Source organism: Homo sapiens, chromosome 4 (genome assembly GCF_000001405.40).
Source record: "Homo sapiens chromosome 4, GRCh38.p14 Primary Assembly".
Classification (NCBI taxonomy): domain Eukaryota; kingdom Metazoa; phylum Chordata; class Mammalia; order Primates; family Hominidae; genus Homo; species Homo sapiens.
Window position 1 is genome coordinate 145,596,424 of NC_000004.12, and position 576,716 is coordinate 146,173,139.

The 576,716-nt window shown below is 40.3% G+C and overlaps 3 protein-coding genes, 4 long non-coding RNA genes and 1 pseudogene across 41 annotated transcripts, besides 44 other annotated features; 4 read left to right on the forward strand and 4 right to left on the reverse strand.

The window, feature by feature from the left end:
* Nucleotides 2,609-4,438, forward strand: LINC02491 (long intergenic non-protein coding RNA 2491). Of its 2 annotated transcripts, none has more exons than NR_183953.1 (2): nucleotides 2,609-2,931; nucleotides 3,973-4,438. It is a non-coding gene; the product is annotated as a long intergenic non-protein coding RNA 2491 (long non-coding RNA). The 2 variants fall into 2 exon arrangements; NR_183954.1 differs by having other exon boundaries at nucleotides 2,609-2,881.
* Nucleotides 22,791-23,230: a silencer, noted in NCBI's record as "silent region_15731". NCBI's record gives its function as "represses an Ori minimal core promoter by ATAC-STARR-seq in GM12878 lymphoblastoid cells {active_cell/tissue: GM12878}" and the evidence as "EXISTENCE:reporter gene assay evidence [ECO:0000049][PMID:35858748]".
* On the forward strand, nucleotides 22,962-63,610 carry MMAA (metabolism of cobalamin associated A). 3 transcript variants are annotated; one of them, NM_001375644.1, is made up of 7 exons: nucleotides 22,962-23,226; nucleotides 42,652-43,155; nucleotides 45,940-46,062; nucleotides 49,563-49,733; nucleotides 54,639-54,724; nucleotides 57,571-57,720; nucleotides 58,724-63,610. In NM_001375644.1, exons 2-7 carry the CDS (start codon nucleotides 42,717-42,719, stop codon nucleotides 59,009-59,011), a joined length of 1,257 nt encoding a protein of 418 aa, NP_001362573.1. In that variant the 5' UTR covers nucleotides 22,962-23,226; nucleotides 42,652-42,716; the 3' UTR covers nucleotides 59,012-63,610. The 3 variants fall into 3 exon arrangements, with proteins under 3 accessions (NP_001362573.1, NP_758454.1, XP_011529986.1); NM_172250.3 differs by having other exon boundaries at nucleotides 22,962-22,984; XM_011531684.4 differs by lacking the exon at nucleotides 22,962-23,226 and adding an exon at nucleotides 41,177-41,277.
* Nucleotides 23,261-23,330: a silencer, noted in NCBI's record as "silent region_15732". NCBI's record gives its function as "represses an Ori minimal core promoter by ATAC-STARR-seq in GM12878 lymphoblastoid cells {active_cell/tissue: GM12878}" and the evidence as "EXISTENCE:reporter gene assay evidence [ECO:0000049][PMID:35858748]".
* On the reverse strand, nucleotides 26,174-29,709 carry NCOA4P3 (nuclear receptor coactivator 4 pseudogene 3; annotated as a pseudogene).
* Nucleotides 83,723-196,020, forward strand: C4orf51 (chromosome 4 open reading frame 51). Of its 14 annotated transcripts, XM_047416083.1 has the most exons (12): nucleotides 83,723-84,013; nucleotides 100,136-100,209; nucleotides 130,488-130,546; nucleotides 132,746-132,806; nucleotides 133,469-133,542; nucleotides 136,030-136,196; nucleotides 174,565-174,608; nucleotides 175,160-175,241; nucleotides 176,402-176,472; nucleotides 180,964-181,015; nucleotides 185,930-186,016; nucleotides 195,739-196,020. In XM_047416083.1, exons 1-6 carry the CDS (start codon nucleotides 83,781-83,783, stop codon nucleotides 136,135-136,137), a joined length of 609 nt encoding a protein of 202 aa, XP_047272039.1. In that variant the 5' UTR covers nucleotides 83,723-83,780; the 3' UTR covers nucleotides 136,138-136,196; nucleotides 174,565-174,608; nucleotides 175,160-175,241; nucleotides 176,402-176,472; nucleotides 180,964-181,015; nucleotides 185,930-186,016; nucleotides 195,739-196,020. The 14 variants fall into 14 exon arrangements, with proteins under 14 accessions (XP_047272039.1, XP_047272038.1, XP_047272034.1 ...); XM_047416082.1 differs by lacking the exon at nucleotides 195,739-196,020 and having other exon boundaries at nucleotides 175,083-175,190; nucleotides 185,930-186,499; XM_047416078.1 differs by lacking the exon at nucleotides 195,739-196,020 and having other exon boundaries at nucleotides 185,930-186,499.
* Nucleotides 90,488-91,042: an enhancer, noted in NCBI's record as "OCT4-NANOG hESC enhancer chr4:146608063-146608617 (GRCh37/hg19 assembly coordinates)". NCBI's record gives its function as "activates a minimal SCP1, AML or CMV promoter by ChIP-STARR-seq in naive H9 embryonic stem cells {active_cell/tissue: H9 hESC(naive)}" and the evidence as "EXISTENCE:reporter gene assay evidence [ECO:0000049][PMID:30033119]".
* Nucleotides 102,160-103,087: an enhancer, noted in NCBI's record as "NANOG-H3K27ac hESC enhancer chr4:146619735-146620662 (GRCh37/hg19 assembly coordinates)". NCBI's record gives its function as "activates a minimal SCP1, AML or CMV promoter by ChIP-STARR-seq in naive H9 embryonic stem cells {active_cell/tissue: H9 hESC(naive)}" and the evidence as "EXISTENCE:reporter gene assay evidence [ECO:0000049][PMID:30033119]".
* Nucleotides 103,088-104,014: an enhancer, noted in NCBI's record as "H3K27ac hESC enhancer chr4:146620663-146621589 (GRCh37/hg19 assembly coordinates)". NCBI's record gives its function as "activates a minimal SCP1, AML or CMV promoter by ChIP-STARR-seq in naive H9 embryonic stem cells {active_cell/tissue: H9 hESC(naive)}" and the evidence as "EXISTENCE:reporter gene assay evidence [ECO:0000049][PMID:30033119]".
* Nucleotides 106,519-107,208: an enhancer, noted in NCBI's record as "OCT4-NANOG-H3K27ac hESC enhancer chr4:146624094-146624783 (GRCh37/hg19 assembly coordinates)". NCBI's record gives its function as "activates a minimal SCP1, AML or CMV promoter by ChIP-STARR-seq in primed H9 embryonic stem cells {active_cell/tissue: H9 hESC(primed)}" and the evidence as "EXISTENCE:reporter gene assay evidence [ECO:0000049][PMID:30033119]".
* Nucleotides 107,471-108,056: an enhancer, noted in NCBI's record as "NANOG hESC enhancer chr4:146625046-146625631 (GRCh37/hg19 assembly coordinates)". NCBI's record gives its function as "activates a minimal SCP1, AML or CMV promoter by ChIP-STARR-seq in naive H9 embryonic stem cells {active_cell/tissue: H9 hESC(naive)}" and the evidence as "EXISTENCE:reporter gene assay evidence [ECO:0000049][PMID:30033119]".
* Nucleotides 123,688-123,887: an enhancer, noted in NCBI's record as "active region_21965". NCBI's record gives its function as "activates an Ori minimal core promoter by ATAC-STARR-seq in GM12878 lymphoblastoid cells {active_cell/tissue: GM12878}" and the evidence as "EXISTENCE:reporter gene assay evidence [ECO:0000049][PMID:35858748]".
* Nucleotides 124,528-124,577: an enhancer, noted in NCBI's record as "active region_21966". NCBI's record gives its function as "activates an Ori minimal core promoter by ATAC-STARR-seq in GM12878 lymphoblastoid cells {active_cell/tissue: GM12878}" and the evidence as "EXISTENCE:reporter gene assay evidence [ECO:0000049][PMID:35858748]".
* Nucleotides 136,419-137,018: a silencer, noted in NCBI's record as "silent region_15733". NCBI's record gives its function as "represses an Ori minimal core promoter by ATAC-STARR-seq in GM12878 lymphoblastoid cells {active_cell/tissue: GM12878}" and the evidence as "EXISTENCE:reporter gene assay evidence [ECO:0000049][PMID:35858748]".
* Nucleotides 137,574-138,373: an enhancer, noted in NCBI's record as "H3K27ac-H3K4me1 hESC enhancer chr4:146655149-146655948 (GRCh37/hg19 assembly coordinates)". NCBI's record gives its function as "activates a minimal SCP1, AML or CMV promoter by ChIP-STARR-seq in primed H9 embryonic stem cells {active_cell/tissue: H9 hESC(primed)}" and the evidence as "EXISTENCE:reporter gene assay evidence [ECO:0000049][PMID:30033119]".
* Nucleotides 138,374-139,171: an enhancer, noted in NCBI's record as "H3K27ac-H3K4me1 hESC enhancer chr4:146655949-146656746 (GRCh37/hg19 assembly coordinates)". NCBI's record gives its function as "activates a minimal SCP1, AML or CMV promoter by ChIP-STARR-seq in naive H9 embryonic stem cells {active_cell/tissue: H9 hESC(naive)}" and the evidence as "EXISTENCE:reporter gene assay evidence [ECO:0000049][PMID:30033119]".
* On the reverse strand, nucleotides 161,204-342,400 carry ZNF827 (zinc finger protein 827). Of its 18 annotated transcripts, XM_047449634.1 has the most exons (16): nucleotides 339,613-339,794; nucleotides 312,776-312,916; nucleotides 311,917-312,016; nucleotides 305,743-306,792; nucleotides 295,820-295,992; nucleotides 289,255-289,735; nucleotides 273,822-274,055; nucleotides 252,899-253,138; nucleotides 249,533-249,590; nucleotides 226,999-227,102; nucleotides 182,951-183,088; nucleotides 179,366-179,537; nucleotides 178,083-178,249; nucleotides 169,124-169,315; nucleotides 168,565-168,742; nucleotides 161,204-165,175 (listed from the first exon to the last, which is right to left on the reverse strand). In XM_047449634.1, exons 3-16 carry the CDS (start codon nucleotides 311,921-311,923, stop codon nucleotides 164,356-164,358), a joined length of 4,014 nt encoding a protein of 1,337 aa, XP_047305590.1. In that variant the 5' UTR covers nucleotides 311,924-312,016; nucleotides 312,776-312,916; nucleotides 339,613-339,794; the 3' UTR covers nucleotides 161,204-164,355. The 18 variants fall into 18 exon arrangements, with proteins under 18 accessions (XP_047305590.1, NP_001293144.1, NP_849157.2 ...); NM_001306215.2 differs by lacking the exons at nucleotides 311,917-312,016; nucleotides 312,776-312,916; nucleotides 339,613-339,794 and adding exons at nucleotides 166,667-166,699; nucleotides 341,942-342,400; NM_178835.5 differs by lacking the exons at nucleotides 311,917-312,016; nucleotides 312,776-312,916; nucleotides 339,613-339,794 and adding exons at nucleotides 166,667-166,699; nucleotides 341,942-342,400 and having other exon boundaries at nucleotides 168,556-168,742.
* Nucleotides 166,000-166,501: an enhancer, noted in NCBI's record as "H3K4me1 hESC enhancer chr4:146683575-146684076 (GRCh37/hg19 assembly coordinates)". NCBI's record gives its function as "activates a minimal SCP1, AML or CMV promoter by ChIP-STARR-seq in primed H9 embryonic stem cells {active_cell/tissue: H9 hESC(primed)}" and the evidence as "EXISTENCE:reporter gene assay evidence [ECO:0000049][PMID:30033119]".
* Nucleotides 166,502-167,001: an enhancer, noted in NCBI's record as "H3K4me1 hESC enhancer chr4:146684077-146684576 (GRCh37/hg19 assembly coordinates)". NCBI's record gives its function as "activates a minimal SCP1, AML or CMV promoter by ChIP-STARR-seq in primed H9 embryonic stem cells {active_cell/tissue: H9 hESC(primed)}" and the evidence as "EXISTENCE:reporter gene assay evidence [ECO:0000049][PMID:30033119]".
* Nucleotides 210,914-211,133: an enhancer, noted in NCBI's record as "active region_21967". NCBI's record gives its function as "activates an Ori minimal core promoter by ATAC-STARR-seq in GM12878 lymphoblastoid cells {active_cell/tissue: GM12878}" and the evidence as "EXISTENCE:reporter gene assay evidence [ECO:0000049][PMID:35858748]".
* Nucleotides 211,561-212,760: an enhancer, noted in NCBI's record as "P300/CBP strongly-dependent group 1 enhancer chr4:146729136-146730335 (GRCh37/hg19 assembly coordinates)". NCBI's record gives its function as "activates an origin of replication core promoter dependent on BRD2, BRD4, P300/CBP, MED14 and CDK7 cofactors, with strong dependence on P300/CBP, by STARR-seq in HCT116 cells {active_cell/tissue: HCT116}" and the evidence as "EXISTENCE:reporter gene assay evidence [ECO:0000049][PMID:35650434]".
* Nucleotides 211,990-212,179: an enhancer, noted in NCBI's record as "active region_21968". NCBI's record gives its function as "activates an Ori minimal core promoter by ATAC-STARR-seq in GM12878 lymphoblastoid cells {active_cell/tissue: GM12878}" and the evidence as "EXISTENCE:reporter gene assay evidence [ECO:0000049][PMID:35858748]".
* Nucleotides 227,658-227,717: an enhancer, noted in NCBI's record as "active region_21969". NCBI's record gives its function as "activates an Ori minimal core promoter by ATAC-STARR-seq in GM12878 lymphoblastoid cells {active_cell/tissue: GM12878}" and the evidence as "EXISTENCE:reporter gene assay evidence [ECO:0000049][PMID:35858748]".
* Nucleotides 228,842-229,410: an enhancer, noted in NCBI's record as "H3K27ac-H3K4me1 hESC enhancer chr4:146746417-146746985 (GRCh37/hg19 assembly coordinates)". NCBI's record gives its function as "activates a minimal SCP1, AML or CMV promoter by ChIP-STARR-seq in primed H9 embryonic stem cells {active_cell/tissue: H9 hESC(primed)}" and the evidence as "EXISTENCE:reporter gene assay evidence [ECO:0000049][PMID:30033119]".
* Nucleotides 235,958-236,729: an enhancer, noted in NCBI's record as "OCT4-NANOG-H3K27ac hESC enhancer chr4:146753533-146754304 (GRCh37/hg19 assembly coordinates)". NCBI's record gives its function as "activates a minimal SCP1, AML or CMV promoter by ChIP-STARR-seq in primed H9 embryonic stem cells {active_cell/tissue: H9 hESC(primed)}" and the evidence as "EXISTENCE:reporter gene assay evidence [ECO:0000049][PMID:30033119]".
* Nucleotides 239,302-239,826: an enhancer, noted in NCBI's record as "H3K27ac hESC enhancer chr4:146756877-146757401 (GRCh37/hg19 assembly coordinates)". NCBI's record gives its function as "activates a minimal SCP1, AML or CMV promoter by ChIP-STARR-seq in primed H9 embryonic stem cells {active_cell/tissue: H9 hESC(primed)}" and the evidence as "EXISTENCE:reporter gene assay evidence [ECO:0000049][PMID:30033119]".
* Nucleotides 239,827-240,350: an enhancer, noted in NCBI's record as "H3K27ac hESC enhancer chr4:146757402-146757925 (GRCh37/hg19 assembly coordinates)". NCBI's record gives its function as "activates a minimal SCP1, AML or CMV promoter by ChIP-STARR-seq in primed H9 embryonic stem cells {active_cell/tissue: H9 hESC(primed)}" and the evidence as "EXISTENCE:reporter gene assay evidence [ECO:0000049][PMID:30033119]".
* Nucleotides 241,399-241,923: an enhancer, noted in NCBI's record as "OCT4-NANOG-H3K27ac hESC enhancer chr4:146758974-146759498 (GRCh37/hg19 assembly coordinates)". NCBI's record gives its function as "activates a minimal SCP1, AML or CMV promoter by ChIP-STARR-seq in naive and primed H9 embryonic stem cells {active_cell/tissue: H9 hESC(naive and primed)}" and the evidence as "EXISTENCE:reporter gene assay evidence [ECO:0000049][PMID:30033119]".
* Nucleotides 241,924-242,447: an enhancer, noted in NCBI's record as "OCT4-NANOG-H3K27ac-H3K4me1 hESC enhancer chr4:146759499-146760022 (GRCh37/hg19 assembly coordinates)". NCBI's record gives its function as "activates a minimal SCP1, AML or CMV promoter by ChIP-STARR-seq in primed H9 embryonic stem cells {active_cell/tissue: H9 hESC(primed)}" and the evidence as "EXISTENCE:reporter gene assay evidence [ECO:0000049][PMID:30033119]".
* Nucleotides 282,216-282,808: an enhancer, noted in NCBI's record as "H3K27ac hESC enhancer chr4:146799791-146800383 (GRCh37/hg19 assembly coordinates)". NCBI's record gives its function as "activates a minimal SCP1, AML or CMV promoter by ChIP-STARR-seq in primed H9 embryonic stem cells {active_cell/tissue: H9 hESC(primed)}" and the evidence as "EXISTENCE:reporter gene assay evidence [ECO:0000049][PMID:30033119]".
* Nucleotides 285,406-285,485: an enhancer, noted in NCBI's record as "active region_21970". NCBI's record gives its function as "activates an Ori minimal core promoter by ATAC-STARR-seq in GM12878 lymphoblastoid cells {active_cell/tissue: GM12878}" and the evidence as "EXISTENCE:reporter gene assay evidence [ECO:0000049][PMID:35858748]".
* Nucleotides 290,581-290,680: a silencer, noted in NCBI's record as "silent region_15734". NCBI's record gives its function as "represses an Ori minimal core promoter by ATAC-STARR-seq in GM12878 lymphoblastoid cells {active_cell/tissue: GM12878}" and the evidence as "EXISTENCE:reporter gene assay evidence [ECO:0000049][PMID:35858748]".
* Nucleotides 308,227-308,386: an enhancer, noted in NCBI's record as "active region_21971". NCBI's record gives its function as "activates an Ori minimal core promoter by ATAC-STARR-seq in GM12878 lymphoblastoid cells {active_cell/tissue: GM12878}" and the evidence as "EXISTENCE:reporter gene assay evidence [ECO:0000049][PMID:35858748]".
* Nucleotides 335,696-336,197: an enhancer, noted in NCBI's record as "H3K4me1 hESC enhancer chr4:146853271-146853772 (GRCh37/hg19 assembly coordinates)". NCBI's record gives its function as "activates a minimal SCP1, AML or CMV promoter by ChIP-STARR-seq in primed H9 embryonic stem cells {active_cell/tissue: H9 hESC(primed)}" and the evidence as "EXISTENCE:reporter gene assay evidence [ECO:0000049][PMID:30033119]".
* Nucleotides 340,063-340,642: a silencer, noted in NCBI's record as "silent region_15735". NCBI's record gives its function as "represses an Ori minimal core promoter by ATAC-STARR-seq in GM12878 lymphoblastoid cells {active_cell/tissue: GM12878}" and the evidence as "EXISTENCE:reporter gene assay evidence [ECO:0000049][PMID:35858748]".
* Nucleotides 340,743-341,152: a silencer, noted in NCBI's record as "silent region_15736". NCBI's record gives its function as "represses an Ori minimal core promoter by ATAC-STARR-seq in GM12878 lymphoblastoid cells {active_cell/tissue: GM12878}" and the evidence as "EXISTENCE:reporter gene assay evidence [ECO:0000049][PMID:35858748]".
* Nucleotides 341,273-341,342: a silencer, noted in NCBI's record as "silent region_15737". NCBI's record gives its function as "represses an Ori minimal core promoter by ATAC-STARR-seq in GM12878 lymphoblastoid cells {active_cell/tissue: GM12878}" and the evidence as "EXISTENCE:reporter gene assay evidence [ECO:0000049][PMID:35858748]".
* Nucleotides 341,717-341,776: an enhancer, noted in NCBI's record as "active region_21972". NCBI's record gives its function as "activates an Ori minimal core promoter by ATAC-STARR-seq in GM12878 lymphoblastoid cells {active_cell/tissue: GM12878}" and the evidence as "EXISTENCE:reporter gene assay evidence [ECO:0000049][PMID:35858748]".
* Nucleotides 358,236-359,435: an enhancer, noted in NCBI's record as "P300/CBP strongly-dependent group 1 enhancer chr4:146875811-146877010 (GRCh37/hg19 assembly coordinates)". NCBI's record gives its function as "activates an origin of replication core promoter dependent on BRD2, BRD4, P300/CBP, MED14 and CDK7 cofactors, with strong dependence on P300/CBP, by STARR-seq in HCT116 cells {active_cell/tissue: HCT116}" and the evidence as "EXISTENCE:reporter gene assay evidence [ECO:0000049][PMID:35650434]".
* Nucleotides 360,040-360,119: a silencer, noted in NCBI's record as "silent region_15738". NCBI's record gives its function as "represses an Ori minimal core promoter by ATAC-STARR-seq in GM12878 lymphoblastoid cells {active_cell/tissue: GM12878}" and the evidence as "EXISTENCE:reporter gene assay evidence [ECO:0000049][PMID:35858748]".
* Nucleotides 433,804-434,023: an enhancer, noted in NCBI's record as "active region_21973". NCBI's record gives its function as "activates an Ori minimal core promoter by ATAC-STARR-seq in GM12878 lymphoblastoid cells {active_cell/tissue: GM12878}" and the evidence as "EXISTENCE:reporter gene assay evidence [ECO:0000049][PMID:35858748]".
* Nucleotides 436,357-436,406: an enhancer, noted in NCBI's record as "active region_21974". NCBI's record gives its function as "activates an Ori minimal core promoter by ATAC-STARR-seq in GM12878 lymphoblastoid cells {active_cell/tissue: GM12878}" and the evidence as "EXISTENCE:reporter gene assay evidence [ECO:0000049][PMID:35858748]".
* Nucleotides 457,798-458,997: an enhancer, noted in NCBI's record as "P300/CBP strongly-dependent group 1 enhancer chr4:146975373-146976572 (GRCh37/hg19 assembly coordinates)". NCBI's record gives its function as "activates an origin of replication core promoter dependent on BRD2, BRD4, P300/CBP, MED14 and CDK7 cofactors, with strong dependence on P300/CBP, by STARR-seq in HCT116 cells {active_cell/tissue: HCT116}" and the evidence as "EXISTENCE:reporter gene assay evidence [ECO:0000049][PMID:35650434]".
* LOC105377468 (uncharacterized) lies at nucleotides 457,979-463,574 on the reverse strand. 2 transcript variants are annotated; one of them, NR_188432.1, is made up of 4 exons: nucleotides 463,223-463,574; nucleotides 462,641-462,843; nucleotides 461,031-461,186; nucleotides 457,979-459,777 (listed from the first exon to the last, which is right to left on the reverse strand). It is a non-coding gene; the product is annotated as an uncharacterized LOC105377468 (long non-coding RNA). The 2 variants fall into 2 exon arrangements; NR_188434.1 differs by lacking the exons at nucleotides 461,031-461,186; nucleotides 463,223-463,574 and adding an exon at nucleotides 459,968-460,037 and having other exon boundaries at nucleotides 462,641-462,860.
* Nucleotides 458,335-458,584: an enhancer, noted in NCBI's record as "active region_21975". NCBI's record gives its function as "activates an Ori minimal core promoter by ATAC-STARR-seq in GM12878 lymphoblastoid cells {active_cell/tissue: GM12878}" and the evidence as "EXISTENCE:reporter gene assay evidence [ECO:0000049][PMID:35858748]".
* Nucleotides 463,481-463,700: an enhancer, noted in NCBI's record as "active region_21976". NCBI's record gives its function as "activates an Ori minimal core promoter by ATAC-STARR-seq in GM12878 lymphoblastoid cells {active_cell/tissue: GM12878}" and the evidence as "EXISTENCE:reporter gene assay evidence [ECO:0000049][PMID:35858748]".
* Nucleotides 466,557-466,716: an enhancer, noted in NCBI's record as "active region_21977". NCBI's record gives its function as "activates an Ori minimal core promoter by ATAC-STARR-seq in GM12878 lymphoblastoid cells {active_cell/tissue: GM12878}" and the evidence as "EXISTENCE:reporter gene assay evidence [ECO:0000049][PMID:35858748]".
* Nucleotides 503,230-503,469: an enhancer, noted in NCBI's record as "active region_21978". NCBI's record gives its function as "activates an Ori minimal core promoter by ATAC-STARR-seq in GM12878 lymphoblastoid cells {active_cell/tissue: GM12878}" and the evidence as "EXISTENCE:reporter gene assay evidence [ECO:0000049][PMID:35858748]".
* LOC105377469 (uncharacterized) lies at nucleotides 509,254-513,202 on the forward strand. The gene is made up of 3 exons (XR_939294.1): nucleotides 509,254-509,336; nucleotides 511,462-511,657; nucleotides 513,115-513,202. It is a non-coding gene; the product is annotated as an uncharacterized LOC105377469 (long non-coding RNA).
* Nucleotides 509,818-509,867: an enhancer, noted in NCBI's record as "active region_21979". NCBI's record gives its function as "activates an Ori minimal core promoter by ATAC-STARR-seq in GM12878 lymphoblastoid cells {active_cell/tissue: GM12878}" and the evidence as "EXISTENCE:reporter gene assay evidence [ECO:0000049][PMID:35858748]".
* LINC01095 (long intergenic non-protein coding RNA 1095) lies at nucleotides 513,032-525,490 on the reverse strand. The gene is made up of 6 exons (NR_038331.1): nucleotides 525,323-525,490; nucleotides 517,869-518,042; nucleotides 517,219-517,333; nucleotides 515,178-515,327; nucleotides 514,888-515,050; nucleotides 513,032-513,443 (listed from the first exon to the last, which is right to left on the reverse strand). It is a non-coding gene; the product is annotated as a long intergenic non-protein coding RNA 1095 (long non-coding RNA).
* Nucleotides 536,323-536,372: an enhancer, noted in NCBI's record as "active region_21980". NCBI's record gives its function as "activates an Ori minimal core promoter by ATAC-STARR-seq in GM12878 lymphoblastoid cells {active_cell/tissue: GM12878}" and the evidence as "EXISTENCE:reporter gene assay evidence [ECO:0000049][PMID:35858748]".

Here is a 576,716-nt window from a genome sequence, read left to right on the forward strand (position 1 = left end):
TCTCCCTATATTTGTGGTTTTATCTACCTTTGGTCTTTGATGATTGTGACGTACAGATGGGATTTTGGTGTGGATGTCCTTTCTCTTTGTTAGTTTTCCTTCTAACAGTCAGGACCCTCAGCTGCAGGTCTGTTGGAGTTTGCTGGAGGTCCACTCCAGACCCTGTTTGCCTGCAGCCAGTGGAGGCTGCAGAACATCAAATATTGCAGAATGGCAGATGTTGCTGCCTGATCCTTCCTCTGGAAGCTTCATCTCAGAGGGGCACCAGCTGTATGAGGTGTCAGTCGGCCCCTACTGGAGGTGTCTCCCAGTTAGGCTACTCAGGGGTCAGGGACCCACTTGAGGAAGCAGTCTGTCCATTCTCAGATCTCAAACTCCACACTGGGAGAACCACTACTCTCTTCAAAGCTGTCAGACAGGGACGTTTAAGTCTGCAGAAGTTTCTGCTGCCTTTTGTTCAGCTATGCCCTGCCCTCAGAGGTGGAGTCTACAGAGGCAGGCAGGCCTGGTTGAGCTGCAGTGGGCTCCACCCAGTTTGAGCTTCCCGGCCACTGTGTTAACCTACTCAAGCCTCAGCAATGGTGGATTCCCCTCCCGTAGCCTTGCTGCTGCCTTGCAGTTTGATCTCAGACTGCTGTGCTAGCAGTGAGCAAGGCTCCGTGGGCGTGGGACTCACCAAGCCATGCGCAGGATATAATCTCCTGGTGTGCTGTTTGCTAAGGCCATTGGAAAAGCGCAGAATTAGGGTGGGAGGGTCCTGATTCTCCAGGTACCATCTGTCACAGCTTCCCTTTGCTAGGAGAGGGAATTTTCCAACCCCTCGCACTTCCTGGGTGAGGCGATACCCCACCCTGCTCAGTGGGCTGCACCCACTGTCTGACAAGCCCCTGTGAGATGAACCCGGTACCTCAGTTGGAAATGCAGAAATCACCCATCTTCTGCATCACTCACGCTGGGAGCTGCAGACTGGAGCTGTTCCTGTTCGGCCATCTTGGAACCTCTCCTATAAATTTCAATTCAAAGGCCAAATTCCTTTCAAAAGGAGTTTTGTGTCTTTCCCGTTTTCTGTATTGAACTTTGTGTTCTAGTTGCTAACCACCATTTACAGTCCAGAATGTGCAATGAGATGGCAGTCAATGCATAAATAAATACTTGTGAACTGCTAATAAGTGTCTTAGAAAAGGACAGTCATTTTCAAGTGTTCATGTCAACATTACCTTATAGGCAAATGTGTTAACAATACACACAGCCTTGATCAGCTGTGGCTATGTTAGTCAAAATGCAGCTGTGAAGGGATTAAGGAAGGGCTAAATCCTTTCTTAAAAATTGCATTAAAATGTAACACAGAAGAAAAAAAAATGAATGAAAGCATGTATGAATTTCCTAAACCTACAACATTTGTGCTGATAGTTCAGACCTGCATTTTAACATTCTACATATATAGTTACACATATAAAATATTTTTATCATTGAAAACCATATTGAGGACAAATATTTACTGACATGGGAAGAACTTTGTAGTAGACTGATAATTTAAAAATCAGGTGAAAAACCAATTTGTAGTGAATGGTGCCACTGTAGTGGATAAGTGTATATATATTTATTAAAAAGAAGAGAGCTGAGTTGATACGCAGAAGCTGTTAACAGTGATTACCCCTAGACAGTGGGGTCATGGGTATCTTATGTTACTCTTCTTGCTGACCTTTTTCCTAGTTTTTCTTCAACAAGGTTGCATTGTCTTTTTAATAAGAAAAATAAATATTAAACATACTGTATAACAAAAAGTGTTATGATCACTTGTCAGCAACTGAGCCACTGATATTTGCAGTGATCACAGAAGCATGCATGAGAAGCAAATAAATAACAATAAATTCCTTGAGGCCAACCTTTCTCAAAGTGTGTTCCTGAAAACACACATTCACAAAATTCTCTGTGAAAAGCATAAACAGGGTTGATTTTTAAGACCTATAGCCATGTTGGCAACATTTTAAAAAGGACTCTAAATCTTTTGTAAATTCAAAAGGCACTATGGAATGTTCTGCAGTAGAGAAACCTCTACAGCAATTTCAGTTGTTGACCCTCCAACAATATGGGTATTCTTTGTGAAGTTTTGGGGGAGTCAAAAGTTGCATGAAGATTTTTGCCTGTATGGAGTTGGTGCCCCTGACTTTTAGGTTGTTCAAGGGTCAACTGTACTTATTTGACCACAGATCTATTTTTTTCATGGAACACCCATTAATATTTCATGGTCCCCACTTTAGGAAATGCCATCTTCGTTCATTTTGTGTTGTTATAACAGATCACCACACACTATGTAATTTATAAAGAAAAATAATTCCTTCTTACAGTCTTGGAGGTTTAAAAGTCCAATATCAAAGTGCTAGCATCTAAGGAGAGCCTTCCTGTTGCATCATTTCATAGTGGAAGGTGGAAAAGGAAGGTGGAAGGTCAAGAAAGGATGCTCCAGAGAAAGCAAGATCAAGAGAGGCCTGAACTCACTTTTATAACAAGCCCAGTCTCATGGTAACTGACCCACTCCCACATTAGCAACAACAATCCATTCATGAAGGCGGAGCCCTTGTGACCTAACCACCTCTTATTAAGCCCCACCTTCCAACACTGTCACATTGGGGATTTAGTTTACAGCACATGAACTTTGGGGGACACACTTAAACCATAGTGCCGTCTTCAGTCTGAGAAGAATTTCTGTCTTTCATTGAAGTTCCAAAGGCTTCTTATTTTGATGACTTTGCCTAAAGAAGGGATTCTACAGCCAAATGCTTTCTTTTTAACATACCGAATGAGTAAAAGTGCAAAATAAGTACAGAACTATCAAACAGCAACAAATGTGCTTCTGCTGCCTACCACAGAATTTTCCTTGGTAAGAAGAAAACCCTACATTACATTTCTTTTTGGCTTCTGTCTCTGCAGGTAAGAGGAAAGTGGACACCCCACAACAAACTACAAGGAGTTTCAATTTTCACCTCCTAGCCCTAATTTCTCAGGGTTAGCCCTCTTCCTGGTCTTTTCCAATCCACTCTCACTTCCTCCAGTTGGTAGAAATGATGCTTCAAAAGTCCTAATGAGAATTTCCAGAGCTGGATTCCAGCATTAACAGATCAGTAACTGGGTGTTTGGTACCCACAAGGCTAACAATTTGGGGTACTTTTTTTTAAGAGATAGGGTCTCACTATGTTGCCCAGGCTGGACTTTAACTCCTGGGCTCAAGCGACCTTCTCACCTCAGACTCCGGAGTAGCTGGGAATACAGGTGCACACAACCACGCCTGGCTTTAAGTACATTTTAATCACAATTTAAAAATCGTAATAAAACAATTACTTTAATGTGGCAAACTGTAACAAAATTTGCCATTTTGACCATTTTAAAGTATACAATTCAGTGGCACTATATACATTCATATTATGCAGCCATCACCACCATCCATTTCCATAACTTTTTCATTACTCCATATAGAAATTATGCACACATTAAACATTAACTCTCCATTCTGATCTCCCCCTAGCCCTTAGTAGCCTTTATATTAGTTTCTGTCTGTGTGAATTTGGCTATTCTAGGTATCTGATATAAGTTGAATCATACAATATTTGTCACTTTATGTCTGGCTCTTTTCACTTAACATAATTATCCTCAAGGTTCATCCAAAACATAATATTTTTCACTTAATAATGACTGTTTCATATCAGTGAAAGGGATGATGTTTTCTGTAACTTTTTTCCAAGATAAAGAGCCCAATGCAGTCCATTTCTTTCCTGACTCTATTTCTGCTGAAATAGCCCTAATCATAATTATTGGTCATCGGGATTGGTAGAATTGTTCAGGACCTCTGTCTGATCATTCTAAATATATCATTTAAACATGTACCCAGAAAGCATAGTATTTCTTTCTCAGCAGTAAGTCAGGTACTAGAGGGGAAAACATCACACTTAATAACTGGAATGTCCTCTGTTATAGCCTCAGAGTTGATGATGAATGCAGTCCTGCTCCACTTTGATTCCATCTGGCTCTGGAAGGTGTTTCTGAAGATTTGTGAACAGCATTTGAATTTGTTTGTTTTTATTTATATTGTCTTTTTACTATGATGTATAAATATGTCCTGTAATGTCATTGATCTATATGATGAGTGAGACAATCAAGTGTTAAAATGGAACTTGTTGATTAGGATATTTATACCATAGTTTAGTTTTCTTAAGAAACTCTGACAGACACGATATTTAAAATGACTAAATTTACACTTTGACATAAGGCTACTAAAAGGTAGAATATACCATTGAGATATGCCACTTGAAAAAACTACTTTTAAAAAAATGGCATTACTGGTGTCATGAAGAAAAGAAATGCTTTTATCTCAACCCTGGTTTCAAAAATTTGTGTAAAAATTTTCACCTCAATAAATAGTTTACTTCTGTGTAGAAAAGGAGACTTATGCTTGCTGCCAATTTCTTCACAAAGCATGCTTAAAAGATAAACACTTGGGGCCACAGTTTGAATGTATTAACTACTTCACCAACTATTTTCTGGGGACAAAGCAATGCATAAAGGACATTCATCTTTATCCATGTAAATATTTTCTTGTTGAGCACATACTGCTGTTCATGTCTTTCTAGCCTAAATCATAGTTCACAGAATAATTGTTAACCACATGGAAAACCTCCCCTAGCATGGGGTTGGAGCCATAAACTAGCCAATAAGTCATTGAGCACTTTTCTTTCATATATTTCTGCATATTTCTGTCAAGCGCTGATTGATACTCTGCACACCTGATTCTTTCCAAATGTAAGCCAAGTATCTGCTAGCATGTACTCCTGATAAGACATTGTTCTTCTGTGCTGTATGCCATTAATATTATATGATGTACAGTAGTTCACTTGGATTATGAAATTGCCAGTAGCTAATTAAAGTTTCTTCCTGAGCATGGTAATGATCATTAACCTTAGAGCTGGTTTCAGAAATTTCTTAGTGATAATGTGACTTCTATATTTCTTTTTTTGATGTGTAACTTTGAATAATGTTTATTTAGTTTTAGTCTCTTCTCCATCTTTAAATGACAAAATTTATCAATTTCATATTAGAAAGCATTATTTTGTGCTTGTTCAGGAAAAATTCAATTGGTTTATCAGAAAGGTCACGGAACTATGAAAGCAATGCAAAAGCTCCTGTGGCTTCTTGCCATTCTTTAACAAAGTTTTGTAACAGACAATGCAATAGAAACTAGAGGCAAATTGATTGCTGGTCTGATAAAATCCAATTTTCACATATTCATCAAGATTCACTTGTTTTAGCAAATACAGCTTCATATTTGATATTTGCATTGAATTCCTGTTCCCTGTTTACATTTACAGTGTTGTTCTATTTATATTACAATTTTCGTCACTACTTTTATACTTTACTTTTAAATAACTGATTTATTTCTGTGAATTGGCTATCATGACACAATAAAAAGTCTAAAGCTGACAGATGTAAATGACATTTAAATGTGCAAAATCCAATAGTCAAGGCAAAGTGCACCATTAACTATTAGCTGAAATGAGCAACTTTTAGGAAGAAGCACAGTGATTATTAAGCATGTGACTAGCTTTCTATAAAACATAATAAGTTAATCTTAACTCTCAAGTTTACAGAATAAACATGAACTAAATCGTTTCCTTGCTGTTTCCTCCTATAGCTAGCCTGGGAAACACCAATGACCCATAGTCTACCTGGGATCAGCATTTCCCCATATGGTATGATTTTGGGGTATTGGGATGGCTGCCTGTCCTCCAAAATAGCTCATTATTTAAAGCCATCAAGTTATTTTTTTCTTCCTGTGACTGCAAGATAGATCTGGCTCATAAAACTCAAGGCATGTAAGTACTGTGTGAACCAATTGCATAACATGTCCCCACTACTCCGGAGATTGAAGCAGGAGGATCAGTTGAGCCCAGGAGTTCAAGGCTGCAGCGAGCTGTGATTGTGACTATGAATAGCCACTGCCCTCCAGACTGAGTGACATAGCAAAACTCTGTCTTAAAAAAAATACTCAAGGCAATTTTTATGAATATCATGGAGCCTATACCATTAAAGGCAGCCTATAGACATGAGCTGCATATAAAATAGACATAGTCCCTGCCTTCCCAGAGCATGATTCAGATCTTAAATAAATAAGCATGAATAAACTGCAAACTACCAACTGTAGTAAGTGCTGAAGGAAAAGAAAGTTAAGAGAGAATAATAAAGTGAAGAAGGGTGTCTAATTTAAATTGTTGGGTCAAAGGCAAGCACTGTGTGAGCTCTTTCCTTTGAGCTCCTCCGTCGGAGGAATAATCCACAAGTACTAAATACAGGTACTTAGTATATGCCATTTTTCTAATAACATTTGTGTAGTATAGGAATGCCTGCAAATAAAAGATGCTTTTTCTATCATTCATTTACTTTTTTTTAGTGCTTACAATATTAAGACATTTTTCTAGACTTGGGGGCAGGGCGGTGCAGATAGGGCACAGGGTGAGTAAGACAGACAAGTTTTCTGTGCTTATGTAGTTTTTGTTCTAGAGGTGAGATGTTCCTCTTCAGAATATGGAAAGAGAAAAATATAACTAAACTCTGGAGTAAACTACTTAAAAAGTTTATGAAGTTCACCATGGGGATAAGAAATACACTCGTGCCCAACAACCCTTGACTGTAGCCAGACTGAATATTTAATAATCTGTTTTTTAAAAGGGCATATATCAATCAGAAGTAGTGATTAGCAATGTAGAATATAAATGCTCACATGGAGCTGGTGTAGTAGGTATTACAGATTGTTGACACTAGCCATTACTATCACCTTACTCCTCTTCTGATTGAAATTTGGCCTCAAATAGAAATTTGCCTGTGGAGAGAATTATTAATAAGAACTGGATATGCTGTTGGCATTTTGGTCACATGTATTAGTGTTTGGGAAAGTATCTCCATGAATCTTTACCTGAGGAGACTATAAATTAAGCTTTGAGCCTGCTAGGCCAGGGACTGGCTCTGGATTGAGTGCGGGGCCATCATCCCCAAGTAGTGCCCCCAGGGCCTGTATTGGGCTGGCCAGGCAGCTTTCCCCTTGAGACTACTGGCTTTAGGGTTAGTTTTTTTTTTTTTCCAATCAGCAATTTGAATTAATCAATTATCAGGAGATATTTTTGAGATATTTCATCAACTATCCCTAGAAAGACAATAATGATTTAAAATGTCAGACAGGAATGGTTATTTCAAGGCTTCATAAAAAAACCATCTTTAAAAGATTGGCTGATATTCCCAAGTGCTATCAAAATAGGCTAGAAAATGTTGGAGCAATTGAACCCACAATTTTTTATCCTTTTATAAATGCAGTTGCTGTTCTCTAAGGAAGAAGACAGGCTAACGCAGCCAACAGGGTTTTTTTTTTTTCAAATAAATTAATAAATTAAGTAAACAGACATTTCTTTTATTCTGTCAGCTGAAATAGTGCATAAGATCAAAAAGAAACATTCAGCATTCAGTCTTGTCTCCCTTTCTTATGAAACTGAAAAGAAACAAAATAAGCACATTTGAATTTGGTGTAAAGAAGACTATTTATCATAGACAGTTGAATATTACTCATCTGAGACCAAATCTACTCATTTCCAGTTCAGCAAAAATACACAAAGAATTTGATAAATATTGAATTACGCTTCAGGGCAACTGCTCATGCTTTTAATATAATCTTTTTTTAAAAAAATTCTTTCCTTCTACTTTGAAATTAAAGTCCATTACCAAATATCATTTTAAAAATACATTGTATTTCTTTTTGTCTCATCCTAGGGAAGAGCTGTTGCTTGCTTTTACACCACTACCTTTAGTTATTTTTCTCCTGAATGAGAGGAAAGAAAGCTTGAACATTTGTAGAAAAAACGCAGCAAAAAGAAGAAAAATAGGCAGACTGTAAAATGATGTGGTCACGTTAGCTATATTGCATATACTATTGTTAAGATCATGTGTTTAGAGACATTAACTTAGATTTTGGTAATTATTTTGGAAATTTATAGTATTCAGTTTATGGAGCTTTGTGTAAAATGGAGCATACTTAAGCAACTGAAAACAATGATTAGCTTTTCTAAACTTTGCACATTAAGATCATGGGGCATTTTTAAATGTTAGTTTTTTTCATAACAATTAAAAGTCCTCTTTGCATATTTAACTAAAATATGAAAGTGGGAGACAGACACTGCTAACATGTTGTGCATTTCCTCCAGCATCTAAATAAATAAAGATAGATGTAGATCTAGGAATCACACATTACTAGATTTGATAATGCAAGCAGAAAACCCTCAAATCTTCTGTCTTTCCTATTTTCTACCAAGGCACCTGAAAAGAGATGCCTCTGTCACAATCCCAGCTTCATGTCATGCCTTTGCTGTCATTTCCTCACCTAATCAACCAATTTTCCCTAGACTATTAATGAAATAATGCTTCCTTTCTCCATTTATTTAGGACACCATCTTTCTCATAATTTTTTGTGGTTGGTATTCTGAATCAAGCATTCTTTTTTTTTTTTTTTTTTTGAGATGGAGTTTCGCTCTTGTCACTCAGGCTGGAGTGCAATGGCGCAATCTTGGCTCACTGCAACCTCCGCCTCCCAGGTTCAAGCGATTCTCCTGCCTCAGTCTCCCAAGTAGCTGGGATTACAGGCATGTGCCACCACGCCTGGCTAAGTTTGTTATTTTTTTGTTTTTGTTTTTGTTTTTGAGATGGAATCTGGCTCTGTTGCCCAGGCTGGAGTGCAGTGGTGCAATCTCAGCTCACTGCAAGTGCCACCTCCCAGGTTCACGCCATTCTCCTGCCTCAGCCTCCTGAGTAGCTGGGACTACAGACGCCTGCCACCGTGCCCGGCTAATTTTTTGTATTTTTAGTAGAAACGGGGTTTCACTGTGGTCTCGATCTCCTGACCTCGTGATCCGTCCACCTCGGCCTCCCAAAGTTCTGGGATTACAGGTGTGAGCCACTGCGCCTGGCCCTAAGTTTTGTATTATTAGTAGAGACAAGGTTTCACTATCCTGGCCAGGCTGGTCTTGAACTCCTGACCTCAAGTGATCCTGCCTGCCTCAGCCTTTACCCTTTATTTCCTATTACATATCAGACCCTCCCTTTCAAATCACTTTTCTTCAGTTCAAATTACATCTTTTATCATTTCTTCTTTGAGTTTTGCACTGCTGGTAAACTCTCTTTTTTTGTTGTTTTTTTGTTTGTTTGTTTGTTTGTTTTTGGTCTGAAAATGTCTCTACCCTCATTCTTAAAAAACGATTTTATTGAATATAAGATTTTAAATGGCAGTTATTTTCTTTCAACATATTAAAGATATTTCACCAGCTCCTGGCTTCCAGTGTTTATTGTTGGTCTAAGTGAGGTTCCTTTGAAAATAATCAGTCTTCTCTTTTCCTACGGCTTCTTTTTAAGTGTTAAGTCCTTGCTTTTCTGCAATTCAGTATGTGTCAAGATGTATATTTATTTTTGGTTTCTTTCATTAGTCCTGGAAAATTCTCAGCTATTATCTCTGTTCCATATCTTTCTTTCTCTTCAACTGGAACTCTTATCAGATGTATAATAGATCTTCTTAACCTAAGAAACTCTTAAATGAAGAAGCTCTAAGCTCTGTGTTACATAAACTCTGGTTTATACTTCCTACTTCTTTTTGTCTCTGTATTCTGAATAGTTCTTACCAATCTTCAAATTCACTAATTCTCTTTTCAACTTCTTCTTGTGTGTTGTTAATTCTATCCATTGAGTTTTATATTTCAATTGTTATATTTTTTATTTCTAGAAGTTTGCTTAGTTCTCTTTTAAATATGCTAGGTTTTTAAAAAAATAGTTTCCTATTCCCTGAAAATACTTGGTTTTTCATTTTCAAAGCATAGTCATTTTATTTCCTGTAACTGGAATATTACAATATCTAAATTAATTGTATATTTGTTTCTGCTCTTTGTTGTTTTTTGCTGGGTCTTGTGCATAGTGACTTATTTCCTTGTGGTTCTTGGTTACGTTTGTCTGTGAGTTGCTTTTTGTTTTTCCTTGGAAAATTATTTTTGAGTTGTCTTAGAGGCCTAAAGTCAAGATGCCTTTGCCTCTGACTAGTGCATAGAAACACCATCAGTTTGGAAACAACTTAAAATTATGGTTTAAAGTTTTTTGGACTACCTTGGTGTTGTAAATACTGTGTGAAAAAGCCTGATGCATTCATATGCTCACAACTTTTCAGGGGTGGTTATTTTCCAGCCCTGCTCTGCTTAGAGCCAAGTTAACCTTCCTGGCAGAGGTGGAGCAGGTTCATTTCTGGTTTATCTTTTTTCCTGAGGGAATATCGTTTTGGTATCTTGGCTTTATGGCAGAAGGGCCTCCTTTTAGATCTTCACATTGTTCATCTCAAGTACACACTAGGCTTTGAGTTCTGTTTTCCGTGCTCTACAAGGCCACTGAAACCAAATTCGCTTGGTTTAGCAAATGCTTTTAGGGCAAAAGCAGTTTCAATGCTGTGCTCCTACCTTGGGTCTTTCCTCTTTTTAGGTTTTGCCCTGGAAATGTCTTACTACCTTATCATATCTTTATTGCTTAAAAGGATTCACTTTTCATGTGCTATACAGCATTTTAAGTTATTCTTTCCTTCAGCCGGGAATGTTGGTCTGAATAACCCAGCCTGCCATACAGCTGGAAGTGGAAATCTTCTTTTGTAATTATAAAAGCATATCCAAGTGTTTCTATCCCCCTTTTCATTCCTAATGTATTAGGTATTTGTGGTGTGTGTGTGTGTGTGTGTGTATTTGTGGTGTGTGTGTGTTTGTGGGTCTGTGTCTCTGCGTGTGTGTGTTTCTTAATTAGAAATCTCCAGGGCATTTATCTTTTTTTGAGACAGGGTCTCACTCTGTCATCCAGGCTGGAGTGCAGTGGCACAATCATGGCTCACTGCAGCCTCATCCTCCCAGGCCCAAGCAATCCTCCCACCTCAGCCTCCCAAGTAGCTGGGGGACCACAGGTGCATGCCATCATACCTGGCTAATTTATTTTTATTCTTTTTGTAGAGACAGGGTCTCACTATTTTGCCTAGGCTGATCTCTAACTCCTCGGCTCAAGCAACTTCCCACTTCAGCTTCCCAAAGTGCTGGGATTACAGGCATGAGTCACCGCCCTCTGTCTTCAGGGCATTTTTGTATTATTTTTTCCTTCAAAGACACAACTTTTGGTATACTTATAACTGTAATGGCTTTTATTTAATAATTCTTTAATTTTTGTCTTTATTTTTCTAATTTCCTTTTCCTTAAATAATATATTTTGTTTGAGTTCATCTTCACATGCATCCCATTTGTTTTGTAATTTTATATACTTCTTTTCTAAAGGAGCAATAATTATTGTTTTTATTTCCTTTTTGTCATATAACTTATTTGGGATAATCTCCTTCCCAAATTTCTAAATGATTGCTTTTTTCCCCTTGTTTAATCATTTGTTATTCATTTTTATTGTATTTTATTACTTTTAGAGAATGTGATCTAAGTTTTAGATTATTTTCTAAATACTGAGTTTTTAATGGCCTAATGTTATCAATTTTAGCATATATTCTACAGATCTTTGTCAAAAAGAAATAATCATATTTAGGGTCTAACATTCAAGATATACATGAACATAAATAGGTAGATAGATATTAATCTTTTAAATTATAATCTTGGAATTTTTTTGACTACTTGATTTGTCAGGTCATTAATTCAAATGACACAGTTATAAAATGAGAATCTTTCTTAGGGGTAACATGTCTAAGCAAGTTGTTATCTACACATAAAGATATTTTCCCTTATATTACTTCAGAATATTTAATATTTTCATTAACTAACAATACTTGGCAAAGCATGTGATTAGTGTCTATAACAAGATTGTTTTTTCTCACTGTCAGATTTTAATCCCCTACTTCCCTTTCAACATTGAATACATATAAACTACGCCAGAATGGTCTTTCTATGTCTTCTTTCTCCAGTAAGCAACATGATGACCGTGGGGTTTTTTGGTGTATGTGGAAGGGGAAGGTGGGTTATGTTGTGGACTGGCATCTGTGTCATATTTTGTTCTTACCAACCATACAGTTAGAACAAAATGGGCAAGAGTGTAACCTCTGAGTAGGACTTTGGAAAGTACCCCCCCCCCCAACATCCTTAATCATTATAAGACTTATTTATAGGAGTAAAATAGTTTCTCATATAAAATTTGAAAACAGCATCTGCAATATAATCAGGCAGGAGGAAAATGGTATATTTAATCACATCACTCCAAGGCAACCATTAATAACTAGTTTTGCTTCTTTCCTTCTAATATTTCTTCTAGAATTGTTTTACATAATTGAGACTCTTCTGCTATTATATAATAGGCATTTTCCATTATTAAAAATTATTTAACAGAATCATGTTTAAATGCCTTGACAATATACTATTATTTACTTAATATTTCTTTAATATTAAACTGGCATTTCCAATATCTTTGTATTATTAATTATGCTTTGGTGAATTTGTTTTCTTTCTATCCTTTTTTTTGTTTTGTTTTGAGATAGAGTCTTGCTCAGGCTGGAGTGCAGTGGCGCGATCTCAGCTCACTGCAACCTCCGCCTCCCAGGTTAATGTGATTCTTCTGCCTCAGCCTTCCAAGTAGCTGCGATTACAGGTGCCCACCAGCATGCCTCGCTAATTTTTGTATTTTTGGTAGAGACAGTGTTTCACCATGTTGGCCAGGTTGGTCTCGAACTCCTGACTTCACGTGATCTGCCTGCCTCAGCCTCCCAAAGTGCTGGGATTACAGGCGTGGGCCATAAGTAACACAGTGGATCCCTAACTTTTGGGTGCATCCAAAAGCCCTGAAAGGCCTCATTCCCCAAGTTTCAGGTTCAGTAAAAGTCTGAGCGTGGCCAAATAATTTGTATTTCTAACATTTCAGGTGATGTCAATGCTGCTGGTCCAGGGACCAAACTTGGAGAATCACTGTAATAATGACATGTAAGGATTTGTTTCAATAATTTCTGAAAAGCAATGCTTCTTCCTTCTATTGTTGTTTCCATCTTTGATAATGCAGGGAAAAATAATACTTATTTTAGATTAGAAAAGGAAGTAGTAATGTCTATTAAAGGTTTTTAAAAATCTTTTAGTCATTGGCTTTTGCTAACTCGTTTGCACTGATTGTGGAATCTTACTGGAACCATTTGACCCTGGAGCTACATCACTATACAGCTGGTCTCATTTTTTTTAAGTCACCTGCCCTCATTTAATTCATTTCCTTTGGTGTTTTCCTTCCTGTGGAAAGTCTCTGACATCTGTCCTACATACTTCCTTATGAATACAAAAGCTCATCTTTTTTATTTTTAAGTTTTATGAGTCAATTACTCTTACCCTTTTTGTATTTGTGATGTTTTCATTCCTTATGTTTTCAAAAGACACTCTAGTCTATAATTATTTATGATTGCTCTTTAAAAAAATTTTTAAACATCTTTTACTACATTCTGTTGACATATTTAGGTCTGAGCCTAATGTCAAATACTAGCAGCAGATGACTTCTCACTTCACTGGCACCATCATGTGGTGAAATTGTGCGCTACATCGAAACATTTGCCAACATGGTGCCATTTCATCACATCTTATGTATAGATAACACTGAAATTGGAACTATCATAATAAGTTAGGGAATCTGAAATAATCCTGTTACTTTAGTAAATTCACAGAAAAGTAAGCACCAATGATTAAGTATGTGGACACTGAAGTCAATTACATGAGCTCAAAGCCAGACTTTTATACTATCATGTAACATTTGGGCACATTGGTTAATCTCCCTGAGTCTCAGTTTCCCTGTATGTAAAATGGGATAACAGTAGCATCTATCTCACAGGGATGTTGACAATAGCCATAAAATAGTTTAATAATATCAGCTGCGATTAGTTGTTACCATGCCATCACATTTGATTTTCCCTTTATGTTCATACCAAGAAAAGAAAATCAGACTTCCCCTGTGAGTTTAGAAAATTATACCAAAATGGAATAATTGTTTTCAGAATTATTAGAAGTAACATGAAGTTAAAAACTGTAAAAGATAAAGGTTGAAAAAACATTTAAATAAAAGTCATTTTTTTAAAAAGGCAACTTCTGGAAAGAAAGGTCTATGAACTCTATTTACCAAGTGAAATTTGAAAATTAATCTCATTATATTAAGCATAATCGACAGTCAAAATAAACAATTGTGAAGATGAGTAACTTAAAACCTTTTTAAGGGTCAAAAATACTTTTTAAAATTAAAAGTGATTTATAGTCCCCAATCCTCTCAATGATCTATTGAAAGAGAAATGTTTAATTTTATAAATCCTTGAAAGAGATACATGTGGGACAGATCTGTATGTTGGAAATCTTTCTATTAAAAAATAAATTATTTTATCACGATAATAGTGAGAGTAGAAGAAAGCATGCAGGGTTGCTGTGATTTGAATGTGTTCCCCAAAGTTAATGTGTTGGAGGCTTCATTTCCAATGCAATGGTGTTGAGAAGTGAAACTTTTGAGAGGTGACTGGGTCCTGAGGGCTCTACTCTCATTAAGGGATGAATGGAGCCATTATTGCAGGAGTGCATAATTGTCATGGGAGTGGAGTTCCTGATAAAAGGATAAGTTCAGCCCCCTTCCCTACTCTTTTCCCTTGCCTACTCTTTCCCTCTCTTGCCCTCCAAGCCTTCCACCATGGAATGATGGAGCAAGAAGGCCTCACCAGGTGTGGGACCCTTGATTCTGGACTTCCCAGCCTCCAGAACTGTAAGGAATAATTTCTCTTCTTTATAAATTACCTAGTCTGTGGCATTCTGTTATAGAAGCACAAAACAGACTAAGACATAAAATTGGTGTTGAGGAGTGGGGCTGTTGCTACAACAAATACCTGAAAATGTAGATGTGGCTTTGGAACTGGGTAACAAATAGAGGCTGGAAGAATTTGGAGGAGCAAATAGAAAAGCCTCGACTGCTGTGAATGGAGCACTGGGCAATTCTGGTGAGAAGACAAGAACTGTGAGGAGAGCCTAATCTTCTTAAGGATTACTTAAGTGGTCATGACCAGAAGGCTGGTAGAAATATGGACAGTAGAGGCCATTCTGATGAAGTCTCAGATGGAAATAAGAAACAATGCATTGGAAACTGGATTAAAAGCTATCCGTGTTTTGCAGAAAATTGTGATGGAACTGTGTCCATTTCCTAGGACTTTGTGGAAGGCAGAACTTAAAAGAGATGAACTAAAATATCTGGTGGAAGAAGTTTCTAAGCAGCAAATTATTGAAGGAGTTGCATGGATATGTTTAACTGTATACAGCAAAATAAGATAAAATGTAAGATATGAAAGCTACACACACACACACACACACAGAGAGAGAGAGAGAGAGAGAGAGAGGGAGAGAGAGAGAGGTGATTTAGAATTTATACCGAAAGGGAAGCAGAGCAGAAAGATTAGGAAAATTTGCAGCCTGGGCATGGAGAGTGTGTTGTCCAAAACACCACCAGAATGCCTAAATGGTAGAAAGGAGAGCTTTATTGGCAATATCAGTTTGCAAACTGAGAAGAATCAATGGCATGTGCTGAAGGTGCTCTTTTTTGAAGATGAAAAGGGCAGGTTGGCCCTTATGCCTCAAAGGGCTTGTGCAGTCATACATATTCGGCAGGTTTGGGGAAAAGCTATACATATTTATGTGGAGAGTTGAGTGCATGTGCAATAGGCAGGCATATATAATGTATAACCCATGTTCACTTTGGGGTGGGGTTTTGGCATTAAAATGGGGTGAAATTTGGCTCCATGTTAAAAGGTGAACTGTAGGATACGAAGACTGTGCACAGTCTCTATAAGCTTGCTGAAACTTGCTTAAGGTCTATACTTACTCATTAGGAAAGTGTGTTTATAAGGTAGGTCTTCTGTCCAATCAGAGTTGAAGTGGTCTGAGTTGTAAATCAGAGTTTATGAGGGCTCTTGATAATTTACATGAAAGCTCCTATTGTTAGGGAGTTTAATAAGAGTGTGTTTATTCTTATAGCCATAGGAATTTAGAAGTTATCATGTCAGCTGAGCACTGAACCCTCAAAGAAAAGTATCTGTTTCTTTAAACTTGGGGTCTGTCTTAGTTGATAAAGGGGCATCTCTTTTGGTTTCTCAGGTCACAAGTAAAATAGTGTCTTTAGGACAGCAAACCGAGGATATGGCCAAGCCACTATTTGCTAAAGAGGTTAGTATGGCTAGCAGGAAACCAGGTGATATTCATCAAGACCATGGAGAATGACCTGAAAGGAATTTCAGACATCTTTGAGGCTCCCTTCCATCACAGGCCCAGAGCTCTAGAACAGAATGGTTTGGGGGGACAACCCACAGTGCCCTCCGTGGGCTTGCTGCCCAGGGCGACTTCCAGACTCTGCTCCCTGTATGCCAGTGCTGTAATCCTGTCACCCCAGCAGTGGTTCAAGCAGGCCTGGCTGTGGCTCAGGTTGCCATTCCAGAGGACACAAGCGGTAAGCCTTGGTGGCATCATGTGGTGCTGATTCTGCAGATGTGTAGAATCCAAGAGCTGTGGGGACATGGTGACTTCCACCTAGATTTCAAAGAATGTGGACAGCCCAGTAGGTCAATGCCTAGTGGTCTTGAGAGTGGGGCAGCTCCCAAGACCACAAAACTGTAGGGCTACCAGCATGCAACTCCAACCTGGGAAAGCTGGAGGCATGAAATTTCTATCTGAGCACTGCTGGGTAGACAGTCCACCAAAGCGGTAGGAATGGAGCTGCCCGAGGCCTTAGGGACCCTGCCCCATCCTGGTGTGCCCAGGATGTGGGATATGGAGTCAAAAGAGATTATTCTCCAGCTTTAAAACTCATTTTTCTTATTGGATTTTAGACTTGCTTGGGTCCTGTTACTTTCTTCTTGCCTATTTTTCCCTTTTGGAATGGGAATGTCTATCCTATGCTGTCACAACATATATATATATTTGGAAGTAGATAACTTGTTAAATTTCACAGGTTCACAACTGGAAAGGAATTTGCCTCAGGGTGAATTGTGCCTTGAATCTCACCCATACATGATTTACATGAGACTTCGGTCTTTGGACTTTTGGACTGATGTAGAACAAGACTTTTGGGACAATTGGGATAGAATGAATGTATTTTGCATGGTGAGAAGTCATAAAGTTTGAAGACTAGGGGTGGAATGCTGTGGTTTGAATGTGTCCTCTGAAATTCACGTTAGAGGCTTGATCCCCAATGCAACAGTGTTGAGAGGTGATTAGGTAATGAGGCCTCTGCCCACATAAACTGATTAATGCCACTTCACAGGAATGAGTTGGTTGTCACAGGAGTGAGTTCCGCATAAAAGGATGAAGCCAGTCCCCTCCCCACCCACCCCTCTTCCCCTCTCTTGCCCTTCCGTTTTCTGCCATGGAATGACACAGCATTAAGTCCCTCACCAGAAGTGAGCCCCTCAACCTTGCACTTCTCAGCCCCCAGAACTCTAAGAAGTAAATGTTTATTTTAATCTTTATAAATTACGCCGTCTCAGGTATTCTGTTACAGCAGCACAAAATGGACTATTTCCCCCAACCCCTTCAACACCATGTATAATCATTAAATAGAATGAGTAATCTTGCCAGAACCACAATCTTACATTCAGTTTCCAAACTGTAGTTTCCCCCAGATAGTTAGCATTGTTCAATGAATTTTTGTTATGCCATTATGCAAATGTAGTCTATGTTCATTATCTCTGTACTTATTAAATTCATCAAAAGCTGTCCAGGAACAGATTTTCTGTTTTGTCAACTACACCCATAATCTTGTTCCCAGATTTTTCATCAGTATTTTCAGACTGTGAGGGAAGGAAAGCAAGAAATGGGAACAATTTCATGAATTTTAAATATGCTGTAACTCTGTTTTAGTACAATAAAATATATAACCGCCGTCTGCAGTTGCTTCCAGCATACCCCAATCTCAGGGCAGTGCCAGGTTAGTGCAGTTGGTTAGAATGTGGCAATATGTCCATAATTATTTCCCATGTGAATCAATTGGCTTGGCTGTGCAGAGAAGAATGTCTTCAGTGTCAATCTGAACTTTTGAGGCCAGCAGTCTGGAAAATCTGTGCCTTTGATTATTGAGATTTGGAGATTTCCAAAGAACTATTATTGACTGCTAATTCCATTGTGGTTGGAGAACAATACTTTGTATGATTTTCATCCTTATAAATTGAGACTTATAACCCAGAATATGGTCTTTCTTGGCACATGTTCAGTATGCATAAATATGGCACATCTCTCCATTTATTTAGCTCTTTCATTTAAGCAATGTTTTGTCACTTTAGGGTACAGCTCTTGCATGTCTTTCATTAAACGTATTCCTAGGTATTTATAATACAGATGCTCCTCAACTTATGATGAGGTTATGTCTGAATAAACCCATCCTAAATGGAAAATACTGTAAATTGTAGGGGGGTTTTCAACTTAATATTTTCAACTTATGATGGGTTTATCTGAATGTAACCCCATTGTAACCTGAGGAGCATTCTGAATGTCTATCACTTTCACATCATTATAAAGTAAAAAAAAATCGTAAGTGAAACCCTCATAAGTCAGGGATCATCTGTACTATTATAAATGGCATATTTTAACATGTCATTTTCCAATTGCTGCTTACTAGTATATAAAGTATTTTTTTAATATATACTGAGCTTTTACCCCATGACTTCAACATCCAGTAGACGTTGAAGATTTTCCACATGTACAGTCTACAAAAACAATTTATTTAGTAGCTTTGAAAAACAGATTTTCTACATAGACCACTGTGAATAGACAGTTTTGCACTTTTGTAATATTTATCTTTTATTATTTTAATTATTTATTGTACTGTCTAGAATTTCTGATACAAAGCTGAATAGAAGTGATGAGAGCCGACAGCTTTACCTTGTTCCCAATCTTAGGATTGGATATTTCACCATTAAGCATAATAGCTATTGATCTTTCATAGATGTCCTTTATAAAGTTCTCTTTTATTTCTAGTTTTGTGATTGTTGTCATCATGAGTTAGCAATAAAATATGTCAAATGCTTTTTCCGCCATTATTAAGATTTTCTCCTTTATTAATGTTGTAAATTATTGTTGATTAATGTTGGGCAAATCTTGCATTCTGGATAAACTGCAATTGGCGATTTTATTTTATTTTTTTCTGGGTTCAATTTGCCAGTATTTTCTATAGGAATTTTGCATCTGTATTAGTGAGTAATATTAATTTGTGTTTTTTTTCCCTCTAATGTCTGTTAGATTTTTCCGAAGGTTCTGCTGTTATTCCTTCCTCCTCTATTCTCTGAGTTTACATAAAATTGACATTGTGTGTTCTTTAAATGCTGGATAGAATTCACTAACGTGGATGGTTTTCTTTGTATTTTTAAATTGCGAATTCAAATTCTGTACCAGATGTACAAATACTCAGATTTTCTATTTATTCTTCAGTGTTTTGATAAGTTTTTTTTTTTTTTTTCAAAAAACTTTTTTTCTTGAGACAGAGTCTCGCTGTCATCCAGGCTGGAGTGCAGTGGTGCAATCTCAACTCACTACAACTTCTGCCTCCTAGGTTCAAGTGATTCTCCTGCCTCTGCCTACCAAGTAGCTGGGATTACAGGTGCGTGCCATCATGCCCAGCTAATTTTTGTATTTTTGGAGAGACGGGGTTTCTCCAAGTTGACATGGCTGGCCTCAAACTCCTGACCTCAAGTGATCCACCCGCCTCGGCCTCCCAAAGTGCTGGGATTACAGGCGTGAGCCACCATGCCCGGCCCCCAAAACTTTTTATTCTAAGTTATCAGATTTTATTGGTATAAATTTGTTTATAATATTATTCTTTTGTGATTTTAATTAGAATTTTTCAATCTCAGCACTACTGACATTGGAGGCCAGCAAAATAGCTGTGGGGGACTGTCCTGTGCATTGCAGAATATTCAGCTGTTTCCCTGACCTCTGCCTTCTGATAGCAGACTCTCCAACTGTGACAACCAAAAATGTCTCTGGACATTGCCAAATGTTCCCTGGGGGCAAAAAACCCTCTGGTTGAGACCCATGTTTTAATGTCTGTAGAATCTTTAGTGTTCTTTCATTCCAGATACTGGTAATTTCTCTATTTTTAAAATGAGTTTTTCTAGAGTTTTGCAGGCTGTACAAAAGAAGACTATGCACTGGACTTGGCCTGTAGACCACAGTTTGCTGATCCTGACTTAGATCACTGATTTTTTTTCTTCTTCTCTAATAAAGGTATGAAAAAACTACAAATTTCCCTCTGAGAATACTTTAGTTGTATTTCATAAACTTTGAAATGTTGTATTGATGGTTATTAGCCAATTAATGGTTATGGTGAGTGTTTATGAAGGTAACATGAGCTTGACTGTTATTCCAACAAAAGAGCTTACAAACAGACTTTTGGTTCTGTGTGAGATGAGCAATGAAGAACAGTAAGTACTTTCCCAACTAGTTGATAAATTAACATAAACATCCATAATCTGGCAACAATATTCTTTTGGCTCCTATCCCTAAAAAAAGCCAGTCTGCAACATCCAAAACATTTACCAAGACGAGGAAATTGCAATGATTTTCTTGTACGTTATGGAGTATTAATTTGCTGCCACCTGCTGGGAGGCAGAAATGGGTTTCCAGCATTGCTAGCTACAATTTGTCCTCAACTATTTATTTTGAAAATTTTCAAATCTATAGATGAGTTAAAAGAACATTCATATACTATTCACCTGAAACTACCAACTTTTTTGTTGTTGTTGTTGTTTTGTTTTTTTGAGACTGGAGTCTCTGTCGCCAGGCTGGAGTGCAGTCGCGCAATCTCGGCTCACTGCAACCTCTGCCTCCCGGGTTCAAGCGATTCTCCTGCCTCAGCCTCCGGAGTAGCTAGGACTACAGGCACGTGCCACCACACCCAGCTCATTTTTGTATTTTTAGTAGACATAGGGTTTCACCATGTTGGCCAGGATGGTTTCGATCTCTTGACCTGGTGATCCACCCGCCTCGGCCTCCCAAAGTGCTGGGATTACAGGCGTGAACCACTGCGCCCAGCCCAGGTTCAAATTTTTTAAATCCTTAAGGCTATCTAGTTGACAGCTGTCTTTAATGTAGATCAGTCCTCCTGCCTTTTTTTATTGTCTTCCTTATTAACCTTATTGAAAAGTCCGAACAAATCACATTCAGAATTTATCTCAGTGTTTCCTCACAATCAGATTCAGGTTAAACATTTTTGGCAAGAGCTCTACAAAAGTGTATTTCCCATAGCCTCATAATGACAGGTTCATATTTTCGCCAGTATTGGTGATGCTAGCAATTTTTTTCCCATGAAGAATCTATTAACATTTTGCAAAACACTAATGTTCCATGGAAATGTGTTCCCTAAGCTGTACTGTTTAGAAAACTTCTGAATAAAAAAGTGACATGCATGAAAGTGTTTGAGTTTGTAGAACGAAAAGCAGGTAAGGATAAACTCAATTTTAAAATTAACAAACTTCTTCACTTCTAAGGTAGCACAAACTGAGCTTTCATCAAACGTAACCCTTACCGAAACAATTGTTCAGATGAGCAACGCCAAGTTTAAAGAAAGGAAGTAAACCGTCTCAAGAACTGTCAATCTGTTTGTGTTCGATAGGCTGAGATTTGAAAGGTTTGATTCTGTGTTCTTTCTACTAGATCCTCGGCTTCATTTAGACTTGTGCTTAATTTTCTGTCATTGGCTATTGAGTCTACAATCAATCTTTGGAGTAAAAGTGGTAGTCTTTTGGTCCAAATAGTAATAATGAAAATGGTGAGACCAGTAATTCATTTTTTATTATTCTGTATTCAGTAAGAATCAACCTGTATCAAATAGCTGAAAAGGCCTGAAGCCTCCCAAATGCATATCATTACACAAATTCTGTGTGAGGACTGACATCTTGGTTTCATATACTAATTATACTGCATGGGCCCCATTTATAACCATATCTACTCGTCATTTGATCCTGGCTACTGCCGATGGATGCTATCTTCATCACATTATAGCAAACATTTGGGTGATTAAGTTTTTCTCAAAAATTCTAGATTAGCATACAACGGCTTTACTACTTATATGTCATCTAAGACGTTTTTTAAGAATTAGTTACTACTACGCCCAACGCAGTGAGGTAGCAAATATTATGCCTGTTTATTTTCATCTCCATTTCAGGCTTGCGCGCCTTTCCCCCCTCGGGACTTCCCGAGGACACCCCTGCAGCAGTGAGCCCGAGTCCTGGCTTTGGCTGCATGTTAAGAAATATTAATCAAAATGAATGCGTGCCCTTTAAGAGAAAAAAACTGTGGGTCCTTCAGCCTTTAAAAACCATGCCGTGGTTTAAAAACTTAAAACTATATTTCGGCAGAACGCTGAGCATTTCTTCAAATCACTCTGAGAAGCTTGAGTGTCTTTAATTTCACCGGTCTGTCAAACGTAACGCGTCTCTCCCTCACCCCACATTTTAAGTTTCCAAGGAGCGGAAGAAGGGCCTCCGGGGGTCCCGGCCGCCGCAGGCTGCTGGGGGTGAGGACACGACTCGGCCTCCGTCCGACTCGAGGGTGTCGCGAAGGCCAGGAGGGAACGAAAGTTACCCTCGAACTTCGGAGGCGAAAGATTTCATGTGGATCTTAAAAAGGGCAAAACCTACCCCAAAGGCCGTAAACCGCCCTCCCCTCCCCCGCCAGAGAACTTCCCGGCGCAGAGCTTCCGCAGCCTGCTGCAGGCCGGGAGACCTTCACGCTCACTCGCTCTCCGCCACACGCCGGAACTGCGCGGCCACGTCCACGGGGACCCTGGCCATGCCCCGCACCGCCACCCAGCCCCAGGCGATCCCCGGGCCCCACGCGCCTGCAGTCGGCGCTGCGCCTGCGTGGGAGGATCCGGCGGAAGGGGCGGGGTCAGGTGGCACTTCCGTGGCTTCGGGCGGGTGAGTATGGGGAGTGCGCGCGGCGTCCAGGAGTCGGGACTGGGCTCCCGCCTACGGCCGCCCTCCCGCCGGGGGGCCAGCGCGGTCCTCCGGGGCGCCCCCTGGAGGATTTGGGGTGGGGGAAGGAAAAGGAGAGTATTATCGAATATTCTCCTAATATTGATGTTCGGGGTGCGGATATGTGTGGACAGGCAGGAGTCGGCAAATGGGTTCAAATGGAAGCTTTAACAAAGAAAGGCCCTGTACGTAAACAGTGTTTTAAAATTCTCATCTTGGTTAGGTTTCTCAGGTTATCTCTGAGCCACAGCAAGGCAGCTTTGTTAAGGTGGCTCTTCCCTTGTCGCTGCCAAACCCGGTAAATGGTTAACCTGAGGCCGCGTCAGAGAAAGCCACTATGACTCCTACCAAAGAGTGAAATTGAAACTCTTTTCTGGGAAATCAAATCCAGGATATAAAAGTTGGATTCAAACTAAAAGTTACAAACAGTATCTAGGTTCCGTCACATGGCGTGCCGGGCAGGGTCTAAATCTCTTTCAGCAGAGGGCATGCTGTCTTCATATGTATTTCTCATTAGAAAATGAAAGACGACCTAAACCAAAATAATATAAAAATTTTTTATTATCTGTCTTAAGAGTTGTACCCTAATCCATATGTTTAGAAAACATAAACTAATAAAACTTTTCCAACTTGGTAGAAAGCCAAAAGTTTCCAGAAAAACTGTGTGGATTATTCAGCATTTTGCTGTTGTCTACAATGTTCAGAATATTCTTTTACAATAATTTTGCACTAAATACCGGTTTGTGTTCAGGGTAACAAGAGGTTTTTAAAAAGTCAAAGACAAGGACAGGTTTTTTAAGGGCTGTATTCTATTAGGAGAGACAAAACAAGCATGAAAAGTTACATATCCATAAGAAATGTAAATCACCATTTGAGATATTTGAAGATGTCAAAAGAAAACCTTTATTTAGAATGGAAAGAGCTGGTGAATGCTCGAAACATTTACCATTTAGCTGATTGTTGCCATGTGGGAATGGGGGTCTCTCAAACGCAGATCCGATTTTCTCCAACACAGGCCAAAGATCTGTATTTTTACGTATTTTTTCTTGATTTTTAATGTTACTTGCAACCAATTTAGTTAACACACACCTTCTGTGGGTGGGCCAGGTGCAACTAGTTTGTGACCTCTGCAGATTTTCACCTTAGTACAGTCCTACACTTACACAATGGTTCAGTTAAAGATTTTTTGACTTTACAGTGGGTTTATCCAGACACAGACCCGATTGTAAGATGAAGACTCTTTGTATTCAGAAATAATTGGAATTAGAGGTCAGAAAAAGTCCTAGAGACTGGGATGGTCAGGAAAGATTTTAAGCTGGGTAGTATAGGAGAGATATCATAGAGGGGGAAGGATGTAAAAGATGAGTTAAATCTTGGGGTTGGGAGAGTTGGCAGGTTTGGAAGATAGTAAACTCTCCTTAGAGGAATTTTGGAAAGGCAAGCGCAAGAGGTGCTGCTGGCCTGGGGACTACACTTTGAGAACCACTGTCCTAGGGTACGGTGAACTTTTGGAGGAATTTGAGTAGGAGGCTAAGGAGATCACATTCACCTTTCAGAATGAGTCTTGCTGTGAAGTCTGAAAGGAGGACTGAGGAGGGAGAGAGAAAAGAGGAAAGTTTCTTAGAGGTGATTAGCACCTGCTTGATGCCAGGCCCTGTGCCAGGCTCTCTCATGCATACTCATTTATACTCACCATGATCCTGATACGTAGATCTTAATGTTTTCATTTTGTAAGTGAAGGAACTTTGAGAATATGAGAAATTACCCAGGTTCCATAGTTGGTCTCAGAGCTTCCTAGTTCAAGCCTGGATTTGAAATAGGGTGGTAGCAGTGGGAATCAAAACATTTAATGGTGATGGAATTTAGAAAAATAGAGACTTCTCAAGCACATTTAAGCCTAAAAGTAGGAATTGGGAAATCTGAATCTTACTGGAAAAGTGATAAAAAGTAAAGTGGACAGAGAACTTTAGAGAATCCCTTCATGAATTTGGTATTTGTTCTTTATTACTCTTAACTCATGATGACCTATTTAAAACCTATTTAAAAGTTGCTTATTTAAGAAGTCATCCTGCTCTACAAAAGTTTCCTGAAATTATTTGAAAAAGAGAAAATAAAGCCTTCTGTGGTTGGGGGGGGTGGAATATGGTAAACAGATTAATGGCATTTGACAGCTTATCTTCAAATCAAAAGTGATTAGCATTGAGAAATGGAAACACTTGGTACAACACTGCATTGCCTGTACGAATTGTGCTGTGCTGCAGACACTGATCTACTGTATTGATTTAGGAAATTCTGTATGCTTTTTCTTGCCAGAGTAGTTATTGAAATTGAGAATATTCATTGGATCAATTTCAAGATAAATATCCCAAGTCAGACTGGCTGCTGCTGAGCAAATTTTTAATGAAGGAAAATATCCATATATTGAAATCAGTTTAAAAAGAAAGTCCTTAAAATATATTACTGTAAAATCTAGAAAAAAATGTACATTTTAGAAACATCAATTAACTGAGTAATCAGTGTAGTGGAGTTATTGACCCATGCAGAATTATGGTGTACATTCATTAATTCTGTGAGCAAATAATTGTGCTATAAATACAAAGATAACTGATATGGTTTGGCTGTGTCCCTACCCAAATCACATCTTGAATTGTAACTCCCACAATCCCCATGTGTCATGGGAGGAGCCTGGTGAGAGGTGATTGAATTATGGGGACAGGTCTTTCCTGTGCTGTTCTCATGATAGTGAATGAGTCTCATGGGATCTGATGGTTTTAAAAATGGGAGTTTCCCTACACAAGCTCTCTCTTTCCTTGCTGCCATCCATGTAAGACATGACTTGCTCCTCCTTGCCTTCAGCCATGATTGTGAGGCTTCCTCAGCCACATAGAACTGTAAGTCCATTAAACCCTTTTTCCTGTATAAATTACCCAGTCTCGGGTATGTCTTTATCAGCAGCCTGAAATCAGACTAATATACTAGATATGGCCTACTTTTGAGATATCTTACTGAATCTTGTAAAGCTGGGGAATTTCTCTTGTATTTTGATAGTGCTTAGCTTACAAATTGTAGGATGAAGCCATATTCTCGGGAATCATGAAAATTAGTTGAAACATTTTGATTTGATTATTATTATTTTATGGCTGTTATGCTTTTGATGGAGGCAGATACAAAATTCATCAATGCAAAATAATGTTTTACATACTCATTAACATAGTGATTAATGTAAACTATATTTTGACAATGTAAAATACAGTGTGTTTGGCCTCAAAAAAGAAACTACAGAGTTAGCTGCAACTTAAGATAACTGGAAAGGCTCCTTACATTGTTTTTTGCCCACCACCTTTATTATAATAGTTCTATATGATGTCTGGGGAGGGAATTAAAAAATAATACAAAGCTCTTTCAGCTGTGGTTCAGAGAACTCTAGTGAAGCTGTATGGCAATGACACTGTGAGTCCATGAAGTTTCCCCAGAAGTATTTCAATAAGAGGCAGTTAAGAAGCTTAATAGTTTCAAAGTCTGGAAAGCAGCAAATATATCTTAGAGAATTTAAAAACATTATAAATATAAAACCCACTTCTCTCTTACAGAGACATTTTAAAGCATGGACATAACTTTAAGGAGATTGAGAAAACATCAGTAGTTTTCATAAAGCTTCAATGAACACCCCAAGGCACAAGTGTTGAAAATGGCCTGTTCACTAAAATGTCACTTTTGGAGGTACAGGTATACTGTACTTACAGTGAGAGGATGACTTTATCCCTGGTTAAAAGCACCAGGTGTCAAGCTCCACTTCCATTACCCAGGATGCACCAATAATCCCTATGATAGTGAATGGTTCAAGTACTATACTACATTTCCAACATGTCTTTTGCCTATTTGCTTAGTTGGTACTAGGGTTCTTTTGAACCCCACAGGTGTGTAGAATATTTTAAAAGGCTAGAACTACCTCAAAAATAGTCTTGAAATAATACCGAGCCCTTCTAAAAGAGCTCACTGGATATTTTAATAACATTTACAGAAAGAAAGAAAGACAAAATTTGCAGTAGCTGAGTTTCTTTCAAGTGAAGAATAATAATGTAGAACATGTAGTCTAAAATGTTTGGTAATTAATGTCAAAAGTTCCAAGATTATTAATATATATTTTGGTAATCACTATTGGCCAGGTTAATTTTTTGTGCAAAATACACTGTATATTAATAGACTAGGAAAATCATTATTTCAGACCAGTAACAGAAGAAAACCCACAGCTAGAGAAGCATCTATAGGGCAATTAAACGTTAGGGAAGTTTACTAGCTTTAGAATACATTAATACACTTCGATTACAGAAATATTTCATTTTTAAAACTTGAGTGTTTTAATGTACTTTTAGTAACGACCTGATCTAAGGAGCCTTGGAGGCTTGTGAAAAAGACATACCCACAAAGATGCTGCATTTCTGGTGTGGGGGTGAATTAACACTTCTGTAAGAAGGAAGGAACTGAATCAGCTCAGCATCAATACACAACATTTTTCTTTTAAACAGTAACTTATAATCTGATGACTCACTTCACTTTACTAGTTCAAAATTAGGCAGGAGAAGAACTAAGCTAACTGGTCAGACCCAGAAACACAATGATTTGGCAAGCCACAGTCACTCAGCTCATGATGTGTGATAATCAGCAGAAAGGCTGCTCAACTCTTGTCCACTCCTTCACATCTGTAGAGGAGTTTGATATAACCACTTCTTTTTATCAACTTTAAGCTGCATACAGGCAAAGAGATCACAAACTGCAGGGAGGCCATAATGGTCTGGGGGGAAGTTATATTCCTCCTGTAGAGGTGAATTAAGTAATACTTCTAGGTCTTCTTTCGAAGCAGTCACTTGTCTTCTCCAGAGGATAGCTGGCTGAGGTTGCCCATCTTCTTTCCCAGCAGGAGCCAGTCAGCTGTGTTAAAGGAACACCAGGAAGTGCTCATGGGGCTTTTTAGCTTTTGTTTGCCAGCTTTGTCTTCAGTATTAGGCCCTTTCTTAGGACTTCCTTCTTTGTATGGGGGCCTGATAAGCCACTCTGACAAGGTGCTGTTCTTTATGACTTGGAAGGAATCAGCAATTCTAGAAGGAACCAGCAATTCTAGAAGGAACCATTGACTTTGGTGCTTTAGTTCTATTACTTCTTTACTAGAAGGACAGAGCCACATATTCAGGGAATCTTTATGTTTCTCAGGCTCAGGTTTGGGTTCCATGGGCATCCCATTTTTATCCTTTCCTTCTTTGTTCAGAAGCCACTTATACAGAGCCTTCTCCTCACAATTCTCATCATACACGCACTCTGCAAAGCTTATGCAGGGCTCATTGGCTCTGCACACCTCCTCTACCTTACATGGGTCCTGATGGTTCTGGACAAGCCAATCCTCTGTAACCATGCTGGGGGTGTACAATGGTTTCTTGGCCCCCAAGTGGTCATGCAGGCACTTAGATTGCCCACGTTTTCCAACTCCATACCTTTGGGCTGGTTTCCCTGACAGTTGGTACAGGAGTCAGTCTTGACAAGCCAATCATTCATATTATAGGACTGGAACAAGAGCTCAAACTTCTCACCGGTTTCATGACTGCCATTCTCGGGCTTCCCCAGCTTATGGGATTCCTGGAGAGTCACTAGCCAATCTGATAGGTTCATCTCATCTCGATCAGGAAGCTCTAGATCTTCAACCTTTTCCATTTCAATGGAGAAAGAACTAGTAGTGGAATGGCTGTTACACTTTTGATAACTTGGTTTTTCAGGAACTTCCTGTTGCTGACTCTTGAGGAGCAAGTTTTCTAAGCCCTTTAGGTTTCCCCAGACATTAGTAAAGAAATTGCAGGCTCTGGAAGAAGTCTGTCTATTCTCCAAGGTCTGCTTTTTGGTGAGCCAGTCCTGGGGGTTGGTGCTGGGTATGTAAGGAGCCTAATGACCACTGGCAGGTTTGCTTCCAAGGAGCCATTTGCTGAGAGGGATAGCTGCAATACTGGATGCTGACTTCTGCTCTGGCATAGGGATATAGCCTCTTCTCCAGGAAGGGCCCAATATTTGATGAACTAGCATAAGCCATCAAGTGCTCAGAAATTTGAATTGTTTTGAGAGACCTAAATATGGTGATGGTCTGGCACAGAGCAGTTGTGTCAGCTTCAAAGAGTAGGACATTTGAATCTTCATACTTAAGGGTCAAACTGCCCAGTCTCTCTAGGCACACAGAGACTTGATTGGCTAGATCTTTGTTTTGGGTACACTCCAGTTGATGAATAAGACAATTGAACTGGCCTGATAACCAGTAGAGCTGCTGAGCCTGCTGTTGAATTGTCTCCTCTTTAAGCTGATAGATGAGGTCCACCTGTTCATTTAGTCACACCTCATGGCTTCTAAGACGTTCCAGATGACGGGTTATGCAACTGTGAATCTGAGCTTTGACCTCTCGCAAGTTATCTTTAATTTGCTGTTCAGCCTGGAGAACTCCACCAATAGCAAGCTCCAAGTCCCTCCGTGCATCACTACCCCTCAAAAGGGGTTCTCTATTACTGGAGCTGCCACTCTGGTCTTGGAAGGTATTCATTCTGCTCACAGCTCCAGGTCCCAGTGCCTCTCTGGGGCAGTCGGAGGGGACCTTGGGTGGACTGAGACACGGCCCCACACAAACCTAGGGCCCAAAGCTGATTCGATTATTGATCTAGTTCTTTGATTTCTTCCCATGAGAAAGCAGGAAAAGATGCTGAGTTACATGAGCAGGTAGGAAATAATCCTTCTCTCTACTTACATAATTTTGCCATTTTAGTGGAATTAGTCTGTTCTGCCTGTGACAGTATATAAAGGTAGAAAGCTGCTCATACAAGGCTGAGTTATATTGGCTCTTAAAAAATTTATGGGCTGCTTTAAAATCTGGTTAATTAGATAAATTCATGGGGTTAAATATGTTATGAACTTAGTTATCAGGAGTGAATTATTGTCCGTGGAGCAAAAAACATTTTAAAATGTGGTCTGTTCTGTCACCTAACACATCGAGATCTACTGATAAAAACTTAGCACTCGAAATAGAAACTAATTTTTCATTTTGGCCTAAGCAAAAAATAAATAAATAAAAAGATAAATAGCCAGCCATAATCAGGCATATTCAGATATACAGGATTATTTTATTTTCTCTAGAGTTGACACCATATAAATCTGGATTTGTGAAATCCATAGTTTTTTCCAAGTTCTGCCACTAGTTCTGAGGCCTTGGTGAATCAGCCTTATGCCGCTGAGCCTCACCTTTAAAATAGGATGTCATCCACTGTAGGATTGTTGTGAGGATTAGCTGAAAAAATGCATGCACGATGCCTCACACATGATAAACACTCAGTAGAAGGTAGCAGCTGCTGCTTGCCATTCAGATGCTCCAAAGAGTTGGGGGGAAGCAAGAAAATTAGTCCCCTGGGAAGAAGTTTGAGGATATCAAATCCAGAATTACATACATCTGGATAGCTTTTTGGTTTTGGCAAAAGAACTGGAGTAAGATGGTATCATCCTTTTTCTCGTTCTTTCTTTTCACTTAAAGTCCTTTTAAGATTTGTATTGGCATCAGAAGGCAGAGAACTGCAATCCCAATTGTGATAAAACCTGCAGTATAAATCATAAGCTTATCAGACGGTGTGGATTTTCTGAGAAAGATTGCAATTAAATTGTTGTAAGAAACCACTATTTTAAATGTTAAAGCAATCTAGAATATTTATTTAGAGAATATTTGCTTACATTATTATAAATGGACATAATTTCATGTAGTAAAGCTTTTGTTACTAAGTTTTGATTCCTTGCAAACTTATCTTACCATTTTTCTGTTTGGAAGGTTGGTTGCATGTCAAAGGTGTCTTGATTCAAAACAGGAAACTTAGAAGGCAAAATGTTTTAGTAAATGTCCTTCAGTCACACAGGTTAAGATTGTTACCCAAACTTTTCTTTATAGTTTAGTAGATTAACATAGAGTAGATGGAGTATATATTCATGAACCTAAAAAAAAAATTGGAAGGTTACTGTGTGCCAGGCACTGTGATAGTTTCTGAGGAAATATGCCCTTTTTCTGGGAGAATCAGTTGAGTTGAGCAATGAGAATTGGTAAGGAGCGGTCTATAAGTAGATAAATTAGAAAACAAGAAGACAAATACTATTTTTGAGGTGGGAACAAAAGACTGTGGAGCATTGAATAGAACACTTAACTGCCTGGAGAAGGTGGGGGAAGATGTATCTCTGAGGAGGTGCTATTTGAACTGAGTAGGCATTTGTCAGCAAAAATGTGAACGATATGCACTACAGACACCTAATTTTTATTATAGTATATATATAGTTTTAAAAAATCTACCATGCTCAAAAATGGTTACTATCTCATATATATCATGTTATTTCAGACTACTTTTGAACTTCAAATTTAACATGATTCTGATAAAATATCTGTGCATGGAAGAAATGGTAAAATGTGATTATTGCTTATTTCACCTTGCACATAATTCTTTTTACTAAATTTTTTTAGTATATATGCTGGCTTTATGTCTAATTTAGAAACTGACGTATAAATGCATTGAATGTAACACTGATAGTCACAATAACTGGTAAAATTAAGGATTCATCAAATTTGACTCTGATGTTAGGAAGAAATCTAAATGCAAAAGGAAGCAAGTTACAGGTTATGGCAAAGATAATAATTAAATCATGAGTAGTTATTAGGCATTTCTTATTAAATTTTAAAAATTCTGAATTTTATCTTTTAAAAAAGATTTTTTTGGTTACTTTTTCTTACCATAGAACTGTATTAGTTTCCTATAGCTCTGGTAACAGATTACCACAAACTTAGTGTCTTAACACAAATTTATTATCTTACAGTTCTATTGGTCAGAAGTCTGACACGGGTCTCACTAGGGTAAAATCAAGGTGTCAGTAGATCTTTGTTCCATCCTGGAGGATCTAGAAGAGAATCAGTTTCCTTGCCTTTACCATCTTCTATAGGTTGTCCTCATTCCTTGGTTCATGGCCCTTTTACTTCATCTTCAAAGACCTGAAGAGTGGATTGAATCCTCACATGATGTCACTCTGCTATTCATTTCTACCTCCCACTTTCATATTAAAGGACATTGGTGATTACATTGGGTCCACCTGGATAATCTAAGATAATCTTTTTACCTTGTCAGCTGATTAGCAACTTTAGTTCCATCTGCAACTTTAATTCCCTATTTGCCATATAACATAACATATTCATAGGATCCAGGGATTCGGACGTGGACATGTTTGGGGAGCCATTATTCTGCCTATCATAGTAACATATGCTGTTTTTAAAAAAGCAGAAATATGTGGTCAGCCAAAAAACAACATAAAAGCACCATAATACCACTCCTCTGTAGATGAAGTTATATACACATCAATATATATATAGTTATTCTATGTGTGTGTGTGTATATGGGGAGGGTGTCAATGTGTGTTTAACATTTTTGAAAAAGGTGTCACACTTCCTCTTAATCTTGAATCCTTTTTTTAGTAATCTGGTCTCGTGGATTTAAATGACATATAAACATCGAAGGAATGTTGAATTTTATCAGATGCTTTTTCAGCATCAATTGAAATGCTCATATGGTTTTTGCCTTCCATTCCGTTGATATGATATATCACATTGATTGATTTGTATATATATATTTTTTGTTTTGTTTTTTGAGACAGAGTCTCGCTGTCGCCCAGGCTGGAGTGCAGTGGCACGATCTCAGCTCACTGCAAGCTCTGCCTCCTGCGTTCACGCCATTCTCCTGCCTCAGCCTCCCGTGTAGCTGGGACTACAGGCACCCACCACCACGCCTGGCTAATTTTTTGTATTTTTAGTAGAGACAGGGTTTCACCATGTTAGCCAGGATGGGATTTGTATATGTTGAACCACCCTTGTACCCCAGGGATAAATCCCACTTGGTCATGATTAATGATCTTTTTAATGTATTGTTGAATTCAGTTTGCTAGTATTTTATTGAGGACTTTTGCCTCAATAGTTATCAAAATTCATTCTATAAGGCCAGTATTATTCTGATACCAAAACTAATGACATACCTAAAAAAAGAGTACTAGAGGTATTCTTTTTTATTTAGTATTCAAAAGAATACTAGCCTTGTATTAGTTCATTTTCATGTTGCTGACAAAGACATACCTGAGACTGAGCAATTTAAAAAAGAAAGGTTTAATTGGACTTACAGTTCCACATGGCTGGGGAGGCTTCACAGTCATGGCGGAAGGCAAGAAGGAGCAAGTCCCATCTTACGTGGATGGCGGCAGGCAGAAAGAGAACTTGTGCAGGGAGACTCCTGTTTTTAAAACCATCAGATCTTGTGAGACTCATTCACTATCAGGAGAACGGCACAGGAAAGACCCACCCCCATAATTCAGTCATTTCCCACTGGGTGCCTCCCATAATATGTGGGAATTATGGGAGCTACAAGGTGAGATTTGGGTGGGGACACAGAGCCACACCATATCAAGCCTCTAGGTATTTTTTTTTGGAATGTCTTTGGTTTGGGTATCAGAGTAATACTGGCCTCATATAATGAATTTGGAAATACTCCCTTTTCCTCTGTTTTTCAGAATAATTTCAGTAAGATTGGTATTAGTTCTTTAAATGTTTGATAGAATTCAGCAGTGAAGCCATCAGGTCCCAGGCTTTTCTCTATTAGACTTTTTATTACAGCTTCAATTTCATTACTTGTTATTGGTATATTCAGGTTTTGGATTTCTTCATTGTTCAATGTTGGTAGGTTATATATGTCTAGGAATTTATCCATTTCTTCTAGATGTTTTCAATTTATTGACATATACTTGCTCATAATAAGCACTAAGGAGACTTTGGATTTCTGCAGTGCCAGTTGTAATGTCTCCTTTTTCATCTCTGCATTTATTTATTTGGATCATCTCTCTTTTTTCCTTAGTTTAGCTTGCTCTTGATTTTCTAGCTCTTTAAGATGCATTGTTTAGGCCGGGTGCGGTGGCTAACACCTGTAATCCCAGCACTTTGGGAGGCTGAGGTGGGTGGATCACCTGAGGTTGGGAGTTTGACACCAGACTGACCAACATGGAGAAACCCCATCTCTACTAAAAAAACAAAATTAGCCGGGCATGGCGGCACATGCCTGTAATCCCAGCTACTTGGGGGGCTGAGGCAGGAGAATCGCTTGAACCCAGGAGGCGGAGGTTGTGGTGAGCCGAGATCGCACCATTGCACTCCAGCCTGGGCAACAAGAGCAAAACTCCATCTCAAAAAAAAAAGATGCATTGTTTATTTGAAGTTTTTCTTCTTTTTTAATGTAGGCACGTATAGCTATAAACTTCCCTCTTAGTACTGCTTTTGCTGTATCCCATAGGTTTTGGTATGATGTGTTTCCATTATTATTTGTTTCAAGACATTTTTCAATGTCCTTAATTTCTTCATTGACCCAGTGTTCATTCAGGAACATGTTGTTTAATTTCCATATATTTGTATAGTTACCACAATTCCTCTTGTTATTGATTTCTAGTTTTATTCCAATGTGGTTAGAGAAGATGTTTGATCTTATTTCAATTTTTTGAATGTTTCAGGACTTGTTTTGTGAGCTAACATGTAGTCTATTCTTGAGAATGATCCATGTACCAAAGAGAAGAATGTGTTTTCCACAGCCATTGGATGAAATGTTCTGTAAATACCTATTAGGTCCATTTGGTCTGTAGTGCAGATTAAGTCCAATGTTTTGTTATTAATTTTTTGTCTGGAAGATATGTCCAATACTGAAAGTGGGGTGTTGAAGTCTCCAGCTATTATTGTATTGGGGTCTATCTCTCTATCTCCAATAATATTTGCTCTGTATATCTGGGTGCTCCAAGGTTGGGTGCATGTAGATTTAAAATTGTTATATCCTCTTGCTGAATTGACTGCTTTATCACTATCTAGTGACCTTCCTTGTCTCTTCTTACAGTTTTTGTCTTGAAATCTATTTGTCTGATACAATTTTAATTACTCCTGTTCTTTTTTGGTTTCCATTGGCATGGAATAACTTTTTCCATGCCTTTATTTTCAGTCTGTGTTTGTCTTTATAAGTGAAGTGGGCTTCCTATAGGCAACAGATCATTGGGTCTTTTATTTTTTTTATCCATTCCACCACTCTATGTTTTTTTACCAGAGAGTTTAGTCCATTTACATTGAATGTTATTATTAATAAGTAAACACTTATTCTTGCCATTTTGTTATTTGTTTTCTGGTCTTCCCTTCTTTCTTTCCTGTCTTCATTTTAGTGAAGGTGATTTTCTGTGCTGATATGATTTAGTTTCTTGCTTTTTATTTTTTGTGTATCTGTTGTATGTTTTTTGGTTTGAGATTACTGTAAGACTTGCTATCTTATCTTACTATCTTGTCACCCATTATTTTAAGCTGATAACAACACTGTTTATATAAACAAATGAATAGAAAACTAATGAAGACTCTGCCTTACCGTGATCCCTGGCTTTTCAATTTTTTGTTGTTTCTGTTCATATATTACTGTCTTGAAAAGTTATTGTAGTTATTTTTGATTGGTTCATTGTTTAGTCTTTATACTTAACAGTAGTTTATACACCACAGGTACAATATTCTTTTGCTTACTTTCTATTACCAGTGAGTTTGTACCTTCAGATGATTTCTTATTGCTCACTAATGTCCTTTTCTTTCTTGCTGAAGTGTCCTCTTTAGCATTTCTTGTAGGAAAGGTTTGGTGTTGAGAAATTTCTCTGCTTTTGTTTGTCTGAGAAAGTATTTCTCCTTCATGTTTGGATATTTTCACTGGATATACTATTCTAGTGTACATTTGTTTTTTTCCCTTCAGCACTTTAAGTAGGTTATGCCATTCTCTCCTAGCCTATAAAGTTTCCACTGAAAAGCCTGCTTCCAGTCATATTGGAGCTCCATTGTATGTTGTTTGTTTCTTTTTCTTGTGCTGCTTTTAGGATTCATTCTTTATCCTTGACCTTTGGGAGTTTGATTATTAAGTGCCTTGAGGTAGTCTTTGGATTAAATCTGCTTGGTGATCTGTAAACTTCTTGTACTTGACTATTGATATCTTTCCCTATGTTTGGGAAGTTCTCTGTTATCCCTTTGAATAAACATTTTACCCATCTCTTTTTCTACTTCCTCTTTTCCTCTTTAAGGCCAATAGCTCTTAGATTTGCCCTTTTGAGGCTATTTTCTAAATCCTGGAGGCATGCTTCATTGTTTTTTATTCTTTTCTCTTTTGTCTTCCCTCACTGTGTATTTTCAAATAGCCTGTCTTCAGCTCACTAATTCTTTTTTTTTTTTTGAGACAGGGGTCTTGCTCTGTCACCCAGGCTGGAGTGTAGTGGTGTGATCAGGACTTGCTGCAGCCCCTACCTCCCAAGCTCAAGCAATCCTGTCACCTCGGCCTCCTGAGTAACTGGGACTACAGCCATCACACCCAGCTAATTTTTTTGTTTTTTGTAGAAATGGGGTTTTGCCATGTTGCCCAGCTGGTCTCGAACTGGGTTCAAGGGATCTGTATGCCTTGGCCTCCCAAAGTGCTGAGATTACAGGTATGGGCCATCATGCCTGGCCCAAGCTCACTAATTCTTTCTTCTGCTTGATCAATTCTGTCTTAGGAGACTCTGATGCATTCTTCAGTATGCCAGTTGCATTTAATCTCCTTGTTAAATTTATTTGATAGAATTCTGAATCCTTTCTTGTGGTATCTTGAATTTCTTTTTCTTTTTTTTTTTTTTTTTTTTTGAGATGGAGTTTGTTCTGTTACCCAGGCTGGAATGCAGTGATGCGATCTCGGCTCACCACAACTTCTGCCTCCCAGGTTCAAGTGATTCTTTTGTATCAGCCTCCCAAGTAGCTGGGATTACAGTACCCACCACCACACCTGGCTAATTTTTGTATTTTTAGTAGAGACGGGGTTTCACCATGTTGGCCAGGCTGGTCTCAAACTCCTGACCTCAGGTGATCTGCCCAGCTCGGCCTCCCAAAGTGCTGGGATTACATATGTGAGCTACCACATTCAGTCGTGTCTTGAATTTCTTGAGTTTCCTCAAAACAGCTATTTTGAATTCTCTGTCTGAAAGATCACATATCTCTATTTCTCCAGGATTGGTGCCTGGTGCCTTATTTAGTTTATTTGGTGAGGTCATGTTTTCCTGGGTGGTCTTGATACTTACAGATGTTTGTCTGTATCTGGACATTAAGGACTTAGGTATTTATTGGAGTCTTTATAGTCTGGGCTTGTTTGTACCTGTCCTTCTTGGGAATGCTTTCCAAATATTTGAAAGGGCTTGGGTGTTCTGATCTAAGCCATATCTGCATTTTGGGGCACCCCAAGCCCAGTAACACTGTGGTACTACCTTGGTGATCTTGGATAAGATCCTGAAGAATTCTCTGGATTATCAGGCAGAGACTCTTGTTCTCTTCCCATACTTTCTCCCAAACAGAATCTCTGTCTGTTTTGAGCCACCTGGAGCTGGGGATAGGGTTATACAAGCAACCCTGTGGTCACCACCACTGTAACTGTACTGGGTCAGACCTGAGTCCAACACAGCACTGGGTTTCACCAAAGGCCCACTGTAACTACCTGACTATCACTTATGTTCACTCAGATTCCTAGGGCTATACAGTCAGCGAGTGGCAAAGCCAGACAGGCTTATGTCCTTCATTTGAGGGTGGTAAGTTCCCCCAGGCTCCAGGTAAGTCCAGAGATGCCATCCAGGAGTAAAAGCCTGGAGTCAAAAACTCTGGAAATCTACGTGATGCTGTGTTCTACTGTGGCTAAGCTGGTGTTCAAACCACAAGGCAGCATCCTTCCCATTCTTTCCTCCCTTTTCCAAAGGCAGAGGAGCCTCACCCCATGACTGCCACTGCCACAGGCCCATGAAGAGTGCTACCAGACTACTGCTGATGCTCCCTTAAGATCCAGGGGCTCTTTGGTCAGTTTGTGGTGATGCTGGCTGATCAGGGACTTACCCTTCAGGGCAGTGGGCTCCCCTCTGGCCCAGGGCAGGTCCAGAAATGCCATCCAAGAGCCAAGGCCTGGAACTGGGGACCCGAAGAGCCCATTTGTTTCTCTACCCCACTGTGGCCAGGCTAGTACCTAACATGCCAGACAAATTCCTCTTTACTTTTCCCTTTGCTTTTCTCAAGCAGAAGGAGTCTCGCCCTGTATCTAGTGCAGCTGGGAATGCGCTGAGTCTTACCTGAAGCTAGCAAGTTTGAGAGTCTCACCCAAGGCCCTCTATGTAGTACCTTGGTATTGCTGCTGGGCCCAAGGGCTCTTCAGTCAGCAGGTGATGAATCCTGCCAGGACTGGCTCCTTTTCTTTAACGCAGCAAGTTCCCTTCTGGCCCAGGGTGTCTAGAAATGTCGTTCAGGAGCTAGGGCCTGGAAGGGGGACCTCATGACTCTAACTGGTGCCCCATCCTGCTGTGACTGAGGATATCCAAGATGCAAGATAAAGTCCTCCCCGCTCTTCCCTTTCCTTTCCTCAAGCAGAAAGAAGGTGTCTCTTTTGCAGCCATGAGCTATGCAGCCTGGGATTAGGGAAGGAGTGATGCCAACACTCCTTTTGCTGCTCCAGCTGGTGTCTCACTGGGTTGTGTTCCCCCTCCCTGAAACCCCCTAGTCCACTGGCTCTGGGCTCAGTTCAACACTAGGACTTGCCTAGGAGTTGCAGTCCTTGTGGCCTAGACTGCCATTAAAGTTTAATTGAGACACTAGAGCACTTTAACCCACAGTGGCTAGGCTTCTGTGAGCTCAGGAAACTCAAGTTTCAAGCTCTGGGAACAGCCAGGCCTCTCTGGCTGGTTTAGTGGTTAATAGTTCCTTCTGTGTGTGGTGCCAGCTGAGTTTTTCAGGTTTGCTTTCTGCTATAACAGGGCGGCACTGAGTTCAGTGCCTCAGAATTGCTATCCCTCTCCCCATCTCACAGAAATGCTCTCTGCATCATGCCACTGCTGCCAGGGCATGGGAGAGGGGTGGTGTTGGGGATTCAAAACAGTTTTTCCTACCTCTTCTGTGCCTCTTTGAGTGATACAAAGTTAAAACCAGGTAGAAAATGATTGGTGAAGCCTTGTATTCTGCTATCGTGCTCTGACCCTGACCACCTCTGTCACTCTTTGTTTGAACACAGCTTGTTTGGTAATAGGAGGTAGTCATGGTAAGGACTTGTTAATTAAGGAGCATATTTTAAATAGTTCTAATTTGCTCTTAGACTACATATGACAACATCTTCCCTATGGGACAATAGGACTAGATTTGGTAATAAGAATGTTTTCTATCCTGCAGATTTCCTCTCTCTGTTCTTTGGCTCCTCCTCATGCCACCAGCATCACTGCAACTGAAAAGACTTCTTACTCACTTCAGAAGTTGGGCAGAGTTACTAATATCTACTTCCCTTTTAGCCAAAGGACTTCTTTGTTATTTTAATATAATTTATTAAGTAATGCCTGCCATAGAGAGTCAAACAACCTGGGTTTGAATCTTGGCCCTGCCACTGGCTATGACTGTGATCACTCAGCTCTCTCAGTGTTCTTTCCCCCTTCTGTTAAATGAAAATAATAACTGTTGTACTGTCCTCATGGAATTAACTGGAGAATAAAATGAAATAAAATATCTGAAAGTGGCTGGTAGACTCTAATGTGCCAGGCATTTGGGGAATGAAATAAGTTCAGATCAGCAGCAGCTCTTTTTTTCTTTTTATTTAAGCAATTGCAGTGTGCCAGGCTCCATGTCAAACTCTGAGGATTCTAATAAAATAGGATAGGTCAAGAAGGTCTTAAATCAGGCTTTTCCTTTCCATTCCTTAATACCTTGCCTCAGTCTAGGTCCTCATCATCTCCTTTGGTTCCTTGCTAGGCTTCCTGAACTGGGCTCTGTTTAAAAGTCTCATCACTCTTGACTTCGTGTCACTGCTTCTAGAGTTATCTCTTCAAAAGCAAAGTTGATTATGTCACCTCCAAAAAGGTCTCTGTCATTTGTCCACTGCCCACAAGACAAAATTTAATTTCTTGACCTCAGTTTACCTCCGGTCCAGCCTCATCTCCTATCAGTAGTTCCATATACCCTAGGCTTCTGCCTTACTGAATTTCTTAATTTTCTCTGAGATGACAGGGAAGAGACCAAGTCCCAACTCTGATTTTGCACATTTAAGTCCTCAGACTGGAAAGCCTGCCTCAACCTTCTTCAACATTTTTGTTATTTCAGACTCGGTCTTGACTTCAACTCCTCTGTGACTTGAATTCCCCAAGGAGAGTGAGCTCCTGTAATCTTGTCTGTGCCCATGGCACTTTGTTCTTTCTTTGATGTCACGTATTTTATTCTGTGAGCTCTTGAAGTGCTAGGATTAGGTTATTTAAGATAAGATAATGAACGAGGCATTGTACCTAAGAAAGTGTAGCAGGTCGAAAGATGGCCTTCAAAAAGATATGTCCACATCCTAATCCCTGGAACCTGTGAATGTGGCCCTATTTGGAAAAAGAGTCTTTGCAATGTAATTAAGTAACTAATTCTGTTACAGTAATTATGGTAATTTGTTACAGCAGCCATAGGGAACTAATATATTAATAGAAGGTTATGGTATAATGGCTGGAACATAATCAAATACTATTGTCATCACCATCAGTACCATTGCTATAGTCACCATTACTCTTATCACCTATCATGGGACCTGAAAAGTAGTATGTTCTTAGAAAATAGTGGTTGAATAAAAATACAGTTCTTGCCTGTGGGATTCCAGTCTATTGGTAGTGGTAGTGCTGCTGATGAGAATTGTGCTTAAAGGTGGTATTGAAAGAGAGCTTCCAAAGTAGACTCCCTCTTAAAGTTTTGTTTTAAATGTCTTTTTGTGTGTTTGTGTGAAAGGTGACATTAGATCTTTTAAAATTGTTTTTTAGAAACACTTTTATACATTTTTAATTGTCCTTTTAGAATAAGGCTAATTTTGTACAAATAGACATTATAATGCACCCCCCACCCCACCGCCCCATAGAGAAAAAGTTGTTGTTTTTGGAAAACTGATGAGCACTTATAGTTCTACCAGTTTAAAAAATCTTAAACTATTCTTTTTTCCCTAATAGAATGTTAAGAAGCTAAAATTAATTTCATGTTCATCGGCCTTGAAGTGCCATTTACAGGTATACCTTGGAGCAATAATTTATTCCACCATGCCACAAGGTGCTTGAAAATCAACCAAAATTTACAAATACTCATAAACCCAAACTGGGTGAGTTATATATAACTGTAAATTTTAGTTTGCTACTGGAAGAATTATTACCAGTGTTTCATAACTTGGTGTAATTAAAATAAAAGCTAAGGTTAATTGAGCTCTTACTGCATGGTAGACACTGTTCTAAGCTTTTTACAAGAATTGTCATTTTGCTCTCACAACCACTCTGCTTTCTTACCTATTCTCTTTACTCAAGAGGAAGCTGAGGCACAGAGTGGTCAAGTAACTTGCCTAAGGTTATTTTGGCTTAAGTGGCAGAGATTCATAGTGACCGCGGCTCATAACCTCTGCACTGCCCTGACTCGGCATACCATGTCAACTTTCATTTTTTAATACAATTTGAAGTAGAGAATATCAGTATATCATCATAAAAAAGATCCTTATGGCCGGGCGTGGGGGCTCATGCCTGTAATCCCAGCACTTTGGGAGGCCGAGGCGGGCGGCTCACGAGGTCAGGAGATCGAGAGCGTCCTGGCTAACACAGTGAAACCCTGTCTCTACTAAAAATACAAAAAATTAGCCGGGCGTGGTTGCAGGTGCCTGTAGTCCCAGCTACTCGGGAGACTGAGGCAGGAGAATGGCGTGAACCCGGGAGGCGGAGCTTGCAGTGAGCCGAGATGACGCCACTGCACTCCAGCATGAGCGAGAGAGTGAGACTCCGTCTCAAAAAAAAAAGATCCTTATCTAATTTCGTAGTGGTTCAAACTTTAGTGTGAATCTACAGGGATTCTGATTAGTGGGGCTGGGAATGTGCATTTTAAATAAGCACCCAGGTGGCTCTGACTATGCTTTGAGATACACCTACAGTTCACTTATGGCTTGTTTGTGTGCTTTAAGTTAGGCTACTCTTTGCATACATCTGTGTTCAAGGATGAGTCTACTGAATACAAACATGTATCTAAACTTACACCTGAAGTGCCCACCGTAGTAATCACATTTCTTTTTGTAGAGAGTGAATACAAGGCCAGCATCAGAGAGATTCATTTTTTTTTTTAACCTTTTGTATGAGCTTCAGAATCTGGTGTATTGACCTGAGGAAACTGTTAAGACGAATTTAAGAGAAAGCATAACATAAAGTTTCTACCCTAGTGGTATTTTATATATTGTTTTTATTAGAAGAAAAAGTGTAAATTCCACTTCGCAGTAGAGTAGTAGTTCCATTATTCGGGTTACTCTGAATATTAACTGTGGCCATGGAGGGAGTCTTCTCTTTTAAGTTTATTTAGTAAGAAAACTTTCACCCATTTGTACTACCAAAAACTCTGATTATGTGTGGTTTAGAATATGGGGGAAACACTAGGCTTTCAAATTTTACTACTTCAGTATTTTAGTTATATATCGAACTGGCTAACATGTTTTTCTTTCTTCTAGGGAGGTCACAATCACATTGAGCCAAAACGCATCCAGTGTTTTCTCCAGTTACAAATAAAACGAATATGCCCATGCTGCTACCACATCCTCACCAGCATTTCCTAAAAGGCCTTTTAAGAGCACCTTTCCGATGTTACCACTTCATCTTTCACTCAAGTACTCATCTCGGATCAGGAATCCCATGTGCTCAGCCGTTTAATTCTCTTGGACTCCATTGTACAAAGTGGATGCTGCTGTCAGATGGCTTAAAGAGAAAATTATGTGTACAAACAACCTTAAAGGACCACACAGAAGGACTTTCTGATAAAGAGCAAAGATTTGTGGATAAACTTTATACTGGTTTAATCCAAGGGCAAAGGGCCTGTTTAGCAGAGGCCATAACTCTTGTAGAATCAACTCACAGCAGGAAAAAGGAGTTAGCCCAGGTGCTTCTTCAGAAAGTATTACTTTACCACAGAGAACAAGAACAATCAAATAAAGGAAAACCACTAGCATTTCGAGTAGGTCAGTCTTTTTTGTGTGTTTTCTCAGTAAATATTTTTACAAATTCTCTGTATTCTGTTTTTTAAAAAAAAGTCTAAATAGTTTGCAATCGAATGGCGACTTTTTTCACAATATTTGGATGAATTTTAAATGAGTTTTCCTGGCAAATATTAGTTTTGTTAAGTTGAAAAAATTGCCATGACATTTGAACCAAGGCTATGTATTTTAAGAAAATAATATAAGATTTTTACTTTGGCAAGAATCTTGCTCTGGATCCCAGGACAGAAATATTCATAGGAAGAACTACTAGTGAGTTTACTCCTTTTTCTTTTAGTAGTCCTTCTGCTTAAATAGTTTAAAGTGAATTCCCTGTTTTGTTGTCGTATCAACTATAATTATCACGTTTGAAAATTCTGCCTCTTAGGTATTTCATTAGTCTTTCTATAGGCAAGTCTCACTTCCTTCAGGTACTTTTTATTGAGTTTCTCGGAGTGACTGTAAACCCAGCCTTCTCAATACCAAAATGTATTTTATTTATTTTTATTTTTTATTTTTGTACTTTATTTTTTGAGACAGTCTTGCTCTGTCGCCCAGGCTGGAGTGCAGTGGCGCGATCTCGGCTCACTGCAACCTCTGCCTCCTGGGTTCAGGTTCATGCAGTTCTCCTGCCTCAGCCTCCCGAGTAGCTAGGATTACAGGCATGCACTACCATGCCCAGCTAATTTTTGTATTTTTAATAGAGACAGGGTTTCACCATGTTGGCCAGGCTGGTCTTGAACTCCTGACCTCAAGTGATCCACCCGTCTTGGCCTCCCAAAGTGCTGGGATTACAGGCATGAACTACTGTGCTCAGCTATTTTTAGTCTCACTCTATCACCCAGGCTGGAATGCAGTGGTGATCATAGCTCTGACATCATGCTTGGCTCCAATATCATGCCTCCAACATCATCCTTGGCTAATTTTTTTTAGAAGTTTTTTGTAGAGATGGGGTCTCATTATGTTGCCCAGGCTGGTATCAAACTCCTGGGCTCAAGCAGTCCTCCCACCTTGGCCTACCAAAGTGCTGGGACTACAGGCATGGGCTACCATGCCCAGCCTATCAAAATGTACTTTAAGAAAGAGATCATATTTATTTATTGTCTGTATATTAGATGTTCATTTGATTTCTTGAACAATTTGACTTGGTTCTGAAATTGTTTTTGAAATTGTGCATTGTAAAACAATTTAGATATGTTTGACCAGCAGGAATTAAACAAGCCAGTTTAGGTGGAATGAGAATGTCCCACGGTGGTGAACTAGGTGATTTGAACCAACCCTCGTGCTAAAAACAACTTGTCTTGGTGGTTAAAGTGCAAAAATTTTGTGGAGAATGAGTAAATACTTTTAAAATTTCATGTTACATTACACCTTTGTCTCACAGTTTATTGGCAATGCAGACACAAAAGCCTCCTAGTTTTTAGGTTAATGGGCATAGATGCTTTAAGATAATTTCAAAATAGCTCACCAACCAATATTTATACCAGTCCCCATTTTTCAGACTTCTTAATCTTCTGCCCTTACTGAGGGATTCTCATTTTGAGAGTACTACCTTGGATGTTAATAATCTTTATGTATGGTAAACAAAGATAATAGCAAACTCCCGCAGAGAAATTCTAGGTATGACAAAGTGCCTACTTACTAAGATTTTAGAGAATCTGTGAAAAAATGTCTCAGAAATGTGTGGAATTAACTAGCAGTTCACAGATAACTTTGTAGTGCTATTCCAGTTCTTCCATCTTGATCTTATGAGGCCAGATAAACCTGTCTTTATTGCAGTTATTTTTTTCACCACCATAAGTAAAAGCAACAAATGTTTATTCAGCACCTAAAAAGGTGTTTAAGATAGTATTGGATCTGCCCCAAGAATTGTGGTAAAGAGTCAGGCATCCCATACACTATACATATTTTGAGTGTAGTTAGTTAAATGTCTATGTTTTATATATTTCATTTAACATACACTTATATGTCTCTTATGCCATGCACTGTTCTAAACATATTGCAGACATTAACTCATCTAATTCTTAAAACAACCTGAAGAGAGAGGTACTATTACTATATCTATTTTATTGCAGTGGACACTGAGGCATAGAAAGAGGTTAAGTAATTTACCCAAGATCACATAGCTCGTGGGAGGCAGAGCTAGAATGAGAACTGGCTGCGTGGCTTCAGGGTTTGTGCTCTTACCGGCCGTGCACTGCCAACTCTCCAAGTGGGGGAGTTTTCTGCTTTTCTTAACATAAATTATTTTTTTCAGAATTCAGTTTATATTCTTTGAGTTATGAGTGAGATGAAGAAAAAAGATGATCCCTTATAAATAGAAAATTGCTTTCTCAATCACTGGGAATTTCTAGAATAATGAGTTGTTTTTCCAGTGGGAAGAAGTATACAGAACTGAGGTAGGTAGAATAATTACTGATCATGATGAGAGGTGGGCAGATGTAGAAACTGAGCACATTAACAATGGAGACAATGAAGTCTGTCCAGAAAGATCTACTTTATAGTACAAAGGCAAAGCATGTTTTGTAGTTTTTAAAAGTGAATTTTGTGAACATTTGGAACCCAGGGTGTTTCCTTCCTATAGCCCCATTACTCAGGAATTAAAGAAACAGATTTTTATTTGCCATTTTAGGACATGTTGAAATATATTAATTGTGGTTTTAATACATTAGGGGAAATAGAAGGTAGTCTAATATTTTACTCAGTAAAACTGATCGTAGTTCTGATTTCATTTGTTTCATTGAATTAGAAGATCTCTTTCCACCGTAGGATTGTCTGGGCCCCCTGGTGCTGGAAAATCAACATTTATAGAATATTTTGGAAAAATGCTTACTGAGAGAGGGCACAAATTATCTGTGCTAGCTGTGGACCCTTCTTCTTGTACTAGTGGTGGTAAGTATGGCTGATTCTTTTTCAATTGCAGAGGTCTGGGGGCTTTCTGTTACAATTTAGTAGGAATTGGCACAGTTGGGTGACCTCTAACTGCTAGCTAAGTTTGGTCTCGCTAAAGGAAGGGAGTTCTGCAGAGTTAGGTGGAAGCTGAGAGAAGTAGTTTGGGAGTGTTGTACTCCTCAGAGGAGGCCAGCTTGTGGATAGCTCAGTGGGCACTCAGAAAACTGCGACAACAGGTGCCAGAAGTTGAAGATGATCAAATGCAAATTTCAGTCCTTCAGCTTCCATGCATAAGGCCAGGCCCCTCTTTGCTCCTGTTGTGTTTCCTGGCTGCATTAGCACCTGTGCAATTCAGAAAATAGGTCCTTACTCATGTGTCATTTTCCTCATAATGTTTTAACATCTCTTAAGCTTTAGAAAAACCTTACTGCTGTTTATAATTGTCAACTGTTTATATAATATGTTCAGTTAAACAGAAAGCTCTTAGAGGGGCACTGTAATATACTGCCATTCCCCTTACAGTATTTAGCATAGTACATTGTACGTTGCACAGAATGTTAAGCAGTTACTTTCTGATTTGATGTCATGAAGTCACTCAAAGTTTAATTTGCAGCTCATCAGCGATAAAATGAATATAAACTTAGTTCCCCAAAGGATCATTTAAAGAAAACAGAAAGCATACCATATAAACAGGAAAGGTTTTTTCTTCCCTTACCCCTCTTTATGATTTAAGCTTTTCATATTACAGTTACTCACTTAGCAAGTATTTGAGTGCCTACTATAGGTGAGGCATTGTACATGGAAGGTTCTTAAACTGTGTTATATAATGGTGAACAAGATACAGTCCTGGCTTTAGTGAGGTTTACATCTTATGCAGGAAACACAAACACAGGCCATTACAATACAATGTGTGTTGTGAAGGGGTAAATACAAGATGCTTTATGGAAGTATTTGGTTTTTGCATACTGTGTTATAATGTGGGTTTAATACTAAGTATTCAGAATGATGATGTAATCATATTTTAGGGACTTAGGTTAATATAGACGTGGACAATTCCTATTATCACCCCATTCCTATTATCATCCCATTGAGAAATCTAGCTCAGAACATTCAAAATTTTTGAGTCACTATAATAAAAAAAGTTAACTGTAAAATAAAATTTTTGCTCACAAGGTTCAAAATTAAATCCATGTCAATATGTTGTCTCATTTACAGCTTTAGAACTTTGTTAAAAGTAAGTACTTAATGAAGGATTTTTTAGTAAGTGGCCCTCATTTATATATAGGTGAGAAGGCCATTCCCCCATTTTCACAATATTCTAGAATACTTAACAATAGAAAAAAATAATAGCTTGAGATAATAATAGACAAAAATAATGTCATAAAATAGCCTGTGATTAAAGTTACATAGCTATGTGTTTCCTAACCTTTCTCAAAAAATAGTGGTCCCTTTCTCAGGCAAAAAATTATATAGACTTTGAAAGAAAAAAATACAAGGATAGACAAAACACTATGAATATAAATTTCTACCTTATTGTATCAGTGCATACACTTGAAAAACAGCATTACATTAAAGTTTGAGAAGCATTAGTTTTTTGGTCTATAGTCAATCTTTTTTGTGCTTTAAATTCACAGACCCCCTGTGATAGCTTTGAGACCTTCGTGAGAGTCTACAATTAACAGTTTTGGAATTTCTGGCTAAGACATAGGAAAGTAATTTCCTAATGTTTACTTCAGTGTGATGGGATCTATAGGATAGTAATTTAAAGTATAGCTTTGGCAGATTGTTTACTTACACAGAGATTATTTCATGCAGAAAATTACCTTAGAAAAAGGTTGTATGTGAAGTAAATAAGGAAGTTGATGTATGGGGTACATGTGTGGTCTAGAATTAGAACCTATGAGAAGACTCTGAACTGGCATTTAGTGGTAAAAGAGCATATCTTTAAGAAACTTTTCAATCTTTAACATTATGTGGAAAGATATGTGGAAACATTATGTGGAAAGAGGGAAAATGAATATTCAGATTAGAACAGCAGTACACCTACAAATGTTGGTATATGACTAAAGCAAAGTAGTAAAACATAATAGTCCCAGGACTTTCAGTCTTCTAGAATTTGTAAGTATTGATGTTTGTCAAAATATTATACTACAATGAAAACAAAAACATAACCAGTTTTATTCCACAGTTATTGAGTGCCTACTCTTAACACTTTGTTAAGCATTTAGTGTACAACCTATGTAAGACGTGGTCCTGTAGGCAAAGACTTATTTAAAGCATGGTTTCTCAAGTTTGGCGGTAGTGACATTTTATGTCAAATCATTCTTTGTTGTGGGTGGCTGTCCTGTGCATTGAAGGATGCTTATTTAGCAGCATATCTGGCCTCTACCCAGTAGATGCCAGTAGCACCCTACCCCTCACTTGTGACAAGTAAATATGTCTCTAGACATTGCCAGATTGCCCCCAGTTGAGAACCACTGTGTGAAAGAGATAAGAATTAAAAATATGAAACCAAAAAATGTGTTGTATGAATAGTTTTCCATCCATTAACTCAGCTTACATTGCATTCAGTGAGAGCTCCAAATTTTCTAAGTAGTAGGCGATTAGAAGCAACAGACTGGGCAGAAGGGGCAGCTTGAAGATATATTTGTGTAGCATTTACGTAAGGTTGAGAAAATGTCATTTGCAAAAATAAAAGAATGAGGAGTGGAGGGTGCTCATGGAGATAATAGAAAGGGGAGGGACACTAAAGTTCTCTTATGCCCTCCAGGATGCTGGCATACATTGCAGAGCTGTTGTACCTTAGAAAATCACAGAGATGGGCATGGGCTGAAAAGGTTCCAGGCAGACTATATGAAGGAGCAAGGACTTTTACTGATCTTTATAAGGTGGATAAGTTCTGTGTTTTTGTTATTAACGGTTTTTGAAGCACATTCCTGTATATAATTACATTTGCTTCTCCCAGTAGCATATTACCCTTGTGATGTAGCTGAGGAAAGAGGATTCAGGAAGGTAAAGTGACCTCTCAAAATTGAATAGTGTGAAATGGTGGAGCCAGAATACAGACCCTGGGCTTGACACATTGTAACTTAGCAGTGAGGAAGCAGGAGAGATACTTCTGGCATGAGAGCACAAACAAAAAAGATGGGACGAAGCAAACACAGTGATGTTAAGATGACAGTAAAGTAACCACCCTGGTTGGAACAGAGGATTGGTGTGGGGACTAGTAGAAGCCAGAGTTGGACAGGTAAGGTGCGGCTGAAGAATCTAGATTGGAACCTTTGGTCAGGGGGAAGCTATAAATTATAGATTTTGAGGGGCTTGAAATGTTAAGATTAATCTGACATCATTGTATACAATGAGTTGGAGAGAAGCTCAGTAATATGAAATGCAGTTTGAGATTTAGGGAGAAATGGCATAAAGCACTTCCCTCTAGGAACTGGCTGATAATTGACCCGTAAAACTGTTCCATGATTATAAAATGTAACTGTATGTTTTAGGATCACTCTTAGGTGATAAAACCCGAATGACTGAGTTATCAAGAGATATGAATGCATACATCAGGCCATCTCCTACTAGAGGAACTTTAGGAGGCGTGACAAGGACCACAAATGAAGCTATTCTGTTGTGTGAAGGAGCGGGATATGACATAATTCTTATTGAAACCGTTGGTGAGTGTGATATTCTATTTCATAACAATGTACTATTTTATGAATGCTATATAAAGATGAGTGACAACTTATTTTTGTTCATTCAGCAGATATTTGCTAAATGTATAATTAAATACAAGATATCCCATACTCCCTAGAAGATATGAATGTATAGGTTATAATCTTTACCCTCCAAGATCTTATTTTAAAAAGTAAAAATAAGCCATCTATCTGGATAACTGTTATACAGGTGGTATATTATACATGCCAGAGGAGAACTGTAAACATTAGGATGATCTGTGTAAATGATGCTTTGGCACAACACCTATTTTAAGTACATTTCATATGTCTACTGTGTTCATCAAGAAAATTAATGTAGTTGGGTGCCTTTTGAAAATGCAAATATGTTTTATTTCATTGTTTTATATCCTTAGCATATAGTTACATGTGATGAAGACACTGAAATGAAAACCCTAATAAATTCTTTCTTGTGGAGAGACAGTCTATTATATTACTGTGGGATAAATGTTTGTGATACAGCCTAACTCAGATGTGGGGGTCCAGTGAAGACTTCCTAGAGGAGGTCACAGCTGAACTCAGTTTCGAAGGAAGAATTGGAGATAAACAAAGTATGCGATAAAGGGCATTTGCAAAGATACACGGGAGTGAGAAAACATGGCCCATCCAGAGAAGTACAGTTTGCTCAGGATACTTAGAGCAAAGAGTGTGAAGGCAGGGAATGAAGGGAGGTCAGTTGGAGCAGTAGGCCAGGGCCAGATTGTCAGGGACCTTACATGCCATGCCAAGGAGTCTTCTGGAGTTTACCCTGAAAGGAGCAGGAAGATCCTGCTGGATAAGCAGGAGAGTGAGAAAACCAGATAGGTATTTTGGAGAGATCCCTGGCAGCAGAGTATAGAATGATTAGAAGGAGGGCTAGAATAGAATCAGGAGACCACTGTACTAATCCCAGAAGGAGATGGTGGAGGTCTGAACCAAGCAAAGGAAGTAGGAATGGCGATGAGATAGATCAACAAAACACTGAAGATAAATGGGCAGGATTTTATCCATGATAAGATGTGAGATAAGGAAGGAAGGGGAATTGCAGATAATAGAGAATACTGTAGAAAAAGTAGATTTGCAGAGAGGAAAACAATGAGTTCAGTTGTGAATATATTAAGTGTTAAATGCTTATTAGGTATCCGAGTGACTGTGTGTCTCAAGAGAAAAGGACTGAATGAGAAATACAGATTTAACAGTTACCAGCATGGTTCATAGTTTCATAGTTTAAGTTAAAAATTTGGTTCAGATCAACTGGGGAAAATATGGGACAAAAATGGAAGATATTTATATTAATCTGCTAGGGCTGCCATAGCAAAATACCACAGACTGGGTGGCTTAAACAACAGAAATGTATTTTCTCACAGTTCTGGTGACTGGAAGTTCAACATCAAGGTGCCCATAGGGTTGGTTTTTCCTAAGACCCCGGACCTTTGTCTTGTAGATAGATGGCTGCCTTCTTGCTGCATCTTCACTCTCCCTTGTCTCTTCCTGTTCACTTCACTCTCCTAGTGTCTCTTCCTGTCCTTTTGAGGGCACTAGTCCTATTGGATTAAGGCCCTACCCTTATGACCTCATTTAATTGCTTCTTTCAAGGCGCTATCTCCAGATAAAGTCACCTTGAGGTTTAGAACTTTAACATAGGAATGTGGTTTGTTTGTTTGTTTGTTTGTTTGTTTTTTGAGACAGAGTCTTGCTGTGTCTCCCAGGCTGGAGTGCAGTTGCGGGGTCTCGGCTCACTGCAACCTCCGCCTCCCGGGTTCACGCCATTCTCCTACCTCAGCCTCCCCAGTAGCTGGGACTACAGGCGCCTGCCACCATGCCCAGCTAATTTTTTTTTTTTTTTTTAGTAGAGACAGGGTTTCACCGTGTTAGCCAGGATGGTCTCGAACTCCTGACCTTGTGATCCGCCTGCCTCAGCCTCCCATTACAGGTGTGATCCACCGTGCCTGGCCTTTTTTTTTTTTTTTTTAAAGACAGAGTCTCGCTCTGTTGTCCAGGCTGGAGTGTAGTGGTGCAATCTTGGCTCACTGCAACCTCCGCCTCCTGGGTTCAAATGATTCTCCTGCCTCAGCCCCCCGAGTAGCTGGGAATACAGATGCACGCCACCACACCCGGCTAATTTTTGTATTTTTAGTAGAGACGGGGTTTCACCATATTGGCCAGGCTGGTCTCCAGTGCCTGACCTTGTGATCCGCCCGCCTCGGCCTGCCAAAGTATTGGGATTACAGGTGTGAGCTACCGCACCCGGCCTAACTTAGGAATGTTTCTAGATGAGGGGAACACAGCTCAGTTTATAACAATAGCCATGACAGGGCTTTAGAAACTCCACCATTAAAAAGTAGATGAATGAAGAGTTAGTTGCCTGAGTAGTAGTAGGAGAATCAAAGGAGAAGAGCACCTTAAAAACCAAATATATTACCTGGTTATATTTAGCTACCTTTCCCAGAAACTCAAAATAACAGTGACTCAAACAAGAAAGAGGTTATTTTCTATATAAAAGAGACCTAGAGCGGGCATTGTGGCCCCAGCCTGTAATCCCAGCACTTTGGGAGGCCAAGGCAGGCAGGCTGCTTGAACCCAGGAGTTCCAAACCTCCCTGGGCAAGATGGTAAAACCCCGTCTCTACAGAAAAATAAAAAAATTAGCTGGGCATGGTGGCATGCACCTGTAGTCCTAGCTACTTGGTAGGCTGAGGTGGGAGGATCACCTGAGCCTGGGGAGTCTGAGGCTGCAGTGAGCTGTGATGGCACCACTGCACTCCAGCTGGGGTGACAGAGTGAGACTCTGTCTCAAAAAATAAAAGAACCCTGAGGTCAGGCATGGTGGCTTACACCTGTAGTCCCAGCAGTTCAGGAGGCCAAGGTGGAAGGATTGCTTGAGCCCAGGAGTTTGAGACCAGCCTGGGCAACATAGCAAGCCTTGGTTCTATCAAAAAAAAAAAAAAAAAAAAAAATTAGCCAGGCATTGTGTTACACACCTGTAGTTCCATCTATTCAGGAGGCTGAGGTGAAAGAATGGCTTGAGCCCAGGAGTTCAAGGCTGCAGTGAGCCACGATCGTGCCATTGCACTCTAGCCTGGGCAACAGAGCAAGACCCAATCTCTCTTTAAAATACAAAGGAGCCTGAGGCAGGCAGTCCACAGCAGGTATGGTGCTTTGACAGTGCCCTCGGTGTCACAGGTTTCTTTTGTCTGCCTGCTTACCATTCTTAGCACTCAGTTTCCATCCTCCAGTTTGCTCATGGTTAAAAGATGGCTGATGAAGCTCTGACTGACACTTCCATGTTCCACATAGATGGAAGAAGGAAAGGGAAATAAGGAAGCAGAGAGGGGTGGCATAAGAGGTATAGCTGAATTAGCCATCTTTAAAAAACTTTTCTGGGAACCCCATCTAATGACTGTTGCTTTGACTCATTCATCATATCTCGCTGAAAGGAGATCTTGTGAATGTGGTCTTTCATCTGATACACTGATACTCCTAATAACATTGGAATAAGAAAATAGGGAAGAATAAATATTAAATAGGCAACTAGAAGTCCATCACACCGAGAAAGGGAGAGAGTTTCCAGAGTTTTGGTGGAAGTAGATTTTTTTTTGAGGTGGGGTATCACCATGTTGCCCAGGTGGGAGCACAGCAGTACAATCACAGCTCACTGCAGCCTCAACCTCCCAGGCTCAGGTTCAAGCTGTCCTTCCACCTCAGCTTCCCAAGTAGCTGGGACTACAGGTATACCACCATGCCCAGCTAATTTTTGTATTTTTTGTAGAGACAGGGTCTCACTACATCACCCGGGCTGGAAGACAGTTTTAAGTGGGGTGAGATGAACATGAAGTGAAGTGGAAGGAGTCAGCATAAATTACCTTTTTCCAGAAACGAGTATTTTAATAAAAGTGAGAAACGTGGTGATAGTTGGAGGAGTTTGTGAGTTTTTGTCTTGTTATTTTGTTGTTGTTGTTTTTGTTTTATGTGGCTTTAAGATGAGAAAGATTTGAGCACAATTTATGTATTGTGCCGGGGGGCAAGAGCCTGTAGATAAATGAGAGGTTAAAGATAATAATCAGCAAGGACCCAGAGGAAGTGGAAAGGAATGAGAGATTCCTTTTCAGTCAAATAGTTCTTATTACACTGAGACTGCAGAGGAGGCAGTAAGGCTGAGTTTGTATTTGTGTCTTGTTACCTGTGGAGTACGGGAGAGGGAGAAGCCTAGGAAGTTCTTGCCTTTATTTCCTCTGTGAAGTAGGTGCTGTAGTCCTCATCAAGCGGGGAGATTATGGGACAGTGAATGTTCATAATAGCTGCTGTGGGAAATGGAACGGAAGCCAACCGAGGGCATTTAGGGAGATTGCTTTTGCCAGGCCGTAAGGAAGATGTAGCAGAGGCTGCCTGTCGTGGCTCTTGTCCACAGAGTTGAGTGATTTCTCTCACGTGCCTATGGAGGAGAGAACACACATAGTTGGATTGATCCATACATAATTGGGCGTTTGCAGGCAAGTATGAGGACAAGAAGACAAAAAAGATGAAAGTATTTGTAGGCATGATTCAAGATTAGAGTCACAGTGTTCAAGCTGCTCGCTGATGAAAAGGAAGCCAAGAAAGAGCTGTGAGAGTGAGGAGAGGATGGAAGCCTTTAGGTTCTCCATTCAATCCAAGAACGGAGCGGGAGAGCTGGGAAGGATAACGGGTTTGCTTAGAGGGTAAGATATGACATTTAATACATTCTTCAGAAGTGAGATGTTTAAAGGAGTGACCAGGTTGACTGTGTGACCATGAGTATGAGTAAATGAAGTAGAATGGAAATGGTCAATGTAGTTGAGAAAGTCAAATAATGGTGAGTATTTTAGGATATAGTTGTGATTTACAATTTCAGGTGTGGGTCAGTCGGAGTTTGCTGTTGCTGACATGGTTGACATGTTTGTTTTACTACTGCCACCAGCAGGAGGAGATGAGCTGCAGGTAATTATTTTTATTTTTTCCCCCAAAAATATAAAATGTATATCTCTGAAAATAAAAATTTCCAATGTTGTGTTTTTGTAAACTAAGTTGATAATGGTTTAGAAAATGAAATATCATTCATGTTGGCTAAAATACCTGAATCAAAGGCAGATTCTCTATATTTTTTCCTAACTTACAGGAATAGAATATGTGTCCTTGAGAATGTAAAATTATGCAACATTAATTTTTCCATCTGTAACATGACTGAAATACATGGATCGCTCCAGCCAGTAGAGACCATTGTTGCATAGATGTTGTTAGTACGTTGATTCAAAAGTTCTGGGGAGAGTGGGATCCCACTATCATAGTTTATATGTTGTACAATGAGATTCTTACTCTCCTCTGCACCGCAGTTCTGGCACAACTACCTAAAGTTAGTGCAGACTTTATAGGGTGAGGGCAGAGTCCTCCACAAGCCTCCTCTCACTGCAGACACTACTAGCTGCAAGCTCCAGGGTTCCCAGGCCACCCATACCTCTGACCAACGGGCTATAAATTTGAGGGTTCCCATTATCCCTTAGGTTTAGTAATTCACTAGAACAGTGGTCCCCAACCTTTTTGGCATCAGGAACTGGTTTCATGGAAGACAGTTTTCCACAGACTGGGGGTAAGGGGGGATGGTTTCAGGATGAAACTGTTCCACCTCAGATCATCAGGCATCAATTAGATTATCATAAGGAGTGCACAACCTAGATGCCTAGCATGCATAGTTGACAATAGAGTTTGTGCTCCTATGAGAATCAAATGTTGTTGCTGATCTAACGGGACAGAGCTTAGGCAGTAATGCTCGCCCCCCTGCTGCCCCCCTGCTGTGAGGCCCAGTTCCTCCGTGGCCTGGGGGTTGGGGACCCTTGCACTAGAGTGACTCAGAGAACTCAGGAAAGCACTATATTACAATTGCAGCGTGCTTATAAAGGAGACAAATCAGGACCATCCAAATGAAGACACACATAAGAAGCCTGGGAGGGCCGAAATGCAAAGCTTCTGTGTCCTCAAGACACATTTCTCTCCTGGCATATTGATGTGTATCACCAACCAGAAGGCTCCCCTGAGCTTTAGTGTCCCAAGTTTTTCTTGGGGTTTCATTATGTAGGCATGATTGACTGAATAATTGAAGTTGATCTCTAGCCCCTGTCCCCTCCCTGGAAGTTGGGTTGATATCACATGGCATAAAACCCCAACCCTCTAATCACATGATAAGTCTTTCTGCCATGGTCAGTCTCCCATCCTGAGTGATCTCATTGCATAAACTCAGGTATAGGCCGGGCGCAGTGGCTCACGCATGTAATCCCAGCACTTTGGGAGGCCGAGGTGGGCGGATCACGAGGTCAGGAGATTGAGACCATCCTGGCTAACATGGTGAAACCCCGTCTCTACTAAAAATACAAAAAAAATTAGCCGGGCATGGTGGCAGGCGCCTGTAGTCCCAGCTACTTGGGAGGCTGAGGCAGGAGAATGGCTTGAACCCGGGAGGCAGAGTTTGCAGTGAGCCAAGATCGCACCACTGCACTCCAGCCTAGGTGACAGAGTGAGACTCTGTCTCAAAACAACAACAACAACAAAAAAACCCAGGTATAGCCCCAGGCACCTCCCATGAATAACAGACACTCCTGTTACTCAGGAAATTCTGGGAATTTAGAACTTAAAAGATTACCTCCCAGAAACCCAAAAACCAGACAAATTTTTTCCTTTTTTTTTTCAGAGACAGGGTCTCACTCTGTTTCCCAGGCTGGAGTGCAGTGGCATGATCATAGCTCACTGTAACCTTGAACTCCTGGGCTCAAGCTACCCTCCTGCCTCAGCCTCCCAGGTAGCTGGGACTACAGCCATGTGCAACCACTCTCGGCTAATTTTTTAATTTTTTTTTCTACAGATGAAGTCTTGCTTTGTTGCCCGAGTTGGTCTTGAACTCTTGACCTCAGGCAATCCTTCTGCCTTAGCCTCCTTAAGTGCTGGGATTACTGGTGTGAGCCACCACACCTAGCCCAGACAAATTATTTGTTATACAATGCTTCTGTTTCAATTTTATAATTCTAAAACATAGTGATTGCAGACTATCGCTGCTTATTTAGAAACATTAACTATTAGTATTTCATAATTGAATGTTTTGTTTAAAAATATTTGAAAAGAAATTTTAATCTTATGTAGAAAAATCTGTATTTACTAAATAAGGTTTGGCTTTTGGATTTCATCCTTTATTTCTAATATTTTTATGTGACATAATTTGAATTAAGAGATTGAGGTTTGTCCACGCAAAGCTGAAATAAGAAAAATACAAAGTATAAAAATAAATAATAATAAAAAAAGAGATTGACATATTTTTAGGCATCAGGTTCTTTTTCCTCAAATGCAAATTGAAAATAAAATGCTATATACATTTAAGGAAAATTTCAAAGACTTTTTTCTGGAAATGCAGATGTTAAGGATAGGTGTTTTCTTTTTAAGCACCTTAATGATGAATGGTTTTGCATCCTGCAGTGTTAGCTCAGGAGAAGCACATTCCATCACGAGATAATGTGAACTGTCCTGCCACTCAATCATGTTGTGACTTGATGTATTTACCCTAATTCTGAATGTATTTCAACATGTTAGTCTCTAAATTTGGAAGAGATATTACAGATGACTTCTATAATTCCAATAGCCAATGCTTTTGAGTAATTTCTGTCAAGTAATGGTGATTCTTGGCATCCAGGGCTTAGGAGGATATGGATGAAAAGTTAATGAAATGTATGACTTTCAAAATCTGAGCATTGACTAGTTTTCCCATTTTTATGTTGGTTGTCATTAAATGTTTCTGATCTCTTTAGGGTATCAAAAGGGGTATAATCGAGATGGCAGATCTGGTAGCTGTAACTAAATCTGATGGAGACTTGATTGTGCCAGCTCGAAGGATACAAGCGGAATATGTGAGTGCACTGAAATTACTCCGCAAACGTTCACAAGTCTGGAAACCAAAGGTAAGCTTGCTTGCATTCTGTATCTTTCACTCTGAATGGATTGTGTACATTAGAAGACAGGATATAAGTCCCAAACTAGACATATAATCAATCTTGCTTCTATGTGAAGATGATAGTTTTAAAAATCATGACAAAGACGGAGTGTGTAGTCATGATTTTAAATATAATCCTTTAACCACTAGATGTCAAAAACTAGATCAGAGATGATAGATGTGATTGTAATACTTGATTTGAGCCATTTGGAAGTGATAGCAAATCCATTCTGAAAGGAACCATCCTTATTAAGATTATGGAGCAGTTAATGATTTGATTATCTATATTGGAATTTGATTCCCATTATGTTTGTTGGGTGCCATTTTCAGTAAGGAAAAAATTTTAATCCTGTAATAAGTGATGCAGTAATATTGATGTGGTCATCTTTATCTGTAGACAGACACTATGTTATTAAAGAATAAGCTGTAATCATTATAATGAGGACAATGATGACTTATCTTACTGTCATATCCCAGTTTTTCCCAATCATGTTGTCTGCATTGAGTCTGGATTCACCTCATATATACATGCAGATGTCAGATACCCAGCTCTTCCACTTGCTAAATCAGGCAAATTTGGCAGAGAGAATTAGGCTATTTCTCAACCTAGCTTCATTTTCTGGCACTCAGTCCTCAGGGGAACCTACCTGGCATTGCCCTTGTCACAAGTCCTCTATGATGCCCCTGACCATCTGAGCAATTAAAATAAAATAAATTAAATTAAAATAAATCTCTGGGCTTAAAATTTGACCTTGAATCAGTGTTTTATTTCTGCTATGCACTTAGTAATCCTAGGTATATTACCTCAGAATATATATTGGTATATTTACTTTGACACAGCAATAAAATCTCACTCTTGTCAATTGCCTATTTTTGTAGACCGTAAGAATTAACTGGCAGGTATCAGCGTCCCTGTAAAAATTTTTTCTATCATTTTAAGTAAAATGGTCTGGTTCTTCCCTTTTCGATAGGTAATTCGTATTTCTGCCCGAAGTGGAGAGGGGATCTCTGAAATGTGGGATAAAATGAAAGATTTCCAGGACCTAATGCTTGCCAGTGGGGAGCTGACTGCCAAACGACGGAAGCAACAGAAAGTTTGGATGTGGAATCTCATTCAGGAAAGTGTGTTAGAGCATTTCAGGACCCACCCCACAGTCCGGGAACAGATTCCACTTCTGGAACAAAAGGTTCTCATTGGGGCCCTGTCCCCAGGACTAGCAGCAGACTTCTTGTTAAAAGCTTTTAAAAGCAGAGACTAATAAAATTCATCCTGTATAATAATTTTACATATCATTTCATAAAGTATTTTAATAGAAAAATCACTTGTATGCTTATATTTTCAGTAATTATTGTATGGTGCTCTTGTCTTCTTTGTTTGTGACCCATGCTTGAAAACTTGAAGGAAGTTAGATATGAATGGCAAAAGTTAGGCAGTATTTATAAGGTACCTGTTTTATGTTACTGATATCTGTTTCCTTCTCTTCTTATACCCTGGCATGGTGGCCTGTAGGGTAGTTTCTTCTTAATAGTCAAGAACAGAGAAAGCTGAGGAGAGCAGAAAATATCTTGCACTTTAAAATGCTTATTTTGATTCCATATTATCTGAATTTCCAGAGAGGATGTAAACAAGAGTGACCATATTTTTGGAGTCCTTCTTGAAGCCAGAACAACACACAGTGGGTTGCTAAGAGCCGACAATCATAATTGACATTTAGTGTACCAGATTATTCTAAGAATTTCTGAAATTACCATGTACATGAGTAATGAAACAACTGGAATAATGTGATGATGTGAACACAATTTTAAAGTCTGCTTGTCTGGATTTGCAGGTACCCTTCCGCCACCCCCCAACATGATAGGTAAGAGAGCAAAAGGGAACTGGGAAAAATCAGCTACAAATAAAATGGGTGACTAATCCCCAGTTCTTGGACCCATTATATTTGTAGCCAATTGGAGTAAACCCCTAAAAGACAAAGTGAGGTCAGAATGATTCAAGGATTATTCAGTTTGAAGACTACCAAAGGCTTTTGCTTCTCTTCTTCCTTGGCCATTTCACTTCATTTTAGTATTTTAAAAATCTTTTTTCTTGATGGTGAACAAGTTTTGTCCTATGCTATGGAGGAGGCATAGCACAGTGATTAAGAGCTTGGGCTCTGTAGTTGGACTATGTGGGTTTAAACTTTAAACCCAGATCAATTGTATATTAGCTACATGAGCTAATCTCTTTAAGCTTCCATTTCCTCCCTGGTAAAATGAAATTGGCAAATAACTTTCTAAGGTTAGTGAAGATAGGAAATACTCGAAGGCTGCTTACTATCCTTATTACATTAAAGTTATGGGTATCTTGAAACTACAAACCTGATGTATAATTTCAGTTTTCTCTCATGGTCTTGTTACTACCATCATACTCTTGATATTTTAGGATACTTTAGGATTACCTTTGAAGAACCCTTTCTAGTTAATTCTTTGAATATGTTTTATACTTATTTGATGGTAGTTGTAACTGTGTACATTTGAATAAAATTTCTAACCATAAAATTTCGCCATTGCACAAAAAGCCTTTATAGAAGTTTCTAACATATTCTATTCTGAACCCTGTAGAATATTTTATGTAGTATAGCAGCTTGCATTGTTACTTACTGTACTGGAATCAAACCTCTTGAGCATTATTTTAACAAACATCCCTTTACATTTTTTGGAAAGATTTTTAGTACTCCATTGGCATAGCTATTTCATACAAGGATTAGGAGAAACTTTGAAAGGTTATCCACTTGACTTTTCTGATTTTAGAAAGGACTACCATTAAACCACCCTATCAGACAAAAAAAACTGGTTTTTAGAAACCTGAGAGAAGGAATTTTATAATTTCCCTGAGTAAGCTGTTACAGGGAATAACAAATCTCCTGCCACATGTGGCACAGTGTAAGTAATGCTGGAGCACACATACTGCATTGTAAAGAAGGTAGGAAAGGTGGGGGGACTTTTGTTAGCTTTAATTTTAAGGCTAAAAGCATTTCTTCTCAGTTTGAACTACTTTTAAATGTTATAAATGTCATCATAAAAATCATTAGAAAACTCATTTCTCCTTATGTTGTCGTTGTACCATTGGGTATTGTATAGAGACCAATTTCTAAGAGATTTTTTCACCTCTGTTTCTGTTATTTGCTATACTGGAGGTAATATAATAATAATGAAATATAGCTTTTTTTTTCAACTCAGAAATCCTATTCCCTCTCCCCATCTGTGATTATATTGTACTGGACTTCTGACTTGGTCAAAAGCATAGGTTTTGACTTAGATACATGTGGGGGCAGATCTCAGCTCTATCACTAACTAGCTATATGATATTTGGCAAGTTTTTTCTCTATGTGCAGTAGTTTCTTTATCTGTAAAATTAAGATAATAGCTACTTTACAGGGTTGGAAGAATTAATTTAGAAATTGTACAGTGCTTAGCCTCAATAATTGGTAGGTGGTGGTGTAAATATTTTACATAGATACTTGTGACAGTTCTTTGTTCTACAAAACAGACTAATATTAATTTCAGATTGGCCAAGCTACTTAATTTCTCTGTGCCTCAGTTTCCTCACTATTAAATGGGGATGACAATAGTGTCCACCTAGAGCAGGACTATTTTAGTATTACATATAATCCTTGGATATAAATGCTGATGAAGTTTGGATATTTGTCCCCACCCAAGTCTCATGTTGAAATGTAATCCCCAATCTTGGAGGTGGAGCCTGGTGGGAGGTGTATGGATTAGATCAGATCTCTCATGAATGACTTGGGCCATCCTTTGGGTGGTAAGTGAGCTCTTGCTCCGAGTTCACACGAGGTCTAGATCTGGTCATTTAAAAGTGTGTGGCATCTCCCCATCCCTCACTCTATCACTTGCTCCTACTTTCGTCATATGACATGCCTGCTCCCCTTTCACCTTCTGCCATGATTGTAAGCTTCCTGAGGCCTCCCTAGAAGCTGAGCAGATGCCAGCACCATGCTTCCTGTAGTCTGTAGAACCATAAGCCAAATAAACATCTTTTCTTTATAAATTTATAAATTACCCAGTCGCAGATATTTATAGAAAGAACAGCCTAATACAGGTGCTAAATACATATCTGACAATAAATGGTAGTTATCTCTTAGAACTGTTATGAGGATTAAACGAGTTACAGTGTCCATCTTAAAAAGATAATTCTGAAAAAAATCTCATAGGTTCACTTTGCCTTGTCAAGAATATGATTACCATTAACTTCTGTAGATAGGAAAAAAATGTGCTGAGCTCCAAAACTGACAGACATTTTGCTAAAACAATATCAAATCTCATTAAAATGATGACAGTTATTTCAATAGTTGACAGTAGCTATCCCAATACAACCTAACAAGGCATTTTCTCTTCAGAATCACTCGATCATATGGCCATTTCCCTAAGCTTTTATAGCTATTGCCCAGTGTACACTGAAGACAACAGCTAACGAACAACATACGTGTGATAATTTATGTAGTTGAACCTCTAAGGCAAAAAAAAAAAAAAAAAGGAAAAATTAGTGAAAATCATTCAAACATTATGCTCACCAGGTAGACTGCCATCATAGAAGTCCTAATGCTACTGCTAAAAACTAGTAAACTACCAGTAAACTGTGAAGACAGAAGTAACTCCTGTGATCTATATGTTTGTGCAGATGGTGGAGCTTTTCTGCTCCTAAAGCCTGAGAAATGCAAATGTGGCTTCGTTAATGCAAATGCTTCCTACGCCAGACTTTATGAAACTCCTCCTAAAGTTGAATTCTTATCCAAGTGGACATATGTTAGGGTGCCATTGTAATTCAGGTAGAGTGTCAGAGTGGTGGCTGGCACCAACGGTAGATGTTCTCAACATTAGCGTTATTCAGGTAAGACTACAACAATGATGAACATGTCAAAACTTTCCTTTAAAAGGAACAATCAGAAAAACTCTTTAACAAATGTTTTTCTTTCCGTAGTATTTTAATTAAAATTTTTAAAATTTTAAAATTTACTAAATTTATGAACGTTTTTATCCCACTTGAGATGAATACTTATTTATAGTCCCTGTCCCATGAAGCTTCTGTGGATTTGCTTTGTTTGTCATTTGTGGTATGTTTGATAACAAAAATATTAGTGGCACAAAAGCAGTTATATTGAATGCTTTTGTTTTAGAGAAAATTTCACTCTGTACTAGAAAATGTAGATGATGTGAGTCAAAGTTCATTAATATTTACCTGAAAATTTGTGTATAAAGGTAACCTTGGGGCAGTTTATTTTGCTTAGACCCCTCAGCTTCTTGATAGAGTGAGGTGAGGGCATATGTAAGTCAGTAAACTATTCTGTTAGTAAAGTCAAAGGCGTAATCTAAATTAATTATGCTTTTAACTAACACAGAAGAAATCATGTGACCTCATTCTCAAAGCTCGTAACATCCACCTGGCCAATCTTAAGATGTGGATAGAGTTCTTTTTTTTCTTTTTTCAATTTTTACAATAATTTTTGACACATTGAAGCTGTGCATGTTTATGGGGGCACAATTTGATGTTTCAATACATGTATATGTTGTGTAATGATCAAATCGGAGTACTTAGCATATCTATCATCTCGTGCATTTATCATTTCTTTGTGGCGAGAACATTTAAAAATCCTATTTTCTAGCTATTTTGTAATATACACTACCTTACTGTTGCGAACCATAGTCACCCTACTGTGCAATAGAACACCTGAACTTATTCCTCCTATCTAGTTGTAACTTTGTACCCATTGACCCCCCTTCCCTTCCTTCCACTCTCCCCTCCCCAGTCTCTGGTAACCACTGTTCTGTTCCCTATGAGATAAAACTTTTTTTGTCTTCCATATGAGTGGGATCATGTAGTATTTGTTTTTCTGTGTCTGGCTTACTTTCCTAAACATAATGTCCTCCAGGTTCATCCATGTTGTTGCATGGTGTTAATCTTAGCATGACAGTATAGCCATTATAGGGCTCATACTTAAATGCCAAATCTTGTTATATATGGAACCCAGCTATTTCAAGGATCAATGTTCTCTTATAAAGTCACATTAGCATTTACACCCAGATTTTGCTGACTCAGAATTCCATCACATGTGAGATCTCGGTCGCCTGAAAAGTCCTCTCCCCAAGTATTTTTGGAAGTCTCAGGGGTTTCCTCACTGATTCACAAACAAGTTCACACTCTTGGGTGCAGCCTACTCGTGCCAGGCTTCTGTTGGGCCTCCACTATTTCTACTGCTGCTGTTCCTGTAGGAGAATGCTGCCTTGCTTAGATGTTCCCAAACTGTGAAACACTTAAGTTGCCAAAATAGTGCTGTGTTTCCAGGGTACATCTTCTTTGCCTCTCTTCCCATAGGGGCCAGTGCATTGTTCTGAGATAGGAACCAACTACTACCATCTCTTATTGTCCTCAGGTCTCCTGTCTTTTCCCCCAGCACCTAAGTACACACCTCTACAGAAGGCTTTCCCCACACAAGCCCACTTTTCAAAATGCAAATCAAATCCTGCAAAGGATGCCTGAGTAGTTGGCTGTCCTTCCTTTTCTGGTAGTATCACCTTTGGCTGAATCGTGACCTCCCAGCTTCACATGTAGCTATGATTGCTAATTCTGTCAACCCCTCAAAAAAGGTATTGCCCCCATTTTACAGAAAAAGAAATTGAGCATCAGGGTTACTAGGAAATTACTCAAAGTTCACCATTTCTAAATGTGATGCATTATATACATTAGATTCAAACATTACTATTTTCCAAGTTGCTCAAAGCACTCTATGAACCTCATTCTTTCTATAAGACAGTTCGGGGCCGGGCGCGGTGGCTCACGCCTGTAATCCCAGCACTTTGGGAGGCCGAGGCGGGTGGATCATGAGGTCAGGAGATCGAGACCATCCTGGCTAACAAGGTGAAACCCCGTCTCTACTAAAAATACAAAAAATTAGCCGGGCGCGGTGGCGGGCGCCTGTAGTCCCAGCTGCTCGGGAGGCTGAGGCAGGAGAATGGCGTGAACCCGGGAAGCGGAGCTTGCAGTGAGCCAAGATTGCGCCACTGCAGTCCGCAGTCCGGCCTGGGCGACAGAGCGAGACTCCGTCTCAAAAAAAAAAAAAAAAAAAAGACAGTTCAGTGACAGGTGTTATCTTCAATTATAGATACCTCTGTGATATAGAGTAATTAAGGAATTTGTACATAACTCAGATGGTAAGATCCTGTTCAGTGTTTTAACTTTAAGGCCTTTCTTCTATAATCTAATATCCTTGATTTTGCTTTTGTGGAGAACACACCTCAAGGTTTTTTTTTTTCCAGTAGAATTTTTTGCTTATGTTTAAGGATAATATTTTAGACATTCAAATCAAACCAAAGAGAAACCCTTAATATCAGCTTCTGTATTAGCCCAACTTTTGGCTATAAATGACAGAAATCTACTAGCTTAGGAAAGAGAGTAATATACTGAATCATCTAATCATACAAGGAGAAGAGTAGGAGTGCAGTAAACTTCACAAACACAAATGATGCTGGGGATTCTCCCTGCCTTTTCTCCTCTGTGTATTGACTTCATTCTCCTGGGTTCCTCCACATAGCTGGAAATATGGCAACAGCAGCACTTAGGTCCACAGGAAGGATTTCCCCTATCTCCATAGACCTAATTCTGAAAGTCTCAGGGGAGCATTCTCACTGATCTGCCTGACAGGTCATAGGTCCATCTCCATGGCCAGGGATGTGGGTTCTATGATTGATTGGAGTTGAGGAAAGATCATTTCCCCAAAATAAGAGGTTTGATAGTCACAGAATCAAATAGGATGCCAGGCAGACAAAACGGAGATCTATCACAGATACTTTAATCTGTTTTGGAATAAAGTGAGATATAAGTATTATTGATTGGTGTCTTACATTAAAAGATTCAATCTTCATGAAAAGGTTTAATTACCTAATTATTGGTAATAGAGTTGACCCTTGAACAATATGAATTTGAACTGTGTGTTTACATGTTGATTTTCTTCCACATCTGCCACCCCTGGGACAGCAAGACCAGCCACCCCTCTTTTTCCTCCTTCAGCCTACTCAACGTGAAGATGACAAGGATGAAGACCTTCATGATGATCCACTACCACTTAATGAGTGATGAATATATTTTCTCTTATGATTTTCTTAACATTTTCTTTCCTCTAATTTTATTGTAACAATACAGTATATAATACACATAACATACAAAATATATGTTAATCAACTGTTGATGTTATCAGTAAGGCCTCTGATCAACAGTAAGCTATTAGTAAACTTTTTGCAGAATCAAAAGTTATACATGGATTTCTGACTGGGGGGTTTCAGCGCCCCAACCTTCATGTTGTTCAAGGGTCAACTCTATACCCACTGAAACACAAGTGAGGTTCATATTGTCAGCTGCATACATTTGAACTTTTGTGGCGATAACACCCTTATTTGTTAGAAATATCCTTCCCTGATCCAGTTTTACAAGTAAAATATTTTTCTTTTATCCCCCCATGCTAAATTACTATTTACCCTTCCTAATAGTGAAGATGCATCTGCAAACAAAGGATCAGTAGCTTCAAGAGGACTGGTTAAAGCATGATATCTTTTTTGTATTATTTATTTTATGTCTAGCTGATTAATAGGGATTTTAGAGTTATTTTAGCCTAACCAGCCCCTTTGAACAGTTGAAGAAGCTATGATGCATGGCAGGCAATAAGTTTTAGACACAGGTCTTTTGATTGTGTGGTTGACCTACTCAAGCCAACTCTAGAGAAAAAATGGTTTATTTTAGAGAATCTCATGAAAATCCAAGGACAGGTATCAAAAATTAGCCTTTAAGAATGGAGGCAATAAGGATTCCATTTTAAACTGACATATAAAGAACTTGAAAATCACCACTTCATCCTTACCAGAAGAAAATGCTGGCAAAACTGAAAATCAAGGACTTTTGGACCCATAGGGAACCACCACACCAAAATCTGGAGACAGGTGCACCCAGACAGTCACAGCCAAGATCTGCTTATCTAGAGTGGAAACCACTGGAGCCATGAACTATTAGATTATTTTGAAAAATTAAGTGATTATTTTGAAGGATTGCTGGAGGCTGAGTTCGGACTAGTGCAAAAGTGAGAAACTCCTGGACTTTGCAGTCTTAGGGGAATCCCCAGAGTTTCACGGACTGTACTTCCAAGAACAGTGTTGTCACAGTGGAGATTCAACCAAAAAAAAAAAAAACCCTCTCATGACTCTGGCAGGAGGCGGAAAAGAGAAATCATTATGTAATAAGCCCAGAGCCTTCTCATAGGCCTACTCTCCAGGGCAAAAGACTGTCTGAGCTTTTTCCCAGCTGGGATAATGGCATTCCTTCCACTCCATTCCCAGCTGATGCTTTTTTTCTCACCTAAAAGAGGGTGGGGAACATAGTCAATAGGAGTCAGGGCTTGGGGCAACTAGATTAAAAACTCGGTAGCCAGTGAATGGAGAAGGGAGTGGGAGTAGGGGAAATCTATATCACTGGAAAAACACTTGTGAAGTCACAGCCCAGAAACACAGGACTAATTAAAAGACTGATACTTAATTTTAAGACTATAGGACCCTCCCTCATTAAACCTTGCCATCATACCACCAGGACTTTAATATTGTAACAGTGGATTACAGTTGTAAGAGATGCCAGACACAGACTCTCTCTCTGAGGAGGAGTACTTAAGGAAGCCTCAAGTCAAGAGGAAAGACAAAAACAAGGACATGAGGAATTTGAAGGCTCTAGTACCTGTACCTACTCCAAATATTAAATACAGCTCAACTCCTAGCCAGACTAATATGCATCCTCACACTGAAAGCCTGTTTATTTCAGTTTCTGTTACCCAATAACATGTATACGTTTCAATAAAGAGATTACAAGGTATGCCAAGAAGCAAGAAAAGACACAATATGAAGAGACAAAGCAATAATCAGAACAAGACTCAGATACGGCATAGATGTTGGAATTATCAAACGGAATTTAAAATAACGGATTAATATACTAAGACATCTAATGGAAAAATAGACAACATGCAACAACTGATCGGTAATGTAAACAGAGAGATGGAGACTCTATGAAGGAATCAAAAGGAAATGCTAGGAATTTCTGAAACTAGCAAAAATGAAAAAAGCCTTCAATGAACTCCTCAGTAGACTCGACATGGCCAAGGAAAAAGATCAGTGAGCTTAAAACAAGCCATTAGAAATTCACAAACTCAAATGCAAGATAAAAAAATAAAAGCATGGAACAGAACATTCAAGAACTGTTGGAAAATTCCCAAAGATACACAATTATGGAATACTAAAAGGAGAAAAAAGAAGAAATGTTTGAAGTAACGATGCCTGAAAACTATCCAAAATTAATGACAGACACCAAACCAAATAGCCAGAAAACTCAGTAAACACTAAACAGGATAAATAACAACAACAAACCCACACATAACCATATATTTGAACTGCAGAAAACCAGACCAAAAAAATGCAGGCCATTCTCACGTGAACCAGAAAGTCTCAGTCATGATACTTCTCTCCATCTTGTTCCTGCACCATTCTAGATTTTAACTCTTTCATAACTTTTTTATATGGACTATCAAGGCCTTTCTAGCTTAAATTTTATCTCATTACCTTAGAGCTTTAGTTTACTTTAGCACTTTACAGTTTATTGGTTCCAAATTTTGGATTCCTGACAGAAATCTTCTGGTGGCAGCAGGGGTCACTGAGGAATCTATGGGTAGGTTTCCCAGAACCAGGTGCTCACCTCAATCTGTGTTTCAGGAGGTGGGATAATAAAGCATAAATATGCTTCCTGCTTATTCATCAAGAACCTTTTGGAAGGCACTTTTTCTTGGGGTCGATGGGTAAAACAGGCCATGATGTATTCTTCCACCACAGAATAATAGGTAGATCAGTGAGTTCCAGAGGCGTGAACTAACTGATTTAAGCAGCCAGTATGACTTACAGTCAAACCTACCTCTCCTAACTAGCATTTACTCAGTGATCTCACTGTGACATGGATTAGAAACAATCTGTTAAGAAAAATATTTGGCCTTTTTGTTTTTTGAGACAGGGTCTTGCTCTGTTGCACAGACTTGAAGTGCAATGGCACCATCACAGCTCATTGCAGCCTCGACCTCCTGGGCTCAAGCAATCCTCCCACCTCAACCTTCTGAGTAGCTGGGATTACAAGTGCATGCCACCATGCCTGGCTAAATTTTTGTATTTTTAGTAGAGACAGGGTTTTGCCATATTGGCCATGTTGGTCTTGAACTCCTAGACTCAAGCAATCCACCTGCCTTGGCCTCCCAAAGTCCTAGTATCACAGGCATGAGCCACCGTGCCCGGCCTTTTTTTTTCAATTGTGGAAAAAAGACACAACGTAGGCAGGGTGCAGTGGCTCACACCTGTAATCTTGGCACTTTGGGAGGCAAAGGTGGGAGAATCACTTGAGGCCACAGTTCAAGACCAGCCTGGGCAACATGGCAAGAGCCCATCTCTACACAAGACAAAGCAAAATTTAGTCCGGGTGTGGTGGCTCATGGCTGTAGTCCCAGCTACTTGGGAGGATGAAGTGGGGAGGTTGGCTTGAGCCCAGGAGTTCAAGTCTGCATTGAAATATGATCTCTGGACTACACTACAACCCGGACAACAAAGCAAGACCCTCTCTAGAAAACAAACACACAAACAACATAAAATTCACCCTTTCAATTTCCAAGTATACAAAAGCATCAACCACATGCATATTGTTGTGCAACAGATGCCCAGAACCACCCCCACCCTGCATGACTGAAATGCTATAGCCACTGAACAAACTTCCCACTGTTTCTTCCCCCAGCCCTTGGCAACCACCATTCTATTTTCTATTTCTATGAGTTTGACTATTTTAGCTACCTCATGTAAGTGGAATCATGCAGTATTTGTCTTTTGTGACTGGCTTATTTCACTTAGCATAACATCCTCTAGGTTCATCCATGTTGTAACTTATGACAGGATTTCATTCTTTAAGGCTGAATAATATTTCATTGTTTGTCCATACCATATTTTCTTTATCCCTTTATCTGTCAATAAACAGGTTGCTTTCACCTCTTGACTGTCGTGAATGGTGCTACAAATGTGAATAATGCTGGGTGTGCAAATACCTCTTTGAAACCTTATCTTTAACTCTTGGATATATAGCTAGAAGTGGAATTGCTGGATGTATTACTCGTTCTCATGCTGCTATAAAGTCTGCCCAAGACTGGCTAATTTATAAAGGAAAGAGGTTTAGTTGACTCACAGTTTCACATGGCTGGGGAGGCCTCAGGAAACTTACAATCGTGGCAGAAGGGAAACCAAACACATCCCTCTTCACATGATGGCAGCAAGGAGAAATGCCAGGCAAAGAGGGAAAAGCCCCTTATAAAACCATCAGATCTTGTGAGAACTCACTCACTATCATGAGAACAGCAGCATGGGGGTAAGCACTCCCATGATTCAATTACCTCCTACCAGGTCCCTCCCACGACATGTGGGGATTATGGGAACTACAATTCAAAATGAGATTTGAGAGGGGACACAGCCAAACCATATCACTGGATCAATATGGTAGTTCTATTTTTAATTTTTGAGGAACCTCCATACTGTTTTGCATAATGGCTGCATCATTTTACATTCCCAACAGTGTACCAGGGTTCCAGTTTCCTCACATCCTCACCAACAGTTTCTGTAACTCTTTTTTTCTCTTTTTTGAGATGGAGTTTTGCTCTTGTTGCCCAGGCTGTAGTGCAGTGGCACGATCTCGGCTCACTGCAACCTCTGCCTCCTGGGTTCAAGCGGTTCTCCTGCCTCAGCCTCCCGAGTAGCTGGGATTATAGGCATGTGCCACCACACCCGGCTAATTTTGTATTTTTCGTAGAGATGGGGTTTCTCCGTGTTGGTCAGGCTGGTCTCGAATTCCTGACCTCAGGCGATCTACCTGCCTCGGCCTCCCAAAGTGCTGGGATTACAGGCGTGAGCCACCGCGCCTAGCCAACTTTCTGTAACTCTTACCATTACTTTCTGTTTTGGTAGTGGCTATCCTAAAGGGTGTAAAGTGTTGGCTTTGACTTACATTTCCCTGATGATTAGTAATGTTGTGCATGTTTTTATATGCTTAATGCCCATTTGTATATAAATGTCTATTTAATTCCCTTGCTCATTTATTAATCAAGTTATTGTTTTTTTGTTATAAAGTTGTAGAAGTTCTTTATATATTCTGAATATTAACCCCTTATCAGATATATGGTTTGCATATAGACCTTTAAATTACTATTATTATTCCTGCTCTTCCCTTCTAAAGTTATCAGTCTATTTAATTCTAGAAATGTCATTGCTTCCTAGAGATCTGCTACACATACTACATCTTTATTTCAAATCAAGAATCTGAGAAATCACACCACCTCTTTTGCAAAACCAGTGGTGTTACTGGTGCCAGAAACTTTCTTCCCACTAGCTCCAGTCACTTGGGGCTCTTAAAATAATAGAGGACACAAAAACCATTTTTCTCAATGAATCTCAGAACATTTTATTGCCTGTCATATATTATTACTGTTGTTATATATATATATATATATATATATATTACTGCTTGTGACCCAAAAAATATGTTGAATTCTAACCTCCAGTACCTCAGAGTATGATCTTATTTGGGAATAAGGTTGTTGCAGATGTAATTACTTAAGATGCAATCATGCTAGAGTAGGGTGGGCCTCTAATCCAATAGGACTGGTGTCCTTGTAAGAAGGCAACATGTGGCAAAGACACACAGGAAAAATGTCATGTGATGATGAAGGCAGAGATTGGAGTGATGCAGCCAGCTGCCAGCCAAAGAACACCAAACGTTGCCAGCAAACACCAGAAACTAGGAAGAGGCAAAGGAGGATTCTCCTATAGGTTTCAGAGGGAGCATGGCCCGGCCAGCACCTTGGTTTCAGACTTTCAGCCTCCACAACTGAGAGATAATAAATTTCTGTTGTTTTATGCCATCTAGTTTGTGGTACTTCTTAATGGCAGCCTTTTTGCTTCTGTTTATATTCCACAATTTATACCATGTCTTGGCCTTAAATTCAGTATTGGGCTTTGAATATTCCAAATACTTAAATAGACATTTTTCCAAAGAAGATATACAAATGGCCAGTAAGCATACAAAAAGATGTTCAACATTACTAATCATCAGAAAAATATAAGTCAAAGCCACAGTGAGATACTGAGATATCTCCTCACACCCTTTGGGATAGCCACTACCAAAACAGAAAGTAATGGTAACAGTTACAGAAAGTGTTGGTAAGGATGTGAAGAAATTGGAACCCTGGGGAACTAACACAGCTGTCAAACTATCTGAGCCTGCTTCAGAGAGAGAAACTTCTACAAAGATTTTATAACTACCCCTGCCAATCCCCACTGCCCAAATAAGAATATACTCCTTCACCTCCCAATTCTGCTTCCCTGAGCACCTTGGAAACCTATACAATGAAAGGAACACATGAGATTCCTGGTATTTTTCTTATCCGGGTACTTTGTTTCCTTTTATATCCGACGATTTATATCACATCTTGGCCTTAAATTCAGTATTGGGCTTTGAATATTCCAAATACCTAAAGTTTACAAGTCTGAGAGGTTGAGTTCCCCTATAAGAGGGGCTCAGGAAATTTTAGAGACATTCTAAAAAAATTAGTGATGAGCAACAGAAAAGCCATTATGAAATGTTTGGCCACTCAAGCTATTCTGCCTTGAGGAGATAATGTCTGACACTCACCAGAGAGTGGGGAAAAGGCATAGTATATAAAGTGTTCTGCTATTATAAAACTCATTTCAGTTCTATTCAACTTTTTATAACGTGCATTCACCTTCTCTAGCATCAAGCTCTATCATATGGCATTTACATTATAAATTTTTAGCTCAAAATAATATCTTCATAATTTGCTCAAAAATTGTACTACGTATTGGTGTCTCAAAACAACAACAGATACTTCACGGCACATAATTTACCTACTTTCCAACATCAAGAAAGTATACCCAGTGAAATTTGTATGCTGTTTATGCTGCCTTTTTACAGTTTTCTACTTAAATGGCTCTTGATTAGTGAATTAATCCTAAGCAGGGTGGCAGGAGGAAATGCCATGGGTATAGTATATATTATTCAAATGTATTTGTAGAAAGTAGACCAGGCCAGGCGCGGTGGCTCAAGCCTGTAATTCCAGCACTTAGAGAGGCTGAGGTGGGCAGATCACCTGAGGTCAGAAGTTCGAGACCAGCCTGGCCAACATGGTGAAACCCTGTCTCTACTAAAAATACAAAAATTAGCCAGGCATGGTGGCAGGCATCTGTAATCCCAGCTACTCAGGAGGCTGAGGCAGGAGAGCTGCTTGAACCTGGGAGGCAGAGGTTGCAGTGAGTGGAGATCGTGCCACTGTACTCCGGCCTGAGCAACAGAGTGAGACTCCATCTCAAAAAAAGAGAAAGTAGATCAGTATGGCAGGAAATAATAAATGGTGCTGTTCAGTGGCCCAAGGTAGATGCACAATAAATATTTATTGAATGAATGGATGAATGAACAAATTCTGAGCAAAGTTAATATGTAGACACAGAGACAAAGAGACAAAGCCATAGATTAAACAGTCCCTTCAGAGAGTGACAAATCAAAGGGCAGTAATATATTGAATTAATGCAATTTTCCAAATACCCTAAAATGGCATTTGTCAGGATACTCACATTTTTGTAGAACAAAACATTGCGTGTCTTAGCTCAAAGCATCTCTCAGTGTACCTCTGGAAATTCAGAAACAGGTATGTAAATACCAGTGCACATTATAAATCTGCCACCATGCAGACTAAATGTCCAAAGGACATGGGGTGAAGTATTAACCTTGGTCATTCTAGGATCGTCTGTTCCCAGGTCCTGGCACATTCTTTCTGTGCATCCTTAGAAACTTTTGGATCCCAAATTAGCACATAGTGAGAAAAGAGATAAGGAGAGTCAAACTTGGATATGTATTTGACTAAGCCACCAACATAGGCAAATAAGCTCCCTTGGTAAATAGGGAGGGAATGAAGGGTCTGTCTGTTAAACTTCAAGAAGATTTATCCTCTGGTCTCTGTTTACCAACATTCACACAATACCTATTTTAGCAACTTTATTTCATGGCTTTCTCCACCCTCTACCATGAGGTTCCGGGTAGAATTCAACTTATTTAAAGCCATGAGGAGTTCATCTATCTATTATTTTTTGTCTTCAAGCATTAAGAAACTGTAATTCACTAGGATTAATTCCTCTTTAACAGAGAACTTTTTTGGATTCCAGTTAGCAAATATACCATGGGTGATAGCCTTCTAGAATATTTCCTCTGAGTTTGAATAATTTCTGGGGTTGTGAGGGTTTTGCTTGTTAATATTTAATTGATAATATTTGATGTGTGGTTCTTAAACTTGGTTTCAGAATCTTCAAAGTATTTCAATGATGCATGTAACAAGAGACTGTACACTTCTTTCCTGTAAACAAGTGGGAACACAAGGCAATTTGCATTAAAAATAAATAAAGAATGTCATTCTTTGGTCTTTCTCTGCAGGACTTATTTATTAGGTCATGATTAGGAGCTTCTTTGAATATGAAATCCAGTCATATATGGGTTGTCAGAGATGCTTTTGGACTGTTCTAAGAAGAAGGGGAATAGTCAGCAAGTGTGGGACCAGAGAAAGCCAGGGCAGAGATAGGTGGAGGGTGAGAGACAGATGGAGTATTCACTAGGCAAGAGTCCAGACTCCGCAGCCATGTTGCTTGAGTTTCAACCCCAGTTCTACTGCTTCTTAGCAATGTGACTTTGGGTAAACCTTTTATGGATCAGTTTCTTCCTCTGCAAAATGAAGACAATAATGGTGCCTTTCTCATAGGGTTGCTGTGAGGATTAAATGAATGTTAAAGTCTAAGAAATGTGCCTGGAAAGTGTAAGTAATTTGCTTCTATATTTATCAATTATTATTATTATTGTATACATGAGACTCAGGTTAGTTAAACAAGAATACTTTGAAATATCTTTTAAGACATCCTTCTAAATGACTTTTGCTTTTCCCAATAATGTTTTGCATATAGGAGACTGAGATTGGTGTACAAGCAGAATTGTATAGGACTGGCTTACTTTTATAGTACAGGAAAAATGGGCCAGCTCCACTTGTGAGTCAACTTCCCCCACTCCCTCCCCAGGTGACCTGACAAAATCAGCTATTACTATGTGCTGTTTATCCCAGGGTTACCACTAGGATATCCATGAAGCCTTGACCATTATTATGAATCTTTTTTTTTTTGAGACAGGATCTCGCTCTGTCACCCAGACTGGAGTGCAGTGGCCTGATCTCAGCTCTCTGCAGCCTCGAGCTCCCAGGCTCAGGTGATCCTCCCACCTCAGTCCCCCGAGTAGCTGGGACTACAGGCATGTGCCACCATGCCCGGCTAATTTTTGTATTTTTTTGTAGAGAGGGGGCTTCGCCATGTTGCCCAGGCTGGTCTCCAACTCCTGGGCTCAAGCGATCCGCGCACCTCAGCCTCCCAAAATGCTGGGATTACAGGCATGAGCTACCGTGTTCAGCTTCGATTATTTTTTAGCTTCAATTATTATGAGCCTTTTGGCTTATTCGCCTGAGAGTGTACGGCACAATTTGTGAACACAATTTGTGGACTATTTCATCATGGGTATTTATGAATAGACAGGGTTTTCTTGAAAAAGAACAACCATTCAAGTTTCCTCACATGTATACCTTGGTCTTTTCCTCAGTGGACTCATATTCTTTCCACCCTATTTCCCTATTCTCTATTCCCCACCCATTACACACACACACAGACACACACACACACACACACTCACTAAAGAGCTGTATACCTTATTTTCTCCTACCTCTGATTACTGGACCCAGAACTAAAAGGAAAGAAAGTTTCAGAAGTATCATATTTGATTGAATTGGTTCCAATCTCTATGCCTCAGAGTTTTTTTTTCTTAAGGCCTGGATTCTAGAAGGAAGTGGAAAAGTAAATGCAAACCCAAGAGATTTCTTGCAAGATGTGAGTGATTGATTATGATATGGCTTGAATACTTGTCCCCTCCAAATCTCATGTTGAAATGTGATCCCCAAAATTGGAGGTCAGGCATCCTGGGAGGTGTTTGGGTCATAGGGGCAGATTCCTCATGAATGGCTTAGGGCCTGCCCTGCCATAATCAGTTTACAGTCTATCTGGTGTTGAAAAGATCCTGGAACCTACCCCCACTTCTCTTTCTCGCTCCTTGTCTCGTCATGTGACGTGCTTGCTCTCTCTTCCACTTCCATGAGTGAAGCTTCATGAAGCCTCACCAGAAGCAGATGCCGGCACTATGCTTCTTGTGCAGTCTGCAGAACCGTGAGCCAATTAAATCTCTTTTCTTTATAAATTACTCAGCCTCAGGTATTCCTTTATAGCAACATAAAATAGCCTAATACAGATTATATGTTGATATATTCAATTTGCTTTAACTTTTGTAAAATAACATTTTGACTCTGATTATGTTACATATATTCATTGTAAATTTTTTTAAAAAATAAAAGAATATATGATGTAAAAATCATGTGTATTTTTCCACTCAGCTAAAATAAGTATTAACATTTATATATAACCTTCTAGACCTTTTCTTCTAAAATACACACACACACACACACACACACACACACACACTTTTTATTAAGTGAAATTGGGATCACAACATATACACTGTTGACAATAAGTTTCAGTTTTTGAATGGTAAACAGAACCAAAAATAAATTTCAGGAAATCAATGAAAAAAGATCCTTCCTTTTGGTCTTTCACTCACAAATTTTATCAATTTCCTTTTCCTGTTCCTTTGCAGTTTCCCCTTCTTTTATTTCCATCAAGTCTTATTGTAACTGGTTCCTTGTATCCCGTGTCTTTTAGGCCATCTACTACTCAGTTTTTGATAAGTTACTAAAAATTTCCAAATCACACAATTGGTTAGTAAGCATGAAGAAACTATTCCAAGATCAAGGACTAAGAATTAATACTATTGTAATTGACAGACTCGGTTATTAACTGTAACACATTATGTGTACTCATTAAGGTACGTAACCACACTCATCCAAATATCAGAACTTATCAGCACCTTATGAGGAGCAGATGGATTCAGGCTGAGATGGAAATTTCAGCATCTTATGGGATTTTTTTCTCAAGGGCATTCTGCTTTCTCTGGTCTTTATCTGGTATCTTCCTAGGTTTCATCTTGTGATGATATCAATAAGCTTCTGCCTTCACAGGATATAGCCTGACATACCTAGTCTGTGGTGATAGAAATTGAATTAGTGGTTACCAGATGTTGTGTTTTGTGCGTGTGTGCGTGTGTGTGCGCACACATGTCTGTGTGTGTGTGTGTGTGTGTGCTGTTTTGACTGGAAAGGAACACAGAACAACATTTTAGCATGCTGAATATGGGTCACAGTTACACGGGTAAGGACATATGTAAAATATATGTGTGTACTTTACTCTTCGATGTTATCTCTAAATTTTTTTTAACAAAATACGGCTTGATCCACCCTTTTGGCAGGCTATCAGTACTTTAAGCTGGTGATCTAGTCAAGATCTAGTAACTTTCAGAAACTGCAGACCAGCCATTGTGTCAGCTACAGAGACCTCTGGCCTTTCCTGTTCCTGGGTTCTTCTACAGAATAGAAATCCTCAGAGATGCTTGTGACAAAAGGAGTTTTGTGGTCAAATAAGTTTAAGAAATGCTGCACAATCTAGGCCACTTTGAAAGACGCACAATGCAAACAGACATTAAAGGCTCTGAGAAGTCTTACAACAAAAAACGTATTTATCCCAAATTGTTCTAAACTTACTTACCATGAAACCCTTTTAATTAATACCTATTGACATCTCATTAGAATAATCAGCTTATGTTCAGAGAGAAGCCTAGTCAGTACCAGGTCACCAAAGGCTCCCATGCACCAGGTGAAATGAACAACCCCTGCTAGTTTTATTTGGTATGAGGTCACTCATTAAACTCCTATTTTCACGAAATCACGCTCACAACCTAGAGTTTGTTGTCACAGTGCTCTTGATTTTTTTTGTCATACTTAACACACTGATGAATAAACAGTACAGCTTGCCATAAATCAGTTACAAAAGGGAAGATTTTAGTGCGGATTTTCCAACCAGAAAGTCAGACTATACAAGTCAGTGCCCATGAGAAGGAACGTATCTGATAAAATGTGCAGAACAAAGAATGAGCATGAGGTCCTCTAGAATTATTATAAACACTTATGATAATAAATTCAATTAGTCTGTTAACTTATTCTCTAATTGGAAATCTAATTTATTATTTTATTTTAATTTAATTTAGTTTTATTTTTTGAGACAGAGTATTGCTCTGTCGCCCAGGCTGGAGTGCAGTGGCACAATACTGCAACTTCCGCCTCCCAGGTTCAAGTGATTCTCCTGTCTCAGCCTCCCGAGTAGCTGGGATTACAGGCGCACACCACCACGCCCAGCTAATTTTTTGTATTTTAGTAGAGACGGGGTTTCACCATGTTGCCCAGGCTGGTCATGAACTCCTGAGCTCAGGCAATCTGCCCGCCTCGGCCTCCCAAAGTGCTAGGATTACAGGCGTGAGCCACTGTGACCAGCCAGTCCAATTTATTTTTAACAGACTTGTTCAACATCGAGTGGACTGCTGAACTAAGTCATAATTCCATCTAAACCCAAGAGTAGACATTTTCCCTTAAGTTTCACTGCTTTTGGTTTTTGAGGTTATAATTGTTAAAATGATATCATAACTGATTATGGGAAAAGTAAAATATTATAGAGGACAGGAAAGTGATAACAAAGCACACTGATACTATAATGTATTTTTAAAAGACCTTATTTTATTCCATATTCATTTATAGACTAACACATACTTTGAGAGGAAAATTTTAAAACGTTTTTTACAAATAATCTTTCACAATTTTATCTATTTATTTTCCTGTCTCAAAATAATACATATTGCTGGCAGAGTTTTCCTCAAGCAGCCACTACCTGATAATGAATGGGTTAAAAAGACCTGGATAGCCCAGTGTTCCTTTTTCTCCTTCATTCTTTATCTTCATCATCTTTTTTAAAAAAAAAAATAAGATAGAGTCTTACTCTGTTGCCCAGGCTGGACTCGAACTCTTAGGCTCAAGTGATCCTCCTGTCTCAGCCTCCTAAATAACTGGGACTACAGGTGTGTGCAACCACCCCTGGCTTCTGTCATGTTTTTATCTCATCTGGATTTCTCCAAAAAATCTTCCACTCCATGATAAAAAGCAGCTAAGTCTGCCAACATCTGCCTAATTCTTTTTCTAGGGCAAAGGTGCTTATGTTCCAAATTTCAACATTTTAAGGAAGGAACCATAAGGAAACATACTAATAAGTATTTGCAAATAATCTCATTCTCAGAGGAACATACCATATAGTGTGTCAGCCTGACTTGAAAAGACTTTAAATTCAATCCCTGGAGCAGCGTCACTTGTATTCAAAGACCAATTGCAGCAGAAGCATGTAACAATATGAAAATGCAGATCCCTGGGCTTTACCTCAGACCTACACTCTCTGAAGGTAGAGCTGAGAGTTCTGCCAGTTTAATGGGCCCTATTGGTGCGGATCAAATCATCTATCAAAATGCTTTTTTTCAGCACTTAATGATAGCTCCACTTGCAGAGTTGCTAATGGGTACTTCTGATTGGGGTGAATCGGGGAATGTACATGGCATCTGTGTTTATAAAGAATTCAGAGGGTTACTTGAATGAGCACTGGGGGTTGAGAACTACTGCCCCAACAGTTAATAAAAAAAAAGAACAAACGCTGGGCGCAGTGGCTCACGCCTGTAATCCCAGCACTTTGGCAGGCCGAGGCAGGCGGATTATGAGGTCAGGAGATCGAGACCATCCTGTCTAACACGGTGAAACCCCGTCCCCACTGAAAATACAAAAAATTAGCTGGGCGCCGTGGCGGGCGCCTTAGTTCCAGCTACTCAGGAGGCTGAGGCAGGAGAATGGCGTGAACCCGGGAGGCGGAGCTTGCAGTGAGCCGAGATTGTGCCACTGTACTCTAGCCTGGGCGACAGAGCGAAACTCTGTCTCAAAAAAAAAAAAAAAAAAGAACAAATGTTGAAAGATTTATTTCATTTTGATTTGCCAATGAATTGCTTTTTAATCTGGAGAACTGAGGATGGGCAAACATAATAATCAGATTTACAGTAATTATTAGTGAAGGATGGAGGGATTCAAGTGAATAGAATATCAAATGCTATGACTTCTCAACATAAAAAAGTTCACGGTGGCATTTCCATGACCTTAATTCTCTCTCTCTCTTTCTCTCCCTCTCTCTTTTTAAAGAGGAAATGTGCTTTTTAAACATTTCAATAGTTTTCGGGGGAACAGGTGGGTTTGGTTACGTGGATAAGTTCTTTACTGGTGATTTCTGAGATTTTGGTGCACCCTGTACACAATGTATCATCTTTTATCCATCACCTGCCTCCCACCATTGCCCCAGAGTCCCCAAAGTCCATTATATAGTTCTTATGTTTTTGCGTCCTCATAGCTTAGTTCCCACTTATGAGTGAGAACATACGATGTTTGGTTTTCCATTCCTTAGTTACTTCACTTAGAATAATGGCCTCCAACTCCATCCAGGTTGCTGTAAATGCCATTACTTCGTTCTTTTTTATGGCTGGGTAGTATTCCATGGTATCTATATACACCACATTTTCTTTATCCACTCATTGGTTGATGGGCACGTAGGCTGGTTCCATATTTTTGCAATTGCAGATTGTGCTTCTATAAACATGCGTGTGCATGTGTCGTTTTCAAATAATGACTTCTTTTCCTCTGGGTAGATACCCAATAGTGGGATTTCTGGATCAAATGGTAGTTCTACTTTTAGTTAAGGAATCTCCATACTGTTTTCCATAGTGGTTGTACTAGTTTACATTCCCACTAGCAGTATAAAAGTGTTCCTTTTTCACCACATCCATGCCAACATCTATTTTTTTTTATTTTTAAGTTATGGCCATTCTTGCAGGAGTAAGGTGATATCTCATTTTCATTTGCATTTCCCTGATAATTAGTGATGTTGAGCATTTTTTCACGTTGTGTTGACCATTTGTATATCTTCTTTTGAGAACTGTATATTCGTATCCTTAGTCTACTTTTTGCTGGGATTATTTGTTTTTTTCTTGCTGATTTGTTTGAGTTCCTTGTCAATTCTGGATATTAGTCCTTTGTCTAGAACAAAGAACTTTGTTGCAAACTTTGCATGGTTTGCAAATATTTTCTCCCACTCTGTGGGTTGTCTGTTTACTCTGCTGATTATATTTTTTGCTGTGCAGCTTTTTAGTTTAATTAGGTCCCATCTGTTTATCTTTGTTTTTGTTGCATTTGCTTTTGAGTTCTTGGTCATGAACTCTTTGCCTAAGCCAATGTCTAGAAGAGTTTTTCCTATGTTATCTTCTAGAATTGTTATGGTTTCAGGTCTTACATTTAAGTCTTTGATCCATCTTGAGTCGATTTTTTATAAGGTGAGAGATGAAGATCCAGTTTCATTCTTCTACATGTGGCTTACCGATTACCCAGCACCATTTGTTGAATGGGGTGTCCTTTCCTCACTTTATGTTTTTGTTTGCTTTGTTGAAGATCAATTGGCTCTAAGTATTTGGCTTTATTTCTGGGTTCTCTATTCTGTTCCATTGGTCTATGTGGCTATTTTTGTACCAGTACCATGCTGTTCTAGTAAGTATAGCCTTGTAGTATAGTTTGAAGATGGGCAATGTGATGCTTCCAGATTTGTTCTTTTTGCTTAGTCTTGCTTTGGTTGCACAGACTTTTTTTTTATTGCATGTGAATTTTAGGATTGTTTTTTCTACTTCTGTGAAGAATGATGATGGTATTTTGATGGAAATTGCATTGAATTTATAGATTGTTTTTGTCAATATGGTCATTTTCACAATATTAATTCTACCCATCCCTGAGCAATGTGATGTTTTTCCATTTGTTTGTGTCACCTATGACTTCTTTCAACAGTGTTTTGTAGTTTTCCTTGTAGAGATCTTTTTTTTTTTTTTTTTTTTGAGACGGAGTCTTGCTCTGTCACCCAGGCTGGAGTGCAGTGGCGCAATCTCCGCTCACTGCAAGCTCCGCCTCCCGGATTCACACCATTCTCCTGCCTCAGCCTCCCAAGTAGCTGGGACTACAGGCGCCCGCTACCACACCTGGCTAATTTTTTTATTTTTTAGTAGAGACAGGGTTTCACCGTGTTAGCCAGGATGTCTCGATCTCCTGACCTCGTGATCTGCCCGCCTCAGCCTCCCAAAGTTCTGGGATTACAGGCATGAGCCACCGTGCCTGGCCTCCTTGTAGAGATTTTTATTTTATTTTATTTCATTTTATTTTATTATATTTTATTTTTGTTTGAGATGGTGTCTTGCTCTGTCACCCAGACTGGAGTGCAGTGGCACAATCTTGGCATCTCTGCAAGCTCCACCTCTGGGTTCACGCCATTCTCCTGCCTCAGCCTCCTGAGTAGCTGAGACCACAGGCACCCTCCACCACGCCAGGCTAATTTTTTGTATTTTTAGTAGAGATGGGGTTTCACCATGTTAGCCAGGATGGTCTCAATCTCCTGACCTCGTGATCTGCCTGCCTCAGCCTCCCAAAATGCTGGGATTACAGGCGTGAGCCACCGTGCCCAGCCTCCTTGTAGAGATCTTCCATCTCCTTTGTAAGTTGTATTCCTAAGTATTTTATTTATTTATTTATTTTGTAACTGTTATAAAAGGGGTTGAGTTCTTGATTTGATTCTCAACTTGGTCGCTGTTGGTTTATAACAGTGCTACTGATTTGTGTACATTGATTTTGTATCCTGAAACTTTACTGAATTCATTTATCAGATCTAGAAGCTTTTTGGATGAGTCTTTAGGATTTTCTAGGTATATGATCATATCATCAGTGAGCAGCAACTGTTTGACGTCCTCTTTACTGATTTGCATGTCCTTTATTTCTTTCTCTTGTCTGATTGCTCTGGCTAGGACTTCCAGTACTATGTTGAATAGAAGTAGTGAAAGTGGACATCCTTGTCCTTTTCCAGTTCTCAGGAGGAATGCTTTCAACTTTTCCCCATTCAGTATAATGTTGGCTGTGGGTTTTACATAGATGGCTTTTAGTATTTTGAGGTATGTCCCTTCTATGCCAATTTTGCCTCAAGTTTTAATCCTAAAGGGATGCTGGATTTTGTCAAATGTTTTTTCCGTGTCCATGACCTTAATTCTTAACCCTGGCTGCTCTTTAGAATCCTCCAGGATTAAGCTTTAAACAAATAGTGATGCCTGGGCCCTACTCCACATGAACTAAATCAGAATCTCTGTGGTGGGGGCGTGGACTCCTGCTTATTTTAACAGCTTCCAGGGTGACTCTAGTGTGCAGCCAGCCAGAGCACCACTACTCTGTGACATATGAGAAGCTGTTGAGTCACCTGCTATTGTTGACATTACAAGCAGTTCATGTTCTCTTCCAGACACTTGGAGGTCTTTAGGAGAAGTGAATGCTTGGCACTGTTCTTTCATCTCTTGTTTCCACTTCTTGAACCACCATCATTAAGAATTACTGCTTTATTCATGATAGCAGTAAAATACAAATAATTTTGCCACCTGCTTTCTTGCCATAATTATGAAGCAGCATATTTCATATTTCTTAGAGCAAAATCCAGAAAGTTATATAACTTACAAATTTGTTAGTTAAAATTTACCTCCCTTGGGAGGCAAGGGGATAGCATTTGTGGAATTTTGTGATCTGTTGCTTGGCAACTATATCTAAGACAGTTAAGCTTCTGCACTCTGTGAACTGTTGAGTCACAAAGTTTGGTGAGCCCAGTCAATTGCTTCCTGCTACTAGAAGGAAATTAATTCTTCATTATGCAGAGGACTTGACAAGTTGTTTTCCAGAGAGGCCGTTCGTAGTTATGTCACACTACTTCTACTTGACTCCACAAATTCTTCTGCCCTTTAGCCCTCTTACTTCTCAAGAGTTTGATCTGATCAGACGCAAGGCTGGAGCATCTTGGCAGGATGAAACACGATGGTCAGATTCTTCCGTGACAACATACACAGGCAGTTACCGGAAAAAACAACTGGACAAGTCCATGTGCAGCCAATTTTCTTTTAGAGCAGGACAGCATGAGCCTGAGTGTAAACAGTAAGATTTCTTTGTAATTTGCACCTGGATATATCACTATAAATAGACAAGAGTGCTCTTAGAAGAAAGAGGTATTGTAGACCCTGAGAGACTTCATAGACTTTAACCCTCTGTATTTTCTTTTGTAAATGTCAGCAGGAAGAAGAGCTAAATGTCAGTGACCAGCTGAAATTATGATCCTATTCTCTATTTAGTATTCCTAAAATTACATATAACTACCTAGTCCTGAAAGGATATGGATATGAATATTTGACTAAATTTTGGGTATTTGGGGTTCTCTTTTCAGCAAAAAGGTGCTCCTGAGAATTTCATTTTGTTTCTTGTTTGGTTTTCTGGCTTTCAGGAGCTTAAAACTTCCTTCAGAGGAGGAAGAAATTCATGAAATCCTTCCCTACTCCCTACCTGTGGTTATTGCATTTTCTGAGTGTTTTCTGTAAGCCAGGCCCTGTGATAAGCCCATAATCAAAAAAATTAACTTCAGTTTATAAAGTGACTGGAACTAGGGAAATAAGTAATCAGCACAAAGTAAGGAGATTTTGTGGGTGTCTGGTGAGGGAGGGAGTGTTGTGTGTCTGAAGAGAGCTCAGTAAAATAGGTTTCCTCCAAGCTGGTTTGAAAGGCAGGCGAGGTGGGGAATGGAAAAGCACACTGCATGGAGAAAGAACCATTTAGCCCCAAGCACTGTCAAGGAGCTGCAAGGAGCTAAGTACATTTGAGAAAGTATAAGTGGGGATGTGGAAAAATGTCAGGACTTGTTATGAAATCTATCCATCTGTATATATTAATTGGTAAATATTTTATCCAAATTCTTGGAACATATTTGATAATCAGTTGAATTATTAACCTCAACTTCAGATAAGAGCAATAACCCACATAATACCCTGATAAATATTAGTTATATTTCCATCCAGACCTTTCCAAATCATCAAAACAAGTACTTAAAGATAAAATGTCTCAGAAGTACTTCTCAATTGGGTGCCTTATCTGGTTTAGTCCAACAAAGTATAATTTCTGCATTTTTAAAATAACTCTCAAGTATATTGACACTTAATTAGCTTTGGACATCCCTTTGCTACTTTTTCTGTGATACTTGAGGTTCATCTTGGCCAGGTAGTGAAGTTGTCTTAGTCCATTTTCTGCTTCTATAACACAATACCACAGACTGGGTAACTTATAAATAATAGAAGTTTATTTGGCTCAGGGTTATTGGAGAATGAGTAGTCCAAGAACATGGTGCCAGCATCTGGTGAGGCTCATCTTATTGCAGAGGGTGAAAGGTGGAAGAGAGCACTTATGATAGAGAGAGATACCAGAAACTGAACTTGCTTTATAAACAGCCTCCTCTTGAGATAACTAACCTGCTCATATGATTAATCTATTTGTGGAGGTTCCACACTTATGACCTAGTCACCTCTTATTAGTCCTTACCTCCCAAAACTATTGCATTGGGGATTAAATTTCTAACACATGAACTTTTGAGTGACACACTCAAACCATAACAGGAGTCTTTAAGCACTGCTGAGGTCCTGTCTGAAAATAGTGTTTGAAAGAAAGATGGTATCCAAACAGATCCATTTACCAGAGTAGGAAAAAAGGTACTATATTTAATAACTCTGAAAAAAATGCAGGAATAGGACATCTGGTGAAAATGTATAGGACCTGGAATTTTTTCCTATTCAGAGAGTGATCATTATGTGAATCATTCCAACCAAGGCGGCCTGTGACATTGCAAAACACAAAAGAGCATGAGCTTGTGAGGTTCATCTGTTTTTGGAACCTCAGAAATGTAAATATATTCTTTGCACAATTATTTCTTATTCTATTAGAAGCTAAGAAGAAGCAAGTGTTATAAATGAAGATGAAGCACAAATTGAGCTCATTTTGAAAGTACTGATTATATTCTAAATTTGCTTTGTTTTTAATCTTTTTCATGGCTAATTTTAGCCCCAAGGACAAATGTCTTTTTAAGTTCTGAGCAAAAGCTATTTGATTAAAATTCCATAAGGCTATAGAGAGACATTTTACATTGCTATAAAGTCAGAATGGTCCAAGGAGAATTACTGGGACAAAACATAAAATGACTGATCATTTAAAGTGGGTTAAGTCAGGAAAGTACTAAAATACACAAAACATTATACATTACACTTTTTATTCATCTTATTTATTTACCACATACATTGAATATTCATATTGTGTGAGATAGAAGAAACTTGGTAAAAGTCTTGATCATTTGGTTCTGAACCAGTTTTAACCGCAGATATGTAAATTTATAAACGTAATCAAAAGGATTCCGAATTTGGAGAATGAAATTAGTGTGATACAGACCTTAAGCTATTATGAAATATTGGTGTCAATCCCAGTTGTCTGCCATGGTTAAAATAAGGGAAGGGTCACATTTTGGAATTCCTAAGACAGGAACGTGGCTCAAGTATAAATTATTAAGTCTTGATTCTTTCTGTATTCAAGACAAGGAATGAAATGGCATACAAATTGGGAACAAATAAAACTGTCTTTGTTTGCAGATGACATTATCATCTACATAGAAAATCTGAAAGAATCAGCAAAAATAAAAAAATTTTAAAAAAAAATCCCGGAACTAATAAGCTATTATAGCAAGATTGCAGAATACAAGGTTAATATACAAAAATCAATTATTTTCCTATATATGAGCAATAAGCAAGTGGAATTTTAAATAAAAAACATAATACCATATACACTAGCATCTCCCAAAATTAAACACTTAGGTATAAATCTAACAAAATATGTACAAGGTCTATATAAGGAAAACTAAAAAATTCTGATGAAAGAAATCAAAAAAGAACTAATCAAATGGAGAGATTTTTCCATGTCCATGGATAGGAAGACTGAACATTATCAAGATGTCAGCCCTTCCCAAATTTGTCTATAGATTAAATGCAGTTGCAATCAAAATCCAACAGGTTAGTTTCTGAATATCAACAAACTAATTCTAAAGTTTATATGGAGAGGCAAAAGACCAAGAATAACCAACACGATATTGAAGAAGAACATAGAGTTGGAGGACTGACACTACCCAACTTTAATGCTCACTATAAAGCCAAAGTAATCAAGATAGTGTAGTATTGGTGAGAGAACAGATCAATGAAGTAGAATAGAGAGCCCAGAAATAGGTACACATAAATATAGTCGACTGGTCTTTGACAAAGAAGCAAAGGCAATACAATGGAGCAAATATTGTTCTTTTCAACAAATGGTGCTGGAACAACTAGACATCCACATGCCAAAAAATTAACTAAGACACAGACCTTATACCATTCACAAAAATTAACTCAAAATGGATCATAGACCTAAATGTAAAATGCAAAACTATAAAACTCCTAGAAGATAACAGGAGAAACCTTAAATGACTTTGGGTATGGCAATGGCAATGATATTTTAGATACAACACCAAAGGTATGATCCATCAAAGAAATAATGGATAAGCTGAATTTCATTAAAATTAAAAATATCTGTTCTGAGTAAGACAACGTCAAGAGAATGAGAAGACAAACCACAGACTGGAAGGAAATATTTGCAAAGGACTTTTATCCAAAATAACAAACATTTGAAAAAGATTTGTTTGAAAAAGAAACAAATTTGAAAAAGAACTGTTATCGAAAATATACAAAGAACTCTTAAAATTAAATTAACAAACAATCCAATTAAAAATGGGCCAAAGACTTTAAAAAATACCTCACCAAAGGGATACACAGTTGGCAAATAAGCATGTAAAAAGATGTCCCACTGGCCGGGCACGGTGGCTCACACCTGTAATCCCAGCACTTTGGGAGGTCAAGGCAGGCAGATCATGAGGTCAGGAGATCGAGACCAACCTGGCTAACATGGTGAAACCCCGTCTCTACTAAAAATACAAAAAATTAGCCAGGCTTGGTGGCGGGTGCCTGTAGTCCCAGCTACTCAGGAGGCTGAGGCAGGAGAATGGCGTGAACCCAGGAGGCGGAGCTTGCAGTGAGCCAAGATCATGCCACTGCACTCCAGCCTGGGTGACAGAGCGAGACTCTGTCTCAAACAAAAAATAAAAAAGATGTCCCACTACAACATATGTCATCAGGGAAATACAAATTAAAATAATGAGATAACATTACGCACCTATCAAGGTGAACCCCTAAGGTAAACTATGGGCTTGGGCTGATAATTGATGTGTCTGTGTAGGTTCATCAGTTGTAACAAATGTACCACTGTGGTGGGGGATGTTGATAGTGGGGAGGCTATGAATTTGAAGGGACAGGAGGTTTATGGGAAATCTCTGTATGTTCATCTTAATTTTGCTGTGACTGAAAAACTGCTCTTAGAAAAAAAGTCTTTAAAAATTGAGGCAGGGGAAGCTGGGGAATGGAGAGGAAGGCTGGCTTTAAATGGGATGGTCAGAAGGCAGGAAGTACTATTAGGGTTAAGGAGAGACATTTTCTAACAACCAAATAGGAGGATATAGCAATCTCAAATTTGTCTGCATCTAGTAACATAGTCTCTAAGCTTATTAGGTAAAACTGAAAGAGCCAAAAGGAGAAATAAGTAAATACACAATCATAGTTGAACATTTTAACATACCTCTGTCAGTAACTGATGGAAAAAAGCAAATAATAAAGGCAAACCAAGTTTGAACAACTTAAGATACTTGTCCTAATTGACATAGCTATAGTATTGAACCTATCAACCACAGAATATACATTCTGTGGTTGACCATTGTGTCAAGTTCTACAGAAACACCTATTGGAACTGTATAAAATCTATAAATCAATTTGGTAAGAACTGACATTTTTACAATATCCTTGTATTCGTCCATTTTCACACTGCTGTAAAGACCATATTTTAGGCCATTAAAAAGCAACAATTTTCAAATAATTCAAATAATACAGAGTATGTTTTCTGACTGTAGTAGGACAAGCCACAGACAAAATTCCTCAGACAGCGAGTTAAAGAAGGAAGGGGTTTATTCGGCTAGGGGCATCGGCAAGACTCCTGTCTCAAGAGCTGAGCTCCCTCAGTGAGCAATTCCTGTCCCTTTTAAGGGCTCACAACTCTAAGGGGGTGTGTGTGAGAGGGTCGTGCTCAATTGAGCAAGCAGCGGGTAACGTGACTGGGGGCTGCATGCACTGGTAATTAGATCGGAACAAAACAGAATAGGGATTTTCACAGTGCTTTTCTATACAATGTCTGTAATCTATAGTTAACATAACCGATTAGGTCAGTGGTCGATCTTTAACTACCAGGCCCAGGGTGTGGCGGCGGGCCGTCTGCTTGTGGATTTCATTTCTGCCTTTTAGTTTTTACTTTTTCTTTCTTTGGAGGCAGAAATTGGGCATAAGACAATATGAGGGGTGGTCTCCTCCCTTATGACAAGTGTTAGTAAGCTGGAAATCAATGACAAAAACAAAACTAGAAAATGTCTAAATATATAGAAATTTAACAGTACACTCATATAACCCATGAGTAAAAATTAAATCACAATGAAAATTAGAAAACAATCTTTGAATTGAATAATACATAAAGTATGATAAATAAAAGACTTGTGAAAGCCATAGCCAAAAGGTGAAAACAACCCAAATATACATCAATAAAGAAATAAACAAAATGTGGTACATACATACAATGGAATATTATTCGGCCTTAAAAAGGAATGCAATTCTGACACATGCTACAACATGGATGCACCTTGAAAGCTTTATGCTAAGTGAATAAAGTCAGACATAAAAAGACAAATTTTGTGTGACGTACCTAGGCTAGGCAAATCATACAGACAAAAAGTAGAATACATGTTACCAGAGGCTAGGAAGAGGGGGAAATGGGGAGTTATTGTTTAATGAATATAGAGTTTTTGTTTGGGTTGACTAAAAAGTTCTAGAGATGGATAGTAGTAATCATTGCACAACATTGTGAATGTTCTTACTTTCACTGAATGTACACTTAAAAATAACTAAAATGATAAATTTTCTCTTGTGTGTATTTTACAATAATCATAATAATAATGAAAACTTGTGAAGGACAGAACTTGTAGAATGCAGAGAGGGGCTCCCTGTATATCCATCCCTCTGTATATAACTGTATATACAGAGGGATGTACATTCTGTATATTCACTGCTTGCACAAATTGTCAAAGTCAACTTTTTCAAAACTCTGAAAATTAACCAAAGGTTTACAACAATCTGAGGAGTGTATATTCAAGGAAAACTAAAAAACCCTGGAAACAACAGTGAGGTTTGCACATTGTAACTTGATCACTCCCACCCCCTTGATAGTCCTTGAGAGCAATGCTGGTTACTACATTTGTTTGATCATGAAAATGATAAGTTCTTTTTAAAAATAAAAGTTCTCAAGTCACTCTCCTTAGAAATTATCATAATGAAGCACTGATTAATGTATGTTTAATAAGTGCTCCAGATGGATCTTATATGATCAGAAAACAATGGGAAATGCTGTTTGGAAGAGGGTGAAAAATCTATTCTTGCCACATGGCAGCCTGACACCAAACTTGATGTCACTTAAGGGGATTCTGAGGAGTCACCCTTTCAGAAGACATTGGATCTTGTGGGGGGGGCGGTTTCCTTCTACCCCTTTGAAAGAAAAATAAATCTTGGGGCCCCCAAATCACTAAGCTAAAGGGAAATGTCAAGCTGGTAGCTGCTTAGGGCCACCCTGCCTCCCATTCTATTCAAAGTCACACCTCTGCTCAATGAGATAGATGCATATCTGATTGCCTCCTTTGGAAAGGCTAATCAGAAACTCAAAAGAATGCAACTCTTCATCTCTTACCTATCTGTGACCTGGAAGTTCCCTCCCCTCTTTGAGTCTTCCTGCCTTTGCTTCAAGTTGTCCTGCCTTTCCAGACCGAACCAATGTACTTCTTATATATATTGATTGATGTCTCATGTTTTCCTAAAATGTATAAAACTAAGCTGTGCCCTGACCACCTTGGGCACATGTCCTCAGGACTTCCTGAGGCTGTGTCATAGGCACACATCCTTAACCTTGGCAAAATAAACTTTCTAAATTAACTGAGACATGTCTCAAATTTTCAGGGTTCACATCTCCTTTTCACTAGAGGACAAAATTTACTTTTCTGTGTCAGTCTTGGACTCCTTCAATTGACCTCATTGTTGCTTAGGGGGAACACAAACCCAGAAAAGAGAAAAAGTTGTGATAACTGTAACTGAGCCTTTCAGAATAGTCCAAAATTGTTTGAAAAGCAATGATTTTCCTTTCTGAATTGGCAGTTACAGAAACAAACTCTGGAGTGAAAAAGCAGCAGCATGTCAGGTTATGCTTCTCAAATGGAGTAGCACTGTGCCAGGGCTCATGGAAAGCCACAGGACAAATAGGGAGCACTTGTTTGTTATAGCAGCAATACAAAAGTAATACAGGTGGGAGGGAGAGCAGAAACATTTTTAAGTAAAGAAAAAGCACACATGATTTTTATAATAAAGGAAAACATCGCATGATATAAACTTTTAATAAATATCTAAATTAAAAGAGGAAATTAAAAAGTTAGTGCTTACCAGTAACAGTTGAAAATGATGTAAAAAATGCCACATACCAGCCTGGGCAACATAGTGAGACTTCATCTCTGCAAAAATCAAAAAAATAGCCAGGTGGTGGTATATGCCTGTGGTTCCAGCTACTCGGGAGGCTGAGGTGGGAAGATTACTTAAGCCTGGGAGATGGAGGCTGAGGTGAGCCATGATTGTACCACTGCACTCCAGCCTGGGTGACAGAGTGAGATCCTACCTTAAAAAAAAAAAAAAAAAAAAGCACCTACAACATGGCTAAAATAGGTCACATCTCTGCAAAGAAATGTAATCAAAGATGTGCAAGATCTCCACTCAGAAAACCAGAAGACATTAGAGAAAATAGAGGCAATCTAAAAGGAGATACAAACCATGTTCATGAATTGAAAGATGATAGATGTGGTTTGGCTTTGTGTCCCACCCAAATCTCATATCCAATTGTAATTTTCACATGTCAAGGGAAGGTCCTGGTAGGAGGTGATTGGATCATGGGGGCAGTTCCCCCATGCTGCTTTTGTGATAGTGAAAGTGTTCTCCTGATATCTGATAGTTTAAAAGTGGTAGTTTCCCCAGCATGCTCTATCTCTCCTGCCACCATTTAAGATGTGCCTTGCTTCCCCTTTGTCTTCTGCCATGATTGTAAGTTTCCTGAGGCCTCTCCAGCCATGTGGAACTGTGAGTCAATTAAACCTCTTTTGTTTATAAATTACCCAGTCTCAGGTAGTATCTTTATAGCAGTGTGAAAATGGACTAATACAAGGATATTGTAAAAATGTCAGTTCTTCCCAAATTGATTTATAGATTTTATACAGTTCCAATAGGTGTTTTTGTAGAACTTGACACAATGATTCTAAAATTTATGTGGAACTACAAAGAGCCAGGCAATAGCTGAGACACTCTCAAAATAAATAAACAAACAAACAAACAACAACAACAAAAAGGTGAGGTCTTGTTCTACCAACAACAAACATATTATAAAGCTTCAGTAATTAAGGCAGGGTGCTTTTATGAAACAAGAATAAACAAAGACCAGTGGAGCAGAATAAAGAGCCAGAAACAGACCCATGCATATACAAGTACTTGATTCATAAAAAAAGACAGCAGAGTAGCAAAGAAAGGCGGTTTTCAATTCCAAATAAATTAATTCAGATGAATTAAATAACAAAGTGTAAAAGGCAAATCAATGAAACCATTAGATGACAATATGGAGAATATCTTGATGATTTCAAGGTTGGCAAAGATTTCTTAAACAAAACACAGAAAACACTAACCAGAAGGAAAAAGTTAGATAAATTTTGAGTTACCTTAAAATTAAGTAGTTCTATTCAACTAAATACAATATTAAGGGCATATAAAAAGGCAAGCCACAGAGAAGAATATATTTTCAACTTAGTGACTGACAAAAGGCTTGCATCTATGAGACATATATGTATCTATATACATATATGTGTATATATATGAATTTGTAAAAACTCTTACAAATTAATACCAAAAAAACACAACTCACTAGAAAAATAGGAAAGAGACTTCAAAATTAAATCAATAAACCAAGATATCCAAATAACCGATAAACATACCAAAGGTGCTCAACCACGTTAGGAATCATAAAATGCAAATTAAAACCACAAAGAGCTTATGCTAAACACCCTCCAGAAAAGTTAAAATTTAAAAGACTATTAATATTAAGTGTCAACATAGACCAATGGCACAGAATAAAGAACCCAGAAATTAAGCCACACACCTACAGCCAACAGATCTTTGAAAAAGTCAACAAAAATAAAAAAGGAGAAAGGACATACTATTCATTAAATGGTGCTGGGAAAACTGGCTAACCATATGCAGAAGAAGAAAGCTGGACCCCTACCTTTCACCATATAAAAAAAATTAACTCAAGATGGATTAAAGACTTAAATGTAAGACTTCAAACTATAAAAATCCTAGAAGAGGCTGGGCGCGGTGGCTCACACCTGTAATCCCAGCACTTTGGGAGGCCTAGGTGGGCGGATTACCTGAGGTCAGGAGTTCAAGACCAGCCTTGCTAACATGGTGAAACCCCATTTCTACTAAAAACACAAAAAAATTGGCTGGGCGTGGTAACAGGCACCTGTAATCCCAGCTACTCGGGAGGCTGAGGCAGGAGAATCACTTGAACCCGGGAGGCGGAGGTTGCAGTGAGCTGAGATTGCACCATCACACTCCAGCTTGGGCAACAAGAGCAAACCTCCGTAAAAAAAATAAATAAAATAGGCTGGGCGCGGTGGCTAACGTCTGTAATCCCAGCACTTTGCAAGGCTAAGGCAGGTGGATCACGAGGTCAGGAGATCAAGACCATCCTGGCTAACATGGTGAAACCTCGTCTCTACTAAAAATACAAAAAATTAGCTGGGCATGGTTGCAGGCACCTGTAGTCCCAGCTACTCGGGAGGCTGAGGCAGGAGAATGGCGTGAACCCGGGAGGCAGAGCTTGCAGTGAGCGAGATGGCGCCACTGCACTCCAGCCTGGGCGACAGAGTGAGACTCCATCTCAAAATAATAATAATAATAATAATCCTAGAAGAAAACACCTAGGTAACACTCTTCTGGACATTGCCATAGGCGAAGAATTCATGGCTAAGTCCTCAAAAGCAAACACAACAAAAACAAAAACTGACAATTGGGACCTCATTAAACCACAGAGCTTCTGCATAGCCGAAGAAACTATCAACAGAGTAAAGAGACAACCCACAGAATGAGAGAAAATATTTTTAATCTATGCATCCAACAAAGGACTACTATCCAGAATCCACAAGGAACTTAAATCAACAAGCAAAAACCAACAAACCCATCAAAAAGTGCACAAAGGGCCAGGTGTGGTGGCTCATGACTGTAATCCCAGTATTTTGAAAGGCCGAGGCAGGAAGAGGACTGTTTGTCCCAGGAATCTGAGACCAGCTTGGGAACATAGGGAAACCCCATCTCCCCGCTCCCACCCCCCACAAAAAAAGAATTAGCCAGATGTGGGGGCATGTGTCTGTGGTCCCAGCTACTCAGGAGGCTGAGGTGGGAGTATTGGTTGAGCCTGGTAGGTCGAGGCTATAGTGAGCTATGATCATGCCACTGCACTCCAGCCTGGGTGACAGAGTGAGACCTTGTCTCAAAAAAAAAATTGCACAAAGGACATGAATAGACACTTCTCAAGAGAAAACACAACAAGTGGCCAACAAACATGAAGAAAATGCTCAGCATCACTGATCATCAGAGGAATGCAAACAAAAACCACAATGAGATACCATCTCACACTAATCAGAATGGCTACTAATAAAAAGTCAAAAAATAACAGATATTGATGAGGTTGAAGAGAAAAGGGAACATTTATACACTGTTGGTGGGAATGTAAATTAGTTCAGCTCCTGTGGAAAGTAGTTTGGAGATTTCTCAAAGAACTAAATATAGAACTGCCATTGACCCAGCAATCTTATTACTGGGTATATATCCGAAGGAAAGTAAATCATTTCACCAAAAAGACACATGTGCTCATATGTTCATTGCAGCACTATTCACCATAGCAAAGACATGGAATCAACTTAGGTGCTGATTAGTGGTGGATTGGATAAAGAAAATGTGGCATGTATACACCATGGAATACTACACAGCCACGAAAAAGAATGAAATAATGTCCTTTGTAGCAACATGGATGCAGCTGTTAAGTGAATTAATGCAGAAACAGAAAATCAAACACAGCATGTTCTCACTTATAAGTGGGAGCTAAACAGTGGGTACACATGGACATAAAAATGGAACAGTAGACACTGAGGGCAGAGAGGGAAGGGAGCAAGGGTTGAATAACTACCTATTGGGTACTAAGTTCACTGTTTGGGTGACAGGTTCAATATAAGCCTAAACTTCGGCATCACACAATATATTCATGTAACATACCTGCACATGTACCCCTTGAGTCTAAAAAAAAAGCCTACTAAATGTTGGTAAGGATGCCTAACAATAAGATCTCTGATATACAGCTGATAGGAATGTAAGTTGATATTGCTCTTTAGAAAAAGTTTGGTTTTACTTTCTACAGTTGATTCTATGGATATTGTAGACCTAGCAATTCTACTCCAAGTGAAATGCACTTTCACATGTACGTGGAGAGACACGTACAATAATGTTCTTAGCAGTACTTTTCATAATAGCCAAAAAAACTAAAAGAAGCAAAATGTAGAATAAGTACTATTCATTGACAGAAGAGTCAACAGTAGTGTGGTCATACAATGGAATGCTGCATGGTAATGAATAAGAAAAAACTATGGTTCCACTCAGTAATCTCACAAACATAATGTTGGGCATTTTGAACCAGGTGACATGCTGTATAATTCTGTTTATATAAAATTCAAAAAAACCAGCCCAAACCAAACTATAGTGTTTAGTGACAAAATGTATTAAGAGAAGCAAAGTAGTGGTTCCTGTAGAAGTCAGGAAATTGGCCCAGTGACCACCTGTATCAGACCATCTGCCCCAAATCTACTGAAGAATAATTACTGGGGATTGAGCTAAAAAACCTGCACTTTTAAATTCATACGCCCAGGTGATTCAACTGCTGCTGTCATTAGGAGAAGAAAGATGCAGGGTAGGCCACCAGCCCTTGTCTCAGGAATAATTAGGGCTAGTTTGTGTGCTGAATACATGTATAGGAATATTTTAGGGCTCGTTAGGCTGATATCAATTCCACTCTACCCCTGCCTCACAGAGTTACAGGTTCCTGAAGTGTGAGGACCCTCCTCCCTCAATCAGAGGCCCTAAAATAATTACTACCATGTGTTGAACTCTAGAAATTGATGACTTTGTTCATTCCATACAAAATAACCTGCACTTCCCACCCAGTCCCTGCTTGCTTAGAGTATCATATTTGGATTCAAGGAAACTGGGATACAGATGTGTTTCAAAGGATACACACTGCATCTGTGAGTCCCCAAGTTACTCCGCTGATATTAAGTTTTTAGTTTTTTTTTTTTTTTTTTTTTTTTTTGTAAGTCCCATCAGGTGAAATGAACAATTTTTCACCTGTTTTTTTTTTTTTTTTTATTAAATTTATTTTTTTATTGATAATTCTTGGGTGTTTCTCACAGAGGGGTATTTGGCAGGGTCATGGGACAATAGTGGAGGGAAGGTCAGCAGATAAACAAGTGAACAAAGGTCTCTGGTTTTCCTAGGCAGAGGACCCTGCGGCCTTCCGCAGTGTTTGTGTCCCTGATTACTTGAGATTAGGGATTGGTGATGACTCTTAACGAGCATGCTGCCTTCAAGCATCTGTTTAACAAAGCCCATCTTGCACCGCCCTTAATCCATTTAACCCTGAGTGGACACAGCACATGTTTCAGAGAGCACAGGGTTGGGGGTAAGGTCACAGATCAACAGGATCCCAAGGCAGAGGAATTTTTCTTAGTGTAGAACAAAATGAAAAGTCTCCCATGTCTACTTCCTTCCACACAGACACGGCAACCATCCGATTTCTCAATCTTTTCCCCACCTTTCCCGCCCTTCCATTCCACAAAGCCGCCATTGTCATCCTGGCCCGTTCTCAATGAGCTGTTGGGTACACCTCCCAGATGGGGTGGTGGCCGGGCAGAGGGGCTCCTCACTTCCCAGTAGGGGCGGCCGGGCAGAGGCGCCCCTCACCTCCCGGACGGGGCGGCTGGCCGGGCAGGGGGGCTGACCCCCCCCACCTCCCTCCCGGAGGGGGCGGCTGGCCGGACGGGGGGCTGACCCCCCCACCTCCCTCCCGGACGGGGCGGCTGGCCGGGCAGAGGGGCTCCTCACTTCCCAGTAGGGGCGGCCGGGCAGAGGCGCCCCTCACCTCCCGGACGGGGCGGCTGGCCGGGCGGGGGGGCTGACCCCCCCCACCTCCCTCCCGGACGGGGTGGCTGCCGGGCGGAGACGCTCCTCACTTCCCAGATGGGGTGGCTGCCGGGCGGAGACGCTCCTCACTTCCCAGATGGGGTGGCTGCCGGGCGGAGAGGCTCCTCACCTCTCAGACGGGGCAGCTGCCGGGCGGAGGGGCTCCTCACTTCTCAGACGGGGCGGCCGGGCAGAGACGCTCCTCACCTCCCAGACGGGGTCTCGGCCGGGCAGAGGCGCTCCTCACATCCCAGATGGGGCGGCGGGGCAGAGGCGCTCCCCACATCTCAGACGATCTCCTCCTCACATCCCAGACGATGTGCGGCCGGGCAGAGACGCTCCTCACTTCCTAGATGTGATGGCGGCTGGGAAGAGGCGCTCCTCACTTCCTAGATGGGATGGCGGCCAGGCGGAGACGCTCCTCACTTTCCAGACTGGGCAGCCAGGCAGAGGGGCTCCTCACATCCCAGACGATGGGCAGCCAGGCAGAGACACTCCTCACTGCCCCGTCCGGGAGGGAGGTGGGGGGGTCAGCCCTCCACCCGGCCAGCCGCCCCGTCTGGGAGGTGAGGGGCGCCTCTGCCCGGCCGCCCCTTCTGGGAAGTGAGGAGCCCCTCTGCCCGGCCAGCCGCCCCGTCCGGGAGGGAGGTGGGGGGGTCGGCCCCCCGCCCGGCCAGCCGCCCCATCCGGGAGGGAGGTGGGGGGGTCAGCCCCCCCGCCCGGCCAGCCGCCCGTCCGGGAGGGAGGTGGGGGGGTCAGCCCCCCCGCCTGGCCAGCCGCCCCGTCCGGGAGGGAGGTGGGGGGGTCAGCCCTCCGCCCGGCCAGCCGCCCCGTCGGGGAGGTGAGGGGCGCCTCTGCCCGGCCGCCCCTACTGGGAAGTGAGGAGCCCCTCTGCCCGGCCAAGTTTTTAGTTTTTTCAGAAATGAACATAATTACTGTAATCTTTCTTATCCCATTCATAGCACTTATCTTATTTTGAAAACAGCTCCCTAGAGAAACACTCATAAATCCCTTTGAAATAATTATGAACTTAATGTTTGAGCTTTTCATGCACAGAAGTTGAAAATGTTACCCTTTTATGACAAATTAGAGAACAAACAAATCACTAAAGACGATAAGAAAGTCCAACTGTAGTTTATTTAATGGGATTGTGGGATTACAGTTGGGAATATGGAAAGAGTGGAAGAGAACAAACAAGTGTTTAAGAAACCAAATAAAAAGATGAATGATTTATAATCCTCTGAGTAAATACCCAGTAATGGGATCACTGGGCAGAACGGTAGTTCTATTTTTAGCTTTTTGAGGAATTGTCATACTGCTTTCCACAGTGGTTGAACTAATATACCCTCCTACCAACAGTGTAAAAGTGTTCTCTTTTCTCTGCAACCTTGCCAGCATCTGTTATTTTTGACTTTTTAATAATAGCCATTCTGTTTGGTGTGAGATGGTATCCCATTGTAGTTTTAATTTGCATTTCTCTAATGATCAGTGATAATGAGCTTTTTTTGATATGCTTTTTGGCCACATGTCTTCTTTTGAAAAGTGTCTGTTTATGTCCCTTGCCCACTTTTTAATGGGATTGTTTGTTTTTTTTCTTGCAAATTTAAGTCCCTTTAGATGCCAGATATTAGACCTTTGTCAGATGCATAGCCTGCAAATATTTTATCCTCTTCTGTAGGTTGTCTGTTTACTCTGTTGGTTTATCCTCTTCTGTAGGTTGTCTGTTTCTTTGCTGTGCAGAAGCTCTTAAGTTTAACCAGATCCCCTTTGTCAACTTTGGCTTTTGTTGTGATTGCTTTTGGCATCTATGTCATGAAATCTTTCTGGAATATAAATCATTCCACCATAGAGACACATGCATGCAAATGTTCATTGCAGCATTATTCACAATAGCAAAGACCTAGAATCAACCTAAATGACAATCAATGACAGGTTGTAAAAAGAAAATGGGGTACATATACATCATGAAATACTATGCAGTCACAAAAAAGAACAAGATCATATCTTTTGCAGAAACATTGATGGAGCTGGTGGCCATTAACCTTAGCAAACTAATGCAGGAACAGAAAACTAAATACTGCATGTTCTCATTTATACGTGAGAGTTAAATGATGAGAACACATGGACATAAAGAAGGAAACAACATGGCCAGGCGCAGTGGCTCATGCCTGTAATCCCAGCAAGGTGGGCAAATCACGAGGTGAAGAGATTGAGATCATCCAGGCCAACATGGTGAAACCCTGTCTCTACTAAAAATAAAAAAATTAGCTGGGCTTGGTGGTGCGTGCCTGTAGTCCTAGCTACTCAGGAGGCTGAGGCAGGAGAATCACTTGAACCTGGAAAGCGGAGGTTGCAGTGAGCCAAGATCACACCACTGCACTCCAGCCTGGTGACAGAGTGAGTCTCCGTCTCAAAAAAGGAATGGAACAACAGACACTGGGGTCTACTGGATGGTGGAGGGTGGGAGGAGGGAGAGGAGCAGAACAAAATTGCTATCGGGTATTAGATTTAATACCTGGGTGATGAAGTAATCTGTACAACAAACCCCCGTTACACGAGTTTATCTAAATAACAAACCTTCACATGTACTCCCAAACCTAAAATGAAAGTTTTAAAAAAAGATGAATGGAAATCCCTGTAAGTCCACAGGCTTCATGTGATTTATAAATCCATAAATTTGTAACTTGTTTCTTCTACTTGCTTTCCTTAGGATGTCATTGACAAACAGTTCTGCCTGTCATCTTCTCTGCTGGGCTGGTACCCAAGAGACTACAGATATCAAAGGTAAGTGCAACATGATCAGTTTCTGGGCCCAGCCCTTTTGCCAGGGTTGCTGTGTTTCTTTCAGGTTCTTTTTTTTTCTCTCACTTTACTGAGATATGATTGACAAATAAAAATTGTAGGCCGGGCACTGTGGCTCACACCTGTACTCTCAGTACTTCAGGAGGCCAAGGTGGGCGGATCACTTGAGGTCACGAGTTCAAGACCAGGCTGGCCAACATGGTGAAACCCATCTCTACCAAAAATACAAAAACAATATTAGCTGGGTGTGGTGGCGCATACCTGTAATCCCAGCTACTTGGAAGGATGAGGCAGGAGAATTGCTTGAACCCGGGAGGCAGAGGTTGCAGTGAGCCGAGGTGGTGCCATTGCACTACAGCCTGGGTGACAGAGGACTCGGTCTGAAAAAACAAAACAAAACCAACCAACCAACCAAACAAACAAACAAAAACAGACCTACTCTCTTAGCAATTTTTTTTTTTTTTTTTGAGAAAGGGTCTCACTCTGTCACCCAGGCTGGAGTGCAGTGGTGCGATCTTGGCTCGCTGCAAACTTTGCCTCCTGGGTTCAAGCGATTTTCATGCCTCAGCCTCCCAAGTAGCTGGGATTACAGGCACCTGCCACCATGCCCAACTAATTTTTGTGTTTTTAGAAGAGATGGGATTTCACCATGTTGGCCAGGCTGGTCTCAAACTCCTGACCTTGTGATCTGCCCAACTTGGCCTCCCGGAGTTCTGGGATTACAAGCGTAAGCCACCATGCCTGGCTCTCTTAGCAAATTTTAAGTATACATTTTAATTAACCATAGTTACCATACTGTACATAAGGTCTCCATACATATTCATCTTATAACTGAAAGTTTGTACTCTTTGACCAAAAATTCCCCATTTATCTTACCTCACACCTCCAGGTAACCACTGTTCTACTATGCTTCTATAACTTTGACTTTTTAGATTACACATATGAGTGAAATTATGCAGTTTTTGTCTTTCTGTGGCTGAGTAATTTCACTTAGCATAAAGTCCTCCAGGTGCATCCATGTTGTCACATAAACCAAGATGTCCTTCTCTTTAAGGCTGAATAATTTTCCATTGTATTATATACCACATTCTCTTTATCCATTCATTATTGATGGACACGTAAGTTGTTTCTAGATCTTGACTCTTGTGAATAATGCTGTAATGAACATGGGAGTGCAGGTAGCTCTTCGAGGTCGTGATTTTATTTCCTTTGGATATGTATCAGTAGGATTGTTGGATCATATAGTAATTCTATTTTTAATTTTTTTCAGGAACCTCCCAATTAACATTCCCATCAATAGTGGATAAGGGTTTCCTTTTCACACATCTTTGATAACACTTATTTTTTAACTTTTTGATAATAGCCATTCTAACAGGTAGAAGTAATACCTGGTTGTGGTTTTGATTTGCATTTCCCTGAAATTAGTGAGGTTGAGAACCTTGTTATATACTTGTTGGCCATGTGTATGTGTTATTTGGAAAAATGTCTCTTCAAGTCATTTCCCATTTTTAAATCAGTTTTTTTTCTGCTATTTAGTTATATGGGTTTGTACACCAAAAGTATCTGAGACAGGTCTCAATCAATTTAGAAAGTCTATTTTGCCAAGGTGAAGGACACATCTGTGAACAGCCTCTGGAAGTCCTGACAACATATGCCCAAGGTTAGGGTAGAGCTTGGTTTTATACATGTTAGGGAGACATGAGACATCAATCAATACATGTAAGATGTACATTGGTTCAATCCAGAAAGGCAGGACAACTCAAAGCATGTGCTACCAGGTCAGAGGCAGATTTAAAGATTTTCTGATTAGCAATTGGTTGAAAGGGATTTTATCTAAAGACCTGGAGTAGAACAGAAAGGAATGTCTGGGTTTTGATAAAGGGATGTGGAGACCAAGGTTTTATGATACAAATGAAGCCTACAGGTAGGTTTCAGAGAGAATAGACTGTGTTTCTTATCAGATTTAAAGAGTCTGTTCTATCAGTCTTAAGGTCTCTCTGTTGATGTTTGTGAGGCATGTCTGACCCCCACTTCCCATCATGCCCTGAACTAGTTTTTCAGGATAATTTGAAAATGCCCTTGGCCAAGGGGAAGCTCCACCAGTCAGTTGGGGGAGCTTAGAATTTTATTTTTGGTTTACAAGTTCATTATATATTTTGGATATTAACTCCTTGTCAGGCCTCTGAGCCCAAGCCAAGCCATCGCATCCCCTGTGACTTGCACATATACGCCCAGATGGCCTGAAGTAACTGAAGAATCACAAAAGAAGTGAATATGCCCAGCCCCACCTTAACTGATGACATTCCACCACAAAAAGAAGTGTAAATGGCCGGTCCTTGCCTTAACTGATGACATTACCTTGTGAAAGTCCTTTTCCTGGCTCATTCTGGCTCAAATAGCACCCCCATTGAGCACCTTGCAACCCCCACTCCTGCCCGCCAGAGAACAAACCCCCTTTGACTGTAATTTTCCTTTACCCACCCAAATCATATAAAATGGCCCCACCCTTATCTCCCTTCGCTGACTCTCTTTTCAGACTCAGCCCACCTGCACCCAGGTGATTAAAAGCTTTATTGCTCACACAAAGCCTGTTTGGTGGTCTCTTCACACGGATGCGCAAGAAATTTGGTGCCGTGACTTGGATCAGGGACCTCCCTTGGGAGATCAATCCCCTGTCCTCCTGCTCTTTGCTCTGTGAGAAAGATCCACCTACGACCTCAGGTCCTCAGACCGACCAGCCCAAGAAACATCTCACCAATTTCAAATCCGGTAAGCGGCCTCTTTTTACTGTCTTCTCCAACCTCCCTCACTATCCGTCAACCTCTTTCTCCTTTCAATCTTGGCGCCACACTGCAGTCTCTCCCTTCTCTTAATTTCAATTCCTTTCATTTTCTGGTAGAGACAAAGGAGACATGTTTTATCCGTGGACCCAAAACTCTGGCGCCGGTCACGGACTGGGAAGGCAGCCTTCCCTTGGTGTTTAATCATTGCAGGGATGCCTCTCTGATTATCTACCCACGTTTCAAGAGTGTCAGACCACGCAGGGAAGCCTGCCTTGGTCCTTCACCCTTAGTGGCAAGTCCCGCTTTTCTGGGGAAGGGGCAAGTACGCCAACACCTTCTCTCCTTGTCTCTACCCCTTCTCTGCTTTTGTGGGGAAAGGGCAAGTACCCCAACCCCTTCTCTCCTTGTCTCTACCCCTTCTCTGCTTTTCTGGGGGAGGGGCAAGTACCCCTCAACCCCTTCTCCTTCACCCTTAGCGGCAAGTCCCGCTTTTCTGGGGGAGGGGCAAGCACCCCTCAACACCTTCTCCTTCACCCTTGGTGGCAAGTCCCTCTTTTCTATGGGGCAAGAACCCCCAATCCCTTATTTCTGCACCCCGACCTCTTATCTCTGTGCCCCAATCCCTTATTTCCATGCCCCAACCTCTTATCTCTATGCCCCAATCCCTTATTTCCGCACCCCAACCTCTTATCTCTGTGCCCCAATCCCTTATTTCCATGCCCCAACCTCTTATCTCTATGCCCCAATCCCTTATTTCTGCACCCCAACCTCTTATCTCTGTGCCCCAATCCCTTATTTCCACACCCCAACCTCTTATCTCTGTGCCCCAATCCCTTATTTCCGTGCCCTGACCCCCCTCCCTGCTTTTCTGGAGGGTAAGAACCCCCAAATCCCTTCCCTCCGTGTCTCTACACTCTCTTTTCTCTAGGTTTGCCTCCTTCACTATGGGCAACCTTCCACCCTCCATTCCTCCTTCTTCTCCCTTAGCCTGTGTTCTTAAGAACTTAAAACCTCTTCAACTCTCACCTGACCTAAAATCTAAGTGTCTTATTTTCTTCTGCAATGCCGTTTGACCCCAGTACAAACTCAACAGTAGTTCCAAATAGCCGGAAAATGGCACTTTCAATTTTTCCATCCTACAAGATCTGAATAATTCTTGTCGTAAAATAGGCAAATGGTCTGAGGTGCCTGACGTCCAGGCATTATTTTACACATCAGTCCCTTCCTAGTCTCTGTGCCCAGTGCAACTCATCCCAAATCTTCCTTCCTTCCCGCCTGTCCCCTCAGTCCCAACCCCAAGCGTCGCTGAGTCTTTCTAATCTTCCTTTTCTACAGACCCATCTGACCTCTCCCCTCCTCGCCAGGCCAAGCTAGGTCCCAATTCTTCCTCAGCCTCCACTCCTCCACCCTGTAATCTTTTTATCGCCTCCCCTCCTCACACCTGGTCCAGCTTACGGTTTAATTCCATGACTAGCCCTCCCCCACCTGCCCAGCAATTTACTCTTAAAAAGGTGGCTGGAGCCAAAGGCATAGTCGAGGTTAATGCTCCTTTTTCTTTACCCCAAATCAGAAGGGTTTAGGCTCTTTTTCATCAGATATAAAAACCCAGCCCAGTTCATGGCTCGTTCAGCAGCAACCCTGAGACGCTTTACAGCCCTAGACCCTAAAAGGTCAAAAGGCCATCTTATTCTCAATATACATTTTATTACCCAATCTGCTCCCAACATTAAACTCCAAAAATTAGAATCTGGCCCTCAAACCCCGCAACAGGACTTAACCTCACCTTCAAGGTGTACAATAATAAAAAAAAAAGTGGCAATTCCTTGCCTCCACTGTGAGACAAACCCCAGCCACATCTCCAGCACACAAGAACTTCCAAACGCCTAAACCGAAGTGCCCAGGCGTTCCTCCAGAACCTCCTCCCCCAGGAGCTTGCTACAAGTGCCAGAAATCTGACCACCAGGCCAAGGAATGCCTGCAGCCCAGGATTCCTCCTAAGCCGTGTCCCATCTGTGCGGGGACCCCACTGGAAATTGGACTGTTCAACTCACCTGGCAGCCACTCCCAGAGCCCCTGGAACTCTGGCCCAAGGCTCTCTGACTGACTCCTTGGCTTAGCGGCTGAAGACTGATGCTGCCCGATCGCCTCAGAAGCCCCCTAGACCATCACGGATGCCGAGCTTCGGGTAACTCTCACAGTGGAAGGTAAGTCCGTCCCCTTCTTAATCAATACGGAGGCTACCCACTCCACATTACCTTCTTTTCAAGGGCCTGTTTCCCTTGCCTCCATAACTGTTGTAGTTATTGACAGCCAGGCTTCTAAACCTCTAAAAACTCCCCAACTCTGGTGCCAACTTGGACAACACTCTTTTATGCACTCTTTTTTAGTTATCCCCACCTGCCCAGTTCCATTATTAGGCCGAGATATTTTAACCAAATTATCTGCTTCCCTGACTATTCCTGGACTACAGCCGCATCTCATTGCTACCCTTCTCCCCAACCCAAAGCCTCCTTCGCGTCTTCCTCTCATATCCCCCCACCTTAACCCACAAGTATAGGACATCTCTACTCCTTCCCTGGCAACCAATCACATGCCCATTACCATCCCATTAAAACCTAATCACCCATACCCCACTCAACGCCAATATCCCATCCCACAGCACGCTTTAAAAGGATTAAAGCCTGTTATCACTCGCCTGCTACAGCATAGGCTTCTAAAACCTATAAACTCTCCTTACCATTCCCCCATTTTACCTGTCCTAAAACCAGACAAGGCTTACAAGTTAGTTCAGAATCTGCGCCTTATCAACCAAATTGTTTTGCCTATCCACCCCGTGGTGCCAAACCCACATACTCTCCTATCCTCAATACCTCCCTCTACTACCCATTATTCTGTTCTGGATCTCAAACATGCTTTCTTTACTATTCCTTTGCACCCTTCATCCCAGCCTCTCTTTGCCTTCACTTAGACTGACCCTGACACCCATTAGGCTCAGCAAATTACCTGGGCTGTACTGCCGCAAGGCTTCACAGACAGCCCCCATTACTTCAGTCAAGCCCAAATTTCATCCTCATCTGTTAGTCATACTCCTATTCACCGTTCTCAACTACTCATACATGCCCTGCTCTTGTTTACACTGCCGGTTTACACTGTTTCTCCAAGCCATCACAGCTGATATCGCCTGGTGCTATCCCCAAACTGCCACTCTAAACTCTTGAAGTAAATAAATAATCTTTGCTGGCAGAACTATGCTGAATCTCCTTAGGCACTCTCTAATCAGATGTCCTAGGTCCTCCCAATTCTTAGACCTTTTATACCTGTTTTTCTCCTCTTATTCCATATAGTTTCTCAATTCATCCAAAGCCGTATCCAGGCCATCACCAATCATTCTATATGACAAATGTTTCTTCTAACATCCCCACAATATCACCCCTTACCACAAGACCTCCCTTCAGCTTAATCTCTCCCACTCTAGGTTCCCACGCCGCCCCTAATCCCGCTTGAAGCAGCCCTGAGAAACATCGCCCATTCTCTCTCCATACCACCCCCCCAAAATTTTCGCCACCCCAACACTTCAACACTATTTTGTTTTATTTTTCTTATTAATATAAGAAGGCAGGAATGTCAGGCCTCTGAGCCCAAGCCAAGCCATCACATCCCCTGTGACTTGCACATATATGCCCAGATGGCCTGAAGTAACTGAAGAATCACAAAAGAAGTGAATATGCCCTGCCCCACCTTAACTGATGACATTCCACCACAAAACAAGTGTAAATGGCCGGTCCTTGCCTTAACTGATGACATTACCTTGTGAAAGTCCTTTTCCTGGCTCATCCTGGCTCAAAAGCACCCCCACTGAGCACCTTGCGACCCCCACTCCTGCCCGCCAGAGAACAAACCCCCTTTGACTGTAATTTTCCTTTACCTACCCAAATCCTATAAAACGGCCCCACCCTTAACTCCCTTCACTGACTCTCTTTTCGGACTCAGCCCACCTGTACCCAGGTGATTAAAAGCTTTATTGCTCACACAAAACCTGTTTGGTGGTCTCTTCACACGGACGCGCATGAAACTCCTTATCTGAGATATGGTTTGCAAATATTTCCCCTTATTCTGTCAGTTTTCTTTTCACTTCGTTGATAGTTTCCTTTCCTGTGTAGAAAGTTTTTGTTTGATGTAGTTCCATTTGTTTATTTTTGCTTTAGTAAACTTTGCTATTGATGTTATATCTAAAATTCACTACCAAGACCAATGTCAGAAAGCTTTCTCCCTATGTTGTCTAGGAGTTTCTTGTTTTCAGGTCTTATGTTTAACTCTTTAATCTATTTTGAGTTGATTTTTGTGTATAGTGTAAGATAGGAGTACAATTTCTTTCTTTTATATGTCGATATCCAGTTTTCTCAGCCTAATTATAGACGAGACTGCTGTGGGAGCCATAGGCTCTTGGCTCTCTAAAGCTTTGGTAAAAATCACTGATGTGAGGCAGAGTGATTAATAAAAGAAAAGGCATAAAAATTTATTTAACATGCATCCACGGGAGCCTTCAGAATAAAAGCCCAACTTCCCAATGAGTTACGGAAACGTGTATATTATCCTGAGGCCACAGTAAAGAATGCAGACTCAGAGCATGTCCAGAAACAGGTAAATCAGGCTTAGTGGCAAGGCAGGTTTAGAGAGAGAGAAATGAGGAGTCTTGGCTGGCAAAGGTGGCTTTTTTATGTAGATGAAGCCTCCCTCAGAGAGAATAGATGGTAAATGTTTCTTTTCAGATTTTTAAAGGTGTCAGTTCATCTGTCAGTATTGGAGGAAAAAGTTTTAAATAAATAAACAATAAAGGTGTCAGACTCTCAACCTCTCCTGGATCTGGGAGAAGGCATAGAAATGGGAGGGGATATGGCTTCATTAATGAAGATTCTCTACAGATGCAAATTTCCCCCACTTAGAATAGCTTCACAAGGCCACTTCTGTCTGCTGGCCAAGTAGCAGCCATTTAAAAATATGTCAAAGAAATATATTTTTGGATAAAATATTTTAATTTCCTTCACTATTCTTTCCCTATTGTGTATTCTTGGTGCTTTTGTTGAAGATTAGCTAACTGTATATGCGTGGGTTTATTTCTGGGTTCTCTATTCTTTTTCATTGGTCTGTGTGTCTGTTTTTATGCCAGTGCCATGCTCCTTTGATTGCTACAGTTTTCTAATATAATTTGAAATTAGGACAAATGTTTTTTCTTGCTGCTTTCAAAATTCTCTGTCTTTGATTTTTGAAAGTTTTGTTACTGGTGGCAAATCCATACAGGTCTGCAGCAATCGCAACTCTTGCCTCCTCAGAAGAAAGAATTTGACTGAAGGGCATAAGCAGAAGGAGAGACCAAGGCAAGTTTCAGAGCAGGAGTGAAAGTGTATTGAAAAGCTTTAGAGCAGGAATGAGAGAAGGTAAAGCACACTTGGAAGAGGGTGAAGCAGGTGACTTGAGAGATTACCTTGGAAGAGGCTAAAGCAGGCAACTTGAGAGATCAAGTGCGCAGTTTGACCTTTGGCTTAGGGTTCATACGTTAGCATGCTTCCAAGGCCTTGCATCCCTTCTCCCCTGTTTCTTCCCTTGGGTGGGCTGTCTGCACTTGCAGTGGCCTGCTAACACTTGAGAGGAGAGCATGCACAGTGTGTTTACTGGAGTTGTATACATGCTCATTTGAGGCATTCTTCCCTTACCAGTCAAATGTCTCTGGAAGGCCATATACTAGTTAAATTCCACAATTTTGCCTCTTAATGTGCAAGCTTGAGCCCATTCATCAAACTCCTGAGATCTTATCAGGACGCTGCTGATCACCAGTTTCAGGTGTTTCTATTTATTGGGAGACTGCCTTTCCCTGGCATTGGCTGTGACCAATTATTATTTTAAAGAGACAGTTAGCAATCACCTGACCATAACCTGATGGTTGCCTGACATTCCTGGTCTGTATGTGTGGTGAGATTGGAAGCTAGGCCGTCTCCTGCCCTGCTTATGCCTGACTAGCTACCTACTGTAACATTTTCCCCCTCAAGAGTCCAGTACCCCAATTCTTTGGGGAAAATGGATGAAGGTCAGTCTTCTGTAACTGATTCCTGCTGACAGGGAGGGGTGGTAGTGATTGTTCTGCAGGTCTTGGCCTCTTACTAGCTGTCATGGCAGAGCTGATTCCATGAGTTGGTGAAAGCCGTATCCAACCATGTCCAAGAGAGACAGGGACAGGATTTTGCCTCTGTCGTGTCCCAGTGATGAGCAGTCTAGGGGTCCTTTGTAGATGGGTGGCTCTTGAATATTGAGAGGACAGTATCCCTCACTGATGATCATCTGGAGCTTGATGGCCTGAAGGTGAGAGGAAACAGATAGGATTATTAGAATTAGAAGAATGCCAAGCCAAAATAAGGGGGTGATGATAGCTCCAAAAAATTCTGAGACTGCCATTATGCTCAGGTAGCTGGTGGCTATAGTTATGCCTGCTAAGACTTGGGTGCATGGGGTTGCTAGCTGATTCCAATATGTGCCCAGAATTAGAATATTGATCCAGATTTTTACATTACCCATCCGTCTTATTTCTTCTGAGCTGCAGCCAGAGATCACTGGTTGGTTCACAGGAATAAGCAGGGTTAGTCTAAATTGCAGACAAAAACTCAAAAACTCATGAGACTAGAATCTAATAATAGGTGTACCATAGTTTTTGAAACAGATTTTTTTTCTCTCCGGTCCTCAGTTTTATTAAAGACAAATCATGATAGAACTGACTTGTTCACAATATAAGCTTTAGTCTTATTATACTTGGCGTGGTTATTTGCATAAAGCACTGTGAGAATAATTATGTACCATATAGACTCCTTTTAAAATTGGCTTTAATGAAACTGTGTTCCATAAGGAATTTCAGGTAAGACTTTTTTAAAGCCTTAGGTTGGCACCATCAAATACCTGTATGACATGGTAAATTTCTCTCCTCTTGTGGTCTCAAGATAACTTGGGGCTTCTAGACCTGTTATAAAGTGATATTCTTTACTCACCACAGGCCAGGAACCCCATACAGGGACTGTGTAGCCAAGGTATGAGGGCAGTTTTCCGAAGGAGCTTTTATTGGCTTCATAATTCCATTTTGATTCCTTAAAGAAAAGCATGCCATTCCAGTCAAAGCCTTGGTAAAATAACCAGTTTCTCCAATTGTGTCCTGTTACAAAAGAAAACAGATTCTTTTTTTTTTGGGACAGAGTCTCGCTCTGTCGCCCAGCCTGGAGTGCAGTGGCGCAATCTTGGCTCACTGCAAGTTCCGCCTCCTCAGTTCATGCCATTCTTCTGCCTCAGCCTCCCCAGTAGCTGGGACTACAAGGTTCCCACCACCATGCCCGGCTAATTTTTTTTTTTTTTTTTTTTGAGACAGAGTTTCCCTCTTGTCGCCCAGGCTAGAGTGCAGTGGTGGGATCTTGGCTCACTGCAACCTCCACCTCCCGGGTTCAAGCGATTCTCCTGCCTCAGCCTCTTGAGTAGCTGGGATTACAGGTGCCCACGACCACGCCCGGCTAATTTATTTTTGGATTTTTAATAGAGACGGGGTTTCACCATATTGGGCAGGCTGCTCTTGAACTCCTGACCTCAGGTGATCCGGCCCACCTCGGCCTCCCAAAGTGCTGGGCCACCAGGCATGAGCCAATTTTTTTTATTTTTTAGTAGAGACGGAGTTTCACTGTGTTAGCCAGGATGGTCTCGATCCCCTGACCTCGTGATCCACCCGCCTCGGCCTCCCAAAGTGTTGGGATTACAGGCGTGAGCCACCGCGCCAGGCCCATATAAGATACTTTTTTATATAAAATCTCTTCTTTATAACCTTCCGTGCCTTTAGAACCTTTGAATTCAACAAAAATCATTTTCCTTCCATTAGAAAGTTAAGATTTGTACTGCATGTTGCTTTGCAAGTTCTGTAAAGGGTGAACAAATGAGAAGGTTATTTACATACTGTACTGGAGAAGTTATCCCACCCCAAGAGATTGCTCAGTTAGATTTTTGCTAGTGCTTGTCCAAATAAGTGTGGGCTATTTCTATACCACTGGGTAGGACGGTCCAAGATGAAGTTATTGGTTAAAGATTTAGGTAGCTTTCCTAGGAGAAATAGAGCTATTAGAAAGATGAATTCAGAGGTCAGGTAAATATTAAGCACACACCCATCATGGAAAATATATTTTTGCCCTAAAGAGGTGTTGGGTATTTAGACATCACCAGGGACTGGTCCCTTAAGTAATATAAAGGGATGTGAATTTTTTCTTTTGGAGGGAGGGGGTGCCATTTCCCCCATTACCTGACAGGATTTGGAGGAAGGTTGCTCAGAGAAGGAGATTAGCACAGAGTAGGCAGCTCCTGAACCCAAAAGGGAAATTTATAAGTTTACTTGCCACCTCCAGAGTTGCCCTCAAGTTTGTCCTGTTGATGACAGTGTCTGATTTGGAAGCCAGTCAGAGCAGACAGCCCCTTCAGCTCAAGGCCATCAGGAGTTGGGATTCTGTCCCAGGGGTGGTTTGGCCCTTGAAGCAGTCTCATTTCCAGTGGCCGACTTTCTGGCAGAAGGGGCAAGCCATGGACATAGCTTTTATCCCATTGGGGCAGTGCCTTCCAGTGCCCTGGCTTCCTGCACCAATGGTAGTTACCTGGAGAAGTGTCCTTAGGGCAACCTGGAGGGGGCTAGTGGGCTCGCAGAGCAGCCAATAGTTGAGCTCACCTCCTTTCCCTTTGTTTCTCCTTTTCCTTAGCCCTGTCCTCCTTATTCTGCTCTTAGTTATGAAAGACTGAAGAGGTTAATCTGAGGACCTCCTGCACAGTGGCACTAGGTTCCAAGGCTGACTTTTGTAATTTCCTCCCCTTTCATTTTTAAGCCAAATAGTATTACAAAGGAAAAGTAGTTTCTTGTTTTAAGGTTTGGGGAGATCTTTCCGTTTGGGGAGATACATCCAAGGGGCATGTCCTGTGGTATCGAGACAAGATTACCTGTCTGTGAAGAGAGGACAGAGGAGAAAAAAGTAAAAACGAGGTGTCCCCTCTTACTTTCCTGTTATCCTATATGGGGCATCCCCTATTCATCCTTAGGGTTCCAGAATGAACTGGTCTTCCCATGTACCCTTCACCTTGGTCCCATCTCATCACAATTATGCACTTGGGAACAGAGGAGATACTGGAGTGAACAGTGGGCTCCTTGTTTATCCTTGGGGTTCCAGAATGAACCAGTCTTACCATATACCCCTAACCTTGCCTTCATCACTTTTCTAATGGTAATCTGTTAGTCTGGGACCAAGCTTTGTCTCTGTGCTATGGGTCTATTGTGCCTACGGCCTTGGGCTGGCCTGTATATATCCTTGTCTCCATGAACTCATAGTGACTCTCACTTGGAGCATTTTAGCAACAAAATCATTATCTTTTCTCAGATTCCCATTTTCCATGTTTTTTAAGTAAAAAGAGGCCTGCTTGTCAGCTAACTGCCTCAAGGGGGCTGGACTTCCCTTCCTTTGAATATGACCTTGAAGTTCTTGATGCATGTTGAGAAGGGCATGGAAGTGATTAGAGTAATGGAGGCTACAGGAAGAAGTGGGAGGATGTGAGAAGAATACTCATGGGAAGCCTTCATATGCTCACAAAAACAGCAACCCTTGGATTCTAGAGGGAAAGGTTTATTTGCCCTCTTGACATAAAGTAGTAACCTCCAGAGAACTTGGGGCTTGGAGTAAGAACTCACAAATGGCAAAGGAAGAACTTTGCCTCCTTCCCGAGGGGTTCTAACTCAAAAAAAAGCAAGTATGTGAGGCTTTTAAAGGGCCACAGAGTGAGGCCCTATGCAGGTGAAAAACCTGCTTCCAAAGCCACTGAAAAACTTACCCCTAGAGCATAACAGGAACAAAAAGCATATGACAAGTCATAAGTTGCTGGCAGAGCCAGGGTTCCAATTAATGTCTGTCCCCACAATGTGCCAAGAGACAGGGAAAGGGTTGGAAGTCATCCAAGTTGGTAGGGTAAAAACAAGTATAAATCTCAGGGGATACCTGCAAGGAAGCCCATGTCTTTGTTGCCATGCCAATGCAGCAAGAGCTGCAGGAACATGAATTACAGGGAGTATGTGTTTAAGAAGTCACGTGGCATGCAAAAGTGAAAACAAAGAGGTGGACTTGCCCCTGAGGCAGACAGTCTGGCAGGTGTGCAAGGCCATTTCAGAAAACACACAGAGAAAACAGGAGAATAGGCAGCATCAGTTTTTTGGGGAAACAGGTAATTTTAGTTGAAAAAGCAGAAGAAACCCCAAGCATTGCATGGGTTTAGGCTTTAGTCCCACCATTCTCATGAGCTCCCTATTTAGGAGGGCCATTAGTGTCTCAGTTCTACTTGATGTGGGCCCGAAGGTCTTTCCCACCCCTACAAGCTACCTGCCAGGGTGAGCTGAGAGATCAGCCAAGAGGAGCAGAGCCACTTGCAGCTGAGAGGAATCATTCTGGGGGTTGGTTAGTAAGCAGGAGAGTAAAAGGGGCGAATAAACCATGCACAGAGGTTGAATGTCTCCAGCTGAAGAAGGCAAGATGTAGAAGTCTCTTACCACAAGGGATCATATCTGAGTCATGCAACACCAAAATATGTTAGCAGTGGAACGTACCTGAGTCACAGCACCAAAGTATGTTAACAGCAGAATGTATTTGAGTCATGGCACCAAAGTATGTTACCAGCAGCGAATCCATACAGATCTGCAGCAGTCTCAACTCTTGCCTTCTCAAAAGAAAGAATTCAACTCAGGGGTTTAAGGCAGAAGGAGAAACAGAGGCAAGTTTTAGAGGAGTAGTGAAAGTTTGTTAAAAAGCTTTAGAGCAGGAATGAAAAGAGGTAAAGTACACTTGGAAGAGGGCCAACAGGTGACTTGAAAGATCTGATGTGCAGCTTGACATTTTGACTTGGGGTTTTATATGTTGGCCTGCTTCTGGGGTATTGTGTTCCTTCTCTCCTGATTCTTCCCTTAGGGTGGGCTGTCTGCATGTGCAGTGGCCTGCTAATGCTTGGGAGGGGAGCATGCACAGTGTGTGTACTGGATTGTACACATGCTCACTTGAGGCATCCTTCCCTTACCAGTCAAATGTCCCTAGAAGGTCATATACCAGTTAAACTCTGCCATTTTGCCTCTTAATGTGCACACTTGAGCCCACTTACCCATCTCCTGAAATCTTATCAGGAAGCTGCTGATTACCAGTTTCAGGTGTTTTGGTTTATTGAGAGACTGTCTTTCCCCGGCATTGGTTGCAGCCAATTATTATTTTAGAGAGACAGTTAAGCCTGTCTCTCTGATGGTTGCCTGACATTCCTGGTGTGTATGTGTGGTGGGGGGTGTGGGGTGGGGGTAGGGAGCCCTCTCCTGTTCTGCTCATGTCTGACTAGCTACCTACTGTGACAGTTTGATTTAATGTGTCATGGTTGAAGAAAGCAAAGATCACTTGGTGACCATCCAGAGGCAAAACTTATCTGAGGAATTTAGAAGTAATTAGATTTTCCTATTATCTAAAGCTGGCATCTGGTACCAGTCTTCTTTCCCCCGAATTTATAAGTAACTAGAATTTTTATACATCTCCAGAATGCATGCATATCAAAACTCATTGTGCAACCCTTGCTGACATCAAGGCACCAAAATGTCTACAAATGTAATCATTTATTATAACCTACATGGCTAATATGGTCCAAATTGCCCTTAAAGCTTCTGCTTTAAGGTCCATAAATACCCCTAAGGAAAAATTCACCACAATGCACTCAGTCCTCTTTTGTTGAGGTGCCCCACTGCACTCTTCTCCAGTGTTCTAATAAAACTACTTTTCAAACCTATACTGTTGTTGGTAAATTATTCTTACTACCCTGCTACCTGCAAGCTGACCACTTTCCATTGCTGGGGCTCTAACAGCTCGCCTAACAATGGAAAAGTCACCTTTGGGTTGAATCTGTTTGGGAATTTTTTATCTTCATGTACCTGGCTGTCCGTATCTCTCTCCAGGTTTGGGGAGTTTTTGTTCTTTAAATAAGTTTTCCACTTCTTTCTCCCTTCTGGTACTTTCTTTCTCTTTTCCTTCTGGTACTATCATAGTCTGTATATTAGTTATCTTGATAGTGTTCCCCAAATCCCATAGCCTTTCCTCATTTCTTTTCATTCATTTTTTTCTTCTTTCTCCTCTGATTGGGTAGTTTCAAATGATCTGCTTTGAGTACACAGATTCTTTCTTTTGCTTGATCAAGTTAGCTGTTGATGCTCTCCGTTGCATTTTTTATTTCATTTATTGCATTATTCAGCTCCAGAATTTTTTTTAATAAATTTTATTGTGCTTGCTTAAGGTACAGAAACACCTTGTTTTATTGCATTTTGCTCTATTGTGCTTCACAGATAATTGCCTTTTTCTCACAAATTGAAAGTGTGTGGCAACCTTGCATCAAGCAAATCTATTGCTGCCATTTTTCCAACAGTATGTATTCACTTCTTGTCTCTGTGTCACATTTTGATAATTCTCACAATATTTTAAAATTTTCATTATTATTGTGTCTGTTATGGTAATCTGCAATTAGTGATGTTTGATGTTATTATTGTAATTGTTTTGAGACACCACAAACCACACTCATATAGAACAGCAAACTTAATTGATAAACTTTGACTGTTTTGCCAACCAGCCATTTCCCCATTTCTCTCCTCCCCTTGGGCCCCCCACTTCCCTAAGACACAACAATATTGAAATTAGGCCAATTAATAACCCTACAATGGCCTCTAATGGTTTGAGTGAAAGGAAGAATCACATATTTCTTACTTTAAATTAAAAGCTAGAACAGTTTAGCTTAGTAAGGAGGGCATATTGAAAGCCAAGACAGATGAAAAGCTCAGCTTCTTGCACCAAACATTTAGCCAAGTTGTGAATACAAAGAAAAAGTTCTTGAAGGAAATTAAAGGTGCTACTCCAGTGAACGCACAAATGATAAGAAAGCAAAACAGCCTTATTGCTAATATGGAGAAAGTTTTAGTTGTCTGAATAAAAGATCAAAGCAGCCACAACATTTTCTTAAGCCAAAGCCTAATCCAGAGAAAGGCCCTAACTCTCTTCAATTCTAGGAAGAATGAGAGAGTCAAAGAAGGTGCAGAAGAAAAATTTGAAGCTAGCAGTTGTTGTTGGTTCATGTAAAGAAAGAAGCAATCTCCATTACATAAAAGTGCAAGGTGAAGCAGCAAGTGCTGAGGTAGAAGCTGCAACAAGCTATCCAGAAGACATAGCTAAGGTAATTAATGAAGGTGGCTGTACTAAACAATATATTTTCCATGTAGACAAAACAGTCTTCTGTTGGAAGAAGATGCCATCTAGAACTTTCATAGCTAGAGAGAAGAAATCAAAGCTTGGCTTCAAAACTTCAAAGGATAGGCTGACTCTCTTGTTAGGGGATAATGCAGCTGGTGACTTTAAGTTGAAGCCAAAGCTATTTACTATTTTGAAAGTCCTAGGGCCCATAAGAATTATGCTAAATCCAGTCTACCTGTGCTGTATCAATGGGACAACAAAGCCCGAATGACAGCACATCTGTTTATGGCATGACTTCCTGAATATTTAAGCCCACTATTGAGACTTACCACTTGGAAAAAAAGATTCCTTTCAAAATATTACTGCCGACTGACAATGCACCTGGTCACTCAAGAACTCTGACGGAGATGTACAAGGAGTTTAATGTTGGTTCCATGCCTGCTAACACAACATCCATTCTGTAGCCTATGGATTAGGGAGTAATTTCGACTTTCAAGTTTTATTATTGAAGAAATATGTTTCATAAGGCTATGGACACCATAGATAATGATTCCTTTAATGAATCTGAGCAAAGTAAGTTGAAATCTTATGGAAAGGATTTTCCAGTCTAGATGCCATTAAGAATATTTGTCATTAATAGAAGGAGGTCAAAATATGAAAATTAACGGGAGTTTGGAAGAAGTTGATTCCATCCCCTGTGGATGAGTCTGAGGGGTTTAAGACTTCTGTGGAGTAAGTATGTGTAAGATGGGATAGAAGTAGCAAGAGAACTAGAATTAGAGGTGGAGCCTAAGGATGTAACTGAATTGCTGCAATCTCATAATACAACTTTAATAGGTGAGGAGTTCTTCTTATGGATGAGCGAAGAAACTGATTCCTTGAAATGGAATCTACTCCTGGTGAAGATGCCATGAACATTGTTTTAATGACAACAAAGCATTTATAATATTACATAAACTGAACTGATAGAGCAGCAAGAGGGTTTGAGATGATTGATTCCAACTTTGAAAGTATTTTTAAATTAAGGTATGTCCATTTTATTTTTTTTTATTTTATTGTTTTTATTTTTGAGATGGAGTCTCACTCTGTTGCCCAGGCTGGAGTGCAGTGATGCAATCTCGGCTCACTGCAAACTCCGCCTCCTGGGTTCAAATGATTCTCCTGGCTCAGCCTTCCGAGTAGCTGGGATTATAGGCACCTGCCACCATGCCTGGCCAATTTTTGTATTTTTAGTAGAGACGGAGTTTCACTATGTTGGCTAGGCTGGTCTTGAACTCCTGACCTCACATAATCTGCCCACCTTGGCCTCCCAAAGTGCTGGGATTACAGGCGTGATCTACTGCACCTGGCTCATTTTATTTTTAGACATAATGCTATTGCACACCTAATAGACTACAGCATAGGGTAAACATAACTTCTATGTGCACTAGGAAACAAAAAGTTCATGTGACCCACTTTACTGTGATGTTTTCTTTATTGAAATGGACTGGAACTGAACCCACACTGTCTCTAAAGTACGCTTGTAAACAATACGATGCTATAGAGTACATATATAGTAAAGAGGTTACCATAATGAAGCAAATTAAATATCCATCATCTCACATAATTACCTTTTTTTATGGCAAGAGCAGCTAAAATCTACTCATTGATTAATAGCATGAATCAAGGATCTAGTACAGTTTTATTACCTACAATCCTCACGTGTTCATTAGATCTCTAGACTTGTTCTTCCTACATATCTGCCACTATCTATCTTCTGACCTACATATTCCGTTTGTTTTTTGTTTCTGTTTGTTGAACTTCTCATTTGGTTCATGTGCTGTTTTTCTGATTTCATTAAGTTGTCTGTGTTCTCTTCGTGGCTCACTGTGCTTTTTCATAACAATTATTTTAAATTTGTCAGGAAATTTGTAGAGCTCCATTTTGGGGGATTGGTAACTGGAAAAATACAGTGTTTCTTAGGTGGTGACATGTTTCCTTGATTTTTCTTATTGCTCAAAGTCTTGAGTTACTGGCTTTGCCTTTGGAGATATAGTCATATCCTCCAGTCTTCACTGACTGGCTTCAGGGGAAAAACACATTCACCAGTCAGCTCAGCTGGGTATTTGATGGCTCTCTCAGGCCTTTTCTATGGATGCGCCCATTCCACCCCTCTTGCTCCCTCTTTGGAGGGAATTCTTAAGATTGATGGCTTCTGTCAATCCTGCAGAGCCAGACCAGATGCCGAGAGGCTCTTGTTTGTCTTCCCTAGAGCAGCGCCCTAAAATGCTCACATTTGTGTGCTGTCTCCCAGTCTCATGGAGTTGGGTGGGCTGTCTGCACATGCCATCTGCAGAGGCTTGTACTTGCTGTCTCCAGGGACACATATGGAGAACAGGCTACAGGGGAAGGGGTAGTGATGCATGTGGGGCATTGGGTGTACCCATGGGCCAGTTGGGGTGGTCTGCATGTGAGGCATCCCAAGCAGCTCATGGGTGGGTTTCTGATGGACTCCCTGAAGCAGTAATTGGGATCCATGGCTCTCTGTTGAGTTCCGAGCCCTGGTGGCTGTGAGTCTTTGCCTCTCTTCCCTGTTTGCAGCCTCCCTCACCACTCAGCTCTGATAATCACCTCAGTATTTTCTGTGGGGTGAGAAACAAGTGGGCCTCTTGGGCAGTGTCTCGCACAGCTAGAGGAGCCAGGCACTCACTCACTATTCTCTCACTTCTTCCCGTGGGAAGAATCGTGGGCTGAGGAGCTCTCTCTTGGCACTGAGTTGTGCTACCTTGCAGGAGAGGTGTCACGGGTAAAGGGAAACTGTTCTTCTTACCCTCTTCAATGCATCTATTCTTGGAGTTTTTACCCCACTAATGTGCTGGAATTTTTCCACTGGCCACCCAGGCTCCCACTATAGTACTGTCATCCATGGGTGGTTGTCAAAATCAATCCGTCCATGGGGAAATGATGGTAGAAAACTCCTATTCTGCCATTTTACTGACATCACTCTCCTCTGCTTTTAGATTCTTGATGGTAGCCCCAATGGCTTCCATTTGCCTACTAAAGGGATGGTGGTCTTTAGCAGGAAAATGACCATGTTCCATGCTGGAACAGTTGCTCTTAAAAATGACAGCTCTTCCAAAGCAAACATTTTTGTCTTTCATATTAGTCCCAGAATGTAACTTCCCAGAATGTAACTTCCACCAGAGCTTGGAGCTCTGGGTGATATAATCTGAGCTTTACTGAGTACACCAAGGAACTAAGAAGATAAACCAAAACTGTGAACTATCAACTAGTAAACTATATTTACTAATCTATAGCCACCTCCACCCTGTTACAGTTAAATTAGGTTAACACTAATTGTTATAGATAACCCCCCCAAATTATCTATTATCTATTATCAAAATTGTCTATTAATTAGGGGGTTGATAGATAAACTTCCAAATTCCAGTTGCTTAACTCAATAAAATTTTTTTTTCTTTATCCAAAGGCAAAGTTGGCTGTTCTGCAGGTAGACCTTTCTCATGGTGACCTGGGACACAGACTTCCTTCCTCTTGGGCTTCCACCAATACCCGAAAGCCCTAGAGCCCTTTGTCTCCATCTGGCAGGTGGGGGTGAAGGGGAGGGGAGACACACGTGCTCTTTCTCCACTTCAGCCTGGAAGTGACTTGCATCACTTATGCTCACATTCCAATGTGATGCCAGAGAGCTCAGAAATGGATTCCTTGGCTGGGCAGCCACTTCCTAGCAACAACTGCACACTATGGAAGGGAACAGCTGGCCATTCTGCCACACACTGATTTTGAGAAGAGAACACAATAGATTATTTTCCATATAATTTCCGTCTCTCAGGGTTGAATCTTTGAAGGTTTAACAAGACTAATGATTGTAATATCAAATTAGGATTTGTAGCAATTTATAAAATATTCAGGTAATGCCCATTTGTGGTGGGATGTGTCTATGTGTGTGGTGGGGGCTGCACATAGTGGAAAAAGTTATCCTGCAGCCTTATTGGGTTTTCCTAAATAATGGAGATAAAGGTTTTTGATGGTTGCCTTGGATGATCACTATTCTGTTAGCTTTCCTAGTAAAATTTGACTTTATAAGCATAGTACATCTGAGGAGGGTTTTATGTGTTCCTCTGTGGTTTGTTGAAGCAAGAGGAGAGGACAGCTAACCGTGTGTGCTATTGTTAAAATCAGGAGACTTTCTTTCTTCCCTTTGCAGTAAAGAACATAAAATTGAAACACACTACATAGCTTGAAGACAAGTCTGAGCCTGTGTTTGGGAAATTAAACAGCCTGAACATGTCATTCATAGTAAGTTAAGGTGACAGCACATCTGATCTGAGTAGCACAAAGTACAATTCTATTACATTCATATTGTTTTTTGTGCCCTTCAGAATTCTGATTAACTTTGCTAATCACCTGTGGCCTGCTAGACCTGCTGAGCAGTCCTGAAGTTGGGTGGGTGGGGGCATTTGAGGGGTGGAAACATGAGTAGCGAAAGCAATAATCTGCTACTCTACAGCAGGTATTACTTTGCATTCCTATCTCCTCTCCAGTTATTATAGTAAAGCACTGGGAGGACGAAAGGTAGAAATGGAATCAGTGAATATACTCATAATGACTGCTTATCAATTTACCCATATTGCCTTTTTCATTCTTTGCAAGTGGTCATTTTCATATAACTGATGTTGCCTCTCTTCATTAAGAGGTAACAATACATCAAAGCAGAACTATTTAATTTACCCAAATGATAATTTCTCCTTGTGCTTCTTTTCCATTTCCATGTCAAATTTTGGACTATCAACATTAATTTTGCTTGAAGCCAAGGATCAAATTGTCAGTAGAGGCCAATTATATAAATTTGCTTGTAACTAGTGGACTTTGGTCAACTTGTTGTTCCTTTGTAACATCCATTCATAAATAGAAAAATTGCATGGGCTGTTCTTAAGTGTGATTCATGATCATCATAGGAGAAAGGTTCTCAAATTCCTTTTCACATCTGCCTTTCAAAGAGTTCAGTTGCATTTCTGCCTACATTAAAGTGCTTTTCCTTTTGCATTAATATTAATTTTCTTTCCAAGGGTTTGATTTGGTTGTAGCTTTTCTGACCTGATTCCCTTCTATATCATATGCTCAGCTCTTATATTCAAAGTAGAACAAAGCAATGGCTAATACAAATCCAATATTATAAAGCTGCAATACAACAAAATTTTAATTCAACTTTCTCTCCATTGTACTATGCTAATACAGATTCTAATATGTTTTATTAAACTTCTGTCCAGCAGAAGCAACTTTATGAAGGGCATGTAGAATGCAAACAATGATACAGCTGGGCCAACACTCACTGGCTTTCCCTTTCCTTTCTCTGTCCTAAGCTCCATATCTGTGCCCCACATCTGTACTGCTCTAGGGAGAGCCCAGCTGAACCTTGCAAAAGAGTGCACTGGTCTCTTTTATTCTTGCTGTTCCAGGAGATGTAACATGCACTACAAGGAGGTGTTATGTGGTATGACCACAGTAAAGTCCAGATATGAAAACGTGTGAGATATCCTTGGGATATTTCCTAAACACAGGCAGCAAACTTCAAGTCTCCAAATCAGCTACCTGGAAATGCTTTTATGGGATATGACATTTAACAAGGACGGCAGTGCCTAGGAAAATATTGACAAGAACCAAGTAATATTCTAAGAGGGCAAAATGCATATGAGTTGCAATGTAATTTCAAGAGTATTTGTGCCCATTTTTAACATCCTTTCTCACCTACTCTTTCAATCCCACTTTTATTCTTCTGTAAAGCCTTTCCAAGCCTTGAAAGACTTCAAAAAGCAGTAAGAAGTCACTGGACTACCCCATAAGTCACGTCTTGCCAACACAATCTATTCTCCACAGAGGGACATCTTAATGCATAAACAGAATAATCTCACTTCTGTTTCCTGTTGCACTTACAACAAAATCCTAATTTTTTACCATGGCCTGGAAGGTCTTGCACGAATGTGACCTTGCCTATCTTTCCAGTCTCATTTCACACCTTCTCCCACCTTTGCTCATCCTGTTCCAGTTATAATGTATTCGTTCAGCAACTTGAAACTGCTAAGCTATTTCCCACCTCAGGACCTTTACACGTGCTGTAATCTTTGCTGGAACACAATTATCCCAGTTCTGCTGAGCTGTATCCTTCAGGTCCTTCAATTCTGAACTTAAATGTCACCTCTTCAGAGAGGTCTTTCCTGCCTACCACCTTTAAAATAAGTTTTTCACATTCTCAGCGTCTTCATCTCTATCTTGATGCCTGCTTTGCTTTCTGTGTATTATGGTATTTGTTTACTTACTTATTATCTCTTTCTCCTACTAGAACATAAGCTTTATGAGGGAGGAACTTGTCTGTCTTGTCTTTGTATTCCCAGCACTTGGCACAGGGCATCACACAGAGCAGATTGTTTGTCATTGTTTGTTGAACAATGGTTTTTATGGTCCTTCCATGGTTGGCTTTTCCTTCCCACAACCTACTTCTTTATAGGGGCAGGTCTTTGTTTATAATTTGTCTTCCAAAAGGAAACTTATACATGACTTTTAAAAATTAAAACATAGTGTATAGAAGCAACCTTTGGGCCAGGCATGGTGGCTCACACCTGTAATCCCAGCACTTTGGGAGGCCGAGGCAGGCGGATCACGAGGTCGGGAGATCGAGACCATCCTGGCTAACACTGTGAAACCCCATCTCTACTAAAAATACAAAAAATTAGCCAGGCGTGGTTGCGGGCGCCTATAGTCCCAGCTACTCGGGAGGCTGAGGCAGGAGAATGGCGTGAACCCAGGAGGCAGAGATTGCGCCACTGCACTCCAGCCTGGGCAACAGAGTGAGACTCTGTCTCAAAAAAAAAAAAAAAAAAAAGCAGCATCCTTTGAAAAACTGTGTTTCCAATGACAGCCTTTAGAATCCTATGTAGGAGCCCCTAGAATTGCAACACTTTAAAAATGAAGTGAATTACTAGTGCGTGGCACTGTTGCACACAAACATGATTTTAGTTATATTCACTTCTTCTCCATCCCCTACACAGTTTCCGTGATGCGCTAAAGGAGATACAGCCAGGCAAACCCCAAATCTGAAACGTATGCTTGAGGAATATAAATAAGGGATGGCAAATGTGATTTGCGGGGAGAAGAAAAGAGGAGAGAGGGCAGGTGACTTGCTGGTGGCTGTGGGAGGAGTTGTGGCCTGAGGCTGGGGAAGGACCTCCCATTTCTTAGCAATGTGAGTATCTCGTGGCTTCCGAGCTTGGTTGGTTTTGTTTTGATCATGCCTCAGAGGTGTGCCCCCTTGTTCTGTGGTTGGATCATTTCCAAAGCTTATTGATCCTGGAGGTTGTGGCCCCAGAATGAAGGTGGCAACAGGTGGATTAGGGCATGCCTGAATAGAGGGAGGCTTTTTCCATGGGTCTTCTGGTCTGTCTAAGAAAGGCACTCTACACTGGCCCTGGGAGGCGAACATAAAGGAGCAATGGGCACCTCCCCCAGCTTTCCTGGGAGAGACTCACAGCTCCCCAGCCAAGGCTTTCTCACACCCAGGCCAGCTTTTCCCAGCAGAGGAAACTTCCCTCTCCAAGGCCTCCTCTGTTCTGAAGTCCAGAAATGGGGCCAACAGGAAGACTCTCACTTCTCACTTCTCCTCAGCTATACGGGGAGATACCCAGGAGTGAAAACCCCCCACCTACACTCCCCCAAAGGAGCCCTAGGTCTTACTGTGATTAAGACTCTCCTTCTGTGAGTGACTCCACACAATATTCCACCTGTCGGCTGAGCTGTTGCTAGCTGAGGTGCTGCACTTTTTACCCCACCACATATTCCCCGGGAGTGTTCTTCTTGCTCTTCCTCCACTCATCTCCCCACACTGATTGCCTAGCAGAGACTGATTTTAGCACTTCCTTCCTGGTACAAGGCCTTACAGGTCATTCTGCTGAGGGGAGAAAAGGACTCCGAAGGGCTTTGGTGTGATTGTCTTCATTGTTTTCCCCTAGGGTCACCCTTATTTGGCTTCCATTTTCAACAAAGGAAAGATGCCCCTGTGGGACAGTGGAGGGGTCAGGGGTCAGACAGGCAGGCTGCTCCCTCACCTAATCACTGCTCTCACCCTCCTTCCCCATTTCTCTATGGACCTTGATAGCCACAGCTGCCCAAGGTTTGCAACAAAGGGAACTAGATGACTGAAAACAAGCCTCACTCACCACGGCGTGAGCTGTCATGGCAGAGGGACCTTTTAACTTCATGACTTAGATTGTTTTTTGGCTAATTTGTATGCCTTGCTGTGAGAAGTGAATACATTTCTTTTAAACTACAGGAAGAAAAAAGATGGCCAGGTGTGGTGGCTCACACCTGTAATTCCAGCACTTTGGGAGGCTGAGGTGGGCGGATCACAAGGTCAGGAGTTTGAGACCAGCCTGGCCAATATGGTGAAACCCCGTCTCTACTAAAAATACAAAAATTAGCCAGGTGTGGTGGTGGGCGCCTATAGTTCCAACTACTCAGAAGGCTGAGGCCAGAGAATACCTTGAACCTGGGAGGTGGAGCTTGCAGTGAGCTGAGATTGCACCACTGCACTCCAGCCTGGGCGACAGAGTGAGACTCTGTCTCAAAAAAAAAAAAAAAAAAGATCACACTGGCCACCAATATGTCTAGGTAGAGTGATAAACACTTTGCCTGGAATTGAGGGCCTCACCACACTAAACATGACAGCTACGCTGTGTGACTGCCAGCACACCCCAGAGAATCCCGGGATGGGCCTCTGGACTCAGAAAATATCAATGTCCCTTCTAGGTGGTGGGAATTTTGTTTTGTTTTCCTCTCTCTATTTTAAATTAGAAAACAGACTAAGAAATGGTTAAATGTGTTTGCCGGAAGATATTCAAGTGTAAGGCAACAGTTTCCAAATTCCCTGCAGAGACTGGGCACAAGGGAACATTGGCAGCCAAGCCTGTTATTAAGAAGGTCACAAGATGCCATCTGTTACTGTGTGCACTTTACTGTTCAAGCATAACATCAACTAGGAGGTGGCTGCAATTGATTTTGCCTGTGAACTTAAAAGATAGAGATATGGTGGACACCATAGTGATTTTAGTAGACTTATATGAACAAACCATGTGTCTGCCTATGAGATGGGCGGGAGTTACGTGGGGAGAAAATTAGGGAAAAGGTGAAGCATTATTTTTAATTCTGTCCTTGGTTATAGCTATAGCTCAAATGTAATTTGGGATGCTCCTTGGTGATTTTCCTTTTTTTGTGTGTGTGCCTGGTTTTAGCCGTTTACAAAATATAATAGAACTGCCTTCTTTATAATTACCAAGTTAAGGCAGATAAATGGGGGAGGGCACGAATAAAAAGACAGATAAATGGACTGCCTTATTCTTTTGTTCCCAAAGAATAAAGAATTAAAAATTCTTTTAAAGAATTTCTAAAATCCACAAGCAAGTTAAAATGGCACAATCAATACCCACCTGCCCTCTCCTAGATTCACCAATTGTTAATATTTTGCCACATTTCCTAACATTTGCTTTATCTAAATCTCTCTATACTGATGCCTATATATACTTATTTGCTGGAATGTTGAGAGTAAAATTAAAATATCATAACAGTATATCCTAAATACTTCTGCATGAGTCTCCTATGGATAAGAATGTTCTCTTACATAACCACAACATTGTTATCACACTCAAAAAAAGTCTGACATTTTCTTAAAGTCAGCTGATCAGAAAAAAAGAAATTTAACATTGCTAGAATAATTTGTATCTAATATATAGACCATTGAATGACTTATTCTTAAAAATCTGTCATGAAAGAGATTTGCTCTCTAATCTATCCCAATGGTTAACACATCTCTCTTTAAGACAATGATACCTTATATTTTTGAGACACTTTGAAAAATCTGATGAAAGCTCTGGGACCTATCTTCAGAAAAATATTCATAAAAATTGTACCAGTCCATGGCCTGTTAGGAAGTGGGCTGTACAGCAGGGGGTGTACAGTGGGGAGCAAGCAATGCTTCATCTGCATTTATGGCCACTCCCCATGGTTGGCACTACTGCCTGAGCTCCGCCTCCTGTCAGATCAGTGGTAGCATGAGATTCTCCTAGGAGCACAAACCCTATTGTGAACTGAGCATGCAAAGGATCTGGGCTGCATGCTCCTTATGAGAATCTAATGCCTGATGATCTGTCACTGTCTCCTATCACCCCCAGATGAGACCATCTAATTACAGGAAAACAAGCTAGGGCCCGCACTGATTCTAAATTACGGTGAGTTGTATAATTATTTTATTATCTATTTCAATGTAAGAATAATAGAAATAAAGTGCACAATAAATATAATGTGCTTGAATCATCCTGAAACCATCACCCCTGCCCCTGCCCACCCACCTTCCATGTTTCCATTGTCTTCCCTGAAACTGGTTCCTGGTGTTAAAAAGGTTGGGGACTGCTGCATAAAGACACTTATACTGGCCAACAATGCGTACATCTTGGCTGCTTCTAAGTTGTATTGTTCACATTTAATCTAAATTCTCCTCCTTTGTGTACATACAACTTAAGGCTGCAGTACTCAGAAAGGATGGAGAATGGTTTGTCTTCACCTTCCAACATTATGTTTTGTGTTCACGAACCTTCATTTCTAATGACAGGCAGGTGGGAGATGAAAGTATCCCCAACATATTAAAGGAAAACAGAATCACCGAGAAGGTTGACAGTTGTACTATGACAGACACCCAGTAGGTGGACTAAATGATTAGAAGACCTGGAGGTATACTTCCAAACTTGAGCTTCTCTGATTCTGCAAGCCTACACTTGCTTTCTTGATAATTTGCTTTTAAAAACTAAATACCTGTAACCTGGAATTACAGGAAATACAGGTATTTCCATCAGGGTTGGCACAACATTTAAGGACCTAATACCTAAAGATAGAATTTGTTGGTAATTACAAAGATATTTAGTTTTATCAACAAATTGCCCAATTCAGTTACAGTTCTAAGACTGGGTAGTGGGAGCAGGAAGGTAGATACATAATAGCAAATTAGGGTAACATTAAATGTCCTTAAAAGGCCAGCTGAAGCTGCCAAGGTCAAACTTTATCATGGGCTCTATTTTGTGAACTGTGACCTCGCAAAGAAAAGTCATTAGCTAACCGTACTCCAACATATGTGAGCTTAACACTGGTGAAGAGGAACACTGGTTCCTCTCCATATACCGCTAAAGAAAATGAGAGACATTTCTAGTTCAGTGAGAAAAATGCCCAAGTTGGCTGAAAGATAAACACAAATGTATAAATACCTAATGCTATGGTCTAGCACAAATTCTAATGCCTGGTTTTTTTCCCCAGAATGCACCAAATGCCCTCAAAATTACTTTTTATAAAACTTTAATATTATAGAATCATATCACTTACTAATTAATGATTAGTATAATTCTTGAAAGGAAGGGTAGCAAAAAGCTAGTTAAGCCTCTGGGAGGCCTGTGGGATTTATAAAAGTCTTACAGAGCTTTGAAAGGCTAAGAATTCACAGACCATGGAACAATCAGCACTAATTGTGAAGGATAAACTTCTTATCCGTCTGCTTTTACTGTGGCTATGAAAAAGTGGGTTTTTCTTGAATTTAGCTAAGTAATTGTTAAGCTCTTTGACTCTGGCTTAAGATACCTTCTTTAAAAAAAAAAAGTTTATCAGCATAAAATAGCACACAAAGCAATGAACATTTGCCACATGCTAGTCCCCTCTCTTGACTTATTTCTAATGACTAGGTCCCATCATATTACATCAAGCAAGACACCCTTTCAGCAGTTTCCCCTGATTTTTAATGAAATCACACAAGATAACTCAGTATAATTCGTCATTAAAAAATCAATCTGGGCACCATGGCTCATGCCTGTAATCCCAGCACTTTGAGAGGCTGAGGTAGGAGGACTGCTTGAGCTCGGGAGTTCGAGACCAGCCTGGGTAATAGAGTGAGAACTCATTTCTATGACAAATTTTTAAAAATTAACTGAGTGTGGTGGCACATGCCTGTAGTCCCAGCTACTTGAGAGGCTGAGGCAGGAGGATCCCTTGAGCCTGGAAGTTGGAGGTTGCAGTGAGCCATGATCATGCACTGCACTCCAGCCTGGGTGGCAGAGCAAGACTGTCTCAAAAAAAAAAAAAAAAAAAAAAAGAAAGAAAAGAAGAAAAGAGTTAAGTGAAAAAGCACAATGATATCGTATGTTCTCACTCGTAAGTGGGAGCTAAGCTATGAGGATTGCAAAGGTATAAGAATAACACAATAGACTTTGTGGACTCGGGGGAAAGGGTGGGAGGGGGATGAGGAATAAAAGACTACACTTGGGTACAGTGTACACTGCTTGGTTGATGGGTGCACCAAAATCTCAGAAATCACCACTACAGAACTTACTCATGTAACCAAACACCGCCTGTTCCCAAAAAACCTATTGAAATAAAAAAATTAGAAATTTTTAAAAAAATAAATAAATAGAAAAAAACCATAATGAGTTACTACTTCACATCCATTAGAATGGCTATAATCACAAAGACAATAACAAATATTGGAGAAGATGTGGAGAAATAGGTACCTTCATTCATTGCTGGTGGGAATATAAAAGAATACAGCCACTTTGGAAAACATCTTGGCAGTTTCTTTAAAGGTTAAACAAAAATTAATAGCAGAACCCAGTGATGCTGCGTATAGGTTTTTTCCCACTAGAAATGAAAACACATGTCTACACAGACTTGCATGTGAATGCTCATTGCAGCATTATCCATAGCAGCCAAAATTGGAAACCCTAATGTCTGTTACCTGGTGAATGAGTAACAAAATCTAGTATATTCGTACAATGGAACACTATTCAGCAATTAAAAAAAAGAACAAAATACTAAAACAGCTACAACATGGATGAACCTCAAAACATTGTGTTAAGTTAAAGAAGTCAGACATACAAGATCACATAGTGTATGATTCCATTTATATGAAATGTCCAGTAAAGGCAAATCTATAGAGAAAGTAGATGAGTGGTTTTCTAGTGCTGGTGGTAAGAAAGGGGATTAACTATAAATGAGCAAAAGGAATCTTATTGGGATGATGAAAATACTCTAAAACTAGATTATGGTGATGATTGCATAACCTGATAAGTTTACTTAATTCACTGAACTGTGTACTTAAATTTTGTCAATTTCAAGGTTTATAAGTTATATATCAATAAAATTGTTTAAAAAATGCATCTGAGCTTCTCAAGACCTTAATAAAAATTTAAAGCCTTGGAATTTCAGCAGTCTTGCCTCTCTCTAATTCTAAGAGTGTAAGTTGTGTATCATAGGAGAACATAGCAGACACAAAAATATTTACCTCTCCCAAAAGCTCCAGAAGAATTACTATGAATTTAACTTCTACAGTTTTGTCTTACCTGTTTGATGCTTACTTTTAAAAAGATATTATTCTTAATTGACCCATAATAATTGCATCTATTTCTGGAGAACAGTGTGGTATTTTAACACATGTATACAATGTGTAATGAGTGAGTCAGGGTAACTGGCATATCCATCACCTCAAACATTTATGATTTATTTGTGTTGGGAACATTCAAAATCCTTTCTTGTAGCTATTCGAAAATATTCAATTTTCCAGAGATATTTCAAATAAAAAAAGAAAATACACAATAAACTATTGGGCTTTTTTTTGAGACAGGGTCTTGCTCTGTTGCCCAGGCTAGAGTGCAGTGTGCAATCATGGCTCACTGCATCTTCCACTTCCCAGGCTCAGGCAATCCTCCTGCCTTAGCCTCCCTGGTAGCTGGAACCCCAGGAGCCACCATCACACCCAGCTAATTTTTAAAAATTATTATTTGTAGAGACGGGGGTCTCCCTATGTTGCCAACGCTGGTCTTGAACTCCTGGCCTCAAGTGATTCTCCTGCCTTGATCTGCCAAAGTGCTGGGATTACAGCCATGAGCCACGGTGTCTGGCCATAAATTACTGTTAACTGTATTGCCTCTACAGTGTTATAGAACAACAAAACTTACTCCTCTTATGTAACTATAATTTTTGGTTAGATGCTAAAGGGAAGCAATTGAAGTGTGTACAATTTGTGGTAATAGCCTAATTGGAAGTGTAAGGAATTTTATTCTAACTCTGCATTTAATCCTGATTTTCCCTCTTCATGTGCATGCAGGACTATTCCCTGATATAACCAGGCCCTTTAAAAAGTCATTTGATGTCAAGCATGGAGTGGTAAGCCCAACATTTCTCAGCAATCTCTTACCTGTAGAGAGCTTAAATTATTATACACTGCATATTATTCATTAAAAAAACAAAAGGGGTTAAATTTTTAAAAAACAATATTCACCAAACGTTTATTCCTGAGTGCTTATTTTGTGTGTGGCTTTCTATTAGGTGATAGGAACACAACAATAACCAAGGTTACGAATTGTGAACAACTGATGATACTGTATTTTTATTATCATCACCAACTTTTCCTCTTTTCCTTGCAGAGGAAAAATTATATATAATATACTGGCAGTTAAAAATAACTTTTCTCTGGCTGTAAACATTCAAATAATACAGAGTAACAAAGTAAAGATTATCTGAAATCTTCCCCCAGGGACAATCACCATTTTCATTTCAGTGAACATCCTTATAAATGTCTCTCTATACTTATGTATACATAAGGATACATGCATACACACAGTATATTGATGAGATCACACTGGACACTGTCCTCTGTAACCTGCTTTTATCCCTCAATATTTTCATGGACATCTTTCAGTGTTAATCAACATAATTATTTGTTACGATTTTTAATGGATACGTAATATTTTATTAACTGACTCCATTACAATTTTAAAATATGCCATAGGCCGGGCACGGTGGCTCATGCCTGTAATCCCAGCACTTTGGGAGGCCAAGACAGGTGGATCACCTGAGGTCAGGAGTTTGAGACCAGCCTGACCAACATAGTGAAACCCCATCTCTACTAAAAAAAAAAAATACAAAATTAGCCGGGCATGATGGTGCGTGCCTGTAATCCCAGAGGCTTGGGATGCTGAGGCAGGAGAGTTGCTTGAAGCCGGGAGGTGGATGTTGCAGTGAGCTGAGATCATGCCACTGCACCGCAGCCTGGGCAACAAGAGTGAAACTCCACCTACAAAAAAAATGTGTATATATATATATATATATATATATATAAAATATATTATATATATACATTATATATAATAATATAATATATAATATAATATATACATTATATATAATATATTATATATATAATGTGTGTATATATAATATATATTATATATAATATATATATACACACACACACACACACACACGCCATATAAGGAGGCATTTAAGGTTTTCTAATTTATAACTACTGTAACCAATGCTGTGATCAATTTGAATATACGTTTTTGTAGCTGTAAAATCATCTCTTCAGGGTACGTTCCCATAAGAAGAATTCTTGGGTCAAAAGTACACTTATTTTACAAATGGCCAAACTGCCTTCCCAAAAACTGGCCTCGTGCCCTAGTAGTGCGTGAGAGTGCCTGTTTTCCTATATCCTCTCTAACATTAGCTTTAAAATATAATCTTGATGTTTTCCAACTTGACAGATGAAGATAGTTCAATTTTCTTTTAATTTCATTTCTTTGATTATTAGTGAAGTCAAGCATCTTCTCCTATGTTTATTCATCATTCATAGTTCTTTCATGAATTGTAATTGATTCTCACTATTTGTGGTTATATTTTGTAAAATCACCATGAATACTGAATTAAGGAATACTGAACCATTGTTCCTAAAGGAAATATAAGGTTAGATTCCTGGGAGCCTCCAGTCACAACATCTTTGTCGACTGATCAATATATAATTTTGTTTTTATGTATATTTCTGTTTAAAGACACTTAATATATGAACTCATGGCTAACAGCACTATAACTAATGCTAGAATGGAGCTTAATTAATTTACAAATAAATTTTAGCAAGTAGGTGAATTTGCAAACACTGATTCATGAATAATTATATTTGAATGATAATGATAGTATATTTCCTTTATCCATTTTCCTACTAGGGTGTTTAGCTTTTTCTTATTGATTTGTATATGGTATTTTCATATTAGGATTGTACTCCTTTGTCTATATTTTACTGTTATTGTTTGTTATTACAGTGGTGGCTTTTTCTTTTTCTTTTTTTTTTGAGACAGGGTCTTGCTATGTTGCCCTGGCTGGCTTTGAACTCCTGGGCTTAAACAATCTCCTGCCTCAGCCTCCCAAGTGGCTGAGACTACACTGCACTCACAGTGGTGGCTTTTGACAGCAGTATCAGTGCTTTCTGAATGCAGGGGTGGGGAGGAACAATGTTGGGAAAATGAATTTTATTAGATTTCTATTATTATGAAAGTGGTTGGTATTTATTTCTATCTCTCCTTTTTATAGGCACATCAAATTTGGGATTTTGGTGATTGTTTTCCGACACCTCCAAATTATGGAAAATACTGTAAGTCCCATCCTGAACTACTACTTTACATCCATTTTCTGGCCTTTATTTTAATCGTGGTCATGTGATTTTTTTTTTTTTTTTTTTTTTTTGAGATGGAGTCTCACACTCTCCCAGGCTGACGTGCAGTGGCGCGATCTCGGCTCACTGCAAGCTCTGCCTCCCACGTTCACGCCATTCTCCTGCCTCAGCCTCCCGAGTAGCTGGGACTACCGGCGCCCGCCACCACACCCGGCTAATTTTTTGTATTTTTAGTAGAGACGGGGTTTCACCGTGTTAGCCAGGATGGTCTCGATCTTCCGACCTTGTGATCCTCCCTCCTTGGCCTCCCAAAGTGCTGGGATTACAGGCGTGAGCCACCATGCCCGGTCCTTTCATGTGATATTTTCATACCTTTTGCATTTCTGCTTCCTTCCTCCTGGCACCCACATTGTTACATCATTTTATCTCTCCTAACAATACAAAAGGTAGGATGCAGAAATAACAGGAGGGAGAAATGCAAGAGGCATTTGTCACTCATGCTGGTGGCAGAGGAGGGGGCTGTGTATGTGAAGGTTTGGATCTATTGATTTAAAACAAGGTTTGGGAATGTCAGGAAATTTCACTTATGGTAGACTCTCTTTATCGCAAACACTCACACATTGGCTATCTCTTCACCCTAGGTGTGAGACCTAAAAAGCCAGCACAGGAGGCCCTGATAAACTACAGTCGACGAGGGAAAGGTGTCCTAAAGCATGTAAGAATCTTTTTACTTGCCATGCAACAGTGGATCTGTGGGGTAGTCAGGAAGCGGGGTTCTGAGTGTCTCTACATGGCAGCAGGGGTGGTGGCCTGTGTATGTTTAGAGTTGGTATAAAAGTATTCCCTAAGTTACAATCAGGCAAAAAGCGGAGCTGTTCTGATAAGATAAAGTCTTTCTTAAAGCATCATGAATAGTTTCTTGGGTGGATCTCTCCACAGCTGTTTTGGAAACAAGCCCCTAAGAGGTTTACAGCAGTTGGAATTTCTATTGTACTGTCCAAATTTTCATCGGTGAGTTGTTGGGTTCTGCCTGTTGTGAAAAAGAGAGTTCTCAGATAGTCCTGCCCTGCCGCATATCCACCCTGGTTGCCCGGTGGCTGGAGTTTCCCTCCTCATGTGCCCGTCCTGCCACTCAGCATCTATGGTCCCTGCTTCCCCAATATGACCCTCCAGACCAGGGATTCTCTCCTTCCTGATTAGACTTTCTCAAACCCCAGGGCTTTTAAACAGATTGTTAAAATGGGGTTCTTTTTATGTCTTAAAGTTCTGGCAGACATTCTTAGAGAGTAAGTTGAAAGAAAGAATAAAAACTGGTTTTTGCATAGAAGTTACAACTATTTTTGCTATTCTATTACTTTATTAAGATTTCTCTTTAACTTAAAAAAAACTCAGACTCATCCTAAGTAATTATGTTTATTATACCATGGGTTTGATATGCTCGTTATGTGTGTTAAAAAAAAAACCCTGACCATTAAAATAAAAAATGTTATACAAGTACTACCTAACAGTATCACAAGAACCACCAGTTATACATACATTTCACTTTCACTTGGAAATGCTGGTCTTTGGACATTAACTAGCAGATATGATACATTTCGCTAATGGGAGAGGGTTGGATGACCCACGCTGGTTCCCAGGCAACCAGTCTATTTTAATGATGCTCTTCCAAAAATGGTGCAGTTTTTCTCAACTTTTCTGCTTAGGACCTGATAATGTTCCCAGGGAGCATTTCAAACAGGGAAAGCCAGTGCGGTGGCAGACTGTGGAGGGAGTTGTTTGGGGGCATTTGTAGCTGCATGGTCCCCTGAAAGTTATATTGTGTGGTCAACCAGGGACATCCCTTCACTGTAGGGTTGATGCCTGTTTCTAGGAAGGGTAGATGATTTCCTGAAAGTACATTTACTGAAAGCTGGCCTCTTGGGAGTTGCTTGGGAGAATCATTAACTATTGTTAAATAAATAAATCCCTCTTGCCTACATGGAGTTGTACTGGTGCCAAGCAATTCCATTGCCAGTCAGTGTCTGCAGCTGTTCTGGGGAACAGCTGCTTCTCTCTGTAAGGTGCTTCCCCAACCCCTCCCAGAAAGGGAATTCTCTGTACTCAAAGTAGCCGCTTTTAAGTCAACCATTCCCAACAAATAAATGACATTAATCCTGCTCTTGTTTTTGTGGTGCAATAACAGACTAAAAGTACATGCAGGTGCACACACACACACCACACAATTAATATGGGGCACATATTTGGAAAACCTTGGACCTAGAGTCCTGAGCAAAAAAATAAATCATGACTTTTTATTTATGAGACAAGGCAAATCTTTTTTTTTTTTTTTTTTTTTTTTTTTTTTTTTGAGACAGGAGTTTCACTCTTGTTGCCCAGGCTGGAGTGCAATGGCGTGATCTTGGCTCACTGCAACCTCCACCTCCTGGGTTCAAGCAATTCTCCTGCCTCAGCCTCCCGAGTAACTGGGATTACAGGTGTGTGCCACCACACCCAACTAATTTTTGTATTTTTAGTAGAGACAGGGTTTCACTGTGTTGGCCAGGCTGGTCTCGAACTCCTGACCTCAGGTGATCTGCCCACCTCGGCCTCCCAAACTGCTGGGATTACAGGCGTGAGCCACCATGCCCGGCCGAGACAAGGCAAATCTTAATATTTTTAAATATATATAGTTTGGAGGAGAACAAGCACTGAGATATATAAATGCCCAATTTCCTGCATCAAAGCAATAAGTAGAGATTGAATGAAATTTTCAACGATCATTAACACTATTCTTAGTTTCGAAAGTATTTGCTTGCTGGGTAGTGCTTTTGGTAATCATTCTCTAAATATTTATATTCCTGTGTCCTATCTTGAAGAAGTTCCTGATGGAAACTGGAAAGCAGAGCATTCACATCCAGGAATGTGGGAACTAAAGGAATTAGGGAAACCTGGAAAGAATCTTACCAGAGAAGCAGTGGGGGCCGGTTAGGGATTGCAAGAGTTCCTGCCCTTTTTCTCTCCCACTTTATTAATCTGGCCTTCCTAACAGAGACACAATATATTAAACAGGAAGGTTAAGAGAGATGGAAGAAAATGCAGGATCAATCCCATCTCCTGCTCATGAATGATGTCTGGTTTGGAAGAGACCATTTAATTCCCAATTCTGTGGAAAAGTGACCTTTGCGGATGAGCGAGTGTTGACAACCAGGCCATTTTTCTCCAGCTTCATGGACGGTGCGATTCTGAAAGCAAGGTTTGCTCATCTGAGGATTCAGAAGCTGATCGATACTCCGATTATGGCTGGGGAGGACCCTCATCGCCATTTAACTGAGTTGGAAAATGAAGCCACAAGGCTGGAGGCGTGGAGTTTGCTTAATAAACAACTTTGAGGTATGGGGCCCTCCCAACACCCTCCCCCCACCCGCCCCGCCCAGGAACGTCTGGACCCTGGCAGGTTGGCTTTCTGGGACAATTCCATGGGCTTCATTTATCAGTTTTTTCCCTTTTTAATTGGTGGAGAGAGACAAAAGTTTTTATAATCTTTATTAAATTTTCCTTTTTAAATAAATACTTGGGACCACATTTCTCTGCTAGAACCACAGAAATGGTGCTGCGGCCCCGACCGTCGGGGGCTCCGGCGTCACAGAGCCTGTCCCTTGTATCTGGGAGCCCCGGGGAAGGCGCAGGGGCGTGAGAAATGCTCTTTGTATTCAGAGCGGTCACCCAGCAGAGCCGGAGCCTTCCACCGCCAGGTTTTCCTCCGCGCAAGGCGCCGCCGGGAAGCGAATTGGCTCCGACAGTCGCGGGGGCGGGGGCGGCCTCAGACGCGGCGGGCTCGCGAGCTCAGGGGCGGAGTCGTGGCCCTCCCGTCCCGGCTCCCTCGGTAGGCTGCCTGCGCCCCCAAAGCCGCGCCCACGGCCCGCCCACCCGCCGCCTGCCCCTCCCCTCCCCGGTCCGCCTCTTCCCGCTCCTCCCGGCCCGCCGGAGCGGCCGTCTCCTTCTTCCTCCACGGCCCACCTCTTCTCCCCCACGATCTTCCTCCCCTAGCGTCCACAGGCCGCCTCCGCCGCCTACGACCCTCCTCCTGCTGATTCCCCCCCACCACCGCCCGCCTCGTCGCCCCCGCGGAGCGCGCGGGAGGGAGGGACCGGGAGCGGCAGGGGCTGCACATGACCTGGGGCGCGGGAAGGAGCCCGCTGCCGTCTAGGCCCGCGAAGGGCCCCGGCAGCCGCCGACTTCTGAGGAAAAGCAGAACGGTGTTTGGTTTACTAAAGTAGCCGCCTCCTACCACTCTTCCTCCCCAGCCCCGCTCTCTGCTCCCCACACCCCCTTCCGTTTACTCCTAGTTACCAAGACCGTCCTTCTCTTAGGATTTCTGTTGAATAGAAAATACAATTAAAAGTCGCAGCACCACCCCTGCCTCCCGCCCCACAAACTCCTAGTGATTATTTTTGTCTCTTAGCCCTAGGTCGGGTTAAATACATTCCCCGGGAGCCATCTGGTCTGATTCCCGGCAACCTTCGTATGGTTTCCATTAAGCTCTCCAAAAGCATGCATTGAAAAGGCAGCCCTGTAGCCACTTAGGAACCTCCGGAGTTTTGCCCTGGCCAGCCCCAGTAGACATCCCAGGCAGAAGGAGAGAAAGGCCTCTGTTTAGGTTCCGAGTCTAGTACCTCATGATCCTGGTTTTAATCTCGAATTTCTTGGCTTTTCCTAGTCCAAGAAAATACAGTTCTCCAAGGTAATGGCTATCATTAATTCATCATTTGTTTTTTACTATACGCAGAGGATAGCTGATTAGAATTCTGTTTTAATTCTAAAAATGAAGGCTAACAGCTTTACAGATAGGTTGCAACAGTAACCTGGCCACACAAGTTCAATTTGACCAGCAACATTGGTATGGTGGGGTCTACACCTTCTCGCCTGTCTGTCCACCATTCCTTAACCCCCAAAAGGCAAAGAACAAATATTTGCTTGTGGAAACATATTCCCTCACACGTGGGTTAGGGCTTGTGTCCAAGAAAAAGGGAACCGGCAGGTTCATAGACTCTGAGTGTTGTAACTAGAGTGTTCCTTAGGATTCATCCGAGATGTATATCCATTGATTGAGGACACTCAGAAAGTGGAGGGGCTTCGGGAAGGTCACGTGGCTGATGAGTACAGTACTGCGGCCTAATTTGGGGATGGGAGGGTGGGGAAGAGACCTGGGCATCAAGAGCTTTATCATATACAGCAAGGAAGATTGTGGTCAAACCAATTCATTAGTGGCACATCCTGAATCTCCCCAGTCCCTCAGCCGCAGTCCCATCTCTGTCCTGCTCTGTGCCTCCCTGTTTGCGGAGTTAGAGCCCTTTGCTGTTCCTCCTGTTTCCCCACTCCCGCCCTGACCGTGTGATTTTTATTTGGGTTTTAAAAATGAAACCAGGTGCTGCATAAAACAAAAGCAAAGTAATAACAAGGAAAGACTAGCCAACGCCTGAGGAATGTGCTGAGTTTTATGACTCAGGCTGTCCTGGCAAAGAGCTTGGACTGACAGCGAGAGGTGGGTGCCACGGAGCACAGACCATACATGGCAGCCCTGGCCTCCCCAGATAGGCATGGTCAAGGCAGCCTGTGACTCATTTCACAAAACCAGAGACTCTTGTTCTTTGTGGAGCAAGACTTCCCGGAGGCTAGAGCAGGATGATCGTCAACTTTTCTCCTTAGAGCCGGTTCAGTCTGATAAAGCAGGGGCCACCCCGGAGTTTGGAGGGGAAGAGAGCCCAGGCACAAGGCCATCCCTGGGAAAGAAACAGGCTTGATGCACTTGGGCGAGGGCTTTGGTGCAGTGAGGAGATGAATAACATGGAAGTTGCAACGTGACATGAAAATTAGCATGTATTGTAGTGGAGACAATGGCTTGAGAGTTCCAGGTCGGGGATTGCCACAGTGCCTTGGAGAAGGGGACTGTTGGAGTGCTCCTAAGCCTGGAGGAGGTGTTTGCTCCTCCTGAGTGCATGGAGCACAGGAAAAGATTGTCAGATGCCAGTAGGGTTTCCGAGGTGCCATTCCTCACGCAATCTGGAAGAGTAACTATGGGCAAAATAGTAGACTTTGCATAAACACCCAGAGAGCCACCCAGGCACACATCCTCACATTGTGAGAATTCTTTTCAAATGAGCATAGTAATGGGATGAGGTGTACATTTTTTTCTGTTACTAAGAGACAGACTGGGAGAGTGAGAATGCAAAGGAGAATGTCTCTCCTAGCAGAGGTGGTGGGAGGGGTTGGAATTTGGATGACAAGGATCTGTTTGTGCCGCCTTCATTACACAGGCCTGAGTGGAATGGGACTGATAGGGCTTCTTCTGGTTTCTGCTTCTGGTTTCTTCTTCCCAGAGAAGGCTGTCACTTTTTGAATGAGAATGAACTTTGGCTGGCATAAATGAGGTCTTCGTGCAGCAGCCCTATGGAACAGGGACTTGTTTTTCCTTATCTTCTTTCTCTTTTTCTTTTCCTTTCCATGGAATACCCATTGAAAAGCTATGGTGACTATTCCATAATTGCAGGCAAAGCTCTGCTTAACTTGTTCCTTAAAGTCTACTTACCTGGAAAAATAAAGTCTTTTAAGGACGATGACTTCATAAATATTTATAGTGGGAACAGGCATCACTCTGGTTCTGCGAGAGAATGGGCTCATTCAATTTTATTTATGATGTGACACTTGGGTGAGTGACATCCGTCATCTGGGTCAGCCCTACACTCTGTTCCAGTGAAGCATGTTTATGGAGTGATTATGCCTGCAAATATTTGCTATATTTAGGCCCTCTCCTCCCCTAACCCCCTCTTAGACTTATTAAGTCCCCAAACCAGCAAAAAGCCAAGCTATGGTCTGGAAGGTTTGAACCCTAATGACAAGGCACAGGGGCTTGAACACGTGCTGTAGAAGGATTTGACAAACTGGGAGGCAATTAGAGTGGGAACACTGTTATTATAGCATTCCTATATTCAGGAGGTTTTGCTGGTCCTGTGTCTAGCAGGTGAGCGCTCTCAGCTAGGCATGAGGAGTTTTGACAGGTGACGAGCACAGCCCTGAGTGACGAATGCAGAAGGATGCTTTTGAAACTCTTTCCTTCCCAGGGAGCTTTCTCTGGACAGGATTTCACAGGCCCTCAGATCTGTCACCATGCACCCTGGGGCTTTAGGGGCAGGACCTGATAGGGACTCTGTGACCTGAGCTGGGTCAAGGTCTGGGTGTAACCTGAGGCCTCCTCTCAGCCACACCTGGTCCATGGCTGGGCGCAACAGCTGCCGTCCATCAGCTGTGGAGCAGGGAGGGCCTTCTCTGGCTTCCTGGCTTTCGAGTGCACATGCCCTGACCTAGGCATTTCAGGCTGGACTTAGACATACTTCAGGACTCAATATTTGCTCTCCAATCGGCTTGGCCATCTATTGTTTATCCTGGGAAGGGCCAGGTCTTGGCACAGGAGCCTGAAGCGTTGCCAGTGTTTTATTTTTAGAGACAGGAAAATGTCTGCTTTTTGGCAGCTGCTCTTTTTCTGGCACACATCAGGGATGGTGTAAAAAAGTTCAAGTGAGAGATTCCAAGCCCTAAATTCACGGCCTATGACACAGGCAATAGCACCATGAGCCTCTCAATAGGCGCCTTTGGGGAACCTAGGATCTGTCATTAGAAGGCCTTCTGGGCAGAATAGTGGCCTCCCTGCCACACCCTGGCGGCGAGAGTCCTCTCTAGTTCATAAACCTCAGAGTCTGAACTTCTCGTGAGTCCCTTTTGAATGCATCAGCCGATCTGAACTATTATAGTTCTTACCTCCATTCATCTCCTTATCTACCAGTCCATAATCTGGTTCAACTTGGTAGGCAGAGTTAAAAAAAAAAAAAGTCTGCTAAATTTCATGTTCATCAACCCTTCTTAGACCCAATGACGTTGTCATCATAATGATTGTAGAAGACAGCCAGTGTACATGGCAAGAAATATCTTACTAGATTCAGGGATCACATTTCCAAGTTTTATTGGAATTAATATTTGTCTTAACATAGCCCTCTTAAAACATATTTTTGTAGGTCCTGTGATTCTAGCTGCTGACAATTTATAGGAAAGCATTTTGCAAACTATAGTGACATATTATGCAAAGGCAAAATGGAATATAAATAAAGAATTATTATCTTCTTTTCTCCCCAACCTTTGAAAAACGATTACTTTCTAATTACAAAAATAAAACATGAATAAGTTCTTCTTTACTGCTTATAGCCCATCATTACCTTTTGGATTCATTTTTCTTCCTGCTGGAGCACATCTTTGGTAGATTTTCTTTTGCTTTTCCTCCCTTCTCCATCAGAGTGGGTAATACATTTTTCTAAGGGCTTGTATGTCTGAGAAGATATTTTGCTCTCTCTCTCTGCATGTTAGCTTGGCTTGTTATAGAACTCTAAGTTCAAATTGATTTTTCCTGAGCATTTCTAAGCTATTCCATCATTTTCTTGAGACTGCTTTGGTTGATGAGCAGTATCCTTTTGATCTGACTCTCACTCCTTCGTAGATAATCCTCTGTATCCTCTTGTACCTTTTAGGATTGCCTTTTTCACCTCAATGCTCTGGAGTTTTGTTTTGATATCACTATGTATGAATTTATTTTTAAAGTTTATCCTGCTTGGTAATGATAGGCTCTTTCAATCTGAGTGTTCATGTTCTAAAATATGGGGTGGAAACCAGACAGGTTAAATTCATCTGTATAGTAAAATGCTGAGGAAGAAAGGAAAGAAACTGTGTGGCTTGAGTGTTGGGAGGAATTTTAAGGGGTTATAGAGAGAGCAAGAGAGTAAGGCTTGGAGAGATTCATTGTTAGTTGGTTCCTGCTGGAGCACATCCTTGATAGAGAAAAATGTGTAAAGAAGACTTTTTAAGCTCTTTGGATGCATATTAAAAATATACTCCCAGCAGGGCTCAGTGGCTCACGCCTGTAATCCCAGCACTTTGGGAGGCCTAGGCAGGTGGATTGCCTGAGGTCAGGAGTTCAAGACCAGCCTGACCAATATGGTGAAACCCCGTCTCTACTAAAAACACAAAAATTACCCAGGAGTGGTGGCAGGCACCTGGAATCCCAGCTATTCAGGAGGTTGAGGCAGGAGGATTGCTTGAACCTGGGAGGTGGAGGTTGCAGTGAGCTGAGATCGCACCACTGCACTCCAGCCTGGGCGACAGAGCGAGACTCTATCTCGAAAAAAAACATATATATATATATATATAGACACACACACACTCCCTTCTTTGGTGTTTTATGAAGAAACTAAGACCTAAGTTGGTGTTAATTATATTTTTTTTCTGTGGGACTGTTGTATCTGTGATTTGATACTAAACCACAAGACTGAACCATAAGACTACTTTAAATTAATATGAATTATATAATCAATTATTATTATTATTTTGAGATAGGGTCTTGCTCTGTCACTCAGGCTGGAGTGCAGTGGTATGATCTCAGCTCACTGCAACCTTTGTCTCCTGGGCTTAAGTGATGCTCCCACCTCAGCCTCCCGAGTAGCTGGAACCACAGGTGGGCACCACAACGCCCGACTAATTTTTTGTATTTTTGGTAGAGATGAGGTTTCACCATGTTGCCCAGGCTGGTCTCAAACTTCTGGGCTCAAGCAATCTGTCCACCTTGGCCTCCCAAAGTCCTGGGATTACTGGCATGAGCCACTGCACCTGGCCAGCAATTATTATTTTTTTAATGATTAGGCAAATAGCCTTCTTTCATTCTGTCCTTGTCCCTTCCCTTCCCTCACACTGTCCAGGCTACAGTTTCTTTTTACATAATGAAAGATTCTTTTACAGAATGAGATGGAGTTAGATGCTCTAAAGTCTTGCTGTTTCTCTACAACTCTCTTTCTCTTAGTCATTTGTCATCGACCTACCTAAACACTTTCTTTTATGGCTAATAGCTTATAAGAAGCATACACAAATACTTTGTCCACTCATTTAGTAATATAATTTCTCACCAGATGAGTTGTCATGTATAGATTATAGATTTGGTCAGAAAAGACTGTGCAGTGACCAAAGTTATAGCAATTTAGGACTCTTAGCTTGAGATCCAGAATGCGAAGCTCTGCTTACCTCCCCAGAAGTTTACTACTCCAGACTGAGGAATTCATCCCATAGATTGTCTTGGTCCACCCATAGAAGTTAATGTGTGGCACAGAGCGTCAAGATTTGGGAAAGGCTCAAACACAAACTGATATTCAACCAACAATAGCATCTCTGAACAAATGAAGGCAGGAGATACAAACAAAATCATATTATGACTTTTCACTCTCTTCTTGAAACATAATCATTGAATTGGCTTTTATTTTATCATGTGCATGTATTATCTTTTAGAAAGCACTAAAAACAATTGTTAAACTTTTAAAAGTATAAGGACAATAGAATAATTATTGAGAGTCCAAATTCTCCCAGGAGATTTGAATTATTTGAGAGCTTTTTCCTCTACTTCTAATATCCACACTAAAGTGTTTGATATGATGAGACAGTAAACATATGCAGCCTGTATAATCTGAATTACTCTCCTGACTAAAAGGTAGAGATAGAGTCGCTGAGGCCCAACACCCCTGACAACTATTGAGCTCCTAGTTGTTAGATGCTGCTACTCTCACTAGATTTTGAGATATGCATAGTCTCTGCCTGAGTATGTGGGGATGCAGTGTGACCTAGAGGAGGGAGATCTGGGAAAGGCTCAACGTGGAACTGGTATTCAACCAGCAATAGCATCTCTGAGCAAATGAAGGCAGAAGATGCAAACAAACGTTAAGTTCAGAGTCCGCTGACATTGGAAGCAAGCCAGGTGAAAACCGTTCACGTGGATCTTCAAGGGAGTCAGGCATTTCTTAGAGTTGCCATCAGCATTTCTTCTTTTCTGGAATGTAAAGTTTCCTTCACTTTGTATGTAACTAGGGCTCTATCTGTATCCAGAGAGGGTGAAATGCTTTCCAAATTATAGCTATCTCTCCCTTTCTGCAAAAAAAAAAAAAAAAAAAAAAAAAAAAAAAGACAAAAAATAAAAAAAAGTGACAATGTGAGGTTTTCAAAACTGCATTTTACAAAAGAACTATGCATTTACTTTATAATTTCAAATGCTATATTTTCCATTTTTGGTTAATCTGTAATTAATTGTGGCTCCTAACTCATCGGGTTTCCTACAGTCCCCTTCATCTTTTCTCCAACCTTTATGTTAAACAGTTAATGCTCTATACATTATATAAATACCCTTCTGAAATTCAGTGCCCAAGGAAAAACCCACTTTTAAAGAGAGGGATTCTGAATAATAACCACCCCTTGTTTTGAAAATACAGGTTTTCATAAAACAGCATTTGTAAAAGCAGGTCCACCTCTAGAGAACATGTGACAAGTATCTAGCAGATGTCATTACTGCAAAGTACTCCCCTCAAAACCCTTAAATTTTCACTTCTTCTGGATTTGCCGCTTTAATGGAAGAGCCCACCATGGCGACACATGCTCTGCCTCTCAAAGTGTGGTCTGCAAGGCTTTGCCAGATGGTCTCCTTCAGAGTAAATGCTTTCAATATGATAATGTTTATATTTGTGATTCTGGCATGAACTAATAATTTTCTCATGATAGTTAATAAAAAACAGATTATTTCATTTCTATCTCATAAAACCCAGTACCTTTCCTCCCATTCTATCTGATGAGGGTGATTTTTTTTCCCATTGGTGAGGTAGCAGTGAGTGTGGGGAGGATTATGGAGCTGCAGCTGTCTCCACGGCTGAAGTGGTGTCCAGCCTAGAATTTGAGATCCCCTCCTCCTCCTCACAAAGGTCAGGCTTGCAATGCATCAGAAAAGGATAGTTTGTCAGGGTAACAGAGACCAGGGCTCCAACATAAACAATCTCTTTGAAACTTCAAGGTTTACCTTTTAGCTGTAATATTCCGGAATTTGGTGGCTGAGTCTGGGGCTCTCTGGCCGTATCCATCATGTTTTCTTAGAGGCTGATCATATTCCCTTCTAATCCTTCATTTTTCCAGTCTAGAATACTTATTTTATAACTCTTGCCACAGCAGAGGGGTGAGGGGTAGGGCGACTTTTCATCCTTTGACCTTTTTTTATTTTAAAACTTTTTTGGACTCTTTGTATTTAGGAGACGAGGTACTAAATTTTATCTGTGTAGCCCTCTTTTCCTGTGGATATTTGGCTAACAGAAACTGGTCCTGGTGGGCAGCAATAGTAGGGATGGTATGAAGATGGATGGCCTACACTTCAAAGGGTGACTTGATAGAAAAAGATATGGAAAATTAGTTTGGAGTGTGGCTGGAGATTATAATGCCACTAGTTTACTCTTCTTCAAAGGAATGTGAAGTAGGGAGTGGGAAAAGGTTAGATTTCCCTGAGAGAGAAGGAAAGCTTTGGGGTCTTTTGGCGAGAGCTAGGATGCATTAACTTTCTTTTTTTCTTTTCTTTTCTTTTTTATTTTTTTAAAGACAGAGTCTCACTCTGTCGCCCAGGCTGGCGTGCAGTGGCTCGATCTCAGCTCACTGCAACCTCTGCCTCCCAGGCTCAAGTGATTCTCCTGCCTAGCCTCCTGAGTAGCTGGGATTACAGGCGCCTGCCACCATGCCCAACTAATTTTTGTTGTTGTTGTTAGTAGAGACTGGGTTTCACCATGTTGGCCAGGGTGGTCTCAAACTCCTGACTTCAAGTGATCCGCCTGCCTCGGCCTCCCAAAGTGCTGAGATTACAGACATGAGCCACCATGCCTGGCTGCATTAACTTTATTTCTTTCAGTACTAAACTCAATACAAGGGTAGACTTTTCTCTTTGTTGCCAGCATCTCACCATCTACTCATTCTGTAACCTACTGGAATTTAGCTTCCACTTCTAACCTGTCATTGAATCTGCATCCTTAAAGATCACCAATGGCCATCAAATTGATACAGGCTATGAGATTCAGCCTCACTCTACTCATCCTTCTGTATGATTTCACATAAAAGTCTCTCTACCGTTGGGTTCTCTAGCAATGTTGTGCTTGTCTCTGGCTTCTCTGTTTCTTCTCATTCTCATGTGTTGACAACTCCTCCTCTTTCTTCTCCTCCATTAAAGCCATCTCCTAAGGTTCTGTCATTGGTGCCTTTGTTTTTGCTGTTGTTGCTGCTGCTGCTGTTTCTTCCATGGTGTTACCACCCTCTCCACTGTCTTCAAATGTCATCTTTGCTCCAACAAGTCTCATCATGAACTTTCTTCTGAGCTTTGGAATACATTTTCAGTTTTCTACACGACAGCATTTTCTTTTTCTTGTTTTTTTTTTTTTTTTTTTTTTTTTGAGACAGAGTCTTGCTCTGTCGCCCAGGCTGGAGTGCAGTGGCACGATCTCAGCTCACTGCAACCTCCACTTCCCGGGTTCAAGCAATTCTCCTGCCTCAGCCTCCTGAGTAGCTGAGATTACAGGCGCCCGCCACCACGCCCAGCTAATTTTTTTGTATTTTTAGTAGAGACGGGGTTTCACCATGTTGGTTAGGCTGGTCTCAAACCCCTGACCTCATGATCTACCCGCCTCGGCCTCCCAAAGTGCTGGGATTGTAGGCGTGAGCCACCACGCCCAGCCAGAGCATTTTCTTCTAGACAGGAAACTATTGTGATCCACCTGGTGAGGATGCTAAGAATCTGCACAAGGATGTTAAGAGTGGAAAAGACAGGAGAGAGTCATAAAAATATTTGGCAGATAAAATAAACAGAGCTCTTTGATGGATTAACTATCCAAAGAGCAAGAGGAAGAAAAAGAAGTAGGAGAGCTAGAAGGGGACAAAGCTGACCCCAAGTTTTATAGGTTAGGTAAGTTGGAGGATAGGTGTGCCCTTACTGGAGTAAGAAATACATGGTAAGGGTCAGATTTAAGGGAGAAGATGATGACTTCAGTTTAGGACATTTGGAACATACCTCATCTCTGTCTTTTTTGCCTTTTGAGTCTTCCCTTCTGTCTTAGTCTGTTTTGTGTTGCTGTAACAAAATACCCGAGACTATATCATTTATAATAAACAGAAACTTATTTGGCTCATGGTTCTAAAGGTGGGAAAGTCTAAGATCAAGGGGCCAGCATCTTGTGAAGGCTTTCTTGCTGCATCATCCCATGGCAGAAGGTGGGAGGGCAAGAGAACACATGAGAGACAGAAGGGGAAGCGGGCTTAACTCATCTTTTTATGAAGATCCTGCTCCTGAGATAACAAAGCCATGCCTGTGATAACGGCATTAATCCATTTCTGAGGGCAAAGACCACATGAGCTAATCACCTCTTCAAGGTACTGTCTCTCAACACAGCTACATTAGGGATTAAGTTTTCAACACATGAACTTTGGGAGATTCAAACCATAGGACTTTCTTAGTGCTGCTAGAATTATCTTCCTAAAATGCAGATCTAATTCATGCCATTCGCCTCAAAATTTTTTGTTAGCTCTTACTAACTACAGAGTAGTTTAGGCATTCAGTCTCCTTGACAGGGATTTGAAGCCCTACACAAGCTGTCTTTGTTTGGTTTCATTGTAATCTTCTAGCACAACAGAATCCACCAAGCAATTTCTCACCTTCTTGCCTTTGCTCAAGCTGTTCTCTCAATCTGGAATGCCCTCCCCAATTTTTCTGTGTATGGAAATCCCACTCATTCTTTAGATTGCAGCTTGCATGCTACATCCTCCATAATGCCTCCTCCCACCACAGTTAGAATCTGTCATTCTTTATTCAATATTTTCACAGCAATTTATGTGTATTTTTCCTTGTATTATAATGCATATGCTCAAACACGCATTTCTTCTATTGGTTAGTAAACTCCTTAAAGCTGGGAAATGTATCTTATTTATTTCCATTCCTTATCAGCTGCCAACACACGATTTTCCATATATTTGTTGCTCATTAAATAATAAATGAAAAAGAGAGGGAGACATTGATCATGGTTAGCGTGGAGGGGGAATCTTGGGGGGAGAAATGGTTGGTAAGGTAGGCTGGGACTTGCTTTAGAATATGTTCAACTGGGATGGAAACTTTGGGCTCTGAAGAAAAGGGATAGGGAATAATGATGAGGGTGGCAATGGATTATGGGTAATGTGAAGGGCTTATATTTAAACAAAGGATCCTGTGATACAAAATCATTCGTGTACACATTTAGCTTCTTATCCACAGGCAGATAAACCAAATTGTTAAGTCCTTCGGCAGGAAATTATTACTCTGCCCATTTAATTGTAACCCCAACTCTTGAATATTTCACTATTGCTGCTACTATGTCTATTGTCTGATGCCATAAAGAGATGGGACCTTGGCTGGGCGCGGTGGCTCACACCTCTAATCCCAGCACTTTGGGAGGCCAAGGCGGGTGGATCACGAGGTCAGGAGATCGAGACCATCCTGGCTAACACGGTAAAACCCCGTCTCTACAAAAAATTAGCAATTCTACAAAAAAAAATTAGTAATTCTACAAAAAATTAGCCAGGTGTAGTGGCAGGCGCCTGTATTCCCAGCTACTCGGGAGGCTGAGGCAAGAGAATGGCGTGAACCCAGTGGGCGGAGCTTGCAGTGAGCCAAGATAGCGCCACTGTACTCCAGCCTGGGCAACAGATTGAAACTCTGTCTCAAAAAAAAAAAAGAGAGATGGGACCTTGACGAATAGTATGGTGATGATCTATGGTGATAATCTATTGCTATGCCCATTTATTTAATTGTAGAAAAGGTGAGCAAGGAGGTATTCATTCTGATTAATAAGATATCTTTGACCCTTAGTTTTTCTTTTCATACATTTTCATCAATCTGTTTTTATATTAAATAGAACAAAGAAAAAATGAAAAATTTTGTCTTTAAACAATTATTTTAATGGGTACATAGTAGGTATATATACTTATGGGGTAGATGAGATAATTTGATGCAGCATGCAATGCATAACAATCACGTCAGGGTAAATGGGGTATCCATCACCCAAGCATGTATCCTTTGTGTTGCAAACAATCCAATTATTCTCTTTTAGTTATTATAAAATGTACAATTAGATTATCATCGACTATAAGACACACTGTTGTGGTATCAAATACTAGGTCTTATTCATTCATTTTTTTTTTTTTTTTTGGTACCCATTAGCCATTCCCACTTCCCCCTAACCCCCTAGAACCCTTCCCAGACTCTGGTAATCATTCTTCTACTCTCCATCTCCATGAGTTCAATTGTTTTAACTTTTAGATCCCACAAATATGTAAGAACATGTCAAATTTGTCTATGTCCAGCTTATTTCACTTAACATAACAATCTCCAGTTCCATCTATGCTGTTGCAAATGATTGGATCTCATTCTTCTTTATAGCTGAATAGTACTCCATTGTGTATATTTACCACATTTTCTTTATCCTTTCATCTGTTGATGGACACTTAGGTTGCTTCCAAATCTTGGCTATTGTGAACAGTGGCGTGAGAAATATGGAAGTGCTGATACCTCTTCAATATACTGATTTCTTTTCCTTTGGGTATATACCTAGCAGTGAAATTGCTGGATCATATGGTGGCTCTATTTTTAGTTTTTTGAGGAACCTCCAAACTGTTCTCCATAGTGGTTGTACTAATTTACATTCCCACCAACAGTGTACTAGGGTTCCCTTTTCTCTACATCCTCACCAGCATTTGTTGTTGCCTGTCTTTTGGATAAAAGCCATTTTAACTTGGGCGAGATGATATCTCATTGTAGTTTTGGTTTGCATTTCTCTGATGATCAGTGATCACTTTTTCATAAACCTGTTTGCCATTTGTATGTCTTCTTTTGAGAAATATGTATTCAAATCTTTTGCCCATTTTAAAATCAGATTATTATAATTTTTTTTCTATGGAGTTGTTTGAACTCCTTATATATTCTGATTACTAATCCCTTGTCAGATGGGTAGTTTGCAAATGTTTTCTCCCATTCTGTGGGTTATCTCTTCACTTTGTTTGTTTCCTTTGGTGTGGAGAAGCTTTTAACTTGATGTGATCCCATTTGCCCATATTTGTTTTAGTTGCCTGTGCTTGTGGGGTATAACTCAAGAAATCTTTGCCCGCTCCAGTGTCTTGGAGAGTTTTCCCAATGTTTTCTTTTAGTTTCATATTTTGAGATCTTAGATACTAGTCTTTAATCCATTTTTATTTGATTTTTGTATATAGTGAGAAATAAGGGTCTAGTTTTATTCTTCTGCATATGGATATCTAGTTTTCCCAGTGCCATTTATTGTAGAGACCATCTTTCCCCCCAAGGTATGTTCTTGGCACCTTTGTCAAAATGAGCTCACTGTAGATGCCTGGACATGTTTCTGGTTCTCTATTTTGTTCCATTGGTCTGTAGGTCTGTTTTTATGCCAGTACCATGCTGTTTTGATTACTACAGCCATGTAGTGTAATTTGAAGTCACATAATGTAATTCCTCTAGTTTTGTTTTTATTGTTCAGGATAGCTTTGGCTATTCTGGGTCTTTTGTGGTTCTATATACACTTTAGAATTTTTTTTTTCTATTTCTTTGAAGAGTGCTGTTGGTATTTTGGTAAGGATTGCATTGAATCTGTACATTGCTGTGGGTAGTATGGACATTTTAACAATATTGATTCTTGCAATCCACAAACATGGAATACCTTTCTTTTTTGTGTCCTCTTCAATTTCTTGCATTAAGGTTTTATAATTTTCATTGTAGAGATCTTTCACTTCTTTGATTAATTTCTAGGTATCATTTTATTTGTAGCTATTGTAAATGGGATCCCTTTTTAAATTTCTTTTTCAGACTGTTTGCTGTTGGCATATAGAAATGCTACTGATTTTTGTACGTTGATTTTGTATTCTGCAGCTTTACTGAATTTATCAGTTCTAATAGTTTTTTGGTGGAGTCTAGGTTTTTTAAAATATAAGGTCCTATCATCTGCAAACAAGGATAATTTAACTTCTTTCTTTCCAATTTGGATGCCCTGTCTTTCTCTTGTCTGATTGCTCTAGCTATGGCTTCCAGTACTATGTTGAATAACAGTGGTAAAAGTAGGCATCTTTGTTGTGTTCCATATCTTAGAGGAAAAGCTTTCAGTTTTTCCCCATTCAGTATGATACTAGCTGTGGATCTGTCATATATGGCTCTAATTATGTTGAGGAGTATTCCTTCTGTGCCCAGTTTTTTGAGGTTTTTTTTTTTTATCATGAAGTGGTGTTGAATTTTAACAATGCTTTTTCCGCATTAATCAAAATGATCATATGGTTTTTGTCTTCTATTCTGTTGATATGATATATTACATTGATTGATTTGCATATGTTGAGCCACGTTTACATTCCTGAGATAAATCCCACTTGGTAATGATGAATAATCCTTTTAATGTGTCATTAAATTCAGTTTGCTAGTGTTTTGTTGAAGATTTTTTCATCAATATCAGTGACATTGATCTTTAGTCTCCCTTCCTCCCCGCTTCTTTCCCTCCCTCCCTCCCTTCCTTCCTTCCTTCTTTCCTTCCTTCCTTCCTCTCTCTCTTTCTCTTTTTCTTTTCCTTCCTTCCTTCCTTCCTCTCTCTTTTCCTTTTGCTTCCTTCCCTCCTTCCTTCCTTGCCACCCTCCCTCCCTCCTTCTTTCTTGTTTTTCTTTCTTTCATGCCTTTGTCTCGTTTTGGTATCAGTGTAATACTGACCTCTTAGAATGAATTTAGAAGTATCCCCTTCTCTCTGTTTCAGAATAGTTTGAGTAGGATTGGTATTACTTCTTAAATGTTTGGTAGAATTCAGCAGTGAAGCCATCATGTCTCAGGCTTTTTTTTGCTGTGGGACTTTTTATTACCACTTTGATCTCGTTACATGTTACTAGTCAAATAACATTCAAGTTATTGGTTCAAGTAACTGGGTTTCTACATGGTTCAATCTTGATAGGTTGTATGCATCTAGAACTTTATCCATTTCTTCTGGATTTTCCAATTTACGGGTATCTAGTTGCTCATAATAGCAACTAATGAGCCTTTGAATTTCTGCAGTATTAGTAGTAATGTTTCCTTTTTCAACTCTGCTTTTATTTATTTGGATCACCTCTCTTTTTTTCTTAGCTAGTCTGGTTAAAGGTTTGTCAAATTTGTTTAGCTTTTCAGAAAACCAACTTTTAATTTCATTGATCTTTTGTATTGTTTTCTTCATTTCAATTTCATGTATTTCTGCTCTAATCCTTATTTCTTTTCTTCTTCAAATTTTGGGTTTAGTTTGCTCTTGCTTTTGTAGTTCTTTAATATACATCATTTGGTTATTTACTTGAAGTTTTTCTTCTTTTTTGATGCAGGCACTTATAGTTATAAACTTCCCTGCTTTTGCTGTATCCCATAGGTTTTGGTATGATGTGTTCCAATTATCATTTGTTTCAAGACATTTTTCAACGTTCTTCTTAATTTCTTCATTGACGCACCGACCATTCAGAAACATATTGTTTGATTTCTATGTATTTGTATAGTTTCCAAAATTCCTCATTATTGATTTCTAGTTTTATTCCAATGTGGTTAGAGGAGATGCTTGATTTTATTTAAATTTATATGTGTTTGTTTCATGAACTAACATATGGTCTATCCTTCAGAATGATTCATGTACTGAGGAGAAGAATGTGTTTTCTATAGCCATTGGATATAATGTTCTATAAATATCGATTAGGTCCATTTGGTCAATAGTGCAGATTAAGTTCAATGTTTAGTTGTTAATTTTCTGTCTGGAAGATATATCCAACGCTGAAGGTGGGATGTTGAAGTCTCCAGCTATTATTGTATTGGGGTCGATGTCTCTCTTTAGCTCTAATAATATTTGCATTATATACCTGGATGCTCCAATGTGTGTGTGTGTGTATATATATATATATATATATGTATATATATTTCAAATTGTTATATCCTCTTGCTGAATTGACCCCTTTATCATTATATAGTGACCCTCTTTGTCTCTTCTTATAATTTTTGAAAACTATTTTGTCTGATATAATTATAATTACTCCTGCTCTTTTTTGGTTTTCATTAGCATGAAATATCTTTTTCCACCCTTTATTTTCAGTCTATGCTTGTCTTCATAGGTGAAGTGTATTTCTTGCAGGCAACAGATCATTGGGTCTTGTTTTTTCATTTGTCTGTTTTAAAATCTATTCAGCTGCTCTATGTCTTTTAATCGGAAAGCTTAGTCCATTTACATTCAGTGTTATTATAGACAAGTGAGGATTTATTCCTGTCATTTTGTTGTTTGTTTTCTGGTTGTTTTGTGGTCTTCCTTCTTTTTTTTTCATTCCTGTCTTCGTTTTAGTGAAGGTGATTTTTCACTGGTGATATGATTTAGTTTCTTACTTTTTATTTTTTGTGTATCTGTTATATGTTTTTTGGTTTGAAGTTACTATGAGATTTGTAAATACTATCTTATCACCCATTTTTTTATTTTTATTTTTTTGAGACAGAGTCTCACTCTGTTGCCCAGGCTGGAGTGCAGTGGTGCAATCTCGCTCACTGCAACCTCCAACTCCCGGGTTCACACCATTCTCCTGCCTCAGCCTCCCGAGTAGCTGGAACTACAGGTGTCCACCACCACACCCAGCTAATTTTTTGTTATTTTTAGTAGAGACGGGGTTTCACTGTGTTAGCCAGGATGGTCTCGATCTCCTGACCTCATGATCTGCCCGCCTCGGCCTCCCAAAGTGCTGGGATTACAGACATGAGCCACCGTGCCCGTCCATCACCCATTATTTTAAACTGGTAACAACTTAACACTGTTAGCCTAAAAAATCAAACAAGCAAACAGAAAACTAATAAAGACTCTACACTTTACCTTCATCTCCCACTTTTTAACTTTTTGTTGTTTCTATTTATCTTCTATATTATCTATGTCTTGAAAAGTTGTTGTAGTTATTATTTTTAATTGGTTCATCTTTTAGTCTATTTAATATGAGAATAGTTTACATATCAGTTACAGAGTTATAATATGCTGTTTTTTTTCTGTGTATTTACATTACCAGTGAGTTTTGTACCTTCAGATGATTTTTTTTATTGCTCATTAACATCCTTTTTTTCCTGATTAAAGAACTCCCTTTAGCATTTCTTGTAGGACAGTTCCATTGTTGATAAAGTCCCTCAGCTTTTTTCTGGGAAAAATCTTTATTTCTCCTTCATGTTTGAAGGATATTTTCACCAGATACACTATTCTAGGGTAAAAGTTTTTTTTTTTTTTTTTTTTTTCCTTTAGCTCTTTAAATATGTCATGCCACTCTCTCTTGGGCTGTAAGGTTTCCACTGAAAAGTCTGCTGCCAAACATATTGGAGCTCCATTGTATGTTACTTGTTTCTTTTCTCTTGCTGCTTTTAGGATCCATTCTTTATCTTTGACCTTTGGGAGTTTGATTTTTAAATGCGTTGAGGTAGTCTTCTTTGGATTAAGTTCACTTGGTGTTCTATAACCTTCTTGTACTTGAATGTTGGTATCTTTCTCTAGGTTTGGGAAGTTCTGTGTTATTTTCCCTTTGAATAAACTTTCTACCCCTATCTATTTCTCTACTTCTTCTTTAAGGCCAATAACTCTTAGATTTGCCCTTGTGAGGCTTTTTTTCTAGATCTTGTAGGAATGTTTAATTCTTTTTAATTCTTTTTTATTTTATCTCCTCTGACTATGTATTTTCAAATACCCTGTCTTCAAGGTCAACAATTCCTTCTGCTTGATCAATTCTGCTGTTAAGAGATTCCGTTGCATTCTTTAGTATGTCAATCACATTTTTCAGCTCCAGAATTTCTGCTTGATTCTTTTTATTTCCATCTTTGCTAAATTTGTCTGACAGAATTCTGATTTCCTTCTCTGTGTTATCTTGAATTTCTCTGAGTTTCCTCAAAACAACTATGTTGAATTCTTTGCCTTCAAGGTCACTTATCTCTGTTGCTCCAGGATTGATCTTGGTGCCTTACTTAGTTCATTTGGTGCGGTCATGTTTTCCTGGATGATCTTGATGCTTGAGGATGTTCAACAATGTCTAGGCATTGAAGAGTTAGGTATTTATTTTAGTCTTTGTAGTCTGGGCTTGTTTGTACCTATCCTTCTTTGAAAGGCTTTCCAATTCTTTGAAGGGACTTGAGTGTTGTGATCTAATTTGTATCTGCATTACGGGACTCCTCCAGCCCAATAATGCTATGGTTCTTGCAGGAGGTAGAGGTACCGCCTTGGTGATCTTGGATAAGATCCAGAAGAATTCTCTGGATTACCAGGTAAATACTTTTGTCTTCTTCCCTTACTTTCTCCCAAACAGAGTCTCTGTGTGTGTTCTGAGCTGCCTGGAACTGGGGATAGAGTGACATAAGCAACCCATCGCACTACCACTGGGACTACACTGGGTCAGACCTGAAGCCAGCACAGCACTGGGTCTTGCCAAAGGCCTACTGTAACTACTGCCTGGCTCTACTTATGTACTTATGTTTGCTCAGGGCCCTAGGGCTGTACGATCATCAAGTGAAGCTAGCCAGGCTTATGTCCTTCCTTTCAGGTCAGTGAGTTCCCCCAGGACCCAGGCAGGCCCAGAGATGCTCTTCAGGAGTCAGGGCCTGGAGTCAAAAACTTTAGAAATCTGCCTCATGCTCTCTTCTACTGTGGCTAAGCTGGTGCTCAAGCCACAAAACAAAGTCCTTCCCACTTTTCCTTTCCCTTTGCACAGGCAGGGGTGCCTCTCTCCATAGCCACCACTACCATCACGTGCCCACAATATGGTGGGTACCGCCAGGTGACTGCTGATGTTCCCTTAAGGCCCAAGGGCTCTTCAGTCAGCTTGTGGTGAATGCTGCCTGGCCTGGGACTCACCTGTCAGGGCAGTGGGCTCCCCTTTGGCCCAGGGCAGGTCCAGAAATGCTGTCCATGAGCCAATGTCTAGAATCAGGAACCTCAAGAGCCTGCTTGGTGCTCTACCCCACTGTGGTCAAGCTGGTACCTAAGGTTCAAGACAAAGTCCCCTTTTGTTTTTCCCTCTGCTTATCTCAAGCAGAAGGAATCTCTCACAGTAGGCACCACAGCTCAGAATGTTCTGGGTCTTATCTGAAGCCAGCAAATCTCAGTCTCACCCAAAGTTCTTGATGTACTATCTGGGTATCGCTGCTGGTTATGCAGGACCCAAGGGATCTTTAGTCAGCAGGTGATGAATGTTGCCAGGAATGGCTCCCTCTCTTCAAGGCAGCAATTTCTTTCTGGCCCAGGATGTGTCTAGAAACGTCCGTGAGCTAGGGCCTGGAATCGGCGCCTTATGACTCTGCCCAGTGCCCTGTGCTACTGTGGCTGAACTGTTATCCAAGTTACAAGACAAAGCCCTCATTTCTCTTCCCTTTTCTCTGCTCAAATGGAAGGAAGTGGTCCATTTTGGAGCTGTAAGCTGTACTGCCTGGGGTTGGTGGAGGGTTGGCATGGGCACTCCCTTAGCTGCCCTGGCTGGTGTCTCAGTAGGTCGTATACCCTCTAAGTTCACTGGTTTCAAGTCCAGCACAGCACTAAGACTTGCCATTCTTGTGGCCTAAGCTGCCTTTTGAGTTTATTTAGGATTTCTGAGCGCTTTAGCTCACAATGGTGTGTCTTGCCTGAACTCAAGTTCCGACCACTTGGATAGGCAATTCCCCTCTGGCTAGGGCTGTTCTAAATGCTGCCAGCATGAGTGGGCATCTGTTGAGTTCAGCCTAGTTTTGTTTTCCACTGTAACAAGGCAGCACTGAGGTCAGTGCAGGGTCCCACAATCGCTGTGCTCTCACTCCCCCAAGTACACAGATCCTGCGTGCCACGTGGCCGCTGCTGGGGGCTGGGGAGGGATGGTCTTGGCAATTTAAGACTGTCTTTTCTACCCTCTTCAGTGCCTTTTTCAGTAATATGAAGTTAAAACCAGGTGCTGTGATTGCTCACCTGATTTTTGGTCTTTATGAAGGTTTTGTGTGTGTGTGTGTGTGTGTGTGTGTGTGTGTGTGTGTAGTTGTTAAATTTGGTGTTTCTGGTGGGGGAAAAAGAGGACGATTGGTGAATGCTTCTATTCGACCAGCTTGCTCCACCCTTGAAAAATATTGTCTTTTAATATGAATCCTAGAATAATAAAATTGATGACCTTCCTTCTGGGTGGTCCCACACATACATATTTATTATGTTTCTATCTTTATTATGTATGTACCTATGCATTCTTTATATATACATTCTATGTATCCATGTGGCCATCCTATCCATCAGTCCATCTTTATCCCAATCTTCCATTAATAATACAACTGCTAGTTGTGTGTCAAAGATGGGAAGAAACAGAGAAAACCCCTATGCTGAATATTTTAATTTTCAATTATCTGTTATGAGTGCACCTACTCCTTGTCCAGCCCCATATTCCTGGGGGAGTTATATGCACAGAGAAGATGTCAGACAAATGTAATCTTTTTATTCCTAGTTGGAGTATGGCTCACAACCCCTTTCATGGTGAGTTTGGACCTAAGAGAGCCACTGGGATGCCTTTTGCTTGGGCTTGAGGCTGCCTGCAGAGGCCTGGGTGGTAACTTGTCCCTATCAGCCCTGTTTTGGCTCTCATATGGCTTTCCTAGGTCAAAGAGGCTATGGTGGAAGGCAGTGCACAACCCTCTCCAGTGGCTTCTCCCTAAAAAGTCCTAGAAGAGCTACATCCCATCAGAGAAATAACACACCCCCAATATGGGAGGACTCTAAAGAGGCCCTGCTACATGAATGAGAAGGCTTTGCCTGCCTCTTAATGTGCCAACTCCTCCATTTCTTAGCATCATGACACAGTGCTGTCCTTGGCTCTGCCCAAGACCATCAGTCCTTCTCAAGAGTAGGGGGCCAGGAGTGGAGGGGAAGTGCGCTGAGTTAACCCAGCAGGGTGGATGGGTAACCAACATTGACCTGGAGGCTAAAGACATGGCAACATTCACACCAAATATGATCATTGTATTGGATACCACTTGTTCCCCATCTCACAGACTCACCTTATTCTACCTTTTGTTGTAGCAACCAGCTCGGGTCAGATGTCATTGACAGGACCTCCTCTTGGCTTCACCAAGTCGCTCTTGCTGCCTGCCCAGGGCTTCTTTGCCACCTCAATATTTAGTGTATTCTTTCATTATGTTAAAACTAAATAAAATGTTTCATTATACCTGCTATAAGAAACCATTTACTCTTCTACAGAAAACATATGAAAAGTGGTTGTCAGAGCTCAGTGGTCACAGTGGCACTGGTGACTTTGAGGAGGCTGGAAGCAATTGGGATGGGAAATGGAGGGAGCAGAGTTGGAGAGATGAAAGTGGGCAGGGCAAAGCCTCTCTATCCATCTGGCAAACCCCTAACTCATCAAACCAGATCAAACAGTTCAGTAAAATATGTTTAAGCCACCCTCAAGACGACTGCAGGCATTCCAAGCATGGAGAGTTAGCTCTAACCAGACAAGGAAAACTTTAAGCCGGGCGCAGTGGCTCGCGCCTGTAATCCCAGCACTTTAGGAGGCCAAGGCAGGAGTATCACTTGAGGTCAGGAGTTCAAGACTGGCCTGGCCAACATGGTGAAACTGCGTCTCTACTAAAAAATATAAAAATTAGCTGGATATGGTGGCATGCATCTGTAATCCCAGCTACTCGGGAGGCTGAGGCAGGAGAATTGCTTGAACCTGGGAGGTGGAGGTTGCAGTGAGCCGAGATCATGCCACTGTACTCCAGCCTGGGAAACAGAATTGAGACTCTGTTTCAAGAAAGAAAAAAGAAGAGAAAAACTTTAGATCTCCCAACCTTTGAAGTGAGCAGAAAAATCTTTTTAGTCATTCTTTTCCCTTCACTGAGCCTGTTGTGACTTGAAAATATTGAGGTGCCATTTTTGCTGTAACTGCCTTACAAGGATTCTGCCTTGCAACCATCTCTTTCAAAAGGCTGACTTTTTCTTGTTTACAACAAGTTGTAGAATCATAGTTGATTATATGTTATATTAGAGTGGGAAGGGGCCTTAGAGATCATTTAGTTCAGCGCCTCTTTTCATAAGATGCTTAACGGTATGTCTTAATCACAGCCCTAGTTTGTGTCTGAGCCAGGTTTGTAACTCAGGTAGCCTGACTCCAAGTAATCCAAATTTTCTCACTATACAGGGTAAAAAACCACCTATAAAGAATTGTGTAGGGGGAAATGATTTTGAAGTGTGAATTGAAGCAGATTCTCTGCTCCAGGTTTATAATTCTACTGAAAACCAAGAACTAATGAACTAATACTTAGCTGTATGAGAAAGGAATTCCAGGGGAATATAGCAATTGGTTTTTCTTTTCCCTTTTGCACCTCCTATCAGTGTGAGCAGGATCTGAATTTTCCTGTTTTACAGATTCAACTACAAAGAAAGAATTATGAACAGAAACTCTACTACTTCATAAAGAAGAAGAGGCCTTGATTAAGAAATAACCCTTCAGATGTTGTACAGGGAAAAACGGGGTGCCCCAATTTCTGGGAGTCACCCCACTTCACTTACCCTGGGGCCTGTTTTACAGGCATTTGCCTGCTTAGTTAATTGTAGTTATTCCCAAAATAAACCCCATTTTGTGTGGGACTCTTCTATTCTGAGGGAATGATGTAAGCAAGAATATTGGCTGGAGTATCTTGAATATCTGTGATAGATGGCTCCTTAGAATGAATCTTAAATCTCCAAGGGACTCCTTTTATCTTGTGATTTTGCTCACAGGTTCTAAGCTGCTGCTGGGAAGGGTTCCAGTTCTATATTCTCTGTCTTCTGGAAGCACTGATGAAATCACTCAGCTGCTACCCGCTTCCATCTCTCACTAAGCACCTCTTGGCTCTCCTTCGTCCCCACAGACTGAAGGCATGGAGGTGACTAATGAGATGTGTCTTCCCCTTCAAATTGTTCACAAGCCCCACATGACCTTTGGCAGGCAGGGGTTCTACTGTGGTGTTTCTGACTGTGGATAAGGGGACATATGTGCTCACCATGGTTTGCTATTTCTCCTTGCTCTCCTGTGACCGGTGCGGCAGCTCAGTTAAATGGTCAGGCATGGTTCATTGGTGGCCCCCAAACAATCCATCAGCAGTGGACACATTATAGAAAACATGGCTTTGAGTCTTAGCTTAAACTATATTTATGTAGCATGACAGTAGGAGAAATATCTAATTGTGCTTGGATTAAAATTCAATCAAAGGCCTCATGACTGGCTTGGAGATGCCGGGGTCCACACACCATGTTTTCCAGAGAAGTCAAGATGAGAGAGGATGTGGTCTGTTCTGTCATGAACAGTTCTGTTTCCAGACCATTTCTCAAAGTCACTGAAGGCCCATTTCTGGGGAAATGATTACTAAACTGATGATTATTTTCTTTGTATTGCTGGCTATTCTCAACTTCAGGGAAAATGTAAGGTAGCTGTGGAGTTTAAGGAAAAAAGAATGTGTACACAAAATGAGAAGCCACACCTGCCTGTAGCACTAGCAAAAATCAAAGAAGTCTGCCTTATTTTAACATTTTCAATAAACACCAGCCACCTCAACACAAAATTAGTATTTGAATCAAATTAACGTATTTGACTCAATCACCTAAAAAATAGCTATTGGATGAAAAAATAAAAGAGAAAATAGTGTCTAATTAGTGACTGGCCATTTTCAAAGTGGCTTCTCCTACATTATCTCATTTTTAAAAAAGTAAATTTGATCTTTTTAAATGTTAGAGTGAAGTGGTTCACAATTGCTTGAAATAAGCAAAGGACATTATATTTATAAGCATGCAAATTACAAACCAGGCAAAACAGTCTCTTCTGCTGCTTTATATATTTTTGTCAACCATCATAGATTCATGGAAAGGTCTCAAATAGATAGAACAAAATGGATTTTAAAAAATTGTTTGAACTTAGCGTGTTTTTCATTTCTTTCTCTCTCTGTCTTTGGTCTCAGTTTCTTTCTCTGGTACCTTCCCTTGAAAGGTGAACTATTATTACTTGCATTTGGATAGATTATTATTTAGTTTGCAAAACATACCATTTTTCCACTCATTAAAATCTCATAGTTGCCCAACTTCATTAAGATAAATGGAATTATTCATCTGTTTTCCCCCCTTTGGCTATGGGGTCAATGAAATGATGTTAAGCAGGAGAGGATAGGGCTGGCAAACACTTTTAAATGTCACTAAGTAATTTCAGGAAGGAGCTGGCCTGCCACTGTCCTGAATGATGGATATGCTCTCAACCTTAATGGCCATTAATGATGTACATAATAACAGTTTGCATTATAACCATCGCTGTTCAACACTTGAATTTTGTGACAGTTATAACCAGGAGTGGACACTTCTGAAATCTGATTAAAATACACAGAGAAGTAAAAAACAGAACAAAGCAAGACATAACCCTGAGACCAACAAGCAGCCAAGGATGGCAAACCAAAAAAGAAAAAGAAACAAGAGTATAGCCAACCTTTTTTTTTTTTTAATTAGAGTATATTATACTTTCAAACTGGATACACTAGAAATTGGCAATGCAACATAAGATGCAAAGGAATATACCAGTTACTGTCAAAATGACCCTGTACAGCCTCGTAATGCAAAAAGCTTTATACAATACAAATTTTCAGTAATGTACACAAACCTTGACAGTATGATCATCTGAACATAATATGAAGAGTTAAAAAAAGGATAGAAGAAAGAAAGTGCTGAGAACCCTAACTGCATTACTATATGGAAAAATAAGCTAGTTTTCATTGAAGAATGCATAGTGACAACAATTGAAGTTAGTTGGTAGGTGAATTTCTCAAAGATGTTAGTGTTTTATACGGAAAGGATATCTATGGAATACATCCTTCCCTGAGTATCAAACTGCAAACCAAATTCAGGGGTACATATTTTCTAGGGTGGAGTCTGAAAAATGCTGTAGATTTTTTTCTTTATTAATAACAATAATAATATAAAAAGTCAAACAAACTCCAAACACACCTTTTCTCACTCAGAAAACTTTTATAATTTACCAGAAAGATTGATGACTCTTTCCAAAGTGCTAAAAAAGTTGCCCAATTATATTAAGCATTACTAAGTCATTCAAATACAAGTTCAGTGGCAAGCAGTGAAATGCATGGCATTTGAGCAGTAAACGTCTCCTTCCTTCACCTCCTCTCGTTCTTGAAAGTTTCAACCCTAGACCTCCTATTGCACAAGTGGCATGCTGTAAAACCTATAGTCTGAATTGTCAGGGCCACCCTTTCAGGTTTTTAACCTGCTGGTGCTTAAGTGTGATTCGCCTTTTCTACCAGCCTCTGTGGGACTACTTTAGCCCTCTTTCCTGTCATCACTGAACTTGTAGTTTTGAAAACACATTATTAGCCAAGTGGCACATTCTCCATTATATGGGGATAAAGACATGACTTGAAAACAAAACAAAACAAAACAAAAAACCAACCCACCCATAAGCCCAGTATTCTTGGAGTGTATTGTCCATAACTATCTATAGTGTCTTTTACTGAGACATTGACGTGGCGAGGTTGAACATCGTTTCAAACCTGGCCAAGAGCAAAGGTCTCTGCTGGAGAATGACTGAGGGTTTGGGAGCTTCCCGCTCCCTGTGGGCATCTCCTTAGTGTAAACAGGTTTGCCAGGGCACCAAGTAGGCTCCCCATCCATGGCGGGATGACTGGCAAAGGGAGGTGTAGCACACCTACTAGGTGTGGGGAAGAGGGGCTGGCGTGGAGGGGACTGAGGAGACCATGGTGTGGACAGACAGTACAGTCTTCTGGCTTCCTGTAGAACTGTACTAATTTCCAGGGAGCTTTCAGCAAAGCAAACTGACTAGAGGAAGAACATTAGGGATGCTTTTATTTTCCCCTGGTGAAACAGATTTTAAAAAACCCCAACTCTTAGGATAACACATGATGGAAAACAGCAACACAGTAAGAAAATGTTCCTCCTGTACACCAGTTCTCCAATAGATAAATAATATATAAACTTTTATATTCCAAACTTCCCATTATTATACAAAGAACATTTCTTCCTGCTCTTTCAGCCTGTTTCATACTGGAAATTCTGTTGTTTTAAAAATACAAGCAATGAACATATTCAGCCAAAGATTTTTTTCCTTTTTTCTTTTTAAATCACCCATTACTTTTTAAGATTAGCAAAGAGCTTTACAACCAACCCACACCTGCTTCCTGCTGCAATAAAGTGCTGCACATAAATTGCCATTTTAATGACCACAAAATAAGAGCTTTTAAATAAGTATAAAGTTAGCCTCCTAGCAGGTTACATCTACCAGGCGTTAACAAAATGGAATACAGAATTACTAATAACATGGAGGATACCACGATTAGCCAGAAGATCGGCAAAACACAATGGAAACTTGTCAGGGGCATAAACTGAACCATAGGACTAAACAGCACCTTTTTGTTGCGTCATTATATGTCAAAGAGGTTGTGGCTAAATCTTCAAACATACAGTCTACTCATTCCATAAAAAAGGTACATTTTCTTCCTTTTATTTTACTTTTTTTTTTTCAGATGAGAAACAAAAACTAGTGCAAGACCATAGCACTGTGCAAAACTGCCATTTCTTTTTTTTAGTCTGAGCATTTATACCCAGAATTTATCCAAACCCCTTTTAATCTCCTTGGCTGGATTTATCAACCATAAATTTTTTCACCCATACATTTCTTTTTCCTGCAAACAAATGGTAACCACTGAATTAATACATCTCATATATATATATAATCTGCCCTTAAAAAATGATGCACTGTGTGTGTGCACCGTACACATTTGTCTACGTGTGGGCACACACACAAAACACACTTAAGTTCTGTGATGTTAGCTGCAGTGCTGCGAGATATTTCTTCCAGATCAGTCACTTGATTCCTCGCCTCTTCATCACCAGAGAAGATCTGAGCGCAAGGTCTCCAGCGCTCTGGCGGAAATCTCCAGCAGCACTGTAGATGGCTACCATTCCTTCATCGACTAAGCACCAGGCCCTACCACTCTGTAGCCATCAAAGAGAGAGGGAAAGGTGATGAAGGAGCACAGGGAGAGACTGTCGTGGATGAACAACCCAGGAGGGAAAAGAACGTTCATCGCTGTTAAAGAAGCCAGTACAAAGAATGTGCAATAGAAATGTCATGGCACACGACACACGGCTTTCTCTTTCAGAATCCACAAACGCCCACACACCGCATTCACCCAACAGAAAACCAAATGCACCAGTATATAAGCTTACAAGTGCTGATTGCTATTAAGGACACTCTCTTTAGGGTTTAACAAGACAAGATTCCTTTCAGAGAAAAGTACGGAGAAGGGCTGAGAGTGGGAGTGGGTGGCTGGGGAGGCATGCCTCTGAAGGTAGAAGTATGCAGTAGGTCACCTCTCTGAAGATTGGATAAAGCAGCTTTCAGGTCAATGCAATAGGTATACACACAGAGCCAATTTTCTATTCCTTACTAAAGATATACAGTACACATGTTCCAGACCCATCGGGGTCTGTAGGTTTTGCAGCAACATACACCTGCTGGGGTTGTGTTTAAGTTTTGTGGTTTTTTTTTTTTTTTTTGTCTTTTGTCTCTCTGTTTTTGGTACAGAACATGGCTGCCCTCAGACAGTCTCTGCTCTTTCTCTCAGTCCGAGATAGGCCAGGAAGGAGTGTTTGGGTGAGGGGATGCTGGGAGGCGCAGTCTGAGGTCGGGGAGGGTGGAATGTGAGATCCAAGTGGTTCTTGGGGTATAACATTGTCAAGGGAATGAGATGGGCAAAATCTGAGTTCCGGTACTTGTCAAAGCGCAAAGGGGAGCCGTTGAAGGCCAAAGCCTTGAGTGCCAGGTTGGGCTCTGAGCTGCTGCCGTGGGCTGCCGACAGGGCCACGGTCTGCAGAGCCTGGGAGGCAGACATAACTGACAGGGGAGACAGGAGATTCCGGGAGCTCCCGACCACCAGGAGCGGGGCCCCCGGGCCGGCCGGTTCCTTGGGGGCTGGACACAGGCCCTTCTTGTCCTCCTCGGGGCAGTCCCCACTCTGGTGCTTCTTGACGTGGCGGCTGAAGACGAAAGGGTGTGTGGTCTTGAACAGGCACTCTTCGCAGCTGAAGGTCTGGCGTGGGGCGTGCTTCAGCTTCTTGTGCAGGTTGAGATTGTCCTTGCGCTTGCAGCTGTAGCTGCACTGGTCACAGTGGAAGGGCCGCTCCCCGGTGTGGACGCGCACGTGCTCGATGAGCTTGTTGGCGGTCTTGGACAGGTAGCCGCACTGGTCGCACTTGTAGTGGTTGCCCAGGCGGTGCTCCCGGGTGTGCGTCTCCAGCTCCAGCTGGTTGGCCTTCACCGTCTGGCAGATCCGGCACTTGTACTCCATCTTGTAGTGGGTCTTGAGGTGGCACTCCATGGCAGCGGGGCGGTTGGTGGAATAAATGCAGAATGGGCACCTGCCGGGGAAAGCAACGCAAGGGAGGTTCAGCCGGGAAGGTTCGGAGGCAGCCGCGCTTCTCGCCGCCTCACCAGCCTTCCCTCACACCACCCCCCAGTGTCTGAGGCCTGGCCTGCCCAGCCCAGCCCAGCCCTGCCGCCTCTCAGGGGTGGAACGGCCCTTTTTGGCTCTCCCTGCTGACAGAGCAGTCCCCGCTGACAAGCAGCTCTGGCAAGGTCCGCTCAGCCTATTCTGGGTCTCTTGGCCGATACAGGCAAGGCCAGCCCTCACCAAGGGGAGCAGAGAAAGTGCCAGGAATCAATTTGCTGGTGCTCCCCTCCAGCCCCCGCCCGGCCCCTCGGAGCCCTCCCCACTCCCGACCAGACAGCGCAGAGGTCTAAACCTCCTGACCTCCCCTCTAGATGGGAGCAACACAAAGAATCGACTTTTCATGCACCACACCAAGCACACGCAGAAAGGCTAAGAGGTTTTAAAGAACAGCTTATAGGGGGAGCGCTACCTCCAGCAAACAGAAAGTCACAGGGGTCAGAATCGTGCTTATTAAGGGTTTGTTAGGATGAGAAGGCCTGTGTGTGTCTCTCTGTGTGAGTGTGTGCATGTGTACATATCTATGTACTCGTAAAACATATCTCCCTACAGGACTAGCTCTTTGTCAGGAAAGGAAGCTGAGGACTATGGCAGGGGCATGGGAGGAGAAGGAAGCCCACCCAACGGCCCATCTGCTAATGAGGAAGGGAGGAGGGAGGGAGACAACTGCTATCTGGAGCTCGAAGACATTATTAATACATGATTATGCCGGAGATAGGATAATAATCCAACTGGATTGGAAATTCTCAGAGGGCAGGACCATATCTTACATTTCCTCTGCATTCTCTGCAGTGCTTGGTAGAGTACTTAACACACGGTAAGCACTCAGGACATACTGGTTCATTATTTGAGTGGTCTCTACAGGCAATTTAGGTAGATTCTGGAAGGGCGGATGCTGGTCCCAGCTCCATCACCTTGTCAGGCTGGAGCTGGACACCCTAGCCTGGGCCTCTCTGTGGCTCGGTTTCTCCATCCTTTGCAGTGAGGCTACGCTACCACCAACCCTCCTGGCTGTCCAGAGGGGCCACGAGGAGTGGTGAGGCCATGTTAACAAACTCTGCTGAGCCTCTCTTTTAGAAGCTGCCAGGCTGGAGTCAGTGGCTTATATGAGAACTGTAGTGTGTTTGCTCTCTTTCCACAAAGAATGCAGATGCAAAAGTGGCTGCCTCAGCTCTTGCTTGGCTCCTGCAGGGCAGGGCTCAGGAGTGGACTGTCCTCGGAGGGTCTGGAGAGGTGTTCAGCAGAGCCCAACACAACCAAGTGCACCGTGCACGGCCTCCTCAGCGCCAAGCTCGCCGTTAGCCTTTGAACCTCAGCTCACAGAAGAGTGCACACGAGAGAAATATAAAGCCCATTCCCAGGTCAGGTGCACACACAACCCCTACGCCAAGCTGGGCCTTACCTAGAGGAGTCTGAAACTCACCACTGTCCTGAGCTACGGCAAAAGAAAAATAATAGTATAATCTTATTTGATCTGCATTATGAACAGGATATAGAGTACAAGCAGTTCCATCACAGAAAAGCAATTTAGACATCAGCAGTCTGTTTCATTTTAAGGACATTTCTGTGACCCACAGCTCAATCTTTCTTTCACTGCTCAGGCAAAGTGCTAAGGGTTTTCCGTGCTCCCGTTATTTTCTTAAAGACACTCTCTCAGGCAAATTAATTCTCTGATATGGCAAAGGAAACAAAACAAAACAAAACAAAGACTCACTGTATAGCCAGAAGGCATTATCAATTTTTTCAAAGTATTCTTCTACTTGGTCATCCTAGAACATAAACTATTACACAGGGGACGGTTAGCACCGCACGGGAAGTGTCTGTACCAGCAAAAGCATCAGAATTCACTGTGCATTCTCCCCAATGGCTTCAGAGGCTGGGGACTTTGGAGGTCCCTGAGGAAAGGCGAACTGGCAAAGCCACAACTGGCAGGGGCTGCAATGTTCATGGGTGTGACTGGGCTACTGGGAAGGGCAGTGAGCACTGGTCCAACCACAGAAAAACATGGTTCTGGTGTTTCTCTTTTTAAAATGAGAGCACACAAATATTTATAAAGGGACAGTGGGAACAAACCAAATCAAATCCCCAAATAAGCTCTTCCTAGGCATTTCCCATCTACTGGTTTCCTTGAATTATAATCACCCCCTCCCCAATCCCTTCTGCCCTCCCCTCCCCCTCCCCCAAGAGTGAAACGAAATGGAGTTCAACGGAGGTCCTGTTGTTCCCTGACTCTTCTATGTGGGGGAGTTTTTGAGGAGGCAGGGGCCTGGGGGGACCCAACCTGCACTGACCCCAACACTCCACTCCCAGGGTCTTTTCCATCTCTCCCTTCCTCACCCATCTAGGGGAGTCATGCCACCTCTCTGGCAGGTTGTGCGTTTCAATGACGAACATGTTTTAAAACAAAAGGTTTTTTCCCCCTTGTGTTAAGTAAAATGTAATTTTTCATTCAACATGATCGTTTAGCTGAGAATTAGTAATTATGCCTTGAAAACTGTGTCTTTCTGTGTCCTCCTACCTGTGCTGCTTTCTCTTTACCAGACCCTAAGTGCCTTGTGAACAGGGACTCTGATTTCACTGTGCAGATGAGGTAGTACTAGGACATACATTTCTTGAGGGTGGAAATGGTGTTTTATTCCTGTGTGCCTGTTGGCACCTGTTATCAAGCCAGACACACAGTACGTTTGATATTAGTTGATTGGTCTCACTTGAGACCAAAGGGCCTCTTGAAAATACTGGTTAAAGATGATGCTCGTTGTCTAGATCTTGGGAAGAAGACATCAGTATGTTTGCAGGAGGATCATGAAGCACATGATCGTTGCATGAAAAATGTTGCTTCCTGCCTGTTCAAACTGTCCAATTTTGGAGGGTGGGGTGGTTGCAATGCTTACTTAAAGGATATGTAGCAAGCCATCGGAAAAACAGAGAAGGTGAATCTCGGTCACAGTATGATTTATGCTTGGGGACACTAAGCCCTGAGTCCATTAAAATCAAGTCTGAACAAAACTCAAGCAGTGTAGTCTATTCTTGCATGCTGGGTTGTTTCAACGTGTCTTTTTTCTTGCCCTGAATCCCGGGGTATTTGCAAAATGGATTCTCCTACTGACATCTGTTGACACCCTAGGGGGACAGGTCTAATTCAATCCAGCTAAAGGCAGCAGGGGTTCCTGACTAACTCCTCTCATACCAAGCTCCCCTTCTCCATGACTCCCAAAACCTTCACGGGAAGGGACGGGGTAGGGAAGGGGAAAGGGTATTTAATAACAACGCAGTAAAAGGTTCTGTACTTGCTTTCCTTACTTGAGCCCACCGGTGGGGACAGTGTGGCATTTCTTATGCTCCAGCAGCTGTTCGGGGGTCTTCATGAACTTGTGGCACACATCACACTCAAACATCCGGGTGATGAGGTGTATCTGCAGATGACGCTCAAACATGTTCTTCGTCTTGCAGACAAAGTTGCAAAAAACACATTCGAACCCTGCAAGGACCGAAGCTGGGTATAGAGGTGCACAGGGCAGCGGGGAGAGGAGGGCAGGAGTGGAGCCAAGCTCCTCCCCACTTCCTCCCGCCTCCTCCGACGCCTGACAGCTATACCCTTCCAGGCACTGTTCCCCATATCTCTGTGCTAAAAGGAGTTAAATGTACAAACATCGGAATCAATGTCACCCTCCCCATCCTTCCACCCCATACTCGGATTCAAATTAAGCCAAAAGAAATACAACCTTTAGGTGAGGCCCAGCATACTGCATCCTGGGCCTATTATCAGTTTTTGACATCGCTCCTGTGCAGGGCTTATTCTCAAGAATGGGTCATCCTGGGTGCGGAGGGTTGAGCAGGCTCACACCCACCTCCTCCTTACCTTTCTCTGGCTTTTCCTCACTGTTCAGTGAGGGCTGGCTCCCAGGCATGACAGAGATGACCAGCAGATTGTTCCCGCCCTTGTTTTTCTGGGAGCCATCTGAATCATCTTTGCTGTTGGCTGAATCACTCAGAGCTGAGAGGGAGGATGAAGAGGGGCTATTTGATTCGCTGGGGGTCTTCCTGTCTTCCCCTGAAAAATAAGCAAATAACCCAGTCTGTTAATGAGATGAAAATCCTCAGAATTATAGCAACTGAGGGTGACGAGTTGAGTCTCATGGATGCATCATCATTCTGGGGGCACAGGCTCATGTCCCCAGCTCCCCCACTGCTGGGGGATCCCAGGTCCTAAGGCACCTACCTCCTTTGTGGTACTGGGGGCCAAGAGCAGGCATTCATTAATTTGACAAGTGTTTATTAAGGTCTTACATGAATTAAAATAAAACGACAGTAATAGCTAAGACATACTAAACATGTTACCACGTTCCAGGAACTGTATTATACTTTAAATTATCTCATTTTGTTTTTTCAAAAATCCTGTGTGGCACAACTGTTATCAGCCCCATTTTACGATGAGGGAATGGAGTCACAGAAAGGTTAATCTGGCCTAGATCATATGGCTGGGAAGTGGTGGAGAAGAGGTTTGAGTTCGTCTGACTCCAGGGTCCATGCTCTTCATCAGTACTCGGGACCCTCTCCCTCAAAGCCAGATACAAACAAGTCAGCAGACCATTAAAATCTAGTGTCAGAAGACTTCTGCTTCTACTCAAGAGAGCGCGTCAGGGACTGGGTTTACCATTACTACTAACAACTGAAAAAAATCAGACAAAATATACCAAATGCTAGTTTTCATATCACTGGATGTTAGGCAATGAAGAAAAGTGGCCCCTGAGAGACAGGAAACAAAAGAGGTGAGCCATATGACTGATCAGTTTCCTGCCTTGAGACTCTCCAGGCTTCATTGCAGAGAGAAGGAACCAGGTGGAACCTGACAGACTCCGAGTGGCGGATACAGAGCTGAGGGTCTGACCAGATTTTGCAGGACGGAGTATCAGAGAGGAAGGGGCAGCACAGAAGAACAACCCCAGAGACACAGAGAGGGTCCCCCTTGAGTATTCAGCAAAGTATGGATCAGAGCACGGGGGTGAAGAGACTACCCATAGTTGGAGGGGGAAAAGCCACCTGAAAAGCTTAGAGAACAGTGCCCGGCACTTAGAGAGGGCTAGAAATAATGCCTGTTTCCACCAGTCAGATTGGAAAAACACAATTTACAGGGCATTAGGTAGAAAACTAAGAAAGGTCTCTTAGTAGTGGGTTAAACCTAGATAAATCACTGCCTAGTGATCTAGACCCGCCAAAGAATCATGAAAGCAAGACCCCAAAGGAACGAGGTTTCCAGGTAGCTATCTGCATCCTAAAACAAAGGTCAAGAGTATGTATAGGAATATAAAATATTAAGCACCCAACATGGTAAAAACCACAATGTCTGCATCCAAAGGTGATCAGATGTGCAAAAAGATAAACACAATTCGAATTGAGAATAATCAACCAATCAAAGGTGACCCAGAACAGACACAGTTGTTAGACTTCGCAGACAAGGACATTAAAACAGTGGTGACTGTATTTCATATGTTCAAGAAGTTAAGTAGAGACATGGATGATATTAAAAAGATCTAAATAAAATTTCTACTGATGAAAACTGCAGTGTCTATTACCAGCAGTAATCCCATTAGACATGGCAGAGGAAAAGATGAGTAAACCTGAAGATAATAGCTATAGAAACTATCTGAAATGAAACAGAAAGGAATCTCCCCAAATGAAAAGAGCATCAGTGAACTGTGGGATGCCTTTGGGAAGCTTAAAATAAGTTTAATTGGAATCCCTGGTGGGGTGGGGAGGGTGGAAATTTGAAATGGCCAAAAATTTTCCAAATTTGAGGAAAATCATAAACCCATAGATCCAAGAAGCTCAATGAACCTCAAGCATAAGAAACACGAAGAAACCTATACAAAAAAAATCATAAATTGCTCAAAATCAGTGCTAAAGAACAAAATCCTGAAAGTAGCCAGAGGAAGAAAGATATGTTATGTGCACAGGAACAAAAACAAGGATGACAGTGGATTTCTCACTGGACACTATGCAAGTAAGAAGACTGTAAAGCAACATCTTTAAAGTACTGAAAGATACACTGTCAACCTAAAATCTTATACCCAGTGAAAATATATTTCAAAAATGAAGGCAACAAACAAAAGCTCACATTAAAACAAATGAAGGAATTCATCACCAGCAGACCTGAATTACAAGAAATGTTCAAAGCCCAGGCAGAAGAAAATGAAACCAGATATAAAACTGATCTACACAAAAGAATGAAGAGGCTGGAAATAATAAATACATGGATAAATTCATAATTTTTAAATTATTGAAATGTCTTTAAAAGATAAAAGTAACATTGTTTAAACAAAAATAACTGTTTTGTAGGGTTTATAAAACATATAAGTAAACATATGACAATAGTATAAACGCTAGGAGGAGAGAAATGGAAGTCTACTTGCGTGAGGTTCTTATACAACATATGAAGTGGTTTAATCAATCATTTGAAGTTTTACTGTGATAAACTAAAGATGTACTCTTTTTTTGGAGACAGGGTCTCACTCTGTTGCCCAAGCTGGAGTACAGTAACGTGATCCCAGCTCACTGCAACCTCCACCTCCCGGGTTCAAGCAATTTTCCTGCCTCAGCCTCCCAAGTAGCTGGGATTACAGGTGTGTGCCATCATGCCTGGCTAATTTTTGTATTTTCAGAAGAGACAGGGTTTCACCATGTTGGCCAGGCTGGTCTTGAACTCCTGACCTCAAGTGATCTGCCCACTTTGGCCTCCCAAAGTACTGGGATTACAAGCATGAGCCACCGTACCTGGCCTAAAGATGTACATTATAAACCCCAAGTAACTGGAGAGCTAGACTTTATTCCTGGTTCAAGAGACTTAAGAATGTTAAGATGTCAATTATCCACAGAATGATTTACAGATTCAACATGACCCCATCGTTTTAGGTTAGGGGAGAAAATATAGGGAGACTGTTCTCCAATTATCTTCAAATCAGTTCATTAAGCAATCTAGTGACTGTAAATGTTAGAACCTAACTTCCTTTATTAGGAGATTAAATTAGCCAGGTGTGGTGGCATATGCCTGTAATCCCAGCTACTTGGGAGGGTGAGGCAGGAGAATCGCTTGAACCCATGGAGGCGGAGTTTGTGGTGAGTGGAGATGGCACCATTGTACTCCAGCCTGGGTGACAGAGCAAGACTCCGTCTCAAAAAAAAAAAAAAAAAAAAAAAAAAAAAAAAATATATATATATATATATATATATATTAGGTATACAAAGTTTGGAAATAGAGCTGTAATGGTGGGTTACATCTAGAGTGTAAAATTATTGGTGTCATGTTTGTTTACTTTTATTCCATTTTCAAAATTTTCTAGAGTGACCATATTTTTAAAAGTTTTTAAAAAGAGAAAGGAAGAAATATGTACCCACTTACAATGTTTTCAAATCCTTTTCCTGTCAGAACTGCACTTAGGGTCCAGGGCAGACAACTCTTACTTCAGTTCACAATTTTAAAAATCTTGCTCCTATTAGAACTGCAAGTATGTGACCTCAGTCACTGACCATGAGGAGCAATGGTATATGACTTTAGACTACAGACTTCTCTCTTGGTACAAGAAAGCTATGTGACAACTAGTACCATTATTGCCATTTGCTTATCAGTATATATTTAACCAGCTTAGTTACATTTTCTAGGTAGAACATTTTTAGCGGAGACCCTGAATCCCTGATACTGCAACTCCATCTTCTAATATTCACCTGTTGCAAGTGATTCTTTTAAATTCATTTTTAGAATTAAAACATATTAATTTCAACTACCATCTCTAAACATAGATTCAAGTACCCTTAGGCTTAAGGCACCAGGCAGAAATACCTAAATTAATAAATGTATAAAGATACAATGTGCTGTGCCAGCCACTCTGTGATGCAGCCCAGCTTGCTCAATGTGTAATCCCTAGTCCAAACAGCCTCTCCTGTTTCTGTCCTCATCTTGTTTTGCTATGTCTGTGGAAAGAGCCAGGGTGCCCTTGCCAGCCAAGTCCAAGGCTAACTGTGACCCAAGTGGTCATTTACCTTCTTCAGCATCACAAAGATCTTGGTGAAGGACACCTGTGCACAGGTGATGCAACTTCACACATTAGGACAACCAGCTGAAGAGAACTTAAAAAACAAAACAAAACCCCTAAATATTGCACAATTTTAAACAGCACAAATTAGGAAATTGAAACCATAAAAAAAATTACCAATCATCTTGCTTCCTCAATACAGACACTGTTACATTTTAGAGTACTTTTCATTCTTAACAAAGTAAGCACTTCTACTTTTAAATTGTTTCCATTAAGATTAAGAATAAAGACTCTAGATCCAGGCTGGGTGCCGTGGCTCACGCCTGTAATCCCAGCACTTTGGGAGGCTGAGGTGGGTGAATTGCCTGAGGCCAGGAGTTTGAGACCAGCCTGGCCAAATGGCAAAACCCCATCTCTACTAAAAATACCAAAAAATAAGCTGGGCGTGGTGCCCCATGCCTATGATCCCAGCTACTCAGGGGGCTGAGACACGAAAATTGCTTGAACTTGAGAGGTGGAGGTTGCAGTGAGCCAAGATCACGCCACTTCACTCCAGCCTCGGCAACAGAGTGAGACCCTGTCTTAAAATAAATAAATAAATAAATAAATAAATAAATAAATAAATAAATAAATAAAATAGATCAGAACATGTGAGTTTGAATCTCACTTCTACCACTTAGTAGCTGTATTATTTTGAACAAGACACTTAACTTTGTGCCTCAATTATCTCATCTATAAAATGGGGATGATATCAGCACTTGCCTCATATGGTGGTTGTGATACTTAAATAGGTTTTTATATGTAAATCATTAAGAACAATGTCTGGATCATGGTAAGCATTATAGAAAATATTATTATTCTATTATAAAACATACATAATAAAATATAATAATAATGATAACTAATACTTTGTATTTTCCCATGCTATTTTAGATATTTGTACAGAGTTGGCTCTCAAAAAATTCTTGAAAATATTTGCATTGTTTTAAATGATTGTATTATATCCATGGAGGGGATTATTCTACTTAAATAGTACCTTAAAATTAAATTTAAAGGTAAAATTAATATTTCACTAATTGAATATTTTCCCATGAATAAATTCCCAGAGATGGGATTACTGGGTCACAGGGCATTACATTTTAAGCCTCTTGGTATATACAGCTTAATTAGTTTCCAAGGAGTTTTACAACTCCGCAGGGCAACAGCAATGTGAGTACCAGCATCATCCCAGCAACAGTGAGTATTAATATCAAATGTTCTCCTAACTTAACAGGTGGAATATAAGCCTCGAGTTTTAGCTGTATGTGTTTCCTTATGGTAAGTGGTTAGCTTTTATTTCCTTCATTGTGAATTGACTGCTCATGTCCTCATATCCTTTGCTAATTCTTCAATTAGAGGCCTAAAGGTTTTCTTAACAGTTTATAGGAATACTCTATGTAGTAAATATATTAACCTTTTGTCATTTTTGTAAACACATTTTTTCAGACCCAGGTTTTGGTTTTGCTTCTCTTTTTCTGTTATTTTGCAAACTGAAGAAATTTTTATGTGTCAGATCTCTCGATTGTTTTCATTTGTGCTTTATTTTATCACTTAAGCTTTTACAAATCCTTCTAGCTCTGGAAGCTTGATAAATATTCTATTTTCTTCAGGCTTTTCTAGGGCTGATTTGTTAATAGGGATTCTGTAAGTTATCTGGAATTTATTTTGGTGTCAATGTGAGGTGAGGTATTGATAGTTGTATTTTCCAAATAGCCATTCAGATTCCTCAATGCCATTTATTGCAACATTTAGAAATTGCAGCAAAATTTGCACTGAAGAAGTCACAAGCACCAAAGGGGATATTTTCCCCTTGTTGATATTCTCTGCAGGGACAAGACGCCAGACAGTGGGAGAAAGAAGGTGAGGAGGGATCACTAAGCGGAAATGCCTAATGAGAGGACAGTTCCTCAGGTATCCCTTTAACATAACCACTCACAGGCATGCCTGGAGTAACACCAACCCATAAGAAAATGTGAGAAAGCATGGGTTCTGTAGGAGACTAAACAAAATGCGTGCTGTTGATTAGAGCTTATCCTGTAGATCACAACTTCACTTAGGTAACAAGATAGCGTGGCAGATTTCCTAAGGTACTGAAATAATAGGGGCCTTTTCCTAAGACAGGAAAATCAAATTAGAGAACAAGGCTCATAAAATTAGAGAATCTTAGGCCTAAGGGCATCTTCTGCGCATCTGAAAATATAGGGAACAGATGGAGGTCCAGAGAAGTTAACTGAGGTCCTACATTCACAATACTACTTATGGTACCATAGGGTCTAGAACCTGGATCGAGAATTCAGTGTGTGCTTTCCTCCATGCCAAGTAACTTCCACATAGATTACAGAAATAAGTCACTAGGACTCTAAGGTTCAAGCAAGGGCCACATCTGAATAGTTTTCTTACTTAGCATGCACAAATGTGCACAGATGAGCTTGCACACAAATATATTCATTCACTGAAGGTACATTGATTCCCCACTTGTACTGTGTAGGGCCTGCTCCAGGTGCTGAGATACAGCAGTGACTTAGATAAGCTCCCTGTTCTTGGGAATATATACTGCTATATATGTCATATAACATATATATTGCTTTATACCCTAACTTTGCAATAGTCCAACTTACTAATTTACAGATTTAGATTGATCTATTTTGGGTCAAACTGAAACATCTCAAAACTATACTAAATACAGGAAACCCTTGCTGTGAGACCATTAGCTTATAATGGGGGTCAGCAAACTACAGTCCTTGGGCTCAAATGAGCCTCCTGTTTTTATAAATAAAGTTTTATTGGAACATGGCCATGCCCACTCATTTGCATATTGTCTACGACTACTTTCAAGTTTCAACAGCCGAGTTGAGTAGTAGTGACAGAAACTGTATGACCTGAAAGCCTAAAATATTTACTATTTGCCCCTTTGAAAAAAGCTTGCAGGACCCTGGCTTATAAAATAGGTTTTAACCTTATTCTTAGAGCAGCAGCATTAAAGGCTCCTACTGAATTAAAAAAGAAACTTCTTTAATGCATTTCACTCTTGGGTGACTGTACTAACAAACAAGAATATTCTTTCCTGCTAGACAATGAGCCCTGAATCCTGCTACATCAGAGAGAACAAGATCTTTGCTTCATTCCCTGTGGTAATTACGAGGTATGTGTTTGCACTGGTTAGTTGTGAAGTTTCCACTCACGACAATTAAATGATGACAAGTCCAGCTTCTGCCTAGCCATATGGTTTCTATGGTTTCTATGGTGGTATGGGTGTGGAGGGGGCTTTGGAGCAGGATGGGAGGGAGGAAGGTTTTCAACTGGGTTCAGGTATACTTTGGAGTAAAGAGGGTTAGAACAAAGGTTAACAGAAAGGAGAAAAAAAAGACTATCTGAAAAGCCAGTGGTAATGGAAAAGAGTTTGGCCTTTTCCTCCATTAGCCACTCCAGAAATGCTGAATTTAATTTGTCTTCAACATGGGTTTCCCAGCTCACCTGCTGCCCACAGGCTAATGTGGTTACAGTCAGACAACTGACTGTAAAAATGGCACCTTCTCACTTGGCATAACGGCTCTCTGCAGACCTCCAAGTCATAGCTGCTCAATTTACTGACAAAAACAAGCTTTTATTACTGTTGGCACCACTGAGCCAAAGTGGCCAGAGAAACACAGAGAGATCCTCCTCTGCTGTGTACATCGTCAGCACAACTGTCAGGGAAATTCCCCTTCCCGAATCCTTCAAGTGCTGATGATGTGAGGGGCTGACCCAACACCCAGGGCTGGCAATCAGCAACATCAGCTCTTAATTTGTAAGCCCCGCAAATGCAGACGGAGCTCCTCCTCATTCTCACTTAATGACTCCTTGCTGGTATCATTTGTAACCATCACTTGTGAGAGTATAATTGCATGGTGAAGTCAGAATGTTAACATCAATAAATGGAAGAAGTTAACCAGAATGGCAAGAAGCTTAAATAACAGGCGAGCACTGGTGAAGCCTTGGCCATGGCCTAGACAGTGATGGGTTTGTTTCAGGAGAATCTGGTTTTCTTTGGCCGCGAACACACATGCCATGCGTCATTAAGGAGAGCGTCAGGGCTGCAGTTTCACTGGAGAGGAACAGAGCCTACAGAAGTAGGTGTGTAGTGCCCTGGCATGGGAAAACAGAAAGGTTCAAAGCTCTGCCAAGTGTTTCTCGGGGCTGTCAGAACAGCAATGATACAGAGAGCAAGCTCTGGAATGAAAACTGTTCTGGGCTGAGTTTCAGTAGTCACTGAAACTAGTGACTACTGAACTAGTGACTGAAACTAGTGACCACAGCAACCCCTAGTTGCTGACCTTGGATGGAATATCTCACCTCTGTTAAGCCTGTTTCTTCACCTGTACTGTACAGTGTGATAATAATAGTATTCACTTAGAGGGTTGCTATGGGGCTTAAATGAGAGCCAGTGTGCAAAGGCATAAGACTGGGGCATTGAAAGACTGTCACATATGGTGATGAGGAAGAGGATCAGGATGAGCAACAAGCAAAGAGCTCGGCACCTCTCAACCACATCTGAACTTGGGAGTCTTTCAGAGCAGTGAGGCACAAGGCATGCCAGGAAACAGTATTATGACTACAGGGAAATGTGGCTTTCATGCCTTGGGAAAGTCCTTCCTTCCATGGAAGGAAAAGGGCAATGTCTCAGGGCAGTGGGGATGCTTCGGCCAGGTGGCAGGTGCTCTGGGGTGCAGGGGATGGAGAAGGAGTGTGAGAAGGACAGACAGGAATGGTCACCTGTGTGCTTGGTGCCAATGTGAGTCTTTATCTCTGCTTCCTCCATGGTGACGAAGTCGCAGGCAGTGCAGCAGATCGAAAACATCCACTGCTCCTTGTCCACGTGGAGTGACATGTGGCTGACAAACTGGACATTGAGCTCGGTCTCAAATCCACACACGTGACAACTACATGAAAGGGTAAAAGAAAAGAGGGGGAGAGAAAAGGGTGACACATACTTCTAAATGTAGGCTGTCCATTTATACACAGTACACTCAAGAAAACTGGAATTTGAAACACATTTGTCTCTCCACCAAAAGGTTTTGCATTAGAAAATTCTTCTGCTTTCTGGGATGCCTCTAAAGTAGTCACTGTGCCAAAGAGACTAAGGGCCAGCATCATGTAACAATCACATATGTGTTATAATGATGCTAAATAATCATAAAGTTAATTTAAAACTATGGATTCCAGATGCTGCACATCACCTAATTGATTTCCTTTGGGCAAAGAGATGTGGGGTAGCATTGCCAAGGTATTTAGTGGTGCCGGTCCACTGATAAACTCGGAGAGCACCTCATAGTCCAGGAACCTCTCTCTGGCTCTGGAAACCTTCCCTAGTAGCAATGAAAGCACCTACAGTTTGTTGTATGGCACTCCAAGCAAGAGGCTACTCTATCCGGGACAACTTCTGATAGAAGCCACCCACTGCTAGAGACATTTCCTGCAAAAGCAAGTTTCCACCAATCAGTATGGCAACTCTCTAGGACAAGATTTGACAGCCAGAAACTTGGGGGTTTTATGGCAATCAAACCAATATTGATTCATGATTGAATACAGAAATGAAACATAAAATCCACATACTAAAGTGTGATACAACCATGGGGAAATACGTAACGCCTTCTGGGCTAGTTCTCTGGGGTTCTCAGATTTATATTTCCTCAGCTTTTTTTTTTTTAAACAATTCTTAGGGAGCAGCAACACACTCAGTTACAAAGGTTGGAGCTTCTGAGCTGAACAGACCTAAAAATTCATCATCCCCAGAGCCCGTCTCTGTCTGGAGCTCCACCCCAGAGAGCCACCTCTAAGACCATTTCTCTTTCAATTAATACCACCAGGGGCACCCAAACCAAGAGAGGAGTCTGTGCAACTGCAGGGCTCAATCTGAGCAAAGAAATTACTCAAATGAAGGCCAGGCTATGACTGAGAAAAGGGGCCTCGTGATGTATGCCCACAGCAGACAGGTAGGAAGTGTTGAAGTCAAGAGTCTGAGAAAGGCGGACTAGCATGTTCCATCTGCAACTCACCTGTAATAATAAGGATGTTTCTTCCCATCACTGCCTTCAGAGGTGACGGCGCTGACAATGTCCTCGGTGTCTGTACTCACCAGCTTCACGGAATGGACGGTCAAGTGCTGGTTCAGATTTGCACGGCACTTAGCAGCATAGGGGCACAAGTGGCATTTGTATTTTCTTTCCTCTGGGGGAGAAGGAACAGGAAAAAGCCCAAATCGCTTTCAAAAAAGGAAGTCCCAACACCTTGCAAGAATCAGTTAAAGGTATCAAGGAAAGAATGGTTCAAGTCATATTTCAGATGGAGACAATGGTAATGCCTAGGAATTGTAAGTATCTAAAAGTCTTTACCCAGCAGGTCACTCCTGTATTAGTACTTCTAAATATAAAAGAAAATCTCCGGCTGGGCACTGTGGCTCACACCTGTAATTCTAGCAGTTTGGGAGGCTAAGACAGAAAGATCACTTAAGGACAGGAGCTCGAGACCAGCCTGGGCATCACAGCGAGACTCCATCTCTACAAAAAAATTTTTAAAAAATTAGTCAGGTGTGGTGGCACGTGCCTGTAGTCCCAGCTACTTGGGAGGAGGAGGTGGGAGGATTGCTTGAGCCCAGGAGGTCAGGGTTACAGTGAACCACAATCACATCACTGCACTCCAGCCTGGGTGACGGAGATAAACCTTGTTTCAAAAAAAAGAAAAAAAAAAAAAAGTCCCAGGGCAACTAGAATAGATAACCTGCTTTTTTTTTCCTGGACACCCACAGCCCATTTTCCTGATAAGGTAAGCCCCACACAGGGCAAAAGAATATTCTGTGAGTGAGCAAGTGTGCATGTCTGTTTGTGTGTGTGTGTGTACCCCATGTGTCAGTCATGGGTGAGTGCTGAGCAGGGGAGGGGGAATAAAACACAGCATTTGCAGGACTACAGCGTAAAAGAGGCCTCATCATTTTCCCTAAGCTCCTGGCCTGGGTCGGCCAAGAAATAAAAAAACTAATGAAATTAAGGGGAAAAAATGCTGTGTGAAATAATTTAATTGGAAATTTCATTTTACATAAATAAAGAATTTCAATTAACTTCTTAATGGAAACCCTCTCATAAAACTGACAAATGTTTCAGGATCGTTTCCAGAGTGGCATTCTGAATTCGTTTGATTAATCAAGCAAATTAAAGTAAAAGGAGCAGGCTTTGCTTTCATCACACAGATAAAGGTAATAGCAGAAGATGAAGGAAAGAACAACTCCAGTGTTCTATCCTTAATGCTTACTTGGTATTACTGTGCCTGGCTTAAAGGAAATACCTGTCTTCTTTAGTTCACAGAGAAGAACATGGAAAAAAGTTCTTCTCTACAAAATATGAGACCATTATTGTTATAGGTGGTCCCCAACATCTTGAAGGGCTGGCATCTGGGCTCAGCAGGGTCAGGGGAGGAGCCCCACTGTCCAGATAAAATGTGTCCTTTCTTTAGAAGTTTTGTGTTTGTATGAATAAGTGAGGTTGTTAAGTTTTGTTATTAAGGTTATGCATCCTCCATAAAGTGAAACTGTGGAGCTTTTTAAATCTTTTTCTATCATTTGGAAAGGTTTAATAACATTGGAATTTCCTCTTCTCAAAAGGTTAGAAAGAACTCACCAGCGAAAATTTCTGGACCTGATGCCTTTATAAACGGTATGTCCTTCATAATTTTTCCAAAATTTCTCTTTGGGAACCGACTGATTCAAGTTCCCTCCCCACTTTGGGTCAATTTTAGTCATTCTGTTTAAATGATCTATGTCATCTAAGTGTTCAGCTTTTTTTCTTAGAGCTTCATTATTCTCCAATAATTCTTTAACATCTTCCACATTGATGATTAGGTTTCCTTTTTCATTCCTAACTTTGAGTATTTTTGCTTCATTTTCTTAATCAGGCTTAACAGGATTTATCTATTTTATGGCCATTTCTTTCTAGACTTTGTTGTTTTATCAATTCCTTAAGATGACCATTAAGTTCCTTTATTTTTGTCTTTCTCTAATTAAAATGTTTACCTCTATAAATTTTCCTCTGACTAGAGCTCTTGCTGTTTGCTCCAGGTTTATGTATGAAGTGTTCTCTATTTCATTCCTTTTAGATGTCTGTTATTTGAATTTTTATTTTCTCCCTTTTTCTTTGGTCCAATTAGGCAGGACATTTTATTGACCCTTACTTATTTAAAATTTCATTTAAGTATGCTCAGAGAATGTGACCTTATAAAACTCCACTTTTTTGAACATGTTAAAGTTTTCCTAAATTTTGTCTTTAGTCGAATTTAAAATTAAAAATATTAAAAATATAAAAAGAAAAGACACCAGTTTGGGCAGCATGGAGAAACCCCATTTCTACAAAAAACTTTTTGTTTTTTTTTGAGACTGAGTTTCGCTCTTGTCACTCAGGCTGGAGTGCAGTGGCACGATCTTGGCTCACTGCAACTTCCACCTCCTGGGTTCAAGCAATTCTCCTGCCTCAGCCTCCTGAGTAGCTGGGATTACAAGCGTGCACCACCACATCCGTCTAATTTTTGTATTTTTAGTAGAGATGGGGTTTCACCACTTTGGCCAGGCTGGTCTCAAACTCCTGACCTCAGGTGATCCACCTGCCTTGGCCTCCCAAAGTGTTGGGATTATAGGCGTGAGCCATCGCGCCCGACAACAAAAACCTTTTTTTTTTAAAAAAGTTAGCTGGGCATAGTGGCAGCGTGCACCTGTAGTCCCAGCTACTCAGAAAGCTGAGATGGAAGGATCACTTGAACCCGGGAGGCAGAGGTTGCAGTTAGCTGGGATGCAGCCACTGCACTCCAGTCTGGGTGACAGAGCGAGACCCTATCTTGGGGGAAAAAAAAGACAAAATTAATCTTGTCTTATTAATACTTCCTGTCTTGCTTTTTAAATTTTGTGTGATGTACGAAATCTTTATTTTGAACTTTTCTTTATCATTTTGTTTTTGTGTTCCCTGTAAATAAGATATATCTGGATTATTTAAAAACCTGATTTCAGTGTAAAAATGGAAATGTTTGATTTTATTATTTCCATCTTGCTTTATGTTTACTACTGATTTTACCTTATGTCTTTTTGTCTTCAATTATTTTTGCTGTGTGGACTAAGTTACTATTTATTCCTCCTTGTTAACTTGGTTGCCTTCCCTTTCCCAACTCTCAGAACCAACCATATTTCTCCACAATTATACATAAATAAAGGCAGAAGCTGTTTCTCCACCAAGGTGCCTTTTCCCTGGCTGCTCCCACCCACAACAATAAGATAAAACCAGTAAGATGGAGTGTGTCCCCCTGTCCTTCACTTTCAAGATGAACTCAATACATTTTTTTTAACAGAGTTTAGGAATTTTACCTGAATAAACCTAAATTGTGTATATTTTCTCATCGGTCCTACCTGGAACTCAATGAACCCTTTCAATACAAATAAAAAAGCCTTTCCAAGGTCTTCTTTAAACATGCCAGAGAAAATGGCTTGAAAAGGTCAGCCATTCCCAGCACTTCCTGTAATGCCTCTCTTAGAGAAACTCAGTTTCCGGAGAGTAAAGAAGTTGGTGATGGAGCATAGAGGGCTGACAGCCCAGGCCCTACTCACTCACCTGTGTGCAGCGAGAGGTGTCGGGACAATGTCTGCTGTCGGCCAAACACTTTCCCACACACGTCACAGGGAAAAAGCTGGTCATTGAATTTCCAGGATGGTAATCCATTTCCTGCCTCTAGGACTATCTTTTCTGTTTCTGGGTCAAAAGAACAAAGCATCATGAGAAATAAGGCAACAAGAATACATTTTCTGTTAGTCAACATTCAGGATTTCAGCAGAGCCTTCTCTCTGAAGAATGTGGCTAGTAATTGCAAATGAGTCTCCGTAACTGGTTTTCCTGCTCATTTCCTGTCTCTAAGAAGGCCGTTCTTGAAAGCTGCGGTGGCAAGTGGATTCCGACCCCTGTCAATTCTTCAGTATTTTCTCTCTTTCTTCACTAAAGACCAGCCAACTAACCCTCTAGTCAGTTGATAGCACTGTGCCCAGTATACAGCAGATACTCAATAAATACTTGTTAAATGAGTTGCCTGAGTTGCATGTTAAAATTCCAGAAATGTAGGCTCTTGCCACAAGGCAGTAAATAAAGAATTGTAGGCTGGGCTTGGTCACTTACACCTGTAATCCCAGCACTTTGGGAGGCTGAGGCGAGTAGATCACTTGAGCTCAGAAGTTCAAGACCAGCCTGGCCAACATGGTGAAACCTTGTATCTACTAAAAATACAAAGAGTAGCTGGGCATGGTGGCGGGTGCCTGTAATCCCAGCTACTTCAGAGGCTGAGGCACGAGAATCGCTTGAAGCTGGGAGGCGGAGGTTGCAGTGAGCTGAGATCACGCCACTGCACTCCAGCCTGGGTGGCAGAGTGAGACGCTGTCTCAAAAACAAACAAACAAACAAACAAACAAACAAAAAAGAATTGTAAATCTCAGATTCTGATGTGAAAATAAATGGTCCTATCCCTTGAAAGGAAATATGCTTTCATTCTCTTTAAGAAGAAAGCTTTGCTCTTCATTCCAGTTTGTGCAAAATCCTTAATGAGGAATTTGTGCTAAGTAGAATCAGTGATAACTACCACACGCTGTGCCACAGAAAATTCCCTAATGCAAGAATGAACCAGAATTTCCCCCAAAGGTCTCATATTTGGGAAAACAGTGCCACAAGTTATCTACCCATAATTCATAGCCATGAATGAAATAAATGGACTTTAATACATTCTCTAATCATCTTAAAGAGTTTTTATTTTCTCATTCTTATCCCTAGGATTACCTTTAATTTTCTAATCCATGTTTCTTTTTGTGGAACTGTACCAGATTATACAAACATTCCTCCTATGATAATGTCATAAAATAGGTGACAGAGAACACCAGAAAGAGAGAAGGAGACACTTCTAAAAGGACACTTGAATGGGCCACTGATAGGCTTTTCACCTCACTTTGAAGACCAAGACAAATGACACACTAAGTTAATATCTTGTCTTTTACCTCAGTAAATAATTGCAAATCTCCTTAAAGCTCAGTACTGCATTATAGAACTGGACACCATGTGGTGATAATTGAATGGTGGTAAGAACTTCTCCTAATCCACGCAGATGAAAATGCTCACGCTGGGTGCAGTGGCTCAAGCCTGTAATCCCAGCACTTCGGGAGGCCGAGGCAGGGGGATCACAAGGTCAGAAGATCGAGACCATCCTGGCTAACACGGTGAAACACTGTCTCCACTAAAAATACAAAAATTTAGCCGGGCGTGGTGGCGGGCGCCTGAAATCCCAGCTACTCAGGAGGCTGAGGCAGAAGAATGGCGTGAACCCGGGAGGTGGAGGTTGCAGTGAGCCGAGATTGTGCCACTGCACTCCAGCCCGGGCAACAGAACGAGACACCATCTCAAAAAAAAAAAAAAAAAAAAAAGAAAAAAAAAGAAAAAAAAAAAAAGAAAATGCTCACAACATGGGTCAGAGATAACATCAGAAGAAAAAACTTTATTTCACACAATTTGGCTAAAACTGCTTCCCAAATACAGGCTTCCACCTGTATGTGGCTAAATCAATGGGATCAATTTTCACTGGAATGATTTGCCAGATAGGGAAGAAGAAACAAATATGAATATATGTCTGGAAATGGGAGGAGGGGAAATGATGGTGAAATTGCAATAATGTTCGCTGTGAGGCACCTGCCAGCAATCCCAACACTGATAAAGCACATGAACTGATTCATCTGTGTTTGTTAAAACATAGCACTTGGGGCCTCAGGAAGAAGGGTTGCTCTTATTAAAGTAGAAATGTGTGACTAAAAACCTCTAAAGGGGAAGAGGGCAGAAATGTGGGTGAAGAGAAGTAAAAAAAAAGGGAGATGAACTTCTGAGGACAAGAACTACTCTTAAACAGCTGTCCTTGAGTCCACGCAGTGGGCATTTCAGCTGTGCATGAATTTCAGTATATCAGTAGCTCCTTTTAAGTGTATAATCAAAACAGTGCTTCAAAGAACAATAACGGTAATAATTATAAGGAGAGGTCAAGAGGGTACAGGGTCTGTTAATACATTCACAACAAGAATGAATGAATTGGGTCAAATATCAAATAAGTAGATGCAATTAAAAATAGATAAGCACCTTAATAATTCCTTCAAGTATCAATCATGTACTCGAGAAGCTGAAGCATCATGAACTGTCTGATTCCGTCCACTGGTCTTAGAAAATGATGAAAGCTACCGAGGCTGTGCTGCAGCTGAGTGGGAAGAATCCCCGGAGTCGCAGTGAGGCAGGCAGTTGTCACGGGGCACCCATGACTGCTCAGCCACAGTCCCACGCCCAACTCCAAGCCTCGTCTAGGAATCGCTGCTCTCCCCACCTCATGTTTGCATTTGCTACAGCAATCCATTTTTATTTTGCACACAGGAACAAGGCAACCACAGGCCATTTGGAGTCTTATCCCAGAACATGACCTCGAAATCACGGCTGGGTGGGGCCTGGCGGAAGAGGCAGTCGGGGGAGGAGTATTACTGTGGCAACACAAGACCTGAAGCAAAGGCCCGTTCTTTTTTCCAGGAGCTGAGATGAGATGAAGCTGAAATGGGGCTCAGCAAATGCCACACTCTCCTGCATCTCCTGTGAATGATGCCACCCAAGTGCCATGTGAGAAACTTTGGAATCTTTTTTGATTCCTCCCCCGACTCTCTTTCAACACATCCAATCAGTCACCAGAAGCTGGTGATCTTATGCAGGTCTTTCTAGACCTCACTGCCTTAATTGTGTCATCATCTTTCACCAACATTGTGGCAAAAGCCTCCAAAACAGGTTCTCTGCTATCAGACCCCTTCCAACAGCCCTTCCTCACCTCACAGATTCCAGAATGATCTTTCCGAGGCACAAATCTCATCATGTCTTGTTCTGTATGGCAAAGGCTCCTCAAGGCCAAACTTCTGGCTTCTGAGTCCTTCATGGCCTGGCTTTGGCCACCTCCCACCACCCGAATGCTTGGCAAAGTAGACTGCTTGACTTTTCAGGAACAAACAATTCCCTTTTAAGTGTCATTGCTTTTGAATCAACTGTTCCTCCACCAAAAGCTACTCCCCGCAACTACTTCTGTACAATAAACTCAGACTCAATTTGAAGCCCTATCTCAGATTTTATCTCCTTGGTGAAGCCCTGCCCAATTCCCAAGGTAGAGTTAGTCATTTCCCCTGCTCTGTCCCAGGGAACTTTTATGAATATTTCCGTTGTACCACTTTTCCTATTATATCACTTGTTTACATATCTTCTATAAGCCATATATATATATATTCTGCATATAAAGCACCCAGCATAGTCCAACGTGAAGCAGTACTCAGTCAACACGTCCCCTGGCCTCCCTTCCCTGGGGTAAAGGTTTTGCATTATTTATTTGTGTATCCTCAGCATTAGCACAATCTCTGCTACATAAGAGGTGCTTAGTATATATTTGTTGAATAAATGAATGACTGAATAAAAGGGTCCAAGTGAGGTGAATAGACATTATTCTTATTTTATAGTAGGAAAGACTAATAATTTAGTAGCATTCATTAAGGCCTATGGCCAATTCAGAATGAAAAATCAGGCTACCTGCCTTTTGAATTGCTGTTTTAACTCAATTCACTAACTGCTTTCATGATTCTATTAGTGGAAATGTTTGCAGTCCTGAGCCATACTCCTAAAGGCTCTAAATTCTTACCTCTTCCCAATAGCATCAAGCCACAAGATGATTCTCTTTATGATGAACTCTGGCAGTTGCTATTTTCAGTTAACCCAACAGTCATTCTCAACTTTCCTTATCCCCTGCCTTCTCCAGCCATGGAAGCGGCTTGGGTAGCCATGTGCCAAAGTTCTGAGAAGGCTTTTGCTTTTCTGTTAAAATGAAGGATATACTGGTATTGACCCCTTCTCTTTTCCAGCCTTGATCACAGAAGAAATGGCTGGGACTCTGGCAGCCATTTTGTGAATATAAGGCATGAAGACAAAAGCCAACTCCCAAGGATGGAGAAAGGGAAAGATGGGAAAAGTATAGGTCCTTGATGTGGTTTGGTTCTGTGTCCCTGCTTAAATCTCATGTCAAATTATAATTCCCAGTATTGGAGGTGGGGCCTTGTGGGAGGTGATTGGATCATGGGGGTGGAGTTCTCGTGAATGGTTTAGCATGGTCTCTCTGGTGCTGTTCTCATGATAGTGAGTTCTCACGAGATCTGGTTGTTTAAAAGTGTGCAGCACCTTCCCCTTCTCTATTCCTACTGCTCTGGCCATGTAACATGTGCCTGCTTCCCCTTCACTTTCCACTATGATGGAAAGTTTCCTGAGGCCTCCCCAGAAGCCAAGCAGATGCCAGCATCATGCTTCCTGTACAGCCTATGGAACTGTGAGCCAATTAAAACCCTTTCATTGTAAATTACCCAGTATTTCTTGATAGCACTGCAGGAACTGAGTAATACAGTCCTCTGTGGCATTTCTCAGTAGCTGAGTGAACGCCAGCAACCACCCACTTTTGGACTTTTTGTTTTGTGAGGGAAATAAGTCCCTGTTTGTTTCAGCCACCGTTGGTTGGGTTTTCTATTACTTATAACACTCTTAACTGAAGGCTCCTCCTATGGTTCCTCTTGGTCTTAGGACTTTGAACATTAGGTTCCACCTTTTGACAGGCTTTAATTCCCAAAATCCCCCATCCTGTGAAGAACTCTCCATATTCATTATCAACAGCAACAAGTGTACACCCAGCTGAACACATTTCCATCTTAATTATCTTCTTCTGTTGGGAAAGAAAAACCTTAAAACTTCTTTTAGATTACTCAGGAATTTCCTTTAAAAAAACTTTTTATGAAGCATAATATTTGTAAAAGAAAAGTGCACATATCAATAACTGCTTTTAAGTTAGTTCCAAAGTCACAAAACAGCTTGGAATATGGGTACTGTTTTTAAATTTTTGCTCTTCTTCATCTTGATTCCCACATCCCTTAGCATTTGTTTCATTATTTTACATAGCTTGAATGTATACTTAAGATTCTCTTCATTTCTTTTTGAAATACTTGTCTAATGGTAACCTCTTTTTTTGTACAGAGTCTCATAGGATTTTGTCTCTTATAAAGCATTTTATTTCATTTCACACTCTTATATTCTGATCCCTGGGATAACCATAAATTGCTTCCAGAAATTCCTGGCTACTCGGTATTATGTGATCAGATGTTTTTTCTCTACTTTTCCACCTATGATGTTTGCCTTGAATGTCATTTGGGCTTTTCCTCTTCCTTATATAGGTTTTTGTTTTAAATGAAGCAAATAGGTGTGTAGGATTAAGCACTTTTGTCCTTACAGTATGGCTAGAAAAGTAGGAACACAGTGTAAGGAGAACGATCTCATCTTAGCAATCCCAAAACAAGGCTTTCAGCTCCTCCTGTTAATGGTGAACTGAGGCCTATCATCCATAATGATGAGGACTAGTTGGCCAAAATACAATAGAGCAAACTATGCTTCTTATAACCTAGTTATTCAAGGGGACATGTCTCATTTCATGCGTAGGTCCTGGGAAGATGAAACCCATCCAGCATGCCTCCAAAAACTTTCCTTAATTAAACCCATTCGGTAGAATTTAGGAAGGAGTTCTATCAAAATCTGCTTGACAATACATTATTATCAAGTAGAGCACTCAGTTATCTTCAGATCCAATTTGTTCATTTTCAGGAGGATAAAAATGAAGCATTATATTCCAGGACCTCTCCTGCCCCAGAGTAACCCACAACTGTTGCCCAAGGTTGGGCAACAGTTTCCACAGTAACTAAGTCTCTATCCTGCCCCAAATCTTAGTTCAAGGAGGAACCTGAACGATCATCTTGTTCAATGTTTTCTGTTTTATATATAAGGGAACTGAGGCCAAGAGAACCTAAGTAATTACCCCAGGTAACCTGGCTAGTGACTCTGGGAGAGCAGAGACAGACCCACGGTGTCATTCAAGCTCTTCCAAGCCACATGAAATCAATGCCAAAGTCTACAAACAAACAAAGGAGGGATTTTTCTTCTCTTCCTGTTCTTTGGCTCTGAGTTTAATACTCTTGGTTACACATGTGCAGATTTAGCAACAATCCAGACACTAGCACTTTTCTCCATTTCTGTTATTAAAAGTATAAGCCTAGAATATTTCCAGGCACAGAGATGTTAGAAAGTGTAATATGTCAAAACTTACAATAAAGAAGGAACAAGAGGAAGATCAACTAGGGAAGTCCTAACAGCCAATCCTCTCTGAGGTAAACATGGTATTACTGAAGAAAGTTCCCTTGAACCTTTCATTGCCATTTGGGGAGCATTTTTGGTAAAATTAAACAAACAAACAGATAAGCAAAACCTCAAAAAACAACAGGGACAAAGAAAAAGACTTTAGTTTGTTTCCTTTCAATTTTAACATAATTTGACCCTATATTTGGTGTATTGTTTGGCTTTGTGGGCACATTTTACTGTGTGAAAAGATCCCTGTATTCCCTGACAAAACAGTCCTCTCAAAGAACCATCTCTCAACCTGATTTTGGTAAAAGAAATGCTAAGACAGAAGGCTTTATTTGGCGACAGCTGTAAGCAAAAGATTGGCCAAAATATGACCTCAATGCATAAATAACTGTTCAGATCAACTAAATCTCATTACTGAAGAAGAGGCTCTGGGGCCGCTTGGGTTTTCCATTGTGACATATGGTATTTTGATCACTTCTTTCTTTCATGATCAAGGCTGGAATGTTTTGAGGCATACCTCAAACTGAAATTCTGAAATCCTCTGTAGTCTTGGATAGGTTAAAACCTACCAGGTCATTTTCCATGCAGAAAGCAGAGGGCATGGAACTTTCTGGTCAGACTCCAGCCCTACTGGCTCTGTCCTTTGGTTTCATGGGTTCTGCATGGCCTCTGCTTAAAACAAGCTACCACCTTCTGAGGGCTGCTTGTGAAGCTAAGAGTCAGCTGTGGTTATGACTCTTTGGGGGTTAATATCTTTGTTCCAGTGCTTGCAGCTCGTCTGTATCCCTTTTTAATTTTTTCAGAGTCATTTCAATTTAGGGTTACTTGCCAACATCTACCGTTTTAGAATTTCCAGCTCAGAGGATCTACCTTGCAGTGTCACAGCTGTACTGGAACAGCAGCCACAATGCAGATGGCTGGCACTGGTGACCTGTCCCATCATTTCATTTACTACTGGTGACCCTGCACAAGATGCCAGAAGTGTTGCTCATGCCAGTCCTAACAGACTTACTAGGCTCCCTATGACCACCTCTCTGCAGGTCTTGGCAGAACCAACTTCCCCTTTAAGGACCATTACACTCACCCAAAGATTTCTGCTGGCCAAGGTGTTACCTCAATGAACTGCTAAGATAGAAGAATTGAGAAATAGTTTTTGTCGGCCGGGCGCAGTGGCTCAGGCCTGTAATCCCGGCACTTTGGGAGGCCGAGGCGTGTGGATCACAAGGTCAGGAGTTCGAGAACAGCCTGGCCAACATAGTGACACCCCGTCTCTACTAAAAATACACAAATTAGCTGAGCGTGGTGGCGCGCGCCTGTAGTCCCAGCTACTCAGGAGGCTGAGGCAGGAGAATCGCTTGAACCCGGAGGTAGAGATTGCAGTGAGCTGAGACCACGCCATTGCACTCCAGCCCGGGTGACAGAGTGAGACTCCGTCTCAGGAAAAAAAAAAAAAAAAAAAAGAAATAGTTTTTGTCAATCTGTGCTCAGTTAGAAACACTGGGTGGAGATTCTTTTTAGATGTAAGAGTTAACAGCCTTGATCTTCTTTGGGCTCATTTCAACCTCCAATGCTTAACAAACTTAGTAAAGTAGAATTTTGCATTACTACTTTCAGGGGGTCCATGCACAGGCCCTGGGAATATGAAACCTGTCAAGCATGTCTCCAAAAATTTTTATTAATTAAACCCATCTGATAGAATTCAGGTGACAGTTCTATCAAACTCTGTTTGACAGAGCATTAGATCAAGTAGAGGACTCTGATACTTCCAATCCAACTCCTTCATTTTCAGGAGGGCAAAAATGAAGCCTGACACTCCAGGACTTCTCAGACCCCAGGGCACCCCACATCTTGCACAGGGTCAAGTAACCGTTTCCACAGTAATTAAATCTCCATCCTGCCCCAAACCCAAGATCAAGGAGGAATCTTAACAATCATTTTTTTCAAAGTTGCTGTTTTACATATAAGAAAACTGAGGCCTAGAGAAACTGAGTAATGACCCCAGGTAACCTGCCTAGTGACTCTGGGAGAGCAGAGACAGACCCACAGTCTGCCTGCTCCTCTAAGCCATATGAAATCAATGCTAACTGCTTAGTAAACAGCTGCTTCTGAAAAATCATCCCAGGAAAACTGGATAACCATTTTTTTTTGCTTAGTGCTAGGTAACAGCTTAAAAAATACTTACTGATTGATTTGTATCGTAAAGAACTGTGTTTCTATATCTGGTTCTTTATGCAGGTCATATTAAATCAATAGTAGAAAACTGGACCTTGATTCCTTGGGTAACAGAAATGGCTAGTACTAGGTGCCCCTAATTCCAGTGAGGCTGATCACATAGAACTTGAGCACCATAGGGACCTTCTCTAAGCCTCCAAATGTAGATAGTCACTGCCAGAATCCAGGCCAATTGATGGCTGCCATTATAACAATAATCATTTTAAGAAAACTATATAACTTAATCCTTTACAAAATCCATGTATGAAAAGTTGGATGTTGCTTCTATGTTTTCCCTGTACTTGTACTTCCAAGATTAGTGGGATCCTCTATAAAACCTTATTGAATAAATGATATAATCACATCACCAAGATCAGGACTGTTGTACTGAACAGCAACCTAATTTTATATTACAACATGGAAGCAAACTGACAATATTGATTCAGGAATCATGTCTAAAGGACCTGGTTATTATCTTGCCCATTACACAGACCAGTGACCACTTCTCTTCTTAATGATGATGGTAAGATTTAAGGTCTTAGCAATGGGCCCTCAGAATGTCCCAATGTTGAGGCCATTTATAAGTCTTTGTTAGAAAAGTAATCAGGCCTGAAAATCATGTCTTTTTTGTTTGTTTGGCTTTGTGGCAGAAACTGATGTTTATTTACTCAATGTCTAACAGAACTATGTGGGTTTTTGTTTTGTTTCCAGGTGGCAATGTGCCCAGTTAAAAACATACGTTCCTTACTAGCTTCCACTGCTATTAGAGGCTGGTCATGAAACATAGTTCTAGACAATGAGATATAGGTGGTAGTTCCTATAAAGACTTTTGCCCTTCACTCTGCCTCCTCCTTCTTGGCTGTCTGAAGGTACCACAGCTTTCTTTCAATCACGAAGATGAAAGCCATTGATAAGGGTGGAGGAGCAGAAAATTAAATGGTGGGTCCTCGATATTTTCCTCAAACAGCTATACTAGCCTTACATTGCCTATTTCTGAATTCTTTATTATGGGGGAAAAACAGATCCATAATTGGTTAAGTCTCTGTGGTTAAGCTGAACATGATTCCAACAGATAAAGACTTAAAGTGCATAAATAGTTTCATCCAATTTTGGCAGTTTATCTCCATTATGCAAAACAATATCAGAGTTTGTTAAAAGTATATTAAGGAGACAGTACATAATTAAAACAATAGCTTATATTTATGGAGGACTGACCACTGCATTAGTCACTATATGATGCATTTTACACACATATTTAATATTTAACCTTATAGCAGCACTATGTATTAGACACTATTATTATCATTCTTATTTTACAACACAACAAAACAAAAGCAAAAACAGTATCAGGCTCAGGGTGGCTGAACTCAACGTCACCTAGCTGGTAAGTGATAGCCTTTCCCAAACCCGAATCTGTCTGACTACAAAGCCCATACTCTCAACCATTTATTACATTATACTAGAAGACCAAAAAGGAAAATCTAATGGTTCTAATTTATTTCACCAGAGACAGATCTTCTGTCTGTTACAATCTCGATTTGTTCCACTGTAAATTCACCAACCATAAAGAAGAAGCATCCATGATCACATAAATCTAAAGAGAGCTTTATTGAGGCAACCTAAATGCTTCCCCCAGGGCCTGCCTGGAGAGAGAATGGTGGAATTTGGAGGCTCTGCCTCTTTTCTGTTACCCAACTCCTCTTTGGCCTCTTCTTTACATCTTTACATCTGGTGAGCTGCTGCATATGAAAAATCTGAGCACCAATTATGTAAATTTTAATCATAAAACTTATTTCAGGTCAGCTTTCACTTGCTCCAGAATGAGACCCTTATAGTCTGTTCTTTCAACTTTTCCCAGTGAAGAAAAATAACAGGCATTCAAGTGCAGAGTTACCTAAAGACTGTATTAGGTGACAGCAAATCTTTAAATTCAAAAGTTATCTTCTATAATTTACTATAAAATATGGGCACATATGAGAACACCTTGAGGAAAAACATTATCATTGTTTGGGCAGATATAAGAATTTCCTCTTTTCTCTTGTTTGTCATTGAACTAGGTTTTCAATATATATTAATACTTACTGAATAAGTGAGGAAAGGAATAAACTAAATGAAAAGAACAGATCACTATAATTAAAAATTTAATGATTCTAAAATACTCTAATATTCTAGAAATACTCTGAGTTTAGAAAGTAAATCCAGACTTTCTAAAATACTAAAATTTTAATGTTAATTTACTCCTGAAATGTTGCAATGTGCTATGCATCACACCTATAGAGTTTTTAGAATACTGAATATATTTCTTTTTAAAATTCAAGTCACAGTCATTTCCAGATATTATTCAAGTAAGCCTCTAGGGATTCTGCAGTTCTCTTCACTAAGATTGGAATCCACTGGTATCCTCAATTATTCTAGTCTTCTTTTCTTATGGACAAGTCTTGATCATATCAATCATTCCTTTAAAGATTTCTAAATTTCCTTAAAGCCCTTATCAGCTCCCAGACACTGCAATATTCTTGTGTGACTACATCCAGTTTCAAATTTTCAGTCTTCCTCTTTCTCTGCTCCTAACCTATTGAATTCTGTATTAACAGGAAATATAACTATTCTACTTTGCCTTTCTCCTGACCTTGGGTTTTAGCACATTATAACATTTTTGTTAGTTGATGGCAGATTTAACATTTTAAGGCAACAGTGGTCACAAATATTTTTTCTCCTTCATCCAGAAATCCTACCTATTTGATTAGGCAGTTATATGTTTTTATATGATGGGAGTTTCTGTTTGTTGGTTTATGTAATTATTTTTCCTCAGGCAGGGAATCACAGACACAGGACTGGGAAATACTGTGTGTCTTAGTTCATTCAGGCTGCTATAACAAAACACTGGATGGCTTATAAACCACAGAAATGTTTTTCTCACAGTTCTGGAGGCTGAGAAGTCCAAGATCAAGGCACTGGCAGATTCAGTGTCTGGGGAGGCCCTGCTTCCTCACAGACAGCCATCTTTCTCACTCCACCCTCACATGGCAGAAGAGGCAAGGGGTCTTTTATAAGGGCCTCTTTTATAGGGGCACTAATCCTAGTCATGAGGGCTCCACTCCCAAGACCTAAGCACTTCCCAAAGGCTCCATCTTCTACATAGCATCACTTTAGGGGTGAGGATTTTAATGTATGAATTGAAATGGGGGGACATAAACATTTAGACCATACCACTTTGTTAGCTAGGAGAGGAGGAAAGGGATTATTAGTATTTTCCTGTGAACGTATGTCATAATGATTGGCAGCACTGATAATTAGTTACCAGTAATAATAAGTAGCATAGTTGGCAAATATTTTATTTTTTATATAAATAAAATAGGCCATCTCTATTATATCATTCTCAATAATTTGAATACACATATACTTTCTTTAATGGTTAAGAAAACTTTGGATTTAGGTATAGCTGAAAGAGGAATTATACATACGAATAGCTAAGATTTATTTAGCACTGATTTTACTCTGGGCACCGTGCTAAGGCTACAGGTTTTACTTATATAATTTCATTTAACTCTCTTAACAAAAGATTAAGGTTGGCCTCATTATTATCCTCATTTTATAGATGAGACAAATCAAGGCACAGAATTGATTATGAAATCAGCTTGTTCTTACATAGCTGGTAAGAGGGACAGCCAGGATTAAACCCAGGATGCCCAACTAGGAAGCGTATGTACTCTACAGCTTCCCTTATACTGCACACAATTCTAGCTGTGTCCATGGGATGTGTCATTCCTCTTTGCAAAAACCTCTGCTTTCTATGACAAAGTAGATAAAGGCTGATAGCCTTGAGGCTGAGCTTCTGGCCTCAAGATTTCTATGAGATGGTGACCTCGTTTTGGACCTGGTGCTAAGGAGGCCAATACCATGTGTTAAATGTTTCTCTTTCCTAGGTGGCAAGTGCTGCTGCATTTCATGGCCTCAGATCAAAATACAACCTCATTAGCTGCTGTGAACACAACGTTCCTGTTGAAGAATAGAATGGAATGGAGTTAAGAGTGTAGAAGGTCTGATGCAAATTTACTCCTACTCCTATTGACAAAGAGTTTGAACTACTGAATTTGTATATGAAAGTCAGGGCATCCTATTGTTTTCAGTTGTCATAAGAAAAAAAAAAAGAAAAAAAAGAAATGGCATTACTACTGTCAATATAAATAAATGAAAAATCTAAGCTACTTCTGTTTGTCATTTCAGGATTGAGAAATGGACTTTTGGCTCACAAACCAGAAATATATATATCCAAAAGCCTAGGAATAGATATATAATTTTTTTTTTTAAGAGACAGGGTCTCACTTTGTCACCCAGGCTAGAGTGCAGTGGCATGGTCACAGCTAACTGCCGCCTCGAATTCCTGGGCTCGAGCAATCTGTCCGTCTTGGCCTCCCAAAGTGCTGGGATTACAGGTCTGAGCCACTGCGCCTGGCTTGGGATATTTTTAAGCAACAGATAATATTCAATAATTCAACTCCAAAGTAGTTGAGCAAAAGAAGTACCTGTATTTAAAAAAGATGTCTTCCTTCCATTTCAATTTTCAAATTGAAAAGGAATTCAAATAAATTAAATTAAAAAATCAATGTAAAATTTTGGCTACAAATAAAACTAGAGAAAGATCAAATAATAAACTGCAAAATATGGCAGGACTACTTTACTCTTGCGTGGAAATGCAATACATTCTAGTTACGTGCCCTGTTACTGTAGGTTGTTTGTGTGTTGATTTTTCTCATGCATTATGACTTGGCCACCTTGGAAAGTGTCTCTTCCTACCCTCTCTCATTACATAGATCTTAAATATAATAGACAATAAATATTTGTGGATTTGCTTAAAATTCCACTAGCTATAGGCAAGAGAAAACATGCATGGATGCATGACATATGTAATTTAATGTCAATAACTTCCACATAGACAAGGCTGAGAAGTCCCAGCCTGTGCACACTGCACCCTTTCTGTATTAGGGTTCCCTAGAGTGACAGAACTAAGAGATATATATATATATATCTCTTATATATATATAATATATATATGATATATATCTTATATATACTTATATATAATATATATCTTATATATATATAAAAAGAGGAGTTTATTAAGTTTTAACTTACACTATCATAAGGTCCACAATAGGCTGTCTGCAAGCTTGAGGACCAAGGAGAGCCAGTCTGAGTCTCGAAACTGAAGAACCTGGAGTCTGATGTTCAAGGGCAGGAAGCATCCAGCATGGGAGAAAGATGTCGGCTGGGAGGCTAGGCTGGTCTTACCTTTTCATGTTTTTCTGCCTGCTTTATATTTGCTGGCAGCTGATTAGATTGTACCCACCAGATTAAGGGTGGGTCTGCCTTCCCCAGCCCACTGACTCAAATATTAATCTCCTTGGCAACAGACACACAGGCACACCCAGGATCAATACTTTGCATCCTTCAATCCAATCAAGTTGACACTCAGTATTAACCATCACACTTTCCTACCCCATAACAGAAAGCTGTTACCTCTAACTTTGATGTTAAAAGTTCAACCTCAAAAGGTCTTTGGAGACCTTCCCTCAGCAGAATCTTTGCCTCATCTTTGGTGAATTAGGGAGAACTGGAAGAAGGCATAGTATTCCTTCTAGTTCATAGAGAACTTGAGATGTGGATAAGCTAATTGCTTGCCTAAGGTCCTCCAGTGAAACTCTGACTGGGGGGAAGTCAGTCTCAGCTCAGCTCCCTCTTCACCTCATCCCCCTGCCTCCCCACATGCTGAGGTTCAGGTTCTTAATCACACTACATACTAAAGGCTTTGCAGAACTAATCGGTCTTCAACCATACACTGTTTTACGGAACGTGTACTAGAGCGGAGAACAGATGTCACCATGAGAATCTTATTTTCTGCTATTTCCCGATTTTGGCCTGTGAACATTTGTAACCTTAATGTTGCATGAACAAAGATTTTTGCATTTAATACTAATATGGGAACTCACAGATCCTCCTTCTCCAGTTGGAAGTGTGCCACATTCTGATTTCAACAGTGTATGGCTGCTTTTTCAGCGTGTGAATTTGCCTCAATGTCCTGTTGGTGTCTTCTGAGCTGAAAATGTGGTCACATTCTAGTCTTACAGGAGATAATGTCAGGTAAAACATCTAGAGATATTTACATTTGTCACTTTCAAAGCACACATAGCCTGCAATCCCAGCACTTTGGGAGGCCAAGGTGGGAAGACTGCTTGAGCCTAGGAGTTGGATACCAGCCTGGGCAACATGGCAAAACCCTGTCTCTACAAAAAGTACAAAAATTAGCCAGGTATGGTGGTGTGTGCCTGTAGTCCCAGCTACTCAGAAAGCTGAGGCTGGGCGGGGTGGGGATGGGATAGGATGGGATGGGATGGGAATTGCTTGAGCCCAGGAGGTTAAGGCCACTGCACTTCAGCCCGGGCGACAGGGCGAGACCCTGTCTCAGAAGAAAAAAAAATAGCACATACATACCCAACACCAGTAAAGGCCGATGGAAAAGGTTTTTACTTGTCAAGACCTAATTCACAGAGCTGTTTCTACTGTTAAGTAAACCAGCAACATCCACAGCAGAACAAAACACTGCATAACACCATATCCCAAATATTGGTTTGGCAAGAAACCATGGGTTAAAAAGTGAGTTTTCAAAGACAGGGCTTTCAAGCAGACTGGCACCTTTATTTCTTCTTCCAAAGTGAAGATTTTGAAAAATGGCAAACTCTGCTGTCTAGCCAAGGCTGCTGAACCACATGTACCTGCCAGACCACCCAAGAATCAGTCAGTGGCTGGCAGACAGCAGGTGAATCTGCTTCTTCCCTCGAGATCCATGTACTGGGGGTGTCCTCACAGGGTCACGCCAAGTCAGGGGCAAGATGTTATGTGTTTTTTTGTTTTGTTTTGTTTTTTGTTTTTGAGACTAAGTCTCACTCCCTCGCCCAGGGTGGAGTGTAGTGGCATGATCCTGGCTCACTGCAATCTCTGCCCACCGGGTTCAAGTGATTCTCATGCCTCAGCCTTCCGAGCAGCTGGGATTACAAAGCACCCACCACCCGCCTGGCTAATTTTTGTATTTTTAGTAGAGATGGGGTTTCACCATGTTGACCAGGCTGGTCTCGAACTCCTGCCCTCAAGTGATCCGCCCGCCTTGGCCTCCCAAAGTGCTGGGATTATAGGCATGAGCCACTGTGCCCGGCTGGTGTTCTGTTTTACAATGAATTTTCGTCTCTTAGAGCCCATGGCTCTGAGTTACACAATTCTGGGACTACATCTGCAATAATTATGAATCAATGGCATTCTAACATAATCTAATATCCCAAAACAAAAATTAGAGGTCAGATCCCATCAGGCTCAAAACAGAAGCTGAGTTCCTCTGTGTTGGATCTCACTGCATGAATTAGGCAACACGATAATGAGAAGTATTTCCTTTTGAGCCGATCGTTTTGCCCTAAACAAGAGAACATGTAAGAGCTAAATCCCTACATTAGATTCACGTGTGTGAGGTAACATTTAAAAGGGAAGTGGAAGCAGTTGTACTATTTCTGAAAATCTTTGCTGTATCTGCCTAGCCAGAGTAGGGTATCTTATCAGTGGCTCCTCAGCTAAGGCTTCTAATTCCTTTTGAATTTAATTTGGAGCCAGTCAGTGGATAAATCATATAAAATATGCAAAAGAGAACTAGCTGTTGATTCTGGGCACGCATATATTTGGCCCACATAGTTAAACGATCGTGTCTCTACAGTGAGATAGAATGGCCTATCAGAAGCAGTAATAAATCCCAGGTGACTCCACTGAACCATTCTTTCAGGTTTCACTGTCTACCCTACTGAAACGATGCTAATATCCTTCATATTCTGTTAACTTGGGAAGGATGTAACCACATGATTCCACCGGGTGAAAAACTTGCCATTTGGAACTACGGAGGGAAGAAACTTTTACTTTATTTCCCCATTTCGATTATCAGCTTGAAAGGAGGTTCTTCACTCTTTCAAGTACAGAGCTGCTTAAGAATAATTGTTCCTAAAACAAACACACGCAGACATGTTTCCACTTGTTTGTGCATAAAATATCTCTGGAAGGATGTACACGAAACTGGGAACACTGGGAAGGGTGAGAGTTTGGGGTAGAGAGAGATTAGGTTAGCGGAGCAAGGAGCAGTGAATTGTTGGTGGGGAAGGGTGGAAGGGAGACCTTATCTGGTCACTTGCAAATCAAATTTCTAACCAATTTTGAAAATTTGGTGTCACTCCTCTCTTATCTACCTTAACCCCTGTGCAGGAAACACGGTGACAGCAATAATACAATTTACTGAGAGCTAATGATGAGTCAAGCACTCTGCTAAGAACCTTACATAAATTATATCATTTGTTCCTCTTTTTTTTTTTTTTTTTTTTTTGAGACAGGGGTTTTGCTCTTGTTGCCCAGGCTGGAGTGCAGTGGCACGATCTCAGCTCACTGCAACCTCTGCCTCCCGGGTGCAAGCAATTCTCCTGCCTCAGCCTCCCAAGTAGCTGGGATTACAGATGCCCGCTACCACGCCTGGCTAATTTTTTGTATTTTTAGTAGAGATGGGGTTTCGCCATGTTGGCCAGGCTGGTCTTGAAATCCTGATCTCAGGTGATCCACCAGCCTCGGCCTCCCAAAATGCTGGGATTACTGGCATGAGCCAGCGTGCCCGGCCTCATTTGTTCCTCCTAACAACCCATGTGGTAGGTACTACCTTCATTTCATAGATACCAAAGGGAACCACATACACTGACTATGTATGTACTGGATGCGTGTACTGGATGCATGTAATGTGGGCGGTCGGGGGGCTTCCTGGGGTCATGCCAAACCAGAGGCAAGGTGTTAAGGTTTTACAAAGAATTTTGGTCTCTTAGAGCCAGTGGCTCTGACTTACACAATTCTGGAACTACATCTGCCATAATTATGATCAATGATGTTCTAGCATAATTTAATATCCTAAAAGAAAAATTAGAGGTCAGATCCTATCAGGCTCGAATCCGAACTTGGGTTCCTCTGTGTAGGACAGAAGAGACTAGAGAGCAAAGTAAGTTCAGATCTTGCTCTTAAAGGTAAACTCTTTGCCTTTAGGAAAAATTATTTTAGGAAGCTTCACACTGACCTTTACAGACACTCCCTCTACTGCTCTTCTATAATAACAGCCAGAGGATTAATCTTTCTATCAAGTTACAGCTGTTCACCTGGTCACTCACATGAGTCTTATGCCAAGGACAGGTTTGTGAAATCTCCCCTACTCACAAAAGCTGCCTGACAGGAAAAGGACTTGACCTTCTCTGGAGCTTGTTCACCAAGAGAGGCTATCAGTTCTCATTCCCATCTGCTCCTTCTCTCCCTTTCTAGTTCCTGCATTCATTTATTTTAAAAAGAAAATGATGATATGAGTAGAATCCTTGTTTTTCTTGTTGGAGGAATTAACACTCTAAGGCTTGTTTCGTCAAGTCGTTGAATAATTTTTAAGCATTATACTATAATATGTTGAGTTTTAAAAGACTAAAGCTTCTGTGGTATAAATGGAAATGATTTATTCTGGAAATTCTCATTGTATTGTTGCTAAACCCTTACTCCCTCTGAGTGCTTACATTTTTAGCCAGCCTAGAAAATATTTTGGCCCAAGTTAGTCTGAATAATGTTCATTTCCATATGATTATATGGAATTGTTTTATCATTTTCTGTTGATAAAAATAATATGAATTGCCAAATGAGTCACCATCATTCTCCCTCACCGAATTTAAGATTAAATGGATACAGAATCATCCTACTAAGTTTCATGTTGTGAGGACCAAAGGGACTTTGAGAAACTTTTTGAGAAGAAAAGCAAGACAGAGGTTTGCATACTGGAGTGTGGCTTCCTCCACGGACTTCATGTTCACATGACAGTGGGTTATAACCTATAGAAAAGACAGCCTGCTCCTTTCAAGCAATATATATGGTTTGCATTTCTGTCACTTTACATGCAAGTAAGATATTGCCCTGCTTTCAAAATTTACACTAGTAAAAAGTATGAAATGACCTAAGAATGAATATGTGTGGTTTAGGGGCCAAGCTACCCTGACATCAATAGAGGATTTTCTCTACATGTATATGTATGCTTGGAAATTTAAAGATGTTCTGGCTGGGCACAGTGGCTCACGCCTATAATCCCAGCACTTTGGAAGGCTGAGGTGGGCAGATCGCCTGAGATCAGGAGTTCAAGACCAGCCTGGCCAATGTGGTGAAACCTCGTCTCCACTAAAAATACAAAAATTAGCTAGGTGTGGTGGCGTGTACCTGTATTCCTGGCTACTTGGGAGGCTGAGACAGGAGAATCACTTGAAACCCGGGAGATGGAGGTTGCAGTGAGCCGAGATCATGCCATTGCACTCCAGCCGGGGTGACAAGAATAAGATTTGTCTCAATAATAATAATAACAACAATAATAATAATTTTTAAAAAGATGTTCTAACCTTATCTTTAGCCATGTTAAATATTAGAACAGATGAGGCAGAATTTCAGGGAAGGTTATCCGCTACATGATGTTGAAATCTGAAATAATGTAAAAGGTAAGAGAGCTACTGCCATTTGTAAATCTGAGTTGCACTTTTTCCACTGTGAGTTTGTAAATGTCTTTATTGAGAAGTAAAGAAAGAATGTTCACAAATTTAATGATCTCTATGGGACCAAACCAGAAATCTCTGACATTGTTGAAAAACAGATGAATGCAAGGCAATGTTATCTAAAGTTGACAACTACACTGAATTTCTAGCTTGGCCACCAATGTTCTGATGTAAGAAGCTGGCAGTCTACTGGTTCGTGCCCACATCAATTCCAATTTAGCATTATCTTCATATTCAAAGCAGATCTCCCGTTTTGATACTTTATTGGGGTTGTGGGGTTGTGGCTACAAATCCAAATTAGATCAGAGCAACAAATATTGAGATTTACAAACCAAATGAAATTAACAGACATTTGTGTGCTGAATAAGTTAAGGCTCAAATCAGCTAGTCGGGCACAGCAATCACCCATAACAATAATATTTATAGCTCTTAGTGGAGCTCACTATGTGCTAGGGACTGTTCTGAGTGTGTAACATATATATGACATCATTAATCCTCACCATAAGCCTATGAGTTAGGTATTACTGGCAATTTACAAATAAGGAAGTCTGGCACGGAAGGCTGACTATTCAGGATGAATGTAATAGAGTAAAATAACAGGCCATCACAGACACTGTCACAGTCTGTGAACTCTATCCTGACCAAAGGCCATTTGGAATTATTAACCAGTCTTTGGTTTAACCTAAAAGAATTAACCTAAAACCAGACATCTGAGCAGAGACTGCTAGCTGCCCTCCAACATCCATACTTTTCTCCTTCCTTTAATAAAGGAACCCCCCGAGTTTTAGCTGGGCACATGGCTGCCCAACAAAACACTGTCAATCTCCTTACCAGCTAAGTACGGCCACGTGATCAAGTTCTAGACAACAGTGTGACCAGAAGTGATGTGTTACATGCCCTTAAAAAGAGGGTCATGCCCTCGACTTCCTTCCTGCTCTTTAGGATGTGGATGTGATGGTGGGAGTAGGAGCAGCCATAGTAGACCATAAGATGGAAGATGTAAGCCAAGAATGGCAGGATAACAAGAGAGAAGGAGCCTTAGAGCCGCCACATCAGCTCTGGACTGCTTATACTCTGGCTGTTACATAAAAAGAGAAATCACCTTCTACCTTATTTAAGCCATTGCTATTTTGGCCTTTTTTTTACAGCCATCAAAATTTTATCACAACTAATACATACAATAATTTTTTCATGTAAAGTATGCTTAGTTAGTTTATAGAGAGTAGGACCCCTGCTCTATAATGCATATGTTCTCTTTCTTGAGATTTCAATAATTCATGAGCAAGATTCCATCATGTTTGATGCTTATTTTCCAGGCCACTGTTACAATGAAATTGCATGTCACAGTTGTCCAGTTGTCTTTTATAAAACAAGTACCAGTATTAATAGAACTATTAAGTAACCAAACTGTAAGTTAGAAACTTGAGAAGTTTCCAGAAATACATATATAAACATAGTGAAGCAATATCATTTCATCTGGATAGCTGGTCCTTTTTTTTTTTTTGGAAACAGAATCTCGCTCTGTCGCCAAGGCTGGAATGCAGTGGCATGATCTCGGCTCACTGCAACCTCTACCTCCCTGGATCAAGCAAGCCTCCCACCTTAGCCTCCCGAGTAGCTAAGACTACAGACTCCTGAGCTCAAGCGATCCACCTGCCTCGGTCTCCCAAAGTGCTGGGATTACAGGTGTGAGCCACTGCACCCAGCCTGTACAGCTGGTCCCTGAGTCTTAGTTTTAACATGCCCTTTATGTACACATCTGCCAACACAATTTGGTGTTTCTCAACGTCAGCACTACTGACATTTTTGACTGACAATTCCCTACTGTGGGGCCTGTGCTGTGCATTGCAGATTGTAGGATGTTTAAGAGCATCCCCAGCTTCCACCTACAAGATGCCAGCAGTACTTCCCCCAGTTAAGACAATGAAAAGTAACACCAGACACTGCCAAATGTCCCCTTGGGGGCAAAATACCTCCCAGTTGAGAACCATACATCTAATGTATCCTGGGTTGCAGATTTTGAGAAAGCAGAGACTGTGACTATTTAAATTCTAGTAGGGATACAGGCAGGTAGGTCCTTAATGTACTTTGGATGATAGTGGTGCCCTGGTGATTACCAAGGGCAAAGAGCATGAGCTAATTCTTATTTTTTAAATTAAGAAGTTCACTGAGCTTTCAATAAGAAAATTCACAAGGTAGTAAAAAAGTCATAGGCATAATTCCAAGCACATTTAACTATTAGTCCAACTTCCTCTATCCAAGGTTAAGATGGAAATAATTGCCTATGTGAAGGAAAAAAAAAATCCTCTATGTATGAATAGGATTCTTTTATAGAATCTCTAATGGTAGTAGGGAATTTGACCCTTTCAGAATCAAGACCATTGCCCTGTTAAACTTCCAATTCCGTTAGCAGTTGTATGTTGCTAGCACTGTACTTGCAGATATTCAGATATTATATATGTATAATAAAAGAAAATCATCTGCAGACATTTTCAAACATGTAAGCTTTTAAAGCCCCATTATCATGTTCTTCTACCTTGATATCCCCATCAGACAGCACTGAATCTGTTTTGACGGAAACCTTTCTACATTCCATGGGATCAGCTAATTCAAAGCAAATAAAATCCTCAAAATCTCTTTCTTTTTAGAGAGAGTGGGGAAGAAGTGTACTCTAAAAAGATACATCAGGCCCGTCACCTGTCCTGAGATGGGACTCTAGAGTCAGGAAGAAGCTGTCAACTTGTGTTTCTTTCAAATCACTACACTCATCCCCAGCACCTTTGGCATAATTAATGATTGTCAGGGCGTGGGAAGCCAATCAATTTGATGTTCATTTTCATCAACATTAGCAGAAGTAATGCCCCAAGGGTGGGATGGAAATTACATTATGTTTTAATTGAGAGAATTTTCTTTTTGCTGACTTCTGGAGTGGGTGGAATCCAAGACATAACTTCTTTTCCCTTTCAATACGTATGCTTTTAAAAGCTTAGCTGATTGCTGCCAGCAACCAAAAGCTCCATTATTTCAACGTGAGCATTCTACCACTCATGGCAGGGAGGGTGGGGAGGGCAGGAAGGTGGGTCTGCTATTCATAGGAAAAGATCATTTTAGAAAATGGAAATAAAGGCAACACACTGGGGAGAGAGGGTCATTTGTCCCTTATCTAATACACCGAATAAGAATGAAGGCTGGGCATTGTCATAGTTACCTGTATCTGTGAAAGTACATAACTAAAGACTTGTTTCAGATACTAAGAGCTCTAAGAGTTCAATTAAATGGCTAAATGCAGAATTTAAAAAATTTCTTCTCTTTCCTCCCACTTAAATTCACTTTATCATTACTTTAAGACTCTGAAAAGCATTTCAGAGACACTGTTCTTCAATGAGATTCACTCAAATGTAAAACACCATTACTTTCTCTTTCCACTCAGATACAAAGCAGAGTATCACCAGACTACACTGGGAAAAGGCTTGATTCCTTTGTTTTATTTGTTTTCACTCCTGTTGGGCACAACTTCAAAGGTCTAGTTCAGGAACAATCCAATCATCTCAATAAGGATGGGAGTTTGGATCCACAAGGTGTTTGGCACAAACCAGCCTGTTCAGTCAAAACCAAAGCAGCTGGCACAAAGGTGGGAGCAGGGGTGCATGAGGGAGTTCTCAGGTCTTCCTGAGGGAACTCAAAGCTGGGGACTCCAGGCTTTCTTACTAGCTAGCCCAGTGATGTTCAAATTTCTGGTTGTGACCCGCCAGCCGATTATAAAATTGATTTAGTGGATCTCAACCAACATTTTTTAAAAGGGTGAAATAAGTTGGGCGCAGTGGCTCACGCCTGTAATCCCAGCACCCTGGGACATGAAGGCGGGAGAATAGCTTGAGCCCAGGAGTTCATGGAGAAACTGCATCTCTACCAAAAAAAATTAAAAAGTTAGCTAGACAAGGTGGTATGCATCTGTAGCCCCAGCTACTCGGGAGGCTGAGGCAGGATCACTTGAGCCTTGGAGATTGAGGCTGCAGTGAGTCGAGATCACGCCACTGCCCTCCAGCCCAGGTGACAGGTTGAGACTCTGTCTCACAAAAATAAAAGAGTGAAATAAAATAGGATAGATTAAAAAATTGCAGACATGGTACATGTGTGAGGATTGTTTCAGTTACCTGTAACTATCTATCCTCTCTTCTTCCTTCCTTCCTCTCTCCCTCTCTCCTTCCTTCCCTCCTATCTGTCATCACTTATCTACTTTACCTAAACACCTATCTCTATATGTTTTGCATTGTTATTTAACACACACATATGCATACACACATATAAACAGGTAAAACTGTATCTGGGTTTTCTTCAAAAAATTTTAAAAGCCACCAACTCAGTACATCATTTCACCTACTTAGTTATGACAAAGGATCTTAAAAGTCCAAGTCTATTAAAACCAAAACAAAACAATGACAAATATCCTTTTCCTAGTGCAGATTTAAAATTCCTTCTTTAGAGATCTCTTTAATCCCATTAAACTCAGCAATTTGAAAAAAAAATGAGCTCAAGCTGGTTACCACCAAGAGGCTAAGGAAATCACTTCTTTGCTAGCAAACAGTGTATCAGGATCATTCTTAGTTCTTCAATTGCACAAATAAAGGCAGTGATTTTGGAATCTAGCTGTTTGCAAAAGGATTTAGAAACTGTCATGGATATAGTCTGAGAGGCACAGAGCTAATATTATCATCTTGAGAACATCAACCACACAATCTGACCAGGGAGACATCTTTTCTTCCTCCATTTTAGGTGGAGAGGAGTTTTTCCAATTGATCAAAGGATTCCTTATAAATTGGTGTATATGACTCCCCAAGACTCTAGAACTTTAATAGAGCTGGCAATATCATTTAGCTTGAGCCAGTAATGATTTCCCAAAGGCCAATCTCCAACTTTATCCCAGTTCTCCAATCAAATGAAAATGACTTAAACGCATTCAGAGTGTGCTAACCACACCAGATCCTCCTGGTTGGGTTATTTATGCATACAAAAAGAATTCAGTTTCTCAAAATGGATGTAGTTTACCCTAACTTCATATTTTTTTTTTGTTATAACTTATTCTGGTATATGCTTGTGCAACCCAGAAGAGGGGCCACCATTGCCAGATAGCAATCTGTTCATTTCAGTCAACCAAGAATTTTTTAACTCTAAAGTCTCTTCGGTGGAAATTTCTATTAAAAACAGCAAAGCCCTTTTAGAAATCTGGACTAGTTTATTCTTACATGCCAAAAGGAAATGAACGCATATACATATGCGTGTGTACACACAGAAGTGAAAATTGATGTAATCCAATCACTTGTAAAGGTTTCTCCTCTCTCCACCCTCTACTCCCCACTCCAGTGAATTTTGAAGCTTGCATCATTCCAGAGGAAACTGTAATTTGGACTCACTCTCTGGCTCAGGCATTAAGTAATCAACCTCATAGCCTGCCAGCAAGGAGTGGACTGCCTATTTTTTCACTGAAACATATTATCTCACTCCCTATCTCAGCAAACTGCCTCTGAACAGCTTGGCTGAAGAATGGTACAAGAACAAGTCTAGACTAGATAATCACTTTTTTTCTGGTGGCTAAAAAACATTTAAAACAAACATCTAGCTGAACAATGGGTTTATATAATCCAAGTCTTGAAAAGTCTATGAAGAATCTACATTTCCTCAGATATTACGAGTAACAAAGAAAATGTTTTTAAAAAGTGATTTTGACATCTGAAGATTATTGAAGGTAGGTGGGAACTGGTACATTTAGTTGAAAACTCATCTTGAACCTGAACCCTTCAGTGGCTGTGGTCATTTTACTTAGTAACCAGGTTTTTGATGATTTAATATTTAGTAGTGTTTCTAAGTAAGGGAGGCAAATAAATTTCTTATTAGGTACTATTTCCATGAGTGGGGACAGTGCAAATCCCTCCCTCTAAAAGATGCCTATTATGTATTAGCAAACATGAGCTTTTTTGATTGTCAGTATTATATTTATATAACAAATATTTAAGAATTCCATTCTAAGTGACAGATGTTACTGTCTTACACAATATAATTTGATATAACATTTAGAAAATGCCATCATTGGTGGCTTTAGGATTGTAAATCACCTCTTCAATGGCAGTACTGGCAAAATACAAATACACAACAGCCTCTAGGCATGTTTTGTATGCATCTGTTAGAGTAATTTGCAGTTTTATTGGAGAATTCATAGTTCCCTGACACGTCTCTTTATAAATAATGCCGGAGCAATTCCTTTTGTGTGTGTGTGTGTGTGTGTGTGTGTGTGTGTGTGCATTTGTGTGAAGCAAAATTCACCTTTCTGATGAAGGCATTCCCTCTTCTAGAAGGAATTCTAAATAATGGATTTGTCTCTAAAAAAGAATCCTGGTTTCATGTTCTTTAACTTTCTGAGACTTTCTTTTTGTTACTAGAACAAGTTTTGTAGACTTTTTCCCATAAGTATTCAGTTAAATATCTAGATAGTCATTTTTAACTGATTAGGAAAAAAAAATCCCCAAATTTCAACCAAATGTAACAAAATAGAATCCCTCTGTGATAACTTAATGAGAAAAATATTGGGCAACACTCACCATCAATAATTAACTAATTATTAAAGGAACATGCACAGATTCCATCCACTATAAAAATTCTGCTCAGCAAATTACCTTTCTTTGCCTCTTTTATCTTTATGCAGGGCCTCTCTGTTCCCATTAAGCCTTTCAGAGGACATTATTTGGGCTTTAAAGATTAAACAGGAAAGAGTTAAATGGAAGTAAGATCATGTCACTTTTCTGCTCAAAGCATTCCAATGGTTCCTGGCATACTTGCAATGAAAGCCCAAGTCCATGCTATTTCAGATGACCTGGGGGCCGGCTCCCTCCCTCCCCTCCAGCCTCACCTCCCTTCCTGCTGTCACTTCCGCGGTCAAGCTCACCCTGACGTCAGGGCCTTGTTGCTCCCTTTACATGAACTTTCTTCCCCACGAGGCAATACAGGACTCTCTCCCACCCTTGCTTCAGGTAGCTGCTTGAATTTCACCTTCTGGGGAGTCTTTTCCTGACCATTCTACCTTATGTGACCCCTTCCCAAACCCCCTCTTTCCCTTGCTTATTTTTTTTCATGATGTTACCTATAATAGTACTAGTTTATTGTCTGCCTCCCCCTCTAGGGTGTATACTTCATGAGGACAGGGGCTTTGTTTTATTCACTGCTGTTCCCCAGGACCTAAGAAGTACCTGGCATACAAAAGCTGCTCATAAGTATGTTGAATAAATGAACTTTTTTTTTTTTTTTTTTTTTTGAAATAGGGTCTGGGTCTGTTGCCCAGGCTGGAGTGCAATGGTGCTATCTGGGCTCACTGCAACCTCTGCCTCCTGGGCTCAAACCATCCTCCCATCTCAGCCTCCCAAGTAACTGGGATCACAGGCACACTCCACCACGCCCAGCTACTTTTTTTTTGTATTTTTGGTAAAGATGGGGTTTCGCCATGTTGCCCAGGCTGGTCTCGAACTCCTGAGCTCAAGCAATACTCCTGCCTTGGCCTCCCAAAGTGCTGGGATTACAGGTGTGAGACATTGTGCTGGGCCATGAATGAATGAACTTTCTTTTCACCCCAGTGATATGCACACCTCACAATCTTCTCATACTGCTCATCAAATATTTAATGATACTCAGATCTTTTTTTTAATTTAATCCTCATTCTGCAACATCTCTGTATTCTTCGACACTGGCAGAGAAGAATGAAAATAATCTAAGGGGAAAGTTAAGGACAGGTTTGTCAGGAGCCACTGATATCCTTTTTCTAACTGAACTCCTTTGTTAGGAAATTAAACAGATATAACAGAAATTAGAATGCTTATTATACATTTTGATATAACGACTGAAAATACCCTCCCACGGCAGCTATTATTTTATTAATTATACCTAAGTCACTGATACTTATGAGACCAATGATGCAATGAGACAGTACAACAGACTGTCCCATTGAACACTCTATTTTCAACAACCAAGATAGAGAAAATGGCGTGCAGTTCTTCTATCACACCTGGTGCCCTAAGATTAATTTAATTCATGAATCTCCCTTGCAAGGTTAAAAATAAGTAACCACCCTCAAACTTCAATCATTCCTTGAGTAAGCTTCGTGAACCTCCAAATGGAAATGACTGTGATCATAGTCGTATTTCATACAAGGATTTCACATCTTTATTAATAACTTACAGGATGTGTAACTTTAACGTTTCTGAAATGACTCTGCCAAAATTTGTTGGAATTTCACCTTCTGGGGAGTCTTTTCCTGACCACTGTTGTTTACACAAGATTGTTGTACAAGATGTTTAGCAGTCTCTGACAAAGACCTATCCTGTGTATAACCATAATTATTAAGCTTACGGCCTATTAACTCAGAGCACCATGAATCTTACCTTTGTTCCTTAACATCTTACTCCCTCTAAACATTTAATTTTTCTTTATAGAAGTGTTTCATGCTCATTATAGAAAACTAGAAGAAGAGAGACAAGGTGGTGGTAGGGGGAAACAAAACTAAAACCCTCAATCAGAGTTCCCATCATCACCCAAAGATAACTTTCATTTTTCTTTTTCATGTCCCAGTGCTTTTTTTTTTTGAGACATAGTCTCGCTCTGTCGCCCAGGCTGGAGTGCAGTGGCGCCATCTCAGCTCACTGCAACCAACGCCTCCTGGGTTCAAGCAGTTCTCTGCCTCAGCCTCCCAAATAGCTGGGATTACAGGCGCCCACCACCACGCCCAGCTAATTTTTGTATTTTTAGTAGAGATGGGGTTTCACCATCTTGGCCAGGCTGGTCTTGAACTCCTGACCTCGTGATTCGCCCGCCTTGGCCTCCCAAAGTGCTGGGATTACAGGCGTGAGCCACTGTGCCAGGCTGCTTTAAAAAAAAAAAACAAAAAACAAAAACAAAAAAAAAACAAAAAACAAAAAACATTAATTACTATGAAAGGCATGGCAAGTCTTAGTATGACACCAGTGATGATATTTTTAAAATAACACATTTTCGAGTGATAAAAGTAACAGTTGGGAGATAGACCAGAGTGCTTTAAAAATTAACATTTTCATAAAAATGAAAAACAATTTGACCAAAAATTGTGTCAGAAATAACTTTCACATACCGAAAGCTTGCCTACATGTTAAAAGCATTTGCAAGAGTACACATTTTTTTTTTTTTCCTGAGTAAACTTTCCCCTTGTTTTTCTGTGGGTGCAAGTGACTATACAGTACATAGAAAATTAGTGAGCAAAAAAAAAATAATTAGGATGAGTCACCTTACCTTTTAAGTCATCTTGCCACAAAATGGTTACCTACAATCCACATAACCAATTAATTCCTGCCTCCATACTCTAACAAAGACAGCCAGAATTTGGATCTAATCTTTTTTTATAAATCATTCTACCTCCAGGCTATCCCACTCCCTCATTATCCTGTTTCCTGGCCTCTTTCCCATTCCTATAATACAGCTGATTTCCCTGATAACCTCAGCACAGGCCCCTTTCCCAGGACCCTCCCCCATCATGAATCTTTCAAGCCTAATTCCATTGAAGTTAAAAAAGAAGCAACTCATTTGAGTGACTCATTCCTAGATACTTAGGGCGGAGAAACTAGATTCTGCAGCTGGATGAGTCATTTTGACTGGAAAGCCCCGATAGGAAAGAGGTTCTGTAGAGTGCATACAACAGAGGATGGGGAAATTATGAAGGTAGTAGGTACAGATAAACGCAGAACATTCAAATAGTGTTCCTTAGTCTGAAGCACTTTGATACCTTAAAGAGGAGTTCTACTTTGCAAATACCACTTTACAAGATTTTTTCCCAACATTTTCATTGAAAATATCTCCATTTACTTTAGCTGCTTTTAGGTCTACCATTTTTCTGGAGTCACAGTTATGTATTTGCTTGTTTTTTAATTTTATTTTTTAGAGGCAGTGTCTCTCTGACACCAAGGCTGGAGTGCAGTGGCTTGATCTTATTAATAGCTCACTGCAGCCTTGAACTCCTGGCCTCAAGCAATCCTCCTGCTTCAGCCTCCCAAGTAGCTGGGACTACAGGTATACACGACCATACATGGCTAATTTTTAAATTTTTTGCAGAGGCGGGGTCTTGCTACATTGCCCAGGCTGGTCTTGAACTCCTGGCCTCAAACAATCCTCCTGCCTTGGCTTCCCAAAGCATTGGGATTACAAGTGTGAGCCACTGTGCCCAGCCTAGCGTCATATTTAAATGTGGTTCTGCCAAAGTGGATTTTGTCCAAAGCTCCAGGAATATCCTCATGATAGAAACTTCCAGAGAGAGTTGGTGTCAAGCATTCAGTATGAGAATAGTATGAAAAGATATTTTCTCCTTTGTTCAAAATGAAACTAACTTATTGGTGTTTTCTGATTGAAACCACCTTTGCAAAGATGATGACAGTGAGAGAAGTCCAGCATGGCTGACTCCATTCTTGCTTCTGGCCTCACAGACTGGCTGCCTTTGCTTTTTCCTGGGCCTAGGGCAGGCTAACCATGGGGAGAATTTAGTTTATAATTTAACTTTGAAACAATGATGATAATAGTCCCTCCCTAAAACTAATGCCCTTCTGGCTCACAGACTGAAAACTAATAAAAGTCCACAAGACTAGGATTATGAGAAGGGTCTGAATTCTAAAATGAAGGTGTAGTTTCTATAATCCCTTACTGCTCAGGAGTCACGTGGCCAGAGGTCACAAGATGTGTCTTCCCCAGTTGCTTCTATAGATAACATCACTATTGTAGCATCTAAGATTGGTCTTTTGAGATGTTTTTCAGACAGCATTCTGGCAACTGACTGACCCCACCCAGACCCATGACTCAACCAGTCCTGTGGCCCCCATCCAGAGGTGGACTCAGCACATGAGGACCATTTTCTATACCCCTATGATTTCATCTCCAACCAATCAGCAGCACCCATTCCCTAGCCCCCTGCCCACCAAATTATCCATAAAAAACCTGGGCTCTGAGTTCCTGGGGAGACTCATCTGAGTGATAACTCCAGTCCTCCTGCTAGGCTGCCCTGCATTAATTAAACTCTTTACTGCAATAACAGGGTCTCAGTGAATTGGTTTTGTCTGTGCAGCAGGCAGGAAGGACCCATCAGGCAATTACATGATTATGAAAGTAACATATACTTCTTATAAAAATGGAAATTCATAAAATATAAGTATAAATTACTTGACATGCCAACTAAACTGAGGAAAAGCTAACATTTCTAGATTTATTCTTTCTGCTCTTTTTTTCCTGCATGCCCACCGTTTTACAAATCATGGAATCATACCATTCATGTGGATTTGTAACCTGCTTTATAGTTTCACAAACTGTATGAAAAACTCATTTAACTCTGGCTTCTGGTTAGGGGAGCTTACTGAAGGAAGACGGCTAGGAATTATTGCTTTATATTTTTAGCAGTTTACTTGATCTAGAGATTATTCATTATGGCTCCAAATTATTATATGAGTAAAGGCCAATTCTAAAAAAAAAAAGTGACTTGAACACAATGGTTTCCCACTTTACTTTTTTAACTTTTAGAAATTATAAGTGTAATGTAAATTGATGAAAAAAATAGAACAAAGGATATAAACTCAAAAATAAAAGAATGCCTCTCACTACTGTCCCCTTCTCCCAATCCCTGTCCTTTCCACTTGTCAGTGGTAATCACCAGTCACAGTTTAAGAAATTATCCATGCATATACAAGCTATTATGTACACATAAATGTACTGCCTCTTTTTTAAAACATAATGGGATCATGTCACGCATGTTGTCAGCAGCCAGTGTTTCCTTTTTTTATCTAACAATATGTCTTGGGCATTTTTTCAAAGAGATTCCTACAGATCTCCTTCATTCTTTTTTAATGGCTGTGGAGTTTCCCACTGAATATTCATGGTTTATTGAAAATGGTTTCCTACCTATGTGCATTTAGTTTGTTTTCAGGTCTTTATGCTGCAAAGTGTATTTTTGTCCATATCCCTTAAAGTTACTTGTTCAAGTCTATTTGTAGATTAAATTCCTAGAACGAGACATTGACGTCCAGCTCACAAACTAACATGGAGTGTTATACTTCTCTGCAACCAAGAGAACTCATTTCGCTTTTTTTTTTTTTTTTGAGTCAGGGTTTCACTCTGTTGCCCAGGCTGGAGTGCAGTGGCACAATCCTGGCTCACTGCAACCTCCGCCTCCTGGGTTCAAGTGATTCTCGTACCTCAGCCTCCTGAGTAGCTGGGATTACAGGCATGCACCACCATGCCTGGCTAATTTTTGTTTGTTTGTTTTGTAGAGACGGGGTTTCACCATGTTGGTCAGGCTAGTCTCAAACTCCTGGCCTCAAATGTTTGGCCTGCCTCGCCTCCCAAAGTGCCAGGATTATACGTGAGCCACTGCGCCTGGCCCCTCATTTCTGGTTTATATTTTTAATAGAGTATTTCATGTAAGTATTACATTATGTAAGCCTCACCATGGCTCACAGTAGACACAGAGAAGGAGATTGGGAGATGGAATGCAAAAGCACTTGAGAGTGTAGGAAGCTAAGGACAGAAATGGCTATGTACATGTGGTGATTTCCAAATGTAAGGTCTGTCTCTGTTGTTTCTCGTAGGGGTGAGGAGGTCTACAACTAGGGAGGTGTGCAGCTTGACAGCTGTAGAATGTTGTTTCTCTCTTCATGTGCAAGACCTTGGAAGTGCCAGGAGATTTGTGGGACATGTTTCCCAAGCAAGAGGGAAAAACCACGCACAATTTTTTAATCATTTAAAAGAAATACAGATATATCCTTTTCATGGGCTGCCCAAACTCCTTAGTGATTTAGGCCTGAATTTAAATCTGTCTCATACACAGTTTACCATAAGTATTGATGAGAGACTCCAATGTGAACTTTTGCCTGATTGGGATCAAAATATAAAACTGGCCATCGCTAAAATAATTTATACTTGAAAAGAAGCTCATTTGATAAAAAAGGTTCTTTAAAACATCTGTTAGCTCAGAGATGGGAAAAAAATTCTACTTGAACTAACTCCAAGCTTTTTTTTTTCTGAGACGGACTCTCACTCTGTCACCCAGGCTGGAGTGCAGTGGCACAGTCTGAGCTCACTGCAACCTCCACCTCCTGGGTTCAAGCGATTCTCCTGCCTCAGCCTCCCAGGTAGTTGGGACTACAGGTGTGTGCCACTGCACCTGGTTACTTTTTGCATTTTTTTTTTTTTTTTAGTAGAGACAGGATCCCACCATGTTGGTCAGGCTGGTCTTTAAACCCTGACCTCAGGTGATCCGCCTGCCTTGGCCTCCCAAAGTACTGGAATTACAGGCGTGAGCCACTGCACCAGACCAACTCCAAGCTTTTTAATATGAGACTAATGACAGAGGGAATTTTTATGACTGGGAGATTTATTATCACATGAGAAAATCAGTCTTCAGTTTTCATGTTGAGTATTGGACTCTCACATCAAACCATCTAAAGTCTTCTTGTGCCTCCATCTCCCACTCTCTGCTTCCAGAAATGCCTTAACGTTTCTTTAGTGGTTGGCAATCAGCTCGGCATCTAAGGTGAAAAAACGAATATAGCCCTGCAGTCTTTCTACTGTCAAGGTAAACCATTTTATATTTATTTATTTATTTATTTATTTATTTATTTATTTATTTATTTTTTGAGATGGTGTCTCGCTCTGTCACCCAGGCTGGAGTGCAGTGGCGTGATCTAGGCTCACTGCAGCCTCTGCCGCCTGGGTTCAAGAGATTTTCCTGTCTCAGCCTCCTGGGTAGGTGGGACTACAGGCGCACGCCAACACGCCCAGCTAACTTTTGTATTTTTAGTGGAGATGGGGTTTCACTGCATTGGTCAGGCTGGTCTCAAACTCCTGACCTCAGGTGATCCATCCTCCTCGGCCTCCCAAAGTGCTCGGATTACAGGTGTGAGCCACCACGCCTGACCTAAACCATTTTATTCTAAAAGGAGAGTTACTTCATGGGACAGTCGTCCCCTCCTCTGTGGTTTTGCTTTCTAAGATTTCCATTACCCACGGTCAACTGCGGTGTGAAAATATTAAATGGAAAATTCCACAAATAAACATTTCATAAGTTAAAAAAAATTGCGTGTTGTTCTAAGTTGATGAAATCTCTTGCCATCCCATTCTGTCCTACCTGGGACGTGAGTCACCCCTTTGTCCGGCATTCCATTAAACGCCCATTAGTCACTGACATCCTCTGCTCCTGACATCTATCAACATTATCATGGCTCCACGATCCAGGATCACCAAAAGCAGATGATCCTTCTTCTGACACAGTGTCAGAAGGTCAGTAGCAGCCTCACAGTACGTCACAGCAGCTGTCATTCACCTCACTTCATCTCATCATGTAGACATTTCATCATCTCACATCAGCACGGGAAGAGTGAGTATAGTGCAAGAAGATCTTTTGAGAGAAGGACCACATTCACATAACTTTTATTATAGTATGTTGTTATTAAATTGTTCTATTTCATTATTATTGTTAATCTCTTGCTGTGCCTAATTTATAAATTAAACTTTATCATAGGTATGTGTGTATAAGAAAAAACATAGTATTTCCAGGGTTTGGTACCATCTGTGTTTTCAGGCCTCCACTAGGGGTCCGGGAATGTATCCCCTGAGGATGAGTGGGGACTAATGCAGTGTGAGCACCGCATTAGGTAGAGACCAATTCTATTTATAAAAGGCTTTATTGTACATTTTATTTTTGCAAGTGGATCCATTTTAACCTGTGGCAAAAACAGACCCGTATTATAATCAGTCTTACGAGTGCATGTGCATCAGTCAAAGTTTAGATTTTATCCTGATGACAACAGGAAGCCCCCCTTGCCGGCAGTGGCCTGATGAGATCTGCAGTCTAGAAAGATAGTCGGACTGCAGGATGGACAGCAGGGATTTGAGGGGGTGACACTGGAGACAGGAAGACCAGCCAGAGGCCACTGTAATCCAGAGAACTAGTGATGAAGACTAGAATAAAAGTTACTGCAGTTAGGGTTAGGAGAGATCTAGGAGGAGGGATCGATGTAGAAGGACATGGTAACTGAATGGAAGTGGAGGGTGAAGAAGAGGTAATAATGAAAGATGGTGCAGCAGATAGTGTTGTTCCTCATGTCCCTCCCCAGTTACAGGTTGAGCCTCCCAAATCCGGAAACCCCAAATCCGAAATGCTCAGAATTCGAAGCTTTTTGAGCACCAGCATCATGCTCAAAGGAAATGCTCTCAGATTTTTGAATTTGGGATGCTCATCCAGTAAGTATCATGAAAATTATCTATCTATCTAGATATAAAAAAATCTAAAATCTGAAATACTCTTCTGATCCCAAACACTTTGGATAAGGGATACTCAACCTGTATCACTTTTCCTTCACGGCTTCAATGCCTTACTTCCCACCACCAGTACCTGCATGTATTTCCTATGTGCTTTCTCTGGCCACTGAAACCTGGTTGGCCCACATGTATGGTAGACCAGAGATTGGGGGAATTAAGTCTCCTGGGAGCAGCTTTAACTGATGACTGGCTGCATACACATCCCAGCTGTCTCACTCTTGAGGTAGGAAACTCTGAAGTGTGTATCCTACATTGTGTCCCAGAGGTCCCCAGGGAAATTAATCTCCAGTTGGCCACATTGGTAACCTGTTTGGCTGCTTTCCTTTGCTTGGCTCATTTTTCCATCTTGCTACCAGTGTTTCCTGGTCTCACCTCCTAACAAACAAACAAACAAACAAACAAACAAAAACTAGGCCTGGCACAGTGGCTCGCACCTGTAATCCCAGCACTTTGGGAGGCCGAGGCGGGCGGATCACCTGAAGTCAGGAGTTCAAGACCAGCCTGGCCAACATGGTGAAACCCTGTCTCTACTAAAAATACAAAAAAAAAAAAAAAAAAAAAATTTGCCGGGCGTTGTGGCATGCGCCTGTAATCCCAGCTACTCAGGAGGCTGAGGCAGAAGAATTCCTTGAACCTGGGAGGTGGAGGATGCAGTCAGCTGAGATCGTGCCACTGCACTCCAGCCTGGGCGACAGAGCAAGACTCTGTCTTGGAAACAAAACAAAACAAAAAAACCCAAAAATTGCACCCAAATTTGTCTCACAATCCGCTTCTGGGGAAATCCAAACAAATGGTGTCCAAACTTATGGTGTGTGCCATGGTGGGTGATGATTATGATGCCATCTATTAAGACAGAAAAATAGGAGAGGAGGGTTTTAATTCACTGATTGATGTTTTTGGAGGAGTGGTATGAAGAAAGTGGGAGGCAGGGGAAATGACATCTTCAGTTTGAAGCCCTTTGGACTGAAAGAGCTCCAGGGACCTTGATGTGGGATGTCTGAATGGAACTTCTGGGGATGGTGTGGTGAACCTCATATCATGCGAATGCAAACACTGGCCACACTTTTGCATTTCTAGTGAACATCTTTTGTTTCTGAATGATAAAGTGAAAATAGAAAAGCTAAGTATCTTGCTAAGAGACACAATGAATGAGAGAGAATAGCAGAAAATGAAAAATGAAGTCCTGGACCATCATTCCTATCACTACATCAGGAGACAGCCATGGTGTGATGTGGGAGTGTCTTCTTTACCACAGAGAGGCACTCATTTGGCCTAGGTAAGAGAATACAGAATAGATTTGTTTGAATGAAAATAGATGGTCTAGTTTATGAGTGGAATTACTTTTCTTTTTTCTATCCTGGTTACCAGAGGGCAGTTGCTGCCCTGAAAAGAAATAAACACAAAGAAGAAATTGCATGAAATGAGAATATGTATTTTTGATAGCAAAGGAATGGAAGAACATATTGTATATACAGAAAAGGCCTTGTAGATTGAATTAGCCAGTCCCAAACTGAAGCCAGGGTCACTGCATTGCAATTTTCAAACAAATACTCTCCATCATCCATTACACATACTCAAGAATTTGGCCTTTTATAGCACTATTCATTCTCGAGGCATCTAAATAGTCTTTGCAAAAGTAAAAAAGCAACCACAGGCACTGCTGAGGCCTTATAAAGGGTGTTTGGAATATTATGTGAGCACATATAAATTTGATAAATTTGCTCTGTTCAGAGGAAGAAACCAGGCCAAGGCCAAAGTGGCCACAGCCCTGGGGATAACCTATACTTGAGAAACAAAGTCCTCAAATGGAATTTGGATTTTGTTGAGATGGGGTCTTGCTATGCTGTCCAGGCTGGTCTCAAACTCCTGGGCTCAACTGATCCTCCCACCCCAGCCTCCTGAATAGCTGGGATTATAGGTGTGGGCCACCACATTTGACTTGGATCTGGGTTTTATAAGGGCTTTCGGATGTTACCATTTCCCACAAAGCACAAACATGAAAGTGTTGATAATTATTTTTAATACCAAGTGACTCAACCTATCTGGGCAGACTCAAACCATATGGGCAGAGATAAAGGGGCGTGGCCACACAATCACAGTTGTTTCTTTATCTTTGTGGCTTTCTACAGATTCTTCAGGTAAGGCATCTAAACAGGATACACATTTCTCCTTTAGAAAGGTTACCACCCTTAAAAAAGTATGCGTGTACTTTAGTGTGTGAACCTATAAATGCTGGTCTATAGGGGCTGACAACTTAATTTAATTAGTTAATTACTGAGAAGAGCTAACTCAGACACATAGCTGACAGTGCCTAATGAAAGATCTTTCTCTACAACTAGTTTCTAATAGAGTCAACAGCTCCCCTTTGAAATACACCTATACTCTAAGACCAAACTAGGCTGGTGGGGGACAGATGGGGCTAACAAGGAGCACACAATCCTTAGCCTCAAGTAACATTGTCTGGATCAAGAAAATCCATAACTACGAAACTTTCTCCCTCTAGTAAACAGCTGCACAGACTATAGCTTATCTCCTGCAAGTACATCAAAGAAGTGCCATAAGCAGTGTGGAATAGTTTTTGGATTTGAAATGCAACAGGAGAAGATATATCAACCTACATGTCATTAGTTTAGGGCAACCAGTTTGTGTTACAAATAGAAATGTTCCTGCAAACTAGAAGTGGCATAATTGAAAAACTGTTGTCATCATTATCACTGTCATAGTCTGAAGCAAATGTGCACTCCTATTAGCCTGAAGGTGTCCACTTGGCATCTAGACCTACCTATTTGTAAATAAGCAATTAGCCTTGACAAATGCAGAAATACTATCATAAGTATGCAGCTTGATGAATTTTCACAAAATTACCTATATACATAATGAGTAATCAGATAAAGAAAGAGAATGCCCCAGCTTCCTAAAAGCCCTTCTCATCCCCATCCCAGTCACTACCTCTCCCCAGTACTGTGTCTTTCAAGAACTACTTATGGTGACTTTTCCCTTTCCCAACTTTCACTGTAGGTGGGAGAATTTTAGCAGTAAAGCCCCTAGACTAGACTGATTTTCTCCTGTGCTAGCATATAGTTTTGGCCCTAGAAAGAAAATGAAGGAGTCTGGGCTAAAATTACAGTGCCATAACAGATGTGTATTAGTCTATTTTCACACTGCTATAAAAATACTACCAGAGACTGGGTAATTTACGAAGAAAAGAGGTTAGTTGACTCACATCTCTGCATGGCTGGGGAGGCCTCAAGAAGCAGAATCATGGCGGAAAGGGAAGCAGGCACATCTTATATGGAGGCAGACAAGGGTGAGTGAATGAAGGAGGAACTGCCGAACACTTAAAACCATCAGCTCTCGTGAGAACTCACTATCACGACAACAGCATGGGAGAAACCATCACCATGATCTAAACACACGGAGATTATAATTCAAGATGAGATTTGGATGGGGACACAGAGCTAAACCATATCAAGATGACAGAACTTTTAATACAGGGGATGTGCAAGGAGCTTGTAGACCTTCTCATCTCTTTCTATAGGAAACTGGGCTAGGACCAAACCCAAGTTCTCCTGATTCCCAGTCTAGAAATGTTTCTTCTATGCTGCTGACCAGATCATCACTAAACTCAGCAATACATATTTTATCTAACTGAGAGTTTTAACACAGCTTCATAAAACCATTTCTATGAACCAGATGATCCATTAAAAACTACTGACATCCTAACTGAAAGAAATGTTCCAAGTGACTATGATATTACTAGATATCAAAGCATTAAAGGAAGAGAGGAAAGATAGAAATAGAAGAGAATACAATTAGAATTCTGTTAATCAACAGTAAGTAATTATAAATTATTTCAAGTATCTTACTTAAAGGACTAATTTTTATTTCTAGCTAAAAGAAGACGGTGCATCAGTAATACTTAAAATGCCAACAGCTGCGGTAAATGTGGGCAACACTGGGAGGTGTGTTCCTTTTGGTCAGTGTCTGGTGACATATTATCTGACTTAGCAGGCAGCAAGATAGGGCAGAAAGAGAGAAAATGTGCTGTGCAGTTCTGGGTCTGAATTCCTGTGCTGCCCCTCCTCAACTGTATGACTTTGAACAAGTTATTAAATCTCTCTACACCTCCAGGTAGTAATTTGTAAATTGTGGATAATTCCTATGTCTCAATGAGTTGTTTCCAGAATTAAAAATGAGATGACATATGTCCTGTGCCTGACAATTTAATAGATCCTTGAAAACTGCTAGCTTCTTTCTCTGTACAAAATGAATTTGTCTCATCACAAAGGAGCTCAAGTTACAAAACGATATACACTAACATCCAATGTTCTATTGTTTATCTATGACTTTGTCTAAATTGAAAAAGAATCTGCTGTGTTTGAGAATGGACTGAAGAAAATAGTTTGCTATAATATAATCCAAGATAGATTTATACGTGTGTCTCTCTCTCGAGGCCTGAGTTGGGAAGTCTTAACACAAAGGAAGGTGACATGCACACATTGAGACGTATCTTTTTAAGCCAACGGTCTTAAAGAGGTCATTCACTTCTGACCAGGGGTGTGTCAGGCTGAGAGCTAGTTGCAGGTGGCATTCTAATACAAGGCATCATTTATTCAGATTTCAGGAAAGTATATGACACAGTATATTAGATTGATAGGCAGACCAGAGAAGGGAAAATGGATCAAGAACAAGACTGAGGACAAGGCAGGCAATTCCAAACCAGCCTTTTGATTGAACATCAAATTCTGACTGGCATAGCAGGTCCTGAAAGAAACTAAAACTTCCCCCTGCCTACCAAAAAAAGCTTGTTTTTGTGAGGGGTGCTGATGTTCATCTTTTCTTGTTTGTACATTATAAATAAAACCAACAACGTGAGTTTTTTTTTTTTTAAATGCAAGTTAGGGGAAATAATGAGGGAAGGGATTGATGAATATAATTGCAGATGTGCTTTACATTATCTCACTCCAGGCTGCATCTGAAATAACACACGGAAGCATCGGGGACTCCAAACACTCGGAGAGAATTCCACGGAGACCCACATTTTCCTTCACACCCGCCCTGGTTGTGTTTTTGTTTTTTGGCTTAATACAGAGCAAACATACTGTGACTTCAAATCATAATAACACAGAATGGAAGCTCCACGTTGTTTAAAAGCAGTACTGGGATATAAATTCTTCTCTTAACAGCCTTTGCTTACAGCAAGATGATGGGAAACAGGGACAGCTGCAGGTACAATGGCAATGGGTCTGCTTTTAATACAGAATCACCCACATGCCCTGAAAATCACCTGACCTCGGAATCTTTCTTCTATTGATGTAAATCTTGCACAAAGTGAAACAACTATAAATTAAATAAAGTACATTAAATTTCACGTAGTCTGTAATTTCTATCTCCCCCATGATAGGAAAGCTCTTTTATTTCTTTTGTAAAGTCACCAGCAGCAACATCACCACCCAGGGTACATTCAGTAATCTATTTATGGCTCTAAGGATATTCTGTCCCCACATCCCTCCCGCAGAAGGTGACAGCAGTTTTTAACTCATCATTTTATTAAAGATTCCTGATGCTACCTCTGCCTAAGACATTCGCAGCAAGTGAAAATGTTAGGTCTTGGCTAACATGAGCATTCTTTAGTTCTCAGGAAAGTCAGTCTAGAAATACTGGCAACAACCGCAGCCAGGACACCGTGAAGCTCTGTGTTTATTCTGTTTCTCTGGGACGGTGGCAGCTGTGAGTTTCAGATGCCATCTGCCGAAGGCAAATGCCTAGTTAACTGTGCTATTCTCGATCTCTTCACAGTCCACAGTTCTACCAACCTCTCTCTACTTTGCAATCCCCCTCACTGCTGGCTTCCTTCTCCAACAGGCCTGAAACACAAGCACAACACACTGAAGCTACCATGGATCCCCTTGGCCCAGCAGCTGTTACACCCTAAATGATATTCTCTTCTAGCACTTCCTTACCCTGTGGTCTTAATCTGAAGGCATCTGGACTCTTCTTCCTATTGGTAGAAGGTACATAACTATATACCAATGTTGTATATATTGTTGAAATAATGCTATGTATTTTCAGCATTTGCAAGGGAAATGGAACTAGGCACATTATATCTCATTAATTATGGTCTCTACTAATTGGGAATCTGAGAGAGTTCTCTGGGCTGACATTTATTTTTGCATTATCTGCTGAACAAAGACGTTTGCTAAGTAAATAAAAGGTAGAAAGTTTTTTAATGGTAGTGTTTAAACTACCTAAGAGAAGATTTCTAAAGATTCTGAGGCTTTCATTTGTACACTAACAACAAATTATTTTCTACCTAGTCACTAAAGCCAGCTGTCTCCTTTCTGGCTTCCCTATTTCTGCACAGCCACTATCATTTCCTAATTCAACGTGCTTATTAGCAAAGCTAACCAGTCTCCAACCAGCCAACTCATCCTCTGTCTGCTTTTCCCACCCCACTCCTCTTTTTCTCTCTAACTCAGGCCCTCATTAATAAAGCTGCCCTAGAACTAGAGGATCCCAGCTAGGCTCCTGTCATTTGCCCCCAATCCTCTCCAATGATTCACTAATCTGCTGCCGGATTGGTCTTTCAAAAATTTCTTTTCATTTTTTCCTTTCACACTCCAATCTTATTATCCCAGATGAAATGTTCTATAAGAACCCATGACTCTTATACTCCAGAACTTTAAGATCCTCAACTGTAGCTTCAGTGTTCTTGCTCCCAGCACTGCATTTAGCAGATTACTAAAATAAATGTAGATTCATAATATTTATCTGAACTCCCTGGGGCCAGATGTAATTTGGCATTCATACTTCTTTCTCATTTTAGGATCACAATATGGTGCATAAAACCTATTTTATGTAACAGCCCAGTGGACCTGAAGCAACACTTCATAGTCAAGTACATTCATAGTTCTTCAACAAAATGTATAAATTTCACCCCTTGTTGTAATAAATAAAGACAATAAATAAATAGCCTCCCATTAGGTTTTGCCACAAAATATTTATTCAAAAAAATTTTGGTGGGTGGGGTTTTTTGGATTTCAGAATTGTGATTAAGAGATTGAGAATGTATAGTAGGTATATTTATCCATGGCCATTTATCACTGTCCAGACTTGAAAGAAGTTAAGTTTTCTTTAAAAGTCTCCACACCGTTAACTTTGATTAATTCAGGCTGTTCTCCTCCACAATTAGTCCAAATTATTGAGGCCTTCCTTACAAAACTGTCTTCAGATTATGAGAACTTCATGACCACAAGGTTGTCCCTATCATTTTAAATTTTTTTCTAATTTTAACTCCATTCCCAAAGCATTTTCACCTTGCTTATTAAAACAAAAAAAGTCTTTTTTTTTTAGCTGCTTATTTTAACAAAATGTAAATGTAGTCATTTTGCTTTTCTCTACCTAAAGAAAGGTTTTGGTGAAGTAGGGTAGATTGATTATCTTTCAGCAGGGCGAATTTACATTTTAAAAATCTCAGTTATGCTGACCTTCTCCCCCAAATAAGAGTTAAGCTTTTAAAGTGTGAGTTCATCTAATGTCTAACGTAAGTTTATCAAGCAAATCACGGAAAACCCCCCGATGCACAGTTAAGCATATAATGAAATCACTCTTTAGGTCAAGTTTTAACTTGACCAATAAACCCTGCTTTAAATACTGCCAAGCCAAACATAAAGCCAGCAGTGCAAGGTTTGTATATATATCATGGGATGCTGGCCGTATGGGTCACAGCATTCTGACAGGCAATTCCTGGGCAGTTATTTTGACATTAGAAAGTCACAATCCATCAACTTAACAGCAGGGCAATAATTTTGGGACCAGGGAGATGGCTATTCAAAATGACACTGTGGGAAGTAAACAGTAGTTCCAAGAACCCCTGTTTGAGTATGAAGACATAAACTAGACAAAATTTCTTTCCACCTCTAGAACCAGCCATTATGTAATGTGTTTTTGTGTAAGCACATTATTTCTGGTGTTTGAATAGAAAAGCCCTGCCTGCAAAGCTAAAAAGCATGCAGGTATCTGGATTCTTTGGCTGAATGTGGGGAGATGAGAAGAAATGGAACTACCCTTATGAGACTCAAGAATGACAAAGAGTTGCCTTCCCCACCCCCACCCTCCACCCCAGTTTGTCACAAACTATTTCCAATGACCTGTGATACCCGAGGCCAATATTTCAGATGTCACTGCATTCTTTCTGCATTGCAAATTAATTAGTTCTCCAGTGCCCTGTAAAACAGGGCTCCTTGAGTATGTGGAGGAGACTTGGACTTTATTTTTGAAGAGGCTGCGGGGCCAACAACCCTGCTGTGAGTACTGCCCTGCACACAGGTGGCCACGGTTTCCTGGACAAATGAATGTGGATGGAGGCTACCGAGTGCTGCTGAGATCCTCTCCACAGCTGGGAGGGAAGGTAGCAACTGGCAGAAGTTTCCTGGCTGCTAGATTGGTGGTGGGCGGGGTGGGTATGGGTAGGGAGTATGAACTAGAGTGCAGCGGTTCTCAGATGTTCTCATTTCCCAATAACTCTGAGAACACACACATAAGCCCTCCAGGATGGCCATGCTGTGGATAAGGAACAGTAAGCACATCCTTCCTTCTACCCAGGAAAGGAGAAATGAAAAAAGGAAGAACGGATAAAAAATGATGTACTGATGGCTGAGATGGCAAAACAGAGCACTGGATGGATATATGTAGATACTATGGCCAAGAAGAGAGACAAAATCTGGGTGGCAAGGTTTCCTCAGTGAGCTGTCTCGTTTCCATGCAAACTGAGGTGGTCTTTGTGGTGGCCCACACCCCCTGGGGTCATGACCTGCCCTACTGGGGACTAGCACTCTTCGCCACTGCCCTCCCCTATATTCCTGGCTGCCGGCCTGAAATACAACATGTAAAGCAAATTATTTTCAGGTTATACTTCATTATTTTAAAGAAAAAGAAATTCATTATGTGGGTGAAATATCAGCAGGTAAAGAACAATAAGCTCTTAAAGCAAAGATGAAGAGGCTTATTACTGTAAACATTTTATTTTAATAAACTTTTGTAGCTTAAATTGAGTTTCTCCTTCTTTTCTAAAACCTAACCTTATATGAATAACTACATCCGTAAGCTGAAAGTATCTGAAAATTCACACATTTCAGAAAAGTAATTCTTAAGCAATCAACAGTAGAAGCAAAGCCAACAATGTTTCCATACCTGGAGCTGATATTCTTCCGTGCAGCACGGAGTCACTGGGCAGCAGTTCTTTTGAATTGGAGGTGAATGGTGATTGTCTAAATGTGTCTTCTGAAAAGAAAGGGCTGGGGTGGGGGAGGGGGAGTGAAGTTTAGTAAATTAAAGTTATTTAAGACACCCAGAGCACCTGGTCCCAAATACATATATACGCAATATTAGATAAGGTGTTGCTGTTTGCAACGGTGTTTAGTGAATATAAGAAGATTGTGCTTAAAATGGAGAAAAAGAAAAGTCATTACATCAGACAAGTGCCAGCTGTACCTTCTGCCTATGGGTTTTATATTTGGGGGGAATAAATGAAACATCATCTTTGAAACACTGTTAAACCCGTAGAGGAGGACAGCTGTGCAGTACATTTTCCTCTTGCTCTATTCTTTCTGTGTGTTGTGCCCTGCCTGGGTCAGAATCAGAAAGGGCCTGTCTGTGGTTTTCCCGGTAGAGATGGAATTGCCCTGGCTCACCCATATTCTGTCACCTGATCCCTCAGGGACCCACTACACACATCAAGACAGATGGCTGGGGCCAGGGACCAATACACTGAAGGAAACATGTCACTGGTCCCCACAGAAACGAAAACTGCAACTTGAAATTGTGTTGGTTCTGATGGAGTTAAAGTCAGAAAACGGGGCTGCCAGAAGGGACCCCAGGGAGCTCCCTCATTTAACATGAAAGAGAGGCCCTGACCTGAGTGATCCTAAGGTCCCCTAGTGACTCAGCTAGAACTAGAACTAGGGTCACCAGACATCCTGCCAGGGTTCCCTCTAAAACCATGACCACAGTGAACACAAAGGATTGAATGTTTTTAATTAGAGAACTCTAACTCGGTCACAGGGTCCATCTTCCAGGCCTCTAAAATAAAATGTGAATAAGTACTGCGATCACATATAAGAATACTGGAGTATCCATCAGTGTCCAACCTAGAAAATGGAAAGCCCTATTTATTTACAACAGACGAAATTCAACCATAGGAACTGGGTACCCAGACAGTGGAAGTTCCAGGGGGTAGTAACACAGCCCAGAGATAGGAAGGGCAGGAAGCCATTGCCACCCTGAGGCTGGAGGGACAAAAGGAGGAGATAAATGGAGCCCAGGTCATGGGAGCCGAAGCACCAGAGGAGATGCAGCTGCCATGGGAGACAGAGAGGGAGTGGTAGAATACCCAGGCTCTACCTTAATCCCCTCCCCCTACCTCTCACCAGTGCCTCTGATTGGCTGAACCTTCTGGAAGGCAGGGAAACGCAGCCAGGAGGGATCACTACCCCCCACCACTCCCCTGGGCAAAACAGCAGATCTGGAGCAGAACAACAGACCAAGCCTAGGACTCCCAGGACTAGCGCTGCTTTGCTAAACATGCCACAAGGCTATGGTTGCTATTATTCAATTTTAAAAAGAGAATGTTAAGATGAAAATGGAAGACACTTTCTTTAAAGTAAAACATACATTAATAGATAATATAGTTTTACATGACTGTGTTAGGCTAGATTTAACACAACTTTGTATGCCATGGTTTTTCTTTGTATCTTAAACACAAAACAATTTAAACAGGCTTAAAAAGTGAACACTGGCTATAGGCTAGTAGGAGGCAGGAATTGGGGAGAAGCGAAGGGGCAGATATGTCGCTTTCTACCAAACATCTCATAACCTGCAAGGGTGGCTAAGGCCGTGAAGGAGGGGACACAGTGTGACCACGGGGCCTGGCCAGGGAGCCCAGGAAGGGCCTTCCTGCAAAAGCCACCATGGGCGGGATGGACAGTAGGGTCATTAGGGTTTCAAGGAGCTGGGGAAGGCGGCCCCAGCACTGTGAGAAAGCCTGCAGAGCTGGAGGAAGGCCCATGGTAGAGGCAAATGAGTCTGGACCCTGTGTGCAGTGATCATGGCTTTGTCCCAACAGTAGTGAGGGCACTGCAGTGTCTTAAGTAAGGGGGTCAGGGAACTGGACTTCAGTTTCAGAAAGCTCCATGTGGCTGCAGCAGGCAGTGCGGCCTGGGGGACTTGCAGAAGACAAGGCGTGTGGCCAGTGCAGCAGTCCAGATGGGACGTGGTGATGCTGGTGGCCAATGTCGCCAGCCAGCAGCGACACTTGCAGGTCGAAGAAGAGTTTAAAGGAGAGGGCTGGTCAACACCACAGGTACATTTGAGAATAACCTTCACCTAGCTTTCTAGGTGAAGCGAGCAGAGGCTGCTGTGCTATGTGCTGGAAGTAGTCTTCTGGGTCTTGCTAAGTAGTGGCAATGGGCTAGCACTGCGTCTTCACATGCTGTCTTCAAAAGTGTGGATTCCTGCTGATGTGAGGAGTGGAGCCCTATTATCACTGAGCTGCTCAGAAGAAATTGAATTGAAAGGGAGACAATCACCGAGGGAAACAACATTCAAAATAATTTTCTACCCTGGATGCCAGCTTTATCCTGCATAGAAAAGAAAAGATTTCTTCTGAGGGAGCAGAGAATTAGAAGGGAGTCCTGCTGGATACTAAAAATGCACAAAAGGGCTGCCAATGTTTCTATCGGGCAAAGAATCAATGGAGAAACTTTCAGAAGGCAAGGCAGCTTAAGGCTGGTGTAAGTCTTAGCTACAGAGAGAAGATATTAGGTTAACAGGGAATCGGTCTCAGACCAAACACACAGCTGCCATGCTCTGCATTCGGATCCGTTCATGCCAGGAGATAGCAAGTGTGCTAGTTTTGCAGAGAGTTTGGAATCAGAAAAATTGGAGTCTGAATTTCATATTGGTTACTTCATAGTTAAGGGACCTTTGGACAATCAATAACCCCTCTAGCCTCAGTTTCGTCACTGAAAAAGAGGTTTAACAACGCCATCTTTTAGAGGGGTGCTGTAAGGGTTCAAATGAGATGTTTCATGTTAAAGTTCTCAGTACATAGTACATGCTCAATAAAAAACAGCAACAAACGCTAAGTATCTGGCACTGATTTAAGGTGCTTTGTGTGTATTAACTTCACTTGGTCCTCATAAGAACCCTATGAGAGTAGCCACCATTATTATAGTAGTCCCCCCTTACCCATGGTTTGGCTTTCTGTGATTTCAGTTATCCACAGTACAGTACAATAAGATATTTTGAGAGCGAGACCACATTCACATAACTCTTAATCCAGAATAAGAATAATGTTACACAGAATATTGTTATAATTGTCCTATTTTATTATTAGTTATTGTTGTTAATCTCTTACTATGCCTAATTTATAAATTAAACTTTACCATATGTATGCATAGGAAAAAGCATTGTGTATATAGGGTTCAGTACTATCTGAGGTTTCCGGCAACCACTGTGGGTCTTTTTTTCTTTTTTGAGACAGAGTTTTGCTCTTGTTGCCCAGGCTGGAGTGCAATGGCGCAATCTTGGCTCACTGCAACCTCCGCCTCCTGGGTTCAAGCAATTCTCCAGCCTCAGCCTCCCAAGTAGCTGGGATTACAGGCGTGTGCCACCACGCCCGACTAATTTTTGTATTCTTAGTAGAGATGGGATTTTGCCTTGTTGGCCAGGCTGGTCTCGATTTTCTGACCTCATGTGACCCACCTGCCTCGGCCTCCCAAAGTGCTGGGATTACAGGCATGAGCCACCACGCCCTGCCAACCACTGTGGGTCTTGAAACATATTCCCTGTGTGGATAAGGAGGGACTACTGCATTATCCCTATTTTACAGATGTGGAGACTTAGGCACAAAGAAGTTAGGTAGTTGCCCATGCCCATGAGTTGAGCATGATGGCTTCCCCATCTGCACTCTTTCCCGCTCAGCTACACTGCCTTTCGTTGGTCCGTTAACACCTAAGGAATTTATGGACAATAGAGACCCATGAATCCTTGCAACAAATGGAGAAAAGGAAGAGATAGAGAAGGGGGTGATGGAGGGGAGTAGGGACCAGTCGTTTCAGTATAAAGGTACTGAAGGAAGCTGAAAGACTTTTCTATTGAGAAATAGAGCAAGTAAAAATAATTTTTGTCTTTATTTCCCTATAGAAGTTAAGATATGCCCCAATTTCCTAAAACTTGTACCACTCATGGGCCTGGTCAATTTGCAACTCTAAACATTCGCCACTGCTGTACCTACAGCTTCCTAGAGCAAGCCTGTCTCTGCTATTAACTGTAAATGAAGAAGGAAGGGTAAAGAGGTCGTTAGCTGTTTGTAAGCTTCTATTTCGCCAAAGCTGTAAAGCACATGGTGGCACTATGGCTACATACACAACTGTGTATTAATCCTTCTGGTACCCAGATTAGCTTCATGCTTCAGGAAGGAGAAAAAACTAAACTTGCAGCATGCCCTATAGAGCAGAGCTTGCTTCATGGGATTAGATCTCCAATAACACTGGTTATCCTTAACTCTCTGCACAAGGAACTAAGAAAACAGAAGACACTCCATGTGTAACTTTGTCCCATGAAAGTTCATTTTCAGAATGCTGAAATCATATTCCGTAAGTTCTTTTTCTTCTCCTGTGCCAGTGACCGTAAAGTACAGAAGCACATCCGTTCTCAGGTGACACCCAGCTTTGCGGTGGAAAAAGCACTTCAGTAAGGGGTGGTGAGGCTGACACCTCGTTCATGCTGCTCAGTGACTGTCACTGTTGGCAGCGGGCAGCGGAGAGGCAAGTTCCAGGAGGTACCGGACACAGGATGAAGCGGGCTGCATCTTCCCAGGGAGTAAAACAATCCATGAAATGCACTGGACTTTACGACGTGCCCCGAAGCATGTTTGTACTGTCCTCCAACTGGTTACTTCAGCCAGTTACCAACTGTTCCAGAAAAGGAGCCAGTTTGTGAACACCATATAGCCCTTGCTTCTGAATCCTCAGCTGCCTAGACTTCAGTCATTTTATTATGAAAAAGCCCCTCCATCCAGAAAGTAAGCCAAGGAAGTGGAAAAAAGCAAGAAAAGAGGTTTATTTCTGGTTAATATTTTTGGTAAAAAGTTGATAGAGGAGGAGGTGGAAATTAACAGCTAATGGGGAGGGAATCATCACTTATTTTCACTCAACAAAATCATCATCTATCACAACATATTCCCTTTGGCCCGGGTCAAAGACAGGCTAGCTGGAAGACTTACATAATTCATAAATATTCAGTAACTCTTCAGTAGCAGCATCTGGAAGTTGATGGTATGGACATCAAAGAGCCCAAGCCCCCTGTTAATTTCCCTGGGTTTTGAAAATACAATCTTATAAAACTTTTATCTCCTTGAGTTTCTTTTCTGGATACAAGTGAAATGGCTGTGGAAAGTATATTTTGATTTTTCTCCTGTAGAAAATCTAAGGGCTAAGATATGAAGGGGCAGGGGTGTCATAGTGAGTGGACAATTCCAGGCCAGGCATGGGATGTGGGGTCAGCAGCACAGGGCTGAGAAAGGAAAAGACTTACAATAAATAATAAAAGTCCATAAAGGATTATGGCTCTAAATAGTGATACATTTTGCTAAGTGCCTATTGTGACACCAGTATTTCCACCTTTAACACCTGAGGGCCAACAGAGAGTTTTGTCTCATGCAGAAGAGAAGGCTCATCTACTTAAAATCAACCCTCCCCAAGTGCCACCACTGAAACCAAACGTTACAGGGATTCTCATTTTGACAGCAATAACAAAACCAAAAGAAAACAGAAAAGAAGGTGAGTACAGACTGTGAGAGAAAGTTTGGAAAAGACCTTCTTTGGTAATGACACAACAGTTTTAAAGGAGCAATAGAGAAGAAACAGATTTTTTTTCTAAGAGACAGTAACTTTCAAGACTAAACTTGGGAATGACAAATAGAAAAGAAAAAGATTAAATAAAGAAAGACTGCACTGTAATGAGTTTTTACTTGGAACTCAGAAGGGACTAGATAGATCAGGGTGGCATGAAATTCTATTAAATGTAAGAGTTTCTGGCAAATCATCCTAAAGTGACAGTCTGACTTCTATCTGCACAGAGACAAATTACCTTAGTAGATTTTTTTAAAATAGTGAATCTTAAAAAAAAAATTCTTCGGTGAATTAATCAAGTAAAAGTACTCGATTATCATATATTCAGCCATATATTATGTGACCTAACAGGGTTTACAGATTTCGAGAGCTGGATAAAACATGTCTGAAAGAATCTGGGGTAATTTTTAATTTTCTTTTGTGTTACTTTAAGGAAATTTTAAAAACAAGCTATCTGACTTAGATATATGTCTGAGAAACTATATGTTGCAAAAAGAGAGCTGGAAGTCCCAGCGTGGGGTACAACAGTTCTGTGGGAGCCAACGTGTTCTTTCTCTAACCACTACCTGCTCCCCAGCAGACCTCAGCCCCTGGGCCCCTCACCAGGTGGTTTTCTATCCCTCCTGGTAACAGTGTCTTCCTCTTCTCTACTCAGACCCAGTTGTTAAGCCACTGCAATACTGGTTTTCCATGTTGATACATCATGTTATTTTTTAAGAACTGAAATGCCACAGATGTGTCAGTATTTTAAAAACTCTGACCTTTGAATCACTTAGACCTTGAGAAACCCTCCAGGAGTTACACACGGCATTAACATTTTGAAGTGTACAGGAAGCAGTTAGTTGAGAAAATAGTTTTCCATGTTTCCAAAAGCCACGAGAAAAGGCAGGCAACAGATGAAAGTTATCTCAATAATTAATCTGACTTTAGTTCAAACATCTTTTGAATATGTGGAATATGCATGTTAGAGAATTAAAATGAATACAGGTAACTTGCATATGGGATCTCCATGTCTGTGTTTCATATAATGAAACTAAAGGAAATGAGAACAAACCGGAAATGTTTTCTTTGAACAAAAACTAGAGCTTGCTAATAATAACAGATTACAGGCCTTGCCAAAAGACAAAAAAAGTGTTTTTTTTTTAATGCTTCTTAAACATATCAAATAAGAAAGGTGGGTTTATTCAAAGATAAGGAATAAAGGAAATCTTTGTATTAGTTATAACTACCTCCTCAACATTTCCTCAAGTACTTTAAGGTGAGAAGACATTCTTCGAGAAGCTGGAATAGCTTACATGAAAATAAGGTCACAACTGAAAAACAAAAACACTTTATTTTTACATATTTCACTTTTTGAAAAGATCAAATAAGAATATTTCATTTTCAACTTAATTTTCATGATTAATGCCGTTTTCTTCACTTTTAGTGATTTTCTTTTTCTCAACTATTACTTCCTTTTATTAATTTATTTGCTAATAACTTAATAGACGCTTATATTTCTTTTCATATATTTATATATGTACATGTTGTATAACATATTTATAAGTAATTGTATTTGAAATATATTAAGTGCTTAGTTCTACATATTTTTGTAAAAAAATTTCGAACACTTTAAAAAATAAAATGCAAACACTCTATACAGTTGCATCAGTATCATGTGAAATATAGAAGAAAACCCTGACACAGTCCTTTTGTTCTGCAGTAGCAATCACTCTATGTGGCCTAGGACCATGTGTGGTCTTCCTAACTTCCTCATTTTCATTTTGAATGAGCAGTTGTAGAGCTGTTGCTTCTGAAATGTGCCCAGATATTAACATGTTACGTATAACAATCAGGGCCAGTTGTCTTACTAACATCCTTGCAGTCAATTGAAAAGGTAATCTATAATGAAAGAAAACACTTTTAATGGTACGCATGAACATTGCCCTTCCCTTTTCAATACCACAGAAATGAGGAACCCTGTTCCTAAAGATTTTATTTATTGTGACGAAAAGGACCCCGGATGGCAGGTTAGGGAATGTGGGGGTGGACAAGAGTGCCCAAGATTAAAAATGACTGTGAGTCTCAGCCCTGAAGGCAACCCTGACCATCTGAAAGAGAAAATTCTGTATTTGACCATACAAGGGACATAACAGGGACCTCCTGTGACCCCAGTGGGTTAGGCCTGAAAACTCGGTCATTGATCATGTTGGGCTCACACATTTTCAAAGAAAGAGGGGCAGTTGTGAATAAAACTTGGATTATTCCTATACATTGGCAAGCTTCAGCTGGGGCATTTATCTAAAAATCGAGGCTGGCATTGCAGATTCAGTGTGTTTCTAAATGGGCCTGTGGGCAGAGGGGACTCAAGGGTTCTCAATCACTCTACTAGCATATAGGCAGCAGATTTTCTTCTTTAATTTTTGGAGGTGACAAGGAAGCTAAGATGGGTTTCCTCTCCTCCAATTCCGTTGATGCGGCTGCATAACTTGGCTGTGGCCAATGAAACAGAAACTGTAGCAATTAAAAACTAAAGGTGTTGTTAATTTTGTAAGATGTGAACTAGCATCATGGAAAATCTCCTTACTTTTTAGAGATATATACCAAAGAATCTGGGAATGAATGTTTGATATCTGGGATGTGACTTAAAATGCAGGAGGAAAAAGGACGGGTAAACCAAGTGTGGCAAAATGTTGATACTTGTTCAATATGGGTGATGGGAATATAGTGATTCATTATTTTTTCTATTTTGGTTAAAAAATTTCATAATAATAAAAAATCAATAGCAACGACCAAACAAAAAATCCAACCCAGACAAGCCACCAAACAGAATAAGAAATGGCAGTAAAAGAAAATACAAGACTGTGCATGATGGCTCACTCCTGTAATCCCAGCACTTTGGGAGACCAAGGCAGGAGGATCACTTGAGCCCAGGAATTCAAGAACAGCTTGGGCAACATGGCAGAAACCCTGTCTCTACAAAAAAATACAAAAATTAGCCAAGTGTGGTGGTGCATGCCTGTAGTCCCAGCTACATGAGAGGCTGAGGTGGGAGGATCACTTGAGCCCAGGAGGTAGAGGCTGCAGTGAGTGGAGATTGTGCCACTGCACTCCAGCCTGGGCGACAGGGCAAGACCTCGTCTCAAAAAAACAAACAAACAAACAAAAAACAAAACAAAACCACACACACACACACACACACACACACACACACAGAGCAAATACAAATGTCTCCCCATGAACAAAATGCTTAAGAGCACTAGGAATCAATAAATCAAAGACTTTAAATGGAAGATATAATTTTTCACCCTCCAATCATTAAAAAAATTTTAATGATAAGCACAGAGTTGATCGGGCCTTTGAAATATTCTCTGTCTCCCTCTGTCTCTGTCTCTCATGAAAACTGTTAGAACTGCAGATTCAATCTTCTTAAAAGTCATTTTGACAATTGGTACCAATAGCCTGAAAAATGTGAATACTGTTTTGAGTCATGTCAGGCCTCTGAGCCCAAGCCAAGCCATCGCATCCCCTGTGACTTGCACGTATATGCCTAGATGGCCTGAAGTAACTGAAGAATCACAAAAGAAGTGAATATGCCCTGCCCCACCTTAACTGATGACATTCCACCACAAAAGAAGTGTAAATGGCCGGTCCTTGCCTTAACTGATGACATTACCTTGTGTGCGACCCCCACTCCTGCCTGCCAGAGAACAAACCCCCTTTGACTGTAATTTTCCTTTACCTACCCAAATCCTATAAAACGGCCCCACCCTTATCTCCCTTTGCTGACTCTCTTTTCGGACTCAGCCCACCTGCACCCAGGTGAAATAAACAACCATGTTGCTCACACAAGGCCTGTTTGGTGGTCTCTTCACACGGACGTGCATGAAATTTGGTGCCGTGACTCGGATCGGGGGACCTCCCTTGGGAGATCAATCCCCTGTCCTCCTGTTCTTTGCTCCGTGAGAAAGATCCACCTACGACCTCAGGTCCTCAGACCGACCAGCCCAAGAAACATCTCACCAATTTCAAATCCGGTAAGCGGCCTCTTTTTACTCTCTTCTCCAACCTCCCTCACTATCCCTCAACCTCTTTCTCCTTTCAATCTTGGCGCCACAATTCAATCTCTCCCTTCTCTTAATTTCAATTCCTTTCATTTTCTGGTAGAGACAAAGGAGACACGTTTTATCCGTGGACCCAAAACTCTGGCGCCAGTCACGGACTGGGAAGGCAGCCTTCCCTTGGTGTTTAATCATTGCAGGGCTGCCTCTCTGATTATTCACCCACGTTTCAAAGGTGTCAGACCACGCAGGGACGCCTGCCTTAGTCCTTCACCCTTAGTGGCAAGTCCCGCTTTCCTGGGGCAGGGGCAAGTACCCCAACCCCTTCTCTCCGTGTCTCTACCCCTTCTCTGCTTTTCTGGAAGAGGGGCAAGTACCACTCAACCCCTTCTCCTTCACCCTTAGCGGCAAGTCCCGCTTTTCTACGGGGCAAGAACCCCCAATCCCTTATTTCTGCACCCCAACCTCTTATCTCTGTGCCCCAATCCCTTATTTACGCACCCCAACCTCGTATCTCTGTGCCCCAATCCCTTATTTCCGTGCCCCAACCTCTTATATCTCTGCACCCCAATCCCTTATTTCTGCACCCCAACCTCTTTTATCTCTGTGCCCCAATCCCTTATTTCCATGCCCCGACCTCTTATTTCTGCGCCCCATCCCTTATTTCCATGCCCTGACCTCTTATCTCTGCGCCCCAACCTCTTATCTCTGTGCCCCAACCCCTTTTCCCACTTTTCTGGAAGGTAAGAACCCCCGAACCCCTTCCCTCCATTTCTCTACTCTCTCTTTTCTCTAGGCTTGCTTCCTTCACTATGGGCAACCTTCCACCCTCCATTCCTCCTTCTACTCCCTTGGCCTGTGTTCTCAAAAACTTAAAACCTCTTCAACTTACACCTGACCTAAAACCTAAATGCCTTATTTTCTTCTGCAATGCCGCTTGACCCCAATACAAACTCGACAGTAGTTCCAAATAGCCAGAAAATGGCACTTTGAATTTTTCCATCCTGCAAGATCTAAATAATTCTTGTCGTAAAATAGGCAAACGGTCTGAGGTGCCTGACATCCAGGCATTCTTTTACACATCAGTCCCTTCCTAGTCTCTGTGCCCAGTGCAACTTGTCCCAAATCTTCCTTCTTTCCCTCCCGCCTGTCCCCTCAGTATTAACCCCAAGCGTCGCTGAGTCTTTCTAATCTTCCTTTTCTACAGACCCATCTGACCTCTCCCTTCCTCCCCAGGCTGCTCTTCGCCAGGCCGAGCTAGGTCCCAATTCTTCCTCAGCCTCTGCTCCTCCACCCTATATAATCTTTTTATCACCTCCCCTCCTCACACCTGGTCCGGCTTACAGTTTCGTTCCGTGACTAGCCCTCCCCATCCTGCCCAGCAATTTACTCTTAAAAAGGTGGCTGGAGCTAAAGGCATAGTCAAGGTTAATGCTCCTTTTTCTTTATCCCAAATCAGATAGCGTTTAGGCTCTTTTTCATCAAATATAAAAATCCAGCCCAGTTCATGACTCGTTTGGCAGCAACCCTGAGACACTTTACAGCCCTAGACCCTAAAAGGTCAAAAGGCCGTCTTATTCTCAAAATACATTTTATTACCCAATCTGCTACCGACATTAAATAAAACTCCAAAAATTAAATTCCGGCCCTGAAACCCCACAACAGGATTTAATTAACCTCGCCTTCAAGGTGTACAATAATAGAAAAAAGTTGCAATTCCTTGCCTCCACTGTGAGACAAACCCCAGCCACATCTCCAGCACATAAGAACTTCCAAACGCCTGAACCGCAGCGGCCAGGCGTTCCTCCAGAACCTCCTCCCACAGGAGCTTGCTACACGTGCCGGAAATCTGGCCACTGGGCCAAGGAATGCCCGCAGCCTGGGATTCCTCCTAAGCTACGTCCCATCTGTGTGGGACCCCACTGAAAATCGGACTGTTCAACTCACCTAGCAGCCACTCCCAGAGCCCCTGGAACTCTAGCCCAAGGCTCTCTGACTGACTCCTTCCCAGATCTTCTCGGCTTAGCGGCTGAAGACTGACACTGCCCGATCGCCTCAGAAGCCCCCTAGACCATCACGGATGCTGAGCTTCGGGTAACTCTCACAGTGGAAGGTAAGCCCGTCCCCTTCTTAATCAATTCGGAGGCTACCCACTCTACATTACCTTCTTTTCAAGGGCCTGTTTCCCTTGCCTCCATAACTGTTGTGGGTATTGACAGCCAGGCTTCTAAACCTCTTAAAACTCCCCAACTCTGGTGCCAACTTAGACAACACTCTTTTAAGCACTCCTTTTTAGTTATCCCCACCTGCCCAGTTCCCTTATTAGGCTGAGACACTTTAACTAAATTATCTGCTTCCCTGACTATTCCTGGACTACAGCAATATCTCATTGCCGCCCTTCTTCCCAATCCAAAGCCTCCTTTGCGTCCTCCTCTTGTATCCCCCCACCTTAACCCACAAGTATAAGATACCTCTACTCCCTCCTTGGCGACCGATCATGCACCCCTTACCATCTCATTAAAACCTAATCACCCTTACCCCACTCAACGCCAGTATCCCATCCCGCAGCACGCTTTAAAAGGATTAGAGCCTGTTATCACTCACCTGCTACAGCATGGCCTTTTAAAGACTATAAACTCTCCTTACAATACCCCCATTTTACCTGTCCTAAAACCAGACAAGCCTTTACAAGTTAGTTCAGGATCTGCGCCTTATCAACCAAATTGTTTTGCCTATCCACCCCGTGGTGCCAAACCCATATACTCTCCTATCCTCAATACCTGCCTCTACAACCCATTAGTCTGTTCTAGATCTCAAACATGCTTTCTTTACTATTCCTTTGCACCCTTCATCCCAGCCTCTCTTCGCTTTCACTTGGACTGACCCTGACACTCATCAAGCTCAGCAAATTACCTAGGCTGTACTGCCGCAAAGCTTCACAGACAGCCCCCGTTACTTCAATCAAGCCCAAATTTCTTCCTCATCTGTTACCTATCTCGGCATAATTCTCATAAAAACACACGTGCTCTCCCTGCCAATCGTGTCCAACTGATCTCTCAAACCCAAGCACCTTCTACAAAACAACTCCTTTCCTTCCTAGGCATGGTTAGCGCGGTCAGAATTCTTACACAAGAGCCAGGACCACACCCTGTAGCCTTTCTGGCCAAACAACTTGACCTTACTGTTTTAGCCTAGCCCTCGTGTCTGCGTGCAGTGGCTGCTGCTGCTTTAATACTTTTAGAGGCCCTCAAAATCACAAACTATGCTCAACTCACTCTCTACAGTTCTCATAACTTCCAAAATGTATTGTCTTCCTCATACCTGACGCATATACTTTCTGCTCCCCGGCTCCTTCAGCTGTACTCACTCTTTGTTGAGTCTCCCACAATTACCATTGTTCCTGGCTCGGACTTCAATCCGGCCTCCCACATTATTCCTGATACCACACCTGACCCCCATGACTGTATCTCTCTGATCCACCTGACATTCACCCCATTTCCCCAAATTTCCTTCTTTCCTGTTCCTCACCCTGATCACGCTTGATTTATTGATGGCGGTTCCACCAGGCCTAATCGCCACACACCAGCAAAGGCAGGTTATGCTATAGTACAAGCCACTAGCCCGCCTCTTAGAACCTCTCATTTCCTTTCCATCGTGGAAATCTATCCTCAAGGAAATAACTTCTCAGTGTTCCATCTGCTATTCTGCTACTCCTCAGGGATTATTCAGGCACCCTCCCTTCCCTACACATCAAGCTCGAGGATTTGCCCCACCTAGTACTGGTAAATTAGCTTTACTCAACATGCCCTGAGTCAGATAACTAAAATACCTCTTAGTCTAGGTAGATACTTTCACTGGATAGGTAGAGGCCTTTCCTACAGGGTCTGAGAAGGCCACCGCAGTCATTTCTTCCCTTCTGTCAGACATAATTCCTCAGTTTAGCCTTCCCACCTCAATACAGTCTGATAACAGACGAGCCTTTATTAGTCAAATCAGCCAAGCAGTTTTTCAGGCTCTTAGTATTCAGTGAAACCTTTATATCCCTTATGGTCCTCCGTCTTCAAGAAAAGTAGAATGGACTAAAGTAAAGGTCTTTTAAAACACACCTCACCAAGCTCAGCCACCAACTTAAAAAGGACTGGACAATACTTTTACCACTTTCCCTTCTCAGAATTCAGGCCTGTCCTCAGAATGCTACAGGGTACAGCCCATTTAAGCTCCTGTATAGACGCTCCTTTTTATTAGGCCCCAGTCTCATTCCAGACACCAGACCAACTTAGACTGTGCCCCCCACCAAAAAAAAACTTGTCATCCCTACTATTTTCTGTCTAGTCATACTCCTATTCACCGTTCTCAACTACTCATACATGCCCTGCTCTTGTTTACACTGCCGGTTTACACTGTTTTTCCAAGGCATCACAGCTGATATCTCCTGGTGCTATCCCCAAACTGCCACTCTAAACTCTTGAAGTAAATAAATAATCTTTGCTGGCAGGACTATGCCGAATCTCCTTAAGCACTCTCTAATCAGATATCCTGAGTCATCCCAATTCTTAGACCTTTTATACCTGTTTTTCTCCTTCTGTTATTCCATTTAGCTTTTCAATTCATACAAAACCGTATCCAGGCCATCACCAATCATTCTATACGACAAATGTTTCTTCTAACATCCCCACAATATCACCCCTTACAAGACCTCCCTTCAGCTTAATCTCTCCCACTCTAGGTTCCCACGCCGCCCCTAATCCCGCTTGAAGCAGCCCTGAGAAACATCGCCCATTCTCTCTCCATACCACCCCCCAAAAATTTTCGCCACCCCAACACTTCAACACTATTTTGTTTTATTTTTCTTATTAATATAAGAAGGCAGGAATGTCAGGCCTCTGAGCCCAAGCCAAACCATCACATCCCCTGTGACTTGCACGTATATGCCCAGATGGCCTGAAGTAACTGAAGAATCACAAAAGAAGTGAATATGCCCAGCCCCACCTTAACTGATGACATTCCACCACAAAAGAAGTGTAAATGGCTGGTCCTTGCCTTAACTGATGACATTACCTTGTGAAAGTCCTTTTCCTGGCTCATCCTGGCTCAAAAGCACCCCCACTGAGCACCTTGCGACCCCCACTCCTGCCCGCCAGAGAACAAAACCCCTTTGACTGTAATTTTCTTTTACCTACCCAAAACCTATAAAACGGCCCCACCCTTAACTCCCTTCGCTGACTCTTTTCGGACTCAGCCCACCTGCACCCAGGTGAAATAAACAGCCATGTCGCTCACACAAAGCCTGCTTGGTGGTCTCTTCACAGGGACGCGCATGAAAAGTCATTTTATCCCACCATTGTTTATATTAACAATTTTTTGGGGGGGGACCCTTGATATTCAATAACAAGGGACTGATTAAATAAATTATAACACAGGCAAACCTGAATACTATGCAAACATTAAAAGAATAACATTGAGAATGTCCATGGAAAAATGGACAATCTTATATATTGTTAGGTGAAAACAGAAGATTATAAAACTGTATATGTAGTAGGACTCAGTTATAAATGAAAAAAAATCCAGCAAGGATACACACCACCAACTTAGCAGTGGCTGTCTCTAGGTAGTAGGACTAAAAATACATTTTCTTTATGTGCTCCTATATTATCTGGAAATAAGTTACTTTTAAAAGTTAAAAACAACCATTAAATTTTACTGTTTAGTATCTTTTACTTTTGAAAAGACTCGGTCTTTTAAAGAGAAAGCTCTGAGGGACAATTGTAAAAGACACAGGCAGAAACAACTACATCTCAATTATGACCCTCAGTATCAGTCTGCTTCAGTTTCAGAAGTCTGAAAGCTATGGAAGGAAGAGGTTGTATGCAATATTGTAGAAGAAAAATACAGCATCTTAGGAACATATACGTATTTTTCATGTTTAGTATTTTCTTCTTTGAAAAGTATAAATGCCTCCTATTTCAGATTGTCTTACAGGTGGGCCAGTATGTACAACCTAACACTGAGTTTTCAAGGAACAAGTTTCTGTTGCTGCTGCTCTAGCATTCATGCACTGTGGAGCCCGGAAACTTCTCGGGACAAGGAGCACAATGCCAGGCCTTGTCGAGGGCCGCTGCAGTGGAGAGGCCAGACCGGGGGTGCCAGAGCCAACCGCAGACCAAGGAAGTGAACCCTGCACATCCGGATACTTGAAATGTCAGCTTGTGGAGGATCTCCCGCAGGAATCTGACTTTATACACAAACAAAGACATTGAGCTTTCTGCTGAGGTGAGCTCAGAACGGATGAACTTAGTCTTCTCTGCAGTGATGCAAGCCTCTGTCATGTGGAAGTTACAGACGATGCTAGTGAAATGTGGATGGTCTCCTGGCCCACTGCATCATGCAAGAGGGCTGCTTTACAGAGGCCAACCCTTGAAAGACTTGATATATTTCTACTAACAATCATGAAGACACTCTTCAGAGAAAATTCCAGATAAGAACAGCATCTAAGCCTCACCTACTTTTTGGTTATATCATTCTTGCATAACCTGCCAAAGGCAGCTAGAGGGGAACACAGTCTCTGGATGTCCACTGACAGAGACTTACCAATTTACACTTCATTCCTGACTATTAGGAGTTATAAAAACGAGAGAATACTATTGCAAGCCAGTAGAAATAAAGATGGGAGTGTCCATGGGAAATGAAAAGAAAGGCACAGCCCTCTTCAGATCCTGAAAAGGAGATTTAAATTTGCCTCTTAAGAGTAACACAACACAGAACCATTCTGGAAGCATATCGTTCCAATATAACATTTCGGTATAGATGTCACGAAGGGAGGAAAAATGGTAGAGAGCAAATATCTATAGGACAATGGAGTAGAGGAATAGAACAAAGTACTGAGAAAGGGCTTGGTGAAATGGGAAGGAAAAACAAATCCAAATGGCAACAATGCACAAAGTAATTTCAGGCTCTGTGTGTGTGTATCTCCATTGTTTTCAAGGATCAGTTTTAATTTCTTTGAAAAATAGAAGCTCAAAGATAAGTAGCAAAGAATGTATTGCCAATGAAAAGACTCTCAAGTCCGCATGTGTGTCAGGGCAGCTGCAGATAGTGGTGTAGGCTGTGCACTGCACAAAAGCACCACATCTAGAGGGGCATGATTAACGTCACAGACATCAGATTTATTGTGACAATATTCCAGTAGATGGCAGTGTACTAAGGGAGGGAGTCTTTTTAAAATGTACAATGGCACCATGAGGCCCCAAAACAGCCTTGACTTCACCAAAAAGAAATGAATGTCCTAACTGAAGGGACTCTGTGAAATTAGTAGCAATTTCCATTCTTTGGAAATAGAATGCTCATTGCATTTAATTTTAAAGTCACAACATGTAAAGGGTAAAGAGAATATATGGAGACCTCCTTAGATATCAATTTCATTTGCTCTGTTTCTGGTTTCTTTTCTTAATTGCTTCTGTCTAATTCAGTGTTCTCTAAAAGTAATATTTTACTTTTTAAGGTAATATAGCATTATTCTTTTATTCCTTCCAAAGAACTAAAAAGGGAAAATTGTGCGAATTGAGGCAACACATCATGCTTTTACAAATTTGTGCAATTTCTATTACTGAATCATAAATATTTAAGGACACGCATCCGAACCATCACAAAGGAAAATTTTACATTGGATGATTCCAAGTGAATATGTCTTTTAGTAAACACTATGTGCCATTATCTAAATCACAGAAAAATAGCCTGCATTTCAAATTCTGAAAATTGGGCAAATTAAATATTGGTCTGCACAGCACGATATGAGTCTATCTTTCTCTGATTTTCCCACTTCTGCTTTTTGTCTAGTAATGGAGAAAAGAACAATTCAGGCAAACTCTTCCTTGCTTTTGGAACAAAGCAAGCCAGGTGTGAGAAAGTATTTGTTATAGGCCTGCAATTTTATACCCCCATGGACACTGAATTATTAATGGAGAAAAGAGAGAACAAATAACCAAGAGAGGGTTCTTGGCAGCCATTGTTTGAAGTTCATGGTGTTACACAACATTGAGCATGTCCAATTCACCTGCCAGGAGCTATCTGATTCTTACTCTAGGGTTCCATTTTCCTATCTCGATCTTATCCAGCATCTGGCTGGGTGATGGTCCATGTCAAAGGATGTAGATCTTCTTTTTATTCCATTAAACTTTGAGATCTGATTATGATATCATGCCTCATGTATTTTCATCTACCAAATGATCATAATAGCTAGTTATCTGCTCCCTGTAGAACCTAGGCTTGTGCTGGGAAAGGAAATAGAAAAATCAGGATTTTATTAGTCTGAAATGTTTGGTCCTTCTGTTCTCATGGGTCTGGCCGGGACTCTCTCCTCATCTCATTTGTCAGATAGAGTGGCATTAACAACACTCAGTCCACACACTATCTCAAAGGAGACCCACAGCCTTCTTTACACTTGCATTGAATTTTCTAGACTCTGAGGTTAAACAAGGAAAAAGACTGCTGTTTTAGCATTTACGGTGAAGTTGCATCTAAAGGACTGATTCAATGGGAAGTGCCCCGATGAGGACACAAACAAGGGTGGAGGGACAAGGTTAAGGCACTGGTGAGCAGGACCACATGATTCAATCATTCAAGCTGCTAAGTAGATTGATTTTTCTGCCTGGCTACACGGTGTGCCTTGGTGGATTGTTTTTCTCCTTTACTTTTGGGAAGATTATCCTAATTTAAGCAGCTGAGTTTAAGTTCTTAGGATAAAAAAAAAAAACAAAACAAAAAAATGGCATTCTCAAACCAGTTCTTAAAATGATGTCTGGGATTTGCTTCAAAATAATCTACAGGGAGGGGGAAGTAGAGGAGGGAGATAGATAAAACATCATAAATCATTAATTGATGATTGTTGGATTGGATGACAGATACTTCTGTATATGTTTGAAATTTTCCATTATAAGAGTTTTTAAAAATGAGGTAGAGATCCAGTGATCCAGAAACTTGGTAGTTATTAGTTTCAACCTTTAGCTTCACCTAAACCCCTTTAAAAAAATTGCCAGCAAAGAATACTGTCTCCCATTATTTTCACTCTCCTTATCTACCTTTCGTATAACAGAGGTATCAACAAGGGGCAGAGCTGCCACTGGACAGGTGTGAGGAGGGAGGATTTGATGGTGAGGAAAGTGCAGTCACCAACCCATACGGGATGGAGAGTTAACAGCACACATCCGTGGACTTCGTGTTCTCTTGGTGCAGGACACGGGCATCAGCACTCCCATGACTCACTGGCAAGCACATATTGGAATGCCAAGCTACAGAGTGTTTCCTCTTGGGCTGCTACACTTTTCCTTAGTCTTGTGGTTGAAATGAGCATCGAGATAAATAACGATAAACAATTGTGAGGGAAGCTGTGGGTTTATAAGAGGCAGGGATAGAGTCAGCTCCTTTCTTCAGTTTTGTGTCTCTTCTCCCTACCTCATGTCCTTGGATATCCAGATCCTAGGATCAGGAGATGGCAAGGAGTGGAGGAGCGTAGGCATTCATCAGCATGAGAAAGGCAAGGGAAGGTTTGATCTCAGTGCTGTGCTCAGGCCTGCCCTTTACAAACGAAACTACCTTAAATATACCTAGCTATTCTCAAAGTGCGAAAAATTCTGAACTTGATTCCAATCATGAACCGTCCTTCTGAATGATCAGTTTCTTCTAGGAAATCAAACACAGAAGATATGATTACTAAATAAACACTCCATTAGTACTTAAAAATCTGAAGATACAGAAATTCAGAGGTTTGATGTAAATCTTTTTGAAATGTATTACAAATCACACCTTAAAGCATAATCCACACACTGATCTTGTACCTGCAGAGTAAGAGTTCCTTCTAAAACAGGAGTCAGGAAAGAAGAAAGAAAATTGGCATTTTTTTTTCTGTTCCTGATATCAGTTAACTCAGGTTAAAGAGGATTTCTTGGCATAAAAATTTTATTCTATTCCACCTGAAGTAATAAGGCGAGAGGTAAAAAAGAGATCTATTTATGGATAGGCTAATCAAGTAAGCTGCCTCTACTCAAAGGAAAAAAAAAAAAACCACACCGAGGACTTTGTAGAACTATAAGCCAAGAATTCTTTAACACTGATTTCTAAACACCATATCATGCCGGGAGCTCACAGGAAGAACCTCTTCCTTTGCTTTGGGCAAAAGATCTAATTCGGATTTCCTCTTACTCATAATCTCCCAGAAAGAGGAGAATTTAAGGATTGCATCATTTTTGCCAAATGGTTAAAAAAATTTTTTTTCTCTTCTATCCTATAATCATGCTTCAGCTCCAGCCAAGGCAGTTTAGGCTTGAGGCACATTAAAATCTTTGTATGGGGCCAACTTGGGGCCTCCTCTTACCTCTTCCTAGAGAACACCTAAAGAGCATAAAATAATATGGTCTTGCAGCACATCTTTTTGTTGTATAAATATTATGTAATCTTAAAGAGCCCTCAGAAACCTCCATAGATCATGCTAGTGGGGTCCTGCCCAGATCCTCCCTCTGGCACGAATGCACCTACCCCGGAGTTTGCGTAAGTGTTGCCTGATAACTATAAGTGAGAACCGCTGTCCCCATTGGAACCCCCTAACATGGGAGGTTATACATCCCCTGCAGGGGATTACTTGAAGCTAGTGAACCTTCCTGGGGGATGCAGCTGAAGTTAGTTAGAAACCAGCTAAAACCACATCCTTCCTCTCAGCTCCTTCTCCTTCTCTTTCCTCCGTCTTCTGCCCCCATCACCTCCTTGCAGGTTCCTCTGAGAGCATTCCCTCAATAAAGCACTTCCACGAGAATCTCCATCTCTAGGGGACTTAACCTATAACACTTCAAGAATCCTATGGCAGCAAATTAAAATGAATATTTTTTTATGTTTAGTCTGCTGTCTTTCAAGGTCTACTAATCTGTCCAATTTCATCAGTGTTTAGACCCACAGACACAAGCACATACACTAAATAGCTTAAAGGTTAGATGTAGGAGGGGGCAGGATGGATTCCATGGGAGTTCACATCTTCTATTTGGGCATCAAACTTAATATACAAAATAGCCTTTCCATCCCCCGAAAGCCATTTCCCAATACAATCTGCAGTCCATCTTCCTACTCTCATTTTCTCTCTGTATACTTATATACAGACACAAGACTAATACATACCACTCTTCTGTTCTATTAGAACGAGGTTCCTCTCCCTAAAACTATATAAACCCAGTGTGAGCGAATCACGGTGGCTCACCCCTGTAATCCCAGCACTTTGGAAGGCCGAGGCAGGCAGATCGCTTGAGCTCAGGAGTTTGAGACCAGCCTGGGCAACATGGCGAAACCCTGTCTTTACAAAAAATACAAAAATTAGCAGAGGATGGTGGCATATACCTGTAGTTCCAGCTACTCGGGAGGCTGAGGTGGGAGGATGGCTTGAGCCTGCAAAGTGGAGGCTGCAGTGAGCCAAAACTGGGCCACTGCACTCCAGCCTGGGAAACAGAGTGAGACTGTCTCAAATAAATAAATAAATAAATAAATAAATAAATAAATAAATAAATAAATAAATAAAATAAACCCAGTGTGAGGCAAGCTGGCTCTGTTTTAATTGCTCTTTGAAATTTGACATTCCTAAACTCCAATTAATGGAATATTTTTTTAAAACCTCAGGTTGAAGTTTAAATGAGTACTGTCCACAGGCCTGATGATGCTCTGAGGTCGATTAATAAGACATCAAAAAGAAAAATATCTTGTACCTTTTGTTGCAAGAATTAGAAACACAAAACCCAGCAACTGTTCCCATCAGGAAGAATCTTTCTCTGTTTGCTCAGGAAAGCAAAGTTCCTTGATTTAAAGACTGCTTGGTAGCTCCCAGCTAGTTTCTACTGTTCCTAGTTGTTCATCCTAAAAATGTGTATTGCTCTTGATCATCCTGTAAAGCTCATATCTTGGGCTAACTCAGAAATTGGAGGGAGGTTTGAAAGTGGAGAATGGTCCTTCAAAGGTGGAGAATGCATTTCCCCTGAGCTCCTTTTCTGCAGTGGTGGGGTTTTCATCTGCTGGCTCTCACCTACAACGTTTCAGGTTTGGGTGGACTTCATGGGAAGCAGCTCCATGGGAGCAGCAGCACTGGCTGATCCTCCTCTTCTCACAACGGCAGATGGACGGTGGGCAGCCCACACTGGCTAACCTCCTCAGACTGCCTTTGGCAAGTGAAAAAACTTCCTTGTCCACAGTGGTGAATGATATAAATTTCCTTGCAATTTTTAAAAAGCATTATCTTTTTTCTGCCTTTAAAATCTTTGCCTTCCAAATAACGCTGGGAGGTTAAAAAAAATTTGGGATATCCTTGGTGACAAATTATCAGCCTATAGTCATGGAGGCAGTCAGGAGCAGGGTTGCAATAAGACAGAAAGAGGCCTTCGTGAGATACAGACCCAGCCCCCAGTCCCAGCTGAGCCACCCGGCTCAACTCTCAGGCCAGGAGACTTCTGCAGAGAGGATGATAATAACATCTACTTCACAAAATTATTGTCAGGAATACAAAACAATAACATATGGAAAATTTCCCAGCAAAGTGACACCTATTAGATGTTTAGTACATATTAGTGGTCTTCCTCCTTTACGTCTGTATTGTTTCTACCAACCAAGAAATTCTGGTAGAACATGGTGGTAAAGGGTGTGACTCCTTTGAACCCAGTGGGAGAAAGAGGTTTGGGGAGCAACGTTCAACATGTAGTACGGGCTGGTGGCCCACACGGGGTGTTCTGGAGGAACCCACACAAAGTCGCCTACCTGGTCGTGGTCCGGATGGTGTTTTCTTTTGTATGATTGTGCTCTTTGCTCACTTTTTCTGTAAGGAGAAAGAATGAAACATACACCTCTTAGGTTGTTCTCACTCAACTTGCATCTTTTAGCCTTAAGCAGAAAAACCCTCAACATCTCTCTTTTTCCTTTGTGGTTTTCTTTTGATTTCTTTTTTAAACATCCAGATCCTCCCCATCTTACTGGAAAAGACAATCATCCAAAGCATGTTGATAGTATCCAGTGGCTCACGCCTGTAATCCCAGCACTTTGGGAGGCTGAGGCGGGCAGATTAGGAGGTCAGGAGATCGACACTATCCTGGCTAACACAGTGAAACACCGTCTCTACTAAAAATACAAAAAATTAGCCAGGGATGGTGGTGGGCATCTATGGTCCCAGCTACTAGGGAGGCTGAGGCAGGAGAATGGCGTGAACCCGGGAGGCGGAGCTTGCAGCGAGCCGAGATCGCGCCACTACACTCCAGCCTGAGCAACAGAGCAAGACTCTGTCTCAAACAAACAAACAAACAAAAAAACACAACAACAACAACAAAAAACAACCATCACTCAGGCCAGGTGCTGTGGCTCATGCCTGTAATCCCAGCACTTTGGGAGGCCGAGGCAGGTGGATCACCTGAGGTCAGGAGTTCAAGACCAGCCTGGCCAACATGGTGAAAACCCGTCTCTACTAAAAATACAAAAATTAGCAGGGCATGATGGCGCGTGCCTGTAGTCCCAGCTACTTGGGAGGCTGAGGCAGGAGAATGGCGTGAACCCGGGAGGCGGAGCTTGCAGCGAGCCGAGATCGCGCCACTACACTCCAGCCTGAGCAACAGAGCAAGACTCTGTCTCAAACAAACAAACAAACAAAAACACAACAACAACAACAAAAAACAACCATCACTCAGGCCAGGTGCTGTGGCTCATGCCTGTAATCCCAGCACTTTGGGAGGCCGAGGCAGGTGGATCACCTGAGGTCAGGAGTTCAAGACCAGCCTGGCCAACATGGTGAAAACCCGTCTCTACTAAAAATACAAAAATTAGCAGGGCGTGATGGCGCGTGCCTGTAGTCCCAGCTACTTGGGAGGCTGAGGCAGGAGAATTGCTTGAACCTAGGAGGTGGAGGGTGTAGTGAGCCAAGACTGTGCCACTGCACTCCAGCCTGGGCGACAGAGTGTAACTCTGTCTCAAAAAAATAAAAAAAAAAAAGAAAAGTAAAACCAATCAAAGGGAAACAGTAACAAATATCAAATATCAAGTATGTGGTCTGATTTGAACGAGGCCTTGGTAAATATATACGTACACATACACATGCACACACACATAGAGTTATGGGCAGAGACAGTTATTTCCACTGTATCTTTCCCCAGCTGAAAATTTCTGCTTTCCTCTGATTCAGCATGAAAACTGCAGTTGTTGCAACTGTTCCGCCTCTGACTTTGATGACAACCTTTAAGCATTCTGTATTGTGAGGCCCCTTTGTGAGAGGGGATATAAAAACAGCCTAAGACCTCTTCGTGCTGCAGTCATTCAGTGCTTATTCTGATAAATGTCATAAGGGACAAAAAAATATCATTTAGACAAGAAGAGGTAGACCCTCCCTTACTGTGGCTTGAGGTCTACATCTATCAGCTGTCAGAAATTATTTAATGAGCTTTCAAGAACACAAAAGTTGAACTCTGGCCTTCCCAATGCAGTTCAAATGTGAGGACCCTACACTGACGGTCACAGCTGTCAATGGCTTCTTTTAATATCTAGAAAAAACCTGGCCAACTGTATAAGAGTTTCAGATTTAAACAGCAGGGCAAATAAAAATCTCTTAATCTTGTGGATTTTTGGAAAAATTTAAACAAAGATTTGCAACACCCGTCTCACACTTTGTACTGCTAGTCTGAAGCCACTGCATGCATGTGTGCATGGACAATTCCTTTCTGTCCACTCAACAATGACAATGAGCGTGAATTTGGATTCACAGCCAGTACTCTTTCAGAGAGCAGGAAATCGGGGCTAAATGACTTGTCTGAGGTCACCCAGGCAGTGACAGCGCCAGGGTGAGAACTCTCAGACCCAAACTTTTTAGCTGATAGGAGACTGCGACAGCATACGGTTTAGAGAGACTTTCTGAAAAGAACCACGCAGGTCACACTTTTGCAAATTTTAACTCCTCAATCATTATTAAAGTTATATTGTTTTTAGATAAGCTTCATCCTTCAAAAAATACATAAATAAAAGTAGCCTGTTTTGGAGCTTGCAAAGATCTGTGTGTCCTATTAAGTTTACAGAATTAGTGATTTCGGCTACTGCAGAGATCTGCACAAATACCATCCCTGTTTGAGGACCTGGAGGCCACCATTTTCAGCACCATCTGATAATTACACAGCTATGGGCTGTGTTGCCAGGTCAATGAGAAGGTGAACTATTATGGCGACAGACAGATTTTAGCTTTTTTTCTCTTTCCTGGTATCTTCCTTAAGAGAGAATTAAATGGATGCTCTAAATGTGTTATCCATAACAAAACAGAGTTTGTTGAACATTAGTAACAGGCTTTATTGATGGATAAACTTTAATATTGTAGGCCAGTGCTTGACTTTGGACAAGGTATTTGTATGTATTTCTATCCGAATCTTATATATGTATATACCATCAACCTCAATCATGTGCAAAAAAATAGAAGCATATTAAATTTGCTAGGGACAAATGCTATGCGGCTTGAAAGAGATGACAGAAGGAACAACTTAGGTACTGGGATCCTTAACTATTTCATCCAGACACCTCACTGAGCTGGTAATTACTGCACTTTTCAATTGTAAGTATGTGCAGTACAAAAAGTTGGTTTACCGAAACTGTTCTGCTAAGGCTATAGCTGGAAATAGTCCTCATACCTTCATCTTTTGCTTTTCCCTTCTTTGTTTTGTTTTTGTTTTGGCAAGATACAATAAAACCTCATTAATTCAGACCACACTAATTTGGAAGTCATAGTAATTCAGTCACTGTTGGAATAAATTGAAATTTATCTTTTGCACATTAAAAAAAAGCCTGTTAATCAGATCAACTGCCTAAGCAAAATTAGAGGTGAGGTGTTTAGCCCAGTCAACAGGAATCATTTGCGCAGAATTGAATAGAGTTTTAATTTCAAGTGATTCTTAACTATTTATTAAGGAAAGTTTGGCAGGAATTCTACTTGGCAACACTTTATTAACTGTTAGTTTGGGTGGCAGTATGCATGTTAAAGCAACAAAATTGATTTCTGTCTAAAAAATCCTATAATTCAGGTTTTTTTTTTTAAAAAAAACTGTGTTAGAAGGGTTTTCCTTCAATGATTTCCAATAATTGACATTTTCCTGTGCATAAACATACCTGACAGTTGAAAGAGGAGCTCGGAAGCCATTTTCACAGAGATATCCTGACTGAAGAGGTTTCTCTCTGGGGGTACTCTGCCCTCTGGCATCTTCTGTAAGGGTTCGGTTTTCTCTCGCCCGATTAAAGTGCTGTAGCCAACATTCCGGCTGGGTGATATCGAGACATGGGAGTCCTGGATGTCAACCTCCATGGGTTCCTCTTTAATCTTCACCATCTGTGTTTCCTTGTAGCTTTCCGCTGCAAGTAGGTGAATGAAGAGAAACAAAAACACCACCATTTCTTAATTCCAAGCTAGACCCAGTTTCTAATCACAGAGAAAACCATAAAGATTGTGGCAGGGAAGAGAAAAATGAGCGTGCACGGCACACTGGACCATAGTTTGAAAACCATTGGCTCAATCATCTAATACCAGAAAAGGTAGGAGACTTCAGTTTTTTTTAGCCCAGAGAGACTCAGAGGCTTGTTCGAGATCACAGATGGTAGCAGGGCCAGGCCTTGGCCTGCAAGCTGGAGCCTATGTTTCTTGACCAAGGTCTCTCACCAACCACATGTGCCCCTTCCTCTCTACCACACTGTTTCCAGAACTGAGAGAGGACACGGTAAGTGTTTGTTCTTGCTTTAGAACTTATTCAATTCAGTGAATCAAATAAGAGCAAGCATCTTAATATTATGGTTTTCTCCCTCTATTTTTTTTTTTTTCCTGAGAAGTAGTTTCACTCTTGTTGCCCAGGCTGGAGTGCAATGGTGCGATGTGGGCTCACTGCAATCTCCACCTCCCAGGTTTAAGAGATTCTCCTGCCTCAGCCTCCCGAGTAGCTGGGACTACAGGCACCTGCCACAATATTCGGCTAATTTTTGTATTTTTAGTAGAGACAGGGTTTCCCCATGTTGACCAGGCTGGTCTTCAACTCCTGACCTCAGGTGATGTGCCCACTTCGGCCTCCAAAAGTGCTGGGATTACAGGCATGAGCCACTGCGCCCGGCCTCTCCCTCTATTTTTAAAGCTCTGACCAATTGCTTTTCTCTCTTCTAGGGCACATACATTAATCAAGGATAAATAGGGTCAATTCAACGGAGACATTTGCACCTTGCTGGAGGTGTATGGAAGACCACGCAGGAAGTTAACTGCAGCCCAAGGAGCAACACCCAGAAAAACAGCAATCTTACAAGTTATAATAATGGTACAATTTACTGTGTGTCATTTAGGTGTGGCTATTAGATGCTGGGTCTTTAGTCTGAAACACATATTTGTTTTGTAAGGGTGGAGTGTCTATGTCCATCTATTGCTTAGAGTTAATGATAAAACATCTTTGAAACAAGGTGGGACAATTAGCCCAGAAAATAACTTGGGTCGCTATAAAATAAGGCCACACTTTCAAATTAATAATAATAATTAGGAACTACTGTGTACTCAGCACACTGGGAAACAAAAAACAAAGAGGATTTTGATAGTTGAACAGATAGATGATAGACAGACAGATAGAGTAGTGGGTTGAATTGTGGTCCCCCAAAAGAAACATCTACATCCTAATCATGGGAACTTGTGAATGCGAATGTGACTTTATTTGGGAAAAAAAGGTCCTTGCAGATGTGATTAAGTCAAGAATCTCAAGAAGAAATCATCCTGGATTATCTAGGTGGGTCCCAAATCCAATGACAAGTGTCCTAATAAGACACAGAAGAGGACAAGACATAGAAACAGTGGAAAAGGCCATGTGAAAACAGACAGAGACTGGAGTGATGCAGCCACAAACCAAGGAGTCCCTGCAGCCACTGGAAGCTGCAAGAGGCAAGCCAGGATTTTCCCCTAGAGCCTCTGGAAGGAGTGCAGCCAGACCAACATTTTGATTTCAGACTTCTAGCCTCCAGAACCATGAGAGAATAAATATCTGTTGTTTCAAGCTTCCAACTTTGTGGTAACTTGCTACAGCAGACCTAGGAAACTTCAGATAGATAGATAGATAGATAGATAGACAGACAGACAGGCAGACAGACACACAGGTACACAGATAAAACAAACAGCAAGAAGCAGTGTAAAGGAAGTGCTGATCTGTGGGACAGTCAGGAGATGTCATCAGGGAAACCTCATTGTTAGAAGCTGGGAGGGCCAAAAAGCTATGCTTTCCCTGGAAAGCATGACATGGGTGAACGTCAAATACACGTATATAGTTTATTGACCGGTAGTTAAAAAAAAGAAGAGCATTTTAACCTAAATGATTAAAATTAATACAGTGCTATCAATAAGATCTTATGTAAGAAGAGTGTTAATTGCTCTTTTTTCTTCCTGACATATTACACATGCTTCTCAGGGAAAACTGTTTTTTGTCAACAACTAAACTGCAGGCAAGTGTGGTATTTACTTTAGATCCCTCCCCCCTTTCCCTACTCCTGCCAAGCTGTTTTTTCTCTTCATGTCTGCAAAGCAGCTCATAAAAATCAAGTTCACTGAATCAGTCAGTCATGATAAAAAAATTTTTTTAAATAAAAAAAGAGAAGAAGAAGAAAGCTGTCCAAGATACACGCTTAGCTTCTCTGCCTTTACTTCCAGTTCATCTGATTCTTCCTGGAGAACTGATCTTCCTCCCTCAAGCCCCTTAGGGATCTGGTGACCTCACAGCCATCCTGACCTCCAGCCAGATCAGCCACCCTCATGGGCAGTCACAACACAGCTTCCCTCATCATGCTTCCCCAAAGTACCTAATATTTGGAAAATAAACAGTGGGGTCAGTGTCATAGGTACATAATGATGCGTCTGAATCTTGCACTGGGAAGTCATTGTAAGGCCTGGGGACAAACACAAAAGAATACTAGGACAAATACAAAGGGATTCACTTCATTTAAAAAAACTTGACACTATAAAAAGCAAAGCCAGAAAGAAGCTCTGTTATTTATCTTCTCCTCACACCTCATACCACCCTGCCTCATTTCCCTAGCTTTGACCATGGAATAAAAAATCACCTGGCTATTTGCACCACTAAATTTAATGAAATTAGTTTTTAAAAGCTTCCTGGGATCACATCAAGTATGATTTACATGAAGTGCTTTCTGCTCTTTCTTATGACAACCCTTGCCCTTTCAAGAATGCACAAAACACTGATCACTGATAAAAAGCCTTTGACCTTCTTAATTTACTTGACAGATTCCAGACTCAGGGAGAGGAGTTTTCAAACTAACATCTCAATGGACAAGTGAAACACTGGACAAATAATACAGTAAATATCACAGTCCCTTCTCTTCCATGCAATAGCATTATTGCCAAGTGTTTTTTTTGGCTTTTCTTTTCAAGCAGGATTTCTCAACCTCGGTACTACTGACATTTGGGGCTGGATAATCTTTGTTGTGGGGGACTATATTGCACATTGCAGGATGTTTAGCAACATCCTTGGTCTCTCTACCCACTAGATACCAGTAGCATTATCCTCTAACTTTTATTTATTTATTTTTTAAGAAACGTAGGTCTCACTACGTTGCCCAGGCTGGAGTGCAGTGGCTATTCACAGGTGTGGTCATATAGCACACTGCAGTCTCAAATTCCTGGCCTCAAGCAACCCTCCTGCCTCAGCCTCCTGAGAAGCTGGGGCTACCTGCACAAGCCACCATCCTGGGCTCCATCCTCTAGTTTTAACAACCAAACATGACTGCAGATGTTGCCAAATTTTCTCAGGGGAGGGAAGGGCAAAACCATCCTGGTTGAAAACCACGGCTCTAAAGTTTTTGCCGCATTCTAGTTTTTGCTCCAAAGAAAGTTCAATCACCACACAAGACAAAGAAGAAAGAAAAAGCTCCTTTCATTTCTAGCCTAGGCCTGGTATCAATCGCCACCTCAGCCAGGTTCCTGGACAGGCTGACCTGGCAACACTGGTTTCTGTTACATACCTCATTTGGTCCCCAGGCCAGCTCTCTTCTTTTTGCCTGGGGTGTTCTAACATAACAACGGTTGAATTAATCATTTCTACTATCTCTTAGCTTTGTCTCCCATACCCAGGGACATGTCTACACACACAGGATTTTACTCTTTCCTGTACACACACAACGTGAATCCTTTTAGAATCTCTTCCCAAAATAATAGGACAAATAGTCATTTTATCCCAGGTGGTCTATATATCGTTGCTGTTGGTGTGGTGGTGTGCCTATAGTCTCAGCCACTCAGGAGGCTGAGGTGGGAGGATCTATTGAGCCAGGGAGTTCAAGGCTGCAAGGAGCTATCATTGTGCTACTTCACTCCAGCCTGGGCAATAGAAGGAGACTCTGTCTCAAAACAAACAAACAAACAAACAACCCACAAAAAAACAAAAAAAAACTACAAGATATTTCAGAGGTTGAATGGGAAGGACTTGGTGGCTGACTGTAGTCTGAATTAAGAATGAAAAGAGGCTGGGTCTGTAATCCCAGTACTTCAGGAGGCTGAGGTGTATGGATTGCATGAACCCAGCAGTTTGGAGACCAGCCTGGCCAACATGGCAAAACCCTATATCATAAAAAAGTACAAAATTAGCTGAGTGTGGTGGCACATGCTTGTAGTCCCAGCTATTTGGGAAGATGAGGTGGGAGGATCATCTGAGCCTGGGAGGTCGAGGCTGCAGTAAGCCCTGATTGCACCATTACACTCCGGCATGGGCAACAGAGCAATTAAAAAAAAAAGTCTCAATTAAAAAAAAATGAAGAAACAAATGTGAGAGAAATTATGGATGAAATTTATACAGGAACTGGATGAGAGGCAGGTGAGATGAAAATCCTATGAACTGTAAGTCTCTAAGGTTTGGAAGATAATATTTTTTATCTTCCAAACTAGGAGTTTGGAAGTCTTCCTCACTAGGAGTTTGGAAGTCTTCCTCACTAGGAGTAAGGAAACTACCAAAGTTGGGCTGAGGAGAAATTCAGGAGAAGAAGTTCTGTGTTGCCTAAGTATTCAAGTTTCCCACAGGAAGTGGAGGTTGTGATGGCTTACAGGTGGGAAGGGAAGGACATTTGTGACATGGAGATGGGAAGTCATCTGAATTCATGGGACAGAGTGAGGTCTGCAAAAGAGAGCAAGCAGAGGGCAGTGGATGGGGTGGAACTGTTGTTACCTACCCTTAAGAGGAGGAGGAAGAAAAGAGCAAGGAAAAGAGATAGAGAGGGAATAGTCCCACCTGGTGTGGTGGCATGGAAGCCAGGAGAGAAGCAGGAGGCTCTGCAGGTGCCACGTGAGCTTCCTGCGCTCTGCCTTCTTGCCCTTGGGTTCTTCCACCTGCACAACGATTCCTTCTCTGTCCCACAGAAAGCCTCAGCCCCACCCTCCCTACTTCATCTCTGAGCACTCCTCCATGTGACTTTGTGCTCCTGCAATACTGAAATATTCCAGTTGCTTCAACAGAGCATGCTGCTCCTTGTCTTATCTTTTGTTATGTGCTCTTTCCTTCCCAAATATCCTGATAAAACCCTATTCAAACTTCAAAACCCTATTCGGATGTCCCCTCTGTGAGCAGCCTTCCTGTATCTTCCTCGAGTGGCACTCTCTCCCTCATCTTTTCTATATCTAGAGTGTTTGTACCTTATAAATATTGTGATGCCTTACACAGCAATTATTTTGTGTAGATTCATTTCCCCTCTGCACTGAGCTCTCAGGGGAGTGCTTAGTTCTTGTTCATCTTTCGGATATCCTCAAGAGAGCACAGGGCATGGCGCGTTGAGCAAGCTTAATGCTATGTTTGCCCCATACATCACCTGAGGTGTGGCACACGGTGGTGTGTAATGTTATCCTCCCTTCCTGGGCCCTCAATCTGCTGCGAACACTCATACATGCTACAGATTACAACAAAATATGAAAGGATGGAACACTGGAAATGGCACTGATATAAACAATATCAATTGGTCATTCCCTCTCGACTGCATGCTATCATGATTTGGAACTAGTATTGTAGAACAAGAAGCTTAAAAGAGCCTCTAAAAGCACTGCCAACTATGCCATGCTGACACCATTCACTTTCTAGAGTGATAGGCTTTTCAATGGGATAAATCAAAAATCTTTCGTCTCCAACTTATGAACCTCAAAGATACAAAGGTCTTGGATGGGCAAACACCCTCCACATATGAAATTTGATTCCTGCAGGTCTTAGGATTGATCATTACTTAAAACTTTGTGAACAAGAATGCAGACCAAAAGGACCAATGAAGTGAAACAAATGATCAGGACACAGAAATGAGATCCCATGGTAACATCTTTATCTTGGGACTGGCACCCGCTGGCATCTGATAAAGGCAAGATGCCTGCTCCCTTTGCTTCTCTTTTTGCCCTTCCAAAACCACAATGGAATGAAGAATTGGGCTGGGTTTTCTTGGTTGCTCAGAGAATGGCTAAGCCCCAGATCTACTGGAGTGGAGGCCAAGGATGGAGCAGAAAAGGAAATGTTTATTCCACAGAAGTCTGAAATTACATGTTTGGCTTCTCCTTCTTAGAGAGAAGCAATGTGGAAGTGAAGCAGCCTCGGGCCCTGAAGCCATCCCCTCACCCTATGACTGGAGCTAGGTACCCAGTGCAATGGAGATACCTTGTATCTCCATCCTTGTTATGAGAATTAAGAACCCAATGCTTAGATGCTGAATGTTATTCTCTCTTTTGGCTTTTTTACCCTACACTGTGTCTCCCCCTGTATCACAAAACAGAATCACAAGTCGATTGAGACAAGCTTTATTTTTTTTTTTTTTGAGACAGAATTTCTTTCTTCTTGCCCAGGCTGGAGTGCAATGGCGCAAGCTTGGCTCACTACAACCTCCACTTCCTGGGTTCAAGCAATTCTCCTGCCTCAGGCTCCCGAGTAGCTGGGATTACAGTCTTGCGCCACCATGCACGGCTAATTTTTTGTATTTTTAGTAGAGACAGGTTTTCTCCATGTTGGTCAGGCTGGTCTCAAACTCCTGACCTCACGTGATCTGTCCTCTCGGTCCCCCAAAGTGCTGGGATTACAGGCATGAGCCACCGTGTCTCCAGCCAAGACAAGTTTTATGTTCTATAAAGGATCGGCTTATTATATGCTTCTTCTCCATGGGAAGTAATATATTAAAATTCATTTTTATCTACAGTGTGGCCCTTGGTGGGGAAAAGCTCCCCATTCCTGCTCTGAGGAGTGAACTCCAATACTGGGGCTTGCCCATGGGTGCTGCCACACCCCAGAGAGAGGCGATGCAAGCCTGCTCCCAGGCCTGCTCTCCCTCCTCGACAAACTGGCCATCTGTTCCTGGGGAAAAAGAGGGGACTCTTTCTTCATAAAAGAAAACAGTAGTGGGCACATTTTCCTTTAGTTATCCTCAATATATAAGAAACTTCAAGAATGGTAGCTTTCAACAGAAAACCATACAATGACCTCCAGTACACACATACACACACACACACACACACACACACACACACACACACACACCCCATTTCACTCAGAATAGTGCAGGGAAAACTGAGCAAACCACGAGACCAAGCCAATGTCTATGATGAAGATGATAAAAAATCTGTGGCAAATTAATTCTTTAATTAATTCATTAATTAATTGAATTAAATACTCTTTTCTGGTGGTTACACCAATCTTTACAGCAGCCTAAACATTAGAAGAATTTTGTTTAAAATGATAGAACTAGGATTTTCTGTATGCCTCCTCCTTCTTTCTCGCTCATGCGCGCGCACGCGCACGCACACACACACACACACACACACACTCTTATTCTTAAAACAATTTCAAAGGTATTTTATCAGAATTGATTTCTTGAATTTTATCATCAAAATCATAAAGTAACCAACATTTTCCCTCTATATCAGTATAATACCTGGAAATTTAGGAAGGAAAATTAACAAATGTCTTTAGAATTAGCTATGCAAATTAGAATTCATAATTAAGTAGACAGAGGTGAGCAGGGGATCAACTTAGAGTCAATTTTAGAAAAACACCTGAGAAGCACCAGGTATTCTATTTTGCTAACTTTTTGAATTTGCAAAGAACAAACATGTCTTAAAAATGCTGAGCTCAAACTCTACAGGTAAAAAAGAGTTAGTGAGACTTGGAATTTCTTTCTGGGGTACATGAAACATATCATTTTCTACAAGATCAAAGCGCTTGTTGCTTTACTCTTACGTAGATTTTTAAATTAGTCTTGTGTCCTCTACACCAGTTATCAATGCAACAGGTCCTCGACTGAGCTAACTCAGTTGGATATCTGCAAATGTTGTCAGACTGGCCACAACAGTATGCCCACACCTGCAGTATGAGTTTTCAACTTGATTCTGGTGACCAGATATCAGAATATGTCCCTCAAACATAACAAATTCTGCACTCAATTTCACTTTTGTCCAAATCAAAATCAAAATTAAAATCCTTCAGTCGCTGGGAGCTCAGAGAGATTAGCTTTGGCAGCCCAGCAGATGATGTCGGGTGGCTCAGTCATTATCTGTTGAACTTTGAGTGTCCTGGTGTTAAATGTAAAACCTCTCCCAATCATCTTGTTTTCTTTTCATTTAATAATTTCACTAGAAATTAGCTAAAGAGGTGCATTTGAACTATATATATGCCATTTGGTAACATTCCAAATGATCTCATTTAAAAAAAATTAACCTATTTTTCATCTAATGTCCAGAATATACTTTTCCTGTCTCATATTAAAAAGGCAGAAAAAAGAAAAAAATGGAAAGGGTCAATTAAAGTATCTGATCTAACCTTAAAGCTATTTAACATTATTATCCTTTGCCATTTAATAAATCTAAGCCCTGTCCATCCTTATATGTTGTGAATAATAGGCCTTTATATATCCTTCCATGAACCAGAGTGCTGATGTGTGTGCATGTGTGAGTGTGTGTGTGTGTGTGTGTGTGTGTGTGTGTGTGTGTGCACATGTGGCTTCTAAACAGGATTCCTGGCAATGGTACATGCCTATAATCCCAGCCCTTTGGGAGGCTGAGGCAGGAGGATCACTTTTAATAAAGATGTTTTTCAAAATGAGACGGTACATTAAAGTCAGCCTAGAAATCCCCTCTAAAACATAAAAATCTAAAATATACAAATTCTGGCCAGCACAGTAGTTCACACCTGTAATCCCAGTGCTTTGGGAGGGCAAAGTGGGAGGACTGCTTGAGGTTAGGAGTTCAAGAACAGCCTGGGTGGGTAACATAGCGAGATCCAGTCTCTACAAAAGATAAAAATCAAAAAATTAGCTGGGCTTGGTGGCACATGCCTGTAGTCCCAGCTACTTGGGAGGCTGAGGTGGGAGGATAGCTTGAGGCCAGGAGTTTGTGGCTGTAGTGAGTTGTAATTGTGCCACTACACTCCAGCCTGGGTGACACAGAGAGACCCTGTCTCAAAAAAAAAAAAAAAAGGAAAAATGATGAAAAAATATATAACTCCTGAAAGATTCAGTAGAATCCCTGCTACCATAAAAAATTACCAAAAAGCAAAGGCCATCTCTGTCAACTGATGGGTTGGCCATTGCTTTATGCACAGAGGGATTCCTTAATGCCCAAGGAGGGAAAGGAGCAAAAGAAGTTTTATTTTAATAACTGAGAGTTTGTCAATTTTTCAAGTATTTTCCATGTCCAGAGGGTCAAAGGGGTTCAGTATATGCAGACAAGTTTAACATGCTTTTCTTATGTGGTGCTACATATTACTAATATGCACTAGTATATAACACTAGTAGATACTAGTAATATTAATCTACAAATATTGCTAATATAAATAATAATGAATCTGTTGCAAGGATATCGCTGCTGAAAAGCCGTGACTACTTCACTCTTGTTGGTCAATGTTCCCAGCAGGCAGGGAAGGGCTGATAAACATGCAGAGAGTGGAGAATCAGATAATAACAGAGACCAGAACCCAGGCAATACCAGGAGTAAGATATGGTAGCAATAGATGGGGTAGGAAGGGAACGTAGGCTCCATGCAGGTGAGGTCCTTATTCACTTTTGTATCCTTAGTGCCCAAACAGGGCTTGGAAAATGGTAGCAGCTCAATAAATATCTGCTGAATGAAAGAATAAGTGAAATAAAACAAAAAGGAAGGAGGTCACAAAGAAGAAATGGAAAGATAGGAGGAGTAATATAGGGTTCATTTAAACCCCCAAGAAATCTTCGCAACAGCCAATAATAAGTGAGTCCCTGTTTTTGATAGGGTACGGTCCCTAGTCCCATGCCTGTGGGAGTCGTTGGACTGTGGGGTGGGACCTCCCACTAGTAGATAATGTTCCCTCCGGGCTCTCACTTCCCCATAGTTTCTGGAGATACAGAGTGCATGGATATTCCCCTGATGTATTTTGGCTGTGTTTCAACCTTCTTTTCCAAATGCTTTTTAAATCAAAGCTACTTACAAGTAGTGTAAGCGACTCATTTTAATTTCCCTTCCTCTCTCTGGTTCTCGCGTCCTCTCTAGAGCAGGTGCTGAAGAGCCAGAAACAGCCAACCAGATGGCAGGGGGAAGAGGACGCAACCCTTACACTGGATAGCGAGACCCTAGTCACTGAACACTCACAGTTACACACAGGACTGATACCCCAGTCCTGGGTGTCTCCAGGAGAGCTGAACGTCAGGCAGGAACAGCTTTCTAGTATGAACAATGCTTTGGAAGAAAATATTTTAAACAGTATGATAGGATAAACAGGGTGCAAATGTAGTGGGATCTAGCAGGAGTAATTGAAAAGATTTGTCCTGATTAAACGTGTAATTCTGTCCTGATGAAACTGTCTTCCTACTCCCCAGCTTTCTTCTTTCTTCTTCACAGCTCTTTGGAAAAAAAGTTCTAAAAAAAGTATTACTTACATATTACCCGATATGATGGCTAAATAAACATGGCTGATTTCCAAGTGAAAGTTCTTACCAATATTTGAATGTGCAGAGGCAAGAGATCCCACTCATATAATCAGGTCCACAAATCAGTGCAATTTCACCTCTTCTTCTCAGTAATCCTTGGTTCTGTTGAGGGCCTCTTTTCCTCTTGAGGGGAGGGGCTCTTAATGCACCTTTGGAAACACGCATGTGGACCACAGGGAGCTCTGTAAGGCTGTCCCCATAAACGCCCTCTACCTCAAAATAGCAGGAAGAATTTCTGGTAGCAAAAATAGGGGAAGTGTGTACATATGTTTAGGGCAAGGGTGGGTTTATGGGGAAAAGGATGGTAGTAGTAGGAAGTAAAGAAACAAGTTCATAATTTATTCTTTAAACAGTGACCCTCGCCATCTGATTTTGTACCTAAGATAAAATGTGATGGGTCGCACATAAATTCTATAACCTTCCCTCCTCTCTCCAGCTGTGGAGATAAGTGATACAAGCATATGGCAAGCCACAGGAAACCAGGAAATGTGCTTGAATCCAGCTGCTATCCCGTAGTTAGAAAAAAGGAAGTAAATCAACTCACAGCACAAACTCAGGATGGCTTAAAATGGGAAAAACGCATACATGGGTGGAGTAAAGAAAAGAATTATTAGAAGGGAAGACAAAGATCCCTTCAGAAAGAATACCACAGGCCCTTACAGCTTGATAGCGGGGAAACACTTTTAAATCATTTGTCTTTCTGTAAGAATCCTAAAAGCCATAAGAGAAAAACAATTCTCTTTGTGAAATTTCTATTCTTGGGCTAATATGGACACTCCCCTGCCCAATGGAAAGGGTCCATCACTCTCAGACTATATGCATCTTCCAGTGCGGTGCACAGATGCGCTGAGTAGCCCCTGCCCCACCACGCAGTAGAGCCCTTGCCCAGTGGGTGACCCGGCCTCTTGGCAGCAGACAAGCTACTTAGCAATGAGGATTCCCTTCTCAAGGGGTAGGTCTATGAGACCAGCATGTATCCAGATGGGCACCATATTCATGCGATTTAATTATGCATGCAAATATTCCCCTTCTTTGACATGAATATGTTAAAGGTGAAAGGTTAATATGGTGATGAGAAGAAAAACCACTGTGGAATGAGAATGCTTTTGATATCTCTTTAAGGAAAATAATGATTAAGCTCTCCCTCACAAGACTATAACTGTATTAACATATAGCCAAAAGGCCGCTGGGAGGAACCTCAAAAACCTAGAATGGTGCAAGGTACATACCTTCTATCCATCAGGAAAACTTGTCCTATGAGTGAAAAATTGAGCAGATTGACTGGTTACTCAAATATTTGCAACCACACTGCAACTGGATCCCTCGGAAAATAAAGCGTCTTCTCAGAGTCGTCATCATCAAATCGTATTTACCAGCGGCCTCTCCGTTTGTGCCCCAAGTATGTGTTACCGATTAGGTAACATCTGTAGTCATTTATACCAGAAACAGAAAGAGATGCAGGAATCCAAGAGGAAGGCCTAGGCGTCATTCTTAATTCTTTTGCTCCATATTTGTAAAGGAAGATCTAGAGCCCCTTCAGCACGCCCCCACCCCAGATCCACCACCCTGCAGCCCTACCCACTCCCTGCTGCGTCCAGACCCCTCCCTGCCCTAGTCCTGAAGCAGTCCAACAGAAAAGGAATCTACGATGAAGGTGGAGCACATTAAATTCCTGTCAGAGTTCTTGCCTGGTTTCTGGGAACACAAGCCAATACAAATTTTCGTGGCTATATTAACATATGCAGCTATGCGACAGGGAGATGATAATAAAACAAGAGCCCTTTTGAGTCTGGTCTTTTGAATCCCAGGCCTTGGAGAAAGCTGGGTCAAAAAAGCAAAAAGGGTAGCCTGAAGCTTGAGGGCTAAAAAGGGAGGTGCAGAGGCCCTGGCCTTGAGGGTGTGAGCTGGAACAGCTCCCATATGGGGCGGGGGAAAGCAGCAGGAGCCATTCAGGTGTACGGGTTTGAGGATTTGTAAAGGCCATGTGGAATTACAAAATAAACAGAAGGGTGCTTACTGGCCAGAGCGGGTGTAACAGCAGGTATGGCCAGAGAGCCTGTTGGAATAAGTTCCTCTTTGTAGCTGAGAAAGAACCAAGTTCCAGGGCTGGCTGCATCCAGCTACTTCTGAGTCTGTCCTGCTTAAATGGTCAGGTTAACAATACTGCTGTCTAGCCTCTGAGCTTAACAAGATCTAGACCTTCAAGAGAAGATTTCTCTGGGTATAGTAATATGTTGTTTTTACCTTATTAAAGTGATCTGTTCCCTGTTTGTGTAACATATAGATTTGGTACTCCCAATGTCTCCAATTCTCACTGAGTTTTCAAGGGCTAAAAAAAGTCTAATTCTTATTTATATTTCATTGTCCCCCAGCCATGGGATATATATATATATATAAAATTGCTCACGGTGTGTATGGCAATGAGGAAAGTGATCCAGCCATTAGTTGTAGGCCCATTGCTGGTCACATTCACTGTAAGTCATTTAAAAAGTTGACATATAAATATTCTTTGCCATCAGACATATAAAGAATGCTACAGCAAATACGGGAGTCAGAAGGGTCCACTCCACTGAGGTATTATTCAATAAATTTGGTTTCACAGGCTTTATATCTCTGAAAATTAAATAGCACTATGTGAATATGAGACAGACTTTCCTTTTAATATTAAACAAGTCTGCATTTTTTACTTAATTTTTGGATTTATGGAAAATGTGATAGGGCTCACAAGCAACAAAAGAAAAACAGAGATAAAATGGACCTCATCAAAATTAAAAACGTTCATGCTGCAAATAATATCATTAAGAAAACGAAGGACAACTGGCAGAACTGGGAGGAAATATTTGCAAATCATATATCTGAGAAGAGACTTATGTCCAGAATACATAAGAAACTTTCAACACTCAAGAATAAAAACAAATAACCCAATTTAAAAAGTAAGAAAATAACTTGAATAGACACTTCTCCAAAGAGGATATACAGATGGCCAATAAGCACATGAAAATATGCTCAACATCATTAGTCATCAGGGAAATGCAAATCAAAACTATAATGAAACACTAGTTTACACTCTTAAGATGGTTATAATAAAAAAAGACAGACAAAACCAAGTTTTTTGCAAGGATGTGGAGAAATTGAGACCCTCATCCACTGCTGGTGGGCACGTGAAATGGTGCAGCTACTTTGGAAAACCACTTGTCAGTTCCTTAAAATGTTAAACACAGAGTTAGCATTTGACTCAGCAATTCCATTCCTAGGTATATACCCAAGAGAATTAAAAACCTAAGCCCACACAAAAACTTGCACATGAATGTTCATAGTAGCAGAAGATGGCAAACATCCAAATGTCTTCATAAACGAAAATGTGGTATATCCATACAATGGAATATCATAAAAATTGAAAATGAATAAAGCCATAAAAATGAAGTACTGATTTATGTTACAACATAGAAAAACCTTGAAAACATTATGCTAAGTGAGAGAAGCCAGACACAAAACACTGCATATTGTATGATTTCATTCATATGAAACGTCCAGAATGGACAAAACTATTGAAACAGTAGATTCATGGTTGCCTGGGTGGGGGGTGGAGGTGGTGGGGATAGAGAGTGACTGCTGCTCATGGGCTCGACATTTTTGGGAGCAATGAAAATTTTCTGGAATTTGATGTAGTGATGGTTGCACAACTCTGTTGGATATACTAAATATCATTGAATTGTGTACTTTGAATGGGTAAATTTTATGGTATGTGAATTATATTTTAATAAAGATGGGCCAGGCGCAGTGGCTCACCCCTGTAATCCTAGCACTTTGGGAGGCTGAGGTGGGCAGATTGTCTGAGCTCAGATGTTCGAGACCAGCCTAGTCAACATGGTGAAACCCCATCTCTACTAAAATACAAAAAATCAGCCGGGCGCAGTGGCAGGCACCTGTAATCCCAGCTGCTCAGGAGGCTGAGGCATAGAATTGCTTGAACCCAGGAACCCACTGCATTCCAGCCTGCACAACAGGGTGAAACTCTGTCTCTCTCATACACAACCTCCCACACACACACACACGCATACATACACAGTTTTTAAAATGAGATGGTACATTAAAATCAGTCTAGAAATGCCCTCTAAAACATAAAATATATAAATTCTGGCCAGGCATAGTAGCTCACACCTGTAATCCCAGTACTTTGTGAGTAGCTCATACCTCCCAGTCCTCCCAAGTTGGGAGGACTGCTTGAGGCCAGGAGTTCAAGACCAGCCTGGGCAACATAGCAGACCTTGTCTCTACAAAAAAAAAAAAAAAAAAAAAAAATTAGCTGAGTGTGATGATGCACATCTGTAGTTCTAGCTACTCTGGAGCCTGAGGTGGGAGGATCGCTTGAGCCTAGGAGTTCAAGGTTACAGTGAGCTATGATCACACCATTGCACTCCAGCCTGGGTGACTGAGCAAGACCCTGTCTCTAAAAAAATAATAAAATAAAATATATAAATTCTAGAAAAGCAGAATACTGGATTCAATAAATTTCTCCAGGGACTCAAAAAAAGTTGAAATGAATATGTGAATTTTTTGATTTTTGGACTTACTAGACTGATTAGATCTACCTGTTCACTTTATAAGTGAACTCTACATTTAGCCTTTTATGGAAGCAGGTAGAATCATAAGGAACTAAGTACAAATTGGCCTCACATCGTCTCTACCACCTAACTAGATAACTTCCAAGTCTGAAGGAGGCAAATGTGAGAAGGCAGTAACATAAAAATACAACATGTATTTTCCATCCGTATAGATTACTGAAGTCACACTGCTTAGAAAGCTTGCTAGACCATAATTTTCCAAGGGAAAATACCAAATAAGCAAATAAGTTTTTGCTCTGAGAAATTATTAAGCTAAATCTCTAATTAACCTCAAATAATTGTTTAGAAGAGTCTCCAACATGGTCTTAGATTATGTAGAGGGGAGGTAGAGAAAGGTTTTTCTCCTAAATGAAAGCCAACATTGCTCAGGAATAATCATGAAATTTAACAGCAAAGAGCATTGAAAAAAGTAGTATTATCTGAGGCTCACAGCCAACACTATCTTGATTTATTAGGTACATGTGCCCTTCTAAAAAAAGGTTCCCAGATACCATTATTTCATAATAAATTAAAAAGAATCTTCACTGAAGAGAGATGGTTCTTTTTAAAAAGTAAAATGTACATTTAATAGAGCTTTGTTCTCTGTCAGCTTCAACCTAAAGCATTCTTCTCAGATGGATGAAACTTATTTTTCCAATTAACCACTTCCTCAGCACAGTGCTTCTCAAACCTTAGCTGTCAGAATCGCTAGGAGGGCTTGTGAAAACACAGACAGCGGGACTCCCACCCCCAGAGTTTCAACTAGGTCCAGAGTAGGGCTCAAGAATTTGCATCTCTAACGCTTCCTTATCCCCACAAATTTCATGATGATTCTGCTGGTCTAGGGACCACACTTTGAGAAGCACTGCCTTAGCAAATTAGAGAGGTTTTTCTCTCAGACCCTTTCAAGAAGGAAAGATAAACAGCACCAAACACATTTCCACTCAATACTGAAATGACAGCAACCACCATAATTATTCCTGGACCTTTTGTGGTTCGCATGTATTGTTCTATCTTCCTGTTTCGCACCTCACCCTCCTGCTCTCCCTCCCAGCAATCCCACATGGCTAATGGCAGCAGCCACATCTGCCCAACATGCCCTCATTTCTAAATAGAGAAGTTTCCACTCTTGGGTCCCAGTTAAAGCCAAGACACTCAGTTGGGATTTAGGACTGGGATAAAGACATTTCTGTCTGGCTATTCTTTTGAGCAAAACATAAACTCAGAAGCTGCTGGCAATTCCCCCTTTCCATCATGTGGACTGGGTAACAGAAGAAGTCCATCTGTCGGTCCAGAGAGAAGCAGAAATGAGGTGAGGAAGGGGGTGGTTCCTGGGTTCCATATGGGCCTCCAGCCTCTGGCTGCGGTGGAAAACCAAGGCCCCACTGCATCTCTGCCCTTGGGATCCATAAGCCAATCCCAAACCTGCATCTTCTACTAAATTCTTCTATCTTGCCAAAACTATCTGAAAAGGGTTTCTGTTATTTATAACCAAAGGGGCCCTAATTACAGCTGCTAATAAAGTGAGTTCTTTTCTTCTCCACTTCAGGTCACCGCAGAGATTAAATTCACCTTAAAATGTCATCCTACTCAAGTTTACCTGTTTCTAAATATCTCCTAGCTGAAGCTCCATCTCATTTAGGTGATACCCTAAGCCCATCACTATGTTATTTCAAATCTAGGGCCTGGTTGAATTCCTATACAAGAAGCAATTGTAATTTATATGGTTCTCCAGGACTAGGCAGGAATAAATGAATATAAACCAGAAATGAATATAAATCCACTGGGTGAGCACAGAAATTTTTAAAACCAATAAACTTGTTTAAAATTAAGGTCTAATATGAAGTTTTATTTACCATGTTAGAGAAATGTAAACGTTTAATTTTTCATTAATGTTTCTGCATAGCTCCAGCTTTCCAGCTATGTACTTTTTGTGTGTGGAATTCATATTTTTAAATGGCATTCTTATCTACTACTTCTAGGATCACCCAACCATGCATGATACATTTTATATATGTATTCCCATGGAAACATGTAACTCCCCAAAGAAAGAAGAGGGCATTTATCTTCATCACTTTGCATCTAGCTACTTCTCTTAAAGCAAAACAGAGACAAAACAGACAAAATTTTGTGTCATTTTCAGCATTACATCATATCCATGATAACACAGCTATCCCATAAGTTTGCAAGGTGACCAGACATTGCAAAACCAGAGTTTAAAGGTACTCTGAATCTCTTACACTATCTAATGTTATATATCCTCTATATTGAACACTGAGATTTCGGCCTCCTTGAATGAAGACTTCTGGGAATTATCTTTGGCAACCATATGCTTAGCAAAAAAGTCTGATTATTTTGGCTGCCTTGTGTCACATAACAACAAGTAGTCGCAGACTTCCAGTGCTTTCCTCAGAGTGTGTTGCTTTCTTTATGGCAATCAATTTACTTGGCCCAGCTGTCAGGCATTCAACTTCCCAATTAACAACTGGAAATAGAACTCGAACCACAGGAAGGAAGAAAGCTCAGATTTTCCCCAATGCACACTTAATGAAAAATTGAGCCTACTCTAGCTCATCTGCGTTTTTCCCATAAAACACAAATGTCAATTTGGAAAACAATATACCTACAGAGTTTTCTCCACATAGAAAAGTTCCACATGATATGTGACTGGGCCAGGTGCCAAGTCTCCATCCTTAAGGAGTTAACATAAATTAATTTAAAACTGAAAATGAAGCAGCCAAAATTGTGGACTAGTTTCTTCTTATTCATTCAATGAGAAGACTGAAAGGGTCTAAACTATAGGTCACCACTTCTAACCTCAAGGAAATAAGTAACAGAGAAGAAAATTCCTTTTATTCCACATCTTAGCTACTCCTTGGGTCAAAACTAAAACAAGGAAAAGTATGCCTCATCCTTGCATAACTAAGTATCCTCAACCAACTCTTCCTGACCAGAAAGATTTTCCCAAGCATATGGGAAGACTACAAATGAAAACAAGCAAGGCAGGAAGCAATAGGAACTCCTGTTCACAAGAACAGCTACAACAAAGCTTTGGGGGTATCAGCCAAGGCAAACTGGTGGTGTAGCCCTGTCCAACTACACAGACGTTTTGGGAAATGAATTATTACTCTTGTCTATAGAGCAACAGAAGTGATCATGGCAAAGGGTATCTGAAGACACAAGTCCTTTACTTGGATGTCTTTTAGGGCATGAACTATGAAATTGTTAAAATTACAATTTGAGGAAAGAACACACAAAGTTTTTTCCTAACATCTTCATTCTTGCAAGAGCACTGTTCTATCAGTGATTAGAAACTCTAATATCCACTTTAAACCTAATTAAGGGTGAGTCTTCTTTACCTTGTGGCTTAGGAATGAAATGATATTTGCTTTTAAGTCACATGCCTATTGTTATGACTAAAAAACTTCTTCCCAGTTTACCTGACCATGGCCACTAGAGTATGGCAGTACTAAGTTCCAAGCGCAAATCACATGAATGGATTCCACTGCCCTGGATTACTTCTGACTAGACCACCGCATCTAAGGGTCAGGGCTGTGATGCATATCTCTTTGACCTAAGTCTTTTGCACACAGAATGCTGAGGATTTGAGGATTTTTTTTCAGGGCAAAAATAATTGTTGTCAGTCTTCAAACAAGTTTTCATTTCCACATCACGAAGCAGGGGCAGATGCCCTTTGGAAACAGGACGTCATCCATTCAACTATTGCTGAACCCCATAGCACATGTGCTCAACCAAAGGCAACATATACATTTAGAAGGACCACTGCTGTCCACAAATATCTTTCACTGTTCATGGCTGTTAGACATATTCTGTTTGGGGGATATCATTATTATCTACAAAATGATTCCACACTTGTGTCTCAAATCTCATCATGCAAAAGGATTAAGATAAAATATTTTTCCTTAAAGAACATCACTCTTGAAATCTCATTTTTTGCATATTATCTTTTGGTGCTACCCAAGTCTCTTCTGCTTACAACACCTGCTGCACAGCAAACTCTGAACTAGAAATATTATATACTGGAATCTGACCATAAGGAGGGAGACAGGGGTCACTGTTGGTTAAGACTTCAAGTCACTGGAATGTGAAAGTGTATGCTATGGGGGAAGAATCAGAGCTATGTGACCTCTTTGAATTTATCAGAAAACAACAAATAGATTACTCTGCATCATTTAACATAGGAAGGAGAGTTCAAATATACAAAAAATGTGTTCACTTGAACATCCTTTATAAAAATATTCAGCTTTTATAATAGCAAATAGTACAATCTTACTAACATCTCATCTGCATAGGAGGTACTGCACTATCTCTGCAAAGTTTAGGAAGACAGAGCTATGATAAGAATGTAATGATTGCATTATGCTTTATTTATAACAAATCATGTTACCTTGAACTTCCAATGTGCTTTGAATTAACATCAAAGAAAAGAATTTTTAACCCCACCAACTGGTAAGTACAGGAATTTCAACTGTTCTGATATAACGACTAAGTAAATCACTGTTAATTTCTTACTTTCCAACCCACTAGTCAACCAGAAACACAGTCAGAACTGCTGATGAAATTACAGGTCTTAAAGGAGTCTCTCTAATGCATTTCTTGCTTTCATTCTCCAAGCACAGCAAGTTTCAAACTAAAAACAGCTTTCGATTCATATTAGCATTTTAAATATAGTTTCTAAAAATTCTGCTTAAGAGGTAATGAACTAAGGATGGGATATGACTTGACAAGTATTATTATTGATATAACCTTTTTTTTCCATGTTCTGAAAGTCCTATCTTTGAATTGAAAAGACATTATGTTTTTACCTGTTTCAGAGAGGACAGGGCAGATAGGAGATGACGTGGAAAAAAATCCAAACTATATGAATTTCAAATTATAAGCTATTTTCCCTACATTTAATACGCTGAGATTACATTTAGATGCTAGTAAAGAATGATTCATTAATCTTAAGAACAGATTAATTATTGTAATATTCCATTATAAAATTCTCTATCCATAAAATCTCTTATTGCCACTCTATTGGTAATTACTTCAAGTGCCATCTCAAATGCTTATGAAGTTAAGAAAAATATTTGTAATGGTGCTTAAAGAGTGTAGTATAAATACACACAAAATGCCAGGTCCTCTATTAGGAAAGAATAGATATTTTGATCAATTAGCAGAAGACCTTTGAACATCATTAGAACCCATTTAAAATTATGGCCTATATCACCTTAGAAAGCAGCAGTGGTTTCCAACAATTTGCAGTGATAGTCAGGAAAAGGTTGTATTTAATAAGATAGGTACACAGCTAATATACACAAACAAACTCACACACAACACAGGAATTTAAGCCAAGTAATCTGATCGTTCTTTGAATTCACAGCAATAATGCGATATTGCTGCCATTGGGTTAATTATAACCCATGCAGGAAGCAGTCCAGTTGGCCTGCAAGTGAAACTATCAGAATGTGAATATTTTAGAATAAATCAAGTACCTGAGAGTTTCATGAGAAGTTCAGAGGCTGCTTTGACTGACACATCCCGCCTTAGCACACTTCCCTTCCCTTCCTGGGGCTTTAGTGCGTCCTCAGAGACGCCTGGGGCTGACACTTCAGATTCCGGGCTGAACACATAGCTGGACCGAGGCAAAGTCGTGCTTAGGGACTCCCCTTCCTTAGGCTCCTCTTTCACTTTAAAATTAAGATTCATGGGCTCCTTCTGATTTGCAGCTGTCAAAAGAAAAAAAGGGATTATATATACATAAAAGGCCACTCCCCTCCTTAGCTGCCCTGGTACTTCACGAAGTATGGAATGCACAATCACACTGTGCTAACAACCGGAGGGATCACAACCTCATCAGAACAGGCTGGGCCCTGGGCAAAACCACACAATACACTCCATGGGCCTACAACTCTGAGGAGTGTGGGCTTCTGAATCTTTTGAACCTAAAATATTTTAAGAAGTGCTACCTCTACAAAGTTTCTGGGCATTTTCTCTTTGGTTTCCCTAGAAGTCTTGTTTCCTGTGTATGCCACTGCCTCCCTGACTTATTAGCACTCTCCCCACCTAATCCTATTATGAAATAATGCTTTCAGGCAATTATTCTGCCATAAGATATTGAATACAAACATGAGTCAGAGGCAGTACCCAAAGCAAAAACCTGGGGTGCAATGGTAAAGTGAGGATGGAGAATTTGCCAAACAGAAAAGCTCAGACTAGAGATAGACCACTCTTGCCTCATTATAAGACGACACTACTGATCCATAAACAGTGGGGCATTTACTTAGCACTGTTCTTCTGATTATGGTGATAAATCCATGTCTGTAGCCCAAGTCATCACTGAGTCCAAAATGGCCTTTTTTTTTTTAAAGAACAGTTTTTATTTTGGAATAATTTTAGATTTACAGAGAAGTTGCAAAGATGGTTCCAAGAGTTCCCATATATCCTTCACCCAGAATTCCCTAATGTTAGCATCTTACATAACCATGGTACATTTGTCAGAACTAAGAAATTCACATTACTATGAGCTAAACTCTAGATTTTATTCAGATTTCACCAGTTTTTCCACTAATGTCCTTTTTCCATTTTTAGCATGGTTGGTTGCTGTGGAGTGTGTGGTCAGGACAGAGCTAACTGGCCTATTATGGGATGGATTCTGTGGCTCAGCCACACTGTACCAGGCCTTCTCCACTGGGCTACATACTACCCAGGAAAGACCACAAAGGAAGAGACAAGCACCCTCTTCCTACTACTCTTCACTTTCACAGGCATCTCACTCCCTTTAAGAGTCCATGAGGTAGGAACTTAGGATTGATTACACTGATTGTGTCCATCTTTTGAGAAAGAGGATCTCATCCTAATACAGGATTCTTAGAAACACTTATTAGAATGAGCCTTAAGTCCATTCCATCTTAACAGACAAAAAGATAAAAATAAATCCCCGAAGCAAACATCTATCACCCCTTGCCTACCACCTACTCCAAGCCAATACTCAAGCACAAAGTCTGTTTTCCATCTCATACCCCTGTAAGAATATGCATTCTGGAATCACAAGTTCACACAGACCAGCATATTTGGAAACTGAACCCCAGAAGCCCAAAGAACTATCTGGAAGTTTCACTACCAGAAAGATGCAGAGCTGGGACCAGAACCTAAGTCCATGGGCTTCCCCTGCTGTGTCCCTTACCTGCCTCCACCGCACCACCTCCACTTCTGGTCTCTGTATTGTAACAAAACTTGAAAATACTTGACCTTCCAATCGGCTCAAATACTACCTGCTCAGTGAGGTCTACTCTGATCATCCTGTTCAAAACTATAATCACCACCTTCACAGTCCTCCCAACCTCTCTTACCCTGATCTAACTTTCATTTTTCCCTCCAAATACTTATTACCTAATAACCTACTGTTATGGACTCAATTGTGTCCCTTCATATGTCGAAGCCCTAACCTGCCAGTGTGGAATATACCTGGAGGTAGGACCTCGAAGGAGGTAATTAAGGTTAAATGAGGTCATAAGAGTGGAGCCCTAATGCATTGTGACTGGTTCCATTAAAGAACCAGAAGAATAAGAAGAGAGAGAGAGAGAGACACCAGGGATGCACGCACACAGAGGAAAGTCTGCACGAGGACACAGTGAGAAGGCGGCCGTCTGCAAAACAAGGAGAGAGGCCTCAGGAGAAACCAAACCTGCTGACACCTTGATATTAGGCTTCCAGCCTCCAGAAGAGAGAAATAAATCTGTTATTTAAGTCATCCAGTCTGTGGCATTTTGTTACGCGGTATTTAGTTTAACAGACCAATCACATGCTATATGGTTTTTAAAATTTATTATGTTAACAATTTATGGCTGGGTGCGGTGGCTCATGCTTGTAATCCCAGCACTTTGGGAGGCTGAAGCAGGCAGATCACTTGAGGTCAGGAGTTTGAGACCAGCCTGGCCAACATGGTGAAACCCCATCTCTACTAAAAATACAAATAAGCCAGACGTGGTGGCATGCACCTGTAATCCCAGCTACTCGGGAGACTGAGGTAGGAGAATCGCTTGAACCCAGGAGGCAGAGGTTGTGGTGAGCCAAGATCATGCCACTGCACACCAGCCTGGGTGACGGAGCGAGATTCTGTCTCAAAAAAACAAAAACAAAAACAAAAACAAAACAAGGTAGGCTTCATGAAGGCAACAATTTTTTTTTCTTTTCTTTTTTTTTTTTTTTTGAGATGCTTTGTCACCCAGGCTGTAGTGCAGTGGCACAATCTCGGCTCACCACAACCTCTGCCTCCTAGGTTCAAGCAATTCTCCTGCCTCAGCCTCCCAAGTAGCTAGGACTACAGGCGCCCGCCACCATGCCCAGCTAAGTTTTTGTATTTTTAGTAGAGATGGGGTTTCACCATGTTAGCCAGGATGGTCTCGGCTTCCTGACCTCGTGATCCACCCGCTTCGGCCTCCCAAAGTGCTGGGATTATAGGCGTGAGCCGACACGCCTGGCCCAACAATTTTTGTTTTAACACTGATGTGTCTCAAGTACCCTGAATAGTGCCTGGTACATAGTTAGTGATCAATACATATTTGTTGAATGAGTAAAATGTGTTGCTCCAAATTAGTGGCATCCAATGGCGTTCCAATATTATCTGAAGTTAACAAGAACTAAGACCTCCAAAATATCCCACCAAAAGCAATCAGAAGTGCTTTCCCTGGATTTAATAATTAGATGGGAGATAAGATCTTTGAAGTAAAGTTAAAGGCCTTTCTACCTAGACCACAGCATTACTGAAATATCTAATCATCACTTGAACTAGAGCATTACTAAAGGAGGAGTCCAGAAAAATCTCAAGGAAAGTGCTTAAAATCTAGCCCTTTGGGGACAATGCCATATGAATCTGAATCAAAGGGAGCAATAATGGTCTACAGAGCAATCCTCAAATATGTACTTCCAACGTCTACCAGGAAGGTTGCTCCTAAGAGGACTTGGTTTATCTAGCACATTTCTCCCCTTTGCACCTTTCCCCCACTTCTTGGGGGATTTTGCTGGTCACCCTTCTAAAGCTTGCTCTCTCCCAACACCATTCTCCCAGAACCCTTTATAAAGTCTTTTCCAAGGGCACCCTAGTTCATCACGACAGAGTAATTAAATAGGGTGTTTATTAAGTCTGTGTCTTTGATTCTTTGAGGAAGAACAATTTAAAGTGAATGGTTAAGTATTTTTAAAATGCTTCCTTGCTGCATCTTTTATTTAAAAACATTTTAAAATTCTAAGATGAAGCTAAGAAAGAGATGAAAAAAAAAAAACTATTGAGGCCCCAGGAGCAAATCCCAACTTCTAGAGATCATTAAGCAGATGCTTCCTGCACATGTAAGTGGTTTCTAGAAGCATTAGTCAGAGTATATGCTATAAGAGACTTAGGGGGAAAAAAGTAAAGATATTTAGCATTGCTAGCACAACCTGGATTTAATAGAACTTCAAAAAGACACTTTAAAAGGCAATAGGCAAGCTGTATATTGCTGGATTATACATTTGCAAGGCACTACATACCTGGTTTTCATTCTGACAATACAGAGAATAACAGAAAATTGTAATGTGCTGAGGAAATGTAAATATAGCTAATGACATATCAGAAGAGCATATGGAAATCACTCATTTGCCCAAGTTTTAATTTCCCAAACATTTGGGTCTCAATAGAAGACGTAAAAATAGAAATATGAAGGCTAACCTGCTTTTTTCAATGACCAAAAATATTTACATTGAGAACAGTACATAAAGCCTATATTTTAAAATTAATATGACTTAATAATTACTATCTTTTAAATTATCCCACTTTACAAAAAAACCCACATGTGCAGTGAGAGGTGGAATTCAAGATGTTTTCTTTTTCTTTGGGGAAATTGCTAAGAGAAAAGCAACCATTTATGACTCATGACATAGTCTTCACTTTATTCCTACTACTAACACAGAAAGATTTGTGCAGGTGCGGAACTCAACTTGTCAAGGACTTTCACAACACCTGCCTTGACTTCTGTTTATTTATTTGAAAGTTTCTGGATAACTGCACTTTTGATGTGATGAGAAAGCCCTTGGTAATCAAGAGGCCCCCTCTCTCGCTGTTTGTTCCCAGCATCGTAGGACCTGGGCCACGCTGCTGATCAATTACACATACCTCTCAGTTTATGTACTTGATGGAGGTGGACCACCATTTAAAGGAAACAAATCCGCTTTTTTGAGGATTTATGAAGAATTCAAGATAAAGGCAAATGTGGGAAAGGAATGGGAAAGCTGCTGGGATAAGATGATTCCAGTCTTCCAATTCTAGGAAATTACTGTATAACTAGAAAATACTATATATTTTACAATATTTTCTAGTTATATAGTAATTGGGAAAATACTATATAACTTCCCTATTACTAGGGAAAATACTATATAACTTCCTTCTAAAGACCATCATTTGTTTTAACAACGTATACAACTAGCTCTTGAGTAATTACATAGGGATCAAACCTTCCATCAATCACAGGAGACAGATGTTATTACTATCTTCATTTTACAGGTGAGGAAACTAAGGTCCTAAAAAGGTTAAGAAACTGATGCCCCAAATCACAGATCTAATTCACAGAGACACTTGGCTCAGAGTTTCTCACTGGAAATGCATCCAAACCCCTTCCTTTCTCTCCAAGACACCCAGGTACCTTTAAAAGGGACACTATCCTCAGCAGGTGAACAATGGCTTTGGAAAATAAGTGATGTGGGTGAATTAAGCACTGTTCATGAGAAAGGGAAGGGTGGGTTTTGTCTGAAGAAAAGGGACATTTTCTGGTAGGAAGAAATCCTGAGAAGATTTGACTAGGAGGATGAAGGGAAGGAATCAACTGCAAAATAAATACTTCTATTGGTTCCCTCTGGTGAAGGAAAATGACACCTTTTCTTGAGCTTAATAAGACAGAACTCTCCTTCAGTTCAACGTATGGCAATTTTATAAATGCTGAACTGCTCTGTGAAAAAGCAACCCACTGAGAATTTTATTTACGATCTCACCCTAAACCAAGGCCAAAGACTCTTGAGCCTGGAAGGGACTACAGAGCAATGGTTTTCAAACAGTGTTCCAAGGAACCCTAGGATATGCTTCAGGGGTTCCAACAAATGTTTGTTTTGAATTTAAGTTTTTAAAAAATCATTGTAAAATTAATTAATTTAAAATTTAAGTTCAAAGCGTGCATCATCCACTGCATTATATATAAAACATCAACATACTGGAGACCACTAATATGTTGCCAAGTTGATTCAGTTTTGTGTAGTAGCCCTTGTAATGCAGTTTCTCCCCCTCTCATAGGAGAGCTGCAGTTGTAGTAATGTCATCAATAATGAAGTGGCTGCCTTTGCACTGATTTTTCAAAGAATTCAGGCCTATGCATGTGTGTTCATATATAATTATAGTCCTACTAGAGCCTATAAACATACTTTAAATTAGTGTTTCTCAACCTCCACTCCACTGATATTCTGCACTGGATAATCTGCTGGGAGCAGTTGGGGGTGGGGGACTGTCTTGCACATTGTAGGATATTTAACAGCATCCTTGGCATCTCTACGCACTAGTAGCCAGGAGTACTTCCCAGTTGTGAAAAAAACAATTTCTCTAGACATTGCCAGCTATCCCCTGGGCATACCTGCCTTAAATTAAATGCAAGGGTAGATTCAAGTGTATCAAGTGTGCTTGGTGCAGCTTTTGACCATAGCTAATAGACAGACAAATAGACATATGTAGATACATATGGATAGAGCTAGATCTATCATTTATTGAGCACATAACATGAGCTGGGTAACACACCAAGTATTTACCTGTATTAATTTATCTAATTCTCACAGCCACCCTTTGAGGTAGGCACTAGTATTATCCCCATTTTGCAGATGAGAGATCTCAGACCTAGAGAGATTAAATACATTTCCCAAATAACAGTTAACTGAGTAATAACCAAGTAGTTGACACAGAATTACAGATGGCTTTAGGGCATATTGTGAGTTCTGGATACTGCTTATCTTCCATTTATTATAAGGAATGAGGGCAGTTGCCAAATGTTGTCAACTTTGAAGCAAAAGCTTATACTCTTCTTTAATTGAGGAGATCCTGAAATTACAAGACAAGTTGTTAAAAATCTGTTCCCATTTGCCACTATGTGAAACCGTACTTGTATTTTTTCAAACTGAGATCAGCAAAATAAATTTAGAAATATACTAGATGATCACATTGCTACAGACTGTACTCCCTCATAGCACTGGAGTGTCACATTTTGTGCTCACCAAATAGCAACTTTTTTTCCCCCTAATTGCTTGGCTTTTTAAATATGTAAATGTAATAAATGTGAACTTTTGAAACAAAATGAAAGCCATTACTGTTTTCCACTCCCTTACTTTACAATAAGAACACATAGGCTCAGAGGATTATACGATCTTTTGAAAATCACATAGCTCATTAATGATAGAACCAGAATCAGAGCTTAACTCTCCAGATCACAAGCCGGTGCGGTTCTATCCAACCAAGTTCCCTTGTTAGCAGTGTGTATGTATGTATGTATGAACAGGTTGGGGATCTGGGATTTTTCAGCACTATGATGTGCTTTGGGTAAGAAACTGCCTTCTGAAATCGTAAGAAAAGCCAAGATTTAATTAAATAATAATTAATAACAGTTAAATATGACTTTTAAATGTTAAGCGTATTATATTCAAATGGAATGTTTAGAACATTTGCTAAATATTTTAAAATCTTGCTCTTTAATTTCCCTTAAATCATTTTATAATTAGTGTTTAGTGAAATTTTAGCCATCTCATATTTCTCATTAATCCCCACCTGAGCTAATCCTTGGCCACCCTTCAGTGTCTATGTACCCAAAGCAAGACTGTAAAGATTCCTATGATAGCTATGGCCAAAGGGGAAAAACAGCCTCTGCAGAAGGGTCAAAGATAACAAAAAGTGAGCAGTGCCTCAAGAATTTTAAAATATATAAAGTTTTCCTGCAAAAACTAAACTACTAAAACCAACCCACAAAGGGCAAAAGTTGCCATCTGCAGTAACCCACTTAACAGACAGGATATCTCCCTCGTCAAAAGCAGGAAGGACAGGTCCTGGAAAACCAATCAAGCCCTAAGTAAATGTGAAAGAAGGCTGTATTTTAAATTCCCACTATTAACACGGCCAAAGAATGAAATGTATGAGCAGCAATGGAGTGGTTTGCCTGGAGACTAGAAGAAAGAAAACCTGAAGACTGGATAATATATTTCCAACCTTTTTCAGGAAAGTCAGGATCCACTTGCCCCAAATGACATCTCCTCTTGACTGCTATACTTGTCATTTTAAATTAATATGCTGACATTCTTATTTACAGATCAGTTTGTAAATGATTTTTGTCATTGTGGATCACCCAGAGAGTCTGAAGAACTCTGGACTGTGGCAGACCATGAAATGGCTACGATTCCCCCCTCCAAAGGCCCACCTCTTTACAGTGTGACTTTGTAGCTCCTCCCAAGAGGAGGAAAATATACATGCAATTCCATGGTTCCAATTATCAGACCCCAGGAACAACATGAGTAAAGGTAGAAAAATGGAAATGAGAGGGGTATGTTCATGAGCTGGTGAAGACTGTTAACAGTTTTCTTAAGAGAAGTGGAGAGATAGTTACTGAGCAGAAAGGAGCTAGGGCTGAGCATGGTGGCCTGTGCCTGTAAACCCAGCTAATTGGGAGGCTGAGGTGGGAGGATCACCTGAGGTCAGGAGTTCGAGACCAGCCTGGGTGACAGAGTAAGACCTCATCTCGAAAGAAAAAAAAGACAAGACAGGACAGGACAGGACAGGACAGGACAGGACAGGACAGGACAGGAAAGGAAAGGAAAGGAAAGGAAAGGAAAGGAAAGGAAAGGAAAGGAAAGGAAAGGGAGAGAGAGAAAGGAAGGAAGGGAGAGAGAGGAAGGGAGGAAGGGAGAGAGAGGAAGGGAGGAAGGGAGAGAGAGGAAGGGAGGAAGGGCGGAAGGAAGGAAGGAAGGAAAGAAGGAAAGGAGGAAGGAAGGAAAAGAGCTAGCCAGACAGGAGCATGATCTGATGCAAGAGGTACTGGAAGAAAAGTCCATCAGAAATGCTGGGTGGATGGGTGGGGGCAGTGCTGGGGAGGAAAAGGCATCAGGGAGGGAGCTGGAGGGGCAACTTCTAGGCATGAGGAGCAGGCTGCACATGAAGGGATGGAGTGTAGATGAAAATTTCAGTACAATTTTGAAGACACAAAAAATTTAACTAGATTAGTGACTGAAAGTGCATGCATTCAAAATGATGCCATGGTTTGAAGCCAAGGAAAATAAACAGTGAAGCAGACGGAGGTCAAAAGACAGTTTGCTCAACTGAGAAAAAAAAAATAGGTAATAGCTAATTAAGTAGTCAAGAGCCAACCTTCTGTGGTTACCCAGAGCTGAATCCTTGCTCTGTCCTTTGCAGCCGAAACCTTTAAGTCTCGGCCTCCTTATCTATAACATAGGTTTACTATTACAGACCCTATAGGGCTGTGGTGAAGGTTAAATGAGAAATTACATGATGTGGCTGGCACAGTGCCCAGCTCACTGTAAGCACATTTGATTAATTATAGCTCTTAAAATAATAATAGTAGAAGCAACAACAATAATAACAACAGTAGTAAAAAGAACGGACTTCAAGGAGAATGACACTTCCCTTTGTTTTTACAGATACAATAGGCTTTGGTAAAATTTCCCAGGGGTCTATCAAGATAAAAAATCACTCTGATGGCAATTCTGGAACTAGGTACACTCTATCTAGCAGGGTCAGGAAAGAAAGGTCTGGATTCCAGTCATGACTCTTTTATAGTTATTTACCCCAAGTCTTGGTTTTCTCATCTACATGCTTGTTATGAAATGATGTATTTAGAAATACACAGTACGCTGTGAAGCTCTACAGAAATATCAGTTGGCCCTACTCTTACTGCTCTATTTGTACTAAATAATTCCTGAGATGCCTAAAACTATTAACACAAATTCTAAAGCTGTCTGACATAACAACATCCAGAACATGCTGAAATCCTGGCTAATTCCACAACGCACAAGAAGGGCAGAGAACAGAGCCGAGTTCCTGTTTTGCTGCTTCTTTCTGTAATTTGTGGGTAGAGACAGCCTGGGGAAGAGAATCCTGGAACCACACTGCCTGGATTAGAATCCCAGTCTCTCATGCCTGTGATCCCAGTTTCTCACATCTGTAATCCCAGCACTTTGGGAGGCCGAGGCAGCCAGATCACGAGGTCAGGAGTTCAAGACCAGCCTGGCCAATACGGTGAAACCCCATCTCTACCAAAAATATAAAAATTAGCTGGTCATGGTGGCAGGTACCTTTAGTCCCAGCTACTTGGGAGGCTGAGGCAGGAGAATAGCTTGAACCCGGGAGGCGGATGTTTCAGTGAGCCGAGATCGCATCACTGACTTCAGCCTGGGCGACAGAGCCAGACTCCGTCTAAAAAAAAGAATCTCAGTTCTACCACCTATTCATTGTGCTAACCTGGGCAAGACTCCTAACCTCTCCATTTCTCAGTTTCCTCATCTGTAAAATGGGAATACTTATACCACCTACTATGGCGTTGCCACAAGGCTCAAAGGAGTTAGTAAGTATTAAACAAAGTAAAAATAATAAGCAATGAGTAACTAGCGTAAGAACTCTGTCCATGCAAGTTTCAGCAACTGTGTGTGTAAGCAATCCAGGCCCCACTTACGTATAATCCTCCAGGTCCCACTTACTTATAGTCCTACCTGCTCCTTTCTTAACTCAGGTCAGTGCTTGTCTCATGAGTGGCAAGTCACTGAAAAATAAGAAAGAGTCACACTCTTCCTCTCTTATGAATCACCAAGTTCAATAAAGTCGAGAATTTCAAAAGGGCATTCAAGCCGCTTACACATATAAGGCCCCTAAATGCAGCTGCTCACATGAGGAATTTTAGTCACGTGATTAGTGAGTGCCCATCACCAGAAAAGCAAGGCAGGGTTAAAAGGAAGGGCTAAACTAAAAATGCAAAGGGAGGCTGTCGAAAATCACCTGACTGGAGAGGGCATGCCCAGGCGTGGGGAGTGGGAGAGCCCCCTGGCTGTTGGCACTGCCGTCGTAGGGTGTGAATAACACAAGGATGGCATTTACTTGGAAGAAGGCTCATTTGTTGAGATGACTGCCTTTACAGAAAGGCAATCAGAGCCACTGGGCAATGAGGATGACTTAGTTCAATGGGCATCTCCCATCCCTCCTTCTCCAGCAGCACAAACAAAGGTAAAGCAAGATGGGGAGCTGCCATTTATACAAAAACTGTATTGTAAATGCAGAGGCTTAAAAGCAGGTGAAATAGATGGAAGTTGTAGAACAAAGGCCAATGGAAAACTACAGTATATGACACAAACACATTAACCTACACCCTACGTTTATATGTGAACACCTTTGCTGTTTAATGGATGAGCTACTAATAAGTCAGAAACAGTTTAGCTTATATCCATTTGTTCATAAACTGTCTCTGTGAGGCTAAAAGTAAGTTAGTGCTTTAAAGAAGTCCATCTCTCCTAGTTAAAATTATTTTGGTCTCAATTTTACGAAATTAATATGATGTGGGAGACAGCACAACAATTTTTGCTGGCTTCCAAATTAAAAATAGTTGAAATGACATATCTTTTATTTTGGAAAACCAGGGACAAAAAGATATTCCCAGCCAACAAGTGAAGTGCCAAGTTTCTGTCAACTGCTTGGTTATAATTTGGAGAGTTAGAATTAAATTTTATATCTTGAAAAGGGTAGTTTTCGGAAAAAGAAATGATGTAAGGCCGTTGCTGCAGGCAACTTTTAATCAGGCTTCTAATAATGACGACCCTCCCAGTTCCTTTATGCTCTGCACTGAATCTTGAGACTTTTTAACTGGAGAAACTCCCCTGTCAGGAGGCCCCACAAGGAAACACCTGGGGCTCCATGAACACAACTCACCCAGGCCTCTCCTTCATGTCAACCTTGACCTATGGTGAAAGCCACAGGCCTATCTCATACCACCATGCCCCGTTTCATGGTCTCGGCTGGAGACCACAGGAACAAAACTGCACTGATGAAAACCGTAGCTGTACCAAAAAATACTGTACCATGTAACAAGTTTATATTCCACATCAGTGGTCCTCAGCCCTGGCTGCACACTAAAATCATTCTGCACATTAAAATCATTTGAGGATATTAAAGAAAATACCAATGTCCAGGGCCTATCCCAGTGAATCATAATTTCTGGGCCCTGGCATTTTGTGAAAAACTCCCCAGGCAAGGCTAATGTGCAGCCGAGGTTAAGAACTGCTGCTGGCTATGGGTGACAAGGCACAGAATCAGCAGGAACTTAGCTCTCCGCAGTCGGGTGAACACCTTTTCCCTGAACACCCTAGCCACGTGACCACTGGCTCACCTGCCCTGACATGCAATGATTTGCATATGCTTTCTGGCTTCCAGGAAAGAGCTGCTGGAACATACAGGCCTGGAGTCCTCTCAGGTCTGCCTCAGTCTAAACCGTGGGTGAAATCTACAAAATTCATTTTTCTGTCAGCCCTGAAAGCTGCCCATACTATTCCCTGAATCAACTGCGATGCCGGGCCTGGAAGCCTCCGTTTTGCAAGCAGCATTATTTTTGAAGGACCAAGCAGTGTTAAGTGTGGGCTCAGTCAGAAGAATAGCTGATAGTTTGGAGAAGGGATTTTATTTCACAATCATGCACGTTAAGAAACCTCTAACAGGAATGGGGGTGGGGGGTATTGAGAGTCCATTTAAAACAGTATTCTATCCACTGACTTTTAATCCCACTCGGTTCCATTCAATCATCTTTATGCTTAGTTTTAGTTGAAGGAGCAAGAAAGACTCCCCTTAATAACCAGGCAAGAAAGCATCAAGTGTTTTCTCTCTTTTGGAAACAAGTAGGTGTCTGCACGCTTGAATTTGTCACTGTGCTCCAGTTTTGCAGACAGTGATCTGGCTGGCACAAAGATTCACAGACTCAGTGCCCACAAACAGCTGCACCCTACAGTACCAGCAGGTGCACGGACAGAGCCCAGGGAAAAAATTCAGTGCAAGAACAATGGCGCCGTTATAACGCCAAGGGACAAGGCCCGAGACTAGCCACTACTTCACTACATTTGATGATGGGAAGAGCTAGAAACTCAGCCGCAGCTCCCTGGGATTTGGCCTTTTTGTCCCTAAATCATATCCACAGACACAGCCAGGTAGGGCATCACAGTGAGAGCAGCTATCAAACGTATGGCCAGACCAACCAGAGGGTAAGTAAAATTAAAAAAAAAAAAAAAATCGCTCTAGAAAATGTATTCCTTTCCTTTTAACTTATCTTCTCCTCTCCTGAGCTGCATTGCCACAGTCACCAAGTTTACATTTACATCCAAATATGCACACACAAAAAAATTAAGGATGCATCTCACTCCCCAGTGACTTTATAACAGGTTGCTAGGTAACAGTGCATACAAGTCAGGTTTCAGGACCTCCAGTAAGCCACCATAAAATAGCCACATGGGCCTTTTGCATAAATAGTGTGTGCATTTGTTATCTGTTTTCTTATGCCAATTATCAGTCAGTAAATATTCTGACTACCAAACCATAAACAACTCCCCATCAATAGCTAACTGAAAACACAGATCACAATATAAGGCTTTGATGCGCAATTCTTCCCCCCAACCTATCAACTGGCTTCTCCCCTCGTGTCTGCTGCTTGCAGTGCTGGCTCTAAGCAGCCTTATCTTATGCTCCCTGAGATTGGGTCTAGAGCTAATTACAGCGTAATGTGAGCACTCAGAGCTGAGCCCAGCAGAAGCCATGCATCATACACAAGTGTTTTATCCAAAGACCAAACCTTCCCTGTTCTCGCTCAACTTCCTCTAGATTTTAAAACATCCCTGGAGTCATGGAGTAAAGGGAGTAACACCTTATTCAGAGTCATTCACCCCCACTCGGATTGCCCCTGTCTGTTAGGTAAGGAAATGTCCCCCTTTCTAAGCTATGTGATGTGAATATGTCATTTGCATTCCTTCCCTGGGGATTGCACTATAAGGGCCCATAAAAGGAGCCCCCTTTGCTATCACGGTGGCAGGGAAGACAATCAAGGAAAAACTAGAGTTCCCCTGGAGGTGAAATCCTAAAGGATCAGAACAGCAAACATGGAATACATGAAAACATGTATTTTCCCCACATGTTCAAAAATTTTTAAATATAAAACTCAAAGTCTCTAAAAATCACATTTTCCCCTAGATTGGAATAGAGGAGGGAGAAGTCGGGGGAGAGAGGTGATGAGGAGCAGAGAAGCCAGTGTTCTTTAGAGCCAGAGTCAGAAACTTGGCCAATTCCAGCATAGGGCCCCCTCACTCTCATTGCCAGTTGGTGTGCTTCACTGTTACATTCCCCGCTCTTTGCCTACTTGGTTCATTTCTGGGACATCTCATTTTCCATCCCCTACCTTTCCTCATTTCTTCCAACTAGTGTCTCCCACTCCTGAGGAGCAAAGATCTGTGGTAAGGGGGACATTCCAAAAGACCCGACTGAAGTGTCCCTGAGCAAAGGGACTTCAGAGTGGAGCTGAACCTCTAATTCACCTGGCAATGACATTTAGTGAAATGCGACTCACATTCCATTTAAAGGAAGGTGGTGACCAATTATTCTCCATTTAAAAGGGTATTGTCAATCTCCAAAGAGCTGACATGGCATTTGGAAATCATCGTGGGGACTTCCATCTTCACTGAAATACAGAACCAATTCTCCACCGACCTTTCCCCACCCCCTACATCTCCTTTAAAATTTAAAATCATACTCTTAAAAGCGTAATGAGTAGCTGCACAATCCTGCAACACACCTTATCATTCCAAAAGAGAATGACAGGAAAAACAAAGTGCCCTAAGACCTTGATGCCCCTTTTCAACACCACGACTTAAATCAAATATGTTGGGAAAAAATGATAAAAAAAGAAACATCATGTACAATTTGATGGTGATAGAAAGAATGTCAACTAATAAGAATACATCTTTATAATTTATACTCCATCTTTTTTTCCCAAATGGATCAGGGCAGTTTTTTTAAAAAAAGAATTTTTTTTAAAAATGTGTTTTTAAATTCCACTTTATATGAGGTCCCTATAGTCAGATTCAAAGACATAAAGTAGTGGCCTCCAGGGCCTGTGGGGGAAGAGGTGAACCGAGAGTTGTTTAATGAGTTTCAGTTTGAGAGAATGAAAAAGTTCTGGAGATGGATGGGGGTCAATGGTTTGCACAACAATGTGAACATACTTAATGTCATTGAACTGTGCACCTAAAATGGTTAAAATGGTAAATTTTATGTTAAATACAGTTTGCCATAATAAAAAAATTTCCCATTAAAAAAACCTGAAAAACTTCTTAAAGATAGTTATCATTTGCTCAAATTTTAGAAGTCTATAATTCCTAATAGTAGTCTTTGTATATATGTCCTTTAAAAATCTTATAAATTAAGACAGTAAAGAACTTGAATAATGCCAAAATGAGGTATTTCATACAAGTCCAGTGCAGAAGAGACATGTTAAACAGGGCCCAATGTCACACAAGCAACTGACACAAGCCTGGCTTACCATGTGACCATTCCCCCCTACAGTAAGAACTCACCAAAGGGAAAAAAGCAGAAGGAAATCAACAATCCCTACTGTTTTGAGACCCAAGCCAAAGCAATACTACTTCCAAAGGATTACACACACACAAAGTCAAGGAGAAAATGTATGGAAGTGCAGACTATCCAAATTTAAAGGGACCTTGAAATCATCTAGTTCTACCAGCTTATTTTACAAATAAGAATACTGGTAGACAGAGACAGAGAGAGAGAGAGAGAGAGAGAGAGAGAGAGAGAGAGAGAGAGAGAATACAACCCTATTCAAGTACCTGACAGCTTCATGAGAAAATCAGACGCCATCTTAACAGAGATGTCCTGGCTGAACAATGCTGACGCACTGTTGGCCACATACTCGGAGGGGTCTTTCAGCTTTGTGTGGTTGGCGGGCCTGTCGGCAGCATTCAAAGTAAAGGAGGTGGGCAGGCCGTTATCTTCCTTGGGTTCCTCCTTCACCAGCAAAGGCGAGACGCCAGCCCCTCCCTGGCTAGTCCTCTCTGGAGTGTTAGACGTCATCATGGTCCCCACTAGCTCTGTCCCTCCTCCTTCCCTTTGCTGCCCCAGGCAGGCACTGTCACTGAGGTGGGGAGATCCCTTGACATCTGGGTCTGGGATCTCCTCCTTCACCTTGGCTTCTGTCCTCAGGAAGTGCTGATGGCAACGCATGTGGAGTTTCAGGCTGAAGTGGCGTGAGGAAGTAAAAGGGCACAGCTGGCACTGAAAGGTCTCTCCCCGATCCTGGTGCTGATGAACCTGACGGAGAAGCAAGAAGAATGAGCTAGCCACCGTGCATTTATGGAAAATGCCTTGCTGTAGATCCAGACTATTCATCAATCATTTCCTCACCGTGCAAAGGGCTGGCCTTTGTACTGCAGAGCATTTCACTATGGGGCTCCAGGTAATGAGGCCAATCCCTAAACATAAAGTGGGTCCACATAGGTTAAGAGTCCATTATTAGGGCCATGCTCACAACTGAGGATGCAGCCGGCCAACGGATGCTATTTTGGGTAGCATCCCACTATTCTAGTCATCTGATCTCAGTTGATGTCTTCAGAGAAAATATTATAAACCCAGCACAATCCAAACTTACAAAATTACTAGTTGGGGATCAAAAGAGGTAACCTGTCAAGTAATTCCTCTCACAATAATGATACTTTGCATTCATCCAATTTTTTGTTAGTTATGTTCTGCAAACATAATTTCAGTTTTCAAAATGCTGCTCTTAGGTAATTAAGAATGTAGAAAATAATGTCTCCAGGGTATTCCCGTTTCAAAGACAGAGAAATTGAGGCCCCAGAATAAATGGATTGAGCGAAATTACATACAAAAAAAAAAAACAAAGTAGGAGAAAAACCAAGGTCTGACCCTCACCAAGTATTCTGAGCAAGAGGAAACCAATTTTTCCAAACGTGGCTATAATATCATGCTCCAGATTCTGACGTCTGCAATGAAAGAATGCAGACTTTTAAATCCAGTTCCAGTCTTGCATGCACATGATACCTGTAAAAATTGGGAGAAACTTTTTCTTCCTGTCACTACCAAATTTAGTGCTTAAAAAAGTGAGGAAATCATTGCATTGGCCTGAGCCAGGCTTTGAGCTGGCAGGTGCTCATAAGCTTGTAACTTCCCCATTTATCTCTGCCAATGCACTTTAGTGCTGACCTGCTACACTCTGCTATTTCAGGACTGGTCCTCCCTTAAGTAGAACTGCCAATTGTGTAGATGTGGGCCAAATGATTTGGGGAGCTGTGTGATCTGAACAAACAAGTGAGTGATTGGAACCCAAAAGCAAAACAAAACTGACACCTCCTCTTTTAGGGGTGACCTAAGCAGGACTCGAACCCAGGTCTCACCAAGGTTAAAGGCTCATGCGTTAATCCGCTGCACCACCTGGCCCCTCTCGGTAGGTTTCCTTTCCAAGAGAGCAAGTTTTACAACAGCTGTTTATGCATTCTGAATGCAATCCAAAAGCATTATTCACCAGCCAAAACATACTTTTAAATAATGTTAAGTGACCAACAAAAGCAAAGAAATTAAAAGTTAATGGTGAGATCCTGTCGCTACAGCACCCCACTGTGGCTTTTTGAAAAAAACAACAGAAGAGATTCTGGGTCCCCCAAAGCACGAGTTTCTTAACAGAAATAGCCATATACACTTAAACTCAGTTAGGCAAAGTCCTGATCATGGAAAGGCTTTCCCTCTGCTGGGGTGGAGTGCTGGGGGTGGGGAAACACACTGATTGTCACCAGCTGTTAACATCACCCCTTTCTGTTCTTTCACAACAAAAGGATTTCACTAGGAGCTGACCATTTCATTGCTTTCTCACAGAATCCCCACCATCTCCTCCGACCAATTCACGCAGAAGCAGGCACCTTGGGGACCTCAGGTCACAGTCCCATGGGACCCTGACCGGTGCTGCCAAAAGCATGCCCTGGAACCAGGTGATAAAGGTCACGAGTTAGAGAGCTTCCATTGTCCCTGAGAGCAGTGCAGTGGGGCAGATCCATTTCAGAAGTGTCCTTACATCTACTGACCCAGGAGAGGAGGGGAGCTAATCCAAGAACAGAAGCTCCGGAAGCAGCTTCTGGAAGAAGGAAAAGGACAGAGCACAAGCCCAAGTTCTAAAATCAAAAGGGAGTCCTGGATTAAAAACCGTCTATGTGCATGTATTTTATGTGACTTCTTTTTCACCAGATCCTGGCCTTGTTATATTTAGTTATGGACAAATTAGTGAAGCTTTAAAGGAAAAACAGTGGGTATTTTGTTGACTTTTGCACTTAACAATTTTTTTTGAGCTACAACTTCCCAAAAGGACTATATATCACATTTGGCCTTTGAGAGAAGTATTAGCTCTATCCTCTGACTGCAGTTTTTCCCCCTTCTCTCCTGACATTCGAGCACTTTTCTGTCATAATTTTTATTCTCTTTAGCTTGACATTTGCTTTAAAGATCTTCTTAGTCTACTAAAATGAAGACATGCTTCTCTAAAGCACGTCATTCTCTCCAGGCCATGTTTAGGGGCTCACCTATCCTCTGGTCATTTCACACAAACAACCCATATCAGGTGCTGTTACATCATTAGGGCCATCTCTTCACCATTGGGGCCATTTCTTGGTAGCAGTTGGATGCTTGGGTTGTGGTATTTCAGAGCTTGGGGAAATTTTGGGAAACCTCTACTCCATCCCCCACTAGGGGGACAGGTGAGGGCCTTCATGAGAAGTTAGAGCTCCTTAAATGGCAGACCTGAGGCTACTAGAACTCAGTACCCTGACTCTCGGTCAGTTTCCTGCTAATACTTCACCAGTGTTCTTTATCTTAGCAGTCTTCCTCACCTTTTCTGTTCAATTTTAGCTTATGAATTCATGTTGAATTCCTGTATGTTCACTTATCCAGGAAAATTTTAAAGGACTTAATGGAAATCTGAGATAACCCCAAGGAAATCTGGAGGCCTTTATAAGCTCCTTCCACAGCGGGTGATAAAAACATTTGCACGATATATTATGAAGGAAAGGTGGGCTAAAAGAATGTACAGTGCCTAGGACATAATAGGATAGAGTAAGTACTATAATACAAATGCAGTAAGTACTATATTTGTTGAACAAAGAAAGTAGAATCCCATTTTTCTTTAAAACATCGATATACCAATATAGAAGAATATACATCAAAGTGATAATGGTTATTTATCATTCTTGGTGATGGGATTAAGGATCAACTTTATATTCCTTTGTTTATCAGTTTTTCTAAGTTCTCAGCACTAAAGACAGATCACAAAAAGGGAAAAGGAATAAAATTTATTTTAGAGTAATTTTTTATACCATTTCATTGATTATTTCTAAATGTAAATAAACATTAATGTATATTGAGATGGCTTTCCGATAATGATCACTGTATTAGCTACATTTACTGAATGTTGTTTCTCCAGGCTGGGCACTGTATTAAGTGCTTTATGTGCATTATCTCATTTAACTCTCATAACAACCCCATGAGACAGACTGTATGATTATTATCTCCATTAGTGGAAACAGAGGTTTGGAGAGGTTAAATGATTCTTTCAAAGTCTCACAGTTCCTAAGGTGGAACTGAGATTCTAACTAAGGTTTTTCTGACCATACAGTTTGAGATCTTAATCTCTGGCTATACTGACCCCACTTTTTTTTTTTTTTTTTGAGACGGAGTCTAGCTCTGTCGCCCAGGCTGGAGTGCAGTGGTGCGATCTCGGCTCACTGCAAGCTCCGCCTCCCGTACTGACCCCACTTCTTAGGCAGAATTCATTAAGAAAATCTGTCCACGGCCGGGTGCAGTGGCTCACGCCCATAATCCCAGTACTCTGGGAGACCGAGGCAAGTGAACTGCCTGAGGTCAAGAGTTCAAGACCAGCGTGGCTAACATGGTGAAACCTCGTCTCTACTAAAAATACAAAAATTAGCCAGGCGTGGTGGCGGACGCCTGTAGTCCCAGCTACTCGGGAGACTGAAGCAGGAGAATCGCTTAGAGCCCGGAGGCGGAGGCTGCAGTGAGCCAAGATGGCGCCACTGCACTCCAGCCTGGGTAAGAGAGCTAGACTCCGTCTCAAAAATTAAAAAAAAAAAAAAAAATCTGTCCGTCCATATTTGTAGTCTCTGGTGGATGTAGCAGAGGATATCTACCCATAAGACTACAACCATTATATTTCCAGGTAGACTAGATTTGCAAAATGTAGCAAAATTAAAGTATTTTAACCAAATAAAATCATGAATGCTTTGATTAAAAAAAGAACAGCCAATAAGTGAGGTGGAAAGCAGGGACAAGAAAGAATATACCGTTTGATAAAATTAAACTTGCATGAGCTCTTCTCACACTTCCCGTATCAAAAGCTCAAGTCATAGCTCAACAGGTTAGGACACCATGAGTTTGAATAAAGTAGTAATTTCACACAACTGCTTTATCGTACTGGTTATTGATTTGTTCTGAAAGCATTCTAAGACCCCACGACCCACAAAGCCCTTGCAGCTCTCATCTGTGACACTGCCATGGCCGGCCGTCTGTGTCATCAAGGCACCCAACTCATCTCCCTGTAGTTTCAGGGTCAGTAGTTCCTGCTATTGAAAACCCTGCTTTTTTTCCATGGGTTTATAAATAGGTTGTTTTAAGTGACCCTGAGCTGAAACCAAGCTTACAAGGTGTCAGGCTAGATGCAAGTTTTCTGCTCGCTGAAGCTTTAAATTTGCCAGACCTGATTTCTAAACACAGCTTAGGAAATAGTAACTAAAACAAATTTTCATTTTAAAGGCATTTCTTTTGAAGTCTCATCCTGCTAACGAAATTCAACTTTGCAGGTTTAAAATACAAGTTTTTACTCTGGGAAGACGTGACAGAGGATGAGGAGGGTTAAAGTAAAAACTAAGTCGGCTGAGTAAAATTCAGCCAACCAGAACTCCTGGTTAAATGGATTCTGAAGATGAAGGGCATGCTACTCCCAGGAGACAAAGGCAAATGATAGAAAACAAATTACATCATGGATTTAAATTTTCTTAATCTTCCAAGCTATTTCCTAAAGTCAGTAGAGGTTCTATCTGGTCACACTTTTTTAGAGCTACAATTCTGAAGAGTGATTACTGATCTATTTAAAAGGATTAGACTGCAAGATTTCCAAATAAGCAAATACCTTAATTATGTCCATACATTATACTTCTTATGGTAGGAAAGTAAACACTTTATAAATAATGTCAACAGCCAAATCATATCGAAAATATCAGTGAAGATATGATTGCTATTAAGATGCTCAATGATAGTTATTAGAATTAAATAACTTCCATTGAAAATTCCTGTGTCAGATATTTGGTTAATATTCTCTCCTTAAATACTAATGACAACTCTTCCAGACAAACATTATGATTCCCATTTAACAGATGAGAAAATTCAGAGTCTAAAGGTTAACTTGCTCAAGGCCACTTAGCTAGTAAGTTGCATAATAAGATTTCAATTCAGGTCTATCAAATTCAAAAGCCCATGCTCTTTTGATCCCATGAGTTTCCTCCTGGATTTTGAGACAAAACCCTTTGCATTAACGGAGTCAGCTAAAAAGATTTCCATCTAACTAAGTTTTCCCCCATCTCATATAAGAGGGACTCATGGATTCCAGTCAATTTTTCTGTACATGTTTAGTGTAGGTTTGAGCTCCCCAGTTGTTTTTAATAGGACATTGAAAATTATGTCCTTGGATGTTTGGTAAATGTAATCCTGGGAATTATGATAGCTCAAACAATGACAGCCTCAATGAGGACTACAGTCTTGTTAGAAAGGGCCCCCAAGCCTCCCACAGGGCTAAATAAAGTTAAAGGCCCGGTGCCTTCACTGTCTTCATGCCTCCTACACGGTGTCTCTGTGTGTTCCTCTTAGTTTGCAAGCTGGAGGGTAAGGCAGTAACAGCCAAGGGCAGTCTCTCCAGGAAGGGGAGCAGGTTCAACAGCCCTCTCTTTGGTGCTCAGTCCAGCAGCTCTTCCTGAACTTGGCTTTCCCTGCTTCTTGCTATTCCCCAGCCCTGCCTCTGAGTGCCCCAAGAAATGCGTCAGCACACAGGCCAGGCAGGCTGTTGCTCCCCTATAGGAGAGGACCGCCCTCCAGTAAATACATTATTTGGATATCGAAGGTTCTCTCTCTCTGCCTTTAAGTTCTTGGCTGCAAAGTGGACATTAACACCTTTCTGTTGAATTCTACCTTGCTACGTGGAGTACTGTCATCCGCATGTTTCATCAGTGAGGCGCCCTCCCTCGGCCAAGAAGCCTCCTGCACCAGACCATGTACAGAAGCCCTGGCTGTGCCTGCCTCTCCAGGAGGTGCAGTCGGTAGGTGGCTTACCTTCATGTGGGATTTGAGATTGTCCTTGCGAGCACACCGGAATGGACAGAGCGGACACTGATGACTTTTTAAACCTGTGTGAATCACCATGTGCCGCTTCCAGTAACTCTTCCTTTTAATAACCAAACCACATATTGGACACTGGAAAGGCTTTCCACTTTCCTCTTCTGAGGCTTGGAAGAAGGAGAAAGAAAGGACCATTAAGGAAAACAAAAAGGTACACTGCATCTGGCATTAATTCACATACACTGCCATATAAAAAGCACTAAAAATGATTTGGGTTTTTTTCTTGACAATTCCGAGATTTTATCCATAAGAAAGTTTTAGTACTGCTTTTCTTCAGGTAGAAACCCATATTCACCTAGTTACTTCCATCTGGGCTCCATTTTCCAAAATCTGATCATCCTGCCTTGTGAAAGTCTGACTTCCAAAGGCCATCCAACACTAAGGAAGACATCGGCAAAGGGGCTTCGCCCAGCCTGTCCTAACTCAGGGCCCAAGGGCACCATGCACAGTCAGAGAAGTCTGAATGCAGGGGCTTTGTTTCCTGAAGGAAACTGTCAGACTCAAGTCCATGTCTGAATTCCTGAACTTTGAAAACAGTGAGAAATAAAAACAAATCACATGGGACAGAGAATAATGCACTGCTCCACACTGAAAACCAAACAGCTAGCATAAACCTCACTCTCTGAACTCCAATGGAGACAAATTTTCGGATCCCTACTGCTGACTTGTTTAGTTGTGGCTTGAGCAGATGCTGCTGCCAATTTAGCCATCAGGGGGTCTTAAGGTCAGGGTTTTTGACCCTTTTATTTCTGTCCCTTTGGTAGCCACTAACAATATGTGCTGCCTTCCTCTGCACGGTGACTGGGCCTCATTGCCCACTTTGGGAAGAGCTGCAATGAGGCCACCACAAATGCTCCAATCTTTCAAGAAATTAAACAAACCAACTACCTCCTCCAAATAAAGCTAAGGTCGCTCTCAAAGTGAAGGGTCTCTGTTGTGACACTATTGCTAAACTTTTGGTCTACCAATTTATATTGCTCAGTGCCACACTAGCCTCTGCAATTTAGGGATACAGGGAATAAAAAGAAGCAGAATCAAGAACTTAGACATTTCTTTCTTAATCATAAGGAATCAGAAATATTTCAAAACCGGTTAAATGACTTAGCATATGTGCCCACAATAAAATATAAAAAGCACTTTTAAAAATGAGCTAGATCTACAGACGATGATATAAAAACATGTCCAAGATATTAGCATTGGTGGATAAAGCAAGATACAAAACCATATATCCAGGGTAATTCTATTTTTGTTTTCTAAAAAAGTGGAAATCAGTCACAGCTAAAACCATTAGGTGAAATATTAGCAGGGAACTTTATAAAGGATGGATCAGTTGACAACACCTAAAACCACTAATTAATCTTAACATTACTAAAAATGGGGCAGATACCATGTGCCTTCTGATATGTCATCTGTGAAATGTCCTTATAAAAAATTAAACAATCCTCTATATAACTAACCCTTTATTGGAAATACAATTGATTTTTTAAAAAAGTGTTAAACACACCAACGGGATGAAATCAGCCAAATCTATAATGTGTGAATTCCTCAAGACAAACGACCCAGTTTCTTCAACATGTAAGTGGCATTTTTAAAAGAGAAGGGGTTATGGAAAAATAAAGACTTAAGAGATATATACAAAAAAAAAAAGCAAGGTGTGAAGCTTATTTGGATTCTGTTTAAATAAAACCATTGTAAAAGGACATTTCTCAGATAATTGAGGAAATACTGATTATAGCTTGGATGTTCCAAAATATCACTTAGCAATTGTTTCTGTTAGATGTGACAGTGGAATTGTGGTTATTTTTTTAAGTCCTTATCTGGTGAAGATATATACATGGAAGTATTTACAAACAAGCGGATATGATGTCTGGGATTTGCTTTAAAATACTTGAGAAAAAATAAAGGGAGGGAGTGGGAAGAATGGCATGAATAAATGGAACAAACAAAAAATGGTATCTTTTTATTTGCATATGAAAACTTCCTGGAAGCATACCCAGGAAACCACTAAGCAGTTACCACTGAAGGATTGTGGATTAAAAGGAAGGAATCAGGAGGGAAACTTGTGTTTTCATTTCATATCCTTCTGTACTATTTGAATTTTTTAATGTACACATTACTCTTTTAATTTTAAAAGAAAATATTCCCAAGAGTATACTTTAAAATAATCTCATCATGTATTTACTGGGTCAACTGAGTCTCTACATACAAAGGAGCACTTCAACTGGATGGAACCAGAGGGTTCTGGAATAAAGTTAGAGCATTCCAAAAATGCAGTTTTACTAATACAGGTCTATTGGTTAGCTCAACCATGCAACTTGAAAAAGAATCAAGTCTGGAAATTCCACTTGTGATGTGTTCCACCACATGTATTTCCTTTTTTAATTGGGGGAGTAACAGGAAATGAGGGTTTCCTTTTACTCTAGGAAAAGCACACCTTGTAGACACATATAAACAAGCATTTTTATTAACCCCCTGTAGCTTTTCTGCTGTCTCTTTTTGTGAATTGCCTCTGCCGATCTGGAGTCCTATCTGTAATTATGTCTCTTGTCTTCTATCCTTCCTTGTCATTTCCTCCACCCTGATATTTTGATCATGAAGACTACAAGATGAACAACAGACTGGAGAGAAAGGACTGAATCAGGCCTCTAGGTGAAATTATTGTCATACACTACAGGGAAATAATCATAACAATGTCTGTTTGGGGTTGTAAGAACATCAAAATAATAGGAAAGAGATAAACAAACAGGCTGTCATTGATCCCCATCTTCAAGAAGTATGTCCCACTATCAAATTCCTAAACTACCTAATTTTACAGAACTGTCTGGAAGAGGAGAGAAAAACTGAGATGTTTTCCACTGACCTGAGATTTCATGGCACACCATAGGAAGGCAATAAAAGGGCATTAGCTAAAAAAATGAACACTGCCGTCTTCCCCTCGCATCTTGCCTTGCCTAATGTGACCAATGCGTTTCCTATTCTTTCTGAGACCCCTCAGTCTTCACCCTAATCAACAATTCTTTATTTCAAATGTTTTACAGAGTACATTACATTTAACCCTGCATATTATTATTTCATATAAATCCATTTAGCTATGCTTCCTTAGTTTTAATTAGTACCAAAATACACAAGTTGGGTACAAATTAGGGTGCACTTGGACTGACTAGGAAAAAAATTAGAACACACAATGAAGAGAAACTAACTGCAAGAAATGTGGTCAAATAGCTACACTACTGTAACTTTTGAAATTTTTAACTGATCACAGCAGGAAAGGAAGATGACAGAAACCAAATGATAAAAGTAACCGAAGTACCATGACTGATTTTCACCTTTGGCCAGTCATCTCACCGATAACATCTACATTTTTATTTATTCAAGAAAGAAATTTCATATTTTAGAGACGTTCTCCATGTGTTTATGATGTTGTTAACTACTTTAAAGAAGGGAGGAAGTAAGGTTGTATTCTATTTCGTATGCCAAACTATTTTCAGGAAACTGACAGCTGTAAATTTCACTCAAAGTTAGAACCTAAGGAAAGAGGACCACTTCCTCAGAATGAACCATACACTCTTGAGGCAATAGGATTGAAATGTTCATAATTTTACCTAGTTTACAACTGCCTAATAAATAACTTTTCCCAAGTATATCACTAGCTAGTTATTATCACTGCAAACACAACTAAATTCCATCAAATGCTAAGAAAACAAGTGGGATGAACAGCTGCTAATTTGCTCCTCTGGAGAAAACATATTCTCTTCATAGGCAATAATATTATTGGAATAAACGAAATAATGAATGTGCATAAGACACCTGTCACATAGTAAATAGAAGCTACCTGTAGTAGCCGTTGTTGTAGTAAGAGTAGTGACAATAAACAAACTCTAAACATGCCCTGCAAAGCTGAAAACTCACCATCAGAGCAGATGTAAATCTAAACAACTAACATCACATAATAAATACACGGTTCAGAGCTTGGCCCAACGTTGTAGTTTGTCACTGGAGCCAATATGAAACAAATAAGCAGAAGTCCATAGTGTGGCTCAGGTAGGATCTGGCTCACCTTAGACAAAATACTGATGGACAATCCAGCTCAGCAGGGAAAAAAAGAGACATGGAAAAGATAGAAAAGAGTGGAGGGAGGAATTGGCTGCAACAGGGCCTGGAAGTCCTTACCTTTGTGTCTCCAGCCCCCAAACAATGCCAGGTACAACATATAATTCAGTAAGTGTGTGTTAGACCGTAAGGAGATTAAATGAAAAAGGTTGGGTTAAGGGAATAGAGAGAAGTGAAATGAGGGCTAGAAATGAAAGGAAAAGACGCAGGAGGCTGCCAGTAAGTCCCAATGGAACTTGTGTTAGGACAAGAGTGTATGTATGCCTTTCACATAGTGCCCCAATACACATTCTAAATGAATGGATGGATAAACAGATAAATGTTCGTGTACTTAGACCTCAGCTATTTCCAAAAATGAACCTGGAGCAGCTTATATTAAAAATGCATATGGAATGACTACATCATTAATAAAGTACAGAGATATATGTTGAACCATTTATAATGAACAAGATCTGCCCAAAGCAGAGATGATCTTATGGGAGGTTTGATAGTGAATTTTAAGAAGCAACATATTAAACTCAAAAATTGGAAAAAAAAGAGTTTGTTTTGAGTTAATAAACAGAGTTTTAAAACACTGAGCTACAGTAGTAAATATAAGCAAGAAATTCTAAAACAGGAAAAGACCTTGGAGATCATCCAGCTCTGTTTACAGATGAGGATACTAAACTGAGGTAGTATGCTGAGAAGTCTCTCTACCAGTTAGTGGCAGAACTGAGATTACAGCTCATCTCTTCACTTCTGGTTTGCTGCTCTACCTATTGTCTATGCATAAATCCACAAAACAACAACAACAAAACTTCATTGGGCTAAAAAAAAATTTTTTTAAATCACGGAGGGTTGTAGTTGCTTAACTGCTTTAACACAAAGGTATTTTTAAAACAAATGTAACTGTTTTGTAGGCTTCGAAATCAAACTTCCTGTTGTTCAATCCTATGTGGTGATTTGCAGCAAGTCAATATAACTTGCAACTGGGTGGTTTCTGCGTATATACCTTACCATAAACTTAGGAGTTCAAGATGCCTGGTGACCCTGGATCTGCATAATCTGTGCATTATTACGGTCTCCATTCTGGACCTACTAACATTACCGGTACACATCTGTGTAGGATGACGACCTATCTTCCTTCCTAACAATACACATGGACTTTAAATCTTTTAACAGAATTTCTTTGTTATGTGTCTCAAATGCTATTTCATGGCAACAAAAAAAGCCTAGGTTAGCAATGGATGTCCCTGGGTTTATCTGTTATTATGGATGCTGACTTTATTAATGCCTATTTTAACTAGTAAATATTCAGAGAAGTCTGATATCTATAGCCATACTAAGTTTAAATCACTGCGAAAATACAATTGAGATTAATGACGGACAGTTCTAAAAATCTAGGTTAAAAAGTGAATTTTCTAAACAAGTTCATATATGGGATCATTCTCAGATTAAGGCTTATTGAGACTTATGGCCGGGTCCTGTGCTTCATGCCTGTAATCCCAGCACTTTGGGGGCCTGAGTAGGGTGGATCACTTGAGGCCAGAAGTTCGAGACCAGCCTTACTAACATGGCGAAACCCCATCTCTACTAAAAATACAAAAATTAGTCGGGTGTGGTGGTGCATGCCTGTAGTCCCAGCTTCTCAGGAGGCTCAGGCACAAGAATTGCTTGAACCCGGGAGGCGGAGGCTGCAGTGAGCCGAGATCGCACCACCGCACTCTAGCCTGGGCTATAGAGCCAGACGCTGTCACAAACAAAAGATTTATTATAATAACCACGGGCCTAATGGGAGTATCAGGAGAGGTGATCTCCCTCTCCGGACTTTGTATGCTTTTGCAATAATTTTAATAACATCACATAAATATTAAAGAAAACAGCAGCCAGAAACCCCCTATGTATTGACCCACAGGAAATATTCTTAGTTCTCAGCTGTATGAGACCAGGTTTGCTTCTAAGAATATTTACATTTTATTCAGTACAATAAGATGTTTTGGAGACCCTCTCTCTGAAACTCTCCCTGTTATTTCTTTTAAACAGGAGTCTGGCATCCTGGGAATCTTGTTGGCCTTCTACAAGAAACTTTGTCTTTAAAATAAAAACCATTTATTTTATTCTTAGCTGCAACAGAACAGTAGCTTCAAAGAGAATTCAGTCAATGTGTGACATTTATCTTTATAGCAAACGGACATAATCTTCCCTCTATCGTGTCCCCTTTCAGAGGAGCCGTGTAGCATGTGCTGGGGGCGCAGGGTCACATGAAAGAAACCTCCCCCTCAAGTGTCACGTCTCTCTTGCAGGGCGGAAAGGCTATCGAGTGGTGGACTCTTAAGGAATTAAATACACCATGACCTGGCAACCACTGAATCCTGTTCAAAAAAGAAGAATAAGGCCAAACCTAAAAGACAATTTTTTTTTCATGGTTTGGACTTCCCTTGACCTAAAGAAGGTCAAAGAAATGGTGGTGTCTAAATTACTCAAGGCGGGATCAGCTTTTCTAGCACATATCTCTTTGTAACTTAAGAATCAACTTTATATGCTTTTTTCTTGCGCATTTTGAGAAATCGCTTTTTAAAAATGAAAGCCCTGCCTGAAATCAGGATGGTGTGTAGTTTATTTTTGTGGCTTTTTGTTGTTGTTCTTGGGGGCGGTTATTATTTGTTTACTTAAGTCATTAGGCAACAGAAACTCTTTTCCCTGCTGTGAGAGGCCAATGCACCTACGTATTTTGAATTAAACTAAGATTTCCTTCTAAGGGAGAGGAAAGAATAATAATGACAAATGTTCCCATACAGGGGTGATGACTCTCACCACATTTCCATAATGCTTCTTAGATAAATCGAAGGTACATCCCAATCCAGCCCCAGGTGGCCCCCAAACCAACAGTATAATGTGTGGAAGGTGGGGGAGGGAGGGGGAGGGAAGAAAAGGGAGTTGGGGAGGGTAGAGGGGACAGATGGAGATGATCCACCTTTCCTTCCACTCCTCAGATGCCAAAATCAGTGATCCCCAGTAACACCAAATCATGTACCCATGATACAAAGACAAATAACAAAATTAGATACTCTGTGAACTCCTTATTAACCCATAATCTAGCTAGGCTGCTGGGAAGTGATGACATTCACTTTAACTGAAAAGAGTGAGGGCATCCCCTCTTCTGTTTCCAAGCCATGCAATAACAAACAGAACTTGAACGTAGGATGGGCCCACGTGGACGTATGGAATATTTTTCGGGTAACAATTTCAAGGACCCTCATTTTCTTGGCAGTGATCTTTCCTCATGCATGAGTTTTACAAAATGAAAGATTTTTTAAATAAAATTACTCTGCTGATGAAGCTGCTTCTTCAAGTCTTAGACTGAACAGAGGCATGTTGAAATGGGAGAGTTGGGGTGGGGAGGCCTTAGGTACAAGTCAATCAGCACAGGGTTCTATAACCCAAAGCTGAGAAGTTCCTTTCCCTCCTCTTTCAGTTTGAACATTCTGAACATCCCTTGATTAAAATATTAAGTGTTTCAGCAATATAATAAATATAGTAAAAAGCAAAGTAAGAAACGATTTCTTATAGATCTCCCATATTCAATTATTCTGAGAACCCCACTGAGTTGCTGGCATAGATTAAGTGTATTTAAACCAAAAAGGAACATAGCTTTTCCCTTGGGTGTATTTCCCACAACAAAACAAACAAAAAGTCTACCATTCACTGGAAGCTCATGACCTCTTTCTCATCTTTACATGTATCTGGTCGTTTGAGTGAAAAAAATTATATTCACAACCATTGCTGGTTATACCGGAGACTTCAATATGACAAAGCTGCTACAGTCTGGGCTTCAGGAAACATGGTTTTATCAGTCACTTCTTTCCAAGTCTTCAATCAACTAAAGTTTATTATTAACTTTGCATAAGCTTTCCCAACTAACAAATGTCCAGATGAATTGTATACTAGAAACGCCATTCACACATTTATTCAATAACTAGATATGCAGAATATACATATATATAATTATTATTTTCTTTTTTTTATTTTTATTTTTTTGAGACAGAGTCTCATCCAGGCTGGACTGCAGTGACACGATCTCAGCTCACTGCAACCTCTGCCTCCCGGGTTCAAGCAATTCTCCTGCCTCAGCCTCCCAAGTAGCTGGGATTACAGGCGCACACCACCACGCCTGGTTAATTTTTGTATTTTTAGTAGAGACGGAGTTTCACCATATTGGTCAGGATGGTCTTGACCCCCTGACCTCAGGTGACCCACCCGCCTTGGCCCCTCAAAGTGCTAGGATTACAGGTGTGAGCCACTGCGCCCGGCCTAAAATTTTATTTTATATACAGCCATACCTCTCTTTCTACTGCTATCCCTAAATGAAATTTCTATAAGTCAGGAGTGATTTTTTCCATCGTAGAACTACCCCAGCCTCCTTTGCTCTTCTCCTTGTTTCCTAATTTTACCCATTTCTCTCCTTATTTCACCAGATGGCAGGTGAGAAGAGAGGAGAAGTGGAACTTAGAATTGACAACATCCTAGGATTTTACTGACATTTCAGAAACTCTGGAGAGAACAGTTTGGATCACCAAGAGTCATAAAAGTCCCAGATACCCATTTTCCTCGTTGTCTTCTGCTGTTGACTCAAGTTTTGAAGTACTTATAATTAGTGAATATAGCTCACTCAGCCATTTAAATGGAAATTTGTCATAAATGCATCAAATTGACATTAACTGTGATCGTTCCGTCAATTATTTGCCATTCCAAACCCTCTTCATCATTGTTGCTGAAAATAATCAAAAGTTGGCTAGACACACACGATGGCAATGTTTGTACCGATGAGGATGCACATAGCCTACTTCCTGCTCCAGTCTGGCAGGATATCCTTAAGAGACATCTGAAACCCCAACACGCATCCCAGGAACGTGTATTTATCATGTACACAATTTTAAAGCAAACCAGAACAAGAAATGGTGTTTCCACTGTGAGAATTCAAGTGACTAAATTTCTCCCTCAGATGAATAATTGTGAATGCTAAGGTCCTATATGACAGCGATTTCTCCTTTGGAAAGACTGCCTCCACTAGAAAAACCTTAGGATTCAAATTTTCCACATGCACATTCCTTCAAAATTGGATTGGATTTGAATTAAATAAAGCATTCACAGGAAATGTGTTGATTATGTTTGATTGACAATCTTTTTGAGTTCTTATAGGACAAGAAATTGTAGGAGAATAGGATACGTGAAAAGGGCTTAAATTCCACAAAAAGTAATAAAAATGCTAACATAAAAGTATATGGTGTGATAAATTAGGGCAGAGTAGTTCCTGATTGTACAAAAGTCCATTTGTGATGGAGGCAGCAGGAGTGTGGGCTCTCCCTTGTCCACTATTTCAAAAGCAGTGGGTTTTTTTCCCCTTATGTTCAGTGATGCCATGCACTCCATGACAAAGATGCTTTGATCTTCTCCCATTAAATATATCTTGTATGGACCTAGCCTGAACTTAGTAAGAAAAAAAAATCATTTGTATGAAAGGGAGGGAATGCTGTATGTCTCTAAGATTATTCATTACCTTTCAAAAGTGAAGCTATTTGTGAAGTCTTTGTGTAATACGTACATGAAAGACTACTATGCTGCTTACTTAAAGTATTTTTGTTGTGCTCTTGCTTTTTTATTCCTGCCTCAGATCAGATGGGGAACCCAACTGAAAAAAGCAATGAATAAGACATCGCAGTTTATAGTCTAAAGGACTTACACGATGATTGAAAGAAAAGATGCCATACCTGAATTGGAGGGTTTAGAAACTCTTCCCTTAGGAACTGGGAGTAATAATAATTCCAGGGATTGTGGTGGTGGTGGTGGAGGTGGTGGAGGTGGCGGTGGAGGTGGCGGAGTGACTTTTTCTGGTTTCTTCTCTGAAGGCGGGGGCGGTAGAGGGTCCTCAGGCAGCAGCGATGATTTCTCAGCCAGAAGACTGCCCGCAGCCCTTGCGGCCACCTCCTTCAGAAGGGCCGCTGAGGAGGTCATAGAAGCCAGGGAAAGGAAGGAGCTGGCCGGTGGAGGGTGCTCCTGACCAGGAGTCAAACTTCTTTCACTGACCTTCTTGGACAAAGCGGCCAAGGTAGAACTGGCAGACTGGGAGCTAAAAGGGGAGGAAAAGGACTCAAATCGCATGGTCTCCTCAGTCCTGGTGAGAGATTTGTCCTGCAGAACGGCATTGGCTGCAGCTTTCAGTTTTAGGATGGCTGAATCCGGAGACAAGCTGCAGGTGGTGGTTGAGTTTGGCAACCACTTACCTTGATTCCATATAAAACGGTTACTTGGAGTGTATTGGTCATTCTGTTCCTGCTTCTCGGCCAACTTCCTGGCCAGAACACTGAGCTGCTGGGCGTGGTGGGAAGGCGGGGAAAAGGAGAGGTTCGAGCCAACGTTTACGGGGGACTCCACTCTGCCATTAGCCGTGGCTGCAGCATCGAGTTTGAGGGAACCAGCCTCCAGCAGCCGCCTCAAATTGCTGCTCAGGGGCTTGTTGGAGCCTGGGTCATCGTCACACAAAGAAGACACTCCCGGGGAAAGGTGATCTTGACACTGCAGTGAGTCTCGCAGGACCTCACTGTCCAGTGCCACCAGCTCCAACGTGTGGCTGCTGGGAGTCGTGCTTCCCAAGGAGGTGTCCGGGGACGTGGACTGCTCCTGGATCCGGTCCTCCAGAGACAACTTATAGTTCTCCTGGACTTCCCCATAGGATGCTTCTGACGGAGTCTCTGAAGAGTTTCCATACCAGTGTTCTCCTTCACTGAGCTCTCCCTCCGCCTCTTCCTGCCTACTAACATCTGGGGAGAATTAAGAAGATCAGGTTTACTCCCAAAGTGAACAATAAGTAAGTCTCAAGACATTCAAATGGAGGTGATGACATGCTTTCTCTTCCCTTCCACCCAAGAACCAAATGAAAGGTGGCAACAGCCTTAACAGAATGTCAGACAGACTTGGCAGAAGCCTGAAAAAAGTAAAAAATGCTACACAGGCAAAGGTAAAAACATACCCAAGTAGTCCAGATAAGTTGAAAGGGAAAAGAAGGAAAAAGAAAAATGGATCTGGTAAAGAGGTAATTGGATGAAGAAACTGCTATTTTCAGGGAATGGGGGGAAATGGAAAGAAGCCTATATCCTTGTGAAAAACCAGCACAGTATGTTTAGCACTGTGACAGAATGAGAGAGGCAGCCTGGCATAGTGGGACACAGACCGTGAGACACAGACAGTGGGAAGCGCTTCCCTACTTTCTAACTCCGTGACTCTAGGCAAGTCACTGAGCTGGTCTGAGAATCCACTTCCTCCAATATAAGATGCAATTCATTTTTTAAAAAGCTTATCAAAAATGTACATAATACCTGCTTAACTCACTTTATCAGTTGTTATAAAGCTTATATCATAATAAGCATGTGATCATGTTTTGAAAACAGTCAAGTACCGTATAAAATCAGATTTCATTAGCAAACACTACTCACATTTCTGGCTTCTGACTGTGACAGTACCTCCCATGTTATGCATGCTACCTATTTGAGGGTCCTCAACTCCAGTCATCAACATGCTTGCCATATTATCACAGGCAGCGGTTAGGAATGTGTTCCCTCCCTCCACTAAGAGTGTCTTTTCATTATTTTCTATTTATCGATCCACCACTACCACTCCCATGACACTCTCATGCACCAGTTAGGCAGGCTCCTTGCCATTCTAGGGGCATTCATGAGCCCTGCCACTTTTCTACCTTTTCTCACGATATTCCTTCCATCTCAAATGTCTTTCCCCAGAAAAGCTGATTGTCCAATTCTACTTACCCTTCAACACCCGACTCAAAGGTTTCTTCCTTACAATTCTCCCTGGAACTCTCACTCAGAATGAACAAAACTAAGATCCTGCCTTCTTGGAGCTTACATTCCAGTGGGGGAAGACAAGTGTCAAACAAAATTAATAAATGGGTAAATAACATAGCATGCCAGAGGGTGATAAGTCCATGGAAAACCACATAGGGCAAGACAGGGAGGATGGGGAGTAATGGGTGGGAAGAGAGCTGCAATTTTAAACAGGTGGTCAAGGTGGAGCTTCACAGAAGTGGTGGCATTTCAGCAAAGCCTTGGAGGAAGTGAGAAACTGACCATGCAGAGGGAGAGTCACTGTGAAGGCCCTGCTGTGGGAACATGCCTGGCACGCCCATGGAACAGCACTGAAGCCAGTGTGCATGGGGTGCAGTGAGTGAGGTCAGAGCAGTGCCATAGGAGGTCAGAGAATATCATGAGTCAGTGTGTGTTGGCATGTGTATGAGAGTGTGTATGCACGTGTGTGTGTGTGTGCGCGTGTGTGCACATGCACTGTGGTGCAGGAGTGGGGTCACACAGATCTACAGGACGTTGTGAACTGCAGAAAGGTCTTCTGAATTTGGCAAAACTGGGTACCACTGGAGGGTTTGTGGCAAGCGAGTGTTATGACATGACTTATGTTGTCAAAGCATTGTTCTGGCTGCTGTGTGGAAAACAGACTTCAGGTACAAGGATGAGCACAAAGAGGCCAGCTAGGAGGCTAGGATCCAGGTGGGGATTATGAAGGCTCAGCTCAGGACTGCAAGGCGTGAGAAGTGACTCAATTAGGTGCATATTTTTATTGCAGAGCCAACATTCTCATATTTTGTTTACATTGGTTTTATATTACTCTAAATTATCTGTCTGCTGTTGGCTTCCTTCTAAAGTGGTGCTCCTAGAGGGCAGGAATTGTATTTTATTATCTACATATTCCACACTGTGCCTAGCACAATGTCTGGTCCCTAGCAGAGTTCAATGTATGTGTAGGGATTGAGCCAAAATCCCTCCTTGTGCCAAGTTTTGCCATATAGCATGCTGTTTCTTTTTGAAATAGAAGTAACTAGAACTAGTAATGCATGAACCATACACTAATACATTGATCTTCCCATGCTATTTAGAGAAGAAATGTCACAAATGACAAATTCTCTTTCACGAAGCTAAAATTCTGCAACTCCTTCCTGAGATTCTTTATTAAGTTATCAAGAAAATGTAAAATATCAAATGGAATTTGCTGGGAAAAAAAGCAGATTAAATTGAATTTTCTCTGTTAAAAACAGTCTGGTTCTTTGTGATCTGCCACATTTCCTCCTTCCCAGTTGATTTTAACATTTTTCATCTTTCCTGAAATTGGCGGCGACCCTAAACTCATCATTTCCCCAGTGGCTTCTTGGAGAGATGCTTTTTACCAAACACCAAGCAGTCAACATCAATTTCAACAATAGGGCTAATTTTATGTTTCTTTGGCAAACCACCTTTCTTGATTTCAGATTAAACATCTCATCCTTCAGTAGAATCACATAGGAAGTATCCTATAAATAGTAAGTCAAAAGTTTAAAAATCCCTACAGTAAGAATTTGTTGAATATCTGCTCAAATAATCTTTTCTTTAATCTTTATTATTAAATGAAGTACACTCATTAAGTGAAGTAACGGGAAAATATATTATTCAAATTTAAATACTTTTAGGTCATATGTGTGTCATACCAGAGGAGCTCAAGATAGTCAAGAATGGTTCCAAACTAATGCAGTAGGGTCACCTAACAGCATACCTAAAATCTAGGTTTTGAGAACCACAAGAAGTTACAACCACACATCAAATCTTGTCATTTTACTCAGACTATTAAATACGTTAAGTAAAGGTTACTGGCTGAATCAAAGACACACGACCACGTAGAGCTAATGCAGAAACCAAGAACCCCAAATCTCTCAGCTGGCCCAATGCTTCTCTGCAAGGTTCCACTGCACAATCTGCAGACAGAACCGCTGAACGACGACTTCTAGAGAGCTCTGAGCAGCTGCTCACCCGCTTTCCATTCCCCCATCCTTCCTGCCAACCTCTTGAATCAGAAATCAGCAAGGGATTCTCTTAGATAAGGACAGTATTCACTCTTTATCTTGAGATAAATCATTAAGAGGTGAACACTCATTATTCCTGTACTCTAATCTCTTCATTCCCATTCTGCCTCTTCTTTGTTGGAGTCGGTCAAAAGGAGATTCAAATGCCTAAAGAATTTAGCACTTCTACTGGCAAAGTCCCAAAAGCAAAGCTTAATTTCCTAACCCCCTCCACACCCTCAGTGAGCAAGAATATTCCCCCTCCAAACGTGCTGAAACAGGTGAGTGTGCAAACAGGTAAGTGTGCCAAAGGCTAAAGAAACTGTCAATTCAGGTTCTAATCCTACCAAGCAGTGATAAAGATGTCTGAACCTTCTTGAAAGATACAACAGCTAATGTCTACATTTAAAGCAACTTTCCTAACTTGTCAAAACACAAACTCAAAATAAACAAGTGAATAAACAAAGTATTTCTTAAACAGAACTGTTTGTGGCTCCTAAAATGCCTAGATAATTTCTCAACCATCCATCCCTCTGTTGTTTGCAGACTCGATCACTGAGATACACACACCTCTGGACTGCAAGAAAACTTGGATGCATGAAGAGTATCTCTTAAATTCATAATACTCTGTTAATCACTTTTCTGAAGATGCTGCTACTGAAATTGAGGTTATTCAAGAAATAAGTTACCATATAATTTTAATGCATGGCATAGAAAGAGAAAGAGCAGAAACTTGAGGAGAAACATAGCTGAAATTATTCTGGCAATACCTGAGGTTAAATAAATGGTGAGAGGAGCTTTGGGAGAAATGAATGCAAGAAAATGAGGATGTGCAGAGGGTGGGGAAAAATTATAAGAAGCTCAAACAAATATGTCTGTGTTCACAAAACAGCAAGGATTTTCTCCCACTTTTTTTTTCTTCTTTTTTTGCCTGCTGGGCTCCTCTATTTTCATGTCCAATCTCATAATGGAGGAGTTCTTGAATGTTGCAGTGGTCTAGCTATGGTGAGCTCTCCTTCTGCAGAGTGTACGACAACCTGCACCTTTCCTAGCCTGGAATTTCCTTTCACACTACATCGTGAGAAAAAGTTCTCTCATTGTGGAGCTCAAAACAAAGCATTTTTTTAAATCTAGAAGATGAATTTGCTGGACACAACAAACTTTAGAACATGCAAGCCTTGACTTTTGTGTCTCTCTTTCACAATCTGAGAAGTCTCAGGCAGCAAGACACCTCCATTTTCCAGTCTGCCAACCAGCGCAGACTCTTCACATGGTCACAGAGCAGCACTGCACAAGCCAAGGTCCTGGAAGTGCTTCCTGCGGTACAGTGACCGTGGATTTCACAGCTTTCTTAACCAAGGCTTCCCGGGGAAGCCTCTAAGTGGCCAATGTAAATAACTTCCTTGTAAATACATTATTTTTAACCTCCAGAGAAGAAAGCTATTTCCATTGCTAATTTTACAACAACCTCTGTCTCTGACTGTCAGGTTCACACTCATTCTTGTCAATTTTACACAACAGTCTGTTTTTGTGTGTGTTTTCCCTTTAAATCAGAAACACAAAGAATTAAGAATAGCAATGGTGCAATTACAGAATGAAAATATGCTGAATAAATTTTGTTTCCATGTGGCGAATATTTCTCCTTTGGGGAAAACAAAACAAAATTCCACTACCTAACACATTTATTTATAATTCAGTTCTCAAGCAGCAACTCAGTAACTTGATATCTACAACTCTTGCTGCATTCTCGGTAGAGAATGTCTTTTCAACTCACTTCCTTTTTGGTTTGACAGTTTTAATCAGATGCATTTAATTGGACCAATATACATCTCAGAGCATCCTCGTTCAGAAAGATTGTGAGTGCACAGTGAAAAAAATATATAACAAAGAGACACCTATTAATTTTCAAGCTTTTTGGTTTAAGCAAGTGGGGAAGGAAGCCTAAAAGTCCCATTTCTAAATCTACTCGCAAACTATTCCCACCAGTCAGTCCATATGAGTCTAGCCAGCAGGTTTTAATGAGAACAGGACTTGAATTCTTAGGACTCACCTGGCATAGGATTGGAGAGATGCTTTCTCACGGTCAACTCTCTAACAATCAGTGTCTCCAACACTCTCTTCTTGTGACCACAGGTATGTTCACCTGGTACCTACCAACCAACCTTCTGGTTTATTTTCATGTAAAAATCTTGTAAGTTTTCCCTTTCCTACTAATACACTTCTATAGCTAAATATCTAATGCCTTTTAAGATCATACATTTCCATTAGCATTATCAGTTATACTCATAATAAGTGCTGCAAATCATACAACCAACTTTTACATGCAGTTTTACATAAAAGTAGTTTGTAAGTTTACTACAAAAGTTATTAGCAAAACCAGTGCTACTAATTGACTTAATTCAACAAGCATTTACTGATCACCTACTATGTTCAGGGAACTGTTCCCTGCAAAGGGAAACAGAGACACAACAGTCTCTGGCATAAAAGTTTCTAATCAACAGAAGAGTGAGGGTTTCACAAGCATTCAAAGCATAATGACTGGTGCCACCATACAGAAACAGCAAGGGTTGTGTAAGCACAAAAGAGGGAATAATGAACTCCAGAGGTGCAGGTGGCTTTGGAAATGGACCTCAAAGGATGAGGGCGATTTTAATAGTAGACAAAAATTCATTAACAAGCAGCCTTGCTCCTCAGCAAATTATCAAAAAGGAAATATGCCAGTCATGGAGAAAGCTAATATTCAAGTGATATATGTTGGATAAATTAACCCAATGAAAAAATTGTATATTTTTATAAAATACACTATCTTCACATTTTAAAAATATACTATTGATTTGTCAAAGGTAGACCTTACCAACTATTTTACCATACTCACTAGTTTTGAAATCAAACTATTACATTATAAATACCTGGAGGCAAGGCTATGAGTTAGTCATTTTTGTGTTCCTTCTTGATTCCCTGCTCATAGTAGGGGTATCTGGGCTCCTGTGGTTGTAAATGACAGAAAACCAGCAGGACCGCATGAAGCAATAAGGGAATTTTCTCAGTTCCTGTACCAAACAATAAAAGGGGCACAATGGAGCCAGCATCAGATAGGATGTCGAAAGCACCATCAGGGCTCTCTCTCATTCGCCTCTAGTCTCTTCCTCTCAGGCCACTTTTCCCAGGAGGCTGAAAACCTGGCTGCAACCGGTTCTGGGTTTTCACTCTCAATGACTTCCCACTAGAGAAAGGTCTTTACGCCTCTGATTGGCCTGTTGGAGGTCATGTTCCCCTCCATGGGCCTATCACTGAAGCCAGGGGGCGGGTTCTACAATGGGCTCAATGTGGGTCACAGAAGAAAGGAGAGGGAAGAGGTATCAGGAAGACAAAAGCAATGACCTCTATAATGTTTAATAAAGGTTTCTTCTGCCGCATATCAGGCTGTTCTGAATCAATTTTATGATGCTAAGCATAAAACACATCCGCATTTAGGCCGGTTTTACTTGCCAAGTTTTAAATTGTCCCTTTGTAGCCTGAGAGCCTTAGCACATCCCCCACACCAGGTCTGCCTGAAACTAAGAGACCTCTCGCGTCTTCAAGGCTCCAAGTCCACAGTCTGAGGTAAATGCACGGCCGGCAATGGGCTTCACAGGACAGAGACTCGGAGATTACAGTTATCGAAACACGGATGTCCAGGACACCCAACCGCTGTCAGCGTGCCCAGGAAGAAAATGTAAGAACTGCTAGTTATTTAAAACTGCCAGGGTGCAGAAGACAACCAGATTCCTGTCACCAGTCCAGCTAGGGAAAAGGTGCTGCAAAGGCATGAGGAAGTGAGAGGAAGTCTGGAGACGAGAGTAGTCCACACACGGGGGGAGGGAGGGGCTCCTGGGTCAAGACGAGCATTTGGCACACAGCAACATTTTCAAATCATTATTCTAAATGACCGTGAGTAAAATAAAGGTAACACAAATGAACGCATCACTCCTCTGCAGAGTGAGTTCGAAAAAGTAGCTAAGTCAGTTTCAGTATTCTTCATATAAAGTGCTTAGCCAGACCTTCCATGGCCGAGGAACTGCCCGTGTTCCTCCCTCTACCTGCCCGTCTCAGCAGGAATGGCAACTCCTCCATCCTTTCAATTACTTAGACCCAAAACCATGCCACCTCCCTTGACTCTTCTCTTTCTCTCAGACCCCACATCCAATTCATTCTCGGATTCCGTTGGTTCTACCTTCAACAGAGGTACCAAATCTGGCCACTTTGCACCATTTCCACCACTACTACTAACCTGGTACCCAGTGCTGTCATCCCCCACCTGTACTATGGCAGTAGCCTTCCAACTGGTCTCCTCACTTCCCAACCTTGCTCCATTATTCTCAACCAGCAGCCAAAGTAAGTTCTCAAACTTCCACAATGGTTTCCCATGTTTCTCAGTATAAAATACAAAACTCTTACCTGAACCTCAAGGCATCCCTAATCATCTCCTTGTGACCTCCTCTCCTAACACTCTCCCTTACTAGGAAAATAAGCTCCTGCCTCAGGGCCTTTGCAATTGCTCTTCCTCTGCCTGAAACAGCCACATGCTTAATTCCCCTAATTCCTCAGGTCTGCCCTCAAACCTCACTGTTTTTTAGAATACAAGCTCCGAGGGAGGACTTTATTTTGGTTGCTGCTGCATCCTCGGCATTTAGGTTGGTACTGAACACAGAGCAGGCAGTCAATTATTATTTGTCCAATGCATAAATGAAATGGAAGAATAGGCTGAACAATCATAAAGGTAACATCTGTCAGTGATGGAAATAAGAACTATTTTCAAAATTGTAAATTAGAATGCTATTTTTCTCATGTGAGTCAAACATGGAACAGGGAAAAAGCCTGTTTTGCAAACTTTTCCACCAGTTTCCCCAAAGGCCAAGAAAGAACAACACTGCAGGGGAACTTGGTATTAAAGTCGCCGCCCCCTCTAAGAAGCCCCAACTTTCTTTGAGTTTTAGCTTAACATTTCAAGTGACTTCTGCATTCCACTCTATAAACAGCTGTGCCATCAAGGAAACTTTATTCTCTAGAAAGATGCAACCTGTTTCTCCAGGTACCGACATGCTTTGGAGAAACATGTACCGTGTTTGTAGAAGCAAGAATGTATAAAAATATCTAGCACAATGCCAAGAGCTCAATAATGGGTGACTATCATTATTACTGCTATTACTAACCAGAAAACAGTACTAGACCTATTAACCCCACTTTCAAAGACAAAAGCAAAGGCGCAGAGGATAAAGTAACTTGCCAGTATAATACAATTAATCTGTACGATATCAAAAACTATTCATTATACTTGAAGTTTGTTATATGAATTATTTTACAGATGGAAAAGCCTTGGAAATCTACTCTATATGACTAGTCTCTAGTTAGAGGCCTAGAGAGGGCCATAGATTTGCCCAAGGTCCCCTAGATGATTTCCAAACATAGGCAGTGCTTGAGCTCAGATGTCCCAATACTACTAAATCATGGTACTTTTCAATCAGCATTAAGTGAATGAATGAATTCTAGAACAAGCCACTGCATACAGTAGGCTCCCAATAAACATTTGTTGAATGAATGAACAATCATGAAAACACATCTGGAGCTATGATAGATGTTTTCATATTCATCAGCAAATTTCATCCTCACAATAATTTTATATAGGAAACCAAACTTTTCATTTTACAGACCAAAAAACCCAAGTTCCAAAAAGTTAATGGCTTACACAACATGCATGCTTACTGAGTGACAAAGCCAAGTTGAAACCCAAATATTCAGAACATCTGACAATATGTGAGGAGCTTGACAAAAGAATAATTTTTCAGGTAACCAAAAATTATCAAAGTGCCATCAAGTACGCAATATTTTCAAAATTTAATTTGATGGGATTTAAAAGTGCACACACACTCAAACATAATATGTTGATGCTGTTATTATGTTTGTTATATATAAATGTGTTTCAGGAGCTACTGGAACTTTTCAGCAGTTTGTCCCTCCATTGAGTGGCCCAAAGCAACTATGTATTTTAAGTTCTTATTCCTACTTTAATAGTCTTTTTGAATACTTTTGTTCTCCATTATATCCTCAGCAGAGACTCTTTCTCCTATACTTATAACTCTTTGTATGCATAAACTGAGATAAAAATCACCAGGCTTATTAAAACTGTGTACAAACTTGGAATGAATACCTAGTATCATGAGTTGAATTGTGTTCTCTCAAAAGATATTGAAGTTCTAACCCCCAGTACATGTGACTGTGACCTTATTGGGAAATAGGCTTCTGCAGATAATCAAGTGAAGATGAGGTCATTGGGGTGGACTCAAATCCAGTATGACTGGTGTCCTTATAAAAGGGGGAAATTTGGATGCAGAGACACACATGCACACAGGAAGAACACCATGAGATGAGTTATGCTATCATAAGCCTAGAAACTACCAGAAGCTGGGCGAGAGGTCTGGAACAGACCCTTCCCTACCGCCTTCAGAGCGAGAGTGGCCTTGTGGACACCTTGAGCTCAGACTTTTAGCCTCCAGAATTGTGAGACAATAAATTTCTGTTGTTTAAGCACTGGTTTGTGATACTTTATTACAGCAACCCAAGAAAACTAATATAAGTATATTTGGATGAAGGCCTGAGGCATTTTTCCTGAATTTGTTCACCTCTGGATTCTCAACTATAGCCTCAGTTTGTAATGTAGTTTTTGTAATAAGCTGGATATTATTACATAAAACCGACCACATTGCTGATCAGTGTTAAGTCCTGTGAGGCTGGAAGGACTATGAGTGGACTAATAAATTTTTGCTTATCTCTCAATTTTACTCAAATTTCTTTCAAATGAAAGGTTTAAAAAAATAGGCCAAGCATGGTGGCTCACACCTATAATCCCAGCACTTTTGAAGGTCAAGGCTGGCGGATCACTTGAGCTCAGGAGTTCAAGACCAGCCTGGGTAATATGGTGAAACCGCATCTCTACCAAAAATATAAAAATTAGCCAAGTGTGGTGGTGCATGCCTGTGGTCCCAGCTACTCGGGAGGCTGAAGCAGAAGGATAACTTGAGTCCAGGAAGCAGAGGTTGCAGTGAGTCACGACTGCACCACTGCATTCCAGCCTGGGCAACAGAGTGAGACCCTGTCTCAAAAAAAAAAAAAAAAAAAAAAGACATTACCAAAAGAGGCCTTCCCTTACTAGGGCTACTTAGAGATATCCAAACAAAAAGATATACTCATCCTTACATCCTTACTCACGTTTCAGCAAATTAATAACAAAATTTTTCTTTTGTTGAAAAGATAGCTTGAATTTACTCACCAAAAGGCCAATCTAAAGACCAAAATGGGACTGGTTAGTCCACGGATTGATTACTTGCTCCCTTACCCTTTCATGCACCTCTTATTACAAAAGGCACATAGAATCTGTCCCCTCAAGCAATCAGAAGTAAATTTACCATGGCTACCACATCGTTATCAGAAAAATTGTCTGCTAAGGCTGATAAATCGGTTGATTATCTGCTTCCTTGACTTTTATTTCTTTTTGTATAAATGTTTTCATTTTAACATTACCAATACTTCTTAGAAGATCAGTAATAAATTACCAAACTACTGAAATCACCAGGAAGTCTTTACTAGGTCAAAGAACCTAAACAAAAATGAACACCCCCAATAGCCCTAACCATATAACAATGCATTCTACAGTCTAAGAAATAGCATTCTATGGATAGATAAATGACTACTTATCAAAATCTTAGCTTATACATAAAATGATACATTTCTTTGTAGACACACACACACACACACACACACACACCAAGAGCATTGGCATGATGTACCTTGTAATAAACATATTATAGTCATCATCATTCTGTCTGCCAAAGAAAAACTTCATACAGTAAGTCCTTTACTTACTAAAAATATACATATATCCAGAAAGAAAAGGGCCGTGGGAGACAAGAGACTTAGCAAGGGAAAAGAGACAAAATAGATTTTTATTTAGTGCTTAAATACGTATAAAACAAAAGCTGCAAGGAGGCAGCTTCCCCTAACGCGCCCCCTGCAACCCACCAACACATTCACAAAATGATATTGGTGCAATTTATTGTATGAGAATATTTTTTATCAGTTATGCACAAGAATCCATGAGAGCAAAGGACAATCCATTTCAAGGACAGCCCTAACTCAAAGTTAACTTTAAACACTGATTTAGGCCAACAGTTTTAACCTTTACTCCTACTAGGCTTTGTGCCAGGGCTGCTATCAAGTGGTCAAATGTATTCTTATTCCTTGTCTCCTTTTATTTTCCCTGCCCACCTTCTGGTACACACAGAAGTCAACAATAGAGAGCAAAAAAACAACAACAATTAACAAAAACTGCAATCAACCAACAAGCTAAGGTAATTCCAAGGGCCAGGATACCCCACAGCTAAATTAACATTCCCTTAACAACTCAAGTCCAGTGGTTTTATCCATTTAATTCTCTTTGAAGAATCCTGAAGGTGTACCTTCCTTTCTTCTCAGGCATTCCTCAGGCATGCCCTTGGGGTTTTCACTAAGAGGGCTTTTCTAGATTTTTCACCTAAAAGAAATCCAGCACTGTTTTCTAGGGCTTTGTCACCAGCAGGGATGCTCCAGAGGAGCCATTCATTCCATCCCCAATAAAACTCGGATGCTTCTTGTCTTAGCTGATTTCGTGTTGCTAAAACAGAATACTTAAGACTGGGTAATTTATAAGGAACAGAAATCTACTACCTCATGGTTCTGCAGCCCTTGGGGCCACACGTAGTGCGTGTCTTCTTGCTGCATCATGACAACAGAAGGCATCCTGTGCTGAGAGAGAGCAAGAGCAAGAGATGGCCAAATTCACTTTTATAAAAACTCATTCTCTTGGCCGGGTGTGGTAGCTCACGCCTGTAATCTCAGCCCTTTGGGAGGCTGAGGCGGGTGGATCACCTGAGGTTGGGCGTTCAAGACCAGCCTGACCAACATGGAGAAATCCCGTCTCTACTAAAAATGCAAAATTAGTTGGGCATGATGGCACATGCCTGTAATTCCAGCTACTCGGGAGGCTGAGGCAGGAGAATCGCTTGAACCTGGGAGGCAGAGGTTGCCATGAGCTGAGATGGCGCCATTGCACTCCAACCCAGGCAACAAGAGCGGAACTCCGTCTCAAAAAAAAAAATCGCTCTCCCAATAACCAACACACTCCCGAGATAAGGATACTAATCTATTCATAGGGCAGAGCTCTCCTGACCTAATCACCTCTTAAAGGTTCCACCTCTCAATACTGTTGCATTGAGGATTGAGTTTCCAACATATGAATTCTGGGGGACACACTCAAACCACAGCATTCCACCCTTGGCTCCAAAAATTCATGTCCTTCTCACATGCGAAATATATTCATTCCATCACAATAGCCCCAAAAGTCTTAACTTCTTTCATCATCAACTCAAAAATCCAAACGTCCAGAGTCTAATCTAAATTAGATATGGGTGAGACTCAAGGTACAATTCATCCTGAGACAAATTTCCCTCCAGCTGTAAGCCTGTAAAATTAAACAAGTTATCCACTTCCAAAATACAATAGTGGGACAGGCATAGAATAGGCATTCTCATTCCAAAGGGAGACATAGGCAAGAGAATGGGATAACTGGTCCTGAGTAAGTCCAAAACCCAACAGGGAAAACAATATTACATCTTAAGATGCCAGAATAATCTCCTTTGACTCCATGTCCCCAATCCCCTGTACACTGGGGTGGGGGTTGGGCCGCCAAGGCCTCAGGTAACCCCACCCCAATGGCTTTGCTGGGTTCAGTTCATCCAAGGGTTGGTCTTGTGCCTGCAGCTTTCCCAGCCTGAAGCTGCATGCTCCCCTACTTCTACAGCTCCACTAGGCATTGCCCTAGTTGGGGGCTCCCTGCATCAGCTCTGCCCCTCAGAAAGTCTCTGCCTGGGCCCCCAGGCGGTCGTGAAATCTAGATGAAGGAAGCCATATGCCCACAGCTCTTGAATTTTGAGCACCTGCACACTTCTACCACATGAACATAGCCAAGATTTGCTGCTTACACCTTCCAAAGCTGTGACACCTGGGGTGAACTGGGGGCATGAGCCGTACGGGAATGTGGGGAGCAAAGACTTACAGCAGCCCTAGGCAGCAAGCCCAGTGTCTCAAGGGCACCCGAGGACTCTCTTTGGACATTTCCTTTCCCCAGGCCTTGGCACTCTGGGCCTGTGATGGAAGGGGAGCACTGGTGATTTCCAAAGTACCTTTGGGGTCATTCTCTCATCGTCCTTTGGTTTCCTTCTATCCATGTTAATCCCCTTATCAATCAATCAGTTCCTTGGCCACATCTATGGTTTCCTCTCCTGAAAATGTTCTTTCATTCTCTGCTACATGGCCAGGCTGAGAATCCTTCAAATTCCTCATTTCTGTTTCCCTTTTAATTATAAATTCCATCTTTAAATCATTTCTCTCCTCTCATTTTACTATATGAAGTTAATAGAAGCCATGTAGCTCCTTCAACATTTTGCTTAGAAATTTCTCTCAAGAGATACCCTAGTTGATGGCTCTTAAATTCTGCCTTCCTAAAAGCCCGAGGGTATGGACACAATTCGGCCAAGTTCTTTGCCACATCATAACAAGGATGGCCTTTACTCCAGTTTCCAATAATTCCTCTTTTCTATCTGAGATCTCATCAGAATGGCCTTTACTGTCCATATTTCTACCAACATTCCGATCACAGCCCTTAATTAATCTCTAAGAAGTTTCTTAGTTTACCACTAGCTCTCTTCTTCTGAGCCTTCACCAGAATTGCCCTTAATGCTCTGTTTATAACAACCTAGGCTTTTTCTAACCTGCTCCTCCAAATTCTTCTAGCATCTATCCATTACCCAGTTCCAGAACCACTTCCACATTTTCAAATATTTGTTACAGCAAGAGCCCCACTTCTTAGTACCAATTTTCTGTCTCAGTCCATTTTATGTTGCTATAACAAAACACGCACGACCAGATAATTTGTAAAGAACTGAAATGTATTGGGTTCACAGTTCTGGAGGCTGGGAAGTCCAAGATCAAGGGGCTGCATCTTGTGAGGGCCTTCTTGCTGCATCATAACATAGTTGAAGGTATCACTTGGAGACAGAGAGAGCAAGAGAGGGCCAAACTGGTTTTTGTTAACAAACCCACTCCCATGATAATAATATTAACCCAGCTATGAAGCCACAGCTTCTTAAAGTCCCTCTTGATTACCTCTTAAAGGCCCCATCTCTCAACACTGTTGCACTGGCAATTGTTTCAAACCCATGAACTTTGGGGAACACACTCAAATCATAGCACTTTGGAAAATGCATCAAGTGGTAAGATTGAAGTTTGGAAACATGCTCTACTGCTACTTTGGATAAGGCTCAACTCCAAGGTAGCTGGTCAAAAAAAAAAAAAAAAAAAAAAAAAAGAAAAGAAAAAACAACATTCATATGCCATTTCCTGGGAGTGACCACTTATATTATTCCTACATCAGTTCCTCTGGTTCTTGACCTTTTGGGTGACTGTTAAGTGCCCTAATTTTGTATTTGAATAAAAACACCACTTCTTTTTCACCTAAGAACTGTCTGCAGTTCTGTAGCTGCAACATTCCCACATATTATAAGAATTTCATTAACCAGCTTATCCTCCACCCAAAACTGGTATTTTAAAAGGAGAGTGAAAATATATTGGGCAATTTAAAGAAGTTATTTGAAACACACAAGTTTGAAAAGCTTTTGATATATTAGGTTGGGGCAGAAAGTAATTACGGTTTTGCCATTACTTTTAATAGTAAAAACATCAATTGCTTTTGCACCAATCTAATAAATTTGCTCAACTAATCAGGCTTTGTTTTAAATCTTTGTTTTGAAGTTACTTACAGAAAACCTAATTTTTAAGAAAAATTTCCACATTAATATCAGCAGTGGTAAATCCTACTTTATGCTTTGCGGGGCACATATAGTCTCTGTCCTTATATTTTGTTGTTGTTTTAAAGAACCCTTTAAAAACATAAAAACTATTCTTAGCTCAAGGCAAAAAAAAAAAAAAAAAAAAAAAAAAACTGGCTACAGTTTGCAGACTTCTGCTCTCCAGAACAGGTACTTTTTCTTTATATATAAAAAAAAAAAGCGGAATGGTGCTCTAAAACAGCGATGAGCTAAGATTGCACCACTGCACTCCAGCCTGGGCAAAAAAGTAAGACCCAGTCTCAAAAAAAAAAAAAAAAATTCCGATATATGGCAACAAGTTTCATCATCATCTTTTTAATCCAGCCACTTGTGTAAGTCATTGAGCACCTTTGTGCCTCAGTTTCTTCATCTATAAAATAAGGGGTTAGGATGGATCAGTGGTTTCCAAACCACACATAGAGGAAGCCTGGGGCTCTCGGGCAAGGTTGGGCTCTATGGACCCACCCCCAGCTCTCACCCCAGCACACACCCAGCCTGCACAGCCCTGCTTTGTCTTTGATCTTTTCTACATAGTGGAGCTCTCCATAAAGACAAGGAAGGGTTCCACCTATTTTGTTTTGTTTTGAAAGCCACTGTTTTAGATGACCTCAGGGATCCTCCTGGTGCAAATCCTCTATGAATCCACTTTGGGTCATCAGTCATTATCCAATCATCTTACTGGGGACTAAGTGTCAGGTAAATAGAAATGATTTAAAATCCTATATTGAGCCAGGCACAGTGTCTCACACCTATAATCCCAGCACTTTGGGAGGCTGAGGTGGGGTATCACTTGAGGCCAGGAGTTTTGAGACCAGCCTGGGCAACATAGCAAGACTCCCATCTCTACAAAAAGTTTAAAAATTACCCAGGACTGGTGGCATACTCTAGTACCAGCTACTTGGGAGGCTAAGGTGGGAGGATCACTTGAGACCAGTAAGTGGAGGCTGCAGCTGATGATCACACAACTGCACTCCAGCCTGGACTATAAGAGTTAAGATCCTGTCTCAAAAATTAAAATAAAAACAAATCCTATATTGAGTATTTAAAAGAGGAGAGGCAAAAACAAGAAAGATCTTATCCTAAGGGACCACCCGTACTTGTTCAGATTTGTGGAAATTCACTGGACAGCCAAATCAAGAGAGTTCCCAAGTCCCACATATACTCATGAAAGGGAGAGCTCATTCCTGCATCACTCTGCTTAGAGCACTGGGAAAAGCAGAATGCTTTAGCAAAGGAAGGACCACTGAGCTGAGACTCAGAGACCTGGTTCCACTTTGAATTTGGAATTTACCAGCTATATAACTTCTGATGTTTATTTAACAAAAATTGAAAACCCTACTATAAACAAGCTCTTAGACATGGTATGAGGAATACAGTGATGAACCAGAAATATGAAGAATGCTCTGTCCCCCACTACTGAAATCCATCATCCATAAAGTAGGGTATTAATACTGCTCTCTCTCCCATACATGGTGGTCCTGCCAAGATGGCCAAGTACATGTAAACTGCAAAGCATGGATAACATTAAACCAGAAACCTGTAGATTCTCCTCCTTTTAAGTAAATAAATATAATCAACTCCAACAATTCACTAATATTGGTGAAATAGGGCCACAATAAGTTTTGTATAGCAGAAAATCTATTTATACAGCATGAAACAGCATGGCAAAATAGAAAGGGCACAAGCTTTGGAACCAGACACTCCCACTCGAATCTTATCCTGCTATACACTAGGCCCACCTGAAGTCTACAAGCACCTTCTCCTGTTTAGAGTATAAGATACTAATATCTGCAATTGTACAGGGCTATGTAAAGGTAAATTAGCATTACATAAGTAAAGCACCTGGCACAGAGTTGACGCTTAGTGAATAATAGCTTTCCCTTTTTCCCAGGCACCTAGAAATCTCAAATGAGAAAACATTATGTTTTAAAGAGGACGGCTTACCTCAGAACTGTTGATATTGTTACCCAGCTCTATATCATAATCACCCCAACCAAAGAAGACAGGAAACTTCTGGTTGTTATGACCATGGAATCCAGATGCAGAATATGCCCAGTCATCAGGAAAATCTGACGGTCTTGGCACAGTTTGAGGACAGAAAGAGAGCAACAGCCAATAGCTGAGGGGAGACTCCACAGTCTGGAATGTGCCACAGACTTCCAACCACAAAAGTTCTCTCTTGCACTTAGACGGTGGTATCCCCTGCAGCATACGCCACGGCCTCTGCTCTTCTGGGCAAGTCTCCTCAGGAAGGGAGGAGAAGCATGTGACTCCCTCCAGTCATCTCCAGGCTACATTCACGCGAATGTCCAGGGTACTGTTCATCGCCTCCTATACCCAGCCCGGGACAATTTAGGCAAATCGTTTTCTCATTTTTGAAAGAGGAAGACAGCAGGAGATGGTCTCTAAAGTCCTTTCCACCTCTAAAACCCTTTGGTTCTGTGACCCAGTCTTAACTTCTTTGTTTATTCATTCAGCAGTGTTTATGAAACACCTATGGGATTCCCCCCTTCTTAATTTCATTCATTTCTTCATTCAACAATATTAATAGAACATCTCCTATTTCTTGGATTCTGTGACCAGCTCTTTACTTCTCCCTTCATTCATTTATTCAGCACTATTTATTGACCACCTACTATAATCAGTTACTGTTATGTGCAAGAATGTACAAAAATGAATAAGAAAGTCCATGCCCTTTAAAAGCTCACAGTCAATAAGAACATCGACTAGTAAGGAAGTATACTATGCACACAAAGTTATTATGATAGAGCTATGGGAACCAGGGGAGGAGACGCCTAATTCTACCCAGCATGTGGGACAATGCAGGAGGGGAAGCAGGAAAGGCTTCTCAGAGAACTGAGTGTTGCAGGCTAAGTAGGAGGTTATCAGGCACATAAATGAGTTGAAGATATTTCAGAAACAGAGAAAAGAATACGCCAAGAAAAGGAGGTATAAGTATGATTTGCAGAACAGATAGTTCAGTACGAATAAAACAAGGAGTATACAACATGGCAGAGGAAAGGGGCTTAGATGACAAAGCATCTTCTAGATTTGCTTCTTGGCAAAGTCTAGAAGTCCAGACTTTATCCTTTTAGAAAATGCCTAAAAGATCTTAAATAGGATTATCTGGATTACATGAGTGTTTTAGAAAGTCTGCCATGGTGGCAGTGTGGAGACTGGATTACAGAGGCAGGGGTTGGGGAGGGGAGAGGTGAGACTCAGGCAAAAAAAAAAAAAAAAAAAAAAAGAGGTCAGCTGGCAACCATTTCAATTCTCTTTGAGAAAAAATATGAGTGTAAACCAAAGCAGTGGCAGGGGGTGGGCATGATTTATTCTAGAGATATTTGGGAAGCAGAACCAACAAAACTGGGTGGGGAAGAAATTCAATGAGGGGAGGAAAAGGAAGGGGGTGGCATTTGGATTACACTCAGGTTTCTGTCTCAGATGAGTGGGTTCATGGACAATGAGGACAGCAACCCAGAAAAAGAAGACACGAAGACCAGAAATACTCCTAATTCCCCAAGACTGGAAATCTTAGTCATCTCTTCTTTGCTACCATGCAGTCTCCAAGATAAATCATGCTGGACCAAGGCACTCACTGGAGTTCTCCTCCAACAGGGGTTCCAGGAAATCATAACAGGTACCAGGATAAATATGGAGCATCTTCACAGACCAAAACTGATACATACATATTTACAAGAAACAAAGGTAATTTGACTGATGAGTTATTGAAAACATTACTTTTAGTCTAAACCAACAGATATACAGTATAATGCACATTGTAAGATAATTCAAAGATACATCAAGGAAATCTCACAGAAGCTGTGAGAACCGTTGTGAGTTTAGGATTCCCCATCTTCAGGATTCTTTGCCTTTTGGGGTCTTTGGTGAAAATATTCAAAGTGCTACATTATAGCATTACCTAGTAAAGCTGAAGACGCACATGCACCAAGATGTGGCATTTCCATTACTATGTAGACAACTTAGAGTAGTGGTTCTCAAAGTGTGGTGTGTGGACCCCTATGTGTCTCTGAGACCCTTTCAGGGATCCTCAAGATCAAAACTGTTTTTATAATAATACTAAGCTATCATTTGCCCTTATTACTCCATTGACATCTGTAATGATGATACAAAAGCAATGACGGGTAAAACTATTGGGACCTTAGCTTGAATCACAGCAACAGCAATAAATCATACTGGTAATGATTTCATTCTTCACTGCTGCACATATTTAGAAAACTAACACACAAACACAAAAACAAAACCAAGGAGAAAAGCCCTGCCAGTTTCACTTAAGAATGTCTTTGATGAAGCAGTAAAAATTATTTTCATTGAAGACTGACCCTTGAGTAAACATCTTTTTAATAACACATGTAATGAAATACATGCATAAAGCACTTCTGCTATCACCAAAGTACGGTGGCTGTCTCAAGGAAAAGGACATGTGTGACTGAGTTAAGAGCCGAACTAGCCAATTTTTCCTTGAACATCACTTTTAATTGAAAGGATAACTGACTATGGTCATTCAAGTATCGGTATTTGGCAGACTCTTCATTGGAAATGAAAAGTAAGACTGATACTTCAAGGAAAAACTGACAGTGTTTGTTGCCAACAATAAAATTCAAGCTTTCAAACAAGAATTAAAATTTTGGAAAACATGTATCTTACACTGTGAATTTGACAGCTTCCCAATACGGTCCTTAAACACCTTTCAGATAACATCAGTGTTGATATTAATATTTTTTTTATATTTTATAACAAAATGTGTCAACATTTGGTAGATCTACATAACTCAGTGAACCAATATTTTCCAAATGTCCAACACAAGATGTTCTATGCACATTGATCCATTCAAAGCACAAGAGAGACCAGTAGATTTTAATGCTTCAAAATATGAAAAGTTTATTGAAATGTTTTGATTAATCATTGCAACTAATCTTTAAGAAGCTATCTCTTTTTGAGTCTTGGTGTAATATCAATGAATATTCACAATTATCTGAAAAGACTATTACATATTGGTGTGAAGTCAGATTTTCTTCAGATATGCCATCCAAAACATGTCACAGATTGAATGCAGGCCAGGTGCGGAGGCTCATGCCTGTAATACCAGCACTTTGGGATGCCGAGGCAGGCGGATCACCTGAGGCCAGGAGTTTGAGACCAGCCTGGCCAACGTGGTGAGAACCCATCTCTATTACAAATGTAAAAAAAAAAAAAAAAAAATTAGCCAGGCCCAGTGGCAGGCACCTGTAATCCCAGCTACTTGGGAGGCTGAGGCAGGAGAACCGCTTGAACCCAGGAGGCAGAGGCTGCACCACTGCACTCCAGCCTGGGCAACAGAGGGAGACTCCATCTCAAAAAAAAAGACTGAATGCCGTAGCAGATAGGAGACTCTCGTTGTCTTCTGTTAACTCAGGCATTAGAGATTTGCAAAAATATAAAATAATGCTACTCTTCTCACTAAATCTCTTTTGGAAAATATATTTTTATTAAAATATGCTATTTATAGTTAACATGTAATGGGTTAGAATCAGTATTTTTAATAACATATTTAATTTGCCAGTTTTAATCTCTACCATGATATAGATAAATAGATACAATGCATACGCACAAAAGGTTTTTGGAGTTTAGGGGTCCTGGTAAAAAGGTCCTAAAACCAAAATGTTTGAGAACCAGTGTCTTAGAGAAATTCACACTCAGGCTAAACTGATATGTACATGCATGTTCACGGCAGTGCTGTTCAAAACAGCAAAAAAAGTGGAAACAAAAGCAAACATCCATTGTGGTATGTTTCTACAGTGAAATACTGGAGAGCAGTGAAAATGAATGTGCCAGAGCTACATGCATCAACATGGATAAATCCCAGAAAGGTAACCATTGAATGAAACACCAAGGTGCAGAACACACACTGTACACTAACACTGTTACACATCTCAAAGACAAGCAAAACTAAGCAATGTGGTAAAGTCCAGAGAAAAAACAAGAAAAACAATAAACAGAGAATTTAGGGTAACTCTTAGGAGACAGGGAGCAGGAGAAGAATACACAAACAAGTTCAATAGCATTAAAACTAGTTAAACTGGGCGGTAGGTTTACAGATGTTTGTTGTCACTATGCTTTTCATTATATATGTATAGATGTTAGATATACTATTTTTTTTAAGAGCACATATTATATCACCTTCAAAGGGAGACACAGCATTAGAACACTCCTTGCTGATTATTGAGGAACCAAAGAGGTAAGGGAGGGGTAAGAGGGGAGGGCAAGCCCTGGCTGAGTGTCTGCAGCACTGGCCCTGAGAAGCTGGTTTGAGGCAGGGCTCTCCCAACAGCCCCTTCAGGGGTCACATCCACCGCCATCCACCTGAGTTTGGTTTTTCAACAGCTCTGCCTACTTGAAAAGGCCACTTCTTCATTTAGGCCATCACCCTCCACCTCCATTTTTATCACTGTAAAAGAAACTACCACACCTCACAGTTGATTTTTGAGATGTAATCAAACCACTAAATTTAGCAATCATAATCTCTTATCTGGGCCAACCCCTTCCATATTTTTCCTACTTCTTATCTTTACATTACTAATATGGCCCCTCTGGTTCAATGAAGTCCCTTATCTTAGTGTCTCTCACATAAATGAACTTTTGGTTTATTTTGCCCTGTTTTGGTTAATGTATTAGTCTGTTACACACACTGCTAATAAAGACATACCCGAGACTGGGTAATTTATGAAGGAAAGAGGTTTAATTGACTCACAGTTCCAAATGGCTGGGGAGGCCTCACAATCACAGTGGAAGGCAAAGGAGGAGCAAAGTCACATCTTACATGGCAGCAGGCAAGAGAGTGTGTGCAGGGGAACTCCCCTTTATAAAACCATCAGATCTCATGAGACTATTCACTATCACGAGAACACCACAGGAAAGACCCATCCGCATGATTCAATTACCTCGCACTAGATCCCTGCCATGACATGTGGGAATTATGCAAGCTACAATTCAAGATGAGATTTGGGTGGGGACACAGGAAAACCATATCAGCTAATGACATTTCTTCTTCTTGGAATGTTCTCTCCTCTCTGCTCAGGATCTAAGTCCATCACTTCCTTGAGGATGCTTTATATGTCATTCCTCTTTGAGAATCTTTTACCCATCACACTTGCTCTGTGATTCCTCAAACATTTACCCATCTAACTGATAGTATATGGTCTTGCACTTGTTATCATATTGATTTGACTTATCCTCTGTGATTATTTCGTGTCAACATTTGAAAGAACTATCAGCAGAGGTTGCATCCTACAGAACTTCTGTGAGCCAGGTAAATGCTCAAAAGTTTTCCTTAATGAATGAGCACCAAGTGGGGGTTACAACTCTTAGCCAATCAAATTGTCACTGCTCTAACATGACACCAAGTCGCCACACACCTCTACTCCCAAAAGGCTCTCAATTCAGTATAGTGAAAGACGTGTTCCCCTGCTATGGGAACAGATTTCCAACTTTAAATAGAAACCAAGCAAAGCAGTACTTTAGAGAATTGTTTCCTGAAGTATTAAACAATTTTAGAGTTCAACGCTTCTCATCTCACCCCACATTACTTGAAGTCCTTAGAAAATCACCCCCAACGGGTGGTTGAACCAGCTTCTTCATAAACACAACATCTGCTGTTTCATTTTTGGTTAGTTTTATTTATTCAACAAGTCTTATAAAATCAAATGTATATTCCTTCTAACTTCTATCCTATTGGTCCTACTCTCTGTTTTCTGATTAGCACTTCATAAGTTTATGAAAATACTTTTCAAGCTGAATTTTAATTATTTGTTTCCATCTCTTTCTCTGCTCACTTGTCTCTGAGCTCCTTGAGAGCAGGGACCATGCTCTATTCGGTTCCACAAATTCCCAATCCCTGACACACTTTGCTCAATTAGTGCTGGTGAAATGAATGAATGAATGAACAAATGAAGTATCGGTTATCACACACAAGCTGAGAATTTAGGATGAATAACAATTTACTCCCTTTTTCACTTGAAAGAACTTCATATATTTGAATGTAGTGATCATGCACAATTTTTATCCACCCCCACTCTTAAGTATTCCCAATTGCCTCAATAACTAATTTCTCATATGATGATTTCAAGAGCCTACAACATTCTAGTTGCCTCCCTTCTTGTGAGCAGTTTATCAATTTCTCCCTTTAAATCAGTGCAACCAATCTGGGATTCAATACTATAGATGGGTTGAATCAGTTTGTAAGAGTGATGTTGCCACCCTTGTTCTGAATTCCATACTTAAATTCTTTTAGCCAACTATGCTGAAATGTACCAATTTTTCAAATAAAGGCCAAGTTTTAAATATTAATTGTTGATTAACAGTGGTTATCTCTGGGGGTGGAAGTTGGGATGAGGGGACTTTCATACTTAAGCATTATCGCATGAGTTTAATTATTTATACTAAGCATATACTACTTTTGTCATTAAAAGCCAATATCAATTTTTAAAAATAAATTAATAGTTAATATTTGTGTTTTCTATGGTTTCAGCCTTATGGAGTACGCCCAAGTCATGTTTAAGCTTCTCATACTTTTTCTCTTCTTCTGCACATATTTTTTCACCTATCAACAAGTATGTGAGTAGCCATTTGTGCACAGCACTTCTAACTACGATCTAGTAGCCAACCCAAACCCTACTTCTGGATTGTGAAATTTCTCTCTTTCTATAAATGTCACAAAGCAGCTCACTGTAATTTGATTTCTCACTTTCTTAAGGTCAGATTAAAACCCAGTAAGTTATTATTTGAAGTTTGCCTTCCTCTAGAAGGGAGAAATCATATAGCACATTTCAGTAACGTTTCCTGGAGCGTAGGGTCTCCCACACTTTGTTTCCTCCCAAATACAGCTGTGTTTCATGCTCTAGAGAGGACTGTTGGGTTAACAAGTACGGCCAAACAAGTGCAGATTAGAAAACGCCGCCTAATTCTAGGCCATTACGCAAAGGCAGTGCTCTCCATATGGAGCACATAATTCAGGCCTCAGACAGTGTCACTGCATGTGACTCCGTTCTACTATTCTCTGCTTAGTCCCTGCTCTCAAGGAGCTCAGAGACAAGTGAGCAGAGAAAGAGATGGAAACAAATAATTAAAATTCAGCTTGAAAAGTATTTTCATAAACTTATGAAGTGCTGATCAGAAAACAGAGAGTAGGACCAATAGGGTAGAAGTTAGAAGGAAGATACATTTGATTTGATAAGACTGAGATGAACTCAGATCTTAAGTCTTTGAGGAGGGAAATACTATTGGCAGCAGAGGTTTTCATGAATCATGGGGCCATCACGTTCCATCAACACCTAAGGGGTTCTCCTGTAGTGGAGAGGCTCTAAGCAATTTATAGTGGCCAAAACCATCTCCTTCAGGCTGTGAGATCCCATGTAGATTTCACAGACCTACAGCTGCACTGTGTCTCAAGAGACCATCAAATGGTCCAGCCCTTGGTAGTGCTGACACTGGTGACTACAAGCTAATTTCTTCCTTTCTCTGGGTCTGTGTCCACTTCTGTCCAATCAGTGGGAGAAGCAGCCCTTCCCTGCCCACCTCACAGGCAGATGATAAAGTGCTTCATGAAGAATAAAGCATAATACAAACAGAAGGTTTGAGTAATGTACTGTTTTCCGTTTTACATGATGGAGCTACTTAAGCACAGAGATGGTTAAGTGACTTGCCCAAGGTCACAAAGCCAGTGAAAAACCTTGGTGATGGGAGAGTTTAAGGGAGAAGACTGCAGTCTGTGTCTCCTGCCTACTGTAGATTCCTTCCATCAGTCTCTCTGGTTTCCAACCTCGAGGAGTTGCAGTCCATTACCCAGGTCCACGAGCTAATTTTAGGGTTTTAAGAGCCTGAAAAAATACCATCAATAAGCTGACCAGGCTCACCATCTCCTGTCTTTATTTTTGACTGAAATGATAACATCCCAGAGTGGGAGTTCTGGTTAGTTCAGGGGTCCTCAACTCGGGATTAAGCAAATGAATCACATCACCCAGGGAGCTTTTAAAAAACGTTCATGCTCAAGCTCCACTCTGGGTCAATTCAACTTAAATCTCTGGGGGTGTTTGTATTTTTTAAAAATCTCCCAGGTGATTCTAATACATCTGGTTGAGAACCACTGGGTTGGCTGATGGTGATCAGAAACTGACGGACAGCAATAGTTTTCCTTGACTAATTACATAATACAGTTCAAGCAATCCTCAGTTGACATGAATTCACACCTCAAGTGTGTTAATATGGCCAGCATTTACTGTGCACATACCCTATGCCAGACACAAATCTAAAATATCTACGTGTATAGGCTGACTTAGTCTCAGAGAACCTACAATGGTCTCCCACTTCACAAATGAGAAAAACAGGCAGATAACTGCAGTAACTCGCTTGTGTCACGGCTGCAATGTGGTGCTGCTAGGATAGGGATTACTATACGGCTTCTTGATACTGCCATCAAATGTGCTATACAACACCTGAGAGTCAGTGATGAATGGAAAGATCAAAGAATGCTGGGGAATGCAGAACAGTTTCTAATCCAAACGCCTACAGGGATCAGGAGGTAAGATACCTGAGGGAGGTGGGCAGGTGTATATGCATATGGGGACATGGTGGCCGAGTGGCAGGAACTGTGGCAGACTGACGAGCACATGCCTGGGGAATGGAGACAGCCGCCACCGACTACAGCAGATTGCTGCCATGTGGGGAGGTGGGCCCAGTGCGAGTGACTCTTCCAAGTTTTCAAAGGAAGCTGGAAATTTGGATTTTTATATGAAACCTCCGATTTCCAAAATGTTGTCTCAAGTTTTTAAACAGTATCTGTGTGGGGCAAAACACATTACTATGGCACCAGCTTGTAACCTACGATATGATCTCTCTTTCCCACTGTGCTCACATATACACAACCCCATCCTTCATTTAAGATTCATTGCATGTATTCTCTTGATTTGGTTCTCTGTGATTAGAAACAGCAGACCCTGCCTTTCCTTCTTTCTGTGTAAATAAACTATTACCTATGTAACATATGGAACACCTAATATAAATTTCGTCTGTGTTACTCTAACCAGTGGGCTGCCTGTTGAACAGAAGAATAAATAAATATTTATGGAATACCTATTCTCTAATTTGAGTCTCACTCTAAGTGTCTAAAGGAGGATTTAGTATCCTCACTTTATAGTAAAATCTGGTTATAATGCATATGATTATTACACAACTTAGATATAATTCAGGTCAAATCATATAAACAGAGAAACTCATTCCTGTAGTAAAAGCCTAATATAATATTGTTGGCCTATGAAACAAGTATTAGTCAAGCCCTACAATAATAGCCTTGTAAAAGAATTTTACCATATCATATTATTATTACTCACCACACTAATGAGATATATTGAGAAAAAAAAACCATAGAAACCACCAAAAAGTTCCAGGTCAGAAATACCTGTAATCTATTCACAATCTAAACAAACTGAAACACCTTTCACATACTTAATAATAAGTAATATTTATTAAGTCCTTTCTATGCAGCAGGCACTAATTAGGCATGATTTTGTGTATATGTATAATATTTACATTTGTATATGTATTCAATTATTCCTTCTAATAGCTCTGTGATACAGAAACTATTACCACTATTTAAAGATGAGTAAAGTGGAGGACAGGGAAGATAAGCAATTTGCCCAAGGTCACACAGCTAGTCAGTGGCAAAGCTGGGCTCTGAACAGCCTGGCCCCAGAGTTTGTACGTTTGACTGCTGCCCTACGAACTTTGAAAGCACATGAATCCTGTTTCTACTTTAGTTGTGCCATACACAGTAGACAAAGTTAAAGAGGGCACAGTCACAGATGATACTTTCTCCCTCTCATTACAAAACAACAACAAAAGCTTTTTAAAATACAGCACCAGACCACCTAAGATACTAGCACTATGTAACCTTAGAAACATCTATCACCCTCCACAAGCACAGTAGCTTGTTTCAAAAGCTCAGATAAGCAGAGTGCTACTGATCAATCATGTAAAAGATCATTTTTTCCTGGCCTTCTTCAGTCTCCTTTGAAGGCCAGCTTCTTCAGCACACTCAAAACATTTCACCCTGAGATCCACATCTCTCTCTCACCCCTTTTCTTTTTCCCTTCACATCACAATTCTAATGGGGTCTAACCACTTTTCCGACCCATGTAGAAATGACCAAAGAGAAAGAGATAGAGAGACAGGTTATTTTAGGGTTTGCTTTTTCAGGCCCTGGCCTCCAAGAAGGTCCATGCATTTCTTCCTTGCTGGTAGAGAAACTTGGTTGAATTAGGATTTTCTTAAAAACAGAAGCAAAGTGTATCTAAACCCTGGTCACTTAAGAACTCCAGAGACAGAACTTCAGTAGTAAAAGCTGTTTTTTATAAGAAGGGAATGGACAGTCGGAAACAATATCCTTTTTAGGCACACTGAATTTGCTGCATTTAGTATAACCCTAGGTCAGACTGTGAAAGCAGAGTTGCTAAAGGCCACATTCTGACCTCAGATCGTGGGCGCGTATCACTGTGCATTTTATAAAATTAGCTACAGTGCAGCCTCTCTGTGTGTGTGCGTGTGTGTGTGTGTGCGCGCGCATGTGTGTACATGCAGTGAAGCTAACTTTTAAAAAATAAACAGCAACATGTACCCATGCCATTTAAGATTAGTATCAAGCCAAAGTCTGATTTTAATTTATGAAACTACTTTGTAACTACAACAATTCTAGCCCAAGGTGGGTCCCTGGGGAATGACAGGAGTCATCAGAGAGGCCCCTGCCTCAGCACCTAGTCACACACTATTCTCCAATATCATAAAAAATAACTTACAGAGAGAGGACAGAAATACAAAAAACTTACTCCCAAACAGAAGGGAGAAAGCAGCCAGAAATGTCAGCCCATCAAGTACTCTTAGCTATTTCTAAGGTCTGTGCTTCACACATTATTCTCTTATAAAATATGATAGAAGACATTTTAGCTACCATGAACTATAAAGTGTTGTACACTTAGCCCTAGATGGAATGAATTACTGAGCTACACCTGGCAAAGCAGGAGACAGAAAAGTGTATCTCAGAAACAGGCACCATCATTTACAATCTATACCTTTAAAATGTGGTTCTAAGAGTACATTAACTAAGCCAATATAGTTATGAAATCTGATGAAAAAAAGCTCACATCCTACCATAACTAGGCCTGGCCTGGATTTTTTTCCAATAAGAGAAAACCTAAAATCTATGCCTTCGCCACAAAGCTCATGTTCTTGTAAAACCTTATGCTGGAAATCCTTAACGCCCCCTAAAGCCCTATTCTGTAGGTCATACTCTGATTATCTTGTTCTGTGATCAGTCTGATTAAATTATACAAAATTACCAATACATCACTCAGAATGGAGAGATTAGCTCCAGCCTACTCTGTTTGTTTTTCCTTGTCCTGTCCTAATACTACAGTGGATATTTAAAAATGAAGAATGGAGGAAGACATGGCAACTTCAAAAGGGGACAAAGGATATATTAACCTAATCTCAGAAATACACTGCCTTCAGCTTTCACAGATGGCACTGTTGACCAGCCATAGAAACAGGTATAGCAATGTGGGCTCCACCATCATTTCCCTCTCTCACACCTTGTGCTGCAGTCTGAATGTTGGTGTCCCCCCCAAATTCATGTTGAAACTTAATCCCCAATGTGATAGTATTAGAGATGGGGCCTTTGGGAGGTGACTAGATCGTGAGGGTAGACCTCTCAAGAAAGGAATTAGTGCGTTTATAAAAGGGGCCCTAGGGAGCTTGTGTGCCCCTTCCACTATATAAAGACACAGCAAAAAGGTACCATCATTGAAGCAGAGATTGAGCCCTCAGCAAACACTGAATCTGCTGGCACCTTGATCTTGGACTTCCCAACTTCCAGAACTGTAGGCAATACATTTCTACTGTTTATAAAATACCCAGTTTAAGATATTTTGTTATAGCAGCCAACGGTCTGAGACACCTTGTCATCTTTAAGTCCAAAGATACCAATTTGCTTATAAGTGACCAGGGTTAATAACAGTGGATGAGAGTTTTTCTCTTTTGTGAAACTAACTTGTCCAGACAGAATCCGAACGCAAACTACTGGGATTACTTAAGTAAACTAGTTTACCAACCCAGCCAGGCACCATACATTTCCAATCCAGCCTTTTCTACAAGAACATGTTGACATTAATAGAACTCCTTGTATTTTTTTTTTTTTTTTTGAGACGGAGTCTCGCTCTGTCGAACAGGCTGGAGTGTAGTGGCACAATCTCGGCTCACTGCAAACTCCGCCTCCCGGGTTCGCGCCATTCTCCTGCCTCAGCCTGCCGAGTAGCTGGGACCTCAGGCGCCCGCCACCACGCCCTGCTAATTTTTTGTGTTTTTAGTAGAGACGGGGTTTCACCATGTTAGCCAGGATGGTCTCGATCTCCTGACCTCGTGATCCACCCGCCTCGGCCTCCCAAAGTGTTGGGATTACAGGCGTGAGCCACCGCGCTCAGCTTGTATTTTAAACCAACTTCTGACCTCAGGAGAAGCCTGCATCGTCACTCCACCAACACACTTTCCCTTAGGTGTGCCCATAGTCTTTGTCCATCTGATTTTACAAGCCTCACAAGACAGAGATTTTCTACATTTCCCTTCGAACTCTCCTAATAGAGGCCATTCAGACTCTAAAATCTCAAATGCACAGCAAGCTCTAACACTGGCCGAAAGCTGTCCAATTTATACCTCTCCAGCATGATTTATTAACACTTTGTGCAGCAAGACTTGTCAACTCACACCAGCTGTGTCATCCCCAGAGTGAGATGGCAGCATGCAGGTAAATTAAAAATCAATGTTTTTATTAGAAACTATTTTGAAGCATGAGAAGGAATGTGATTTTGAGTTATCTTTCCTATTTTAACAGGAAAGCTCAGTGATACCCTACTTACTGTATAGGAATACAGGGATGTTCTTTTTAGAGAACAGATAGGCATTATTATCCAGCATCAATCTAGACTGCTTCTGGGTACCTTGGAATCATTAGCTCTGGATGACAGGATCAGTGAAATATTTTGCTACTTGAGACTCAAATTTTTTCTCACGTGGTCCCTGCCACAGTTAGTCAGGAGGTACTGCCCAGTCACTGCAAAAATTAATAAAAGTAAATAAGAGAAAAGAGTTCAATCTTTCTTTCTCTTTCATTAGACATAAAAAGACTGGTAAAATGATAAAAATAAGAAATCCCGTTGCTTTTCAGTCATTTTGCTTCCTAATTTTACTAGAAAGCAAGAAAGAATTTTAAAAAGTTTTGTTAATGAAGAACACAATAACCTGATCTGGTCTTGACCCACAACTGAGTAAACAATGAAAATACTGGAATAACAAAACAACTGCTTTATTAACTTTTCCTTTGTGTTCCCCCTCGGGAATAGGCATCAGGTAAATTTCCAATGGTAAATATAATAGGATCTAAACTTGTATATATTTATGTGTAAGCTGAAGCTAATGAAGAAATAAGTGATCACCAATGGTGAAAAAAAAAAAAACAAAAAAACAAGAGAACACCCTTCCTCATCCTTTCCCTCTTCAGTTTGTGATTCCAAATGTAAAACCGTTCATAAAGTGCCCAGTCCCATGCGTGGTAACGGTCACAGCATCAGTTAGCCACACAGTTACCCACTCTTCCATTTTCTTAGGCTGACAAACTTTTTAAAGTTATCCAGTTCAGGATTCTGCTAAAGACAAGCAGGTGATATAGCTCAAAGGGCCTCTTGGACATTTTTTTAAATATAGTATTGGACCTTGTTAATGGAAAGAACTTTTGTAAAAGAGCCATCAACAACAGTAGAATCATATTTAAATCCCAAAATGATAATTACTGCTCTAGGCCAAGAAATAAAGGCTGTATCTCGTGTAATAATTTTTAAAACCACCCCTCAAAAATAGTGTAGGTTTAATACTCTTTGCTTAGGGTCACCTGCAGAAGTTAATACAGGACTTCTTTTGATTTATAGACAGTAAGATCGCCATTCAACCCTACAGTATAGGCCATCTTTTTCTGTATATGTATAAGGCCCATATAACAAAGCAAACACAGACACAAACACACACACTTACTTCAGAGGCCCAGGAGGAAATGGCTGTGTAGAATTTTAAATCAGAAACCTAAGGCTTAGGTTAGTAGTGTCAGGTTAAAGGCTAACCCATCTCCAAAGCTAATTCGGTTCTGAACAGTCCCATGGGTGTCTAACTGAACAGAAGGAGCTGGGAAACCTTAGCAGGCCGGAGCTCAGACTGGGGAATTGCTGGGACTCTGTGCCAGGGGCTGAGGCTCACCCCAGACTTGGTATCAGATAATACCAAGTGCTAGTCTGGATTTCCAGGACTAATCCACTCCAGGGTGGAACTTCCAGGTTCCCTGGTGTCTGTGCTGTGTAGTGGGAGGACTTTGGGCTTTGTAGATCCAGACTGTGTCTGGCTAGTATTGTACTTAATATCAGAAAAATAGATCCAACACAGAAAGAGTCTATAAGTAGCAATGCTTTATGCTGTAGAATCCTTAGGGGGGTGCAGACACAGGGAGAGACCTAAGAGGAAGTGGAAAGCCCTCCGAATTTTCTATAGATTCAGTTTTCATAAGTTCCTTTTTTGTATTCTAATTTGCACTTCTTAAATGTGTTCACAGGTTCTACAGATTCTTAAAACAATATATTAACAGTGGCTATTAACCTCTTTTGTATTTACTCAAAAGGGCTCTTTGGCTTCAAAAACAGTTTTGCCCCTCTCATTCCTTCAAGATCTCCCTTCTCCTCCTCCGTTACACACTCCTTTCTTTTAGAGTCAACTTTTAAATCTGCCCCTATTTAACTTCTTAAAACCCTGAGATGACTTCTAGGAGGAATATTTAATCCCCAGACTTCCTATATTTTAAATTTGATACAAAACAGTACTCCAGTGAAAAAGAATTCCTCCTCTCACATATAAACAAACAAACAAACAAAGTGTCTAGCATTAAAAGTGGGACTTAGAACTACAATTATATTCGACATTAAATACAAATTAACACTAATTTTTCCCAAAGTCAATAATTACTACTTCACACCACTTGCAAGTTTCAAGCCTCACTCAGCAGTTAGCAAGCCTTGGGTGACTGTGATTGAACTGCAAAATACACCATTTGCCCAGAAATTGCAAAGTCCAAACACAAACTGCTTTAAAAACATGTGCAAAACACACTTAGCACAGGCAACACATATCCACAAAAATCCATTCAATGCAAAGGTAAGTGGAAAAGCTTAGAAAATTAAGGCCTCCCTTTCAAAACTGCAGGGACTTTTACGGTGTTTCCAAAGGTAATTGCTTCTTACTTCAGTAAAAGTGACTTTATGTGACTGAAAGAGGGAGGTGATATTTTTTTAAGTGAGTGGCTAACAGGATTCAATCAGACAGCAAAGTAGGAGAGCCCACTCTGAAAATATAACTTCATCACCAGGCACCGACGCGCAGGAAAGGCCCACCAAGCACACGAGCTAAAATGGAGCCTGAATTTCCTCTCAGACGGAGAGGGTAGTCGCAGGAGGTCAGGGTCAAGGTCATCAGCAGGGCACGCTGCAGCTGCCCGACTGCACTACACACAAGAGGAGGGAAGGCGTTCCATCTCCGTCACAGACGAAACAGATAAATCCCTTCTCCTCTCCCACCCTCCCTCTAACCCCGCCAACATTTTTTTTTTTAAAGCAGGGGGAGAAGAGAAGAAAGGGAAAATGACCAAATAACCTCACCGCCCTGTTTTCGCACACAAGCTCATCAGCTCCCAAAGTTGCCATCTAAGGGCAAGTTCGCAGAGAACACTGAAGCCCATTTTGTCCAAGCACGGCAGACCTCCCCTGACCCCCTCAGGATTCCTGCCTCCTCTCCCTCCCCCCACACGCCCCCGACAAGAGCCCGGCAGCGGGGCAGTCCGGCCATGTGCACGCACACTCTTCCACCAACTGCTGCGAGTTTTCTGTGAATCGCAGCGCGGAGCCTCCCAACTCGCCCTCCCCGACTCCACCGCCTTCTCCTTCCTCGCACAAAATTTCCCTACACACGCAGCCGCCTGCGAGTGATTTTATGTGCATATATATTACATATGTGATATTATCCTCAGAACCTCTAGCGGGCAGGCGAAGAAAGGACTGCACAGGGGCATTTTTTTTTTTTAAAGGAAGGGGAAAAAAGCACAACCCAAGCCCTTTGCGTCGACTCCTGCGTACCGGGAAGGGGAAAGAAAGAGGAATGTTTGCGGAGCGGACTGCTTGCAAGTGCCCTTGCTCGCCACTTCGGCTGCGGCCCGGGTGACACGGAGGCGCGGGGGCGCCTGGCCCGAGCAGCCCGCGCCCCCCTCCCGGTCCCCTGGGCAGGCACCGCCGCGGTTATTTCGCGAGGGGGAGATCGATCGCCCTGCCTGTCTGCAGCGGAAAAGCACAAGCTCACACACAGCCCGAGCCCGAGACACCATAACCTTAACCCTTCCCCCACCCTCCGTGAACTTCAGGTGACCGACCACGTCGGCCTGACACCCGGGCGGGCGGGCGCTCCGGCTCCACTCCCGCCCCCAGCCCGGGTTTTGCAGGATCGGGCTCCGAGCAGCGCCAAACCGCCGGGAGAGGGGAGTAGTGTGGGGGGAGAGAAGAGAAATTGACCCTCCGTCTCCCCCGACCCCTCCCTCCGGCGCCTCCCGCGTCCCCTCCTCCCCGTCACCCCGCCCCACGCCTTCTCCCCTGCCCCCTCTTCCCTGCATTCAAGGAGCCGGGCGGCCCCGGGGGATATTTTTAGTTGCTTCTTTCTCCTTCACTTTTAGCTTTAGCAGCATCTCGAAACACTCAAAGCGGAGAAAGACTGGGGGGTTGGGGGGAGCTGGAGAGGGAGTGGGGGAAAAGTTAAGAGTCGCGCAAAGAAAAGCCGGAGGGAGGGCGGAGAGGGACCGGGGGCGCGGGTGGAGGAGGGGAAGGGGACCGGGCCGTGCCGGCGGGTGTGTGTCTCCAGTTGGCGTGTGTGGCTGCCGCCGGGGAGGGCTGTGATGCACTTTAGTCCTGGACTCTGCTCAGGCTCGCCAAGGAGGGGGTCTGAGAGCCCGAGTCTCGCCCGGCTCCGTCTGCTCCGACTGACCCCGCATTTTATTGCGGCCAGGAGCCCTGCTCCTCCCTCTCCTCCGCTCTGCAGGGACCTCGCGCGCCGCGAGCCGCCCTGCCTCCTGCCTTCGCCTCGGCGCAGCTCCCGCACCCCACATCCGCCCGCCGCTGCCCGGCCTCGCCCCCCGCCCGGCCGCCCCGCGCCCCGGCGCGCCCCCTCGCCTCGGCGCCGCGGGAGCAGCCGCCCGGCGGCGCGTGTGTACCCGTGTGTTTGTGTGCGGTGCCCCTACACCCTCCCCAGCCGCTCCCGCCTCGCCCGCCCCCGACTCCCCTCCTCCGCCGCCGCCTCCTCCACCTCCGCCTCCTCCTGCTCCAGCCGCCGCCGCCGCTGCCGCCGGCGGCTCGGGGGCCGACCAACCCCGGCGCAACCTTTAGCCAGGGACGGACCTCTCCCTGGATCCTGTACCCGGCGGCTGCTGCGCGCCCTCTCCCCGACACCCCCAAACGCCATGTCACGGCCCCCAGCCCTCCGCGCGCCCCGACCCCCGCACCCTCAGGCGCCGGAATCCACAAGGAATTTTTTTTTTTTTAAGATTCCAACCTCTCCCACCTCCCCCCACCAAACCCCCGATAAAACCCCCGGCATCCACACTACTCCCCTCCTCCCTTCTCTTGCCCCCTCCCCCCAGCAACCCAGAGTGAGGAGGGGGAAGGGGAGGGAAAGGGAAAAAAAAGCCCGATCTCAAGGAAAAAAAGGGGGGGGGTGAGAGAAAGAAAGAAAAAGAGAGAGAGAATAGAAAGGGCACGGGGCTGATCATCACCAACATGGCTGCCTCAGCATAGACCTAAACGAGGAGTAACCCGGGCTGTGTCTTTGTCAGTTTCACCTCTGTAACCCTAAACTAATGCAGAAAACAACGGAGGAGGCTGCGGAGGGGAAAGAGGAGAGGGAGGGCGAGAAAATGGCACGAGAGGAGGTGGAGAAGGGATGACTTACGTGAGGGAAGGCGCTTGGGCTGCTCCTGCTTCCTCCTGGGCATTTTCCCCCTTTTCTCACATTCTCCTCCTTGGTTAATGTGAGATCAAATAAACCCCCGTGGGGGCAGAGAGGCAGACACTGGCAGGAGCGGGGAGGTAGTTGGGGGGCGGGCGGGCGGGCAGGGGGAAACCCCTTCTCCGGTGTGTGCAATGGGTTGAAGCTTGTTTCCTGGAGCCAGAAGAGGGGTTTTCTTCTTTTCTTTCCTTTCTTTTTTCCTTTTTTTTTTTTTTTTAAATTTTTGGTCGTGCACCTGGCTTGTCCCCGAGCGTAATATTCTTCAATGGAAACGGATCTAATAGGTGTGAGTGTGTGTGTGTCCTATGCTCGCGTGTGTGATGGGAGGTATAAATAAATGAGTGCCGGTGCGGCGGTGTCTATGGCCGCGCTCTGTGTCTCCGAGCCCCTAACACTAATGTCGGGATCAAAGGGCAGCGGCGGCGGCAGCACAGCTCACAGCTCGCTCTCTTGCTCTCTCTCTCTCTCTTTCTCGCTCTCTCTCCTCTCGCGCTCTCTCTCTCGCTCTCTCTCTGTCACACACACACACACACAAGAGGCACAGACTGAGGGAAAGAGCGAGAGCTACACACACACACACGCACGCACACACACACACAGAGCAAAGAGGAAAGTGCCCCAAGGCTCCCAGGGCGGACTCAGCCTCGGATTTACAACCGCTCTGTCTGGAAAGAATGGGGGGCGCGCGTGCGGGGGTGGGATGGAGTTCTTCAAATTTATCCCGCTAGTCACCAAATCTAGGGGGAAAAAGTTTTTCTCACTCTTTAAACAACGATTAGTTCATTATTTTACTGACTTTTAAAAAGGAAATAAATTTCTCTCTTCACTTTCTTTTGTTTATTAAGCTACATTTTGTTCTGTATGAAATTCTGCAGGCTTTTGTCCCTACCCCATCACCTTAAATCTGGAGGTTATCGTCTCCCACACACTCTTCAAAAACATTCCAAAAAAACTAATTTAAAAAAAATGAAGACAACATATGGTGAAATCAATAACTTGGTTGACAGTTGACAGAATAAGTGCCCAGTTTTGGAGTGTCCACTGGAGTTAAAACTGAAAAATGCTCCTAAATGAACATTACAGCTACTTGACAAAGAGAGGAAAATAAGATTAGGTCACCCCTGATGGTTGCTTTAACTGCTACGTGATACTCCTAGAGTGCACACAGCAATCTTTACTTCGGAAATTCACTTTTTCCCCTGCTATATACTGCAGGTATATGAAGTTTACCCTGAAGCAATTCCAGTGTGCATTATGAGCCCAATATAGCAGTTTTCATTAACTGATACATACTTTCATTACCTTACAAATCACACATCTTTCTTCAAAGAGAGACATAAAGGAGAAAAATAGAAAAGGACGGGTCTCACTAGAGCACAAAAGGTACTTGGTGAAAGAGGACTGTTCTCTTTGTGACTTGCAGTCATTTGGATAAAAGTTCACTCAGAGGTTGTTAATGATTTAAACTCCAAAACCTGCTACTATAATTGAAATAAAAATGGTCTGAAGAAGAGTTGTTTCATAAAACTCTCTTTGTAAGAGGAAACTTTGAACTTAGCAGAATACATTATATGTCATGAGTCATGTAGCTAGAAAATAAAAAGGTGCATTATTTAACTACATCTTCCCTTTTTAGCTTTTTTAAAACTCTGACTCATCATCTTATTATGTTAAATATTTTCCTACCAATTTTTAAATAGACCTTTTCATCAAAGAAAGTGGAGGCACAGTAAAGACATAGAACATTAAAATGACACTCTATAAGCCTACATGGATAACTCATGCCTCTTTGAGGTTGAGTTAATTCTTACAACTTCAGTGGTGTTAAAGAGAGCCATGGGGGTTAAATTCTGACTTGCCTTATTAAAAATAATAATAAGGCTTTATATTGCACACTTTTATAAGTGAAGCTTAAAGAGTGCTGTATCTCCCAAAAGATGTCTTTCACTGATAGAGAAATCTCACGTTCAACCCCTCCCTGCCAACTCCCCCCAAAAGATCTAGCTTCCCAGTAACAAGTAATGCTATTGAAAGCGAGGTTTGAAACACCTGCATGAATTCAATCTAAAACCAAAACAGAGAGCAGTCAAGTTTAAAATGGAGCACCCTGTAATCCCAGCACTTTGGGAGGCGGAAGTGGGCAGATCACGAGGTCAAGAGATCGAGACCATCCTGGCCAACATGGTGAAATCCCGTCTCTACTAAAAATACAAAAATTAGCTGGATGTAGTGGCACACTCCTGTAGTCCCAGCTACTTGGGAGACTGAGGCAGGAGAATCGCTTGAACCTGGGAGGCGGAGGTTGCAGTGAGCCGAGATCGGGCCACTGCACTCCAGCCTGGCGACAGAGCGAGACTCCATCTCAAAAAAAAAAAAAAAAAAAAAAAAGGAGCATCATCCTTAAACCAGTTCTTCCTCAAATGTTGGTTTTAAAAAACTGGTAGTTAGGTTGCCCTGCATTATAATTTGAAATATAACTATCTTTCCACTCAGGTCAAATTCAATTTGCCATAATTTTGACTATTGTCGGTGACATTGGACTTGAAATTAATATATTAATGATAAATTAGAGCCCATCCTTTCCAAGTAGACCAATGCTCTGAGTGTGTAGAATCTTTACAGCTGAACAAAATGGTCACCACACTTCACCACTGCTCTCTCAGAACCTTTGGCTAGGGTGTTCAGGATTATGACTCTGCATAGACACACCACTACCTTTTCTGAATTGCTAGGACTCTTCCTAATGTTTAGTTTGCTATAATTGAAAACACACTTTAGGCCTTTCCTCAAAGCAGAGTACATTTCCTGCGACCTTTTAAAGGCATGCAGGAAAATGCTGTCAACTTTTAATTATATAGGTGTTCTATCAACAGCCAAAAGCATTTTTAAATTGAATTTATTCATACCTCCACCTCTTTCCAAAAATTATTTGAAATAGTACACAACAATAGAAAATGGAAATAAGGACAGAACAATTTCCGTTTCAATCTCAGGTTGGTACCTTTATGCTATAAAACACTCTTCAAGGTCATTTGCATCTCACCCTCAATCGCTGTATGCTCAGGGAACACAAACTAATTTTAATGTCAGACTAACAAAAACATTAGGAAAATAAATACTTGGGGGTTACGATAATGGATTTCAAAATCAAATGCATAAATAATTTTGGAAATGTATGCTTTTGGGATATATATACCCATGAACCATGAGCTTTGATTATTGTTGGCCATACTCATCAGATTGGAATATTCTATTTGATTCACCCCACCCATGGACTAAGCTTTAAAAAGCATATTTTATCTTAATAATTATAGTACTCTCTCCACCCCCATCTCCATTACCTCTCAAATGTGAAATTAAAATAGATTTTCTCAAAACTGTGCACTCTAAGAAGAAGTTTCATAAACACTCTCACAGAAGTGAAATCTATTCAAGCTCAAATATTGCTAACGATGAGTAGACAAAGGGAGCACTTACCCTAGAATAGTGTGTGGTCTGCAGGTCCGAAACTACTTTCATACTATCCAGAGTCCATGAGGTCAGAACTACTTGCATACTAACAGTAAGATGTTATTTGTCTTTTTATCTGTGTTGACATTTGCACTGATGATGCAAAAGCAATGGTGGGTAAAAATGCCACATCTTAGCACTAATCAGGGCAGAGCACCAAAAAGTATAATAGTGATCCTATTCTTCACCATCATGCACTTAGAGGAAGGAAAAAGGGAGGTTCATCTAAGAATGTCCTTGATAGAGCAGTAAAAATTATTAATTGTATTACATCTCAATCCTTAAGTACAAGACTTTTAAATATTCTTTGTTGACAAAAAGGTAGATACATATAAAGCACTTCTGCTGCATACTGAAATACATAGGTTGTCTGAAGGAAAATCACTTGTGAGATTGTTTGAAATAGCCACTTTTTAATGGAATGCTATTTTTACTTGAAAGGATGACTGACTGACAAACTGAGAGGGGTATTTCTCAAAAAAAAAAATGAGGTTAGCCTGAAATTTCAAAGAAAACAATGCATACTATTTTTTGGCAGTGACAATATTTGCATTTACAAGTACAAATTAGAATCTTAGATAACTTGTATCCGTCACCATTAATGTAACAGCTTCCTGATACTTATAGGCCTTTTTGATGAAATGGGTGGTGATATTAATAAATGTAACTTTTTGATATTGTCTCAAGATTTTGGAAGAGCCGCAAAGCTCAGTGAACCAATATTTTCCAAATGACCAATGCTTGCTGTTACCAAATCATGCTGTAATACAAGATCCATTCAAAGCACAAGATAGATCAGTGGGTTTTAATGTGAAAAAATATGAAAAATTCATTGATATGGTTTCAGATTCTATACTGTAAGTAATCTTTAAGAAACTACCACTCATCAAGTTCTGGTGTAGTATCAAAGAAGAATATCCACAATTACCTAAAAAGGGTATTAATGTACTTCACCCTCTTCCAGCTACGTATCTTTATCAAACTGGATTTCTTTCATGTACATCTTTAACCAAAGCAACATATCACAATTGATTGAATGCAGAAGCAGATATGAGAACCCAGCTGTGTCCTATTAAGCCAGATATTACAAAGATTTTCAGAAACGTAAAACCATGCCCATCTCCTTATGAAATGTTTTGTTTTGAAAAAAATAGTTACTTTTTATGAAAATGTATTAACTTGCATTGTTTCTGATTATGTATAAATTAATAAAAATTTTAAAAAATTCTACAGTTTTAATGAGTAACAATCAATAGACATAACCAATATAAACAAAGGTCCTTGGGCTCCTCAAAAACTTGTAAGAGTATAAAGGAATTCTGATTCCAAAAAGTTTGAGAACCACTGCCATAGAAATTAAGTTGCAGTTAAAGAGAAAAATGACAGGTATGGAGGCTTTACCAGAGGTCTTGGAATCCAATTGTAAACATGCTTACCCTCTTCATAAAATGAAGCCCACTAAGCCCCTGGAGCTGAGAGTTAGTTTGTGTACCCCAAGATTAGCTCCTCTGATGAGATCCCTTATGGGATACAAGAAGTAGAAGAGGGTGCTCACCCACTCTAGTTGAAACAGGTTATCCAGCCACGTGGAGAGGCCAGTTACTCTGAACAGAGGCCCAAGTCTCTCCTAGCCTCAGACCCTCTAGGAAAGTAAAACCAGCGAGGGTCCCTCTCTCTTTCCCAGGGTATGAACCATCTGCCTCAAGAGTTAAGAAGAGATACTCTTTACCCCAAATGTGCTCCAAGTCTGACATTTTAAATAATGAATGCCTGTCCCAAAACAGAGACATGGATCTGGCGTCTCACCTGGCCTGGACTTGACATGTTATAAATCACTATCTGGTGACGATGACCTGCCATCCTTTACAGAGGGGTAGGCTTTTACTGTAATATGTACTTTCATGGGAATGGATGGAATCAGCAAAGGAAACATTTCTGGGCATTTGGGATATCTTTCTTCTAACCCATGGGCTTGGGCCCCTTCCCTAAATATCGTCCCAATAGTTCTTCACCTCCAACACCTGATGTGAATGTTTCAGAGTACAAAGTCATATTTAGATTGGTCAAATTCCAGATTTCTGTGGTGTGTTTCCCTCACCTGGTTCATCCTGTCAGCACTGATGCTCAAAACCACTCAGTTCTTCCTTGCTTACTCCTAACTTAAACCACAATATGAAATAAAACTCTTGTCTCCGAACCCTTACATGCCATGATTCTTAGCATCTCTGTCCATTTCTCTTCCTTGGGCCTTTTTCTTAAATCTGCATGGATGGGAACTCCCCTAAGCAGCTACTCCCCACTTTCATGTATTTTTGAACTGATTTGTCTGATAGTGCAATGTACTTCTTTGCTGCTTGGCCCAGTCATCCTCTGAACTGCCTCAAATCATACTGCTGCCTCCTTGTGAGTCCCCTCTTGCATGTGGCATCCTTGACGGCCCCTCTTCCTGGCAGCTCTGATTCAGCTTCTCTGCAACATCTTTCTGTCCCTTTGTACGTTCTTCCCCCAGCCTCTTCCCCCACTATGGTTCACATACCCATGGCATCTTGACAAAGTTGTTTACCCAATGTACATGTCAAGCAACATCTTCCTTAGACTACAATATGGTTATAAGAATAACAAAATACAAAATTACTACATGCCCAGACTCATGATTTTGGGTGATCAGCAAGTACAATGGGAGCAGAAACCAATAAAAAAATTTCCTGTGCGTTTCTCTTATATCTTCTCCTCCATGATTACTGTCTCTGCCATTTGTGGTCACCTCTGTCTACCCCCATTTTTGGAATTCCACTTCTACCACTGCCCATTTTTATGCCAATTTTTATGTAGTTGGTTATCTCATGGAAGGTAGGACCAAGTTACCTTGAGCTCCATCTGTGTCCTTTTGGTGCTAGAGTTTGGCTATGTCTTTTTATTGGACTTAAAGTCCTTTCGTATAAAGCAACAAATGGCAATGCCATGGGAGTTAACTATTATACACTCCCTCTTTGACATCATTTCATTTCCTACTTTAATATTTTTAGTAAAGAGGCAAAATTAGAGCTTCGAATTAGAGCCACAGAACTTTATGGCCAGAAAGTGCCTTGCAGATCACTTTGTTTTGCCCTGGTATTCCACAGATGAGGAGTCAGAGTAACTAAAACATTGGGCAATGCTGCTTGCTGAGCTCTGACTAGTGAGCTCTTGGCTATTCCAGAAAATTAGAGCTTAAATGTAGGACATTGTAAAGGCATATTTATGCATCCTAAAGTATTTAAGCAAACCAATTTTGTAAGCCAGAATGTAGAAGCATTTGAAATCACAATATACAAACTTAAGGAATCGAGTGCTTTCAAATATTGTGTGTAGACAATTTAGTGTAGGTTTGATATTGTTTGCTAGCTCCTGGAAGGTTCATTTTAAATGTGAATGAAGGATAGCTATTGGGATTAGAAAGAAACTTTAAAATTTACCAAAAAGAAACCCCAAACCATATAGATCAACTCTATCTTGAGAATATAGATACTATGATAAAAAACTGGAAGCCCTAAAAAAGGTATTACATTCTCTGAGAAGAAACCTTGTGGACATTTCAAAATAAAGTGTTCATACCTTCATGAAAGAAGGTAGCCTAAGCTCAGATCCCGTTTCAGTGTTGGGCAATGGTACACTTAGTCTTGGCCAATTGTCTTAGGCAGTCTTTCAGTGGAGTTCATAGGTATCCAGTGTCAATGTATCATTGCAACTCTCTTACTCTTAAAGCAAAAACCATGAGTCACTCAACTCAGCCCAGCTCCCTGATGGCAGGTCCATGGGCCATTTTTCACACTAGAAGGATGGGTGCTTTTACAGAGGCAACTTCTGAAACCTCATCCTCTTTTACACTGCACTCAGGGAACAATGAGAGAAATGGAATTTTGTGAAGTGTTTGAGACAAAAAAATGATTCCTACAAATTGCCCAAAATAACAGGAAGGAACAGAATGGATAAACTAAAGTTCACATCCTTGTCCTGGAGTCTGAAGCACAACTGGTCTAGCAAGTATCCTTTCAGTAAACAGAGTCTGGGGAACAGATTAACAAGTTAATGTGCAGTTAGGCTAGCATAGAGAAGCTGCACCATGCAAGTATAAGTATGATTGTGTAAAAGCCTCATACACCTAGGCTCCTTTGGCACACATCTTGGGCCCACAGAATACACAGAAATGGCTCCATATAATTCCTATTAATGATGTCCCGAAAAACAGACAACAGGCTTTGCAGGAATTCCTTAATTTCCAAAGGTCATGCCTCTGCACCCCAGGAGATTCACACTTCATTTGTGCCAGATTGCTTGTTGTTTTAGAGGAAGGTTATGTTGCTGACTGATTTTTCACATATCCCAGCTTTTTGGAGAGTTCGCTTCTTAGTGCAGTGTCCGTGAGAAGCTTTGTTGTGACTTTTGCATAATGTAAGTGTTCAGCAGTATTTGTGTTTGAGTGTCAACACAGTTCTATCTAGGAAAAAAAAAGGAACATACTATATCAGCAAGGACTATTTAATTCATCTTCACATCAGCTCTGTGAACCATATTTTCTTCACTTTAAGGCTGGGGAAACTGAGGCATAACCCAGGCAAGAAATTGCTCAAGGCCACATAATTAGACCACTTGCACTTGAGGGCTATAGACAGCCTAATTACAGCCACAGCGCTCTCCCTACATCAATCAGGCAGAAGCCTGAGGAACAGATGGGCCATGCATCATGTCCTAAATGCCAAGAGACTGTTTTTTGTCTAATAGGGAAGGAGTAGACCCAGATGCCCCAGTGCTCTCCCCAGGAAATGTTGGTTCCAGTTTCCTGAAAACCAAGTATAAGCTCCCATGTATATATCAATTGTTACATTATTAAAGAGAACAAAGTAATCTCTAAGAGTAACCAGAGCCTAAACATGCAGAAATGGACATTGAATTTCCCGTGTGCTAGTGAAGTAGCATTGTGCTGGTTTCGCCACATTTGCCTCCTTTGCTTGTTGTCCCTTCTCTACCCTGTTATCTTTGCCCCAGGAACTGACCGCTAGTGACTGCAGCACCCAAGCTCCCTGGCTGGCTTGATATACAGCTGGATTCAGGCAACAGGAGGTAATTGTAAGAGAGAAGAGTGGGATGGCAGAAGGGTGGGAATATTTCTTCTCTTCTCCCTCTCTGCTTTGATGCTTTGTCTCTGGCTGTAATTCTGTCCTTCCATGATTACAGCCTCTAGCACAGTGCAGACTTCACTGGACTTGGAATACACTGTTTCCTCTCCTCATCCGTTCAGCCCTAGCGCTGGTAACTGCCTTCCACAGATGGTGATTCCTGGATGCCTCTCAGCCCTCATTAGTTCCCTTACCCCACCACTATGTAAGGAGTTCCCACCACTATGTAAGGAGTTCTTCATTAAAGCCTCTTCATTTGAATCATGAGGGATGAGTTCTGTTCTCTGCCTGAACCCAGACTGATACAATGTACTTTCATTTGTTCACTAAATATCTAATGAACACCTACTATGGGCCAGGCACTGGCCAAAACCACTGGGAATACCACAGTGAGCAAATAGAGATATTACCCCTGACCCTGTGGAGTTTACTGAACTCCGTGGCTTATTTTACTTAACTCTTCTTTGTTATTTCCCATAAAATTGGGATGATTTTTTTTTAAAGTACAGAAATTCTCCAGGCTAGTCAGGAATTCTGAGAACAGAGAATGAGGCTATGTGAGAGGTAATTTAGGCTTCAGACAAATTCGAAGTACATCATTAGTAGATGATTATGGCAGGGGGCAGGGCAGGGAAGGGGTGCAGAGAAGGAGTAATGATCAGGTAGAGTCAGTCTCCCAAAGGAAAGCCTTGGTGCCACAGGATCTAGGACCATCTCAGGTCCATGCTCTGAACAAATTTAAGGTGACGTAAGCAAAACTGATGAGTGGGCAACACTGATCTCCAAGACCCCTTCCTTGATGTTTCCTCGATCCTTTCTCCTGTCTCCACTTCTGGAATGTTTGATGCCATTTGCTCTCTCAGCAGTACCGGTCCTTTTAGCAACCAGAAATACCACTGTGTTGTCCCACTTAAACCTCTCCTGATAGATGGTCCCATAATCTTTCTTTATTCAAAATATAACTGTTCTTTTTTTTTCCTTTCCATTTCCCGAGGCTTCCTCATGCTTTTTTTCTACCAAAATGATAGCTAACAGGATAACGAGAGTTCATTTTTTTCTATTTTCCAAGTTTTTAACAGTGAAACATATATTATTACTATAATTTAAAACTTTTTTGAACCGCAACAAAAGTAAGTTAGCTACTCAATGCCAATGTCTTCAGTGATACAAATAGCATATCCTCTTTTACCAACAGGGATACCTTTGAAATACCCAGAAAGTAAAAGATGTCATAGAATAAATATGGCCATCTTTCTGGAATGCTCCTTTTGCTGATACGTTTGTTGAAAGTTAAGCAATTTAACTTTGAAATAATTTAAAATGTACTTTTATTAAGATATGTATGGAGATACCATGTACTCTGGTTTTTCTCATTAAAGATGAGGACAATGACAATATTGTACTTCCCTTACATGAGGTTGCTGTGGGGTCTAACTGAATCTAAGCACTGTAGCTGGTATATGCTGCTGCTCCTGACGGCATGGGATATGCCATGAGGTCCAAACTCTGCATGAACTTTAAGTCAAAATGCAAGGTTTCAAAGAAATTTTGCCCAGAACCTTCTTCAGGCTCTATCCCCAGATTCCCAGGGGAAACATTTTCATTTGCTTTGGCTGCTAGAGGAAAAATCTGAATATATTACCTCTGCTTTCTGGATTCCCCATGCTTTATCCCACAGCAGTAACTTTCACAGCAGGAATTTTAGGCATTGTGGCATTCATTCAGTTATAAATTTCAGTTATAAAACATTTATTGAGGTTTTCGTGATTTGATTTTTTAAACCCACCTGTTCTCCTTCTCCTTCTCCTTCCCCTATTGTTGTTCCTGAAACAAAATAAATGACCCAGAATTATCTGGCATTCATCTGACATAAATCATAACCCACACTGGATTACTTTCAACTCTACATTATAGTCCTATGGAAAACTATAGTTCTGAATGAGGACTACTTCTTCCCTTTCAACACTTCTTTATCACTGTCCAAAAAAACCAGATAGGCAAGGAAAACTAAAAATTGAAAGAAAGAAGGAAAGAGAAAGAAGAAAAAAGAAAGCTGGAATAATAGTATCAAAAACTAAATTTACTTTATAAACTAGCACTTTCTCTGAATTCAGAAAATGATTTTTATACCAAACGAAACAAAACAAGCCCACATACACAAATTTTGATAATGTTTAACCCAATCTTGGGTTCAAGTCTTACCCTTGAAAGAACTAAAGTCACAAAACAGGTCTTGTTGTCTTGATGTGCTTTGAATGAATGGTTTTAATCACACACTATTTTAAGTACCTGTGTCATCCTGTTACTGATTTGGATGACTGCTTTCAGTCCACCACAAAATATACTCAAAACTTATTAAAAACAACAAACAATAATATTTCTGTACTCAGAGTAATGGCTAATGTTATCATACAACCTAGGCTTTGAGTATACTGTGTGAGAAAATATCCACGGCCCTTGCTCTTATGGAACAAATATCATAATGGCAAGTGATGACCATTTTTGTAAAAGGCTCTAAGGGTAACGACTTAGACTTTACTGGTTACTTTTGTTTAAAAATTAACAAAACAAAGTAATTAAATATATGAATATTGGAAAAATGATTAATGTGGTAATATTCTCCTGTTTCAGATGCTTTGGTCAAAGGGCTTGTATCTTATGGAAAGCTCCTAAGGTACATAAGTCACCGACATCTACCACTTGTTTATAATTGGGTAGCTTGTTTAAATGCACAGCCGGGCTGGGGCAGCAGGTCACACACTGTTGAGCAGGACAGTGAGGAGGGAACCTCCTGTTTCTCATTCCAGGGATTGTAAGCCCATTGTTGCTGTGTTTTCCCATCTTATAGGAGAAGCGGGATATCTAAATTTTATCGAGAAATCTCCAAGTTTTGGGACATATATACTCAACAAAATGTATCTGCAGGTCAGATCTGTTGATCATCAGTTTGTGATGATCATGTGTTATACACATGTAACTCCCAACCAACCATTGCAATTCATGCGTTATCTTATATGCATCAGACCAGAAAATAGACAAAATAATAAGGTCCTCAAATACCACTGTGTCACATATTCACAGACTCTCAATTTTGGAACTAGACTTGCATTTATCTAGACTAACTTCTGATATGATCATACTTAGTAATGAGGCAGACTCTAATTGGACAGATCGTATTGTGAGATCATTGTTTCTTAAGAGTCAGTCAAAATCTAGCATTTCCCTTTATACCCGTTAGATGGCCACTATCTGAAAAATTAAGAGCATGAAATAACAAGTGTTGCTGAAGATGTGGAAAAGTCGGAATCCTTGTGCATTGCTGCTGTGAATATAAAATGGTACAGCCACCGTGGCTTCTTAAAAAATTACATATAGAATGGCCATGTAATCCAGCAATTCTACTTCAGAGTATATATCCAAAAGAGTTGAAAGTAGGGATTCAAACATATTTGTTTATCTATGTTCATAGCAGCATTATTCACAGTATCTAAAAGGTGGAAACAAACCAAATGCCCACTGACTGACAGATACATGAGCAAACAGAATGTGGTGTATACATAACTGCAATATTATTCAGCCTTAAAAGGAGGGAAATCTTGTCCCATGCTATGACATGGGTTAGCTTTGAAGACATTATGCTAAGTGAAAGAAGCCAGACATGAAAGGACAAATACCGTATGATTCTACTCATATGAGATACTTAGAGTAGTCAAATTCATAAAGATGGAAAGTAGAATGGTGGTTGCCAGGGGCTGGGAAAGGGGGTAAATTGAGAGTTATTGTTTAATGGGTATGGAGCTTCCATTCGGGGAGATGAAAAAGTTCTGGAGATAGTTGGTGTACCTCAGTGTGAATGTACTTAATGCCATTGAGCTGTACACCTAAAATGTTTTAAATAGAAAATTATTATGTTTATTTTACCATAGTTAAAAAAATGAAATAAGGCAATCTAGCATTTTCACTCTCTACTCTCTGTGCTTTATTTTGCCCTCTGAAGCCACAGAGCATAGGTTTGCTCTTTTACATGACTATCCTCCAAATACTGGCAGAGAGCAGCCCTCGCACTCCTCCATTCTCCTTTCCTGCATCCTTGCTGTTCTCCTCTGAAGCTGCCCTTTCACCGTGCCCTGCACCCGGACCAGATGCAGTGGACAGGTGAAGGAGTGCAGGATGATCACCTCCTTCACTCTAAGTACCAGGCTGCTGGGGGGCTTTCTCCAATTTCACAACTCAGGTATTTTAGGCTGCATCTCATTTTCTCAGGGACCCTCAGGGATTGGGGTTCTAGCATCATTTGTATGGCTCACTTATTTGCAAATGATAATGTCGAAGAAAATAATCAAACAAAAAGAGATGCCCAGGACTGTTATTCCATGATAAGACATGTTCAAAGCAGAACTATCAGCAACACTTTCATTTCTTTCTGAATTCTGGAACTGCAACATGGGTGAATTTGAGTTTCCACTGAAAATTAACCTGTAGTTGAAAAGGGTCCTAAAGGGGGCTTCTTGGTTTATCCACAGGCTTTTCCATCTGGAAGCTGTATCTGTCAGAAATCAGATGAGGCTCAAAAAGTAGAGACGCTAAAACAATTTTTTTTCTTTACATCTTTCCATCACTTTCTCTGATAACATTTACAAAAGTAAATGTAGTTTTACAAGTTTATATTTTGGGACAGTAGGCATTTAATAGAGCTCTTCTTACCCCCAGGTATCATTAAAACTGATTGTCCTCCTTCCTGTAAAGTCCTCCCTAACCCTAAAATTCAGAAGCCCTTTTATATGATTTTAAATTTGGTATTTGACCATACAGGAGGATGCAATAAAAAGTGACTTCCTAAAGAAGCTCTGACAAAATCTGTGAGCCCTTTTGACCTCACAGACTTTAAGGCATCCCAACTTATTTCCTTCTAAGAAGAGAGGCAGAAAAAAGGCTTCCTTGCTCAAACAACCAGCTTTGCAAAGGACCTTGAGAGGTCTGGGGGATGCTGGGAGTTCCTAGCTTGCTGGCACAGGCTCCAGTTCCACTAGGTCATGTTAAATATGAGTATGCACAATAGAAAATGAGAGATGACCTCAATTGTCTCAACAGGATGTAGGAAAGCCAAGGGATGATGCAGCAAGCGGCTCAGGCCTTTACTATTAAGAGCTTTAAATATTGCTGGTATTAGTAAATGAGAAGCTACAAGCAGTGTCATAAACGTTATGAGTTCACAACACAGCTTGACAAATCCTGAAATATTGGTTGTGGCTGAGAGATTCCTGATTATGCTGGGTATGGACACAAGGTAGGCGAGCCAGCAAAAAAGGTTATTTGTCTCTAAGCCGAAGTCCATCCATGGGCAGAAGCATTATTACTTATTATTATTAACCATCCTGACAACAACCCACATTTTTATGGCATTTGAATATCGCAAAATGCCTCAACATCATTCTAAGTCGCTATTCTATTCCACAGTGGAGCAGGGTAGAAGGTCAGAAGGAAAACATCAAGCTTAGATGCAACAGAAGCTGATCTCAAGATTCAGGTGGAGTTGGTAACCTACAAGAAGTTATTCATTTAAATTGCAGAAAAATTAAAAAGTCATTAGAAGCCCCTTGCTTAAAGTGGTCAGGAATATTCAATGTTCCAATTGAGGACTCTAGCAACATCAAAAATTCTGCGTACTCAGGTTTTTTCTTTGCCCCTCTTCTCCCCCTTTAGCTGCCTACCTCCCAAATCTAGCTTTCCAGACCTGATGTTCCACCTGCCTGTATCCCTGCCTGCACATCTGAGCTCACTTCCTGCCACCATCCCTCCACCCTGACTCCTCTGGTCACATAGCCTTGCTCTTCTCCTAACAAGCCCAGAGCTGCATTGTGACTTTCTTGGGCCTATTCCTCCAGTATAAAAGAAAAAAAAATCAAAATTATATTCTACCACTGCATGGGTATAAAGATGAACATACACATATTATGTACTAAAACATTTTTTGGACCTGAAAGTTCATTTTTTCTTCTGATGTGGAAAGAATTAAAGCATTTCTGTGTGCCCCTAAAAGTATTATAGGCCCTGTGTCTACAGCGCCCGATGGAGAAGTTGGATCTTTCAGGACTTTTGCAGTTGCGCTTCTCTCTGCCTGAAATGTTCCTTCCCTAGCTATCCATGTGACATACAGCCTCAGTTAATTTGTGTTTCTGCAAAAATGACATTCTTTTCAGAGAGGCTTTCTCTCATCACCTTACCTGAGACAGGCCCACACGTCAACTCTAGCCAAGCGTCTCCATCCCTCTACCATGCTCTAATCCATCTACCATGCTCTAGTTTTCTTTTAAGCATCTGATATCAATTAGATATTTATGTTTTACTTGTTTGTGGCCTGTCTGTCCCACTAGAGCATAAGTTCTGTGACACTAAGGTACTCTGTTCTCAGGTCCCAGAAAGTACCAGGCATATGGTAGATATACTCATAAATGTATGTTCCAAGTGGAATGAATTTCTGCCTGGGATACTTCTTCTGTATTCCAAAGTAGTCATCTCTCAATATATAAGGAGAATGAAAAGTGAGCATGAGGGAAGATGGAAAATGCTCTCTTGCTCAAACGTCCAACCTTACGGAAGATCTTTGGAGGGCTGGAGACATGCCAGGAGCCCCAGTCCTTCCAACCAGGACCCCTGCTCTGTGCTCTGCATCACTTTTTGCATTCTCCTGTCCTGGTGAACACCACCTGTTCTGCAATTATGTGTATTTGCTGGGGCTGAGGCTCAGGCTGAGGCTGCCCATCCCTCATGCCTTCTAAGAGCATGTACTGAGCACTCTGTAAATCACTGCTGGATTGAAAAAGGATGAATGGGAAGAAGAGAAAGATACAGAAGATGCTGTCAACATGTGAAGAACTTATGCTTCACCATTGGATTGAACAGAATGAACGAGGATGGCTTCAACCAGGGGACATTTGTTAGAGACTCTAAGAGGAGGATCATTTTAACATGCAAAGGAGAGAGCATGTAAATATAGCCAGCATCTAGAAAACAGAGTTCTGGGATGATACTTGGAGTGCCAGGTATGACCGTTCTGGTTGCAAAATCCTGCCTTAAGATAAAAAGAGGATTAATGGCTCTTTGAAAAGCCCAGGAATTGGCTTGCTTCAGTCCTTCCTGTATTCAGAGCTCTAACAGCATATTCAGGACCTGGTTACTCTCTCTTTCTCAGAAACTCCTCCTGCTGGGGTGGCTTTCATCACAGACTCTATATTGTAGCAAATGAAGGCACAGCTCTAACCTCTTTGCCCTCTCAAATTCAGCACAGGAAGAAAGAAAGTCTCTTTCCTAGAAGTATCTGCTCGAACTCACTGCTCCTTATGGGCTCTGACTTGGCCGTTTACCTACCTTGGACCCAGTTGCAGTACCCAGGAAAGTGTGATCATGCACTGACCATTCTAGGCCTGGATGGAGTGATGCCTTTGAGCCACAGGGACCAAGAATGAGTGACAGGTGCTCCCCTGACTGCAGTTACAGGAAGTAGGGTGTATGTACACTGAGTGACCAAAAAAACAAATGTCCACTCCTCTTGGCTCTAGAAAGAAAGTGTAATGGATTGGTTTGGCATAAAAGGCCTGGACATGAACTAAGAGGTTGCAGAGAAGTATGCTAAGTATTAGATTGTCTAGGGACAATGCAAAAAGATTGTTAGCAATGTGGAGGAAAATTAGAGACTCTTTTCCTCACAATTCTCATGTTCTGTTAGGCAAGCAAGACAGAGAAGTTCATTTTATCGAAACATTTTTTTTAAGAGAAGATGCTGGATATTAATTTTGTTTTTAACCCAACTTTGGCCTGAGCAATGGGTGTGAGTATGGAGTGAATCACCTTCGTTCATGAAAGGAGGGAATCTGTGCCCAGGGGATGTTGCTGTATAGGAGGAGTAAGTCGTTTTACTGCAGCTGCTTCTGACCAGGTTATCTTAAGCAAGTCATTTCAGTGACTCAGAGAAGTTGGGTAGATGCCAGATGACTTTCTGTCTGGGCTTAAGGTGTTAGTTAGGCAAGAGAGCTTGCCAGATGTCTTATTTTATTTAGAGATAAAGAGGAGACCGAATGCTCTCAAGCCTCCCTGGTGACCACGGCCCACTCAGAAGAGCAAAATTGCCTTCCTCCGGGCCTATGGTGTTGGGATCAGAGGAGAGAGAAAGTTCCTGTCAATGACGTGTTCTGAAAGTCCATCGAATCTTGCTCACCTCTCTGCCTGCTCTAGGGAAGAATGCCATTTAGACCAGATCAAACTGACGAAGGTACCTATGTTGTTTTCTTCACCACTGTGAATGGATTGTTCCCATTGAGTAACAACTTCCGTTAAGCCATAATTGGAGTATTTTGCCTCTTCAGAGAAAAAAGAAAACAAGAAAATATTTAATTCAGATTAACAACCACCCTATTTCATCACCATCCCCTTTTTCCCTAATGAAAGAATCTGTGTACTTTCCATTTCAAACTTAAAATATTGTAAAGGCAGCAAAAATTAAAATTTAGTAACTGTGCCCCTCTTAGAGCATGGGGGGTGCCATGTTGGCAGCTGTCCTTTCTGCTACCTAGCTTGCAGAGTATGAGAGCAGTGTGTATGTGAAATACTTTGCAATCCTTTTGGCTTGAGGTGTGTAACAGCAAAAAAATTACCTTTTGACATGACGCTACATTAGTTTGGTTTTCTTTTGGTCAATAAAAATGTCACATAATGTCTTACCTCTTATGACTTCTTTCCGAGAACGAGAAAGAGAGAGAGAGAGAGCATGCAGTTTTACATAAATTGGCCAGATTTATGTACTAAATAGTGATTTCCTCCTTCTTGGGGGCAAGGAGATGGTGTTTCAAATTTTACATATGGATTTATAGTCTGATATCATTACTTGAACTTTTTTTTTATTAAGCTCTGTGAGTCTTCTCTGATATAAACTTTCCTTGTCTTTCACTTTCCTCCCCGTTCCCCAAACTTTAGTGCCCGCTCTCAAGATCAACCTAAAGGAAGCTAAGCAAATGAAGTGATGATTCCACACTCAGAAGCAACGAATTAGATGAAAACCTTGACACCAACCTGGATAATTAAACAAACATCTACTTATTCCTCCCCTCATGAATGAATAAATGCAAGAATGAGAGACATTCAATCCTACTTGCTAATATTCATCTTCCTCCATTCTATGTTCCCCTCACACGGCCCTAAATTTGCTCTCCTAGCAAATCTCTATTCCCACGTTTGTCTGGAAGATTTCAGTACCATCTTTTACCCAGCTGCATCTTTCTATCACCTGCCCTTTCCCATGGTGAATCTATCTTTTTTACATTTTCAATTTGGTCTCTTATTTTATCAATTTGACTAAAACCTGGATTTCTGTCATGAGAGTCCCTTACCAACCTTGTCCAGCAGAGGTCACTCTTCTTGCTCATGGGCTGAGGTGAGGGGGTTGCCTCCCTGAACTCTGCTAATTCCAGGCTATCCTTCTACTACTTCTCTTCTGAAGTCCAGCATCCACTCATGGCAGCCTCTCTCCATCTCTTCCACCCTCACTCCATATCTTGCCGAGCACACGTCCATCTTCCTCAGTGACTTCAGTGTCTGTGTCTCATACACTAACATCCATTGGTATTCAGGTATTCACATCAATTACACTACAACCCTTCAGTTTCTTGATGTTTTAGGCTCTAGGGACAATAATCTCCACTCTATTTTACTGGGCCACTGGTGTGGCCTCAACCTTTTTTTTTTTTTTTTTTTTTGACAGGGTCTCACTCTGTCACACAGGCTGGAGTGCAGTGGTGCAATCATGGCTCACTGCAGCCTCGACCTCCCAGGCTCAAGCGATCCTCCCACCTCAGCCTCCTGAGAAACTAGAATTACAGGCATTCACCACCACACCCAGCTAATTTTTGCATTTTTTTTTTTTAGAGATAGGGTTTTGCCATGTTGCTCAGTCTGGTCTTCAACTCCTGGGCTCAAGCAATCCACCTGCCTTGGCCTCCCAAAGTGCTGGGATTACAGGCATGAGCCACCCTGCCAGGTCTTTGTTGTCATTTTGTAATGCTTCTTTCTAAGCCTTCATGGTAACTAGCACCAAACATGGCTCCTAAAAATGTTTCATTCTTGGAACACTCATGCTGGCTGCCTTACACATCAAGAACTGTAATTTATTTCCCTTCCTCTGAAATCTAGGCTGGCCTTGTGACTGAGTGTGGTGGAAGTGACTTCTGGGACTTCTGAGCCCAGGCCTTAACAGAATTGGCAGCTTCTGCTTCCTTCTTTTGGGAATTCAGAGGCCATTTGTGTTACCTGATTACCCTGGGCCTCCATGCTGTGAGGAAGCTCAAGCTAGCCATGTAAGAGGCTACGTAGAGACACAGATGCCTGGCCAGCCCCCAGCTGTTCCAGCCATATCAGCTGAGGATTCAGACATGTGAATGAAGAAACATCTTGGACATTTCCCAACCCAAATGCAGAAGTGACAGAAATAATAAATTTTACAGTTTTAAGCCACTTAGTGTGAGGTGATTTGTTATAAAGAGATAATGAACTCAATCTTAAATTGTGAAATTTCTTTCTAATCAACATTATGATTTTCCAGCCCTCTTCTTCCTTCCTTCCTTCTTTCCTTCCTTCCTTCCCCTCTCTTTCTCTTTCTTTCTCTTTCTCTCTTTCTTTCTTTCTCTCTCTCTTTCTCTCTTTCTTTCTCTCTCTCTCTCTCTTTCTTTCTGTCTCTCTTTCTCTCCCTCTGGCTCTCTTTCTCTCCCTGTCTTCCTCCCTCCCTCCCTTCCTTCCTTCCTTCCTTCCTTCCTTCCTTCCTTCCTTCTTCTTTCTTTCTTTTCTTCTTTTTTTTTGGTAGAGACAGGGTCTCATTATCTTGCCCAGACTGGTCTCAAATTCCTGGCCTGAAGCAATCCTCCCATCTCACCTTTCCAACGTGTTGGGATAACAAGGATGAGCCACTGTGCCCAACTGCTGTCCGGTAATTTCATCCCTACTGACCATCCAAGCCTCCAGTCTTTAGAGGGATCTTTATTTTTTAATTTATTTTTTTGACTAGTCAAGCACAGCAGTAAGAAGGGGGAAAAGAGTAAAACAAGGAGTTTCATCCATAACTGACTGTGAACAATCAATTGAGATAACTCTCAACCTTTGGACCAGCCCAGAGAGAACTTTAGAGGCTACAGCTCATCAACCTGCTACCCTATGAAACCTGGACCCCTCAAACATGTTCATGCTTCATATACCCCCTCTCTACACAAAATGCCCTTCCTTAAACTCTATGATATTACTGTGGTTCTGACTTATCTCTCCTTTCCCTTCACCTATACATTTCTCTCTTTTTTTGAGATGGAGTCTTGCTCTGTCGCTCAGGCTGGAGTACAATGGTATGATCTCAGCTCACTGCAACCCCCGCCTCCCAGGTTCAAGTGATCCTCCTGCCTCAGCCTCCCAAGTAGCTGGATTACAGGTGCTCACTACAATGCGTGGTTACTTTTTGTATTTTTTTTTTTTTTAGTAGTGACGGGGTTTCACCATGTTAGCCAGCCTGGTCTTGAACTCCTGACCTCACCTGTATATTTCTTGAGAATGTCTGTTTCCTGCCTTTATTTCCTCATTACCCTCTCCCTTTTGGTTTCAATCACTCAAAAGCATGTATTGAGCATTGATTACATACACCATTTAAGGAAACAGCAATGAATAACATAAAGAGTACCTCTGCCCAGCCCTCATGAAGATTACATCCTGAGGAGAGAGTCAGAGACAGAAAATAACAACAACAAATAAAATGTATAGTGTCAGGTGGGAATTCATGTTTTGAAGAAAAAGCAGAGTAAAGACAGTGAGGTAAGGAGGCTGCCTCCCTCATCTCTGATCTTTGTCTCTTCTGCTCAGTGTGATCACTATGCTTTGCTGGTGTTTCTTTCCCCAATCCAAGGTTCGGTAAATGCCTCCAGGCAGAACACTGGGTCTATCACTGGGCTAACCTTTCTTGTTTAAATTCTTTCAGTGCTGACAGTTGCCACTTGTGCAGTGTCTAATGATGATTCACATACTTTGTCCAGTTTTCTAGTTGTTTATGGTGGGAGGGCTAGTCTGATACCAGTTTTTCATTTGTGATCAAAAGTGGAATCCTCTGGCTTAAGGGTTTGAGGGTAGCTCTGGCTGTGGTTTCACTCCCTGCTAATTTCTGCCCTTGATATTCTACTTGAATTGCTCTCTCCTCACTTCTAGGCTTCAAATCCATTGGACTCATCTTAGTCCTTGCCCTTCCAGATTTTCCTTAGCCTCTCCTTCCTGAAAGTCTCTCTTCCTTTGACTGTTATAATACACAGGGTTTTTGTTTTTGTTGTTGTTGGTGGTGGTGGTGGTGGTGGTGGGTGGATGGGAGGTATTTTGTTTGTTTGTTTAAAATCACACTTCACTTTGTGTTGTGCACATTTGGACATATGCACCATCTTCCCCACTGGAATTCAAGCACCTTGAGAGCAGGGACATGGATTGTTCATTTTGCATCCCCATGCCCAGCATAGCACCCTTGACTTTAGTAGGGACTGTACAAATGTTTATTGAGTGAATTTGAAGCCCAGTAATAAAAGGCAGTGTATGGGATTCACCCTTGGAGAGGTATAGACAGCTGCAGCTCTGCACTTTCCTAAGGTGATCAACCATTCCTGTATGTTCAGGACTGAGGATGCTGAACTTTAGAACTTTTAGTGTTAAAACCCAGAAACTGCTGGGAAAACTGAGATGATTGATCACCCTGGCACTTCCCAGCCTCATTCAAATCTTGGCACTTGTGGAAAATGGTTGTATTTGTAAAGTATCTTGGTGTCAATGGGTAAGACTGCTGTGGCAAGAGAGATGCTGGGCCTCCCAACGTCTCAAGTTTGCAAGACTCTTAGGATGTCTGCAGGGATTTAGTAACTCAGTGCTCCAACCCAGCAGGGATCTCTATGTGCACTCAGCAGTTGGGAAGCTCTCCTACAGTGATCTCAAGGAGATGGTCCAGCTGTTGGCCTGGGCCTGGAACTGGAAGACTCGAGTTTGAGTCCTCACTCTGCCACTGCTTACTTGTGTGAGCATTGGTGAGTCACCTTACCTCTCAAAGATTAAAAGTGGGAGAGCATTAATACCATACAAATGTTTTACCTCATTATTGTGTCTTAGTTTGTGCAGGTAGCTATAACAAAATACCTTAAGAATGAGTAATTTATAAACAACAGTTATTTTTTGGTCACTGTTCTGGAGGCTGGGCACTCCAAGATCAAGTTGCCAACAGATTTAGTAACTGGCGAGGGCTTGCTTTATTCCATAGATGGCACCTTCTTGCTGTGTCCTCACAAGGTGAAAGGGAAAGGGGACATAGTGTTCCCTCCCATCTCTTTTATAAGTGCACTAATCTTATTCATGAGGGCAGAGCCCTCATGACATAATCACTTCTCAAAGACCCCAGTTCTTAATACTATCATGTTGGGTATTAGGTTCCAACATATAAATTTTGAGGAGATACCAACATTCAGACCATAGCATACTGCTTCTGTTACGTAATTTGACTGCTTAGAGAGAAAGGAGCTGGTTGAAGGGATAGAGCCATAGAGAAACTCTCCATGACAAAGGTACAGGGGTTAGGCTTAAACATGTGAGAGGATGCCATCTCTCCTGAGATAAAAGGGAGGAAAGAAATGTTCAGTGGAGAGATGAAAATACAGTGGGTTGAGGAATGTAAATGGGGGCCTGTTTAAGTTTACCCATTTTGGACTGCTCAGGGATGTGAAAGTGGTTAAACTTAGATGGCGAGAGTGACACTGGGAGCTGAAGATCTCTGAAGAAGGTTTGGAATACTTTTTTTTTTTTTTTTTTTTTTTTTTTTTGAGATGGAGTCTCACTCTGTCTCCCAGGCTGGAGTGCAGTGGCACGATCTCAGCTCACTGCAATCTCCACCTCCTGGGTTCATGCGATTCTCCTGCCTCAGCCTCCTCAGTAGCTGGGACTACAGGCGAGTGCCACCACAACAGGCTAATTTTTTATTTTTAGTAGAGACAGGATTTCACCATGTTGGCCAGGCTGGTCTCAAACTCCTGAGGAATAACTTTCTTTTGCTAACACGAGTGTGGTGGTGGGTGGCAGAGGAAGAGTTTGGGGTTGTTTGTGGGATGAGTGAGTCGGGCTACTGCATAGGTATTCCTGTGGGGCTGGGCAGGGTTGAAGAGTCTGGAAGAAGAAGTCATGATGGAAGATGCTTATCTTATTTTCTTCTGTCTTTCCCTTCCCTGTCTTTCTCTTCTCATTTTTCCCTCATAACTAGCCATAATGCAGCCAGTTTTAAAATATTGCCCTTATTACTTGTATTTACTGAATTGAGTATTACCTTAAAAGCTTGAGAGTTGAATGCTTTGTCTTCCTTTTTCTTCCAAAAAAGGAATTAATAGTAAAAGTGTTTTCATTTCCATGTGGCCAATAATGAATTTTTTTTAAGTGGCTCCTTTTTTCTTGTAGTGGAAAAAAAACTCCACCCTAAGATTCTTCCTATAATGCTTAAAATATGTGGCACTAATAGCTCTTCTTCAATATTCATTTACTACAATGTATCTTTTTCAGCTTTGTTTCCTGTGCAAATTTCTTTGTGGAGAGGCAAAATCTTCCTTTTGGCCATCTTTCCCTGAATGTCAAGGACACATAATAGAACCTCCCGAAGGTCACCTGCCTTGTAGCCTGTTTCGTAGCTAGTGCTTTAACTATGAAGAGGAGGATTTAGGTTCAACAGCTGTTTAACCCACATGCCCCAAATCTTAGTATGCTTTGAGTGGTTGTGATTATTCTCAAAAATAATAGATTTCTTTAAATTATTGCTTTGATCTTCATGCTGTAATTTAATTTGTCCCCTTCCTCATGAACATGCCCTCACTACTTATTTATTATGAATACCTTCACACAAGCATGCTTTTTTGTATGCTTCTGGGAACAATCAGGGCCACATCTCTATCTTTGGCCCACTACAAGTGAAGGATTAACCCGTTGCCATTTCTCTGTTTATTGAAGTCTGAGCCAAGAGATCATTTTTAAAGTTTGAGTTTGGCTTTTTGGCTTTGCTGTTTGGAGTTAATTTATGGCATGCTCAACTAAGTTGTTACCTCCTTACTAGCCTACAGTGATTTGACTTTGCATAGAGACAAGAGTATATTGTATAAGTATAGAATTGTTTTAGACTTTCAAAGGCTATTTTTATCTTCTTTTATCTTCTTTCCTATGGGTTTCAACATCAACCATCAAGTCAATAAGCCACTATCTGACATTATTTAATATGCAAATGTATCTTCATTCAACTAGGTATTTCTTTTTTTATTATTATACTTTAAGTTCTGGGATACACATGCAGAATGTGCAGGTTTGTTACATAAGTATACACGTGTCATGGTGGTTTGCTGCACCCATCAACCCCTCATCTACATTAGGTATTTCTCCTATGCTATCCCTCCCCTTGCTCCCCAAGCCCCAACAGGTCCTGGTGTGTGATGTTCCCCTCCTTGTGCCCATATGTTCTCATTGTTCAACTCCCACTTATGAGTGAGAATATGTGGTGTCTGGTTTTCTGTTCCTGTGTTAGTTTGTTGAGAATGATGGTTTCCAGCTTCATCCATGTCCCTGCAAAGGACACGAACTCATTCTTTTTTATGGCTGCATAGTATTCCATGGTGTATATGTGCCACATTTTCTTTATCCAGTCTAACATTGGTGGGCAATTGGGTTGGTTCCAAGTCTTTGCTATTGTGAATAGTGCTGCAGTAAACATATGTGTGCATGTGTCTTTATAGTAGAATGATTTATAATCATTTGGGTATATACCCAGTAATGGGATTGCTGCGTCAAATGGTATTTCTGGTTCTAGATCCTTGAGAAATCGCCACACTGTCTTCCACAATGGTTGAACTAATTTACACTCCCACCAACAGTGTAAAAACATCCCTATTTCTCCACATCCTCTCCAGCATCTGTTGTTTCCTGACTTTTTAATAATTGTCATTCTAACTGGCATGAGATGGTATCTCATTGTGGTTTTGATTTGCATTTCTCTAATGACCAGTGATGATGAGCTTTTTTCATATGTTTGTTGGCTGCATAAATGTCTTCTTTTGGAAAGTGTCTGTTCATATCCTTTGTCCTCTTTTTGATGGGGTTGTTTATTTCTTGTAAATTTGTTTAAGTTCCTTTTTGATTCTGGATATTAGCCCTTTGTCAGATAGATAGATTGCAAAAATTTTCTCCCATTCTGTAGGTTGCCTGTTCATTCTGATGATAGTTTCTTTTGCTGTGCAGAAGCTCTTTAGTTTAATTAGATCCCATTTGTCCATTTTGGCTTTTGTTTCCATTGCTTTTGGTGTTTTAGTCATGAAGTCTTTGCTCATGCTTATGTCCTGAAGGGTATTGCCTAGGTTTTCTTCTAGTATTTTTTATGGTTTTAGGTCTTAAGTTTATATTTTTAATCCATCTTCAGTTGATTTTCATGTAAGTGGTAGCAAAGGGGACCAGTTTCAGTTTTCTGCCTATGGCTAGCCAGTTTCCTCAACACCATTTATTAAGTAGGGAATCCTTTCCCCATTGCTTGTTTTTGTCAGGTTTGTCAAAGATCAGATGGTTGTAGATGTCTGGTGTTATTTCTGAGGACTCTGTTCTATTCCATTGGTCTATAAATCTGTTTTGGTACCAGTGTCATACTGTTTTGGTTACTGTAGCCTTGTAATATAGTTTGAAGTCAGGAAGTGTGATGCCTCCAGCTTTTTTCTTTTTGCTTAGGATTGTCTTGGCTATACGGGCTCTTTTTTGGTTCCATATGAAATTTAAAGTAGTTTTTTTTTTCTAATTCTGTGAAGAAAGTCAATGGTAGCTTGATGGGAATAGCATTGAATCTATAAATTACTTTGGGCAGTATGGCCATTTTCATGATATTGATTTTTCCCTTCCATGAGCATGGAATGTTTTTCCATCTGTTTGTGTCCTCTCTTATTTCCTTGAGCAGTGGTTTGTAGTTCTCCTTGAAAAGGTCCTTCACATCCCTTGTAAGTGGGATTCCTAGGTATTTTATTCTCTTTGTAGCAATTGTGAATGGGAGTTTGCTCATGATTTGGCTCTGTGTTTGTCTATTATTGTTGTATAGGAATGTTTGTGATTTTTGCACATTGATTTTGTATCCTGAGACTTTGCTGAAGTTGCTTATCAGCTTAAGGAGTTTTGGGGCTGAGACGATGGGGTTTTCTAAATATACAATCATGTCATCTGCAAACAGACATAATTTGACTTCCTCTATTCCTATTTGAATACCCTTTATTTCTTTCTCTTGCCTGATTGCCCTGGCCAGAACTTCCAATACTATGTTGAATAGGAGTTGTGAGAGAGGGCATCGTTGTCTTGTGCCAGTTTTCAAAGGGAATGCTTCCAGCTTTTGCCCATTCAGTATGATATTGACTGTGGGTTTGTCATAAATAGCTTTTATTATTTTGAGATATGTTCCATCAATACCTAGTTTATTGACTGCTTTTAGCATGAAGGGCTGTTGAATTTTATCGAAGGCCTTTTCTGCATCTGTTGAAATAATCATGTGGTTTTTGTCATTGGTTCTGTTTATGTGATGGATTACATTTATTGATTTGCATATGTTGAACCAGCCTTACATTCCAGGGATGAAGCTGACTTGATTGTGGTGGATAAGCTTTTTGATGTTCTGGTGAATTCAGTCTGTCAGTATTTTATTGAGGATTTTCACATCAATGTTCATCACGGATATTGGCCTGAAATTTTCTTTTTTTATTGTGTCTCTGCCAGGTTTTGGTATCAGGATCATGTTGGCCTCATAAAATGAGTTAGGGAGGAGTCCCTCTTTATCTGTTGTTTGGCAGAGTTTCAAAAGGAATGGTACCAGTTCCTCTTTGTATCTCTGATAGAGTTCGGCTGTGAATCCATCTGGTCCTGGGCTTTTTTTGGTGGTAGGCTATTAATTACTACCTCAATTTCAGAACTTGTTATTGGTCTATTCAGGGATTCGACTTCTTCCTGGCTTAGTCTTGGGAGGGTGTGTGTGTTCAGGAATGTATCCATTTCTTCTAGATTTTCTAGTTTATTTGCATAGAGGTGTTCATAGCATTCTCTGATGGTAGTTTGTATTTCTGTGGGATCAGTGGTGATCTCCCCTTTATCGGTTTTTATTGTGTCTATTTGATTCTCCTTTCTTTTCTTCTTTATTAGTCTGGCTAGTGATCTACCTATTTTGTTAATCATTTCAAAAAGACAGCTCCTGGATTCATTGAATTTTTGAAGGGTTTTTTATGTTTCTATCTCCTTCAGTTCTGCTCTGATCTTAGTAATTTCTTGTCTTCTTCTAGCTTTTGAATTTGTTTGCTCTTGCTTCTCTAGTTCTTTTTATTGTGATGTTAGGGTATTGACTTTAGATCTTTCCTGCTTTCTCCTGTGGGAATTTAGTGCTATAAATTTCTCTCTGAACACTGCTTTAGCTGTGTCCCAGAGATTCTAGTACATTGTGTCTTTGTTCTCATCAGTCTCAAATAACTTATTTATTTCTGCCTTAATTTTATTATTTACCCAGTAGTCATTCAGGAGCAGGTTGTTCAGTTTCCATGTAGTTGTGCAGTTTTAAGTGAGTTTCTTCATCCTGAGTTCTAATTTGTTTGCACTGTGGTCTGAGAGACAATTTGTTATGATTTCCATTCTTTTGCATTTGCTGAGGAGTGTTTCACTTCCAATTATGTGGTCGATTTTAGAATAAGTGCAATGTGGTGCTGAGAAGAATGTATATTCTGTTGATTTCGGGTGGGAGTTGCGCAGATGCCTATTAGATCTGCTTGGTCCAGAGCTGAGTTCAAGTCCTAAATATCCTTGTTAATTTTCTGTCTTGTTGATCTGTCTAATGATAGTGGGGTGTTAAAGTCTCCCATTATTATTGTGTGGGAATCTAAGTCTCTTTGAAGGTCTCTAAGAACTTGCTCTATTAATCTGGGTGGTCCTGTATTGGGTGCATATATATTTAGGAGAGTTAGCTCTTCTTGTTGCATTGATTCCTTTACCATTATGTAACACCCTTCTTTGTCTTTTTTGATCGTTATTGGTTTAAAGTCTGTTTTATCAGAGACTAGGATTACAACCCCTGCTTTTTCTTTTTGCTTTCCATTTGCTTGGCAAATATTCCTCCATCCCTTTATTTTAAGCCTATGTGTGGCTTTGCATGTGAGATGGATCTCCTGAATACAGCACTCTGATGGGTCTTGACTGTTTATCATATTTGCCAGTCTGTGCCTTTTAATTGGGGCATTTAGCCCATTTACATTTAAGATTAATATTGTTATGTGTGAATTTCATCGTGTCATTATGATGCTAGCTGGTTATTTTGCCCATTAGTTGATGCAGTTTCTTCATAGTGTCAATGGTGTTTACATTTTGGTTTGTTTTTGCAGTGGCTGGTATCAGTTTTTCCTTTCCGTATTGAGTGCTTCCTTCAGGAGCTCTTGTAAGGCAGGCCTGGTAGTGACAAAATCCCTCACCACTTGCTTGTCTGTAAAGGATTTTATTTCTCCTTCACTTAAGAAGCTTAGTTTGACTGGATATGAAATTCTGGGTTGAAAATCATTCTCATTAATAATATTGAACATTGGCCCCCACTCTCTTCTGGCTTGTAGGGTTTCTGCAGACAGATCTTCTGTTAGTCTAATGGGCTTCCCTTTGTGAGTAACCCGACCTTTCTCTCTGGCTGCCCTTAACATTTTTTCCTTCATTTCATCCTTGGTGAATCCGATGATTATGTGTCTTGGGGTTGCTCTTCTCAAGGAGTATCGTTGTGATGTTCTCTGTATTTCCTGAATTTGAATGCTGGCCTGTCTTGCTTGGTTGGGGAAGTTCTCCTGGATAATATCCTGAAGTGTGTTTTCCAACTTGGTTCCATTCTTCCCATCACTTTCAGGTACACCAATTTGGTCTTTTCTCATAGTCCCATATTTCTTGGAGGCTTTGTTGGTTTCTTTGCATTCTTTTTTCTCTACCCTTGTCTTCATGCTTTATTTCATTTAGTTGATGTTCAATCTCTGATATCCTTTCTTCCACTTGATGGATTCAGCTATTGATACTTGTGTATGCTTCATGAAGTTCTCTAGCTGTGTTTTTCAGTTCCATTAGGTCCTTTATGCTCTTCTCCAGACTGGTTATTGTAGTTAGCAATTCCTCTAACCTTTTATCAAAGTTCTTAGCTTCCTTGCATTGGGTTAGAACATCCTCCACTAGCTTGGAGGAGTTTATTATCCACCTTCTGAATCCTACTTCTGTCAATTTGTCAAACTCATTCTCCATCCAGTTTTGTTCCCTTGCTGATGAGGAGTTGTGATCCTTTGGAGGAGAAGAGGCATTCTGGTTTTTGGAATTTTCAGCCTTTTTGCGCCTGTTTTTCCTCATCTTTGTGGATTTATTTACCTTTGGTCTTTGCTGTTGGTGACCTACGGATGAAGTTTTTGCATGGTCATCCTTTTTGTTGATGTTGATGGTATTGCTTTCTGTTTGTTACTTTTCCTTCTAACAGGCCCCTCTGCTGCAGGTCTGCTGGAGTTTGCTGGAGGTCCACTCCAGACCCTGTTTGTCTGTGTATCACCAGCGGAGACTGCAGAACAGCAAAGGTTGCTGCCTGCTCCTTCCTCTGAAAGCTTCATCCCAGAGGTACACCTGCCAGATGCCAGCTGGAGCTCTCCTGTATGAGATGTCTGTTGACCCCTGCTGGGAGGTGTCTCCCTGTCAGGAGGCACGGGCGTCAAGGACCCACTTGAGGAGGCAGTCTGTCCATTAGCAGAGCTCTATGCTGGGAGATCTGCTGGTCTTTTCAGAGCCAGCAGGCAAGAACGTTTAAGTTGGCTGAAGCTGCACCCACAGCCACCCCTTCCCCCAGATGCTCTGTCCCAGGGAGATGGGAGTTTTATCTATAAGCCCCTGACTGGGGCTGCTGCATTTCTTTCAGAGATGCCCTGCCCAGAGAGGCAGAATCTAGAGAGGCAGTCTGGCTACAGCAGTTTTGTGGCACCCAGCTAGGTATTTCTAATAGCAATAGCTTTTGTTGAGCTGCCAGGATATTTGTTAAATTCCACTTTTACACAGGAAATAGTTCCAGACATTAATTATATGGAGTTTTGAAACATCCAAACCCAGATATTTGGATAAGTCTATTCAGTTTAACTCATGATTCTCTATCAAGATTGCATTGTGAGGGAAACTCATTTGTTTTCAAAATGAATGCTATCAGAAAGTTAGACGAAGTTTTTTTTACTGTAGTGCATTTAGTCTACTGTATTTTGCACACTTTCATAAGGATTTTAAGATTCATAAATTTATAACAATGTTATGCTGCCTCCTCTTTCCATTATTATTTGCTGCAATCTTCCAATCTTCAAGTAACTCTCTTGCTTTTGTAAAGAAATTGGAATTCCTCTTTGCTATGTTCCTCTGCATCCCAATTCCTCCCATCAGCCTGGGTTACTTCAATTTCTATGTGCACCTTATCTTGCAGTTTCTTAAATTTATTGTAGGTTAGTGTTCTTGGTCTCTATCTCCCCAAACTTATACACCCTGGACTTTGTTATCATCCACAATCACCCCACCTCTGAAACTCTACTGTTTTCTTCTCGGACTAAAACCTCCTATCCATTCAGCTCTTGTCCTCTTATTTTGTACCTTGCAAGGCTCTTTTCTCAGTCTTCTTCACTAATACAATCTCTTCTATTTCTTAATATGCTCGTGGTTTTGAACATGATTCACTTCTCTTCTCACTCTACATTCTCTCCTTGAGTGATCTCATCTATTCCATTGGCTTCCACTACCATGTATGAGTTGATGACTCCCAAGTTGTTTTTCTTGTCTGTATCCCTTACCTCTCTTCTAAGATTCAGAAAAAATTTCTAGTTCTTTAATAACAAAAGTAACTAACATTTAAAGAAAAGTTACTATACAGTGTATTAAATGCTTTAAGTGTTAACTCACAACCCTATGAAATAGCTTATTCTTTAGTACTGAATTTCACTCTGTCTATGATAATATAATCTAGCAATTTCACTTTTGAATATATACTCAAAATAATTGAAAGCAGGAACTCAAACAGATATCTGTACACCCAGGTTCACGACAGCACAATTCACAATAGCCAGGAGGTGGATGCAACACAAGTGTCCATCAATAGATGAAGGATAAAGCCATACAAAGAAGCCATACACATACCACATTTTAATAATAATGTATTAATATTTAATAATGAAATATTATTCAGCCTTAAAAAGAAAGGAAATTCTGACATACTGCACATCATGGATGAATCTTAAAGACATTATGCTAAGTGAAATATCAGACAAAATGACAAATATTGTATGATTCCAATTATATGAAGTGCTTAGAGTAGTCAAATTCACATAGATAGAAAGTAGAATGGTCATTCTAGGGGACATGAAGAGAGGGTAAAAAGCAATGATTGTTTAATGAATATAGAGTTTTAGTTTGGGAAGATGAAAAAGTTCTGGAGATCAAAGTGGGAAGAGTTGCACAACAACATGAATGCACATAAAGCCAATTAACAACACTTAAAAATGAATGATTAAGATGCCAAATTTTATGTTATGTATATTTTACCAGAACTAAATATTATAAAAATACCAAGAGTACAGATGACAAAGAAAAAAATGGTTAAAATGGTAAAAAAAAGAGATGATATTGATTACAAAATATATCATTACTTTATGTACTGCTAAGGAAAATAGTGATGCCAATTAAACAATAGTACAATACTTTCTTACCACTTAGAATTTTTAAATATCTATTGGGAGAGTTCTTTGATATGTAGTCAGACATTTAATTCATTAATTAATTTATTTATTTTGTGACAGGGTCCTGCTCTATTGCTCATGCCGGAGTGCAGTAACATAGTCCAAGGACCTCAAGACTAGCTAATTCCCAGTACATCTGGCTCCAGGCAAATTGCATGAGTCCTATAGATATTTCTTCACAGAGACTTACATAAAATAATGTATGTTTCCCTGAGGAATTTGGTTCCCATTTTATTTTATTTTATTTTATTTATTTTATTTTTTGAGACAGGGTCTCATTCTGTTGCCCAGGCTAGAGGGCAGTGGTGCAATCATGGCTCACTGCAGTCTTGACCTCATGGGCTCAAGCAATCCTTCCACCTCAGCCTACAAAGTAGCTGGGACCACAGGCACAGGCTACTACATCCAGTTAATTTTTGTATTTTTTTGTAAATATGGGGTCTTGCCATGTTGCCCAGGCTAGTCTCAAACTCTTAGGCCCAAGGGATCCACCTGTCTTGGCCTCCCAAAGTGCTGGTATTACAGGCATGAGCCACTGTGCCTGGCCTAGACATAATTTTTATCATGGATTACTCTTGTGCATATATATAAAGAAGCTTTATCATAATCAGTATCTGAATTTTCTGAATCACTTTTCAAAGCAGAGTTGTTAATACCCATGATTTTCTACACAAAGTTGTCCTCTGTGCTATCCACAGAATTGGTAAAGTGGTATTTTTAAAGTGAGAGCTCCACTATGGTTTCTAAATTTTCTTCCAGGGCACTGGCACCTATTCTGTAAGTTTTGATGCTGACACTATTGATCTTACCAGAAAGTATCAATGGAAGGTTTTTGACTACAGTGGCTCATATTTCTTCCTCAAATGATCTTTAAATGATTTGTTGATCGCAATGTGAAAGGAGATGCTGTTGTCCAGTTATGACGCCAAAAATAGCAATCATATTAGGACACTTTCTAGCAATCTTATCTTTAGCAGTTAATATACAAGTCCATGAAACTCACCAAGAACTAATATACTGGGTGGATTATGTGGGGTTCATGGAGAACTATTCCAGATAATATTTAATCATTTCCATTTCTTTCTTGCCTTTCCTGTGCTCTGGGAGAATCTCTTTTTGGCGCAGGAGAAATCCTCCTTCCTATGAGAGTTTCTGTGAGTGAAACTCCTATGTCTGTGATTTTTTTTTTCTCCTAAAGGCTAAGACTTTTCTCCAGCAATGTACCCAACTCAATTAATATGATAAAATATCAGTAGCTATGATTAAATGTGCACATATAGAGACAAAAACAACTACGTTGTGATTGCCAATAGTAATTGAAAGACAACTCCTAACTTTACAGAAGTTAAAATTTATATCTTTAGACTTCTACTTCCAGGGACATGGAAGAGAAATAATTTTCCCTTTCATCCTTCTAGGTACAACTAAGACCTCTGGATATTATAAAACAAACAGAGCTAACCCACCTCAGAAGAATGTCTAACAGAATTTCTCTAATCAGAAAGGCAACGATAAAAGAAGACACCTTGGACCATCAGGAAGAAAGAGCATGGTAGGCAAAAATATGGGTAAATACAATAGGCTTTCCTTCTATTCTTGGGTTTCTGAATTATGTTTCATGGTTAAAACAACGATAACACTGTCTAATGTGATTCTAACAGTATGTAGGGAAATACTCAAGATAATTATAAACAGGAGAGAGTAAAGAGATCTAAATGGAAATGAAGTTTTTACATTTCACTCTGAACTGGTAAAATGATGATACCAGAAAACTGTGATGTTATGTAGATATAAAGAAGTGCCTAGAATACCCACTAAAAAAAAAAAAAGTACATTAGAAAGGCCAGGCATGGTGGATCATGCCTGCAATCCCAGAACTTTGGGAGAACAAGGCAAGAAGATTGTTTGAAGCCAGGAATTTGAGACCAGCCTGGGCAACATAGAGAGACCATATCTTACAAAAACAAAATAAAATAAATTAGCCAGGTGTAGTGGTATGCACTTGTAGTCCTAGCTACTCGGAAGGCTGAGGCAGGAGATTACTTGAACCTAGGAGTTTAAGGCAGCAGTAAGCTATGATCATGCCATTATACTACAATTTGGGCAACAGAGCAAGACCCTGTCTCTTAAAAAATTAAAAAGAAAAATACATTCTAGGCTGGGCATGATGGTTCATGCCTGTAATCCCAGCACTTTGGGAGGCTGAGGCGGGGGGATCACTTGAGGCCAGGAGCTCAAGACCAGCTTGACCAACATGGCAACAACCTGTCTCTGCTAAAAATATAAAAATTAGCTGGGCATCTTGGCACACACCTGTGATCCCAGCTACTTGGGAGGCTGAGGTACAAGAATCACTTGAACCTGGGAGGTTCAACCTGGGAGGGTAACATGATCTACCAAAGATAGAAAGGGACATTATATAATGTTAAAAGGGTCAATCCACTAAAAAGATACAGCACTCCTAAGCAAACATGTACCAAACAACAGAACTGCAAAGTGCATAAAACAAAAGCTTGTAGAACTAAAAGGAAAAATAGACAAATCTTCAAATATAACTAGAAACCTCTCTCAGAAATTACTGAAACAATTAGACAGGAAATCAACAAGGATGTAGAAGAATTCAACAATAACATCAACCAACAGGATCTAATAAAAATTTATATAAAATTTTATAAATATTTCACCAAAGAATAGCAGAATACACTTTATTTTCAAGTGCCAATGGAAGATACACCAGGATGGATCATGTTCTGGCCCTGAAACAAATCTCCACCAACTAACAAAAAAAATTGAAACCAAACAAAGTTTGTTTTTTCAACCGCAATAGAGTTCAACTAGAAATCAATAACAGAACAATAACAAGAAGACATTCAAACATTTTTAAATGAAACAACACATTGCTAAATAATCCACGGGGCAAATAGTAGGTCTCAATGGAAATTTAAAAATACTTTTAACTGAAAGAAAATTAAAATACAACATAGCAAAATTTGTGGCACACAGCTAAAGCAGTACTGAGAGAAAAATTTATAGCACTAAATGCATACTTTAGAAAAAAAGAAAATGTCACAAATCAGTCATTTAAGCTTCTACCTCAAGAACCTAGAAAAAGAAGAGAAAAACTGAAAGCAATCAGAAGGGAGGAAATAATAGAAGCAGAAATCAATGGAATTGAAAACAGAAAAATGGATAAAAATAATAAACAGAGCTGATTCTTTAAAAAAAATCCATAAGGTTAACAAGCTTCTAGTAAGACTGACAGAGAAAAAAATGAGAAGACAAAAATTATAAATATAAGAATTAAAATGAGATATTACTAAAGAGCCCGCAGATATCAAAAGGAGAATAAGGGAATACTGTGAACAACTCCACACATATAAAATTGTAAACTTAGATGAAATAGATCACTTCTGCAGGAAATACACAACTACCACAATACAAACTACCATGACTCATCCTGTAACTATTAAAAACTTTAATTAATAATTTTAAAACTCCCAAGAAAGAAATCTCTAGGCACAGATAGTTTCACTGTAGAATTCTATCAAACATTAGATGAAACACTAATGTCAATTCCACAAATCTTTTCCAGAAAATAGAAGACAAGGAACCACTATCCAATTCTTTTTATGAAGTTAAAATTACCCTGATACCAAAACCAGATGAAAGTAGGTTTTGGTATCAAAAGGAAACTATAAATAAACGTTTCACATGAATATAAATGCAAAAATCCTTAGTGAAATGCTAGTGAGTAGAATTTAGTAATATCTCAGAAGAATTATATGCTATGACCAAATATAGATTATTCTAGAGATTTGAGGCTGGTTTAATATTTGAAAATCAATCAATGTAATCCATCATATGATCATATCAATTATAGAAAAGATGTTTCATAAAATTTAATACTTTTTATGATAAAGACTCTCAAGAAGTAGAATAGAGGTGAATTTCTTCAACTTGATAAAAATCATACAAAAAAATTCTATAGCTAACATCCTGTTTAATGGTGAAAGACTAAATGCTTTCCCCTTAAGCTGGGAATAAGCCAAGAATGTCTCCTTTTATCACTCTTATTCAACATAGTGCTGGAATTTTTAATCAATGCAATATAGCAAAGAAATAAAAAGCATAAAGATCAGAAAGGAAGAAATACAACTGCCTCTGCTTTCAGATGACAAGATTATCTACATAGAAAATCTTAAGAGTAAGAATAATAAAACCTTCCTAGAACTAATAAATGAATCTAGCCAGGCTGAAAGATATGAGATAAACATATAAAAATCAATTGTATCTCTATATACTATCAATAAACACATAAACAATGAAATTAAAAATACAATACCATTTACAATTGCTAAAAAAATATTTTGTTATAAATCTAACAAACATGAACAGGACATTGGTGATAACTACACAATTCTAATAAAAAAAAACTAAATAAATGGAGAGACTTACTGTGTTTATAGATTGAAAGATTCAAACACAGTAAAAATGTCAATTTAGCCAAAACTGACGCACAGCTTTAATTTAATTCCTATCAAAATCCTAGCAATATTTTTTGTAGGTTATAAGCAAGATTATTTAAAAATTTGTATGGAAAGGCAAAAGAACCAGGATAGTTAGAACAATTTTGAAAAAAGAAAAAGAAAAAATAGGATGAATAGGTCTACCCAATTTCCAATTTCAAAGCTTTCTACATAGTAGTAAAGATTGTGACATTGCTGGAGAGATAGACACATAGATGAGTGGAACAGAATAGGGATCCAGAAGTAGACCCATAAAAGTATGCCCAACTGATATTTAACAAAGGTGCAAAAGCAGCTCAGTGAAGGAATGATAGCCTTTCCAATAAAAGGAGGTGGAACTATTGGGCATTTATTTGCAAAAAAAACTTAACTTCAAATTCCACCTTACATCTTATATAAAAATTAAGGATTTTTTATATAAGATATATAAGGATAATTTTTATATAAGACAAAAAGGATTACAGTCTTAAATGTAAAACTATAAGACTTTTAGAAAAAAAATCCATAAGGGCTGGGTGTGGTGGCTCATGCCTGTAATCTCAGCACTTTGGGAGGCCAAGGCCGGTGGTTCACCTGAGGTCAGGAGATTGAGACCAGCCTGGCCAACATGGCAAAATCCCATGTCTACTAAAAATACAAAAATTAGCAAGGTGTGGTGGTGGACACCTGTAATCCCGACTTCTCAGGAGGCTGAGGCAGGAGAATTGCTTGAACCCAGAAGGTGGAGGTTGCAATGAGTTGAGATTGCGCCACTGCATTCCAGCCTGGGCAACAGAGCAAGACTTCATCTCAAAAAAAAAAAAAAAAAAAAAGAAAAAAAGAAAAAGAAAAAGAAAAAGGAAAAAACCCATAAGGTAAAATCTTCAAGATTTAGGGTTATCCAAAGGGTTCTTAGATTTGATGTCATAAGCATGATCCATAAGAGTAAAAAAAATCAATAAACGGTAAACTGGATTTGATCAAAACGAAAGCTTTTGCATTGCAAATAACCCTGTTATAAGGATCTAAAGAAAACTTATCGGATGTGAGAAAATATTTGCAAACCATATATCCAACAAAGGATTAGTGTCTAGAATATATAAAGAACTCTTAAAATTCAACAGGAAAAACAAAACAAAACAAAAAAACCAATTCAACTGTACATGGGCAAAATACATGAAGAGATATTTCACTGAAGAAAATATACAGGTGGCAAATAAGCACATGAAAAGATGTTCAACATCATTAGCCATTAGGGAAATAAAACTTTTAAACACATTACAGTACCACTAGAAACCTATCAGAATGGCTAATATGAAAAAAAAAGACAAAAACAAAACAAAAAAAAACATCAAATGCTGGTGAGGATGCAGTGAAACAATCTCTCATATATTGCTGGTGGGAATTTAAAATAGTGTAGCTACTCTGGAAAACAGTTTGGCAGTCTCTTAAAATAAACCTAAAATGCACTGTAACATGATCCAGAAATTGCACTCCTGGACATTAATCGTAGGAAAATGAACACTTTTGTTCACATGAAACCCTGTATGCAAATATTTGTAACAGCTTTAACTGTAATAGACACAAACTAGAATCAATCCAGATGTCCTTCGACGGGTGCACAGTTAAACAGTGGTATATTCATATCATAGAACGTATCCTTACCATGGACTAAAAAGGAATTAATTATTGATACATACAACAACCAGGATGAAACTTAGATGAATTATGCTCAGTGAAAAAGGCCAATCCCAAAGTTACATACCGTATGATTCCACTTATATAACATTATAAGTAGACAAAATTATGGAAATGGAGAAGAGATTACAGTGTCTCTTCTGTACAGAGATTACAACCTCCATGGAGGTTGCCAGGTATTAAGGAAGGGGTCAGAACAAAAGGGAACCATATGCGGCTATAAAAGGGCAACAGAAGGGACCTTTGCGGTGATGGAAATGCTCTGTATTGTGATTGTCTCAATGTGAACATCCTGGTTGTGATATTGTTTTCTCGTTTGCAAGATGTTATCATTGGGTAAAATGTACTCTGGTAAGGGTATACAGGATTACTCTATTATTTGTTAAAACTATATGTGAATCTACAATTAACTTTTTAAAAGTTTAATTTCAAAAGTGTAGTGTATAACTTAGACCTGATGAAATACAGTATCTTACTCAAGGTCACACAACAAATAAGTGATAGAGCCTGTTAGCACTCAGCTCTGTCTCAACCCCAAGGACGGGGTGCTTCTCAACATGTCTAGTGGACATTCCTTAGTTTCCTTCTTTCTCTTCCCTTCCCCACCATTTCTTTCTTTTGCATTCTCTTCTTTTTTCTTCTTTGCCTTCCTAAGCAACTCAACCCTGCAGCTGTTAGGCAGGACAGTACAAGATGAGCGTCTGAACTCAAGGTGGGGTTGGCGCATGGGGCAGGACCTGCTGTGCCCAGACGCCAGATAGGATGTCAGAGACTGAGCAGGGTGAGGAGGGCACCCGTATGGGAGCAGTCCCATGGGAAGTGCCAGGAAGTGAGTAGGATGAGAAGGCCTCTCTGTGCAGGGAAGGGAGCAACAGTAGAGTGGGGGTATTGGTTACATCTAATGGGTTGACCAACAAGTAACCAGAAAGCCAGGTTTTTCACCATTCAATGTCACTGTTCAGTGTCACTGGCCTGGAGCAGTGACACTGTAATTATATGAGCACATCTAGCTCCCAGAATGTGCCTTCTAAATATTATATTCTTCACTGAAAGAAACCAAGGCTTCTTAGAGAAATGATCAATTTCAGGGCTGGTAAGCTAAGTACAAGATAAGTCCAAAATGTCTTATTTATGCCAGAAATCAAGGAAGTGCTCAAAGAATGAGAGGAGCATGTCAAAAGGACTTGGGAACCAACTGGAAGGGGATCTTGGCTAAATCTGGGACAGTTTAAGCACTTAAATAATGATAGTAATGGATTATAAACAATTGAATAGATAAATTATAAGTCCATTCTGATATAAACTAATGAATAAATTGAAAGTGTGATGAAAAGTAGCAAATTTACTTATTAATTACATAGGGGAAACGAATAACTTTAAAGTGAAGAAAACTGGCAGACACAACTTTAATCAAATGATCAAAGGGAACATCATCAGTAATGGGATAAATTGAAATCGTGTGCCACCCGATAAGGCGCAATAAGAAGAACGCAGCATCACTTCTTTGATTTTCCTGCCAAAGAGGCATAACCCAAATCCATTAATGGGGAAACATCAGACAAACCCAAAATGAGGGACATATAACAGAATAACTGCCCAGTAATTTTCAAAAGAGTGAAGGAAAGACTAAGGAACTATTCCAGCCTGAAGGAGGCTAAGGAGACTTAATACCTGAACTCAGCCCATGATTCTGAATGGGAATATTTTTGCTACAAAAGATCAGTGAGACATTTGGCAAAACTTGACTGAGGTTTGGGAATTTGTTGGTAGCAATGTATCTAGTTAATTTCCTGATGTTATGGCTATGCTCTGATTATGTGGGAGAATATTACCACTTGTAGGAAATAAATACTAAAGAATTAGGGGCTGGGTAGGGTGGCCTACACCTATAATCCCAGCACTTTGGGAGGCCAAGGTGGGTGGATCATGAGGTCAGGAGATCGAGACCATCCTGTCTAACATGGTGAAACCCAGTCTCTACTAAAAATGCAAAAAACTAGCTGGGTGTGGTGGCACTCACCTGTAGTCCCAGCTACTCAGAAGGCTGAGGCAGGAGAATTGCTTGAATCCGGGAGGTGGAGGTTGCAGTGAGCTGATCGTGCCACTGCACTCCAGCCTGGGCGACAGAGCGAGACACTGTCTCAAAAAAAAAAAAAAAAAAAAAAAAAAAGAAGAAAAAAAAAGAATTAGGGAGTGGTGATTGGGCATCAGATCAGTAACTTATTTAGACATAGTAAGTAGGGGTCAGGGGGCAAAAAGTTTTCTTTCCCACCTTGTATCTCACTTACAGCCTTTCTAAATGTTTGAGGATGTTTCAGAGTTTTTTCTTTAAAGGAAAAGAAAGAAAAAATGTTGCCACCTGGTTAAACCCCAGGTATCTAAAATTTAGTATATCTCAAACAGAAATGGCCACCCTTCCAAATTGCTCTTTTTCTGACTCTCAATTTTGATAAATGTTACTTATATCTAATCACTTACCAAAGATAACCATGAAAATCAAGAAAACCAAGGGATCATTCTTAATGTCTCTTTCTCTATTACTCCCACATCTAAGCTTTATCTACTCTGCCTCAGAAATACCTCTCAGTGTTAACACGTCTTCATCACTCCCACTACCACTGCGGTGGCCTCTGTCTTTGTCCCTGATGTCACTAACCGGCCTTTCTCCATCCAGCCTGTGTGCTAGCAATGAACTTACTAAAAGTGAATCTTTTCACATTATTATCTTGCTTAGAGATATCGTTTGGCTCTCCATGGCATTCAGGATAAAGTCTGGCATTAGTAGCTTCAAAGCCTTCCTTAATCCCAACCAAACTGTAGTCATCTTATCTTCTGTCTGTCCTGTAAAACAATCAGCTATGCAAACTTTTCAACCTTCCTCAGACATACCTGCCCTCCCTTAACTTTGTGTTTTCACCTATGTTGTCCCTTCTGTGTAAAACACCTATGTTACCTTAAAAGCAGGAGATGCAAATTGGAAGGCCAACAAACTGAATCTAGCCTCCAGAATATTTTGTATGACCAACACAGAGGTTTCAGAAATGTGCAAAGGGCATCCTTTAGGTGTGGTCTTCCCTCTGCTGCTCACCAGGAAGCCCCCAACATCTGGCAACTTCACACGTTCCCTTTTCCTGGAAGGATTTGAGTTGGAGTTTTCAATACTCATCTCCCCCGAAGCCTTTCATGACTTCCCCCTTGTGAAGGCTCCATTCATAATCCCAAAATAGCACTTATCACAGTGTCCCGAGATCTCTGCTTGCATGTGGCTCAACTCTGACTCTCAGCAGGAACTGTGGCACCAACCTAAATTCTACCAAGAAAAGTATAGACACACACTGGAAGGCACTAGTTAGGGATCCAGAAGTGATTCACTCTTTCCTTGGAATATTTTTGATCTCCAAAGATATCTGGAACAACCATTTTCATATGATCCCAGGTCATACATATTTTAGAGGAAAGTTCCAGCAGGGGAAAGTGCTTTTAAAGTTTCTTTTATCTTCTTTGCAAAGGTGGTGATCCTAGATGATTGGCCTGAGCTATGTATTAATATTTTGCCTGATTAAGCTTTTAGGTGGGTTGTGAAGCAGAATGTGAGCTTCTCCTTCACTTTGGTATGGGTGATTCCATTTCTGTTCTAGGTCTGCAGGCCTTTGTACAGTGAGCAAGCAAATGAAGGAGCATTATCAATAGACAGATACATAAATAGATAGTATTGATATACATAATGTATATCATAGATAGAGAGAGAGATAGATAGATGATAGATAGACCGATATGTTTGCTGCCCTAATGGATTGACATAATCATATACATATTATATATATAATAAACATATTTTTTAATTTAAGCGATTGAATAGTGTGTGTGTTTGTGTGTGTGTGTGTGAGATTATCTCAATCCAGTAGAGCAGCAAACATATGTCTAGTACAATTTAATAAGCCTTTTTGTTACATAAGTAAACATCAGACTTTGGCTCAAATAGAAATGAGCAAAAGGATTTGCACAATTCTACCAATACTGCATAAATGTTTATTTTGATGAGTTCTGGGCTACTTTTTAAAGTTTTTTTTTTGTTATTTTGATGAGGTTTTGGCTCTTTGGGGGCATATTAATTATATTATCTCATTACACATTTTTAGAGGATTTTGGAAATTAGGAAGCACAACAAGCAGATGAACACAGGTGGAGACACAATGAAAATACTTACCAGGTGACTTCCCTGAGTGCAGTCACAGGCCCATTTTCTCCCATTAGAAATTAGAACTTAGAAAATCCTGTACAACAGAGATGGCAAACAGATGCCGGACACATGTGGTTCTCCTTAAGAATGATCTTCTGTGGGGTGTTCTCCGTGCTTCTGACAGTCCTCTCTGTGTGTTCCCTTCTGGGATCCCTTAGATTAAAGCATGCTCCTCGAATTCTCAGTGCAATGACAGAGGGGAAGGTGGGGGGATAGAGAAAGGGGCATGAGAGGGTGTGGCTTTTGGAATAAGGGATTGGCACTAGATTTCTAATTCAGATTCTGTGTCCACCTATGGAGAAAGCCACAAACATTCAGGTCAAATTCTGGTGACAGTCAAAGTTAGTAAACTTTAATTCTTCATTTTACTGCTTTCTGTGGTTGGAGGGCACAAAAAAATTCTGTTTCTCAAAATTCTCAAAAAAAGTTTTAAAAATTAATTATATTATTAGGGAAGGTGATGGTAATGCCTAACTCTGTTTAAAATGGGACATCTGTACAGATGTTTTGCTGACAAGTGGGTTTATCAGGTTGACAATGTTAAGCTCAAGCAAATATAAGAAGTTTTGTCTCACCGGGCGCGGTGGCTCATGCCTGTAATCCCAGAACTTTGGGAGGCCGAAGCAGGTAGATCACGAGGTCAGGAGATCGAGACCATCCTGGCTAACACGGTGAACCCCCGTCTGTACTAAAAATACAAAAAAAATTAGCCGGGCGTGGTGGCGGGTGCCTGTAGTCCCAGCTACTCGGGAGGCTGAGGCAAGAGAATGGCGTGAACCCAGGAGGCAGAGGTTGCAGTGAGCTGAGATCGCGCCACTGCACTCCAGCCTGGGTGACAGAGCAAGACTCCGTCTCAAAAAAAAAAAGAAGCTTTCTCTCTCCATGGTTCCTTAAATTTACCCTGGCAATTTGTGATGTATAAAAGGTCTAGATATTTCTGCCTAGAAGCACATGGAGCTCCTTTAACCTGAGCACATGGGAGTAAATAGCATGTAGCTGACCCTATTGGTTTCTCTCATTTGTGTCATATAGTCTCTGCTTCTGAGATACCCTCACCCACATTCCATCAATCTAATAACTTTTCAAAAGAAAAAAACTCCATTACATTTAATATGCATATTGACTGTATGGTAAATCCTGATTTTAGAAATGTTGTAAAGTGGTAGGAAAGAGGAGGGAGAAGTGCATCTTAAAACTGGGGTAGGAAGATACATACTTGAAGAGAGTCTCTTCTAATTGATTCAATCAAAAAATGGCATGTGCGTTAAGGATGTAGATCTCCTAGAACCTGACGGCAGGAGGTATAGAAAAGATTTCTCAAGAACTAGGCAGTCAGCAGGCAGCCAATATTTTGAGTTCTGGTGATGTCTACTCTGTATATCTGTTTGGTTCATCTTTCTACAGCTCTTCCTATCCGTGACCCTTAACTTCTCCTCCTTCAGAATTTCAGCATGAACTTTTCATGCTACCAACTTTGGACTCAAAATTTGACTGTTTCCCACTGCTAATAGACTTATTCTTAAAGTACTCCAACTACAAAATTCTGCAGGAGGAATCTAATGGGCTCAGCTTGGGTATTTTCTCTTTGTCCTATCAGGTTTGGCCACAGAGTTTGGTTGCCTAATAAAAACATGGGCACATGCGCTCACTTCACAGGGTATAGGTGGAGCTAGAGTCTCTTAATATGGGAGGGGACATAAGTATTATAATTGCATAAGAATCATGGATGTGTGGGGAATTTTTCAAATCAATAGATATTGGAGGTAAGTGAGAGACACTCATAGGCAACTTGGCTTATATGTGAGAATGACCAAAATCTTCACGTTTATCTAACTTGTGACTATTGTTTTAAGTTGTGAGGCTGTATCCTCAAGTGACCTATAAACTAGATCTGCCAACCAAAATGTCAGAGATTTAAAATGACAAGATATTGGATTCATGTAATATACAATTTATGTGACACACTCTTTTAACTAAGGTTTTTACTTAATGCAAGATATATAGCGAAGAGATCTTATGTTGCTTGTCAAGCGTCAGTTGTCAGAATCCTCTTAGAAGGCAATTTGGAAAAGTGTAATCAAGAGCTTTAATGTGTCCATAACTTCATTTTGAATTTGGTTTAAGACTTATTTGAGCTGGTTATATAGTTGGTGCTCAATGAAAGCTTGTTGAGAGATTAGTTTACACTTTATTTGCTTTTTACATCATGTTCTTTTATGTTTTCCTGTTTAACCTGCCTTACAGTCTATGGCATATCAGGCTTGTGTTTGAACGTATAGAACAACATTTGTGAAAGCAGGTTAAAAAGTGTGCAAGCAATTTGTACAACTGAACATAAATTTCTTGAAAATGGAGTTTTGTGTCCAAGTTGGCCAGGTTTATAATGTGAGCTTTAGGACATGATGACTGAAGGCAAACTTGAAGAAAGGGCACCGATGAGAGGTTGAGGTTTTATTTTCTACACTCGAGTAAAATTTGATCGTCCCAGAATTTTCTTGGTCTGGCTCAACTCAATGTCATCTGCAGCCAGAACTCATCCCCTCACCCAGTGCTTAAGAGGCCCATTTCTTTCCTTAACACTGGCTCTTTGTCAGTAGTTGGAGAGAAGACCGTGTAGCATGACATATCTTTAATGCCATAGGCTTAAGAACTCCTCCCCTTTCCCCACACACACTCCCACATGTTTTATGACATTCTACTTTAAATTCAGCCATTGCTATAGAATTTTAACTTACAAAGTCTTCCAAGGGTGAGGTCACATGTTGGTCCTTCAGGGGCTAGTACAGCAGGATTCTGGATGTTACTTTATTGACTTGCCCAAAAGTGGTCCTGATCTCGAAGAGAATTTGTCATCATATATTCTTGTTGCAAGAATCAAGATGTAGATCATTCTTTGTTTACCTCAGGACTGTTGTTCCAAAGGCAACTGTGGGGACTGGTGAATGCCAAGATTCTGCTTCCTCATTGTAAGCAAGCTCAGGTGGACTGCCACCTGTAGTTTGTCACGAACTAGAGAAATCTATGTAGAAATTTCCATACTTTGAGGGTGTGCAGATGTGTATGCATAGTAATCATATTTTTTTCTTTGACATGTTGAATTTAGATGCTTTTAACACAGTGTGGAAATTCATCACTGAGTAGAATTCAGTGTTGACTGTGAAATCACTTAAAATAACTTTTAAAATTCAGTATTAATTGAATTGAGGGGTTTTGTTAGGTTTCTGAGATCCAAGCCCATCTTTAACAACATCTGTCAATGCCAGCTATATTTGATGGGTTTGCATGATCTAGCTAAAGAATGTTTTACAAGAGGTTGCTGAAGATCTCATACATATATACCTTCTTTTCTCATCAAGACTCCCCTGCCTTTTCTAGTATTTGGTGGCACAACAGGGTGGCTAGAGTTAACATTAATTTATTGTATATTTTAAAATAACTAAAAGAGGCCAGGTGTAGTGCCTCACGCCCGTAACTGCTGCATTTTGGGAGGCTGAGGCAGATGGATTGCTTGAGGCCAGGAGTTCAAGACCAGCTTGGGCAACACAGTGAGACTCCATCTCTATAACATCTCTATAAAAAATTAAAAACTTAGCCAGGCATGTTGGTATGCGCCTGTAGTCCTAGCTACTTGGGAGGCTGAGGCAGGAGAATTGCTTGAGTCTGGGAGTTCAATGCTGCAGTGAGGCACCACACTCCAGCCTGGGTGACGGTGTCTCTAAATGAACAAACAAATAAAATAATAACAATAATAAAAATAACTAAAAGAGTGGAATTAGAATACTCCTAACACAAAAAAATGATAAATGCTAGAGGTGATGGATACTCCAATTACCCTGATTCGATCATTAGAGACGGTATGCCTATATCAAAACATCACATATAATATAAATGTATGCCACTATTATGTACCAATAATAATTAAAAATTAAAATTAAAAAAAGGATTCCCATAACTGATTGTTACAAGTTAAGAGTTTTGGGGTCTAGGGAGAACTGAGAGGAGGAATAGGGAAAAAAAGACAAAGATTTTGTCTGTCTGGATTTTGAAACAAAGTTTCTAAGTAGGCCCATGCAAAAAAGTCAACTTAAAGTTAAATTGAGGTACTTTAATTTATACTCAATGTTCACATTATAATTCTAACTCATTTCCCAGGATTTCCTACTAAAATTTGTATTATCTAGGAATTGATGGTACAGTGATCAGATGATCCTTCTAGTCTCTAGTCCTTTTGAGGCCCTACAATATAAAATCATTTCCTCCCAAGGCTAAGGGGTATTTGTGGTGTATTTCCTTATTCCAGGCTCTTCAGGGTTCCAGGAAGTCCCTGTGTCTCTTTGTCCTAGAGCTCTCATAGAACTCCAGACGGATCTGGCTGCTGGGTCATGATGCAGAATGCTAACCTGCAGGGAGGGAGAGGCGACTTCCTATTGCCCGCCTGCTTTTATTGTCAATTCCTAAGTTCAACAACAAAGAGGAACTTCCGCCCTGTCCCTGGACCTCACATTTTCCTGGAAAAGAAAGCTTCTGGCACTGGTGCACACATTAGGCCAAGAGGAGCCTGCTTTCCTTGACTTTTCTGATAATCAAAGGTGCAAAAAGGGACCACAAAGCTTTCCCAGGGAATCACTGAGGCAGAGACAAATCTGAATTGCTCCATTCATCTCCTATTGTTCAAGGTCAAGATAATAAGATATACCATACCCTAATGCCACCTGCACATGCAAAGTACCCTCAGCCCTACATTCTGCATTGAGAGTTGTGTGGAAGCAACAGGAAAACAGTGGAAAGTTAGGAGAGAAAAAAATTTCTCAAAATCAATATGCCATATCTTTCAATTTTGCTCAAGTAAATAGTTTTGAAAAAGGTAAATGTCTTCATTTTTTCCTGCCAAGGGCAAGGCGTTTCAGTTTTTCCTTTGTGGTGGATGCAGGAAGAGACAGAGGAAGCGCCAGTGTTTAGCCTGGAAAATTGTTAAAAATCTATACTTAATGTTATTATTCTGTTACCATGCAAAGTTGTATGTAACAGAGAAGGTTATACTTTATCTTAATTGCTTGGTAAGCCATGCAAATAACTAAAATTCAAAGAAGGATTTATTAATGTATAAAGCTATATGGTTTTTCCTTTTATGTTTATTTTGCTTACTTATTTGACTTTAACTATTGTTCTTACATAACATTTTACATATAAATATAAAAACACCTTTTGTATATGAAAAGGCTATTCTCTGGAAATTTTCAAATTAATGCTTTCCTGAGTTTTCTACTTAGCAGAGAAGAGCCCAACAAAAATTCTGCAAAGCATTTCTTTAACTTGCGTTGGCTGTGATTATATTTATAATGTTTACTTACTCTTCAGTTAAATGCATTAAACACTATTGTTTCAGTGACCCTTGCTGTGTCAAACTGTTATTTCTGGCATTTCATATAAGCATGAGATCAAGAAGAATAGAAAACACCAAATAAATTTCTCAGCAGGAATTCTAACTTCCCTTCTCCTATATGATCACACTTCTGATTTCCATGAAGAAAGAAAAATCTTAGAGGCAGATAAAATCATCTGAATTTTGCTCTCATTTTTGCTCATGGCTTTTAGAATACTAAATATGTAGTATTCTATACCATAGTGGATAGTTTTGTATGGTAGATGCTGACTATAAATGTTCTTGGCTTATACAGAGGAAGTGATCCTAAAATAAAATATATTTTAATTCCTGAACTTATGCTCTCTCTAAATCCTTCCTTATATAATTCTTCTACAGGAAAATAAACCACCATGATATCTTATTTCTGGAACTCTCATTGTCTGGTACTTTCTAAATTTTGATGTCTGAATGTCTTTAAAAATGTTTAATCATCATAATGGATAAAACAATTGGAGCAGTCTGACATTGTTTATCTTCGTGAGGTTGAAAAAATTCAAAAATAAATTGTTTGTATAGTGCTGAAAATGGAGGTTGGGATTAAATTGACCTAAGGTTAATGATAGGATGAAGATCAACTGTCAAGCAGTGAGAAAATGCTATAGCCTTGGCAATAATTAATGTTAAACAATGGCTGGAGTTCAGATTATTGTAATGAGAGATGATATGCTATTCTGACTGTCCAGAGGTCAATGTTACTTGGTTTCCTATGGTTAGGGGTAAATAAGGAGGACTTTCTAGTAAAAACAGTGTAACTGGATACGATGATCCTGCAGCGACCCAAGGTTCATGGGAGACATTGTTTGTATGTATAAAAGGTTTATTAAATATGTAACAACCAATGTTTTATGGAATTCAGTGCCTGAATGAGGAGTGATGGGGGTGGGGAGGTGGAGCCACGGAGGTGTTTATCTAGCTGCAAAAAATAGACTAAGATTATATTTTCCAGAGTCCCATATGTTGGCTATTATACTGTAATTCTAATGAATCTTTTCTGAATCTTTCGTTTTTTGAATGGCACCATTCTTCCCATAATATATCATCAGTTGTCCTTGCTCTGATAATGTATTACATTAATATATCATTAAAGCAGCAGATATATTAGAGTAATACATTATTAGAACAAAGCACTCTGGTGGTGATATATTTTGCAAAAGATGGCTCCATCTTGGCAGCCCAGGTCCAGAAGCAGAGTCAGTTCAACAAGACAGAAGGTGAATCCATGTCACATGCTCTTTAGCACCTGACATTTGGCTGCAGCTGTAAGATGCAACCCAAGTGTAATGCACATTCCAGTTTCTATTGGACCACTGGTCCTTCATCAAAATCCTTGAATATGGTGAGTCATTTCTGAAAAAGAAATAGAGTGGAATATGAGTCTTGTCTGAGAGAAGATTGTTTGTAGGCAATGAATTGTCCAAGACTTTGTTGTTTCTGGGAAGTCAGGTTCATCTGCGAGGGCCTACCTAAGTCCCTGGCTGGGGTGGCATCTGCACCATTTGCCATCTGAGAGTATCAGCTGTGTTTGCTTTCTCCACCATCTCACTGCAGGAATTACCCACTGTTGAGTCCTTTAACTTGGAATAAGTTTTCTTTCTGCATATGGACATTCAGTTTTCCCACACCATTATTGAAGAAACTGTCCCTTTCCCAATTAATGTTCTTGGTACATTTGTCAAAGATTGGAAGATAGGTTTGTTTAATGGTTTACCTGTCATCACCTTCTCTTGAAAATTGGTTTAGGATTTCAGAATAGGTAGAAAGTTGAACCTCCAGGGCCTCTGGGTTACCTCGGGGATGTTGACCTGTTTACATACAGATAGGGCCATAGCCAATGCCGTGGCCAGTGTCGGGATTTGTATCATGTTATAGCTATCTATAGCTATAACAAAACTTCAATCATGTTATAGCTATCTCTGTGCAGAAAATCAGATTTCTTTTTCACTGCCACCTATCGCAGCTACAAGGCTTAATCTACAAAACGTCCAAGGAAATGAATAGAATATTTATAATAACTCAAAGGTAGGCTGGCTAGAAGCTGCAATTGATGGGAAGAACTTCATTAATCATGATGCAGGTGAGGAGGGGAATAGTACTCCTTTCTAGGTAGTGACCTCTTACATTTGAATGAGCCTGAGAGAAAGGGTCATTCATTTAATTCTTTCCCTTTCAGAGTCCTCTTACAGCTGTGAAGTTATTATGCTCCTTCCTCCCTCCCCAGAAGAGTAATAATCACCTGCTAATAAGAGCCTGCCTCAGCAGCCAACACCTAGAGAAAGTAGCCCCAATATAGAGAATGGCATCCCAGAGGGACTTCCCTCTGGCACTTGAAGGAAGGATTTGGAAGTGTTCAAAGGAGGAGCATAATACTTGCTAATGTGTTTTTACAGTAATTGTGACTATTTTTTGTGTCTTTTTCCTGGACTTTTGGTATGTGTTTGTTAACTCACTGGCCATTTTCTAAGTGGATGACTGAGATAAATAGGTGGATCTATTCTTTAATAGGTGGGCTATTCCTTAATAGATTGCCAGATAGACCAGGAGAGGGAGGTAGAGGAGAACTGCTGATACACCTGGAAGTCTGTTACAAAGCAAAATAGACATGAGTTACACGCCTGAAAGGGAAAGAACTTTGAGTGAGGCTCATTTTTAAATGGCAACAACCTCAAACAGAAGACACAGCAACAGGTTTGTAGGAAGAGACAATTATCTCACTATGGTCCCATTGTGTGTGTATTTACCAGTGACCTTGCCACTGTCACTCAGTACTGGATAATTTGAGAAATAACCAGGTGCCATTTTTAACCTTTCACCAGAATAGACTCAGTCCCCACAAGGACACTAATATATCCAGTCCCTGAAGTACCACAGATTAATACATTGATTTTAAATATTTTATAAAATGCACTCATCAAAAGGCTAGAAGCATATATCCATCAATTGAAAATTAAACAGTCAAGGCAAAACAATACATACACACACATACACACACAAAAGAACTCAAGCACGCCATCCATTACTAAGAACAAGGCCATCAACAGGAGACCAAGGAAAGACAAACAACTTACATCAGGCCCGCAAGTAAAAGACATTTATCAGCCCACTTAATAATGCTTTTTGACATTTAAGAGCCTGTTTCTATGTGGTCCTGTACCAAGAGGGATTTACACATACATACTCTTGTGCATTCTCAGAGTTTATATTCTAAAAAAGGCAGAGTAAAGTCCACTTAAGACTCCCTAGCAAGCTGCACTAATAGGAAAGTTATTTTTAAAATAAAATTAATATGGGTGTCTTTGGGGGGTTTTATTATATCAATCTGAATTTAGAAGAAAGATGAATTAGAAGGTCCCATTATATGAGTACGCAATGACTTGCAGATATTACAGAAGGGAGAACAAATGATTTCCCACTTCCTAGGGCAATTTGACAATGCATATTTAAAGCCTTGAGATTTTTCATTCCCTCTGTCCCAGAAATTCCACTTACAGGAATTTATTTTAAAGACACCATCATACAGACTGCAAAGATTTAACAAGAATATTAATTTCAAGTGGGGCATGCTGGCTTATACCTGTAGTGCCAGCACTTTGGGAGGCCAAGGCAGGAGGATTGCTTGAGGCCAGAAATTTGAGATCACTCCAGGCAACATAGTGAGACCCTGTCTCTACAAAAAATAGAAAAAATTAGTCAGGCATGGTGGCACACACCTGTAGTCCCAGCTACTTGGGAGGTTGAGGTGGGGGGAGTCACCTGAGCCCAGGAGGTCAAGGCTGCAGTGAGCTGTGATTGTGCCCCACCGCACTCTAACCTGGGTGAAAGAGCAAGACCTATCTCAAAAGGAAAAAAAAAGAATATTAATTTCAACATTATTTACAATAGCCCAAACTTTTAAATAGTGTAAATGTTAGAAAATACAGGATGATTTCAATTTGCTATAAAACACCAATATAGTGGAAGCCTAGACAAGGCTCTAAAAGTGACAATGAAGAATAATTAAAGACATCATTGTAAGATGGAAGAAGAATGCTGCAGCACAGTATTTTTTTTTAACTCTTTGGTTCAGAAAATTATGCACACAAATATCCTTAAATGCATGCTCTAATTTATTTGTACATGTAGATAGGGAATGTCTGCAAGGAAATACATCCAAATATTAACAATAATTACCTCTGTGTGATCCAATTATGGATGATTTCATTTTATTTATGCTTATTTGTAGTAGCTTCATGTTATAAATGCAACCATTTAAAACTGGTAAAACACACAACAGTGGGTAAAAACAAGTATCAGTCTGGTTGAGGAGGGGCATGGCAAGGAGATAAAGTTGGAGATGTAGGTAGAAGGCAGAAGAGCCTTGAATGCCAAGCTAAGAAAGGAGACATCTTTCTCCACATATGACATTTTTTATTGGAGTTATGTATATTTGAACTGCTGCTATATAAAATATTATCAGTCTCACTTTATGTTCAAAACTGGAGATAACTTGAATCCTCCACTCTCAATTCAAAAGCCTTCATCAAGAACCACACACTATCAGAGCTGGTAGGATGAGTGGTGAGAAGCTTTGTGGGCCCTGTGGCCACTCAGCAGCGCCCCTTAGCCACCTTCACCCTCTGTCAATGCCTGGTGAACCACAGCTGTTTACAGGCATGAGAATGTCTGTGAGCGATCTGATGGCTTCGCTTCAGTTATTGTAACATTTGCTGCTGTTATAATTTAAGATCCTCTTTATATCCTACCTATAATGCTGTAACAAGGTCATCCAGGAGTTCTTTAAGTGTTAGAACTGTAAAACACTCAAACGCTCAAGAAACTCGGGGACTTTAGAACAGAACTTAGATGTGCTAAATCTCTATTGAGAAGGCCAAATCACCACCACAGTGTTCTGTACTGTTAATTTAAGAGAAAGCACTTCAAAATATTAGAGAAAATACAGGGAAAATAAAAAGCAGCCTTAAAGCAAATATATGTTACAAGGTTTGCAGATTTATGCACTCCAAGATTGCATTCTCCCTCCTGCACACACTTTATATTCAGTCCTGTGGGAAAAGTAGGCTTGAATTATGTAAGTTTTGAATTATATGAGGTATCCAGAAATGCATTCTTTGCGTGAAATGCAACCATCTTGTATAATGGGGGTGGAATGGGTTGAGGGTGGAGGTGGCAGATGGAAGACAGAGGGGATGCTGAAAAGAGGGTGACTTGAATGTAGGACTTAGAAGCCTAGGTAGGCTTCTACTCAACTTGGGGGATGAACTGGAGGGAAGAGAAGATGGGGCCTCAAGAAAAGGGTGAGAAGGAATTAAAACTGGCTGAAGGAATGAACACAAGGCACTAGGGGAATCAATTTGTATGGATCATGTGGCTTAACTTTCACAAGCTGTGAGGCATTATTTCTTCTTGGCAGCAAGAAAAACCAATCAGAAGTCCCAGAGAGGCATGCCTGGAAAGACTCCTTTATTTATTCATCAGTTTGTTTTTCATTCTTTTGATTATTCCAAATGAAATTTTTAATGATGACTGTAATGTATGCCTAATAAAACAGAAGCTCAAATAATGATGAAGTGTTGAAAATACAAAGCGAAGGCCAGGCGCGGTGGCTCACGCCTGTAATTCCAGCACTTTGGGAGGCCGAGACGGGCGGATCACAAGGTCAGGAGATCGAGACCATCCTGGCTAACACGGTGAAACCCCGTCTCTACTAAAAATACAAAAAATTAGCCGGGTGCGGTGGCACGTGCCTGTAATCCTAGCTACTCGGGAGGCTGAGGCAAGAGAATGGCGTGAACCCGGGAGGCGGAGCTTGCAGTGAGCCGAGATCGCGCCACTGCACTCCAGCCTGGGCGACAGAGGGAGATACCATCGCAAAAAAAAAAAAAAAAAAAAAAAAAAGGAAAGAAAATAGAAAGCAGAAAGCAGAAGCTCATCATCCAACAAATCTCACCTCCCACCCTTAAATCCTGCTCTTCAGAGATAACCAGTTAAGCATTTGGTTACTAACTTCTAGACATCCTTGCACATATAAATGGCTCATTCTATAGCTACTGTTTGGTAACATGCTTTTCCCTCCATGCAATCATATGTTGTGGATACTGAGCCATGAACCACCAAATCCTTTTTTAAAAAATTAAAACACTTTATTTTTAAAAGAAATTTTAGGTTCACAGCAAAATTGAGTGGAAAGTATGAGAGTTCCCATAATAGACCCTGTCCCTTCCCCACTCCACTCCCAATTTTTCTCAAAACTGACATACCACAACATAGTGGTACATTTGTTACAATCATTGAACCTACATCGACACAACATTATCATCACCTAAAGTCCATAGTATTTGTTAGCGTTCACCCTTGGTGTTGTGCGTTCTACACATTCGGACAAATGTATAATGACATGAGTCTACCACTGGTGTATCACACAGGTAGTTTAGCTGCCCTAAGAAGTCTCTGTGCTCTGCCTATTTATCCCACCCTCCTCACTAATCTTTTTACTGTCTCTTTAGTTTTTTTTGCCTTTTCTGGAACGTCATATACTTGGTATCATACTGTATGTAGCCTTTTCAGATTGGCTTCTCTCATTTTGTAATATGCATTTAGGGGTTATCCGTGTCTTTTTCCGGCTTAATAGTTAGTTTCTTTTCACTGCTGTATAATATTCCATGTCTGTATGTACCACGGTTTATTTACTCACTCATTTACTGAAGGACATCTTGGTTGTTTCCAAGTTTTGGCGATTAGAAACAAAACTGCTATAAATATCAGTTTGCAGGTTTTTGTGTATAAATGTCTTAATTCATGTGGGTAAATACCAACAAGTATGACTGCTTATAGTAAGAGTATATTTAGTTTTTGTTGTTGTTGTTTTGTTTTGGTTTTGTTTTGAGACAGAGTCTTGCTCTGTCGCCCAGGCTGGAGTGCAGTGGTGTGATCTCAGCTCACTGCAACCTCCGGCTCTCAGGTTCAAGCGGTTCTCCTGCCTCAGCCTCCTGAGTAGCTGGGACTACAGGCACCTGCCACCATGCCTGGCTAATTTTTGTATTTTTAGTAGAGACAGGCTTTCACCATTTTGGCCAGGCTCGTCTCAAACTCCTGAGCTCAAGTGATCTGCCCTCCTCGGCCTCCCAAAGTGCTGGGATTACAGGTGTGAGCCTATAATCCCAGTATATTTAGTTTATTTAGTTTTGTAAGAAACTATCAAACCGTCTTCCTAAGTGGCTTTTCCATTTTGTATTTCCATTTATTCCAATGAATAAATATGCTTGTTGTGCCACATCTTCACCAGCATTTGTTGTTGTCAGTGTTTTAGTGTTTTGAATTTTGGCTATTCTAACAGGTTTGTAGAGGTTGACAGGCAACCTATGTCATTGTTTGAATTTGCCATTCTCTAGAAATATCTTGCAACTTTGCTATAATCACTTATTTGAGGATTTTTGTGGGGTTTTTGGTCAATTATTTTGAATTTTCTACATAGATGATCATATCATTTGTGAAGAAAGACAATTTATTTCTTCCTTACCAGTCTGTATACTCCTTTATTCCTTTTTATGTCTTATTGTATTAGATAGGACTTCTAGAGCAATGTTGATAAGCAGTGGTGAGAGGAGACATCTTTGCCCTGTTCCTGATTTTGGCAGGAAAGCTTCAAATTTCTCACCATTAAGTATAATATTAGCTTTAGAGTTTTTGTAGATGGTCTTTATCAAGTTGTGAAAGTTTCCCTTTATTCTTAGTTTGCAGAGAGGTTTTTTTTTTTTTTAAATAAGTGGGTGTTGGATTTTGTCAATTTCTTTTACTGCATCTATTGATATGATTATGTTCTTTTTTTTCTCTAGTCTATTGATGTGGTGGATTACATTAAGTGATTTTCAAATGTTGAACCAGTCTTGTATGACTTGGACAAATCCCATTAGGTCATAGTTTATCATTTTAAAAAATTCATTTTTGGATTCCATTTGCAAATATTCTGTTGAGTATTTTTGATTTTATGTTTAAGAGATATATTGGTCTTTTCCTGTAATATCTGTGTTGAGTTTTGATATTAGGGTAATTTTGGCTTCATAGAATAAATTAGGAAATATTGCCTCAGCTTCTATCATTTGGAAGAGATTGTAGAGAATTGGCACAATTTCTTTCTTAAATGTTTGGTAGAATTCGCCAGTGAATCCATATGGTCCTGGTGCTTTCTGTATTGCAAAAATTATTAATGATTGTTTCAATTTCTTTAATGAATATAGACCTTTTCATATCATCTATTTTTTTGTGTGAGTTTTGACAAGTTGTGTCTTTCAATGATTTGGTCCATTTCATCTAGGATATGAAATTTGTGGGCATAGAATTGTTCATAATATTACCTTATTATTCTTTTAATATCAATGGGATCTGTAGTGATGTCTTCTTTATTATTTCTGACATTAGTAGTTTGTGTCTTTTTTTTCTTAGCCTGGTGAGTGGTCGTCAATTTTATTGATCTTTTCAAATAACTAGCTTTTGGCTTTGTTGCTTTTCTTTATTAATTTTCTATCTTTAATTTCATTTATTTTTGCTTCATTTTTTATTATTTCTGTTCTTTTGCTTACTTTGGTTTTAATTTTTAATTTGCTCTTCTTTTTCTAGTTTCCTAAGGTTAAAGCTTATGTTGATGATTTTAGATTTTCTTCTGTTCTAATATATGCATTCCATGCTATAAATTTCCCTCTAAGCACTGCTTTCACTCATTCCCACAAATTTTTTGTAAGTTATATTTTCATTGTAATTTACTTTAAAAATTTATATTTTTCTCTTGAGATTCCTTCTTTGGCCCATGCATTATTTAGAATTGTGTTGTTTAATCTTCAACTGTTTGGGGATTTTCAAGTATGTTTCTGTTGAGAATTTTTAGTTTAATTCCACTATTGCCTGAGAGCAGACACTGTATGATTTCTATTCTTTTAAGTTTGTTAAGGTGTATTTTATGGCTCAGAATATGTCTATCTTGGTAAATGTTGCATGTGAGCTTGAAAAGAATGTGTAATATGTTGTTGTTGGAGGAACTTCTAGAGATGTTAATTATATACAGTTGATTGATGGTGCTGTTGAGTTTAACTATGTCCTTGCTGATTTTCTGCCCGCTGGATCTGTTCATTTCTAATACAGGGGTATTGAAGTCTCCAACTACAATTGTGGATTCATCTATTTCTCCTTGCAGTTCTATCAGTTTTTGCCTCCTGTATTTTGACACTGTTAGGCTCATACACATTAAGGATTGTTATGTCTTCTTCATGTATTGATCCTTTTATTATTATTTAATGCCCCTTTTTCTTCCTGCTAAGTTTCCTTGCTCTGAAGTCTGCTCTGTCTAAAATTAATATAGCTATTCCTAATTTCTTTTAATTAGTGTTAACATGGTTTATCTTTCTTCAGCCCTTTACTTTTAATTTATATATTTCTTTATATTTAAAGTAGGTTTCTTGTAGACAGCATATAGTTGGGACTTGTTTGTTTTTTTTAATCCACTCTGACTATCTTTGTTATTGTTTGTTTGTTTGAGACAGGTCCACTGTGTCACCCTAGGCTGGAATACAGTGGTACAACCATAGCCCACTGCCACCTAGAACTCCTGGGCTCAAGTGATTCTCCTTCCTCAGTGTCCCAAGTAGCTGGGACTAGAAGTATGTGCAACCATACCTGGCTAAGCTCTGTCTTCTAATTTGTGTATATAGAATATTACTGATACTAAAAAGAGTTGCTGGTTTTTCAATTTGTTCAGCTTTTTACTTGTTGTTAAGTCTGAGTGGCAACTTCTAAACTCCTTATATGCTGAATCAGAAACTGGAAATCTCCACCTTACCCTTTTAAAAACACTTTCATAATGTCTCACTTTATGGCTGTGCTATTCTTTAACTAGTCCTCCATTATCATGGGCACTTGTCACTTTTTTGGCCACCCAGTTTCCATTCCTTACTCTTAATTTGTTAAATATAAAGGTAATATTTTATTCAATTTATTAAACATATCAATGTAAATCCAGAATATTGTGCTATTCATAATTGAAACACAGCAAGTCCTTCATTAAACTGTCCTAAAACACTGCTCACAATGATGCAAAACTTCCCACTTTAAAAAATTAAGATTTTTAATTGACACATAATAATTGTACAAATTTAGGGGGTACAGTGTAATATTAGTATTTTGATATATGTATATAATGTATAATGATCAAATCAGGGTAATTGGCATATCCCTCAACTCAAACATTTATCATTTCTTTGTGTTGGGAACATTCAAAATACTTTCTTCTAGGTATTTGAAACTATATAATAAATTATTGTTAACTATAGTCACTCTGCAGTGCTATAGAACACTAAAACTTATTCCTCCTATCTAGCTGTAATTTTATATCAATTAATCAACCTATCCCAAGTGCCCCACCAAGCCTTCCCCCTTCCCAGCCTCAGTAACCACTATTCTACTCTCTAATTCTATGAGACCTACTCTTTTAGCTTCTACACATGAATAAGAATAAATGGTATTTATCTCTCTATGCCTGGCTTATTTCACTTAACATGATGTTCTCTAGGCTCATTCATGTTACCATGAATAACAGGATTTCATTCTTTTTATGGCCAAATAGTATTCTATTGTGTAGATATACCATTTTCTTTCTCCATTCATCTGTTGATGGACATTTAGGAATATTCCATATCCTGGCTATTGTGAATAGTGCTGCAATAAATGTGGCAGTGTAGGTTTTTCTTTAACATACTAATTTCCTTTCCTTTGGATTATATACCCAGTAGTGAGATTGTTGGATCATACGGTAATTCTATGTTTAGTTTTTTGAGGAACCTCTCTACTGTTTTCCATAATGGCTGTACCAATTTACATTTTCACCAATGGTGTATTAGGGCTCTCCTTTCTCTGCATCTTCACCAACATTTGTTATTTTTTGTTGTTTTGATAATAGCCATTCTAGTTGGGGTGAGGTGATATCTCGTTGTGGTTTTGATTTGCATTTCCTTGATGACTAGTGATATTGAGCAATTTTTCACATTTTTTTTGGCCATCTGAATGTCTTCTTTTGAGAAATGTTTATTCAGATCCTTTACCCATTTTTAGTCAGGTTATTATTATTTATTATTGCTACTGAGTTGTCCTAGTTCTGTGTGTATTATGGATATTAATCCCTTATCAAATGAATAGCTTGCAAATATTTTTCCCATTCTGCAGGTGTCTCTTGGCTCAATAGATTGTTTCCTTTCCTGTGCAGAAGTTTTCTAGTTTGACATCATCCCATTTGTCTATTTTTGCCTATTTGTTGCCTTATCTAGAAAATCTTTGCCCAGCCCAATGTCCTAAAAGCATTTCCTCCATATCTTCTTCTAGTAGTTTTATAGTTTTGAGTCTTACATTTTAGTCTTTAATCCATTTTGAGTTGACTTTTTTATGTAGTGAGAGATAAGGGTCCAGTTTCATTCTTCTGTGTATGGATATCCAGTTTTCCAAGAACCATTTATTGAAGAGACTGTTCTTTCCCTAGTGTATGTTCTTGGTGTCTTTGTCAAAAATCAGTAGGCTATAAATATGTGAATTTATTTCTAGGGTCTCTATTCCACTCCATTGGTCTATGTGTCTATTTTTATGCAAGTACCATGTTGTTTTTGTTACTATACCTTTGTAGCATATATTGGAGTTCAATAGGGTGATGCCTCCAGCTTTGTTCTTTTTGTTCAGGAGTCCTTTGGTTATTCATGTTTATTTTTGGTTCCATATAAATTTTAGGATTGTTTTTCCTATTTATATGAAAAATGGTATTCCTACTTTCCTAGGTATTGTGTTAAATCTGTAGATTGCTTTGGGTAGAATCATCATTTTAACAATATTAATTCTTCCAATCCATGAACATGAGATGGCTTTTCATTTTTTTGTGTCCTCTTCAATTTCTTTCGTCAGTGTTTTACAGTTTTCTTTTTCTTTTTTAAATTTTATTATTATTATACTTTAAGTTTTAGGGTACATGCGCACAACGTGCAGGTTTGTTACATATCTATACATGTGCCATGTTGGTGTGTTGCACCCATTAACTCGTCATTTAGCATTAGGTATATATCCTAATGCTATCCCTCCCCCCTTCCCCCACCCCACAACAGTCCCTGGTGTGTGATGTTCCCCTTCTTGTGTCCATGTGTTCTCATTGTTCAATTCCCACCTATGAGTGAGAACATGCGGTGTTTGTTTTTTTGTCCTTGCGATAGTTTGCTGAGAATGATGGTTTCCAGTTTCATCCATGTCCCTACAAAGGACATGAACTCATCATTTTTTTATGGCTGCATAGTATTCCATGGTGTATATGTGCCACATTTTCTTAATCCAGTCTATTGTTGTTGGACATTTGGGTTGGTTCCAAGTCCTTGCTATTGTGAATAGTGCCACAATAAACGTACATCTACATGTGTCTTTATAGCAGCATGATTTATAATCCCTTGGGTATATACCCAGTAACGGGATGGCTGGGTCAAATGGTATTTCTAGTTCTAGATCCCTGAGGAATCGCCACACCGACTTCAACAATGGTTGAACTAGTTTACAGTCCCACCAACAGTGTAAAAGTGTTCCTATTTCTCCACATCCTCTCTGGCACCTGTTGTTTCCTGACTTTTTAATGATTGCCATTCTAACTGGTGTGAGATGGTATCTCATTGTGGTTTTGATTTTCATTTCTCTGATGGCTAGTGATGACGAGCATTTTTTCATGTGTGTTTTGACTGCATAAATATCTTCTTTTGAGAAGTGTCTGTTCATATCCTTTGCCCACTTGTTGATGGGATTGTTTGTTTTTTTCTTGTAAATTTGTTTGAGTTCATTGTAGATTCTGGATATTAGCCCTTTGTCAGATGAGTAGGTTGCAAAAATTTTCTCCCATTCTGTAGGTTGCCTGTTCACTCTGATGGTAGTCTCTTTTGCTGTGCAGAAGCTGTTTAGTTTAATTAGATCCCGTTTGTCAATTTTGGCATTGTTGCCATTGCTTTTGGTGTTTTAGACATGAAGTCCTTGCCCATGCCTATGTCCTGAATGGTATTGCCTAGGTTTTCTTCTAGGGTTTTTATGGCTTTAGGTCTAACGTTTAAGTCTTTAATCCATCTTGAATTAATTTTTGTATAAGGTGTAAGGAAGGGATCCAGTTTCACCTTTCTACATATGGCTAGCCAGTTTTCCCAGCACCATTTATTAAATAGGGAATCCTTTCCCCATTGCTTGTTTTTGTCAGGTTTGTCAAAGATCAGATAGTTGTAGATATGCGGCATTATTTCTGAGGGCTCTGTTCTGTTCCATTGGTCTATATCTCTGTTTTGGTACCAGTGCCATGCTGTTTGGGTTATTGTAGCCTTGTAGTATAGTTTGAAGTCAGGTAGTGTGATGCCTCCAGCTTTGTTCTTTTGGCTTAGGATTGACTTGGCGATGCAGGCTCTTTTTTGGTTCCATATGAACTTTAAAGTGGTTTTTTCCAATTCTGTGAAGCAAGTCATTGGTAGCTTGATGGGGATGGCATTTGAATCTATAAATTACCTTGGGCAGTATGGCCATTTTCACGATATTGATTCTTCCTACCCATGAGCATGGAATGTTCTTCCATTTGTTTGTATCCTCTTTTATTTCATTGAGCAGTGGTTTGTAGTTCTCCTTGAAGAGGTCCTTCACATCCCTTGTAAGTTGGATTCCTAGGTATTTTATTCTCTTTGAAGCAATCGTGAATGGGAGTTCACTCATGATTTGGCTCTCTGTTTGTCTGTTATTGTTGTATAAGAATGCTTGTGATTTTTGTACATTGATTTTGTATCCTGAGACTTTGCTGAAGTTGCTTATCAGCTTAAGGAGATTTTGGGCTGAGATGATGGGGTTTGCTAGATATACAATCATGTCATCTGCAAACAGGGACAATTTGACTTCCTCTTTTCCTAATTGAATACCCTTTATTTCCTTCTCCTGCCTGATTGCCCTGGCCAGAACTTCCAACACTATGTTGAATAGGAGTGGTGAGAGAGGGCATCCCTGTCTTGTGCCAGTTTTCAAAGGGAATGCTTCGAGTTTTTGCCCATTCAGTATGATATTGGCTCTGGGTTTGTCATAAATAGCTCCTATTATTTTGAGATACGTCCCATCAATACCTAATTAATTAGAGTTTTTAGCATGAAGGGTTGTTGAATTTTGTCAAAGGCCTTTTCTTCATCTATTGAGATAATCATGTGTTTTTTGTCTTTGGTTCTGTTTATATGAAGGATTACATTTATTGATTTTCATATGTTGAACCAGCCTTGCATCCCAGGGATGAAGCTCACTTGATCATGGTGGATAAGCTTTTTGATGTGCTGCTGGATTCAGTTTGCCAGTATTTTATTGAGGATTTTTGCATCAGTGTTCATCAAGGATATTGATCTAAAATTCTCTTTTTTTGTTGTGTCTCTACCAGGCTTTGGTATCAGTATGATGCTGGCCTCATAAAATGAGTTAGGGAGGATTCCCTCTTTTTCTATTGATTGGAATAGTTTCAGAAGGAATGGTACCTGCTCCTCCTTGTAACTCTGGTAGTATTCGGCTGTGAATCCATCTGGTCCTGGACTTTTTTTGTTGTTAAGCTATTGATTATTGCCTCAATTTCCGAGCCTGTTATTGGTCTATTCAGAGATTCAACTTCTTCCTGGTTTAGTCTTGGGAGGATGTATGTGTTGAGGAATTTATCCATTTCTTCTAGATTTTCTAGTTTATTTGCATAGAGTTGTTTATAGTATTCTCTGATGGTAGTTTGTATTTCTGTGGGATGAGTGGTGATATCCCCTTTATCGTTTGTTATTGCGTCTATTTGATTCTTCTCTCTTTTCTTCTTTGTTAGTCTTGCTAGCAGTCTATCAATTTTGTTGATCTTTTCAAAAAACCAGCTCCTGTATTCATTAATTTTTTGAAGGGTTTTTTGTGTCTCTATTTCCTTCAGTTCTGCTCTGATCTTAGTTATGTCTTGCCTTCTGCTAGCTTTTGAATGTGTTTGCTCTTGCTTTTCTAGTTCTTTTAATTGTGATGTTACGGTGTCAATTTTAGATCTTTCCTGCTTTCTCTTGTGGGCATTTAGTGCTATAAATTTCCCTCTACACACTGCTTTGAATGTGTCCCAGAGATTCTGGTATGTTGTGTCTTTGTTCTCATTTGTTTCAAAGAACATCTTTATTTCTGCCTTCATTTCATTATGTACCCAGTAGTCATTCAGGAGCAGGTTGTTCAGTCTCCTTGTAGTTGAGTGGTTTTGAGTGAGTTTCTTAATCCTGAGTTCTAGTTTGATTGCACTGTGGTCTGAGAGACAGTTTGTTATAATTTCTGTTCTTTTACATTTGCTGAGGTGTGCTTTACTTCCAACTATGTAGTCAATTTTGGAATAGGTGTGGTGTGGTGCTGAAAAGAATGTATATTCTGTTGATTTGGGGTGGAGAGTTCTGTAGATGTCTATTAGGTCCACTTGGTGCAGAGTTGAGTTCAATTCCTGGGTATCCTTATTATCTTTCTGTCTCGTTGATCTGTCTAATATTGACAGTGGGGTGTTAAAGTCTCCCATTATTAATGTGTGGGAGTCTAAGTCTCTTTGTAGGTCACTCAGGACTTGCTTTATGAATCTGAGTGCTCCTGTATTGGGTGCATATATATTTAGGATACTTAGCTCTTCTTGTTGAATTGATCCCTTGACCATTATGTAATGGCCTTCTTTGTCTCTTTTGATCTTTGTTGGTTAAAGTCTGTTTTATCAGAGACTAGGATTGCAACCCCTGCCTTTTTCTGTTTTCCATTTGCTTGGTAGATCTTCCTCCATCCTTTTATTTTGAGCCTATGTGTGTCTCTGCACGTGAGATGGGTTTCCTGAATACAGCACACTGATGGGTCTTGACTCTTTATCCAATTTGCCAGTCTGTGTCTTTTAATTGGAGCATTTAGCCCATTTACATTCAAAGTTAATATCGTTATGTGTGAATTTGATCCTGTCATTATGACGTCAGCTGGCTATTTTGCTCGTTAGTTGATGCAGTTTCTTCCTAGCCTTGATGGTCTTTATAATTTGGCATGTTTTTGCAGTGGCTGGTACCAGTTTTTCCTTTCCATGTTTAGTGCTTCCTTCAGGAGCTCTTTTAGGGCAGGCCTGGTGGTGACAAAATCTCTCAGCATTTGCTTGTCTGTAAAGTATTTTATTTCTCCTTCACTTATGAAGCTTAGTTTGGCTGGATATTAAATTCTGGGTTGAAAATTCTTTTCTTTAAGAATGTTGAATATTGGTCCCCACTCTATTCTGGCTTATAGAGTTTCTGCCGAGAGATCAGCTGTTAGTCTGATAGGCTTCCCTTTGTGGGTAACCCGACCTTTGTCTCTGACTGCCCTTAACATTTTTTCCTTCATTTCAGCTTTGGTGAATCTGACAATTATCTGTCTTGGAGTTGCTTTTCTTGAGGAGTATCTTTGCGGCATTCTCTGTATTTGCTGAATTTGAATGTCGGTCTGCCTTGCTAGATTGGGGAAGTTCTCCTGGATAACATCCTGCAGTGTTTTCCAACTTGGTTTCATTCTCCCCGTCACTTTCAGTTACACCAATCAGATGTAAATTTGGTCTTTTCACATAGTCCCATATTTCTTGGAGGCTTTGTTCATTTCTTTTTATTATTTTTTCTCTAAACTTCTCTTCTCGCTTCATTTCATTCATTTCGTCTTCCATCACTGATACCCTTTCTTCCAGTTGATCACATTAGCTACTGAGGCATTTGTCACGTAGTTCTCGTGCCTTGGTTTTCAGCACCATCAGGTCCTTTAAGGACTTCTCTGCATTGGTTATTCTAGTTATCCGTTTGTCTAATTTTTTTTCAAAGTTTTTAACTTCTTTGCCATTGGTTCGAACTTCCTCCTGTAGCTAAGAGTAGTTTGATCGTCTGAATCCTTCTTCTCTCAACTTGTCAAAGTCATTCTCTGTCCAGCTTTGTTCCATTGCTGGTGAGGAGCTGTGTTCCTTTGGAGGAGGAGAGGCACTCTGATTTTAGAGTTTCCAGTTTTCCTGCTCTATTTTTTCTCCATCTTTGTGGTTTTATCTACCTTTGGTCTTTGATGATGGTGACGTTCAGATGGGTTTTTGGTGTGGATGTCCTTCTTGTTTGTTAGTTTTCCTTCTAACAGACAGGACCCTCAGCTGCAGGTCTGTTGGAGTTTGCTAGAGGTCCACTCCAGACCCTGTTTGCCTGGGTATCAGCAGCGGTGGCTGCAGAACAGTGGATATTGGTGAACCTCAAATGCTGCTGCCTGATCGTTCCTCTGGAATTTTTGTCTCAGAGCAGTACCCTGCCGTGTGAGGTGTCAGTCCGCCCCTACTGGGGGGTGCCTCCCAGTTAGGCTACTCGGGGGTCAGGGACCGACTTGAGGAGGCAGTCTGCCTGTTCTCAGATCTCAAGCTGCGTGCTGGGAGAACCACTACTCTCTTCAAAGCTGTCAGACAGGGACATTTAAGTCTGCAGAGGTTACTGCTGTCTTTTTGTATGTCTGTGCCATGTCCCCAGAGGTGGAGCCAACAGAGGCAGGCAGGCATCCTTGAGCTGTGGTGGGCTCCACCCAGTTCGAGCTTCCCCGCCACTTTGTTTACCTAATCAAGTCTCGGCAATGGCAGGCACTCCTCCCCCAGCCTTGCTGCTACCTTGCAGTTTGATCTCAGACTGCTCTGCTAGCAATGAGCGAGACTCTATGGGCGTAGGACCCTCTGAGCCAGGTTGGGAAAGCGCAGTATTAGGGTGGGAGTGACCAGTTTTTCCAGGTGCCGTCTGTCACCTCTTTCTTTGACTAGGAAAGGGAATTCCCTGACCCCTTGGGCTTCCCGAGTGAGGCAATGCCTTGCCCTGCTTCAGCTCGCACACGGTGTGCTGCACCCACTGTCCTGCACCCACTGTCTGGCGCACCCCAATGAGATGAAACCGGTACCTCAGTTGGAAATGCAGAAATCACCTGTCTTCTGCGTCGCTTATGCTGGGGGCTGTAGACTGGAGCTGTTCCTATTCGGCCATCTTCTACAGTTTTCTTGTAGATATCATTCACCTTTTTGGTTAAATTTACTTGTAGTATTTTATTTAGTCTTGTAGCTGTTGTAAATAAGATTGCTTTATTGATTTTTTTTCAGTTGGTTTGTCATTGGTGTATAAATACTACTGATCTTTTTTTTTTTTTTCAAGACAGAGTCTTACTTTGTTGCCCAGGCTGGAGTGCAGTGGCACAATCTCTGCTCACTGCATCCTCTGCCTCCTGAGTTCAAGCAGTTCTCTTGTCTCAGCCTCCCAAATAGCTGGGACTACAGGTGCCTACCACCACATCCAGCTAATTTTTGTATTTTTAGTAGAGATGGTATTTCACTTTGTTGGTTGGGTTGGTCTCAAACTCCTGACCTCAGGTGATCCACCCCGCTTGGCCTCCCAAAGTGCTGGGATTACAGGCATGAGCCACTGCACCCGGCCTAGAAATACTACTGATTTGTGTATGTTGATTTTGTATCCTATAAATTTACTGAATTTGTCGATCAGTTCTAAGGGTTCTTTGGTGAAGTCCTTAGGTTTTCTGATATTTAAGATTATATCATCTGCAAAAAAAGACAATTTGACTTCCTCTTTTCCAAATGGGTGGCCTTTATTTTTTTCTCTTGCTTCATTGTTCTGAATTCGATTCTAGTACTATGTTGAATAAGAGTGGTGAAAGTGGCTATCTTTGTCTTGTTCCACTTCTCAGAGGAAAAGCTTTCAACTTCAGTCTGATGTTAGGTGTGAGATTGTCATTTGTGGTCTTCATTGTGGTTGAGGTACATTTCTTTTATATCTAAGTTGTTCTGAACTTTCATCAAATGATATAGTTTTGATATTTGTCACCTTCAAATCTCATGTTGAAATTTGATCCCCGGTGTTGGGGATGGGGCCCAGTGGAAGGTCTTTGGGTCATGAGGGCAGATCTCTCATGAATGGCTTAATGTCCTCCCTCTAGGAACAAGTGAGTTCTTGCTGTTAAATCACAGGAGAGCTGGTAATGTTTAAAAGAAGGTGTCATGCCTCCCTTCATTCTTTCTTTTTCCTTCCTCACATCATGTGATGCCAGCCCCACTTCCCCTTCTGCTGTGAGTGAAAGCTTTCTAAAGCCCTCACTGGAAGAAGATGCTGGTGCCATGCTTCTTGTAGAGCCTGTGAAACCATGCACAAAATAAGCCTCTTTTCTTTATAAATTACCCAGCCTCGGGTATTCCTTTATAGCAATGTAAATGGACTAAGACAGAAGGGATACTGAATTTTATCAAATGGGTTTTCTGTGTCTATTGAGATGATAATATGGTTTTTGCCTTTCATTCTGTTGATAGAATATATCATGTTTTGCATATGCTACTTCACTTTTGCATCCCTGGTATAAATCCTACTTGATCATGGTGTATAATCTTTTTGATGTTCTATCGGATTTGGTTTTCTAGTGTTTTGTTGAGTATTTTTAAAAACATGTTCATCAGGAATATTGGCCTGTAGTTCTCTCTCTCTCTTTTTTTTTTTTTGTATCCTTATCTGGTTTTGGTATCAGGGTAATGCTGTCCTTGTAAAATGGAGTTTGGAAAAATTCCCTTTACTTTGCTTTTTTTAAAACAGTTTAAGAATAGGTGTTAGTTATTCTTTAAAAGCCTGGGTAGAATTTGGCAGTAAAGCCATCTGATCTTGGGCTTTTCTTTGTTGAGAGACTTTTTATTACTGATTAAATCTAATTACTGGTATTAGTCTATTCAAATTTTTTATTCCTGGTTCAATCTTGGTAGGTTGTATGTGTCTAGGAATTTACTCATTTCCTCTAGGTTTTCTGATTTGTTTGCATATAGTTGTTCATAAGAGTCTCTGATGTTCCTTTATATTTCTGTGGCATCAGTTATAATGTTTCCTTTTTCATTTTTTATTTCATTTATTTGAATCAATTTTTCTTAGTCTAGCTAATTGTTCATTTTGTTTATCTTTTCAAAAAACAACTTTTTTTAGTCTCAGTTTTGCTTATTTCTCCTCTAATCATTATTTTTCTTCTGCTAATTTTGCAAAGGTTTGGTTTGTTTTTGCTCTTCTAATTCTTTTAGGTGTATTGCTAGGTTGTTTATTTGAAATCCTTTTACCTCTTTGATGTGGGTGTTCATTTTTATAAACATCCTTCTTAGTACTGCTTCTGTTGTATTCCACAGGTTTTGTTATGTTGTGTTTCTATTTTCATTTGTTTCAAGAAATTTTCCGTTTCCTTCTTACTTTCTTCATTAACCCATTGATCACTCAAGAGCATATTGTTTAATTTCCATTTATTTGTCTAGTTTCCAAAGTTGTTATTTTTACTGATTTCTAATTTTATTCTTTTGTGGTCAGAAAAGATACTGATATGATTTTCATTTTTAAAAGTTTGCCGAGACTTGTTTTGTGGCCTAAGATATGGTCTATCCTAAAGAATGTTCCAGGTGTTAATGAGAAGAATATGTATTCTGCATCTGTTGGATGAAATGTTCTGTAAATGTCTGATACATCTATTTGGTCTATAGCCCAGTTAAAATCTCATATTTCCTTGTTGATTTTTGTTTAGGTGATCTGTACAGTACTGAAAGTGGAGTATTGAAGTCTCCAACTCTTATTGTATTGAAGTAATCTCTCCTTTTAAATCTAATATTTGCCTTATATACCTAAGTGTTCTGGAGTTGGATGCACATACATTTACAATTATTATATCTTCTTGCTGAATTGATCCATTTATCATTATATAATAATCATCTTCGTCTCTTTCTATAATTTTTTACTTGAAGCCTGTTGTATTTGACATAAAGATAACTACTCCTGTTTGCCTTTGGTTTCTGTTTGCATGGGATATCTTTTGCCATATTTTCATTTTTGTTCTATGTATGTCTTTACAGGTGTAGTGAGTTTCCTGTAGGCAGCATGTAGTTAGGTCATGTTTCTTTAATCATGCAGCTAGTTTATATACTTTAATTGGGGGATTTAATCTGTTTATATTCAAGGTTATTATTGATAGGTAAAGAGTTACTCTTGTCATTTTGTTAGTTATTTTTTGATTGTGTTGTGTATTCTGTGTTTCTTCCTCTTTTATTTATTTATTTATTTTGAGATGGAGTTTTGCTCTTGTTGCCCAGGCTGGAGTGCAATGGTGCGATCTCAGCTTACAGCAACCTCTGCCTCCTGGGTTCAAGCCATTCTCCTGCTTCAGCCTCCAAAGTAGCTGGGAATACAGGTATGAGCCACCACGCCCGGCTAATTTTGTATTTTGTTTTTTTAGTAGAGACGGGGTTTGTCCATGTTGGTCAGGCTGGTGTCGAACTCCGAACCTCAGGTATCTGCCCACCTCAGCCTCCCAAAGTGCTGGGATTACAGGCGTGAGCCACTGTGCCCAACCTCTTCCTCTTTTATTGTTTATCTTCATGATTTGGTGGTTTTCCACAGTAATGAGGTTTGCTTTCTTTCTCATTCTCTTTTGTATCTCTTCTCTACTAGTGAGTTTTATACTTTCATGTGTTTTATCTTAATGGTATATATTCTTTTGCTCCCAAATGTAGGACTTTTTAAAGCATTTTTTGTAGAGCTGGTCTAGTGGTGATGAATTTTATCAGTTTTTGCTTATCTGGGAAAGGCTTTATTTTTCCCTCTTTTCTTGGGGATAGCTTTGCTGTGTATAGCATTTTTTTTTTTTTTAAGATGGAGTCTCACTCTGTCGCCCAGGCGGGAGTGCAGTGGTGCGATCTTGGCTCACTGCAAGCTCCGCCTCCCAGGTTCACGCCATTCTCCTGCCTCAGCCTCCTGAGTAGTTGGGACTACAGGTGCCTGCCATTCTCCTGCCTCAGCCTCCTGAGTAGCTGGGACTACAGGTGCCCGCCACCACGCCTGGCTAATTTTTTGTATTTTTTAGTAGAGACGGGGTTTCACCGTGTTAGCCAGGATGATCTTGATCTCCTGACCTTGTGATATGCCTGCCTTGGCCTCCCAAAGTGCTGGGATTACAGGCATGAGCCACCGCGCCCGGCCTGTGTATGGCATTCTTGGTAGAATTTTTTTTTTCTTTCAGTGATTTGAACATATTATCCCATTTTCTCCTGGACTGTAACCTTTCTGCTGGGAAATCTTCTTTTAGTATAATTGGGATTCCTTTACATGTGACTCGATGCTTTTCTCTTGTTGTTAAAATTGTCTCTCTGTCTGGACTTTTAAAAGTTTAACTAAATTGTGCCTCAAAGAGGACACTTTTGGGCTGAATCTATTTTAGAGTTTTGAACTTCTTGAATGTAGAAGTCCATATTTCTCCCATGACTTAGGAAGTTTTTTCCTTCCATCCTTCCTTCCTTCCTTCCTTCCCTCCCTCCCTCTCTCTTTATTTATTCCTTCCTTCCTTTCTTCCCTCCCTCCCTCCCTCTCTCTCTTTCTTCCTTCCTTTCTTCCCTCCCTCCCTCTCTCTTTCTTTTCTTTTCTTTTCTTTTCTTTCTTTCTTTCTCTTTCTTTCTTCTTTTTCTTTCTTCCTTCCTTCTTTCCTTCCTTCCTTCCTCCCTTCTCTTCCCTTTCCCCTTCCTTCCTTCCCTCCCTCCCTCCCTCTCTTTCTTCCTTCCTTCCTTTCTTCCCTACCTCCCTCTCTCTCTCTCCTTTCTTCTTTCTTTCTCTTTATTCCTTCCTTCCTTCCTCCCTCCCTTCCCTTCCTTTCCCTTTCTCCTTCCTTCCTTCCTTCTTTCCTCCCTCCCTTCCCTTCCTTTCCCTTTCTCCTTCCTTCCTTCCTTCTTTCCTTCCTTCCTTCTTCTTTTGTTGGAGTCTCACTCCATTGCCCAGGCTGAAGTGCATTGGTAGAATCTCAGCTCACTGCAACCTCCACCTCTTGGGTTCAAGTGATTCTCCTGCCTCAGCCACCCAAGTAGTTGGGATTGCAGGCATGCACCACCCCACATGGCTAATTTTTGTATTTTTAATAAAGATGGGGTTTCATCTTGTTGGCCAGGCAGGTCTCGAACTCCTGACCTAAGGTAATTCACCTGCCTCAGCCTCCCAAAGTGCTGCGATTACAGGCATGAGCCACCACCCCTGGCCAGCTATAATTTTCTTGAATAGGCTTTCTATACTTTTTCCTATCTCTTTTTCTGGAACTTTCATAATGCAAAAATTTATTTGCTTAATGATGTCCCATAAATCCTGTAGGCCTTCTTCACTCTTTTTTATTCTTTTTTCTTTTTGCATGAATGGGTTATTTCAAAAGACCTGTCTTCAGATGAAGTTCAGAAATTCTTCTGCTTGATCTAGTCTATGGTTGAAGCTCTCAATTATATTTGTATTTCATTCATTGAATTCTTCATTTCCAAGATTTTTGTTTGGTTTCTTTTATGATATATACCTCCTTATTGAGTTTATCATTCAGATTATGATTTTTTTTGTTTTGTTCAATTGTCTATGTATTATTTTGTGTCTTGTTGAGTGTCCTTAAGATCATTATTTTGAATTCCTTTTTAGGCATTTTACAGATTTTCTTTTCTTTGTGGTTTGTTACTGGGGAATTATTGTTTTCCTTTGGAGGGGTCATGTTTCCTTGCTCTTTAATGCTTCCTGTGTCCCTACATTGATATCTGCACATGCAGTGGAACAATCCCCTCTTCCAACTTTATGGATTAGCTTAAGTAGCTACATTTACATGAAAGTCTTTTCCATATGAGTTCTGTAGTATTGGTTGAGTAGGGTGCTTTAGCTTTGGTCCTGGGTGGGCAAATTAGTGTAGTCTCCATGTGATTTGTTTGGCTGCAATCAATGTCATCAGTGTCTGTGAGTGCCTCAGTGGCCTAGACTGTAGCTGCTTGTGGAGGCAGTTTTGTAGCTTTTCTGGGTCTATGGGCTGCCTGGCAGGCCAGCTCTCAGTTCTTGAGGCTCTGCAGGCCAGGTGTAATGGCTCCACCAATTGCAGGGGTGGTTTTGCTGGTAGCAGCAGGTACCCGGCAGGCCATCCTTAGGCCCTTGGGAGAGTCTGCAGAGCATGGTGGCTCTGCTGGAATTTCTTGGTTTTGATCAGCACTTTAGTTTTCTTGCATTTACTCTTGGTGGGACATTAAATCCCATGTCTGCCTCTCACTCAGGTAATCAAAGGGGACAATCCTTCTTCTCCCTGCCCTAGACACTGTCAGAGAGTTCAATCAGATGTTCTTGGCTGGAATTTTGAAATTAAATGAGTGACCCAAAGAAAAACACTGGAAAGTATCAGAAAGTCTCTCATCCCAGGCAGGCATGTCCTGATTAAACCAGTCTTACTACCGGTTATTGGCTATGGTTTCTGCTTCCCTGGCTCTCAGAACTAGCTCAATTTTCAAACTGGTGCTTCAGATCTCTGTTGATCTTACCTGTTGATCTGTAAGTCTTTCAGAACCTCTAATAAGTTGTTCAGATTTGATTTTTGTTGTTTCTACCCAGGAACCCTAACTTGTGCTCCCACCCTTTCAGGTCATGCCACACACACAAATTTGTATGAAAATTGTGTATTTATAGCACAGTGGGATAAACCAAGGACAAATTCTTACTGAATAAGACCTCTGGTAGTTGTTCTGAGAAGAGAAATGACCAGTCTCAGCACACCTGCACCCCAGTCTCAGCCCACCAATGGACAAAGCACATCAGGTGGAAGCTCTGCCCTCATTTATAAAGCTATTGATGTACATTTAGATTGTTTCCAATTTTGCACTATAAGAAACTATGCTATAATAGGTATCCTGCAATGTTTCTTTTCATCCTAAATTAACTTATTGAATTCAAAATTTCTCCAAAATTTGGTCCACAGTAAATTTTTAGAAAGCATTTATTATAAATCATAATGGTGTCTATACTTTCCCTCTGTCTTACAAAGAATATTTCTACTAGCTCTAGGCAAAAGACCTCCTTAGATACCCTACTGAATGATGCCACTTGCTTTGTTCTCCTCTGTGGAACGGGGTAGACTTCATCACACAGAAGACTCAAGTTGCAAGGCTGCTTTTGGGTTAAAAACAAAAATTCTGCATTTTATCTACAAGTTGTATATATCTTTCAGATCGTGACAGACTGCTATGTCCTGTCACAGTTGTGAAGACTTTATAGAACTATAACAGAGAAGTAATGCAGCAACCATCGTGTTTCAAGGACTTACTATGTGTGACACAATTGTAGGTGCTGCACCTGTAAAGATTCATTTGATCCTCACATCCGCCCTATAAGGAAGATCCTATTATCAGTCGCAATTGACAGATCAATAAACTGAGACAAGAGAAAATAAACCTTTCTCAATGTTACTTGGATAGTAAGCAGTGGAGTTAGAAATTAAATCCAGAACCATATTGTTCCACAGGCCTCAGGAAAAAGTATATTAAACCAGATACCTTTACTTTAGCATTTTAGAAAATATACTAACTTTATATCTCTCAGACATCCAGATTGATATCTGTTTGTTTTGATTTTTTAAAAAATAAAATGTAATGGTTGTCATAAAAATAGAACAATTTTACTATTTTAAAAATTGAGGACGACCAAAGGCAACGATTAACAGGAAAAGAAATATGTCGTAGTAATTCCATTGTTTCCCAGTGTTCCAAACCACCCTTAATATTTTGATGAAATTCTCTTTTGTATGTATATTAGACATGTTAAGATTTGTTTTATAGAGTGAAGACATACTATACTAATAGGTTTTGTTTGTTTGTTTTAGAGACAGGGACTTGCTCTTTTGCCCAGAGTAGAGTGCAGATTGATCATGGCTCGCTGTAACCCCAAGCTTCCTGGGCACAAGAGATCCTTCTGCCTCTCAGCCTCCCAAATAGCTGGGACTATAGGTGTAAGCCATCATGCCTGGCTAAGTTTTTTGTTTTTTGTTTTTTTTAAGAGATGGGGTCTTTTTATGTTACCCAGGCTGGTCTTGGACTCCTGACCTCAAATGATTCTTCCACCTTGGCCTCCCAAAATGCTGGAATTGCAGGCATGAACCACTGTGCATGGCCCTGTACATATAGTTTTATATCTCAGGTTTATTATGTAAAATCTTATTATGAACATTTTACACATTGTTAAATAATATTCCAATCTTGATTTTTAATGGTTACATAATATCCCATGAACTTGAATGTACTATCATTTAGTTAATTACTTTCCTTTTGTTGGCATTTAGGTCAATATGGATTTTTTGCAGAAATGGCTATTACTGTGATGAATAGTCTCGTGGTTTCAATCCTGATTTTCTGGGACTTTTATCAACTCTAAGAAAATCCTGAGTACTTTGCAATCATGCCAGTTCATGTAATGTTGATGCCAAACTCTGCAGTTGGGTAGGCATACTCTGTCAGGCCCATTCCCCTCACTCTCAGATGCAATTAGAAGTCATGAGAAAATGAATTGAAAGACAGATCAAATAGATGTTCACACTTAAACCCTAGACGTGGTCTCTGATACATTTTTATTATTACCCTTCTTCAACAGAATTCGCTAGGTTAAAGCCGGGTCCAGGGGCCAAGCAGATCATATGTGAATTCAAAGGAATACATCAAGTTTAAATTGTATTTTGGAATAATTTGTGATCAATCATTTGAAGTTTCCAAGAAATGTGTCAGAGAGTTTTTAAGAAGTCATTATTATTATTTTCCAGTCTTAAGAACTCAAAGGCCCCCAATTTTTTTTTTCAATTGCTGCTGAACAAATTAACCAAAACCTTTTTTTTGTGATTAAAAACTGTATAAATTTCCAGCTAATCATCATATCCTACTCTATGTGGTTCACAGTTGATCAGAACATTCACTGCAGCCCAGTTCACTGATACTGGGTCAGAAATTATCTTCTTCCCTCATAGCAGTTTTCTACAAAGGAACATGGAGAACAGTCCTCTCCATTTTCATACACTGTTTCTTTTTACTGATACATTTGCAATCCAAGTTTCTTAAACCAATATTTCCTAAAGCATACTCATGGGATAATTTTTTTTTTTGAGACCTCAAGTGATCCACCCACCTTGACCTCAGAAAGTGTGTGAGCCACCGCTCCTCGCCAGGATAACTTTTTTTTAAATGAAGTTCCAAAGAACTGGTGGTGGTGTAGTGGTAAGCTCATGCATGGGCACTGCAGCCAGCCTTCCCTGGCCTGCACAGAGGCTTTACCTCTCACAGCTTCTATGTCCACATCTTTAAAGTGGCGATAAGTGTACTTACCTTATAGCATTGCTATGAGGACTAAAGAAGGTAGTAAACATATGAACAGTGCTTAACACAATGACTGGCATGTTGTATGTGCCAAGTAAGTATTATCTATTATTATAACATAATAATACTATTGTAAATTAGTTTGGGAAATTCTGGGTTGAAGCCTGCTTGCTTGTTTGTACACTGCAAGACTTCTCAGAACCTGCAATGGGTAATGTTTTTTTGAATCTCTAGAAGGGTTTCCCGAGCTTATTTGATAAGGAAACTATCTTTTAAAGAGGACTTTTCAGGAGGAATGCCCCAGAAAAGCTTTCTGGAAACAGCCCCAAACTAAAAAACTGATGTCGGTCAACACTCTTTTTACTTCTGTATCCACGTTGCTAAATTTCAACTCAATAATTTAAGATTACCATTAAAGTGCTCTTACTAAACTCAACCTGTTCTATGCTGCTTTTGCTGCAGCTCACATCTTTGTGTAAACACATGATGATGAAGAGAAAATAATTACCCTCAAGCGAGCCCACACAGACGGTTGTATGCCCACACATGCACATACACAAACACAATGTTATGGGTAGGGCCATCTGAATGGGGCTAGTGTCAGTAAGAGGAGACAAAGTTTGTTGTTATTTTTGAGACCGGGTCTCACTTTGTTGCCTAGACTGGAGTGCAGTGGCATGATCATAGCTCACTGCAGCTTCTACCTCCCAGGCTCAAGAAATCCTCCTGCCTCAGCCTCCTGGTAGCTGGGAGTACAAGCACGCACCACCACACCCTGCTAATTTTTAAAAACATTTTTGTAGGGGTGGGGTCCCAGTATGTTGCCTAGGGTGGTCTCAGATTCTGGGCTCAAGTGATCCTCCCATGCCAGCCTACCAAAGTGTTGGAATTACAGGCATGAGCTACTGCGCCCAGCCAAAGTTTTTTATTTCACTTTAATTTATATCACATCTGGAAAAATATGTGTTTACTAACAAATATAAGCCCCTAATAAATATTTGATTGGGAGGGATCAGAATCTCCCAACTATTAAGCATATGTTGCCTCTGTGGTTTTGGTAAATATACAGGATCCCCAAAACCACTAACTTCTGTTTTTAAAACTTTAAGTATAATTTTCATATTGCAAAGTTCTTCTATTTGAAGTATACCATTCAAAGACGTTTAGTAAATTTACTGAGTTTTACAGCCCTCAGCATAATCCTGCTTTAGAACATTTCCATCACCCCAGGGAAGATCTCTCATACCCATTTACATACCTGTTTAACCTATATTATTACCCCCACACTGGCATCCTGGGCAACCATGAATAGACTTCCTGTCTCTATAGATTTGCCTTTTCTGGACATTTCTTTTTTTAATCTTATTATTATTTGCTAGAGACAAGGGTCTTCAAGGGTCTTACCACATTGCTCAGGTTGTTCTCAAACTCCTGGCCTCAAGTGATCCTCTCACCTCAGCTTCCCAAAGTGCTGGGATCATTTCACATAGATGGAATCATACAATAGGTAATGTTTTGTTTCTGACTTTTTTCAATGAAAATATTTTTGAGGTTCATCCACGTTGTGGTATGTATCAATAGCTTGCTCATTTTTGCTCCTATTAAGTAGTACTCTATTGTGTGGATAAAACATATTTTGTTTATCCACCCATCAGTTAACGGACTGCTTTTACTTGGGTTATTATGAATAATGCTGTTTTGAATATTTGCAAGCAAGTCTTTGTGTATATATATCGTTCTTTCATGAATAAAGTTATCTTCCTTGCTTTCACTATCATTTCTTTATATTTGGCAAGATGGAAATGGATCTATTTTGACCAGATTTCTTTGTTCATCATATACTTACCAAGTCAAATAAGAAGTCATTGAGACCCCTATCCTAAAAGCGAAATTGCTGGGTCTCAATGATTTCTTATTTGACTTGGTAAGTATATGATGAACAAAGAATTCTGGTCAAAATAAATCCATTTCCATCTTACCAAATATAAAGAAATGATAATGAAGGCAAGGAAGATACCTTTATTCATGAAAGAATGATGATTTCTTAGGAACTTTATTTTGCTGCATGTTATTTGTTATTTGTTGTAAATCCCTTATTCATAAAGTGACTATTCAAAGCTGCTCTTTGAAGGAAGCTATAAGTAGATATGGCGGCTGTAACTCGGCATTCATTTCAAATTCCTTCTCTTGTATCTTTTTGTACCACACAGGTTGGAAAACAGAAACACTGTTCCTGAGAGGGAACCTTGGGAGGTTACAAACCTTGAGAGCTGGGTTCCTGGTTGTGAATTAGGTGCTTCTGGTTACGTCCTGAGACTTGGAAAGTGGAAAGTGGTAGAGCTTTATTCTGGTTGCTTGGCTATTTTGCTCCTGACAGGTGCAGGACACATCGTGTTTTTCTGTAGTATTCCAGTACCCAGGGTGTAGTTTTATGAATATTAAAGAGCATTAGTGGTTTCCTGAGCCTCAGATCACAGTTACAGTGGTATGATCTTGTGGTCAGCAGTTCTATCCAGTTCCATTTTCAGGAATGTGGGAGGTGGTCTCTCACAGTGGGCTAGTTTGGAGGTGTCCTTCTGGGAGTCATTCCTGGAGATCAGTGTAGAACCAGACTGCCTAACAATCTTTAAGGGCCTAATTGCCATGTTAAATTCCTTCTGCTTAACACACCTAGCATAGCTTCTGTGTCCAGCAACAGAACCCTGCTAATTTCAAAGTCTAAAAAGTATTACTGGATAATAATACAAAATAGCCAGGGGATCTTGGGGTCAATTACCCAGTAACAATTCTTCACTGAGACAAGAATTCAGAACAAGTGATTTATTAAGGAAGCTCTACCAGGAAACCCTGGCAATGGAATAGGAGAGTCAAAAAGGGTAGGGGAAGATGCCAGGCAAGGATGGGATCTTAGTTAAGCCTTACAGAGAGCAGCTTTTGCTCAATCCCACATGGAAAGTGATGTTAAGTGTTGTTAGTGATGCCTTGGAGCTGTTCTAATCCAGAGCAAGAGAGCTGGGTCTCATACTGTTATATCTGTTAGTCATTGGTTAAGAGCTGACCTAGGGGTGGGAGTTTTCAGGGACTTCAGCTCACTGGGTTTACAGGCAATATGGTTCCAGTTGCAAATGTTAGTCCTCCAAAGAAAAACTGTAGGCACTGGATGTTTGAAGTGACCATACTTAAAGACAAGAGGGGTGCAAAAAAATGGTAAGAAGGGAACTGAGGGGATTTGGGCAATGCTCAGAGGTACACTGGACTTGTTCTATACTGGGACTAAGATACTGGAACACTGGCAATCCTCTGACATAGTGAGATTTCTTTTCTGTTGATGCAAATTGAGGGTTAATCATAAAAACAAAATGGAGGCCACAGTATTAGCCATAAGCAAGAGGTTTGACTCAAACTTCACTTTTTAATCAATTAATGTTAAACAGACAATGGAGGTTTGTCTGTTTTCTACTGTGGTCTCAACCATCATTAATACTTATTGGGTATCTGTTTTAATCAAGGACCTGTTAGGTGCTAGGGATATGAAGAGATATAGAATCCAAACTCATTGGCAGGGCCCAAAATATTGCCAGGCATCAGCCCTGTTTATTCTCCCACAGTTTCCCATTTCCCTGCTTACATTTAATGCTCCTTACAGAACTTTTTGCAAGCAATTCGAGTATGCTGTTCTGTTTCCCAATTCAATGTCTTCTCACATGCCATTTCTTCAGTTTGAATGCCCTTCTTGTCTCTTTGGCAGTTCCCTTCTCATTCGTCATAATCCAAGTTATGGCAGATACTGTGGATGGGAACAATAGTTCCCAACTCCTCCTCTGTTCATTTCCACTGAGAGACAGAGACAGAGACAGAGAGAGAGAGAGAGAGAGAGAGAGAGAGAGAGAGAGAGAGAGAGACAGAGAAAGAAACCAAGACCCTTTTGCAGCCTTTTTTGCTGTCATGGTTGACCAGGAACTTAGTTCTAGCCAATATAACAAGGGGGAATATCTACTTGGGGCTCTGGGGAAAGTTTCTGCTTTCTTTTTTCTTTCTTTTTTTTTTTTTTTGAGATGGAGTTTTGCTCTTTTTGCCCAGGCTGGAGTGCAATGGTACGATTTCGGCTCACCACAACCTCCGCCTCCCAGGTTCAAGTGATTCTCCTGCCTCAGCCTCCCGAGTAGCTGGGATTACAGGCATGTGCCACCACACCTGGCTAATTTTGTATTTTTAGTAGAGACAGGGTTTCTCCATATTGGTCAGGCCGGTCTCGAACTCCCGACCTCAGGTGATCTGCCCACCTCGGCCTCTCAAAGTGCTGGGATTACAGGCATGAGCCACTGCGCCTGGCCAAGTTTCTGCTTTCTAATAACAGAGACAGTTACAACAGGAGAGCTGTTGGCGTTGCCCTTTCCTCCTTCTTCCTGAATTGAACATGAATGGATCCAATGCAGAAACTTTTCAAGTGAGCTTGATGATCAAGCATGAAGGAAGGCAACACAGCCGGACGGAAAGAGCTAGAGATTATGATGTGATCAGGAGCTCCTGAGCCAGAACCAGTAACTACCCATCTCTGAGTTTCTTGTTATAAGAAAAAATTAGACTCTGTTTAACCTGGGGAATGGAAAATTCTGGCCATGAATCTGGCTGCTTGTTTTTTCTGTTATTGTAGTCAAAGCATTCTTTGTTTTTCATTTTTAACTTTTGTGGGTATATAGTAGGTGTAGATATTTATTGGTTACAAGTGATACAGGCATGCAATGCGTAATAATCACATCAGTGTAAATGGGATGTCCACCACCTCAAGCATTTATCCTTTGTTACAAACAATCCAATTATACTCTTTTAGTTATTTTTAAATGTACAATTAAATTATTTTTTACTATAGTCACCTCATTGTGCTAGAAAATACTAAGTTGTATTTATTCTTTCTATTTTTTTGTACCCATTAACCATCCTCGCTTTCTCCCCTTCCCCCAATTCCTGCCCCACTGTCCTTCCCGGCATCTGGCAACCATCCTTCTATTCTGGAACTGCAGGAGCTCAATTACTTGAATTTTCAGCTCTCACAAATAATTGAGAACATGTGAAGTTTGTCTTTCTGTGCCTGGCTTATTTCACTTAACATAATGACCTCTACTTCCATCCATGTCATTGCAAATGACAGGATCTCATTCTTCTTTATGGCTGAATAGTATTCCATTGTGTATATGTACGACATTTCCTTTATCTATTCATCTGCTGATGGGCATTTCGGTTGCTCCCAAATCTTGGCTATTGTGAACAGTGCTGCAATAAACATGGGAGTGCAAATATCTCTTCAATATATTGATTTCCTTTCTTTTGGGTATATACCCAGGACTGGAATTACCAGATAGTATGGTATCTCTATTTTCAGTTTTTGAGGAACCTCCAAGCTGTTCTCCACAGTGGTTGTGCTAATTTACATTACCACTGACAGTTTATGAGGGTTCCGTTTTCTTCACATCTTCACCAACATTTGTTATTGCCTACTTTTGGATGAAAGCCATTCTAACTGGGGTGAGATGGTATCTCACTGTAATTTTGATTTGCATTTCTCTGATGATCATTGATGTTGAGACATCATTGAAAACTATTTGCCACTTGTATATATTCTTTTGAGAAATGTCTATTTAGATTTTTTGCCTGTTTTAAAATCAGATTATTGGAATTTTTCCCATAGAGTTGTTTGAGCTCCTTATCTATTCTGGTTATTAATCCCTTGTCAAATGGGTAGTTTGCAAATATTTTCTCCCATTCTGTGGGTTGTCTCTTTACTTTGTTGATTGTTTCCTTTGCTGTGCAGAAGTTTTTTAACTTGATGTGATTCCATTTGTCCATTTTTGCTTTGGTTGTCTGTGCTTGTGGGGGTATTCCTTAAGAAATCTTGGCCCACTCCACTGTCCTGGAGAGTTTCCCCAATGTTTTCTTAATAGTTTCATAATTGGAGGTTTTAGATTTAAGTCTTTAATTCATTTTTATTTGATATGGCAAGAGATTAAGTCTAGTTTCATTCTTTTGCATATGAATATTCAGTTTTTACAGCACCATTTATTGAAGAGACTGTCCTTTCCTCAAAGTATGTTCTTGGCATCTTTGTCTAGTGAGTTCACTGTAGTTATATAGATTTATCTCTGGGTTCTTAATTCTGTTCCACTGATCTACGTGTCTGTTTTTATGCCAGTACCCTGCTGTTTCGGTTACTATACCTCTGTACTATGATTTAAAGTCAGTTAATGTGATTCCTTCCATTTTGTTCTTTTTGCTTCATATGGCTTTGGCTATTCTGGGTCTTTTGTGGTTCCACATACATTTTAGGATTATATTTTCTATTTCTGCGAAAAATGTCATTGGTATTTTCATAGGGTTGCATTAAATCTGTAGATTGCTTTGGATAGTATGGACATTTTAACAATATTGTCTCTTCCAATTTATAAACATGGAATATTGTTCCATTATTTGTGTCCTCTTTAATTTCTTTCATCCACATTTCATAGTTTTCATATAGTCTTCTCTCTTCTTAGTCTGACTAAACATTTGCCACTTTAGTTTACCTTTTCAAAAAACCAACTTTTTGTTTTGTTGATCTTTTGTATTGTTTTCTGTGTTTCAATTCTTTTCTTCTACTCACTTTAGGTTTGGTTTGCATTTGCTTTCCTAGTTTTTTAAGACGCATCATTAGGTTATTTATTTGACTTTTTTCTTCTTTTCTGATGTAGGCACTTATAGCTATAAACTCCTCCCTTAGTACTGCTTTAGCTGTATCCCATAAGTTTTGGTATGTTGTGTTTCCATTATCATCTGTTTCAAGAAATTTTTCAATTTCCTTTAAAAATTTGTCTTATTGACCCATTGGTCATTCAGAAACATATTTAATTTCCATAGCTTGTATAGTTTCCAGAATTCCTCATGTTATTGATTTCTAGTTTTATTCCATTGCAGTCAGAGAAGATGCTTGATATGATTTCAAAGTTTTTGAATGTTTTAAGACTTGTTTTGTGACCTAACATATGATATATCCTTGACAATGATCCATGTGTTGAGGAGAAGAATGTGTATTCTGCAGCTGTTGCATAAAATGTTCTGTAAATATCTATTAGGCCCATTTGGTCTATAGTGCAGATAAAGTTTGAAGTTTCTTTGTTGATTTTCTGTCTGGAAGATCTGTCCAATACTGAAAGTGGGGTATTGAAGTCTCCAGCTATTATTGTATGGGAGTCTCTCTCTCTTTAGTTCTAATAATATTTGCTTTATATATCTGGATGCTCCAGTATTGGGTGCATATATATTTACAATCCTTATATCCCCTTGCTGAATTGACCTCTTTATTATTATATAATAACCTTCTTTGTCTCTTCTTATAGTTTTTGTCTTGAAATCTATTTTTTCTGATGTAAGTATAGCTGGTCCTGCATTTTTGTGGTTTTCTTCGGAATGGAATACCTTTTTCTATACCTTTATTTTCAGTCTACATGTGTCTTACAGGTGAAGTCTGTTTTTTGTAGATAACAGATCATTGGACCTTGTTTTTAAAATCTTTTCAACCACTCTATGTCTTTTGATTAGAGAGTTTAATTCGTTTATAGTCAATGTTATTATCAATAAGTAAGGGCTTACTCTAGCCATTTTGTTGTTTATTTTCTGGTTGTTTTGTGGTCTTCTCCTTCTTTCCTTCCATTCTGTCTTTCTTTTAGGGAAGGTGATTTTCTATGATGGTATAATTTAATTTTTTGCTTTTCATTTTTTGTGTATTTATTGTATTATTTTATTTGAGCTTACTACAAGGCTTGTAAATACTGTCTTATAACCCATTATTTTAAGCTGACAAAAACTTAACACTGTTTACATAAACAAACAAGGAAAAAGAAAACTAATAAAAACTCTATGCTTTAACTTTGTCTCCCTGCTTTTTAACTTTTTATTGTTTCTATTTATATCTTATTGTATTGTCTACATCTTGAAAAGTTGTGGCTATTATATTTGATTGATTCATTGTTTTGTCTTTCTACTTAGATAAGAGTAATTTACACACCACAGTTATAAACACGCAGTGTTATAATTGTCTGTGTGTTTTCAGTGTACTTACTATTACCAGTGAGTTTTGCACTCATTATTCATTATGTCCTTTTCTTTCTCAGTGAAGTATTTCCTTTAGCATTTCTTATAGGACAGGTCCTATAATGATGAAATCCCTCAGCCTTTGTTTGTCTAGGGACATCTTTATTTCCCTCATGTTTGAAGGGTTTTTTTTTGTTGTTGTTTTATTGTTTTTTTGTTTTTTGTTTTTTTGTTTTTTTTTGGCCAGATATACCATTCTAGGGTAAAATGTTTTTCCTTCAGAACTATAAATATGTCATGCCACTCTCTCCTGGCCTGTAAGGTTTTCATTGAAAAGTCTGCTGCCAGATATATTGGAGCTTTATTGTATGTTATTTGTTTCTTTCCTTTTGCTGCTTTTAGGATCCTTTCTTTAACCTTGACAATTGGAAGTTTCATTATTAAATGCTTTGTGGTCATCTTCTTTGGGTTAAATCTAGTGAGTGTCCTATAACCTTCTTGTTCTTGGACATTGATGTCTTTCTCTAGGTTTGGGACTTTCTCTGTTCTTATCCCTTTGAATAAAATGTATACCCCTGTCTCTTTCTCTACCTCTTCTTTAAGGCAAATAACTCTTAGATTTTCCTTTTTGATGCTATTTTCTAAATGCTGTGGGTTTGCCTTATTATTTTTTGTTCTTTTTTCTTTTGTCTCTTCTGACTGTGTATTTTCAAATAGCCCGTCTTTAAGCTCAGTAATTCTTTCTTCTGCTTGATTGTTTCTGTTATTAAAAGACTCTGAGGCATTCTTCAGTGTGTCAATTGCATTTTTCCACTCCAGAATTTCTGCTTTATTCTTTCTAATTACCTTAATCTCTTTGTTAAATTTATCTGATAGAATTCTGAATTCCTTCTCTGTATTATCTTTAATTTCTTTTGAGTTTCCTCAACACAGCGAATTTGGATTCTCTGTCTGAAAGGTCACATATCTCTATTTCTCCAGGATTGGTCCTTGGTGTGGTGTTTTATTTAGTTTATTTGGTGAGATCATGACCTCACCATGGATGGTCTTGATGCTTGTGGATGTTCATCTATGTCTGTGCATAGAAAAGTTAGGTATTAATTGTAGTCTTTGCACTCTGAGCTTATTTGTTCCTGTCTTTCTTGGGAAGGTTTTCCAGCTATTTGAAAGAATGTAGGTGTTCTGATCTAACCCATATCTGCATTACAGGGCACCCCACACCCAGTGACATTGTGTTTCTTTCAGACTTGTAAAGGTACTGCCTTGATGGTCTTAGATAAGATCGGGAAGAACACTCTGGATTACCAGGCAGAGACCCTTGTTTTCTTCCTTTCACTCAAACAAATAGAGACTCTTTCTCTCTGTTCTGAGACACCTGGGGCTGGGGCTGGGGTGACACAAACACCCCCATGACAACCACCACTGGGACTGTACTAGGTCAGACCTGAAACCAGCACAGCACTTGATTTTGCCCAAGGCTCACTGTAACTACTACCTAGCTGCCACCTATGTCCACTCAAGGCCCTGATGATGTACAGTCAGCAGGTGGCAAAGGAGATAGGCTGGTGTCTTTCCCTTCAGGATGCTGAGTTTCCTTAGGCCCCAAGCAGGTCCAGAGGTGCCATCCAGGAACCAGGGCCTGACATCAAAAACCTTAGAAGTCTATCTGGTGCTATATTGCACAATAGCTGAGCTGCCACTCAACTCACAAGATGCAGTCCTTCCCACTCTTCCCCCACTTTCCACAGGCAGAGGAGCCTCACCTCATGGCTACCACCACAGGCCCAAAGGGAGTACCCCCAGGCTACTGCCAATATCTCCCTTAAGGCCTAAGGGTTCTTCAGTCACTTTGTGGTGAATGCTGCCTGGCCTGTGACTCTTCAGGGCTGTGGGCTCCCTCTGGTCCAGGGAAGGTCCAGATATGTTATTCAAAAGCCAAGGCCTAGAATCAGGGACCCCAAGAACCCACTTGGTGATCTACTCTACTGTGGCCAAGCTGGTACTTCAGGTGCAAGACAAAGTCCTCTTTACCTTTCCTTCACTTTTCTCAAGCAGGAGGAGTTTCTGCCCATAGCCACCACAGCTGGAAATGTACTGAGTCTTACCTGAAGCCAGCAAGTCTCAGAGTCTCACCCAAGGCCTACGGCATACTACCTGGGTATTACTGCTAATTGTTCAGGGCCCAAGGGTTCTTTAGTCAGCAGGTGATGAATCCTTCCAGGACTCGGTCCTTCCCTTCAAGGCAGCAGGTTCTCTTCTGGCCCAGGGTGTGTCTAGAAATGTCCTGAAACTAAGGCCTGGATGGAGGCCTCATAACTCTGACTTGTGCTCTATCCTAATGTGGCTGAGCTGGTATCAAGATGCAAGACAAAGTCCTCTCCATTCTTTGTTCTCCTCCCCTCAAACAGAAGGGAGGGGTCTCTTTTGGAGCTGTGAGCTGTGCAGACACCTGAAAGGTGTCTCCCTAGGTCACATGCCCCTCAGTTCACTGGCTCAGAGCCCAGTTCAGCCCTAGGACTTGCCTATGAGTTGCAGTCCTTGTGGCCCAGACTGCCTTTTGAGTTTATTTAGGACTCCAGAGCACTTTAGCTCACGGTGGAAAGCCTTGCTGGAACTCAAGTTCTGACCACTGGGATGGGCGATGCTCCTCTGCTTAGGACTGGTTTAAATACTTCCTCTGTGGGCAGGTGTCAGAGGAGTTCAGCTCAGTTTTGCTTTCTGTTGTGACAGAGCACTACTGTGTTCAATGCAATGTCTCACAATTGCTGTGCTCTCCTTCTCCCAAGCACACAGATTTCCTCTCCACACCACATGGCCACTGCTGGGGCTGGGGGAGGAGAGGTGTCAGCAATTCAAGACTGTCTCCTATTCGCCTCACTACCTCATTCAGTGATATGAAGTTAAAACCAGGTACTGTGAATGCTCACCTGATTGTTGGTTCTTATGAAGGTGTTTTTTGTGTGTAGATAGTTGTTAAATTGTTGTCCTTGGGGGAGGGGAGATATTGGTGGAGGCTTCTATTTTGTCATCTTGCTCTGCACCTTCTCCTCAAAGCATTCTTAATTGAATGAAACATGACCAAATGATCACCTCATCTGGGATCTTCCCTCCACGCCTCCAGGTTATTAATGTATCATGTGTATTTGCAAATTATTTTATTGTACGTATCCCCCAGAGCTATATTAATTGCTTTCTCATTTATCTGCTAGGTATTGAGCTTGGAAGTGCAGGGCCAATGTCTTGTTTCTCCTGAATATTTAGCATCATTCCAGGTCCATACTCAATACTCAAAAAATGATTGTTGAGTGAAGGGAAGACATAGTCTCCCCTCTGTGACAGACACTGATTGTTGTCTTTCCCCTGCCGCCTGTCCCCATAGCCATACTATCCTCTGGCTGCAGCACTCTTCCTATCCTGCTCTATCCCTAATGTGCCCACTCTCCTTTCCCCCTCATTCCCCAGAGCACCACTACCATAGGGTATTGGGTATAGTCACTTAAGTGTAAGCCTGTCACGCTCAGTAAGAGTTTCAGAGTGATGCATGGAGATTTTAGCATAGCTGAGAACAGAGTACAACTTAAAATGAAGTTCCATATTAGACATCACCATCTGAAATTCTTCAGTGATTTGTACCATGGAGTATCTCATATTGGTTGTCTTTCTCTGCAGGGCCTGGCCTGCTGCCATTTTCTCTCTCAATTTCTCTCTCTTTCCCATTCTTTCTCTCTCCCCCCAGAAACCTCCTTTTCTTCTCCTTCATTTTAGAACACACTATCTGTATTTCCTCACTTCATTATGTAAATATATTGACAAATTTAATTCTCAAGGTCTTTCCAAATCAGGTCTGGACTTACTTTTGAATCTCAATGGTATCTTGTTAAACAAAAGTGTCATCTAACTCTGATGACACTTGGCACAAGGTTTTCGTTTATTTGTTTGTTTGTTTTGAGACAGTCTTGCTCTGTTGCCCAGGCTGGAGTGTAGTGGCACAATTATAGCTCAATGTAACCTTGACCTCCTGGGCTTAAGTGATCATCCAACCTCAGCCTCCCAAGTAGCTAGGACTATAGGCACATGCCACTGCATCCAGTTAATTTTTAACATTTTTTGTCTATATGGGGTATCACTACATTGCTAAGACTGGTCTCAAACTTCTGGCCTCAAGCAATCCTCCCGCCTCGGCCTCCCAAAATGCTGGGATTATATGCATGAGCCACTATGCCCAGCTCTTGGCAGAAGTTTTGAAATTCATTTTTCGTCTACTAATGCAGGTTCTTCAGCAGGGTTTATTGGAACCTGTAATCTGTGGGCTAGAGGTGGAATGGAGGTGGAGCGGTTCTTATTCTTGCTACAGATAAAAAAAACCATGATGATTTATCTTAGAAAAGAAAAAGCTAAGGAACAGTTTAATAGTCTTCAAATAAAAATTTTATTAGTATCTTGAGAGAGGAGAGTGGTGGCTCTGATAATCCTAAATTTATGAACAACTTTGAAATGTGTATGTTTGCACACTTGACTTAGCTAATTTTATAAAGAGTTTGTATTCACCTGGTTTTTGAGAATATGCTATCTAGGTCAGAAAAGGAGATGGTGCTGTGGTAATGTACAGGGTAACAGAGAAACTTAATTTAGGATTACAAAAAATGCCACAATGTGGATAATTAAGAGCTAGCTGTCCAAGAAGAGATATTATGTAATCATTCTTCAACCCCAGGAGCAACAGAAGTGGGACGAGAGAAGAGAAGAGTGAAGAAGCAGAGGTGTTCTGTTTTTACTCTTGTGGTGATAAAATGTTCTGCAATCTCTGCTGAGGGGTTTCCTGTCCCTTTAAGCAAAAGGATCACATCACAAAGTGTTTCCATGCCAGCTTTTGACTATCTTAGTTCACTCAGCTGAAATGATGGCTTTAGAAGCTGGTAGTACAGTGTAGACATACAGAGCCTACTTCAGCCAAGGACAGTGTTCCTTGGAATAGCTTCTACTGAGCTTCTGAGAACTAAACCAAGATACCATGTGCTGAATTCTTCCCCTCACCACCTCCCATATGTTGTTTTCCTGAGGTTGGCATAGAATGAACACACAGCCAGAGAAATAAGAAAAGTAAGACCATCCTGCTGCCCTACAAGAAGAAAAGGCATGATTTAAAAAAACTCAGGTTGTAAGGGCATTTAGAGTACCCTGTTCCCCACAACATACTTGCTACCTCCACCCATGTGTCTGCCAAGGAAAAAAGAACCAGGCTAAATAGTTAATGGAGTGACCTAGGATGTAGCCAAAGTTTAGCTCAGTGTGGGTCTGAACTGGACTCCATCCAAGGCAGCAGGTTTTATAGAGTCTGCAAGAATTAAAGAGAAGACATGAAGGCTACTTTGGGAGTAGAGAGGCAAGGGGATAAGGTAGGTGGGTAGAAAGAAAAGAGTGTGGGAATCACATGACTCATCATGATAATGGCTATCATCAAGGTCTTACCTTTGGTTAGAAGTGGTGGGTACCTAGGTGCTTATGATATTATTAAAAACAATTAAACAAATAGGCAAAAGCAGGTTATAAATGAACCAATGATGGGGATGTGCCATGAATCAAGGACTATGATAAATCCAATGCCAAGCTCCTGAGATCAAAAGGGGAATATGATAGAGATTCATTCTCTTTCATAGTGCCGTTGAGTTTCTGACCCATATGTTAAAACTTCAAAATATTGAAAGGAATTTAGGAGAGAATGCACTGCATTGTCTGTGGCAGGTGATCCTCACAATGAATCTATGAATGTCCAGATGGTGCAATCTCACTCGATCCTCTCAAACAGTCCATGGATTTGGTATTATGTCCATTTCACAGATGAGGGAACCAAAGCTCAGAGAGATTAGATACTGTGCTTGAGGTTGCAGGGATAGGAAATGGTGTCATCAGGTTTATAACCTGGGTCTGCCTCCCGAAGCCTGAGGTAGCTCTCCGTTCTGCCATGTGACAAGTCAGTGGACCTGTGGAGAATGAGTGTTGGGTGGGCAAGAGTGTCATCCCTCCTCTCCCATGGGTCTGAATCTGGTGCCAGGTGTGTGGGCAGTATCTGTACTTTTACAATGATTCTTTCATACACTAAAAGCATAATCATCACCATCATCAGCATCATCATCATCATCACTCCTCCTCCTCCTCCCTCCATATTATGGACAGGCTCAAAATACCCAGTTTCTCAGAAGTCTTTGTTGTGGGTAATAAAAATACTTTTCCTAAAAACCAACTTTTATAAGTTTCTAATGTGAAACAATAGTTAACCCACGTCTCATAATCATCTGTCAGCCACAACATCAAAAACAACAATAATAACAGCAAAATATCACAATAGATATACAGCACTCTCAGGACTTGCAAGATGAAAATATGGTCACAAACTAGACTCAGTCCACAACACAAGGTCTTGTGATCTCTGTTTAGAGTCCTCATTACAGTGTCCTTTCAAATAGCCAGGCTTCAGCCTTTAATAGGTTTTGAAATCAATTTAGTGGGTCTTAGTATTTAAAAAATAGACTTTTGAATTAATCTACATTTTAAGGGTAAGTATTGTTTTGTAAGGTTTTTGTTTCAGTTCTATAGGTGTATATGTGTGTGTATGTGCATGCATATGCACATGTGTGTGCACTGCGTGTACACTTCTTACTGTGGTTATTTATCATAAGGACTTAAAGGCCCTGCTGCTGGGAGCATTAATGAATGCCTCTGAGGAGTTAATGAAAAGGTAGCTGGGAGGGTTCCCTGATCTTGTGCACCCATACAGACCATGAACACCTTCACATGCAGGATTTAAAACCATACTTCACAGGGCTAGAATTAGATATTGAGGCAAATCATGAATGCATGGCACTTTAAAGCAGATGACACCTGGGTATAATTTGGAAGATGAATGGTCAGCTAGGGAGTTGGGCTGGACAGAGCCATTCAGACCAAGTAATTGCAAGAGTTATAAAAGGGTAGGGAATGTTACGCCTTTAGAAATATTGTGGCCTAACTGCTACCTCACTGTCTTTAGATACATTGGGAAAGAATTTCTTCTACTTCTTATAGACAGTAATTATTTATTACTCCTTTTAAGAGTAATTTCACACACAAACACACACACACACACATATATATTTATCTCCAAAGTACCAATAAATAACACCAACAGCAGGAATTTTCATGGTTATTGTCTACTGGGTGTCAGGCACCCTATTAGGTGCTCTCCTGCATTATTTTTAATCCTCTCAAAGACCTTACAAGATTGTTCTTGTGGAAGTTTTACATATCAAAGAAGAGCAGCTATTGGTTTTGAGGAATTAAAGGGAAAGACTAGCTGGTTGTTCATGCACAAGACTCATAGGATTCCATTAACTTGGTGACTTTAACCGTGTCTTTAGCTCTGCAGGTTCAGACACCCACGTTTGTCAACAAGCTGAGAGTTGGTATCTCAGATATGGGTCATGTTATCCAGTGGAGGTGTGGACAACCAAAATGTCTCCTGATTAACCTATGATGACAATAAATGTGACACAGCCTGACCAGCCCATGGGAACTCATAACGCAATTAAAAGTTTGCTTGGTGAATGTTGATTTTAAAAAGGGGATGGTAGGTGACTATACAGGTTTAATTTTATCAGGTAAGAATGGCTTGAAGTGAGGTTACCAACCTTTACCTTTTACCTCAGTAGTTTCTCAGTGAGAAGAACAGACCCAGGGAACTTTTTGACATAAGAGTGATAGGCTCTGCCCCCAAAGCTCCAGTGCTCAGAGCTAGAGACTTCCACTTGGGCTTGAGCTAAAATGCTGGCCTTTGATATCTCATCCAGACTGAAGATAGGGCAGAGCCAACGTGACTTGCTTGCCTGCATGCACTATGAGAAACTGGAGCAGAAGGAAAGCAAAAGGAAGCCTGCTGAGGAGCTGAGGTACGAGGGCCCCGAGACTGGGCAGGCCAATCAAAGAAGGTGAAAGAGTGTGCACAAGCAATGCCCCGACTCCATCACCCCACCTTCTGATATGTAAAGCCAAGTGGTTGGTATGCTGTCTTGAGTCAGATTAGCTACTCTTACCCTGGTGAGAGAAGAATGAAAGGAGGGACAGAGAGACAGCATGCGTCAGTTCACATGTTCCCTAAAATGGTCTGCAAGTTGGATGGGGGGAAGTTCTCTCATCTGGAGCCTGAGGTGGAAATATGGGAAGAAGAATAACAATGTCTACAAAAGGGCAAGCACTGCTCTTGGCCAGGAGATGGGTATCTTTGACCAAGATGCAATTTTTTTTCCCTGAGCTGTTCTTAGATTGACTCATCAGCTTGCTCTGGAACCCCATAAAGGCAGGAGCAGAATTTGTTCATGCTCTTAGCACAGTGCTTAGCAAACTCTCAATGTATGTATGGAATACCTGCTTTTACTTCTCCTTTTTCTTCTTTCATGGTGTCGAACCGTACCTTAAATTGACTATTATTCCTTTAGTTGTTTTATTTTCCTCAATCAGATTACTAGGTTCAACATGACGACTTTGCACATCTCTGCTCCATACAATATGTATTGATTTTGTTGTTTAGCTCTTGGAGGACAACCTCATTTTCCTTCCTGATACCAAGTTCTTTAGGGACACATTTCCCTATAGCTGTCAAGAACCTGCTGTCTCATTCCCATCCTACAGTCATTTAAGAGCAAAGCCAAAGTTAAGATCTGAGGTCACAGGAAAAAAAAAAAGATGTTATAGGATGTACTGTTTGAACAACTCCTGTTAGATGTTAGTGTTTCACAGAACTCATCAGAGAAACCCAAGTTTTCACAAAACACTACATTTATTTCCACCTCCCACAGCAGTTATCTTGCCCAAGAGAGGAAATTGTTTCCAATTTACACATGGTAAAGGACACCTCCTGAAAATTTCCCTTTGGGGCTAGGAATTTAATCTTACTACTGGGTTAATGCATTTATTTGGGTGGCTTTTTAACCTAAATAAGTGAGCAGTACTTCCTCCCACCATCACTTTCATAATTGCTGTGAAAAGAAGCCCTCGTGGGGGTTGCTGCAGAGACAGCCTGGGGAAACCCCGTGAAGTTAAATGCGCTGCTTGAAAACACAGACACCCGGTTCTAGCTGCTCCAGCCCTGAGCCATTAGATTTGGTCGTCAAGGAGCCCAGCAGGGCAAAGGTCAATTTCTCTTTGCTTTTTTCTTCCACTTCCTGTTCTTCCACTTTTTCCATTGTCTTCTCACAGCTATCCCAGGCTCTCTCCTTCTTTTTCTCTTGTCTTTTCATATTCTCAAAAAACAGGATAACTTTCAAAGCCTTTCCTTTCTTTTCTCACTCTATCCACATCCCCTCGGCTGTTCAAATGCATAGAGTTCACCCTTAAGCTAAGGAGACAGTGCAAATTTTATAGTAAGAATGTAGGCTAAGAAGCCAGACTTCCTGGGGCTGAATCCCAGTTGCTTGGGAGAGTTACTGAATCTCTCAGGACCTCAGTTTCTACATCTATAAAATGGGAATGATACTAGTAGTTCTTATCCTATAAGGTTATTATGAGAGTCAAATCAGTTAATATATGTAACGTGATTAGGAATGTTATGTAACGTATATAAGAGTGTTTGCTGGGAAAAAACAACAACAACATGTCACAAGTGGGTAAGAATGAAAATGGGCTTAGAACAGAGATCACATTCCACCCTCTGTCCCTTTGATTAAGGATAGGGGTTTGGCTGCATCTGCTTTTCTTCCCCTAAAATATCCACGTATTCTAAAACTCTGAGTATGTTTTTTGTGTAAACTGAACATAGTTCAGAACTTTTTTCTCAGCTACCATTTTCTTTTTGGAGAGTGATAAACTTGATCTCTTTTGTGAAGAGCTATTTCTGGCTAGCTTTAACATAATGTTTAAATTAATGACCATTTGTTTATGCCCATGATGTATAAGCTAAACAACTGCCCCTGCATTCTATAATTCCAGTCCCAAGGAAGGGGAAAAAAAATGCCAGGATAGCATGGGGAAGAAAATAGCCATCATCACCAACCCACCAGAAAATCTCCCTCCTCTCATATTCACTCTTTAATTACAGAACTGCATTTATGTACACATTTGGAGAATTACATGTTTATATGTCTTGTCTCCTCTTGATCATAAGGTAGTGTCTGTTCCATCTTATGTATTCTTGGTGCTCAGAACAGTGCTACACTTACCTGTGGGTGTAAAGTACAATTTGCTGACAAACTATAAAGCAATATAAATAGATCATATATTAGACTAGTATTAAAGGTTTTAAAAATAGTCTATTTTAAAAATATAGTTTGTGAAATTTATGAGTTTTAAATGGCAAAATTTAAAAGAATTAAATAAAATGAGAGTGGTTTCCATTTTTTGAATCACATTTTCTGCTTTTATTCCCATATGCCCGTAAAAGGGATTATATATATAGTAGGTGTGAAGCACTTATGTAAGGTATATGTATATAAGGTATATGTATGTGTGTGAGGTATGTGTGTGTGTGTATGTGTGTGTTATGTGTGTGAATTAAGCTGTCAAGTCAGCACACACAAGGAGAAAATCATGTACAGAATTGCCTTAGAAAATTGCATATATCCCAGAAACTCAAACACGAAGATTTAGCTTCTTTTGCTTCTATTTACATTTCTCTGTAGTCTCATTCTCTGTGGAGCACTGAAGGATAGAGAGAGTCTAGTTTGAAAGGGAGAGTACATGCAACAGGGTAAGAATTTTTTTTTTTTACTTTTTTTATGCATTAAGATTTATGAAAATAAAATTCTTTTAAAATGCAACTTCACAGTGTGTGTGCACATATGTGTAAATGTCTATTATATATACACTTATACATATATACACGTATATATACACTATATATACACACACACACACACACTCACACACATATATATATGTGTATGTATATTTTTGAGACGGAATCTCTGTTGCCCAGGCTGGAGTGCAATGGCACAATCTCAGCTGACTGCCACCTCTGCCTCTCAAGTTCAAGCGATTCTTTGCCTCAGCCTCCTCAGTAGCTGGGACTACAGGTGCCTGTCACTATGCCTGGCTAATTTTTGTATTTTTAGTAGAGATGGGTTCCACCGTGTTGGCCAGGCTGGTCTCAAGCTCCTGAGCTCAAGTGATCCAGCTGCCTCAGCCTCTCAAAGTGCTGGGATTACAGGTATGCACCACTGTGCCTGGCCTGCCTGTGGTATGTTGTAATCTATACACTTTTATTTTTATTAATTATTTCACATAATTTTTACAACAGATCTGAAAACAAGGTTTGCATTTACAGATCAGGAAACTAAGAGCATTGAAGTGATTTTCTCTGTGGTCAGTGATGGTGCTAGCTTAGAACTGGGCAAACAAGCTTACACTTTGATGTTTACCCACTAGCACTACTTCCCTCAAAGCTGATCACAAATCATAATCGTGAAAGAAGCTTTGAAACTACAGATCTACAACTTCCTTTTGTAGGACTGGAAGGGACCTTAATTAAGACCCTTCTCTTTACAGAGGAGGGAACTGAAGCCCAGGGATACCGGAAGAGTTGGCCCGGGTCACATCGTGGTGATTGGAAGGACTAAGAGAGCAAGCCTGGCTCTTGACTCCCAGGCCTTTCTATACCCCGCCTCCTGCTGCCCCGGCCAGGAGGCTAGATCTCAGAATGCAGTCAGAAAAATCCTTCACTGAGAGGACTAGATTGCAGCTCTGAACAGAGCAGCATGTGGAGGCGTGCATTGTGAATTTTAGCTCCAGATCAACTGCAAGAATAAACCTGCAATCCCAAGAGGACCCACAAACCCTCTGAAGGAAGCAGACTGCTCCCGCAGGACCTAAGAGACACCCCAAATACTGTGAGTGCCCCAACTGCGGAAGTGGAAAAGGAAGACCCTCCTCTCCTGAACACACACCCCCACTGGAGAAGCTGAAGGTCTGTTTGTGGGAGAAGTTTCCAACTTAACTGGAGCTGAGTCAAGTTAGAGAGCCCAGCAAAATGCAGGGGTAGAAGAAGCAGCAAGGCCCTGGGAGCTCTCTGGGTCTCCAAGCAGCCCATTCCTCTCTGGTACCATAGGGATCCACTGGGAGGGTGGCTAGAGGAGCAGAGGGTAAAACTCCATGGGGAGAAGGAATTCTCTAGCTGAACTTTGTAAGTTTGAACAGGGCAAGAAGCCTCCTGGCCAGAACTCAAGGGAGGGTGTGAATCCGGTGTGCAGACTTCACAGGTGGGAGAGAACTAAAGCCCTTTTCTCTCGCAGCTGGGAAGCAGATAGCCTTGGGCAAATTTCCAAGTCCGTCTTGCCCTGACCTGGAAACAGACTCCCGGCTGCTGTTGAGGTCACAGTGAGAGTGAGACCGGCCCTTCAATTTGCATGGGATCTGGGTGAGGCCAGTGACTGCTGGGTTTTCCCCACTTCCCTGACAACCTGCATGACTTAGCAGAGGCAGGCATAATCCTCCTTGGTACACAACTCCAGTGACCTGGGAATCATGATCAAGTGGGTTTCATACCAGGGATGCAGGGATGGTTTAACATACGCAAGTCAATAAATGTGATACACCATGTAAAGAGAATTAAAAACAAAAATCACATGAACATCTCAACAGATGCAGAAAAAGCATTTGACAAAATCCAGCAACCTTTATGATTAAAACTCTCAGCAAAATTGGCATACAAGGGACATACCTTAATGTAATAAAAGCCATCTATGACAAACCCATAGTCAACATAATACTGAATGGGGAAAAGTTGAAAGCATTTCCTCTGAGAACTGGAACAAGACAAGGATGGCCACTCTCACACTCCTCTTCAACGTAGGTACTGGAAGTCCTAACAAGAGCAATGAGACAAGACAAAGAAATAAAGGGCATCCAAATCTGTAAAGAGAAAGTCAAACTGTCACTGTTTGCTGATGATATGATTGTTTACCTTGAAACCCCTAAGGATTCCTTCATAGAACTGATAAAAGAATTCAGCCAAGTTTCTGGATACAAGATTAATGTACACAAATCAGTAGCTCTTCTATACAACAACAGCAACCAAGCAGAGAATCAAATCAAGAACTCAACTCCCTTTACAATAGCAAGAAAAAAAAAAAAAAAAACTTAGGAATGTACCTGACAAAGGAGTCAAAAGACCTCTACAAGGAAAACTACAAAACATTGCTGAAAGAAATCATAGATGACAAAAACAAATGAAAACACTTCCCATGCTCATGGGTGGATAGAGTCAATATTGTGAAAATGACCACACTGCCAAAAGCAATCTACAAATTCAATAGAATCCCCATCAGAATACCACCATCATTCTTCACAGAATTAGAAAAAACAATTATAAAATTCATCTGGAACCAAAAAAGAGCTCGCTTAGCCAAAGCAAGACTAAGCAAAAAGAACAAATTTGGAGGCATCACACTACCTGATTTCAAACTATACTGTAAGGCCATCATCACCAAAACAGTATGGTACTTGTATAAAAACAGGCACATAGACCAATGGAACAGAATAGAGAACCCAGAAATAAACCCAAATACTTCCAGTCAACTGATCTTTGACAAAGCAAACAAAAACATAAAGTGGGGAAAGGACACCCTTTTCAAAAAATGGTGCTGGGATAATTGGCTAGCCACATGTAGGAGAATGAAACTGGATCCTTATCTCTCATCTTATACAAAAATCAACTCAAGATGGATTAAGGGCTTAAACCTAAAACCTGAAACTATAAAAATTCTAAAAGAAACATTGGAAAAACCCTTCTAGACAATGGCTTAGGCAAGGATTTCATGACCAAGAACCCGAAAGCAAATGTAATAAAAACAAAGGTAAATAGCTGGGACCTAATTAAACTAAAGAGCTTTTGCATGGCAAAAGGAACAGTCAGCAGAGTAAACAGACAACCCACAGAATGGGAGAAAATCTTCACAATCTATACATCTGACAAAGGACTAATATCCAGAATCTACAACAAACTCAAACAAATCAGTAAGAAAAAAACAAATAATCTAATCAAAAAGTGAGCTAAGGACATGAATAGACAATTCTCAAAAGAAGATATACAAATAGCCAACAAACTTATGAAAAAATGTTCAACATCACTAATGATCAGGGAAATGCAAATTGAAACCATAATGCGATACCACCTTACTCCTGCAAGAATGGCCATAATCAAAGAATCAAGAAACAGTAGATGTTGGCGTGGATATGGTGAACAGGGAACACTTCTACACTGCGGGTGGGAATGTAAACTAGTACAGCCATTATGGAAAACAGTGTGCAGATTCCTTAAAGAACGAAAAGTAGAACTACCATTTGATCCAGCAATCCCAGTACTGGGTATCTACCCAGAGGAAAAGAAGTTATTATTCGAAAAAGATACATGCACATGCATGTTTATAACAGCACAATTCACAACTGCAAATTCGTGGAACCAACCCAAATGCCCACCAATCAATGAGTGGATAAAGAAACTGTGGTATATATATAGCATGTATATATATATATATACACACACACACACATATATACAGTATATGTATACATATACTGTATATATGTATATATACATATATACACTATATACAATGTATATATATACACTATATACAATGTATATATATACACTATATACAATGTATATATATACACTATATACAATGTATATATATACACTATATACAATGTATATATATACACTATATACAATGTATATATATACAGTATATACAATGTATATATATACAGTATATATAATGTATATATATAGTATATATAGTGTATATATACAGTATATATGTGGTATATATACACCACAGTTTCTTATATACTGTATATATATACACTATATATACTATATATATATTTACTGTATATATAGAAACTATATATATAGAAACTGTATATATATAAAAAGAAACTGTGATATATATGTACATATATATGATGGAATACTATGCAGCCATAAAAAGGAATGAATTAACAGCATTTGCAGTGATCTGGATGAGATTGGAGACTATTATTCTAAGTGATGTAGCTCAGTAATGGAAAATCAAACATCATACGTTCTCACTGATATGTGGGAGCTAAGCTATGAGGACGCAAAGCCATAAGAATGATACAATGGTCTCTGGGGACTTGGGGGGGGAAGAGTGTGGGGGGAGAGGGATAAAAGACTACAAATTTGGTGCAGTGTATACATAGGTGATGGATGCACCAAAATCTCACAGATCACCACTAAAGAACTTACTCATGTAACCAAATAACACCTTTACCCCAATAACTTAGGGAAAAATAAAAAAGAAAAATCCTTTGCTGAGAAACATTAAGACTAGAATGCTAAGAAAAAATATTAACAGTTCCATAGGAAAATGACAAAGAGCATGCATAGATAATTTATGAAGAAAGAGCAAAATTTTTAAAAAAGTTTCACCTACGTTGTCAAGTAAGCAATGCAAATTAAAAGAAAAACCATTTAGACTCAGTTGACAATGACTTTTTTAAGCTAATACTCATTGCTTTAAAGGATGGGCCTTGCTGTATGACTGAAAGACATTCTTGTAGCTGGTAGAAGTAACACCATTACACTCTCTCAAGAAAGCAATTGAGATGTAGAACAATTGTGTATGTAGAACCTTAAAAATATTTAAGACTTTTGATCTAAACAATCAGAATTCTAGGGAAGTTTTCCAAAGATAATCAGGTATGTGGCCAAAGAATATTAGATGCAACATTATTTATAATATTAATCATTGAGTAAAGGATTGGAAGGGAATCAGTCAGAGGCTTTCATTTCTGGATAGTGAGTCTTGGAACATGCTCATAGTAAGGTTTGCACTTTTGTTTATTTGTTGCTCAAATAAGCAAATGAATAAATTGTGAGATTATGGATAATTTAAATTTTCTTCTGCATAGGTACAATGGGGATGTATTCTTTTTATTACAATAAAATTAACCGTTATGAAAAACTTGCAGCATGTTGACACTAACTGAACAAGATAGAAAAAAAATCCTAGTATTTTTGTTCAATATCCTTCATTTTTACCACTTTCTTTTGGTATCTCTGGGCTTGAGTTCCCTCCTCTGTAAATAGAAGGAACTTAATTAAGGTCCCTTCTAGCCTTAAAAAAGGGAGTTATAGATCCATTCCTACTCAGTCATCTTGGTTGATAGAATTCTTCCTTCATTAAGATCCTCTGCTAAAGAGCACCCTCAAAATTAGTCATTTTAAAAAGCTCTTCCCAGTTTTGCAGAGACATTTTTGTTTTGCTGAATGACTTTTGGACAAGCACTAGACTTGTGTCATTTCCACGTGAACAGAAACATCTGTTTTCCAGAGGGTCGACTGTAGTTAGTGCTGTGTCTGTGCTGCTGTGTCTCTGCGTAACCCAATTGGCCTGCACGAGAATAGGACTTTTCATCTCATTCTCATTGGTTTCTACATTAACCAAGTCACTTCATATGTACTAGAGGCTATGGTGGGAACTCTCAGTGTAAGGCTATGGATGGTTCAGCTCAACCCATTTCTTATTTCTGAAAAACAATTTGAAGCATGCAGCCTATGACTGGAAGGCAACTGAATTATGTTCATAGAAGGGCAGCTTGATTTCTTTCCATAGTATCCTTCCTTCCCTTCCTTCCTTCCTTCCTTTTTTCCTTCCTTCCTTCCTTTTTTTTTTTTTGAGACAGAGTTTCACTGTTGTCACCCAGGCTGGAGTGCAATGGCACAATCTCGGCTCACTGCAACTTCCACTTCCTGGATTCAAGGAATTATCCTGTCTCAGCCTCCTGAGTAGCTGGGATTACAGGCACCCACCACCACACCCAACTAATTTTTGTGTTTTTAGTAGAGACCGGGTTTCACCGTGTTGGCCAGGCTGGTCTTGAACTCCTGACCTCTGGTGATCTGACCATCTTGGCCTCCAAAAGTGCTGGGATTACAAGTGTGAGCCACTGTGCCCAGCCGTATCCTTTGTTTAGAAAGTAAAAAATAAGTTGCTATGTGTCATCACCAAGTACGGGCAAATTGGTGCAGAAATTATAAAAGAGCAGATCTCTTTATTGAGATGCACATATTACTTATTTTTCATTATTTAGTGATTTTTTATAATTTAGTATGGCACAAATTGCCTAAAAATGATGATCAAATTATCAATGACTTTCTTGCAAAGACAAATGGAAAATTTTTAATTTTAATTTTTGATGGGTTTATGAGTTGGGAAATTACTAAGGAATTAAGGGGACCCTATATACCTATGCCAACCAGAGAGATTATGTTAAAATAATTTTGACACACACACCAAAGCCGGAAAGAATCAGATACAATACACATCGGAATCAGACACGTGGCTGAAGGCAAATAAGACATTATCAGGCCAGCACGTAAGGCAAGATTCCACCTAGTCCCTACTCTCGAGGAGTTCATTAGGACTTACCGCATAGCTTATAAGTGATTGAAATATTAGGATGATTTTGAAGAGTGAGGTTATCTGCCATTGCAGGTTATTTAAAAATCTATATCTGTATCTATATATGAGTTAGCTAAATGTGATACTACATTTGGTTTTCTTAACATATGTGTGAGAATCAAACTGAGAACAACTATGGAACATTGTGCCTGATGCAATAATTTAATATGGAAACATATAAAAATGAGTTAGGTATCTCCAAGCCACAAGTATCTAAATGTATTACCACTTTGTTTCTGAGCAGAAATGAGCATACTTTTGAGTAAGATTAGAGGATGAGAAAAAATCATCTCCTATGCAGATAACACTCTGGGTAAGACACAGTGCTGAGTGGTTGACCTCAATAATTTGCCAAATAATGAAATTTCCCATTACGATCATTAGTCCTGAAGGACTTCTAGATACATACTCATTTTCTCTTAACTTCCAAATAAATTTTTGCTGATCATCTCCTAGGCGATAAGTGCTATGGGAGGTAAATAATTAAGCAGAAATGACTCAAATCCTATTCCTGCCTTCAGTGAGCTTTCCCTCAAGTCAACAGGGAGAACCATATGTCTACTCAAGTAGTTACAACGCAAGAAAAGTGTGTGAAGTATAATTAGTAAAAAGTTACAGAAATTTTCAAGTTACACTGTTGTGAGAGTTTGGAGAAAGGAAAGATTATATTTTAATTGGGTTAAGGCATTAAGTCATCCAGAAGGATTACTAAATTGACAAGGATTAGATCATTTAATGAATAAATCACTACCACCCATGATTATTGTTAGCAGTGGTTTCTAAACGTTTTTGATTTTATAAGCCAATAGTAAATAAAATTTTGAGCAGCAACTCAGAATTATGTATTATATTTATATTTTTGTCTTACACATGTGTTGCTGTATCAATATATTATATATATCAAACATACACAAAATAGGTATGCTTAAAGGATGTGCTAAATTTGAAATAAATAATATTTGAAAATACTTATTAATTTTTATTCATGGCATACTTTTTTTCTTTAAAAATGCCATTTTAAACCAGTGCAGTGTGGTTGAAGATCCTTCTTTTTTTTTGAAAATTGTAGTTTCACATTTGTGACACAGCAATTCAAAGGCCTGCTTTTCAGTTGTTTGTTTCTTATTAGTTTTAATGGCTGTCATAATTGCAAAAGACATGCCACAGACACAACATAAACACACCTAAAGTGAAATCTAGGTGTATGACTGTAGATACATTTCCGTATTCTGGTATTATTCTTGACATTTGCAGTTTGGTGAGAGCATCTTCTTGTTAGATCTAATTAGATTGTCATTGTCTTGTGAGTAGCGAAGAGACCTTGTCCAGGCACAAAGGTCAGCTTTGCCATTGTTCTGTTTGATGTTGCTTGCTTTAGTGAAATCTTTAATCAGAAGGCGTTTTCTCTTTTCTGTACTCTTTTAAAGTCATTTGTATATTTTGTGAGGGTTGGTTTACATAAATTAGATACTAGGATCTATACATCCCCTTAACCTGGCATAAACAAAAGACCATCTGTCGCAATACACTGGAAGAGCGGAAGTGGGAACTCCACAGTCAACACTTCCATGCTGTGAAGCTCCTGCTCCTCTGGAGAAGTGTCCCCTCCAATAAGTGAGGCCTGACCATCTGACATCTCCACCTAGCAATGGCACTGCTGTCACTTCATTTAGTGGATATTTGTAGTGCATATTTCCCTAATTTTTAAGATAACATTTTAAACGTTTGAATATTTTCTTCCCACACCACAATGATGATGTTGACAATCCTGCGAGGTGCACACTCACACCCTACTTTGGAGATCTTGGAACTAGACAATAGTTTATCCTTTCCACAGAGGGGCAGGGGACAGCAGGAGGGGCTAACACCCTAAGATGGAGCCCTAAGGTGGCACTTTTTCCCTGGCAAATACAATCCCAGGTATCTTAAAATCCAGGTAACCACTGTGTCACAACGACACCACTTTAATTTTTTGTTTTGGGACGCTTTTGATGAAATAATCATATTTACTTTGTTCTAGTCCCCAGGTATCTCTAAGTCCTCTTAAACCAGTGTTGGTAAATTCATGAGATGGATGGATTAGAGTCCTCTTCCCCCCATGTATCAATAGAGTAACACAGTACATTAGGCTTCTGTTTGTTAATCATCAACATTAGGGGCTTGATAAACAGTTTTAATACTAAATGCCAAATATCTGTGTTGGTAGATATGTCAACACATATGGGCCATATTGTTCTTTTCTTGCTTCTCAGACTCAAAATGAAACACTGCCCTCTCTAGGATTTCACTTATTCCAAGGACAGCCCCGTAGCTGGGTCTGTGTGGGGCTTGCCAGCACACAAAGTTCATTCCAACTCCTTCAGAGGCCAAAAGCCTTTGCATTTTGCTGTTTAATGCATGTCTTTGACCAGTCCCTGGACTCTGGCTGTGCCCTCAACTTTTCTTAACTACCTTAGGCAATGTCACATCCTTGAATTTCTGTTGGCCTGAGAATATGTGTGACATCCAAACTCCCAATTCCTCTCTGAGTTCAGTTAGACTAGCTGTGTGGCGTTTTCCAAATGGGCACAACACCTAGATCCATGTTATTAACCTTTTCTGGGTCACCTACTCCTTTGAGGATCTATGTGAAATCTAATCAGAAAAATAGTCAACCACATAAATTATGCATACAATTTCAAAGAGGGGGTAGTTTATATCCCTTCTGAAGTTCTTCTTAAACTAGAATTTTTTTTAAAACTAAATTTACTGAGTTGTCCTACAAACCCAATCATACTGAAACTGATTGTTTTTAGGTTTTTAATTTTTATGGCTGTTTTCTTTCTCTCTTTTTTAACGAGTTAGCTTTGAAGACTTATAAAATGTTTGTGGTATGTCTATTTATATTGCCTTGAACAGTTAAGGACTGTTTATTGTGGCATAATGTTGATCTTTAAATATATAGTTACAAAATCCCCCTCTTTATAATTTGGTTGTCACTGAAGCCTGTACACAGGCTTGTAGTTGCTTACCCCAATCAATTTCTCCCCTTCTTCCTCACTAAGAGAAACCTGATTTTGTTAGGGGAGGCAATGTACCATACTAAAAATCTACATTTCGTAGCCTGCCTTGTGGACAGAGGTGGCTATGTGGTTAGATTATTGCCAATGCTAATTTAAAATGCTTCTTAAAAGGGGTTGATTCCTTTTAAAGAGCCACAATGTGCTCTTTTGCACCCATTCTTTCTTCTTCTTCTTCTTCTTGCCCAGAACACAGGTGCCACAGCTGGAGCTCCTATGGCCATCTTGCAGCCATGAGACAACCCTGAGAATGGAAACCGTGTGTTCAGATGTCAGAACAGAGAGTTAGAAAAATACTGAGAAATGGATAAACCTGAAATCTCTAACAAGCCCTGGGTCTCCTTCCTCTTGACTCTTGGTCTTCAAGTTACATGAGAAAATTAAATCCTGATCTTGGTCAAATAAATAAATATGGTGTGTATACATGCACACATATATATACAGATACATATTCACATCCACACAGAGACATTTCTTAAGTAATGCAAATCTATACATGTATTTAAAAATATCTATGAACATTAAGTTGCAAACCCTCTCTCATAGGGAAACTGATAATTTCAACAAATTCAGTACACCCTTCTGAAAATAAGTTGTTAACCTATTTATATGGTATCATCAAAAACTATACATACTACTGTCTAACTTACAAATAGTACATTCTTTTGTTGTTGCTGGTAGTAAACTTTTAAACAAATTTATTATACTTTAAGTTCTAGGGTACATGTGCACAACGTGCAGGTTTTTTACATATATATACATGTGCCATGTTGGTTTGCTGCACCCATTAACTCGTCATTTACATTAGATATTTCTCCTAATGCTATCCCTCCCCCACTCCCCCACCCCATGACAGGCCCTGGTGTGTGATGTTCCCCACCCTGTGTCCAAGTGTTCTCATTGTTCAGTTCCCACCTATGAGTGAGAACATGTGGTGTTTGGTTTTCTGTCCTTGCGATAGTTTGCTCAGAATGATGGTTTCCAACTTCATCCAGGTCCCTACAAAGGACATGAATTCATCCTTTTTTATGGCTGCATAGTATTCCATGGTGTATATGTGCCACATTTTCTTAATCCAGTCTATAATTGATGGGCATTTGGGTTGGTTCCAAGTCTTTGCTATTGTGAATAGTGCTGCAATAAACATACGTGTGCATGTGTCTTTATAGCAGCATGATTTATAATCCTTTGGGTATATACCCAGTAACAGGATGGCTGGGTCAAATGGTATTTCTAGTTCTAGACCCTTGAGGAATCGCCACACTGTCTTCCACAATGGTTGAACTAGTTTACACTCTCACCAATAGTGTAAAAGCGTTCCTATTTCTCCACATCCTCTCCAGCACTTGTTGTTTCTTGAGGTTTTAGTGATCGCCATTCTAACTAGTGTGAGATGATATCTCATTGTGGTTTTGATTTGCATTTCTCTGATGACCAGTGATGATGAGCATTTTTTCATGTGTCTGTTGGCTGCATAAATGTCTTCTTTTGAAAAGTGTCCGTTCATATCCTTTGTTCACTTTTTGATGGAGTTGTTTGATTTTTTCTTGTAAATTTAAGTTCTTTGTAGATTCTGGCTATTAGCCCTTTGTCACATGGGTAGATTGCAAAAATTTTTTCCCATTCTGTAGCTTGCCTGTTCACTCTGATGGTAGTTTCTTTTGCTGTGCAAAAGCTCTTTAGTTTGATTAGATCCCATTTGTCTATTTTGGCTTTTATTGCCATTGCTTTTGGTGTTTTAGTCACGACGTCCTTGCCCATGCCTATGTCCTGAATGGTATGGCCTAGGTTTTCTTCTAGAGTTTTTATGGTTTTATGCCTAAGATTTAAGTCTTTAATCCATCTGGAATTAATTTTTGTGTAAGGTGTAAGGAAGGGATCCAGTTTCAGCTTTCTACATATGGTTAGCCAGTTTTCCCAGCACTATTTATTAAATAGGGAATCCTTTCCCCATTTCTTGTTTTTGTCAGGTTTGTCGAAGATGAGATGGTTGCAGATGTGTGGTGGTATTTCTGAGACTTCTGTTCTGTTCCATTGGTCTATATCTCTGTTTTGGTACCAGTACCATGCTGTTTGGGTTACTGTAGCCTTGTAGTGTAGTTTGAAATCAGGTAGAGTGATGCCTCCAGTTTTGTTCTTTTGGCTTAGGATTGTTTTGGCAATGTGGGCTCTTTTTTGGTTCCATATGAATTTTAAAGTAGTTTTTTTCAAATTCTGTGAAGAAAGTAATTGGTAGCTTGATAGGATGGCATTGAATCTACAAATAACCTTGGGCAGTATGGCTATTTTCACAATATTGATTCTTCCTATCCATGAGCATGGAATGTTCTTCCATTTGTTTGTGTCCTCTTTTATTTCATGGAGCAGTGGTTTGTTGTTCTCTTTGAAGAAGTCCTTCACATCCCTTGTAAGTTGGATTCCTAGGTATTTTATTCTCTTTGTAGCAATTGTGAATGGTAGTTTACTTATGATTTGGCTCTGTTCGTCTGTTATTGGTGTATATAAATGCTTGTGATTTTTGCACATTGATTTTGTATTCTGAGACTTTGCTGAAGTTGCTTATCAGCTTAAGGAGATTTTGGGCTGAGACGATGGGGTTTTCTAAATATACAATCATGTCATCTGCAAACAGGGACAATTTGACTTCCTCTTTTCCTAATTGAATACCTTTTATTTTTTTCTCTTGCCTGATTGCCCTGGCCAAAACTTCCAAAATTATGTTGAATAGAAGTGGTGAGAGAGGGCATCCCTGTCTTGTGCCAGTTTTCTAAGGGAATGCTTCCAGTTTTTGCCCATTCAGTATGATATTGGCTGTGGGTATGTCATAAATAGCTCTTATTGTTTTGAGATACGTCCCATCAATACCTAGTTTATTGAGAGTTTTTATCATGAAGTGCTGTTGAATTTTGTCAAAGGCCTTTTCTGCATCTATTGAGATAATCATGTGGTTTTTGTCTTTGATTCTGTTTATGTGATGGATTATGTTTATTGATTTGCTTATTGGTTTGCATTGAACCAGCCTTGCATCCCAGAGATGAAGCCAACTTGATCTTGGTGGATAAACTTTTTGATGTGCTGCTGGATTCGGTTTGCCAGTATTTTATTGAGGATTTTTGCATCAATGTTCATCAGGGATATTGGTCTAAAATTCTCTTTTTTTGTTGTGTCTCTACCAGGCTTTGGTATCAGGATGATGCTGGCCTCACAAAATGAGTTAGGGAGGATTCCCTCTTGTTCTATTGATTGGAATAGTTTCAGAAGAAATGATACCAGCTCCTCTTTGTACCTCTGGTAGAATTTGGCTGTAATCCGTCTGGTCCTGGACTTTTATTGTTGGTAGGCTATTAATTATTGCCTCAATTTCAGAGCCTGTTATTGGTCTGTTGGGAGATTCAACTTCTTCCTGGTTTAGTCTTGGGAGGGTGTATATATCCAGGAATTAATGCATTTCTTCTAGATTTTCTAGTTTATTTGCATAGAGGTGTTTGTAGTGTTCTCTGGTGGTAGTTTGTATTTCTATGGGATCGGTGGTGATATCCCTTTTATCATTTTTTATTATGTCTATTTGATTCTTCTCTCTTTTCTTCTTTATTAGTCTTGCTAGCAGTCTATCGATTTTGTTGATCTTTTCAAAAAACCAGCTCCTGGATTCATTGATTTTTGAAGGGTTTTTTTGTGTCTCTATCTCCTTCAGTTCTGCTCTGATCTTAGTTATTTCTTGCCTTCTGCTAGTTTTTTAATTTGTTTGCTCTTGCTTCTCTAGTTCTTTGAATTGTGATGTTAGGGTGTCAATTTTAGATCTTTCCTGCTTTCTCTTGTGGGCATTTGGTGTTACAAATTTCCCTCTACACCCTGCTTTAAGTGTGTTCCAGAGATTCTGGTATGTTGTGTCTTTGTTCTCATTGGTTTTAAAGAACATCTTTATTTCTGCCTTCATTTAGTTATTTACCCAGTAGTTATTCAGGAGCAGGTTGTTCAGTTTCCATACAGTTGTGCAGTTTTGAGTGAGTTTCTTAATCCTGAGTTCTAATTTGATTGCACTGTGGTCTGAGAGACAGTTTGTTGTGATTTCTATTCTTTTATATTTGCTGAGGAGTGCTTTACCTCCAACTATGTGGTCAATTTTGGAATAAGTGTGGTGTGGTGCTGAGAAGAATGTATATTCTGTTGATTTGGGGTGGAGAGTTCTGTAGATGTCTATTAGGTCTGATTAGTGCAGAGCTGAGTTAAAGTCCTGGATATCCTTGCTAACCTTCTGTCTCATTGATCTGTCTAATATTGACAGTGGTGTGTTAAAGTCTCCCATTATTATTGTGTGGGAGTCTAAGTCTTTTTGTAGGTCTCTAAGGACTTGCTTTATGAATCTGGATGCTCTTGTATTGGGTGCATATGTATTTAGGATAGTTAGCTCTTCTTGTTGTATTGATCCCTTCACCATTGTTTTATGGCCTTCTTTGTCTCTTTTGATCTTTGTTGGTTTAAAGTCTGTTTTATCAGAGACTAGGATTGCAACCCCTGCCTTTTTTTTTTTTTTTGCTTTCCAGAGATATTCCTCCATCCCTTTATTTTGAGCCTAAGTGTGTCTCTGCATGTGAGATGGGTCTCTGAATACAGCACACTGATGGGTCTTGACTCTTGATCCAGTTTGCCAGTCTGTGTCTTTTAATTGGGGCATTTAGCCCATTTACATTTAAGGTTAATATCATTATGTGTGAATTTGATCCTGTCATTATGATGTTTGCTGGTTATTTTGCCCGTTAGTTGATGCAGTTTCTTCCTAGCATCGATGGTCTTTACAATTTGGCATGTTTTTGCAGTGGCTGGTAGCAGTTTTTCCTTTCCATGTTTAGTGCTTCCTTCAGGAGCTCTTGCAGGGCAGGCCTGGTGGTGACAAAATCTCTTAGCATTTGCTTGTCAGTAAAAGATTTTATTTCTCCTTCACTTATGAAGCTTAGTTTGGCTGGATATTAAATTCTGGATTGAAAATTGTTTTCTTTATGAATGTTGAATATTGGCCTCCACTCTCCTGTGGCTTGTAGAGTTTCTGCCGAGAGATTTGCTGTTAGTCTGATGGGCTTCCCTTTGTGGGTAACCCGACCTTTCTGACTGCCCTTAACATTTTTTCCTTCATTTCAACCTTGGTGAATCTGACAATTACATGTCTTGGAATTGCTCTTCTCGAGGAGTATGTTCGTGGTGTTCTCTGTATTTCCTGTGTTTGAATGTTGGCCTGCCTTGGTAGGCTGGGGAAGTTCTCCTGGATAATATCCTGAAGAGTGTTTTCCAGCTTGGTTCCATTCTCCCCATCACTTTCAGGTACACCAATCAAACATAGATTTGGTCTTTGCATATAGTCCCATATTTCTTGGAGGCTTTGTTGATTTCTTTTTACTCTTTTTTTCTCTAAACTTCTCTTCTTACTTCATTTCATTAATTTGATCTTTAATCAGTGATACCCTTTCTTCCACTTGATCGAATCAGCTACTGAAGCTTGTGCATGCATCACGTAGTTCTCGTGCCATGGTTTTCAGCTCCATCAGGTCATTTAAGGTCTTCTCTACACTGATTATTCTAGTTACCCATTCATCTAATCTTTTTTCAAGATTTTTAGCTTCCTTGCGATGTGTTCAAATATCCTCCTTTAGCTTGGAGAAGTTTGTTATTACCGACCTTCTGAAGCCTACTTCTGTCAACTCGCAAAGTCATTCTCCATTCAGGTTTGTTCCGTTGCCGGCGAGGAGCTGCGATCCTTTGGAGGAGAAGAGGTGCTCTGGTTTTTAGAATTTTCAGCTTTTCTGCTCTGGTTTCTCCCCGTCTTTGCAGTTTTATCTACCTTTGGTCTTTGAAGATGTTGACCGACAGATGGGGTTTTGGTGTGGATGTCCTTTTCGTTGATGTTGATGCTATTCCTTTCTCTTTGTTAGCTTTCCTTCTAACAGTCAGGTCCCTCAGCTGCAGGTCCATTGGAGTTTGCTGGAGTTCCACTCCAGACCCTGTTTTCCAGGGTATCACCAGCAGAGGCTGCGGAACAGCAAATATTGCGGAACAGCAAATATTGCAGAACAGCAAATATTGCTGCCTGATCCTTCCTCTGGAAGCTTCATCTCAGAGGGGCATCCGACTGTATGAGACGTCAGTTGGCCCTACTGGGAGGTGTCTCCCAGTTAGGCTACTTGGGGGTCAGGTACACACTTAAGGAGGTAGTCTTTCCGTTCTCAGAGCTCAAATACCACGCTGGGAGAATCACTGCTCTCTTCAGAGCTGTCAGACAGGGACGTTTAAGACTGCAGAACTTTCTGCTGCCTTTTGTTCAGCTATGTCCTGCCCCCAGAGGTGGAGTCTACAGAGGCAGGCAGGCCTGGTTGAGCTGCGGTGGGCTCCACCCAGTTTGAGCTTCCTGGTTGCTTTTTTTATCTACTCAAGCCTCAGCAATGGCAGACGCTCCTCCCCAAGTCAGGCTGTCTCCTTGCAGTTCGATCTTGGACTGCTGCGCTAGCAGTGAGCAAGGCTCTGTGGGTGTGGGGCCTGCTGAGCCAAGTGCGGGATATAATCTCCTGGTGTGCTGTTTGCTAAGACTGTTGGGAAAGCATAGTATTTGGGTGGCAGTGTCCCAATTTTCCTGGTACAGTCTGTCATGGCTTCCCTTGGCTAGGAAAGGGAAATCCCCCAGATCCTTGCGCTTCCCAGGTGAGGCAATGTCCTGCGCTGCTTTGGCTTGCCCTCCGTGGGCTGCACCCACTGTCCAACCAGTCCCAATGAGATGAACCAGCTACCTCAGTTGGAAATGCAGCAATCACCTCTTCTGCGTCAATCACGGTGGGAGCTGCAAACCTGAGCTGTTCCTATTCAGCCATCTTGGAATGGACCTCACAAATAGCACACACTTGCAAAAATTTTCAGCTTGGAAGTATTAATGTCCTTTGGTCTCTCCTTCTACATCCCTCCCCCAAAAAACCCACTACCCAAGATTAACCATGTGCATCCATTTGCCATTGGTGCTATAATAAATTACCACAAACTTGGTGGCTTAAAAAACAACACACACAACAAATTATTTAGTCCTAGAGGTCAGAAATCAGAAATGGGTCTCACTGGGCAAAACTCAAGGTACTGGCAGAAATGAGTTCCCTTCTAGGGGCTCTAAGGCAGAATCTGTTTCCTTGCCTTTTCTAGCCCCTACAGTTGCCTGCATTCCTCTGCTTGTGGCTTCCTTCCATCTTCAAACCTGGTAATGGCAGTCAAATCTTTCTCCTACTATACCACCCTGAAACTGACTCTTCTGCCTCTCTTTTTCACTTACAGGGACGCTTGTCATTACATTGAGCCCAGCTGAATAATCTACGCTGAGCTGCCCATCTCAAGATTCTTAGTTTAACCATATCCACAAAGTTCCTTTTGCCATGTAAGGTAACATATCTAAAGATTCTAGAGATTAAGATGTGGACATATTTGAGGGGGCATTATTCTGCTTATCACACCAGCATTACATGTTTGGTGAGTATCTATGAGGAAGACTTTTTAGTATATATTCAGTTATATTTGCAATTTAACATGTTTTGTCTAGCTACTTGGGAGTCTGAGGCAGGAGGATCTCTTGAGGCCAGGAGTTTGAAGCTGTAGTGTGTTATGGTCATGTCTGTGAATAGCCACTGCACTCCAGCTTGAGCAACATAATGAGTATCTGTCTCCAAAAAAAATTGTCTAAATAATGTTTTAAAATAATCAAAATGAGATTTTATACTATTCTGCTGCTTGTTTGTTTTTACTTAGCAGTATATAATGCATAGCTTTCCACATTGGACAAGATAAATCTAGTAAGGTAATATTTTAAAGAAAGGCTTTCTTCTGAAATTTTGAGAAAAAAATTTTTTTTTTCTGAAAAAAAATAATAAGGGGGGAAAAAAGAAACCAGGAATCCTGCCTTAGGCTAAATGAAGTGAAAAATGAAAGTGTGGGGCCGGGCACGGTGGCTCACATCTGTAAACCCAGTGCCTTGGGAGGCCAAGGCAGGAGAATCACTTGAGGTCAGGAGGTCGAGACCAGCCTTGCCAACATGGTGAAACCTTGTCTCTACTAAAAATACAAAAATTAGCCAGGCATGTTGGTGGGTGCCTGTAATCCCAGCTACTTGGGAGGCTGATGCAGGAGAATCGCTTGAACCTGGGAGGCGGAGGTTGCAGATTGTGCCATTGGACTCCAGCCTGGAGGACAAGAGCAAAACTCCATCTCAAAAAAAAAAAAAAAAGAGAAAAAAAAGAAAAGAAAAGAGAAACGAAAGTGGGAAGTTCAAGAGAAGTAGTCTCAGCTCTTTGCATATTGCAGGTGAATGTCATATTTTAGGAAGCGGTTAATATCCAGTTATGTTCTGCTTAGCTCTAGTGAAAATAATCTCATATGCTCACTGTAGTGGGCATTTGTGGTTATTTTACTGCTTAGTGTCTATTCCCCTTACCAACAGCATCCGATTTCCCTTAGAGCATTACACTCCCCAGTGGATAACCTTTTTGGGTGTGCCCTGCACCTCCTAGTGAAGAGGGGCCACGTGACCCAAGCTAGGCCAATCACATATTGCCTCTTTTAAACCTAAAATTTGGAGAAGATGACAAATAAATAACAGTTGACATTTCTACATCCTCGAAATGGTTCTAAAATGATTTTTAAAAGGGTAAGTAGTTAGCAAAATATAAAATAAAACCCTTAAAACCAACATTGAGCCCTGTCTTCAGAATTGTAACTAAAAATAGTTTTAAGAATTGTTGGTTGGGTGCAGTGCCTCATGCCTGTAATCCCAGTACTTTGGGAGGCCAAGGTGGGCAGATCGCTTGAGCCCAGGAGTTCAAGACCAGCCTCGGCAATGTAGTGAAACCCCATCTTACAGAAAATACGAAAAACAAAAATAAGCTGGGCCTGGCGGTGCGTGCCTGCAGTTCCAGCTACTCGGGAGGCTGAGGTGGGAGAATCACTTGAGCCCAGGAGGCTGAGGTTGCAGTGAGTGGAGATTGCACCACTGCACTACAGCCTGGGCAACAGAGTGAGACTCTGTCTTCAAAAAAACAAACAAACAAAAAAAAGAATTGTCAGTCTGCAGCATAATAGATAAGAGCTATTTTGTTGAGATCTCTCGTTTTTATCATTGGGTAAAAAGGTGAGTGTACCCAGGGAATCACTTAGGCAATCCCAATTCGTCTCGACATTGGTAACCTGACATTACAATTTGGGAAGCTACAGTCGTTATTGCACCTGAGCCATGGTGCGCACCTACCCCTGTACTCTGTAGCCAGACCAGCTGAGTTGAACGGCTTTAGTCAATATCTGAGCTGGGTGAGGCTGGGCAAAAGAGCAATAGGTGAAAACAATCCCAGCAAGATGCCCTCTCTTCCTTAGAAATCAATTACTGAGATATCAAAAAGGAAAAGCAATAGAATGCTTTGCCTAATTAAGCAGTTGAGTTTGTAAGTATTTGATAAAACAGCAAAAGTAAATGCAGCACATATATCAGAGCTCTTGGTTGTAAACAGTGGAAACCCAAGGTGGCTTACTTTGAGCTCCATGGAGGAATACGGGGAGAGATACAATAGGTGCTCCCAGAAAGCTTGTGAAGGGAACAACCAAACCCCAGAAGACAGGGTGCACAGAGTTGGGCAGTGGGATTCTCCAACTCTAGAACTGAGGACCTTACACTTGGTATCACCTGTCCCTACAATTTGGCTTCATTCTTCTATACCAGCTGTCTCCATGGGGTGGAGTTACATGGCTGCTTCCAGACATCATCATTAACAAAGAAAGCTCTTCTTCCTTGTGGAGCTCCACTTCAGAATCCTGGTGAAGGCCTCTGATTGGTTTACCTTTCATAGCCTCTTAGAATAATCACTAAAGACAGTGCATGATGCATGGTAATTAACCACATTCCTGCCCTTTGACTGGAACAGAGAGATCAGGGGTCCATAATTAGAAGTTCACACTAGAACCATGTGATTGAAATGGAGAAAGGTAGACAAAAACAATCCATGTTCAACAAAGCCTGTATATGGAGTCAAATATGCCATATTTGGGTATTTATAAACCTATGGGAAGAAAGAATCTGGGTATCATTTGATTTCACAAACTAACATCCCATCAAAAGTGAAAACAAAACAGGATTTATTCAACAAATATTTATATGGCTTAAAATGAGCAAAGCTTGTTTATTTCTGATTTTTGATCACTCATTGGCTTTTTCAGGATGCCGCTGATATTTTTGTCTCTGTGAATGTGGAGGTCTTTCTAAATTTGTCTTAGTAATAACCCTCCTGGAGGGTTTCCTAATATATGCAGGAGATAAAGAAAGAATTACTATATACTTGCCCCCAGCGTGGATTTCTTCATAAGCTGCATTCCAAAGGGAATACTGCATGCATTACCAAAGTTAAAATGCATGAGTCTGTAGAGCTACACTTTGAAAATATTTAAAATGCTAAAAGATGTGTGCATGTATGTCTGAATATGTCTGAATGCAAATGTGTGTGTATGTGTATTTGTGTATGTGAAAACTCTGTTGTAAAATGAAAAACTGAGGGTTGAGTAACCTGGATAGTTCAACAACTTTTAAAGAAAAAAAGAAATACCTCTTAAATTTGACTCATGACGTTTATTTTGCCTGCATGGTGAAAATGTTGATTTCATTAGTCATAGTAGTTGGCCAATGACAGCTATTTCAATATAATCCTTGGATAGTTGACAGCCTTACCAACCATTTCTACAGTTATGAAAATATTCCTCTTCATAATGTGTTAGGAGGTATTACTGCATTTTTTAAAAGTTCAATTTCTTCATTTTTCTTAAACTAGTGAAAATAACTTTTTAAAATTGGTTTTCACATTTTTGCTGCAGTTATCACTATAAATATGTATTATTTTGGCCTATCAGCAGATATCATATTACTTTTGTCAAGAAAATTACCAGTAATACTTGTAGCAAATAAGACATAAATGTAGATAGGCAAACTTACCATCTTTGTTTGGGTTCCCCAGAATGCAGAGTGAGATAAAGATTTGATTACAGATAGTTTATTTGGTGATCCCAGGAACTTCACGGAATGGAGTGGGGAAAGGGAGAGAAAGAAAGGAGAAAAGTAAAAAGGGGGTGCCTTAATAAGTAGGTTCCATTTTTCCTAAGCAACTGGGGCCTACTTCCTCTGGGGAGCCTCTGAGAAACCAGAAAGAATGTATCTCAGAAGGAATTCACTCTTCTGACTCTTGAACCTCGTTGATTAAAGTTGACCTTGGAGGCATTATGCCCTTAGCACTTGCAGGCTACTCGCACTGTGAGCTGAGAAGGGCCTCAGCAGAGAAGCAGAGAGTTATGGCACTCGTGGTAGGAAGATGGCAGTGTGTATAGACATGTTTGCAAGCTGCCGGGGAGCTAACAGGTGAGCCGGGGAACATGGGCAGTGTATCATTAGTGACTACCATGTTCATTCCTTGCTCTCAGCAGATCCTCTCATGCCCACCCTTAGTTTGCTCTGTTACTGACATTTCAGAGTTGTAGCTGGCTGCAATCTCCAAAAATGACTGAAAATAGAAGAATATGTGGAACAAGTCACAATCTTCACTGCTGCAGCTGGTCCCAAGGCTATAATCTATACTCATCATCTCTCTCCAATTCCACTTCTTCTAGATTTCCCGAATCCTTGGCTAGCACTTCCACTAGTCATCATTGCTTGCTCAGTGTATGACCAGACCTTCATCTCTGAGTGGCTGGGCCTTGATTACCTTGCCCTTGTGAGGACATGGCTACTTCAATTGCTTCTCTGCTATTATCGCCAGACAAAGAAGCACTAAGGGGGGCCTGAGTGATTCCCCCAAGTTCTAGACATCTTCCTCCCTGGGCCCATTATGTAGCAGCAACTCCGACTCTTCAAGATAATCAGTCAGGTGTCCCTGCCAGTATAGTACTCCCATTTTTGCCTGCTGACCTGTCAGTATGGAGATGCCCAAATCCTCAGATGGCACTGCATTGATGCAGTGGAACACTTACTGTCTCCGTCTGTACACACACCTTGAGACCAAGGCTTTTAATCAGGAAGAGCCTAAAGTTGTAAGAATTAAAAACATAATTTCCACTAATGGGTGAAAGGGAGTGTGTTTAAGTCAGTCCTACTTGTATCCTTTAATTATCATTCCTGTGTATTCCAAATGCTGGGAAAACAGCACAGTGATTGCATATAGTGATCACTGGTTCAACAAATATGCTGTATCCTCGAGGACAATGACCTAGCCATGCAAGGTGCAATTCCTAAGCCAATGCCTTTTTAAGTCTTTAAAAGGCTATTCAGATACTCTCTCAGACCCCCGCAAAGTCAATAGTCTTCTGATACAATAGATCAGAGCATTATTCTCATGGGTAGTATTTATTATTGTTATTTTTTTGCCTCAGGAATTCAAAGCAGCTCACCAAGTGCTGTGCCTCTGTCTTAGTGGTAGGAAATGTAAAGTATTCTTTTGAGTAGGGTGTCTCAACATACCCCTGGATCTTTGGGCCCCTAAAATATTCCCTGATGTGGCAGACTTCCAAAACTTTGTAGGGCTTATCTCTCATTCCTTCAGCATGAAGTATTTAAAACCAGTATACTTGCTCCTTCCTAAAAACCAAGTTCAATTATTATTCTGTCATTAATATAATGGGCCAGGATGATGTTCTATAGAATGTGAAGATGATCAAGGTCACTGAAGACTATATTGTAACAGAAATGAGGATCATTGAACAAATTCCTAGGGCCAGGTAGTGAATGATAAAGAGAATGCATTCAACAAAAACAACAATCTTTGGCACTTAACGTGAGACTATTGAAAAAGTGGTTTGCATTCACAAGAGAAAGACAGAAGTGCACATTCACTATCAATATGAAGGATCTTGCTAAAGCAACCAGCTTACTTGCTCTTCATGTGGCTTTGCTTTCTTCCAGCATGGCAGCCTCAAGGTAGGTGGTCTTGTTATTTAGTAGCTCAATCTCACAGAGGCATATGTCCCCAGGAACAAGGCAGAAGCTGCATCACCTTTTATGACTCAGCTGTAAGAATCACACAGTGTCACTTCTGTACATTACAGGTCAAAGCAAGTAAAGTCCAGCTTAGATTCAAGGGCATTGAAATTAGGTTTCATCTCTTGGTAGAGGAGTGACAAGATTGCATTGTAGAAGAGCATTTGGGATGAGAGACATGGTTGCAGCCTTCTTTAGAAAATACAATCTGTCATATCTCTCACAGCAAGAAATGTGCTACCCTGCTCAGGGCATGCTGAGACTTGTTTCCAGTTTTTGGAATAGAGGCAATGAGGGCAGGAAGTAGCAGACCTTGAAGTAATCTTGGAGGTGTCTGCTTCAGAGGAGGACTGTGTAGAGTCTCTAGGCAAAGGGAAGCTGTTCTGTTCAAGTAACAGGGTGCAGGATACTCCTGCTAGCCTGGGTTGTTCAGGGAATCTAGGGGTTCAAGGTTATCTAGCACATCTATCCAGATGCCTGCCTGCATCCCAGTAGTTTTTAAGGACCATTTCCTTCCTCTAGGGCTTTGACTTTTGCATGAGAGGCCTGCCTGGACTGTGTCTTCAGTCTGCTCTGTAGTTCAATTCCTCTTGCAGTGAACCCCTGAATGTCATTTTTTTAGAACAGCCTGCCCTCTGGTTGCAGGAAATGGGGGTCTCTTCAGATTCTCCCAAGGAGACCTTCTGGCTTTCATTGCTATGCTCTGAATGGGTAGTTGGATGTTGTAAACCTATCTTTCTTTTTTCCCAATTCTTCTAGGGGAGTTAACAAGAACAAGACAACTCTTCAATTCCTGTGATTATCACAGCCCTATATCTTTCAGGAGTTAGCACTATTGCATAAGGTTAGCGTCTCCTTTCATTTTTACCTCATCCAAGTACACCATGGGTCAATTGTGGGTAATGAAATTCTTCAAAGTGCCAGGGTTTGTCACCACCTTACTCACCACCATTAATGGGGTTTTTGTTGCCTCCATACCATTGATAATATACTTTCTGTAGTCACTTCCAGTACCTATTATCTTAGTTTGAGTTCCTCCCAAATGAGACCTTGAGACAAAGCTTTGGATACAGGAGTTTATCTTGGAGAGTATCCCAGGTAGAACAAGTGAGTGAGTGTGCAAATTGAGAGGGGTGAAATGAAAATTGAGTTGGTGAATGAGTTTTTACTGTGGGCAACTTTGGTTCAATCCCATTTGGGACCTCTGAGGAACCAACCAGAATGCCTTATAATAGTCCCACCAAGGTATGGGACAGTTGCTATTAATCCACTGATCCTCATTCTTCATGGGTTGAGGGGTTTTCAGTCCCCAGCAGTTCCAGGATACCTTGTGAGTGTCGGGCAAGCTCTTGGTGTACTGGAGGAAATCCTCGGAGAAGCAGAATGAGGCAAGTGCTTGATAGGGGAAGACATCAGCATCCTTAGGAAGTGTTCACTGCAGCTGCAGGTCAACTCAGAGTCAAAGGGACATGAGGAAGGGCATCAAGATAGTCTACTACCTACTCCTCAGTAATTCACATGAAAAAATCAAGAGGCACTCCCTGTTAAACATTGTAGACTGAACACATGCGTTTATCACAACTCCATCCTGAAGCCTCTCTGAAATGACTGAAAAGGAATAAAAACAATCTTATAAAACCTGGAAGGATAAAGAGAACAGAAGAGGCAACAGCAGACAAGAGCTAGCAACAAAATGTTGGAAGACAGAAGGCAGACGGGTGAGTGGTAACGAAGTTAACAGAGCAGCAAGAAAGTTTGCTTTGCTGTGGAAAATATCAAAAAGCAAATGAATACCTACTGTACAACCCTGGAAAGGCTCAGAAACTGGAAATTGTTGTTACTTCTGTAGAAAGGGATGCAGGCTGGGGCTGAAAAAAAATGGGATTGGAGATGACCCCTCAGAATCCTTCTCCTCTTCTGTACACCAACCAGCCCAGCAGGCAACTGGTTTAATTTCTAGGGAAATAGAGCCAGGGATTTTCAGACCCAATGATACCATGTTTTGTAGAGGATAGGAGTAAGGCTGAAAAAGGATGATCAAGGTCAAGTCTACATGCCATATACTAATTAGTGAGACTCCCACCCTTTTTCCCTCACTTGCAGTTAGGGCACTGGCAACTAGATTTATATTCCCTAGGCAGGGAATTGGAAGAGTCCCCTTTGACAAAACCAACTGATTGGAGAAAAGACTTATATACTGACATTTTTAAGTCTCCCAGTGAAATGACCAGGTGCCTGACTGATTGCTCTCCAGTAAACAGTAGCAATTGACAAACACTGCAAATACACACAAAGCTTCCCATTTGCTTTTTAAGTGCCTCACTCTTAAGTGTGAACAATCAAGTATCACCAGACATGTGAGGAAAGTCTCCAACATAAAATATTAAAGATTAAAATAAACAAATAAATGAATAAAGGCAACTTGGAGTAACAAAAAGTGCAGTGAAAAGAACACTTAAACATATTATTGACCTCAAAAAAAAGATAAAATGTTACATCTGCAAAATAAGAATGTGTGGTTACATGAAAAAAGGAGTATGTAGAGCATAAGAAATCATTCTTGGTAAATGAAAATAGGGTAACAGAAATAACAGATTCAATAAAAGGGCTGGAAGGTAAGTCTTCAAGAAACTAAGTAAAAAGACAAAGGGATGGAAAAATGGAAGAGTCAAGTAAATCAGGTAATTGAACTAGGAGACCATCATTTACTAACAGGACTTTAAGAAAGACAAAATGTAGAAAACAGAGGGGAGAAATTATAAAAGAAAGGATTTTAAAACTTCCCTAGAACAGAAGGATAAGATTCTCCAGATTCATAGGCTCACGAGAACAAGTTCAACGAGCGAAAACTCCAAGCTTACCCTCACTCTCTCCAATATGCCCTTGTAGATGCTGTCATGGAATTTCTGCCAACTGAACATGCTCTCAGTGCCTTGACTTCTTTTTCTTCAATTATATAATTAATTTCCATCATTTCTTCAGCCAACTTCTTTCTTCCCATTGCTTAGATCCTAGAACTTATCATTACCAATGACTGCACTGATATTAACTTGATAATCTCAACTTCAAGCTTCCCACTTTCTGACCATAACCACTGATTTTTCCTGTTAGGTTGGTGCAAAAGTAAGGGCAAAACAAACAAACAAACAAAAAACCAAACAAACAAGAAAATTACTTTTGCACCAACCTAATAGTTTATTCCCACTAACATCCCAATTCCTAAAATATTTCTGGTCCTTTGGGACTGAAAATTAGTTAATCTGATGCCACCACCTTTTCACTGTCCCGCACTCACCTCGCGTCCTTACCCTGTGTAGATTCTACAGTCCATCAGTATAAATTCCCTTGCATACACTTTCAACTCTCTTGCCCTTCTCTCCTTTCATTGTATTTTCTTGAAAAGGACCCAGTCCTGGCTTAATTCAATTCCCCACACATGATGTTTGCACATGCCTGCAGCTTAATATGGCAGGAGAAAATACACATCCAAACCAGGCGGTCCTGATTTAAACTCGTTATCACTCACCTCCGGTGAGACTTTTGTGCTATTCAGCAATCCCACTACATCTTCCTAGTCTATTTACTGCCCCATTCTCCTTGTTTAGTTCCTCTCCCACCCTCCTAAATGACTATTTTGTATCTTTTCCTACAATATCTCCTTTTCCACCCTCATTTCAAGTTCATGCCCTTACCTCCAAATTCACTAAGAAAATTAAAGCAACCTGAAAATGCCCCTCCTCATTCCCATCACCACATTCACTTGCATCTGTTAGTGCACCCTGCGTGCTACAGTACACACATGTTCCATCCCCTGAGCTAAGACAATCCCTCTACTTATAGTCTTAGTTTCTTCCCCTTCCTTGAAAGTTTTAGTAATTGTACTTTGTCCCTTCTTTCCCTGTCTTTTATCAGTTTTTTCCTCCTCTCTTGGATCATTCTCACCAGCAAGTAAATGTGCTATATTATCTTCCATTGGAAAAATGAAAATCTTTTCCTTATATCATATCTCGACTCCCCTTCAGGACAAAATTTAAAGGACTGACTGCATTCACTGTCTCTAAGACCACTCCTCCACTTCCCTTTGAACTCACTTCAGTCATGTTTTCACTCTCACAGGTTGAGCTAGTCAAAAATCACTGATGACCTCCATGTTGCTAAGTCTCAGTCCTTATCTTACTTAATCAGTCAGCAGTTGATCATTCCCTTCTACTTGAGACAGTCTCTTGGCTTGCTTTCTACCTCCCTGACTACTCCTTCTCAATCTCCTTTGTGGATTCTTCCTCTGTTCCTTAATCTTTAATATATGGGCATGCCTCTGATCTCAATCCTCAGACCTCTTTTTTTTCTATGTTCACTAATTCCTCTGCCACCTCACTTGTTTTGTCAATATTTATAGGCTGATGACTTCAAAGCTTATATATCTAGCCAACACCCCTCCTCTTAGCCCCAGACTCCCATATCCAGCTACTACCTGTTTGGGATCTCCAAGCAGAGGTCTAATAGGTATTTCAAACTGCAATGTTCAAAACAGCTTCTGCTCTTCAGAGACGTCTCTATTTCAGCAATTCCTTCCTTCCATTTGTTCAGGATAAAAACATCAGTGTCATATTTAATTAACTCCTCTCTTCCTTTATCCTATATCATCATCATATGCTTTATAATCACTGGCATGTCCTGTTGGTTTCACATTTAAAAAAAAGCAGAAACGGAACACTTTTCAACACTTTCAACATCACTAACTGGAACCCCACTAGCTGGGTACAAGCCCATTATCACTTGCTTGACTTCCTGCAATCACCTCCTAGCTGGTCTCCCTCCTGCTGCCTTAGCCCACCAGTTTATTCTCAACACAGCAGCCAGTCTGATGCTTTAAACATATGATTTAGATCATGACACTTCTCTGCTCAAAACCCTTCATTGGCTCCCTAGCTTATTTAGGATAAAAGCCAGATCCTTATAAAAAACCTCCAAAGCCTGATATAATCGGCCACAGACTACTTCTTGCAATCCACATCTCACCTCTCTCCCCCTCACAAACCCTGGTCCAGCTTACCCAGACCATCTGTTCTTCCACAATGCCAGGCTTGCTTCTGCCCCACCCCAGGCTCTTTGCACTGGACATCCATGATCTGGAGTGCTCTTCCCTCAGCAGCCCATTCCTTCACTTCCTGAGGTATATTCTTATACTTCAAGTAACGAAACAAAAGAGCAGTGCCTTTAAAAATTTAAAAATTTGCTGGAAAATATTTCTAATCTATAATTCTCTTCATATCTAGATTATCAATCAAGTTTGAAGGTAGAAATTGCATTTTACAGCATGCAAGGTCTCCACAAATTTCCCTTCAATTTCTTTTTCCGGAAGCTCCTGGAGGATGTGCTCCACCAACATGACATAATAACCCAAGAAAGAGGAAACAGGGCATCCAACACGGAAGAGAGGCAAGGGGAATTCCCAGGGTGATGGTGACAGGAAGTCCTGGGGCCATAGCTGTGCATCCAACCTAGCAAGAGGACAGCAGGTGCAGGAGGAAGGTAGTCAAGGGTAAAGAATGACACTGAGAGATTGCCTGATGCATTTGTTCATGTGAAGGAGACCGATACAGTTTTGTAGAGCTTGGAGCTGATACATGAGAGTCACATAGAAAAGCAGTGGGGTGGTTTTCTGTAGGAAACAAAACAATTAGACAAGAAAAGATAAAACATGATCACATGCCCCAACTGTTAACAATATTTTCATGGTCATAAGAATGACTTCAACCAAAATTGTGTAGTAACCCTATTGGGACCATGTAAGGAGTACAGATGCTCCTTGATTTATGATAGGGTTACGTCCCAATAAAACCATCGTTAAGCAGAAAATATTGTAAGTCAAAAATGCATTTAATACACTAACCTACCAGGCGTCATAGCTTATTGTAGCCTGACCTGCCTTAAATGTGCTCAGAACACCTACATTAGCCTACAGTTGGGAAAATTACCTAACACAAAGCTTATTTTATAATAAAGTGGTGAATTTCTCATGTAATCTATTGAATACTGTACTGAATGTGAAAAACAGAATGATCATATAGGTACTCGAAGTGTGGTTTCTACTGAAATGTGTATTGCTTTCACACCATCATAAAGCAGAACAATTTAAAGTCAAACCATCATAAGTTGGGAACCATCTGTATAGTGTGCAAGGGGGATGGAGTAGAAAGAAAGCTGGAGACTCAACTTCCAGATTAGAAAGCTAATACATTATGTCTAAAAGCTTAAAGATAGAGGCATAGCAATGTAATAATGTTATTTAAGAATATGAAGGTAAATATAGAAGTGATGGCTGAAAGATTTGAAAATGTTTCCTCTGGGAGCAGAAATCAGGATAGAGAGGGGATGCTTTTTTCTCTTTTAAATTAAAGACTTATAATGATTGACTTTTGTAAACTAAGTACATGAATTTCTTTGCTAAAATTAAAATAAAATCAGAAATAAATAGAAAGAATAGTTCTCCAAACTACAATAAAAAAGAAAGTCATGAATCATACTTAATTTAACTGATATGTAAGTGGTATAAATTGCTCATACAGAAAAAACAAAAAAATTATTTTCAATTTGTTCTAACCCTGTGAACATCTTCTAACGTGTTCTACCTATATTTCTCTTTCCTTTTCTCTTTCCTTCCTTCCTCCTTCTTCCTTCCTTTCTTGGCTTTTCTTTTCTTCTTTCTCTTTCTCTCTCCTTTGTTTCTTTCTTTCTTTTTCTCTCTTTCTTTCTCTTTCTTCCTTTCTTTTTCTTTCTTTCCTTTCTTTCTTTCTTTCTTTCTTTCTTTCTTTCTTTCTTTCTTTCTTTCTTTCTTTCTTTCTTTCTTTCTTTCTTTCTTCTTTCCTTCTTTCTTTCTTTCTTCTTTTTTTGAGACACGGTCTAACTCTGTCACCTAGGCTGGGGCTCAGTGGCATCATTATAGCTCACTGCAGCCTTGACCTCCTAGACTTAAGTGATCCTTCTCCCTCAGCTTTCTGGGTATGTGGGACCACAGGTGTGCACTACCACACCCAGATAATTTATTTATTTATTTATTTATTTATTTATTTATTTATTTATTTATTTTGGTAGAAACAGGATCATCCTATGTTGCCCAGGCAGGTCTCAAACGCCTAGGCTCAAGCAATCAGTCCTCTTCAGCCTCCCAAAGTGGTGGGATTACAGATGTGAGGCAACGTGCCCAGCCTCTCCTTTCTTCTAGGAAGTATATCCCCTTTGTTTTACAGATTTGCTCCTTTTGCATTTGTGTTTAACTGTGGTAGCATCCCATCTCCTATACATAGGGGTTGGCATATGATTCCATCAAGCCAGTCTGAGTCCTGTCTTGAAAGTTTTTGAATTGAATAGAGGAATGGAGCTTTGTGAAAGCAACCCCAGAGCTGTCAGCAGGTATGTCTTCTGTGTGAAAAATCCTGTCTGCAGTAGATAGTAGGCAACAATGACTCAGGCACAGAAATCTGGGGAAGAAATAAAGAACGAACTTGAGAGTGGGAGAGAAATCTAGAACTGACAGCATTCAGGTTTCTGGTTCTGGTTGTCCCCAGCTACTTCCTTGCATATCTAGCTCACGAGCCAAGAAGCCCTCCTTTTCTGCTCATGCTGTTTCAGGTTGCATTTATAGCAACTTCTAAAAGCACAATGTACATGTGTGTCAAAGGCAGCACTACAACACACCTTTATTGTTCCCCTACTAAGTGTGGGGCATTAAGTGCTTGACACTGGGTCCATCCTCAAAGAATTTGAGAAATCAGGACACAAAGACAAATGGAATCCTGAGGAGCCTCAAGTGCAAGAGGAGCCATGTAAATAATGAGTGCATTCAGAGGGAGGAACAGTAATGGAGGAGTAGGGAACCAGATTAGAAAAGGAGGTGGCCTTGGAAGGGAGAGGAGAGAAACGGGAAGTGTATTCTAGGCAGGGAGACAATGAGAGCTGGGGTTGCAAACTCAAAAGCTTACTAGTGCTGCAGGGCAGGGTGGCTCATGCTTATAGTCCCAGCTACTTAGAAGGCTGAGAAGGATGATTGCTTGAGCCCAGGAGTTTGAGGCTCTAGTGAGCTATAATCGTGCCACTGCACTCCAGCCTGGGAAACAGAGTGAGACCCTGTCTCCAAAGAAAGAAAAAAGAAAAAAAATTTAAAAGCTTACTAGAGCCATGCATCACATGAGTCAGGCTGGGGTGGTTGTGGGGAGCACGTGTTCCATTTGCACAGGGCTCCTGCGCCCAACAATGAATGCTGCCAGGGGAGGGCCCAGTCTTACCAGGACTTCCAATTTTTCAGGAAAAGTGAGAAATCTAAATTTTGTTGTGAAATTGGTGATGTTTAAATGTTGACAAGAATTTGTAAAAATCAAAACACTATATGAGCCAAACATACCATGTCTATTGGCTGGCTCTGGGTAGTGGTCCTTGGGTGAAAGACTGATGCTGTAAGCAAAGGCAGGGCAGAGGAAACATGTGATTGTGTTTCTAAAAAGAAGACTGGGAGCAGACGGTTGTATTGAAGAATAGTAGAAAAGTTTGGAGAGTTAGATGGGGGCTTTGAGCCCTGTTAACAGGTTATTCAAGAGACATGTGTGCAGAGAAATATTTTAGGAAGATATATTTGGTAGCTGGGTGAAGGATGAGTCAGACATGGAAAAGACTAGAATACTGTTTTATTTAAAGACATGATTTTAAGGGTTTGGTACTTTTGTGGTTTTTTTAAACTGTAAAATGGGGTCAAAGTTATTCTCATGTGAAACTGTAAGGTTTTCCTCCTTTAAGTCTGAAGCAGAACTGATCTTTCTGTTAACCTCCTGACAGAGCAATATTGGAACAACAGGGGACTCAGTGGGGAGATGGAGGGGAAGGCTTTCACTGTGCAACACTTGGAGTAGAGTCTAACCACATTCTTGCTGGACATTGCTATACTCTCCCCCCAAAGTCTCTCTTTGATCTCCATCCACTGAGTCTCCTTCCCTCTCAACTCTGTCCCCCACCATCACTACCTATTTAATCCTCCCCACCAGTGGAGTTGCAGCAGCCATGGAGCTGAGCTATCTAAATGCCCCTTCCAAAGTAAATCTTCCATGAGTTCAGTCAGCCTTCAGTCTCCAGCTGTAGTACCTTTGGGATTTGCCATAGGGTGCACACCGAGGTCATGCTCCCCATGGGCTGTTCCCAGTCAATAACTGAGCAGGCAGGGGTACTAGAGCTCATCATTTTTGCCCAACGTGGGACTCTTCTAATGGCCAATATTTACTCTGAGGTTCCCCATTGTACTGGCTGATTTTCTCAGACTGCACTTCAGTTGGAGCCTCTTCTTATCCAACCCTTCTTCCTTCCTCATTTCCTTTCACAGATGTCAGAGCCTACTTCTGCTCCCTCATCCCTTTACCTTTCACAGCTGTTTTGTCCAATAAATCTTTTGCCCTTCTAATTCCATCTTGGCATCAGCTTCCCAGACAACCGAACTGGAACCAGGATTAATCCAAGAAGGCAGGTAGTCAAAGAGGTTTGGGGACAGGATCACTCACTTTCTGGCTAGTAAGGTAGATCTCCTCTGGAATGGAATGTGGGGCATGGATAATCTTTGGCACAAGATGGTGGCCTAATTGCTAAAACTTTCATTGGTGGTGATTCGGGACATCAGGCCTTCAAAAATTATGAGGGGAACAGTGTGTACAAAGACAATGGACTTGATGGGATTTTACTAATTTGTTTTATGCCCTGCAAAGGGATTATGACAAATGAACACTAAAAACTATGTGTGAAAAACCAAAAGCCATTTTAAAAAATGGGAAGACCTGACAGATGCCAAATATTGGGAGGAGGCTTCAATAGCTCCCAAACAAGAGATATGGATGGCAAATAGGCACATGGAAAGATGCTCAATATCATGAATTATTAGAAAAATGCAAAATCGAATAAAATATCACCATATATGTATTATAGTTTTGATGGCAAAAATTTAAACTACAGATAGCACAAAGTCCTGACGAAGATGTGTAACAAATGTAACTCTCATAGATCACTGGTGGGAATGCAAAATGGTACAGCTATTTTGTCAGTTTGGCAGTGTTTTTAAATTATCTGAAACATACACATTATCATGTAACCCAACAATCCCATTCCTGGCTATTTACTCAGGATAAATGAAAGCATAACTTCACACAAAGACCTGAATGTGAAAGTTTATACAAGTTTTATTCATAATTACCCAAACCTGGAACAACCCAAATGTCCACCTAATGAGGAATGGATAAACAAATTGTGATGCATCTATACTATTAAAAACAAAAGGGAATGAACTACTGATGCATGCAGCAACATGAATGACTCTCAAATGTGTTAAAATGAAAAGAGGCAGGTGCAAAAGACCTCATGAATGATTCCATTTATGTGATACTTTTAAAAAGTCACAGAGACAGAAATCAGAACCATGGTTGCCAGGGGCTGGGGTTGGCAAGAAGATTAATTAAAAAGGAGCATCATGAAGGAATTTTTTGGGGTGATGCTTATGTTCCTTATCTCAACTGTGGTGGTTGTTACACTAATATATACATTTTTCAAAAACTGATCAAACTATACATCTAAATTTTACTATATGTAGATTTTATCTTAATAAACCTGTGTTTAAAAAATAAGTATGAAAGACAAAGGTCCTTCTTCGTAGCTTTCAAAGCATCCCTTGTCTTCAGAAGTGCAAAGTGGGCATAGCTGAGGTATGAAGTCAACATTTAATAGAGTTGCAGAACTACAAAGACAATGAATGATCAGCCAAGGCAGGTCTGCTATGCTAAGGTCAGGGCCCTAGCTGAGAAAAGCAGGGACCCTGAAACATGGAATACAGACATCTGGGTGAAGAACCCCTGAAGACAGTGACCCTGCAAACTCCCAAGCCATTAGAGGCTACAGAAGTGTCCCATCTCCCACAAGTTTAGAGCTTTGCCCAGAAAGGAGGACACTGCAGAGGCCTATTTTCTTCAACACAACAAGAGTCTCCTTGGTTTACTACCTCTTCTCTTAGTGCCAGATGGATAAACATGGTTAAACCCCAGCACCCCACTTCTGAGGACATGCTGTGCCTGATAAGGGAAGAGAAAGATTACATCCCAAAAAGGCTGGAAGAATTAGCCACCACGGACTGGCAGAAGCCAAGGGAAGTACTCCCGGGATTTGATGTTGAGGGTGTTTGATCAAAGAGGCCAGGATATAAGACTGGAAAAGCAAGACGTTTTAGTCTCGGGACACTGTGGAACATTGGATTTAACACTCTGTCGAGGATCTTAGGAGATAGGCAAATTTACGGCTGGGTGGTTCTCAGAAACATGAAGAAAGTGATGACCCTGCCAGAAAGAATTTTCCAAGGAAGAGGCACTGAATAAGCAAGTAGACAAAAATGACTTGGACAGCCAATATTATCCAGGCTTTGTCATTGGCTACCCCAGAATTAGCATGACCTGCACATGAATGAAGCTGCCATGGAAGCAGAGATGGGTCCAACAGCATGAACTCCCATGATCTAGCTATGGCTGCCTCCAAATGTCCAATCTTCCAACAATAGATACCAATACTGATCCTGCAATATGGCGCTATCTCTTGAGGAAACCAAATTGTCATTTGGTGACAAGTTGACTACATTAGGTCCCTTTTATCATGGGAGGGCCAGTGATTAATTCTTATTAGAATAGGTAGCTATACTGGTAAAAGTTTGCATTTCTTGCCTTCGGAGGCTCAGCCTGCTAAGCTTCCTATCTGAGAGTTTATGGAACGTCTGTTCCACAGGCATGGAATCCCACATAACATAACATCTAACAGGATACCTACTTCACACTAAAGGAAACCCTTGACCATGGGGCCAACTTGTTCTACCACAAGCCACATCATCCAGAAGCAGCCAGCCTCAAAGAGCACTGGAATAACCTTCTAATGGCCCAACTTCAGCACCAGCACAGACACAATACTCTGTAAGAGTGGGTATCATTCTCCAGGATGCAGTTTATGCACTGAACCAGAGACTTGTGGAGGTCTGTCCTCAGGTATGGAGCTGTGTCGCCATTGAGAAGTATGCATGGACCCAGGAACCACGGGGCACGAATACCTTCTTTTCTACCATCTTCTCATCCATTCCAATGACTCACAGGGGTCATTTCACTTCATGGCTGCACAACTGTGGGGGCTGTGGGGTTAGAGCTCCTGGTCCTCAAAGTGGGTGCACTCTAGCCAGGCAGAAAAGCCAGAGTTCCATTAAACACAAAATTAAGGCAGCCTTCCAGGGCACCTTGGGCTCTTTGTGTCCAGAGACCAGCAAGTTAGAAATGACCATCCTGGCAGGAGTAATCGATCTCGATCAGCAAGAGGAGGTAAGAACATTTTTATATAATGGACAGAGTCATTGCGTACATATAGAGCTCAGGTAACCTACTTGGGTGCCTCTTAGTAGTCCCATGCCCACTTGCAGTGTGAAGGGACCCCCTTGTATAGCAACTTTGGCCAGAGATTACTAGGGCTCAGCCCCTGCAGTAATGTGATCTGGAACACATCACCAAGTAAGCCTCCAAGACTTGCAGAGGTAATAGCCAAGGGTAAAGGGTAGTTGGAATAAACAGTGGAGAAGAGAGAAAATGTGTGCCGCTTGCAACTCCAAAACTAATCGCAGTGATGGGGGCTGAGGTTCATCTGACCTCCCTCTTCTGAGCTTATCCTCAGGAAGCAAAGCTCACAGTAACTGTGGAGGAGCAGCCCCCGATCATGCATGGAGAGGTAGCTCACACAGAGTGAACTGCAGTGGTCCTGGATTTGTGCCATTCAGAACTCCCTTCAAGAGAAAGCCTGTTGCGAGGAGTGTGGTTAGCTTACAGCCTCCAGCTGCAGAACCTTCTGGACCCTGTGCAACATGCACACATACTCATAAACACTGAAACCATGTTCTCTTAAAAGATTGAGCATGGTGGGGATACTAGAGCCTGGCCATTCCTGCCCAACGCAGGACTCCTCTCACAGGAACTCCTTGCTCTGTAGTTTCTTCTTGAGTAGGCTGACTTTCCGAGAGCTGTACCACAGTGAGAGGGTGAGGGTAGGCTCTTCTCACCCTTCTCTCCTTCCTTCTCACAGTCTAAAGTGTTCCCTGCCTGCTGTTGCTCCTTTGGTTTCCTCCCTCCCTCCCTTCTTTCCTTCCTTCCTTCCTTCCCTCCCTCCTTTCCTTTCCTTTCCCTTTCTTTCGTTCTTTCTCTTTCTTTTTCTTTCTTTCTTTCTCTTTCTTTTCTTTCTTTCTTTCTTTTTTTCTCTTTCTTTCTTTTTCTTTCTCTTTCTTTTCTCTTTCCCTCCCTCCTTCCCTCTCTCTCTTTCTCTCTTTCTTTCTTTCTTTCTTTCTTTCTTTCTTTCTTTCTTTCTTTCTTTCTTTCTTTCATCTTCCTTCCTTCCTTCCCTCCTTCCTTCCTTCCTTCTTTCTTTCTTCTCTCTCTCTCTCTATCTCTTTCTTTCTCAATGGAGTCTTGCTCTGATGCCAGGCAGGAGTGCAGTGGTGTGATCCTAGCTCACTGCAACCTCCGCCTCCTGGGTTCAAGCGATTCTCCTGCCTCAGCCTCCTGAGTAGCTGAAACTACAGGTGTGCACCACCACACCCTCCCAGCTAATTTTTGTATTTTTAGTAGAGACGGGGTTTCACCATGTTGGCCGGGATGGTCTCCATCTCTTGACTTTGTGATCTGCCCGCCTCGGCCTCCCAGTGTGCGGGGATTACAGGCGTGAGCCACTGCACCCAGCTGTGTGTTATTAGTGCTATCTTGACCTCTGCTTCCTAGAGGGAGAAGCACCCAGAGGGACAATTACCCTTTCTTATGCCTGATCCTAATGGGAGCACAGCTTCTGTGCAAGCAGCCACACAAAGAAACTGACTTCTCTCCTGCAGTGATGGTTCTGATTACGCTACTAAAATTCAAGGCAAAATTTAATATTCCTTCACATTTTTAATGCCCAGAACACTTAAATTATTAAAACTGGGGGGAAAAGTCAACTTACAGAAATATAATTATTTATATTTTAGCAAATTACTGTTCCACAAAGTGAGTGCATACACAGTGCATCTGCTCAAGAACATTCCAAGAGATCCCCAGTCAGGTTTTAATCTATTTCTTCAGGTCTCCTCAAGTTTTGCTATTTCCAAAACTCCTTATTCTAAAACTTACAAGTCAATTTTTCAGCCCTATAACATGTTAAGAAAATTTCACATTTTCATCGACTGAAAAGGAAAGTACCGTTATATAAAAGATGAATAAGCTGACAGTTTTGGAGGGGCTGGCATCATTATATTTAAATGGTTTCAAGTGTTTTAATTTCATCCACCATCAGATTTTATGCAAATAGAAAGTAAGGTCTGTGCCTTTTCGTGTATCCTTCTGGGCCCCAGGAATTCTGTCTGTGCTTAACAAGTTCTCAGTAAATAACTAGTTTATTTAATCTCTCCCCATCCTCTCCTTTCTTCGACCACCACTCGAGGATAATGGTCATTATACTCCCTTAAGACCAACTCATTTCTTCCTTTGTTTTTATTTTCTCAATATATCTAAATATTTTAAATGATTATTTTTAATTACATCAACAAGTCTGCTTATCTTACAAAGTGATATAGATCCAAATATACATAAAAACAACATTAATAACCTTCTTCCAGTCCCTTCCATCCTCACCCCGTAACTAAGCAATGGTAACAGCTTGATGTACCTTGGTCCATATCTTTTCTTATGCTCATATGGACTTGTAAAAATTGGCATATTCATGTGTAGTGTATTTTTTGATTGATAAAAAAAATCACAGTTAAGCAATGTGTTTTTTTCATCTCTCTGTCTCAGTAAGTGAGGCTCTGGCTCAATTTTTTTAAAACAACATCACAGTCCAAGTTATTGGTAAAACCACAGTTTATTCAGCTTGCTTATTCCTGAGGTCTAATGACATTAAGTGTATTTTCATAATATTATAAAACAAATATTTACTTCTCTCTTGTGCATTGCTGTTCCTATTCTTTATTCCTTATATTTAAATTTCTAAACCAGCAGAACCTTACTTTTATGGATAACATGAGATAGTGGATTTAGTTTTGTTTTCTTCTAGATTGATGTCCAGTTTATATTTAAAAAATAAATCAATCTTTTCCTACTGAATTGAAATAGCACCCTTTCCATATTTCAAATTCTTATATATAATTGCATTTATTTTGGGATCAATTTCTGATCCACTGATACATTTTTTATTCATCTCTTAATGTTGTTTTGATTACAGTGACTTTATAATATGGGTGAATATTTGGTAGGACAATTCTTCCTTTTCTGTCTTTTATTTTCATAATTTTCTTGCCTATTCTTGGATGCTGATTTATTTTTTCATTTAAACTTTACATTCATTTCATGTAGTTTTGTAAAATGACTTGCTATGGTTTGAATGTTTGTGACCTCTCCAAATTCATATGTTGGAATCCTAACCCCCAAAGTGATAGTATTAAAAGATAGAGCCTTTGGGAGGTAATTAGGTTGCAAAGGCAGAGCTCCCAAAAAGGATTCGTGCTCTTATAAAAGAGGTCCAAGGGAGCTTGTTTGTCCCTTCCCCCACTGAGGACACAGCAAGAAGGCGCCGTAGATAAACCATGAAATGGGCTCTCACCAGACACTGGTCTGTCTGTGCCTTGATCTTGGACTTCCCAGCCTTCAGAACTATGAAAAATCAATTTATGTTGTTTAGTAGCTATCCAGTCTGTAGTATTTTGTTATAGCAGCCCAAAGGGACCAAGACACAATTCAATGTGATTCTAACAGGAATTGCATCACAGTTATATATTAATTTTTCTAAGGATTAACATTAACACTATCCTTTCTGGAGTACTGGCAAGTCTCTCCTCTTGTTTAGATCTTGTTTTCTGTCTTTAAAAATGACTTTATAGTTTTTTTTATATGGGTCATTTACTTAACTATTAAAAACATTTCTTAGCCATTATTGTTGTTTTTATTATGATTTTAAAGAAGATATTTCAAATGTAAAATTGTATTATTAATTTCAAATATACAGATGAGTATAAAACATAATATTCAAGGCAACTTGTACCCTCCTCTCATACTTACTAGATTTTAACATTTTGGCATAGTTATAGAATGTGATGACATTCTTTCATCCTCCCCCTTTCTAGAGATGTGACTAGTATCTAGAAGCCAGTGTGTATGATTCCTGTACATTTGAACATTTTAAAAATATGTTTGCATTCCTAAATAATACATAATGGTTTTACATGTATTTCTAAGTAACATATAATGCTTTTATGAGTTATTTAAAAAATAAATCTATATCCACGTCTAGTTATTGCTTATATTGAGAAAGACCAATGATTTTCATGTACTGTTTATATCTTGATTTGAGATACTTTATTAAGTTATTTTAATTGTAATAGTATTTATCTTATTGAAATCTTAGGCTTTCTCTCTTCTCTATTACACACAAAGATATATAATTTTACCTTTTTTGTACAATACACGTGCCAATTGTTTTCTTTTAGTTTAATTATCTAAACATTCCAAACAATGTTGAATAATGCTGGTAAAAGCAGCATGGTTTTCTTATTCTTGATTTCAATGGAAAAGACTTTAGAAATTCTAATGTAATGCTTCTGTTATTTTTCACAGTCTTGTCATATTTAAGCAAGACTTTTAACTTTTTTTTTTAGGATAATATTTATACTTCTCATTCACAATTAGGGTCCACTTTTGGGCCAGACCCCAGCCAGGAGAGACCCTCTATGTGAAAGTCGGGTATTTTGAGCATCTTGGCATTGGTCCCATCCTGTTTTACGGGTGGTAACAGGTATTTTGAGTTTACATTATTTGCAGGGCAAAATCTAGATGGTTCTCACAATGTGATCCCTAAATGACAGCATCCGTTATATCCTAGGAATTTTTTTGAAATACAAGTTTTTGGGTCTCATCCCAGACCTACTAAATCAGAAATTCTAAGGCTGGAACACAGCAATTTGTGTTATCACAATCCTTCTGGCATACACTGAAGTATCAGAACCACTTCTTCTTTGCAGTATATACATACAATGGAATAGTATTTAGCTCTTTAGATAAAGAAGGAAATCCTGACATAAGCCAAAACGTGGATGAACCTGGAGGACAGTATGTTAAGTGAAATAAAGCGGGCGCTGAAGAACAAATACTGAATGATTCAACTTAAATAATGTATCAAAAATAGTCAAACTCCTAGAAGTGTAGAGTAGGATGGTGGTTGCCAGGGACTGGGAGGAAGGGGATATGGGAAGTTGCTGTTCGATGCGTATAAAATTTCACTGTGCGAGATGAGTAAGTTCTAGCTGTACAACATTGTGCCTAGAGTTAACAACACTGTATTGTGCACCTACAAAATTGTTGAGGGTAGATCTCATAAGTGTTCTTACCACAATAAAAACAACATAAAGTAATATAAAATGAAACACAAGCACACAAATCAAAGAAAGTAAAATTTGAGAACCACGGATCTGGAGACAAGTCTAGCACTCAAACAGGCTGTTATTGGCCCCATCTTTTTTTTTTTTTCTTCCTCAAGTCTTCTCTTGATCTCACTTCTCCCACCAGCCCTCTTTTCTGCCACAATAAAAATAACGTAAAGTAATATAAAATGAAATACACACACGCAAAATTAAAGAAAGGAAAATTTGAGAACCACTGGTCTGGAGACAAGTGCAGAACTCAAACAGGCTGTTACTGGCCCCATCTTTTTTTTTTTTCTTCCTCGAGTCTTCTCTTGATCTCACTTCTCCCACCAGCCCTCTTTTCTTTTCAGCAAGAACTTCTCAAAAGAGTTGTTTTATGTTCACTGTCTCCAAGTCTTCTCTTCCTATTTTTTCCTCAAGCCACACTAATTAGATTTTTCTTTATTTTTGTTCACAGTCATTGAAACTTCTCTTGTTGAGTCATGCTCATGTTGCTAAATCCAGTGGTCATTTCTCAATCCCCATGTTACTTGACCAATCAGTGGCATTTGATCCAGTTGATTACTCCTTCATTTTCAATATACCTTCTTTAACTATCTTCTAAGACAACACACTTTCTGGAGTTTTTTTCCTAGTTCCCGGCTGCTCCATTATCAGTTTTGGCCTTCAATGTTGGAGTGATCCAGGGCTGAGCAATTGATCTTTTTTAATTCCCCATCTCACTCACTTCCTTGGTAATCACATTTACTCATTGCTTTAAATGCCAACTATGTTAGAGCTGCCCAATTTAGCAAATATAGCTACAGGATGGTCAGTGAAGTTTGAATTTCAGATAAGCAACAAAAAATGTTTTACTATAAAAGTATCCCAAATATTACATATGATACACAATATTAATTATGTTATGAATAATTATTTGTATTAATTATTAATAATAACCACAATAATTACTAATAGTTATATCAGGGAATTAAATCCATTACCTAATATATATTTGGGACATATTTATCCTAAAAAATTATTTGTTGTTTATCTGAAAATTGAACTTTGTTACATTCCTATATTTTATCTGGTAATCCTAATCTGTAAGGCAAGGAACTCCCAAATTATATATTCAGCCTAGAGCTTTCTTTTACAGTCCAGAAATCTATAACTGTTGACATCTCCACTTGGATGATCAATAGACAATTCAAACTCAACATGACCCAAGCTGAGCTCCTGATGTTCCCCATCTCTAGATGTGCTCTACCCACAGCCTTCTCCCATCCCAGTTGATGGCAACACCTCCTTCCAGTAGATCAGGACAAACACTTGGAGCAAGCGTTTTCTTGTTCTCTTTCTCTTGCATCCCACACCCAATTAGTCAGGAAGACCTATTGGTTCTACCTTCAATAAGAATCTGGATTTCCAACCATTTCACACATCCCTACATCCATACCATCCTGCTGCAAGCCACTATCATCTATTGCTTCCAGTAGCCTCCTAGCTGGTCTCCACTGTTTTCCCTTCAGTTTGTTCTCATGACAGAAACTCTAATAGGATTCTTTTAAAATCTAAGCCAGATGTTCCTCTTCCGCTCTGCTCACTCCAATGGCTTAATCTCATGAATTAAAAGCCAAACTCATTTCGATGGTTTGCAAAGTTCTGCATCACCTACTTCATGCTACTTCTCTGGCATCATTTCCTGTTAGCTTCCTTTCACTGGCTCTCTTCTGACCACACTGGCCTCCTTGCTATTCCTAGTTCACTCTAGCCATGTTTCCACCCGAGAACCATTGCACTGGCTGTTCCCTCTGCCTGGAGTGCTCTTCTCCCAGATATTCACCAGGCTAACTCCCTCACCTCCTTAAGTCTTTGCTCAAATGTCACTTTCTCAGTGAAGCTCAAACAGACCACTTTATTGAATTTGTAATTCACTCCTTCACACACACACACACACACACACACCCCTAAAGTCCCTTGCTCTGCTTTATTTTTTTACCATAGCACTTAGCATTTTAACACATTTTACTAGTGCATCATGTTTATTAATTATTGTCTGTCTCATCTCCCTCACTCTAGCCCAGAATGGTCAAGGAAAACTTCTGCTCCTGCTTTTATTTCTGTGAATCAACTTGCCCATTGTTCCTTGAATCTACTGCCTTCTGAATACACTTTTTTTTTTTGAGACGGAGTCTTGCTCTGTCTCCCAGGCTGGAGTGCAGTGGCGCAATCTTGGTTCACTGCAAACTCCACCTCCCGGGTTCACACCATTCTCCTCCTCAGCCTCCTGAGTAGCTGGGACTACAGACACCCACCACCATGCCCAGCTAATTTTTTGTATTTTTAGTAGAGACAGGTTTTCACCATGTTAGCCAGGATGGTCTCGATCTCCTGACCTCATGATCCGCCCACCTCGGCCTCCCAAAGTGCTGGGATTACAGGCATGAGCCACCTCGCCTGGCCTGAATACACTTTTACTAACACTAATAAGACCCTTTGATTTAGCTTTGCCCCTCTTCCCAACAAGATAATACAAGGGTTTTTATCTCAGAAAAGGACTTTGCATCCCCAAGGACCTCAAGACTAGCTCATCTGGCTCCAGCCAAACTGGCTTGATCCCTATAGACATTTCTTAACAGGAACTTAAATAAAATAATGTATGTTCCCCCGACAAATTTGGTTCCCATTTTATTTTATCTTATATTTTGAGAGAAGCTCTTACTCTGTCACCCAGGCTGGAATGCAGTGACTCAAGTGATCCTCCCGCCTCAGCCTCCCAAAGTGCTGAATTCAATTTAAAAAGACCCTGAATGTCTAAATACAGGGTTTTTATTAATAAGTATTTCAGAAAACTAAATATATTATGAGACAGTGCTTTATAGAATGCATGGCACATGGCTGGGCACAGTGGCTCATGCTTGTAATCCCAGCAGTTTGGGATGCCAAGGCAGGAAGGAGGATCACTTGAGCCCAGGAGTTTGAGAACAGTCTAGGCAACTTAGGGAGATCCCATCTCTACAGATAATTTAAAAATTAGCTGGGCATGGTGGTGCATGCCTGTGATGCCAGCTACTCGGGAGGCTGAGGCGGGAGGATCACTTGAGCCCAGGAGGTCAAAGCTGCAGTGAGCTATGATTGTACCATTACACTCCAGACTGGATGACAGAGGGAGACCCTATCTAAATAAGAAAAAAAAAATGACATGTAGTAGATACTTAGTAATGACTTTTGACACTCTTACATCTCTTCTTTAAAATGTACTACCAATTTAATCTGACATATTTCTCCTAAGAGCTCTTGGCTCAGCATAGCTCAGGTGAGCTTATAGTTATTACCCTATTAATTCAACTTGTGAAGTTGAGAGTTCCCAACTGCTATTACCCTCATTTTGTGGAAAGAGAAATGTAGTTATATGTAAGTCAAAGTGATTTGCCCTAACTTTTATGTGTCATTGTCACAGATTTTTTTCCCCCATCAGTTCTTCGTACTTTAAAGCCAATATTTGGTTGCAGTTTCATGAGAGCTTTTAAGCGAAACTAGCTATAAGAAATCAGCCTATGAAAAATCCTTTATATTTATTACAGTTCCCTAGATCCTTGAGTATTCAGCATCTCAGTACTCAAGAAACAAGCAGTAAATTCTAAGGTCCATTTCATGCTGAGTGAAATGATTGACGTCAACAGTCATTAAAGGTGATGAAAGTGATAAATTCTGCTCCATATTTCAGCTGTTTATCATCACTGCCTATCCTCATCAATCAGTAAATTAATTAATAGATAGTGCCTATGCTGATGCTTCTATTCATTCAAATAATTTGTTTAACTACTCTCATAGACTTTTAATAAGGCAAGAGGGATATTTTTATAAGTTCTACCAAATTCATGTATAAGATAAATATAAATCTAATACAATGCTTTAGCAACCTCACAAATTAGATTTCCAAGAACTCTGAATGAAAGTTATGAATATCAGCTCAATTCATTTCCAAACCTGGCCACATTGGAATCATCTGGGCAGACAAAAAAAAAAAAAAAATGCACGGGCCCAATCCCTAAACATTTCTGATTCAGTAGGTTTGGGTTTGTGGCCCAGGAATCAGTATTTGAAAAACAGGTCTCCGCTGAATCAGCTATCGGCGGATTTGAAATTCACTGAGTTAAATAAACAGTGCTAGGATGAAAAGAGAGTCAGCCAGGAATTTCTCATCAATTGGCTGATTATTAATGGACCAAAACCGGACAAAACAATTTCACTGGAAAGTCTTCATTTAGAATGTCAGACAGATAACTCAGCATATTAGATTTCCTTTACAAACTGCTGACCCATGCCGGGGAAGGCCAAGGTGGCAACTTTTGTAACTACATGGGAGAGAGGCAGTGTCAGACTTACCTCTTCTGATATAAGCATTCCTCAGGTGTACTCCCTACCTGTAAGCTCATGGGTGCCCCAGTTTTTCTCTTTTCTTCCCAACTAATCATTGTCTAACACCACCCTTCATCTCTCCACACCATACCACCTTGTCTGTACAGCCTTCCCAACCCCACTGTGAAAATCTGAACCAAGTCCAAGTCTGAACTGAGAGGATGTATGTGTGAAGTAATAGGCCTCAAACAAACAAAGAGCTCATGCGAGCCCTAAGTACCCAATTTATTTTGATAAAGTCTTTTTAAATAATCACCCTATATACGATCATATTTTTCCTTGTTGTACTACTTCCTAACACATTCCCTCTATTTAATTTACACAGTGAATCATTACTGTCTTCTGATAACTGTTCTATATTTATCATTATTAAACTCATTTTATTGATCTCATTCTTTGCTCCAATCTGTCATGATTTTATGAATTTTAATTCAATTCTTTCCGCATTTATGATCCCTCCAGCTTCATGCCATCTTCACTTTTTTATTAATATGGTCTCCAGTCTCTCTTCTATGCTGCTGGTTATTATTGTGATGTGATGTTAATGAGACTATTTAAACATATTGTACTGCTGCAGCACCTTGTTGGAAAAAAAAGTCTTACCTTGACATTAAGCAATTAATATTAACTTTTATGTTTAATTTTGTTGCCAATGTCGTATTTATTTTGCAGCAGAGTTGCATGATTCACATGCCTCTCCTTTTCCTCTGAGTGTTGTGTAAAGGCAAATGCTTTTCTCGCACTGTGAAATAACACCACGAAGTGCTCATACTGTATTTCCTTTACCTACAGAGCTTCTTAGTTCACCAAATAGATAAATTCTCAACCCTTCCTCACTTCCATTAGTTGAGGTAAAAAACAAAATTCAAGGAAATGTTAAAATAATGTAAAGCCTTTGACATGAAACTACACAAATCCTCGACGTTTGTAGGAAAGGCTGACACTACATTCCTAAATTCATTCTGTGGAGTCGAAGTTCTAGTTGATACAGGATTTTCAAGTGTCCCCAAAGAGCTGCTTATCATGGATACTTTCTGTACATGGAAGAAATGGGTTAAGATAAATTAGTGGATTAAGATATAGGTATCCCTGAGCTTTCTGGCAATTTTAGTCAAAGTATTATATACCTACATAAAGATGATAAACCTCAGTAGTGACTCTCTGCACTTGTTTACACCTTCTAGTCACAAATTTCAGCTCTTTCTAGAATCATTAAATTTCAGAACACTTGAGAAACTATGTTAAGCAAGGTCGTTCTCTATTTCTTTATTGGTAAGCAGAAGACCAAGGGGTGTTTATGTAGCTCTATGTTTTTAAGTCAAGACATCCACCCTCTGTCTCCACCACCATTGCAGCTCATCCTGCTTGGCTCTCTCCTTGATAATCCCAGGGTTTGCTTCCAAATGGGGCTTTTGAAATGATGACCAGTTTTCAGGTTGAAAGTCTCTTTGTTGCCACTTGCCCAGTTTTGACCTTTTAATTTCCAGTGGCTTAAAATTAATGATTTAGAATCTCTCTCCAACTGGGCTTGTCAACTACTCCCGGTAGACACTTTGCTGGGCCCAGCCCCTAAGGCATTTCTTCTTAGCAGGATGTCTGGTATCCAGCTACGTTTTCTCTGGATCCTTCTGGAAAATCCAGATGGCATCCATGCAACCGCAGTCTAATTGACCTGAAATGAAAAATGCGGTCATTTCAAATCAACAAATTTTATCTGTACAGCTGAACCATGTGCTTCTGTCCGTAATGATTATAAAGCCTTAAGACATCCTCTGCCACACCTGTGAATGTGAAAAATGACATATGTTTGATTTTCCTGAGTAGAAAAGGCCTAAGTTATCGTTGAACTAAGAGGGACTTCAAAAGTCAATTTGTCTAAGGTTTTCAATTACTGAATAGGCTGTATGATGCAGACTTCCAAAGCTGGTCTCCTGAATTCCTTCCAATCTCATCAAACATTAGAGGCAAAAGGAAGGGACCCAAAAGACCATATAGTTGACCTTTTCACTTAACAGAATAAGAAATATAAATCACAGAAAAGCTCAGTAATTTTCCTAGAGCTGGAGCTAGAACTCACATTTCCAGCCTTGGTCTGGTCTCTTTATCACTCTGCTTGACGTTAGTGTGAAAATGTGTCTACTTTTCCAAGGATTAAAAAAATGAAGACAATGATGCAATAACAAAATTTAAGCATTATAAGGAAAATAACCGAGTCTATGTTAGAAATTTCTAGAATGTTTAAGGAATTTTTCCCTAGTAAAACAGAACCATAACATTTTAAAATGGGAAAGAACACATCATCCTCTCTATCCCAGCCTGCATAAGAAGGCAATGGACATGGCTGATACCCATATTAGCTTAGAGTTCACTAAAAAACTCCCTGTTCTTAATTCTACCCAAAAATGTTACCACAACTGTAGGTTGCATGAGAATGTAGCTGAAACATCCACATGGAGAAATCTGTTTTAAAAATTCTCAAGCTCATTCACTGGAGTTGTGTCTTCGTGATTCCAAATAGTTTCATTCAACCCCCAAAGCCAATAAAAAGATATCTATGGGGTGTAACAAGCCAGTTCAAATTCATTTAGTAATTTTAGGCAGAGAATAAATCTTCACATTACAGATGAAGACATGAAGACAATAAAGTAAGCAAATAAAGGTGGCTCTTCTTAGGGTTATTTTATCTGCAAATGATCAAGAGTAGTGTTTTGGTTTATAACTACAGATTGAGTGGCATCATTCTGACATTGTCTGTTAGGACAACCACTGGTACACATTTGCCATTCTTCAGACACCTGGCTCCGGTCTTCTGTGTTCCTTGACAATTTTATCTGGTTGTTCTCTAATTGGCCATACCCATCCTTGGTCTTACATCAGCCACATCTCAAATACCTCAGTGAGGGTGAAGGAATCATTGTCTGCACCCAAAATGATTAGGTTGCAACCATTTGCAGGGAGGAAACCAAGGAGGTCTTTGTAGAGCTCTAAAGTCCTACAGTTGCAGAGTTTGTGAGTTATGCTAGACCAGTGCTGTTCAACATAAATATAATGAGATCCATATCGAATTTTAAATTTTCTAGTAAAAATGTTATGAAAAAGTTTTTTTAAACTTAAAATTAATATTAATAATCTATTTTATTGAACTCAGTATATTCAAAAATATCATTTCAACATGTAGCATAGCTGCATTTTAAGTGCTCAACAGGCCACATGTGGCTAGTGGCAACTGTATTGGAGAGGGCAACACTAGATAGTTTTCTTGGGAAATCATTTTCTTCAGTTAATCCTAGTAAGCAACCACTTCTTACAAAGAGTTTTCCATGTTAAAAAAAAATCATGGCAAGTCAAAACTTCCCAACTGTATAAATCAGTGTTCTCCAAATAACAAAAGCAGTAGGATATGTATATAAAATATATGTATAGAGAGATTTAAGAAATTAGCTCATGCAATTGTGGAGGCCGGCAAGTCCAAAATCTGCAGGGCAGGTCAACAAGCTGGAGACCTAAGGAAGAGTGGATGCTGCAGCTGGAGTCTGAAGATGGTGTGGAGGCAGAATTTCTTCTTCCTCAAAAAACCTCAGTTTTTGTTCTCTTAAAGCCTTCAACTGATTAGGTGAGTTCCATCCACATTGTGGAGGGTAAGCTGCTTTACTCAAAGTCTACTGATTTAAATGTTAATCACATCTAAAAATATTCTTTCAAAGCAGCATCTAGGCTGTGTTTCATTTGTTGTTGTTTGTTTGTTTGTTTGTTTGTTTGTTTGTTTTGAGACAGGTCTTGCTCTGTTGCCCCAGGGACTGAAGTTCAGTGGTGCAATTATAGCTCACTGCAGTCTTAAACTCCTGGGCTCAAACTATCCTCCCACCTCAGCCTCCCAAGTAGATGGGACTATAGGCATGCACCACCACACTTGGCCAATTTTTAAAAGTTGTTGGTAAAGATAGGGTCTTGCTATGTTGTCCAGGCTGGTCTCAAACTCCTGGTCTCAAGCAGTCCTCCTGCCTCGGCCTCCCAAAGTGTTGAGATTATAGGCTTGAGCCATGTACCCAGCCTAGACTGGTGTTTGATCAAACATCTGGGAATCATAGCCTAGTCAAGTTGACCCATAAAATTAACCATTACACCAACCAAAGCAAAGGAAACGATTTGAAACAATTACCCACATAACTCAGGAAACAATCCTTATCCAATAAATTTAGATAATACTTAAAAGTAATGACAAAAACCACAATTACTTTTGCACCAACCTAACAGAATTGAGCTTTGCTTTGGCTGTGAAGACCTGGCAAAAAGAAAGTCTTTTTTACATTTTTCTGTAAGCTGCTTAATATTCTGGATGGCCCTCCTTTGTACATTATAACTATTATAACAAATAACCTGATTGTGTTATATTATCAAGGAGGATATTTTTAAAATTAAACAAATCAACAAAAGAAGCCAGGAATGTCTCAATAGTATTCCCTTGGGAAGAATGGGCAATCCACAAGAGTATGTTACATGCATAACATCTAATGACATCGTAGGAAACTACAGATGTGGTTATTAATTTTTTCACACAGGACTGATAAATGTAGAAATCACACACTTCAATTACTTCCCTTTTTCTTCTGTTCTTCATAAGTTAAGATTTAGATAATTATCTCTTCTGGCTGCCCAGTAGTATTTCAAACCCTCTGTCTATTTGGGGGGTATCCAAGAAAAAGTAAAAGGCAGTCTCTCTCCTCCCACTTTGGAACCTGAAGAGAACAGATGTTACCTTTGCCAGGTCCCTGGTGACTGGGATGAGGACATGTAAATGAGGCTCAGCCAATCTGATGATCCCCCTCCCCACGGCCCCACCCCCCCTTACCCCACCAATGCCAACTCTTGGTGCAGGAGGATCAGAGATTATTGGCAGTGACTGTGGTGGAGCTACGGAGTTGAAAGCCCAGTGGGGTGGAAAAGAGTGCACAGACACACCATTGCCAGCAGCAGCAGCTCTGTTCAACAATCACAATGCCAGGAACAGGGCATCATCGAAAGGCTCTTCCTGTGACTGAGACTGGCCCTTGGCTGTGCTTTGCATTCCTGGCTCCTGCTCACCTTCTGATTCTATGAGCTAGCAACTATCTTACCAATACTTTTTTTATTCTAAAGTAGCCAAAGTTAATTTCTGTTGCTTAATACTGAGAACCTTGACCCAGTATAGAACCTCACAAATGGATGGTGAGATTTTATCTGACTCTTCAGATCAGCTATTAACTGCATGGATCTCTAACATTTTCATAGAGGGGGCTTTCAAGTTTTTTGGTCTCAGGACTGCTTTACACTTTGAAAAATTATTGAGGAAACCAAAGAATTTTTGTTGACATGAATTATCTATTGATATTTACCTATTGGAAATTAAAACAAAATTTAAATTATCTATTTATTAATTTCATCAAAAATAAAATGATACATCCATTACTTGTTAACATACATAACATTTTTCGTAAAAAATAGTTTTATTTTACGTCCAGGTGCGGTGGCTTGCGCCTGTAATCCCAGCACTTTGGGAGGTCAAGGTGGGCAGATCACTTGAGGTCAGAAGTTCGAGACTAGCCTCCAAACATGGCCAAACTTTGTCTCTACTAAAAATACAAAAATCAGCCGGGCGTGGTGGCATGTGCCTTAGTCCCAGCTATGTGGAAGGCTGAGGCACCAGAATCGCTTGAACCTGGGAGGCAGAGGTTGTAGTGAGCCAAGATGGTGCCACTGCGCTCTAGCCTGGTCAACAGAGTAAGACTCTGTCTCAAAAAAAAAAAAAAAAAAAAAAAGGCTTTATTTTCAAAAAACACAAAAGAATTCTCTGGTTTAATAAAAGACAAGAGTCTTAGATATGCTTCTGCATTCAATCTGTTGTTATACATTCTTTGGGTTAAAGTATGAAGAAAATTCAGGTTTACTCAGCTATGTAGTTGGAAAACAGGAGAGCATCTTAGTAGCCTTCTTAGATATTTGTGGATATTCTTCTTTGATACCACACCAAGGACTGACAAGTGGTGGTTTCTTAAAGGTTAGCTGTAATACAGAATCCAAAATCTTAGCAATAAGCAGTTCCTGTTTTATTGCATTAAAATCTGTTTTGAAATAATTTTAACATAGGTCATTTGGAAAATATTGGTATACTAAATTATGAAAACATTTGAAATGTTGACATACCTCACTATACAATATTAGAACGATATTCATTAGTGTCACCACCAAGCTCATTAAAAAATAATTAAGTATTTGGAAGTTGTTGGACTGATGGTGGCAAATCTAGGTTTTTGAAAATTTTTAGTTTTCTTTTGAAAGCCCAGATTTTACCATTGGCAGCAAAAGCTCTAGGTTGTTTTCCTTCAAGTGACAAGATCGCTTCATTCATTTAAAAAAAGAATCTACCAAACATATCAGTCAGAAAAGGTACAGTTTGTCTGAGTCACTTTGTCCAAGTAGAAATAGTGTCCTATGATAAAAGCGGCTAGTTTGGCTGCCTTCAGTCACTCTAGTGTCTTTCCTGAGACAACCACTGTGCTTTGAAATGAGAACGCTTTATGCGTACTTTCCATTTCTCACAAGGAATGTTTTTAGAAACCTGTATTCAAGTGTCTAGATTTAATAAAATTAATAATTTGTATGTCTTCATCGAGGACATTCTTCAATGAAACTGACATTTTCTGTCATGTGAGTGTTTGGCTTGAAGAATGCAATGACAGCTAGCACAGCCTGGAGCCACTGCCTTGATTTGTGGCAAGACACTAGCAGTTTCACCTGCCATTGCTTTGCACCATCAATGCATATTCAAACACAATGAAAAAGGCAAATAATGCCTTAGTATTATTATAAAGACAGTTTTGACCTGATAGTCCCCCAAAAGGTTCTCAGGGCCTCCAGGAGTTCATTGAACACACTGGGAGAATCGCTGGGTTAATAAGTTAATGTGTGCCTCTCTACAAAAGAGAGGCTTTGTAAGCCTCTGTCATTGCAGAAACAGGTGAAAATAAGACTTACTATCTTAGTTTACACTATTTTGTTATAAATGTTTTTAAATAAAGAAGAACTTGTCCTACCTTATTGAGAGATCTTTTTCTAAGACTTTAAAAGCTGAAATATCTGGATACTTACAGCCTTGTGACTGGTTATTTTGCCATTTTGACCTCTGAAACTGTGGTAGGTTGTACCATAAATTATCACTAAACTCATTTCAAGGAGGGAGGCTGGAGTGGCAGGAAAGGTTAGTTGAATTGAGCTCCTGTAATAATCCATGGCTACATTGGTTTAGATATCAGAGATCCCAGGAGGTGGTATCAGTGAAACCTTTCCTGAAGTCTAGCCATCATGGGTTTTAACCCCTTGACTAAAGGCATTTAATTTGCAGTGAATGAAGTGAGTAGTTGTAAAGGTAAAGATGAGAAATCTACATGAGCTGGCTTGAAATGACACCACAGAAAGGATCCTGGTGGACTTGAATAGTGTATAATATTGGACTGAGCACAACAATGAGAACTGCTAGTAAGAGCTTTCTTCCCAGTAATAATATACTGCAGATATTGTAGGTTTGTTTCCAGACCACTACAATAAAGCAAATATCGTGATGAAGTGAGTCACATGATTTTTTTTTATTTTATTTCCCAGTGCAAATAAAAGTTCTGTTTACACTCTTCTGCATATGGATATCCAGTTTTCTCAGCACCATTTATTGAAGAGGATACTCTTTCCTAATGTTCTTGGCACTTTTGTCAAAAATCAGTTGGCTATAAACATATGAATTTATTTCTGGGTTCTCTATTCTGTTCTATTGGTCTGTCTATGTGTCTGTTTTCATACCAGTACCATGTTGCTTTGGTTACTATAGCCCTGTAATGTATTCTGAACTCAGGTATTGTGATGCTTCCAGATGTGTTATTTTTGCTCAGCATTGCTTTGGCTATTCAGGCTCTTTTTTGGTTCCATACAAATTTTAGGATTGTTTTTCCTATGACTGTGAAAAATGACATTGGTGTTTTGATAGGGATTCCACTGAATCTGCAGATTGCTTTGGGTAGTATGATAAATTTTAACGATATTAATTATTCCAATACCTGAGCATGGGATATCTTTCCATTTGTTTGTGTCCTCTTCAATTTCAGTAGCTATTGTAAATGGGATTCTCTTCTTGATTTATTTCTGAGCTAGTTCATTATTGGTATATAGAAATGCTAACAATTTATGTATATTGATTTTGTATTCTATAGCTTTCCTGATTTTATTGATCCAATCTAAGAGTTTTTTGGTAAAGTCTTTAGGTTTTTATAGATATAAGATTACATCATCTGGAAAGACTAAAATTGGACTCATAGCTCTCACCATATACAAAAATTAACTCAAGATGGAATAGACTTAAATATAACACCAAAAACTACAAAACTGCTAGAAAGGAAACATAGGGGAAACACTTCAGGACATTGGTCTAGGCAAAGATTTTTATAGCTAAGACCTCAAAAGCACAGACAACAAAAACAAAATTAGACAAATGGAACCATATCAAATTCAAAACCTTCTGCACAACTGAGGAAACAATAAACAGAGTGAAGAGACAACCTGTTGAATAGGATAAAATATTTGCAAACTATTCATCCAACAAGGGACTAATGTTTAGAATATACAAGGGATTCAAATAACCCAGCAACAAAAAAAGGACAAATAATACCATTAAAAAGTGGGCAAAGGATCTGCATAGACATTTTTCAAAAGAAGACATACAGATAGCCCCAACAGGTATATGAAAAAATGTTCAACATCACTAATCATCAGGAAAATGCAAATCAAAACTATAATGACTTATCATCTCACCTCACAATGGCTATTTTTAAAAAGACAAAAAATAACAGGTGCTGGCAAGGATGTGGAAAAAAGGGAACTCATACACTATTGGTGGTAATATAAAGTGGTACGGCCATGAAGGAAAACAGTATGGATTCTCAAAAAACTAAAAATAGAGCTATTAAAAAATCTAGCCATCCCACTATTAGGTATTTATCCAAAGGAAAGGAAATCAGTTTATCAAATGGATTCTTGCACCCCCATGGGTATTGTAGCACTATTCACAGTACCAAAGATATGGAATCAACCTAAGTGTCTATCAATGGATGAATGGACTAAAAAATGTGGCATGTATACACAGTGCAATACTATGCAGTCATAAGAAAGAAAGAAATCATATAATTTGAAGCAACATGGATGGAACTGGAGGTCATAATGTTAGGTTAAATAAGCCAGGCATGGAAACACAAATATTGCATGTTCTCACTCATATGTGGGAGCTAAAAAATAGTGAATCTCATGAAGATAGAGAATAGAATGATATATATCAGAGACTAGGAAGGGTGTGTGGGAGGGGTTGGGGATGAAAAGAGGTTGGTTAATGATACAAATATACAGTTAGGTAAAAGGAATAATTTCTAATGTTTCACAGCAGAGTAGGGTGACTATGGCTAAAAACAATGTGTTGTATATTTCAAAATAGCTAGAGGAGAGAACTTAAAATTTTCCCAACACATAGGAATGATAAATACTTGCGGTGATGGATACCCCAAATATGCTGACTTAATTATTACACATTCTATGCATGTAATGAAATATCACATGTACCCCATAAATATGTACAAATACTATGTGCCAATAAAAATAAATTCTTAAAAGTTATGTTTACAGTATACCATAGTATATTAAATATGCAATAGACGCAATAGCATTGTATCTAAGAAAAAGGTACATAATTTAATTTAAAAATACTTTATTGCTAAAAGATGCTAATGATCAACTGAAACTTCAGTGAGTTGCAATCTTTTAGCTGGTGGAGGGTCTTGCCTGGATGTTGATGGCTGCTGGCAATTTCTTAAAATAAGGTAACAGTGAAGTTTACCACATCAATTGACCTTTTCTTTCATGAAAGATGTATCTATAGCAATGCTGTTAGACAGCATTTTACCCACAATAGAACCTCTTTCAAAATGGGAGTCAATCCTCTCAAATCCTGACACTGCTTTATCAACTAAGTTGATGTAATATTCAAAATCTTTTGCTGTCATTTCAACAATGTTCACAACATCTTCACAAGGAAAGAAACCAATTTCTTTGCACATTCTTAAAAAGTAACTCCTCATCCATTCAAGTTTTATCATGAGTTTCTTGCATTTCAATCACATCTTCAAGCTCCACTTCTAATTCTAGTTCTCTTGCAATTTCCACCCCATCTGTAGTGACTTCCTCCACTGAAGTCTTGAACCCCTCAAAATCATCCATGAGCATTGGAATTAACTTCATCCAAACTCCTGTTAATGTTGATATTTTGACCTCCCCCCATAAATCATGAATGTTCTTGATGGCATCCAGAAGATTTTCAATTTACTTTGCCCAGATCCATTAGAGGAATCATTATTTATGGCAGCTTTAGCCTTACGAAATATGTGTCTTAAAAAATAAGATGTGAAAGTCAAAATTACTTCTTGATCCATTGGCTGTAGAATGGGTATTGTGTTAGCAGACATGAAGACAACATCAGTCTCTCTGTGCATCTCAATCGGCGCTCTTGGATGACCAGGTACATTGTCAATGAGCAGTAATATTTTGGAAGAAATCTTTTTTTCTGAGCAGTAACTCCCAACAGTGGGCTAAAATATTCAGTAAGTCATACTATGAACAGGGGTGCTCTCATCAAAGCTTTGTTGTTCTATTGACAGAGCACAGGCAGAGTAGATATAGCATAATTTGTAAGGGCCCTAAAATTTTCAGAATGGTAAATGAGCACTGGCTTCAACTTCAAGTCACCCGCATTAACCCTTAACAAGTGAGTCAGTCTGTCCTTTGAAGCTTTGAAGCCAGGCATTGACTTCTCTTCTGTAGCTATGAAAGTCTTAGGTGGCATCTTCTTCCAATAGAAGGCTGTTTTTGTCTGAATTGAAAATTTATTGTTTAGTGTATCCATCTTCATCAATTATCTTAGCTAGATCTTCTGGACAACTTGCTGCCGCTTCTCCATCAGCACTTGCTGCTTCGCCTGGTACTTTCATGTTATGGAGACAGCTTCTTTCTTTAAACATCATGAACCAATCTTTTCTAGCTTCAAACTTTTCTTCTGCAGCTTCCCCACCTCTCTCAGCCTTCATAGAATTGAAGAGTTTAGGGCTTTGCTCTGGATTAGGTTTTGGCTTAAGGGAATGGTGTAGTTGGTTGGTCTTCTATACAGACCACTAAACTTTCTCCATATCAGCAAAAGGGCTGTTTTGCTTTTTTATCATTCATGTGTTCACTGGCGTGGCACTTTTAATTTCCTTCAAGAACTTTTCTTTTGCCTTCCCAACTTGGCTAACTGGCTTTCAACCTATCTTGGCTTTCAACCTGTCTTCCTCATTAAGCTTGATCATCTCTAGCTTTTGATTTTAAGTGAGAGATGTGCAACTCTTCCTTTCATTTGAACGTTGATAGGCCATTTTACAGTTATGAGTTGGCCTAATTTCAATATTTCTGTGTCTCAGGGAATAGGGAAGCCCTAGGAAAGGGCAAGAGACAGGCAATGACAGGTGCATGGAGCAGTCAGAACACACACACATATTTATCAAGTAATTTCGCTGTCCTAAATCGGTGCGGTTTGTGGTGACCCAAAACAATTAAAATAGAAACATCAAAGATCACTGAGATCACAGATCACCATGACAGATATAACAATAATGAAAAAATTTTTGAAATATTGTGAGAATTACCAAAATGTGACACAAAGATGTGAAGCGTGCACATGCTGTTGGAAAAATGGTATGGATAGACTTTCTCAGTGCTGGATTGCCACGAACCTTCAATTTGTAAAAAATGCAGTATCTGCAAAGTGCAGTAAAGTGAGGTATGCCTGTATATGGATAGAGAGCCAGTTTCAAAGCTGCTTTCACTTTAGGGAGATTTCTTACTGGTTATTTGCAGTATTTTAATAATATTTGCATAAATATTAAATAAATATTAATATCACACACATTAACATTAAGAAAAATTTAAGGAGACCCTACCTTTCACCAGAGAAAATACGTTACAGTTATTTTTGCAGACCACATTTGGCAAAGACTGGAGGAAAAACAAAACAAAGCAAAACCCCAAAACAACTAATAGTTGTACAGTTTGGAAAGAAAAATTAATTAGCTAACAGAGTTAATTGCAGTTTAAAACACCCCTGTCATAAGTGTATAATAAAAATTCTAAAGAGACATATCTGGTAGCTAAATCAAGTTACATGGTTTGTTATTTTTATTTTAAAGGAGCTAAACTGTGAAGAGTTGGTGTGTATAAGAGGCCGGAAACACAAATCCTTCAAAACACATCTCAGGATTATAGTTTAGCTAAAATTACAACACATTATGCAGTAACATTCCTGCATATCTTGACTTGGGGATGTAATTCAAGGAATTGAAGCCTTTGCCCTGGCAGAGCATCAAGGTCATGGGATGCCAAGCACTGGTGAGGACTGGAGATCACAAGAACCATCTTCATTGCTGGTGGAGTGGGAATCAATTCATTTGGAGACACAAGTTGGCAATTAAAAAAAGTGTGAAGATGCATATTTTAGCCTGCTCCAGCCGCCATAGCAGAATACCATAGGCTGGGTGTCTCAAACAACAGAAAATATTTTTTTCATAGTTAAATAGTTAATTTCTAGAGGTTGGAAGTTGAAGATCAAGGTTCCAGTGGGGTTTGGTTTCTGGTGAGGGCCTTCTTTCTGGCTTGGAAGTGGCCATTTTGTCCTTATATGGCCTTTTTTCTGAGTGTACTCAGAGAGAGAGAACATGCATGGTATCTGATGTCTTCTCTTATAAAGACACTAGTCTTTGGTAGGGTTCCACTGTTATGACCAAATCATTTTATCTTAATTACCTCCTTACAGGTTCTATCTCCAAATACAGTCATGTTGGGGGTTAAGGATTCAATATATGACATGAAGGGGAACACATAATTTGGTCCACAGCAATCCACATACACTAAGACCCAGAAGTTCTAGAAACATTTCCTAGAGAAATTCTTGTGCACGTACACAAAGAGATGTGTAGAAAGAATATTCACTGTTGCATTATTTATAATAGCAACATGAAAAAAATTTAGATAACCACCATTAGGAAATGGAGAAAGAAATTGTAAAATCATCAAACAATAAAGTAATACACAGTAGTTAAAAGAGCAAACAAGAACCACATATTGTGGCTCTGTCAGCATGAATAAATCTTAGAAATAAAATTTGAGTATGAAAATCAAACTACAGAAAGTATACACAGAACATGATACCATTAAAGTGAGAAAGTAACTAAGCAGTAGGTCTTAGTTTCTTATGGATATACTCATATGAATGAAACATATGTTAAAAATATGACAATATGGATGGAAAGGATGAACCTCAATTCAGGCTAGTGGCTGATTTAGAGAAGGAGGAAGGGCAGTAACAGGATAGGTGACTTTAATTTTGTCTGTAATATTTTATTCTCAAGTTAAAAGGATCTGAGGTAAATATGGCAAAGTAATAACATCTACTAAAGGGATAGTGGGTACATGGTAATTTGATATATAATTTCTGTTCCTTGTGTTTGCAGTTTTCATAATGAACACCAAATAAGCAAACAAATGTTTAAAAGGCAAAATGTCCCTGAGAGTTAGAGAGATCTAGGTCCCAACTGAGTTCCCATTATTCACTAGATATAGGTCCTTGGGCAAGTTACCTAACCTCCTTAAGTTGCTCCTATTTATGTATTTTCATCTATACCTACCTCTTGGGAATATTGTGAAATTCAACAGCGCTCATGTAAAGCATGTGGCACCCAGCATACAAAACAATGCTAGTTCCCTTTCTTACATCAAGTACTGTTTAGTAACATTGATTTAAACTCCATGTCTTTGTCTAAACTAAAAGAAAGCTCTGAGTGGTTGTAATGAGACAGAATAATTTTCCTGTTTCCCTTATTGTGACCTTTCTTTCTTTTTTTTTTAACCCCTACCTTGTCTCAGGTATTTAAATGTGTGTGTGCATGCACAAACACATAAGCAGTACTTCACAAGTGCTTTAGAGCAGAGGCTAAACTTTTGGAGGTTGGGAAAATGGTCTCTTTAATGTCATGTAAGTGTGAAGCATCTTTTCACTTACAGGCTTAAAAGAACTATATTGTAGCAAAACTAGAAATCAGTTAAAGTTTTTGTGTTGAGACAGTACTTGCTGATTGAATTCTCATGGTGTATGTGTTCTTTTTCTTTTTCTTTCTTTCTTTTTTTGAGCTGGAGTCTTGCTATGTTGCCCAGGCTGATCTCAAACTCCTGAACTCAGTCAATGCTGCTTCAGCTTCCTGAGTAGCTTATTACAGGTATGTACTACTGCACCTGGCTGTATTTATTTTTATGTAGTCTTTCATAACAATATAATGAGGACAGTTTTGTGTGGTCAGTTTTAAATTATCCTTGCTGTGGAGACATCAGAAAGCTCAGGAAAATCCAGAAACTTCATCTGAATCAATTGTTCTCATTTTTTTAAACTGCCACTTGAACTATTAGCAGAAAAGATCATCAATTCAAGTATCTACCCCTTTTTGTTCTTTTTTTCATGCTAGAGAATTTGTTAAAGAAAGGTTCAAAAGTCACAACATTAGCAGCAATAAAGGTAAAAAATAAAAATAAAAGGCTGAGCCTGATGGTTCACACTGGTAATCCCAGCACTTTGGGAGGCCAAGGAAGGCGGATCACCTGAGGTCGGGAGCTCAAGACCAGCCTGACCAACATTGGAGAAACCCCGTCTCTACTAAAAATATAAAATTAGCCAGGTATGGTAGCGCATGCCTGTAATCCCAGCTACTCAGGAGGCTGAGGCAGGGGAATCTGCCTCTAGGGAGGCAGAGGTTGCGGTGAGTCAAAATTGCTCCATTGCACTCCAGCCTGGGCAACAAGAGAGAAACTCTGTCTCAAAAAGTAAATAAATAAATAAATAAAATAATAATGATAAAATAAAAATAAAAAATAAAAAAGTCTCCGCTACTTTGGGGACAAAATGCTAACTGAAAATCAAGCTGATCAAATTGGTTGCTTTCAATTTTATGCTGTCTCTAGACTGAAGCTCAGAGCTTCTTATAACTAAGGAGGAGAGGAGAAAGATATGTAGAGAGCAGGCAGAAAAGAGTCTAAATAACCAAGGACTGCTATGCAGGTTGTGCACTGCACAACTCCAGAAAGCACGATTTACATGGACAACTATGTATGCATGCAATGGCCCTGAAAGGAGGTATCAAAGTAAAGAACAGAAAAGGCCGTAGTTGCACAGAAGAGTTCCTAGTCTCTGAAATTTCCCACAATCTAACTTTATGAGTGAAGCCCATTCTCATTTAACTACACAAGTAAGTGATGGATTTTGGAGAATCAAAGTCCATAGTATAGATAATACATAGGATTTTTCAGTGGGATACCTCTCAATAACATGGAAATAAAGGGAATGAAACTAACAAGGACCAACATGTAATAAATAAGGTTATCGATCTGCAGAAGTTCCCTAAAAGATTAAAACTGAGTAACAAATAGACATAATAAACAGTCAAATCTCATTTAAAACATAAATCAATATATATGTTGTGCAGTTTCCTGTATTTAAAAAGGTAAGAAACAGCAATGCTAATTAGGATGAACATATGTACTTAATTAAACATCCCACTTTCCATTAGTGAACACACAAGAGGAGCACAGTTTATGCAGTTTTCACAGGTTTGAGAATGAGCTTACTAACCATGTATAGGAGAAAAATAAGTACTGCACAGTTTTGAAGAGCATTCTGCATTTCATTGCTTTGGTTAAAAGTGTAAGGTGGGTAAACACCTAAAGGTCCTTCTATTTATGTGTGAAATCAAGGGTAGGTTCATGAGTTCTTTTTCGTTTTAAAGGTCTGTGATTTTATTAGCAATGATGGGTGATATACAAGAAAGAGGAGCAGAAAGAAATCATCCCTTTCCATGGACAAGTGCTTTCTTTTATCATTGTATCTCTGTGTGAATAAATTCTATAATTATTGTAAAGCAATATACACTATTCTAAATGCTTTTCTTTGGATCTGCATAGAGTGCCTTTGATGTAAGCAAGGCTGGGCAGTTGTTTAAAAAAGTGGTTTGGAGATCAAGTTCTTGACCTAATATGGACAAGGTCTATTTTCGACTCTTTCATTTGAAACTAGCAACAGCAGATTAAAAACAACTTTATACTGCAAATTCAAAGTAGAAATGTCTTTTTGACCAACATCTAATTTCTTGCTCTTTGTGATCCAAATTTGGTAAGCTTTGGGGAGTTGAATATTAAGATTATATTTCTACCTTGTGCAGAAGAGTAATTCTAGTCCATCAAATGAAATTGTAAGCGTCCAGTGAGGCCCAAGACTTGTTTTCATGGCACATTGATGGCTACTGGCTTGTGACCTATTAGTAGGTCAAGTTCATTGTCAGTAACCACCATATTATCCTAACCTCTTCTGCTGACCACAAAGAAAATGAACCAGAAGATAAGGCTCTTTCTTGGATCACTAATATTTTCCATTTGGGTACATTTATATCTTTCCTAATGTAGCAAAGTAGCATTAAGCGTAGCAATTTCAAGAGGTAAAGCAGAGGTGTTAGAGAAGCCAGATGGCTGCCAACAGAGGTCTAGCTCAATGGTAGTGTCCTGTCCCAAGTCTGTACTCAGATTTTCAGGTCTAGAATTGGTTCTGTTTGCACATCCAAATTTGACTGGGCTGAGAGATAACAGCAAATAACTAAACTTACAAAGGATTGATGTAAAAACTGGTATGCCAATTCCGTAGTTATAGTGGTAAATATTACTATGAACAGATTACTTATACCCCATATTCAGGGACTTCTTTTTTAAAGAATCTTGGTTTTTGGGAAGTTGAGTGAATTTCACAAAGATACCTGCTCTATCAGCCGTGATGAAACAGCACTGTGACAGAGAAAACCCACATAGTATTTCAAACAGGGAATTTTTACTATAAAAAAGAGAAAAATCAATCAAAAGAGAAAAATCAATCAAAAAGGAGAGAAAAACCACACAGTAATTCAAACAGGGAATGTTTAATATAAAGAATTATTAACTATAATAGAGAATTCGGATAATAATGGATTGACTAGTAAGAAATATAAATTACTCTACAGAATACAAGGATAGCAGATATAAGATTACTCCTAGGGCTGAGATAAAAGCCCTCAGCAAGAAACAGATCTTATTGCAGAGAGTGCAGCTGTGGCTCAAGGATGGCTGACAAGCCACTGAAATGCCTCACCAGTAGAACTTGCTGGAAACCCACCTTCTTGGGTGTCAAGGAAGCTATTCACAGGGTGGTGCCATGTTTTGGAATTTACTCCAGTGTCAAGCAGGAGGTGGTGGAGGAAGCTGCTGGCCACTGGGTGCTGGTGACTGCTACTTGCTGCAGGAACCTGGCAGTGGAGAAGCCCCACACGTAGAAGGAACCTAGAGAAGAGAACAGACCAGAATCAGAAAGATATACCCCTTCCTCCTCTTCTGTCTTTCTTGCACCCTCCACTGACAAACAGAGCATCATGCCAGATACCAAAGGAGAAATATTTACAGGGTCCAGCTCCATCCTCACAGAGTAGGTAATAAGGGATGGATTTGAAGTTGAGAGGCAAGAAATTGGTAACTGGCACAGTTGCTAAGTCAGCATGACATTCATTCAAAGAAAGGTAGACAGTCTTGAAAAACATATCATTCAAGCCAGGGAAAATGTAATGAATCTCCTTGTCCAAAAACAGAGCATACTTCTTTGTTTAAGGAAAACGTCTATGGGTTCTAGACCCATAACCCTTGGGTAGTTCTGGATAAACATAAATTCTTGTCCTGTTTTCCAAGTTCTGCTACAACCAACTTATTGCTGTTTGGGCAGGGTATTATACAATCAACATGATTTTAATTTTCTTAGATTTTTAAAATCACTTTCATGGCCTGTCTCCCTCACATTATAAACCTTACTGCTTTGGTGAATCTTGAAAGTTTCCTTTTGTCTTCAGCTGTGTATTACAATTTTGGGTACACCTACAGCTGCAGGTGGCTAACTCTTCGAGGCTGGAGATGACCTTCATTCAAAGTTACAAAATATCTCTCATGATAGCCTCCATCATGGCTATAGAGAGCTCTAATTCTCTCCAACATGACCTCAGAGAGACAAGATGCATTTAACTTTTTAGGCCAATAGTGTTTGATTTCATGAATTACTAAAAAACTTAGGAACAGCCTTTTTTATTACCCAGAAATAAGATTTGCAAAGGGGAATTAATAAAGTAAAAGGAATACTTATCCAGAGAGTATTTACTAGCAGTGTAACTTGAGGCATCTTTGTCCCTTGTTGCACAAATGCAAAATGTGTGTACTAAGAGCAACAATTTTGATAGGCCATTGTGAAAATCAATTCAGTTAATAGATGTTAAAGTGCTTAAGTCAGCACCTGGTACACAGTTAGTACTCATAAGTGATACATATGATCTGACATGAAAACCAAGAAATTTCTTAGATTTCTGGCAGAAATTTATCCAACTTGAGAGAAAAAGATCAGCAAGAATGAAGAATTTTAATACATTTTTGAAATAAGAAAAGGTATTGTACCCTTTGGTAGTAGAAAAAAATCTGCTTCCATTGACTATAGTCAGATATACTCTATTTATTAAGCATAATGGGAACTTGTGAGAATGTAGAAGATCTGTCCATTTAGGGCCCAAAAAACTTCAGGAAACAGTCTCCAATGGGTTTATGATGGATTGGGATGCAAATTCAGTGTCACTAGATGGCGCTGTAGAGCAATTAAGCTTGGTTGCTTGTTAAAGGTGATTTTAAACACTATTCTAAAATTGGGTTATTTTCATATGAACATTTTGCACAAGCATAGGTAGTTATGTGAGCCAAAAATAGTGTGCCTATGTTCACCAGGGTTTTTAACCCACAAACAGCTGGTGTGGCAAGTATGAGAGACCTTGAGAACAAATGACCAGGAGGAATAGTAGACTTACGGGAAGATAACTGAACACAAACCAAGCTAAGATTCAGTAGCTGACTGGGATCACTAAATGGTGACAGAGAAACTGTGGTCCGAGGTCATCTTTTCAAAGTTAAGGCTAGCATCGGTAAAATGAAATTGTGAGCTAAATACTGCAAAAATAGAGCATTAAAATACTATAGCTTGATATCTTTATTTATATCTGAGGTTCTGATAGCATACCTGATGTTTTACTGTCTAGTTCACAAAAACAAGACTAAGTTGAAATTATATGTTTTCAAGTCTTATTTTGGATTAGTATTTTCACTTTCTAAAGGGCATGTTTTAAGGGATCCACACTATTATATAAAAAATTGTGTTTGGGATTTGGTAGAACTTTTTTTTGGAAATAGTGAGGAGAGAGGCATGAAGCAAAGAAAGAAGTTGGTTTTATATACAGATGTTAAGGAAGGTTATAAAAAAAGAAGAGAAGGTGCAGGCCACATTCAGACATTTGACTCACATTATAGTGCAGTAAAACTAGTTGATTCAGTTCATTGCCTTCAATCTCCTCAATCAGTACAGCCTTGTCAATTTTTAAACCAGCCAGCAGAGAGCAAGAATGACTGGATGGCTGTGCTGCGATCCATTTATTGTACTACACAGAGCTATAGCTAGATTCCTACCAAGCCATAACATCACGAAGGAACAGATTGCACTTGACCTGTAGATGAATGGCTTTTGATGGGGACTTAGATGGAGATAAAGGAAGTCAGCTGCTATGGCTCTAGCATTAGAAATGGTGGGATATATAATATAATAGTATAGAAATGGTGGGAAAAGGAAACACTCTAACAGCCTTGGAATAAAGAAGAAATGGAGATAAGAGATTTACAAGGTTAAGAAATGAAGAGGAAATATAAAGGAACTTAAAAGGAAATTATTCCTTGGCTTCAGGAAATTAACTACTGATTCTTTCCTTGTAAGTTGGAGCCTTAAATAGTAAGAGATGTCTGTGGTGTGTAGAGAGGAACGTCTGTCTTATTGTGTGGTAACTCAGGATACTTGGCGTTCAAAGGTATAACATTTCAGTAATCTGGACCTTGGAATCCCCACTGGTTTTAGTGTTGTAATCTTCAGTCTCTACAAAGTTGACCTCAACTGAGTCACTGATACTTCATTAATGATTTTTCATTATCTTTAGATTATTAGACTTTAAGTTTGAGTTATAGGATTCCTATTTCAGGCATCTTCTTAAAATTAACTAAGGGCAAATGTGTATAATTCTTAGGTATTGCCTCTAAAGTCAAGGTTCAGGTGATAATTCAGTTAAAAAGTCAGTTCCTGAGTATAATGATACAGAGAAAATGTTATTTCTGTTGCAGCTGGTATGAGAATCCCATCTGAGGAGGGTTTTGCTAAGCCCATGAGACACTTACAAAAAATTAGGCTACACCCTGAGAAAGAAGTGGACCACACATCCCAGTGCCTCCCCATGGTGACAAGGGATTGGGGGTGGGAGCTGGGGGTGCTTCGGGAAGGTGCTAGACAGAGAGAATGAAATGCTGGTGAGAGGGTAGAAAGGGACCCCTCCTGGGGCCAGTCAGATCTACACACGTGATTCCCAACACATGATAGGCTTAATGTGAGTATATCCTTTGGGAAAACCCTGAAGGGGCTGAGTCTTGAACCCAGCGAGCATGTTTGAATTTAGGGGGAAAGGCCATCATGAGAAATATGATGTTGGTAATTTTAACTTTTCTTTAGTGCAGTCATTTAAAGCTGACAACAGGTCACCTAGCTGGAGAGCGGCAGATTTGCCACCCCACACTCACCCCGGCAGAGTGGAAAAGCAACTCTTGAACAATGAAATGAGTGAATGTGGAGATGAGTGAGGCCTTCCCGCCTCCACAACTCACCTTCTGTATCTATATGCCCCCCTGATGGCCCCTTATAGCTGGGCCCTCCCTGCCTCCAAAGGGTTAGATGAACTGAGTAACTGATAAATTACCCCCTCAGCTGTCTTCTCTGTGAGATGAGGAACTAATAGGATCTCTCCCGTGAGTTGTGGTGGTAATTCACATAAAGCCCTTAAACTATTACTGGTCATATGTGATGGAATATAGAATATATGTTAGTTCTTATCATTAAAAAATGACCTATTCTAATACTCTGTGCAGTAGTAACAGATGAAAGAAACATGACTCTCAATTTTTAAATTTTCCTCAGCCTTTGCTTCATGACTGTGCAAAAACACCAACTCTGGGACTTTTAAAAGACTTGGTACCCTAATGTCGAGAGAGGCCCAGAGGTCCTACTGCTGTGCAGTCCACCCTCCAGCAACAGAAACTCTGGCCGAATGCCAGGGATTAAAATATTCCAAGGAAGACAAAGACTAGAGCCAAAGCAGAAAGAAATCAAGATAAGAAAAATAATCCCTTGAGTGACACACAGTTATAATTAAATAACACAGAACTAAAGCCAAGCATTTTTTGTTATGCCCTCTATGAGTAATACTTGTGCTTTGAAACTTTTAAAATATTTAAGGCAAGAAGAAATGAAATGCATGGCAACCAGTTAAGGTCATACATTTAGGACAAAAATAATAAAATATTAAAATGAAAGAAATAAATGTTCTAACTGAAATACTGAGATTCTGTGGAGATGAATTATTCAAAGTAGGAAACACATGTGACCTCCAATCTATTATATAACGGGAGAAATGGTGGTAAAGTTCAAGTGTAGAGCAATGCCAAGAGATGAGAAAATGATGGCAGGTAATGCTTAACAATATTCTAAAATTATGCTTAGATTTAAGGAAAGAGACTTCAAAGAAAGAAGAGGCAAGTTTGGCTAGTATAAAATGGAGTCTGGGGGCTTGAAAATGGTATTTTTCAGTCAGAACACCTAAGTAGTCAGGATAGACTAAATTATGCTGTAGTAACAAATAACTCTAAGCCTCAATGGCTTCAAACAGCACAGTTTTACTTCTTGCTCACAATAGATGTCTATTATGAGTTAGCAAAGATCTCTGTTCATCAGTCACTTAGGAGTAGGATTTCTGATGGTACAGCCACCATCTTGAACTTTGCCAGTCTCTGTTCTAGAGGGAAGTGTGAGCCCAGGGTTTCAGATCATATAAAATACTAATGTCCAGAAATGACTCATGTTAGTTTTGCTCAAACTCCCTGTCCAGGACTACTTCAAGGGGGCCAAAAAGTACAATTTTACCCTGCAGGCAGAAGTGGGGAAGGAACAAGAAGAAGAAAAAGATTTGGAGAATAACTCCAGCGGTTCCCCTGCAGCTCCACATGGCACTCCTTGGAAGGAAAACCTGTTTGTATGGCTGGGGGCTTCACGTACTTTGTTCATGAGAAAATCAGCTCCTGACCCCAGCACTTAACATGAGCAGGATTTTTGTGACTAAGATGTTCATAACTTAGGGTGACTTTGAGGGAAGGATTGTAGCTTTATTTTTAGTATTAATTGCCATGCATGTAACAGAAATCCAGTAGGCTATGGGAACAGGCAAGGGCCTTTGCAATTGTCTAGCCTCAGGGTCTTGAATCCAAATGCCTACAAGAGCCAAGGCAGGAAATGTGCATGAATGGGGGAGTCCGGGTGGTGTGCAAGAAGGGGTTGTCATGAGAGGGTGCACTGAGGGTACATGTCCTCCTGAAGGGAGTGACTGCTTCTCAGCACAAGCAAAGGGCCAGTGTGAGGGATTATGAGATGAATGTGGCCAGATTTTCTGACTTTTTAAGAGAAGTCAGAGAGACACGGTTGTTTTTTGGTTTTTGGTTTCTTTTCTAATTTTAGATGTGAAATCTAGTTTTTAAACCTTGGTTTCAAATTATAAAAAATTTAAAACACCATTTTGAACTAATGAAACATGGCTATAGCCTACCAGTTTATGACAATTATCCCGTGTTTTTTAATCCTCCTTTCTCACCACTTTTCCCCCACCCTTATTCCTCCAGCAGCAGAAGAACCCTTTATTTGGTCAAAGTCCAACTCAGAAAGTCAATATCTAGAGTGGATATATGTGGGGAACTGCTCTGATTGAAGCAGAGTGAGGGCCTGGACCCTAAAATTCAGCTGTTTCCCCTCTTCTCCCAGAACTCAAGAAGCACAGTTTGAAAACCACAGAATGAGTGGAATGCAAGCCTCTGCTTCTTCAGGTGAGGATTCAGACCAGGATACAGAACCAATCAGAGGCCTGTCAGTCCAGAAGTCCTTCCAGAACACCAGCAGTCCTGCATTCATCCATGTGCTGACCACAGTGCCCACTAGAGCTCCCCGTGCAGTCAGAGATTCACTGAAGCCTCTGTCAGACGTCATCATGAAATGTACCCTGAAAAGACTCTTGCACAGGACACCCTGCTGGCAACACGTGGGGTGAAGGGTGCAGAGGTTGCCTTCTCCAGGGAATTATATTCTAAGATGTACATTTCCATCTTGGCAAGCTCAGAGACAAACACCCAGGTACTGTGCTCTGAAGCAGTTGAATTAGTAAACTAAGAGGAATAACATCTTGGGGAGCATTAGTGCTGGTGCTCTTTGTGCAGTGGGACATGGAAAGTGTGAGCGGCAGGACAGATCCTCAGCAGGGTTGAGAAGGAGCTACCTGGACTTCTGCATGTATGGGAGTTTTAGTAACTTAATAGCTCAGCTTTGCCTTGCGAAAATTCTATGTATCTGCACCCAGATCTTTCAGGTCTAGAAACAGATAGATATAAAACATACAAAGTATATATGTACACATTATATATATATATGTATTATATATAAAGTATATACACATATATATGTTTTCCTGTGAGTTTTATTTTATTTTATAATTTCAGCTTTTATTTTAGATTAACGGGTACATGTGCAGGTTTTACCTGGGTATACTGCATGATGCTGAGGTTTGGACTACAATTGATGCCGTCACCCAGATACTGAGCATAGTGTCCAATAGTTTTTCAACCCTGGCCCACCTCCCTCCCCATTCTAGTAGTCCCCAGTGTCTATTGTTGCCATCTTTATGTCCATGAGTATCCAATATTTAGGTCCCACATGTAAGTGAGAACATGCAGTATTTAGTTTTCTGTTCCTGCAATAATTCACTTAGGATAATGGCCTCCAGCTACACCCATGTTGCTTCAAAGGACATGATTTTTTTCTTTTTTATGGCTGCATAGTATTTCATTGTGTACATGTGCCACATTTTCTTTATCCATTCCACCACTGATGAATATCCAGGCTGATTTCATCTCTGTTGCTATGAATAGTGTCGCAATGAACACATGAGTGCGTGTGTCCTTTTGGTAGAATGATTTATTCTCTTTTGGATATATAACCAGTAATGGGACTACTGGGTTGAATGGCAGTTCTGTTGTAAGTTCTTTGAGAAATCTCCAAACTGCTTTCCACAGTGGGTGAACTAACTTACATTCCCACCAACAGTGCATAAGCAGTCCCCTTCCTCTGCAGTCTCACCAGGATCTGTTGTTTTTTGACTTTTTAATAGTAGCCATTCTGACTGGTGTGAGATGGTATAACCTTGTGGTTTTGATTTGCATTTCCCTGATGATTAGTGATGTTGAGCATTTTTTAAATATGTTTGTATGTCTTCTTTTGAGAAGTGTCTGTTTATGTCTTTTGCCCATTTTTTAATGGAGTTACTTGTTTCTTGCTTGTTGAATTAAGTTCCTTGTAGATTCTGGATGTTAGACCCCTGTCAGATGCACAGTTTGTGAATATTTTCTCCCATTCTGTATCTGTTTACTCTGTTGATTGTTTTTATTGTTGAGCAGAAGCTCTTTAATTATGTCCCATTTGACAGTTTTTGTGTTGGTTGCAATTGCTTTTGAGGACTTAGTCATAAATTTCTTCCCTAAGGCCCATGTCCAGAGTGGTGTTTCCTAGGTTTTCTTCTAAGATTCTTGTAATTTGAGGTCTTACATTTAAATCTTTAATCCATCTTGAGTTCATTTTTGTATATGGTGAAAGGTAAGAGTCCAGTTCCATTCTTCTTCATATGGTTAGCCAGTTATTCCATCACCATTTATTGAACAGAAAGTCCTTTCCCCATTGCTTATTTTTCTCTACTTTTTCAAAGATCAGATGGTTGTATACATGCAGCTTTATCTTTGGGTTCTCTATTCTGTTCCACTGTTCTATTTGTCTGTTTTTGTACTAGTATCATGCTGTTTTGGTTACTGCAGACTTATAGCATAGTTTGAAGTTTGGGAATGTGATGCCTCCAACTTTGTCCTTTTTGCTTAGGATTGCTTTGGTGATTTTAGCTTTTTGGTTCCATATGAATTTTAAAATATTTTTTCTAGTTCTGTGAAAAATGACATTGGTAGATTGATAGGAATAGCATTGAATCTGTAAAGTGCTTTGATAAGTATGACTATTTTAATAATATTGATTCTTCCAATCCATGAGCATGGAATGTTTTTCCATTTATTTGTGTTATCTGTGATTTCTTTCAGCAGTATTTTGTAGTTCTCCTTGTACAGATCTTTCACCTCCTTAGTTGGATATATTCCTAGGTATTTCATTTTTTTGCAGCTATTGTAAATAGGTTTGCATTTTTAATTTGGCTCTTAGCTTGAATGTTAATTGGTGTTTAGAAAGGCTGAGTTTTATTTTAAAAATAAAGGATACACATTACTTAGTTTTAAAATTTAAATATAAGTAAGTACACAGAAAAAAAAAACCTTACTCTTAATTATCTAATCTGGAAGGTCAGCAAATTATGGCGTGTGGGCCAAATTCAGCCCACAACCTATCTTTGTCTTTAAGGTTTTATTGGAATGCAATCACGCCCATTCACTTATGTGCTACCCATGGCTACTTTCTTGCTGAAATGGCAGATGAAGTAGCTGTGACACAGACTGCATGGCTCACAAAGTCTAAAATACTTACTATGGGCTGGGTGCTGTGGCTCATCCCTAAAATCCCAGCACTTAGGGAGGCCGAAATGGGAGGATCTTTTGAGCCCAGGAGTTTGAAACCATCCTGGGCAACACAGGGAGACCCTGTTTCTAAAGAATATAAAAAATAAAAATAAACTAGCTGGGTGTGGTGGTACATACCTGTGTTCCCAGCCACTCGGGAGGCTGAGGGAGGAGGATTGCTTGAGCCTGGGAGGTCAAGGCTGAAGTGAGCTGTGATCATGCTACTGTGTTCCAGCTTGGGTGACAGAGCAAGACTTTGTCTCAAAACACATAAATAAAATAAAATAAAGCAAAATACTATTAGTCCCTTTATAGAAAAAGTGTGCCTACCTCTCATCCAATCCCACCAACTAAAGATCATCATTATTATTTGGCATATTTTCTTCTAATATTTTTCTATGTGTATACATATATTGGAAAAAATGAAATCATATTCTATTTAGTGCCCACAATTCTGCAAATAATGGAAATGTTATACATCTGCACTGTCCAATATAATTATTGAGTATGGAAATGTGCCTTCTGTCACTGAGAAACTAAATATTTAATTTTATTTAATTATAATCAATTAAAATTTAAATAACCACATGTGACTAGTGAGTGCCGTTATGAACAGAACTTTCTTGAAATATTTGCTTAATATTTCAGGATCATTTCTTTAAATCGTTAAATTCCTTATGAAACCCTTTTTATAACTGTATAATGTTATAATGTATGGATGAGTCATCATTTACTGAGCCAAGCGCCTATCACTGACACTTCGGTCCCAGTTTTTCACTATTATAATCCAATTCCATGATGAACATTTCTGTGCATGCAAATATTTGCACATGCCTACGATTATTGAATTAGGATAAATTTCTACATGCAGTATCATTTGATCAGAGAACGTAAATATTGTTCAGAGTTTTAAAATATATCATCAAATTGCTAGAGAGATCCTTCCATCCTGCCTACTTGAGAACAATACAGGAGAGTGCCTATTCCCCATATTATTCTGCGTATATTTTTAAGAATTGTCTTGAAAAGAGTCTCCTCCCTTATCTGTTCCATCTGGACTGTCAAAGAGATGATTGAGTAGGATACTTTGTGAAGACTCAACAGTGAATTGAGAAAGATGGGGACTGAGATCAGAATGGAGCATTTTCCACTGAAGTTGTCTACACAATCAAGGCTTTGGGCCACTTGAATAATTTGCATGATCACTTCTAAATGTAGTGCTGTGGGCAAAGTCCTTATGCTGTGGCAGGTCTTGACATTGAAATATTCTTGCTTGGGGGCAATGAAGACTTAAATGGACATGTGTGTGAAAATGAAATAGAAATGTAAATGGCGGTCGGGGTGGGTGGAGGTGAGGGGGTTGGGGGTGGGGATGGCAGTAGCTCCTTTTCATTCTCTCCACCTCCCATCCCCCAGGATGGAAGATTTAAGAAACAGGCAACAGACCAGGCGCGGTGGCTCAAGCCTGTAATCCCAGCACTTTGGAAGGCAGAGGTGGGCGGATAACGACGTCAGGAGATGGAGACTATCCTGGCTAACAGGGTGAAACCCTGTCTCTACTAAAAAAATATAAAAAATTAGCCGGGCATGGTGGCAGGCACCTGTGGTCCCAGCTACTCGGGAGGCTGAGGAGGGAGAATGGCTTGAACCCGTGAGGCGGAGCTTGCAGTGAACCGAGCTCGCGCCACTGCACTCCAGTCTGGAAGACAGAGTGAGACTCCGTCAAGAAAGAAGAGAGAGAGAGAGACAGAGAGAGAGAGAGAGAGAGAAAGAGAGAGAGAGAGAGAGACAGAGAGAGAGAGAGAGAAAGAGAGAGAGAGAGAGAGAGAGAGAGAGAGAGAGGGAAACAGCCAACAGAGAAATAAAGGAACGGAGGAACAAGGCCACGGGAAGTGAATAAGCTCAGGTACCAACCACAAGTGGTGTCAACAAACATAAGATGTGGGGGATAAGAGCAAGGGTCTTCTGGTGAGAAAAACATGGAATTGAGTTTTACTCTGCCACCTCATCATGCACCCTGAGTAAGTGGCTTTATCTCCCTGGGCCTCAATTTTCTCAAGAGAATAATAATAGTTCTCTATGTTTAAGGATCATTAAAAATAATCAATGTGAAAAATTCAACACAGGGCCTGGCTCATATAGCACTACAAGTGAGGGCCACTGATGGGATTAGGATTATCTTTCTCTCACGCTGAAAATCAGGGGGGCTGCCTCCTCCAGGGCGCTAGTCCACACAACCCCCTCATGGAAAGCATCCTCACCACCAACAGGCAGGTCCCCTTGGCCTGGCACACAGCCCAGCTATAGCATATGTATTGCTCAAAGAGGATGGCACTTCTTGTAATGTGCTTTACCCAGGCGTTCTTGAAAGTCAGTGACCTACCATTTAGGATGGCCTGGGCTACATGGCGCCCCCAGGATTTGGGGGTGGAGGTGACTGTCACCTCCCCTGCCTTAATAATTACTCTCTTCCCAATAACTGATTAGAATGGGTCAGATCAGACCTGCCCAAGGCTGCCTATGCCTGCAGACATTTTCCCACCTATGCTTATTCCTCATCTCTAAAATGTACCAGTTTTGACTTTTTTTTTTTTTTTTTTTTTTTGGAATTTAGAAACTCTGATCTCTACCATTCAATGCAGGGGAAGCGCTGTTATATATCTGTTGTGTAACATAGAGAGAGAAAAAACACATTAGTCGATTTGTAGGCAACTATATTCCTCTCCTCCTCTTGTGGCTGTTTCTCTACTTCCTTTAAAATAAACAAAGGCCAAAAGTGACTTCGGAAAATTCCCAAAGGGAAGAATAAAGCCAACATGAAAGACTGTCAAAGGCAGGCTTGCCGGATTTATAAAAGCAGGGAACCCCTCCTACCCTGTCTCCATCCACACCCACCCCCTACTCCATACACACACTTCTTTTTTAGCCAATGCCTCAGTTAGCACAATACTAACATTTCAGGGAAGGCTTGGGTGATTTTTCTTTAGGAAATAATGGTCAACACTATTCAAAAACCAAACAAGCTAAAGCTGTTCCTTGAATTGGTGATATATTTGCAAAGATGAAATTACACAATCCAGACATGCTAGTTATGAACACAGAAAATCTTCTACTTCTCTGTTCAAGGGTCAGAAAATGAAGAAGTCATTTAGATATTTACCAACTTCACAGTGGCTGCTGAAAGTGCCAGCCAAGTTTTTGAAACAAAAGAAGAGATGGCCATGCAGCTCACAGGAGAAGCAACTGCAACCCAATTGAAGTATTTCAACAGCTGGTTTCATCACCAACAGGAGAAAGCTGACTCTTTTGTGGAGTTCAGAAAGTGAGTGAAAAGGTTACATTTTCATAAAGATGTGCATAGGCAGGGCATGCAAAACCAGTCCTTTCTTGCTTTAGAAGAGACAGAAATCTTGAGCGTGGACATACTTTCAAGTTCCAGCACGTAGATCCATGGTCATGATCGGGTGGCCCAAAACTGCCTGCCTTAATGAAGATGCTCCCGGGCCTACACATGGAACAATCATGAACCTTCAAGGGATTTCTTTTGTGTCCTTATCCACCACATTCACATTCAATTTACCTAATACATTTCCTAATGAAACAATTAATACATTCACATATGAAACTAATTAAGACAGAGCTACAGCTTTGCCTGCTTTTTCTACAATTGAATTACTGAGACTCAGCCTGAATTCTAAAACTCTCTTCTTGAGTCATTAGGGGAGGAAAACGAACCACATGTGTTGTGAAACTTGCACATCATGGGCTCCCTGTGTTGTCACCAGTGCAGGAAGCGACACACTCCTGGAGTAGTGGGTGGACCTGTGGGCCCGGCATGGTGGCTCATTCCTGTAATCCCAGCACTTTGGAGGCCGAGGTGGGTGGATCACAAGGCCAGGAGTTTGAGACCAACCTGGCCAGCATGGTGAAACCCCATCTCTACTAAAAATACAAAAATTAGCTTGGCATGGTGGTGAGCACCTGTAGTCCCAGCTACTCGGGAGGCTGAGGCAGAAGAATCGCTTGAACCCAAGAGGCAGAGGTTGCAGTGAGCCGAGATCTTGCCACTGCACTCCAGCCTGGGCAACAGAGCAAAACTCCATCTCAAAAAAAAAAAAAAAAAGCTCCTATAGAACACAGAACTCAAGATACTGACACCATTGGTCTTGTAGCTAAGATGCCTGGAAAGTCTAAGTGTCTATGTTGAGTGTTTACCTTTTTCAGGTGTGACTTTTCTGAGAAATTGTAAGTATGTCATGTCTTGGACATTCTGGGCATTCCAAATCATAAAATAGGATTCCAGATTATTCTGAATGGCTGTATTTACATCATCCATTTCAACATCCATGTCAACATACATGTTGCTGAAGGGGTAGCTTTGGGAACTACTGCTCTGAACACAAATTAATGGTAGGAGGTACTGACTGAAAGCATCATGTGGTAGAAAACCCCAAATGCTTTTTTCAAGAACTATATATGAACTGTGTTTGTGCACGCACAGTTGTATGCTCATAAACGTTAATAAATTGGTATTGGGCAACACAATTAACATTCATTTCATTGGAGGCCCACAATATGCTAGGATTTTTTTCCCTTAATGATGTTTCAGAGCAGGATGCTTTGGTCCGAAATACATTGAAACACGCAACAATGAAATTCTATTTCTTTCTAGTAGTATGTTAAAGGCACCATGGGGGACACAAAATTATGAACCCCAAACTGCACCCTCAGGTTATTTACAGCCTATTAAGAAAAGCCATGTTTTTTCCCAATAACAGAGAATTCAAATACAGCTAGTCCCTGTGTTTGTTGTCAGAAAGAGAAAGAAAACCATACTTTGTTGGGACACATCATTATTAGTGTAACAATATATAAACATATGTCAACATGAAAAGCTTAATTTAAAGTATCATGGCATTACAGATCCCTTGTCTGAAGAATAAACTCAGTCAAAGAAAGTTGGAATGACTTGCCCGGGGTCACATAGTACTGATGATATCAGAACCCAGCTTTTTGACTTCCAGGTGGAGAATTACAGGTAAACTGAGAGTCCCTGGCTGGGTTTGGTCAGGTCCTTTATGGCTCTATAATGCTACGACTCTCTGAGAACTCTATGACCATGCTGCCACTCTCCTGACATTCTTTTAATTAATAAAATCACTCAGCTGAACAAAAATAATGGTTTCATTAAGATGCAGAAAATGCCACATTTAATCACTAAAAATGGCATAGTGTATCATTCACCTTAGGGAAATTTTTATGTTTAAATATGCAATATAGAGATATTTTAGATAATTAGCAACAAGGAAAGGCAACTAATCTATTATTGCATAATATTTGATTACCTATTAACTTCGGCCATGTAATTGAACACATAGCCAATGACTGTCACTTCCTGGCACTAAAGCCCAGGTAGATACTGCTCTGTTTTCATTCTGTCATTCTAGCCATTTCTAGGATGAATTTCCTTTTATTTGGAAGGAGGTTTTAAACTGAGCATTTGACGTCACATTGTTACCCACTGAAAAGTGCTCTCTGTAAGTGCTTCCTGAAGAAGGCAAGGTTGAAGTGAACCCTTTCAAACCAATGCGTGGCACTTTGTTAGCATTTGCTGAGTGTCCAGCACTAAGCTAGGCTTGTGAGGTAAGAAAAGAAAGTTTGTACCTGTTTTTATCACATGGGGCCAGTTACCTTTGTCTGCCTTCCAGGCCCTGGTTGCTAAATCCTGGGAAGTCTGTAATTACATTAGAAGATGGGATTATTAGTGATAAAATGTGGTGTTTTATAGATAGTGCTCTGAAACTTTGTTTCAATGGCCTTTCCCACACAGTATCTCAATAACCCTAAGGTAGGCAGGAAAAAAAATGTTACTGAGGCTCAGAGAATTTAAATGGCCTGCCTGAAATGTGACAGAAGGCAGACCCAGGACTAAAATGGAAGTCCTTGGAAGCCTGGCCCAGGGCCGTTCCTTCCTCACAAGGAAGGACTTGTAAAGAGCTTGCTTAATTCAAGGTTCCTTTGGCCTGGGATATCCTTTTGCTCATGCTCACCTGATGCCTCCAAGATAGGATTTCTGGGTATCCCTTCTTACCTGACATGCGTTCTGGCCACATCTTAGCCTGTAGTGCTCATGTACCTTCTTAGTCTCTAATCTGTCTATTGGTGCTTTGATATGTTAACCACGGGCTATCTTACTCCCTCAATTTTATTTTTGGATAAATTGGAGAAAACAGTTTTAAAACGATGAACTATAAGACTTTGATGCTGATTCTTTATTCTCAGTCCCAAGCTTTGCCTATACTTCAAAACAGATCTCAATGGACAAGGAAAAATAATATCAGCATTTCACTGGGCATCTAAAGTGCTAGGCATTGTGCTAAAAACTTTGAATGTTTTTAACATTGTATCAAGATGGGGACTGAAGGGCTTTAAACCCAGGCAGTCTGAATCCAGAACCCAAATGTCAGCTATGACACTGCTGTTGTCTCCCACAATGCCATACTTGCAAGTTTTGTGTAACACAGAGCATTTAGAAATCTCTTTAAAATTATGAAATTCTGGGTTTTCTTCCCCTGCTGTGGCCCAAACACAAACTAAGAACATACCTAACGAACAGCTGCAATTGATATTTTCATCTTAATTAGGGATTAAACATCAAATAAATTATTCTATTTAAGATGATTTATGATGTCCTAACTTTTCCAGTAGTTCATTTCAAACAGATTTTTAATAGTAGGAGAAAACAGTACCATAGTAACTTTTTAAAGTATGTGTGGGAAATTAACTAAAAATATTAAAAAGATCACTCACCCACTGTTAGCCTTTATTTTTTACCCCAAAACAACATGAGAAAATGAGTTTTTTCTTTTACCTTTGCTGTACCTTCCTCTTTGAAAATAAGCCCATTAATAAGAAGATATAAAAGGAAAATGTATCTCAAGACAAATTAAACTTTTTAAAAGAAACAGTTCTATCAAAACAAGTTTGCAAATAAAAAATAATTACCAAATGAACATATTAGGGGAGTGTAGCCATTAGGCATGTTTTTATTATGCAATAATTTATCCATGAACAGTTTATATTTCATATCCATATTACAGTGTTTTTTTTCCAAGTCACTGGGAGTACTCAAGCAGAGCTGATGAAAATTCATCAATCTGGGAAGTTCCAGAAGGGATTTTGCAGTGAGTAGAAAGTTGAAATCTTGGATGATAACGTCCCTTCCAATTTGAAGATTCTATAATTTCCAACTTAGGCAACTGACATAAGGTGAGTATCCTCATGGACTTGATTCCGTAGTGATGGTGGAAAGCAGTGGTGGACTATCGTGAGCTCTGGAGCCAGCCTGCCTGGTTTTGCTCTTGGACTTGATCACTTAATTGCTGTGTGAACTTGAGCAAGTTTCCCATCTGTACCTCAGTTTCCTCATCTGTAAAATGTTGATACTAATAGTATGAATCTCATAAAGTTGTTGTGAAGATTAAATGAGTTAATGTAAGTAAAGTGCTTGAAACAGTCCCTGGCACAGGGTAAATATTCTATATAATAGCTATGCTATTATTTTCCAATAATAATATCGGGAAAATAGTAGATGATACTGGAATAATATTCCAGCAATATTGGAATAATATTGGAAATTGTAGTCCAAAAATATTGGACTATTATCTGATCCATCTTGTGGTCTCCAATATGAAACAAACAGTAGCCCATTGTGAGGTTAATTATGGTGAGTTAAGGGCTCATATCTTGTCTGAAGCAAAGGAAATAAAGAAAAGAAGAGGAGAGGTAAAATGAGGAATTTTATTTAAAGGCAGCAGAGAGATGTCTAATGTTCAGGGAGAAAAATGAACACTCCATAGGCCTAGTCCATCAGGAGTGAAAGTATGACAGGAGAGAAAAAGCCAGTGGTACACAGTCTCTTCACACACACACACACACACACACACACACACACACACACTCCTCAGCAAACACATTTGGGGATTACTGGTCTATGTGCATCTTAAAGTTTTCACTTTAGCACTAGTGTTTAGTTCTAATATTGACCTATGGCTTCAATTTGGCAGCTCAAGTCCACACATTTGCCCTGAGCCCCTGCTAAGTAGCAAGTGTTGTGGAAGCAAAGCATGCTGCCCAAGGGTGCACAGTCTAGGAGGAAGGGGCCGACAGGACTGTGCCCACACTTTTCACTGGGTGGTAAGTGCTGTGATCAGCTTCTATGCTGGATGCTATGGGGGCTGGGAGAAGGCCACCTGACAGCCTACAGGGACAGGGAAGACTTCCAGGCAGAGGTGAAAGCTTCACTTAGACTTGAAGCAGGTATTAGGCTGATGAAGAAAGTAAGCCAAACAAAACAAAACAAAGCAGAACAAAACTCCGAGAAAATTAGACTAAGAAATGTTTTAATTCCTTCCATAAACTTTGAAAATAGGCAGGCCTAGGCTTGAATCCTCGTTTTGCTATTCACTAGCGATGTGACTTTGGGCAAGTTACTTAAACTCTCTGAACTTCAATGTAGTCATCTCTGGGACAGGGTCCCTATCTTATTGTGTTGTTCTGAAAATTAAAGGAACAATGTATGATCACCTCATAACCCAGTGTCTCCCACAGGCTTATTTTGAATATCTGTGGTATTAAAACACTCATACTAAAACATAATAAAAGAGGAAGTAATGATTTGTTGAATTTAGAGGAAGAAATAATGACAAGGAAAGCCAAAAGTAGCACAACAAGCTCTGTATTTAGGCTCATATATCCATTCTTGCCAGAGCCGCTAAGTCAGAGCTGGGGTGGAGAACAACTGGCCAAAGTCCATTACATTCCATCTAATGATAGGTCTGTTGGCAGGTGGGGGGAGGCTATCAGCAACTCACCTTGTCCAGTACCCTCCTGTTATAATACAAAGCTCCAGCTCAAACTGAAAACTTAAAGTACAATCAGCCAGATCCACCTTCTAATGACTATGATGTTTAAAGCATCCACAAAAGTGAAATTCAAATTATTGATATGTTTTAGTAGCACCATCCGTAATTTCACCTAAACATAAAGAAGAAGCAAAACAGGAGCAGGAAAGTCAGTCTATGATAAAAGCTCCCATTTATCACAGGCCTCCTATGAGTTAAGTACTGTTTATTTGCTATTTCTAACGCATATTGCAACTTACAAGGCAGTCCTGTTCTCCTTCACAAATGAAGCATCCACAGCACAATTGGTGACTTCACAAAGGTCCCATGGCTCCTAGGTGGGAAGCCGCCAGAAGGCAGATCTGATTCTAAAGCTGCTGTCTGCATGCCAGGCTAGTACAGCTCTCAATCTGGGATCAGGAAAGAGAGGTACCACATGTGGTCAAGGAGCTCCCACATCCCCAGGAGTCCAAGGGTTGCCATTCTTCCTCCTTCTGTCTCTGTGATGTCACCACTACAATGTTGTCATATTGTGAACTGTTCTGGTAAGTTACAAATTTTTCCACAGAAAAGAAGAGAAAGGGCTACCCAAAAAATGGGAGAGGAAAAACTAATCGTAAGTCTTCAGAGCTAAGTGAAGTTAAGAACCTGACCTTGGATGGGGGTATCCTAACCCAGCGGTGGCCTTAGTCACGTCATACTTCTGCTTCGCAACTGATCCCAGATACAGACACAGTCTAATTGAAAAGAAGGAGTTATCTGGTTGTGAGGTGTATTAACTTCTTAGGTGAAGTAAAATGCTTTGAAACAAGGTGAATTTTAAAAATCAGATATCTTGATTCAAATCCGGTCTTTGCCACTTAATAACTGTGTGATTAAGCCTCATCTACTTATCTTCTAAATGAAATTAATAGTATTTACTTCACTTTTCTCATCTCTAAAATGGTGATAATAATACCTATCCTCCTAGCATGATGGTAAGGATGAAGTGAGAATAAAAGCTAGCATGTAGAAAATAGTAACCGAAGTTACCTATTGATAATTTTCTGTGATTATCTTAATTAGCTACAGTATAGCATTCTTACATGAAGTACCTGGATGTGGTAAATAATCAATAAACAGCAGCTATTATTATTAACAGGGCACATTTTTGTATTGGTGCAGGTCTGCTGGTGGAAATAAATGAAAGGAGGAGAAATCCTGTGTGTGACAGCACAAATGCAAAAATAAAACCAAAAACAACAATAAGAAAGCAGAAGTGGAAGGAAAAGAATCTTAGCTTGAGTCAACCAACTTGTTACCAGAATTCAGTTATTAAAAATCTCTATAGTGTAAATTTAGCCTTTAGAATTTAATTTTTTTAACTTTCTCTTTTGTTTTTACCAAAGTCCACTTTGAAGAGTCCAGTCTTCACTGGACCAAGGAAGAAAGGAAAATAAATTTAAATTTTTATGTATTTAGTTAGTTTTGCTTTGTAAAAGAGAAGAATCCAGCTCAGGTTCTTAACTCCACTCACCTCTAAAGAATTCCCAGTCATATTTCCCTCTCCCTTTTTGGGTGATGCTTTGTCTATGTCTATGGTAGAGGAGAAATGGGGAAGAGACACTGCAGGGGTGATGAGGACAGAATTTAGAGCACTGTAGAGAGAGGGGAGATTCTGGGGAGAGAGTGAGAGGGTCCTTGTGCAGTGATCCTTCTCCTTGGAATGGTTTGTCCCTAAAAGCTACTCTGCTTCTTTCCTGTCAGGGATGTTAGCAGAGCTCAAATCCTTATGAACCCAAACTCCCAAGCCACTGGATCCGGTGAGATGGCTGGAACTCAGCAGGGTCAGCATGAGGAACACCGCGAGGACTGCTGAAACACCACATTCCCATGGCTGCCGCAGGACAGCGGGGTGGCTGGAAGGCACAGTGTCTGTGAAACTGTGGTCCTCGGCAAGGGGTGTGACCTCATGGTGGGTCGCCTGACCTATGAGCAGAGATGGAAGGAAGAATGCCAATTTGGAGGCAGATGTGGGAAGTAGGAGTGCTGTGGCAACACGGTGTGGAAATAGGGAGTTCTCTTCAGGCGTGATGCTCACAGTTTACATAAATCTATTGATCTATGTATTTACCTGCCTACCTCTATGTGTGCGTTTGTCTGGGTGTGGGGTGGAGCAGTGTGAGGTGGGTTCAGGAACCGTGTTTGTGAGGGCTGTCTGGGGAGACAGAACCAATAGGAGCTATATCTGTACTGATATTGGTATCTCTACTGATATAGATAGATGAGAGGGGATGTATTAGGGGAATTGGCTCACACGACCTTGGTGACTGAGAAGTCCCACCACAGTCCATCTGCAAGCTGGAGACCCTGGGACGCAGGTAGTGTGGCTTCACAGCAAGTTCAAAGACCTCAGAATCAAGGGAGCGTATCTGCCCTAAGGATGAGATCGGGAAAAAGCCTGCAAGCATGTGTTTGAAAGGAGGTGAGAGAGGAAGATCAAGAAGGGTTTTCCCAAGTTACGGTTGCAACGCAAGAAAGGGAAAGGTGAGAAGAGGGACCCGAGCCCAGGCCTTGGGAGGAAGAGGAGGAAGAAGAGGGGTGTGGGCCCGACCCCGAGAGCAGACCAGGGCTGCGGTCAGAGCTGGTCGCCAGATGAGGACGCCTGGGCAGCTGGCCTGTGCCTGAGCAGAGGTGGCTGAGGTCCAGGAGGCAGAGAAGAAGAAATGGAGCCTCGCACCGCTGCTCCTAGCTTGCCCAGAGGGAGAAGGGTGATGGGGCTGTTCCTATGCACTCAGGACCGTGGCTCTTGAACTTTATGTGTCGGGAAGGAGGCAAGGGCTGAACTGGAGAGTGGGCCATTCATTTAGTTCCAGCGTCCCAGGAAATGCTCTTTTCCCCGCGGGAGCCTCTGCCTGCAGCTGTAATGACCTTGGACTAGAAGGTCAAACTCCAAAGGCTTGAAACCGCACCTGCAGCAGGACTGGCCACCTACGTTGTGGGGTATCTTTAAAATAAAATGCTGCACTGTCCTGCAACTGTCAGTCTGAAGCAGAAGTCCTGAGTGCCCAGGGGCAACTGGTGTAAGTCCTGGAGTTTGAAGGTCATAGAGCCTGGAGTCCAACCGCAGGAGGAGAAGAGTGTCCCTGCTCCAGGAGAGAGAGAGAGAAAAAAAAAAATCTCTTTTTGTGTATGTGCTGTTGTTGCCTTTTTTGTTCTTATCTGTGCCCCCAGCCATTTGGATGATGCCCCCACATTGAGGACAGGTCTTCCCCACTCAGTTTACTGACACACACTCCAGTCTCCTCTGGAAACCATCTCACAGACACACCCAGAAAGAATGCTTTACTAGTTCTCTAAGTATTCCTTAATCCAGTCAAGTTGGCACCTGAAATTAACCATCCTAGGGACACTGCTATTTTTAAATCTACCTAGAATTTGCACCTCTGACTCTAGAGATTGAGGCAGAATTCATTTTCAGGGAGACTATCCTTTTGATTTGAAAAACACCGATATAAGCTCTTTAGTTAAACAAAGATAGGGCCATGCTTCTATTCTGGAAGAAACAGATTAAGATGGAGCAAAGCTAAGCTGCTCATCAGAGATTTTTTTTTTCTCTAATATATTTTATGGCTTCCTCAGGAAAGAAGCAGGCCAGGGAAGAGTGGAGATGGGCAGAGTGGTGATAAAACAGGGGGCTCATGGAGAGGAGGAGAAATGGACTTTAGCACCACAGTGGCAGGCAGGAGCTTAAGAGCAGAGTTTAATTCCAAGGGATTCCTTCGATGGGGTTATGACCAATCTGCTTTAGGAGCAGTGATACAGAATTTTCTATCTCCCTTTTGGTGGTGCTGTGGTTTGGATGTTTGTACCCCAAAAAACTTCATGTTGAAATTTGATCCCAGTGTTGGAGGTGGGACTTTATGAGAGGGGTTTGGGTCATGGAGGAAGATCCCATATGAACTGATTAATACTCTCCCTCAGGGGTGAGTGAGTTCTCATCTCATTAGTTCCCGATCCAGCTGGTTGTTACAAAGAGCCCGGCACCCTCACCTCTCTTTTGCTTCCTTTCCATATGATCTCTGCATACACTAGCTTCCTTCCTCTCGTGTCGTGAGTGGAAGCAGCCCAAGGTCCTAATGGCAGATGCCTAATCCTGAACCTTCCAGCCCATCAGAATAGTAAGCCAAATAAATCTTTTTTCTCTGTAAGTTACCCAGCCTCAGGCATTTCTTGATAACAACGCAAAATGGACTAAGGCATGTGGTATGACTCCTCATGTTATTCTCAAACCCTCAGTAAAGTTTTGTCACTCTCTATGGCTGGTGTCAGCCATGTTGGAATAAAGAGAGGAGCTGGTGTCCACAGGGGGCAACCGATTAACAGAGAGATAAGGTTGGGAGATGACAAGAGGAAGCACGGAGCTGGTGTAAGCATTCCCTGACAAATCTTCAGAAGTTCTTGCAAAAGAAGACTACATGTTTCTTGTTCACACAGGATGGGATTCACAATATTTGAGGGAGGGATATTGTCATAGACATTGGGGGTACCTGGTAGCACATGAACCCACTTTTTATGTTTAGGGATGTCCTCACTGTATGAGTCTCCATGAGGGTTAGAGACCTCCACTATGGAGGTCAAATAGGCCAGAGACTTGTTTTTCCAGCCTCCTGCCCTGGAGAGGGGGCATGTGACCTAGGCTTGGCCAGTCAGGCACCACCCCAGGACTTTGCATTGGAAGCTAGTGAACCGATGAAGAGGAGTGGTAGAGAGTCTATTCTGAGGAGTGGGGTGGTGGGGTAGAAGGCAGCTAAAGCCTCCAGTTTCCTGGGGCACAAGAGAGAGTAGGATTGGTAGCATTATTTAGTTGAGAACATCCAAGAAGCAGATGCCAAGATGGGATTCGAGATTTATTAGGGAAAGAAATTCATTAGGGAAAATGGCTCTGGAGGATAAAGAGAAAGGGAGTGGGAGTTGGAGAGAGCCATTAGATTGGGAGACAGGTCTAACAACTGTAAAAGGATAATGAGAAACAAAGAATGGTGGGAAGAGCCTCAGAGTGCAGCAGAATTCTGAGACAATCTTGGCTTGGCCAATGGAGAGTCTCCAGGCAAAAGCTGCTGTGTTCATTTTTCTATTGCTGCTGTAACAGGTTACCTGACCCTTTGAAGCTGAAACCAACACAATGATCATGTTGTATTGTATATCTGTAATTTGCTAAGAGGGTAGATCCCAAGTGTCTTTACCATACCAAGAAATAAAAATAAAAAATAAAAAAGAATGGTAACTATGTGAGGTGATGGAAATGTTAATTAGCTTGATTGTGGTGAGGAACACAAATTTATTATCTTACAATTCTGGAGGTCAGAAGTCTGACATTAGTGCTAAAATCAAGGAACTGACAGGATTGCTTCCTCTGAGAGCTTCAGGAGAGCTGGGGCCTGCCCTTTTCAGCTTCTAGTGACTGCCAGAATTCCTTGGCCTGTGGCTGCATCACTTCAATCTCTGCTTCGGTCATCACCTCTCCTACTTCTCCCTCTGATCGCCTGCATCCCTCTTATAAGGACCCTTGTGGTTACACTGAGCCCTAAGTAATCCGGGATACTCTTCCAAGATTACATGTGCAAAGTCCCCTTTGCCCTATAAAGTAACATTCACTGGTTTCCTCTGCTGGTGGCAAGTGCAAGCTCTGATGTCCAGTGTCTAGTGCTATTAGCAGCAGTGCCCATTGCTCATGTTCTTGTGGCATGATTTGTACTTGGGTTCTAGATACCTAGAGTCTCTCTTCTTCTACCTGTTTTCTGAACCTTCTCAAAATTTCCTGGTGTTTCTGTGAGCTCCTTGGTCATCTTTTAATAAACTTCTTTTCTACTTAACTCAATCAGAGTCAGTGTGGCTGATCATTGTTAGGTTTGGTGAAAACAGGAGGCTCTGTTCCTAAAAGGAAAAGGGGAAATAATTGCTCTAATTTTAGAGACTAAATTTTCCAACCTTCCTTGTGGCCAGGCATGGCCATGTGACTAAATTCTCATCAGGGAAATGTGAGCAGAAGTGATGTGTCTAACCTCCATGTCACTTCTTCAAAAGGAACTCCTATGCACAATCCTTCCTTCTTTTCTCCCCTCTTCTGGGTTCAGTATGTACATGGTATTGGGGAGTCAGCTTGCTTCAGTGAATAAGAGCAACATTTGAGGAGATGACAGGGCACCTAGAAAGATGGAACAAGGCTCTCTGGATGATTTTATGTAGCAGAACCACCTTCCTATGTTTGTGGGTCTGTGTTCTTGTGGGTTGTTATGTGAGAGAGAAATAAGCCTATATTGGTTGAGCCACTGTCTTTGGGGGTCTCTTTTGAAAGCCACCAGCCTATTCTAGGTTTAGTGTGACCTAATGAAAACAGCCAATTTATGTCTAATATTCCTGGCTAGTTCAGATATAAGAACCAGGAGTGATTCCAGCATCTCAGGGAAGGGGGAGAAGGAGGGATTCTGGGAGTAATTGTTGGGAAAGTTGGGGATGAGGGCAGTAAAATTTCAGTAGTAGTATTTAAGAATGAGAATTTGTTAGTCTATGACATGCAGGGGTAAGACAATGACATTTTAGGGGTCTGAGTAGCCACTGCCACTGAATAGCATAGGTGGAAAGAGTCACACAAGGAGGCTATGGGGTGAAGTAATTAATACTAACAGTCAGGAGTAGCTTAAATAAAGAAAATAACAAACTCAAATCACTAAATTCTCAGCCCAAAGCACAGTTAGAAAAAAAGGGAGTCATATATAACTATGCTAAAATAATCTCTTGCAGCAGGGCCAAAATAGCTGCAAACCAAATGCAATGGTTAATTCTGAATTTTGCTTTGATCTGTTGAATTCTCAGGCTTGTCAGTAGAACACTGAACATAAAAATGTGGAACCCTGATCACTGAAATGGGGATATATGGAAGGATTCAGAGGCCTCATAAGGTTTTGATCCTCCAATTGCTGCTGCCCCTCTGAGGGTCACGGAGGAACATATATCCATAGGTCACAGTTCATGAATCCCTACAAAGAAGCTAGTCTTTGCAAATTCTAGTGAATTTTAACAGCATAAAGTGGAAAAAGTCTGTCTATGTCCTGATGAGCATCAACTGTGAAGAGGCTGTTCTTGTCTTATTTGAAAACCCTGTAAGAACCTCTCTGAGGACTTACTCTACAAGGACATGTCAATTCTTTACTTCCACATTCCTAATTTCCTTCATTTTCCACAGTGCCATAATTAAAATGCCAACATGCCTGTGTATATGGTGGTCGTGGGGCAGTTACAAAGTCAAATATCAAAGGAAAAGGCTTTCTAAAAAAAAAGAATATTTTTTCCTACTTTATGTTAGCAAAAATATCTGTGGAATATGATTGGGTAATGGATTATGGGGTGCTAGGTCAAGGAGGGTGAGAACATACATTTAAATGGAGACGAATTTATCTAGATCTTGGGAGGGGGGCAGTGATATTCCAGGGCTTTCACTAGGTTCTTCCCAAAGAATTAATCAAACCAATCTAAAATTCATGAGGAAACTGCAAAGATTAGTGATAAATTAAGTGTTGGAAGCATATAGTAGCTTTGTATCCCCATATAGCTTTCTGATTTGACTAGGGCAGGACATGGATGGATCTTAGCAGAGTAGATTATTGTAAACTTAATCAGCTGATGACTGTAACTGCAGCTTCTACTCCTGATGAAGTCTCCTTACTAAAGAAAATCATTAGAGCCTAAACGTGCAGTCACTACTTTTGTTTATTTTTTTTCTATTCCAAGGCCAGAAAGTGTAATGACAGGCTCTGCAGACCATAAGGAATCTGTCATATCTACCCAGCTCTGCCATTGCAATATGAGAGCCATAGACCATGCATAAACAAATGGACGTGGCTGTGTTCTAATTAAATTTTATTTACAAAATGAGCAGTAAGTGCCCCAGTAGCAACAAGCACATCCAGTTCTCAGATCCTGGTTTCTAATATCATTCTTCAATAAAAGGAACTAGGGATCCTTGGAGAAATGACTGACTCTAGGACTGGGGTGAGAAATATACCACATGGGCCCAGATCATCTAATTACACCAAAAAGTAAGGATGTGCTCACAAATAACAAAAAGCAAAACAAAACAAAAAACTAAGAAAAAACCATCACCAACAAAAACACACACACACATCGATGGGGGTATGTCATTAGGAGCCAACCAAAAGAGCTCTTAATGGCCAAAGCTGAGACAATTTGAGCAATAAAATAAAGTAGCATTGGATTATGGCTCAAAGTATAAAGTAAATATCCAAGATTCCATACTGATACAAATACATGATTTAATAAACTAACAAGTGAGAAGAAGAGACAATCTCTCATGCAGAAGAATTCCAAATATAACACATAGATACTCTGTCTTAAAGGAGGGAGAGCATAACTCCCCACTCAAGTGTGGGCTGTGCATAGTGACTTCTCTCCCTAGAATACAGTAAGGAGAGGCAGAAAGAAGTAACTTTACAGTGGAGAAACCTGACATGCACTATTTCAGCCAGGTGTTTGAGGTCAATATCGACAGTCATACATCATGTTGGTAATATGTACCCTTGATATGATGTGATGAAAAGGGCACTTTAAATTTGTGATCTTTCCCCAAAATCCACAACACCGTTCGAATTGTGAGAAAATCATCAGAAAAACTCCAATAGAGGAACATTGTGCAATATACCTAACCACTACTCAAAACTGCCAAGGTGAACCTGGTGCAGTGGTGAGCTCCTGTATTCCCAGCTCCTTGGGAATCTGAGGCAAGTGGAACACTTGAGCCCAGGAGTTCAAGATCAGACTAGGCAACACAGTAAAACCCTGTCTCAAAAAGAAAACTGCCAAGGTCATCAAAAACAAGGAAAATCTGAGAAAATTTCATAGTCAAAGTAGCCTAACGAAATGTGACAAATAAATGTAATGTGGTATCCTGGATGGCATCCTGGAACAGAAAAAGGACATTAGGTCAAAATTAAGGAAGTCTGAAGAGAATGGATGGAAAGGGTCACACAAGGACTGTGAGGTGGTACGGTTAATACGAACAATCAGGAGAGGTTTAAATAGAGAAAATAACAAACTCAAATCACTAAATTCTCAGCCCAAGGCACAGTTATGAAAAAAAGGAATCATATATAACTATTCTAAAATAATCTCTTGCAGCAGGGCCAAAATAGCTGCAAACCAAATGCAATGGTTAATTCTGAATTTTGCTTTGATCTGTTGAATTCTCAGCCTTGCCAGTAGAACATTGAATATAAAAAGGATTATTTAGTAATAGTATATCAATCTATGTTAATTGTAACAAATGTACCATATTAATATAAAATGTTAATAACAGGAGAAATTATGGGTATACTGGCAACTCAACGTGCTCTCTGCTCAATTTTTCTGTAAATATAAAACTACTCTAAAAATGCAAGTCTATTAATAAAAATTATAAAAGGCAGCAAGGCAGATTTTGCCTTCAGACTCTACTTTGCTGACCCCTGCTATATTCCATTAAGCAGAGAAAACAGTCAAGTTTGCTTTCACCTGGTGGGAACAGCAGAATACCTTTATTATTTTGTCTCAGAGTTACATCAAATCTCAGGTTTTATACCACAATACGGGAGATCAGTGCCTTGAACATCCCATCATCCTATAAAACATCATTGGATCATAGGTACACTAAATTGATGACATCATGCTGACAGGAGTTGAAGAGCAGAAATTAAGAGCTACTCTCAATGCCATGGTAAGATACATGTCTATAAGAGGGAAGGAGATATATCCTATAAAAGTGCAAGAAGGAGCCTACCCTTTCAATAAAGTTTCCAGGAATTTGATAGTCCCAGGATATTGGAATTTCTTCTTCAAAGGGAATGCCAGATTGGTACATGTTGTAGCCCCTACCTATTAAAATGGTACACTCTGGGGAGCTTTGGATTTTGTAGACAGTATTTTACATTCAAATGTGTTACTCTGAGCCATTTACAAGGTGACCTGAGAAGTTGCTTAGGCTCTTACAGGATGCAAAGAATAAAGAATAATCCATTATCTCAGTTAACAGAGCTTATTGTAAGATTACCAGGAAAGTACGAAAACTCAGAAAAAATGAAAATAACTCAAGCTAAGCCACCAGAGAATTAAATATTATGGCTATTTGGGACACAATGAAAAGTTTTATAATAACGTCTACTGACTCTAGCAGCTGGCTGTGCTCCTGATTCCGGTCTTCCATTCTGCTTATCTGCACTCATTTTTTCTTCGCTAGGACTAATTCTCTACCCTCTCTTGGCTTCTGTTTCTGCTCCTGTTACTACTACGATGGAATAACTATTTTTAATCTCTTCTATTTATCTCCAGGTTTCTGTTTACTCATAACTTCTCCTACCACCCAGTTTTTACTTACTGCCTTCTTCGTGTGTGTGTCTTGGCCTCTCCAGCCTGCTGACTCTCTGAATGCTTTGCGTTCAGTCTCTCAAAAAGAGTTTCTGATTGGACTCTTCACTTCTGTCCAATGTCCTTTTATGGCAGAGCTCTTGTGCTGGCCTCCCTCAGGGAGCCCTGGACAACTTCTAGATAGCTAACAAACACCCATCACAGGTCCAATCAGCACTGACTGTGGTTGTGACATCACACAATGCCAACACACTGACCTATGCAAAGGATCTTTCAGAAGAGGCTGCGGTTGTGGTAGACACTCTAAAGCTTCACCATATGGAGGCGTTATAGCCAGGAGGCACCTTTGCTGGCCTGTCCAGACAACTGAATTGGTCATTTTGACTAAGGAGGATGACAACCTTTAATACCTTAAAGCATTAAAGGGAAAAAATGAAACTCCTGATGATTTCAGCTTGGAAGATGAACTATTAGGTTGGTGCAAAAGTAATTGTGGTTTTGCCATTACTTTAAATGGCAAAAAGCACAATTACTTTTGCACCAACCTAATAGAAAGCTTTGACCTAGAGGAAGGTACTTTAGGAGACTGCCAATCATCAGCATGCTTTCTGTTTCCTTTTCTCTGCTTATCTATGTAAGGTTTTATTCAAAGTGGGTACTCCTGGTTTATGGTGGGAATATGAGTAGGGTTGTGGAGAAAAAGGATACAGAGGCTTCTAACCCCACGAGTAAGTCTGCTGCCAGTGGTAGCCATACAGTGAGAATACGATACAATTAGAGTCCATCAGCAGAGTGCTTTATTAGTCCCTGCCTTGGCTGGGTCACGTGTAAGATGATCAACTTCTTGCTGCTTTTTTCTTTAAAAAAGTTAATCTGAACTTGGCAACTATGTTTTTGTTCGTGGAAACCTGGTTATCCAGCCCGTTGGCACAGCTGGTTTGGGTTTTGATTCCCAGAACTCAGTCTACAGGCCTTTCCAGCCTCTCTCCAGCATAGATTGCAGCGCTCTGCAAGGTGCAAGTCCTGAAAACACATCATTTGGATTTCCTCTCTCTGGTTAACTGTCACAGCCAGCTGCTCTCAATCCCTGGATTCATTTCCTCTTGAATTCTGTGTAATGTTCTCCTTAATCATTCAATGTAAAAAGAAGAAAAACTTTTTCCTGGTCTTTTTTTTTTTTTTAAATGGGAGAGGCTTTACTGATTTTCTTTTCAATTTGACCAATAATTCCCTTATGCCCACGGATACTCCTTAACAGTTGTTCTCTTGCTGTTGTCATTTTATATTAATGTTCAGAGAATACTTAATGGAATCTTCCTTCAATAACTACTCATATTGGCTCTTATTTGGTTTGCAATTTTGAAACCAAAGATCTATGGATTTTAAACCATACACTCCTCAGGCAAGAGGTTATTAAACAATCATTGGTGACTGTATTTAATGTTAAACTTATAATTCAGAAAGAGGTAGACTGGGTGAATTGAAAAATACCTCAGAGACTCAGAATTAGGTTTCCAAAAAGCAATCATCTGCACTTTTTTTTCAAATGAAAATAGTATCATATCAGGATTAATTCAAGTTAATAGCTAAGAAAATATCAATCTAGGTACTGTACATAGCTTCAATGCCCAGTTTCATTTTGCTACAAGAAACTATATATTTTATTGGACACGCACACAAAAAGCTTGTCATATTACTCATCACCCCTAGAAGCAGTTCATAGAGCAGCAAAGTAATGTTGCTAACAAGAAGCAGTTTTCTGTAGTAGACAGCAATTCTTATCCTGTCATGGATTTATCTTATTATTGACAGCAAATTTGGCTGGCATTTACCAGAATTGATGCTTTACCCAGCCCCATACCAGAGCTGGAACATAAAATAGGCTTATACCACACTTAATGTCACTCACGTATTTCCTCTGTTCAAAGTCACATCCCTTTTCTGATCTGAATGATGAAGGAGGACGTTTAAAACATAGACATCTCTATGCTTTATTATAGAGTAGTTTGTAAGTACTGTTTACAGTGCCAACACATGAGGAGGCAGCAGCAACTACTTTAATATGATTAAAGGTAGCAGTATTTGCTACAACAAATGAGTTCTAACATTGGCCACCAGAGTTGTTTTTTTTTTTTCTTGGTGTCTGGCTTACTTTCTACTTAATTTGTTCAGGAAAACACCAGGTCAATTTGTATTATAAGAATTTGCCTAGCTCACAAATGATCCCATAAGGAGTGGGCATTCTATTTTTTCTAGTTCTGATGTTTCTGTAATCTTTTTAAGACATGTTGTATCATAAAGCTTAATGTGCATCTCATTTCTTTAAAGTCGCTTGAGGGATGAGCTATCAATGAGAATCTGGAGATGTATATAGAAGCAGTAACCATTAAAGGTTGTGTGAGTAACTGGGCTCAGGGTATGCAAATAGGCAAGGAGTGGGATGCGCCCCTCAGTGAGCAAGTTCGTGGTTGTCTGAAGCTACTGCGACGGGGAGCCTCTTGGGGTCAGTGGAGAGGCTGATGAAGCAGAGACAACTCCAGAAAAGATGATGCCTGCCACTGAGGCCATCGGGATGATGGTGGGAGGAGGAACAGAGTCCACCTTACAAAAGAGGAGGAAGAAATAGGGCCTCTTGAAAGGAAAAGTCTTTCTAGCTGGCCATTGACTGTGACTTGGAAAAAGGCACAGGACCAAGAAAAGTGAGTCAATGCTCTTCTCTCTGCCTGGAATATATCCCCATCCCTGTACCTAGTTAACTCCTACTCCCCCTGCAGTTCCCACTTTAAATGCCACTTCCTCTATAGCTGTTAATGTTGTCCTTTTTTTTAGTACTTTTCTTTCATAGCACTGTTCACAGTTTACAGTGATATATTATTTGAGTGTTGATTTGAGAGATGGTGTTGATTTAAATGATTTATTAATCATTCAGTAAGTGGTTATTGTACACTTACTTTGTGTTGAGTACATAAGGTGTTAGAGATATTTGGTGAATGACAAAATAAATGAGTGAATGATGTAAGAATTTGATTTCCAGGGACCCAGGGCTATTGAAATCTCCAGAAGAAAAATGAAGAAACCAGTTTTGCAAGACAGCTTGATGTCCCTGGGGAGGAATTTTGTGTATCAAATAAAGGAAGGCTGGGTGCGGTGGCCTCATGCCTATAATCCCAGTACTTTAGAAGGCCAAGGAAGGAGGATCACTTGAGCCCAGGAGTTCAAGTCCAGCCTGAGCAACATAGGGAGACCCCATCTATAAAAAAAAAAAAAATTAAAAAAATTAGCCCAGCTTGGTGATGCGTGCCTGTGGTCCCAGCTACTTGGGAGGCTGAGGTAGAAGGATCATTTGAGCCTGGGAGGTCAAGGCTACAGTGAGCTGCACTCCAGCCCAGGCAACAGAGCAAGATCTTATCTCAAAAATTAAATTAAATTAAATTAAAATTAAAATAAATAAAGGAAGACCTTCTTCAAGAAGGGTCAGAGGTAGAACCTAGGAAAATTGTAGAAATCTTAGAAACTGTAGAATAGAAAAGGCTGGACTGGCACGTGAGCCTGGAGGTTGTACTGGGGAGCAGCTTTTGGGAAGGCTTTGACAATTCCACCAGGCCCAAGGCATAGGAAGAAAACGTAAGTTCTTATTAGACAAGAAATCAAAGTATTTTGATTTTAAAAATAGTTTTCTCCATAAACTGGGCTAGACAACTCCATTTTTGTCTTCTGTTATTATCCAGAAATATGAAGGGCTTGAGATTTTACCCTACTTGCAAGGTAACACATTGGCTTGTCACAGCATGATTGCTGGCAGAAGACATGAGACTCCTAGATCAGAGACACAGGATTTTATTACTCATAGAAAGCAAGAAGCATGAACATCAGCCTATTTGTGTCAGTTATCCTTGCTCTCAAGTCCTATGAGAGAGATTCAGATAGGCCCAGATAGATGCCTGTATATGCAGTAGGTTGCCTTACAGAAGAGAAACCCTGAGCTTAGGGAACTTGAATCTTTTATATTCGGCAATAAGCATGTGTGATCTTTTCTCCAGAAGGTGACATACATTACCTTTATCATTCAAGGCTGTAAGAAAATCTACATTTTTCTCTGGAGGGAGACATATCTTTAAGTTCCAAGGCTGTACGTTGTGCAAATATCCTTGAAAAGATAGTCTGAAAGAAAGGGCAGTCAATATATGTTTTCAAGATAGTCAGAAATGTAACAGGTCAATAGAAGGTTGTCCCCCAACAATATCCACACTTTCTTCTATACTGTAGTGACTTCTGGAGAATTTTCTCCATCAGTATGCCACTTCATTGGTTAATCTGAGTAATCTGACTGACAGAGGCTGGAAGCAAATTCATTCAATATAATCTCATACAGCATTTACGAGGCCACTGTGAGGCTACCACAGTTAAGGCTACTATTAACAGGATGAGAACAACCAGTACTGACCTCAACCATGATCCCCAGAGTTACAGGCCAAATAGCTAAACACATCTCATAAACTATCCACATCTACCTTAGAAGTCAGGTGGCTTTCTCCTTAAGTTTCCACATTGATGGCCAGAGGCATTACTCCAGGTACAGCGGGATGCATTACTGATTGCACAGATTCCTCCTTGGCTCATGATGAAGAAATCTAGGGCAATTTTGTCACCCATAACAACTCTGACCAGTGAGTTCAGGCTAATCTAAATGCCTTCTGAGGCTCAGATGGTAACACTGATTACTTCAGCTAAAGTCAAAGACAATTTTTTTTTACTAACTTTTCTAATTGGAAGACTCCTGACAATCGATTTCAAAGTGTGCATAAATAACAAGTTATCTTTCCAAGAAGCAACCCCAAGTAACTAAGGGTGGCCTCATTTTGGAGAGATCCCTACATCATATGAAGGCTACATGATCTACTGATGGTGTTTCCTTAAACACTTGAAGGTCTCTTATGACCATCTCTCCAATCCCTAGGTGGAAATTTCCATATTTTGGGGAGGAATGCAAGTTAATGCCTGGCTTCCAGCTAAAAGTTGGTACTGGGAGTGCAGCTGGTACCATGGAAAGAATTTTTTTTTACAACTGTTGGGGACCCCCAAGTGGGACCCATATCAGTTGGGAGCCACAGGTTGATAATGCCTCAAGTGTGGTTCCTAGTCAATTGGTAAATCTTAGAGTTCACAGTCTGGTTCAAATTGAGTCTAGTTCCTGTTTTTGGAGAAAAGATTATCTATCTATCTATCTATCTATCTATCTATCTATCTATCTATCTATCTATCTAATCTATCTATTGTTGCATAAATACAGCCATGTGCTGTATAATATTTCTGTCAACAACAGACTGCATGTTCTGATAAACATGTATAATAGATAAATCTTATGGGGCACAGCAGTGGCCCCATAAGATTATGATACTGTATTTTTACTATGTTTAGATATGTTCAGATACACAAATCCTTACCACTGTGTTGCAACTGACTACAGTATTCAGTACAGTAACATGGTGTACAGGCTTCTAGCCTAGGAACAATAGGCTATATCCTATTACATAGGTGTATAGAAGGCTATACCGTCTTGGTTTGTGTAAGTACACTCTATGATGTGCGCACAACGATGAAATCACTTAATGACGCACTTCTCAGAATGTTTCCCTGTTGTTAAGTGACGCATGACTATATATAGATTAAAAAATCATGTTGAAGAAATATCCTTCTAGCCTTGTTTTGTTGAGAATTTGGTCTAGAATATCTTTGAATTTTACCAAATGCTTTTGAGCATCTGTGAAGATAATCATATGGTTTTTCTCCTTATATGTAGTAATATGGAAAATCACATGAATGATTTCTAAATATTGAAATTTTCTTACATTCTTAAACCCTAGTCATGGTGCATTATTATTTCAAGATACTGTTGAACTCTATTTACTAATATTCTATTTATGATATTTTTATGGAGAGTCATCAGTGAATTTAGTATGTAGTTTTCTTTTAGGTGCAATTTGTTAGCTTTTGCAGTGTTGTACTCACTTCAGTTAAAGAAAATGGATGCTTTCCTTCTTCTATACTTTGTGAACAGTCTCAAGAGCATTGGAATCATCTTTCTTTAGAAATTTACATAAATTGTTATGTGAAACTGTCTAGAAACATTTTTAAGGGGTCTTGAGTTAGATTTTTCACAACTTTGTCTATTTTTAAGATAATAAATTAATCTGGTGGATATCTTTTCTGAAATCAGTTTCAGAAAATACAGTTTTCTATGTAATTATCTATGAATATGTATCTTTATAATGAATTACACCCTTTAGCATTATAAGGTGCCTTTCTTTGTTTTGTTTAATCCTTTATGATCCAAGTTCACCTTTTCTGATAGTAAAATCATGACCCCTGACTTGTTTCTGTTTATATTTTCATGGTATAACTTTAACCATCTTTTAATTTTTAACCTTTGCTAAATGTCTATCTTTTAAGCATTCTTCATATGCACAACACGGAGTTTAATTTTCTTTGTGATCCAATTTTATAAACTTTTTCTTTAATAGGTGGATTTAACTTATTTACATTTCTGTCATTTTTTAATAGTATGCTTTCTATTTCTATGGCTTTAAAAATGTTTCTCCACTATTTGGGCTCTTTGTTGTTTTGTGTGTGGTTCTGCTAATAATTTGGAGGATTTGTATTTTTGATCTAGAGGTTACTTTTATAAACAATAGATTATAAAATGCACTTCATCTTATTTTTTTTAGGTAGAAGAAAAATTTGAAGAGTACAAAAAAGAATGTGGTCTGTATATAGTATTTAGAATTTATTAATGTTTTTCATGGCCTGGTACATAATAAACTTTAAAAATATCCAATAGGGATTTGGAAAGAATGCATAGTTTGTATATTGGGTAGCTTGTTAATTGCATATGATTTAAGTTCTCTATAGTGTTCCTCTCCCTACCTCTGACCCTTATCCTCTCTCTTAAGATAGCCAATGTCAACAGTTTTCTTATGCATTCTTCCAGGAAAGTTATTTATGTATTTAATTTAATATGCAAAAATCCTTTTAAATATACAAAAATTAGATTATTTTATAAACTGTTTTATCATCTGCTGGTTTTAATTTAATATAACTTGGAGATACAGTCATAGCCACACATGTAGATGTACCTCATTCTGAATAGTTCTTTTTTAAAAAGAATTATTAAAATAATATTTTCCCCCATGTAGTTAGATTTATTTTTGACATATTTTGTTCTTAACATCGAGTTTTCTTGCATAATGATCAGAGAATGTGACTATATATAATATTTGGAGTTTACTGAAATTTCTTTCGTGGTCTGATACACAATAAAATTTATAAATGTTCTGTGGGGATTTGGAAAGCATGTGTAGTTTCTGTGCCTTGGCTAGCTTGTTAATTATTTGTGATTCAAATTCATTATAATTTTATAAATTTTTGGTTACTTCACCTGCTGAGGTTTGAGCAGTATGAGTCTCCCATTATGATTGTGGTTTTGACAATTCTCCTTGCATTTCCAACTTCTTGGTTTTTACATATATTTTGATCACTGTTGTTCAGTTATAAAATAGTTATTGGCTATTTTATCTTCTTTATGTATTGTATTTTGAAATCAGTATAAAAGATCTCCTATTGCACTATTCAATGATTTCTCCATTAAAAATATATTTAAGACAATTTTTTACAAGTTGTTTAGTTTACTTTTGGCTGATATATCTTTGCCTACTTTTTATGTTCAACCAGTGACAGTTTGCTTTAAGTATGTTTCATGGAAATAGCACATCGCTGGATCTAACGGCAATAAGAAGTCTGCAGGGTGTATAATGGGATTTTTTTTGAGTCTCCCAGATTTAAATCTAAATCTTGGCTCCACCACTTACTGGCCATGTGACCTCACGCAAATAAATGATTACTTCTCCAAAACTCAGTTTCCTTATTTGTGAAATGCGACAATAATAGCATCATATTAATTGGAACTCTGAATTGTAATAAAAATGAGGTTACAAAACAAAGGAAAATTTCTGTGCATAGGAAGCAATAAAAACCAAACCATGAAAAAAGGATGGGCTAATGCTGCCTTTTATTTACCCTTCCTACAGCCCAGCTTTTTCTTGCCTCATACCTCGAATTGTCTGTCTCCAGAAAGGGCCTGCCTCATGCTCCCTGTTACATTCTAAAATCTCAGGAAAGAATTCTTCATCTCCCTGGGGCTCATTTGAACCCCATCATTCAAGTTGGGGAAGAAGCATTTCCTAAGGAAGGGGGAGAGAATGCTGGGAGACAAAGCAGTCCACCCTGCAGGATGAAGTGAGGCCCACAGGTGATAGACATAAAAGCCTCTCCACAAGGTAGGTGCTCAGTAAATGCTAGACCTCACTGCTAGAGATCTCTGCTCTTCATAATCATCGTTTCATTTAAAAATGGAGTTTGCTTCAGTGAAGAGGGCTGTTTTCCCCTAACCTAGTCATGAAGAGGGAAACACTTCACAGCATTTGCTTTCATGCTGGATGGCTATCATTTATCTATGAGATGATTCCTTCAAGAAACAAACCTCTCAGCTTTACTGCTCTTTAAAAACTGGACTCTGAAATTAGTACTGAGCATCCAGTTGGACGAAACCCCACCCTCACTCCCTGGGCCAGCTTCTAAGATCTAGGTTATGCCAGAGATATCATATTATAAAATCCTTCCATCCTTCTCAGCCTATCTTCCCATACACATAGGGCGGGCCTGATCGTAAAAGGCAGCAAGCCCATGCAGTGGAATCCCCACATCATACAGCCAAACAGGCTGTTCGTGAAGCTCCCTCTCAGCCCTGCTTAGGTCTATGGTACAAGTCTTACTCAATTTCCTAAAAGAGTGTGACACCTGACCTCTGCTGAGCATCACACAAATTCACCCAGTAGAAGTCAGACCTCACCATCTCATTATCTTTTGCAATGGATATGGCTGTCAACCTGGGTGCTGTGACAAAGAACAATTCATCAGAGTTTTGGAGTGATAAACATGATTGGAGGCTTTAGCTAAAACGGTGAGCAGGAACACAGAGGAAGCTGAAGCTAAATGTAGTGAGGGCTGGGGGGAGTTAAGCCTAAATATAAAAACTAGTTCTCAAAGGTCCTGTGTCCCTTAAAGGTGGGACACAGACCCAAGGTGCAGGCAAAGCCCAGACTTCACATTTTCAGATGGCAGCTGGTGGGACCTCGCCAACCAGGGCCCTCACGGTATGGCTTCGGGCTGGTGACCAGGGAATTCATGGTGGGGCCTGGTAAGTGAGCGGCAGGTGGCAGAATGGCAGGCCAGCAGGTAGGAGCTCCATACAGGTCAGTCCAGCAGAGGCCTAAAGGGCTGAATGGGGAAACCAGGCGATTCCCACCCACACAAAACATCCTCCAGTCTCACTGTGATCAAGCTCCCACCCCATTGGCAGGCCCTGTAAGTTATCTTCCAAAAAAAACCCAAGTCAGTTTTCTCTTATCCCTTCTCACTGCTGCCCCCAGCCTCATCTAAGCCACCTGTACTGGCCTTCAGCTGGCCGATAATGAAATCATTCTAACAGTCCCCCTGGCTTCACTGCTGCCCTGCTCTGATCCATTCTCCATACAAGATGGAATGGTGTCGTGAAAAAACATATATTAGATCATGTCTGCCTAATCTCATTGTACCCAAAATCACATCCTCAGAACTTCCAGCAGCCTGGAAGGCCCTGCTGGGCCCGCCACTGGCTCTGTCTCCAGCCACATCTGTGCCGTGCCCCCATGGCTGCCTTTGCACAGCATCCAGGACACACCACAATCTTTCCTACCTCCCAGTGCTCTCACTGCCCATTTCCTCTGCCTGGAACACTGTTCTGCCTCTTCATCCCACGGCAGCCTCACCCTCCCTTTGCATTTTATCACTGTGTTGGTGAGCCCTTCCTTGACCTCCCTTCTAAAGCAGCCTCTGCTCGTGCCTCCACCCTTCCCCACTGGAGCCCCTGTTAATTCCTTCATAGAATTTATCTCACAACACATTATATTGATTTGTTTATTGTCTGCCTTTGCTATGACAGGGCACGCGTTGTGAGGGAAAGGACCATATTTTTCTTCACTGCTCTGCCTCTTGTGCCTCACCAGCCTGTGGCACATAGTAGGTGCTCAACTAAACATGTTTGTGGAATGAAGAGAGATGAACTAGCCAGCATAGTGGTGAGTGGAGAGGGAGTACTTTGGGATAAATTGTGTGTCCCCCAAAAAGATAATGTTGAAGTTCAAACCTCCAGTATCTCAGAATGTGACCTATTTGGTAATAGGGTATTTGCAAATGTAGCAAAGTTAAAATGAGGTTACTGGAATGACCCCTAACCCAGTACAACCGGTGTCCCTATAAAAAAGGGAAAATTTGAACACAAACACAGATATGTTGGGAGGGAGGACCATGTGAGGAAACATAGGGAGCAGTCCACATGAAGATTAGAGTGATGCAGCCACAAGCCAAGCAATGCCTGGGGATACCAGAGCTGGAAGGGGCAAAGAAGGATTCTTCCCCTGAAGGTTTCAGAGGGAACATGGTCTTGCCATCACCTTACCTTTGCACTTCTGGCTCACGGGACTGTGAAGCAATAAATTTCTGTTGTTCTAAGCCACCCAGTTTGTGATTGTGGTACTTTGTTACAGCAGCCCTGGGAAATGAGTACAGGGAGGGGACTACTCAGGGGGTCTCAGGTCCCAAGGCCTCACCTCAAGTATTCTAGATTGTATATGGTCACAAGGGTAACTACAAGCTGCACCTGCTGCTGGCCTGGGCTGCTCTTCCACTGAGTCAAGACAGGGTCAGGACATGAGTGAGTGAAACTGTGAGTAATAGACACTGGGGAATCCCGTGGGGTGTGCCTGACGAACACTGGGCTGGCCACTGAGAACTCTGAGTGCAGCATTGTGGCGAATGGTGCCTTTGGAGAGAGAGAAATCATTTCTTACCCTGCAAAGAGTTGGTTGTTGAGTGCGTGAGAAGTCAGAATTGTGAAGGAAAATACTCAAAATGGAAAGAGTCATCCATCATACACCACCCGGTTTCAGAAGCCAGAATCATAAAGGGAAACGCTGGGCAGTACGCTATTTCTGAGCAGCTTGGGGGATGTCAGAAGGAATTGCGGAATTCAAGTTTTAAAGGTTACTAGGCAGGGCAAGTTAACCAAGGACATGAGGAAAACTGAGGAGGAAAATGACCTGCTTCCATCCTCTGATCTTAATTAGCCATGAAGAGAAAATGCTTGAAAAATTTTTGCGTGACTCCCACCAACCTGGAACTCCTCGAAGCTCCTTGTGAATAGGGCTGTTTGTGTGGAGAACGACAGTCAGTTTAGAAAGCTGATGGACTCATCAAAATTTATGTGATTCGAATCCAAGATAAGAAAATGTCCATAGGCATGAGTCATTCTAATGAGCACAACTGGGAATTATGGACACACGTTTCTATGTAAGAAGCTTAGAATGCATCCCAAATTATGAGATATTAGAAGTAGAACCATTAAACCCAAATGATTTTGCTTACCTTTCACTGAGTGTAATCCAATCAACGTACTTCCTCCTGTTCTTTCAGTACCATCTCCAAGTATTACACAAAGATTTTCTTGTGGCTTTTGTTCTTGAATTCAATGCTTTCCATTGGTTTCAAGTGAATAATCGGGGCCTTATGGTAAAAGCAAAATAGACTTACTTCCAATCTTTTAAATTTAGCTAAAACTGAGAGGATTTTGTTTGGCTTCCACTATCCCTCCTTGATTCTATTCCTTTTAGGTTGACTTTTTTTAAATGCCACACAAACACACACACACACACACACACACACACACACACACACACACACACACACCAAAAAAATTGTAAGTAAGGAGAAACTAAACGTGAGTTAAACATGATCACATTTACTTTGGCCACTGTGTATATAGTTCTTCATCTTGACTTCATGACTTAAATACTAGAAAACTATGAAGCACTCTTACCATCAGGAAGGGAGAAATTATATAAAATTGGGGTCAGAGCAATGGCTTCTAATCCTACTCTGTGCAGAATTCAATTGTTAATAAAATGGATCTGATTCAAAAGCTCAGGGAGGCTAAACAGACCAGTCCATATTCCCCCATGTTGTCAATTGATTCAAATAATGATGGGACAATTCAAAGAGTGAGTTTTTCAAGTCTTCAAACAGGCACTTTCTTGAAGTCCAGCCAAAGTTTTTTGTATTTCAGCCTTGTATGTTATGCTGTAACATATGGCCATATTGAGGTACAGATTTCATCTCCACCAGCATCAGTGTGGTTGTCATTTACCTCGTTCTGTCTCTTGATGACCCTATTATTATCTCTGTTATTAGGTGTTGGAGTCCAATGTCATTTTTTCCTGGGCTGTTTATCATTAGGTGGTTTGAAGAAGGTGACTGCCAGCCATAGAGGGAAACACGGGGTAGTCTGTGTTAACATGCATTCAGAACTCTCTTTGACATCTTCCTCATTTTAATATTGAAAAATTTCTCTCTTCTGCACCAACTTGGATTGTTAGCCAGCTGTTCTTTCAATGGAGGGACAATTGTGTTCCAAAAAATGGAACTGACGGAAGGACACGGGTTGATGGCTGTGCTTCTCAGGGAGGGGCTGGGCTGCTGGATGCACTTGATGAGCTCGTTGATCTCATGGGGTAGCTGAGGCATCACAGACAAGCAGGGAGGATGTTCCCCAGGTTGGGAGCGGCCGTCTGCATCCACCCTCAGCAGTCCCTGTTGTGACTTACCTGGGAAGCCCCATCAGGAGGTGCCTCCGATTTCCATATCTGCCCAAAGCACTCAGCTTGAAAGTTACTGTAATCATGGAACAGCTTGGATGAAAAACCTTCTTGTACCCCAGTTGGCAGACACTAGCTATTTCTTTTGAAAGTCAATAACCTTGCCCCTTCCTGCTCCTTCTCAGGCCCATACCTTCCTTGTTTTTTCAGCTATTTGGGGCATTTAAAAATAAATCCAGCTCTGAGCTGCAGCAGAGCATTGATACCATCTTCTTCTAGGCCCTGGCACACAAACTCAGCACAATTGACTGTTTTGATATTTCTGGGCTGAAACTCTTCTCCTACCCAGATCTGCTGTGCATCCTGGTTCTCTAGCATGTCTGCACTCATACCCATCAATTAGTATGGCAGGATGCCCACTTAAACAAGGTGCGGAGCCAATTTCAACAAGGCAATGTGCCAGTCCAATCCCGGCTCAGATAGGGACTGAAGCAAGTGACACAGCATGTCCACGAAGAGCCTTCCTGGTGGATGGTGCTGCCAAAGTAGGGCCTCGTGTTTCACTCCAGGGAGCTGTCGCCGTGGAAATCTTTAATCACCATGCATTGTTTTCACTCTATTCTTTCTCCTCTTAGAAAAGAAATTAGTATTATAGGATTTTCTGGATTCAGGATGCTTCTTTTAAAATGAAAATTTCTTTTGTATAAGCAAAAGATACAAATGGGGCATTGCAAAGCACAGAAAGACACAACAAGAAGCATAGGCCGTCTTTCTTCCCCAGAGCCACACACTGCCTTGGCAGCCAGAGAAGCGTCATTGCAGACAGACAGCAAATTACTCTTTGTGTACTGGTGAGGACCTGGAAAAAGTGGCTCTGATAGTTGTAGAGAGGTAAGAAGCACTATTGCAAAAATACCAGAGTTGCCCTTTTCCAAGAAGCTTCCCCCTCTAGCTCATGGATAAAGGCCTCAAATCAGTTAAGAGGCTAAAGAAGGACTAGGAAGGTTATAGGAGTGGGATAGGGAAAGCTAACCTCCTATGAGTTTAAATAATTTATTAATGAAAAGAAGCTGTGAACCTCTGCTCTGATGCCCACCCCCTGCCCCCGAAAAAAGGTCGTAAAAAAACCTACCCTTCTAAGATCTACCCTCAAGGTAGAATGAACTTTTTCAATAGTAAGGCAAGTTCAGGTAAGCACCATGGAGCCAGGAATAGGCAGACAAGGGCAATAATGTTATTAACAATAGTGGTTTTTTTTTTAACATGGTTTGTTTTATATCATTTTTATTTAACTATGTTTTCCCATTTTTCCTCCTGAAACAAAGGTATGATTGCTTTTTTAATAAGAAAAAAATACAAAAAAGAAAAACTTCATTTTGGAAAAATAAGATAGCAAGTTGCAAAAATGAAGCCAACTACAGCCAAAGGAATTTGGGAGTCTTGAACAAAGTTCACTGGGCATTTTTTGGCAAGGAAAGGCATTAAAATAAAAAGAAAGACTGACAAGAAGGAAGAAACACTGATGAAATGCAAGAAGACTTCCTAGAGCCTGCTCTGCTGTTACATTCTGTCATGAACTAGAGATGATGAAGCTTTCATTCACAGAAATGAATGAGCATTGCAGACTTGTTGCAGCTGACCTTGCTAAGTTAAACTCAATTTGCTTTTCAGTTAAACTCAGTAAGCAGTAGCAAATTTTGTGCATTGAGGCTTGTCACAGCCACGGCTGTAGGTGCTGTGGAAGCACCAGGCCCCTGATGCCCCAGGTGTGCTATGCTCTGAAGTCCAGAATCAGTGGTGTACTAGAGCCTGTGCGGACAGGCTGACCACAGCCAATTGTTACATGTTTAGGAATTTTGCCTGTGATTGTTAAACATGCGCATTATTAAAAATTAAATTATATAAACTGGCAGCAAAATAAATTATATCAAAAACAAAAGCAATGTATCTTCAAAACTCATCACTTCCAAATTATTTTACTATAATCTATGTTCTTAAAGTTATTTACATCTATTGTATTTGTACAGTGAAAATATTATAGAAAGATGTGCTACTGCCTTCTCTGTAAAACTTGCTGATTTTCATGGTATGAGCTTTCCCACCATGGTTAATTTCAAGCTGCCGATGTGATGTGATTAGACTCAGGACGGATTACAGCTTCTATCTATTTATTTTTTCCAGAGAGCTGGTTGTTAAACATTTCCCAGCACACTACTGTCTGAAATCCACAAAAGCCAAGCTTTTATATTCTGTAATAACGTGGACAGAATCCTTCACACCTCCTTCAATATTACTCTGCTGCATTTTCCCAAGGCTGAGCACTGCCTTGAATTTCCAGAGTCTCAGAAAGATTGTGAAGACTGTGGGAAAGACCCTTTCTGTCCTCCTGTCTCTCCCGAGGACTCGGGCACAAGCTGAAGCTGGAGTGGGCTGTAGTGTGGGGGAATGACGCCAACGCTGTGCTAGGAATGCCCTTCCTCTGAGCTGAGCCACAGCACATGTCTGTTTCTTCTTAGAACCAGTTCTTCCCAGGAGGCTCCTCAATCCCTCTTGTTCATGTTCTGCCACCACCAACCCTGAAGTCCTGCTTAGCCTCAAAGCTCCTGAGAGTACAGGGAAATGAAGGTCTGGGCTACAGTGATACAAATAGGAACAGGACAGGAACAGGACAGGACAGGTGCAGGGCTCATGCCTATAATCCCTACACTTTGGGAGGCCAAGGTAGGAGGATTGCTTGAACCCAGGAGTTGGAGACCAGCCTGCGTAACAGAGTAAGAACCCTGTCTCTAGCCAAAAAATTAAAATTAGCCAGGTGTGGTGGCGCATACCTGTAGTCCCAGCTACTCAGGAAGCTGATGCAGGAGGATTGCTTGAGCCTAGGGGATCAAGGGACCCTGTCTCAACAACAACAACAACAACAAACAGGACAGATTTGAGCAAGAAAGAGGAAATGATTACACTTTGTATCTCATTAATTACAGGTGATGAAAGGAAGATAATTCAGATTAACGTTCTTTGACCCCACTGGGTTCAGTACTAGGAACTGTCAGGATTACAAAAGAAGAATAAATTCTGGCAGGAACTCATAACTGAGAAGAGTTTACATTTCAGCTTGCAACCCTGTAAACAAGGGGTGACAGTGATCAAAGTAGGAAGATGGTTACATTGGTTTGAAATGCTTCTCAAAAATGGAAGCCACGCATGGTGGGGCATGCCTGTGGTCCCAGCTACTCAGGAGTCTGAGGTAGGAGGATCAAGCCATCAAGGCTGCAGTGCACCACGATTGTGCCTGTGAATGGCCACTGTAGTCCAGCCTAGACAACATAGCAAGATTCCATCTCCAAAAAAAAAAAAAAAAAAAAAATAGAATTAAAACAGTCAAAAAAAGTTAGTACTATAGGGAGGCTTTAAAACTCCATTAGATTTGATGATGTTTCTTTTATTCATCTTACTTGACCCTCTAAGGCACTGAACAGTGTTGACCGTGGTCTTCTCTTTGAAATACTCTCCTCATTCAGCTTCTGTATCGAGTCAGGCAGAGAGAGAGAGGGGGAGGGAGTTATTTTAAGGAATGGGCTCACAGGATTGTGGGGGCTGGCGAATCTGAAATCTGTAAGACAGGCCAGCAGGCTGGAAACTCAGGCAGGGTTTCTATGTTGCTGTCTTGAGACAGAATTCCTTCTACTTCTGGCAATCTTGGTTTTCGCTCTGAGTGCCTTCAACTAATCAAATGAAACCCACCTCCCTTATCAAGGGTAATCTGTCTTACTTACAGTCAACTAATTGTAACTTAATCACATCTACAAAATACCTTTGTAGCAACATCTAGACTAGTTGTCTTCGGCATCAGAACCTGGCCAAGTTGACACACAATTATCTACCACATCTTCTAAGCAGGGCCTCCTTCCTGGCTGTTCCAATCTTTCCCCCTTGTCCCTTTCCAGCCTCTTCTTCTATTGCACACCTCTTAAATGTTGGTATTCGCCAGCATACGTCTGAATTTGGGGGTACAGTTTTTCAGAGTTAAAAGAAGTTTTATAAATATGCGAATGGAGATGGAATTGTCAAAATCACCTAATACACCTAAGTAAATTGCAAAGACACAATTTTATTAAGACATAATTTTATTTCTTCCAGGGCAGTATAAGAATAGTAAAATTTTCATCAGGATAGAAAAGTAAGATAAAGGGGAATCAAAGGCACTGTCTGGGCCTTCAACTCTTTAGGCATGACATATTTAGATTCTCCAAAGTTTCATCGTCAGCACTTTCTCTTCCCAATCAAAATTATTTCTTTAGGAATCTCATCTGTGTCCGGCCTCTGATGACACCAACACACCAATGCCTACAAAATGATGACCCAAAGAGCACTAGGTTCCATGTTCAAATAAGTTAGAGAAGTGCCAGTGATACACATCTCGTTCTTAGGGGTTTGCAGGATACATTAGCAAACTAAAGGCTTTGTGAAGTCCTGCAGTAACAGTAGTCTGCAGAATATGTTATGGGAATCATTGCCCTAAATCTATATTCTGAGCCCACGCACCTCTCTTACATTTCAGAATGGTGTTTCCAACTGTGTACTGCATATTACATTTAGATGTCCCATAGCAATTAAAATTTAACATGATCAAAACTGGCATCATTTTGCCCGACTCCAAGCTTCTCCTCGTATGTTCCTTTTCTCCTATAATCCTTATCTTTTTCCCTAGTTGGTACTTTAGTTGTCCAAGAAAAAGACCTGGGTGATTTTTGAAACATCCTTTAAAATCTTGGCAATGTATTAGACTTTGTCCAAGATGACCTCAATTTACATAGACTCTTTCTGTCCCCTCATGACTCCACATTTACCACTTTACTTGCCTAGATTCAGTGAATCTACTTTTTCAGAATACTTCTAATCTGCTCCCCGTCCCTGGGTATGCTGCCTGCCTCAGTCCTGCCCTGCCATTTGTCCTTTATCTGCAACAATAACCTCCCCACTGCTTGTATTGCCTCCAGCGACCTCCTTGCCTCCAGATGGATGGTCCTAAAACACTAAATGATATTACTCTCATGCTTAACACCAGTGAGTTGTTTACAGACAAAATCACCACTCTTATTTTGGAGGGTATTCTGTATTTAATTTATGATTAGGAGCTTAAGTTTTCTTAGTTCCTCCTGAGTGGTTTAAAGAAAAATCTTCTACCTTCCTTTGGAGATACAAATGGGTCCCTTTCGGATTTGAAAATGCATTGAAACAATTAAAATGAGGTTTGGGGAACATAAATGTAGGGGGCATTTGTCGATGTTTAATTTTTTATTGGTCATTTATTTCTGACCACAAAAGATATTGAGAGCTGACTGTTTCGAGTCTCACTAGAACAAATAGTCTGAATCAGGCTCTTTATTGAATTAAGAAAATGGAATATTTAGCAAAATAACTATAGTGAATTTCCCTACGTATCAGGAAATTGGGAACAATTCTGGCAACCCTTTAAAAAATAGATGTTTTAAAAATTTCTAGTAATATAAGATGTTGTGATCTGGGGGAAGAAACAGGTTTCAGAACAATATTTAAAATAGTCTAACAACTTAAAACTTTCACCTTTACACCCTCAAGTGGTGGAACTAATATATTTTTCTGAACAAGGAAACAAAAATCCTGGAAGAATATATCCCAAACTACTGGTGGGGTTTATCACTAAGGAGGGTGAATTATCGTTTTCATATTATTCTACCTGCTTAATTGTATTTTCTAACATGTCTAAAGTAAGTATGAATTATTTCTGTAATAAGGAAAAAAAGGTGATTGTTTTAAAAATCCTTTAAAAACCTTAACAGCCCATTAGACTAACCAATCTTAGTCTACTTTCTCCAAGATGACCTCAATTTACCTCTTTTCCATCTCCCTCAGTTTTGTTTTTCTTCCAGAAAGACAGCATGTCAATGTTAAATAGTCAATAGTGTACTTTCAGTGCCCACCCATGTAGTCTGGCATTTAACATATTTTCCAGGAGAAGGTAGTATTGATGACAGCCTTTCTAAGAAAACCCTGGCTTCTCTGTTTCAGAGTTTAAAAGTAAAAATTGCAAACTGGTTTGATTTCAAAATACATAAAAGATGCGTACTGAGATACATACAAAAGTAATTTCAAAACCTTGCATTTAAGCTCAGCTTATTGTTTATTTGTTTGTATATTGAGTCATTATAATATCCTAGATGTTTTATCAACTTGGTAAGAATTTTTTCTCTTTTTTAAAATAAGTGATTTTGTTATGGTTGGAATGCTTAATAACTAACTTTCCCATTGTTTTCAAATAGATTTCAAGTTGAAGTACCTAACAATTTTCTTTATCTTATTTGGTGCAGTTGGGTGATACATGTTTACTTACTGGCTTTCATGCTTTTATTTAAAAAGCTTTCCCTTTCAATATGCTAGAACAAAAATAATATTGAATATATTATACATGGCTTTTAAATTCTATCTTCATTTCAATAATTAATTTCAAAACCAATTAAGTTCCTGTAATACTGATTCTAATATCTGAGAAAAAAAGCACACATATTTAATTCAATTAGGTTGAATATCTTCTTGTTTTATTATTTTGTTTAATAACTTTAACAAATTTTAAAATGAATACTTTAAAAGGTTTTGAAATCAGTCATAAAGTCTTTTCTATAGAATCACAATGCAGAACTCTTTTATTTATCCACATGATATAACACATTCCCATTTAATATAGCTCTCTGGTATCTGATAACTTAGCATCCTAAAATTTCAATAAACATGCTAGTTAAAAAAAAAACAGACAACATAGAGAAATGGGGGTGAACTTTCTTTCATAGGGGCAGTGCTGTCTCACAGAATGTTCTGTGGTGATGGAAATGTTTTACGTCTTTGCTGCCCAGTACTGCAGCCACTAGCCACATATGGTTATGGGGCATTTATAATGGGGCTAGTGTGACTGAGGAGCTGAATTTTTAATTTTATTTGACTTTAATTAATTCATATTTAAATAGCTATACGTGGTTGGTAGCTACCCTGTTGGAAGGCCCAGCTCCAGAGTTAAGATTGTTGAATTATATTCAGATAAAACTGTTCATGGATACTTGCCACTTAGTAATGTTCCTTTTGCCTTAATAAAATCAATGTTGGGACTTGCCTAATTTCCCAAAAAGAGTAAATTAACTATTTTCATTACCTCTTTACTTTCAATTCTTCCTGGCATATGGTAGGAAATGAGAGCTCCAGCTATTTCCCCTGAGAATATTGTTGGCATTTCATGCTATCCCTGAAATTGTCTAGTTGAGCCCCAGGGGCTCTCCTTATGAGTCCCAAACAGATTTAAAAATGAAGTCCTTTACTTTCTACTTATAGGAGAACAATGAGCAATAATATACCTCTTACTTTTACATGGCTAAAGAGAGTTTACTAATAATCTATTAACAATTATCAGGGCTTACTTTGGGGGATCTGAGGGTGACAGTTATATTCTTGTCCCCACCTGTATTAGTCAGGGTCCCAACAGAAAACAGAAGGCACCCTTAAACTTGTAGTTAAGGAGAGTTTTTAAATGACTCTTCACAAAGTGTAGGCTGGGTTAAAGGAAACCTGCAAGGGGCGGTGCTGTACCCCAGGGCTTGCAACACAGGTGAGCCATCTCACTACTCCTAGAACTGACAGGACAAGCCGAAGAGGCAGTTTCTGTAGGCCATTAGAGAATTGGTGGCTCACACCTGTAATCCCAACACTTTGGGAGGCCGAGGCAGGCGGATCACCTGAGGTCAGGAGTTTGAGACCAGCCTGGCCAACATGGTGAAACCCCATCTCTACTAAAAATACAAAAATTAGCCAGGCATGGTGGCAGGCACCTGTAATCCCAGCTACTCGGGAGGCTGAGGCAGGAGAATCGCTTGAACCCAGGAGGCAGAGGTTACAGTGAGCTGAGATCACGCCATTGAACTCCAGCCTGGGGGACAAGTGCGAGACTTCATCTCAAAAAAAAAAAAAAAAAAAAGAGAGTTGCTGTAGAAGATTGATAGGAGCCATGGTCTTTGTTAAAGGGACACAGCCAACTCTGACAACCTTTTAGTGCATCCCATTGGCTAACTCAACTGGAAGCCAGAAAACAGGGGAGCCTATAGGTACAGTCTGTTAAGGCAGCCTTCTAGAGCACAGGCAGGGTAGATAAACATAAGTGTGACACCTCGTGAGGCAACGAAATTATCTAATCACCCCCTCCCAAGTTTGGAACCAATTGAGAAAGACACAGCCTATTCTAAATTAACAAAGAAAGACCTCAAATGAATTTTAAAAATATCCACTTCATTACTCATGAAAGATAGGTTGAATGACAAGATTCAGATGTGTGTATTGGATCCAACTTATGCATCTTTCCAGATTCACTTGGCCACACCTGCTCTCAGTAGACAGCACCACTGTCTCCCCAAGGCTAATGTCACCTAAGTTAATCAACACCCATTGTTAACACCATTACACATCTTAACCTCCCCCAGGGTAAGGGCTGGCTCTAGCATGACCCAACATGCCTATCACTGCAAGAGCTACAGGAGCTTTGCCACCAGGCATGGAGGCTCTGGATCCTCCCACCTACTTCTGGACTCAGAGGAAGGGCCATGAAGTGGATCATGGAATGTGGCTTCCCCAGCAGCTTCCTGGGAGGAAGGGGAGCTAAGTGACAGCCCAGAAGTGTAGGGGAATTACCACCTCATATAAAAATTGTCTTTCCTTCATACTAGAAAGACAAGAGATAACATAGGGGTGAAAAACTATCAGATAAACTTTTCTTTCCTCTTCCTCCACGTAGAATCTCCTGAGATGGTTTTTCCAAACATTCTATTTGGAGACTGTGATGTTTAAATCACTGGCTGTGTTTTCTTGTGAAACTCTGGCCAGGTCAATAATTCACCACCTTGAATTTACTATCCCTCTTTCTCTGCCTGTGGACTGTATGTAGTAGATTAAAGATGGCTGCAGTTTCTTTGCTATTTCTTCCACTGAGAAGTAGAATCTAATTACCTCTCTCCTTAAATCTACATCAGCCTTAGAGACTTGCTTGACATATAGAATGCAGCGGAAGTAATATTCTTGGATTTAAGTGGCTAAGTCATAAGAAGCTTTGCAACTTCTGCCTGATTCTCTTTGGAATACTTTTTTTTGAGACATATCTCTGCGTACTGAATCACCATGCTAACAGAAGCCCAAGCCACATGGAACATTCACATGTCAAATAGCCCCAGCTGAGTTCCCAGCCATGAGCCAGCATCAACTACCAGCCTTCCTAGACCAGGTGCCACAGGTGAGTGAAGAAGCCACCTTGATAGTGATCTTCTAGCTCGGCCACCATAACTGATGGCAAATGGATCGGAGAGATGAACCACCCAGACCAGCCCTTCCTGGATTCCTGACTCATAAAATCAAGGCCAAGAGAAAATGGTTGTGTTAAACCACTACATTCTCTGGTAGTTTTTTTACATAGCAAGAGAAAACTGGAACTCTCCTCATTGGGCTGTTCTTAGTGTTTCATAACAGTCTATAGAGATTCATCTCATATGATGAAACAACTGGCTGCGTGTTCCTGCGAAGCTATGGCCGGCTCACTAATGGACCACACTGTATTTGCTGTCCCTCCTTCCCTGCCTCACTTCCCCTTTTGCTTGACTCAGCCCAGCCTGGGATTATACTACCAAAAAATAAAGCATTAGCCACCAAGCTTAGTAAACTTTCTTGTTTACTAAGAAAGTTAGTACAAGAAGTATCCTAGAAAGGAGGACCTTGGAGTGGGACTTTGAATTTGATGCCCATCTGTCTGAAAACAATCAGATAATTGGGACAGCAATAGCCTCTAGAAGTGGATACACAGTTGCTAATTCTTTCACCTGTGGTTAACTGGGATGAAGTACAGGTGGAGAGCAAACCTGGAAAATCACGGAGCTACCGCCTTTGGTCAGTAAAGGGGTGGCAATTGCAGTGCAGATGAGCTGTTTTTGGGACATTTGAGGCTTTGCTAAAAGAAAATGATACACTCAGGGCATCTTATTATCAACTTAAGTCATGCAATGAAAGCCAGAGGCTCTGTTTAAATGAGGTGCTTATCTCCTGAAGCTGCACTTAAAATTGGTTTAGGATGTAATTATAAGGGTGGCAGATATATATATATATATATATATTTAGTTTTTATATATATAAATAAAACTAAATGTGCAGTCTCAATAGGGACTTGATATTAAAGTCAGGGTCTTGATAGGGAAGAGTGGAAAATTGAGACCTGGAATGGGGATATTTGTAGGCAAGCCTGGATCTTTCTGACTGACAAAAGAGACTGTTTCCCCTTGGTAGTGGTAAAGAATCACCCCTTGCCTGGTAAGCATGCAATGATCAAGCTTATGAAGCAGGTGCCCCCAAAATCACACTGATTCTAAACTTTTCCTCAACACCCACATTAACCTCCTCTCACTGCCTCCAGGCAAATTTTCTTCCTGCTGGGGAATACATAGCCTCTGTGCCAAAGGAAATCTTGACCTTGATGAAATGTGCTGGCAGAAACTGTGGGAACACCTGTGGGAATGGATCTTGAAGGCATTAGACTGTAGGAGGCACACGGGCTGGATCGGTGAGAACGGATTGACATGAACCACTCCACTGTGACAGAGGATTTGGTGTTCTGATAAGGACACCTGGCGCTTGTCCTTACATGCTGCTACAATGATGCCTTCAAGCCTAATCACTATGATGGCCTAAAGTGAATGAAGTAGAGATAAGAGAACTTCCTTGACATAGTTTTGAGAAAGGAGGCAGAAGTCTCAAGGAGGTAGGCATGTGAGAACAGATTCACTTTGTAAGACCTACCACCTGATTATGTTTCCCATAAGGCTGCCTTCATGAGGCAATAAAGAATGCCATGGGGAAATGGGGTTAGAGTAAGTGGTGGGACAGCAGCATCTTTGAGAAACCCAGTGGTGGCTGTCCTCTGTAGGCCAGGTTCACAGTAGGAGGTGCTGCTTTGGAATTGGGCCCCCTTTAATTCATGGTGGTAAAAGGAATGTGGATGATCAAAGACCAGGTGGCAGCCATTAACCATCAAGGAAAAGATAGATCTAATAAGCCTTGTGAACAGCAAGGCCCCAGTTGAGTGAGTGCCTACTTTCAAGGATGTATTGTAATGGGAAACTGACTGGCGAGGGGCGGGGATGCTTGATTTGGATAACTTAACATCAAGAGCTGTTGCGTAGAAGGTGATCATTGCCTTCCACAATAGAAAACTGCACTCCATCATTGAGTTTCCAGATCTAAGTCAGTTAACAGACTCAGAGTCCATTGATTGAAGGAGATTCTGGATCCCACAGAGGAAGGACCCTGTAATGCCACTGCAAGCATATACAGTAAGTAGTCCTCTGATCCTTCCCCAGAGGGAACCAAAGTAATTTGCCAGGGTAACTGGACACTAGGGAAAGAGTAAAACTTAGACTTTTTGAGGACTATCAGCTACAGTATATGAGATGATACTGACAAAAGGAGACCTGAAACACCATCATATTAGAACAGAGACTTGATTAGAAGAGAGGGTTATGGAGACCAAGTCTGTCTACTAAAGGGTTAAGTGGTTTTGGACACCCACTTTGCAATTATTTCTCTTGTTCCCAAAAGTATGATGGAGAAGATATACTTAGCTTCTGGCTGCACCCTCAAATCAATTGCCTGTCCTGTGGAGTAAGAGTCATTGTGGTAGGAAGGGCTAAGTGTAGGGTCTCTCAACCTCAGCCCTTTTGACATTTTGAACCAGACAGTTATCTGTTGTGGGGTCATTCTGGGCATTGTAGGATGTTCAATAGTATCCCTGGCTACCCACTATATGCCAATAACGACCTTTGTTATGATAACCAAAAATGTTTCTAGACATTGCCCAATGTCCCTAAGAGGGCAAAGTCACCCCTGATTGAAAACCACTGGCCATGTTTAAGTCTCTAAAATGGCCTCATCTCTTGTCAATTGCAGGAATAATACCACAATCCTTGAAGAATTACAGAGATTAACACCCTCACCAAAGATAAAGGGATTCATTTCCCTAATATTCTCTTGATTCAATTCTCTGGACTCTGTAAAAATCAGATGGACCCTGGAGGATGATGCTGATGTAACCAGAAAACAGACCTAATCAAAGCTACAGTGCCAGATGAGATATCTTTACTATGGCTACCAACCCTCTAACACTGGATATACAGCTATTGATATGGCAAGGATTTTCTTCTTAATAGCTATTAGCAAAAGAAGCAGCTTGTGTTTTTTGGCTGTCAAGAAATATTTAAGGTCTAAGGTTTCACCCTATTTATAAGCTAACAATAGCCCTCCCACAGTTTCATGGAAGTTTGCAGAAGACATAATAAGATCTTGGGTTAGACACAAACAGCTTTAGCACTCACAGAAAAGGCAGTAACCAGCGCTTCATGTTCATTTGTATTTGTTCCTTGTATCCTCTAAATCCCACAGAGGGGAGCGATGGTGATGACTCAGGTGGGCCAAGAGGATTCCAACTCACCTAGTGTATTGCATTACAACAGAGGGATTCTGAGTTAGGGAATTTACTGCTTTTACTATAAACCTTTGCATTGCCTAGGAGGTTATGCAACTCATTTTTCAAGGTTGCTCAATGCAAACACAATCCTGAGAAATCACCTGGGTAAAGAGTGGTCAGAGCCTTGTATTCTTCGCACATCCAGCAACAATGCACAGGGACACTCAGGGCTCATGAACGGTTCCCACTTTTAGCAGTGGTGCTATGGACTAAATATTTGTGTTCCCCCCAAAATTAATGTGTTGAAGCTAAAATTCTCAATGTGATGGTATTTGGAAGTGGGGTCTTTAGGAGGTAATTAGGTCATGGGTTGGAGCCCCCATGAGTGTGATTAATGCTATTAAAAGAAGAGACACTAGAGCTAATCTCTCTGTCCACTATGTGAGGAGACAGCAAGAAGGTGTCCATCTGCAAACTGGGAAGAAGGCCCTCACCAAGAACTGAATCTGTGGCATCTTGGTCTTGGACTTCCCAGCCTCACCTTCACCGTCTTGCCTCGGTGTTATGTCAGCTCTTGTCTCTGTCATCATATACTTCACAGGAACCATGGCAACCTTGACATTACATAGAACTTCATGCTGGTCCACGATATTGAGAAGATTATGCTAATTGGACTTGATCAGTAGGAGATTTCAGGAACCCTATATCTGGCAAGTCACATGAATGCCAGAGGTGGGAGATTAATTTCACAGAAGTTGAGGATCTTCTACATTGGTGAAAATTTTAGGAGTCAAGTCACCTGTCAACTTGCCTAAAGCACATCAGAACAACCCCTTATAAAATAAAGCAAAAATGGTTGCCCTTTGCATCTCTTACCACCAAGAAAGAGGCACAGTGCATTTTGGCCTTCTTTGGATTTTAGAGGCAGCTGATATTTCACTTGAGAATATTTCTCTATGGTGAGCTCAATGTGATCAGATTTATAAGTCATAAAGTTGGGCAGAAACATTATTTGATGGAAATGGTATATTCAGGACTTGGCTCAAGTTAATCCAGAAGATACCACAAATTATGTATACAGGTGACTCAAATCTCATGTCACCTACCTCTTTTGCATCAGTGGCTGTCCCTAAATTCACACTTATGGCCTCACGGGGAGGGGACTACAACCAGTTGATGGAAGAAGAAAGGATTTGGACTTTGCTCAGAGTTTGGCCCTTGTGGTCTGGTTGTTCACTGTTCTCAAGTGTAATTTCATGAGGCCCTGCATGGAGCATGCTGTCCTTCCCCAGGCCGTGAGTATAGTATACGTGACTAATGAACTGCTGTCAGTTTTATCTGTCCAGCGTTGGGTGTTGTGTTTGGCCACTCCATACACCTAAAGGGGGAATTCCTCTCTCTCCAACAGGGTAAAGAAAAAGTCAATTAAAACAGTAGGATCAGCTTCTCACACTCTTCAAACCTAGGTTTTCCTGGGTAGGGTCCTGGTTCCAGGAAAGGGAGGTCTTGATTCAGACAAAACAGTGAAAGTTCCACTAACCTGGAAGCTTCAACTACTCCTTAGCCACTTTTCATACTAGTAGAGTAGCAGGCAAAAAAAAAAAAAAAAAAAAAAAAAAAAAGGAGTGGGGCAGGCAGAGGGAGGGAGGGTAACTATATGGGCTGGTAAAACCCCACTCTGATTACTATGAGAAGCTACTGTTACTATTACACCCTGGAAGCATCCTTTGAATTTGTCTGGAATGGGCCCATAGCTACCTGTCTTGGGGACAACTTTGGGCACACTTCATTTAACATACCCAGGAGATGGGTTTTCCCAGGGCTAGGCTCGGACACTACTGCCATCATGTGTGCCATGATGAAAGCCACAGCAGTTTGGTGTCTAGGCCAAACTGATGGGACCCACTGAGGACCTAGCTCTTCCCACCCAGAAGATGTTGGATCTGACTTCCCCCATCAGCTGCCTGGAAGGGCAGGTCATGCAACCCACAAGTGTAAGGGAGTAAATGTCCTATGGGGCAAATTTTGACCCATGAGAGACAGTATACAGAAATAAGGGGGAGGTGAGCTAGTAACTAATTGTTCTCCCCTCCACACACCGAAGGACTTTTTTGAGATGGTGGTTGGTTCCACATAGTTGTATGGATATATGGCATGTGACAAGATAACTTGCTGTGGTTTTCTCTTCCTTTGTTTTATCTTTTGCAAAGCTGTGGCCAGCCTCATAATATATCACTTTATATTTATTCTCCTTCCTTGCCCTCCTCATTTATGTTTTCCCACTCTCTATTGTCCTAAGGTTGCACTCCTTCCCAATAAAGTTTAGCATGTAAGCTTCATCTTCAGGTTCTGTTTATTGTCTTAACTTATGCTAAATCAATGTGCAGCAACAATGGGTTTCTGAATATTTCGGACAGAATAAAATGTACCCACACAATAAAAGGCAGAAGTGGAAAAATACAGTATTTTCAACTGAGACAGGGCACTTTTTGCATGGTGAGTGAGAACAGTAAAACAGAGAAAAACGTGGTACTCTCAAGATACTTAAATTCTTTTTCCAAACTCACCAATCAAATAAGTTATTTCTCTTCTGACTGGGAAAAGTGAGTGAGAGGCAAGGATAGCCCACAGGCTATTCTATTACCTGCCGCCCCAAGGATACATGACCTCAGGGAATTAGTTCTCCTTTCATGGTGACCAGTGTTTGGCATTTATTCCTTTTGTAATTGTCCCACAGTTTGGGGGGTATTCATCTTTTCAATTATTTTTTCTTTTTGTCTTTCAGATTTGGAAGTTTCTTTTGGCATAGCTTCAAGTTTATTGATTCTTTCCTTGGCTGTGTCCAGCCTATTGCTAAGCCTTCCAAAGGCATTCTTCATTACCATTATGGTGATTTTGATTTGCAGCATTTCGTTTTAATTCTTCCTTATAATTTCTATCTCTCTACTCACATTACTATCTTTCTGTTTGTTCTTGCATGTTGTCCACTTTTTCTGTTATAGCCCTTAACATGTTAATCATAATTGGTTTAAATGCCTGGTCTGATGATTTTACAATCTCTGCTGTATCTAAGTATGGTTCTGATTCTGCTTTATCTCTTCAAACTGTTTTTTGTCTTTTAGTATGCCTTGTAATTTTTTTTTGTTGAAAGTAGCATGTGATGTAGTGAGTGAAAGAGAATGAAGAGAATAAACTTTTAGTGCAAGGTTTTATGTTTACGTGGCCAGAGTTAGACTTTGTTTACTGTTTGCTGTAGCTGTAGGTATCAGAGACTAATTTTTTTTCTGGTGGCCTTGTTTTAGTCTCTCCTGTTATCTTTGGGTTTCTTTAGAGGCTTCTTTTTTTTTTTTTTTTCTGAGACAGAATCTCACTCTGTCACCCAGGCTAGAGTACAGTGGCGCTATCTCGGCTTACTGAAACCACCACCTCCCAGGTTTAAGCAATTCTCCTGTCTCAGCCTCCTGAGTAGCTAAGATTACAGGTATGCACCACCATGCCTGGCTAACTTTTGTATTTTTAGTAGAGATGGGGTTTCACCATATTGGTCAGGCTGGTCTTGAACTCCTGACCTCAAGTGATGCACCCGCCTCGGCCTCCCAAAGTGCTGGGATTACAGGCATGAGCCATCATGCTTGGCCTAGAGACTTCTAAAATAAAGTATGGGAGGTGCAGTTATTTCAGTTGTAATCTCCTGTTATTGTATAGGAGCCTTATTGATGTGTTGATATGATGTGGGGAAAGGCGAATCATTCTATGGGCCTATGATTAGGTAGCAGTATTTCAGTGAGCCTGTGCCCCTGAACCATGGCCTTCACACATGCTTTTCAGTTTTTTTTCTCTTAGATGAGACAGGAAGGCTACAGAGGGTTAGAGTTGGTTATTTTTCTCCCCCCAGGTAAGTTAGGTTCTGGTAGACCCTACTTTGGTTAGGCTCTTGTAAACTGGTTTTCCTTGAAGGTAGGTCTTGTTAGGAGGAATAGAGCTCTGGTATATTTCAAAATGACTCTAGACTTCCCAGACTTACAATGGTTTGACTTACAATTTTTCAACTTTACAATGGTACAAAAAGTATACACATTCAGTAGAAACCATACTTCAAGTATCCATACAAACATTCTATTTTTCATTTTCAGTGCAGTATTCAATAAGTTACATGAGATATTCAACATTTAAAAAAATAGGCTTTATGTTAGATAATTTTTCCCAGCTCTAGCCTAATGTAAGTGTTCTGAGCATGTTTACGGTAGGCTAGGCTAAGCTATGATGTATGGTAGGTTAGGTATATTAAATGCATTTACGATATTTTCAACTTATGATGGGTTTATCAAGACATAATCCCATTATAAGTTAAGGAGCATCTGTACATGTCCCCTCCTGCTGATGGAAGCACAAATGACTTTTTTGTAACCTTCACTGTAAGAACCTAATAAGGCTCCTGGAGGTAAAACTCTTGAAAGTGTGGAGGCCCCCTAAGACTGGGCTCCCCCTGGCATTTTTAACTCTCAAGCTGTCCACACGGGGCCTCTAGCAATTCATCAGTTACCGTTTAGGTTGTCTGGCCCTGGTACTGGTTCCTGTGGAGGTTTCTCCTCCAGTAAACCATGTTTCTCTGAATCCACCTATCTCTCCAACTTTTAGGGCAGCGGTTTGCCTTGTGACTTCAATTCTCAGATGGATCTAAAAACAGTTGTTGATTTTTAGTATGTTCAGCTTTTTTCTTGTACAGATGGGAGAAATGACTTCCAAGCTCCTTACATGTCAGACTGGAAACTGGAGAGCGAGACTTTTCTTTTGCTTGCCATTTATAAACTAAAATTTTAGGGAAGGTGATTCAGTATTATACTAATAAGGCTGCCTACCATGACCTACAATATTGTGCAATTCTTGCTCTACATGTATAAATATATGCGATTGGTGAAAAGCAAACAAAAACAAAACCCTGAAAGATAAGAACTGGTATGATATGGGGGCCATGAAGTCTTGTGCTCAGCCTAAGTGGGCCAAAGTTTAAGAGCCACTACAGCATATTGTGACCTTGCCACTTAGCCACCTATGTCCCAAGGATATTATTTCTTCCCTTACCTCCACTGAACCTGAAATCTCTCCTACTACCTATCGACACTCTTATTAAACCCAAGAGACAACTATAAAACATGCCCTAGCCATGTGCACAGTCTTAAATATTGTGCCAAGTTTCTAGCCAAGTCCTTGTCTCTTCTCCCACTCCAGTAAAATGTTAAGAAATCCTCCATCTCTTTCCTTTAGAACCCATGAAACAGATAACCTAAGAAATCTGCCTTGTTCTTTTCTCTTGGTCCTAACTTGGCCCACTTCAATATTCCAGATCTGAGTATTGAAGGCAATCCAGAAGGCAATCCAAGTCTTACCAAGAAAGAGAAAGGAAACTATATATCCTTCCAAAGGTGCATCCTGTCATCCTTGACACATGGAAGGCAGGCATTGTTAGGGTTCTACTGGGCCACTAGGGTCAATATGTATCATGTGCATCAGAATCATCTGAGACATCTATTAAAATTACAGATGTCTGGGTGCCTGTCCAAACTCATCAAATCAGAAGTTCTGAAGTTATCATAAGCTCCCCTGATTTTCTTGTGTGCATCAAAATTTGAGAGCCACCGAGTTAAAGTAGCATGGAGGGTGGGAGGGCAGGCACGAGGAGTAGTAGTCATCATTAAGATTTGAATACATTTTTAAGTCAAAATCATCAGGAAAGGCTGACTAGCTTATGGTGCTGGGGTCACATGCTTCTTAGAACTTGAAATATGATCCTTCAAGTAACCATGGTATGAAAATAATTTCTATTACAAACAGTATACCTATTGTGAATAAGGTAATTTTATATATTCTGAAGTACTGCAAATGAAATTATAATGTAAGACACATGACTAATGTGGGTAATTATCTGTTTTTGATAATAATACTAGGAGTAATACAGCATTCATCGCGTGCTTAACCATGCTTTAGACTGGGTGGTAAGTGGTTTTTATTCACTAGCTCAATTAATTCTTACAGAAATCATATCAGGTAGGTAAAGTGATTGTTCCCATTTTATGTGTAAAGAAACTGAGTCCTAAAGAAATTATGTAACTATTCTAAGTCATATAATTAGCAAGTGGCAGGGATAGACCATAGCCCAGAACTGCCTGCCCAAGCTTATAACCACTGTCTCACTGCATTAAAATTAATTGCATAATAACATATTAAAAAATTACAGTTCTTTGTGATATTGGTCAGTTCTGACCCTTGCCTTGGCTGTTTGGCTCCCTTACATGATAAATCTGAGACTTAATTTTGAGTATGTGGATGGCTGAATGTGCCTACATTTAATTAAAGAGCAGTGCATTTAATTGTGCTGGCAAATTTTAAGTGCTTGGCTATCCTGAGTTGGCAAAACCTTCTAAGTTCTTTAGTTAACCCTCTACTTCCGGAAGTTTTGCTTAACAAGTGAAAGTTTATTTGCGTACTGAGAACCTACCCAGATTTTGAGTATGAGGGTTTTCCTTGAGAACCACGCACTAGCTGCATTCTCTGATGTAGTGGAAAGCGCTCCTGGGACTCCATGGGAAATGGCCTTCAGAAGGCTCTTTCCAGCCTTTCCCAGGTACATGGGATTTAGCTGCATAGCAATTATCAGATTACTTGATAAAAATCCTTTTCTGCTCAGTCAGAAGTGAGTAGCAGTTTTAATTAGGGGCTTAGGACAAGGACATTTGAATATCAGCCTCTGAGAATATAAAGCTCTTTTCAAAACCAGAACCAGTATTTTCTACACAAAATGCTAAACCTTCAAGTTCTCATTTGCAAATAAAAGATGGCAAGTTTCTGGCATTTACTTACTGTCATTTATCCTGGCACAATAATCAAGCACCCTGCTAATGACGGTGTGACTGTCAATATCACTTTCAAGTTACGAGACCTATTCAGCATAGGATAAAGGGGAGAAAGAAGATGGTCAACAGGCAGTCGGCTTTCATTTTAACACTCCCTGGAGGATTTCCATTACCCTTTCAGTGTCATGCCTTACCTTTTTTCCTTCTCAAGGTCAGCTCTGTCTAGACAGTTCCTAGCTTCAACTTCCTGCAGCTAATGCATATCCACAATAGGCTTGTGACCACAACCTCACACTGTACCCTTCCACCTGAATTAGGAGAGTCCCTTCTTTTCTGTATTATTGGTGACCTTTCTCTAGGTTAAAAGGTCTCTTCTGCAGCAGGCAGGTCTGACTTGTTATGGTGATTGCACTGCGGAAAGCTGCTTCCACCTTGTTAGAAGTGACATCACTGTACATTAAAGACATCATATCTCCTTTCATATTAAAATGCCTGTCAGTTCTCCTGCTCAAAGGTTGTAAATCTGCCAGAGTAGCCCGAGCTTGGGGAGTTTTCATTATGAAAATATGAAGATAAGCACTCTGTTTTACTGTCAAAGGGAAAGAGGTAGACTTCTAGTAATGACATTACTTTAGGAAATAAATATACATTTTCTTAACTGAGTGTTATATAAGCAAATTTTGAAAAGATAGCTCTCTCCGTTTTTAAAAAAAGTTTTTAAAATTCAGGCTTAGTAAGCTGACTGCCATAGCTCAGATAGGAAATATAGCTGGAGTATGATTTATTAATGCATGTATTTCACACTTGCTCTTATAGTAAATCATTAGACATTTTCAATGATTTTAGCCCTTCATTTTCAGTTGTCCAGTCTAAGAAGTGGCAAAGGAATACTTAACCCGCAATTCACCTTTAGTTCACAAATGAAGCAGTCTTTGTGTTTGAATTTAAGCTTTTTCTTAACAGTTTTTAAGACTATCACCAAATCATCAATTTATGGAAGAACTTGTTTGACCTGCCTGTCTCATACATGTGTAAATGTAAGGTGAGCATAATGAGTCTTATTCAATGGAAGATTCAATGGAAGGTGGGAGTCAATTTCTACCTGACCACATAAAAACACAGAAAAATTATTAAGGAGCCTATAATTTCCCCCATATCCAACTGCCTTTATGTGTTTTCAGGCTTTCAGATTAACCCTTTACAGGCATAGAGACATTTACAGTTTCTGGAAGATCTTACAATGAAAGACCTAAATTAAATTAAATCCTCAAACACCATTAGACTCAGGGAGTATGAGTGAACATCCATCTGTGAAGCAAATGGGTGATTCTCAATTCAGTCTTTAGGCTCATCCATAAGTTTAATCTTACTTCATAGTTTGTGAAGGGGTACTAAGACTTCACGTACTATTATTTCTCTTTGCAGAAGTGACTACCAGAATCAATGTGGGGTCACTCAGGGCATCTCATTAAGAGAAAAAAGTAGCACAGCTGTGTTTAGCAGTCAATGTACTCTATAGATTCATAAAGACTCAGATAATTCAGCTTCTCAAAACTGAGAAGATCAAGAACTTTCCATAGAATGGAATTAACATCTTTTTCATTTTAAAAAAAGGCTAAAATATGCATATTTCTCTGTTTCTGTCACTAAATGACAGAAATGACACATTGCTTCCTCTCTTGCTCTGACACAATGCCGTGTAGACTCTACATGATAACCTTCCAGAGTAAACTGTGCAATGATTTTATGTATAGTATTTATCTGTAATTCAGCAAGTCCAGTTCCATATGACTTGTAGCTAGAAAGCCACGATGGATTAATGGATTAATTCAAATGAGAATAGCCATAATCACACAAGCTCTGAAAGGCTTAGACATTTGAGGAAATATGGAAATATCCAATTTCCATGAGCAAAAAAAAAAAAAAAAAAAAAAAAAAAAAGACAAACCTCTCAGGAGGAAACTGAAGCTCAGACATTTCTCTGCAATGCTAGGTGCTCTGCGCTATGTCATGACTCCAGCCTTACTCTCTGGAACCTGTTCTCTCGCTGTCTCAGTAGAGGAGGAAGTCCAGGTGAGGTTAGTCAACGTTTGGAAATACAGTTGACCCTTGAACGACATGGGTTTGAAGTATGCAGGTCCGCTTATACACATACACACATTTTTTTCCAAAAAACATATTGGAAATTTTTTTGGACATTTGTAACAATTTGAAAAAACCCACAGACAAAATCATGTGGACTAGAAATACAGAAAAAATTTAAGAAAAAGATATGTCATGAGTGCATAAAATATATGTAGATAGATACTAGTCTATTTTATCATTTACTGACATAAAATATACACAAGTTTATTACAAAAAGTATAAATTTATCAAAACTTACACGCACACTTAACACCATACATGGTGCCATTTGCAATTGAGAGAAACCTAGAAGATGTAAAGACGCAGTTTTAAATGATAACTGCATAAAATTAACTGTAGTGCATACTGTACTACTGTAATAATTTCCTAGCCACCTCCTGTTGCTATTTAAGTGAGCTCCAGTGTTGCCAGTATCTGCTTAAAATGCTATGTGATACTAATCATGTCTACATGAGCAGTTCATCTCTCCAGTAAATCTCATGTCATAAAAAGTGATCTCTTACAGTCCTTGTGTATTTTTTTGTTGTTGTTTGTTTGTTTTGAGACAGAGTCCTGCTCTGTTGCCCAGGCTGGAGTGCAGTGGCGTGATCTCGGCTCACTGCAACCTCTGCCTCCCAGGTTCAAGCAATTCTCCTGCCTCAGCCTCCTGAGTAGCTGGGAGTACAAGCACATGCCATCATGTTCAGCTAATTTGTGTATTTTTAGTAGAGATGGGGTTTCACCATGTTGGCCAGGCTGGTCTCGAATTCCTGATCTCGTGATCCACCTGCCTCAGCCTCCAAAAGTGCTGGGATTACAGGCATGAGCCACTGCACCTGGCCTCTTGTGTATTTTTTATCGCGTTTAGTGCAATACCATAAACCTTGAATAATATCATGGGACCCATACAAAGTACCACCAGTGATGCTGGGCATGCTCCCAAGAAGCAGAGAAAAGTCATGACATTAAAAGAGAAAGTTGAATTGCTTGAGATGTGATATAGATTGAGGTCTGAAGCTATGGTAGTCCATTTCCTGATAAATGAATCCAATGTAAGGACCATTATAAAAAAAGAAAAGAATTTCAAGAAGCCATCGCTGCAGCTACACAAGCAGGAGCAAAAATCTTCCACTTTTTGTAAAATACCTTTTTATCTTGTATTGAAAATGCAGCTTTTATGTGGGTGCATGATTGCTATAGGAAAGGATGACTTATAGACTCTAATATGGTTTGAGAAAAAGAGAAATTAGACAACAACTTAAAGCAAAAGGAAAGTGAAGGATTTAAAGCTGAAGAATTTAATGCCAGCAAAGGATGGTTTGATAATTTTAGAAAGTTTGACTTAAAAAATATCAATATTTCAGGAGAAGCAGTTTCTGCCAGCCACGAGACAGCAGATGAGTTTCTAGATGCCATTAAGAAAATTATTTGAGGAGAAATGTTATCTTCCTGAACAGGTTTTAAATGCAAACAAAAGTACCCGATCCTGGAAAAAAAAAATGCCACAAAGGACAGTTATTAGTAATGAACAGAAGCAAGCACTAGGATTTAATGAAAAAAGAGATAGTCTAACTCTATCGTTTTGTGAAAACTCATTCAGGTTTATGAACAAAACTGCCCTCATTTATAAAACTGCTAACCCCCCAGCTTGAAGGGAAAAGATAAACACCAGCTAACAGTCTTTCAGTTGTAGAACAAGAAGTCTTGGCCAAAAAAAACCCCTTCCTGGGTTGATTCCACTGATGCTTTGTCCTTGAAGTCAGGAAGTAACTTGCCAGTAAGGGATGGTTTTTTTAAAACATTATTTTTATTTTACATATTTATTTACTTTTTAGAGATGGGGGTCTTGCTATGTTGCCTAGGCTGGTCTTGAATTCCTGGCCTCAACCAATCCTCCTCCCTCAGCCTCCCAGTTTCTAGGATTACAAGTTTGAGCCACCACCAGTGGGACTGCCTTTTAAAGTTGTTTTGATATTGGACAATGCCCTGGGACACTCAGAACCTCATGAGCTCAACACCAAAGATGTCAAAGTGGTCTCATTGCCCCCAAATACAATGTCCCTAATTCAACCTCTAGATCAGGGGATCATAAGGACCATTAAGGCTCATTACAGGGTACTCCATGGAAACGATTGTCAACACTATGGAAGAGAATCCCAACAGAGAGAACATCACGAAAGTCTGGAAGGATTACACCATTTAAGATGCCATTTTGTTACAGAAAAGGTTGTGAAAGCCATCAAGCCCAAAACAATAAATTCCTGCTGGAGAAAACTCTGTCCAGATGTTGTGTGTGACTTCACAGGATTTACAACAGAACCAATTAAGAAAATGATGAAAGCGACTGTGGATATGGCAAAAAAGAATTTTTTTTTAAGTGAGGGGTGAAGGATTTCAAGAAATGGATCTTGGAAAAATTCAAGAGCTAATAGACACCACACCAGAGGAATTAACAGAGGACAGCTTGATAGAGATGAGTGCTTTTGAGCCAGTGCCAAACAGTAAGGAAGAAGTCATAGAAGAAGCTGTTCCAGGAAACAAATTGACATTAGACAATCTGGCGGAAGGGTTCTGGTTATTCAAGACTGCTTTTGACCTCTTTTATGGCATAGTTCCTTCTATGATACAGGCACTGAAACCAAAGCAAACAGTGGAAGAAGAATTGGTGCCATATAGAAACATTTTATAGGGAAATAAATGAGCAAAAAAGATAGAAATTACAATGTAATTCCATAAAGTTACACCGAACTTGCCTACCTCTCTTGCCTCCCCTTCCATCTCCTCCACCTCTTCCACCTCTACCACCCCAAGCAAGGCCAACCCCTCCTCTTCCTTTTCTTCATCAGCATACTCAATGTGAAGACTATGAGGATGAAGATCTTAATGATGATCCATTTCCACTTAATTAATATATTTTTTAAACATTTTCTTTTCTCTTTACTTCATTAATTCTTTTGGTGTGATCTAAATTAGCTCTTCAATTTTCCCAAGATCCTTATCTTGAAACCCTAAATTGGCCTTAAATATATTTTCTCTTCCTATGATTAAATAACATTTTCTTTTCTCTAGCTTGCTTTATTGTAAGAATGCAGTATATAATTCATATAATATACAAAACGTGTTAATTGATTATTTATGTTATTGGTAAAGCTTCTGGTCCACAGTAGGCTACTAGTAGTTAAGTTTTGGATGTCAAAACTTATACACAAATTTTCAACTGCTCAGAGTGTCGGTACCCCTAACCTGCATTGTTTGAGGGTCAACTTTACCTAGAAATAAAATTAAAACAGAGAACAAAGTTCTATTGTCTCTTATGGCAAAGAACCCTCTTTGGCAATGTTTCAGAATAGGAATTTGGGACACTCAGCTATCTACTGAGGCAATACCATGTTATAAGTTATCAACAGAAAATTCTCAAGGGCTAGTTTAGTTCCCCTCTTCTCCCCTTAGAAAATTTAGACCATGTTACAAAAGTTAACAACTTAAAACAAATGACAATATATAGAAGCTGATGGCAAGTGCTCTCAAGAACAGAATGGTAGTTCAGACTCTATCACCTGGAAAATTACCTAAGCAGAGTCTAGACCGGGGGAAATCACAATTCAAAATGAAACCAAATCTTCACACTAAGCATCAAATCCAAACAGCATTTAAGGAAATCCCTGACTTAATGATCCTTCTGTTGAGGGAGGGGAGAAAAATCTTTATCTTTTTGGGGTTTCACAGAATTTGGCCTAGGGCTATCTAGCTTTTCTTTCTAGCCATGCTATAAGCATTCTGGACTGAGCAGGAGATGTTATTGTTGTTGGTTGCTGTTTCCTTTTGAATGAACAGTCACGCTTTCACATAAAATGGGCCAGAGCTCGAGCCATTCTGTGACACTTAACATAGTAAGTCAGACGCTGGGGTTGTTGCTGACTCCTCCAGGCCACATGGGACCATTTAGCACAGAGAGGCAGTGGTGACTTGTCAACCAGAGTGCTAACCTACCCAGAAATGCAGTGTCCTCAGACTCCACTAGTTTGAAATCAATGACAAGCTTTATGAAGCACACAAACAGTAAGAAACCCAACATCCCCACAGCAATGAAGGAGTGACTTAATCACTCCTAGCTGCTTTCCCTTCTGGGGAGCTTTACCTTTTTTTACCTACAGCCAAGAAGTAAATAGGATTGAAACCTCCAGCAGTCACTATTTGCTCCTGCAAACACCTTCCTAAATCAGTATTGTTTAGTACATGGAATCACAGCTGAAAGGGGACAGGCCACTGCAGTGGGCATCACTGCATGGGGAGGAGGTTAGTTTGCCTTTGCCCTTCTGCTCCCAGCCTTTTATTGCTGGCCTGCTGCCAGAGGCAAACACTTGACCAGATATCAGTGACCCCACAGAGAATCTGCAGTCAGCAATGTCGAATCAATTCATGTATGCAAGAAAAAGCAGTTTTGCAATAAGGATAATTTTTTAGAAGCAGAAAAACTGTTGAAATGCTGCGGACAATTAGAAAACTTCAAACACTGGAGCCGGGGTCCTAGGCTCAATTTACATATAGGCTGGTCAGTTTATTTTGTTCCAGAGCCATAAACTGTACCAACATCCTGTAAATATACACTGCCAATGTGCCGTTTTATAAGCATATTCTATCACTCAGAAGAGTGGTGTGATGGTTAATACTGAGTGTCAATTTGATTGGATTTAGGGATACAAAGTATTAACCCTGGGTGTGCCTGTGTACGTGTTGGCAAAATGGATTAACATTTGTGTCAGTGGGCTGGGGAAGGCAGATCCACCCTTAATCTGGTGGGCACAATCTAATCAGATTCCAGTAAATATAAAGGAGGCAGAAAAACGTGAAAAGGAGAGATGGGCCTAGCCTCCCAGCCTACCTCTTTCTCCCGTGCTGGATGCTTCCTGCCCTCAAACTTCAGACTCCCAGTTCTTCAGTTTGGGGACTTGGACTGGCTCTCCTTGCTCCTCAGCTTGCAGACAGCCTATTGTGGGACCTTGTGATTGTGTAAGTTAATACTTAATAAACTCCTCTATGTGTGTGTGTGTGTGTGTGTGTGTGTGTGTACATATATATCCTGTTAGTTCTGTCCTTCTAAGAGAACCCTGACTAATACAAGCGGGCTGCTGACAAACAAGCAATGAAGATTATCAGTTCTGTGTGACGTACAGCTTTTAAAGCATGTTTTATGGGCTGAACAAATTTTAATTATGTGGCAGATTTTATTTTTCAAAGAGGGCATCAACAAGGTCTTCCAATCCACATGTTATATTACAATGTGACTTTGATGCTCCTCCTATTTAGAGGTGGGGTCAATGGCTTCCTTGAAACTGGAGGTGTTTTGTGACTGTTTTGATTAACAGATTTTGGCAGAAGTGACTTCTATGTGACTTCTGAGGCTGGATTATAAAGGTTTCTGCCTGGTTTGTTTACTTAAAAAGTCTTCAATCACCAGGTAAATGGTCTGACTGCTGAGGTGGCCATGTTGTGAGGAAGCACAACTAGCCCATAAAGAGAGACCATATTGAAGGACCTCATGACCACACAAACAGAAAGAGATGCTCAGCTTGCCCCCATCTACATAAGCCTACTATAGTGCTAGCTCTAGTTACCATCTTCCTGTCCCAAATTCTAACTTGCAGATGCTGAAAGATAGTAAAATGATTATTATTTTACTTAATTGTAAAATCAGTAAGTTGTGTGATAATTTTTTATACATGCAAAGAAGAAGCTAGCTATTTGACCTATGACTGCTGCAATCCACAGATTGGCATCCGTGCAATTTAAAATAAATCAAAGTGGTTAAAGATCATGGATTCTGGAGGTCAGCTGCCTGCGTTCAAATTCCAGATTCACAACATATTAGCCATGTGATCTTGAGCAAATTACTTTTCTGAGCCTCAATCAACTTACATCCTCACTTACAGTTTGAGGATGATAACTGCAGTTATCAACTTTCTGAGCCTCAATCAACTTACATCCTCACTTACAGTTTGAGGATGATAACTATAGTAACTTCATAGGGTTTGTGTGAAGATTAAATTAATTAATACTTATAAAATTCACAGAACAGCACCTGGCTTCTAAGGTTTGAATGTCCCCTTCCAAACTTATGTTGAAATTTAATTGCCATTGTAATAGTGTTGAGAAGTAGAACCTGTAAGAGGTGATCTGGTCATGAGAGTTCTGCTGTAATGAATGGTTTAATGCCGTTATCATGAGAGTGGGTTGGTTATCACAGGAGTGGGCTGCTAATAAAAATATAAAGTTCAACCCCCATCCCTCTCTGTCTCCTGGCTCACTTATCCTTTTGCTTTCTGTCATAGGATGATGCAGCACAAAGGTCCTTGCCAGATGTTAGTGCCATGCTTTTGGACTTCCCAGCCTCCAGAACTGTGAGAAATAAATTTCTTTTCTCTATAAATTACCCAGTCTGTGGTATTCTAGTATAGTAACACAAAACAAACTCAGACTGGCAAATAGGAAGTGCTTACTAAGTGTTAACAGGAGAATTACAGGTTCTGTAGGGTCTGAAGCATATTCAGTTTGGTACCTCTTAACACAAATATGTAAAGTTACAAATATTAGGTATACTCAGGAATAATCATTTGCTCAGTGCTAGGGACATGATAGTGACTTGGCATTCTTCCTGTCCTACAGGAGCTTATACTCCATATGTGAAGAGTGGAGAATAAACATATATTTACAAACTAGACAGATTATTTTTGAAAACAGCTATCTTTTTGCACTATCATTTATTCTGAAAGGATATAACTGGCTTTCCTGGGGAAAAGATGGCACTATCTACAGCAAGGTATCCTTTAAAATATGCAAGTAATTGAAAATAGTTGAAAACAGTGATTCTGCATTGTGGGCATTTATCTAAGGAAATACTCAGATAAGCATTATATATATAAATTATATGATATATATATATATATCCATGTATATATATATATATATATATATCCATGTGTATATATATATATATATATATATGTATATATATACCTACACATATTTAAATATATGTTGTAATTGATGGCAAAGAATTCAAAATACATGGTTGTTTGACAATGAGATTAAATTTTTGAATGTTATGCTGCTATGAAAATGATTTTATATTCACAGAAATGTAAAGATCTTCACAAAGTATAATTGAATGAGAAAAATTAGATGATAGAACAGTGTGTATCATACTGAGCAGGAGTGAGATATAGATACAAGAGTGGCTTTCAAGCACTACGTTCATGCATTGTTTTCCTCTGAGTGATGAAATAAGAAGCAAGTTTTGAGCTTTATCTGTAACTTCCAATTCATTTACAGAAAATATGCTATACTTGGTTGGGTAGAATCAATATTGTGAAAATGACCATATTGCCAAAAGCAAACTACAGATTTAATGCAATTCCCATCAAAATACCATTATCATTCTTCACAGAACTAGAAAAAACAATCCTAAAATTCACATGAAACCAAAAAAGAGCCTGCATAGCCAAAGCAAGACTAAGCAAAAAGAACAAATTTGGAGGCATCACATTACCCGACTGCAAACTATACTACAAGGCTATAGTTCTCATAAGAACATGCTGCTGGTATAAAAATAGGCATGTAGAGCCCAGTGGAACAGAATAGAGAACTCAGAAATAAACCCAAATACTTACAGCCAACTGACCTTCAATAAAGCACACAAAAATATAAAGTGGGAAAAGGACACCCTATTTAACAAATGGTGTCAGGGTAATTGGCAAGCCACATGTAGAGGAATGAAACTGGATCTTCATCTCTCACCTTATACAAAAATCAACTCAAGATGGATCAAAGACTTAAATCTAAGACCTGAAACCATAAAAATTCTAGAAGATATCATCAGAAAAACTCTTTTAGATATTGGCTTAGGCAAGGATTTTATGATCAAGAACCCAAAAGTAAATGCAACAAAAACGAAAATAAATAAATGGGACCTAATTAAACTGAAAAAACTTCTGCACAGCAAAAGAAATAAGCAGCAGAGAAATCAGAGAACCTACAGAGTGGGAGAAAATATTTGCAAATTCTGCATCCGACAAAGGACTAATATCCAGAATCTACAAGGAACTCAAACAAATCAGTAAGAAAAGAAAAATAATCCCATCAAAAAGTGGGAATAGGATGTGAATAGACAATTACCAAAAGAAGATATAAAAATGACTAACAAATATTAGAAAAAATGCTCAACACCACTAATTATCAGGAAATGCAAATTAAAACCACAATGAGATATCATCTTACTCCTACAAGAACAGCAATAATTTAAAAATCAAAAAAAATTATAGATGTTGGCTTGGATGTGATGAAAAGGGAACACTTTTATACTGCTGGTGGGAATGTAACTAGTACAACCACTGTGGAAAACAGTGTGGAGATTCCTTAAATAATTAAAAGTAGCTAGGCACAGTGGCTCACACCTGTAATTCCAGCATTTTGGTAGGCCAAGGTGGGCGAATCACTTGAGGTCGAGTTCAAGACCAGCCATACCCACATCATGAAACCCCATCTCTACTAAAAATACAAAAATTAGTGAGGCGTGGTGGTGCACACCTGTAATCCCAGCTTCTCGGGAGGCTGAGGCACGAGAATCGCTTGAACTCAGGAGGCAGAGGTTGCAGTGAGCTGAGATCATGCCACTGCACTCCAGCCTGGGTGACAGAGTGAGACTGTGACTCAAAACAAAACAAAACAAAAACTAAAACTAAAAGTAGAATTACCATTCAATCCAGCAATCCCACTACTAGGAATCTACCCAGAGGAAAAGAAGTCATTGTATGAAAAAGACACATGCACATGCATGTTTATAGCGGCACATTTCGCAATTGCAGAAATATGGAACCAACATAAATGCCCATCAACCACAGAAAACGTGGTATATATACACCATGCGATACTACTCAGCCATAAATCGGTATGAAAAAATGGCCTTTGCAGCAACTTGGATGGAGTTGGAGACCATTATTCTAAGTGAAGTAACTCAGGAAAGGAAAACCAAATATCGTATGTTCTCACTTATAAGTGGGAGCGATGCCATGAGACTGCAAAGGCATAAGAATGATACAGTGAACTTTGGGGACTTGGTGGGGAAGGGTGCAAACGGGGCAAGGAATAAAAGACTACATATTGGGTACAGTGTACACTGCTCAGATGATGGGTGCACCCAAATCTCAGAAATCACCACTTATCCATGCAACCAAAAACCACCTGTTCCCCAAAAACTATTGAAATAAAACAAAATAAAAAAGGAAATATGCCATACTGTGTAATAAAAATAAATTAATTTTATAAAAAGAATGACCACATCTTACTCAGGGTTCATATATGTCCTCAGTTCTTGATCCATCTTCAATAAAAAGGCATATTTAACAAACCATCAGTTTTTCCAGACTTGGAATAAGCTTCTGGCTCAGATTTAGATGTGTTAGAATAGTAGTGAAATGCAAGTTTGTAGCCAGAACAGGACATGAGCTAAGAAGACACAGATTCCATCTGGAAGGCGTCTTGCCCTTCCAAGTCCAAGTTCATGGATGGAGCATCACTACATTCTAAAGTTAGACATAAAATGCTAACAGTATTGGTATTAACTAATGTGTCATTTCTGTGGTTTAATTGGATTGATTTTCTTGGAAATAATCATCAATGTATTCATCTCAAAAGTCTTGGATGCCCTTGACTTCATAACAGCTGCCATTATCCTAATTGTCTGGGGTTGAGGAATAAAGGACTTTAGATGGCAGCGAGTGGCTTAAACATTTTGGCTTATAAATATGTTGAGCATTCAAGTTGAATAAAATATAACCACTCCATCCCCATGTCCTTTCTTTCTACCCTTTTTCTTTGAAAACAGCTGCTGTTTTTACAATTATTTATTGCTATATTTAAAAACATGTAACATGAGATCTACCTCCTTTAAAACATTTTAGGTATACAGTATAGTATTGTTAACTATGCACATTGTTGTACAGTAGATCTCTAGAACCTTTTCATCTTGCATAACTGAAATTTTACACTCATCAGACAGGAATTCCCCATTTCCCAATTCCCCCAGCTCCTGGCAACCACCATTCTACTTTCTGCTTCTATGGGTTTGACTACTTTAGATGCCTCATGCAAGTAGAATCATGCAGTCTTTGTCCTTCAGCAACTGGTGTATTTCACTTAGCATAATGTTCTCAAAGTCCATCCAATTTGTTGTAAATGCCAGAATTTCCCTCTCTCTCTCTTTTTTTTTTGAGACAGAGTCTCACACTGTCACCTGGACTGGTGTGCAGTGGCACGATCTCGGCTCACTGCAACCTCTGCCTCCCAGGTTCAAGCGATTCTTCTGCCTCAGCCTCCTGAGTAGCTAGGATTACAGGTGCCTGCAACCACCCCTGGCTCGTTTCTTTTTGTTTTTGTTTTTTTTTGTATTTTTAGTAGAGATGAATTTCACTATGTTAGTCAGGCTGGTCTCAAACTCCTGACCTCCTGATCCGCTTGCCTTGGCCTCCCAAAGTGCTGGGATTATACGTATGAGCCGCCACGTGCTGCCGAATTTCCCTCTTTTTAAGGCTGAGTAGTATTCCACTGGGTATTGATATGGTTTGGCTCTGTGTTCCCACCCAAATCTCACCCTGAATTGTAATAATCCCCACTTGTCAAGTGGAGATAATTGAATCATGGAGGCAGTTTCCTCCATACCGTTCTCATGATAGTGAGTGAGTTCTCATGACAGCTGATGGTTTTATAAGTGGCTTATTTTCTTCTTTCTCCTGAATATGAAGAAGGATGTGTTTGCTTCCCTTTCCACCATGATTGTAAGTTTCCTGAGGCCTCCCCAGCCATGTAGAACTGTCAGTCAATTAAGCCTCTTTCCCCTATAAATTACCCAGTCTCAGGTATTTCTTCACAGCAGCATGAGAATAGACTAATACATGTATATATACCACAGTTTCTTCGGCCATTCATCCACATCTCGGCTATTGTGAATAGTGCATGAACATGGCAATGGAGATACCTCTTTGAGGTCTTCATTTCAATTCTTTTGACTAAATAGCCAGAAGTGAGATTTCTGGACCTTACGGTAGGTTTATTCTTAATTTCTTGAGAAACATCCATACTACTTTCCATGGCAGCTGCACCGCTTTACATTCCCAGCAACAATGCACAGGGGTTCTGATTTCTTCTCATCCCTCACCAACATTTGTTATTATGATTATTTTTTATAATGGCCATCTTGACAGGTGTGAGGTAATATCTCATTGTGGCTTTGATATTCACTTACTTGATGATTAGTGATGTGGAGTATCTTTTCATAAATCTCCTGGCCATTTCTGTGTTTTTCCTGGAGAAATGTCTATTCAAGTCCTTTGCCCATTTTTCAATAAAGTTATTCGGAAGACAGCTGCTGTTTTAAACCATTATTTTTTTTAATTACAATTCACATTTTTTTCACTGTTATTCTTTGATTTGGGTGAGATAAACCAAGTCTGATGTAGCCCACTCTTAGATATACACAATAGGAAGGCTAGTCTGCAAGTCTGCTCTGTACCTTTGGGCAAGTGCGCACGTTTCCTGTTATTCCATATATTTAGGAAGATATAGGCACCTTCTTGTTACATATATCTAAGAGTAGACTACATTAGACTGTGCTTATCTCACCCAAATCAAAGACTAATGGTTTAAAAAATAATGTGGCACTTCATCTGCTTAGGCCATCATACCTATAAATACCTGCATAATCTTCTCACACCTGTCACTGATGCAGATTTCCTAACAAGAGATTTATTACTTTAAGCTATTGAGAAACTCTACCTTATTAAAACGTAAAGGAGAAAATGACCATATTGGATTTACTATTATTCCCTTATGTGAAATGAGTATTTTAGGTATTTGCCATGATGACATTTGGCTGAAAAAATAGGGAAGAAATATAGAACACATAAATTATTTTGGAGGAACATTTAGGGGTTAGAAATCCAAAGCCAAGAGCCAAGGCTTGGTTAGATAGGGATGCTCTTTTGAGAGATGCCATGGTGAGAATTCCAGTATAGTCAGGGATGACCAAACAGACTGGGGAAGAAGCAGCACCTTGGCAAGGAAACTTTGGGAAGACATCAAAGACAACTACTTTCTTCAAATGGCTCACCCCTGTTGGCCAGCACACACCATCTGCATTGAAGGTGGAAGACACTATGCCTGAGGCTTTCTTTCCTCACACCCTTTCTCTATAGTAACTTTGTTTCTAGAGTGTCTTCTGGTGGATATTCTTCTGTGCTGAATCTGATTTGTCATGTTCCTTTCAGACTGAATGATAAGTGAGCTATGGCAGCCTACCTAATGACTGCCAGACATATCAATGCTTGCAGATCCTCATCAGATGCAGATATGCAGCTTTAGTACTGGCATTGGTCTTGCAAATGGTCAAAGGATGAAAATAATTCCTACCCTAGTTTTGTTCAGCAGCCACATCTAGGCAAAATTTTCACTCTTTCTAATGTGGCACTTTGTGTAGGTCTGTGTGAAAATTCTGGGCCTCACACTTTGTCAATAATACCAAAGTTAGGCCAGCACTTTTGGGCCAGGGGAAAGTCGCCAGTGGTTTAGGAATGAAAGAACTTCAAAGATGGGAAGAAGCCATGCACAGAGCTTAGCCAAGGCTTCCTTTGCTCCAGCTAGTGGAGACTAGTAAAATATTATCTTTTAAAACACCTATACACACCCCAAGAATACAGAAATCATCTTCCTTTCTATTGTGAAAAGGCAGTCAATTTTCTCTATGATAGTTTTCCTCCAGAATCTCTTTTTCTCTGGAGTTTGAATTTTTAGAAGCATACTATTTAATTGTTCTCACAATAAATGAGAGCAGAAAAGCCTCTGAGTTCTTTTGGGGGTAGGGTAATATCCTTAAGACTCTAATTTGTAAAGTGTAATCAGGAGTTAACTTACATGCTGTAGGTGGAACTAGTGTGTCCTTTGTCTAATTAGGAAGGTAAAAACTAAGCTACAACGAATGGTTTGAGATTTTTACTACTCCTAAACAGGAATGGATGCAAAAAGTCAGATTTGGGCTATAATCACCAATTTCAGACATTTAAAAGTGATGATGAAACATTTATGAATTAATTGTGTGATTTGTGTTGGGGGTATATGGCTAAAGAAGTGCTTACATTTTGATTCCTATAGAGTTTTCATCAAGGGACTTCATTTTCTTTCATATTTAATTTAAGATTTATTAAATTTGTGCTACTCAAAGGATCTTATCCTGGGACCAATAGAGAATTCATTTGTTTAGTCATTTATTCATCCACTTATATTTAGAATACCTTTTCTTTGCCAAGAATTGAGAAGATATATGAAAGTTAAAAAGGGAACATGCTGCTATTTGGAAATAATGTTAGGTTGGTCCTAATCTAGCAAGTGCCTACATCAATTATTTGGTACTTCACCTACCCAATATGATTGAAGTAAATCCAGCAATTATAAAATCCATCATTGTTCATGACTAAATTAGAAGCTGTGTTTTTCTCTCCATGTTTTGTGTCCTCTGCAACTGGTCTTAGTTCTTTAGCATAAACTAGAAGGCCTAGTTTCTCCTAACAGAAGGCAGCTAGGATTCTTTTCAATTGAGTTTGTACAGAAGACCCTCAATGTTAAGAGGATATTAATTTTTCCTCTAGTTACAATCTATGAATGGGGCTGAGAGTGTCCCAATTTTTGGGGAGACAGATACAAAAAGAGAATAATGTGTTTGTGAGACAGTTGATCACCTTCAATGTATGAGTGATCTTTTAGAAATATATGCATATATTGGTGCAAGTTTCATCTCAACAGAAACAACTATACTCATTGCTCCTAAGAATTTTAGGTGACAAAAGAAGTGCTTTTTTTTTTCTTTCTTTTAGACGATCTCACTCTGTCACCCAGGCTGGAGTGCAGTGCAGTGGCATAACCTGGGCTTATTGCAACCTCCACCTTCCAGGCTCAAGATATCCTCCCACCTCAGCTTCCCAAGAAGCTGGGGCCACAGGCGTGCATTACCATGTCTGACTAATTTTTGTATTTTTTGTAGAGACAGGGTTTCCCCATGCTGCCCAGGCTGGAAGCAATCTGCCCGCCTCAGCCTCCCAAAGTGTTGGGATTACAGGCATGCACCACGGCACCCAGCCTAACAGTTGTGCTTTCTAGTGCAAGGAATTCAGCAACTGCAGCAGCATTCGTTTATCCTGAAATTAGAGACAGAAGAAAGCCAACTACTTAGGAAAAACATAATTGATATGAAAGAGCTTATGCTGTGCTATGATCTGAACGCTGGCACACCCCAGAATTCCTATGTTGGAACCTAACACCCAAAGCAATAGTAGTAAGAGGTGGGGCCCTTGGAAAGTGATTAAGTCTTAAGGGCTCCACCCTCATGAATGGGATTAGTGCCCTTATATAAGAAGCCTGAGCAAGCTCCCTTGCCCCTTTCTGTCACGTAAGGATGCAGTTAGAATGAACCATCCATGAAGCAGAGAACATGCCCCCACCAGGCATTGAATCTGCTGCAGCTTTGATCTTGGAATTCCTAGCCTCCAGAATTGTTAGCAGTAAATTTCTGTTGTTACATAAATTACTCAGTCTAAGGTATTTTGTTACAGCAGCCTGAAAAGACCAAGACATGCTACCACGTTGGTAATTTTCAGCTACATCATGTTCACTAATCTAGAATTGAGAAAAAGAGATCCTAATGTTAAAAGTTACTGGTAACTAAAATTTGCTCTTACATTTTTGCATTCTCCCTGGATGAAGGCCTGAGATTCTGAAGTTGTTCTTGAACTTGACCCTGCTAGTTTACATTATGCTGCATTTTAACTGCACCACTGGGCTAGCAAAAAAAACGTCCACAAAAAGCACATGGATTTTATAACTCACCCTGAATAATTAAGGACATCTGTTTTTTGCTATAAACATTTTTTGAAAGCCTAAACATGAAGCACTGGTCCAATTCATTAATATTTTGGAATAAATTTAATTACTATATATTATAATAAAATGAGCTGTGTGTTTTTTTGTAGTTAAAAAAACCAGCATTTTCACATTATCAGTTAAAACCACATTAGAAAGTACATTTTAAAAATTGAAAGTGAGTTTATTGAAAATAAACTTGTTACTGGGTATTCTAGCAGAGAAAATCCCTTGAATATCTATGAATGCATTTTTAAGAGTTAAAAGAATCACATACCTTGGCAACCATTTGCTAATTTTGAAAGTATTCCCAAGTGTTTATATACTATATTTATTTAAATTGGCCATATGATTTTAATTGGTTTCACTGTGGTAGAATTAGCTTCATTGAAGTAGATGTACTCTCCTACAAGCTGAATAGCAGCCCTGTGTAGCACAGATTTCCAACATAAACTATAATTCATAAAGGCCAACACAACTCTTTTCTTTGTAGCTGGGTAACCATTTATGTTTGAGGTGAAGATGTTAATATGGAAATTTTGTGAGCTAGGAAAGAGGATGAACGCTATCACTCTAATTTATGACCTTTCATATAAGGCCAAATGTAAAGGCAACTTCAATTGTTTTATATCTCAGGGCCAGCACATAGCAGATGTATGAAATTTGGAGTGTTAGACATAAACTTTTATTACCAAATTATAAATAATTTCTCCCACTTATAATGTTCACCTTTCAAGTTCATCTTGATTAAAATACAAGGGCAGCTTCACACCGATTTCACTAAATTTTACAGCTGAGAGAGGTTTTCTAGAGTTCACGGTGGAGTATAAAGCATCACAGCATTTGGGAGATTCTCCTTCCAGGAGCTCAGACTCTGATCCTATCTCTTTTAAAATTCAAGTCATGCCAAAATGATGGCTGATGAAGTCCGAACATTATTTAAACATCTCACATGTTACATCTGAAACCAAGCGCCCATGATGTAGAATATATCACTTCCTTGGGTAAGCAAAACGACATACTACTTTTTCTGAGAAATTTGCCCACCAGTCAATGAGCTTGTATCACTTCTTAGAAGGTATTCAACAACCAGAGAGTGTCTGTCTGTTTCCTTATTTTCTTTTTTCCCCTCCCTCCCTCTTTCTTTTCCTTCTTTCTTTTTCTTTCTTTCTTTCTTTCTTTCTTTCTTTCTTTCTTTCTTTCTTTCTTTCTTTCTTTCTTTCTTCTTTCTTTCTTTCTTCCTTCTTTCTTTCTTTCTTTCTTTCTTTCTTTCTTTTTTCCTTCTTCTTTCTTTCTTTCTCTCTTTCTTTCTTCATTTAAGAAACAGTCTCGCTCTATCATCCAGACTGGAGTGCAGTGGCATGATCTCATCTCACTGCAACCTTAGCCTGTCGGGTTCAAGAGATTCTCATGCCTAGCCTCCCAGGTAGCTGGGATTACAGGCATGTGCCACTACACCCAGCTAATTTTTTAATTTTAAGTAGAGACGGGATTCAACATCTTGGCCAGGCTGGTCTTGAACTCCTGACTTCAAGTGATCCGCCAACCTTGGCCTCCTAAAGTGCTGGGATTACAGGTGTGAGCCACTGCCCCCGGCCTCTCTTCATTTTCTATAACAAATAATTTTCATATCCCATGATTAAAGGCAGATAATGGTGGCCCCAAGTATCCAAAACTAGCACATCACAGCTTATGAGCTCCTATTGTACAGTCTGAAGGTCCAGGAAAGGTTCAGGTCCATGCCAGCACTTCATACCAGTTAATGCATTGCTCCAACAAGACCAGCCAGTATTCTTGGAAGCTTAACATCCATGTTACATATTAAAATCTGCTTTGGAGAGTGTTGGTCAATCCAATTACATGTTTGTATTTATCATCATCATCATCATCATCAACAACAACCACAACAACATCACAATACATTCATCTACATGTTCACAGGGCTGTTGGGTGTTTAATAAGCTAGACATGAGACCATCTTTTATGAATATGAAACATTGAAGGACATAGTTATTTAAAGGCATATGTACTATAGAACTGTAGAAGGGACAAACAATGAAGTGGCAAGAGTTCTCTTAGCATTTATATATCTGCATTTGTCTATTTTAAGCATAATAGCTTCAAGAGAATGAAAAGACAAGCCATAAACTGGGAGAAAATATTTGTAAAACACATATCTGATAAAGAACTATTATTCAAAATATACAAAGGACTCTT

Excerpts from the sequence above, each read along its gene's own strand:
- MMAA (NM_001375644.1), top strand. The coding sequence starts at position 42,717 with ATGCCCATGCTGCTACCACATCCTCACCAGCATTTCCTAAAAGGCCTT. Across the intron at positions 46,063-49,562 it reads TTCTTCTTGTACTAGTGGTG|GATCACTCTTAGGTGATAAA; the intron begins GTAAGTATGGCT and ends TGTATGTTTTAG. Across the intron at positions 49,734-54,638 it reads AATTCTTATTGAAACCGTTG|GTGTGGGTCAGTCGGAGTTT; the intron begins GTGAGTGTGATA and ends TTACAATTTCAG.
- C4orf51 (XM_047416079.1), top strand. The coding sequence starts at position 83,781 with ATGTCACACTACTTCTACTTGACTCCACAAATTCTTCTGCCCTTTAGC. Across the intron at positions 84,014-100,135 it reads CATGAGCCTGAGTGTAAACA|GATGTCATTGACAAACAGTT; the intron begins GTAAGATTTCTT and ends TGCTTTCCTTAG. Across the intron at positions 100,210-130,487 it reads AGAGACTACAGATATCAAAG|GACTATTCCCTGATATAACC; the intron begins GTAAGTGCAACA and ends ATGTGCATGCAG.
- ZNF827 (NM_001410850.1), bottom strand. The coding sequence starts at position 341,984 with ATGCCCAGGAGGAAGCAGGAGCAGCCCAAGCGCCTTCCCTCAC. Across the intron at positions 295,993-305,742 it reads TTCTAAACCCTCCAATTCAG|CCTCAGAAGAGGAAAGTGGA; the intron begins GTATGGCATCTT and ends CCTTCTTCCAAG. Across the intron at positions 178,250-179,365 it reads AAACATCCTTATTATTACAG|TTGTCACGTGTGTGGATTTG; the intron begins GTGAGTTGCAGA and ends CCTTTCATGTAG.